A 445,922-nucleotide genomic window follows, 5' to 3' on the forward strand; every position below is an offset into this window, starting at 1 on the left:
GTGAACCTGGGGCAAGGGCAGCAGCTTTGCTTCCAAGGCTCCTGGGTGTAAGCAGCCATGGGAGGAAGAGGAGGACTGGATGGCCCACGTACTTCAAGGGCCATCTCATGGCAGAGGCCAAAAGTCTACGACAATGAGAACAAGAAGAACCAGGGATGGGAGAGTCCCCTTTGCTCAGCTGGAGGAGGGAAGAGGGGTGGTCTTTCAGGAGTGTAGCATAGGATCAGCCCATCTAAGCCCAAGTGGTCCCACATACTCTTTCCCCCTCAGCTTCTGGCCTCCCCACTAGCTCTGCCCATGCCTTGGGTAGGTACCCCAGCATCAACAGAACCTGAAAGATGGCACTGCTGGCCCCCCTGCACCTCTGAAAAGCCACTTCCAGCATCTCCAGCAGCTTCACCAATGCACTGAGCTCACCAACTAGGGCACCTGCATGCCCATACAGACATCCCCCAGTGCCTAGATCCTCACTCCCCTAACTCCCCTGTCCTGAACCCTGACAGTGCTCCACCAGTCTCTTCAGCTGCAGGCTCCAGCTCCACCCTGGGATGCTGGAGCCCAGAAGCACCAGACCACCCATGGGATGGGGAGTCCACACAAGCTGCCATGGGCTCAAAAGCACAAAGCTTCATCCTAAAGCACTGCAAGACTGTGATATAGGCTACAATACCTTGCTGAGCCATTCAATAACAAGGCAAGGTTTATAGGGAAAGGAATATCTATTGTCAGATCACCTATTACTTTTACTTGTATTTATTATGCCAAGAGCACTACAACCTCAACATGGGAAGATACTGATGTCTGTTTGAACTGGAGGCTAATATATGGTTAAGGAGAAATAAAAGACTAGAGGTGGGTCAACAAAAGCTCTTCTCTCTTCCTGCCACCTCTGCCTCATGCATCTCCTCATACAACCTTGGCCACTTCCCAGGAGAGCACACAGTCAGGTCAGCTCTGAAGGGTGCCCACCAAGGCAGAGGTCACTTGGTGTCAGCCCAACAGAAATGGGTGGAATTATGTCAGTTGGTGCCAACTGAGAATACAGGGACACAGACCTGGGTGGATGGACGATGATACACAATAGCTCCGGTCGGCATGTCTACTCCACCTGAGGTTCTGCTGGCAGGGCAGGCTACAGCCTTGGTAGTCATGGTAGGGGAAAATGGGTGTCTCCAGATCTTTCCTGCTGGGTCGCCTGGACTATGCACCAGGATGGGTAACGGCGAGGGGGTTTGCGAAGTCTGTCCCTTTCTCCCTGATAGACACAGCCCTGCCACTAACCTGCTGCCGGGGCCTGACTCCTCCCCTCAGCACTGCAGCATTGCATGGGTCCTGTCCCAGGTGGCAGCGCCGGACCATGTAAACCTGAGGTTACCAGAGAATCAAGCCTTGCAAAAGTTCATTTGTTCTTCTGGGTGGAGCTCCTGGGACTGGTCCCTCTGCAGCATTGGACATTTTCCTCTCAGCCTGCCCATATGCACATTGGGATGAAGGACAGAAGACTCTGACCTCCTGTTCCTACTGGGCAAGAAGAAGGGCAGAGAGAGGTCTAACAGCAGTGCATTTTCAGAGAGCGAGGAAGAGGCAGGCCCTGGACACTGGAGAAGGGAGATCTGTCAACTCAGACCAACACCGGACAGAGGAAGACTTTGTTAAAGGGAAAAGCCCAGGAAACAAGTGCTACAAACAGCATGGCCGGAGCAAGGCACCAATCCCCTTCAAGCTCCTTCAGGCGACAGGCACCCACAGGATCCTGCTCTGCTTTGCTCCTCATTAAAGGTTTGTCATTACTGTGTTATTTTTAATACACACATAGAGAAAAAGACCCACACGCACACCCATGTGTGCACACGCACACACAAAGAGAAACCATTGCCAAAATATACACTATAGACAGACGAGTCCATTCACACTATATATGTACAGAGTCTCTGGGTGCAGTCTGGCAGCACACAGCCGGGCTGGGGCTGAGCATGGGGTGGGATGGGTGGAAACCCCTCCTCTCAGGGCTTCACGCACTTCCCCTTCTTCTCCCGCCGCTGCAGTTTCCGAAGGCGACGTGTCCAGGCGTCCCGCCACTGGATGACCAGACTGTTCTTGTCAGCCATCAGTCCCGGCCGGTCAGTGGAGTTTTCACTGATCCCCATGACCAAATACTTCTTGCTGATCTGGATCTTGGGGCACTTGCAGGATAGGTCTTTCAGATGGATCCACAAGAAGTTGTCACCACGCTTCACCCGCTCATCGCGGCACTTGTAGACAGAGAGGATGTTGATGGTGAACTTGGCCCAGTTCGCCACTGTCTCCATTTCCAGGATGTTCACCTGGACCACTGAGGGAAAAGAGGGGGAGGCGTGGTAACAGGGGATGCTTTAGCTTGCTCCCCAAAGGAAGCCTTGGTTATGGGAACTGGCTGTCCCCCGCAGCCCCACCTGCCTCATTCATCATACCTTTGGAAGGGCTGATTTGGGGACCCCTCTCTGCGCTGGGTGCTCCCCATGCCCTGGGGCATCTGCATCTCTCCCACCCATGGCCAGCCTTTGGCCAGCCCTTGGCTGCATCTGCAGCAAAAACAACATGGCCCAGGCAGGGAGGAGGTCCTTACCGTAGTCCTTCTTGCAGTACTTCTTCATGTTAATCTTGTAGTTGCCCTTGGCTGGCTTGCAGTAGGAGTCACAGTCTGCAGATTAAGAACAGAGGGTTGAGCACCAAGGGGCTTGAAGCACATGGGGTCCCATCCAACCACAAGTGAAGGGGTGGAAGGGACAGCAGCAAGACCCGGTGTGGCAGAGGGTGGTGGGTACTCCACATCCCCACGCCCTCCAGAAGGCTCCTGAGCCAGGGCCTGGGCTGCTGCTGGGGATAGGGTTCTGGCGAACCCAGCTGCCCCCTGGCAGCTCACAGGGGCTGGGGGCTCAAGCCCCGACATGAACACTGACACCACATCAGCTGGGAAGAGAAACCAGGTGGCTTTGGGCCCATCAGGCAGGCTGTGTCCCCTCCTGTGCTGATGGTGACAGTGTCCTGCAGGATAAATCAGCAGAGGGGTGGTGGAGGGAGCCTGGGGAACCTCCTCCCAGGCGCAGAAGGAGATGGATGTGAGAAATGCAGACAAGGTGGTGGTGGCCACCAGGGAGAGCAGGTAAGAACCATGGCCAAAGACAGTCAACCAGAACAGCTGTGGCCCTGCAAACCTGGGTGACACGGGGGAGAGAGGACTCAGCACCAACCCCACCATAGGCCCTGCAGGGAGGAGACCCAAGGGAAGAACTGACCCCAGACCAAATGTGTTGTAATCCTCAGGGGTGACTCAGCCCTTATGGGCCAGGGTAGTGGGAATCATCCTCATGGGGCAGCATCTCCAGAGACCAGTGTCCCAAAAGTTGGGAAGGGGACTCAGGCCAGGGGAAGCTGGCGGGTGAAGGAAGCAGCTCTGCTCCACTAGGTTGCTCCTGCTGTCTGAGTGTCCCCTGCTCAGGCTGCTCCAGCACAGCCAGGGAGGCCACCAGGCTGTCCTCCACCCCATGCAGCATCCCTCCCTGCTGTCCCCCAGCTCTCCGGAGAGGTTCATGTCCTCAAGGAGGCTTTTTTTCTGTGCATTTCTAAAGACCCCAGATTTGCATCTCAAACAGAGGGAGGGCACGGAATGCCTCTTTCCATCTCCCCAAAGGCTTTGATCCCAACAATTGCCCGAAGCAGCCCTGTTCTCCTTTCTTTCTCCCTGCCATCTTCCTTTGAACATCTCAATTTGTCTCTTTCCAAATGGCATGTTTTTTCTAAGCCCATCTTTCTTCTTTTCTCTCCCTCTTGCAGGTTCTCTCTCTGGCTTGGCCCTGTGTCCCAGGACACAAGCAGCAGTCCCTGAAGTTGTCTTTGTTTGTGGGTTGCCACAGAGATCACTAGGGATAGAGGCAAACGTCTGGGGAAGACAGGGGAATAAGAGTGTCCTGTGCCAAGGGGAGGAGGAGAAAGAGGAAAGAAAGAAGCCCAGGAGCGCAAACTTGCCTTGGGCTCTGCTGCTCTCCTTCCTGCGCAACTCCTTTTTATCTGGGACTTTGTGACACCTGTTCCAAATTTGTTATTGACAGAAGCGGTGCAGCATGAAGCTAATTCTTGGCAGAGGGGGGTGAGCCCCAATTCTCAGCTCAGGCCACCCCCCTGCCATGCTGCTGTGCTGCCCCTCTGCCTGGGCTGGCAGAGCTGCCCCAGTCCTGCTGCATGACCTGGGACAGCAGTGGTGGCTTCAGAGGGGGTGCAGGACCCCCCATTGTGGGGTGGCTGCTGAGTGCACTGAAGCACTCGGCTGTGGCACCAAAGGTACCCCCATCCACTGCATCCATGGGATGTGCTACAGCCTCATCCTGGACATTGCTGTATCCAATGGGATAAGCTATAGCCTCACCCCAGACACCATTACATCCCCTGGGATACACTATAACCCCATCCTGGACCCAGCTGCATCCTCTTGGACATGCTAAAGCCCCCTCTCAGACACCACTGCATCCGCTGGGACATGTTACAGGCCTGTCCCTGACATACTGCTCCGTTTTTCCTGCTACGTGAAGGGGACTCCAAAAGGGAGCTCCCACCCTGTGCCACACCTCCGTCCTGTTTGTGTCCCGGGGGTGCTCTCAGCCCCTTCACCCCACAGGACCCTCCACAGACACTGGGGGATACAGCTGCTGCAGGCATGTGCCCACTGAACTGCTGCCGGCTGCTGCCAGTCTGGCACTGGCCCATGGTGCAGGCAGCAGCACCCCATGCATGGGCAACATCTTGGCTGCTGGTGGTGGGGAGCCAGCATGCACAAGGGATGGACGGAGCTGGGCAAGCAATGGGCAATGCCGCACAGATGCGGGAGTAGGTGGATGGAGACCTGCGAGCCCAGTGCGGACACCCCCTGTCTCTGCGGGGAGAGCATGTGTGAGAGGAGGCAACTTTACACATCTGCTTTACTTCTCCTCACCCCGAAAGAAAGAAGGAATATTTTGTTTTAAGAGAGATGTAACTTAATTAGGTGTTATGGCTGCAAACCTTTTACTGCTGACTTTGAATTCTTTTAAAGCCCTGTTTTGCACGCCATGAGTTTTGTTAATTCTGCTAACGGGGAACAAGTTGGGTTGGTTTTTTTTTCCCCACTAAGTGGAAAATATTTTAAGATAATAATAATAAAAATTACAAGAAGTGGACCCAGGACGTTTCACTGCCAAGCCAGTTGGCCACTTCGGCAGAGAGATCAAAGCCGGACCCCAAAGGCTCTGGAGGGTCGGAAAGGCAGGACGAAGCTGGGAAGAGTGATGCAGAGGATGGCAATGTCAGTGAAAAGCCTGGGTGCACCCCAGGACAGGACCCCAGCAGGGAGGAGGACGAGGAGAGGGGGTAATCCCAGCACCTGAGCACAGCGATTTCAAACAATGTCCCCCTGTACCTGCAGTCTGGCACCTTCTGCCAGAGGCAGGGAGGGAGGTGGGGAAATGGGGGGAGAAGGGGCTCAGAGGCTGCCTGGGGTGGGAGGATGGTAGGGCATTGCGGGGCTGAAAGCACCCTTGGGGAGTGCCCGCCTCATGGGGGACCCTGGGGGCTCATGGGGCAGAGGGATGCGGGCAGAGGGATGCAGGCAGAGGGGCGTCAGGGTGCGGGCAGTGGGGCAGGGTGCAGGCAGCAGACAGGGTGCACCACTGTTGCCAGCCCTGCCTGCGGCACAAGCACGCTGGAGACAGGCTGCCCCAGGGAGAACCAGGCAAGGCAGGATCACCTACCCCATCTCTGATCCTGCCTCCAGCAAAGGGTGCAGCAGGACCCCAGCCAGGTCCCCCACTCCCCTGGCACAGACTCTGGGCAGAGGCACACTCCTTTGCATTAAAGATATTCAAGCTAGAAGCCAGAAATCTTAAAACAACAAACCCACAGATAAAACTAGAGGCAGTTTAAGGCAGACCTGCTCTGCTAAAACAAAGTAAACACCCGGGTCTCCAGTGAGTGCCATTTATTTTTATGCAGCTCAAAATATCAGACATCACTCTAAGACTGTTCCTATTTATAAAGCATTGGAGGAGAGTCAGCTTGATTAACTCTGCTTCATGTGTCACTCTGTTTGCAATAAAACCATCCAAATCCCCGTTTCCCCTTCCCTTTTTATCCTTTTCACAAAGCCTGGTCTTCCCAGCCCCCTCCCTCGCAGCAGGCAGGACAGGCAGGGCAAGCAGGGCAGGCAGGAGTAGAGGTGGTGGTGGTCTGTCCTGTCCCACACAGTCTCCCCAGCAGTGTTACTGTCACAGACAGCTCAGCTTTGATGGTCATCCTATCGTGTAAGACGTGCATTCCACCAAGAACCGGCTCTCCTCCATTGCCACAGCATAGAGCAAAACCTCTGCCAGAGCCATGCAGGGCAGCTCAACTCATGTCCTGATAACACCTCCTGTTTTCTGGAGCCTCTGTGGAGCTGGTCCAGGAAGGCTGAAACATGCCTATGGGTGCTGGGCTGGCGCTGGGCTGTGCAGCACTCCCAGTCTCTGCATCAGTACATGTGATCTGCATGTGTACAGGGGCCAGCACTGCTCCATAAGGAGCCAAGCTACCAGCCTCCTCCTACACATCTCACCCCTCCATCCCCATCCACACACTTCACTCCTTCCATAACTCTGCACCTTCAGCACCCCTTGTTCCTGTCCCCCTCCTATGGCCACCAAATGCATGTATGCAGCTGCAGGGGCCACGCTGGAAGATGTTCCCAAAAGGCTTAGGAGCACATCACAGACATGCACCAGCCAGGGAAGGGGCTGTTGGCATTTTCCACCCCCAAGGTGGGGTGGTTGTGGGAAGGAGAGCTGGGGAGAAGGATGCACACAGGGCACTGGGTCTCTAAGGAGCGTGTAGGCTCCCACAGGATGGACATACTCCAAACAGGGCACAGGGAAGCTCCTCCTCATCAAATATGGGCATGGGGAGCTGGAAGTGCCCCTGCTCTCTTCCCAGGACCACATGCCATGGGATGGAGTAGAGGATGGTGCAGGATGTCTATTCCCCCACACTAGCATGTGGGAGAAGACCAAGGTCTTGGGGACTGCAGGGTGAAGGGTGGCCCAAGGAGGAAAAAGGCTCCTTCTTTCCCTAGATTCTCCCCCTCGACCTGGCTTGGAATCCGTACAGAGGGATAGACAGTGGAATGGCCAGGAACTGCCACAGTAGGGTGCTGATGGGACTGTGGAAGTGGAGAGGGGAGACAAAAGCCCTGCTACAGCCTCCTCTGATGCACTGCCATGCATGCCTCTGAAAATCTGGCCTGGCATCATCATAGCCCATCCGCTCCCATCACTGGTGACCACCATGTAGGGCACAGAGATGCCAGGAAGACAGATGAGATGGCAGAGCCTGGCTGATGGAAGAAGGGCAGTCAGGGAATAGATGCAAAGTGGCTGCTTTACGTGTCTGCCATGGCATCTGCCAGGCCACATTCTGCAGCGCCAGGGAGGGCTGAGCATGGTGGCGGTGTCATAGGGTCCGGAGGCCAGCACACCACTGTGTGGTGCTATTGGCATGTCCTGTCTCAGGGTGAGAGCTGAGGGCGCCTTGGTGGGGCCCTGGCAGCTATGGCCAGGCTGGAAGAGGGACCCTAACCTACCCGTGCAGGCAGCTTCCATGCACCCACCAGTGCCCAGCCCCAGCCAAGCCTCTGCAAGAGCATGAGCAAACCTGCAGCATGTGTGGAGATGTGATCCTTGCTGCTTCAGCCTGGGCAAGCCAGGGCAGCTCTTGAGGAGCACTAAGGACAGCAGCAGATATGCCTCCCTTGCTTGTGCAAAGCCTGCAGCCTGCCACCAGAGCTGCCACCCTCTCCTGCTGGGTGACAGCAGCAATGACATCGATCTTCCCATGGTCCTATCACTCCATGGTCCCATCAGCCCACAGAACCAGGACAAGCAGCTCAGACCCAGACACTTCACTCCTCCAGACCTGGATGGAGCAAGCCCCATGTCATCCATGTCCCAGGGAAGACCTGGCAGCCCATGCCCTGGCACAGGGGCTTCTGAGCCTGCCTGCAGCTGGCAGCCTGCTGTACCCCCACTACTCCGGTGCTGCTCAGAGAGCCAAGGTCCTGTGGAGGTAAAAGGCACTAAGGAGAAACCTCTTGCACTGGCACTGTAAAAGGAGACTAAATAATGCCAGCCCCCAGGCACCCACTGAGCCATAGGTGCCATACACCACAACCCTTGCCATAACCTGCTGAGGTGTGGCAAGGCCCTGGCAGGCTGCATCCCTGCATTCCTCCTTGGAGGAGATGGAAAAACCTTTTCCCCAAGAAAGTCCTGCCAAGCTTTGTTGGTCCCCTTCCAGAAATACACAGGATTTCAAATCACAGTCTTTTTTTTCACCAAAATTGTTCAACAAAATTTTTCACCATTAATCTTTTTGCCAAAGGGTTTGTCGGGCTCAGACCTTCTCCCTGGTGTGGTGGGGAGAGGGGAAGTAGGATGGGATGTCTCTGGGCAGGGTGGGGCGGTGGAGCACTTACCTGCAGGTGCCTCTGTGCTGGTGATCAAGGACGTGGGGTTGATGGCAGGGATCTCTGGAAGAGAAAGGAAGAAATGTCTGAAGGAAAGGGGTCCCCAGTTCTGCGGGTCACACCTGGACAAAAGCCCTCTGCAAGCAGGGTGCAGAGAGGATTTTGTGGGTCAACTCGGCAGCTCACTAAGGAAGATGGATGGGATGAGTCTGACCTAAATATCACAGGCCATTAAATAGGCCTGGAGATGCCCAAAATGAGCTCAGTAAACAGGGACAGGCTGAGATGCTACAACCCCCAAGAGCCATAAGTCACTGCTGCAGAGGACGTATGCTCCAGGGATGGACAGAAGAATGATTTGAGTGTGCTCCACACTGCACAGCACAGGGATAAGTGTAGGCAAAGACAACATTTTCTCAGGACTTCTGGCAACAAAACTGGGGGGAAACCCTGTCCTAACCCCAAATCTAGGGAACAACAGAGGGAGCCCCATCAGCTCACCCCCACTGCCACCACTCCAGCAGCACCAGCAGATGCTGTAGAGCAGCAAGTTGTTCCTCTACTGCTTGGGCCACATTCAGACTCACTACAACAATATACATGGTTTTACACTGACCACAGGATCTGGCCTTGCCCCAGGCCTGACCGTGCTCAGGGCTCAGCTGGGTGAGGAAGGCACCTCGCTGCAGCTGAAGACAAGTCCCAGCAGAGCTGTTTCAGCCAGCTGGAAGCACTAACCCAAGCGGTCTTTCAGAGGCTCCTGGGGTAGAGGAGCAAAGCATGGATGCCCCCAGAAGGTGACCCAACCATCCTGTCTTGACCACCTCTTGGAGCACAACCATGTGGAGGGGCAGCCCCTTGGCTCAACCTCCCACCCACCACAAGCCAGCCCAAGGAGGGCATCCCCTGGCACCAGTGGAGGTCCCTGAATGTGGGGCAGGGTGCAGCAGCACTTACTGATGCAGGGGGCCACTGGTGAGCGGCTCTGCTGGTAGCCCTTGGCACAGCGGTTGCAGGTGAGGCCAGTCACGCCGTCCTTGCATGGGCACTGCCCCGTTGTCTGGTTGCAGGTCTTGCCAGCTGCACCAACAGGGTGGCAGTCACAGGCTTAGTGGGAGAGAGAGAAAAGGTTACATGAGAGGTGGTGCACAATGCAAATCCCAAACTGGAGCCAAAGTGCCACCCCTGGAGCGGCGGAGACGGGTCTTTCTAGTGTGCTGGTGGAAAGCAGCCACTGGGGTTGACACAGCCAAGACCTATGGGTCCAGATCATGGCCCCACATGTACTGTGAAGAGCATGGGCAGGAGGGTGAGTGGACAAAGGGCTTGGCCAGGGTACAGCCTCTGCTGATGGAGACGCTTAGAATGAGCCCCTGGAGACGCCATAGCTCACACAGGCACCTGCAGCTGTGATTTGAAGTCTGGACACCAGTAGAACAGTTTCTTCCTGCCCACTTTGCAGGCAGCTGCTCTGGGGACAGCCTGGCATGTGTGCAGGCAGGAGGAGGGATTTCCATGGGCAGCCCCATGCCTGCTGCCAGCTTTGTCCTATGCAAGCAAAGGGAGCAGGGCTCACAAGGGGCCATGCAAACCTTCATGCCAGGGTAGGACTGAGGGCACTGCAGGGACAGAAGGCAGACAGATACATGCCCAGGTCTGCTCTTTCCCACCTCAGCCCACAGGCAATGCTCCTGTCGCAGCAGTAAAAGGCATTCTCTCCCACTTGCTCCCCCACCTCTGAGCTTTCCAGTCCATGGAGCTGAACCAGCTCCGAGTTTTAACACAAACTTTGGCCTTGTTTTGGTTTTAGGATGGTCTGGAGTGGATCTTCTTGATGCCTCCCAAGTTTATGAGCCTCAACGCCCATCCTGCCTCCTGGAGACCCCAGCCAAAGGATGTCCCCATGGCTTTCCATCACAGACGCCCCAGAGGAAAAGCCACACCTGAGACGGGTAGAAATTGGGTCTCCATCACCAGGACAGACCTGAAGTGACTCTCCATCACACAACAATGGACGACAGACCCACCAGGGGTTGCCTGTGAGGAGCGGTGCAGGAAGGAAATACTCACTCAGGAGAGGACCTTCCCATCTGCCTGCCCAGGGCTGGACTGGCTACAAGCTAGAGGAGGTTATCTCAGCCTCCATCAGTGTAAGAGTTGAACGTGATTCCAAAGAAAAATAAAAACATCCCCCCCTGCCTGTCCCTGCAGCCCCTGATGTTATCATTTCCCTAATTTTCACCAGATGGGACTGGTGGGAGCACGATGGCGCTGCTCCTCAAGCCCCCTCCCGCATGGCCAGAAACCAGAATGAGCAGCCTCTAATGGGGACCAGATGCTTCACCCTTATCAGATCTTGGCTGGGACTGGAAGTGGGCGTCTCTCTGACAAGGATATTTTGGGGGCTCAGCTGCGATAACAAATGGCAGTGAGCGAGGGAGTCTTGGCATGACGTAGGGCTGTTGGAAACATGGGGTCTTTCTTCAGCCACAACAGGCTTGTCTCCTGCCAGGGTGGCTGGCTCTCCCCAGTGAGCCAGGCTTTCCCAGCTCTCCTGCAAACACCCACCATCAGGTCATTGGGGACCCCCAAAGGTTCTGAGATCACTGGATGGTCCAGCCCTGGACTGTGAGGAGCAAAGCTGGCAGTGATGGTCCAGTGCTTGGCCAGCCTCGCATGACCCATGGGAACAGCACTGCTGCTTCACCTGGAGAAGGACGTCGGGCTTACTGCCCTCTCTTGAACCACCATGCTCCGGGACATTTCAGCTGCTTCAGATCCATTTTGATGGTCTCCCTATGCCTATTCCACAGGACTCTTCTGGGCTTGGGTGGATCCTGCGGCACTTGGAGGAAGCAGCTGCCTTTGCCAAGCTGGCAGGTACACCTCTTGGAAACCATCCATTGCTTTGTCTCTTTTCCTCTAGCAAAGGCTTGGGTTTCTGTTAGTGGAGCTGGGCACAAAGCAAAACTCATCCTCATCACCACCCATGCTGGAAAGGGCAGCACGGTACCACCAGCAGCACCCTGGTGATGCCCTGAATGAGGGGTGCTCACCCCACCACTGGTGTTCAGAGTGGTCCCAGGGCCACAGTGCCCATCTCCAGCCAGCAAAGTCCAACCCACCCTAGAGTGGCTCAGCACAAGCTGTGCCAAAAACCCACCCATCTGAGAGACATAACCATGCACGGAGAGCTCAGAGGTCCCTGCAGCCATCACTCCTGCTCTGCACGCACAGCAACAGAGAGTCCATGCCCTAAAAACTTTATGGTCAAAGGCACGCTTCCAGCAAAAATTTATACAGGTGCTTAACTTCACACATTGTGGATAATCCCATGGGCCCCAGAGGTGTATTCCTGGTGTAAAGTCTAAGGATGGACATAAATCTCAGCACAGCCAGGATCCAATTCATCTAAGTAGATCCCACTTCATGTTGTGGAAGTAGGCTTTCAATGATTCTTGATGTTTTACCTGGATCAGCATTTAAGGCAATTTTGCCCATCTTATGTCTGCAACAGATAGGTGTCGTCAGGAGATGAGCTTGGTCTCTGCCAGACCACCCTCTGGCCCCTCGCCTTGCCATGGTGGGATTTCCTGCAGACCATGAAAATCCATTGCTCCTTCCTAACCCAATGGGAAGAGCAACCCAGGCAGCACTCAGTGCTTAACCCAACCAGTCCCACATCCCAGCATGGCCATATACCACCACTCCAGCTGGAGGATCTCCATCCCTCCTCACCCTGACATGACCCACAGAGGAGGGCTGGCCACGGGACCCCATCCCGGCACCAGGGAATGCAGGTGCCGGGGGCACAGCACAGCTTCATGACCACTGCCCACACACCAAGCCCTGTCGCTCGCAGCCCTGCTGGTTGCCAGGATCTGGCCCATGGTGTTTGAATAGTGGATTAAGTCACTAGCTTGGAGCTTAACTCATTGAGCTGTGCTTGCCAGAAAGCATGTCTTGCACCTAATATTGAGGGTATTTTTGCGTCTTAAGGTTTAGCTGCTACTGCTTCACCAGTTTTCATTGGAGAAAGCTCACAGTTTACAGCTTTGTTTAAATTACAGGGATTAATGCACAGCCATTCTTTATTTGACTTTTCAGTTACCACTATTGAATTAATCCTGTAGGTTGTTCTGCCTTTTCCACCCTCCCAGCTTTTCCATCTTGCAGCTGGAGGGAAGAGCTCCCCTCTCCGCTTGACAGCTGGTGGCCGACGGCTCCACTCGGTTGCCAGCAGGAGATGTGGGCTTGTGCAATCTGCAGTTGATATTTTTGTGCCTATTTCAAAGATGTTGCATCCCAGCAGAGAAGAACTGTGGTTGGACAGTTATTTAGTAACATGCTCTGGGGTTTCTTTAAATAAACTGTAATAGCTCCTGGCCTCTGGTCTAGTATTTCTGCTCCTGAATGTGAACCGAGCTTCATTCCTAGCACCTGCAAAATCTGCCTTTGCTGGGATGCTCAGCTCTGCCCTGGCCCAGTGCTGCTGTAGGTGCAAAGACCTTCGTTCAAAGCTGCAGATGTCAGTTCACCGCAGCTTGCTCCACACCTGCTTTTAAGACCTGCTGTCAGGAGCCTTGTTTTTTCATTTCTTTTTTCTTACAGGAGTGTAGGTATCTGAGCTGCAGGTACAGGACATATCTTTCAAAAAACCAAGCCCAAACTGTTTTTTCATGTCTCCACGTATTTATATATCTCTCTGGCAGCACCAGCTCCCATTCATGGCACTGGGCAGGCAGGCTCCCAGGTGCTGGCCCTGCTCCAAGGAGCTCCCAATCCCAATGGATCTACCACTGGATGAGTACAAGAAAGGGGTGGAAACGCTCCCTGCTTTACTAAATGAGGGGCAGCCAAAGAAGCAGAAGCATCAGGGATTTTATTATTAACTTGGTTCCCTGAGGCAAAGCCAGGAACCGGCTCCCAAGACCCAGGGTGCTGCCTTTACTGCCAGATCCTCCTCAACATATGCACCGTAGCAGGGGATGGCCCTTGTGCACATGTTCATCTGGCTGGGCTGAACTTTTGCAGCATTTCCAAACCATGGGCAAACCCTGCCAGCCCTCCGGAAGCGGCACCCCCAGACCAGGCTGGCAGAGACCTGCCCGAGGTTTGGCATGGGGACAGGCAGCGGAGGGAGGTCTGTCTGCAAGGCAGGACCTGCCATAGCATCCCACTCCTCTGCTCAGCTGCAGCCCAGGCACCGCTTACTGGTGTTTCTCCTGACAGCGGCATCCACCTTCGCCCCATCCCACCAGCTCCTGAGCACCAGGATGCTCTTACCCACCCCATCACCTCCAGAGGAGCCCCCGTGCCAGTTGAGGTGAGCTGGGGCTGTCTGTGAGCCCCAGCACTCAAGGAAAATCCTCACTGAAAAGGGAATTTTGCTGAAGCTGCCCCAGTCTGGCAGTGCTGCAGCAGGAGCTGGGCAGTGCTGCCATCTCTCCCTGGCCTCAGTCAGAGCCAGTACCCCTCCCAGAAACGGGACACAACCCAAGATGCTGTGCTGTAGACCTTCAGGATGCATGTCTTGTCCTGCCTCCTGCTCCTCCTCTTCTTCTCTCCCAGAGCCTCCCAGTGTCACCCCAAGGATGCTGGCACCTGGCACGGCTTTGGGACCTGGCTGCCACCTGGCATGAGCCCTTGCTGCTGCCGGGGTGGGACCAGCTGTGACATGGCTTGGCCAAGGCCATGGCACTGGGAAGCAGCATGTGGTCCCCTGGGGTCATGGGCTGCCGGGGTGGGACTTGTCAAGACAGCTGCTCAGGTTATTAAAAATTATTAGCTCTCCATTCACTAATGAGGTGGCTGCAGGCAGGGCTCCCTCTGCCAGCACCTGCTCAGCTGCACTCCCACTGCCGCTGCGGCGTTGGTCAAACTGGGAAATTTCTCCCTTTGCTCCATCCTTTTATCTGCTCCTGTGGAAACAAGGATGGGGAGAGGCATGGGCGGCTCACACAGCATGGGCAACGGAGGGATTTTACCTCTTACATCCTGGACCCAAATGAGACATATCTATAAACAACACTAATACACCCAAGAGGGGAACACCAAAAGCCAAATCCTTCAGTTCGGGTCTGTGGCCACAACATTAATGGTCTAAAACCAGCTTCAGCAGTTCCTGTAGGCCCTACCTAAACATGCTAGCATCATGTCCACGCAGCAGCGACGGTGCTCAATGACTATGTGGCTGCTCAATGCACCAGAGAGGGATGCTGCACTCCCTTCCGGGACGTAGTTGCAATCTAAGCTGGAAGAAAGGGGAGTCAGGGGTGAATTCGCAGCCTCAGAGCAGCGATGGCCAACCTCCTGCCCACTCCAGCATTTCAGCCTGGATCCCGCCAGTCCTTGGGGGCGGGCAAGGTGTTTTCTTATCTCAACTTCTGTGGTGAAACTATTGTTTTGAGGCTTCACAAAGGAAAAAGGCTCCACAGAGGGGGCTGAGCAGGGAGAAATAAGAGAATCCAGAGGGGCTTGGCCAGGAGCTAGAGGAGGCAGAGGAGAGGTGCAGGTCCCATGACATTTGGCACAGGCTGGCAACCTTGTGAGGTCAAGATGCAGAGCAACGGCTTGGAGCTTGTGTGGCTCCTGGCCAGCTCAGGGACAAGCCACCCTGCCTGCAAGCACCAGGAGCCATTGTGCTCAACATCCCCCCAAAATCAAGTCCCAAGAGCCACCCTATAGCTGAAACTCATGCCGTGGGGTCCTGCACCGCAGCCCATGAGGGAGGTGGAAACCTCCGTCAGCACCTCCAAGCCCTCTAAGGCAGGGAAGCCACTGCAGGTCATTTTGTGAAGTAGCTTGAACACTTCCAAACGTGTCCAAGGCCCAGACAACGTCAGTGTCAGAGATGGGTTTCCAGCACATTTAGTCATGTGCCTTCTCTGGCAACTTGCCCAGCATCTCTCCAAACACCAGCTGCGGAAACTGTAACTGTGGCCCGGGATGGACCAGGCTCCTGGAAGCCTGCTTGCTCCCTGCCCGTCATCCTCCCCGTCCCTTGAGGAGGTGCTAGGCTCAAAGCAACGTCCCTGCCTGGTGTCCTTGGGGTGGCAGAGGTGACCAGGGCGATGGAGGCTGGAGGTGACCTGCAGCTGCTGGAGGGAGCAGCTGGGTGCCAAGCAGAGGGATGTCCCAGGGATGAGATGGAAGAGCAAGGAGACCAGGAGAGATCATATCACCCATGCTGCCCGCACAGAGACCCCCCCCAGCTTACCTCTGCAGGCCTTGCGGTCTGTGATGGACTTGCTGAGGTCCCGGTAGAAGCCCTCCTTGCAGTAGTGGCAGTGCCGCCCTGCGGTGTTGTGCCGGCAGTTGAGGCAGACGCCGCCACTCTTCCTGCCTGAGAGCTTGTATAGCTCCATGTTGAAGCGGCAGCGCCGGGCATGCAGGTTGCAGTTGCAGGCTGCAAAGGAAGTGGAGAGGGTGGGGGCTGGAGGCGAAACCTGGGAGCACCCCTGGGTGGGCTGGTGTCACCTTGGCGCCCTCCACTGCTGCTGGCGGCCAGGGCTGCCTGTGCTGGGGGAGTGGGATGGGCAGGGCACGGCACAGCACGGCACAGCCGGCCCCAATGTGACGTCCAGATGTGCAGTATCTATCTGCTGCCGCAGAGGGCTGGTGCTGGGGGGTCAGGGTGGAGGAGAAAGGGCATGTGTAGGGCTGGGGCACCACTCAGCTGAAGCAGACAAGTGTGGGATGGAGGGGTGCAGCCAGGGGGTCTGGCAGTGCTAGCTGGGCACCTGCAGCCCCGCCATCCCCCCTGCCCCTTCCTCAGCAGCCGGTTCTGGTGACAGAGCCTGGCCGGCCTTTCAGCAGGACCACCCGCTTTGTGCCACAGGGTGCTGCCTCACAGGGTGCCATCCTCAGCATCAGAGCCCCCAGACTCCTTATATTTAAGGCTCTACCCTACGTGCATATGTACACACACAAAGAAGCCCACGTAGCAACCCACGTGTGCACATGCACACATGCGCGCACACAAATGTGCGCAAGCACAGACACAAGCTTATGTGCACACAGACATGTACATGTGAGCATGCATGAACACAAACATGCACCTAAATATCCATATACCGTTACACGTGCACACAAGCATGCACGTGCACACAGACATGCACAGAAATATCTTCATACTGTTTCATGTGCACACGCACGTGTGCACAAACATGCACCCAAAGATACACGCTCACATATGTAAGCATGCGCATTCATATACATGCACGAATATGCATGCATAGATGCATGCACGTGTGCACACACATGCATGCTCTTGCAAACACACGCGCGCACTGGTTTTTCATTAGTCACAGGAAACATGCGGCCCCCCCCCCCCCCGCCCGATTCCACGTGTGTGAGATAAAAAGGCAAAGCAATGCCCGTTCCTGTTTAACACTCTCGCAAAAAGATAATGGGAACAAGATTTCCTTCGGCAAAATGTGGCGCCCTCCTCCCCCAGCCCCAGCCCCCTCCCTGTGTCAGTAAATTGAGGTTGGGTGAGAGTTTTTCCAGGCGTACTGTGAAATTCATTAACGTGTCAGCCCAGATTTAACTGCTTAGGCCTGGCTTGGCGGTCGTGTGAAGTTGCCTCCCCCCTGGCCAGCAGTGCCGGTGGGAGCTTCAGCCCGCGCAGATCAAACACTCCCTCGCCTGCCTTGCTGCTCAGGCCTCGGAGACACTGGGGGAAGAAAGCCGGAGCAAACCCCAACCCTAAAAAAGAGCCTTTTTGGAGGCTTAAGTGAGTTGAGCAAAAGGTTGGTGCCAGCCTCCGTGCTGCTGGCACCACTCGCTCAAACCTCAGCTCTCCCTAGAGCTCCCCTGCGTTATGAGATTAGTGTAAAAATCACATGGCAGGCATCAAAATAACACTCTGGCGTGGCGGTAGGTGCCTGTGGGGGCTTGTGCCTTTTGAGCTCATTTTTTTCTCTTGTGCTGGTGAAAAAATAGGGGTTTTTGAGGCAAATTCTGACATGGGGCTAGGGGCTGGGATGCAGAGGGAGAGCAGCAAATACTGCCTGTGATCCCAGACTGACTAGGATGCGGCTGTGCTGGGGATGCCGATGCTAGGCCAGGCTTTGGCAGGGCCAGGAGAGATGCAGTGAAGTACCCTGACAACCAGGCTGCTCTAGTGCTCACCAGACACCAGGACAAGCCAGGGTGGGTCGTGCCACTGAACCGAGGCAGCCGCACATAACTGCAGCAAAGGAGCAATTTTTTGGGGGTAGAGGGTCCTCGTTATTCCCTTACATCACCAAAAGGCCAGTTAGGTCACCCCAAAAGGAAGATTCACTGTCCCGCTGGGAATGCTCAGGGCCACCCCCCATGAACCCCCAGCATCCTCTGGGGAAGGAAAGGGGACGCAGCCCAGAGGGGAGGTGATGGGCAGTGGAGGAGAAAGGTCAGGTAAATGATTCGCCGCCCTCGGCGCAGGTCTCTCTCTGCCTCCAGTTTAATTGGTGAGAGAGTAACTGGCTGGGGCCTTTTCACGGCATCACCAACCCTGCCGTGGGCTGGGGGCCATCCCGAGTGGCACATCTCTGTCAGCCCCAGGGCCACCTTTCCATGGGAGAAGGACACAGATCCTCCCAGGAGCTGGCTTTTGGGAAGAAACCTCTTGCTGCCCACCATCATCCCCTCTGCCTGCAGGCAGTGATGCTGCCTGCTCTGGGCTGCTCCCATCCCAGGCTGGGTGTCAGCAAACTGCCGCCGGCTTAGCAGGAGCCGAGCTGGGATTTTGGCATGATCCTGGCCAGCTGACATGGGGACCTAGCTGGGCTTGGCCACGCTGGGATGGGTGGCTGTCCCCTGCTCAGGGACAGGGTCACACCACCATGCGTGACCGTCCCGTCACCCCCCGGTGCAGCCATCCGGTGCTAATTGGGGCAGACGGGTCCCCCCTCTTAACCAGCTAAATACTTGCACTGTTCCTCAGCGTTGACTCGGTTGCAAGCTCTGTCTGACTCCCGTTAATCACTAATTAAAGGCTTGAATGTTCCCTGCTGTTTGGGGTATTAATAAGAATTTAATTGCACAGTTTGGGGCTAATTACGTGGTAGCTCGCTTCCGCCCTTGTACAGTATGCCCAATTAAACAATCATATGATCAATTAAACAATCACAAGATCTAATAATTTGCAACAATAGACTAATTAAACATTGACACCTTGCAATGGAGCAACCTTCTGTCCCCCTTTTGATGGCGTTGGAACCCCTGCCCAGGCCCTGGCCACGCCACAACCTCTTCTCCTCCAGGCTGCTGTGGATGGAGGAGCCTGGGGTGACAGCACGAGGAGGTTTGGCACAGGGACCTTGGCACAGGACAAGCAGCGCCATGCACGGGGGCATACATGTGGCAGGTGATGGAGCCCCCAGGGCAGGAGGGGGGCTTGCAGCCCCTACAAGTTCCCTGGGAATAATTAGTGGAGGAAGCCAGCTCAGCGAAACCCTAGACCAGCCGCTGCTGCCAACCCGCAGAGGATTCGAGCTACGCCCCTGCTTTGGCTGGAGGAGAGCCTGGCTGGGACGGCAGGGCAGGATGGGGCTGCACCTCCTCCCGGGGGATGGGAACTGAGACCAGAGGAGCCCATTCCTTCCCATCTGCGCTGTGCCTCCATCACGGGGAAGGTGTTTGGAGAGAGAGGCCAGGGTTTGCACCTCTACCACTAAGAAGCAGGAGGAGAATCAGAAGTGGAGAGCCCTCCCTGCGGGGCTGCAAGCTGAGAACAGGGTTGTGAGGGACAAGGCTGAGCCACACCAGCCCCATCCTGGGAGGACGAGGACTCAGGATGGTCAGACAAGTGTTAATCCCCTCCACTGTGGTGGCTGCCCGCCCCTGCACCCCAGATCCACTGGGATGCTGCACCCCATGGGGAGCAGGTGCCAAAGCAGGGGTGTCAAGGGGATGCTGCCTGCTTACTCACCTCTGAAAGCCATCACCCACCCTCAACCACTCCCCCCTGCTCTCCCCAGGTGAGGACTGTGGCCGGCGCTGCTGGGAACCTGCTGGTTTCCCGCATATCTGCCGGGGAGAGGGCAAGGAGCATCCTGCCAGGCAGGATGCAGCAAGAGATGAGGCTACAGATGCAACGGCCAGCAGGCCACCAGCAGCACAGTTCCAGCTCCATGGGGTAAAACAGCCCAGGCCAGCTCACTGGGGGATTTCTGAGATAATTTTTGCATGCGAAGCATTGAGATAGAAAAAGAAAGCAAACACGTACAGGAAGGGGCGGAGGACACAGGGGAAGCACATGGGATCCTCTAAATCCCATCACAGTTCCAGGGACTGGTGTTTTCAGGCACTGGCATCCCAGATCAATTGCCACAGCCCCCCAGCCTGAAGCAGAGGGAGCAATAGCCAGCGAGGTCTTCCCAGGAGAGCGCAGCCCCTTCCCCGCCGAGCCCCCCACATCAAAGAGTGCACTGTGCATTATACCAGTGCTCTGGGGAGCACTCCTGCAGCGGCAGCCACAAAGGGAACAAGAGCTCCCGCATTACCAGTGAGTGCATCAATTACTTCCAGTGGCTGCCTTGCGCTAATCTGCTTCCCCCACTTCCCCAGGCCGGGTGTTTTGGGGACAGCCTGCTGAGGGAGTGACTGGGCTGCCCCGAGCAGCTCCATGTGTGCAGTCAGGGACCAGGAGCAGCAGTGGGAAGGAGGAGGTGTGAGTCTGCAAGAATAAACCTGATTCATCACATGGGGGGAGGCTCAGGATTTTGGCGATCCTGCTCCCACTGGTCACTCTGCTGGGGTTATCCTTTAATGAGCCTGATTTGGGCTAAAAGCTGGGGGAGACACATGGATGGGGACACGTCTGTCTCTCTCCTGCCCTTCTCTTTCCCCTGTTTTGGGCAGGACACACCAGAGGGTACACAGAGCACCCCAATATTGGCAGGGCAAGCTCCCTCTGGGACACGCAGCCCTTTGGGGTACCAGGAGAACCCCCTGTGCCCATGGACTGATGGCACCATACTCTAACCACCAGGCATGGGGCCACACACCCTGTGGCATGGAGCTGGCATTGTGCCCTCTTGCCAAGCCAGCAGCTTGGTAAATGCACTGTCACCATCCCAGCTGTGACATCCCCAAACATACTTGTTTGCCAAAGTCATGCTGACCCCATAACAATGCAGCATGGCGGTGTCCCCGCAAATGCCATGGCCACCCTATAGCAGTCAGGCATCACTGGAATATTTCATCTCTTCATTTTCCCACATCAGCCAGAGGCAGAAATTCTTGTGAAATAAGACAAGTTTGTCCTCACCTGCAGCTGGGTGGAAGGATGTCCCAGCACCATGACATGGTGCAGGACATCATTTTGTCCCCATGCCAGAGCAGGCAGAGACTCCCATGCACTGGAGGGGGACAAACCCCCATGCAGGGCCCTGGGGAGCAGAGAGGTAACATCCCTGCATGACCTGAAGCTATACCAGCCCCGTGGCTCCATACAGCTCCACTTTCAGGGCGCTGCAGCCCCCCAACCCTGCCCCTCAGCTGGCACAGGGCTGCCAAGCTCCTGCATCCTTCCACCCTCCTCCTCCTCACCCCTCCCCAGCCACACGCAACCATCCAGCACCACGAGCTGGCATCACTGATGCCCAGCTGCAGGACCAAGTCTGAAACCCCACAGCCCCAGGCTGAGCAAAGGGAACTTCCCGGGCGGCCTCTCCTTTTAATTGGTGCTAATTGCTGCGTCTGTTCGTGCTGGCTGGGGAGATGTCATTGTTGAAAGGCACAGAGGGGAAGGCCCAGGGAGCTAATCCAGCTTTCAGCCGCTAAGCCCTTCGGAGGCGGGTGATGGAGAAGCTCTTTCAGGTCCCTTCAGAGAGGGCACAAAGCCCAAGAGGGGAAAGGGAGAAAGAAGGAGAGTGAATCAACAGGAAAAACTACTTTCACATGCAGCTTGGAGAAGGGTCTTTGTGCACAGGGCTTGTCAAGGGGAAGCCTGAAGGGACCGCACCATGCCCTCGCCTCCTTTGCACTTCCTCATTTATCTTTTCAGCCCCATCTGCCAAAAGGGTGACGCAGATGGGGGCAGGGATGCTCGGGAGCATGGCCCTGTGGAGCAGGATTCTCACCCTGCGATGGACAAGATGGACAGAAGATATGTGGATGCTCCCCCAAAATGAGGGTCCTCCAGTTTAACCCCTTTTGTGCTAGCAGAGCTACCTCTGCTGCCATCATGATGCTTTACCGGAGGACTCAGCAGCAAGGAGGATGCAGTGTGGGGTGCCACAAGGAAGGCAGTCATCAATCAGGTTGTGGTCCTCCTTTAGTCCCAGGGGATTTCCATGGGTTCACCCACCAGCCAGAGCCCTGACCTGCCGACAGCTGGAAGCAGCAGCCGTGGGCAGGGTATGGAGTTGAGGGTTGTTTTCTTCCAAGCTTTGTTCCAAAACTTATCTTTCTGAGACAAGTGGGAAAACGCAAGGGCTGACACATTCCCACAGAGCTTGAGGTGGTTTAAAGCATCGGCTCTGGCACTTTGAATCCACTACCTTTTTAGCCATTCTTAGAAGAAATCTACTGTAACATATATATACATTTAAGCTGACAGCTGGGATCTCAACAAGACATTGATCAGAAATACTAACAAGTCCCTCTGACCTCTGGCACATCCACTGAGCCCTTCAGGGGCTGATTAATGGTGTGGCTTTCCCTTGCCTCCATCCTCCCGCTACCCTCTGCCCCCTGGACCTGGGCTCCGGTCTAGGAGGAGCAAGAGGCTGTTCTTCCCTCTCCCAGACCTTCACAGGGCTTTGACATCCCCCAGACACATCCCAAATCAGGAGAAAAGGCAAAAATCTCCATCAAAATCCCACAGATTCACGAGTGGGACAGCCAAGCAATGCCAGTTTGATGCTTTGGAAATGTTTCATTTTGATCACACTATTTGTAACTCATGGAAACTTCTGTGAGGACAGACAAGCTAAAACTGCCATGCAAAGCACCATGCCAGACTGAACGTGAACGATAAAACGTTGAATTGGGGTATCTCAAGTGTTTCCTTAATCTCTGCCAGGTTTTGCTGCCAGCTCCCTGCCCCAAAGCACATCCTGCAGGGGACTGTCATGACTCCCCCTCCCAGCCCAGGGACAGCTGGTTTGCTACCCAAGGGAAACACTCCCAGCTGAGCATCCCACATCCTACACTGAGGTTTGCTGATGAGCTGGAAGAAACGGATGATTTTACAGAGGGTTTTGGTGCTTTGACTCATGGCCAAACCACTGCACCTCTGGAGGGGCACCCACAGCAGAGACAGGGCAGATGCTTGAGCCCTTCAATGAGAGGGATGCTCCTCAGCATCTCTGGACCAGCACTTTCCATCACTTTGGCTCAACACCCATCACTTTTTTCCCCAGTGACACATTTTGGGGTTTCAGGCCCAGAAGAAAAAATATTTAAAAATCACTTACCCAGACACTCGTTGGCCTCACGGGCGCTAGCCCGCTGCCAGGGTCGGTCATAGTGGAAGGGCTTGCAGCGGTCACACTCAGGACCCTCGGTGTTATGCTTGCAGTCGCACACCAGCTTCTGCTCCTTGTCCTTCACACAACGTGCTGCATGCCCATTGCACTTACAGCGCCCACCAACCTGCAGCTCCCCCACCGCGTAGTAATAGGGGGTGGAGCCAGTGCCCCCCTCCTCCTCACCGGCATCCCGACCACCCAGGTCACGGAAGAGATGTGGGCGGCTGAAGACCACACGGATGTCAGTGGCTGTCACCCAGTCCTGGAGCACAGGGCTGCTGTCGAAATCCTGGGCGGAGGGTCGCCCATCAAGGGTGCTGAAGGCAATGAGCCCGCCAGTGAGGGGGTAGAGGTCAGTGAGGCCATCGGTACAGAGGGCCTCCTGCTCATTCTGCTTGGTGACGGTGGCTTTGCTGGGCTTGCCATAGATCTTACGGCACTGGGAGGAGTAGTACTGGTATGGCACCCATGTCTTGCCATAGTCCATGGACTTGAGGATGGCTGTGGACTCAGGCCGGGGTGAGCAGAACTGGAGGCTGACGTAGACAACCTCGAACTTCTTGCCGAGGGAAAGGGTGAGTGTGACGTTCTGAGGCGAGTGGTGGAGGGTCTCTGAGCGCCAACATGTCATGTTGGAGGCAGTGTTGAGGTCGGTCAGGTAGGTGGGCGGGTGGGCTCGGCGGGGGTCTGAGGCATCACAGTGCCGTGTCGGAGGCTTCCCACATGTGCTGGAGGCTTGAACCTCCTTCCCAAAGGCGGCATTGACAAATTCAGGGATGCAGCGGCGAGGAGCGCCGCTCTCGTCGTAGCAAGGGTCTGGGGGCGTCTGCTGGGCCACGAAGGGGTTCACTGTCTGGGAGAAGCCCAGCATGGCAGTGGTGAGGAGCAGGCGCAGGAGCTGTAGGACCTCCATCCTCCCGGGGTGAGGGAAGTGGCTCCTCCCTGGGGTGAGAGCAAAGAAAGTGAATGGTGCTAGCAGCCCCACGGGGAATGGGGAGGCTGGTAAGGGGAACACCGCCACGTCTGGCCCTTGACCTGTGCACACCTTCCCACCCTACGTCTACTGATGGAGCATCCTGGGAGCGGGACGAGGAGGCAATTACTCTGTGGTGCCTTATCCACAGCAATCCCTCGCTGCTCATCAGTAGAAGCAAAATACTCAGAAGCAACAGGAACATTCACACCTGCCAGCAGCCCTGGCTGTCATGTAGAGCTCAGAGATCCCTGTCAACACACAGCTGCCAAGGAGAGTGGCAGGGAAGGGCTGGGGAGACCTTTCAGCTGCGGCAGTAGCTGCAAACCCCAAGTTATCCAACCACAGCCTGAAATAGCTCCTGCCAGTGTGGGAGAAAGGCACAGCAGCAAAACACCTTGTGGGATGTTTTGCAACAGGCAGAAGCTTGCCAGGATGAAGCCCTGGGGCTCAGCCAGGGCTGGGACCACTTTCCCTCCCATGCCACAGCCCTGGCAGCATGGGCATGGTGGCCTCTCAGAGCCAGGGGCTGGATCACCTCCAAATCCCACCACCGCACCACCCAAGTATTCCCACTGGCAAAAGGAGGTTATTTTGGTCTCACCCCCAAGAAACCCAGGTCTAGGTCTAGCCTGTCTGTTAATGGAGAAAAAAGCAAGGATCATGTGCAGAGCTTGGCTGGGTTCCTCTCCTGGCAGCTGCAGCAGAGGGCCAGGAGATGCTGGGTGGCTCCCAGGGCACATGGCCCCTTCCTGCTGTTTCTGGCTGCAGCAGGAGCATCCCATGAAATGCAGATCAGCCATGCCCCATCCTGAGCATCATGCAAATGGCTGTGGCTCACACATTCATGGGAGAATGGCCCCAAGCACTGCAGTTGGCAGTAGACCCCTAAGCTGCCTGGCTGGGCAGATGGCATCAGCACTGCCCTCCCCAGCCATCAAGCTGGGTTCTCTAGCCTCTACCAGTCCATGCCAGGGCCAGGGCACGTGGAGGGGATCCCTCATCCCTCTCCCACTAGTAAATCCTTACAGGATGACTTGGGTTTTGTGCTTTGCCCTCAGGAACGAAGCCCTGTGCCAGCAGCATGACCCAGCATGGCAGGTACTTTGCTCCCCATCTACAGCCCCCTGACCCTGTTGTTGCCTGTCCAGCTGCCCACACCAGCCGAAGGAGGCTGGCAAGGGACAGCCTGTTTCAAGTGATCCAGGACGTTTGTTTTTGTTTTCTCTTTAAAAAAAAAAAAAAAAAAAAGCTGTGCCTGTGGAAGAAAGCTGCCTCTCTCCAGGCTGCCAAACTGCTGACGGGGGAAGCTCCTGCTTTCCAGCCATGCTAGCCAGGCAGCCAGTGCCAGAGTCTGTGCCTGTCAAGGGGGGAGCAGGGACAGGGGTCTCAGCCCGTCCCTGGACATCTACCCCAGGTCAAATCTTGGCCCTGCCACCTCTGTGCTGTTTCCTCACTGCTTAATCCTCTGCTAATGGGAAAGGAGATGCTCATTGCTGAAAAATCAGTGGCTCCCTTGGTGGTCTCTCCATCGCCCCAGCAGCTCATCCCTTGTGCATCCCCAGCAGTACTGCAGAGATTTTCAGGGACACACCAGCCTATGGATGAGTGGCTGGGCAGCCATCAGGCAGCAAGACAAGGGATGCTGTCCCTGGAGCACCAAGAACCCCCTACTCAAGGAGTGTGGCATGCAGGCAAGGGCTGTGGGAGTAGAGAGGGCAGCAGCAGGGATGTAGCAGTCACTGTAGTGGAGGAAGCACCAGGCTGTGAAGAGCCCCAGCCCTACTGCAGGCAGCTGCCTCCTGGGCAGGAGGTGAAGCCACAGCTGCTGCAAGATCCCCAGCATCTGCCTGTCTGGCAACTGTTGAGTGAAGACAGCACCTGATTAATCCCCCAGCGCAATCCCAGTGGGACTGTCCCCAGCACCTGCCTGGTGCCGGGCAGCCGGCTGCAAGACAGAGTCCCCAGCAGCCCACAGGCAGAGCCCTGCTTCTGTACCCACACCCAGCACAGCAGGCTGTGAAATGCTGATGGATGCCCCTGCAATAACCAGCAAGACCAGGCCACGCACATATCTGTGGACACCCAGCACAGCTCCTCCAGTCCTGTGATGCCGCCAGCTCCTGCGTCATCCCCATCCCACCACACACCCCACAGAGCGGGGCCCAGGCAGATGCAGGCACCACCATCTCCCATCCCACCAGCTCCAGGGCAGCAGGCAGCATGGGGACAACCCCATGGGAAGACCTCTGCTCTGGGAGGAGAGAAAAGAAACCCCCGAGGATGCCTCAGCAGCTGCATCCATCCACCCTAGGGCGACTCAGAGTGTACCAAACAAGGCTAAACCCTGCCAAGGAGAAGTCTCCTCCACCCACCATCTTCTTTCTGCCACGTGGCAGCAAGGGCACATGAGAAGGGCCACGCTCGGGTGTGCCACCTGCAAAGGCCTTTTAATTCCCCATTTGGTAAGGCATGAAGGTGTTGGGAAGCCCCTGCCCAGGGGAGAGAGAGAGCACCAGCACCCAACAGCAGCAAGGGCAGAGCCCAGAGGTGAAAGTGTTACAAGCAGGGCTGGGGCAGCAGCTCTAGGACCTGGGATGGGGTTACCACTGCTTTTGGGGCACATGGGGGGCATGAGCATCTCCTGCCCATCCTCCCTGCCCCGATGGGAAACTCTGTCCCTCCTGCCATCCATACCAAGGCACAAGCCCAGAGATTTGGTGCCCAACTTTTGGGGTCTTTGCTCTTGCCGGGGAGCAGCCTCCAGGGAGCCAATGCTCGCCCAGCAGCACATCAGCGCTGCGGAGGCAGGGTATGAATGGAAATCATTATCATCTGCGAGACCACACACAGGCACGCACGTTCCGCGCTCGGCTCACCCCATTATCCTGCTGAAAGAGAGCTGGGGCCGGTGGTCTCCGTGGGCCTCACCTCTGTATCAGAGAGGAGGGCAAGCTGCAATCTGCTCCCTTTTATGCATATTCACTGTGACCCCAGGACTGCCAACAAGCTGCCAGAGAGGCCTGGGAGTGGGTGTTTCCTCTCCCCAGCCCCCATCTGCCCCCCCTTTCCACTTCCCATTTTCACTGCCCCTGGTTCAGATCAAATGGAGATGCTGCTGACTAAGCAGGGAGTGATGGGATGAGCCCCTTGGCACCGAATCCAGCTCAGCACCCACATGGATCCAGCATGAGGAAGGGCATGAGCAATGGAGTGCATCTCCCAGGGACAGCATCCCTAAGGTGTCCCCAGTGAGGCTCTCGGGTGGCTGCCAGCTCCCGACCACCAGCAGCACCCATGAGGCTTGGGGGGACGCAGCAGCAGGGCTCACCCTTCCTGAGGAAGCGGCCACCCTCCTGGCTCCTCCCCAGAAGTGACTGCATTTTTGAGGTGGGCGATTTCCTCACTCCTCCACTCAGGGAATGCTAACAGCTATGCGGTTTGGAAGGAAGTCATGCCGCTGTAGCGCTTCAGAATTGCTTTAAAAAAATTAGCTACTGCATCCAACGCCTCCACACCCCTTCTCCCTACAGCAACACACTTCCCAGGGATGACCAGTGGCATTTCCCCACCTTGTGGGAGGCTTACTGGGGCAATGGTCCAGACCACTGTGGGTTCCCCTTCCCATTGCCTTCCTGGGAGGGAGTGCTGCTGACAGCAATGCCGGGTGCAGATGCACGCCCAGAGCTCTGCGTCTGCCGATGCTGAGCCATCCAGTGGATGCTTGGTCCCCATAATTGAATGCACGAGGCAGGTGCAGCAGGTGAGACAGAGCAAACAGAGCGCGCTTCCACAAATACAGATGCTGGTGCCTGCAGTAGGCCCAGGGTCACCACCCAATAGACCAGGGGCAGTGGCAGCTTTGCAGAGGTAATTACAAGATTAAGTGGAACAACACGGGGTGGAGAGGGAAGAGGTTATTAGCCAGATTTGATCCCAGGACCTTTGTGGCATGGGAGCAGCCTTCACTAATTAAAGCAGAGGGGGATGGCGCGAGTGGCCTGAGCGGTGCTCTGCCGTCTGCTGCAGCCCTGCCACTGAAAAATGTGGGTTTTTAGAGGGCAGGTGATGGCTAAAGCCAAGCAGCCAGCCCTGCTTGGGAGCAGAAGGGGAAGGCCCCAAGGGATGGTAGGGAAATGGTGCTGCCCTGCTGCTAGGGACCTGCGCTGGTCCTCCGAGTCTCCTCTGATGCTGCTGGCACGGTGCAGCAGGCCAGGTCAGCACGGCGCGTGGGGAGCTCGCATCACCCAAGGAAAGCATATGGCCTTACTTGAAACAGGTTGAGATGGGCGTGCCTGGTCCCCATGAGGTGCTGCATCACCCTGTGCACAGGAGCAAGGTCCTGGGTGCCAGCACAGGGCAGGGACGGAGCCACCCATCCACAGGGGTCAGCAAAATGCACAGCTGTGGAGCAGTGGGCAAAGAAACCCCGCGCAAGGACCAAAGGACCCGAGTACTTGAGGGGATCCAGTAACTAGATGCAAAGCACTTGGACAGGGCCCATCTGTGAGGACTGCTCATCGCTGAGCTGTGCCATCCCCATTAAAGCCCACCAGCAGCTCAGGTGCCCTCTGAGCAGGAGGGCACTGGTGGGACAGGAGGGAACCCAAAGCAGAAGAGGAATGATGTGCTCAGAGAAGCTGTAACTGGGCACATCTGACCAGAGGATGCCCCTTAACCAGGATGTACCTGCTACCACACCTTGCACATTCCCACTTGTTATGGGCCCTTTCTAATGAGGGCAACCCCCCTCCCTTGCCACACATGCTGCGGGAGACACTTACTGCAGATCTGCTCCAGCCCCATGAACAGGGCCCACCTTGGGGAGCTGCCGGGGTCCCCGCTGCCCCCTTTTCTTCCGCAGACACTGGTCCCTCACCCACCACACCGATGCCAGCTCAGGGATGCTTTGTCCCCCCACCCAACAAGCAGAATACATCAGGACCAAACTGCACTCCAGCCATGGATAAATCATTCCATGTGTGGCTGGGACAAAAAAACACAACTGAGAAGTATTTAAAATGAAAGGAAAAACCCCACACAGCCAAGGCGCTGGGACAGGGCTCGGCTTTCCGGCGGGAGGGAGCATGCACGGCAGGGAGAGGCCAGAGGGACAAGGCACAGCAGGGAGTGCTAATCGTCTTCCCAGCCACTAATGGAGCGGCCCGTGCCCACTTGGGACGCAGCTAATGGCACCGAGGAGATGCCTCACTTTACAAGCTCCCTCCTCTCTTCTGATATTTAAATATGAGAAGCTTCCAAGCACGTACAGACTCACAGCCGCAAAGCCGACCACTCCGTGGAGCCCCTTGGGCTTTGAGCCCCTGCTCCCCAAAGTATGCACAGCTCATGTGGGCAATTACAAAGCAGTGTATTCCTGCAGCAGGCACTCCTGGTGATAGATATTGCAATGCACTCTGGCAGGCCGGAGCCAGAATTACACAAGCCATACGATACCCCAGTGGTGCCAGGAGACACATACAAATTACACTGCACGCAGGAAAGGATGGGCCAGATTCTAACCTCAGCCCCTTTGGCATCAGCCAGAAGTAACTCCATTCAGATCAGGCCAAACCAAGACGTAAGCGACTCCATTCAAATTTACACTGGCATACCTGTGGTCAGAATCTGGCCTGGCTTGAATTAGTTGCAGCCTGACGTTACAAAAGGCAGAAACAGAGCCCAGATTTCCTAGGTTATTGAAAACAACAAAAAAAACCTCCACCACGAAGCAAACAGTCCCCAGGCTACTCAACCATGTGCACGGAGCTGTCAAAGGCTGGATGCTCAGATGCATCCCTGCTCACGCGTTTCAGTAACTCACAAGCCACGCTGACCACAGGAAGGATAGACCAACATCCAGCACAGGCATCCTGCTGCATCCCCTGAGCCCACTCTGCTTGCTAGTGGCTCTGGGTAGAGGTGGCCCCGCTCCCAGGAGGCGGGATTTAAGCACGGTATCACCCACATGCTGCGGAGCTGAACCTGTTTTGTTGCAACACTCTGTTGCATCTCCTGGCCAGCACAAACTGGAGATCTCCTCATGCTCCCAATGCAACAGCAGCTCAAGGAGACATTTGGCCCTTGGCCTTGCAGGAGCAGAAAGCATGGCTGCCTTGATGCTACCCTATTTATTTACCTCTACTACTCCTTGACTTGTCACTTTCCCCAACTCTAATCCCACCCCGGCTCCCTGAACGGCTTCATATGCTCCTGCCACACCGCTCAGCTCTGTCGTGTGCTCCCAGTGGCATCCCTCAGGGTGCAGAGGGTTTTCCTCCCACTGCTCCCAGCGGATGCAGGGGACTCAGACGGTCCCAGCCCAGAAGTCCTCAACACTTCAACCCCTTTCCACTCCATATGGGAATAAAGTGATCTGGTTTCCATAACATCCCTTGTTGCCTTTTCACAACATGCCGGGCACAGATGTTGAAAATAGTCTGGATGAATATTTAAAATGGTATTCAGAGATGACAACATTTGGCCGGCTTTGAAAGATCTCTCACATCGGGTAGAGGATGGCTCATGACAATGGGGCCGGAAACACACTGCACTTTGACATCTCATTCCCCCCCCCCCTCCCCTCCGGCTATTGGTACGATATTTCATGCCCCTGGTGTCACACAGCCTGTTATTGCTTGAGTGCCAGCCAAGCCTTGCAGCATTTGGAAGAGACCGTCACGTACGTTTTTAAACATCACGGGGCAAAGCGGAATATGGAAAATCTGTCGCGTTTCCATACAAGTGTAAGTGTCCTGCGCAGGCTCAGGGAGGGGCTTGTGGGGGCACAAAATAATTGCTTCCTTATGGAGCAGGGCCTGACTAAAAGGGTGGGGGAACAGGAGGCAGAGGTGCCATGGACACCCTCGGCACAGCAGCCTGCTTCCCCGCTAAAGGAAGATGAAGCGACAGGAAGATGAAGGAAGAGACATCTCAGCATGTGCCCCAGGGCCTGCGCTGACGCTCACCTCCTTCAGGGCTGGGAAACCCTGCTCAGATCCACACCTCTGCCAGCTGCCGCCCAAGGTCGGACCTCTGTTCCAGCCGGACGGTACCATCATGTTCTGGTACCCAGGGAGCAGCAGCAACACTCCTCAGCCTAGACTCCCAGCAGCTTGCAGTTCTGGTGGGCTCCTCACCTCAGGCCACAGTGTGCTGAGCTGCATCCCTAGGCCTGACTTCTTTCTTCCCCAGGCTGCAGGCTCACCTTGCCTCTTTCCCAACCCAGCATTACACCTGCCGCCTTCACCATAGGCACCCAACCTGCCTTCCTCCTTCCACGCGCAGGTGGAAGAGAAAGGGATGTAGGAACTCACAGAGCCAACCCTGTGTTTGGACTGCTGGACCTCCTGTCCCGTCACCAGCTCACTTAACCAGGTGGTCAGAAAAGCACAGCAGCTCCCTCTGTTTTATAAATGGGATATTGCAGAAAAAAAAAAAAAAAAGTTGCCCTCCATCCATCCAAATGCCTTGGAGTGTGTTTTCAGAGCATGGCTCAAGCCACATTGCTGCTGCACTGGTTACAGGGAGCTCCAGCCTCTCCTGGCTTTGAGAACAGGCAACAGCAAACTTGGCCAGGGAAGAAGGGACTGTGTCATTTCCAGCCATCTCGGGTTTGCACATCCCAGTCTACATGCAGTACCATCTCAGCCTGACTACAGGTCTGACACAAACAGCACAGACAGCGGTGAGGATGCTCAGCCCAGTTTGTGTCCTATACGTTCACGGGGTGAGCTCACCCGAGAAAGGAGAATCCATGCGCAAGCGCTGCCTGGCAAGCCAGCAGGACCACTGAGCTGCCTGAGGAGCTCCTGCTCCTGCCCAAGGCGCCTTCCTCACCCACCCTGCTCGGCGAGAGCCAAGCAAGGCAGCAGACTGCTGAGTGCCACGTCCCAAATCACACCAGTTACTCCTTATCCCAAGAAAGGTATTTCCATCCACCCACTCTCCAACGGGCCAGGGAAGCTGGGGGAGGGACAGCGTTTTGAAGAAACAGGGGTTCAGCAGCTCTAGGAGAGAAAAGCAAACCTACCAAACGCAGCCCAGCTTCTCTTTGCCTTCTGCCACCACCCGCTCGCACATGCCCTGGCCAGAACAGCCAGCCCTCACCCCCCTGTGGTTTGTGGCAAGGTGCCGAGGGGTCTCACCCAGACTGGCCCCAGGACTGCACCACAGCCAAGTATGTCGAGTAGGAGCTATTTCCAGTGGAAACTCACCCTCTGAGCTGCCCCACAGAGGGGTCTCTCCAATGCAGCTGTGCTGGCAAGGGACAGCAATGGCCCCAAGCCTGGGCTGGTGGCAAAGGCGAAGCCACCTTGCAAAGGTGCCCAGTGGCTTTGTGCTGGTGGGGACCTTCTGAGCGATAAAGGCCTCCGGCAGAAGCTGTGGGCAGGGGAGGGCAAGTGCGTGCCCCGTGCGGGGTCAGCCGGAGCTGGCACCGCAGGCAGCAGCCTGGCAGCGCTCCCGCCGCTGCCTGCTCCCGCACCCGCGGCGGGGCCGGGGCTCAGCGCCTCGGGAGGCTCCGGTCCCCCCGGCAGCTCCGCCGTGGGGCGGGAGTGGGGGCTGCGACACGGCGAGGCTTCATCCAGCGCCGAGCACCCCCGCGCCCCCTCCGCCGGCCCTGCCGGGGCGGTGGCAGCGAGCCGGGCCGGGCCGGGACAGGACAAAGCGCGGAGCGACAGCGGCCGGGGCTGCCCCCGGCCGGGAGCGGGACTCGGCCGTGCCCGGCTGCGGGCGGGCGGGCAGCACCCCCGGCCCCGCCGCGGGGAGGTCCTGTTTTCGGCGGTGAAAGGATGGAAAGGGAAATAAAGGGGGGTGGGGGGGTGGGGGGGGGGGGAGGAAGAGGGAGGAATAAAAGGCAACGAGGGAGGGAGCGGTGGGGAGCGGCTCGGCCGGGGCCGCCAGCGCCGGGAAGTTGGAGGAGCAGCTTACCGCGGCCGGGCAGGTAGCGGTGTCGGTCCGGGCAGCAGGTCTGGGGTCGAGGCGGCGAGAGAAGCCGGGGCCGGGGCCGCCGCAGCAGCAGCGGCGGCGGCGGCGGGGCGGGCGGCGGGGCGTGGGGGCAGCTCCCCCTTCCCTTGCTGATCGCAACACACACAAACACACAAAAAAAGGCAATAATAACAAATTGCCGGGGGGGGGGGGGGAAGAGAGAAAGCAAAATAAGGCGAAATAGTGCAAAGCGGGAGTGCTGCCGCTGGCGGTGCGGGCGGGTCCCAGCGCCGTGCCCGCAGCCGGCCGTGCTCCCGCCCGCTCCGCCGCACCGCCCGCGGCTGCTCCGGCTACGGGAGGGAGGCGGCAGGGAAGGGAGAAAAGGAGAGGAAAGGGAAAAACAAAAACAAACAAACAAACAAAAAAATCAAAGCAAGAAGTGGAGAAACTGAGCCCCGACCGCTGCCTGGAAGCGGAGTAAAAAGGCTCCAATAAATCCCGGGTTGAAAAGAAGGGAAAAGTCACCTCCCCGAGGAAATCAGAAGCAGATTTCGAGCCATTTAATCACATGCAGGGAGGTGTGTGTGTGCGTGTGTGCGCCGCCCGCCGCGGCGCTGCCAGCCCTGCCTCCGCCCTCCCGCCGCCGCGGCCGCCCCGCCGGGAGCGGAGCGGGAAGGGGCCGGGAGCGGAGCGGGCCGGGAGGGGAAGAAGGGGCCGCCCCACCGGCCGACAGACCTCCCCTGCGGGGCACCGTCGCGGGGGTCCCGGTGGCTGCGAGCTCCCACCTGCCGCCCAGCCAGCCCCACCGCGACCCCGGGAATTGGTTTTGCCCAAAGCGGGTCCATCACTCCGGGCATGCTGGTGGCTCCGGAGCAGCGGCCCAGCACCGCAAGGGCTAGCCGGTGCCGCAAGGCAGGCAGCCGATAATCCTCCCCCTGCTTCCCAAAGCAGAAGAAATGAGGGATTTACAAGGTGGGGAGCAGCCTTCTCTTATGGAGGAGGATGGAGGCTCTGCTCCATCCCGTGATGCGGGGGATTTTCACGGGCTGCTGCACCAGGGCCAGCCTTGGCCGCTGATTTTTGGTCGGGGAAGAGAAATGGGGCATTTCCACGGCGAGAGGCTTCCCCAGGAGGGTCTAGCCCCGCCACCTCCAGGCCACCTGCCAGTGGGGCAGGAAAAAGGTGAAACTAATTTAATCAGCATTTGTGTGAGGCGGTGGAGGAAAGCAGAAAACCTGGACCTGGATCCTCTTGCTCACTGGGGTTGTGTTTACATCACTACAGCCCCCACACCTTCCAGCTTGGCCTGGGGAACGTCCTTCCCATAGATGCCCTCGCAATCGATGTGAGGACTGAAGAGGGTACCGGAGGTGGGGAGAAGGGCAAGGTGCCCATATGATGCTCACCCATGACACTGAAGCCCCCACCCAGCGTTGCCCCACTCCCAGAGGACCCCTGGTTACCCACATCCTGTTGCTTTGGGGCAGCAGGTTGCAGGAGAAGTGCTCTCCCCAGCCAGCTGGCAGATGCTTGCTGCAGGAGGAGACATCAGCTGGCCACAAGTCCCAGGGGAAATGCTGTTTGCTGCTCCCAGCCTTGTAGCACAAAATGCATTTCCCCTCTACTCCAGCAGCAGGGACATGGATAAACAAGGCAAAGTCACCAGGTGACAGGGCAGAGGAGACGCAGTCCAAGAGAAAGGGGAACCTCAAGGCTTTTAAGACTGATGCAGTGGGTGTCCTGCAGCCCCATCGTCTCTGTCAGGGACATCCCTGCACTTGGCAAGCCAGTAGGCCAGGCCACAAGCCACAATGCCCCAGCAGCCCGGATGCAGATCCCAGAGGTGAAGCAAGTACAGGGCCAGTGTTTGCCTTGCAAGGGGTCAGATGGGAGCATGGGGCAGGGTGAGGCGAGCGATTGTCAGGAAAGTGTGGGACTTTGTGCGTGGGGCTGAGAACAGGCTGGGGTGACCAAGGCAATGGGGGAAAAGGCTCCACAATCCTGAGATGACACAAAGCAGGAGTTGTCCCAGGGATGGACCTGAAGGTGTTTTCCTCACCAGAAAGCACAAGGACTACCGTAGACATGAGCTGTGATGCTGGGCTGGGCTGGGCTGGCTGCTCCAGGGTGGTGCTGAGTTGTGGGGCTGTGCCACCACCCACAACCTCAGAGTAGTCTCAGTGCTGCTGTTTTCTTTCATGCTCAGAGGACAGTATTGGACATCCTTGTCCAGGGACCCAAACCTGACATTATGGTGCTGGCCACCATACGAGCAAGCCCTAGGACTGCTGTCCACAGGCCTCACATCAGTGAAAGCCCAGCTGGGAAGGGCAGAAGCTGTTTCCTGGTTCCTCATTTCCACTGTTCCCTGCATGTTCTCTCTCTGCTGGATGGAGAGCAGAGAGAAAAGTATTTATCTGGGTTTGGCAAACAGGAGGATGCTGAGGAGATCAGCAGGGATGGGACACTCACTGCAGTAAGAACTGGATTGCTGAGATGCTGCGGGGTGTCCCTTGGTGTGGCAACACTACCATGAATGGGGGACCCAATGCTCACCCCGTTGCACTAATTCCTGGGCAGATTTGCAAGGGCTGGGAGGAGAAGGTGAATGCACAGTGTGGTTTCCATCACCCTGGTGTCTGCAGGAAGCTCTGCCCCCTGCAAGCTCCTGTTCTGTGTGCACATCCATTCCTGCTCCTCATGCCACATGGAGGCATGATGTCTGGTGCCAGCCAGGCTTCTCATTTAAAGAAGGATTGCTGGAAGGGCATAGGCATCCATGAGCTGTTGGAGCAAAAGCTGTGGCTCCGGCACCGACTTGGCTGGGGCAGATACAGAATCACAGAATGATTTGGAGGGACCTTTAAAGACCATCTACTTCCAACCCTCTCTGCCATGGTCAGGGACATCTTCCACCAGATCAGGTTGCTCAAAGCCCCATCCAATCTGACCTTGAACACTTCCTATGATGGGGCATCCACAACTTCTCTGGGCAACCTGTTCCAGTACCTTGCCACCTTCATAGCAAAGAATTTCTTCCTTATGTCCAATCTGAACCTACCCTCTGCCAGTTTAAAACCACTGCCCCATGCCCTGTCACTACAGGCCTTGGTAAAAAGGCTCTCTCCATATTTCTTATAAACCCCCTTTCTATATTGAAAGGCCACATTAAGGTGTCCCTGGAGCCTTCTCTTCTCCAGGCTGAACAACCCAGACTCCCACACCCACTCTGCAATCATATCTCACATCCTCCCCGCAACACGGCCTCACAGCCGGTCCAGCCCTGCAGAGGACTCTTTTGGCCTTTGCTTTTGACCTGCAGGGACGTCGAGACCAGTCACAGCTCGGGCGTGGAGCAGCGCCGGCATCCCCCATCCCCGGCGCGGCGGGAGGAGCGGGGCGGCGGCGGGAGGGGCAATGCGCGGCCTTCGCTTGCCCTCTGCTGGGCTGGCCCAGCAAAACCCGACCCGCTGCAGGCGATGAGCCGGGCTCTAATTCAGACTCTGGTCCAGCCGGGCAGACACAACACATGTTATCTTGCCAGCTCTGGTCACCTCCCTGCCCTCCTGCTCAGCTGCAGCTGGGGTACGACAAGGCAGGGGGACCAGAGCTGGCTGCAGGAAGGCACGGCGATGCAAGGGCCCGGCACCCTAAGGCTGTGCCACTTGCCGGACCTGCAGCAGGGGGGCCACAACTCCCCACCGGAGGAAGGAGAACATGTTGGCATCAGGCAGCACCTTCCTCCTGGCTGCCTCCACACCCCACCCAGCACGTAGGAAAGGCTCTGAGAGGTGGAGGTTCATGTTCCCAAGCAGGCTCCTGCCACCTTCCTGGGCAGTCAGGGAGAGACCCCATTTACCACCTTCCCTGAGCCCTTCTTTAATCTCTTCACTGGCAAAGGAAGCGGTTTGCTGCCAGAAGGGAGGTCTCTGTCCTTTGGCTGGTCCAACAGGCCCCTGCCCCAGTGCACTGAGAGAAGAGGATCCCACTTTAGTCACTGGGTTGTCTTCAGGGTGATTCCATAATTCTCATGTTTCCCTTCTTTCTGTACCATTTACTCTTCAAAGGATACCTCACCTGCCTCCTTTGCCTGGCTGCCAGTCCCCTGGCAGACACATCTCCCTTTCCATGCTGTGTTCAGAGCCTGTCCTCACACCTGGTTTCTTCTGGAGTGCAGGTCACCCCAACTGTCCCCAGGAACTGAAATATGGTCTTCCCAGGGCATGCAGAGAGGCACAAACACCCTGCCTCACTGGGTGTGCTTTGCATCATGCCAGTGGCTCAGGACTCACCTGTGGCTCAACAGCCTGTGGGGTCTGTCTCCGCCAGCCCTGGGCCTTCCACTCACCACCAGCTTTCCCGCAGACCCAGCACATCCATGATGTTTTTGGGTCCTTCCTCTCGCTCTGCATGGCCAGAGAACTGAGACCTCCCAGGCTGCCTGCCCACGCTGGGGTCCAGGTACAGGCAGTGCCCAGGGTTCGAGCACCACGGGGGTACTGGGGCAGCCCAGACACCTTTCCTGGGGACCAGTAGCACTGCTCTGTGCCTTAAAGACTCTTCTCTGCCAGCGTGAGGGTCCATGGTGGCAGCTCACAGCAAGGTTTTTCAGGTCTGGGTGCCCCTATGAGCCTGTGTAAAATTGGAACAACATTGCCACACGCAAAACCACCAATGGATGCACACCTTTGCCTTCACCTGCCGTCTGCCAGGGGAAAGCTGAGAATCTGGGGCTTGAGTCTCATTTATACATGAGCCATTTCACCACTGACATAAATACCTGTTTCCAAGCATAAGCAGACACAAGAGCCAGACCCCAGTGGGGCCAGGGATTTTTGGCTGAAAGGTGTGCAGCGAACCTGGCTTGGGAAAAAGAAACAAGGTGCAACCTTGCTGCAACAGCCAGCATATAACACCACTGCAGAGTGATGTTACATGGAATTTTCCCTGTCCCAGCCCTGCCCACCCCACTCAGAAGATGCTCAGAATGTCGCACAGGTCAGGCATGGAGCTGGAGCTTTAGCTAACAGCACAAGACCAAGCTGCGGCAGACCAAGCACCAGCCTGCCCCACAAGCTTCCCCAGCAAGATGGAGCCAGGGGGGAGGCTGGAGGGATGCTGAACCTGCAACAGTCTGTGCTGAGGCCATGTGCTGGTGCCATCGCCCTTCACAGCCTTGGGCTGGGGGGATGCTGCAGGAGGAAGGTGCAGGGGCCAGGAAAGATGTGCAACACCTCCCCAAACACCCTCTGTACCCCCAGCAAGCTGCAGCTCTGCAGGCATCTCAGGTCCAGCATGTCTCCAGCTCCATGTTATCCCCCTGTGGCTGCCCTTCCCCCATAACAAAGGGCATGTCCCTGCTCACGCTAACTGCCACAGCGAAGACATGCCCAGGGCAATGCTGAATGCAATAAGCGTGTCCTGCTTAACCGCAGGTCCCCAGACCTGGCAAGCAGCTGTTAGTGGGGGTCAGGAATTGATTTTGTGCCTCTTTCCTTCCCTTGGCAGCCTTCTGAGGTGCAAGCCCTGAGCTTGGCCCTTTCCAGCCACACTAAGGGTCTTCTTTAACTACTGTCATTGCCGCATCACCACCATGGCTGTGTACGCAGCTTACTCAAGAATTTCCTCATTGCATGTTACAATCCTGGCTGCGACCACCACCCCCCGCTCTGCAACGACTGCTACAGAAGCCAGCGCGTCCCTTCCCTACGGTGGGCAAAGAGACACGCGTGTCCCGAGCCCGAGCCGTCCCCAGAGGCGCAGCAGCAGCCGCGGGTGCCGGCCAGAGGCCCAGCTCCGTGGGCCAGTGGGCGAGGGGCGGCGGTGGGTGCGAGGCCTGATCCGGCCCCGCCGGCAGCACAGCCCGGCCAGGCAGCCGCGAGGTGGTGCCGTTCCCCCGTAGCTGCGGTCCCGGCTCTCGGGGGGCTTGGGCGGGGAGAGGCTCCGGCAGCCTGGAAGTGGGTGGCTCGGTACGGGGTACTCATGAAAAACCCGTCCCCTGGGGCACTTGCAGCTAAATTTGTGGTTTTTTACCAGCGGGAGGATGCTGTGCGGTGTATTGCATGCCTGTGCGTGTGATCACGGGAGCCTCCAGCACGTTCCACACATGGCTGTGGCTCTTGGGGAAGCACAGCCACCCGCCAGCAGCATCTCTGCTTAGCAGAGTTATGTGGATGCAAGGGTTTCTCCTGGAAAGCTTCTCATCTGACATCTGAGAGCTGCTTTTCAGGGACCCAAACTCTGTCCACAGGCCTGAAGTGAGCAGCAAACCCTGGCTTTAGCACAAGGAGCTCTTTCAATTAGCCTCATGAGGTACCTGAGCATCTTCAGGTGCTGGGGAACCTAATTCTGTCTGCACTCACTTCCCAGCTCCAGCCAGGTGCTCACCAACCTCGGGCTTACTGCAGGGATCTGGAGGTGATGTCCTTATGCACTGGAGGAATCAGAGTCATGCCGGGTGGTGGGTAACACCTCATCTGCAAAGCTGGAGCATTCACCACGGAAAGCGTCCACTAACACTGCAATCAGATCACAGCATGCTCCTGGTGCCGCAGGGGTATTCCCAGTGAGAGAGCAAGAGAAGAGGTCCACAAACCTGCCTGGCAGACGGAGGCTCTCCTGTGTGAGCTGGGAGCAGCTTGCTAGGCTGGCTCTGGCATGGCTGGGGTTGAGATTTGGCTTGTGTCTTGTTTTTTCCAAACCACCTCAACTTTTACTGTTTGGGCTAGGGTTCCAGAAAGCCTCAGCAGCTCAGGCCATGCCTCTGCCGCTCAGTCGGGCATGGCGCAGGGGGCCCTTTTTTTGCTCCCAGCCTGCTGCTGGGACCACGAGTTGGAGCACAGAGATGCCAGCCCAGGTCCCCAAAGCAGCAGGGCCTGCTGCTGCTCAAAATTGCCTCAGGCAGTGCTCTGCAGTCTCTGCTAGCATCCTGCGGCTCCAGAGCCCGCTCAGTTGCAAACAGCAGCACCTTGTGTGATGTAAACTGATCCTGTTTTTTTGACGTGGTGGTGGGATTTAAGTGCCCGCTTCCTTGCCCCCTTTGGGAGTGCTGGCGCATGGGCAGGCCTGCAGGGATGAAGGCAATTCCTGTGAGGCAGCAGAAGGAGCGTGAGCACCGGGTCAAATTGATGTGCTGGCAGGACCAGCCATCTGTGCCGCTGCCAGCGCCATCACACTCGGCAGAGACCGTGGAGCACATCCCTGCTCCCAGCAGCAGCAGCGCGGAGCATGACACTCTCCCGATGCCAGCACGTGTAAATGGGGTGTGCAGACATTTCTGAAGTATGGCTGCCACCGTGTTGCCAAAGCCCCTCATTGGAGCACCCTGCATGATCCAGCACACCCCTGCCCTCATCCCCAGCATGGCACTTGCTGGGGCTACAGACAGGCAGAATGGCTTGCAGTGGGGTTCATGCTGCTTCTCTGTGGTCACACTCCTCCACCTCCAGGTACTGCTTGGGAAGGTCACCTCCTCTCCACCTAGCCCACGCTGATGGCGGGGCTGAGCTCCTGCTGGGGGAGAGCCCGAGGTGGGGGTGGGGGTCCCTGGCATGGCTGCATCACACCAAGCAGTAACTATAGTCCCTAGCTGAATCAGCTAAAGGTCTTTGTTTGAAGCTGTCCTGGAAATTAGTCTGGCTGGAAAGCAGTGGGGATACCCAGGTCCCAGCCATAGGGAGGGCTAGAGGGAGCAGGGCTTTGAGGGCAACGGATGGGGCAAAGTGGTGGGAGGGAGGGACCGGGGCAAACAGGGAGAGGCAGGATAGGGAGAGGAAAAGTGGGAGGGAAAGGAGGGGAAGGAAGCTCATGGAAAAGAAGCTCATAGGAAAGCAGAGCATGAAGGGGGAAGAGAAGAGAGATGGTTTGGGGGTTTGGGGCGTTGGGGGTAAGAGAGACACACAGAAACACAGAGAGTTTTGTAACAACTTAAATTCATTCCAGACAATGTCCGAGGAGCCCTGGCAGCATGGGTTGAAACAAACCCTGCCTTTGATTTTATGAGTTCATTATATGTTGTTTGGGACAGTGATTCACGCATCTTGGCTGCTTCACATTTTCCCTTGTGTCACAAATGAAGAGGGGACCACGAGATGGATTCTTTGGGTGGAAAATATTCCCTCAATTGTTAGGTAGACGTCTCTGTCATGCAGAGGTCCCGGGAGAGTGGTCTCCTGGGCTGCCCCAGCTTCCCGCACAGCACACACAACCTCTGTGCCTTGTGTCTTGTTCCCTCTTAAAGAGAAAGCACTGGGACTGGCCAGGCAGAAGGATGTGAGAAGATGCCCAGTGGTGGCCACGCATGTCCTGCACCCACCCTTCACTGCAAAACACAGGACAAGCCAGAGGACAGCCACTGGGAGAGCTCAGACTCATCCGGGGAGGGGATGCAGCCACCAAGGACCGTCCTGTGAGAACAGTGTCCAAGAGCCCATCTCTCCTGAGGGTGAGGGAGGGTGACCTCAGGGCTGCAGCCCCAGGCTTGGGGGCCACGCTGCAGTCACACTGCAGCACTGCTGTGGGTGTTCCTCACCTCCATCCCCTCCCAAGGGCATCACTGTGCTTACTTGTTGTGGCTGTCAGAAGGTGTGAGGCACTGGATGAGCTCCAGAGAAAACCATTCTGGAACAGGTTGGTGGCTTTCCTAGACCATTTTGGTTGGACATATTCACAACCCTAATATAGGTCCTGGGCAGAAAAATAACAAATCCTGCCCAAGCCAACACCAAAGTTTGCACTGGAGCTGATTGAAAAACACCAATGGCTTAGTTGGGTATTGTTACTATTTTTAGTTTCCTGTGTCATTTCAGGTTTTCCAGCAAAAGGAAGAAAAAAAATGCACTGATTTTTAAAGCATGTCATTGTTAGAGAAAATACAGGCCTCAGAAACTAAACACCAAAAGCTTTTTGCCTGGCATTTTCTGGTTCTGATTTATAATTTCTCTTCCAAACCCAGACAATGTTCAGTAAAATTTTTCACTTTGACCAGAAAGCCATTTTCTGGTGTGGTCAGTTCTAGCCTGAGCCCTGGCAAACAACAGCACTTCTAACCTGAAGAGCCATGACCCAGCCTGCAGAGCTTCCCACACTGGTGTATCTTACACTGACCAGCATGAAGGTGCCAAGAAGATCCACACACTTCTTGTTGGGCGTGGAGAGTTTTGCACAGCTCTGGATTAGCTCATTGGGAGAGCTGAGACTCACTCAAAAGCTTGCACCAGTGCCAGATGAGCTTCATGTTGACTCACAGGTAGAAATGCCATGCAGAAACCCACCTTGAGGTAGACTGTGGCAAACAGGACAAGAAGCACTGAAGCGGGATCGTTGAACACTCGTAGGCCAGTAGGGGAGGATTGATAGCCTAGCCCAGCAACCACGGAGATGCCCTGCTCCAGATGAGTCCCAGAGACCCAGTTATCCCACGCCTGCTTCTTCCTTGAGGCCTGGGCTAAGGCACTGCCAGACCTCCAGGGAGTCTCTTCTGAGGATAAAGTGCAGTCTTTATTCTGCTGGGATTGCAGGCCAGCATCTTTCCCCAGCACAAGCTTCACTTCAGGAAAATGAGAGGATTTTTCGTTTGGATGTTGTTGTTTTTAAAAAGAATTCTTAGGAAAAACACTCTCTGCCATGGATCAGCTCATTTTCAGAGTTACCCTGGGGCAAAAGACAGAGGGTGTGGGCTGCGATACACACCCACATCTGTACAATAAGGAAGGCAACAGTGCAAAGCAAAAACAATTGCATGAAAAGCTTTCCAACAACAAAGTTCGCAAACCCGCAGAGCCCAGGCTATTTCTTGTGGTCGGTGGGTAAGAGTTCCCAGATAATGGGGCCTGACAATGGAACAATGGGGGCCGAAAGACACAACTCATGATTAGGAGTTATATAACAGCGGCTGGCATTTATTAATAACACTCATGTTGTGCTTTATTTTCTTAGTTAGCACTTTTCAGGTTCAGAGCACTTTACAACCCCTGGCTATTCCATATCTGATGCTCCACACGAGGTGACTAGGAGGAAATGTTGGCCTGTAGCAGTAGGAACACCCTTCACGCCTGCTTCTGTTGTAGACCGTAAAAGGGAGAACGGGAAACACGAAGTGATGGGCTTGCACTGACTATTTGCACCTCTCCTGTTCCCCACAGTCTTACGGGTGGTGTAAGACTACAAAGAACCATCATCTGGGAAAACAAGGTTTTCCTGGGATGAGTTACACAACCTTAATATTTTCAAAGTGCTCCTTTTCCTGGAGAATGAGCAAAGCTGGGACTTTCACTGGGATGCAGGAGTATGGTTGGGTGTGATCCCAAATGGGAGCCAGCTCTGGAGGAGCAGTCCACATCCAGCCTGCAGCAAGGGCATCTGCCTCTTGGCACAGCTTTGGGAGCAGGAGTGAAATGTCCCACTGGAACAAAGAACCGTGATGACTGCCTACCACGTCCTTGGGACGTGCAGATCGAAGCAGTAACCATGGCTTCTCTTGGAGGACCCGCTTGGTGCAGTCTGGGCCAGGCCAGAGGCTTTCTTTCCCCAACATGCACGAGACTTTGACGCAGAGCAATAGTCATTTTGCCTGCCGCAGGGGATGAGCGGTCCAGTCTGAACAGGTTGTCTCCTTCTGGTCTGGGTAGGCTATTTATTGCTCCTCTGACTGTTTCTCATGGTATGTGCTGACCGCTCAGCCTGCTCATGAAAAACAAGAGAATTCCCGTCCAAGCTCCAGTGCCAAGCAGGCAGCAGCAGTTCTCTTCTGAGCAGGCCTGGGAACCTCTTCTCGGCCCTGGGTGGCAGATGTCTCAAAAGCAGCTCAGACCTGGGAGAGTTGTGGCTGTAGACCAGGTTTTGGACTGAAACACCCAAACGGCTCATCAGACAGTCCCCTGGCTTGTCCGAAAACAGAACTAGCACAGATAGGAGTGAAATGTATCCATGTACGTGCAGGTGAAAGCCAAGGGGTCCTCATGGGCCCATAGCTCTACTCCTAACCAGGAGGCATGGGGCAGCTGCAGATTCCCACAGTACGAATGAGAAGTAGGCAGGTTTTGCAGCTACAGAAAGGGATGGGACCTTGTGCTTTTCTCCACTGGTTCTTGGAGTACATATGCTCCAGTGATCAGTCCTGAGGCATGGAAATTCACACTTCCAGCAGCTCCTCTTATAGGAAAGGCCTGGGGACACTAAACAAAGCCAAAGGAAAAGAGCCACGCTAGGGACAGCCCCATGACAAGCCCAGGCAGTCCTTGGGGAGCTCCCATGCAGTCCTGGCTGCAGTTCTTCATTCGCTGACTGAAGGCATGGGGCTATGATGCTGAAGTGTGATTCCCACTGCACGTTGAGCAGTAGCCAAGCTGATGTACCCTGTAAGGCGGACATCACATTTGTTGGTGTGATCTAAATCATTCACATGCACCCAGATATGCCCATCTGCATAGGAGAGATGTTGAGATAACAGATACTGTGTCCCTGCTTTTATTTCAGCTGGTGTCTCAGAGGCACTGGCAGCATCAGGAGTGTTTTTTGCAGTTGTGATCCACCCCCCTCATCTGGGGAAAAACCACATGCACTGCCAGCTAGTGCTCATTGGTGGAAAGCATATTACCTGCTGCACTCCAAGTGCCAGAAGCACTGCGCAGGGCCTCTGCTCACTGGCTGCCACCTGCCAGTCAGTGGCTTATCATCTCTTCTTAATTAAAACTGTTTGGAAAGGCAATGGCAAGGTAACCCCCACAGATTAGTCATTGCACATCTTCTCAGCCCTTTGCTGTCTGCATGCCAAATGGTGTGCGAGACGGAAACAGCAGGATGCCAGCTGCTCGGCATCCTCCATGAAGTAGCCAAGGGGATGAGTACAGGCAGGGCTGGTACCAGGCATCACTGGTGACACATGGGGACCACAGAGAGTGGGCTGGGGTTGCTCTCAGGTTTTCAGCTGCAGAACGTATTGCTGACAGTGGTAGGAGAAACAAGGGCATCTCCTGGGGTTCCTCTCTAGTCATGGGTCTGGCTCAGCCTTGGGAAAGAGTCAGCCCTGCGGCTTCTTCCTGCCCCTGTACGGCTTCTTGCATGTCTGGGATGGACAACAACCAGGCTGGGTCAGGCCTGGGGGACCTCACAGCAGCACGGCCGTGCTATGTGACACAGGTACTAACAGGGAAGTAGTGCCCCTCAAGCCCCCACCTCAGGACATCTGGCCCCAATGATCTCACCCATGGGCTGGCCAGGACAGCACTGTGGATGGGATCCAGCTGCCTGTGCCTGACTCCAGGTGAGGCAGGATGAGGTGAGACTGGCTGGATGAGACAAGCAGCCAGAGGAGATGATGAGAGTAATTTCAGACCCTTTAAATCAAGACTTACATGTGCCCTTTGTTGCTGAGGTTGATATCATGACCCTCCCAACTTCAAAGATGGTGGGCACAAAAGGTCAGATTTTTGTTCCATACCTCTAACCTGAATGCTATAGCTAGAAACATCTAGCAGCACACTACTTGCAGGCAGGAAAATCCTTTTTGTTGTGTGCCCCTGAAATACTGCACAGAAAAGACTTAATTACAAAGGATTTTCTTTGGGGAAGAAAAATGTACTGAACAAAACATTCTCCTTGCACTTACTGGCAAAGGATCACATCTACCATCCAGCTTGAAAGGACCTTTTCACTCCTTCTTTGCCTTGCATCACTGCGATCACATCAGCACCATAATTTGAATGTACAGAGTCTGGGGGTTCAAAGGGGATCAAAAGGCTCTGATGGTGTCTGAAACAAACCTCTGGATGCCCCACTGTGACTTTTTGGGGTTTTTTGCTACAATTTAATTTGATGGGAAATTGCACAGATAGACAAAGAACATGGTTTCAAGGTAAGGTTGGTCTGGAAAAGTTTACTGCCAATAGCAAATCCAGTTCCTGGGGCTGTTTCTTTCCAGTGTGGGGCTCTGCGCCAGTCTTCCATGCCTTCTCACCTCCAGGCAAGGTGCATTTAACAGTAAGGCTCTTGCTTAATGTCATCTGGCTCCAAAGCTGGCCTCTCTAGATCCTAGTGGCAACTATTCAATGGCCCATCTTGTATTTCTTGATCTGGTCTGCCTGTTTTGAGGTTTTACCTTGTTGGAGGTTGGGTTTTTTGGACTTGTCCTTCTGAGCATGGCCTGCACCTTGGAGACTGAACTGAAGAGCTTTTAAGAGAGGAGAATGGAGTCCATGTTCTCTGAAGCTGTCCACAGCATTGGGATTTCCTGGACTTGCTCCAATGGCTCTCATGGCAGAGCAGAGCCATCCTCCGCCCCCCCGCCCCCCAGAAGCTCAGTATCACAGCAAGAAGAAGGGAAGAAGCATGGTACCGATAATTGGAACTGCAAGTCTGCAGGGTTTGTTAGTAGAAATTACTGCCATATTTGCCAGCACACTCCTCTACGCCCGGGACTAAGTCCTCACATCCCAGGGCACATGAACAAGTGCTCTTCTCTTTCGTGTGCGCATCCACAGAGGCATCCCCCATCCATATTACAAAGGGGTGGAATTTTGCAGATGGCCTTTCTTAGGCAGCAGATGTGCCGCATAGTGCTTGCCAGCACTTTTTGATGAAAAATGGCATCAAAATACGAGATTTTGATGAAGAACAGAGGAAAAAATCTTACTGAATTTTCACGATTCCTTTCTTGACTTCTGGCTTGTTACAGAGTTGGTCAAATGTTTCTAAATTCAGCCATGCTTCAAAAATTTTTACCAAAAAACACAAGGACTTTTTTAGAAGAATGTTTCTCAATTTTTCCCTTCTGGTTTGGCCATGTGTCCTACTCACTGAGAGGAGACTCCAGTTAGTTTTTCTGACTAGAACCACACTTTAAAGAGCAGAGCCATTCCCTTAATTGGGGCTGATAAATCTTGCAGGCATAGATGAAGATAAATCACATTTTGAGCCCAGAGTACAAATTCTCAGGATTGAAATATTTGTGTGGTATTTGTTAAGCAATTTGAAGGCTTATTGAAGTAGCTGAGCTGTACAACAGGGCTGGACCTGGACCAGGACAACAACTGTGTACAGACACTCAGCACGTAGGCAACAGAGATGGAGGGGCCTCGATGAATCCCACTTCACTCAGAGCATTCATGGAGGACACCTCCTTTCTTCTACGCAGGGTATCTTTGGTTGTGCTTCTTCCACCACTCCCTTTGGGAGGCTGGAGGGCTGCTTAGTCAGACCCCATGGGAAGCCTTTATATTCAAGGCATGCTAAAGTTCCTCATGAAGAACAAATTCACTTCATCCCAGAGGAAAGTCATGGAGGGCTTTGGACTTCTTGGGTCTGTTTGCTGGCCAGTGGCTGCCACTGCTGCTGCAGCGGCCAGAGGAAAAGGCAGCTTCTGCAACGCTGGGGTGGCATAAAGGGACCTCTGTCGTCGGTGATGGCTGGTGAGATGATGGATTCCCAGCAAGCTGCTGCGTGTCCAACACACATCATCCAACCTGGACTCAAAGCTTCAGCCCTAAGGGCCCTCTGCATAGCTCCCTCGGCGGTGGGATGAGCTCTCCAACACTGCCACGCCACACCTCTCCCAGACCACTCAGTGCAGACTTTGGCGTGTCCTCACTACCAGTGGCTCCCCTCTGGCAGAGCAGGGCCCAAGGCCAGCTGATCCGTGCTTCCTGAGGCTGTGAGCCCTGTGGCAGGTGCTGGGCCTCTGCTGGTCGCCCCCTGTGGTCTTCACAAGCAGGAAGGGGCCATGAGGCCCCAAGGGCATCCCGTGGGGTTGCCACAGGAGTGCAGGCCCACGGTGCGGTGGGAGGGAGCTACCCAGGACCGGGCACGGCCACATAGGCCTGGGGAACCCGCAGCATGACTTGAAGGCGCGGTGGCCGCCTGTGACCAGCCTGCAGGCACCAGCGGGATCCAATGGGGTGGGTGGAGGGGAAGAGGCCATGCAAGGGCCAGGGCAGGAGAGACCCCATGAGCAGGACCTGGCAGGCAGGGCCCCATGGGCAGGGCCCCATGGACAGGACATCACGGGCAGGACCCCAGGGGCGGGACCCCACGGGCAGGACGCCGCGGGAGGGACCCCACGGGCAGGACCCAGAGGTGCCCGCCTGGCCCGGCGCGGCCGCCAGGTGGCGACCTCCTCCCGGGTCACGGCGGCCGCGCCAGGCGCCGGCCCCCGGTGGGCCCTGCTCGCCCTGCCCAGCCCGCCTTACCCAGCCCGGCCCCGGCGCCGAGGACGCGGGAGGCCGCGGGGTTGGGGCAACCCCTGAGGTGGGGCAGGCCTCGGACTGCACCCCCCGCTCCCCCGCCCGGGGCAGGGTCCTTCTCCCCAGGCGCTGCCGCCTATGGGCCCGGCCTGCTCCCCTGAGAGGCCAGGCCCAGGCCCACCGCCCGCCGCCCAGCCCACGCCCGAGCCCTACCCGACGGCCGCTCTGGAGGCACGGCCGAGCCCAGCACCAGGGCCCCAGCACAAACACCTCTGTCGCCTAGCAGGGCTGTGGCAGCCGCTCCCCGGGGCCACCCCAGCCTTCCAGCCAGGGGGCACTGCCCGGCTTCAGCCCCAGGGGCAGGCGCCAGCAGTCTGCCAGAGCCCGGACTCGGGACTGCTGCCCGTGCCGGGCTGAGGACACCTCTGCCTGCTTTGGGGTCACCTGTCCTCCATTGGGACCCCCTCCAGAGCAATGTCTGCGAGGAGGAGACCCCCATGTTCCTGGTCAGAAACCACTCAGCAGCCAGCAGGCAGCCTGGGTCGAAGGCATCTCCGGGTGCAGCTTGGCCAAGGGCTCCCCTTGGATACCACAACAGTACACCCACCTTCACCATGTCCTGCGTTACTAGTGGCAAAATCCAGCTTCATGGCTACACATTGACCTGTATGCTGCCTTCCCCAGCTCAAAGAGGTGTCCAAGAGGATTGTTGGCTGCAGTTCTTGGTGGGAAGGGAGGAGGCAAAAGTAGGTTTTTTCCTAAAATACGGTCAAAGCGCAGAACATCAAGTCCGGCTCAGTGCTTAATCTCATGTGGTCCCTGTCCGAATAAAGTAGATAAACTGAGCCAAGGCTGGAGGCCCAGTCCTTTGTTAGTACCATCTCTTGGAAAGAAAGTGTCTTTTGGCAGTAAATGGGATGGAAGCAGACCAGGCAATGCTTGAGGACACAGCCAGCTTCAGAGGGGATCTCATGGCTCTTGCACAGCCCTCTGAGAAGCCTATAGACCTGAACCCCTCTGTATGCGGTTACTCAGAGTGAGCCAGCATTTATGACAGAGAGCTCTCTTTCTTCAGCACCGTTGTTCTCTTTTCCCACCCCAGACTCAGAGCCTGCTCTCCAAAGGCTGTCCTTCCTTGGCACCCAGAGATACAGACTTTACTTCCCTCCTCAGCATTCCTGCTGCTCAGCTCTGCCTCCTGCTACCTGCTCCAAAGCAGCCAACGCTGAGACAGAGGAGCTGCAACATGATGTGTGCTGGGCATGCTGCTGCTCAGCAGGTGGAATTGCCATCTTGGGAGCTCCAGGGTCCTCATGGTGGACCCCCAGCAGCTCTGGCATCGCAGGCTCCAAAGTCCCAGCTTTTCATAGTGGCTTGTAAGACTTCCCTGGGAGGAAGAGTCCAGTTCCTAACTCATGGGAGTGGCCAGTGAGCTTGACTGGTCACCCTGCTCTCGGCTGTCCAGCATGGGGAGATAACTGGTTTCCAAGGCCCATGTTTGTGGGTGACAAGACACCTGACATGGCTGACTTAGCCAGGCACTCTGTGAAGAACCATGCCCCACATTTGGCATTTACCCGGAGTAATACCCTTCACCACCAGGTCCAAGGAGAAGCCTTTCCTGTCATACACTCCGTCGGCTCTGTGGGAGTATGGGCTTCTGCAAGGGCTCCTCTCCCTTTTCAGGACATCTCTGTGATGCTGGAGAGCAGGGTCTCCTACCACACCCCAGCAGTGGTCCATAGACCCTTGGTGGTCTGTGCCCCGCTCCAGGGAGTTTGGCAGGAGGCTGAGGTTCTCTGAGCAGGGCAATGAACCTCCTTGGGAGGAATGGTGGCATCTGCAAACTGAGAGGCAGAATCGTTCCTCCTGAATTCACTGAACCTACACTGGGCTTTGAGCATGACTGCACCAGCCATGTCCCACACATCTGCTTCAGGGCTTGGGTGTCTCCCTGGCAGACTCCTCCAGTGAAAAAAAAAAAAAAAAAAAGTAGGCTGTTTTGCTGTTTGCAAACTAGCCCTGCTTTTTTGTGAATGGATTCATTCACCGGCTGCTTGAAAGAGCCATCTTAGCCAATGGCCAGCTTGTGAGCGCTGCCTCCCAGCTAGTCATGATTCGCCCTTCATGGCTCTGCCGCTCTGATTGGGCTCCCAGGTGCCACATGATGTGGTCCTTTCTTCTTGATGGGGTGTCTGACATTTTTAAGCAGAATACCAAACAGCTAACGCTGAAAAGCAACCATGTCTCCTGGATGATGCTGCTGTTAATATTTGTTTTTAATCACCAAGGGGGAAGGGAGACTCATGCACATTTTTTGCAGATGAACCAGCAGTCCATCTGACACCTTTGGAGTGACAGTGAGTAAAGCCCTAGATTCTCCCTGCATCCCCTTGTATGCATGCTGGCGAGGTGTCAGGGCCCAGCTCTGCCGACCAGCGACTGGGCATGTGGCTGGGCTTACTACACATGGAGACACAAGCAGCTAAGGCGAACTGCAAAGGAGCTGAGAGAAAGGCAGCGTGAGGTGGGTCTTGCACAGGGGAAGCAGACACACACCCCCTCACACCCAGCAGCTCTGGGGAGATGGCAAGACAAAAGCCCACCTCTGCCCATCCCATGGGGCCTGCCTGCGGTCAGCATGGTCCACCCTGGCCTGTCTTGGCACTGTTAACCTCAGCATTGTTGCGTGTTTTTCATCATGGTGACGAACAAGGAGCTGGGGTGCCTGGAGGAAGCAGGTCCAGCTCACCTGGAGCTCCTAGCCAGCAGTGGTCAGCAGGATGGGCTCACTAGGGACCTGTTAGTGGACGAAGCAGGGTGTGCAGGGAGACTGGCTTTCCTGACAGCTCCTGGTGGCCATACTGGGCTGTGAAGGCAAGTGACAGCAAATATGCCAGGGGAGGAGACGAGCACAGTTTTGCATGTTGAGAAGAGTCCCAGTTTAGCCTGGGCCTGAAAGTTTGAGGAGGCAAATTACTGCCTCCAAGACCATTCATCTGCCTTTCTAGGAATGATGAGTGATGGGCTTAGATCACCACCCAGGCCTGAGTCAGGTATCTCAAGAGCTGGCATTAGACATCTGCGAGCTCCAGCCCTGTGAATCTGGGTCACCCTGGCAGACCCAGCACGCCGACAGAATCTGTACTCCTGGAGATGGGTCTCAGCTGAGGGGACCTGAACTAAATGCAATTAGTCGGCACAGGAAAATGGGGATGAAATATTGTTCGGCAATCGAGAAAAAAGAGTTAACCTGCTGCTGGTGTCAAAGCCAAACCGGGATGTGAAAGGCAAATGCAAAAGTGCCTCCGTACCACTCAGTCAAATGTCAGAAGCCACCCTGAGCTCACACTCTCTCCCAAGACAAACCGGTTCATGTAAACCTGGGTTTTGTGCATGGGAGAGCAATTCATCAGGTGACAGAAGGGCCTTGACATGCAGAAGGAAGAGATGAAGACCTCTGCAGACCTGAGAGAGGGGCTCTCTGCTCCATGCCAGGCTTTGCAGGGACTACAAGGAAGAGATCCAGACGTGATCCAGCCAAGGGAGCTGCCCCAGCATAGCACATGGTGTGGGAGTAGGCGAGCTCTGGCTGTGGAGAGGAACACCGCCTTGGCTTCCCCGTTGTGCCAATGGATGTGTGCCTGCAGTGCACGGGGCAGCCATCAGGTCCTGTGGATCCTCCTCCACCACGTCCACTCTGCCCTGCCTGAAGGAAGAAGGGGTTAAACCACTGATCTTCCTGCTAACCACCTTCTGCCTAAGCCCCAGGAATCAGCATAGAGAAGGGAGACTGCAAAGCATGTGGCTTCACAGGGAACGGACAGGATCCCCCTGCAAATACTGAGTAAATGGAGGGACCAGCTGGGTGCCCAGGAGTGGGCATGTGCATGCTTGTCAGTGTGTAGCCACAGCCATGCACATCTTTTGCCAACGTGATGATAAGCGTGACCCAACCTAGAGGATGCCGCCCACCTTCAGTGCTCTGGGCCCATCTCCCAGGCCATCACCCCAGAGCACGGAGGGAAAGACCCATGTCTTTAGAAGTTGGTACCCACCACATCCTGGGGCTGTGCCAGTTCTGCCTATTCTGCCCCCTTCCCCCCCCCTCACCCCCCCGCCCCCAGTTTGTCCCTTAATCACAAGCAGCTTGAGGAGACAATGAAATAGCTGCACCAAAGAACCAGGCTTGTTCCTCTTTGTCTTTGGCTCCTTTGAGGCTCAGCAGACGAGGCGAGCCATCACACCCACAGCCTGGCTGTCACACATCAGACCCAATGCCTCCCAGGGCAGCTGAGCAGGAGTTCCCTTGGCACAAGGTGACTGTGCATTGGCAGGACGTGATCGCATGCCAGCGCCGCAGCAGGTTGGTGAGGCAAGGCCTGGCGAGCTGGCACACATGCCGTAGGGCCACGCCATGATGCCCGGCCCCTGCCCACACTGAGCACCTCAGCTCTCATGCTTTCACCTCCAGACAAGCTGTCATCTCAAGCGGGACCACTGAGTTCTCCCCAGAGATGGAGGCAGCCCCCCCTCCTTCCCCCAGTACATGGCATGGAGGCTTTTAGGCTGGTTTTCACTGGAGTTCACACAAATCTCGCCTTCCCCATTCCCACCCCCCCCTTCCCTGCACAACTGAACTCAGCCATTGAGCCCAGCGAATGGTTTATTTCCCAGGTTAGCACAAAGCAGGGGTCTCTGTGTGCCCCTGGAACCAGCAGAACAAAACGCACAAAGACGTTAGAGGGCCATTTGTAACCAAATCCCAACACACCAGATACTGTTGGGATTATGTCAGAAATATTTTCCCAGAATGCCCTCCCCCCATGCTCCCTCCTACAGATGTTCAGCCCCCACACCACAGATGTTGTTCCTCTTGCAAAATGAGCTTTCCCCTTCCTATCCCAAATGCCCCTGATGTTTTGCACATTGCCTTCGCCAAGGTCTCTTTTCCACCCTGCCCTCTCCGTCCCCCCCCCTTCCCCGGTCCCTCGCTGACAAACGCACGGAAAGGCCAACCTGCCTCCTCACGTGGGGCTGAGCAGACGGCCGGAGGCCTCTGTGGGGACATCGGCTGCTGGATGTCACTGTCCCTCTCACCTCGTCCCCACCATGGCCATTAGAAAAGCCCTCTTCCTGTTTTGGCCTCTCTCCATGCGCAACCTCTGGACTCTGCAGGCCTGCTCCGGGGGGGCTTGTTGGACTGTGGTCCCCTCAGAGGAAGATGGAGGGACGTGAGCCAGACCCCTCAGAGGGTCCCTGCACCTTCCCATGGGCTCAGTGTCATGCCGCTCTCCTCTTGCTTTGTGCTGCGCTGGAGGAGGACAGGGTCCCCTGCCGCTCTGCACACAGCCTGGCAGAGCACGGCTCCTCGCTGGCAAGGGCCTTCGGCGGCAGTTTGTTCCTCGGGGATGCCGGGCACATTTCAGACACTGGAGGGAACGGCCAGACCTTCCCCTCCAGAACCGGCAGCCTACATGGAGCAGGCAGAGGGATGGCCTGGCAACCCATCAGGGCTTCGCTCCAAGCCCTACAACAGACAGACAGACAAACAGATCTCCACTGGGAGTGGGCTTGCACTGCCAGTGCCCCCAGCTGGCCCGTCTGCCGGCAGCCTGCCCGTGTGGAGCCGGCCCGTCTCTCCCTTGCCCTGGCTCCGTGAGCTCCAGTGGGAGAGTGGGGGCCCCGTCCAGCCCTGGCACACGAGGGTGGAAGGCTGAAGGCAGGCAGTGCCATTGCAAGATCAGTGCTTCCTCCTGAGCCCACCACACACCCGGCAACGCCGCGAGGGAGAGATGCCAGCCCTGGGGCTCCATCGCAGCAGCAAGGCTGGGCACAGAGCTTGTCTCCATCATCCCCTCCTGTGCTAGTGGTGGCAGCCGGGAAAAAACCATTTGTTCTGACACACACGGGGCTGCTGAACTGTGTCAGGCACTTTGATGGCCAGGGTGGTAACCTCAACTGCTTCCTCTGCCAGCAGGAGAGCTGAATCCAAGAGCCACAGAGCATGCGGGAGCCAGGGATGAGCGACACGAAGCAGGAACCTCCCAAGGACTTCAGATGACACCTCCAGTCCAGGACATCACAGCTCTTTTATGCATTACAAGCCACTTCTCTCCCATGTTTTTTTGTTTTTCTCCCCAACAAGTTATATATGCAAAGAAAACCCAGAGTGGGATCCTGTAGAGGCATAAACCGGTGGATCTCTACCAACCTTCGGGGCATCTTGCGATTTACACCAGCGTGGCCCAGGCAAAGCCCTTTACTCATCACCTGCTCCAAGCAAGAATTCGAGTCTCCGCTGGTCTCCCAGGGAGCTGGGGTGCCGCATGGGGTTTTTTCTTCAAAGATAGAGTTTATTGCTAAAAATGTTTTGATCAGTGATAGCTCATATTTACATTGATATGTTTTTAAAGGAATATTCAAGTAAACATTTCCAATAGTTTCTGGCATAATCTCTAGCTTTTTTTCCTATACACAAACGTTAAAAATAAATAAACTGTACACAGAAGATTTCCTTTAACATCTCTACATGACTATATGTATTCCCACACAACAAAATGATTCCACTCTTTCATAGATTTGTACTTTTGTTTAAAATTTCCTCCTTAATTAATCGTTATACACTTAAAAAAACCAAAACCTAGAGAGCCTGGCAAATTATTTCAAACATCAGTGACAAGGTCTGAAGGAGACAAAAAAAAAAAAAATACAGCACAGAGAAACAACTGTCTTCGGGGATGCTGCCGTTCTTTTTTTTTTTTTTTAAAAACACCCCCCCCCCTTTTCCTTTTGATAAAAATCATCTTTACAGGAAATTTCTGCCCTTCCCTTCAGCAGGGAAATGCTCAGGTTCTGTGGGGATGGGTTTAAAATGTGGTCCTATGTCTTTAAAATAATAATAATAACAATAATAATTATAATAATAATAAAAAACAGCTGCAATTTCCCCCTTTCCTTTAAAATCTCTCTATTTACACAGTTGGTAATTTTTTCTCTTTTTTTTTCCTTTTTTTTTTTTTTAGCTTTTTATTTTCCTTTTGTTAGAAGGCTATATACGTATAAAAATAGACATCTGATTGTAGTGCTTTACTGTGCCTTTGGCCTGCCCTGCAGTTCCTGGGTTCGCTTTTCCCCTTTCAAATAAAATAACATTAAAATAAGTAAAAAAAAAAAACAAAAAAAACCACCAACAACACCCCACCCAAAACTCCCAAACCCCGGTTCCTCCCCCCCCCCACCCCGCGTCTGGGGGGGGGATGGTGGGGAAAAAAAAAAAAACACCCAACACCCCCCCCCAAAAAAAAAAAAAAAAAAAAAAGTAATGATCCAAACACAAAAGGCGGCAGTGCAAGGGGCCGAGGGAGGCTAGCAGGAGCACTTGCACTCGGAGATGAGCGGGTACTGCACGGGGATCCAGGTGCAGTACTTCTGGCTGGACCAGCCCTGGCAATGCCAGCGCAGGAAGGTCTTGGTGACCGACTTGACGGGTTTGCAGAACATGCCCTCGGGCAGCGAACAGGACTTCTCGGCGAAGCAGTTGCCCTCCTTGATGTAGCGGGGCCAGAAGCGGACGCCCAGGTCCTTCCAGGTGTAGAGGACGGGGCAGTAGGTGTACGCCCAGAGCCACTGCAGCACCTTCCGCCGCGCCTTCTTGCCCACCTTGAGGCGCGGTCCCTGGGGCGGACCCAGCTCCAGCCGCCGCAGCTCGGCGGGCAGCGCCGCCCGCCCCCGCCCCGCCGCCTCGGCGCCCGAGGCGTTGGCCGGCCCAGGCACGGCCACGGCCATGAAACCGGGGTCGAAATGGCTGCCCAGCTTCTTCCTCAGAGTCCTCTCGTCCAAGTCCTGCTCCTTGGGGTCATACTCGGGATCCGGGTGCTCCACGATGTCTTTGACGGGCAGGTTGTCGCTGGGCGAGGGTCGCAGCCGCAGGAAGGGCTGCCCGCCCCCCGGCCGCAGCAGCCCCAGGCAGGAGCAGAGCAGGAGCGCCCGGATCGCCGTCATGCTCCGGGCGGGCCCCCGCCGGCCCCGGCTCGGCGCTGGCTTCCCCGCGGGGCTGGCGCTGCGGGCTCGGCTCCTAGCGCTGCCCGGCGGCGCCTGCCAGCTCCCGGGGACTCATAAATAGGCAGAGACAAAAGTCCGGCGAGGCCCGTTACTTTAAATAGCTCGGCCGGGGTTGTGTGACAGACGCATCTGAGGCTCGCTCCGCGCCCGCGGCCGTTGGCTCCCCGGGGCTCCCCGCCGGGCCGGCTCCAGCCGCGGCCGAGAGCGCCGGGGGGTCCGTGCCTCCCCCGCGGGCGGCGGCGGGGCAGGGCAGGGCACGGCGGCGGCCGAGCCTTCCTCCTCCTCCTCCTCCGCCGCCGCCGCCGCTCTCGCTCGCTCCCCCCCCAAAATTCACAGCGGACTCGTCTCCATCGCCATGGTGACAGCTGGGCCGAGCCCCACGACAGCTTGTCTAGACGGTGTGACAGGGTTTGGCGTGAGACCGGAGCCCGAGAATAAAACCCTCCTTTATAGCCGGGCGAGCCGGGCGAGGGGGCGGGGAGGAGGGTCACGGCGCCGCGGCCCGCTCGGGCGGCCCCTGCGCGGGCACCGCCGGGGCGCGGGGCTCAGGCGGCGGCTGCGGCGGGCGGCGCCGGCAGCGCCCGCGGCCCGGCCGGGCTCCTCCTCATGGCGAGCAGCTGGGGCGGCCGGCGGCCCCCCGGGGCATCCTCGGCGGGGGCGGTGGGGGGGGGGGTGCCGGCGGTCCCCGGCACCGGCGCGGCGACGCGAAGCGGCGCGCCCCGGCTCCCGGCGCGGTCCCTGGCGGCGCCCGCCGCTCCGCGCTGCTCCTCGGCGGGGGCGGGTGGGGTGGGGGTGCTCGGCCGCCGCTCAGCAACCCCGGCGCCCCATGCTACCCGCTGCTCCGGGGGCCCGGTCGGCCCCGCCGCCCTCAGCGCATTCAGCCGCGGCTCTCCGCGCCTCGCCCCCTCCTGCGCCGCCGGCTCGGCGCAGCTCAGCCCAGCTCAGCGCGGCGGTGCCGGCTCGACCCTCCGCCTTCCCCGCCGGGCCCCGCCGCCCACTGCCGCGCCGCCGATCGTCGCCCAAGTTAAATACGCGCCCGGCGCGCGGCCGCCCCGCCCCCGCTGTCACTTTCGCCGCGCGCTGAGTGACAGCCGCGCCCGCGCCTCCCACCTGCCGGCCCCGGGGCGAGCGGGGCCAGCGGGGCGAGCGGGGCGACAAAGGCCAGTGGGGCGAGTGGGGTGAGCGGGACCATCAGGGCCAGTGGGGCCGTGAGGGCAAGTGGGGATAGTGAGGCGAGTGGGGCCATCAGAGCAGCGGGGACAGCAGGGCGCTGGCCGGGGCTGGGGCGCAGGTGCTGCGGGGAGAAGTGCCGGGACCACCACCCCAGCAGCAGGCACAGCATGGGGTTCACAGCATACGCACGGCCCTTGCCTGGCCTTGGCACCCTCTGTCCGCCACCGGATGAGCTCCAGCTTCAGCATCTCAGCAAGGGAGGCTACAGCCTTCCAGGAGCATCACTCTCGCCTGAGGTAAAGTGTCCCTGCATCCCCTCAGCATGACATGGTGTGATAGCAAGTCAGGTTAAATTAGTGGCTCTTTCTTCACCTCCTTCTCAGCAGCGTGGGGCTAAATCTCTTGGGAGAGAGCTGGACCCACAATCTTCAAGGCACAGAGGGTGAGAGCCTGGTGTGTGTCAACACAGCGAAAACCCAAACCCTTCTCACCTCCTTTACCTCCACATTGCTCGGCACTGAGCTCACACTTGAACCATGTCCAGAAATTGGACACACAGCTGGTTCCTCCAGGCTAAGAGTGTGTAAAAGCATTCCTGCCCATGCCAGTCACTCCCTCCCAAAGGCATGAGATAACCAGCTACCCACTGGGGCCAAAGCAGGGCGTGGAGAGAACAAGGCAGATCGCAGGGCCAATTTCTCACCGTGATGTGCTTACAACCCACCAAGCAAATCGATGGGCTGCAACAGCAGGCCAGCCAGAAGCGCCCCACCGCTACATGCTGAGTATGCACGGAGCTGGCTTCACTCAGCAGACTAATGGATGGAGCATTTCCCCCAGGTTCCCGTCTCTTTGTCATCCCAGAAATGCCAAATGTTGGGTTCAGGCAGAAAAAGAAAACAAAACCCCCAAAAATGGAGAGCTTGGAGATCCAGCCCTGAGTCTGCATGAAGGCAGAGCATCCACTGAATTTCAGGGAGACAAAGCTGCTGCGTGCCGGCCCAGGAGCCGGTCACAATGTGTCCTGGTTATTTGCAACATACAGGATTAAAAAGCAGGGCTTAGACATATCCAGCCTTGCTTCCCTTGCTGTGTATTTCTGCTATCATGATCCCGGCTCAGTTTGGTGAACTCTGAGCTTTTCTTCACTCCTTTGGCTCACACACACTCTGCAATTCGAGTCATGAAAAGATATTGTTCCCCAGCTGTTTTATCATTAGCTCTCAAAACAGTTTGCAAAAGAGATGCGTATCGTTATCCCTCGATACTGAGTATTGTCAGTAGAACACTTCCATTACCAATTTCCTGACCCCAATACGCATGCGATGCTTAAGCCAAAGTCAGCCTCGATGCACAGGCGGATGTGCACTCTGCTTTTGCTCACTGCTGGGTGGGAAAACTTCGGTCTCTCAGCAGTGTCAGAATTAAAGCAAACACAGTAACGAGAAGCAGCTCAGGGCAGAGACACCCAAGAGTCAGGAATGGGGCAATTACTCAGCGAGATGTACTGCTGTTGGCACTGCTGCCTTAGTAAATCCCGGTGAGGGGATTAACATCTGACTGTAATTGTAATAATAAAATCTGACATGTATACAGCATTTTTCATCCTGAAGGATCCCAAAGCGCTCAAGTAACTTAATTCCTTCGGCTGTCTCCTGGACTTTATAAACAGGCTGCTTAATCATCCCACACCAGGCGAAGATGGCTTTGCTCTGGGCACGCTCATGTCACTTCAACAGGTCCCCCGTGGGAGAGAAGAGGCTCTCCAGGGTGGGCTGGAGAAGGTTTCCCCTTTTGGAAGCAAGATCCCTGGAAAATGGTGCTTGGCACATCCAAGAGGCAGCAGAGCGAAGGCACCAAGGTCTGCAGGGGACTTGGAAGGCCCTCCCAGCCTTTCTAGCAGGCAGCCTGTGGAGGGCTAACCGCCGTGCTCTTGTGCTAGCCACTGTGGAGCATTTCATTTGGCCTTCTTTTGAACTTTTCAAGGGGCAGGGGGAATAAAGACAAGCCCCTGGGCAGGAAATTTGAGGCTTAATTCTTCCCGTGGGGTCCACCAGCCAAAGGCTCCTTCTCCAGCCCCTTCCTATTCTCTTCGCTTTGGAACATTGGGGCAAAGTCCTATTTATGGCTGTGTGCATGGACCATGTGTCTGAGCAGTGCTATGCATTCATACACCTTCCCTCTTACTGCTCTCTGCAGACACACAGCCCAGCTCACAATCTAGCCCTTAATTAAAGGATTTGAAGTTGGAATGGGTACATATCACATACAGAAAAGCCTTATCAAAATAATTCCATGTAAGAAGAAAGATGTGATATCAAAGGCACTTTCTGAAGGCTAAAATGGTGGCAAACCGCTTGTTCTTGCATCTTTCCCTTATCTGTCATCCTTTTGCCATCTAAAGAAGACCTGAAAAGTTTTGCAACAACAGAAAAAAGGTCATTTCTATTTCACATTTAACTTTGGCGGTGCCTACTCTGTTTTCATTGGAAGGCTCCACAGGCAAGTAAATTCCTAGTAGTAGCAAAATGTTAGCGATACTGTGTTAGCAGCACAGTTATTCAACTGACGATTTTTATCTTTTAGCATGTTTCAGGCAGCACTAATTTAACTCAAAGCCAGGGGTGAAGATACAGAACAAAATTATATTTGTGACAAAGTCATTCCTGTTCCTTCAGCTGTATGCACAAAAGCTTCAAATCCACATCTTAAACTATGAAAAAGCCTCCTGCCCAATCCAGCAGAGCAGGAAGCCCATGCTTGGAAACCTAAAAAGGAGAGGAGAGGAGAGGAGAGGAGAGGAGAGGAGAGGAGAGGAGAGGAGAGGAGAGGAGAGGAGAGGAGAGGAGAGGAGAGGAGAGGCGAGGAGAGGAGAGGAGAGGCGAGGAGAGGCGAGGAGAGGCGAGGAGAGGAGAGGAGAGGAGAGGCGAGGAGAGGCGAGGAGAGGCGAGGAGAGGAGAGGAGAGGAGAGGAGAGGAGAGGAGAGGAGAGGAGAGGAGAGGAGAGGAGAGGAGAGGCGAGGAGAGGCGAGGAGAGGCGAGGAGAGGAGAGGAGAGGAGAGGAGAGGAGAGGAGAGGAGAGGAGAGGAGAGGAGAGGAGAGGAGAGGAGAGGAGAGGCGAGGCGAGGCGAGGCGAGGAGAGGCGAGGAGAGGAGAGGAGAGGAGAGGAGAGGAGAGGAGAGGAGAGGAGAGGAGAGGAGAGGAGAGGAGAGGCGAGGAGAGGAGAGGCGAGGAGAGGCGAGGAGAGGCGAGGAGAGGAGAGGAGAGGAGAGGAGAGGAGAGGAGAGGAGAGGAGAGGAGAGGAGAGGAGAGGAGAGGAGAGGAGAGGAGAGGAGAGGCGAGGAGAGGCGAGGAGAGGAGAGGAGAGGAGAGGAGAGGAGAGGAGAGGAGAGGCGAGGAGAGGAGAGGCGAGGAGAGGCGAGGAGAGGAGAGGAGAGGAGAGGAGAGGAGAGGAGAGGAGAGGAGAGGAGAGGAGAGGAGAGGAGAGGCGAGGAGAGGAGAGGAGAGGAGAGGAGAGGCGAGGAGAGGAGAGGCGAGGAGAGGAGAGGAGAGGAGAGGAGAGGCGAGGAGAGGCGAGGAGAGGCGAGGAGAGGAGAGGAGAGGAGAGGCGAGGAGAGGAGAGGAGAGGCGAGGAGAGGAGAGGAGAGGAGAGGAGAGGAGAGGAGAGGAGAGGAGAGGAGAGGAGAGGAGAGGAGAGGAGAGGAGAGGAGAGGAGAGGAGAGGAGAGGAGAGGAGAGGAGAGGCGAGGAGAGGAGAGGCGAGGAGAGGCGAGGAGAGGAGAGGAGAGGAGAGGAGAGGAGAGGAGAGGAGAGGAGAGGAGAGGCGAGGAGAGGAGAGGCGAGGAGAGGCGAGGAGAGGAGAGGAGAGGAGAGGAGAGGAGAGGAGAGGAGAGGAGAGGAGAGGAGAGGAGAGGAGAGGAGAGGAGAGGAGAGGAGAGGCGAGGCGAGGCGAGGCGAGGCGAGGCGAGGAGAGGAGAGGAGAGGAGAGGAGAGGAGAGGAGAGGAGAGGAGAGGAGAGGAGAGGAGAGGAGAGGGGAGGGGAGGGGAGGGGAGGGGAGGAGAGGAAACTCATCTTCTAACTAAACATCCTTTGTCTCTTTTGGGTTTTTCTGTTCCTTTCTATTTGCTTGTTTAAGTTTTCCAGGCTCTCTTTATGCTTGAGAAATAATGCTGATGGGCTGGCATGGCAAGTATGGGGAAAGGCTTGGGTCTGACAAGACAAAAACCCCAATTTTCACTTAAGAAACAAAAAAAAAATTAAAAAGGACTAAATGATGGTGCACCAGGTTTTCATTAGAGATATGTTTATTTTCCAGTAGAAATACATTACCCTGCTCTCGTCAGTGTGTCTAAAGGAGCGGTTCCCAAAGTACGCCATGGCAAGTGGTTGGCAGGGGTCCATGGAGCAGCCTCCCGCAGCAGTTCACGGGCTCGCCGGTTCCCTGCGGTCTGCTGGAAGCAGGAGGAATTCAGAGGCTGAGAGCAGCTGGCTGGCCCCAAATGCTGGTGAAGGCGAGGGAGACACCAAAGCCCACGTGGCCACCTGGGGCTGGCTGTGACTCAGCGCGCACCTCTGCACAGCAGAGCTCTGGGGCAGGGCTCAGGTGCCTCTGGTCAGCCAGATTCCCCTGGGGCAAAAATGTCACTGTAAGGGTCAAATGAATGGTATACGGGGACACACAAACAGAGTGTTTCTCGTATTCATCATAGATCTACTAAAGTTTAATTTCTGTAAGCAGTTCAGTAGTCCCGAGGTTTCTTTTCCCATCCCATCAGGAATGGGATGGGGAGAGAAATGGGATGGTAAGGAAGGTCGCCCCAGCCACCTTCTTCTTTAAGGACTAAAATCTGTGCAGGTCTGGTACCTGCCCTGTTCACCCCCCAGCTCCCTCCTCCACAGCCACGGGCCACCAGCCCCAACAAAACCCCCTCGGATGCCCAGTGCTGCCCTTCCCCAGTGGGGCCATGGAGGAGCATCTGGCAAAGGCCTCCTCTGGAAAGCTGAGCTAACAGTGTCCTGGTGAGACCTCATAGCCATGTTACTGAGAGCTCAGCACTGCCCAGCACTTACCCTGCACCATGTCCAGATGTGCCAAAGAGCTGATGGGAAAGAAAAAACACCACTGAAGGTCCAGGGAGGGGATTACTTGTGCCTCAGAAATACATTTTCTCCATACCAAGTAGGGTGTTTTTGCTGTTCTGAGCTTCTTGGTGTCCATTTTTGTCCTTATCATGAGGTATTTTTCTGCTTTTCAAGCTCCTTGTGACTTTCTTCCTCTTGGCATCATGGTGTTGTGCCCCATCCCTCGCTGCCTCACCCATTTCTGATCCCAGCTGATTTCCTGCTGTATGCCTGGCCCCATATGTCCCTGTTTTCTGTGCATCTGTACCTCAGAGTCCCCATCAGCTGCCTGGAGTTCGTCCTTTGATGTTTGCACTGTAGATGCCGTTGCTGTGCGCTGGCTGCAGCACCTTGGTCTCCTGTACTTGATACCACCCACTCCCACCCCCTGTTTCCCTGCTGTGCCTGAGAGCCCAGCAATTGCTCTACCAACTCCACTTAACAGTCTGCACAAATCCTAGAGCATTTCCAGTAGTGCCAGATGTCTTAAATGCTTCAGAAAAACCTACCCTATCTCCACTACACGTGAAGAAGTCCAAGGGGGGTTTTCCTCCCTCTTCCCTTACAGTCTGGGATTGACTACATCCAATTTGCTGTGGCCTAAAGCCTAGACAACTGAGGCAGGTGATGCCCAGGGTGGTGAAGAAGGCTGCACTGAGCAAAGTGTTTGGTTGGCCTCAGTCCATTCATAGTGACTACTACATTTACCACCTGATGGACCTTACTGACTAGGCTGGTGGCCTCTGCACAGCTCCTTCTGGGCAGATGTTGGCATTGCAGGATGGAAGAAGGAGGGTTGTTCCACTGCAGCCATCAGCAGTTTTGTTGTCATTTGCCCTGTAAATATTCACATGCATCAGTCATTTTGGCCCAGCGCTTGTGGGCAGGAGATCTCACCCTTCAGTGAGGGAATTTGCAGAAAGAAAGTCCCCAGTGGAACAGTTTGATCTTCCTGACCCCGCTCCAGCCCAAAGCGCCCACTGCACAGCCCGGGGGCTTGGCAGAAGCTGGGATGTCAGGATGGAAAACTGGCCAGGGAGAGAGAGCTTTCCTTTCCCAGGGGACCCACAGGAACTCTGGACAGCTGCCAATGTTAAAAAACAGTAACATGGAGCTCTGAGATTTCTACCCACTTGGCATACATCTGTCACCACATGTGTTGACAAAGAGCAATGCTGCCACATCATGTTGTATGTGGCAGTTGCTGTCAACACTCGTCTAAGGCAGAGAGAACTGCTCAGGGCAGCTATTTTTTGAAAACCTCCTGAATAAAAGGGCTAGAACATGGCCCATCACTAACGGTGGCCGCACCAGGGAGCAGCTCTGGTTCAGGGACTCTTGAGCCTCTCTCCAGGGAGCAAGCGTTGCTGCCAGTGTAAACCAAACCCAAATGACCAGCCCCAGGCCAACCTGATGACACAAGACTTTGCCTTCCTTTCCGCTCTGACAAGCCCTGCCTTTTGCCCTGTGCCACTACGAAATGAAGGGAGGCCTGGCAGCCAGCAATGGGAACTCTTGCCATTCAAATAAACAGGACAAGCCGTAGCCCTGCACAATATACCCAGCCATTGGCCAAGACAGCTACGAGGAATCTCCTCCAACTGCAGTTGGATCAAAGATCCAGCTACAGTCCATCCCCAGTCCACACCCCATGCATCTCTTCTTGCAAACATCCATCCCCCAGCAACTCCTGCTGGAGGACACAGCACTTTCCTTTTGCTGCCTCTTCTAGCCTGCCCCAAGCACTGGCTCAAGCTCTCCTTCCTAGAGGGCCCTGGCAGGCTGTGTCCCAGCAGTCCCAGCCTGCCCTTGGCCCCCATCCACATGCCAACATGCTTGGGTTCAAGCCGTGTCCCACCACTGTGACCTTGAGGCCAAAGGGAGAACCACAGCGATGATGTTCCCAGAGACACCAAGTTGTGGCTGTAACTGATGTGTGATGGAGGGACCCAAGGGAGCTCCAGCTCAGGTGGCAGCCAGGTCAGGGCTCAGCACTAGTGGGTTGCCGACCACCCGGGGTGCACAGGGAGTGCTCGAGTGGTTCAGTCACCTGCACTCAGCTCCACAGATGTTGAATTGCTGCTGTACCAGCTAATGTACCACTACCCCGGGACACCTCCGTGCTGAGGTTCCAAAGGGCCTGGGTGACCTGCCACACTTCATCTGAAGCCCAGCTCTTCTCCCCAGCCTGGCACCCCAAGCACAGACCATCCTCCCCTGGATGGGGGCTATGTCTTAGAAGTTGCACTGAAGGCAAATGTGCATGGACAAATTTTTTTCATCTTCTTGGTTTTTTCATCTTCAAGTTTTGTTAATCTTCAATAATTTTTTTATCTTCTTTGATTTTTTCATTTTCAAGGGTTGCCCTGGCAGGTGGTCTCAGGAGGCAGAGACTTGCTCCCATAATCATGCTGTGATACTACCATACCTGTGGGACTTTCCTGCCAGCTGGCACAGCGGGCAGCTCGTGCCACTCCCTCCAGCACGCTGCGGGGTCTCACAGCACCTTACTTCAAGCTCACACACCTGCACACCCTTTGCTGGGTCTTTCTTAGAGAGCCTCTCTGACCTGCTCACCACCTTTGAGGAGCTACCGCCCAGAGAGTCCCCCAAGAAGAGGCACCTCTTCCTGCTAGCACTGCCCACCCCTAGCAGGGCATGGGGATCAGATGAGAGCAAGGCTAGGAGGGTCAGACACTCAAAACAACTTAGATCACCAGAAGTTAGGGAACCTCAGTGCCTTTGAGGAGCCAGGCCCATTGTCCACCAAGCCAAGGTCTGTGGAGGCAATCCTAGGAGTGTGCGTACAAGGTTTAGTACTGCCAAAGCCTGGTACTTCTGTACAACAAGGGGTAAGGATCAGTCAGAAATAAGGTAAATGGATTTGCTTCTTCCAGTTTCATGTAGCTCCAGGAGGGACATTTCGCACTGCAGTGGCATGGGTCCCTGCCCAAGAGAAGCTAATGGATGGTAGCAGGAGGCATGGGCTGACACGGGACAGAAAATGGGATCCTATGTCAACATGCAGCCTCATGCTTACCTTGAGGAAGACACTTTTGCTGTGGAGCTCTCCCATCTACCTGTCCCTCTAATCCTTACCTCCTGCCCCACAGCATGAACAGAGTCAGCTCCACAGTGGCTGTGGGAGGGACAAGTTCCTTTTGTCCTTAAATCCCAGGGAACCCAGCAGCTGGGATGAGCTTAGCCCATAGGAGTGATTAGCACTGAGCCACCTCCTGCCGTTACGGAGCCCATCCCAAAGCCAGAGGGGGCAGAGCAGGGGTGCTGGTGTCCAGGTGATCCTCCTCATGGAAGCGTTTTCTTTTCACCCTGGCACACCTCATGCACAATCTAATGCTGGTTCAGAGCATCCTCTGCGGCTCAGTGCTGGAGGTTTCACCAGCTCTGAGCTGCAGCTTCTCAACCAAGTGCACGCAGATTCCTGCCTCCTGTTTTCTTCCATAGCCTTATTACCAGGCAGCCAGGAAACTTGCTGCTGCAGATGCTCCACCTGGCATTTCTTACTCCAGTGTGCAAATTCAATTTATTTCAGCCACAGAAGACAAGGTTATATGTTTGACAAAGGTTTTTCTAACACAAGACACACAGCAGCATCCCAGCTTTCCTGAGCACAGGCTGGAAAGCTTGCCACCTTGTTCAAAACCTGTGGGATCTACAGCTTTCCAGCTTTCTGTAGGCTTTGGTCAGCCCCCTGGGGGAATTTATATTGGACCCATGCAGCTTTCTCGCAGCTTTTTTCTGCAGCAGTTTTCTGACAGTGTGTTTTTTTTCTCTTGATTCAGTTCCAGCTTTACTTGTCCCTAAGATGCTGTGGAGATGTAGGGAGATAAACATGGGGCTGTGTGACTCAGGGACCCCGCAGGAAGGGAGCAATCAGACCCAGGGGTGGGTGCCAAATCCTTCCTAAATTCCTGTTTGGAAAAGTCTGTCTGTGAATAATAATTCAATGTAATAACGTCATCTCTGACCAGTTGTAGCTCTCTCTTCAGACCCTGAGGAGTGCAAAGCCCAGGAGGAAGGCAGCTGTCGCGGAGTGGAGGGCATGAGCATCCTGGAGCACGGCCCATTAAGGACAGGCAGCAGCAGGCAGGGGAGGGCTTACAGGACCAGCAGCACATCCCAGTGCCTATGAAGTGCTCCTCATCCAAAGACCTCTCCAGACCTGGGCGGCTTTGAGGGGAGCTCCAGCTCTACGTTCAGGGCCTGCTCACATGACATGGTCAGGATTCAGCCCTCCCTGGGCCTCAGGTTGTGCCTCCTGCGCTGCAGCCTGAGCTGGGCTTCACTGCCCTCCCCTGGGACACAGAGCATGGTTTGTGGGGCAAGAACCTGAGAAGGCGTTTGCATTTTGCCCAGATTTTCCCGTTTAATCAGGCCCCTTCAGTCTAGTCCCTTGCCTGTTTTTTTAAAGCAATGAAAGAGATTTCCCAAATCCATCCAGCTCTAAGATTACACACAGGCAGAGACACCATCAGTCTCTGTCAGTCATTCCCTCCAGCCGGAAAGTTAGTGGCAAAGGAGTTCAAATGCTGAGCCTGGCTCCTGCTTGTCCTCCCTTCCCATGCAGCCGTTCATGGGTGCAAAGAACTGCTGCTCTGACCTGGAGTGTTTTGCTCCTGCTCACCCCATGCAAATGCTTGCAAAAGGTGCTGCACAACTAGGATTTGCATCCAGAAGCTTGTGGGTCTTTTATCAGTCCCAGAGGGGACCACAAAGGGAATGAGAGAAATGCTCTTGGTACAGCTGACACTTTGATGTGGCCTTTGCCCTGATGGACATTTCAGAGGCCAGCAGCAAAGAACAAGCAGAGGGAAGGAATAACATTGAGGTAGGGAGAGCTGTGAAATGTCTGCTCTGATGCGAGGATGGGATCTTCAGTTCCTTTCCTCCAAGGTGAGAAATCCCTCCTGTTCATGCCATCCAGGCTGGGTCCTCCCTAGGCTATGGGCTCCACCAGGAAAGAAGTGATCTCTTTATCAAAGACTGGTAAAGAAACCAAAAGCCTTGGATCATCACCCTCAGAGCCCTCCTAACTGGTGTTTTCATTTACGGACATATGCTGGCAGGCAGAGAGGGCAGCACCTGCCTGCGCAGTGGCCAGAGGAGGGGAGGAAGCCTCCGCACCCTGCAGGTTCCTGCCAGTGTTCCCCAGCAGGCAGCGTTTCCTCTGCACCCTGTGTTTCAGTGAGCAGGGGAGGTGACTATCGAGCAGCCCTGGCCTGAGGAGCTGGCTGCTGCAGGATGGCGTGGGGGCCAGGACATGTGCTACAGGAGAGGGGACACAAGCACTGGTTGCAAGAGGCTGGGAGTGCACTTGGGAGGGACAGCTGCACCTGCACCCTCATAACTGGCTTTCCCTTGGCATCTGCATTGGGTACCCACCTCCACTTTGCCAACTGGACAGAAATGTCCATAGGAATTATTTAATTTTTTGATGTCTGAATGAAACTTTTCTGGACTTTTCTCCAGAGGAAACTGTTTGCTTAATTTGGTCTAAATTCAGGACAAGTTTTCATTGCTTTGAATCTGCATTTAAGAAAAAAGCAATAAACTATTAATAAAAAAAATTGCTTTCAGTGCTGTCCAGACCTTCCTGCTCCAGCACCCAGCTGCCTGTGGGGAATGTGCGATTTGGAGAGCAAAGGTGAGGAAGGGTATGATGAGGTGACCACTTACAGCACGCTGCATCTGGGAGCTTGTGCTGGCAGGGCAGGGCAGGCATCTGCAGGCAGAGAGGACATGAGCTCCTTGCTGGAGAAGAGTGAGGAAGGCAGCCCTTGCTACACGAGAGCATCATGCCCCTCCCTCCATGCTGATGTGAAGCCCAGCACTGAAGCTGCTCCAGGTCACAGCAGGGGGTTGGCAGTTTTTGTCCAGTGAGCGAGTGATTTATTGACCTTCTGTGCCAAAGGACGTTCCTCATTATTCAAGTCAACTTGAATTATCCAAGTCAACTTACAGTTGCGCTTCCCTGTGCCTTCAGACATCCACAGTCCTTGTCCCGTCACCTCCTGGTCGCCACCAGGGCTCCTGCTGTGTTCTTGCACTCTTGACTCCTGCACAAAGCCAGAAGCAATAATAACACAAATGAAAGAACATAAACCTGACTCTTGCACCTGTGCCAGGAGGTATGTAGCACTGACTGGGACCTGGCTGGAGACTGGCTGTGCTGGAGCCTTGCTGGAGCCAGGCTTTGTGGACATGCTGAATGGGATAATCTACTCAAATCAAGTATCTTATCCTGTAGCTCATGACTTTGTCATGTTTTGTAGTTCTTCAGCTTGGCTGGAAAGATTTGGACACTGGTTATTCAAGCAGTACTTTTTGTGTGTTGGCATGCCCCCTTTACTCACAAGAAATAAAAATTAGATATATTAGGTAGCAATGATAAAGAGGAGTATCTACATCAGTGTTAATCAACCCCTGACAGTCCCCATTGCTGTACTTTTCGAGGCAGCCCTACTCCAGGGCAACACAGCAGGACATGCTCCAGGTTTTCCCCACTACAGCTCTGCTCAGCTCTGGTGCAGGCTCCAGCACCACCACAGCCCTTCTGCTTCTCTTCTTGTGACCTTGCTTTGCTTCATGACCTCACTCTGATATCATACACCCACCAACTCCTTGCCCCAAGCTTCATGCCTCCAACCGGCAATACAAATGGCCTGAGAAAACCCCAGTGCCCATGAATCACTTGAAGTAGCTCTCCTTGGCCCCGTATGGGTCTCCCAGACCCTCTCCCTGCTGCAGCAGGCTGGTGAGGAGCATCACCCAGCCCAGCCCCTCCATCCCCGCTGGGCACAGGCGTCCTGCTCACCTTAAACTCCCCGTGCTTCCCACCAAGGTCAGCCCTGGCTGCATGCCTCCAAAGACTCCTCCAGCTAAAAGGACACCAGTCACGGGAGTCCCAGTATTTCGCTGACTTATTTCCACTGGAATCAGGAAGCTGAGGTTACAGGGAGAAGTTATGAATGAAACGAGCCGGCCCCGGGTTCCACACAGACCAAAGGCATTACTATCCTACGCGACGTGTAATTAAATTGTGGACCTCATTGCCACAGGATGCCACACAGGCCAAAAATACACATGGCTTTGAAATGAGATTAGACAAATTCACCAAGGGCAGACTCCATGGTGGCTATTACATGGGATGGCACACATACCACTCCTGGCTCAGGAAGTCACTAAGGCATCAATTGCTAGAAAATGGAAGGGTATCACAAGGGCAGAGCGCCTGCCTCTATCTGGCTGCAATTTGTCATTGTCACTGGCTGGGATAGAGCTGCCTCAGCTGACCTGGGACCCGCTGCAGCCTGTTCTGCTGCTCTCTGCAGCTGCATCCACAGATGCCTTGTGCAAAGGATGGCACCCTGCGAGGCGGTGGGAGTTTTGGGGATGCTGGCACCCCGCCCTGTCCCAGCCATGTGCTCTCCCACATCACTTCGCCCTCTAAGCAGCCTCTCCCAAACCAAGCCTCTGAAACCAGGGCTTGAAACCTTCCTCATTGCACATGACTGCCCAGAGATGCACCTGCAAGGTTAGCAGTTCCTGGCCTTCTGTGCCCAGACCCATTCACAAGACAGTCAACCCTTTGGGCTCATCCTTCCCTCACACACTGAGGACCTCCTGGGATGGATGAACACCAAGACAAATCCCTGGCTTGCCCTCCCTGCCTGCCCAGCCAGGAGTGGTACTGCTGAGCATCTGCTCTTTCTGACTCCCAGCAATAAAACCTCCAGCTCTGTACGTGTCTTACCAGCACCTTTGAGGTGCTCCTGGTGCATAACTGATGCCTAGTGCTCTGTCAGTGCCTGGGCTGAGACCATTGACCAGCTTGGCAGGCTCCCAGGGCAGCCAATCCAGCTGTGCCATGGAGCTAGCGCATGGGCTGTGGTCATGGCTTTAGGCAGCCACATCACACCACACCGTGTGCCCTGGGTAGCACTGACTCCCACCTCCATCCCTGCAGGGCTCAGTCCCTGCACACCCCAGGGCTTTCTTCAGACTCTCTCATCCCTCTTCTTCCTCGGCTCTCTGCCCTGTTTCCTACACCCTGGAGGTTTTTCACATCCACTGGACCACCGTGGGCTCAGTTTCAGAAGTCTCTCTCTGCCCTGGGTTCCTTTGGCTGGAGTCTGTACTTTTGACTCCTTTTATTCTGCATCTCTACAGCATCCTCTGGCAAGGAGTCCACAATCTAGTTCCATGCTGTGTCAGACAGTAATGCCTTGTCAGCATATGCATCACTCCATGGTCTGAGGCTACTCTGATGCCTCCATCTCTCTGGCTTACCTAGTTGCACCCTCTAGTCTGGCATTTGTTATTGTGCCTTTGGTCTTGTTTAGGATGCTGGGCAGGGAGCCTGGGAGCAGACAGTATGCAGACTGGACTTTGCTGCTTGTGATTACAGGGGACTGGTGCCCGTGGCTCGAACCAGTTTGCCCAGCTGCCATCCTGCTGCTGGGTTGGCCACGGTGCCATGTGCATGGGCAGGCTGGTGCATGGCATGGGGCAGAGTCACAATATGCAGCCACCTCGCTGGGGTGCTTCCTCTGCCCTCCCTTGCACGAGTGTGAAGGTCTGGATCCCCTGTGGAAGGAGAAGGAATAAAATTCTGGTAAAGACTTTGACTTTGGAGTTTGGTTTTGTATTTTGATAGAATATCAGAAAAAAAGGATGAGAAATTAATAAGACATTGTCTTGAGGAATAAAGCCCAAAGCTTGAAGAAGCTGATGAAGGAACTATGGGGACAATACAGTTTCTTTATATAAAACCCAGGAGGAGGACCATGCATACACAGAACCCTGGTTTGTGTGTGTCATTTTGGAGACACAAAGTGTTCTCATGTTAAACGGGGGGCAGTTAGAGAAGTGTGGTTTGAGAATATTGGTGAAAACATCCAGTACTGAAGAAACTGCACCAAAAGACATGAGCAATTGGATGGCCCGCATGTGCTTGCACTGCTCACAGGCTTGTCCGCCACTGCTGCCCCTACAACACTGCCCAAAAACAGTCAGCCTGAATACAGGAAGGCCTCCAGCCACTGTGTAAAGGTGTTCAGAACTGGAAGGGTGTAAGTGGTATAAGCAAAGGTGCAGCACTGGCAAGTTGCAAGGGACCTGGGGCCGGTCGTCACTCTGCAGACCTGGCTTACACGTACCAGGTGGGTGGCAAAGCCATTGGGACTGAGCTGAACACAGCTCAGCACACTGGCTAGCACGTCCCCACCCTACCCTGATATCACAGGCAACACTGGCAGCCTGAGCTTTGGAAAACCTTTAGCTGAAATAAAGCTGGAGCACAGATGCTGGAGCATGAACATAAGCAATGGCAGAAGCTGCATGGCTGTTCCTGGGAATAGTTTTCACTACTCTTCTCGTTTGCACATATTATTTTGAGGCAGGAGCGGTAAGTCTACCGCACCAAACGGGCCGGAGAGCAGTGCCAAAGGCATAGTAAGAAGGCAGATGCCAAGATGGGAGTGGGGCCATGCACATGGGATGCCCACGGTGCAGGAAAGTCTCAGGCTCTGGATGTTGGTGAGACATGTTAGGACCACAATGGCAGCCTCGGTCGAGTTATCAGAGCATATGGAGATACGGAAAAGTGGCTAACACGTTTTTTGCTGCTTTTTTTCCTTTCTACACTTCAGTTGCTCACTTTCGGGTTTTATTTTTTCTTTTCAAAGGAATGACTTTTAATTTACTTCATTTAAAAAAATAATTTTTCTGTCCTCTCAACTGCTCCGCAAGCCTATGCGCTTTCTGGGACTCTGCTCACCCTTCTCCTGCCTCATCTCCATCCTGCCTTTCCCCATTAGATGCTTTCCCTTCATTCTCACTCCTGTTCCTCCTCCCACTGCCTGCATCCTTCCAGCCCTGTCCCAGCTGCCCTGCCCCACTCCGGGCTGCAGGCTCTGCACACCCGCCCCTGCCCCCTTCCCAGGCCCGGAGGTACAAATGATTAGATTTTCAGCCCAATTAAGGCAGGCTGTCTCCTGGCTGAGACAGAAAAGGTTGGCTCTGGAAGGTGGGAAACAAGCTTTGACAGGTCCTGGCGTCCCCAGCGCCCTCCAATGGCTCTGCCTGCTGGGCTCCTTTGTGTTGCTCCAGGAGCAGGGCCAGGGCTCAGCTGGGGGTGCGTGAAGGTCTCCTCTTGCCCCTCCTCTTCCCCAGCCCAGCAAAAAGAATAGCTAATTAAGAGGTCTAAACGCAGGCAAAACTAATTCCCTATTCAGACCTCTGACGGGCAGTGGGGAGGGAGGGGGAAGGCAGCAGGCAGTGAGCTGGAGAGCGTGGCATCATCTTCTGCAAGAGCTGAGGACCGGGGGAAGCGGATTAACCCTCTCCTCCCTGCCCTCTGGGGGCAGGCGAGCCTGGTGAGACACATCGTCCAGTGCCCCTCACGCACCAGGGCAAGGCCTTGTGTTGCCCCCACGGCAGTGATGCTCAGCCGCGTGTGCTGCAGCTCCCACTCAGTGTCACTGGCCCAACCCAGGGCTGGTTCCACCTCAGCCAGACTCTGCGAGGAGAAGCTTCTGCCACAGGATTTCCATGTCTGTCCCCTTCCCCTACCGCACACAGGTAGCATAAAAAGGCTTTACTTGTCCCCAGCAGCATCATGTCATCCCTGTGAGCCTCTGAACAGCCCCTCTGTCCCTGTCCCAGTGATGTGCCCATAAGCCCACTGCTGCCGCTGTTCCCAGTCCAAGCCTTGAGCCATTAGCAGCCTCTCAAGGCAGCTGGGGCCAGCCTTGAAGAGCTCAGCTTCCCACTTGTGCCTGGATCCTACAGGTGAGGGTCCAGCCTCATGTCATGCTGTGATAGCATGGAGGGAGCATGGCTGCCCGTCCTGTCCAGGCCTGCCGCTGTGAGGTTCCTGCTCACCCTGTCCAGCACAGGAGGCCCTGAGCAGGGCATGCTGCCTTTCCCTGCTTTCTGCAGCGTGGCGTGAATCCAGCACAGGCACTCTTACCTGGCTCCAGGTGGTCAAGCTTTAGGGAAGTGGAGGTGAAGGCTGCTGGCAGGCAAGACTGTGCTGGAAGCAGAGCCAGGCACCTTGGATAGCCCTAGAGGATGCTCCTTTGCTTTTAAATAAAAGGAACCACATCCACCCAGATGCCATTGAGGTGCACGAAGAGAGGTGTAGGACTCCTCAGCACCTGTGGGGGGAATTACATGAGTGTCACTGCAGGCAGGATACGGCTCTTCATTTTCTACATGCACAGATCAAGCTGTCTCTGCAAAGCCAGCTCCAGCGCAGCCCTGAGGCCAGGTCAGTGCCAGCCCGCACAGCCCTTTTGTGCTTTGCAGCCAGCATCAGGCAAAGCCTGGGAACGGCTCCTGAGTCCCCATGCAGAGCCACAGGGCATGGGGAAGAGCAAGATTTCCCTCACTGCCTAAAAAAATCTTCCAGAAAACTCTGTTGCCTTGGTTTGTGCATTCAGTGGGAGCTGAGCTTCCTGGAGACTGAGGGTCTCACTGGACTAAATGTCCCCAAATAGGTGAGACAGGAGATGGCAGATAGCCTGTGGGTCACAGCTACTTCTGCCTGCAGTGACATCTCTTTTCCCTCCCTCTGACTCCTGCCAGACACTTGGGTTCACATCCGAGTGAGGATATTCCCATTTCAGGTATCCTTGCCCTCAGCCATCCAGCCTCTGTCTCCAGAGCCTGGACATTCACCCAGGATGGACCAGCAAAGCTTTGCTCTCTCCAGGACAGCACCAATTCACACCAGGGATCTGGTTATCTATTCCTAACATCCAGCTGCTTTTCTCAGAGCCCATGCATGGCATGTTCAGGCAGCCCTGAGTTTTCCTCAGCAAGTAGGGCACCCCATAGCCATCATCATGTATGGTGAATGTTGCAGCAGGGCAATGCCGCTGTAGCGGCAGAACCATGTCCTGCCTGCCGAGCCTCTTCCTCCCAGGTAGTACCTGAAGCCAGAGAGGGCAGACAGGGTCTCCATGTCCCCACTGATGCAGGACACTGTTGCCATCTGCACTGGCATTAAGTCCTGTGCGTGATGGTAGGTGATGAACATGCAGCCCCAGCCCATCCCCTCATCTAGAGGTTATCTATAGAGGGGTGAGTGAATTCAATGATAATTAGCCTCCCAGCATGAATCACTGCCCTGTTGGGAGTGGTGAATGGTGCCAAAGAACGATCCAAAAGCTTTTGGCTGTCAGAGACCTGGGAATGTTCATGCCAAACTGTGGTTAGGAGGAGACTGGAGTCTCCAGAGCTTCCCAGACCGTTAGTGGCTGACTGGCCTCTCCCAGCCCTGCCTGGGAGCAGCCGTGCTTCATTCCCCCTGGCCAGGTCTCTGGAGGAGCTGGAAGCAGTCAAGGGCTGGTGCAGGAGGCACGAAGGGTGTCCAAAGGGCACAGTGGAAGCAGGACTTTGCTCTGAGCAGCAGACCAGGCTCCAATGGCTCTTCCCATCACAAGCCTTTCAAGCCTCCTCATGCTTCTCTGCACACATTGGTGCACACCAAGCCATCATCTTCAGAGGCTTCTGCAAGAGACAGGCTCCGAGTGCCTATTCCTTTCCAGCTCTGTTCTGCTCTAGGAAGGGTTTCTCCCATGAGTTTCCAATAGCTTCCTGGGATTCCCTATTAAAAAAATTTCAACGTGGTCTTGTCCTGCCTTTAAGCGAAGCATCAGTTGCAATTCTACTTATCTTTTCTGAAGAAAGCCCTCATCTATTGAGTGTTAAGCAATCAGGTCTCATAGTACCATTAATCATGGTTTCTTGTACCACGAGTTGTACTCACCAGCACCACCACCCAAGATAATGTCCACACTGGGCCACGTGCCCCACATACAGCCAGCAAGAGGGTCTGCTGTAAATCTCCTTCAGCCTAAAGAGACAAGACAGATTGGGGGGGGGGGGGGGGGGGAAGAAACCCAGCTCTCTATTTTTCATTAAAATGGAATTATTTTCTTAAAAAAAAAACAAAACCCCAAACCAAAAACTGGGGGAAAAGCATCAAGAAAAATCTGGAGAATTTCCATGAGGTTTTATAGCATCATGTCTTTCAAAGAGATTCCACAGAAAATATTAGCAGCCAAGTGCCTTCGTACTGCTGGAGAGCTGGGGGAGATGTCCCTGGGTGATGTTATGTCTTGAAGCATTTGTGTGACTTGACCTGAAGCAGGAAGAGGAATTCAGAAGAGAAGCAGAAATGACAACCAGCACCTGCAGCCCAGCTTTCGCCAGGCCAGGTGGGGCGTCCAGCTGGCCAAGGGGAGCTGGGTACCCCCATCCCTAGCTGAAGGGTGCATCTGATGAAGGGGAACATGCGAGCCAGGGCAGTGGAAGGGATGCTCAGGGCTCCTCAACAGAAACAGCCCTCTTCCTGCTTGGGCTCCGTGGTGTGGCCATTTCCTTGGTCTGGGCCCCAATTAAAAGAGCCAAATGGAAAGGACCGGAGAGAAAGAGTGAAAGAAACAACATTTCCTGCCTGAGGAGATTAACTCTCCAAATTACATGTGAACAGAGGGGGAGGCGAGAGGGGAAAAGGAAACCCAGCTTCCACCCCAATGAAAGCCAGTTCATTTAATAAAGGAGGAGCAAGGAGGGGGAAGGTGGCTGAAAGAAAATGAGGCTGGGGGGTGTTGAATTAGCCTTGTCAAACAAGGGGCTTTGCTGTCCCAGAACTACTTCTTTATTGTTCCAATTTTTCATGCTTACTTAGCTCTCAATGCTGCACAAGACAACAGCTCATTATTGCGGGGGGGACGGGATGGACATGGCTGCGGCGGTGCTAAGAAGTGGAAGGGAAATAAATTTTTTTTAAAAGGAGTCCTTTCCCTGGGGCTTTGGCCTCTCCCCCCTGTGTGGAGCTGCAGACGTCGTGGCTGGGAGGAGCAGGGCATTGCCGAGCCGGGAAAAAGAGTTTTCCACAACCTTTGGCACCAGAACTGGGACAAAAGCAGCAGAATCTAAAATGCCATCTTATGGCCTTGGGAGAGGGAAGGAGGGGTGACTGAGGGTGACATGGAGTTCTCCCCCATCTCCTTGATGCTCCTGAAGCCTGTCCCAGTGGCTGCCAAGGGAAGAGGGGCTGAAGTGGGGCTGGGGCCGCCAGAAGTGTGGGGACAAAGCCCCCTCTGCCCCGTGGCCAGGCTGCCACCTCCTTATGGATCATCTGACCAAGGCACGTCTGTGGCATCATTGTCTACTAAACAACATCTGCTCTGACTCTGGAAAGTGACTTCCAGCCTCCTCCTGGGACTCCTTGTTTGTTTTCTCCCCAGGATTTTCCTGAATAGATCAGCTTGGCTTACAAAGCCAAACTCACACCAGAAAGGGTATCAGGATGTTTGTGGGTAGGAAGGTTATGCTCTATATTAGTGATGCTGCCTTATAAAGCCCTGTTTGCAGAGGCTCATAACTCTCCGAAAAAATGCTCCCTTTTAGGATCAGACAGCAGGGACGGCTCTAAGAGCTAGCACCGTGAAGCTGATGCTTCCCACCAAGTCACCTCCCAGCCGTACTCTTTGCATCCACCCACAGGATCAGCACTGGGAGAAAGGGCAGGCTGGAGGACATGTAGGAGGCTGCGGGATGGAGAAGCACTGGTGGAGGGACAAGAGCAGCTAAGGCCAGGTTGGACAGTTTTCTATGGTCCTTGGTAGAGACCCAGGAAACAAGAGTGCAGACCGACCTTCCAGATGACTGCCATTTGGAGATTTCAGCCACCAGCCAAGGGATGGCAGCCACAGAAGACAGAGTTAGGGACAATCCTGGACCATGAGGAGCAGTGACAGCTCCAGTCAGGACTTGCTTGATACCTGCATTAGACAGAGGGGTCATTTTATGTTTTTAAATATGTTCAGCTGCCTACCAATTATCAATAACTTAATCAATCTTGGGATGACCAAGTACTCTTACACTGAAGCTGTACATGAGCACTGAGACACAGCACTGCCATTTTCCTCAGTAAAATCTGTGGAAGGTTTCCGCAAATGAAGATGTTGGGCTTGGAGATGACTTGTATCTGCACTCGCATGCTACAGGTTGAGTCATCATTTCTCACTGGAAGATGGTTTACCCTTCCAAAACAAAAGCCTCTGCAAAAACTCGTGGATGTTTTCCAAGAGTGAAGCCAAAATGTTCCCCTATTCCTCCAGTCTGCTCAAGCTTTCCAGTTAGTGGATGCAGTTCCCACTTGTGAAGCTAAGTCCAGTGAGGTCTATTCTGAGGCAGGAGGAGTGAGGGTCCCTCAGGACACCCTTAAACTTTAGGGGTTTTCCCATTTACCAGGCACAGCCCATTCAGGTACAGCGTGCCACCAGGGAAGGAAGAGTTGCAGAAGTGGTACATCACTTTTGGTGCCCAGGAAACCTTTGTAGCCCAAGAAATTCCTGATGGACTGACTCCAGATCCACCCTGACTATGGTAGAGGATGCACTTGAGCCATGGATGCCACCAGGTTTCTTTGCTCTGTGACAAGGACTGACCCTGGCAGCCTGGTTCATAAAGTCCTGGAAATATCTAAACTATTCAGAAACAGCTCATTTTCCCCAAAAATTCGAGGCATGCCTCACTTGGAGAGCTGCATTCCGTCCATCCCACCACGGCAGTGACAGTGTACAGCAACCTCATACTTGGGCTGCAAGCCTGGGGAGAGCCCACCTGATTTTCAAGCTCTGCAGGGAGACTGCAGTGGTGGGTTATGGCCCTAGTGTCACTGCTCTTTCAGAAGTGTCCCAGGTCTTTTAATGCTCAGGAATAGTATCCCAGCACCTTCCCAAACCTCTGCAGCTGCAAAACCTTCTTCTGAGACAGGAGGCAGAGAGTAAACTGGTCAATTAGTGTCATGGTGCCATATACTGGCGTACCTGGGTTGCTGTTCCATTGATTCCAGCAGCAGACTGGTTTGTGACAGCAAACATGAGCAGGGCAGCTCTGGGCAGGATAACAGCCCATGAGGTAGGCAGTTCAATTCATCTGCCAGAGTTTGAGCTTTACCTGGCAAAGATGGCTCTTCTCACCCACCCGCAGTGGGCCACGCACAGGTTGCATGAGCCGGCGCAGCAGCGACAGGGTAGGTAAGGGCTCTCACAGGCAGAGCCAGAGCCCTGGCACCCAACAAAAGACAAGGATGTTTGCGGGCAGAAGTGTTGGTTGTGAAGTCCAGTCCCACTGGGTCCTCCCAGTCTGTCCTGCCTGCAGCCTTCCCAGCCTTTGGAGATCTCCCAGTCCCCTAACTGGAGGGCTGCAGCTGGGCTGGTGCTTAGCTGCTGATGCTCAGCTGCTCCCAGCAGCAGGTGCTCAGTGGGAGCAAAATGCAGCCCCTTGGACGGGTGCTTGGTTCGAGGCAGGGCAGACAGACAGGCTACATCAAAAGCTTTAGCCAGGCTGAGACCCTGCATCACTGCTCAAAACCTTGCAGGATGATAACCCTGACATCTCCACAGAAAACTGCTCCTCAGGTGTGTTGAGCCCAGGGTGAGGTCCAGAGACGTGCTTCCACTTCCACGTGGGGCACAGCCTGGGTTTGTGCCTATCTGCCCCAGTGACTGGCACCTCCTTTTTCTCCCCCCTCTCTCTGCTCTGCACTCTCCTCCCTCGGCTTTGCCTTCAAACAGTAAGGAACAAATTCCAGGGATTTTGCCTGGGGGCCCAGGGAGTGGGGATGTGAACTGGTCTCCATCTGACTGCGACCGAGTCTCTCCCCCTCACTGGAAATTGGAAGCAGAAGCCGTGGAGCGGTGACAAAAATCTGCATTACGTTATGGCAACTGGATTTTTTTTTTTTTTGAAGATTTTATAATACATCGTTTTGAAACTCTGCCAGTGATCATCATCAAAGTGAGAGGAGCGCCTTAGAAAGAACAATGGCAGCTGAGGGTGGGGGTGAGCAGGGTGGCTGGGTATTGATGTGTAATCCTTTTTAAAGCCAGTTCTAGAGACAGCATGGGATATATATATTTTTTTTTCCCTGAAGCACAGATACAATTTAGTATGGCAACAGCAGCCAGTAATACCAGAGCTCTAGATAAAGATGCTGGATTGCATTAGGGCTGCACCACAGTTAACCCCCCCCTCGCTGCCTGCCGCCTGCCCCTGCAGCTCCAGTCCCGGCAGGGCAAGGCGCGGGGCAGGGGGAGGAACGGGAAACGCAGAAGGGTCCAAAACAGAAGCTCAGGAGCGACCAGATGGAGAGGAGAGGAGGGGAGGAGATGAGCACGCTGCCGCAGGCAGGGCCAGGTCTCCGGATCCTGCTGGGAATCACAACCTGGAGGCATCATCACCTCCAAGGGCAGCAGCTCGGGTGTTGCCAGCACAGTCTCCTGTGCTCTGCCAGTGCCATGGGCTGCCCATCTCCTCTTCCATGAAAGCCCGGCCAAGACAGGGGAAGACTCCCATGGCCACCAGTGCCTTAACATCACCTCCTTGGCCCATGCACTTCCTTTTCTACCCAAGCAGTCATTTTTACTGCCCCTCACTACAAGGGTTCCTCCTTCAAGCCAAGCAAAACACAGGGCCTTTCCTAATCCCTGTCCCACTAACATCCTCCCACTGCACGGAAAGAGGGGAACAGCAAATCCTAGCACAAGTCCCAGTGGCAGCAAATGCTGCGAAACCTTGCTGGCTCGGGGGGCTGGGCCATCAGGTCCTGTGGTGCTTAGGTGTTCCCCAGAGCCCGAGCCTTTCTTAGGTTAGCTTGGATTGAAAAAAAAGAGAAAGAAATTCCCCCAAATCAGCCAACCATTGACTGTAATTTTGTCACAGCAGCCGTGTCAGAAGCACCAATGGCTCTGGACAAACTCTTAAGGGTAAAGCTCATTATTTTGGCATCTTTGCAGTATCAAATAGCCATGCCAGTTGCACAGGTGTGTTGGTACATCATGGGAGATCTGGTTTTACCCCAGCTTGGCTGGCCAGGTGCGAAAAGCCCACGGTCCCGCGGTATTATTTTGCATCACCTGCTGCTGCTCTGGAGTCCAGTGACCTACAATACACTGGCCCTGCTCATGCTGACTCAGGCAAGCTCATCCAGCCCTACTGGGCTTACATCTGCCCTGCTCCAGACTGGATCTTCAGAGTCTGTTGTTTGCTGCTGCTATGGGAAATCAGGCTGGCAGGTTTCCCATATGCCTTTACCAGCAGAGTCCAACCCTTAGCCATGTTTCTCAGGCTTCCTGTCACATTTGTATCACTGAAGTATGGGTTCCCACACCTTCATAACCACGTTTCCTTCTGGGATGGACATATAACCATCAGTACCACAATGCTTCCTTCCTCCAAGTGACTCACAAAAAGTTCCCGTTCTCAGTGACCCCAATGCCAAGCTCGGTTGTCCTGCATGCATGAGAGCTGCTTGGCTGAGTCCCACGCACTTGTATCTGGGAGCAGACCTCATCCCATGCATGCCAGGATGGAGCAAAGCTAGCGGGAGCCAGTCAGAAGGGCAGAAGCAGACCCCAGGGAAAAAGGTTCAAGACTCTCCTTCCATGCCTTCAGAAGACGACAACACACATGGCCTCACTGCTGGTCCATGCTGCCCCAGCTGAAGTGTGCAGTGTGCAAGCTGAGACCACCAGCATAAAACAGTGTTCCCACTCTTTTGAGTGCTATGCTGGACACGAAATGTTCGTCGAAGAGTGCTCTGGCTATATATCATGCACATTATGCCTGGAACACCTTCTCCACTCTGCATGCGCAGCAGCCTCTCCAGTGCCATGTTCAGGTGCTGGCTTTCTTTTTCTTGCCAGATGCAGATGACATTACATAGCAGCAATTGCTCAATTCCTTCATGCCATGGAGAATTGCACTGCCCATCAGAAGCTGTAAACTACAGCCTGCCTTGTTAGAATTGACTGATGGTGTCAGCTCAGAGCTTCCCAGCTTAGGAGATAGCTTGCTAGCTAACGATGTGCTGATAATTAAGTCCAGTCCTTTCTAAGAAGAGCTTCCCCTACCAGTTAATCCCAACAGTAAATAACGTAGATTGACTTTGTCTTGGTCTGTAAATGCAGGACTGGCCATGACAGCTCTATCCCAAGAGCTCTCTGGTCTCCAGCATGGACAGGTCCGCCCTGCACCCTGGGGGCTGGCTGGGTGGGGAGAAGGTGCAAAATGCCTCTGTGTGATGCAAACTCAGCTGGGGGTCTGCCCACCCCCTTGCAAGCTGGTGGGTGTGGAGACAGCCCCAGCTCACCATGTGGGTGTGAAGTGTAAGTGCATCATGGTGGTCCAGAAAGGCAGACGCGGGGTACAGTAAGGAAGATCAGAGAGCTCCCAAACTGTGTCCCACTCTCCATGGGGCAGCCTGGGCTTACTAGGGCAGCACTGACAGGGGGAGACTGCTCTGAGGAGCAATTCAGCTCCTGCCACCCTGCCTTACTCCTTCTGCACATGTAGCAGTGAGTACCTCTGCATCGTGGTGGCAGAAGAAGCAAGCAACGGGAGGGTTTTGTGCTCATCTGCCAGGCACGTATGTCCCAGGCAGTGCAATGTGTTAGTCTTGGATTGCCAAGTTCACATCTAGATAAAAAAAGTTCCTCCATGTTGGCCTTGTCCTGGAGCTGAGCTGTAGACATTGGTCACAACTGGAGACCTTGCTCTAGCTCTCCCGACCTGCCTTGCTTGGATCATGCAAGATAATTTCCCTCCTAGGGCCTCCCAGTGACACCAGTTCTGGGCATCATCTGCAGACCTGAAGAGTGATGCAAGCCCAGCCCCTGAGCAACTTGTTTTCCCCATGTTATTCCTCCTGCTAAGCAGAGATGCCCTGTGCCTGAAAGAATTGGTGAATGGCAGACTCTGAGGCCTTCCCCAGCACCGTGCAACACACAGATGTCCAGCCTCTGCCCGGAAGAGCCCTGTCACTGCTCAGTACAGGCATCTCACCACTGTTTTCACCATGACACATCAGGCAGAGCATGGCACTGAGATATTCTGGCTACAGGGCTGCGTGACCCAGGGAATAGAGGGGATGTGGACACTTGGACAGAGCTCACCTCTCCTGCCCCAGCCCTTCTCACTGAACGGTTTTGGAGGTAAACGGCTTCAGCAAGTGAGGGCAAACTCACACTGCTCCAAGTCACTGCAAAATGGGACCACTTTATGAAGCCCTCCTGAGGAGGCTGCCCACATGGTAAGGCTTGCTAGATCTCCCATTGGGATGACATGGAAAAATTTCCAGCTGACAGTGAAGAGCTTCCTAATCCTGGTGTGAGCCTGAACAATCCTGCCATGCCTTGTACCCATCTGCTTTCAGCAGCTGCCTGTCCTTGGCGTGAGTTTCTGAAAGAGACTAGGAGTGGAAGAGTGAAGCGATCTCCTCAGCTTGGGTCTTTATGCTCACAGAAGATTACCTCAATCATTATCATTAAGCTCACCATTGTGTTGAGACCACCACATGTTTATGGCTAGTATCAAGGGGATCTTTGACTTACAGTCTGTCAAAGGCCAAACCCCATCTTCCTGCCCAAAGTTAGGATGCTGTGGTAAGTCAGTGGTGGTCTTGGCAGGGGGGAAATGGGGAAAGGTAACAGCAGTGGCAGCAGGTCTTTAAGGATGGTCCCAGATGATCATGGCAGGAACAGGAATCTCTTTGCATTCAAGTTTTCAAACCACTGTTCTTTCCCCTCTACCTTTCCATCTAAGCCCTCACATACACCCATCTTATTGACAGTATACTGGGCACTTCCCCAGACGTGACCCCAATCCACCTGTCCTGTTCCTTGCTCTGGGTGGATGGGGCATTATCCTGCCAATGCTACTAGGGCCAAGCCCTCTGACTCCTCTATGCATGAATGCCACCGTCTAGGGGATGTTGCCCTCTGCAGCACAGCCCCAAAGCTAGCAGGGCCTCAGTGGACACAAGGGGGGCATTCAGTTCTGCCAGTCTGCCCTGCCGGTGGGGACCCTTCACCACTTGGCATTGCCTGGAGGCAGACAGCACAAGTAATTTGTGCCTGGCTCCAGCCTAGGTGACAGATGTCCTCCCTGAGACACCTTCCCACATGGTACCAGACCAGGTAGGCACAGGGGCGTGTCCCACAATAGGGCTGGGGATGTGCTCTGGATAGCCCTGAGGTCCAGCAGTGGGGAGGGCACCCCCGGTTTCCCTGCTGGTGTGGTCCCCCTCGGTGGGGTGGTGGCCCCAGAGCTGGCGTGCAGAAGAAGAGGCAAAGGGCTGTGACAATGAAGTGGGGTTCCTGCCTGCTCGGGCTGCTGCTGGTGGATGGAGCATACCTGCCGGCCTCTGTTCAACCGCATTTGATTTTCACAGGGACCCCAATGCTAGCTGCACCGACGCAGCAGCCTGGACCTGCGTGGGAACCCACGAGGGCACCAGGGAGTCCAGCTCCACCACCTCCTCTCTCACTTTGCCCCAAACCGGACTGGTCGCTACAGCTGGGTGTCCTGCCCCAACATACCCCTGGGGGAAGCCAGGCACTGCACTGGAGTGTTGGCATTTCTCTTCTTGACCAGGAGATGATGGGGCAGACCAGCTGTCCCAGCCAGCTTGCCAGCGTGTGCTTCTCCCAGAGAGCTGGCTGTGGTGGGCAGCCAAGGCAAGGAGCAGGCATTGAAATACCACTTTGCCTCTTTTGTGGTGGCTTGCAGCCCTGCCTTGGCTGTGGCCAAGGTGGCTGCACCAGGTCTGTATCCTTTCCTCCTGCCCGTGGGGCAGGCAGCTGCTTGCTCCTCCCTTCCAGCCAGCTTCTGAAAAAGCGAGTCCTCTTCTCTCCTCAGTCCCACCCCTCCACCTCCCTCTCTGAAGGTGGAAGGTGAGGGGAACTCCTCCTGTCAGCTGATTTGGGGGATTTCCTCCATGGCAGGCAGGAAAGGGGTTTAGGCTGTGTGAGGAACTGCTCTTTGCTGACCCTCCTGCTCCTGCCACAGCACAGGAAAATCTGGGGGGTCCCTGGCCACTGCCTAAGGTGGGCCTATAAAGCTAAAAAAAGACCCAGCTACAAATTTTCGGCCCTTGCAGAAAGAAACGGGTTCCTCACCCTTCCACCATCCCCTGCCCAGGCAGAGCCTTTCTCCTCTGACATCCAGCCTCAGGGCCCCTTCTCTCTCCCAGTCTGGGAAGACGCTGGTCTGCTTTCTGCAAGATCCAAGCAGCACTGCCACCCTCAGATAACTTGGAGGCTCCCATGTCCCTGTCCCTGTGTGCCTGGGATGGGTCCCAGCCCCAACCCAGCAGCTCCCAGAAAGCAGGAGGCTGCAGGCCGCCTCCTGCTCTCCTTTCTGGGTGCAGAGATGGAGGGTGCTGAGGAGGGGCTGAGAACACACACATTTGCACGCCCTTGCACACACACACCTCCAAAAGGAGCAGGCTCTCTTTAATGAAAAGCAACAGATGGGTGAAGCTGGCAAGTGCAGGCTTCCAGGGTGGGGGCATTTAATGATGTCTTTAAACATTGTGAGCGTGTCTGTCTCTCACTCGTGTCCCTTCTGCTGTGCAGTGGGGATGCCTCTCCCCAGGCCGATACCTTGGGAAGAGCCCTCTCACCAGTGGGGCAGGTCAGAGAGATGAAAGCATGCCTGCGAGCCCCAGCTCCCACCTCCTAGGAGACGGACATCGCCTCCCAGCCTGGGGACAATGGCGGGGTCTGGTCCCCCCTCGTTGTCTCTAGGTGATGTCACATCCATCAGAGCAGCCGTACCAAGGGGAGGGGAACAAACATGCACACAAAGGAGCCCGCTTTGAAGTCCCGCAAAGGAGCGTGCCTGCTGCCTCTGGCTGCCCATACCTCGCAACACTCGGGCCGTGGGTGTGTGTGAACGGGGCTGGGGCAGCACAGCACGGAGGGGTGGGTGGATGCCTGTGGCAGCTGAACAGGAGGGCCGGAGCCCATGCGCATCAACTGCATTCCTGGGATGTGAAGGGGGTGGAGGCTTTGGTTTCCTACACCCACGGCAGACCGGTTTGCACATGAGCCCTCCCCTAGCTTGGGCAATGTAGCAGTCTTCCTGAGGGCTGCAAAAGCAAAGTGGCCTTTCTGTGGCCAGAGATGTTCACAGACTCCCCACGTTAACCACACCAGCCATACCAGGTTTCGAAGAGTTGCTTTAGGTTTGCCACTGGTGGTGCTACTAGCGGTGACAGAGATTCACTTGGCCACCAATTACAGAAGGCAATTAAACACATTTGGGCTCTTTGCATTTCTTTCCTGAAGGACCAGTTTTCTCCACAACTGGGAAGCCTGGGAGATTATCCAGCAAAACCAGGGACCTTTGCTGCATCGCATGACCCCAGGAGCTGGGGCTTCAATGGGAAAGCACCAGCACAAACGCCACACGTGCTGGCAACACCGCTGCCATAACCGAGCCCAACATGCGACCAGCCTTCAGCTTCTTGTAAAGCAGAAGAGACGCGGGCTTATTTAAATGCTATGTACCAGCAACTGGATTTGCCATCAGACTTTCTCCTTTACTGTGCACAGTAATGGTTCCCATCCACTGAAGAAGGAGCGCCCTGTACCACATCCATCTTGCTCTCACTTCAGCCAATGTGTTGCAGTGGTGGCATTACTGGAGTTACCAGGCTCCTTCCAGCCAGCAACTGTCAAGAAGTAAAACACATACAACCCCCACAGGACAGCCCTGGCCAAACCTCTCATTGCCACAAACAAGCGAGACGAGCCATGTTGCAGAGAAAAGCTGGGCAGAAGAGCAGTGAGGAGCCACGCGTACATGCAAGATGAGCACACAGAGCAGGAACAGTAACCACCGGACTGGAAGAGCTCCCATCCTTGCACTCGAAATGCACACATCAGCACAGACTGAGGCATCACAAGCTGCATCCCCAACTCAGTCTGGCCCTGGTGGGACAGGGAGCATTTCCTATTGACTTCAGAGTTCATCTCGGAGGCTGCACTTACTCCTCAGAGAATAACTCCCAGATCGGTATAATTTTCACGCATTTTACACATCTACTAAATGCCAAAATGGTGCCAGCAACCCTGGTTTCCCACCTCCGCCCAGAGCATAACTTCTGGCCCCAGTCACATCACAGCTGAATGAAGCAGAAGAAACCATAGGCTACAATTTTTAAAAAGTGACTGATTGTTTTTAGGATCTTCCTTTTAATTAAAAAAATTAGGAATCAAACCAAAACTACCCAAGAATAATTCAATTTTTAGAAAGATCAGTGCACTTGTCATCTGGAAAAATCAGACAGCAGGCAGCCAAAAATAGAGATCTCCTGAACTTCTGAAAACTGTGCCCAATCTCGCTGGTTGTCTTCTGCTCTAGCTGCACATGAAACCATCAAAAACTTTTCCTCTGCTCCTCTGTTTGGGCACCAGTTTAATCAAACAGCTCAGGGAACAGCATGCATCTGCAGCTGCCAGGGGGGCCGGCAGACAAACCCTGCTGACAATTAGGCTCTCCATAAACTGTGGCTGCAAAGTTTGTTTACAGTGTTAAATGTCCATGAAAGTGGTGGCAATATTTAAAAATAAGTACGTTTTTTCATCTTCTGAATGGAAGTCTGGGCCTGGCCTTTGTTGTTGCAGAGAGGCAACATGACACTTCTAGTAAGCTTCTGCAGCAAGGACGACAGATGCTTGTGCCAGGACCCTCTCCTGGCTGCCTCTGTAGCCCCGGTGCCAAGACAGCACCAGACCCTCCATGACCTGCCAGCGTCCCTGCTCTTCCAAGGACAAAGAGACACCCCTTGGTACCGGCAGGGATGTGCACGCCTTGGGAATACAAGTCTGCCGATGCCTTCCTGCACAGAAGCAGGGCATGCCTGCGCTGCGATGCCTGCTGATGGAGCGTGCAATGCCCAGGTGTGTGGCTCTTGCTCTTTGAACTCACAGTGTTGGTAGCTGTGCCCACATGGCACCAGGCACAGAGTATTTTTGAATGGTAGAGGACCTTCCAGAGCATCTTGCCTTTAAAAGTACGACCTTGGAAGCTTGACCTGGAAATCGTCATAGCCAACCGAATGGACAGTCCTGCCTTGTGCCAATGCTTTGGGTCTGCTGCCTTGCACTCGGAGGAGGCAAAGCATCCAAATACAAGAAACAACCAACCAAAGGAAATCACCACCACACAGTGTGTGCGTCTGGCTTGGGGGATGGGAGGGAAGAGAAAATAAATAAAAAATTAACTAAGCTTTTAAGCTAAAGTTCTAGGGCATCTTAAAAGGAAAGAGGTAAAATCTTCAAGTATTGTGTCCTTCTCCTGTCAGAGCCTCTTTGCTCCCAGCAGATTTCTTCTTCCTTAACAATGCAGTGCATTATTGCCCCTATATGCCAGCAAACACGCCCGCTGACCAACCCATGGAAAATGGTTGGGCTTTCATTTTCCACCGAGCGGGTACATTTCTTTGGCATCTTGGATGTCAAGCATTCCTGAGGCAACACGGTGAAAACACACTCGAATTGCAAACAGGGGATGTTTCGGGGCTGCAGTAAACACTAGTGCTACTCCCTTTCAGGGACTTCTCCTCCCCTCTCCGTAACCCAGACTGCACCACAAAGGAGCAGATGCCAGCACTGCTGCAATTTATTTTAATTCCAAACCCCCATCTTTTTCTCTCACCCCCGGTTTTCCTTTTTTTTTTTTTTTTTTTTTTTGATTTTGCGTGTGTCTGGGTAAATTTAGTTCCCATAAAAGTGAAGGACTGTCAACACCAGCTTTGGAGCCAACCATACTGCCGGCAGCTGTTGTGCGGGCTGTGCACACAAAGCCCCTGAATGCACCTCGGCCTGTTCCCCCCAGCACCCATGCAGCCCTCTGGCAGGCCCAGCTCCCAACCCCCTCAGCTCTGTCCCTTTGCCCAGAGCCCCAGCTTGGCCCAAATCACACAGGACCCCTGCCCCTGCTCCTTCCAGACCTCCTGATCCCCTCCCTCAGCCTGGCTTGATCCTTCCTGGTCTCCATCCATCCCACACCCATGCTGCTCCTCCCAAGGTCCCCATCCTCTCCCATTTCCTGCACCCTCCCAGGATGGGGGCAGCCAGGCAGAAGAACCATCCCTTTGGCCAACACACTTTCCCAAGGGCAGCTGAATCCTGAGGAGGGACAGGACAGGGTCCTGCCAAGGGAGCTCTTCTTCAGTGGAGGATCCTGGTGGCATAGCCCTCCTTGGATGGAGAAGCACGTGAGATAGTTCTCCTTGGATGGAGGATCCCAGTAAGGTAGCTCCCCTTGCATGGGGATCTTGCCAAGGGAGCTGCACATGGCCCAGGTGGGATGGCCATGCTGGAAAGACTTGAAGCTCTCCCCACTCACACCACCTCTGCCTTGTTTCTACCCTATGCTGCTCAGCACCCCTCAGCTCACCCCATGCATCAGCAGACCCTTGGGATGGTTTAATCCACCTGGGTCTGTGCCATCACAGGGTCCCTGCACACAATCTCCTGCACGAAGGGGCCCAAGGAGCTCTGCAGGCAGCAGCCCTCTGCCAACTGTTCTGCCAGCAGAATCCAAGTATTTGGGGTTTTTCCTGGAGTTTCTTCTGAAATGGCACCTGGAAGATGTGTAAGGGGAGGATGTCCCCTGCAAAGCAGGGCCAGCCCCATTCTGGCACACAGGTTCTCACCACCATGCACCTCGAGGCACAAGGGAGGGGGCAATGCTTGGGTACGGGGGTCATATACTGCTGCCTCACTGGAGAGCAAACAGAGCTTACGCTCACCAAGCAGCACCTCCTCCAGAGCCCTGTGGAAACAAACCACTTGTCATTTGGGTGTCAAGGAACCCCATCCCCACCGTAGGCAACCCAAGGGGGACTTAAGGGCTGAGAGCCTCTCTCCACTTCCCCACAGCTCTAAGATCACAAGGGGTTCCTCTCTTCCTCCCCTAAATCATGAGATGGGTCTGAAAGCCTGGGGGAGAACTTGTTTTTCACAGCTGCTCTTTAAATGGAGGAGTTTGAATGTGTCACTTTGGTTTGTGTTTTGATGCACCTTGGCTGGTGCCTCCCCACTGCTTCCTGTTCAGGTGCAGGAGACCTCTCAGCACTGTGGGCCATTGCCCACACATTCTTCATCCCTCTTCCCCCAGCCACTGGAACAGCCAAGTCTCCCAGGTTGCCCCTTGGCTTTTCTTACCCATGGCATTGTGCCTGCTCCTACCTCCTGCACAGCATCTGGCTGGCTCTCCCTGCCTGGGGCCAGGTCCTGCAGAAGATCCAGCACAGGTCTGGACCACTGGCTTCCCCCCATGCTTGCTGCATGGAAGCATTGTTCTCTGAGGCCATGGGAAGGCAGCTCCTTTTTGGTGGCTTTTCTCCAGGTGGTGGATTCAACCTCTATCAGAGTTGAAATTGCTTGGGGCATGGCCAGAGGGACTTCATGTCCTGCTAGGAACTTGCTCACAGTGAGAAACGCAATCCTCGCTAGCAGACTTGCACAAGCAAGCACTAATAGGATCTCCAAAGCATCTAAACCACCTCTGCACCCCACTCCCCTTCTAAGGCTCCTAAACACCTCCAGCAGGACACCCCAAAGCCTCTGGCAGGGTCTGCTGATCTGGGTGAGGAGGACATGAGAGGACCCCCCGTGCAGGAGCAGGTAATGCTCAGCCTGTCCCTGGCACTGCTAGGAGGTATGTCTTGCCAGCGCACTGCAGTCCCATGAGGACGCAGTCTGCTGGCCAGCCCATCTAGGCCCTCTGAGCTGCTAGCGGTCTGTCCCTGCCAAGGATGCATCCTGCTCCTGATCCACTGGGAAGCCGACTGTGCGCACAGCCAGGCTGAGCTCCTGCACCCTCTCCGGCTCTGCTGCGTGCCTGGAGCCTTCTCCGTACAGCATCGGCAATGCGCACGGCCCTCCTGAAGGCTCGCCATGACTTCACCCGTGCCTCCAGTTTCCTCCGTCCCTCTCCCCAGGGAATAAGGGGCAATTCATGAGCCACAGGGCCGGGAGGGGCAGCCTGGGAGTGCAGTGAGGTGTGGCATTTGCCAGGGTCCAGCACAACTTCACCTTGTATGGAGGAGACGGCTGGGAAGCGGTTAACACTTTGGTACTGGATTGATTTGTCCTGGAAGGAAGGAAGTGTCCTCACGCAGAAAAAATGCAGAAATAACAGGGTTGGGGTTTTTTTTGTTTTTTAAAAATAGCTATTCTTTTTTTCCAGCCATCTGTGCCATTTGCAGCTGATCGGAGGGGGGACTGTGCTGGATGGGGGGAATCATTTGGGTTTGGGACCGATATTGCATTTACAGTGTACAAAACAAGAGAGGACATCTGTCCCCAGTGGAATATTACGCATAGATCTAGGATTTTAGTATTGCGCTCACGTCCAGTGGAGATGGTCATGCACAACCCTGCACTCCCTCCTCCTTGACATCTTCTTCATCTGCAATCCCCCATGGCTCCCTTTGCCCATGGGCTGTTCCTGCTATTCCCAGATCTCTGAGTGCTTTCCAACCACAACGGTCTCCTTCTAGCCTTCCCCCATCCCTTTTCCTGTGCATTGCTGCTGTGGGGAGCAGCACCTGAGCAGCAGCCAGGAGCATGCCACTGCCTGGGCTAAAGTCTGGTCCTTCACACCTCCACGAAGCCAGCCATGGAGAACACCTCCCTTTGCAGATGGGGGGGGCTCTCCAAGCCTGTGCCAGGAGCAGCCCTCAGAGAGTGCAGACTCATTCTACATCCACATAAGATGCCATTGCAGACAGCATCATCCCAAGCACTAACTGTATAGTGCTGCAACTAACCTGTGCTTGCTGCAGATGCCCTCCAAAACTCTAACCCCTCTTTAGCAAGCCCTGTCACTGGCTATGCTCCCTGTTAGCAGAAATGGAGTATTTCTGTCAACAGCCAGGTGTGAAACCTGCCAGGCTTGTCTGCAGAAGAGGGTCTGGGTGCTTCACTGGTGCTTCCACAGCAGGCTGCCTGGTGCAGAGCCGCAAAGCCGCTCACTGGGGAACCTCTGCTGGGAGCATCCCAAGGGAGCTTGTGCACTGGGGCAAGCATGAGGGAGGAGAGGAGGCTGCTTCTGCCAAAACTTGGTCGCATTGGGAAGATGGTGATGCTGAACTGAGCCTCTGGCTGGGATATCCTGACACTTGCATGGAGGCTAACAGTCCTGGATGGGCCCTTGCTAGTCCTGCCATGTCCCTGGAGCTCGCTGGGTGGGCTCTGACTGCGGGCAGTGCAACTTTGCCAAACACTTTTCAACAAAACCTTCAGCCTGATATTGGCTTTCGCTTTTGGCGCATCCCTCCCCTTCCTTTTCTGGTTATTTTCAATGGTGTGATCACCCATGCAGTATTTTCAATCCCGCCAAAAGAGCTCATTTAAGTTGTTAGCAAATACTCAAATGAAGCAAGATGCTGCTCTGTTGGCTCGAGTGAGACAGGACCCAGTTGGATGCAACGCGCGCAAAGTGTGAAGGCTTGAATGAAAAAGGGACCTGGGGAATGTGGCTCTGCTGGAGCCTGCATTCTCCCTGTTCCTACCCTTGACTTTGGAAGGCAGAGGGTGGAGAGGACAGGGGCAGGTGATAGACAAACCATGGGATGGAAAAGAGGGAGTTGGAGGAGCAGAGCAGCTCATGTTAATTATATTATCTATCTATAAATGCACAGGTTTGCATGTGCCGACTGGAGGTTTGCATGCCCTCCAGAGCAGGCAAAGGGGAGCAGATGTGGTCGGGAGGAAAGGCAGTGATGACAGGGCAGAGAGGACTACCAGTGGTTGGGACAACCTGCTCTTACAGCAGGGAGCTGAGCGTGTGCCCCATGGTTTGTTACAAGCCTTTCAGGCAATTAAGCTCACTTGCCTTGGGACTTTGGAGGAGAGAAGCACCAGACTGGTGGCTATGTCCTGTGATTTACAATACATCTGATAGTTCTAGGCCATTAATAAAACATGCAGTTGGCCATGAAAGGCACGTCTGCCTATTTTAAAGACTATAATAATGGATAAAGCTCCGACACATGGATTTCTGTAAGAAAACTAGCACTGTAAATAGCACTCCAAAAAGATGTATTCCATCAAATTCAATGGGACAGTTATTGTATGCTAATTAAATACTACTGAACTATTCAATGGTTGGATGGTGAATAGAGACCCGATTTTAGAAAGCCACACAATCCCTCAGAACACCCACAGACTCCTAAGGCTTCTACCACTGTCCTGAGCCTGCAATCGGCTCTTGTAACAGGCTGTGGACAGGCAGAGCACAGGCTAGTCACAGGTCAAGTGACCTGTCCGTCAGGAGCTCTGGGAACAAGAGCACAGCTGCTATCTACTATCTGGGTGATTAAACGCTCTCAAATAAGGATTATGCATCCTATATCCTGGAAATAAGACCATCCAGAGCATAACTTGCTCTGCAGTTATTCTTTTTTCTGTTGGGAGAAGAGCTCCACTCTCTCCTCACCAATGCATCTTCCCCCTTCCCAGGATGATTTCCTGACTGCACTGCTTTCCAAGACTTTCTTCACTTTAAATCACCTGGGCCATACTTACTTTGCCTGTTGGAAGCATGTATTGGGACCTACAACCAGTGCAGACCCATCTTCCATCCAGACTACAAACAAGCAAATGCATGAAAAAGGGCTGACTGCAAAGACAAGTATGGTATTTCCAACGGGAGGAGAAGCATGCTAAAAAAGACATGTCTTGTCCCAGCTCTAAACTGACCTGCTCAGGGCTCATGATATTCACTGGAGGGGATGGGGAGCCCTGGGGGAGTTCCCAGGAATGGTGCCATGCTCCATAGTCCCACAGGAAACCCTTCTCCAAACTCCTGTGCTGTAGCAGATCAGCTCTCAGTCAACCCCAGCCTGCAGGGCTTCCTCCTCCTTGGCCCTTTTCACAAACAGCCAGACCAAAAGCTAATGAAGTGGAGACAGACAGACAGAGATATTTCCAAATCTTGACTGGTGCCTGACATTATAACCTAATACATGGGATCTTGTTCCACCCAGCACCTTGGTCCAGGAGCTTTTGCACGATCTAGCCCAGGACTGCCAAGCTTTCGGTATAAGAGCCGTGTATTGCTAAAGCCTGTGGACACTTTCAAGTCTGCTAAAAAGATGTTTTGAGGTGACAGATCTTAAGCAACACACAGAGCTGCGCGCTGCTCTGCTCTCCACACCCTTCCCTGCTGCCAGGGGAAAGCAGCCACTATCAGTGATAGCTGGATCCAATTTATTAGGCGCTTCAAGGAGACATTCATCAGGCAAGGAGATAAATAATCTTCAGATGGAACAATTAAATTTAATTGCCTGAAGATTATTTGTCTCCTTCCCTGATGATTGTCTCTGCTGAGTGCCTTATAAATTGGATCCAGCTATCAGCAATATTAACTGTGTTTCCCCTCAAGACTGGCCCAGCTGCCCAGACCAAAACACTGGGCTCAGAATAAACTTTCACTGTTACGCATCAAAAACAAGGTTGCCTCAGTGCTCGTGGGTGTCTTTTTTCTTGCAGATGAACAGGTCCCTGATCTAGGTGGCTGGGTTTTCTGGTCTCTGGTGGGTGCATCCAGAGCTCAGCAGTGCTGCACCAGCTCCGTGACAGTGATGTCCTCCTCAGCAAAGGCTTGAGGAGGGGTGAGGTGAGCCCTGAGATGGACCATGCAAAGCTTCAGTGAGCTGGATTTTGTTGCAGCTGGAGCTATGAAGAACTGAGGTGGTGGGGTCCATAGCAGCAGCGATAGCATATGCAGGAGCATGCTTGTGCTGGCCATGAGAGAAATGGTGACGGAGCCGTATCTTAGTCTGAAGAGACCTTCAGCATGTGTGTGGGCTCACTAATGCCTGTCCCCGTCAGTCTGCCAGCTTGATGGCCAGCAAACCACAGGAGCACAGCTTTTCCACGTAGAGGCAGAGCGAGGGTAGCCGCCATATTCGTGTTACTCCAGGCCAGGACCAAAGCTGGAACCTCTTCAACAAACCAGGAGCCATCAACTCCCTCCTCTGAATATGTCTGAAGTCTGGAAAATATCTTAAATATGGGAGAGGAAAGGGAGGGGTTTGATCCTCAGCTGGTGTAAATCAACAGAGCTCCATTGACGTTGTTGGACGATTACTGAGACTTATGTCCTCTGACCCCAAAAATTTCTAGGGAGGGAGGTAATGACTACAGAGCATTCCAGTGTTGCAAGAGATCTTCCTCCAGCCTGGCTGCGGGGAGGCTGTAACTCCAGAGGCTGGGAAGTGCAAGGATAGCTGTCTGGGTGAAGGAAAGGAAGAAAATGCCCCAAGATTCCTGGCTCTGAGTCCCAGCTGGAAAGCAAGCTGGAAACCAGAGAAGCTGGGCTGCAGATACCATATACCATGGGGAGATCTCATCCTCCCGCACCTTTCTGAGTGTGGAGGATGGATGGCTCTGGGAGTGCCATGATGTCCTGCTCTCAGCCCACCTCTCAGCAGCAGTGGAGTATAATGCATCTGCCATGCAGGACTGAGTCCACCAGTGCCCACCATGCACACTCTGCACCATGGGCGCAATCAGCAGCTCACCCTGCATCATCCACCCTGCTTGCCTTGGGAGAGCTTTGGGTTGTCGGTGATCGCCAAGAGCCATGGGCAACAAAACCCTCCGCTCAAAGGCTGCTGATCCTCCGACAGATGAGCTGCGTCCAGATGTCCCTGAGCGAAAGGCAGTGTTCGGTGGTGTGGGCTGGGTGCCAGCCCTGTGTGCTCTTTCCTGCGAGCAGCACAGAAAAGACCCTGGAATCAACATGTTTACTGACAGTTTCTTGCTCTGTTGGCCTGGTTTTCTAAGGAAATGAAGCTTGTGCAATCACATTGTCTGGGGGTGTCTGTTCCTAATAACTTCTCAGTCCACCAGCCAATTCCAATCCAATCTGACGGAGGGGGAGAGGTCTCAAAGTATTGCATCCTCCCAAGTTTGCTGGCAGTACACTGGACGGCTAGCTGAGGAACAGGTAACTTAGATTGGTCAAAGAATGGAAATGTCTTCTACACAAAGTCATGAAGAAGAGCAACAAGGTCACAGTTGGCTGCCAGAAGGTAACCCACAGTCCCGCTGGGAAGAGGACCTCGCCAGCAGTGGCCAGAGCTGGATGTGCACCATCAACTAGGAGAAACATCCGTGTCCGGAAGGATGCGAGCTCCAGCTACACAGGGCCTGGCGCAGCCTGCAGTTAGCGCACGTCTGGGCAGAGAAGGACAGAGTCTGCAGCAAGCCATGGCTGCCAGAACTTGTGGAGCTGAGCGCTGAAAACCCTCCAGCTCCCCGAAGCGCTGAGGCTGAAGGATTCTCGGCTGGAAGGCATGATCTCCCAGTGGGTAGAAGTCTCCCTTCCGCTTGGGACAGGCGCTTCCAGAGGCAGAGCTGCGCCATAGGCGCCTCGCCAAGCAGAGCGGGACCCACAGCCGCCCCGCGTCGTGTCTCATCTTGCTTCAGTCTGGACAGGATCTGGACAGCAGTTCCTTGTTTCTCCTCTCGTTGATGCTGGTTTAATTTGCTGAAGGCGTTCGATGGTGCACATGGTCTCTTTAGTTCAGCCTTGCCAGTAATATGAGCTTAACAGAGCTGGAGATGACTTTTTTTTTTCAAGCGCCTATACAAACATGATTTGTTTTGTAATAACTCTTCTGTTCTGTTTTGAAGGGGATGATGGCTCTGGGATCTGAGGGTCTGGGAGACAGCTCAGAGCTGCTCAAATTCCTCTCCACGTGCTATCAATTAACGTCTTCATTAAACACCCAGATCAAAGCTGCTTCCAGCCGGAGCATGACGGCGCAACAGAGCTTGCTTTGTGAAGTCACCCACAATTGGTGACAAATGAAAAAGGGCTTGGTTTGTCCTGTACCAGCCACAGATGGAAATGGGCGATAACTGCCAACGGAGGGAGTGAGTGTCCATCCTCGGCTCCCCATCACAACCTGGACCAGAAAACAAGACCTAAGCTATGGCGAGTGGCGAGGGACCTGCTGCGTGTGTGCTTGCTGGGAGAGGCACTCCCTGCAGTGGTGGATCACCACCCCTTGCCCAGCATCCTGATCCTAGGCCAAATCTCTGGTCCCACCAGTGCCAAGGGCAGTTCTCCAGTTGACTTCACTGAGACCTGACCTTGAGTTAACCTAGCAGGAGGGCTGGGAAAATCATCTTGAAAGAAACACCACCACAAAAATTGTCCAGATGGGTGTTTCCTGAAGACTACCCAACACATTCTCTACCTCTATTTTACTTAACCTCTGGGCATCCAGGAACCTCAACCCCTGGCAGTGTCCCAGCTGCCTGTCTGCACCACCGTCCGCATCTTGTGCGATCAGGCCTGACCAGCAAGAGCCCACAGCCTTCTGCTAGCATGCTTTCGTCTCTGCTTGTCATGGCAGCACATGCCAGCAGCTGACCCTGAGCCAGACAATCCCGCATCCTAGACTTTGTGCAAATATTTGTGCATCAGGCTGGTGCAAAAAGGTACATTTCCACTTACATCCAAAATGACAAAACCTGGGATTTAAATCCCTGTGGCAGCTTGGGTGCACCATTAATCCATGCTCGGTGCTCAGCCTAGAGTGGCGAGACTGCAGGCCACATCACAGGGTTGTCCCCTTGCAGAGCCCTTCATTAGACACCAAGAAAGCTGAACCCCTCCAGGAGACCTTGCAGCACTGGGTCCCACCATGCAGGCAAGCCACCCGCCTCTCTCCTCCCACCCTTCTTCCTGGTCTGAGCATGCTGAGTACCACCACCTCACCATGTGGTCACTAAACACTTGGTGCTTGCAAGGGCAGGATGGCAGGACCAGGTAGCCCCTGCAAGAGGATGCAACTGGGCATGGCCAGGGTGGGCTCACCAGCCTGGTGGTGAGAGCCACATTCTTGTTTTACTGACTCTGCAGGATGCAACCGTGGGACCCTGGTGTATTCTCCCTCCCTTGCTGCTGTGCCCAAACACATATGGTATTTGTGGCTGCTCTTCCAAATGCCACCCAAGGGAAGTTTTCTTTAAAGTTATATGGATCTATAATTAGTTGGTTATTTCCCTCAGCCTTTAAGATAAATTTTTTAGACTTTAGCACCTGGTTTCAGCTTACTGGTGTCATTACAGGGTAAACTGTGGGCAGAGCGAAAAGCCAGGATGCACAAAAGTGTTGCCCTCATCTGAGCTGTGCTGTTGCATGAAAGTCTCCACCCCATGACATGCTGAGCTTTGCATTGATGAACGGTGCTGTGGGGGAGCGGGCTGGGTTTGTTCTTGACATAGAGCATTTAACTGAGCATGTTGCCATGAAGAAGCAGGAGCAGCAGTGCTTGGGCCAGGAATAGAGCAACACTGGGGGAGATAACATCTCCCAGTATGCTCCCCCACCACAATACTCACCCGGGAACCACCGCACATGCTGATAATCCTTTCTGGGACACTGTCCATCTCTGTCCCCTTCTCCATGCAGCATGGTCAGAGCTCAGTGGGGTGGTTTTCCAGGACCTCAGTGGATTTAATTTCCAGTTTTGAGGCATTGTTGGAAACCAGCTCTCTTAAGGGAAAATGCTGGGAATCAGGTCAACTGATACCATCATGGTCATGGACCCTCTACAACTGAAAGCAGCAGCGGTGACATCTGTCTGCACAGAGTGCTCTGTTGTGGTTTGGATGTGGCCGGCACCACACGGGGCTTTGGGGGAAGAGAGGAATGTGGCTGGCTGAGGAGCAGCGCTTGCAGCTATTTCTCCCACAGCAAACTGCACTTAGACAGCAGAGCTGCTGTGATCCCCTGCAGGTTCGACAGCCCGCTTCAGCTTGGGATTTCCCGGGGGCTGAGTCAGCTGAAAAGTGGGTGTCAGCCAGCTACTCCCCAGCATGGAGCTGCAGGACATGTACAACACCGCTCTGCTCTTAGCCAGTGGCTATAGCTCCTGCTGCCCACCACCCCATTTCAAACAGCGGCACAGCAAGTCTAGGAACGAGGTCCAGCAGCTCAAACACAGTCAAAGAAGAGCAAAGAGGAGTGGCTGGAGAGCTGCCTGGAGGAAAAGGACCTGGGGGTATTGGCTGACAGCTGCCTGAACATGAGCCAGCAGTGTGCTCAGGCAGCCAACGAGGCCAATGGCATCCTGGCTTGTATCAGGAATAGTGTGGCCAGCAGGAGCAGGGAGGTGATCGTGCCCCTGTACTCGGCCCTGGTGAGGCCGCACCTTGAATCCTGTGTTTGGTTTTGGGCCCCTCAGTACAAGAAGGACATTGAGGTGCTGGAGCGTGTCCAGAGAAGGGCCTGAAGCTGGGGAAGGGTCTGGAGAGCAAGTCTGATGAGGAACAGCTGAGGGAGCTGGGGGTGTTTAGCCTGGAGAAGGGGAGGCTGAGGGGAGACCTTATCACCCTCTACAACTACCTGAAAGGAGCTTGTAGCAAGGTGGGGGTCGGTCTCTTCTCCCTAGTAACAAGCGACAGGACAAGAGGAAATGGCCTCAAGCTGCGCCAGGGGAAGTTTAGGTTGGATATTAGGAAAAACTTCTTCACTGAAAGGGTCATCAAACATTGGAACAGGCTGCCCTGGGAGGTGGTTGAGTCTCCATCCCTGGAGGTATTTAAAAGAAGGGTAGATGTGGTGCTTGAGGATATGGTTTAGTGGTGGACTTGGCAGTGATAGCTTAGCGGTTGGACTCGATGATCTTAAGGGTCTTTTCCAACCTTAATGAGTCTATGATTCTATGAAAATCATACTCTTGTTGCTACCAATTTGCAGATCAAATTAAACTACTTCAGGACAAATACATTTGCATCTCCAAGGGCTCTTTGAAGCCTGAGTCAGTGAAGTGCATGCTCAGCTTTAAGCATGTGGTTTACAGTCTATTGGATTAAGCTGGAGCTTGAGGGAATAACCATACAAAAACGTTATAACACATCATCTGTTTGGCTTTTCTTTCTTCTTCCCACCAAAAGTGCCATTTTAGCCATAATAAAAATGTTCATAATAGATTGTTGGTTTCAACAAATGGTATTTTCCAAAATTCTTGATTTAGAACAAACTTGTAGATATTCACTGGCTTATTTCCATGTATTGGTTTTTCAAGTGAAAATTAGTTTGGTTTAAAAAAAGTTAGTGGTTGGGGTTTTTTTAATGGAAAATAAAATAATAAAGCACTATTGCTTCCTCATGAGTTTTTACTTTTGCATTTTCAGTTTCTGCTTTCATGGTGTTTTATTTTTCTGGTCACTTTGGGAACAGAACACTTTCCTGTGTCCTGGGAGTTTTCATGGGATGGAAAGAGATATTTTCTACCTGGTCTATAGGTGGGTTTGGAGAACCTCAGGCCAAAAAATCCTAGACACACCAAAGTCAGCTGGGGCTTTCCAATGGTGCTAACGTTACCAGGACTCCTATCTTCTCTAATCCAAGTGTCTTTGTGGTTGGGAAATTGCAACCTTGGTCTAAAATCTGCATTGTCCAGCCTGGCTCCACATGGGAAGTGGCTTTGCCCACAGCGTACAGAGTACACCAGTGTGTGGTTTCTCGGAGAAACCTGGGCTGACCAAGTAAAGGCTACTTGACAGTGAGCCTCAAGCCAACAGTGCTTTTTGCTCAGGGGCTGCTCAGCGAAGCTGCCTCCTCAGTGGGCATCCGTGCTGGGGATGGAAACTGTGGGCACTCAGCAACCCCTTGATTCACCCAGCATAAATCTGATCACACCACATTTCAATTATACGGCAACTCTATTTATAAGCTACATAGATAAACGGTCTATGTAACTGCACAGTAATTGCACAGAGTTCCTACAGATGATAGAGCAATAATTAACTTAGTAATTGCATGTAATTCCACTGTGTTTTGGATAGCTGGCATGGCTCCTGCTCGCTTTCTTGCCTTCTGTTTGAGGGAAGAAAGGCTTCCACCGACTTCAGTGGATCCGGCTCAGAGCATCTTTCCGCTGTGGACGTTGCAGCTGCTTTATAGAAAGGGTATCTCTTTATCTTTCCCCTGTAACTAGAACTAAGGAAAGAAATTCTGAAGCAGGAACCCAAGAGAGAAGTGTCCCAGGAAAAAAAAAAAAAGGGGGGGGGGGGCAGGAAGAAGGGGGAAGAAAAAGGCAAGAAAAAAAAAGCCAACACCCCACCCCCTACCCCACCATGTCTTAGACTCAGAGAGCCAAACCTTGGGAAACACAAAGCTGGATTTATGTCTGATAAACTCAGCAACTCCCTTTGGACGGGAGAAAAGAAATGCAGATGCTTTAGAACTGATGCCAACAAGCTCTTGATTTTGGGGAGGAAATTGTGTGTCACAATTCAGGTTTATTTCTATGAATCCATACAATGTGAGCAAAATACTATGCAGGGATGGGTCTTCTGGTGATGTAAATTAATACATTATAATTAACCTTCATAGAAGTATTCCAGTTTTCTCCAGCTGAGCTTCTGGACCTGGGTCTACCTCCAAGTGGAGGGAGCAGAAGACATGGTTGCTGGACTGGACAAGTGGATGTTTTGCTTTGACAGTTGCCAACAGCAAAAACTAATACACTGATCTGCATTTAAACACTGTTAGTGATGCAAGTGATGTTCACAAAGAGACCAAAAAAACCCTCACAAAGTACAAATTGTTCTGCAGCGTCATCTTTTGGTGCTCCTCGGTGCCTGGAAAGGGAAACCACAGTAGGAGAGACTGGCCCCTGCCGCCCCTGCAAGGTAGGAAATGCATCCCCATGCGATGCCCACTGCTGCCCTCAGACCCTGCATACTGCCAGCTGGGAGGGAAAGCCCAGAGCCATTTGGTCTGCTGTTGGCTTAAGGTCAGCAGGAGACAAGTAGTGTTGACATAGTGAGCTTCCCTGTTGAGCTCAGATTTGTGGACAATGGACTGCTCTCGATTTCTCCCAGACCCTTGTTTCTGCTCCATCTCCCAGATAAGCATTGCTCATATCTGCCCTAACCTATATGAGAGCTTTAAGGATGCCCCATCCACCAGGATGCAGGGTTGTCCAGGGTGTATAGGTGTATGGCACCCAGGGAGAGACAGTGTGTGCGTGTAGGGTGTCTGGGTGGCATGCGGGTGGGGGGGGGTTAGTATGCACAGGAGGTGCTTGTCTGGGCTCAGGTGGGTCTGTGGCATGCGGGTGGGTGCACACACATACGGGCACAATGGTGTTTGCGCCTGGATATTGGCAGTGCCTGTGGCTGGCAGTACTGGGGACACAGGCACTGCAGGGACAGTGATGTCTGTGCAGGCACAGTCTCCCCAGGCCCCTCCTGGTGTACAGCCTGCGCCTTTAAAATAGTGGAAAAAAGGGATTGCTACAAGCAAAATTATTCCTTTTCCAGCTCTACCTCCACTCCTTTCCTGTGCCAGGAGAGAGAGGGGGGCTGAGGCCAGGTGCTCTGGGCATCTTCCCCCATCACCTGTGCCGTGGTACACACACCACAAGTGGTGAATGCCAGGCTGGTCCCACCAAGAAAGCCCCTTCACCAAACCTTTGCCACTAGTACGAGGATACTTACCAGGGAAAATGCTGTTAATCTTTCTGCTGCTGAGAATGACTGCCCTTGCTCCTCCTCACCTGACAGCAACACCTCATTGTGCTGTGCGAGCTGCCCAGAGAGTCATGCTGAAGCTGGTGGGAGGTTGTCAGCCCTGTACCAGCCTTGCTTGGCCATTTGCTGCCACATGCATGGCTTTGGGTTGGAGAAAGAAGGGCTCAGAGAGCAACTGAGGCACATGGGGGTGAAGAAGTGACAGAGCAGAGCTTGAGCCACCTAACCCAGAACCTCAACGTGCCTTAGGGCCTTGAGCCACTAAGCTGCAGTTTTAACTGCAACACCACCCTGCTTAAGCGTGCGTGTGACACAGCCTTCAAATATTAAAAACCAACCCTCATGTAAACAGCTCGTGGCTCCAGGCTGGTTCAAGCAGCTACATCAGCTCCCCACAGCCCTTAGCACTGAGATGATAGAGTCTGCCGCATACAGAGTCTACACAGTTTCTGCTCCTAATCCTTGGCCATGGGGTAGGGCAGGAGAGCGTCTGAAGGCTTCAAGACCCATTTGGAAGGAAAACACTGGGATGTGCTCATGAAGCCACCCAGAGAGAGATGGAGAGCGTGAAAAGATGCAACCACCTTGAAGGTGCCATTCTTTGAGAAACGCCATGCAGCAGAGCCTGCCCCAGAAACACGTCTTCCTCACCCAGGCTGTCTTTGCTCTGCACTTCATGGTAGCCCCACCTTATCGTGTATCATTTACCAGGGAAGGGCAGAGGTGTCCGCGAAGTCCATCTCACAGGGTTGAAGATGTGCTTGGGGGACGAGTGAAGCTTCCATCAGGACATCACATGTCCCAGTGCCCCTGGGAGCGGGGGGGTGGGGTGGGGCTGCGGGGGGGAGTGTCCTGCACAACTGCTATGCAACTCCCACTGTTCCTACTCTGACTCCATCCAGCTCTGTCTCTACCTAGGCCCCTGCTCTTTCCATCTTCCTCTTCCAGGCAAGGGGAGGAGCTTCCACAGAACCACATACTGCTTTTGTTCCCTGTAGCCAAGTGATACTTCCTGCTATGCAGCCAGAGAACCTCCTGCAGAAAAGCACTGCACAGCCAGCGAGACCCTCCCATGGGCAGGGGCTCTGTCCTGAGAAATGTGGGTACCAGATCCCAGCAGGGTCTAGCGGCAGAGCTTGCACCATGTCCACCTGGCCAAAGAGTCAGCACCTGGCTTTGGGTCATGGCTCCATCTCTTTTGAAGGAGCAGGACTTCTAGGAGGGGAGAACAACTGCTTAAGAAAAGGGGAGGCCTTTTTCCCTTCTGGGGTCAAATAAAAGGGCAGCAAGAGTTGCATGGATCCGTGCTCAGGAGCATCAGGAACACAGATGTATCCTTCTGTACGTAGCCCTGCTCTAATACCGAATTTACTCTGTGACTTCCGGAAAGCCACTTAGTAGTTTTCCACCAGTTGTGCCTTCCCTCTCCCCTGCCCCAGGCTCTGAGCGCCAGTGACACATGTGAAAAGGCTCTTGCTAGGGAAGGGCTACCCTGAAGCTCCTGCCTCTTCAGAATGTCGATGCCCATGGATGCCCAACAAGGACAAACTCCATGAGAACCTCTACACTCACCAAACTGTTTCTTCCTTGACCTGGGAAAGTGGGATTGGTTTTCACTTGAGGCAGGAGATGAGCGAAGGAGAAAGAAGGTAGGAGAAGTACCTTTTTAAATGTTCCTTTGCCGCTCGCCTCCACGTCCCATGGTGGTGTCTGTGCTGACGTCAATGCAGTGCTGTTGATTTGCACCAGCTGAGGGGCTGGCACACGATCCTCCCCTTCAGAGTGGCTTTGACGTGGGGTGGTGAAGGGCTCGTGCTGGGATATATTCCTGCCCAGACTGCACAGTGTGCCACTGGCTCTCTGTAGCAAGGCGAGGAACGACAAACCTCCAAGGACTAACAGTAGTCAGCAGGCAGACCCTGCGTGGCTGCCTGCAGAGCCCCTGCCTTCACCCCAGCACCCCGGGATGGGGGTCTGCTGCCCAGGTCTAATCCCTCCATGCAGAGAGAAGGGGAGCAAGGTGGCTGCTAAAGGGGCACTGGCAACATGAGCCTCACCTTGCGAAGGCCCGCCAACCTTGCACCTTGCTTGCTGCTGCTCACTTGAAAGTGTTTGCGCCAGCTGCAATACAGCTGTGAGCTCTCACTGCCTTCCACGCTCTTCCCCTGGTGTTCTTCCCTCAGTGGTGGCTGCAGGACTGGATTAATGCATTTAACTGCAGATGCTTGGGCCCTACAACCATAGGGTTTCCAACACCACGTGGAGGTGACTGCCTTTGCATGCCAAAGCTTATTTTACTGCCTTACAGAGCAACGAAGCCCAGAAAATATTTTTTAACTTGCACTTTGCTCCCATACATGCGATTTACATGTTAACATAAACCTCCACTGGGTGGAAAGCATCCCATTAAATGCTCCTGGGAAAGATGAACCCAGCCCTTGAAATCAGGTCTTATTTGGGGGATGAAAGAACACTACACATCAAGCCACAAGAAACAAAAGAGTGATATGCAGTCAGCAGCAATCTTTACTATGGACCACAGGAGATCAGAAAAATAACCTTGTTAACAAGAGACTTAGTGGCTAACAAAATGTCATGCTATAGGACATACAAGAGAGGCCAAGCACAATCACCAGAACAAAACGACAACTGAGGAGGAAAAGAAATCCCAAGGTGGTGCGCGGGGTGTTGCAGTAGATGCCCTATAGCAAACCTTAGTGGTGGTATCAACACAGCTGTGTGCACATCTGTGTGTGCATGGGGCTGGCTGTGTGGGTTCCTTTTGCCTTTAAAACAAGTCAAAGTGTCTTCACCTCTTACACAACTCCAGCGTCTCTAGGACAATTATTATTCTTTTTTTTTTTCAGGAAAAAATAATAATATCATTTTGTTCCAAGAACTATGTGCAAGAATTGTTTATCCAGGTATAGTGAAAGGAGGGCTGATAAGAAAACCTGTGGCTCGTGCCCTCTCCTCATTGACACCACAACCCTCCCCAGCAATCCTCTGTGGCTTTGCCTTCAGTGAATCCCAGACAAGGCTTTTCAGAAAAAGAAGAAAGAAAAAAAGGGTATTGCTGCTTCTTCTTGTAATATTTTTCCTCTCTCTCCCCCCTTCCCCTTAAAAATGTTTACTTTCAAAAATTCCATTCCTGCAGAGATTCCTCCCAAGCTCTGAGGTCTCTGCACTCCACCCTCCTCTTCTGCAGTCAGAAAAAGTGAGTCTTGATGTCTTTGGTTAAAAAAAAAAAAAGTAAAAAAATAACACAAACAAATAACACACAACCCAGTATGATCCCATTCCACCGTGCGGATGCCTGATGAGAGGGTGTCTGTGGAAGAAGGAAGCATCAGAGACGAGCTGTCTGCTCTCTGGAAGCTAAGGTCCCTGTGCCGCCCAGCCAGCTCGCCTCCTCTCATACGGTGGTCGCTGGCCCGTACTGGAGCACCAGAGGGGACGTCTCCTTGATCCGGACGTAGAACCGCCCCTCGGGCCAGGTGGTTTGGAGGGACAAAGGCAAGAAGTCATCGGGAAGCCACCGCTCGCTCTCATCAGAGGCAAACACCAGTCCGAAGTGCTCCAGCTGCTCCTCACCATAGCAGAAGGCGGCTGAGCCGCCCAGAATGCCACGGGAGATGTCATTCATCTCAAGCACCACTAGCTTCACCACCTCCCCAGCAGATGTCTGGCTGGTGATGTGCAGCTGCGGAAAGAGAAAGGTGGGAGAGATAGATGGTAAGGGGGAGGAACGAGGAGGAACCGGGGGCCAGAGGCAGCACATGGTGTGTCCCACAGCGGTGATCATTAGGGTGGTGAAACAGCCAGCCCAAAGGTGCCTGGTGAGCAAGCAGCAGCAGCCTGATGCAGAGCCCCAGGCCCACTGTGCCCAGGGAGACCTGGTGTGCCAGGGCCCCACCTCATGCACCGCTTTCCTGTCACCACTGCACGCTCCGAGTCCCTACAGCTCAACTCTTGCACATGTCACCTACGGCCCGACTGCTCCACTCTGCATGCCCCACCATCCCATTACCTGCGGCCAGACAGGGCTCAGCCCCAGCCCTGATCCTGGCACCACTGAGGCATGTGCGTAACGTCCCTCTTGAGAGAAGTATCCAGATGGTCAGAGCAGCTGAACCACAACAGCTCTGCCAAACAAGCAGTGCTGAACTGAAGCCTCTTTGGGAAGTGGTGCCAAATTTCATCCTGTTCACAAGCTTGGGGTTCTCCCACCGACAGCTACGCTCGCTCTCCCTGTCTGCTTTCTTGGGGACTGCCTTCTGAATCCCAAATATGGCTGAGAAAACAAACTCATCTGGGCCCTGGCTGTTAATGACTGTCAGGAGCCTGCTACTTGACTTCAAAGGCCCTAAAGCGGGACATCCATCCTCGCCCGGGCAAGGCAACGGTTTCCTTTGGCACATCCATAAGGGCTTGTGGAGTGCTGTGAGCAGTGCCCTGGCAGGGTGGTCCAAGCCCTCGGCCCACGTGAGCCCTGCCAGCTCCGAACAATCATCGCAGGGCTTAGCTGATTTATGCCAGCCGAGGAGCCTTTCCTTTGAACTCGGCTTTCTTCGAGAAGAACATCGTAAAATGCTTTCAAGCAGGCGTGTCCAGAGCTTTACAACTTCAAAAGCCACGTGGGCAGCCCGCCAGGAACCCGAGGGCTGCGCTTCAGTTGCATAGAAATCTATGGTAATTTCTCAAATGAAAAATAAATACTGCAAGTCAGATTCCCCTCTGCTTCTAACATCCCCGCTGGGTGCGGAGAAACCAGCTATCAAAACTCCCCAGCAATAAAACCCATCAGCCTGTCAGCTCTGTCCTTCCTCTGCCATTTTATGGGCAGGCTGCGCATGGGCTTCTCCGTCAGCCTCCACTCTAGGCAACAGGAATGTTGAAAGGGAAATTTCAAGAGGGGAAGGGTCTTCGTGGCTGGGAGCAAAGGAGGTGGCACAGACAGAGGGGGACCTGCCCAAGACATGTGCCCTGGGGGTCCTCCTCCATAGGGGATCCCACCTGGAGCAGGTGAGGGTGATCAGAGCTGGGGGGGGGGCAGCTCTCAGCAGCAAAGCCCTCAGGGAGAGGAACCAGGTCACACAGCGGCTCTGATGGACCCCAACGCCTGCAGCAAGGAGGCAGCTTTGTCTGCTTGCCTTCACAGGCTGGAGACGAGCAGCTCCTGCTCTCCCTTCCCCAAAGGCACACAGGGCTGGAGGGAGGGGAGCAGAAACCCAGGGAGGGGAAGCTGTGGGAGGGCCAGGGCCAGGGCAGGGCAGATGACAGCTGGATTTTGGCCAGGGGGCTGATGTGTTTGAACACCCAGATATGAAGGAAACCCATCAGTGTGACCTTTGCTCATGCTCTGCTCACCTTGGCTGGCACTAACCCACTGTCAGCCGTTGAACCACGGACTGAGAGCTGAACCACGGCACCACTGCCTTGTCCCCCCAAAATACCCTACCCGTAGCCCTGGCTCACCCCTTCTGCAGCAGCGGCTATTGCTCCCACAGAGTCATGTGTCCTGTCCTGCACTGCCAGGAGCCTTGTCACTGCTGCAGGGACAAAGGGATGCGGGGTGGGAGTGCTGTGGGTCTCCAGGGGACCTCACTCCCAGATGGTGGAGGATGGAGAGGGCAGTGCCAGGAGAGGGGCATGTGTGCCCTCGCCGCCTGCCTCCCCATCCTGCCAGCCCTTTCCATCTGGACACAGCAGAGCCGTAACACTGCCCTTTGCAGGCTCCAGTACCTTGACACTGGTATCTTTGGAGAGTCCGGTTTCATATTGAGGGCAGACCCGTAGGGTGACAGAGCCTGGCTTCTTCCCTTGGTCGGCCAAGCACCTGGGCTGCTCCGGCTGCTCCTGGAAGCTCTGAGTCCACTCGGCTGAGTGCATCCGGAAGACAGGCTCAGAGCCCTGCCTGTCCTGGCCGCACTCAGGGCTGGGCATTGAACCAGTCCCCAGCCTGAGCTGGCCACAGTGGCCCGCGGTCCTGCTCTCTGTTGGGGAGCTGTCAACTGAGCCGGGGCAGGACTTTCTGGCTGCCTGGCAGAGTGGTTTGGGGAAGTCCAGGCTGCTGGTTCGAACGCAGTACGCCTGCCGCTTTTCTGTGATGCGCAGCAGCTCGATCTGTCGGCTGGGCAGGACAAAGTCACTGTCATAGAGCTCAGGGGGCAGCCGGGGCGCCTCCGCCGGCGGTGGTGGCGGCGGTGGGGTCTTGAGCTCATGGGTCTGCAGGACGTCTGGAGCACTGTCCTGGAGGGTGCGGGTGACTCTCCTGCTGCAGCACTCGGGCCCTGAGGAGGAGTACACAAGGTCGAGCTCCTTCGGGCTCTGTGCCCTGCTGGAATCATAGTCGCTGTCGGTGGCCAGGAAAACCTCCGAGGAGCCCTCCTCATCTGACAGCCCATGTGAGTCTGTGAGGGGCGTAAGAGAAGCAAAGAGGGACTCAGCCTTGCTGTTGGCAAGCCTGGCTGAGGGTTCGCACCAGATGGCATCCAAGGAAGCCCGTGAGTGTTTACCCCCTTGCCGTATACCCATCCAGTGCTCATCAAGGCACAGGCAGAGCAGATCCTGCCCCAGCTGAGACTGACTGCCCTGCCCATACTCCTGGCACTGGCCCTGCCTGCACTCCCAAGGTGCAGCCAGCCAGAGCAGCCCTCCCATTCCCCCCGATCATGGGAAGCCCTGAGCCCACCAGGCAGGAGCTTTACAAAGGCAGGTCCTTACCAGAGTTGAGCTTACGGCTGGTCTCTGGAGAGGGTGCCGGGGAGGGAAGGTAGTCAAGGTGGGATGAGGTGGATCGGGTTTTCTGCTTCATTGCACCACTGGCCTCACTGAGGAAGCCACTGAGAGACACTCCGCAGGAGGGCTGCTTGTATCGGGCATGTTGCAGGGCATCCATAATCCAGCGCATCTCACGCCAGATCTCCTCCATTTGCTGCCAAAATAGGAAATGAAGGATTCCTTTCAGCAAGCAAACAACAGCAACAAAAAACCCCCGCAGCAAAACACAGGCTCTCCCCACACACCTTTCCCAAGAGGGTGTGACTTCTTGGGAAATCCCCAAGTCAGGGAATCCCAAGAAAATGCTCTCAGGTGGGAAGACGCTGCTTCGACCACCAGCAGCTGCTGGTTCAGCAGGACCTGTCTGCTGCAGGCAGGAGTGCTGCGAAAGGGGGCAGCGTGGGGTGCCCCTTCACATGTCCATCGCAAAACGCACTTCCAGACCCTGTTCTAGCAAGGTGGGAACCTGCAGAGCAGAAGCCTCCGACTCTCTAATCAGGACTTTTTTAGGTAATCATTGCAGAAAGAAGTTGCTAGACAAAGCCCTGCCTGCTGCTGTCTGTCTGCCATGTCAGAGAAACCCCACAGGGTCATGGCTGGGAACACTAGTGAACAGCCATAAGTGGGGATGCTCCTGCAGCTTGTCCAGGGCATGACTGTCCTGGCCATGTCCAGGGGCACCACTGAGCCTGGCACCCTCCCAGCATGCTCCCCTGCTGCATACCTGGATGTAGTCCTGAACCTGCTGGTGCCTCTGCTTCGCGGTGGAAAGCTCAGCATCGGAGAAGGCCTCCCTGAGGCTCTGCTGGGAGAGAAGTGACTCCAGCTCCAGGAGGGCAGACACCTGGCAGTACTGGGTAATGAACTCCCGGTCATATGTGAAGAAGTGGACTGGGAAGGGAATGAAAAATATCAGGTCCCTTGCTGTGGATGCCCTATGGGCTCCTCCGCAGTCACCCAACGCAGGGAGGAGGCAACACTCTAGCTCACGTGGAGACCCCTCAGCATCCCCCTCCATCCCTCCTCTCCCGGGGGAGGTGAGGGAGCTCCAGCACATCTCACTGCCTGTCCCAGCTCTCAGGAGGTCTCAGAGGACAAGGAGACCAGCAAGGCTGGGTTTTGGCACCCTCTCTCCTCACCTAGCTCGAAGATCTGCAGCGGCAGTGTGAGGAAGCCGGAGCGAGGGGTGTAAGGGTTGTTCTGGCCCGGAGCGGTGCAGACATCATCCGATGGAGGCAGCAGGAGGAGGAATGAGACCTGGCCCCCAAAGTCCAGCACCTCTTGGCTGTACAGACGGAAATCTTTGGCCTGCAAGAAGACCCTGCAGGTTACAGCTGCAAACATCACCTGGTGGGCCCTCCACTGAGTCCTCATCCACAGAGGAGTCAATGGCCAGGGGACATTGCTGTTTCAGCACAGAGCCAGAGGCTCCTTTCTTCTGGCATCATCGTCATCATCTTTCTTACTTCTCCTAAAAGGCTTTAAACTACGGGCCAAAGTCACTACAACAGGGTCTCAGAGAAGAAGTGCTACCAGCCATGGTCTCAGCCCTGCTCAGAGTGGTGTCCTCACAGCCACTCAGCCTGGCGCTGGGGCTGGTGGACACACCTTCACAGCGAATACTCAGCATGGTGGAGGAGGGATTTCTCCCTGTGGAGTCTAGCCCAGGAGACTGCAGCTCCATCCCATGGCTGGCCCAGGACCGTCCTGCTTTGGAGGGGCAGAGCTAGGCCAGTCTCATGCTGCAAGGGCTGAGCCCAGGACCAAACCACAAGGCAGGCAATAATGCAAACCCAGATTCACCATCCTTGCTTCGGAGGTACATGCGAGGGTAAGACAAACAGCTCCTGTGGACACTGTCCCTGGGCAGGCAGATGCTTCAGGTGCTGGATGTCCACCACTTGCCTTCTATTTGCATGAGACTAAAATCTGATGCTTCAGGCCCCCAAAGAGGGACCAGGGGCTGTGGTACCCTGCCTGCTGTGGTGACCAGCATGATGCTGCATGGCTCCTTTCCCTCCTTCCTCCCTAGACATTGGCACCTGCCTGTACCTCTTCCAATGGGATGTTGACCAGGGTCATCAGCTCCTTGATGGCCACTTGGAGCTCCTGAAACAAGTGGTTCTGGGAAGTCTCAGTCTCTAGCTCTGCAGGAACGGGCTCCTCCACACTGGCCATCTTCTGCAGCCATTCCCACTCCTCCCTGGAGAAGGGAGAGACAGACACATGCAGGGAGGAGCAGCTTGGGGTGGATCTGGATGCGCAATTGCTACGAGAGCTGTTGGCTCGGCTGTTCCTCCCCAGATGGTGCAGCACCCCAAGGGATGCAAGAGTTGCAGAGGTAGAAGGGGACCTTGGTTTGCTGCAGCTCTAGGCTGCCCTGCATGGCAGGCAGCAGGGCTGAGAGGGCATATTATGCTGCTGCCAGGAGCAGAAGCAGGAGGTGATGGGTGCTCTCAAGCTCAATGGGACAGAGAAGCCTGGCTGCCCTGGATGAGCAGCTCTGCAAGTCCCACCTGGAGATGTTGGGGTTGGAGCGAATCTTGACGTGGCACAGGATGTTGGGGAGCCGCTCCGGCACCAACACTCGGATCTGATCCACGGCGCTGCAGAGCTTCAAGTAGCCCAGATAGAGGCCTGGGGAGAGGGCATGGCTGCTCTGCTGGTGGTAAGCTAGCTTGTCCTGAGGAGAAAGGCACTGCTGGATTAAGCAAGTCCTCACAGCAGGGCTCTCTCCTGCCCTCATGTCAGGTGCTGGAGCACAGCCAGCTCAGCTAGCATAAGGGAAGCGGCAAAGCAGATACAATCCGGTGCCGCTAGGATGAATCCAGCACCATCCTGATGCCTCCCCGCAAAGCAACAGGGTTTTGCAGGCTGGTTGGGCTCTGCTCCCCCTCTGCCTGCAGCCAGGACCAAACCCTTTGTACCCTGGGCTCTGCTGTGGCCTTTAGAGCCTGAGGGGGGGCAGAGAGCACTGGTGGTCCCCCAAAGTAGCCCACTGCAATTCCCTGCCTTGACAGGACCAGCGCAGCACCTGGACAGAGATGAGCAGCGTGTCCAGAGCAGTGGGCTCCTCAGGGGAGGACACAGACTTGCGGCTGGTCTGCAGCTTGCAGATGGGAACCCAGCGGACGCTCTCAAAGGTCTGGTTGGTCTTCACCTCCTTCAGGGTGACGATGAGTATGTTTCCCTGTTTGTCTTTGACAGGCTCGAAGAAGACCTGCCCCAGGTCCTGGATGCCCAGCAGCCCCTGCGTGATGGGATGGAAGGGCAGGAGAAAGCAGCAGTTCAGGGGACGTGCTCAAGGCACAGTGCTCTGTGGGTCTGGACAGCTGGGACATGACTGGGGGTCTCCCCTCTGCCTGCTGGAAACCAGCCTGCCCAGCAAAGCACTCACCAACAGCCCCCAGTCCCTCTGCATGAGATTGTCATGAAGCCTGACATCCTATCACCCCATGACCAGGGTCCTGCCAAGAAGGACAAGGCAGGGACACCCGGTCCTGCCACTGACCAAGCTGTGGGCAGGACTGGCAGATCCTGGAGTTTTCCTGGCTGTGGCACATGCACGTGCTGCACCCAAGGGAGCTCAGCCCACAGTGGTCCCCCAAAAAGCACTCACTTTACCCGCTCAGGCCCACTCTCACCTGCATTTGTGAGATGGCCAGCAGCATCTTGAAGCGTGTCTGCAGGATGCAGGAACAGGACGACTGGGAGACGGTGACACACTGCCGCAGCCACAGGATCTCATCCCACATGCATGACACCTGCAGCACACCAAAGGGCTGTCACCACCAGCTGCTGCCGCCTGCAGCTGGCTCACACAAAAGTGCTTTGGGGAAATCAGTTTGCCTTTCTTTTTGAGCTGGGTTAGCAACATGCACCTGCACATATCACCTCTCAGCAGGGGTGCGATTTCCTATGCCACAGGCTCCCTGAGATGCCTCCAGAGCCTGTACCAAAAGGTAGCACCATGCCGTGTCCCCTCAGATATCTGTCTTCATCTAGGACTGAGACCTTCTTAAGACTGAGTAGAAGAGAGTCAAGAGAAGAAGGGAGAAGATAGCCTTCTGCCTCAGTAGATAAGGACCATCCAGCAAAAGATTTTGGCCCTGAGCTGCCTGCCTGCCCTTTCACTAAGCCTACTGACAGCGGAGGACCTGGCAGCAGCACCCAGCACATCCTCCTCTGTACAACAGAGGCAGAGCTGCCATGGCAGGATGCTGCGGTGAAGCAGTTAAACAGCTGAGAAGCCGCTGGCATCCCTGTGGAAAGGCAGCCTGCCCAGTGCGGCACTGGTCCATCATTCACCCATCACGGCACACAGCCTGCCCAGCATGGCGCTGGTCCATCGCCCACCTTTGGGCTTCCAGGGGTTCAGGTGGAAATGCCATTCCCTGGTGGTTTCTCAGTCCGTGCTGAAGCCCAGCAAGCCTGTGGGCTGCCTGCACTGCCAAGCCCCAGTGCCCAGGGCGGACAGCAGGCTGCTGCCAACTGAAGGCAGCGGTGGTGCACAATGTCTGCTTGGCTCACCCGGGCACTCCTGGGATGCGACTGGCTCTCAGCATCACTCTGCCCCGCTGAGTGTGGGAGGGCAGAGGCACAGCAGAGGTCCTGGAGCCAATGATGGGGAGCCCAGGAGCTGCCAGATGTTGTGTTGTCTGGTGCAAGTAGCTGGAGTAGCTCGTGCTCACTTTGTGCACACGGGGTGTCCCCTGATACTGCTCCCAGCCCCAAATCAGACCCAGCCAGCCCTGGCAGGAGCCGCACAACACCCCACGCATGATGGGCACAGCTGCCTGCATGGGCAGCACCAGGGAAGGTGCTGCAATGAAGGCACTCTGAAGACGTGGTGGTGTCATCTCAGCAGCATCGAGGGTGGCAGGCAGATTTGTCAGGAGACACAGTGCTGCTGTGCCCCAGCACACAGCACAGTGTCCCTGGGCCACCCACCTTGGTGAACCAGAGAAAATCCTGCATGAGCAGGCAGGAGTAGGTGTCATCAATCTCCACCACAGGGATCTGGTCTTCATGGGTCACCAGGATGTTGTCATCCTTATAGAAGATGGCTGTCAGGTAAAGGCCCCTGGATGGGAGGGAAGACAGACATCACTGTCACCCCCAGCTGCCAGCTTCATTTCCCAAAGGATCTCTCTCCCAAGGACAGAGTAGACACCCTGCCCCAGGTCTCAGCTCCTCTCCATCAGCCCATGGCAGAAGAGGCACACGGCCAGTACAGGAGCAGGAAAAGGAACCCAACACTGCCAGCAAGGTGAGCCTGGCCCAATGCCACAGCTGATGCCATGGCCGATGCCGTGGCCAGCACAAGGGACGGTAAGCGAGCCAACCAGGGGAGGTGCCCCGCTGGACCTGCTGTTTACGAACAGAGAAGGCCTGGTGGGTGATGTGGTGGTCGGAGGCTGTCTTGGGCTCAGCGACCATGACATGATAGAGTTCTCGAGTCTTGGAGAAGTAAGGAAGAGGGTCAGCTAAACCGCTACCCTGAACTTCAGAAGGGCAGACTTTGGATTGTTAAGGCGTCTGGTTAACAGAGTCCCTTGGGAGGCAGTTCTGAAGGGCAAAGGAGTCCAGGAAGGCTGGATGTTATTAAAGAAGGAAGCCTCAAAGGCACAGGAGCAGGCCATCCCCACGTGCCGTAAGTCGAGCAGGCAGGGGAGAAGACCGGCTTGGCTGAATAGGGAGCTTTGGCTGGAACTCAAGAAAAAAAGGAGAGCTTATTGCCTTTGGAAGAAGGGGCAGGTGACTCAGGAGGACCACAAGGATGTTGTGAGGTTATGCAGGGAAAAGATTAGGAAGGCGAAGGCCCAGCTGGAACTTAAACTGGCTGCCACCGTTAAAGATAACAAAAAATGTTTTTATAAATACATCAGTGACAAAGGAGGGCCAGGGAGGATCTCCCTCCTTTGTTGGATGCGGAAGGTAACCTTGCCAGGAAAGAGGAGGAGAAGGCTGAGGTACGTAATCCTTTCTTTGCCTCAGTCTTTAATAGTCAGACTGGTCATCCTCGGGGTTGTCAGGCCCCTGTGCTGGGAGGTGGAGCTAGTATGCAGAATGAAGTCCCAGCTGTTGAAGAGGTGGCAGTCACCGACCTGCTCCTTCACCTGGATGTTCACCTGGATGTTCACAAGTCAATGGGGCCGGAAGGGATCCACCTGAGGATACTGAGGGAGCTGGCAGAGGAGCTCACCAAGTCACTCTCCATCATTTATCAGCAGTCCTGGTCAACCGGGGAGGTCCCAGATGACTGGAAACTAGCGAATGTGAAGCCCCTCTACAAGAAGAGTCAGAAGGAGGATCCAGGGAACTACAGGCCTGTCAGCCTGACCTCGGTGCCAGGAAAGGTCATGGAGCAGATCATCTTGAGTGCCATTACGCAGCACATTCGGGACACCCAGGGGATCGGGCTCAGCCAGCACGGGTTTATGAAAGGGAGGTCCTGCCTCACTAGCCTGGTCTCCTTCTATGATAAGGTGACCTGATTAGTGGATGAGGGGAAGGCTGTGGACGTTGTCTACTTGGACTTTAGTAAGGCCTCTGACACTGTCTGCCACAGCATTCTCCTGGAGAAGCTGGCTGCTCACGGCTTGGGCAAGTGCACTCTGCGCTGGGTTAAAAACTGGCTGGGCGGCTGAGCCTAGAGAGTGGTGGTGAATGGAGTCACATCCAGTTGGCGGCCGGTCATGAATAAGCTAGGGCTTACGCTAGGTTCCCCAGGTAAGCTAGGTTCCCCAGGGCTCAGTGTTGGAGCCGGTCCTGTTCAATCTCTTCATTGATGAGGGGATTGAGTGCACCCTCAGTAAGTTTGCAAATAACACCAAGCTGGGTGGAAGTGTTGATCTGCGGGAGGGCAGAAAGGCCCCACAGAGGGACATGGACAGGCTGGATCATTGGGCTGGAGCCAATGGTATGAGATTCAACCAGGCTAAGTGCCGGGTCCTGCACTTGGGTCACAACAACCCCATGCAACGCTACAGGCTTGGGGAGGAGTGGCAGGACAGCCAGCTTCAGCTTGGGATTTCCCGGGGGCTGAGTCAGCTGAAAAGTGGGTGTCAGCCAGCTACTCCCCAGCATGGAGCTGCACGACGTGTACAACACCGCTCTGCTCTTAGCCAGTGGCTATAGCTCCTGCTGCCCACCACCCCATTTCAAACAGCGGCACAGCAAGTCTAGGAACGAGGTCCAGCAGCTCAAACACAGTCAAAGAAGAGCAAAGAGGAGTGGCTGGAGAGCTGCCTGGAGGAAAAGGACCTGGGGGTATTGGCTGACAGCTGGCTGAACATGAGCCAGCAGTGTGCTCAGGCAGCCAAGGCGGCCAATGGCACCCTGGCTTGTATCAGGAATAGTGTGGCCAGCAGGAGCAGGGCGGTGATTGCGCCCCTGTACTCGGCCCTGGTGAGGCCGCACCTCGAGTACTGTGTGCAGTTTTGGGCCTCTCAGGACAAGGACACTGAGGTGCTGGAGCGTGTCCAGAGAAGGGCAACGAAGTTGGTGAAGGGTCTGGAGAACAAGTCTGATGAGGAACAGCTGAGGGAGCTGGGGGTGTTTAGCCTGGAGAAGAGGAGGCTGAGGGGAGACCTTATCGCTCTCTACAACTACCTGAAAGGAGGTTGTAGCAAGGTAGGGGTCGGTCTCTTCTCCCTAGTTGCAAGCGATAGGACGAGAGAAAATGGCCTCAAGATGCACCAGGGGAAGTTTAGGTTGGATATTAGGAAAAACTTCTTCAAGGAAAGGGTTGTCTGACATATGAACAGGCTGCCCTGGGAGGTGGTTGAGTCTCCATCCCTGGAGGTATTTAAAAGAAGGGTAGATGTGGTGCTTGAGGGTATGGTTTAGTGGTGGACTTGGCAGTGATAGCTTAGCAGTTGGACTCGATGATCTTAAGGGTCTTTTCCAACCTTAATGATTCTATGATTCTATGATGGGGCCAGGAGACATGCTGGGGTGCCTGGAAGTCAAGCATGAAGGTGGGTGGTAGGAGGGTGGTGGGTCTAGAGGAGGGTGGGGTGTTTGGTGATGCTTGGAGATGGTGCAGGGATCTGGGTATAAGCGCAGCTTGGCCAGTCCACATGGAAACACCAAGGACAAATGTTTGATTTCTGGGCAATGGGACTCATCTCCACTGACACCACCAGCTCACTCCAGGCAAGAACCCATCTCTGAGCACCCCTCAGTCCCTGGCTTGTGCACACAGCTCCCAGCCATGCCCAGGATGGACAGCCCTATGTCCCCTCTGGAAGATGGGCTCTCCACCACCCCCGCACATCAGTTGCTCACCGCTTCAGCGTCTTGAGAAACTTGCTGCCAGGGTGGAAGAGGTGCTTGAGGCTCTTGGAGACAGAGTGCTTCCTGCTCTGGGGCTGGTTCTTGCAGGGCTCTGGGGAACAGAGAGCAGAGGATGCTGCAGGAGGAGATGAAGGGCCGCACTGGCAGTCCATGGCATGGCATGCCAACCTGGTGGGAAGGCTGTGCCAAGGTCTCCACTGCCTGAGCTGTCTCCCTGCTATGCTCATCCATGGGACAGACCTACTCCTGATGCCACCCCAAGACTCCCAGACCATGTCACAACCCGGGGGGGCCAGGCTGGATCCGCCACCCCAGCCTCCCTGCAGCGCCATGCTGTGCACTCACCATGGCAAACACAGTGCTGGTGGACAGTCTTCACCTGGCCCAGCAGATGGTCCAGAGCTTCAGCTTGTCCCCTTCGCCGTGGAGCCCGGCCATCGTACTCCCGCCAGTCTGCAGGGGACAGATGAGCATCACCTTCAGCACCTACTCCTCAGCCTGGGAGAAGGAGGGCTTCCTGTCCCCTCCTCCCCACGGCAAGTCAGCTCCTGGCACCCCACTTTTGTGTCCCACAGGCGCGCATGGCACAGCATGGCATGGCAGCAGTCATGGATGCTGGGCATCTCTGGGTGGGCTGGGCTTTGGGAGATCCCCAGTTTTGCGCCCCTCTTCCCAGGAGCACCCTGGCTCTGCACAGCACCCCATGGCCACCAGCCACCCCGCAGCACAGCAGGGACATGGCAGACGGAAAGAACAAGCTCCCATCTGTTGCTGCCACACTTCACTGGCCTTAAAAAATAAAATTCTTTCCAGTGTCTTCCTCCAGGTCTTCCCCAGAGCTGCAGCTTTCTCTGGGCAAGTGCTGAGAGCTGGGCTCACCTCAGCAAACATGTAAATAAGCTCTCCTGCCAGCTCCACCCGTTGTGAGACAGCAGCAGGACCAGGAGTGGGGCCGGGGACCCGCCGGCGCTTCTACGTTAGCTTTACATTAATTGCTTTAAACACCCCCTGTGTCCTGCCTGCTGCTTGTTTCCATGGAAAGTTCAGCTCTGTTAACTTTGGCTGGGGCTTGCCACTATTTTTAGGAGCTTTAAAAACACCCAGGGAGGTGCCTGTCTATATTCTGCTGGGCCAGGGAGGGATCTTTACTGAAGGGAGAAATATTAATGGACATAAAAATAAATAAAACCCACTCATGTCTGATTCACTTCAGCCATACTCTGTTTCGATGACGCGTGGATCTCAGTCACGGGCAATGTGACCCATGCAGGATGGCAAAGGGGCTTTAAAGTGGGTGCAAACAAGACCAACACCTACTGCCAGGACAGGGAAAAGCCAGGGTAATGCAGTGCATGGGTAGGTTCACTATATGCATTCATATACATGCAAATGTATTTTTGCATCTTTCCATACAGGTGCTAAAGCACCTGTGTATCTGCAACTAGAGCTATGCATGGTACCTGCACATCTCTGGCCCCATCACTGTTCATGTGCTGTCAGACCTGCACCTCAACCCATATGTGGTGCATTCACTGCTCATGTGCAGCAGCATGCCTGGTCCCTCGCTGCCTGGCAGGGACTACGCACCGCCGCTCTGCTACCTGCTCGCTGGGATGGGCTCAGCCTCCCTGGGTGCGCATAGGTCCTCTCCTTACACATCCGATGGCGCTGATTCTGTGGGACTGCCACAGTGGAGTGGAGATCCCACTCAGCCCTGAACTTCACCCTTTGGGGCTGCTCCTTCCAGTTCAGTCCCCCTGGCCTGTCTCCCCCAGCACCCTGGGGTGCCTTGTGTGAAATTGGGTGGTTTTCCCTCCTACTTGACCTGGTGCCAACATGGGGAGGCAAGTGCAGACAGCCCAGAGCTGGTCTCTGTGGGGCTCAGGACCCCCATCCCAGCTTGGTTTCAGGGAACACAGGTGCCCAGGGCTGGGCTGGATGGATGAGAGCATGCGCTGGCACAGGGAGCACGCCAGGCCCACTGTCACCCAGGACCAGGATGGCTTCAAGCCCTAGAGGGGCATCTCCACGGTCTGACCTGGGGCATTGCACCATGTCTCCCTTCAGCACATGCCAACGGTGGTTCTGCACAAGCTTGGCTGCTTTGGGGCAGATGTCACTGAGGCGGTGAGGACTGACCTCTCCCAAAACCTAAATTACAAATCTCTGCTAAAAAATCCAGAGGTGTTTTTTGCTTCCTACAGAGGAGATGGCTGCGTTGCTTTCCTTTTAGCTGAGAAAGCAAAACATCCTCTCTCCTAGCTTCCACCTTAGGATGAGCTGATCCACGTGGCCTAAAATGGCTCAACCTTTACCAGGCAACCAGGAGAATTTCAGGTTGAAAAATTAGTATCTGTCAAAGCTCCTATCAGATGGAGGCAGCATCATGGACCCCTGGGCACAGCCTCCCTACTTGGGCCAAGACTTCAAATGCTGCCTCTGCTGCCTGGTCTACTAGATCCCATCCTCGCAGTGAGAGGGACCCCTGATGGCACAGGGTGCTGCTGCCTCCTTGCATCAATCCCGCAGCTGGTGCTGGCTCCCATGGACATTCCCAGCGGTACTTACTGGAAGGGATGGCGAAAGGGGGCACGGAGGCTTGCGGGGGGCCCCAGCCCTTCATGTTGTAGGCAGACACCTGGACATAGTAAGCTGTGCCCTGTGAGGAGGGAAACCACACTCAGTTCACTGGCACCTCTCCCAGCTTGGCATTCAAGGGAAGGAGGATCCCCCTGTAGCCCAGTATACACCACAAGGAGTACTGAACTGGGAGCCCGCACCCCGGGTCACCAGCTCTGACCTCCCTGAGCTGTGCAGAGCTGTTGTTATCAGACAGAGAATCCCCACACCCTAGGTGGCTGGTTTGGGGGGGATGTAGAGGAAAGATGGGACATCGAGAATGCCCCTTGCCAGGAGATGCTCCAGCCCCAAAGACATGGGGCTTCCACAGCTTGGAGGGTTGGGGTTCTGCCTTCCTGCTGGGACGTGCAAGGATCCAGCCCCTGGAAAGAGCTAACCCAACACTGTTGAGGGCTTGTGGTATGGCAACAGTGATTAAAGGCCTCTGATTAAGGCTCAGTCAAGCTGCCAGATGTTGCAAGGCCTCCAGGCACTCATCAAGGCGGACAGGAGCCTGCGAAGCAGCTCTGAAAGCATGATTGATGGGCTCGGGCCAGCTCCTTGCAGTGGTGCTGCTCCAGGCTCTGCACAAGCCCAGTTCTACCACACACCAGGATAGTGCTCGCGCCCTAACAGCCCCTCCAGGGCTTCGGCACTGCTGCCCTGGCTAAGCCCCTAAAACTGCATTGAGGGCTTCCCCCGTTCGCTGAGCTGGTGGTCCTTGCCTGCCTGCCTGCCACAGAGCTTCAGCACCTCACCTCTCTGGCAAGGGCAACTCCAACCGTCCCAGCATCTCCCTGCATTCCCATCCCAGGCTCCATCCTTCTGCAGTCCCCACCCTGCTGCAGTCCCCACCCTGCTGCAGTCCCCATCCTGCCCCGTCTCTCCCCACTGGTCCAATCAGTGCCAAGGACAGGACAGCAGCCCCCAGGGAGGGGACAGCTGACAGGCAGCATGGCCCCTGTGGTTCTCAGGGAGATAAAACATCAGGGATCCCCCAGCCCCAACCAGCCTGTGACCTTGTAGAGCTCCTGAAGATGGAGACGGGCCTGGTCCCCCCTCTCCCATGAGTGATGGGGCTGGTGCGGGGGGTTGATCTGTGCAGGTGGCAGAGAAACAAGCCACTGATTTATTGCCCAGGAGGAGCACGGGTGGAGATGGGAGCAGGGTGGGGGACAGAGGATAAATCAGGCACTCGGTGAACGGAGCCATTCTGCCTCTCACCCAAGAGTCCCCAGGCACCCTGTGCAGGGGGTTTCCCCATTGCCAGGGCAGAAATGGCTGTGCACGGACATGTAGATCCCTTTCCCAGCCCCACACTCCTAGCTCTGCCCATGGGCTGTGCTGAACACTGTGGCACAATACTATTCGTCTTGCTCAAAATGATGCCCCATCCCCTCCCTCCATCTGCTGCAGGGAATGACCCCATAGGCCACACTATGGCCAGTGGCTTTTCCCAGCCATGGGCTCTCCCCTTGCAGCCCGGACCCCTGTGGGGCACCCTGAGAGCTCACCGACACCAGCCCCTGGATGGTGAAGTGCAGGTTCTTCAGCTTGTCGATCACAGCCTCTCCCAGTGGCGGTGAGAAGGTGGGGGAGCAGCTCCACTCCACTGAAAGGAGAGAGACCCCAAGGTGCCGCATGGCCCCAGAGCAGGGACAAGGTACCAGGGCTGTCTGCAGCATGTCAGGGCCAGCAGCTGCAGAGGGACCACAGGCAGCACGGGAGCTCGAGGCAGCTGAGAGAAGTCAAGGGAGAGGGGGAGCCACAATGGGCGTGACAGCATGGGGAGCTGTGGTCCTCCTCACCAAGCCACATCAGACAGGGTCAGCACCCTCAAGCGATAGGTCAGGAGCTGGGGATTGGGGAAATACTCCCAGAAGCCAAAAATATCTGGTTTAAGTGGGTGAAGGGTGCAGGAGTGGCAGGACGGCAAAGCCCCTCCAGTATGCGGGATGAGGGGGCAGCAAACAAGTGGCACCCTGAGTTTTGTCTTGGTGCAGAATGGTGGTTCGGTCTAGCTCAGTTCATTTGGGTGGTGGCCGTGCTGTCCAGCAGTGTGCAGCCCTGGCTCCTCCTACACTCGAGCACAAGGGTGGCTTGGCATCACTGCCCACGGCCCTGGCATGCTGGCATGGCGTGCATGGGGGTGAGTGCCCCAGCAGGCCCCACAGGCACACTCAGGGCACCTGCTATCACTGCATGTCCCCTGCACTGCTCTGAGGACCCCAGTCCCTACCTTTGTACTTGGTGACAACAGCTGAATTGACGCTCAGGGGTTCCCAGAAGGTCACCTGCACTGAGGAGCTGCTGGCCACAGAGAGGTGGACGTTGGTGGGGGCATCGGGCACTCCTGGGGACAGAGAGCACAGGGACCACTACAGCAAGGATTGTCACTCTGAACCCCTCAGTGTCCCTCCTGGGCCCCCCACCCCGTGAGCAGGGACGTGTTGCTGGAGTGCTCACCCCCCGTGCACCCATACGAGCCCTGGCATGGGGATCCTCTAACAGGCGCTGGCGCAGCCCTGTGCCTGGACCATGCACAGCCTTACTTCTTCCCCCAGCGTGGGGGCCGCCCCCCACAGCCACCAAGCCCTCCTGCAGGCACTCACGGGCATGCTCGAACCCTGCCTTCATGCGCTTGTAAAGCCGGTATCTCCACTCCCAGGCCTTGAGCTGCTTCTCCTTCTCGGAGCAGTCGGCGTTGGGCGCCTCGTTCACCACCTGTGCCGTCAGCTCATTGACACGCTGCTCCGCTTCCCGCACCAGTGTGGAAAGGTGCAGCGAGCGGCTCTCCAGGCTCACAACTATAGGGTGGGTGGGCACAGCCATGGGTCCCGGGAGGGGAGCCAGAAAGAGGGAAGAGAATGTGGTTAGGGCAAGCTCAGGCTCTGCTGGCATCAAGTTCTCATCCTGAGACACCATCCTCCCCACCATGACCTGCTCCTGGGCTCCACTTGAGTGCAGGGCTCCACTTGAACCCCTGCTACAGCCTGCACCAGTTTCTCAGAGCCCAGTGATCGCCTCCCCACCTGGATGCCACTGCCTCAGCTGCCCCGCTCCACCAGGTTGGAGACCTAAGTGATGTGCACGGCACGGCTCCCCCACACCAACTCACAGTGTGGGCTCTCCTTTGCTCCCGCCTGAAGCAGGGCCCTGGCGATGGGAGTGTTGTTGGTCATGATGGCGATGTCCAGGGGCAGTAGCCCCTCACTGTTGGGGGTGTTGAGGTCCAGCTCCTCAGGGCTGTACTGCTTTAGCAGCTCCTGGACCCTGTCTAGGTCCTGCAGCTCCACAGCCTCAAAGAGGGCAGCATTGCTCTGGAACTGGGTGGAAGGAGAAATGCAGGTCAGCTGAGCATGGGGCACCCTCTGCCACCCCACCAAACACCCCATCCCTTAACCAGCACCCCACAAACCCAAACAGGGCAGGCTGTCCTGGTCCCAGGGGCTTGGGAGCATCAGCTCTTTGCAGACACAACCAGATGATGCTGAGCAAACACCCGGACCACCTCCAGCCGAACTTGCTCCAGGGTGGCTTCACTTAATGCACTCTTGGGCTTCCACCCAGATGACAGCATCGCCCACACATGGACCCTCCATCCCCACCTTCCTGGCCACAGCAGCACTGGATGGAGCCCTTGGGCACTGACCAGGTAGGACTTGCGGAGCTTCTCCTTCTCGCCCCGTCCCGCCAGGCTGCCCTCATCGAAGGATGTGTAGTTGACACGGAATTTCCCTGACAGGTTTCGGTAGAGCCTCTTGGCTGCGTTTGGTGAGGAAGGGCCCTGTATCTTCCTGGCCTGTGCCAGCTGCAGGTCCCGCATCTGCTGCGTCATTTTAGGGGAGGATGACCTGGGAAAGGGCAAAGAGGTGTGGGGAAATGAGGCACGGAGGACGTGCCAGAAAGGCAGAGGCACATCCGCAGTGTTGGCACCAAGGCACGACCCAGGAGAGACAGAGCAATGCCTGGGCGGCACTGATGTGAGTGGCTGCAAGGTGGATGCTGGTGACAGCAATGCCCACATTGACCTGTTGTCAGCTGAGGCCAGTCTGTTCCTCCTCCCCATCACTGCTGCTGACCCTGGGAAGTCCTGAGGGGCTTGTGTGAGCTCTGTGGGTGAGACATTTCCTTCCAGACCCAAAAGCCAATCTGGCTGCACACTACCCTTGAGCTGGGATGCCCCAGCAACCTCAGGCTGCTCAGCTCTGCAACTGGTCCCCACCCATCACACCAGGAAAATCTCTCCTTACTCCCAGTCTCCACCATCCAGCTGTTAAAGAGATGGGCTGCCCAGACCCCTTGGGCAGTGGGGGCCGCAGGGACTGACAGCCCCCAGCCCCATGCTGGGTGAGCGCTGCCCACCACACAGTTGTCTTGGGACGGCCTTGTACACACTTTCCACATCCATCCTTCTAGCAGGAAGCCATCTCCTGTGCTTATTGCCATCCCTCAGCCCTCTTTGGTATGTGACTTTCCTCAGGGTCTTTATTCCAGCAAAGGACACCCTCTGAAAGCAAACCAAGAGCAGGGAATGGGCAAAAGGCCATTTCCAATGCCACCGAGACAATGCCAGGTTCTGACAGGGACCAGTGACCCCCAGTCTCCTGCTCACCAGCAGACCCAGGCTCCACAGCTGCTCCTCACCATCCACATTGATTAAACTACAAAATCTTTTCTCCACTCTGATTTTGATTTCTACTTTAAATAGCCATCATAAATATGTACAAGGCACTGGGAAAGCTGGCATCTTTTCTTGGCTTCCCAGAGTGGGAGCTGCCCCTCTCCCTGCAGCTGTGACCCTCAGGTCCCCACCAAGACTTCATCCCCAGTGGGTAAAGTCCCTGGCTTTAGTGCGAGCATGGCCTCGCTGCTGTGTGGGACTTTTGCCCATGAGTCATCCCTTACAGCACTGAGGGTTTTCACTGGCGTCAAACATCTGATCCCCTCCTTGCCATAGCCCATGGCACAGTTCCCAGACAAGGAGTATCAGGTCTAAAGAGCATTTAGCACAACTACACTTAACACAGTTTCTCTCAGTTTTGACCCCATACCCTTGTGTATAAGGTCAGGTATTTACAGACAAGGTCTTCCCCGTATCACTTTATTGGTTAAATATCAAGCAAGGGGTAAGCGTGATAAAAAGCATGACAGTTGTCTAGCAGGTCATGCCAAAATGCTACCGTGAAGCTGTGTCTGTGATGATGATGTTTATAAAGCCATCATCAGGAGGCAGGATATTAATAACAACCTCGCCATGTGCATCGTCCTGATTTCAGATTAGGCACAGTGGCTGCAGAAGTCCTTTAATGATTTTACCTTTTATTACTGTGATATTTAAAAGCGAAAAATGATGGGGAGGTTGGGTCCTGCCAATCACTCTTCTCACTGGCTTCAGCCTACAGATTTAGAGGTCTCAAGCATGGCCCAAGTGACAGTGTCGAGCTGCTGCCCTGGATTCCTCCAGGGATGGGTGTCACCTGAACGTAGGGCCTTACAGACCAGACAGACAGACAGTGAACACCAACCATGTGAGCTTCAGGTGGCAAGATACCCCTAAGCAACCTTGCAGAGGTTGGGGAGATCTGTGCAGCAGAGTCCTGCTGGTTGGGGTGGGGGGAAAGGGGAGCGGCTCTCCACCAGGAGGGCATCACCACGTGGAGAGAGACCTGCACAACACAGGGAAGTGCTGGAGAACTGGCCCTGGGCTCACTGGGACCTACCTGGCTCTGGATGCAGAGCGCTCAGCCAGCCTGAGCACATTGTGTTTCATTATGGTCACAGAGTAGCTCCTGGCATGGCCAGTACTGAAGACTCCTCGTGCCAAGGTGCTCCACACATAGCACCTACAAGCTTCTAGAGGTGGCAAATACAAGACCCCAGACACCAAAGGAGCAGAAAAGCATCACGCAGTTCTGCTGTCACTGGTAGACAGAAATTAAGAGAGAAAAGCCACCCATGCCTGTGCAGGCAGAGCACTCTGGTAGGAAGAGGCAACCAGAAAGGCAAGTCCTGACCCATGGCCCAAGCCCAAGAATCAAAGCGCTATTTGATGTAATTAGGAAAGAGAAATAACCAACTCGAGAAATGCTCCAGCAAAATCTTGACTTTTCTCTTGTGTACAAGAGCAACCTGCTGCCCAAGTCCTCCTCTCTCCACCTCCACCTGCTGCTCAGAGGTTAAGACGGCTCTTTTAGCAGGCTCATCAACAGGGTGCCCAATTCCTCTGTGGTTCCCCTTCATCCAAGGAGGCAACAATGCTCTCTCACATCAGGAAAGGAAGGAAGATGCCAAAAGTACCTCTCTGGAAGCTGGGTTAGACCCTGTTGTAACAGATCCCTGCTCCATCCATGCTTGCAGAATCAAGGTTTAAAAAAAGGAGTGGTGTTTTGGTGCAAAAGCCAATTAAAATATATGGCAAACGACCCAGGCCAGGCAGACTGCACAATTTGGAGGAAGTTCTCACAGAGATGGTAGAAACGGAGGCAACACAGATAAATTTCTATTTTCCCTCATCTGTTTTGCTTTTTATTAGAAGAGATGGAAATTATTCAGAGCTCAGGAGTGAACACCTATCTATATTAAACAGTCTGCCCCGAAGATAAAAGTTTCCTGCCCTGTGGTTATGAGTCATCTGGACTCAGTCTTGATTTATCTAGAGCTAAACTTTGCCATGGAGCAACTGATAGCTGAAAACAACACCCACAGATGTCATGCCCTCAAGGTACAACCAAGCCAACACCAGCTTGCCCAGATGGCAAAGCCTCATCCCACAGGGAGGTGGTGGGAGGAGGTCCCACCTCCTCTCCCTTTATAGTCTCAGTGCAGCTGAACTAAATTTATCTCAACCACAACCAGTTCTTGTTGCTAATTATTTACCTACCTACTGCAAACAATGCAGCAAGGGAATGGATGCTATGCCTGCCCAAAGAGTTCAGTCTTCTGGCTGTGGGGTGTGTTAGCAGCCGTCAGAGAGGTGGTGTGGTCTGCAATGCCATAAATCCACGTACCAGCGAACTCCATGCAAAAGGCTGAGGTTCTGCTAAAGGATGTGTTAGGGCTGGCCAGGCCCACCTCATGAAGGCAATACAATGAGGATTTCTTTTTTTTTAAAGCACATGAGGATTGATGTGCATAAGACTTCATTTTATCCCTCCTTCTGCAATGAACACAAGGAAATCCACTGGGTAGTTTATAACGTTGTGGTTTCTACATATTATGGGTTTTAATGCTCCCAACCTGCAAATCTTGGCCTAGTAAATAGTGCTAATAATTATTGCAATTATATGATTTTAAAGGCATTTTGTTTAAGGGTGTAGCCTCTCCGAGCCTTCAGCAGAGAACCAGTCCACATCAGACGGGGCTGCACTGTCCCACTGGCAGAGTGCAGCCTCTGGGCTGGGTGGAAGGAGCCCTGCTTGCCCTGAGCCCAGCGGGGCCCGGACATCCTTCTCTGAGCATCCATGGGGATGGCCCATGCTGGGCACCTGCTGCAACAGACGTGCAAACCCCAGGGGTACTTTGCCCTCCCTGCTACCATGTGCTTCTGTCTTGGAGACAGGGGCTGGAGGTACCTAGACAGGCAGGCAATGACTGTCCTGGCTGGAGATCACAAGATGTGGCCATCCCACACCACCTCCCACCAGCGGGAGCCTGGGCTGTGAAAAGGCTCATGTGCTAGTGATGCTGCTGCTGGCTGCAATGGTCTTCCAGCCAAAACCTGAGGCTACCCAGTCCCCGCCACCCCCCATGCTGGCCATGGAAGAGATTAGCTCATGGGCGCCTGCCCACACTGGCAGCGAGAGGGCAGACTCCAGCCCATGGTGGCAGACATGATCTCAGCGCCACGCTTCCATCCTCGGGGTCGGTGTGGGTGGGTGTCACTTTGGGAAGCTGCTCCCTGCCATCTGCAGCCTGATGCAGCAGAGAGAGAAGCCACGGGGCTCTGTGCAAAAGAAAAAGGGAGCCCAAAGGACAGAGAATGAAAGGTGTTAATGCTTTGAAAGCATGAGAAGGCTTGGGGCATAGAGGAGGAGAAGAACTGGGTCCTTGCAGAGCTTGTTGTAGCCTTGTGGCGCTGTGGATATCAGTGGTGCATTCGCACAAGCTGCCAGAGACGCTTTCCTGAACTGCAGTCCAATTCAGTCCATAGGGTTATCCAATGAAGGAAAAGCCAAAGGACAGGAGAAGCCTGAAAGACAGTTATCAGGGAGAGCCAACCCAACCCAGCCAACCTCACCCCAGACTGGGAGCTTGCATCAAGAGATCATCTGGCAAGTTGAACAGGCTGTTCCAAAGAATTCAGAGCGTGAGGCATCATTCCTTGTTTGAGCACACTCAGCCCAACCCCACGACCAAGGCCATGCTCACCCTTGGCACACGCAGGAAATTGCAGGTTGTGGCCACACTTGGACACTAAATACTCCACAGCAGAATCCACTTGAGCTCCTAACACACACAGGAGCTCCTCTTGGCTCATGGGGACACGAACCAGAAGCTCAGTGCCCAGCATGAAGAGATGCTGCTGATGCACGCGCATTTTCCTCTCTTTCTACCCGACTATAAGCAATTTTTCAGGACTGGGGAAACAGCGGGTCCAAAGTGGAGCACAAGTAGGGAAGTCCTTTCAAAAGAGTGGGATTTCATAACCTATCAAAAGACACTCAAAATTAGGACAAAACACTGTGCTTAGCATCCCTGCAAGGTGGCAGGACTCACAGGAGCAGCCTGTACACCAGTCACTCATCCTGGGGTGTGTGAATCTCAAGGGTGTTTAAACATTGTGTGGTGACCTGGACACGCAAAGATGGAGAAAAACACTCCTGCTCTGCGGAAACATCCGCATGCCTGGAAAATGCACTTGCTTCTTGAAACCTGGGTTCAGGGGGAGGCACCAAACCAGATCCAGGGCTTTGTTTGTTTCCTACAGATTTGCTTTTTTTTCCCCCATTTGGCAAACCCACTGGGTTTTGTTTTGAATGGAGCTGAAACGAGCATGCCTCTTTTGTTTAGCAATAACAACTAACTTACATGGATCCTGCTCCTGCCAGGACATTTTTGTTTGAGCTCCAGAAGCCCAATGCTATTAGCCCAATGCTCAGAGCTCAGTGTGGCGCAAGGCCAGGAGCTGCTGCACACCACCCGGGTTGGTGAAGGTTTCCCTGAGCATCAGGCAGCAGTTTGGCAATGCTGGTATGGCTGCACACTGTCTCTGCCATCTCCATACCTGGCACACCACAGTGCATGTAGGTGCTTCTAGAGAAGCTCATGACCCACAGCAGAAGAGAGTGGACCCCATGGCCACGCGGCTCACCACATCATGGCATGGCATTGGGTTTGAAAGCTGACTCCCAGCAGTGCAGTACATGAATAAGCCGGAGGAGAAGAGCACATCCTGGGCAAGACCTGCAACATCCCACCAGTGTTCAGTGCTCTGCACCTCTGCAGGGGAAGAAGTGGAGGATTGCCCCATGGAAGCAAGAGGGAGTCAACATCGTGCCTCGCCGTCCAGGCTGTTCCCCAAATCCAGAGGCTTTTGCATCCCTTGGGGAACACTTGTGCTGGGAGCGTATGGTGAGGACCCCCTGGGACCAGCCCTTGCTTGGCTGCCAGAGAGGTCATGGCAGCGGGGAAGCATGTGGGTTGGACTTATGAAGTCCCACATCACGGGGCTGTTTGGTGAGTCAGTGGTCTCCTCCTGAGACATAGCCATGTCCCCCAGTGCAGCACAGCAGGGAAGAGCCTGGCCGCATGGCTCGCTCCCACCATACCTCCCTCCTAAATCACAGGCTCTGAATCTGGGAGAGATGGAGACTTCAGGACTCCAAGAGAAGTACTGAGCCAACCAAGTAGATCATTTGCTGACAGTCTGCAGAGGCCTCGCACAAAACACCACATTTCTGCAGGCCCAGCAGTATGTTTGGGGAAAGAAGGGAACAAAGACACCCAAGCAAATTCTGCTGCAACATAATAATGCTGCTGCTACCTTTTTTAAAATTAATCATCCTGATCACTATTTTTAAGTGAGCTTAGAAGGAGCCTGTGGCTCAACTCCCATTAAAATACAACCAAAATCAGACTTTCAGTTCCTTGGTCCCCCATGACAGTCTGCCATCACAGTCAGGACTGCTGTCACATGCATGCCATAGTCACGATGCAGCATCACCCTGGCCATGCCCACACACGTGTGCCTCGTGGGCAGCCTTCCGCCCTGCCTGCACACACACCTCACACAGCTTTGCCAGGACACCAGGGCATTTCCCCTTAGGGACTGTGCTAAGAGGCGGCGTGCAGTGGCTGGCTCTCTAGCCAAGGCTGACTACCATCAGCCCATAACCACCAGCCCTGAGCTGCTCTGAAGGGGGCACCAGCTGGCACAGCATAGCTCCAGGCACCTGGAGGTGTTCATTGAGGGAGGGGAAACATAAAATCCCAGACACTTGCACAGGCTGCTCCATCTGTGGACCCAGGTCAGGAAGGACACATGGGAGGGTAGAAGCAACATCCCCATCAGGCCCTCAGCTCTGTACCCCAGCCCAGGTCTGCTGGCTTCACTGTTTTCCTGAGGATTCACCCCAGCAGACCTCCTGGCCTGCCCTGCTTGGAGGCTCACACCTAGAAAATCTGCTTCCCTGCTTCTGCACTACCAAATTTCTGTGGGCATCAAGCTAAGCGAGTAGGTGAATTACAGACTAAAGGGTGTCCCTCCCTGAAGGGGTTCAGCAGCCACTGCTCGGGGTGCAGCATCCCCCTGTCACCAGCACCACTTGCCCCTGGGGCACCTCCCAGTGCCAAAAGCCCCCAGTGCCTCCCCACTGACACGGGAACTGGGGATGTCAGATCTGCCATCAGGAGCTCTGTTCAGCCCCAGAGTCCTGCCTCCCAGCCAGGGTAAAACCTCCATGCTGCACTCCCCACGATGCCAGCCTTTAATTGCTGCTTGACATTAAGTATCTGAGCAAGGAAGTCTTGGGTAAATGTTCTTGCTATGGGAACACACAGTGCTGAGTCTCTTTAATTACATTGTTTTTGTTTGGCTTTTTTTATTAGTTGTGCTGTGGCTTCCCCTCCCTGACAGGCCAGCGAAGCACACGCTAAATATGGCCGGGTTTAAAGTCCACTGTGAAACCCGAACCGCGGCACCAGACTGGCTGGACTCGGTGCAAGCCAGGGTTATGCTGGACACGCATTCCAGCCACCACGGTCCTGCTCCGGCTCTGTGCCCCGCCCCGTCCTGCTCAAACACCCGCCACTGAAGCAGCTCAGAGCACCACTACGCTCCAAAACACCTACGCATCCTCCTCTTCCTCACCCCACTAAATCCTAATCGGAACATAGCCTAACCCTTTACTCCACAGGCCCCAAGCTGCCCCATCTCCATCATACCCATCACTTCCACGCTGGTCCCCAACCCACCCCGTCTCCATCATATTCATCACTTTGGCACTGGTCCCCATCCCAAAGAACCCTGCCCCACACCTGCTCAGCCCACCGCCGGGCTGCCCCTCAGGCCCAAGAGCCCTCTTCCCACCGGCCATGCTGCTTTCATCTTCCTCTCTCTCCCTTGTTATTTTAAAGGCATTCCAGAGGATGCTGTCAGGCTTGGATGTGGTTTGGTTGGGTTGTTTGTTTTCGTACTGGAGGTTTTATGATCGCATTGGGAATGAGCTCTAATTGAGCTGCAATTCGAATTGCAGTCCATGGGTATTTGTTTCATTTTTGGAAAGGCTTAAACGGCAGCGCAGCTTAGGCTGGAGAACGCATTTAGTTTTAACTGGAACCTGATGGAGACAGGACTGAGTGGGACCGGCTGCTCTGAGCTGTGACCAAAGCTCATGGGGAAGCCCTGTGCGGCCGCCCCGGCGCCAGATACCCACAGCAGCAACAGGCAGCACCGGGTGAGACCACAGCCCTGTGACCACCTGAAAACGTTGCTGCTGCCAGGCAGGAGGCAGACAGAGCCAGTCCTCTGGTGCCAAGAGCCAAGTACGCAGCCCTGGGGCCTGCAAACTCCTGTGCCGTGCAAACCCCTGTGCCATACAGACCCTTGGCCCCTGCAAATCCCTGCCCTCTGCAGACCCCTGCCCCCAGCAAACCCCTGTGCCCTGCAAACCACTGTCCTCCGCCAATGTCTGCACGACAGGATCTGTGACCTTGTGCTCACCCAGCATCCCAGAGAAGGAGCTCAGCTCTGCTGCCCAGGCTGCTCTGCCCCAGGAGCTGGCTGGGTGCTCCTTGCTCGAGTCGGGAGCTGCCTCCAGACCTGAGCTGCTCGCAGGGACCAGGCAGCAGGAACAGACAGGACCTAAAGGTCAGCACCCAAACTGACCTTCACAGGATCTACGTTGGTGTCAACTTCTGCTGACCGTGCCCTGCGCCAACTGCCAGAACTAGCAGTTCAGCCCCAGCACCCAAAATGTGCCCAATGCTTCTGGCACACGCAACCTGCTGGACTTTTGCAGGTAGGGACGGGAGGACAGACAGATTTCCAAAGCACAGAGGTACTGGCCAAGCACCTGCTCTGCATTGCAACAGTGTTTCCTCCAGTCCTTCCAGGATCTCACAAGCCCGGATGCTGAAGCAGGTCAACTGTGCTCTGGAAGACATCCCCAACCTGCTGGCATCATCCCAGCTAAATCAGACTTCCGCATATTAAAAGCGGATGAGGAGTGGGGACTTACTGCCCCTCTTTCAGGAAGAAATCCTATCCCAGCTTGGCCTGCCAGGAACAAGCACTGCTGTGTGCCACAGATGCATGCGTGCAAACTCTTCTTGGGTGTATCAAATGCAGAAGCTGAGTCATACGACGCCTGGTCTCAAAGATCACTGAAGGTACAAGGAAGGGGAAAAAAAAAATCTCTGTGGGGTTGCAGGGCCTCAATTTGGACCCAACCAGAGCAGAAGGTGGATGCTCAGTGTGGGGATGCTCAGCTGTGTGTCTGGGGCTCAGCTGCCATGCTGGGAGGAAGGAGAAGGGATATAAGATCACACTCATCCAAACTTGGTCCCATCCCCTCGCTCAGACCCTGACACCCTGTTCTTGGAAGGGAGTGGGGCAGGCTGCTGGAGAAGCTGCTGTGCCAACCTCAGCCTGTGTGGGGACAGCAGCTGTGTCTGAGCACCGTCCCAATGGGAGAAGGGGCCATGAGATCTGGGATGGCATTGCCCCAGCTCCTCTGAGGGCTGCTGCCATGTACCGCAACATAGTGAAACACCCAGGACCCACTGGGAGCCAGGAAGAAGCAATACCTTACCTCCCCCCATGATGACTCAAGCATGTGCAGGAGGAACGCTCTGCGTTTCAGCATGGCCTCGCAGCAGGGCAACATCCCGCGCTGCCTCCTCCTCACCCTGCTGAGACCCACTGGGGCTCTCCCCTCCTGAGACTGGCTCCTCTGCACCACTGTGCCCCACTCCTGGGATGATGGGGTTCCACAGCCCCCACGTACCCAGGCCCCCCACGACAGTTCAAATGTTGACTCAGCTCCTTGCTTTGCTGGAAACAGGGTTCCTGGGAGCTGCAACTCCGCTGCCTGGCCCTGGGGCTGCAGCTCACCCCGGCACAGGGGCACAGCCACAAGCCGTGGGGGATGAGACCTACAGACTCATCACAGCAGTGAGAGGCAATCAATTTGAACCCCAACCTGCGGGGATGACAAGCAAATCTTTTACCCTCCTGCGCCACCTGCTGCCACCAGGAAGAATATGCTAGTGAGATCCGGCTTTCATCAGAAACCACCTCTTCTCCAAACTCATGAAATTGTAGAAAATTGGCCCAAGAAGGACTTCTGGAGGTTATCTGAGCTCACTGCCCCATGCCTGTGGCTGGTCTCCAACCCTAGCCAACTACATCCCACCTGTGCTTCGCAGCCCTCCAGGAGACCTACCCAGTGCTTCACCGGGATGTCCCTTCTGGTGGAAACCCCCCTCCAGTCCATCATCCTACCCAAGCCATCCAGCTAGGCAGGGACCAAGCTGCTCAAGCGTTCTGAAGCTGCACAATGGAAACCAGCACCACTGGCTGAAGACTTCCAGAGCTGCACCCAAAGGGTTATAAAAGGCAGGCCACAGACATTGATCTCGGTGGGGAGGAGGAAACGACGGCCAAGACACAATGGAAGAACAGACAAATGCACACACCCGGCTCCAGAGCTGCTGCCCAGCTGGTAAATGTTACTGGAGTCAGAAAATCCCTTTCCTGCTGGAAGGCAACCAGCAGGACCCAGCTGGCAGTGTTGGGCACACGGGCTACTACACACAGGGTGCCCTGGCACCACTACCAAGAACAGCCACTGCCCCATTGGGGATCTCCTTGGACTGCCGGTGGCATGTCCCAGGCTGGCTTCCCGTTCAGCACAGCTTCATGCCTGGCTTTGCTCCGAGCTTGCTCCACAGCCAGCTCCCTGTCTAGCACCCACCAGGGTCTTCTCCTCTGACAGGAGGGACCAGCCACACCATGTAGTTTTGCTTGTGGGGTCATGCCAGCACCATCCAGTGCAATGCCAGAGTTGCTTGTTCACTGCCACCCAACTACAAAAGCACTCATGCATGCCAGAGCCAACCTTCCCTCCATGCATCTCCAGTGGAGTCAGGGTCCAAAGGCTGCAGTCCAAGAGGAGAAGCCAACTCTTTTTTGCCATTTTGCTAGAAAATACCCCACAAGGGCTCAAGCACTCTTGTAACAGCACTAGCTGGGAGACCTCATCACCAGCAGGCTTCCTTCCAGCGGAGGCCTGCCTGCCTTCCCACCTCATGTGTCACTTTATTCTCCCTCTAGCTGCAGAAAGCTTTGAGATACCATCAGGTGGAGAAACTCAAGTTGAAGATAACGGAGCTTATGGCGGAATTGTCAGAGCCCCCAGGACAGCAAGTAGAAAAGACTTCCACCCTAATACAGAAAAGCAGTGTTAAAAATCATATTAATCACCAGGTCAAACCTCCTGGATCAGGACACACTCATCCATCCATGCACTGATGTGACCAGTTCTGCTAAGCACACCTATGGGATGCCAATGCCCTTTCTTGAGGTCTCGCAGGACATGGTAGCACTGGGAAACACTCTCTCCCGATTGAGCCTCAGCTTCTCCTGGTCTAGAGACAAGACATTGCCTAAGGTGACCTGGGCTCTGTTCCTTGCTCTGCCACTGAGGGTGAGAGGCAGGTGATGCCCACAGCCAGTGCCTCAATCTCCACGCACAGGAAATGGAGATAAAGACAATGTTGTCTTTTGTGACGTGATTTGAGACTTGCTAATAAGGAGTACCAAACAACCGCTTGGGCTCCTTACAGTCACCACTCCTGACCTGTACTCACATGGGCAAGGGGGTGCCTCTAGAGATGGGAGTGGGAGGTGCTCGGTACAGCTAGAGAGTGGCGGGTGCAGTGGCCAGTCTCTTTACAGAAGATGGGGACTTCAGCAGCTAGCCTCTGAAGACCTCTTCCAAGCATGTACAGCCATGTTTTCCAGAGGCTTACAATATGACCAAATGTGTGTTGATTTCCACCAGGAATGCACCAACCCTGCCAAATTTCAAGTCTCTTTTCCAAAGCATGGAGGCACCAGAAGTCCTCAAACAAAGAGACGGGCGAAAAAAAAATTGGCAAAGCTACCGTTTTTCCCCAACCTTCTGCTGAAACTTAAATTTAAAAAAAATAAAAAAAACCCCAAAACTGAGAAAGTTCAGCCTGAGGCAGAGTGAGCATGGAAAAATTCAGCCCAAACAGTTAAAGTCTGGCAAAGGTATAAGCAAACAAACTTCCGCTGGAAAGTGTTATACAGACTTAACAACAGGCGTCTCCTGGCTCTGTCTACAATCAATGTGTCGGTGAGAGGTGCTCTCCTCACCCCTCGCCGCTCCACGGCAGCACACAAGGATGGCTTCTCTGCAGCACAGAAGGGCAACGGTGGCAGGGGACAATGGCTGCAGGTGGTTCTGAAGATGGGAGGTGGCAGCACTGGGTGAGAGGAGACCACTCTGACCCCAGCACCTCAGAGATCTCTCAAAGCACTTGGGAGATCCCTGTTCTCATGGCTATACTGAGCAGGAGCTTCGAGCCAGACCTAAACCGCTCGGGCTCCTCCATTACCATGAGTCTGGGAAACATCCGACAGTGCTTCTGGCCTCAACACACAGTAGGTGCTGCTGTCTCCTTCCTTCCCCTTGCCGTCCCCTGAACAGTGGGAGGGGCAGCAGAGATGCCCTTGTGCTCCTGAGACACCCTGCTCACCCCACTGTGCTCCTCACCTTGCTTCTCCTGGCTGTGTGCTGCAAGACAGTTTCCTTGGGACCAAGAGACTCATGGACCTGGAAAGCCCCTCTAAGTGCCCACTGCATCCTGGCACATGCTGGCCTGGGGTGCCACACCTTCTCCCCTGTGTTGACATGGTCTGGGTCAGGCTGCAGTCACACCTTCCGAGTCACTGTGCCAACAAGCCCTCAGCCCAGAGGGTTTCTCTTCCTCTGTTACCCCCGATTTTTCTGGTGACAGACCAAATGGTGTGGTATGAACACAGATACGGAAGCTAGCAAACATGATCTCCGGGTAAAATGTCGGAGCAGGATGAGGCAGGCGGATTTAATCCTTACTTCTGTCACAGACCACCTGGGTGACCTTGAGCAGGTCACTAAAGCCCTGGTGCTGCAATGGGGTGCCTACCATCCCTGCTAAGACCAGGAGGAGCAGAAGTTCTGGCAGCACTGTCCCAGTGTAGCCCAGGGATAGCTCTATCCATCTGCTGGCATTTCTACCTGGGATGAAGAGCAGCTTCTCAGGCAACAGATACCTCTTCCATGGCACAGCAGGAGGATGAGGTGAGCATGCCAGTGCACAAGGCAGCCAGCCTTGGGTCCCTGCGCAATACTGCATCCTGTTCCTGACCTGCTTGCCTTGTCAGGGAAGAAAACAGCCAAAGAAACTTCATGAGTTCATGTGAAGTTCACCCAAGTAGAGCTCTGCTCCATGAGCAAAACTGCTTTTCTGCTTGCCACGAGCCTTCCAGAGCTCATGACTGGGGCAGGGCAGAGCAGGGCCAGGAGAGCGCTGGGAGGATGGGACGTCTTACCAGCAACAGCCTTCCACTTGCACAGAAAGCAGGCAAGTGCTCCACTGGCTTATCCACCTCTTGGAGCTCACAGCTGAGGTTCCCTCAGAAGACAGCCCCTTGGACAGCCAGCAAGACACCGGGTGTAGAGAGGGAAAGCAGGAGCATTAGCTAAATGTCACACTGGCTTATCTGTGTCCAGAAGCAGCCTCCTTGCTTCCCAGGATTTGGCCCGCTGCTTCACAGGATTTCAGTGCACAGGGAAACCTGACACAGCTCTCCTAACCACAAGCACCCGCCTGGCGTGGGGCATGGCAGGACTTGGCTCCGAGCTTCCCCTGAAGCGCAGCAGCACTGGCAGCCCAGCTTGCAGCAGGGAGGACGGAGTGGGAGGTGGGCTGGCTGCCTGTGAGGGGCGTGGGACAGTGACAAGACACCCTGGCAGCACCATGGCAGGTTTTAGACCTCAAATAACCTGCTTGCTCACCAGCAAACCCATGGCTTCACCCAACCTCACTTTCTGAACAAGGACCAGAGGCAAAGCAGTCCCTCCCAGCACCAGAAACCCAGCCACGCTTAAACCGGCCTGCCTCTGCCCTCGAGGCTATTCCCTGGCATATGCAGGGACTGACCCACTGATGAGGCTCTCCTTCAAGGCTTGCATCTTCTGATGTAGGCCAGGCTTGCAGAAAGGCTGAAGGCTCCATCACACAGCAGGGGCAAGCACCCTCTGACTCCAGAGCCTGGTGAAAGTGACATTTAAACTCAAAATAATATTTTTTTTAAGATTATATCTGCCCAGATCTCCCCAGACCTAGTAAAAGTAATCTGCCTGCCTCCACTCCTGCCACTGCCTCTGACTGGAATAACTGCCTCCTCTTCCTCCTCTTTGCAATCCTAAACTTACAAAGCCTAACAGTAAGCTCAACCTGCCAGCTCCAAGCTCAAAGCCAGCCTACATCTTGTCCCTGGGACTGGAGGAATGGGTTTGCCAGCAGAAGACCCCCAGTTACCAAGTGTCCTAAGGCAACAGCCAGCTTCTTCATCAACAAATCTCAAAGTGCTTGAGAAAAGAGGTCAGTGTTGCCGCGCTCCTTCTAAAAAATGACAAACTGAGGCACTAAGAAGGGCAGTTGCTCTGTCACTCAGCGCCTACAGTCGCTCAGGTCCCCTATGCCCCAAGGCCAGCACTTTCTCCCTGGACCCCAGCCCAGGGCACTCTCCTCCATGATGGGTGAACTTCAGAAACTTTGACGAGTTGTGCTGGGAACTTCTCCCCTCATCTGGGTCATTTCTGCCCTGGTCACCTTAGCACTTAAATGTGGAGCCTGTGGGTGGAGAGGAGAAACAAGGCTGTGGGAAGGGCCGAGTAACCACGCTGCCAGATCCACCTGCAGTCCCTGCCATCTCAGAGGCTGCAACAACCAAACACTCAGAAACCTGTAGGGTTTGCACGGAGAACATCTACTCAGCAAGCCACAGCATCCTGCTGAAGGTGATGATGGCTCTTCTTGGGGAAGTGGGCCAGAGTCAATCCTGGTAACACCAAGAAGAGATGACTATCAGAGCTCTGCTCAGCTCAGCAGCTGCTCTGGTGGCCATGCTTAACAAACGCCACCACATAATGTATGTTCTTTTTTCAAAGCTCAGAAACAACATCTTTTCACAGCAGACCGTCAGCATGGGGGCTGCCCTGACTTCAGGCAGGAGAAATTTGCCTCCAAGCTACTAACTGGTGAGCCCTTATAGGCCCTGTAGGGACACTTGGATGGAAACTAGACTCTGTCAGAACGGATCTGGAGGGGGCTCAAGTGAACATCCACACCATGGCAAGAGTGAAGACCATGTGCAGTTTCTCATTATGACACTGGCAGCTGCTGCCGGATGTCAATTCTACTTTGGACAAAGTAAAGCATGAACCTCCTCCACACTGCCCAACAGCTCTTTGTGGCAGATGATCTTCATCCTTGTCCCACCTTCCCTGATAACAGTGCTACTTGCAACAGAGGCAAAGTGGGACGGGGAGAGGAATGCCCCTGGGGAGTGAGTTACTGCAGGACGCACTGGGGTAGATGAATGAGTATTTCAGTGTTGGGAAGAACAGGAGGAAATCTGGAAGTGAGGAGCAGGGAGGAACATAACTGCTTCTCCCTGACTTCCACCGGGCACAAGGCTCAGCAGATGTGGAGTTCACCTGGGCTCACAAACCTCCTCTGAAAGGCAAGCAAGCCAGCAGAAGAAAGGTGGGTAAGAGGGATGGGTGTGAAGCAAAGCAATGGGGAAGGGTAAGTGTGTAGGTAGCAGGAAAGGCTCAAGCAAATGTGAAGAGAGATCCCAACACACCTGAGGAACTGGTCCTCGGTGTCCCAAGTGTCCTGGGCTGACTCCTACCTCCAGTTTGCCCTTCCTGCTGAGTGCTGCCCATCCTGCCAGCATCCAAGCCAGTAGGTCCAATATTGACCTGGCACCGAGAGATGTTCTCCAGGAAGATAAACAGGAGGTTCCTGGAGCTCTGGCAGGCAGAAGTGTCTCAGCCAGTAGGAAACTATCTAAGAGCAGAGAAAACCTGTGCAACAGGTACTACTGCTGTTTAAGGGACAAGGAAGGATTAAAAGCACTTGAATACCTTGAAGTGCTGGCTGTCAGGACTATCTGGATATGTTGATGCTCCTGCACCTCCTGACCCCAGTGTCTCTGGCAGCATCAGCAGCCACACCAGTGATCCCATCTGTTCCCAGGGCAAAGCTGTCCCCAGGGCTGGGAGAAGCACAGCCTGGCAGCCTGGGAGCTGGGGCAGACAGCTTGTCTTGCTGGGGCTGCTCCAGACTCCCAACTCACCTGCACTGGCCTTCCCCAGGTGCAAATTGGCTCACAGAGAAGACAGGTTCAAAGCTGGCAGGGGTCTGAAGACCTGGCCAGTAGTAAGAAACCAAGACTATTATAGATGTTCCCAATAAAAGAAATATATTGAGATATTTTTTGTGTGCTGGCTAAGAAGACTGGGAGAGCTAAGAACCTCCAAATCCAGCGCACTGACACTATGGGAATACCAGCTGGTGTGGAGGATCCATGGGGCTATCGGGAAGGGCTTGACTCACACTATGATTCAGACATCCATGAGGTTTCCCCTTCATACCAAGGACTGTGGCATCTCTGCGCTCCCACCTCAGCAAACCATGGGGCTTGGGCTGCCTGCTGTACAAATCTAGGCAACTGACACCTTCCAGGCATGGACACATCCATGGAGAACAACCAGTGGAGGTTCCGCAGGATGAAGAGTACCTTCCGCACTCCTCAGCAGGGACCACGCCATCCATCCTGCTTTACAGATCCAAGGTGGGAAATGGCAGAAAGATGATGAGAATAAAACAAAACAAATCAGGCAAATGGGACTTGGCAGTGTTAGGTTTATGGCTGGACTTGATGATCTTAAGGGTCTTTTCCAACCTAAATAATTCTATGATTCTAAATGGGGGCTATTCGAGAGAAATCAAAGTGTGTTGAGGACCTTAGTGGGGCTTAGAGGTACCAGCTACCAGCAGAGAGAAATGGTCAGAACAACACTTCAACACAATATTTTAAATTTGTCTTTTAAATAAATGATATTTGGTTCCTGTGCTCTCAGTGAGGAAGGGATCTGGCTGAGGCCTCTGGTTCCAGAAGGGGAGAACCTGGAAATCAGTCTTCTCTGAACATATTCCTTCTCCCACTTGCCCAGAGGGCTAAATCTTTTCCTGCTGAAGTGACATGAGAAACAAATGCAGATGGGACTGCTGGACCTGCTGGAGCCAGTGCCTGCTGCACCAGGTCACAACGCTGCATGCAGAGAGGATCCGGCCCTTGGTCTTCTCCCAACCTCTCCTGCCTCATCATAATCACAAGCTGAGCTGCCTCTCCCCAGATGAGGGGGAAAACAGCATGATGGAGGCTTGTGGCATCAGGAGCAGAGGCACAAGCCTTGCACAGATATATACAGATTTGGACGTCCCTGAACGCTCCCTGTGCTGCCCTCCTTTCCCACTCACACCCACCAGCCAGGGTGCTCCCAGCTCCCTGCCGGCAGCACTGGGTGGCAGAAGTGGAGCTGCATCAACCGCGGCTCCTTTGCCACAGCAAAGCCCCTGTCCAGGCTGCAGCAGGAGCATTGGTATCACTGTGAACAGCAGTTACCCTTGAGCCTCTATCTGTCTGCAGATGATTCACAGGTAATGAGCATAAAAGATAATTTTCCGCAAATAAATCATTCCTTTCAAATGCATTCCTAAAGGCAAACCCAACTTTCAGGGAGATATTTTGAGGGCTCGCTCCTCCCCATCCCCATCAGGAAGTGTCTCACAGTCACTGGTGAGTCCTTGCCCCACCATCTTGGGGGGGGGGCAAACTCATGCTGCCTCCATACCCCCCGGAGCACTGACCATAGCCATATGGTCATATGCCATATGCCGGGGATAAAGTCAAGCTCTTGAACCACAGGCCTAGTTCAACACCCAAAGCTCTGTGGCTCCCTAACCAATGTCCCCCTTGCCCATGGAGAGGTGTCCTGGGACGGTGGGAGGATGGTGGTACTGGGAGCAGGCAGCCAAGGCCCCACTCCTGCCCTTGTAGAGGGGGGTCTCCGCAGACAGGGCCATCCTTGTGTGCTGGGGCTGCAGCTCCTCTCAACAGCATTTATCACCTGTAAAATGACTTCCCAGTGGCCTGCTGATGGCAACGTCAATCTGCCACACCAGGGGGAAGCTCAGGCTTCATGGAGCCCTTGGGCAAGGGGTCCTGCTGCAGGCTGGCTCCCTGGGCAGCCGGGACGCCCTGGCAGACCACAGCATAGCATGGACGTCCAGCTCCCATACAGCTAATTCAATAAGTCACAGATACCATGACTTCATAAGGCAGAGAGGCTCCACAGCTATTAGGGGAATTGGGAGTGGGGGGAGGAGGAGCTGAAATGGAGAAGGGATGGAGACGGGGAGGGTGGAGGGTGGAGAGGGGGAAGCTAAGACAAGCAGCAGAACAAAACATCCCATAAATCACGAGGAGCTGCTGAAATACCAGAACAAATGACCCCATAGCTTGGCCATTGTTCCCGAGCGAGGGCTTAAAGCGCTCCCAGTCGAGACAAAGCGCCTCGCGTTTCATTTCAATGCCGTGCCGGCCCGTCCAGGACCTGCGCTCAGCACAACTGAGCCAGGGGCAGCTGTGTTTCACCCTGGATCAATGGCCAGGACCGGCGGGATGGGGGAGGCGAAGCTCTCAGCAAGGCTGGCTGCCTCACACCACAGCCGGTGCAGATGTGGTGCCCATGTCTCAGCCTGCCCAGAGCATCTCTTGGCTTCCAGATGCCCACACGCCTCCAAGGCTCTGGCACTCCTCCCTTTCCACTGAAAGGCTCAAGGCCTGGATTTCCCTCTCATTTTCCCTCACTCAGGCTAAGAGCTTCCTCGGCTGGGAAGAGAGGTGTCTCCAAGCCTCCTCTTGGATGTGTAGTGTAAGTCAGGAGTAAGACAGATCGAGTAGGGCATGCTGGCTGCCCCAGCAAAGAGGCAACTGTCAAGCAAAGAGTCCTGGGGAAAGTCCTGTACCACCACAGACTACTGCAGTGGAAACAGTGCAAGGCTCTCATCGAGGTTTGCAGTAGCAGCTTGGGAACAGACAGATCAGCGGCAGCTCAGCACCTCCCACGGGCTCTGCAGCCCCCTGGGACCATGGCATTGGGTGCCAGAAGGTGAGAAGCCTGCCAATGAGACAGGTCGTCCATGCTGCCTGCCCACGTCAGCCTGAGAGCAGCTATGGAAGGGAGCTGAGCACCTCCATGGCTTGGATTTCATGCCCCAGCACAGCAAATTAGGAAGAATTTCCACACCGCATGAGACCAATTTAACCCAAAGGGGAAATACTATTGCATTATAAAATTTTAAATAAATTTCATTAAAACACTTCCATTAAAAACTTTTTGCATTATAACCAAACTTGAAACACAGGGCAGAGTATGGCAGCAGTAGCATATGCCATCTCTGTCAGCCCAAAGGTGCCAGCGCGGTTCCTGTGCCCAGCGGTTGCAGCTCCTGCCCTCATGGCACTGTGGTCCCATCATAGAAGGATGCCCGCCAGCCGTTACACTCAGCCCCAGTGCTGGGGTGTCACGGGAAAACCACTCCACACCTTCCCATCTGAGCAGGCACACTCTGCGCTCGGGGCTGCTCTGTGTATCCCCCTGGACAGCAGGGGGGAAGCGAGGAGCTGAGATTCAGCAGTGTGCCAGGGGTCAAGCAGCAAAACAAGACACAGGCAGGACTGAACCTGAGCCGGCTGGCTGCCTCTAACCACCAGACAACATGCTCCTGCCAGCGTTGTCTAACAGCTCGTGGTGGGCAGCCAACGAGCAGAACTGAGATAAGGGGATGGGGGAAGCAAGGAATGTGCTGCATTTTTCCGGCTCCACCATGGGAATAGGCTATTCTGACCACGAATTGCAGGGAGGCTGTCTGACATGAAAAACTTGAGGAGCCCAAATAGAAAAGGCAGCAAGTAGAAGACAACAATCAAGAAAAAAAAAACAGAGAGGAAAGTCAGGGGGGACAACAAGAGGTTAGTATGGGAAAAGGAGCATGGGGGGGAAACACAATCAGAGGAACAAATGGAAGAAGAAAAACCAAGAAATGGAAGAAGACCAAGAGCTAGGGAAGGAAAATGAAGAGACAAATGGATGTCAGGAGGACAAACCTGACAGGGCTGGAACTCCCGATGAGCACCAGAGCTGGAAGGATGCAAGAGTGGGACAGAGGCTCCCAGGCTGTGCACACGCAATAGCAAACCAGCAAATTGCAGTCCTTTTATTGGATTAAGACACGCTTAAAAGGGAAGATAAACATGGATCATTTCTCAGGTGACATGCACAAGAGGAGAGGAGGCTTTCTTTGCCTTGATCCACCCTAAGGGGGGAAAAAAGGGATTGCTGGTGTTTTGGGGTTGCTGTAGGGACAGTGGGAGGTCTCCATGGGAGCTGCGAGCTTTTGACTTCTTCACTCCAACAGCAGAAGGTGGTGAGTTTCAAAAAAGAGTGCTTTTGTCTCGCACGCCTTCATGCTATTTAGGCTTTGGAGCTAGATTAGTATCACAGACCAGCAGAAAGCAGAGCTTTAATAAATTGGACCTCAAATCCTTCCTTGCCTCAATTGCCAGTTTTTGCCTCATTTGGAACTCAAACTGCCTCGGTGCCCTGCGAGCCACAGCACGCACCATCTAGCAAAGAGGAGAAAAAAATCAGCAAAGCTAAATAAAACTGGACAGGAGCAGCCCAAGGTTTCTCCCCAAGCCTGGGAAAGCCCTGTGGTGCTTCTCTCTGAGCACCTCGACACCGGCTCATGGGAGCAACGGGCTGAGGTGACACAGCACATTCATAGGCCCTAACACTGGGGACTTTGTGGTGCTGGATTTAAAAAAAAATAGCTTAAATAAAGCCTAATAATGAAGTATTTATTTCAGCAAACAACATATGAATGAAAGAAGTGTTTTCTCAATACTTCATTTTTTCCCTGCCTTCTTTCCCTTCTCCCCAGCAATTTTTTTAAATAAGTGGAACTAACGAGGCTTCGCTCACTGACGGCCGAGCTCAGGAGCAGGACCGTGCTCTGCTCGTCCAGTGCAGCACATAAACACATGCTGTGTGAATAAAGCCTGCCTTGTGCCCAGGGAGAAACGCGACCCGCAAGCGCATCCCACCCAGCAAACAGGGGAGATGTGCTCCGACGGACGCACAGACCGCGAGACCTGTGACAGGAGCATCCCTGCACTTTGGGGTAGGCAGCGCAGGACATTCAGCACCTTATTTACTGTGGCAGCAAATAACTGCATCTCCTGGCCCCGAGAGCTGCCATTGCCCAGGCACCCTGCCCAACAGGGCTTTGAGGTGTCCCCAGGGACAGGGAGAAAGGCCAAGGGGAGGTGAAGGGATCTATCGTCCCCATCCTACCTGGCAGTGCTCAGCGCAGGGTACACGATGTCAGGCAGACACTGTGACACTGTACAGCTCCTTCTCTTCTACCTCTGCTCCATCCAGCCCTACCTGAGTACCTGAACAACTGGGAATGCTGGAAAACTGGCTCAGCTTCCCCCACGTGGGGATGCTTTCTGCTATGGCAGAGACGCACAGGGTTGGACTGACGGTGTTTTGGTAGGAATTTCAGGCAGAAAACATTAATCCCTCCACGAGACTGACTCCCAGATTTTCAAAGCAATGAGCACTGACGATGTTGTGCTTATAATCTCTACCTCCTCCTCGGCAACAGGTAACATCAGGTCCAGGAGCCCTTCCTTGCCTTTAAGCCTTGGGATTAAGATGGGCAGGATTCTCAGAAGCTGCTGATATGGGAAAACATGGTCTACCGCTTTTTCATCCCCAATCTACCCACACGGGATGAGCACAGAGGCAGGTAAAACAATGCAGTGGTGACCTTCAGTTAAGCTTATAAATACATACAGATTTGGTGCATGTAGATATTTGCCCTGGAAGTCAACGTAGGCATCTGTAGATTTGCAGTAGCATGAGCCATGCTTTCTGTCAGCCACAGTGCCCAGCAGCCCAGGACCTCCCGTGTGTGGGGTGAGCAGGGGCAGCAACACCTGCAAGTCCAAAGGTCCTTCCCCTGTGTGCAGCACAACAGTCTGGAGCGACTAACTGAGGATGCTGATCCCACTATGATGATCACGGACCCCTGAAGACATACAGGGGATGCAAAGAAATGATGTTTCACACCAGGGAAAAAGCCAGGTGCCCCCTTTGCAGGACACAGCTGCAGAGGAGGCTGGTGCTTGCATGGGAAAAGCCTCTGAGTGCCTCCCTGAGGGCAACTGTGCACATGTGGATGAGCCACATGCACTGCCTGCATGCGTGAAAACCTGTCTGCAGCGTGCCTGTCCTGCCATGGAGGCAGCTCTCCATGCTTTGTGTGCAGGTGCCCCCAGCTGCTCTTTGGAAATTTGGCTGTGTGCACGTAAAAGCCAATTAAATTCCTTCACTGCAACAACACAGCTAGCACAGCTCCGAGGTTGTCTGCTTAACCACGGCAACAGGGAGAGGAGTAACAAGCATGTCGAGATGGTTGGGGAGCAGGCGGTGCACAGGGTCCTTGCCCTGCTGCTGCCCACTCCCCTTGGGTCACCCCTCTGCTGTGTCCCACTGCTGAGTGCCAAAGAGCCCCAGCACCCAAGTCCCAGCACCACGGCCCACCCGAGTCCAGCTGCCAGCTTGGACATCTGACCCAGCTCAAGATGTCTCCAGCCATGGATAAAACCCACGACCGCAGGGCAGTTATCCTCCCCCTGGCCAGACCTCTGTGCCTACGTCCCTGCAGGAGTGGTGACATCAGGTCTTTCTCTTTCAGGCCTCGTGCTTTCCAGCCTTGATCTCCAACACGATGGCATGTGGCAAACTGAAGGCAAAGGCGATTCTGCCTCACCAAGAGCTCATTTCCAAGCTGGCTTACAAAAACCTCATAAAATAGCATCATCTACCACTGCTGCGGTGTTGCTGCAGTACAAGGTGCTTTGCAAACTAACACAAGACAGATGGTTTCCCCAGGAAAACATTACAGAGAGAGTGAAAATGTACCACAAATATACCTTTTGACACAGCAGGGCTAAAATGGGATCCAGGGGCTTCAAAGGGACATTTAAAGGGAGAAAAGAGATGTACTGACTTCTCTTGCTTGTTTTTTATGAATAAAGAGAAACTCTGATTGTTTTTAATAATTTCTTTGCTTCTTTTCCTATTTGGCATATTACAAATTCACATATTTGTCTATTTGGAAGATTCATAGTAATTGCAGAACAGCTTCCCCGATGACATGGTTACAGCAAAGGAAAGTAAGTTGTGCAACTGGAGAAGAAAGCAATCTGTCACCAAATAGCTTAAATTCTTTGTCTAGCCTCATTTAATACCTAGTTAGCTTTGATGCCTAACTAACCTCACAGATAGAGGAAGCCTTTGAGGAGGACTCCACAACCTCACACTGAAGTGTTAGAACATACAGTAAATGCCAGAAAGATCTCCAAAAAAAGCAGGGGAAACAAAAACCAAACTCAACATTCTTGTAATTTCTAAGCATTTCTTTTTTTCTTTTCTTTTTTTTTTTTTATTTTTACCCTCCTTTATCCATCTAAGGAAGCAGAAAGCAATGCAATTTCTAGTTCTTTTAAATATCCTTAGCAGGTCACCTCTAATGCTGGGAGGGTTCACTGTGATCTGCTTCCAAGGCTGTTGCATCAGAGCTTAGAAACCCAGGATAAATTACTCCCTGCTTGAGCGGGGACTGAAGTTTGAGACCTGTGCTCAGCACGAGGGGCCCCATGGGCACCACAGCAGCAGCATCAGGGAAGGAGGCAGCATCCCTCCAGGGTAGGCAAATGGGGCTGCCCTGGAGGGTGGCTGGTGCTGGGGCAGCCCCATACCCTCCCACCACTCACCCCAGACATGATACCACAAGGGAGCCCCTGCGGCTCCCACTGCCCCACGCTGGCTGCAGCTGTCCCACCATGGCTCTCAGCTCTGGTTTATCCAATGGAGGCACATCGGGCAGTGAGGGGTCACGGGATGCATCCTCTGGTGGCTCCTATAAGGAGCACAGGGTGGGAAGGGAAGGAGAGAGGAGAGGAGAAGCCGGCAGTGGGGGCTGCTGGAGGTCGTGCACTCACATGCCCCAGCCCAGCAGACCTGCACGTTTGCATCCCACATGAGCCCTGAAACACCCCCATGGCTCAGGCCCCCAAGGAAGGAGCTGCCCAGGGCTCCCTGCTGCTCCCTGCACTGGGGTGAGGGGAAATGTTTTGGCCTGATACCCTGGGGGAACTTCTGCAGCAGATGGAGGGGTTTGAAGGGGTGTTGTCCCACAGGACATTGCTTGGACAAGGACAGAGAGTGGCAGCAGTGAGGACAGGAGACAGGAATGGGGCTGGAGAGGCAGGAGCTCCTTTCCCCCAGCCCTGTCCTGCAGCTCTTACCATTCAATGCTCAGAGACCTGGGCCGGAAGGCAGACAGCTCGGCTGAGGCATACTCAGCTTTCCTTCTCTTCTCCTGCTTCTGCTTAACTGACAATCGGTGGGCAAACCTAGAGAGGCTGCTTTCAGACCTGGGGAAGGGGAGAGGAAAGGCGTTAATGTCACTGAAGCACCCTGGCTCCCACCAGCAGGTCCATGGCACAAAGTCAGGTGATGCTTGGAGCTGAAAGGAGAGGGCTCCCGGAAGCTCAGTGGCACTGGAATGGGGTGGCACCAGCCTTGGGGGGAAGAAATGGAGCAGTAGAAGGTTTAGCATTGCTTTGCAAAGCCAGGACCAGCACGGGTCCATGGCATGGTGTTAACAAAACCAAAGCTGTGAGCCTGCCAGGCTGAGTTAGTGCTGAGTCCTGCTTCCTGCTGAAGAAAAATCATCTCCCTAGGTGATATGCTTCTGCACAAATGCCAACCAGTGATGGCCAACGCTGAAGAAACAACAGCTGCTTCTGCTTCTTGCAGTGCCTGCTCAAGAGGGGTCAGGCAGCCAGGGAAGCATGGCAGAGAAAGGCAAAGCAGACCTCTGACACTGCCACACGCTCCTTCAGAGAAGCATCAGAACCCCTGTGGACTCCCAGCTGGGGCCCTCAAACACTGAGACAGCTTTCCTCTTGAGGGCTGACATGGAAATCAGCCTGTGTTGGAGATGTTTCAGAGGAAACACCCACAAGCAAACGGGTTCAGCCACAGGACCTGCCTGCACCGACAAAGACCCTTCCTGCTGGGTGGGATGCTCCAGTATTGCTGCCAGTTCCTCGGACCAGGGAAAAGGGCATCCCCAGGCTCTGGGGCCATGCTGCTCACCCTCCCTCCACCCCACCTCTCTCCAGAAGAGAACCACTGTCCCAAGGCACGACCACACCATCCCTAAGTATGTAGCATGCAGAGACCCTGGTGCCCACTCTGCCGAGGGCTGGCACCCCCAGCTTGCAGCCGAACGTGGCACCAATTCGTCCCTGCTGCCAATTCACTGGGAGCAGAGGTAGGAGCAAGGGACAAGTGGCCTGGGAAGCTGGGAAACCCTGACTTGGGCACACAACCAGGCCGGTGGCGCTGGTGCCATCTGCCTGCCCTGCCACGCACACTGGCATGGCCGCTGCCTCTCCTCCTCCTTTGGTCCTGTGCCAGAACGACCTACTCCCACTGCTCGGCCAGCCCCAGGCTGGGCAGGGAAGCGGCCAGGAGTGATTTGACAGAGGTCCCAGGGGACAAGGGACAGACCTGGGGGCAGACTTTGAACCTACACGCATTGCTGAAGCCAATCCGTCTCTCCTCTGGAGTTCTGACCAGCTTCAACCAAACAAAATACCTTACACAAAAGAAAGAACTGAAGGTATTTCTCAGAAATGAGAGCTCCCCGCCTTTCCTCACAATAATTAAGCCAACCACGACCAGCTAACAGTTTCTTTCCTGATACATTTTAAACACAGACATCTTCAATTCATTAACTCTGGTTATTGATTTATTTTTTGGCTTATGAATCGCTGTTGCTGGGGACAGGGTGGAGACAGCTTTCTGGAGAAGGCTCTCGTCTCTCCGATCACCACCGGGAAAGAGCTGCTTAGACCTTCCAGGGTCATTCTTTACATTCTTGAGAATAAATACTACTTTGATGTAAAGGATGAGGTTTGCCTTAAAAGAAATCCAACAAGAAACCCAAACCCCAGCTTTCCCCCACTCACAGCCGGAGGAAGAGGCGTTCGAAGAGGAGCGATCCAGGCGCCTTGTAAAAGCCCATCGATCAGAGCCCTGCACTGATGCCATCCCCACCACCTCACCTCTCCTTTGATCTGGTGTCAAAGCTTGGCTGTAATGAATAAGATCCCGATTTAGGGAGGTGTGGGCACTGTCCGCTGATGCTCTGCAGCAGCCCCCAGGGCAGTGTAGACCCCAGGGTGAGCAGGGTTTGGGCTGACCCAGGGATGAGGCTGGGTGGTGGGAATGGGTGTTGCTGGCTTCCTACAGCATCTCTTGGCAGCATTTGACTGTTCCCACTGCAGCAGTCCTAATGCTGCCCAGCTTTCCACCTCCCCAAGAGAGGCTCCTGCTACCCTGCAGGGGTGAGGGCTCCACCTCCAGCTGCCAGGACACTGGGGTGGTTGATCTCCTCGTATTTGGGGACTGCCTGAAGAACGCTGTCATGTTTGCTATGCCCACCCCATCCCCACCATGCTCCTTGCACCATTACAACCACCCCTCTCAAACTGGTCCCCAGCAGGGATGGTGGACTGGGAAATCCCAAACCACTTGTATGGATGCAGGAAGGCAGCTGTCCCCCACAACAAACAAGTGCCTCTGCTGTGCAGTTATGTGCCTCTTGCGATCAGCACCACTGGGACAATTACACACCCAGACAACTACACACCCGGGACAGCTACACACCAACATCTGGTTTACCTGGATGCACTGACCTGTCCCAAGCCACTGGACAGAGCCAACAGCATCTGCCAAGAAGAGCTGACAGGGGAAAAGAGAGTGGTGTGCCAAAAGAGCTCAACATGAAGGAGCGTTATAAGTCCCTGTGGGTAGGGACATCCCAAGCAAGGTGTGCCAGTGGGGCTGGAGAAGCCACCTGGGTGCTTGGGGGCACACGGCCCCACTGTCACTAGCCCTGTGCATGGCATTGCACAAGCCAGAAGGTGACCAAGAATCTTGAGATGTTGGGTGCTTCTTTCACCCTCTAGACCAGCCTTCGAGCCTAGCAGTTGCCTAGCCACAGAGCAGTTCACCCACCACCTCCAACGGCTCACAGCCAGGTTAAGGGAGACAGCTGCAACTGCTCTGATGGGCCAGCACCTCCTCCTCGAGAGTTGTCAGCAACTCATCCAGCTTCTCTTAACCTGGTACAAAACTGCCTCCTCTCACTTTTGCTGGACCCAAAAGCTCCAGCAGAAGCATCACTAATTAGAAATCCAGGAGCACATTACAATATCATCTGGCTATTTATACAGTGCTGCTTTACATAAACTGTACTGCAGAAGAGGGAATGAATCATACCTGCTTTGCCATGGCTGTGCACAGGCAAATGCAGCCTGACGCCGGCAGCCTGCTCTGCCCCACCGAGGCCCTGCTTGTGGATCAGCTTCCCTGAGCTCCTCGTACTGGGGCTGCCCTGGTCCCCCGGGGTCTGGATGCTCCTGCAGCCATGCTGGGCATTGTGCCCAGGGTCTGTGTTTTGTGGGTGGCAGCAGTGGTAAGACTCTAACACAGGGAGGGGGATGCTGCTGGGACAACACTTTTACTTCCCAAGTGCCTTCTGAGTACTAATAGATGCCTCTGTCCCTTGAGAAAGATCAGCGTTAGGGATCCAAAGGTAGGGGCAGGGAAACAGAGGCACGGAGAGGCCATGCGAGTAAGGCAGGTTCTCTATGGCTGTTGGCATGTGTCTTCTTGTGCACTTCACTCATGGGCAAGATATTTGTGCCTTCTCCCATCAGTACTAGCACGCTCAGCACCACAGGTGCTGGTTCAGGGAACAGGCAGCCAGAGAGCCACTGCTGCCTTGACCCAGCTTCATCCCAGCCATGGGACGGGGACAAGGCCAGCACCGCTCCCCCAGCCCTGCCTGCTGCCCGAGAATGCTCATGGTCCAGCCTGGGCAGGATTTGGGGTGAGCTGCCCACCCCACCATAAGAAACAGCACCTCTGCAGCAGCTCGGCATTGGTGCTGCCAGGGTTTGTTAGACCCAGCCTGCTGTGCCAGCACCTGCCAAGGCTCCCCGGTGGTCCCTGCATGCTGCTGAGGAGCCAAGGGGACACGCGGGGAAAACCATCAATTGAAACATCAACCGCAGCACTGGGAAGAATTGTCTCCTGACAACCAGAGAAGGTTGTTCAGCTACTGTGCTCTATCATAAATCACACCTCTATGACTTGCCATCTGTCAGCCAGATTACACATGTTCAGAGTCCCATGTCAGCGTTTAAGGCAGAACACAGCATCTTTTCCCCAGAAATAATAATCAGCCCTGGAGACTCTTGCAGCAATACCCATCCTCAGCTCTCCTCTCCAAACCTCCCAGTAGAGCAGAGCTGGCAGTGCTGGCAAGGCAGGAACACTGCTGCTGGTAGGGCATGGGGATGCAAAGCCTGCACATGATATCTCCTGCATAAAACCACCGCTTTGTGTGCATGTGGGGGCTGCAGGACCTGGTGTGGCAAACATCCCCCTGGCACCAGCCGCAGCACCCAGCCCTCTCTGCAGGCATGGAGCAGGCAGGGGCAGCCAGAGGCAGACGCTGCTGCTGAAGAGAGATGGGGACAATGCTGTCCCCAGCCTGGTGTGTGCTGGTGGCCACCAGGGTGTTCAACCAGGATGAGTGGAGGGTACCCAGAGCAGCACTCGGACCCTTGCTGCAGACACAGCCCAGCCTGGCCATGGGGGAAGACTCTGGCTCAGTGAGGGCACAGCTCCTATGCCAGCTGTGCTGCCTGAACATGCTGTGTAACACCAGCCTGATGCCCATTCCCTCACCACACACATTTTCTGGGGGTCTGACCCCAGCATGGGTGACTGCCGAAGCCCCCAGCTTGCTGAGGCAGTGGAACACAGGCAGAGCAGAGACACAGCAGGCTGGCAGCCCGGCTCTGTCCTGCCTGGGGCTCAGCCAGCTTGCCAAGCCATCATAGGACACAGCATCCCAGCACAAAAATCCACCCAGCTGCCCTTTCAGATGAGGACAAGGGTCTGAAGCGCCACCCTCCACTCCTTTGCTGGCCGTGCAGGCAGATGAGCAATGACATTTCCCAAAGCTGACTTAGTCATCCCTCTGGCTTCACCAGCCACGCACAGCCACAAGTCCGGCTGGGGGTTTGCAATGCCTCGCCGCTGCATCCCCCACGCCACATCACAACTGGAAACCGATGACAAGCAAAATCTCTGTCCCCTCAGCTCTACAGCCCTCCCTCTCCCCTGCAGTGGCCCTCAGAGGGACACCGCGGGCTGCCTCTGCAAAAAGCAGCGCATTTCAGCAGTTTGCAGCTGTCAGAGTGAGCATGTGCCCACAGAAGCCTGGGTGCTCATGCAGCACCTCACCCAGCTTCTGGCACTGCAAGACCCAGCCATGCTGTGGCTGGAGCTGCAGGGCAGACTGTGGTCCTGCGGGCACAGCTGCACTGTGCCACGGGCACAGGATGATTGAGGTCACAAGGCAGTGCTGGTGCAGGCACCGGTACAGGACTGGGAGCACCAGCAACACTCCTGCTCCACCAACACACCCAGCCAAAGCCCTCACCACCACACTGGCATGAGCCATCCACCCCACAGAGATAGAGATATCTTAGCCCAGACAGGAATAACTCCCACTTGTTGCGCTCCCAAGCCTGAGACTCGGGAGCCAGCATGTGCTTGTACGTGGTTCTGAACTAACACAGCTCCCGTCAAGCTGCTGCCAGCCTCTTGAATTAGTACAGGCAAGCAAAAGTGCTGGGACAAGCCATGCAGCGGCCGTGGGCAGCCCAGCCACTCGGCAGCAGGCGAACAGCAGCATTTTCAGCTGGTCCTCCCTTTGGGAACAGTCACTGCAAAACCAGCTTTTGAGTTGGGCTTATCCCCACAGGCATCCCAGCTGCAGCCTGGCCTTGGGAAGTCAGAGCTGGGAGTGAGTGGGGCTGGGAGCAACCACAGCTCTCTTCACTCCTGCAGTTGCAGGGTTTGGCTCCTGTGAGCATTTTATTTGCACAGGTGCAGTTAGAATAAAATAGAGAAAAAATAATCAAAGCTGGAAAGGTGCTTCCTGAGCCGGCAGCAGCCTTTTGGGAGAGAGAGGCTTTGTAAAGGGACCGTGCGCAGCTGCATGGCCGTGCGCAGGTAGCCAGCCTCTGGGCAAGCGTCGACCGCGAACACCGCTCCAGCAAACCCTGCTCACCAGCCCGCTGCAGCGGCATGCTTTGGGCATGGTGCCCACCGACCGCAGCTCCAGCCGCAAGCATGTCCCCAAAGCAGCAGCCAGGGACAGGAGCCCCAGTGAACCAGGCACAGCTGCGGTGTGCCGTGCCGTGCCGTGCTGGGGAAAGATGCCCAGGAGCTGCGCGGGCAATGCTCACTCACCTGCACAGCCTCTGCTCCCTTCCCTCTCGGCTCTGCCGATCACCCGCCGCCGGAGGAGCAGCTCATCTGAGAGTGGCTCTTTGGAAGAGTCCCTGTCCCTTCGACGCACACAACCACAGGCACGCTCCCATCCCGGCCAGGATCCCCTGCTCCCTCCCGCGCTGCTCGACCTCCTCATCTGCCACCTCCGCTTCCCTCACCCATCACCTCAGGTTTCTCGCTTGCTCTGTGCTTGGCTCTTTTTTTTCTTTTCTTTTTTTTTTTCCTCCCAATCTTGTTTCTATAGAAACGAGATTAGCAGAGGGGGAAATAAAACAGCCCCATGTGACTCAGATTCCGACACTGAAGAATCTCCTGGTCGCACTCGCCGGGGCTTTACATAACCACGAGTCTGCGTGGGCTCGGCCAGGGGGATTGGGCTTGCATGGGGGGGACTGGGCTCAGATGGGGGGACCAGGCTTGGGCAAGGGGGACTGGGCTCAGATTGGGGGACGGGGCTCGGGTGGGGGACCGGGCTCAGATGAGAGGGACCAGGCTTGGATGAGGGGGACCAGGCTTGGCTGCAGAGGGACCACCAGTAAGAAGGTAGCAATGCCTCAGGCTCACCTCTGCTGGTTCTGTGGCACTCCTGATGCAACAACATGCCACCAAACCCCTCTGGCATCCCCAGAGGACACCACTAGCCCCTGCCACCCTGCACAGCCCTGCTTTGCTATCTGTTCCGACTGAGAAAGAAAGAAAGCAGAGGTAGTGATGCTGAAAACTGCCCCAAAACGTCTGGGGTCCTCAGGCGAGCTTTGGAGGAGGAAGCCCCAAGAGCCCCTCCATGCTGCCAGACTGTCCTGCCCCTGTCATAACTACTCAGGGAGGTGGTTTTGGCCACCGGTCTCTGATCTCCATGGATTCATGGATGACAATGCAGGGAATCTGGTGAGCTGCAGACAGCCACACACTCCACTCTCCTCATGTTCCTCCTCCTCAATCTCCTAAATCCACGAGCAATGTCTGGGATTGGGGTGCACAACACAGGGACTGAGCTCTTCCACCACTGTTTTGGGTCACCAGGTGACAGGCACAAGACACTGCCCACAGGGACTTCCCAAGCCCAAATGGATGCTGCACACCTTAGCTCCAGGCGAGTGGTGGGTGGGAAGTGCTGGGGACCCCCTCACCAAAGCCTGCCCTCAATGTGTCCCTTAGCTCAAGGACAGATGCTGGCTGCACTCGACCATCACTGCCTCCCAGTGTTGCCCACCCAGGGCTTCTGCTGATGAACTCCCACGCTTGTACGGGACACAGCCCTTCTGCCGCACCTCTGGGAGGCTCATCCCCCACTCCCCAGACGCCGCCCAGGGCTGGAAACAGGAAGCTTGGGTGATCTGCCAGAACACAACAGTTCAACCCAAACAGCAGTGAGGTGCCTTCCTCAAGGCAGTGGCACAGGAACTCAGGTGGGCTTGCACTCCCTGCGGCAGGGCAGCAGAGAGCATCTCAGGAGGTTTGGTTCCTTACCCAAAGGGCAGGACATTGGCTCCACGCAGGGAGAGGAACTCATTGCCAGTTTCTCCATGTCCCTGGGTTTCCTTTGGGACTTCAGTGTCCCACTTCTCAGGCTAACTGAACTGTGATTAGTTTGTGAGATCTGATGCCGTTACAGCCCAAAGTCCGCCTGCAGGCTATTACATTAGGAAATCTCTCCCCCACAGAGCACAGCAGTGTTGAACCACACAGCAGTGTAACAGGCGCACGTTTACCTCTGTGACGAGATCAGGACAGATTAGACAGCATGACGGAGCCACTGCAGGCAGCCACAGTTTGAGCAAGTGATGAATTTGGGCATATCCACCCATGTGGAAACTTTACCGTATGCTGTCACACTGGGCTTGTGAGCTGTGTGATGTGGCGAGGTTGGGTGATGCTGCAGCAAAGAAGCCAAAGGCTTTTGCACTGCTAAGGGGATGAGCTCTGTGAGCATGCTGGCTCACCCACCTGCCAAGGATGTCTTCACAAGCTAAAACAGCCACTCTGATGGGACCAAGCAAAGCTGGTGATGCCTGTTTTGGACCAATGAGGGGGTTGCTGCAAGGGGAGGACAGCTGGCCAGCATGCAAAGGCTTCCCAAGGCCAGAGAGAGGGACAGTGGAATGCTGCAGATGGGGAAAGAGTGGCAGGAGTTGCATGAGATGGTAAAGAAAGAAGCTAGAGTCCTCGACAAGGAGGAACAAGGAGAGATGTCTAACAGCCCTGGGACATGATGTTGCAGCTCTAGACAAGGTGATCCTGAGACAGCTAATGGTTCAGAGAACCAGAACCATTCCTCCTTGAGCCACCACTTTGTTGGTGAGTGCCCTAAAACCATAAAGAAAAGACAGATCAGAGCTGCAAAACCCTGATAACAGCAACAAATGGCAGCCCCATGTTGCTAGCACAGCATGCCCAGCCAGCTGTGGTGACTGGGGCTCAGGGAAGGGACTTCACAGCAGCAAATCTCTTGGTGGTCACCAACATTTGCCACATACTGGGGGGCATAAGCAGTGCTTAAAGATTGTTAACGAGCGCTGCTTTGCCAGGCCTGGCTCCTCACAAGCCTGGCAGATGCAGACAGCAAGACTGATGCTGTGCTGGCTTCTCTGGGAAGGACCAAGCAGGGCTCTGCAGGACCTGGCTCTGCAGCAAGGAGCTGGGCAGAGCAGATGGGATCCTTTATTTAAAGTATGATAACAGGGTCACAAAAAACTTCCGTCAGCAATACTGATTTGATATGTACAGCTAATTATAGTTGGCATTATCAGGCTGCATTACAATTAGCAAGTCGGTGGCTAGTCTCTATTTCTGATCTGCAACACAAGGCGGGTAGGTATATCCAAGGATGAAAGGAGAAGGGAAGCGGGGGGGAAAGGACGGAGATACATCACGGGTGTGTTTAAATAAGCAGTGCAGCTGTTTCTAAGTGCTGTGGAAAGAAAGGTTTTATTTGGAGGGCATTTATAAAAAAGGCCAAGGAAGCACAACACATCCCTTCAGTGCAGCGTTCGTCAGCAATCTGGACAGCCTTATGACCCTGCTGCCCACTTGCTCCCACCCTGACAGCGAGGTCTGCCAGCACTCTTCAGGTGTGCTCTGAGGTCCCACCAGACTTCCTGGGTTCTGCGCCTCTGAGCAGAGCCCCAGGTTGACTTTTCTGAGCTATTTAGAGGCCAGATTAGAGCAGCATCCCGGAAGAAACCCAACCACACATCCTACTTGCATTTCCCAAAGCCTGTTCCTGTTGGCCTGTCCATTATTTAGACCAGGCCAGTCGTTTCACAACAGCAGAGGCAAATGAAAGCAGCAACAATCCCTGGAAATGGATGGCATTTTTAGAACTTTTTTCTTTTTTTCTTTGAAAACTGGAGTTTTGTCAAACTTACAGCATTCAGTGCAAAGAATTTGATGCTAATCCAAGCAGAAGGAACCATCTGATTAGTCCCAAATTAAAATGTTCCTTTCTTTTGTCTTTCAAACATTGTGTTTTAATACCAATGTACACTCTGAACGGAAGGTAAATTTGCATGTCCTTCCCCTAGAAATCCTCTGCCAAAACAATTATTTTATTCATTTGCATTTTGACAATAACAACTGTCCCCCCTCTGACCAACAGCTGTCTGCACAGGAACAGAGATGCTAGGCACGCGTGCCCATAGCCTGGTGAGTCATGCTGTGCCCTGCAGCCCCCCAGCATGCCCGTGCCACTGCTGGGGGACGGAACCCACACCAGTATCATCTCCCTCTGTGGGCATCCTCATCACCCATGGGCACACACAGTCCTGCTGGGAACCCACCTCCACGTGGGTACAAGCCAGGAAGCATCCCATGGGTGAGCACAGCAAGGAGGCAGTGAGACATGCTGCTGAGAGACCCCATAGCCACCAGGATGAATGCAGCCCATGAACGGGGCTGCAGACCTTTGGAAGAGGTGGGATCCTGAAGACAATGTAAGATGATCTGGAAGTTTCCTCTCTCTCCAGACTCTAATCAGTATTTAGACTGGAATCTCCATGCCTGCCAGCTTGTCACATTAAGATCCTGTTATCTCCATTTGGTGCTGTAAAACAGCTTAAAGGAAGAGACGGACTTGGGGGTACTTGCGGGTGAAAAGTTGGTCATGACCCAGCAGTGTGTGCTGACAGCCCAGGCAGCCAACCGTATCCTGGGCTGCATCACCAGCAGCGTGGGCAGCAGGTCGAGGGAGGGGATTCTGCCCCTCTGTTCTGCTCTGGTAAGACCCCACCTGGAGTTCTGCATCCAACTCTGGGTCCTCAGCACAGGACAGACAGCAGATCCAGAGGAGGACCACAAAAATTATCCAAGGGCTGGAAGAACCTCTCCCATGAGGACAGACTGAGAGAGTTGGGGCTGTTCAGCCTGGAGAAGGGAAGGCTGCGGAGAGAACTTATTGTGGCCTTTCAGTACTTAAAGGGGGGTTATAAGAAAGATGGGACAGGCTTTTTAGTAGGGCCTGTAGTGATAGGACAAGGGGTGATGGTTTTAAACTAAAAGAGGTTAGATTTATACTAGATATACAGAAGAAATTTTTTAAGGTGTGGGTGGTGAAACATTGGAACAGATTGACCAGACAGAATCATAGAATCCTTTAGGTTGGAAAAGACCTTTAAGATCACTGAGTCTAAACATTAACCCAGCACTGCCAAGTCCACCACTAAAACATGTCCCTAAGTGCCACATCTACACATCTTTTAAATACTTCCAGGGTTGGTGACTCAACCACTTCCATAAGCAGCCTGTTCCAGTGCTTGACAACCCTTCTGGTGAAGAAATTTTTCCTAATATCCAATCTAAACCTCCCCTGGTGCAGCTTGAGGCCTCTCATCCTATCGCTTATTACTTGAGATAAGAGACCGACCCCCACCTCACTACAACCTCCTTTCAGGTAGTTGTAGAGAGCGATAAGGTCTCCCCTCAGCCTCCTCTTCTCCAGGCTAAACACCCCCAGCTCCCTCAGCCACTCCTCATCAGACTCATTCTCCAGACCCTTCCCCAGCTTCGTTGCCCTTCTCTGGACACGCTCCAGCACCTTGATGTCCTTTTTGTCCTGAGGGGCCCAAAACTGCACACAGTACTCGAGGTGCGGCCTCACCAGTGCCGAGTACAGGGGCATGATCACCTCCCTGCTCCTGCTGGCCACGCTATTCCTGATACAAGCCAGGATGCTGTTGGCCTCCTTAGCACGCTGCTGGCTCATGTTCAGCCGGCTGTCAACCAGCACCCCCAGGGCCTTTTCCACCGGGCAGCTCTCCAGCCATTCTTCCCCAAGCCTGTAGCGTTGCCTGGGGTTGTTGTGGCCCAAGTGCAGGACCCGGCACTTGGCCTTGTTAAACCTCATACAATTGACCTTGGCCCATTGATCCAGCCTGTCCATATCCCTCTGCAGAGCCTTCCTGCCCTCCAGCAGATCAACACTCCCACACACCTTGGTGTCATCTGCAAACTTAGTGAGGGCACACTCAATCACCTCGTCCAGATCTTCGATAAAGATATTAAACAGAACTGGCCCCAACACTGAGCCCTGGGGAACACCTCTTGTGACCAGCTGCCAACTGGATTTAGCTACATTCACCACAACTCTTTGGGCCTGGCCATCCAGGCAGTTTTTCACCCACAGAAGTGTATGCCTGTCCAAGCCACAAGCAGCCAGTTTCTCCAGGAGAATGCTGTGGAAAACGGTGTCAAAGGCTTTACTAAAGTCCAGGTGGACAATATCCACAGCCTTTCCCTCATCCACTAAGTGGGTCACCTTGTCATAGAAGGAGATCAGGTTAGTTAAGCAGGATCTGCCTTTCATAAACCCATGCCGAGTGGGCTTGATTGCCTGGTTGTCCTGTACATGCTTCATGAAGGCACTCATGATGATCTGCTCCATAACCTTCCCTGGCACCGAGGTCAGGCTGACTGGGTTGTAGTTCCCAGATCCTCCTTCCGTCCCTTCTTGTAGATAGGCGTTACATTTGCTAACCTCCAGTCAACCAGAACCTCCCCAGTTAGCCAGAACTGCTGGTAAAGGATTGAAAGTGGCTTGGTGAGCACTTCTGCCAGAGAGGTGGTAGATGCCCCATCCCTGGAAACATTCAAGGTCAGGTTGGACAGGGCTCTGAGCAACCTGATCTAGTTGAAGATGTCCCTGCTCACTGCAGGGGGTTGGACTAGATGACCTTTAAAGATCCATTCCAACCCAAACCATTCTATGATTTTATGTAAGCAAAGACCTTTTCCTGACTCCCTACCATAAAGCATATCATTGATGGGCACCACTTCATTAATAGCATGTACCAATATGCTTCACCCTCAAAATTAGCTTAATCTACTTTAGAAACAAAAGTCCAGTCATTTACAGACAACAGTTAAATAAAACCTACAAAATCAAATGGGCAAGAATACCTTTCCTTGGGCAAAATTCCCATCACTCTGCTTATTTTTAAGAATTCTATCATTTCCCTTTACTATAATTTTTAGTGAAGATATCACTCCTTCCTGAGCAGCAGGACAGAGAGCTTGGGCTCTTCCAACTGGGCTGTGTGACCATGCTTGATTGTACGTCTGCCAAGGCAGAGAAATGTGCAGACTTGCTCCTATCTTGCCAGGGGACAGGAGAGTTCTGCATGCAGCCCTGGTAGCTAGTTTTCAGAATTTACCCCTTAGCAGTTAAAGCTTTTATCTTGATTTAAAAGATATCAGGGAAAATAAAGGAAAAAAAGTGAGAAAAGGACAAACCCCAACAAATCTCTTTCCTTGTGTGCAATCAGCATGGATGGGTGAGGAGGTCCCTGAAGGGCTCAGACTCCTGGAACTTTCATCTTCCTCTATTTACTCCGGCTGCCGCTCAGGCTCAGCCCACACACAGTGAGGCACCACCATGCCGTCCCGGCATCCCTGCCATGCTGTCCCGATCTGCTCCAGCAGCTGTGACTTCAGCCTGATCCCCCTTTGCAGGGGACAAGCCGCCCCAGGGGGATAAGCCGCTGTTTAGTCTGAGCGCTGCACTCGTGCTGGAGCCGGCTCTTGTTTTAAATGGCCCCGCGTCTGATGCTGCGCACAGGAATGGGAAAGCTTGTTATTCTGGGCTGCCAGTCGGCCAGGCTTTTCCAAGTGCAGGAGAGGAGTGATGTGGTTAACACGAGCCGGCCACAGAGCCTTGACGGTTTTCCTTTCTGGACTGGCACCCACCTCCTCCAGCGGACCACACCGCCTGCCACCATCACTCGCTGTCGGGACAGGCAGGCAGGTGCCAGGAGCTGTGTGTGCACACAGGCGTGCTTGTGCACATGGGTGTGCTTGTGCGTGCAGGGGTGCTTGCACGGGGGGCTGCAGGGAAGGACTGGACAAGGGCAGCAGGGAATGAGCCCAGACCCCAGAGGCACCGGGACACCCGCCCAGGAACAGATCCCCAGCAGCATCCCGCTGGCCTCACTGCTCAGAAACAGGGCAGAGCAGGGCCAGGACACGTCCCATGGGGACACACACAGCCTAACCCATGCCTGTGCTGCGTCCTGCAAGAGCTGGGTGGTTGGTGTTTCATTCACAAAGCTCCTCAAACTGGTAATGTAGCACCTATGGAAGAAATATATATTAACATCCAACCCATGGAGGATCCTGGACTTTTTTTTTTTTTTAACCAACCAAAGGGAAAAAGGAGGAAGGCAAAATACCATGAATCTGACAACAAGACTGGTGTTCACCAGCACCAAATGGGAAAAACTAATTAAAGCATTTTTATGGTCAGAACAACAATGCCATAAAATGCTACCGAGTTACACCCAGCCCTATTCTGCCCGCTGCGTTTCCTCTCCTACAGAAAGTGATTATTAGGGGCAGCCAGGTCCATGCCATGGACCCTGCTCTGCTCCCAGCACCCTCCTGCCAGTCCCAGCACGGGCAGCAGAAGATGCAGAGCTGTGGGGGCACCCATGGGACTTGTACACAGCATGCACCATCCCCGATGCTTCACCTGGCTGAGGGGCAGATCTGCGCTGGGGCTGGCAGATGGGACCCACCAGGTCACAGAACCACATCTCTCCATGCTAAAGGAAAATTTCCCTCTCTGGTATCCCTGAGGTCTTGTGAGTACATCAGGATTTAAATCCCAGCCCTGCTGGGCTCTCTTGCACCACTGCATGAATCTGCATCTTTTTCTCTTCCCTGCATCCCCAGTTCTTCCCAGTTCAGTTAAAACCCCTTGCCAACCTGCCCAAGGCACTTGCCCATTAGCATCTCCCCTGTTTCGCCCAGCAATGTGCACAGGGACACCGGACGTTGCTTAACAGCCCTTGAAATAACAGGGACAAGGAGAACAGGAAACACATCTTTGCAGGCAAATCATAGCCTGTCCAAACTTCTTCTCAGTCCAAAAGTACCCTTGAAAAGACATGACAGGGATTTATAAAGGTCCCTCTTGCAAGAAGGGGAAAAATGCAGGAGAAAAAAAGCCCTTGGCGTGCCTCCCTCATGGCCGCCTCCAGCCACTGTGTCTGTCCCATGGCAGGGAAGCGCCACGGAGGCTTGACGGACTTGAAGGGATTTGCAACGCAATAAAAACATTCTTGCTTGCAAAGCATGAAACCCCAAAAGTTTATGGGAAACCACTGTCTTCGGGATGTCTGCATATCTTCAGGCATCCTGGGAGCTGTAGTTCAAAGAAACCAAGAAAAAGCAAGCGGCCGATAATGATGGTTTCTGGATGGAGGTTGTGTGACTGTTGGCTCCCACATGAAAGCCTGCGTTTCTGGGATGCTGAGCCCATTTCTGCAGCCAAGTGAGAGGAGAGCTCCTTGGCGCCTGGGGCACAAGGGACTCCAGCAATGAGGCAAGGGAGAGCAAGAGGCACTCACCGCCCTCGGGGAAGGGCCAACGGCCTCGGCTCTGACTCGAGCAACCCAAAAGCCAAGTGTCAATGACTGGGAGGAGGGATGCACTGCAGCATGAGCCAAGCAGGACAGGCCAGAGCCATTTCCACGGCCAGGAACTTCGCTGTGATCTGTCAGAGATGTGGTCCCTGTGGGGGGCATGTCTCCATCCAGCATCTGGCCAAGGACTGGCCGGGTGGGGGGCCACAGCGAGAGACTGATCATAGGGATGGGGTCCTCCTCCAGGCCAGGCTGCAAGAGGATGTAGCACAATGGCTTGCACCTGGTACTATGAAAATCAAAGGACACCAGTCTGGGCTGCACAGCCTCACCTATGAGCTAAAGTCTCTGTGTCTCAGTTTCCCGATTAACTCCTATTATCCACCTATCCCCAAGGTCTGCAGGGACTGGCCTTTGTATTTGAACACCCATGGCAGCTGAACTCCTCAGAAGACAGCTGTCTGCACCACACCATGCCATGCAGAGCATCATTAACTCACCATCAGACCCATTTCCTCAGACCCCATGAAGGATGGCTGTGCCAGTCAGGTCAGTGAAAGGCATTTTATTCTGTCACAGGAGCCTCTTTGTGCAAGAGGGTCACCTCCCAGCAGGAGAACCAGCGGCACTTGACGTCCTCCAGATGAGGCACTACCCATCAGCAGAGCTCCCACACCTAAAATGCCCTTCATGCATGACCACACTGAGGGCAGCAGTGGAGGGACAGAGATGTGAGAGGTTTGCATCTCATCCTGGACTGAGCCTGGAGTGATGAAGGAGATGAGACATTCGTTTCCAACCAAGGAATCCTGCAGCAAAGACCACAACCACTGAGCAAAGCCAACGCTAGAGATGTGAGCCATGGTGGGTGACCTTCTCACTATCTGCCTTTCATCATGAGCTTGGACTTCACACGTGGGACCGTGAGACTGCTCCATGGTTGTGCAAGTCCCTCTCTGCCATTGGACAACATCTGCCCACCAACACAAGGACAATGCAGAAACACAATGACAAACCCATGATGTAAGACTTTGCACCAGCTGACTTAAACCCAGCATGGTATGCTTTCCAGTGCTTGCTGGCAGGAGCCCGGAGTCTTCAAAACTGGTGTCAGCCACTTAGAAAGCAAACATCTGGCAATGAAAGATAAACCAGAGGAGGGATTTTCCTTGGAGAAAACCTGTAGCCCTGGAGAATCAAGAAGAGGTGGATTATTCACACCTGCAATAGCAGCATGGATGCTTTCTAGTGTCTTGTCTTCCCCCTCCATCCTCCAGCACAGAAAACATCGCAGGTCACTGACAAAAGGGCATCTTGGTGCATGGCAAACGCTGCCTGTGGGGTGGGAACACCATGGGAGGCAGGTGCCCCAGGACACAGCACCCTTCACACCTTGCTGCAATTCCATCCAAGCTGTCACAGAGCGAGTGCTTTCCAACTTCTCAGAGCAAGCTGCCTTTTGATGCAACCAGCCAGCAGGTCCACAGGGGGCTGCAGCCGAGAGTTGAGTTTCTGGAGGCTCTGCAGAAAGATGCCTCTTTTTTTGCAGAGCTGGGTCCTCTGCTCTGGAGGAGAACAGCAGCTGGAGATGTTTCTGGGCCAGTTGTGCTTTTCACAGACAGTGCAAAAGGTACCCTGAAATGCTCAAGGCCACAACAGGTGAGATGGGAGACCTCATCTCCAAGATCTAGGGCATCACACTGATGCCTCTTGCTTCCTTTACCTTGACTGCCAAACTCACACAGCAATCTTGATCTCCCCTGGAACTAAATCCCAGATTTACTGAAACTACAATGGACACAGCCTTTTCCCTGCTCTGAGGTGACTCAGCCTGGCTTGGTGCATACCCCGTCTCCATAGGAAAGGGTCCCACCAGGCAGGTGGTCTCCCAACTCTCCCCAAACCAGCAGCAGGCTCCCTACCTCCAGTAAATACCTGTGGATCCTCAGCATGGGGCTGTGTCGCTAATGCCCATGGGTTCGGCATTTGGGTTGCAATGCTGGCAGTTGCTCCATCCCACCCAAGGCAAAAGGTTTGGAGCATGGTCTTGCAGTGGCTGTCCCTGCTTGCTTCAAAACTCAGTCTGGTGTCCTCAGTCCATTCCTCAGTGCCGATACAACCCAACTGAGGAAGATGGTGGGGGCTTCAGGAGCAGAACCGATGCTCAGAAACCACAACCACCGCCCATCCAACCCCAGTCAAAACACACCTCCTCAACACATGCCTCCGATACCCACAGCACATGCAACAGCTCAGCCTTTGCTGTATGATCTCTTGCACTTTAGGCCTTCTCCTGCACCACTCAACCCTGTTACAAGGGTTTTCATTGCACCATGAGCCTCAGCAATAAGTATCTCCAAAGCAGAGCCTCAGGGAGGGAAGGGAAGAGCAGGAGGCTGCTGTTACAGCCCACTTCTGAAAGGAAAAGCAACCATCTGGGTTCAGAGCATCTCCCAGCAGCTGAAGAACACACGTGCACTGCCACGTTTTGATACAGGTTGGCTCAATGCTCCCCAGACACGTAATGTGGGACTTCTGCAGCCATTTCACTGAGCCCTCTCTTTGAATTAAGGCCGCTTTTCAGATCAGATTGAAAATGCTGACGTCTTTTCTATTATACCAGGAGTTGTTCCCAAAGCTACTGTCTCTTTTTCCAAATGAGCCAAAGCAGCAAAGGGTTATTAACCGTTGAGAAAACGAGGACAGGGAGGGAACGTGCTGTTCTTTGATAGGAACTGTGCTAATGAACATTATAAAAATAAAGATCGGAAAAGCCTCAGTGACAACTTCAACCCTAGTAAAGCTGCAGTCAGACCCCAAAGGAAAACAGCCGAGAGAAGAGAGGGGAAAGTCTGCCGTGGTCCCAGCACCTCCCAGCACCTGGGACCAAGTTCAAAACCTCTCACCTCCAGCAGCAGGTGGCTTGATTAAAGCAGAGTCTGGCATTAGGCTTGTCACAGAGGTAGCCCAAGCCTCTTTGCTAATCCTGGATGTGGTTTCAGCCAGCCATAAACTGATCATGATAGAAAGCACTGTTAGGTGATGGCTGATCAATGGTTTTGCAAAACATGAGCCACCAAGAACACCACTGCAGGCACTGGTCCCCATCTTCTCCTTCAGCACGTCCCACCACCCACTCCTTGGGGACGTGCAGCCACAGTGCCTGCTCTCCTTACTCCTCCTTGCAGCTGGTTAATCCACGGAGAGGAAGAAGAGCTGCCACACCATGATGCTCAAGCCTTGCTGCTGCAAGGGGATCTAACTGTTGTGGCCTTCAAATTTGCTTGAATCATTCGCTTTGGTTCCCTCAGTTGCTGTAGGGACTCTGCTTTTACAGGACCAGGGCCAACAAAACACTTAAGCATGTGCTCATCTCCCAAGGTAAGAGCGGCCTGTGGAGATCAACGCTTCAGAAAAACGCATTTTCCTGGATTGGGGCCACGGTGATGGAGCTACCACCACCAAAGTCATACCTGAACAGGACCTCCCAGTGCTGGCTCTCCCCAGGAAAAAGAGCAAACCTATACTGAATATCAACCTATATTTTAGGTGTTTAAAAATAAGCAAACTTACCCTCCTCTACAAAATAACAGAAAGCCTGGAAAAAACAGAGCACAAACTGTACCTTCACACATCCCCCACTGAGAGCCAACCCAGGGTGAGAAGAAAGAGGCTAAGTCCAAAAAGAGTCACATTTTCTAACGAACACATTAGCACAGCCCTGGAGCTGGTGGTGACAGGTAAACTCGCTGCAGAGAGTCCCTGGGCTCCCAGTGCTGCACCCGTGCTCACTGGGAGACGGGGGGGCTGGGCCCCAGCGGGACGGATGCTCTAAATTAGGAATGAAAACATTCCCTGCCCCCTGCTCTGCAGAAGGGTACACTCAAAGTGAGCCTTTGTCTGGGACAGCTAGCGGGCGAAGTGAGGCGACGACGACAGCTCCACCGGAGTCCAAAATATACTCACAACTTGTTTTGAATTACTTTATGCAGGGCTTTAAAAAAACACTTAAAAATTTCCATCCAACCTGGCTGCGGAGCTGCAGGAGGACCCTGAGTTTTGTTTCCTCGCAGCCAGTATGGTGATGCTGATCTGAATTTTTTCCCCTGGGGGTGAAAAGAGAGAAATCTCAGGGAGGGCAGTACTGAGAAGAGCAAGGGGGACAACAGCCACCAGGCATGCTTTGACAGTGATTTTGAGGGATGACCACAAGGCATCTGCACCAGCAGCTGTAGGTGGGAGCGATGCTCCCTCCCAGCACCCCAGTCTCTGCAGGGGTGGCTGCCCCAGGGCACCCAGACCCCATGGACCCATCAACTTTAGATCAACCCACAAATGAAATTTGCTCCACAAGCACCACAGTGCAGCCCCCGCCAGCGTTGAAAGCTCCTGCTCATAGCTCAAATCAACACAGCTACATTACAAACAAACCTGTAGGAGGGAGAGAAAGAATCCCTCGAGGAATCTGCAAGGCACCGGAGGAGCTAAAAATAAACACTGACAATAAGTCAATGTAGAAACAGAAAGCTAAAATCCCTAATAATAGAGGGTTGCCAGCCAGAGAAGGGAGATACCCGGCACCCTGTGCTCCTGTTCTGCCCTCCAAGGCTCCCACAGAGAGTGGGGCCATGGGGACCCCCGTGCATGCGGCTGTGGGACTGAGGCGGCATCACGGCCTCTGAAGCAATGGTGGGCTACATCCAACAAAGCTCTCAGGCAGGGAAATGTGGTGCTGAGGTTCCTTGCTGCTTTTTATCTTCATGTTTTCAAATTACCTCTCAGGATGGGCCAGCCAACTCCAAGGAACCAAGGGCCAAACTCCCCAATCCCTCCTCCGCTCCCTTCCAAGCTCCAGAAATGAAGCCAAATCTGTCCTTTCCAGTGCTGGTCACCATCTTTCCCACATGTTTCAGATGAGATCAGTCCAGTCTCAGGACTCATCTCTGTAGCTATCAGTGCTCGTCTCTGTTATTCGCCCCCTTCCAGGCCCCTCCAAGGACATGTACCCCGATCCAGGCTTTCCACCCCCCTGAATGCATGCCATCACAGACAGAAACCTCAGAGTGTGGGTCACAGTGATCTCACAGCTATAAGGCAACAGAAACATTCTTGGAATGGGTATAAAAGGCTTCGGATGGCAACTAGCTCACAATGTAAAATTTAAATGTGAATTTCAGGATTTCAGAGGACCGGAAAAATCTGGCCAATCGTGGTAGATGAGAAGGGTGGAAGAGACCTGGGTTTATCCACCAGGCACATAAGAGAAATCCAAGCCTGCTGGAAGGTCCCAGTGCAAGGGCAGAAACCTGCTTTTATCTTCCACGTCCCCAAGGTCTGCAGGATCCCCAAGGGCGACTGGGAGAGCCCCTATTCTTGTGCCACCCCAACCCACCACGCTGCCGGCTACAACAGGATGGACCATCTCTGCAGTCAAGCAGAGACATGCTGCTTGCACCCATCCATCCCTGGAGCCAACATCCTCTACCTGTCCCCATCCTGGCCATGGCAGCCCTGGCACAGCCCACCTTCTGGTTACGAGGGGCAGAGCTGGAGGGATACAAAGCGAGGACAAGCCACCTGGGAACAGGGGGACCGAAGCAGGCAGGAGGAGGTAATCTGATGACTTGCACTTGCCTCCCCCACCCCGGCATCAGGCTCGGGTGACTAATGCTCCAGGAAGGGGATGCTGCTCTCCTGCAACAATACACGCTGCTAATCCTGCGGGTTTATCTGTCACTTCCGCGCACCGGCTGCGGGAGCCAGCACCATTCTGCTTGACTCCCCAAGTGCTCCCGCGGGAATTGCACGGCCTGCGGCTTCTACCAAGCTCTGCTCCCTGTGTGCCTCCCAGCCTCCCCATCCCCCATCCCAGCTCTTCCTTTCTACCTCTTTTTCAATAAAAGCTCTAGAAGGAAAAAGTGGTGTTGATGGGGTGTTTGTTTAAATAAAATGAGCTGGAAATGAGTGGGAGCCTCATCAGGCAGGGCCTATGCCTCTCCTGCCTAAAAAATAATTGCCTGGGCTGGGAGGGTAGAATAAGGCTACAGCAGGGATGGGGACTTGTACCTGGGGTCAATGCAGACACAGGGCACCCTGCTGTGAGGGCAGGGAATCATGGAAGTGTGGCAGTCCCTACCTCAGGCAAAGCTCCCGGTGACCGCCAGCCCCCAGCTCTCCCAAGTGCCTCCCTGCCCCACTGCTCCACCCAGTGACCCCTGCATCCCCCACCCCCATCAGCAAGCTGGGACCAGCAGCTCACCCTGACCTGCCCATGGCTTGCACACCCAGCAGCTCTCCTCCGTCTTGGAGCAAGAGCCCTGGGCAAGCCCGAGGGGATGAACCAAGGGACACAGACACCAGGCCCCAGGTCCCCACGGGCAGTGCCTCCCCGGGCCAGTGCTGGCCTTTTGCCTAGGAGCCCCACTGGCAGATAACCTGCCGCCAGTGACAGCCTATACTGTGCAAGTGTTAGGGCATGCGGCTCGGCAATAACCCAGCTCTCCAGTTCAGGAATGTCCAAATAAATACCGAAATACATAAAAAGGCCATAAATAAAGCTGCCTGAGATGGCTGTTTGTCTCCTGCCTGGCCAGGACCCCCTCTCCCCCGTTGCTGTTTGCCTTGGCAGATGACAGCTGGGTAATTTGTTTCCATTGCAATGAAGTCCTAATTAACTGGAATAAACTTTTTAAACTAAGTGTGTTTGTTTAACAAACTGGCTCTTTCAGAGCCTCACCGAGTCCTGATTGATGCATTTGAGGGAAGTGGAAACACGCTGAGTGCTTGGACATTAAAGCTGCAGTGTCTGAGCAGGCCAGGGCTGAAAGGGTTCCCTCTGTGTTTGGGAAATCAAAAATGACACCTCTGATGTCTGGACCAGGACAGGGATTTCGGCGTGGCCTTAGTGTACAAATATTTAGGGTTTTACATTCGCTGTGGCTGACACCTAATCCAGTGTCCCCAGTGCTCGGGCGAGCAGGGTCTTGTGGCTAGGAGATCCCCCACGACCACGCTCCGCACCAGTGGGAGGAGGTGGGATTCATCATGCTGGACTCACTGCTGACTGCAGCAAAGCATGCCAGGATGCACACAGTTGCTCCTGGTGACAGCACTGGTGGCTCTGGCCAGCAAGGTGGGACTTGGGACTCCACAGGATGGTCAATGAAGCAGGACTGATGTCTTCAGCAGCAGCCACACTGCGTCCTCCCCTGCTTTCAGAGATGGGCTTCATTGCTTGTGAAGCCAGTAATTTGCAGCAGCAAAACCAAGACGGTTAGAAACCAGTCTGAGATGGTTAGAAAGTGGTTAGAAGTCGAGACTGGTTTCTGGTTCAAACCAGAGCTTCCAGTAACACTCGCCAGAGGAGGGGAGGCAGGGTGACACAGGAGTTCAATAAAAGCCCAGAAGAAGAGTCCTCCTCATCCTTAGAGCCACCCAGGTGGTCTGGAAATTGCAAAGCTGAGCAGCCACATTGCAGAATAGGGATCTGGCACAACCAGGCTTGGCAACCTGGCCCTGATGCAGGTGGTCAAGACCTGTGTGCAGGCAGAGGGGCTTACTGGAAATATCTGGGTACATGGGAAACATCTGGAGAGAGCAGCTCTTGTGCTGTTCCTTCTTTGGGAAGAGAGCTGAAGGGTCCTCAAGACAAGCAATGTTAAGCCCACACATCTGCTAGGCCTAGGACTAGGACTGTGGGACAAAACCTTCGATTAAAAGAGGAAGAAAAGAGGAATCCAGTGGGGAAAAGATGACCAAGCCACCACCAGCACTGGTGCCCAAAGGCAGGCACCAGGTACCATCCTGCCCGCTCCAGCGGGACTTCACACAGGGTGGAAAGCCTTGACACTGCACAGCTCCTCAGTAGGGCCTGGGCCATGACGAGCCCCAAGCTGGAGCTGTATTGCAGCTGTCTAATGAGATAGCTGTATGAATAATAAGCACTTCTGGAAAACAAAGCATCTCTGACATCCGAGGGGGAGAATGAATGCAGCTGAGCTTTCCATCCCTGGGTGCTTTTTCCTTTGTACCTCATACCGCAAAGGAAAACCTATAACCTCCCCTGCTTGAGCACCGTCAGCTCCAGAGGTTTTCTTGTGGCATCTAAGCATTTTGGAAGGCTTGGCTTTTCTATTTTCAAATGTAAAATGTGATTTTGTGGGCCCTAGGGTTTCTTTTGCCTCCTTCTCCAGCCCCTTTTCTCAAAGCACTGCATGCATTTCCATTTACTGTGGGGCAAAAAGGTGTTTACTTGTGGCTGGGGATTTAACAGATCTCTCACAACCATTCAGTAAAATGCTGCAAAGTCTCTCCAAAGTCAAACTGCCTGTACTGTCTTCAGTTTGATTCAGTCAAGTCTTTAATTAGGTATAAATACCATTATCCAGTGTTTCTTCAGTAATTATTACAGGCTCACCCTACCTTCAGCTGCATGCTCTGGATGTGTTGAAAGCCATCAGTGGCAAGACTGATGGCAGAGATGTGAGCTAGCTGCCCAGGCTCCCTATGCAGTCCATGGAGAGATGATGAACTTCTGGAGGAGGAATTAATTTCCCCATAAATTAGATGGCAACAATGGAGGTGGTGCCCTTTTACATGATGTCCCAAACCCGAAGAGACACCCAAGCACCCTCGTCCCTTTCCACTGCACACCTCCTGGGAGTCGTCACGCTACTCTGAATCCTATCTTTGTAATGCCAGAAACCTGTGGGAAAGCTCAAAGCCTTGGATCTCGCCTCTGCGCACACCACTTTGTCAGGATGCAGTAAAGGCAATGTATTTTCCTCCTTTAATGTCCTTAGACATGCTGTTCCCTGAGCAAATTAGCGCTATCTACATGTCTCCCCACAGTCTGCTCAATACAGCCCAAGTAAATCAGCGTATTCAGCCTGATTAAACCTCCCAGAGCAAAAAGCCAGAGGAGAAACACCAATGCTGCAATTCACAGAGACCTGGCTGATTGCTTTCAAGGCTAATACTGTCATTTCCACCACCACTGGCAAATTTTGTTTCTTGGGAGCTCAGGCGGCTTGGAGAAGGGCTGCAGAGCCACCACCCACAGCACACGCTGTGCTTCAGACACAGTCCCTGCCGGAGCAAGGCAGGAAACAACCGTGCTGGAGACAACGTGAAGCTGGGAAGAGCGTGGATTGGTTCGGACACTGCAAATGGCCGGTCCTTCCCAGGAGATGCTGCCTGTCAGCAGGCTCAGGAACAACAAAAATGCTCTTCTACACAACAGCCTCCCTGGCAGGTGAGCACAAGGCAGCCTCCGGTGCCACCACACAGCGGAGCGCTTGGATAGTAGCCAGGTTGGCCATGGTGAGGGTGGTCTTAGGTAAGAATAAGCTTTTGAAGAGAGTGCAGGCTGACGTAGCTGCTGATGGTTCTGTGGCCCAGCTGTCTACCTGGCACATGTGAAAGCGTGGAAAGAAAATACCTGGACTGTGTATGTGAATAAAAAGCCAGATTCTTTGTTCCAGGAAAGAGTATCAGAGATCTTGCTTGTGCTCTGCTGATGGGCAAAGCAGCAAGCTCTTGAGATGACGCAAGGCAGAGGGTTTGAGAAGAAGCATGAGGAACAGGAAACTTTCACTCACAAACAGAAATGTAGCACGCTCGACACTACTGAAACCTGCTACGATGATTTACGTGATCAGAAGTCTCTACGTAGGAGGGGTGGCAGGGACGGAAGAGGAGGGCACTGTATACTAACGATATATGCCATTATTCTTTTTTCTTTAGAATTACAGCTTTTTTAGCAGTCAGTGACTGAAGAAATATAGATTTACCTTCTCACCAAGGACTGGGAAGAGACACAGCACATCATACCTGAGCCAGCAGAGGACTGTAGGAGCTCCACCTTAAATATACATTCTCAATGGACAGAAAGAAATAATGTGTTACGAAGGATTTGGGTTTGTGAGTCACATGCTAGAAGACTCACAGAGCCAGCAGTAAAATACCACATGCATTTCTAAACACTATAGCTGGTAACTTTTCAACGCAGAAGTTAATGCGCAGCAGGTGACAAAAGGCCAAGCAGTCGCTGGCTGCCTGAAGAGGCAGCCCAGGCTGGCAGCAATCCCCATAGACCAACGGACCATGGAAGAGGGGGGCAGGCAGCATTGCGCACGCTCAGTACTGCGAAATGGCTGTTTTCACACCCTGGGAGATGGGATAAAACTGACTGTCAAGAAAGACTTTGAAAAATAGAGTGAAAAAGTAGGAGTTCTTTAAGGGGAGTCCACTGAATGTCTATAAAGTCCCAATTTCACAGTTAGGAAAATGAGCAACTCACATAAAATCCCATTTGCTAAACAAAGGCTCAGAGTGGAAATGGGATATAGAATAAAGGGTGGTCAATACAAATGAAAAATTACAATGTGTAGGAAACTGACAGGGGAAACTAAAGAACGGGAGAGAAGGGGAAAATATAATGCTTATATGCTTATAATGATGCAGAAAAAGCAAACACAGTCAATAAATACTTATCCTGTGTTTGGGGAAAAAAGGAGACTAAAGTACTTTCTAGGAGAGATGAAGCTTTCCTAAACTTTCCTCACCTACACCTAATGTGGCCAAATAACACTAAACAGCCAGCACATATAACGTGCACCCAAAGCTGGGGAGAGTCTTCTGGGCTCTGCGGCTTGATTTGAACAAACTTTGGGCTGCCAGGTCCAGATGGCAAATGGCGCCTTCACAGCAATATTCACACCCAGCAGTGAAGATGACCTAGTTAACTACTAAATGGTCAGTCTGATGTAAGACCCAGAAGCCAAGGCTCATCTGGAATTCAATTAAGAAATAATTACAGGATGTAAGTTATAAGTCAGTGTGTCTTTGTGGATAAGAGATCTTGTCAAATGAGCCCAATGTCACTCTTTAGCGAATACAGACTGAGCTGAAAAAGGCACCGTGTATGTTACGGCTGTGCAGGCAGAGTGCTAAGTGCTTCTTGACGTTCTGATTTTAGAAGATAGTAGTACACAGTATCAATAAAGCACGTTAAATAGATTAAGAGCTGGCTGACAGGTCTCAAACAGAAGTTGTCAATGGGGAATCGTTAGCGAGGCTCCATGGGGAGCATACTAGTCGATATTTTCTTCGATGATCGAGAAGAAAATACAAAATCCTTGCTAAAAAAAAATTAGCAGATGACAGGAAGATTGATGTAACAGTAAATATTGATGAGGAGAGAGTGAAATGTGGGTTGCTTGGTAATGCTGAGCCCATTCAAACACTGTATATGTTAATGCAGCCCAGCGCAGAATGACACACCTACGGAGAAGGATTTCAGGCTGCGTTTATGAACAGGGACTGTATCCCAGACAAGAGAGAGCCTCCAGAAAGGCTCAAGGGTCACCACGGGTGACCAACCCAACACAAGGCTCTAATGTGATGCTGTGATTAAAAGAGCTGATGCAGTTCTTGGGGGAGAGGAGAGTTACGCGTATTGCACTGCTGAGACTGACCCAGAACACTCTTGCAATTAAAGTGCCCACGTTTAAAAGGGGACTCTAAAAAAGCAGAGAGGCTGGAGGGATGAGTCACAACATCGATCTGAGGGCTACAGAAAATCTCCTGCTGCAAAAGATTTGAGCTATATTGAGTTTACTGACAAAAATTCTGCCACCCCACCACAAATCAGAGCGTTGCCAACTGCTCTTACCCAGTGAGACACACAGAGGGCCAGGGACTGGGAGCTGAAGCCCAACAAGTTCAAAGAAGTTTTGTATCAGCAAACCTCTCGGAGATGCTCAGAGGATTAGATACTTCTCAGAGGGCAACCACAACCTCTTCAGCTCGTGGAGCAGTGTGTGGGCAGCATTTACATCCCTACAGCACATGGGAGGCCAAATTGCATGATCTAATAGACCCTTTTGCACCTAAATCCCACGCAAGTGAATCCCAGCAGATAACTGGAGCTCCAAGGCTAACCCCTGCCACAAACCACCGTGAAGATGGGTGACTTAGGAGGCAGCACAGGCCTTGAAGCAATGAGGAGCTGGGGAGGCACTGAGCAGCAAAGATGGGTGCTGGCTCCTCGAAGGCAAGGTTCAGAGCTAGAAGTCCTGCTAGGTGTGAGGAGTCCCCGTCAAGTCTTGTGCAGGAGCTGAGCACACAGGAAAGGACCTCTCACAGCTCTTGGAGAAACACCAACAGAGAGTGCTGGCCAAGCAGCTTGGGAAACATCCTGACCCACTTCTCCCTCTTGGTAGCTGGCTGTGGGACCAATGGCTGCTGTGGGTGGGAGTGTTACCTCCCATGCCAAAAGCATCTCTGTTGACTCACTGCAGCAAACACTTTGCTCTCTTGCTTACGGGAGAATGCAGCCTTGGTTATTTTGTTAAAAAATGCCCATCTTCCTACGCTCAATTCCCTTTCCATGATTAACGCAGAGCATAGCAAATGTGGAAGGGCTGCAGCTGGTGCATAGGTGGCTTCTGTGCTGGTCTTGGCTCTGAGCTAGCAGCATCATCCTCCCGTCCCGTGAGAGAGGAAGGCAGCCCCGGGTTCAGACCAGCAGGGCAGGCAGGTGCCATTTCAATGTCTCCACCAAAGGACTGGGGACCTCCATCAACCAGGCACCAAGCGGCCATGCCCACTCAGCCCCCTGGTTTCAGAAGGAGAAGTACCCTATGGTGAGCAAGGGGATCTTCTCCTACCCAGAGGCACCGCAGAGGGACACGGGCTGAGGACCAGCCCCAACCCCGGCGGGGGCTCTGCGGGGACCGAAGCCCACCCAGCACTACCGGGAAAGTGCCCAGTTCGCGGGAACATGCACCCTTTGGCTGGGACAAAAGGAAGCACAGCATAAAGACACTGAGTCCTTGTGTGGTAGTGCTGGAGATGGGGAATCAGGGGAGGCAGGTTTTTAATTGGATTGGAACTGAAATTATGGGGCGGGGGGGGTTGGGAAACCCAACCCTGCTTCAGTTTAAAGAAAGGGGCTGGGGGACAGGAGTAAAAAGCCCTTCAAGTTTCTATGACAACCGGCACAGTATGAGCCTACAACAGCAACCTCATTTAACACATTAAAAGCTGCACAGAAACAATGAAAACCAAAACTTTGTTCCACCACCAGGTTCGGGAAGACCGTTTCCAGCCAGAGAGTGAGCATGCTGCAAGGGGATGGTCCCCCGACCTCGGCACCCAGAGCAGGGCAGCATGGATTCAACCAGTCCCAACAACTCCTCCTCCTGTCCCCTGGGCTCGAGAGACCAATGAAACCAAGTGTCTCCTTGTCCAGACCTCCCTCAGGCCAAGATATTTAACTCTGAGTATCAAGGGTCCTGGGGCCATCCAGGGCATCTCTGTCCTCTTAAATCTGGGTGTAGAGCACCCACCATGGTCCTCCAGCCCATCAGGCATAGGGACCCAGGGTGAGTGCTCCCACACAACAAGCAATAAAAGAAAAAGAAAATGAATAAGAGTTGTATTCATTCATACGTTACAAAAATGGTGGTCCTCAGCAGGACCTATCGGGCACATAACCTGGTGCTGCTCTCCTGGGCTGCCCGGAGAGGGGTGCAGCAGCAGCACAGCCGGACCTTTAGCACAGGGCCCTGCTCGCTTCGCTAGGCATGGATCGACACCAGCTTTCCCAGCTTCAAAAGCAAATAACAATATTAGCCTGGGCAGATAGCCCGGATGCCACAGGGTGAATTAGCAGGGCTATTGCCTCCTCAGTCTCTGAGCTTCCAGCTGATCTCTGCCAGCACTGCTCCCTGTCAAGGCTGTGTCCCGTTCCCTCAGCAGCCACAGAGCTAAGAGGAGCCGGAGCTGGCACTCCCAGCAGCACAGCAAATGTTCTTGAGGGGACAAAACCATTCTCAAGAGGCTGGAAATGTAGCCTATATTACTGCCCCATCACAAGGCCCTGACTTGTACCCCTCGGGGAGCTGCCAGGGCTGGAGGGACTGCATAGCCCCAGCCCGGCACACCACAGCACCCATTGCCCTCCAAACAGCATCAGGGCAAGGAGCAGCACCAGCCCTGCCAGGGCAGAACCTCCCTCCCAAGTCTCCAGAAGCCTTTCTGGGCTCAGGCCATTACTGGGAGGAACTGGGCCACCTTAGCTTAAAAGATCAGCACATCACAGGGTGGGGGAGACCTTTTGAAGGCCAGAAGGAAAGCTGCAGAACAGTTCAGAGGCAGGAGTACCAGCTGGTCTCCTGTACCCACTGCAAACATCTAAGGCAACTCTCTGCCATGATGTGAACTACCTCCCACTGCTCATACCTGTTTCTGCCAACCCTCCAGGAGAGCAGCTCTGCTCCATCCCCAGACTGGCATTTGTTGAACCTTGACATTTCTCCAAAGCACCTTTCCCAGGATCCCCTTCCTTTCCCAGCACTCAGAGAGGCTTAAAGACCCTCCACCTGCCTGGAACTCACGCTCTGAATCTACTGGCCAAACCCCAGAGGAAATGTTTTTTAAGTTTGCTATAAAGTTTCAGTGGCTCAGACCCTGCTGTTAGGGTACTCTGACCAGCATCGCAATCTTTACTTAAGTACGTTGCGTGTCAAGGAGTTAACTCCCCAACCCTTCAGAAGCTAGGAGCCCATGCTCACGGTCCCTTCTGGAGGGCTCCGCTCCCATTCAGCTGCCAACCTGCACCCGTCCAAGCGGTGCCCACCCCACAGAACCCAGCACCTCTCTTCCACCCCCCCCCCACCATCCTGCTGCCACCAGAGATGCTGGTGATGTCACTTCATCCTTTCCTACAGCCGAAGCAGGGAGAAGCATTCTCCAACCCTGTGAAGGTGGTTTTGGGGCAGTTTCTTGCAGCATTGAGTATCCCATGGCTTCAGTACAGAGAGGTGGACTCAACATTGCTTCTCCTACCCCACTGCTTCCCTTGTGTCATCTGCATCATCTCTCACTCCCCACTTTCCCTGTATGGCCTCCTCCCACTGCTTGCCACTTTACAGGTGAACCTGAGCTACTGGAAGAACTTCCCACCTGAATGACTCTCAGTCACTGCAAAAGTAGTCAAATGTAGAACATATGTGTGTTAATATCATCATTACTATAACAATAATGTCTGAGATAAGGATGCAATGAAATGAACACCCAGCTTAGGAACACATCTAGCTTACTATGATGGCCCTTAATGATTCCAAGACATAAATACTGATTTCTAGATCCTTAAAAACACTTTACAAGATAATGATTCAGCAATGAAACACTCCCTTTCATCTATGTGCTGGCGTATAAAGGTTTTAGACTAAGAGATTAAATGTTCTGCCTTAAGAGCAGGGTGACAACAAATTAGCTGCAGAGACATCTTGGCGTAATGAAGGCTGCAAGGCAAAACATGAGCTGCTGCTTTATGTAAGGTGGTTTCAAAAGTTCCTTGTGTGTTTACATGTCTGAAGCTTAAGCACAGAAGGCAGGCAGCAGCCTTTAATCTGAAATGGAGCCAGAACCACGAGGTGCCTGTATAAAAGGGCTGTGAGATTCCGCCGGAGCAAGACATGGGCTCTCAGACATCAGGTCTCTTCAGCATGGCCACATTGTCCCAAGGGACTGAACGAGCAGATCAATGGAGAGCCTTCTGTGTTGCTACAGCAGTATCTCTCTTGACACCTCCAAGTGCCTGGCAAATATTAACTGCTCCCAAGTGACGACTCTCTTGACAGATAAGCATTGCTCTCAGCAGAGGAGACAGCATGGGGAGGGAGCGGAAGCAGCTCCTGCAGCAAACCAGTGTTTAATTAAAGTGTCACAGGTACTTCAGTCTACATTTGCTGGGCGGTTTATGATTGTTGTTACTACCAAAATTTCTTTCTGGGTTCGAAGAAACTGAATTCCAGTTGGTGCCTGACACTGAAGAGCAAATATATGATGGGGAATTAGCAAACACAACAGCCTTTCTCGGTCCTGTCAAGACACTTAGAATCAGCCCTGCCAGGAGTGTTATTAAGCACAAACGCCTGTCCCAGGAGAGCCTATTCCTGTCTCTGAGCATGGTGTCCCTGGGTCTTCAGCCAGCAGCTCCTTGCTCAGGAAACTGCCTTGGCAAAACAGTCAAGGGCCCTGTGTCAGAAATTTGGAAGGACCTCTGGGAACCCAGATACACTAACAACATTACAGCTGTATTAGCAGCTTCCAAAATCAAAGTGACAAAGGAACAAGCAGCTCAGGGGCTGGACTCAGCCCACGAGGTGTTTCTTCCCTGGTCCCTATGAACGCTGGCCAGACCGCAGATGGAGTGGAGCTGCAGGCCGGGTTGCAATAGGGAGGTAAGTGCCCAAACTGCATCAGATAAGAAGTATTAGGTCAGGATACACCATTCTGACATCTGAACAACCTGCTTTGGAAACTCAGTGCAAGGAAGGCATCTGTACCTGTTCAAATGGGATGCAGCACAAGGCTGGAGCAGCCAGCGTAGGTGAGGAAACCTGTGCAGATGTTCGCTCACTGCTGGACTTGGGGCCACTCCCCATATGCCAGGCTCCTCTCACGAATTTCAGCTACAGGAGCTCTTTGCGTGCTTGTTCTTCCTAAGGCGGTCTCTAGCCCATACAGTTGTCAGGTAATGTAATTTTTTAAAAGATTAACACTTCAGCCTTCTTGACCCAAGCAGCATCCTTCCCTTTAACATGGAAAGAAGGAACTTTACCTCCCAGACACACAAAAAGCCAGGATTCACAACTCCTGACATGGACCAACTCCTGCAGGTACATCTGTAACCACCCTTACTGAAACCCCTGGAAGTAGGAGTGTCACCCCCAGTGTGGGCAGCAACATTATTTCAGCTGTGGTGGCTCTGTCCCGGGCACCTCTGTCCATCTTTATTACACTTTATTGTGTGCTTGCCACACTACCTTTGGGGCAACCCAGCAGGAGATCTGTACCTTAAAACCTCTTGGACAGACTGGGCAGAGGGGAAGAGACTACTGTAAAGGCCATCAGAGGCTGGTGGATGAAGGTAGATACCTCTCCATACCCTTGATGAGCACTGGACTATTCCAGGTGCTTAGGAAACACCCTACTGCTGGCTGAGATAGACCAATGGTAACTATGGGGTGAGGGAACGTAACGACAGCATTTCCATTTCTGAAGGGAAGAGGCAACAAAGGAAGGAAAGGCTCGGTCAGGGTGACACAAGGAAACCCAGCTGATGGAGTACCTAGTGTCTAGGGAAGAGGAGGACACCTGATCAGAGAAAGCTTCTGAACATGGCAGGAATGGGGCAAGGTTCACTCCCAGTAGTAGTGGTGATAAAACCCACTGCTCAGATTTCTAGTGGCTGTGTCCTTTTCCTACAACCTGCATCTGCTGTGAGAGCCCAAAACCACTGACCCGAGCACAGGAATGCTCTGACCCCGCTCCCGCAGTGTGTGGGGTTTGGTCGGCAGCATGAACTGCTGTCTCTGAAGTGCAGAAAAGGAAAAGCAGAGGCACAATCGAGTTTGCTCTGGCATACAAGCGCTGCAGGGTGAGCCATCCGCTGCCAGACCTCTCTCAGGTCACCAGCCTCACTGCACAGATGTGTTCATGAACCGCCACAGCTCAGCTTAGCTCTGGGAATCAGCTGCTGGCTGCTTGCACACCTTGCCCAGGTCTCAGGGAAAATGTCTGTGGGACTGCTCCAGAAGTGCTGAGCTCTCCCGAGTCCTCGGTGGGTCCACCAGACCTCTAGCAGCTGCCAGGGATCTTTCTCTGCTGAGGAAGACCAGCTCCAGTCCTGCCACAGGCTGAGAACTTCTGTAAGGTGCCTGGCCCAGCCTTGCAGACGGGCTGCGGCACCAAAAGCAGGTCTGCCTACAACAGCAATGGCAGCAGCCGGTGGATCAAAAAGCCAAATCGGATGGGGGCAGTGGTGCTGGGCAACATCACAGCCCAGTTACAACTCTACAGGTTGCAACTCTACAGGTTGCAACCCCAAAACAGTCACTGAGGAATGTAAACAGGATGGGCATAAACCAAAATCATAATATTATGATTAGTCAAGTCACAACTGATATCACAAGCTGCTTGGCCAAACCATGATGGTCCCATAGCCTTGTGGCATAGGGGAACCAGAGAGCACTGCTAAGACACCCTGTATCAATGAGAACTTCTGCACCAGCACCCCCCACTCTGACCCAACAGCTCTGCAGCTTCAGTGAGATGGGAAACCTCTGTTCCCTCGCTTAAGGTAGAGAAACACCCCTTGTTTCTCTGATGAGATGAGCTATAAAAGCAGTATTACAATTGTTGCTCCCACTGCCAAAATCACCCCACAGGAAAACCGAAGAGTAAGAGCTCTTTACATATTTCCTCCAAATCTCTTACTTAAAGCCTCACAACAGCTTCAGCTGGAATAGGGACACTAGAGATGCCTCAGTCTTTTTCAAGCCTGCTTGTCAAAACACACACTACATAAATGCGCAGCAGCGCTACAATAAGAAGCCCTGAAATCTTCGACGGCTGTTGGCAGAGGTCACAAAAACACAGTTCTAAGTCTTTGCCAAACGTGTGATGATTTTGTTGTTGTATCCACGATGACTCCCCTCCTGGGATATCCCTCTGATCTCCCAGAAAGCCATGCAGGATTAAACCGCCTGGGAAATGGCTCTGGCTGTATTTTCAGAAGTCTTCAGCTGCCAACGGTCTTGGAAAGCCAATGATCAGCACTGCCTTGGGGTGAGCAGACAGAGGAGCCCCCTGAAATCAGTATAGACCTAAGAGACTAGCACTGAGTTTTAAAAACTTTTGGTGGCATAAAGAAAGAGCAGGAGCAGATAACTGAAGAATACACCTGACACTTGTGCTCCCAATCACAGAGAGCTGGCAGCTCCGTAAGGCGCTCCATGACACAGCCTGCCATCCCCGGTGCACCTTGGACATGCCTCCCCGATGCTAAGAGTAACTTGGACCAAGGATGCTGCCTCAGTGCACACTGCATGCTCGGGCACCGCTGGGAATCAGCTCTGCAGGAATGTTTTGGAAAGCAGCAAAGAGAAAGTAAGTGCAGAAGGGCAGTGAGTTTTAGAGGAGAAATTTCCTCGAGCCAGTTCCTTCTGAATCTTCCAAAACCACGCTCCTCTGACAATGCTGCACATCACAGCCCTGTTCCACAACTTCAAAACCACCCACGGCATTTTTAGTTTTTTTTTTTTTCAGAAGCAAAAAGGCGATAACATGAAGATGTTCACTTCCCCAAACAGAGCAGGAGCAGCACAAGGTCCCACACGCAACATGCTCAGAAGCACAATGCACAGCTGCTTAGTGGTCAGGGCCAGAACTGCACCTCTCAGCATGGCTTTTAGTAGAGTTTGACCTTTTCCAATCATGGTATCAGACACATCTTTCCAGCAAAGAGACAACTTTCTTGCCTTAAAGGTGCCGTGCTGCAGCGAGGCTCTGCAAATGCTGGGTGCAACACCATAACTGGCCTGTGAGAGAAAGCTCTGCTTGCATTTTAATACGGGTCTCAGAGGTTGACAGCTGTAAGTGCCCCACTCTCGCTCACTCGCTTATGGACTGTCACAGCCAGCTCAGAGCCATAGCCAAGGGCACGCACTAAGTAACCAACTGCTTATGATAGTGGGGTGATTTGCAGATCCTTTGTTTGTGCTCATGAATATGGTGACTCCCGAGAGCCTCTTCCTTTCCTCTCACCCCTGCAGCTCACCATGCTTTACAAAACACAACGATGGAAGACAACAGGCATCAACATCAAAGCACAGGCTGTGGAAGACTGCTTCAAGATCAGCCTCTTGTGACACAGAACGACACCCTTAATTCTCCAAAGCAGCTCAGCTGTGCAAACCCGGAGCAGAGGGAGCCAGAGGTGGGAAAGGTCACCCCTGCATCCCTGCTCCCAGCCATCAGGTCCCAGCTCTGTCCCTCAGGCTCAGTCAAGCTGTCGTGATTCCTTCTGACCTGATTTAATGATTTGCATATGCCCTGAAGCCAAAATGACTGACAGCCCTTCCACTGTTATCCTCACTTGTGTAATTGCAGCAGCTATTCTTGTACATTGAAATGTCTAATCTTAGCAAGCCACAGAGCTGCTTGGTAATATGGACCAACTGGGAATTTCCATGCAATTACTCACAACAGCTACTGGCACTTACTTTGGCTGGTAGAAGTCCTTCTTGTCTGCTGACCCCAGGCTCTGCAAGACACAAAAGACAGATGCATTTCTTTAACCCTTTGCCAAGCAAGTATCGTTGATGAAGATGTGTGGTGAGCAGGAAAAGGCAGGCGCCTATGGTCTTTCCTGCCTGGTGGGTACAGGTGGGCTGGTTGGACAGGGCAGGCAGCTCAGGACCTCTAGCCACCAAAAATGCCATAGGCAGAGCCCACAGCAGCCAAGGATGTAAAAATAGTCAAAGCAGAGGAGTGGGTATGCTAGGTCTGAAACGAATGCATTCAGGCATGCCTGTGTCTCCCATCACTTGCAGAAGCATGGCACCTTGTGTCGGGAGGTGACTCGTCCTCTTGAGCCTACCCAGCTGCAGAGCGAATGAGGTGCAGGGTTGGCAGTGAGACCAAGCTGCCATTGCCTGCAGTGAGCCTGGGACAGGGGAGGAGGACTGAGCCCAAGCCCCACAGCCACCCCCCAGGGACAGGACCACAAAATTCTTCTGATGAGAAAAATGACTTCAGACCCCAAGCATGTGCAAGCCTGGGAAGACAGCCTGATGCACACTCAGGTTCCCATGCACCAGCATTTCCCCGAGTGCCACCAACTCCACCGACAGCACAGTCTAGTAAAAGCCTGACAGCATCCCAACCCAGGCTGCCAGAGTGCCAGGGTCCCTTGGGAAACCCCACCCAGGCTGAGCCTCCCCACAGGGAGCCCAGAGGCGACGGGAATCCTGCAGACCCTGCTTTGGGTGCAAGGCAGGGTGCATGCATGACACACAGAGAACATGCGTGCACCACCGTGCCTTGTCCCACTGTCCGATGGGGCCATATGTACCCACATATGCCCAAGTCTCTTCCCCAACACGCCTTGTCCCAGCGGTACCTGGAGGCTGGGCCCTGCCCCGCTCCGAGGCCCCAGTTCATGGGATATCCTTGCTGAGTGTGGAAAAGCCCCCACCGCCCCAGAGATGCAGAGGACAGGCTGTGCCAGACACAGCAGGATGCTCGCAGCGAGCGGTGCCAGGGCAGACAGACAGACCGACCCACTAAACCTGGGCGTCAGCAAAGCCATCATACTACCGGAGCCCTCTCTTCCTCCTCCTCCTTCTCTCGGGGACAGTCCTCACCCTTGCACCTTGCTGGGATGGGGGACGGTGGGCAGCAGTGCAAGGTGGCCCTGCCACCCACCCCGGCCCCGCACGGGCAGCAGGCGTGTGCTGGCGTGCATGCACGCTTGCAGGAAGCACGCTCGGGCTCTGGGGCTGCTGTTGTAGTTTTGCTCTGTGGTTGCCAGGCAATGGCGAGCATGAACCAACGCCAAAGCAGTGGGAGCAACGGGGCCGAATGCTAATCAGGGGCACAGGAGCTCTCCCGGCACACTCTGACGGTGCTCCCCTCACCAGCCAAAGCTGCCGAGTGTTCCCACCCTGGCACTGAAAAGCAAGCAGGGAGAGGAGGGCCTCAGCTTTTCAGCAGGCAGGGATCCACTGTCACCAAAACATCCCTGCAAAAGGGAGCTCTGGCCAAGCCAGCAAGACAGGCTGACCCTCTCCCCAGCACAGAGGTGTTGGTCGGACAGCAGTGCAGGGAGGCTGTAACCAAACCCGCAGCACCAGGTATGCAGAGCTGGATGTGTGCGACCCTCTTGCAAGTCTCATGTGCCCATGGGGCCAGAGGACACAGCTGAGCTCCTGCTTGGGGTAGAGCTTGGAGTGCACAAGGAGCAGCCCTTTGGAGTGGGAAGATCTCAGTCTGCCCACATGCCAAACACTGTGTTGGCATGCAAGATCTTGATGGGCTCTAAGCAATCCACACCAGGCAGAGACAGTGGCATCCTTTGACTCTCCCCACTGCTTCCCCTCCTCTGACACGACAAAAACTACAGCAACGCCCCACGATTGATGACCAGACACCAGAATGGGGTGGTCAAATGCTTGCACAGGCTGCCCAGACATGTGGTGGAATCTCCAGCCTTGGAGACACTCAAAACCCAGCTAGGCATGGTCCTGGGCGTCCAGGAAACCAGGTGTAGGTGACCCTGTCTTGAGCAGGGGGTTGGATTGGGTGATCTCCTCAACTACTCTGTGCATTCCTGAAGCAGAAGAGTTACTACTGTGTTCATTTGCACAGCAGTAACTGCTCTAAGTGAATGCCCTGGGCAATGTGACATGTCGTCCAAGCCCACAGCATGTCTGGGAACACCTCCACTCCCTCATGCACAGCATTCCCATGAGATATTTCCTTACTTATTTAAACTTGGCACCCGGGGTGCCAGTTCCCAAACTATGGATCGGCTGCAATGAGGGTGACGAGCCATGACAAATTCAGTTCCATCTGATATCTGTGCTAGCAGAGATCATGGAGAACTGTTGATATTTAAGGAGAAACCACTTGCAAACAGCTTTCTCAACACCACTGAAACGACACATGGAAAATCTGCGCCTGGTGCAGTCAGACCCAGCTGCAGCTGAGATCTGTGGGAAAAGCTCCCATCAAACCCATAGCCAGCTCCAGACAGTACCTGGCCTTTCTGGTAAGTGATAACAGCAGGAAACAACACTGACACTCTTCTACCTTTCTAAAATGCTGGGGGGACTATTACTGTCATGAATATTTGCAGTGCAGTAGGTGGCAAAATCTGCAGTAGCCCCTTCACACAGTCATGGGTATCGTGAGCATTAACCTCCTGCCGCCTCTTGCTAGGATGGAGGCACAGGTCTCTGAAATCAATCCCTAACAAGGGAAAGCCACACGGTAACTTGAGGAAAAAGAAAAGATCATCTTGCAAGTTCAGCTCTTACAGATAAGGGAGATGCTCTGGCGAAGCTGTGTGCTCTGTGCGTGACTGCAGGTCAGATGAAGTTACACAGGTCCATCTCACCACGTTCTACTTTTTCCTCCCAAGCGTGCACAAAAGCAAGGTGGCTATGGATGCAGAGGGCTCCTGGAGAGCCACTAGAGAGCACTTGGCTACAAGAATCACCAGCGAATGGAGGAGAGCTTGCTGGAGGCAGGCAGAGGTGATGCCCGGGCAGGAGAAGGTAGTCAGGGCCAACACCTAAGGCAAGGGTATGTTTTTGACTACCTCTAAGTTCCTAATGAAAAAGTGGAAGGAGAAGTGAGCACAGGCACATGTGGTGTCACAACAGGAGTCACGGACGGGGAGCATCCACTGAGGAGGTTAATAAACAAGGTAGAGGATGAACCAAATGACACTCCACTTTGAAAACTAGAAGTAAAGCAGCACAGAACCATCAGCAGGAGGAAGAAGGCAAAAAGGCAGCGATGCCCTAATAGACCACAGGGCACCTTGGGGCTGGCCTGACTTTGTGCAGCTGTTCACTGTAAAATGTAGCTGTAGCAAAAATAAAATGCCCAAGGCATTTTACCAAGGGGATGGACATCACAGCATCCTGTTACAACTGTCCAGGAGCACTCAAGAGAGAGCTCAAGCAGCACCTGGAAGGATCCTCCCAAGCAGGAGAGCTGGCCTTCACTGATAGCTTAAATCACTTAGAAAGCACTTAGGGAATTGCTGATGGGAGGCTGCGGGCAGCATGGAGCATGGGCGCTGCCTGATGTAGTGTGGTACACTAAGGGGCAGCAACTGAAGCAGCTCCCCCAGGGCAGCAGCATGTGCTGTGACAGTGCCACCAGCCACCACCTCTGTCCCACCACACAGGGTACCGTGGTCTCGGCCAACATCCACAGCAGGGGATGATTATGGAAGAGTGGTCAAGGGAAGGATGGGGCATAAGGAAGCAGAGTGGGGTAAAGGGAACATGCAACCTGGATCTTAGGAAAAACATCCTGGCACTAAGATTGAACAGAGTTTGAACCAATTCCAGTGGGAGGGATACAGCAGTGTTTCTAAGGGCCTTGAGGAAGCCGACTAGAAAAACCACTGAGACTGGTGCAGAGGGGACAGTTCTGGCCTTACAGGGAGCTGGGACAGCTTTTCTCCTCCTGGCTGTGCCTGGGGACTAAAAGAGGCAGAGAGCTCCCAAAAATGATCAAAAGGTGACTTAGCATTTTTCCTTGCCTTCTGGGAGGAAAGATAATTCCTCCCAAACTGATATGGGATCTGGAGGCTTTTATCTATGCAGGTAACAATAAAAAGTCAAATGCCAGCCTGTGTGCATGCACTGCTGTTGGGTGATCTATGGGCTTCCAGGAGAGCTGTCTGCTCGTGGCTCCTGTGCATCAAGGCATAGCTGGGGTCTCCAGAGAGGAACGGCTGCAGCATGATGGCTCAGCTCCCAGAATAAATCTGGGAGCTCCAGAGGCTCTGAGAGACCTCCTGCAGCTGCTGCTCAGGATGCTGGGGAGACCCTGGCCATCCCTGGAGGGAGGGAGAGAGTGGAGCATCCCCCAGTTCAAAGACTCCCCTGCATGCCCCAGGCCCCCATGCAGTGTGAGTCACCTTCCAGTGGGACCTGCTGTGCTGCTTCTCGCTTGCTCATTTCATTGATGACTCAGGGTTTAGGAAGCACGTTTTAAAACCCTTAATGAAATACTGGAGAGAGTAATTTTTATCGGTGTGTATTTTTAAAACAAATACTTCAAGCGAGGCTTGTGACCATCTCCACCCTTTCCTCCCGAGACATGGAGGCAAGCGACCATGGGGACAGGCAGCCACATGGGCATCTGGAAGGGCAGGAGCTGCCCCTGGCACATGGTGCTGGGCAAGGCAGCTACCAAAAAGCTGCCAGGCTACACCCTCCATCCCTGCAGTGTTCAGGCTCCTGCTGTCAGCAGGGCCAGGAGAGGAAGGTGATGTCCCTCAGAGCTTGGCAGTGCCCCCAACGACCCCAGGGTGCTTGCCTTCAGAGCGCCTGCCCTTTTGGATGCAGCTGGGCACCATCTTTAATCTCTTTCCTCTGCAGAGGAAACAACCACCCAAGCAGAGGCAGCAGCAGAAGGGGACGCTGACACCAAGCCCACAGCTCCTGGATGCCAAGAAGCGGGGATTGCTTGCCAATATGATTAAGAAAGTGTTGCCTCAAGGTCATTACCACCACTGTCCTCTGCCCCTCTCCATCTAAGAATACCTGAGCCAGGCTTGCACTGCCCTAGTTTTGATTAAAGGACCTCTCCACACGATGCTCAGAGCCCTTCTCTTGCAGAAAAGTACAACACCAATGTTGAAAGTACAACATCATAGGAAACACCTTAGAAATGCTACGAGGGAAAAGGGAAGGCAACTTTCCTGGACACCAACTTTCCTGGTGCTTTCACACTAAAGCAAGACAAACTGAGAGGCCAGAGTAGTTTTATTTGCCATAACAAAATCACCATAAAGATCCATACCCAGGTTTTCAGAAAGCAGTTTTGCAGAGGTGTAAAAATGCAGGCTCCCAAACTAGTAGAGCAACACCCAGCTGCATCTGGGCCATTGCTAAGGCTTCCCAGTGGCATCCAAACCAGTGGACCTGAGCACAGCCCAGGCCCCCAGCTCCTCTCATCTTCCCAGTGATGTTCCCAGCGCTGCCCTTCCCAGCCCCCCTCGCCAGGGCAGGGCAATCACATGGCCACACACGCAACAACCTGGCTCCCTTTGGCACTGCAAGACAAGCTCCTTTTAAATACTGGATTTTGTACAAAACGTCAAAGACATTTGTGGGCTTATCTCTTTATTTAAAACATGACCCACAATTTTCACAAAGCCTTTGCAAACCTATGAGAATCTGGGCCAACATGAAATTATTCTCTTAATTTCACATATCAGGCACTAAGTAAACTATTTTGCAAGTTATTTAAATAATATGTTTAACAAGCCCAAGTTACACAACATATATAAGCTACCAGGCAGGCTTCCCTAAGACAGCTCATCTCCAGAGCCAGCCTTGCTGGTCCCTGATAAGAATTAGTACAACATGCTGCAGACAGACAAGATGAGATCAATTTAAAGGACCACTCTGAATTCTGGAATTCAGCCAAGCTGGGGAGATAGCAGACACGGGGTTGGAAACAAGGATGCTCATGGAGGGGCTAAGGAAGAGGTACTGTATTATTTATTTATTCATATCAGCAGACATCAATCCTGTTGTACTTATTCTTCTCCTAAATGTCGCCAAGTGTAATCTCAGCTCGTCTTTTTTGGAGAACGAAGTTATTAGCAAGGCTGAAGAAGCCTCATGCAATTATTTAGAAACTACACCAAAATAATGCCCAAAGACAAGCAGCTGCTTGCAGGTGGCAGCTTTCTAAGTCATTCCAATAAAATCCGGCTCAGTAGCTCCCAGCATAATCAATGCCCACACAAACAAAAGAGAGAAAAACCAAGGGATGAGTTATTTTTCCACGCTAGAAGAGGATTCTGCTAAACAAACTTGTGGGCCAATGCCGATAGCGGTCTAGGCTGCAAACCTGCCATCCATGCCTGATCACCTGCTGGGACCTCCACACCTGCCCCACCAGCCACAGCATCCCTGAGCTGGGTCCCTGAACCAGGGTGGGCAGATTCCAGGGTGATGAGGGCATGGGCAGCAGGCGCTTGGACCCCAGGGCAGGACGGCGGGGGGACCGAGGCTGCACGGTCTGCACCCCCCATCCTGGCTTCTCATCTGTGGATCCTGGCGGTTCATGCTTTCAGGCACAGCCGTTTGTCAAGCTCCATGTATCTGCAACATGCTGCATTTATGAGTAATCGGGTGTTGATGCCTGACGGTTGGATGGGGAATCAAATTCAGAGTCTTGGATGCAAGAGGGTTGTTTGGAATGAGGAGGAAGGAGATATCACCCCCCTGCCCCAGCCAGCAGCACCCCTCCAAGCAAGGGCCAACCCACCCAGAGCATCTGGGACTTAGCACACCACACACCCCCGTGTCCCTCCAGCTCCCGGCATCTGGCACAGGCTTGGCCAGGAAACCAAAGTGCTGTAGGACTGCTGCCTCCTCCCTTGTGGACACCAGCTCCCTTCTGTGGGCTCTGGCACACATCCCGCCTGCCATTGCGACCTGCCCCCAGCACCATACCCCTCAAACAGCCCTGCTCCAGCACTGCCAGGGCCCCAGGCTAATACAGTCCTGAGTCATCCAAAAACCCAAATTTCAGGCCAGATGAACCCTCAGTCCTAAAACCTGAATTTCAGGCTGGATGAACCAGATTACTCAGCTGAAAATCACGGTGATAACTCCTGCCTTCAATGTGGCAGTGCTGCTCATGCCCAGGAAGGAGCTCCGGGCCACCCATCTGTACACAACTTTGTACCTCCAAAGGCAAGCCTTGCTGGAAAGCAGATCCTCACCTGCATGCTGGGGCACAGGGGTGATTAAGGAGTGGAGAACGGGGGTGATTAAGAAAGGGTGGGTCACAAGGTAGAACAAAATCTGGTGGCAGGGGAAGGGTCAGACCAGGGCAGCAGCACCACCTGCCCAGATGGTGAGATGGAAGGGGCTGGCTCAAGGGAGGGAGGAAGACGCATGCCACTGGGAACCAGAGAAGGGCCTTGGTCTCTTGGAGGATGGCATTTTGACAGAGCCGAAGCACTGGTGGATCATGGAGGGGTGGTGTGATCCACCAGCATTTCTGCACATGCCAACCCCAGCCTCTCACTGTTGTGATGCTGCCTCCTCCTCCCTCAACTACAAAGGCTCCGAGGAAGGGGTGGGTGATTCCCTGCAGACCCAGCCCAGCCAGGGGAGAATGCCAATGGCTCTAGCATGTTCATTCTTCAGCAGCTAGCTCATCCCAGCCCAGCTCTGGAGTGGGAGTCTGAACCAGCTATCACACTCGACTGAAAACAGTGCTGAGCCTGTGCATGCACACGGGGCATTGATGCGCGTCCAAGTTGGGGTTTGAGTCTGATGGAAGGTGAAAAACATGCCAAAAAGTAAAGTAAAGTGCTTTAGAACCATTCATGGGGAAGGAGAAGGGAAACGTGGTTATGCACATGAGGTACTCTGAGGCAATCCAGGGAATGGAGACGAAGCCCTGTAGCCATCCCCCAGCAGAGCAGCTCAACCCACGCCTGGGAGCCAGAGGAGCTTGTGGTGTCCTCCAAACAGCTCTCCCCACTGGAGGCTCCACAGACCCACCCAGGAAGAGGTTCTGTGTTTCACTGGCTCCCCTGGCCAGCACATCCTGACACCACAGTCATGCTACGGTGCCAGCCTGAACCCACCAGCTTGCCATGCCAGGACGGCCTCTTGCAAGCAGGTGGACACCCACACTGCAGCATCTCATCTTACCAGAGGCCAAACGCTCTTCTCTGGTTGCTCATCCACCCCCATGTCTGGGACCCAGGAGGGGAGACCTTGGTGTTTTTCTAGGGGCCAAAATGCAAATGTAAACTTGGGTCCTTGGAAAACAGGCTTCATCTTTCATCCAACCTGTATCTGACCCCCAGAAAAGCAATGAGATGGGTTCTCCTGGAGAGCAGCCCCATTACCGGCCCCTCGCTTCAAAGCACATCTCAGCAGCTCACCCTGGCCCTGCCAACAGGTTGTATTTGTGAGGGCCAGGCCCACCCAGAGCAGTGCTAAACGCCCCAACATCATTAAATTCTCCCTCCTCCCCCTCCTCAGAGCACACCCCTGCAAGCGCGTTGCGCAGAGGAACGGAGTTCTGCGTACACATGCGTGTTGGACCAAGAAGGAACAGAGGTGAGCCCCAGTGCTGCGAGCCGTGCTGGCACAGCCCCAGGCCTGCCAGCTCTGCCGCCCGGCAGCGCCTGGTGACCCCCCTCCTCCCTTGGTCTCCTTCCATTTGGCAATTACACGCACATAATGGGGTTGGCTGCAGCACGAACCCTCACAACTGACTTTGGGTTCCTCATTAGCCAGGGTAATGAGGACAGACTCCATCCCCAAGCCTGCCTTCCTACCAGGAGGAAAAGCAAGTCTGCTAATGAGCATCTGCCAACACCCCCAATCAACAAGTCCATTTACACTCATCTTTCAGTCCCCTGCCACTGCGCCTTCCCTCACCTTCCCACCCCCTCTCAGCATCTCCCCCAGCCTTCTCCCACCCCTGCTTTCCCCAGCCAAGCCCCTTCCCAGGCCACACTTCCCACACCAACGGGGGCTGCTCACCCACAAACCCCTTGCAGCTCACACCGCGCCAAGGCAGACCCAAACTTCAAAGCATTTCTTTACCGAGAGCTCATCCAGGAAACTTTTTTCCTCTACTTGTATTATACTGCTACATGCCTGTAAAAATTAGTTTATGCACAAACACACATGCACGCACGCACAGCCTCCTTATTAAAAAGTTTCTCTTTCTGGAGGGGCCTCCCCAAGCTGTGCTAAGGGCTGGCACGGACTGAGCCATGCACTTGCTGCTCATCAGAGCTTCCCTGGATGAAAGAACTTGGCAAATTGCTGGCAAAACCACCGGAGCTTGTAAACTCCACCAGCTCAACATCATCCAGGGTGACACGCACGCACAGGCATGGGCACCTTCTATGTTTTCATTAATCAAATCCTTAATTAGGTAGGTAAGGGCCCAGGAGCTGCAAGGGAGGAGCAGCAGACACCCAGGCTGTATATTCTTTGATAGCTGGTACCAATGCCATGCTGCATGTGCACTGTTTTCTGCCTTAATTTTATTTCTTTCTTGATTACAGCCTGCAAACCATTAGTGCAACTTTAAGCACATCAAGAAAGAGCTGTGCTTGGGCTTAAGTGTTTGCAGAATCAGGGCCGAGATGTGTAGCTGAATATGCTGCTATTTATAGCACCAAGCCCTGAGCACGGCACGCGCGGAGTGCAGCGCGGCTGAGTTTGTGTTGCTGCTAGAACCTGGGGTTTTTTATTTTGCCTCATTTGAGGAGGTGTCAGCTGCCTGATCTGAATGCTGCATTCATGCACTGCCTGGTATTTTCAAACATTTTGGTTTTTTTAAAAAAATCTTTGGGCATACCAGTTCATACATGTTTACACTGGTTTATAGGTGAAGTTATATATTTCATCACTGAATGAAAAAAAAAAAAAAAAAGGCAAGAAAAAAGGCTGGAAGCCGAGCAGTCAGCTCTCAGCTCCAAGGGCCTGCAGTTAATTACACCCTGTCCTCCAGCATGTACTTTACATGCTGCACTGCCAGCCCCGCAGCCTGGCTGGGTGTCAGGCAGCCTGACAGCAGCTCTGCCCGCCAACCCGGCTAATTATAGTGTGGGGAGCAAACGAGCGGGCGCCCTCCCCGTCGCTTGCTCCGCTCCATCAGCTGCAGCCTCCCAGGACACGGAGGACCCACGGCTGCAGCTCGGCCTGGGAAAGATCCTTCCCCTGAGGCATCCAGGGGGCCTGGTGAGCACCACAAGGATGAGGGTCTCCAGGAGGGAACTTCAGGTGGTGTCCAAGGGCCCTGACCCCCCCAGGAGCACCTTGGCAGGGCATTGGCTTGCCACCCACCCACTGACCGCTGGAGCAGGCTAAGCGTGGCTGGTCCCATCCAAAGTCCGGCTGCCTTCTGACCAGCGGATCCACCTCTCCTTGGACAGACCTCTGCACCTCCCTTGTTTTCTCCCTCTGCCTTTGCTTGCCCCACCAGTACTGGGTGTGGGGGGTACCCCTCCACTCAGTCTGAAAAATTGAGATGCGTGGGTACATCCCCCTCTCCTCCAGCAGCCTTGTCCCCTTGGTAGGGACAAGCCACCAGACGCAAGTAGCCCGCAGTGTGAGGGTCCCCACAGGGGGGTCCCCCACCCAACTGCCTGAGGTTTGCTGTCCCATGGGGAGCCCAGGCAACTGCAGACCCCTGCCCAGACCGCATGCGTGCAGCAAAGCCTTTGCCCTGGCAAGCAGGACCAGGACCACCACAGCATAGCACCCACGGGAAGGGCCCTCTGCCATCAAATCACTCTTTGGTAGCACACCTGGAAAAGGGAGAGGATCCGGCTGGAACAGGGATCCAGCCAACCTGGCCAGTCACTTGCCCACCGATGAGCTATTAATAACCATTGTGCACACAAGACCTGTAGGAATATGAACCAGGCTGTCAGCCGGAGACTGATTAAAACCCAGCTCTTGCTTGGGACATCATCCAACCAGAGCTCAAAATGCCATTGGAGAGCAGGTCTCTCATTCTTTTGGCCCAGAAAGTGAGTCTCTGATGTTAATACATCTGAGTCAAACTATGTAAATACAAATCCTCACCCCTGGGAACCTGGCTGCCAGCAGCCAGCTCTGTGCCCATCAGCCACGGCATGATGCAAATGCAACCGTGATATGCTCTTAACTGAGACCTCAGAGGAAGAGCAGAGATGCTTGCAGAACAAGCAGCCCACTGCAAAATAATGATGCTCCTTGCAGCTGGCCACTTCATCATCCTCCTCAGTGGCCAGCAGTGAGCCCATCACACCAGGAAACCCGCTCCTGCACTGCTCGTCCTCAGGGAGCTGATGGCTCTGGGTGGGCTGGGGGGCATGGGAGGCTACAACGCGCTGTTTGGTTTTGGTCAGGGAAGGGAGCAGACATGACTCAGGGGGAGCAGAGACAGAGTGAGAAGGTGATATTTAGACAGACACTTTACAGAGCAAAACCACTGCTTAAAGAGAGCAGGCACAACTTCAGCACCCAGGGTAACACTTAAGCGTCCACGCTGAGCACCCCTCTCCCACCATCATCAACTCTGGATAATCCCCTAGGCCTAAAAATTCATGCCTAGTCTCAAACCAGAAGCGGTTCTTTTAAAAACAGGGCTTGAAGCGTAACAGCCAACCCATTTTGGAGCTGTAACGCTCTCCAAAATTAACATGCTACAGGCATCCATGGCCCGTCAGTCCTTGCCACCATGCAGCCCTTTGTCCCTCTTTGGACCCCAGGGAGGCTGGTCCCACTTTTTGGCCTCATCTTCCTTGCCTGCACCCCTGCAGTGGCTGGCAGCTCAGCCAGACGGCCCCTCTCACTGGGCACTGCCCCAGGGCACAAAAATGGGTTCAGGAGTGCTGGGGGAAGGAAGGAAGAGCACATAGTGCCCTGGGAGAGTCCAGGTGCCCTGAGAGCCTATGGGAGAACAACCCTGGGGCACCAAAGCCCACACTGGAATCACTCAGCGAAGTCAGGGGATTTAGGCTGAATGTGCTTCCTGCAGCACCACCAGAGAAAGCTGGAAAATAAGCATCTTCAAAAGGCATCAGCAACCCCCAAGGAGGGCAGAGCAGGGCAGAAAGCCTGGGTCTGCCTACTTGGACGTGTGTGTAACAAATGTATATACCCAACAGACTGTTTAAGCAGAGAAAAACAGAAAAACATAGAAAAACATTATTGATGTACCTACAGATGAGGCTTTAAGTAGGAAAAGTCCCTTGAGCTTCACACACTTCTCTAGGAATATCCTTTCCATACCAGCCCAAGGCTGAGGGAAGGAGGCACCAGTTCACTCCAGGCCACCCGCTTCTCTTCCAGACAGGACAGTAAAAAGAAGGGGGATGAGAATGCCCTGCCATCCCCCCAAAAGCAAGCAGCCTCCCCTGTAAAGCCAACCCCAGCCGGCAGCAAGGTTCAGGTCAGCACACGTGGTGCGGGGGGGACGACTATGCCACGTTCCCGAGCTCACCTGCCTGGGCGGAAAGGACCCAGGACAGCCAGACCTGCCCTCGCGCCCCAGCTTGCCAAGAGACTGCAGCAGTACGCTAAGTATTTACACGGGCTCCAGCCAGCCGACCACCACTAAATATTTAGGCACTCCATAAAGGAAGCGCAAGACACACTACAGGATAAATTGAGTACATTAAAAAAAGACCGGAGGGGAAAAATACTTTTTTGGAACGTGTTCCCAATCTCATTAATTGGGAAGGCAGCCTTGGAGGGGGGAAAAAAATTATTATACTCCTCCCCAAACCATTATCCACTCTTCAGTGTGTATCATATGAAAACAGTTATATAAAAGAATAAATTATATTTGGAATGGCAAGAACCCCAGAATAAAGCTAGGAACTCTGATGTTCCCATATAAAGATAGGAGACAGTTATCTGTTCCAAATTTTCAAGTTTTCTGCTGCGCCAATTCAAATTCAATACATACCAGCATGGCCATATAAAGGGGACTCCACCCATGTAATCTTGGAACGAGCAATAATCCCCCAAACTATCAATTTAATGTATGGGGATACAAAATGAGACAAGAATGTACTCACAGAACGAGCAATCCATTAACGACATGGCAACAGGCACCAGAACGTGCACACAGGAATATCTATTTAAAGTGACATTTCCATTGAAAGACTGGATCTGAAATTAAGATTTCTGCATGCAGACATCACAGATTCTACAAATTAAAAGGCCGTTTCTAGATCCAATGTGAATTTTATTTTTTGTTTTATTTTCTACTATTTGTTCAGTGTCACGTTTCTTGGCCAACACTAGAAAAACAGCTTTCATCAGGGTTTTTAAATTAACTTTGCTTCTGACCGGCTTTCCAGCCCATCTCACTTGGGCTCTCCTAAGCAGCAGAGAAGCGTGGATGGTTTAGGCGCAGCTCTGCAGGGGTGCAGGGCTGGAGCCAGGCGGGGTCTTCTTAGCCTGAAGCATGTGGAGATGCCTTGGTGCCAGCCAGGGGGGGATGTGGGTGCTGGCATGCAGCACCCAACCACACAGGTCCCAGCTTCCCCACGCACAGGCGGCCCCGAGCTCCCCCCTACCCTGAGTTACATCGAGGTGGATAAAATCCTCCCTTTTCACAGATTTCTGCAGACGCAACACATCACCAGAAACCCAGATGCTGTTATCCTGTTACAGCCATCTCTGCCCCGAGAGCATGCGGGGCTGGCGTGGGATCAGGCGCTGCGGCAAGGCACAGGTGATGCAGCACCCAGGGAAGAGGATGTGATCCCCGGGTCTGACTGCCCGCTCCTGAGCCCCCGGTGAATGTGCTGACACTTTTGAAACCACACAATGAGCTAGTTCCTCGCATAAACTGAACAAACGATATATAAAATTCAGCAGCAATCTTTCCAAGTCCCCTTTCCAGTTTGGAAGTTAACAGGCACGCAGAGACTTAGGGAGTGCCCCAGCACCTCCACATGCCTCCTGCCAGTCCTGCGGCAGCAAGGTGGCCACAAGGGCTAGAGCTCATCTTTTATCGTATCAACCCACAGTTTTTAAACCAGCCAAATATTGGCACACAGAGCCCCCTTGCCACCAGTCTGAAGCAGAAGCCTGAAGAAGAAATTGCTTATTTTCTCCAGTTCTAACAGTCTAATAAAAATAATTGTTAAAAAATTAAAAAATAGGACCTTCATTCCTATGCTGAGACCACATCGAGTACCAGCAGCACCATGTCCGACCTCCCTCTGCACCAGTCGGTACCGCGCGCAGCGCCGGCGCTGCAGGAGGCAAGCAGCACCGCCAGCGAGAGCCCTGGAAGGCACCCAGCAGCCAGCAAAGAGACCTGTCCAAGCCATCGGGATGGATACACAGATAAACCAGGTCAGCTAAGTGCTCCCATCCAAGCCAGACAGTGACTAAGAGACGGCATTAATTTGTTACTCAGCCGAAGTTAAACTTTTCAGACCCAGAAGAGCCAAATGGTTGGTTGTTCCAAGTGAAAAAATACTGCAGGATGCATTCCTTCATCCTGTCCCAGGAATACCCGGGGATTCATGATTTCAGGAAGGAGCTGACAGCTCTTTCATATATCACAAAGAATAACAAACTAACCTTTCTGTTTTTCTTTTCACTCCCCAAATGCTATTTACTGGTCACAAGAAGATGCACGTCATGTTCACGCAGCGCTCCGGGGAGGTGGAGGGCTGTACAAGCTCCACATGCTGTTATTGCAGCAGATCAAATGAACACAGAAAAAAAAAATTGTTTTATTAGCATTACTGCTGTCAGCACAGAGAATAAAAGAGTGTGCACGAGGGAGCATCCACCTTCCACCCCTTTCTGGATTCAAAGTAATGGCATGTGTGAGTTTTACGCAGAGTTATGAGACCAAGAAACAAAAACGGATGAACCCTTTGGTGCTTGGAAGCTCTTCCAAGTTTCTTTGAAATTTGATATACTGCTCAAATACTTGTGACTCTCACACAGTCCTCACAGGCAGCAGGGACAGGGCAGTACCTCCGTGCCCGGGCTGCAGGGCCCAGCACACCCAGGCGCCGTGGCAGCAGCCCGATGCCTTGCTGCAGAGCCCAACGATCCCAACACTCATGCAGAGAGTGGGTGGTATCAGAAGCAGCTGTCACGGTGACAGCTTTTTCATTTATTTTCTCCTTTTTGGGACTCCAGAAAAACAGCATTTTCAAGGACCAGACTCAGAGCCAGGCAGGACACATGTACAACGCCATGTAAGGTGCCACAAAATCCCACGTGGCCACAGCGGCAGCCGTGCACCGTGAATGCAGGGGGAAGGATGCACAGTCCCCTCTGGTGCCGCAGCCCTTTGGCCTCCGGCCTGAGTCTGCAGAGGCCGATGCACTGTGGGGTCCCCTGGGTGCCCCACACTACTGCCACACACCTGCCGCCTCCAGGCAGAGGAGATTTCACCCCATCGACCTGGGAAACCGCTGCACACCAGAGCTCTAAACAAACGCACTGCCACAGAGATCGCATCTGACTTTATCTGAAACACCAGCCTCAGGAAAGAGAAAAATGCATGTCTATGACATGATACAGCCTCAGTAAATCCTTGCAAAGAACACAGATGATGTAATACCCACATCTTATTTTATAAAAACATAACACTTTCTCGCAGTAGGTCAAACCAAGGACTCTGCAGAACCTCTCAGCTCCAGGATCTCTCTTTTGCAAATCTTCAAAATAAGCTACGCCAAGGTGCCATGCTGCAGAGCTAGAAATCAAACTCCTCTCCACTGCCCAGCACAAGACCCAGTACACCTCGCTGTTGCCTGGCCCCTTTTGAAACCCCACCGGTCGCCTCTCCTCCATCACTCGGGACCTGTGGACCAGTTTCAATGCATAATCAAACAAGCTTAAGAAATCTCTTTGGGGTGGTGGGGTGATGTAAGCGAGGCCTTACTGAGGCCCCAGCCTCAGTAAGGACCTTTGTGGCAGCATGCTGTCGCTTGAGGGACAGCGTGGTGATGATCCTCACGCCCCCACGATCATGGAGACCAGGGAGAAAGGTGATGTGCTGACTCCATCTGGTCTCCAGTAAAACTCCTGACAACTTTAGCCGAGCTGGGCTGCTGTGCAGGAATGCAGTCAAAGCCAGCATCCACACGCAAGGCGACAAGCACACGAAAAAGTAACTCTTACGTTCACGCAGGGCATCCTTCCTTGGCAGGTGATGCATATTGGCAGGACTGTTCCAAAACGCAGTGGCCGCTCAGGTGGCGGGTGACACATGCTGCATGCAAAATGCACACCTCTAAAAGCTGCTGGGGCTTTTAGGGCTGGGCAGGGCTCTGCTGCTCCTCCTCTCGCCACCCACAGCCCTTCCTTATTGCACCTACTCCCTGGTCCCCACCCTGCAGCTCCTGCCTGTGTCCTCACTCTCACCCCATCCCGCCAGCTCCTGCCCACCTCTGGGTCAGTGGGCATGGCGAAGCCATCAAAACCAGGGTAACGTATCAGGCCAAACCAATAGCCTGCCTCGCAGCCTCTGCTCAGAGTGGGGAGCCCCAGTTGCTCAGGGCCAGCTGCCGTGACACCTGCTGGAGCTGCATCTCCTCCGGCACAGTGCCTCCTCCAGCGTGTTCCCCCACATGCAGGGGTCTGGGCACTGGTCACCTCTGCATCTCACAGGCCAGCAGCCCCCAAGGCTGCTCACTGAGCCCATCTACCCTTCTGGCCTCCATCACAGCCAGATCCACAACCGCTTCATGAACCATGTAAAAAAATAGCTGCCTTGAGTTTATTTTAGCTTTTTCCCAGCAAATATCTTTGGTACCCTCCTTAGTTCTGTTATTAAATCACTCACCATCTCTTCTAACGCTCAGAGCTGCACAGCAGCCCCTGCTTCTTCCTTATCGTCCTCCTCTTCTTCCTTCTCCTTCTCCTCCTCGTCCTCCTCCCCTCCCTCCTGGGGCAGCCGGGCTCTCCCCTGCCAGGATCCAGCCCGCCCGCAGCCTCTCCCCGCAATTACAGGCCTCTGCAGCTGTCCTAGGGTAAGCAGCAATGGCAAACCTCGAGGCAACTTCCATGGAAATGTCTCTGTTCAAAGGCAGGTTTATCTGCCCCTGCTTCCTCCTGCCTGGAGAAGAGCATCCTGCATGCACCAGCTGCATGGTGATCTGAAACAACCAGGCGGAGAGCAGCAAATGATTTCAACCTCTGCCCAGAAAACAGGGGTACAGGTATTCCCCCGGGACCCTGCGTCACCCCAGTGGCCCCAGTTCCCAGGCCCGCCAGCTCCTTCCCAGCCAGGGCAGGTCTGCGGGTCTGGGGCAGCCGCCCCAAAAGTGAAGTAAAGGCTGGAAACAGCCCAGGGCTTGCACGAGCCCAGCGTTTGCGAAGATAAAGATATCCTTTAACGCTACATCCGAACGGTTACTGGTGGGTTTTTTTAACCCACAGGACAGTATTTGGCAGGCACACTCGTGGTGTTTGTCTGTGGCAAGATGTGGGTGCCAGGGTGCTGGGACAGGCAGTGCAGGGTATGGTCCTGGCCGGCCGCTGCAGAAGCCTCGTACACCTGGGCTCGGGGTATGGCTGTATCCCAAAGAGGCGCAGCCCCAGCGGGGCTGATGGCAGTGGGGCACATGTTTGATGCCGGTGGGGACACCAGCACTGCGGGTCTCATGAAGTACTTGCTCTACCTTTGACCTCTCAGGCTTGATCACCACAAAAGCCCATATACCATATCCAAAGGGTAAAGCTGGGTATTCATAGCTCCAGCGGACAACAAAAACCACACTCGTGATAGAAACTGCTTTTACAGGTCTACAGCTGCTGTCCCCACAAATCCCTCCATACTCCACAAGCAATAAATGACCTTTTTACCTTGTTCCTGCTGTCCCACAGGAGCTAACAAACTCACCACCCCTTCCCTTGCCTTAACACCGCTGCAACTCCCAGCCCTGCCCAGCAGCACCAGCCCTGCCAGATTAATGCTTGGTGCAAACTCACCACAACTACCCTCTGGCTTTGAAGATGGCAGCCTCCGACCTGAGCAAGGGTTTGTGCTCTAAACAGGGTCCTGTGTTTCCCAGCTCCCACAGTCAGTCCCATAAAAGCCCTCACAAACCACCTGTTGAGTGGGGTGGCCGCAAACTGCTGCAAGTAGTTACCCAGGTCACTTGCTGCTGTTCTGCCCATTTATTTTACGGACACAAGGCAGATGGACTCCTGGGACCTCAGGGAGGATGCAGGAGCCTCTGGTTCGGTGCAAGCTTGTGGCAAGCGAAAAGCACCCAAATATTGCTGACCACAGGTTTCCACCAAGCACCACGCACTGATGGAGAGAGTGGCTTTGAAATAAATATGCGCATACATCTTCGTGCAGGGTGATGAGATGAAAAGCCAGAGGAAGAACCGACTAAACTGAGATAAAGGGGCTCCTGCATCCAGACCCCATTTCACCCCACCAACAGCCAAAATCTTAACAGGAGTTTGCATTAAAGCCTCTGCTCTTTGCTGGGGCTTCATCACAGGGCACCATCACATATTAAGAGACAGTCACTGCCTGAAACCAATTTTAATCCAAATAACATTAAAAAGATACTCTGGGGGTTACATGACCTGGCAAGCCACAGGCACAGCCAAGGATGGAAAACTAATAGTCTGCTCGCAACAGTGGAATGATCACACGACCCTCCTGGCGCTCGTACCATGTGCCTCGGTTTACCCACTTGTTACAGGCAGGTATGGCAATACCCAGCTCCTGCAGGGCAGTGAGAGGTCATATACATATATATATATATATATATATATATATATATGTTTGTATGATTTATTTAAAAGCACAGTTTCTAACACTGCTCCCACAGGAAGAACAGCACCTTGCTGCTTTGGCCGTGGGGCAGGATGCGCGGGCAGGAGGAAGAAGGCAAGCCAGGCCTTCAGCAGGCCCCAGGGAGGTCTGCCTGCAATCACGCAGCATTTAAGCTGTTGCGAGGGAAGAAATTAAAGAAATAAATCGTGTTTTGTTCATGCTCAGTAAACACTCGCTAGAGAGTCATGATGAAACATTGCATATGCTCTTCCCCAAGCCTGGGCAGGAAACAGCAGCGCTGGTTTATCACAGGCTGGTCCCAGGGTGGCACAGAAGCCCTGGGATGGCACAGGGATGTGGGTGCTTGTGGGGGAGCGGGATGGGTGCTACCGAGGCAGAAGGGGTGAAGACAGGGACATCAGAGCACAAGGAGGCCTGGCTGGGGATGTGGGGACAGAGGGTTTGACAGTGTAAAGCGAAAGACATGCTGTGCAAGAAAAGCTGGGCTAAGGTGAGACGGTGGAAGGTGCAGCCTGAGCTCCGCTGCCAGCACAGTGAGGGGCAGCAGAAAACACCACCACAGACATGACCCTGCCCAACTGCCACCGCCTTGCGCCCACGCACACAGCCACAGTGGCACTGCTGTGGCTTGGGGGGCACCTGCACCCTTCCCATCCCCTGCCCTCGGCAGCCCGCCAGCCAGCAGCATCCTGGCCCCTTGGGATTCCTGGCAGCAGCAGAGCAGGCACGGCCGCCTGCTACAAAAATTAATTGGGAAAGCCAGTTTTGGGGCAAAAGGGCCCTTTTTGCAGAGGTGGGGGGAAGACGAAATTCAAGAAAAAAGAAATAGGGAAGAAAAAGCTGCTGTGTAAGAGATGTAGGAAGGAAAAAAAAAAAAGTTGAAAAGAAATCCCTGGGGAATTGTGGAGGAGAAGAAAGAGCATAGACACGCCAGGCGAGCCAGAGCGAGAGCCAGAGAGCAGGAAGCGCCTAACTAGGATGGAGACAGAGATACTACAAAGTCGTGGTGACGTCATGCTGGAGTTGCAGCGGTTTCCAAAACAACTCCAAACTCCAGCACCCGGAGAGGGAGTGAGAAGCGCGGGAGAAGTGGAAATGAGATGGGGCTCCAAGCTCAGAGGGAGCTGGAACAGAAGCTTGATGAGTCTGTGGAGCTGAGCCTGCTCCGGGCTCCCTTTCGGTTTGCATTGGCGGGATGGGCTCTGGGGAGCCAGCAGACATGGAGACAGAGGTTATTGCAGAGCCAGGCAGCATCAGAAAGGAAATTCCTGAGGGTGTTTTCCTAATTGACACGTACAATGAAGTTACAGTCCCCCAAAGCCCCTTTCTGCAAGAAGGTAAATGCTGGATGCTCCCAAGAAGCAGAGCCAAGGAGTGCGCAACAACAGAGACGGCGACCCAGAGGAAATAAATCTGCAATAAATGGAAACCACACACAGAGAGTTGTCCTGATGGCAGCGGTGTTGCTCTGCCCCAGCCTGTTCGGATTAGAGGGTTTTATGGCTGAGTTGGCCGGGGGTGGAGGACATGCGGGGAGGCCTGCCAAGGCGGCTGGGTAGACTCAGGACTGTTTGTGGAGGGTAGAGAACAAAACAGGAGGAAGACAGAGCAAACCCCTATGCAGTCAGGCTGTGATGCCCCTTGCCCGGGCCTCGCGATGCGAAGCTGCCTGACAGACCCCCAGCCCACCCCAGCAGTCAGATGCAGGTGCGGGTATGGCAGCTGTAGCACTCACCCTCAAGGGCGACTCAACAGCCAGGGTGACTACAAACAAGGAAATTCCTTGGCTATGTGGACAACTTGTTGACCAAGCAGCTCCTCACCCACAGAAGGGAGTCGATTCACCCTTGTTTCAGGCAGGGAGAGTCCAGCACAGACCTCCGCATCCTCCTGGGGTCTGCACAGGACCCCGACATCAAGGACAAATAGCACAACTTCTAGGAATTCCTTTTGGAAGAGACTTCTCTGCCAGAACAGTGCCAGACAGATAGGAGAAACCCATCTTGATGCCTTCGCCTGCGTCTCCCCTTGCAATGCCGCCAAAGCTCAGGAAGATGCCAAACCCCAGGACTGGCATCATCAATGCTCCTCAGCAGCCACAGTTCAAATGCCCATGGCCCAAGGACCCCTTCGGTGAGGCTGGCCCAGGCATGTGTGTCAAGGTGCCCACTCACACCCCCACAGTCCAGCTGAGACTAGGAGTTGGTCGATCTCAACCCTCCTGCCACAGCCATCCCTGCAGCACCCACAACGTCCCCATCGTTCTGGTGGCCCCAAAGGCAGATGGGATGCCTGGAGTGGGGGCTTCTGGCACCACACAGGTGGCATGGGGTCATTTTCAACATGCAGCCTCCAAGATCAGAGCTAACCAGGACTTCACAAACTGCTCTCCCACCATTCCTCTTACTGCTCTTATGCCTGCAAGTCCGGGGAAGCTTTGACTTTTCCTGTCTCCCCAACCCCAGATATGTTTCTAGAGACTTACTGGGCAACCTGCCACAGGCTGCAGGCAGCTGTGTAGCTTCTTTGCTGCCTGCCCTGCCAAAGCCAAGCCAAGGGCAGCAGCCTGAGTGCTCCCCCCGCTTTGCTCTCATGACTTTATCTATTGCAAAGCTGGAGCCCAGCTGCCTTCACGAGCAAAGCTGTAATTGGGGCTGTCCTGATGCTGGGGTTGATCCCGGGGGTCAGGTACCCTGCAGCAATCCAGGCTGGGATCCTGCCAGGATTCAAGGCTACGCACTCTGCAACCACTGCTGTACATGTGATGAACCTGCTTGGTCTCAGTTCTGTCCTACTGCTCCCATAGCTTCTGCCAAGCAATGAAGCATGCAGGTAATGCTGCAGAATGCGCTGGCCAAGAGGAGGATGGGTGTCAGAACATGCCTGCAGGCTGGTGGACAGATCTGGGAGCTTCGAGCCTTGTGCCACACACCAGGAGAGATGTGCAGGGCACTGGCTCTCTTTGCCTCCAAACCTGTGACCGAGCAGCAGGAGAGCACGTGCTGCGTACAACTGGCTTGGCCACGAGCCCAGCTTGCAAACTTCACCCCTGTGCCCAGAGGAATCCTTGGGAAGGCAATGAGACTCCGAGCTGGCGGGAGAGGGGATCGCTAGGACCACTGCTATGCAGGACCCAGCAGGAGATGCAATAGGTGCTGGCACAGTGATGGCCCCTCTGTGCACACTGGATGACTCAGAGCTGGCAGCACCCGGGGAGCAGGGTGGCCACCAGCAGAAGCCCCTACATGTCAGCCTCCCCGTGGCCCCCTTCCAGGCTCCCCGTTTAAAACTCACCACGGCTGCTTTCCTGCCCGGGGGCGAGGAGAGCTTGACTCACGCACTAGAAGGAATTAATAAGCGAGCAGAGAAGATGGGCTCATCCCATCTACCAGGCAGCATGAATCACTGCTTCTCCTGACTGTCTCATGTATTGTTCCAGCACTGAGTCAGTACCGCTGTGCGGGTTAACAAGGGGAGGAATTAAAAGTTATGGCCTATGAAACACAGCAGCACTGAGAAATTAAGAAAGAAGTGCTACTGTAAGAAAGCTAATAAGACTACCCACAGAGTCCCAGAAAAGAAATGCTCAGTGCTCCAGCTTTCCCCTCCACAGATGTGCCCCCCACCAGAAATCAAACCCTCAAACCTCCATCACAGGCAGGGTTGCTGCCTGCAGCAGAGGCAACGTGTTTCTCAGCATTGGTTTTCTTTCTTTTTAAAAGCTTCCACCTCTGTATTTATCATTTTAAATGTACAACCTTAATTGGATGACGTGGTCTGGTTGTACTTCCTGACCCAACTGGGCCATGCATGCTGCACACACACAAGCCCATGCCTTCCCTTTGCCCCTGAATTCACAGCCCTCATCTATTGCTTCCTCCAAAAATATAAAATGGGATTTTGAGTGCTGAGGAGGAGGAAGACAGTAACTCCCAGAGCAAGCTGTGTCTCAGGGCAGTGAACCATCCCCCTTCTCAAGGGCCAAACCCCACAGCTCCTCTCCAGCTGCCAGGTTGCTCCATCTCTCCCTGGTAAGGAGAAAGCCCTGCCTCCTCTTCCCAAGCATGCCAGCCCCCATTTCCCACTCCAAAACAACTCCTGCCATGCAGTAATGTCTCACCAGTGTGAACAGCAACTACATGCTGGGCCTTGCAAAATAAATCATACTTCATCTCAAAATAAAATAAAAGACTCCTGCACTCAAACTGCCACAACAAACCGCTTTTTAAGATTGGGATGGAGCATCCCGAGTCCTCTTAGGGTCCTTGTTCACTGACAATCTACATACTTTGCAACCTAGAAAGTACTTAGCTGATAGACAAGACAAGGCTCTAAAAACCTGGACAAACAGGGGACCAGAACCTGACTTCATGAAGCAGAGAGACGAGAAACAGCTTGGGAAAGGGGGTCAGCTGCTGGTCTGTCCTTAAACATGATCATCAATTAGAAACATCTGCTGCGCCCTAAGCTACTCTTTCTGATCATATCATCCATAAATGAGTCTCATCCTCCTTTGACACCAGCTAATGAACTGGCTTTGAAGATACTGTGCGGCAGCAAGTTCTGCAGGTTAATGCCTCCTGTATAAGAAAGCATTTCCCTACGCAGTGCTTCATCTCCTTCCTTGCAGCACTGTGTAATGTATTTCTGCCCAAGAGAAAGGCCAAGAAGTCCTCAAAGGACAGTCAGTGACTCACGGCGTCACCCCACAACCATCAACCCTGCCATGCCAAGACTCCAGTGCAGCTCTGCCAGCACTCTGCATCCTGGATGGATGGTTGCAGCCACCTCTGCTCAGCCCCAAGCGCTGCTAGTGGCTCCCCTTTGTCACGCCGAGGCCTGCTCCCGGCTGACCACAGTGGTAGTGGTGGCTCTGGGCAGGTCCCAAGAGGAACATGATGTGAAGCCTGGTTGTCCATCATCCAACCCAGTGTCATCCAATCTTCAGTGACCCTAGAAAAAGCTAATCTCAATGAACCATCAACTTGAAACAAAACAAAAAACGTTCAAAAAAACAGCAAGCACCAGGTTACCCGTTTTCTCCTACAAGGACCCAATTCAGCTCTAATAGGACAGTTATTATATATTAAATGAATGGCAATTGATTATTAAGAGCGTATTCATTGAAACTGGGTAGACGGGTAATAAGATACCTGCCTATTACATAGCTGTGAAACCACACTGAATATGCTTCTAATGACCAACTGGTATTTACTTAACATTCAATATCCATCGCTAAGAAAGGTCTTTCTAAATTTAATAAGCCTCTGTTATTTTATGTTTAATTAAATACCATCCACTATTAAAAACATATTTAACTGAGGTCGAAACCAGTAAAAACTGTATCTTATAACACAGCTGCTAAACCTCAAATATCTTCTTAATGATTAATTGGGCTTTAGCACATGATTGCTGTCCTACTGAGAGTGGATGGAAACCGGAAGCTCAACGACTTGGGGACCAAAGTGCTTTGCTTCTGCAAACAATTCTGCTGGTTAAATAGTTTGGCTAATAAAAATAAAAGAGAGCAGTGGGAGCCTCAGTTCCTACATAACCCAGCTTTGGAAAATTCAGAATACAGGACAACTACTTCCACAACGCCGTCTGGACAGTGCCAGGTCACTTGCACAGCTGTGCAGGGGAACTGGGACCATTGTCCTCCTGCACTCGGAGGTCTGGGCACCAAGGGTGCATTCCTGCAGGCCAGAACATCAGCAGGATCTCTCCAGGTTGGCTCTGCCCCCGCTTTGATGCAGAAGCTCCAGAGTGGTGGGCTGGAGACTCCTGATGGGACAATTCCAGTTGGGATTGCGAATGGCTTCCTATCTACCTGGACTGGCCAGCTGGTGTGCTTCAGTGGTTCATCGAAGCTACCAGCCTCTCCAGCAGAAACCAACAGCATCTGGAAGAAGCTGAGGATGGATTTACCACAATGGTCCAAAACCTTGATGTTAAAAAACAAGAGACATTTTCAGGCTAAGGGACCAATTATCTCACAAAATCAAGAAGCCTGCAAGCACAAGTCCTGCGAGAGCAGCAGACTAAGGATGGATGCTTCTGGCACTGCTGCGCACAAACGCTCTCCGCAACAGGCAAAATGGAAGTCAGTCAGTTGCCCAGCCCTGAATACCAACAGCTGAGTGCCCGGAGCACCAGCACCATGGGCCATTTTCACCGCTGGGCATGGGGACGGCTGAGGGGGAAAAGGGCCTCTTGGCAAGGGGAAAATAAGCTTGAACAGGGAGCAGGGAGAAGTCCAAGTCAACACTTGGGAAAAAGCTATTCCACTTCAGTGACCTCCTGCAAAAGGATTTATTTTTATTGTTTTTGTTTTGAAAGCTCTTGAAAGCAAAATCTGATACTAGCAAAGTATTAAATATAGCAGCACATACCCACACAGATTGCACAAGAAAACAATTTAAAAATAGAAACAACGAGAATTAATACAAATGCACAGAAAAATATCAAGAGGGGAAATCCAACAGGGTCCTTTCCTTCTATTGTTCCCCTCCTAACCTCAGGCACACTGGGGAAATTGGGGTTAGACAGTGGGCTGCGTGCTTCGGTTCTGGAAAATGAGTCAAGAGTCTGGAATGTGCGCTCAGCACTGGGCAAACCTAGTGGCAACCATGTTATGAGCTCATCCGCTTCACTCAAAGGAACCTTGGCGTGTCAGACCTTGGTTTTGTGGTGCTCTAATGAGATGCACTGACAAAACATCACAACTGAGCTGCTCACGCCAGCTAGGCAGCTGGATGGGGTTGGAGATAACCAAAGCTCTACCCCAAAGTCATGTCATAAGACTGAATCATCATCCTGCCATGAATGACATACCAAAGGGATAAGAAAACATTCCCAGTGTCTGACAAGGCACTGTGCTATGCATGAGGGAAGTTTCTAAATATCCACACTGAGCAGGCATCTTTGGAGGAAAATCTCTATGTTATTCAGTGCGTCTGAAAACAAAAGAGGCCTTAGGAGTCCAAGCACCTTAACCAGATGAAAGCGTTTCAGAGGAGACCTGGGTGGTTGCCTCTCTGCTTTGCAGGCAGGCTAGTTAGAGGCTGCCTCCACAGATGCTCCAAGGAGAGGATATGAATGAGAAGGATCTCTTGGGAGGACGCTAGTGGAACCATGTCACCAAAGAACCTCTCTCACCTCCCAAATCTGAGCACCAGCAGGAAAGTCCAGTTGGTATTTATTTCCTTCTCCAAGCACTGTTGTGTATGTATATATACAAATATACAAACTACCTACTTACTCTTCACAACATCCCTCCCATGAACTAGCCACACCACAATGGTAAACAGTCCCTAGGAGATACCATCTGAGCTGCTTCAAAGCCATGCAGCCAATTAAGTAAATAGCAGAGGTGTCTGTCTCAGGAATATGGTGATTAAGGATATCTTGATCTCCAAATCAGCCTTGGAGACCTTGCTGGAATGTTGACTATTGCCCCACAATGCCATGGAAGGAGCTCAACACCTGACGTGTCCTGTCTCATTCAGAAGTCAGTGGATGTGAAGAATCAGGAGGAGTCCTCTAGAGATGCCTCCCTAGTCCAGTGGAGGGGAGAGAGACACCTTCTCCCTACACATTCATCTCTACAGGACAGTACTGGACTTCTCCCTTTCCCCTTGTTCAGACAGAAACCTTTGCTCATCTTAAACCAAGTTAATCTCACTTTTGATTGACTCTTCATAAGGATAAGGATATAAGGAGCCCTACAACCTAGTATTATATTTTGATATCCACAAATGACTCCCATGGGGTATGGGAGGCCTCGGGAGCTGCTCCAGCACAAGGTCATGGGTTTGCCTGCTTCAGATCTCTTCTCTGCATCCTCACAACCCCACGGTTCCCATGAAAGATGACTTAGGAGCACCTTTTCCACCAACAGAAATACAGTCCCATGCACTGTATTTCACTCCTCAGCTGAGGCTCCAGGCCATGTCCTGTCGAGTTCAAGTGTTGCCAGGAGAACACTGCACAGCTGAACGTGGGAAAAGGGCCTGAGCAGGCATCATGGACATGTAGGATAAGGAAAAGGAGATGGGCTGAAGCAGCCTCCACGGAGATCCCTTTGCAAGTTTACTTCCATAACAGCAAGTACACTCCTTGACCCAAAGCTGAGCTGAAGCCAGCCAAGCCCTCTGTGGAGGAAGACAACTAAAACACACACAGGGCTCATGACAGAGCCAAACTGCACTTCCATTTCTGCTGGAGATTTCTTATGTCACTTGAGAAATATCACCAGGCACAGGCTTGACATCTTCATTTCCATGTCTGCAACACAGGCATCTGCTCCAGTCAATGGCAAGAGAGGGGTATCTCCAAAGATACCACTTTGTTCTACACACCCATTCACAGAAGCCAATGACACTCTGGTGATGCTCATTTCTCTCCATCATCTAATGAAGGGAGTCCAGACACCCAGCCCAGACACGTATGTCTGCACCGCTGTGTCTCTGTTTCTACAGACAAATCCCATCCCTCATGTTTCCATGCCTCAGTTTCCTCTGCTGCAAAAGAAAAACAGACTGCGAATGCCATCCCAACCCAACCACAGCAACACAGCGAGGCTTAATTCATTACAGCCTGCAAACCGCTTTGAGATCCTCCACTGCTATGTAAATCCAGTGCTGATATTTGTTTAACCCTGCCGTGCAGATGGAGGCAGGCACCCAAAGCCACAGCACCGCTGGCTTCTCATAGCCGGCCCTGGCCCCACAAGGAGTAGCAGATGGATTGGCTGCTGCAAAACAACAACTTCCTTCTTTCTTTTTCCTGGAGTTAACGGGGGTTTAGACTAGGATTTTGGTTACGTTTTGTGGCCAGCCTTTCTGGAGACAACAACCCGCCTAATGCTGGGGGAGTACAAGATGTCTAAAACCATGGGTAGTCAGGTTTATTTGGATTCCAATCTTCCCATCATTGAAAATCCTGGGAAAATGAATATATGTTGCTGGGGTGAAATTTTTGTTTTGGAAATAAGTGTTAGACTGGGGGCAACTGGTTGTCCTGCCAACCAGCCAGGAGGCTAGGCTCCCTCCTGCCCTCAGTTTGGCTCTGCCATGTTTCCCCGTTGGTTCAGTCAAGCAGGAGTTTGCAAGAACTACAGCGATGTGCATGGCCTCCGAGACATTCAGGGGCTTGCAGGCCAAGTGCAGCACACAGGCACACACGGAGCCTGCCCTCCGCCAAAACCTGACACCGCTCTGGAATGTAGAAAATTGCAAACGATACTTTAATTCCACAGTCACTCAACAGTAGCTCCAGCCATGGGAAATACTGGGAAAGGCGCATGCCTGGGAGCCCTTCCACAGAGCATGTCCAGCCCCAGCCTAATCCACCAGGCTGGAAACTATGCTATCTTTATCAAAACTTCCAGCCTCGGCAAGTCATCCCCACCTGCCTGCCCTTGAATCAGCAAGAAACGCTGCGGGGCATCAGCCATCCCCAGAGCCACAAGTCAGCTTACACCACCTCTCTGCTGGTGCTGGCATAAAGCAATGCTGGCAGATGGGCAGCTGCCTGCAGCATCATCCTGCCACACCGCATCTCCATGACCGCAGAGTCCTTTCCTCCAGCCTGGGCACTGCAAATCTCATCACTGCCCTCTCCACCCTGAAAACTGTCATGCTGAATGGTTTTGTCCAGATCTCCCTTCTCTCCAACCGGAAAATCCTAAATCACATCCCGTGGCCCCCAGGCATGGCACTCCCCTCCCAGCGCTCGGCAGAGGTTGAGCCCCAGCCGCAGCGAACCACAGCTCCCGTCGCCAAGCCCTGCTGCCTCATTGTCTCCCAGGCTGCCTCCAGCTGCCACCCTGTGTCTGGTGCTCTGATGGTCAGTGCTGTGGGAGGTTGCGTCCCCGTCCCACCGTGGGGACATGCTCAGCTCACAGCACCTAAGGAGCCTACAAAACCTGCAGGACCCACACCCCAGGTCCTCTGCTCCCCCTAGGAGCTCCTGTGCTTTTAAGCTGCTTTGCACCTTAAGGCACCCCCACAGGGGGACATGCCCAACACCAACAGATCCATGGGGTCCCTGCAGTGTTGAAGAGTCAGAATAGACCCAACAAAACCAAATATGAGAGGATACGGTAAACTCAGAAGATCCATGTCAGGAGCTCAGGACCTGCCACGGCTGGATTTATTACCAGGAGGGAGGATCTGAACTTCAAAAGAGTTTGCAGTTAAGATTTAACACCACTTAGTGCTCAGCCAAAAGCAGTAGGAGAGGGGAGGCTCAGCACATCGGGATGAAGGCTGCTCTCGCGTTTCAGGAACTTCCCACTCCGGTTTCAGGTCTTCCTTCCTTCCTCTCAAGCTGCCTCCTCTGAAGTCAGTGCTTTTGAAGACCAAAGAATAACACAATTTGCTTCTCCATTGCTGAAAAGGGGCTTTCAGGTCCCTGCTGTCATCCTCTGAAAGCTCTCAGCAGCATCCAAGGGGCGGGACAGGCATTCTCAGGGCAGATGACACATCCCACAGCTCAGAAGACCTTCCTTGGACCCTGCCTGCCTCACCTGAAACAGGGCAGGAGCAGATAAGGTCATTTTGTCCTCTGTGAGATCCTATTCCCCTCTACCAATGCATTGTGCAGTGGAAGAGCCGTCCTACAGTGTGGGGTGTGACACATCAGGTGACACCAGGGACAGAGAGCCAAGCACTGTGTATGAGACAGCCTGTACCCGCAACAGGAGATCCCTCTTCACATTGCAGGCTACTTCCATGGACACACACTGTCCCTGTAGGTCAGGAGAAAGACTTGGTGCTTTTCTTGCACTGGGTGGCACGGCTACTGTGGCCTTGTAAGCCTGCCTACCCCACGGATATGCTGTTGGTGATGTGCACTGAATTAAGACTATCACGATGGAAAAAAGACTATAGCATTTAGCATAAAAATCTTCCTCTATTCTTTTGCCACTGAAACAGCCCTGCAGCTGAAGTCTCTGCACCACGAACACGCAGGGCTCCTCATGTGTCAGTCGTTCGAGCCCTGCTTCTGAGTGGTCAACAGGAAAGATGCTCTTCAGCAACCTGAGCAGAGAACCACTCCCAGCCGCCATCACTTGGAGACCCAGGAGAAAGCTAGCTGTCCCAGGGCAGAGAGCACCCTGCTGCACCCAAGTGAACAGCAGCAGGGTCTGGAGAGCAGTGTGGTGCTACACACTGCAGTCATCGCCTCCTACCAGCCAGTCCTACCTCTGCCTTGGCCCAGGCTTAGGCTCAGCCTGGGAAGAGAAGAAACCCATCGGCAAGGGATGCAGCACACACAGGGCCAGAAGACAGAAGACCTCAGCAGGGCAGGGGCTGCCTTGTTGTCCTTGCCTTGCCTCACTGGCTGTGCCCACCACTGCAGGGCACATGCCGCTAAAGGGCTCAGGTAGCCAAGGGAAATTGTTGCTCCCCCGCCCCAGTCCCCATCATTTTTGCATTTCAGACACCAAATGCATTTAGTACACATTTACTCTAGAACAAAGGTTTCTTGTCTTGTCCTATGCCAAAATACTGGTTGTTCAGCAGAGAAGACTCAATGGGATATCTTTGAGGCTCTGCATGAGCTTTCACTAGTCCTACACAGAGCCAGTCCCCCAAGCGTTTGGCTTGGTGAGGTCCCTTGCACCCGGGGGTTAATGCTCAAGGGTGAATTCCCTGTCCCCTGCAATACCAGCACCCACCTGCGCTACCTCCAAGGGCCCTGACTAGTACAAGGTCTGGCAATGATCAGGGTGCCCAGCATAGGGTGCCCAAAAGTGCACCCATCAGCTCACTCCAGGGTCATTGTTCAGGAGGTTCAGGCCCCACTCACATCCACTGGAGGAGAACATCTCCCTCCTGCCTGAGCGCGCTCCCCCACAATTTTGATTTCCTTGGGAGGTTTCGCCTACAAGCAAGAGTCAAAACAGAGCCCTGGCCATTCTGGGGAGTGGGTCACCACAGACAGTGAGGGGCACACTGGTCTCCCAGTGCTACCTGTAACTGGTTTCTGTTCCCAGCAAGCCCTCTGCCACATTTGCCACCTTGGAGCAAGCAGCCAAGCAGCCTCTGCCCTGGCTGTGGGCTGCCACTTCTTGGCAGAAATCCCTCCTTCCACAGAGCTCCTGTGGGCCAGAGTAGGCCTGAACTTTGTGCTCTGTACTAGGTGGGAGAGGAGAGATAAGCCCCTTCTGTCGCCCAGCCAGAGCGTCACGTCGTGCGCTGGAAAAGGGTAACCCGAGCTGTGGTTTACCCAACATTCCTTGTGGCTCCAAGCTCCCCAGCCAAAACAAAACCAACATTTTCCTTTTGGGTTTTTTTTTTTATTATTATTATTCCCTCCTCTCTTTGAGGCCAAACAGGAGGAGGGGGTCCCCTACAGTACTTCGCTAAACTCAGCCAGTTTCTAATACCATACCCAGCTGTGTCCCCTGCAGCCCCTTCACCACCACAGCACCCAGGCAAGCGGAGTGCGTGGGGCGATGGGACACAGCAAGCACATAGAAACAGGCTGCCCGCTCCCAGCTCATGTAAATCAGTGCCACTCTGAGCAGAGCCAGAGAAGCACTGCTGATTTACATCAGTGGGAGCTGGGGCCTCCATCTTTATAGGGCTTTACAAACTTCCCTGGGAACATCAAGTGAGAGGAGAGACGATGTCACTCCAGCGATAACACCGGTCATGTTTGCGTTACCTGGCGGACACATCGGTAGCTGTGGGGCTTTCCAAGGAACATAGAAAATGAACCGGAAGCCATCCCCAGCACAGTGTTCATAAGCACAGTGAAGAGGGCCCAGGAAGAGAGGAGGAAATCACACCCGAGGCTGCAGAACAAGTCCTGCTTGTGTCACCCAGGTGAGCGCTGCTGCTGGCATCTCCATCTACCCTCATCTACTACCTTCCAACATCTTCACAGCATTTATGCAAAGGCTCCTACTATTGATACCATCCCACAGCAGGGCAGGTAGCCATGGGAAGCAGTGCCAGGAAGGGGGCACAGCTTCTCTGTTCTCACCAGACACCTGAATCTACCACCAAATGTCATCCTTCTCTGCTACAGGGCACACTGAAATGCAACTGGACAGGAGGAATTGGAAAGCAGGCTCACTGTCCAAAACACTGGGCAAAGGTAACGTGCTGAGCCCTGTCCCCAAGCAGGGAAAGGCAGCTGGGAGCAGCAAGGAGCCCCAGCCACCCCAGACGGACAGGATTGACCTCGGCTGGCTGCCCAACTCCCACCAAGCTGCTCCCTTGCTCCCCCTCCTCAACAGCAGCCACAGTGCAAGCGCTGTGCTTTGCAAATCTCAAACAACTAAAAGCTGGCTTGGGAAGACGCATGGTTTGCTAAAGCAGAGCTCAAAACTCATAAGCCTGTTTCAGAAGCCACAGTTTTAAAGCACCAGCTTGTACAGGATGAAGGCGATGGTGCTGAGCCGAGTTTCCCCATGTGGAGCAAGCGCCGAGCAACACAGTCAGCGGGTATGTCAGACCCATCATGCCGAGGGGCTCTGGGGACAGCAGAAGGAGGAGGGTGAGCCCGGGGCCTCAGCACAGTGCTCCCGCCACGGCAGGTCTCTGTTGGACCCATGTATGGTGGGCACTGCTATGAAACTCGAATTTCATCACCCCAGGGGATGCATCAGCCCTGGCACTGCTGCTTTTCAGGTAAGCATGAGCAGGGTGCTGGGCACTGCTCTGTGCAGAGCCACCTTCCAGCCTGGGCACCTGCTCAAATGGTAAAGTTGAAATTCTCTGCCTTAATTAGAGTACAGATTTAATTATTATAATGGCCCTTTCCTCAGTGTTAGTGCTTAGAAATTTACAAAACTACTTCTGCTTGTTGGTATTGGCCATTCCTCAGCCCTGCTGGAGAGCTGGCTCCATAGCAGGGCAGCCTCCATGGTGGGAAAAAAATTACACTGAGCACCAAGGAACTCTAAAGAGGGAACCGCTGTCCTGGTGAGCAGATGTCGAAGAGGACAGGGTGGGAGCACGTACCAGTTTGACGTGGGAAGCGGTCCCAGCTGGGTAGGTACAGAGGCACTTCCCAGGTGGGGAACGTCCTTTCTGGATGTGCTAAAAGCTGTTCCTCAGTCACCAGGATGGGGAAAATCAGAGATGTGCCAAATTTCAACAGCAAGCAATGCCTTGTCATGTCATGTGATTGCATTGAGAAACTCCTAGCTAATTCAACTGTTTTGTGAGAAAATCACTACCTTGCACTCATCAGTCAGCCTAACAGCAGATGGGAAAGGACAAGGTGCCTGTCATTCTCACTCCTGCAGCCGGGGCACAGGGAGCAGTCTTAGGATGAGGGACCTCTCCCAGGGCTCGGTTTTTACCTTCCCCAGCCCCGGCCATAGAACCACAGCTGCAGCTAGGGAAAGAGTTAATGCTTCCCCCAGTTTCTTACACTGTTATTCAATACATTATTGACGTTGAAAAGTCGTCACGTTACAAGCCAGCAGTCCACGAGTATTAAGAGGAAAATAGAGGCACACAGAGAGAGACACACACCGCAAAGACATGGGCCCCTCTGAGCTACGGTTACGTTACGGCACAGAAACTTCTTTCCCATACTCACTTTCCTCCCCCGTTTGGTGCAAACCCTACTTGTTCATTATTTGCATTTAATGCCACAGTGAATCCCTAAATCCAGCTCACAGAAAGGATTACTGAAGGGGGAGGGATGGCTGCACCAGTGTTCTTTTCTCAGGCTTCAACAGTTCTGATGCTCTGCAGTCAAAATGAGGACCAGGATGGCAGTGCCGGGGACAGGAGCTCCTTCATGGCTGCCCCAAGGATGCTTTGCTGGACCTGTGCCCCCAGCCAGGGCTCCCACAGCTGGACCCCCTGCAGCACCCACCCCGCAAGCTCTCCTGACTGCAGCAGCCCTCCCCAGCCACGCTCATGTCCTCAGCCCTGGCTGCATGGCACAGACCAGCACTGCCACCGAACACACCTCTCCTGGCTCCAACTACCGTGGCTCTCATGGAGCCGAGGACGGCAGCTCTCTGCACTGTTCCTGCCCTGCAGCAAGTTGGAACCACTCGCTACAGAGCACCAACATCAAAACTGTTCACAGGAATAGATTTATTCCCTATCCCTTCCGCACCCGCTTGCTCAGCTTCACGGCCCTAAGACGGTGCTTCTCTGGGGAGTTCAAACCCAGCAGCAGGAAAAGAAAACTAAATAAAAGGTGGAAAACCAGGCACCCACAAAGGGGTCTCACCCTGCAGCCAGCGCCAAGGCGGGGAATCCCACCACATTACAGACCTTGGCCTGCCGTGAAGTATTTGCCTCCCATCAAAGCTCCATCAAGGGCTTCAGGCTCCACTGGCTGCTCCAGCCGTAGACATCTCTACCCAGGCCAACCTCTACAGGAGCCCCAAACCACAGCATGTCCCCCTGCCCACCCACAGCTGGTCAGCACAACCCCAGTGCATGAGCAGCCCAAGCGAGCTGGAAATGTGACAGGCCCTTGTGATGGCGGGCAGGGGAAGCAGAGCCTGGCAGCACCTGCCCACCACAGCGTCCGCCATGGACAGGGCGGAGGCGGCGTAAGGGATGAGGCTGGACTCAGTGAGGGAGCTTGCCAGGCATGCTCACTCCCCACTCATATTTTATTTCATCTCCTGTTGGGTGAAATGTGTCCTTAATTTGTTCTAAAAGAAAAAGAGAGTGAGCTGCATTCTCACACCCATAACGAACACAACACGCAAAGCCCTTTAAAAGCAGGCGCCACACATACTATGCGCTGCCTTTTTCTAATTAAAGATGTCTTTTCTAGTTATCCGGGGCCGCGCGCAAGCTCCAGGCGATGCTGTCGGGTGAGGGCCCCGCAGCCGCCTGCTCCTGCCCAGCGGCAGGCAGCACTGGCAGGGCACCGCCTCGCCCGCGGCTTAGCTGTGCCTTCGTGCTTGGAGGCTGAGCATGGGCAAAGGAGTGCATCCAAGACCTTCCCAGACAATCTGTCCCCAGAGGGCCGTTTCTGGCTCAGCTAGCATTTGAGAAAGAGGGGTGCATCTGGTTTTAATCTTGCCCCTTGCGGTAGCTGTCACCATGGGTTTGCTGTCAGGGTAAAAGATGCCTTCACGCAGCCCTGTGCCAAAGCAGCAGACATGGAAACCTCAGGCTACAGCAAAACCCTGATGTCCTGGGTTACCCTGGCCCTGGGGCTCTGCACCTCAGCCCAGCCAGCAGGGGAAGGGCCATCACTCCTGCTCCGTTGCGCACGGGGTAGCCAGCTGAAAGCAAGGGGCTGAGCAACATCACATTAGGGATCGCACACCTTCATTTCAGCCAGCAGCCATGGCAGTACCAGTGGGAAAGGGTGCTGCTGCCCCGTTCCCTTGGGGTCCCCGGCAGCAGCACCAGCTGTGGGCACCGTGCTGGGAGAGGCAGCGTGAACCCTCCCAGTGCCGGTCACCTGCCCCGGAGCGTACTCAAGCTGTGGATCTGTGCTCCAGTCGCCTCTTGCCTTCTCCCAGAAAACACAGGGAACCACAAGAACCACAAAAATGCATCTTCTCCACACTGCAGAGCCTCTCTCTCTGAAGGGCACGCCACGCTGCTGGAGGGCCAGCCGCTCTGCTAACCCATGGCTCTTGCCGCCTGGAGAGCCGCCAGCTTTTAAAAGCAGCTGTCACATAAAAGCAAACATTGAAAACCATTACATTTACAGCAGTTTATCTTTAATGCCATCTCAGTTTTTGACGTTGCTCCATTCTGATTCAGTTAAATGGTTTCCCCCTTGCAGCTGGCACACCCGCCTCTCCCGTGTGTTCACGCCTGCCAGGAGGCTCCTCCTCCTCCTCCAAATTTGCAGCACTGTGACATCATGCTGCTTTGCCACAGTGACAAGCAGTGAGGTCACAGGTTCTCACGGAGGCTGGCAAGTCTACCCCCTTCTCAAGCAAGGGAAGCAGGGGAAGAAGCGGTAAAAAGGGTGGAAGATGGTGTAGGGATGTGACGAGAGGCTGGAGCAGACCGGCACAAAAGGTTGTTCGAAGAAGGACTTACCTCACCCCAACCCCAGGCCATGTAGTCACTCCCCCAGAGGGACCTGCAAGGACAGGGGCTGGAAGCCTCCCTGGGAGCCAAATCAGCATTCCCCAGCTGCATCTGGGAATGCCAGCCAATCAACAGCACTGGGAAAGCCCATCTCCTTGCCGAGTTCTGGGGTATCCCGGCAGGCACAGTTCCTCCTGCACCGTGCTCGGCTGGAGGTGGGATGCTCCGGCATCCCCTGTGGCCTGACCAACTGTGATCTGTGTTAGCGTGGAGGGACCACATGCGTCTTCCCCAAAGGAAGCTTACGGACATCCCGCCCTTGCTCCTCTGTATCTGCTCCGCGGCACAGCAGAGACAGTGGGAAGCTGGGACAGAGGCCAAGCAACGGGCTCACAGCACTGCACAGGGATCTGCCAGGTGCAGATCCAAGTGGGAGAGTCCCCATAGAGTGCCCAGAGAGGGCAGGACTCTCACGCTGGGGAGGTGAATCTCAGCCCCCCTCTTCACCCCCATAAGCCCTTTGGCTTTGCAGACCCTGCCCCCCTGCCTGTGATGTGATGAGCGCCTCCAGGCCCATGAAAGCAACATCAGCTTGGTGCCCTGCAGCATCCCCTGTCCTTTTACAGGGCACAATGTCCTTCCCTGCCCCTTCCAACAGACATGCAGCCAGGCTAGGGAAGAGAGTCCAGCTCTGAAATATCCCCAGCCCAATGGGCCGTGTCCTGCTCCACACCAAGGGTCTGCACCGGGGAAGTCCTCATCCCCACCCCTCTGACCAGCCAGAGTTTCACCCTCCAAACAGGGCAACAGCCCAAGAAAGTCCAATTTGCTGGAATTTCTCACAGCAAAGCTCAAACCCAAACGGGCTGAATCAGGAACCAGGACAAACAAGGCCACTAAAAGCCAATATGGGGGCTGGGTCTCACAAAAGGCTTCTGGGGATGTGCATTCCAGTAATCACAATAAGAAGTGCAATGTGGCAGGACTAACAGCACTTCATGGGCTGGTGTCACCCTCTCTCCCGTAAAGTCGCTGGGGGATGAACTCTTCCCCCAGGCTGTCGCCTCCACAGAAGCTTGGAGATGGCTGGTTGCAGCCTCCTGGCAAGTTTTGTAGGAAAGGGCTCAGAAGCTGTGATCTCATGTGCAAAACAAGCCTCAGACCCAGCCGGATCCTTTGCTTGAGCTGAGCAGCAGTTGCATTAGGGTGGGGGGACGGACAGCACAAGGTGGTTCCACTCATCATTCATTCGGCTCATGGCACATTTAAAACTACCCAAACTAATAACGCACAAAGTAAAGAGCAGAGCAACCCTGGGCAGCCTGACCGGCACACACAGTTGTGCCACGGACCTTACACTATTTGGTGTTTCCCTTAAAGCTCACGCTTCAGCACTCTTCCTATGCCATGACCATCTCACGTCTATTAAAAAAATTTAATTTTAAGCATATTTTCTAGCCCTTTGATTGCAAATAATTGAAAACACAGCAGAAGAAGAGAAAAAGAGCCTCACAACATATAGATTTTCTGATGTCTGATGCTTCTACATCAAACATCATCATATCTGAGGATGGAGAAGCAAAGGCACACACATGCTTCATTACCAGCTGGAATCACACAGGGTAAGGAGAGGTCACACTGCCCAGGTCCCCGAATCCCAGCTCCCAGGTGCTAAGCACCCCAGATTTCAGTGGGCACAGGATCAAGCCCTCCTTTTTGGAGATGAGAATGGTGCCAGCAACCCTGACGGAAAACCTGAGCCAAGGCAGCACCTTCCCTGGGAACTGCCATCACGCCGTGGTAAAGCCGGCCGGAGGGAGGGAGGCGCTGGGGAGGATGCTGGGTGCCACTGAAGCCAGCACTGGGCTGCAGCCATTGCCTCCACTGACTGCCGAAGGACTCCCGTTTCACCCTCGGCAGGGTTTGCTGCCTTGCCTGGTAGCCAGGAGAGTTTTACTGATGTCAAAAATGAACAGCACAGCCCCAAAGCCTGGGAACAAGACTCTGCTGTTGTCTTGGTCGAGCCTGCAGACACAGAGGCGTGGAGGTGCCAACTGCCCCTGGTCCTGCTTAATAAGGTGTTAACTCCCGGGCCTAATTACAACCACTTAATATGTCAACGCCCTTCACTTCTCTCCTGCTAAACAAGGAGAAGTTTTGAGTTGGCACCGCTCAGCACACACTCATGTGCTTGATCCTAGGCTGTGTTTTCTTTCCATCTTCCTCCCCTCCATCGCTCTGGACAGGTGTCAGGGCCCAGCTTACCCCTGTCTCCTCCAGCCTCCCTCCCTGACCAGGGAGCTTTGTCAAGCATCTCCTTTCCAGCCAGCCGTGTTCCTCCCCCTCTCTTTCTCCACACACCCACATACACAAAGGAAATGTCACTTGCAGCATCCTAAGGTTGCACCGAAAAAAAATGAATGGCAGGAAATTAAAAAGGCTCATGTAACAACAGTAGCACAGCTGTAATGCAAAGCTAGTGTATAGATATATGATAATGTGCCAGACGATCACCTCACCAGGAGAGCAGGACAGCACGCCAATGCCTTTACCTAAATAGTAAGGGTTTAGCTGCTGGCAGCGCAGGCAGAAGGCAGCATGCACACATTTCCCATGATTACAGGTGTGTTCTTCCAGTTTTCATCAGGAAGTTTTTCTGAAGCCCCATTACCATGTTTTCCATCTATTCACATTGCTTCATCTTTTGCTTTTTAGGTGCAGAAGATGAAAAAAACAATAAAATCGGCTTCTGTGAGTTTAGTCCTCTGCCCCATTCAACATACACCGTTTCAGCCAATTCTTTCTGAGGCCTCTGTTATAAACACCTCTTGTTCACATCTTAACAAATCAGCAGCACAGAAACTCTCAAAAAAAGGGCAATTCATGCATTTTTTTTTCATAGAAAAGACTACTTCTCAGATCATCCAGAGAACACCCAGACCAGCAACTCTTCCCCGTTGTACTGGGATGCAGTTCCCACCCCTGCAGAGATAAGCAGGAGCAAGGGGATGTACTCATGGGTCTTGGGGCTGGATGAATGAGAGAGAGCACCAGCGCTTCCACTTGCAGAGCACCTGCCCACGAGCCCCCCTGAGGCTCACCCAACGCCTTCAATATTCTGGAAAGCAGAAAATTCACAGAAACTCCACACTAGTCAAACCTTCCCAGAGTTTTCTTTCCAAGCACTTCCCTATGTGTCTCTAAGTAATGAGCTGATTCTTCCCTGCAGGTCTCAGAGACCCTTGGATTCAGGGTGGAAACTCATTTTGGGTGATTAGGCTTTTTCCTCACTAACGTCACTCCCTGACTTGGAATCAGGGAAATCTGAGCAGCAGTATCTCCCCACCATCACCTCCGTGGTCTCCCTGCTTGGCACTGGCTTTGAAGGTCACTTCAAAGCTGGCAGAGCAAGCCACTGCTCTGGAGGGTCATCTGTGCTAGGAGTCAGCAGCAAATTCACCCCTTGAAGTTACAAGACAGATGCCAGCGTAGCCAGGAGCTTCCATGCGGATGCCCCCTCTCATAGCTAGGATGACCTTGGAAAGCGACTGAACAGACTCCAGCCACTTTGCTACTAAATTAGATGCATGTTGACCTATGTGTGTTGGCTTTACCCCTTTGGGGATGCACCTGAGCTCTCCTCGAGTGCTTCCGTGGAGCTGGCTGGCTGGGTGTAGGCAGTGGGGCCACCACCCCAGCTGGCAATGTGAGCTGTGTGCTGGGACACAACCCAGCCTGGTGGGCACATGGGCACCCACCAGCCCCAGAAGACCTAATTTTCTGCAAGTTATGGCCCTGCTCTAAGTTATTGCCCTGCCTCTTCCTCACTGGGAAAAGAGCTAAGAGCTGAGCAAGCCCAGCCCTAGGTGGCACAGCTGCCACATGCAGATGCCCCAGAGCATGGCAGACCCTCTCAAAGCCTGGAAGAGGGCAGTGGTTGATATGACCTGATCCTCCAACTTAGTCATAGACACCTGAACAGGGCTGGTCCCATCATTGACCTATTGGAGACTAAATCATAAACAGAGAAACCACAGCCAAGCCTCATTCCCCAGCTGCCCACCTTCCCTGAGGTCCTCCTATGAGTGGAGAGAACAGAGACAAAGGGGCAGCAGGGAATTACCCTGCTCTAGCCCCTGCTTTTCTGCCTCGCGCTGAGCAGGACACTACACCAGAGCAGAGCAGGGGCCCTGATGGGTGCAGTGACATCACCAGCCTGGTCCACACGCCAGCAAGGGCACATGAGCTCTCCTCCAAGCATCGCAACACAGCGACGACCTCAACCGAGCTTCTAGCAGCATCGCAATTTAAAGCTCAGCTAGAAATGAGGAAGTGGAGGGAGAACCTGCAATGTGTTTAACTCCAAGGGAGAAAGGAGGGAGGGTCTGGGAGAGATCAAGGAAGAGGAAGGGGGAAGGCAAGGTTTGGGAAAGCAGAAGCCAAACAGCCGAGGGATTTCGCTCCACTTCACCAGCATCAGGAGCCATTGCCCTGAGTGCTCAATGGGGTTGTGAACAGCGAAACCTGATCGGCTGTTAACCCAGGAATGCGTGGAAATGGCAACTGTGCATAACTCCAGGGAATCCACCACCGGTGCCCCCAGCACCCGGAATCGCAAGAATAACCCGCGCGCTTCGCACATGAGCTCATCCCGGGGATAATACCCTCGCATGAGTCCAGCCAGCAGGAATTCGCCACACGCTCAGCAGGCTGGGGAGGGGGGGGGCGTGAGAGGGGACGCCCTTCTGCTCCTGCTCCTTTCCCCTTCCCCTCCCGCCACCATCCCACATTTCCCACGGATCACACGTTGCACCCTGGGAGTGTGCATGGGTCCCAAAAGCCCAGTGAGCTGTGCTTGGCCTCCCCCTCTCCCAGTGAGCAGAAGAGTTGGCAGCCTCCCTTTGCAGGGTTGCAGAGAGGTGCTGGGGAACCTGCTTGACCCCATAAAATGCTATAAAGTCAGGGGAGAATGGGAAGGGATCTGCACTCCTGCATCCCTAGCACCAAACCTGATTCTTTCTGTTCCTCCAGCCTGCTAGGAAAGGGAACAGGAATGCCTTCTCTGTTTCACCGATGTCCCAGCTGCTGGTGGTGCTTCGTGCACCCAGCGCAGCACAGAGAGGGACCAGGAGGGACCAGGCTCCAGCCCTTGTAGCACCTTAGACAGCATCAGGTGTCAGAGCACTGCATCCGCACAGCTTCTCTCCTCCCCTCTGCTTTCCACTCTCACTGTAGTCTGCCTCGTGGAAAGAAGCTGAAATCCATAGGGGTCCCCTCCCCCTGGGAACCATCCTGCTCCCCAACATAACAGCTTCCTCTTCCAAGCAGCCAATGACTCACGGAGGAGCCACAAATATTATTTGCTTATTCTGTCCCTCCCTTTCACAGAATCACAGAATCACAGAGTGGTAGGGGTTGGAAGGGACCTCTGGAGATCATCGTGTCCAACCCCCCTGCTTGAGCAGGCACACCTAGAGCAGGGGGCACAAGAAAACATCCAGGTGGGTTTTCAATGTCTCCAGGGAAGGGACCCCACAGCCTCCCTGGGCAGCCTGTGCCACTGCTCTGGCACCCGCACAGGGAAGATGTTTTTTCTCATATTGAGGTGGAACGTCCTGTGTTCCAACTTGTGCCCGTTGCCCCTTGTCCTGTCATTGGGCACGAATGAAAAGAACCCAGTCCCATCATCCTGACACCCACCCTTTAGATATTTATAGGTATTTATGAAATCCCCCCTCAGCCTTCTCTTCTCCAGGCTAAAAAAACCCTAAGTCTCTCAGCCTTTCCTCATATGGGAGATGCTGTCTGCTGAAACACATGGTAAAAATCCCATGGAGCAGGAGAAAGACTCGACCTACAGTCTGGAGATTAGCCATGCTCCACAGGGAAGACATCTAGGTGGTCCGTGAAGCCAGCCTGGCTCACAGATGACATGTTCGTCACCTCCGAAGCACTGACACCTCCTGCCAATGGTGGCTCTCCTAGGGACTGAGCAAGACTAACAAGGGAATGTCAAATGGGACCTGTCTACCCCCTTTCCACACCTAGACATGCCTCCCCCAGCAAGCAGCTGTCCTGCATCCATCTTCTGGTGTGAACCAAGGGGAAAACAAAGCCACCACAACCAGAGAGAGATATCTCAGACCTGCAAGGCCAGAATTCAAGCTGCAAATACTTGTAACCCAGGGCCACTGAGAGGCCTCAGCAAACCCTGCATCCATCAGGAAGAGGGGAGCTGGCAGAAGGCAGGCAGGTTGGAAGCAAGAGGTAATGCTACTGGGTTCACCAGAGCAAAGGGGGACAGCCATGCCCAAGGCACCTGGTTCAGGGTTATGGGGTCAGACCTGCTGTGTCATCCTCCACCAGCCACCACACGCTCTGCTGATGTGGAGGGGAATCTTGAATTCACCTCCCCAGGAGGCAAGGCACACATGTTGCTCACACTCCTCAGCTGGATGATGGAACACATGGGCTGCACAGGAGACAGGCCTGAGGAAGAGGCATGGCACCTGGCACCAGGACTCCTGCAAAGGGGGTAGCTCCAAGGTCAGGGGGACAAGAGTCAGCCCACCACAGCACCCTGTCAGGCCCTGAGTGCTCAGGTGGCTCCTGCTGGGACGAGCCTTCCAGAACACAGAGCTTGGTATGGGTTGCCTTGCAGAGGGGCAGAGCATTTACGCTCAAGGTCAGATAATCTGCATTTTGGAAGCAATTCTGGGGATTTTGAACTGCCTCCAGAGAAGAGGGATCTTCTACCTTTGAACTGAATGATCCAGTCTTTCTGCAAGCACTCCACAACTGAATTCCTCCACTCCTGCAGCTTGCTCCAGAGCCTCCGATGTTGCTCACCCTGGAAATGCCAGGGCAGGAACAAAATGAGCCAGCCCGAAAATAGCTTAGCTGTAACAAAGGTGCAGGCTGGGCACGTGAGGCTGGGTCCATAACATGTCCCGCTCTGGCTGGGCAGGCCCTGAAGGAGGACTGGAGGTGCAATTTAATGCGTCAACTGAAACACAGTTCACTTTACAGCTGGACAACTCTGCTCGAAGCAGTGCCATGTTGGGCTTTGGGTCTCCCGGAGACCCCACCCCAGAGGAGCATCCCATGGAGAGCTCCCATCTTCTCCTCCAGATCGGGGCTCACCCCTCCCGTGGGGCAGCGTGACCCAGGGATGGACAGAGAGCTGGCAGTGGGAGGAGAAAGAACCAAGACTCAAGCTGCAAAAGGAATAAGAAAATGAAAAGTTAGGGCAAGTGAATTGAAAGCTGGGAGGTAAAGCAACAGCAGGACGAAAAACCAAGGGTGAGACAGAGCCAGCAGAGGACGCATCCTGGGGGAGAGGGTTAGGAGCAAATGCAGAGTAGGGGTAGCACCTAGTTTTGACCCCTTCCAAGCTACCAGCCTACCCCAGAGCTGGATTTCTACTTGATAACCAGTGCATGGGACATTGGGCAACAGAAGATGCTTTTTTCTGCCCCGGGAGTTCTCAGCCCTCTGCCCCAGAAACGTTACCCACAACACATCACCACTAGTAAACTTAGATTTTCCCCAAAGCCAGCCAAGAGCCCGAGCAAACTGTCGGCATGTGAGACAGCACACGGCCCTGCAAGGAGGATGCTTTGGAGCCCAGGGTAACCGGATACCTGGCTGGCTAACGAAAGGAAAGTGATTTATACCCTTCCCAGGGGAGTGGGGATCAGTGTGAGCCCCCAGGGGGTGGGGGGAAGCAGCACCAGGGCAGAACCCCAGGAGACCCCGAGAGTTCCACAGATCCCCAAAGCTTTTTCCAACCCGCAGACTAGAGCCGTGCCAGCCCCTTCCTAACACGCCAGCGGCAGCGGCCCCATGGCATGCTAGGCGATACGGCAGTCACAGCTCCTCGTGACTCGCCCTGAGCCAGACGCCAGGAGACAGAGTTACCAAAGGCCAGGCGGGAGGCGAGGAGGAGGAGGAGGCCGAGGCTCACAGGGGACTCGCCGCTCCAGCGCGACACCTAAAGGACTCCACACATGGATGCACGTGGAGAATTTTGCTGCTGCATCCCAGCTCCCGCTTGATCCCTCTGGCTGTAGGCACCGGTGCTAGACACGTGCACAGGAGGCTTAAGCACTGTGGCTCCTACCCAGGCTCAGAGGAGATTTAGGTGATGCTGGGCTTAAAATACCAGAGTGACTGCACATGCCTCACCTATATCAGCACATCTTTTTCAGCCTAGTGAGCCACCAGGAACAGGCGGCACCTGCAGACAGGGCAAGGGGGTGCAGGATGTGCAGGGATGCTGCCACCAGCACTCCAAACAGCAGCTCCAGCAACTACAATGTCCCCAAAGGGGAAGCAAGTTCGGGGCTGGCACCAACATCTCCTCTTTGCCCTCCCCAAGGGTTGCAGAAACAGCAGCTCTGCCCCTTGCAAACACAACCAAACCTGGCCAAAGCATCCCAAAGCAGACACTTTACAAGACAAATGTGTGCCAAGCATGAGGTGCGGCGTTTGGGCTGCAGGAGCCATAGCAGGGTTTGCATTTTATTTTATACAGACTTGTGGGCTGGTGCTGCATTCTCATTTTAGGCAGTACCTGCTGTAAAGGAACAAAACTATACGCTGAAGAGGAGAATAGGTGAGATGAAAAGGTGCAGTGCACACTGGGTGGCCAGCACAGTGCCAAGAGCCAGCAACGCCCACACCTGAGCCCTTCTGTTTCTTCCTACCTTATTGAACGCATTGCTTCCCAGTGCTTCTCCGCCTGCTTTTGAATGCCTCAGGAGAAAAGTCCTGCAAGGAACTTTGCAGGTATCAAACTATTAGGCTGCTTGACAAATTATTTTGAAACCTACAGAGTTCATTATTCTCAAAAGTCTTTTCTGTGTTTCTTCTACACCAGCATGAAATATTCTTTCGCAGGTACAAATTTCTTTAACTAAATTCCAAACAAAGATCTATTCCTAACAAATTACAGTAATTTCTTTGAACCAACTGAGAGAGGTTACAGCGCGAGGGCCTCACCCCATCTAAATGCACCGAGACCCCAATTTGTCCCAGTCATACCAGGACTTTATTTCTATTAAAGCCAACGGGATTTTTGGAGCAGCCACAGGCTCCAGGAGCAGAGGTGGTCTGGTGTGGGTATTTCTGCCCTGAAGGTGATGAGCTGGCTGCAGACGGGACTCTCACACCAGACCTTAGCCAGAAAACATCCATGGGTGCTGCCAGGGCACAGCACACTGCCTTGAAACCCTCTCCCTCTCCTCCTCATCAGGCCCCTCTAGCCCTCCTTGGCACAAATCCGCTCTTGGAGGGGAGAACCAAGATGCTCCAAGTGCCTCGGAAACTGCTGCCCATCACAGACAGCACATTACCAGGGGTCAGGCATTGGAACAGGCTGCCCAGAGGTGGTAGAGTTGCCATCCCTGGAGGTATTTAAAAGATGTGTAGACGTGGCACTTCAGGGCATGGTCTAGGAGACACAGTAGTGTTGGGTTGACGGTTGGACTTGATGATCCTATAGGTCTTTTCAACCTTAATGATTCTATGATTTCAGCTGCTGTTGGTGTCTCACTGCACCTGCAGCAGGGTACACACCCCATGGCTGCTGCTCCCCCCCAGCACAACACAGGCGGCTGCTGAGCAGGCCTGGCAGCCCCCACGCACCACAGGCAGCCCCAGCGCCAACCGGAGCAAGCAGGAGAGGGCTGGCTTGCTGCTGCTAAGCGAAGGTGCAGCAAGGTGAGCAGTGCAGGAGGAGAGGAGACCAACCGCAGGACCAGGCAACCTGGATGCCCCCAGATTTCTCCTAAAACTCAGAGACCATGGCAGTTTCCCATGGGCAGAGCAGCAACAGCCTCAAAAACCACCCTTTCTGAGCAGGGGACCCTAGGAAGGGAAATATTGACATATCGCATCTTATCATGGAGAGGGAGAGGAGCAGGTTTTGTGCCTCGCTGGGAAAAGGAATACATTTCTAAGAGCTGGTCTCAGGTCCTGCAGAAGAGCTCGGCAGTGCTGGCAATCACATTTGGGACTGAACAAGCAGCATCCAACAAAATCTATCAATAAGCATCACTCACATTGAGCAGGCATCTAGCTGCTTAGACAACAGGTCACACATACATTAGTGTATGTATATCTAAATATATATGCTGACAAGGGAAAGTTCCGTACTTACTAGAGGAAGAGAGAACCAAGAGTGAACCTAGCCTACTAATTACATGGGGTAATTCACTTACTGAAGCCCGAAGTTGTCCCTATGCACAGTCTCAGTGGACAGAGTGGGAGGCAGCAGGGAGGCCCCCGCAGCCAGGGGGGCTGCCTTGGGTTTCATGGCTGGGGGGAGCGGGGCAGCTCTGCCTTCCCCACCGGCAGTCTCCCATTTCTAAACACCTCAATGTTGTCTGCCAGGGTTGCATCAGCTCCTGCGCTTGTATTTATAACTGGGTTTTAAAACCTGATATTCCATTTCCAGTAGCTCGGTGGGGGTGAGCTGAATTCACAGGGCCCCCAGCCAAGCAGCTGCTGCCAGCATGATCTCTCTTCCCTTCACATCCTGTTCAGAAAAGCTCCTCACCGTCAACCTGGTGCCACGGCTTACTGGCATGGTCTCTTTAATTAGCCGACCCAGGCACGAGGCAGGCCCTCATTAAAGGGATAGCTGTTTGAGTCTAGGCAAGGGGGACAGGGAGCTTGATTGGGTTTTACACCGCACTGGTTAATTGAATTGAAATGCATGCTCAGGCACATTGCTCCCTCCCTCTCCCAGCAAGTCTCACCACTAGCCTGAGGCTTTCCAGATTAAAAAGACCCCCAAAAGCTATTTTTAAACCGATGGATAGGTGGGGAAGGGACTGAGCGAGAGAGGGAGGGGAGTCCCTTTGGGACAACAGGCTCCATCCTAAGTGCTGCCTCTCCCAGCACAGCCTCTCCTTGCAAGAAGAGCCATGGGCTGGGAGGAGCTGGAGGTCCTTCTCCAGAGCAGCTCCGGCAGAGATCAAATGAGAGTGAGAGGTCCCCACACCGGTACTGGGCTCTCCTCCGCTTTGCCCCCGTGCCAGGATGAGGGAGCCCCCAGCTCGAGCCACCACGGCTCTCAGGACTCACCCTAATGCCAACTCGCAGCTGGCTGGAGATGGCAGAAAGACCTGTCCCTGCCATCGGCCCAGCACGGCTCCAGGGACCTTCGCTCCCTCCAGGAGAAAATTTCCAGCTGCTTTAGGTTATAAATAAAAAATGACCTGATGAAAACAGCCAATCTCCTGGGCACCAGGATCAATCACACACCTATTAAGTGTACAAAACAACCTCTCAAAATAACAGCAATCCATAAAGCCTGACACCAGGAGCAGATCTGAAGCTTGGCTGGGACCCATCACCTAGTGTGCTTCCATGTAGCATCTATTTCTACAGTTATTTTTGCCTTCGCTATTTTTCGTGGAGAACCACAGACCCAAATCTGGGCAGAAACAACATAAAAAGGAGAACTCAGGACTGGGACTCTTAAATAAATCCTCTTCCAGTGTCAGCTGCCCCGTACATATCTGTAGAGGCCAAGCAGCTTCTCTGTGCACAAGATTGCTTTCGTGGAAAAGGAAAATGGCATTTGCAAGCCTGAAAGGGGCAGTAAAAGGACAAATTGCCTATTATTTGAAATGTGTTTTGGGAACCTCAGCTGAAAAGTATCTGGGAAATGCAAAATAAGCCTGAAATTCTCCAGGCTCCTGTCTGGATGGCGCAGCATTGATCCATCTCAGCCCTGAGTACTGAGGACCACCTTGCCTTTGGGTGGCTCTGTGCCTGCAGCACAGTCGGGCGGGGAGTATTTGGGGCAGGAGGGGCAGGTATCCAGCAGGGACATTTCCCTGCCTTTACTTCCAAAGCAGCCAGCTGGCCCTGCCCCATCACCCCCGACATCCAACGCCGCCTCCACGGTAGCAGCAGCTCAGCCACCCAGCCCTGAGCTCTGCGTTCCAGCCAGCCCCTTGCAGCACAGCACAGGGCACCAGCCAGCAAATACCCTCCACGCAGCAACCGCCACGGCAGGCTGCAACGCAGTGGGGCGGGACACTGCATAACCCCAATTTTAGTTATGAGGACGGGGATACCCCAGCAACCCAGTCCTCATGGCTGCTGCTGGGAGAGCCCTGGCCCCAGCAGCTGCAGATGTCCCATGCGGAGCAAGCAAAACCATCACCTGCTTTCATAAAGACCCAATGCTAATGAATGAAAATTAGTGATTTCCTGGTCACCCAGAACAGGTTTCAAAGCACTTATTTACAGGGGCAGAGCTCCATCTCTACTACCAGTCCTCTGTCATCCCGTCCCCCTTCATTTTGGGGCTCCCAGCACCTGCTGCCCAAGGTGAAATGGGCTGGAACCACCAGATTTTCCACGACTCTCGGGACAGGGATGTGATCCCCTTTTGGAGAACGTAGCTGTTATTATCTGATAACCCTGGAGAAGAATCTGAGCAGACGCTCAGTGAGGATGAAAAAGGAATGCAAAACCCAATCCTACTTCAGACTAGCACATGAGCTCATTTTAAAAAACTATTGGCAAGTTTCTGATGGGAAGCTGTTCTGCAGAGAAAGCCTCTGCTGACACCCACGGAGCCCCAGAAAGTACGGGGGTGTCTCCCAGCAGTCACCACTAGCTGCTCTGAGCCAAACATCCATTTGACGGCAGCAGGGAGACCATGCTGGGCTGCCTCTGATCCGCCTCCACGTAATTACCCAAACACAGCACCCCTAGCAGGGAGGCAGCCTGCTTAAGGAGGTACGAACAACTGCCTTCAAACCTTCCCATGGCCAGTGACAGTCACCAAGCCTCAGCGCACTCAGGGAGAAAGCAGAGCATTCTCAAGAGCCTTTTTCTGATCATCTTCAGCTCTGGGCGGTGAGAATAAGCCTACATCCAGAGCACAGCATTAATAATTCCTGCTTGAATCTGGAATTATTTTATCTGCTCTGTTTGACAGCTCCACTCCCCCTCTGTTACAAAAGTTGAATAGTTAAGCCATGCACTTGGAAAGAGGAGAGGGATCCTGTCCCCAGCCCTGCCTGTATTTGCTGAAGCCCTTCAGACCTGTTCCTGCCGCCGCTCTCCCAGCCCTGCTGCAGAGGTACCTCTTCTCGCAAGGAGGGCAAGGATTCCAGCTGCCTTGTTTCTTGCTGACTGCTTGGAGCTCCTCAGATGAAAGGCACTACAGTGCTACAAACTATGAATGCATTTGAAGTCAGAAGAATTTAAGAAACATTCACCTTTACCAGTTTTAAAATTAACATAAGCCTTGTACTTTATAAGCTGACCTAAATAGCTCGAAGGTAGGGAGGTGCTCTCTTAGATCATTATCTAGGACAGCAAGATACTTACACCTTATACCACCACCAAATTTTGTTAATTATCTTGCAGCTACCCAGTAGACAAGTTTTGTTTGTGTAAAAATAATAACCAAGCAATTACTGTCATTTCCATTCACCCCTCTTATCAGAGGCATCATCAAATGAAAGAAAGGCAGGTTTGTTTGCCCGTGGGCAGCAAGAAGAGCACAGCAAAGCACACACTGCTTTCACATGCAAGACTGATTGGATAAATTTGGTTCTCCATCTTCACAGCAAGATGTTTTTGGGTACTAGCTCACACTGTGGTTAGCACTAAGCAATCCAGCAGCTGAGATCCGGATGGGAACACCAGACTGAATTAAACTCATCTATTGCTCTAACTCTAAATCTTCAAGTGCTGCAGGACATGGCAGCAGGATGTGTATCATCTCCTCTCAGGCATCTGCATGTCCTGCAGCTCCTTTTAACAATGAAATCCTGGTTTCTTCTCACCTAGGTGTGATGTGTAGGCTCTTGCCAATGCAGTATGTGGGAGCACTCCGGGAAAGGTGCGTGCCTGGTTTCCAGTTGGTCCCCATGACCCAGATCCAAGAGAGCCTGGAGGACAAGTGATTTCCCTGCACTTTTCATTGACCAGCAAAGGAAAGTGGGAACAGAAGCTGACTTGCTATCATTGCTGCTTGTCACAGAGGAGAACAGCAACAACAAAGCTTATGACACTTTTTGCTTTGATTACAAGTTTCCCCTGTAATTAAGAACAAGAGCTACTGCAACAGAAAAAAAATTGCAGTACAAAACTTCTGCATGACTAATGAGGGCACAGGCACAAAGAGTTATTACCACCAAGTAGGGAGGGGTGAATTGATAGCCCTCCATTTCCGCAGGGTTCAGCACGGTGAGGATGTCCAGGTGACATGCTCTAAATCAAAATCTGGGTCTCACTAGGCTGAACGCTAAAGAAACGTGTAGAAGCGTCAATCCCAGCTTGCCTGAGCTACCTTATCTCAGCCATAGGACTACCCTTCCTTTCTCAAGACATCTTCAGGCTGGCCACCCACTCCTGCCAATGGACAGCCCTTGCCCAAATGCAGTTAACTCTGGTTAACAGCCAGGGTGTCCCAAGTGCCTTGACAACTTCAAAACCAACACAAAAAACACCAGGGATGCAGAAAGGATGCTAAGTAGCAGCCGCATCCATAGCAGTCCTCGTGGCCCAGAGGGAAAGAGCCATCTCAAGCACAGAGCCTGCAGTGCACACTTGTGTTCCCAAAATGCAGTCCCAAAATGCAAGCGTTACACAGAAAAATGTAAAGTTTTCCCACTGGCAAGGCTGCCCAGCCCACACCGGCAGCCACTGACCTGTGAGCATGTGGGGAAGGAGGGCACAGGGCAGAACTGCCCCATGCTTGTCATGCATAGGACCTAGCTGGGCAAAACAGACCCTGTCTGCAGAGACAGGCACCTGAGAATGAAATAAAGGTATGAAAACTCACCAGGGTTGAGATGAAGGCATCTTCTATTGGGGAAACAATGTCTGGTGATGCCCAGCTGGCTCCTGGCTGAGAGGAAGGAGGCAGCAAGCATTTGTGCTGTGTTGAGGAAAGATAATAGGAGCTTCCTCCAACAGAGCAGCTAAAGACCACAAAGCCCAGCATGAAAATATCAGAATAACTACAGGGCTGAGCAGCTGCCAAAGACATAAATACAGATGTGAACCCTGCAGACAGGACTGTACAGAGAACAGGCAGCACAGGCAGATGGCAGCAATGGTCTATCCCAGCCAGCAGCCTGCTGGTGCTCTGCAGAAGGCCTGTGGTGCCCTGGTACAACCACAGAAAGCAAGTACCAGGAGAGATCCAGACTGCACATCTTTGGGCTGATCCTGGCAGGTGGTCCAGCAGTCAGGTGAGACACTTTTCCTCCTCTCTCCAAGGGAGGATTCCTCTGCTTGCTTCCCCCAGCGATCTTCAAAAGAGCAACGAAGGCTTGAAATACCACATCTCCTCAGCTAACAGCCTCCTGGGCCTCAAAACACCCCGTAAAACCAAACCCAGTGCGTGTCTTGCTAAGCAGGCTGTGGAAAGCAGAACAGCACTGGAGGTAAATGCAGAGGTCAGTCCCAGGCTGGGTCCAAACACACCAGGAGCACAGGAGCACCAACCACTGGCTTCCTGCATCCCATGCCAACGGAGAGACCTTGAAGAGGAAAAGTTTCTTCTGTGGCTTTGGAAACCAATCCCCACAACTTTCAAGGTCTTTGGTGAGAGCCCTGGCCCAGGAAATGCACATGAATGTGACAGTCACTGCTTTGCTAAAGGACAACTCACCTGCTGCACCTTCCCACAGATGAGCTGTTTCTCTTGACTGCCATCACCTTATCTCTTGGCTTAATCTAGGGCAATAGAGTATGTTTTAAGGCATAATGCACGTGACTTTTTTTCATCTCCAAACACATCATCTTCCACTTCCTTGTCCCACAGCAGAAATTCACCGTCTATGCTTTAGAAACCACAAAGATTCCTAAGAACCAACAGACACAACATCCCAACCAGAATGAACCACTGAATAGGAGGGAAAGCCTGATCCTTTGGTTTTATTTTGCTTAAAGACCCAAAGAACCCAATCTTAGGAAGAAAGAGCCTTTCAAAAAATAAGAACTTACATTCTTTAAACTTAGAATTGAAAAAAAAAAATAAAAGAATTCTCTGTACTCTTTCTCAGTTATTGAGGAGAAGCCTGCCAAAATAAGACAAAAATTCATGTTTCTAGAGTAAAAGGCAAGTGTGTGCACATATACATGTACCAATGCACATGTACTTACACCCTCTGGACCCAGATTCATGATCTACACATATATGAAGAGGCAGTCCCCTGCTACAGAGCATGTGGAGGGGCAGCAGCACAAGGGCATCTCTGGAGATTTGGGGTTTACGTTGTCATGTCAGAGGCAGAAATTAATTTCTTTCCTCCTACAGAGGCAGAATTACAGCAACTTATTTCTTCCCAGCTACTTTATCAGCACTTGTACCATTTGAAAGACTCGCTGAGGATGCCTGTGAGACCTCTCCTCCCAAGGGAACCAAACCTTCCCGCTTGTCATTGCAACATTCATATTAATGAGGGGGAGAAAAAAAAAAAACACCCCACCCAACTAATTTTATATGCACATTAGTAATAAATTCTTCTCCCAAGGAGAGTATGGGAACAGAGCTCAACAGGGGTTATTTTTAACACAGACCAGATACCAGACTGCCCTGGCTTTGCACACTCAGTATTTACTCTTTCAAGACATGCTGACAGTGGAGAATGGACCAGCTCCTACTACCCTGGGCAGGGCAGATGGGAGGGGAGCTGGATGGTTTGATCTTTCATCATGGTGGAAAACAAACTCTTCCTCCCCACGCGCTCCAGACAACCAAATAGAGATGCTGCGACATTAGTGCTGGCACCTTCCCCAGGGCGGCTGCCCAGCCGAGGGGCTGCCATGCTCCAGGCAGTGTGGCATCCTGCCTGCCCCTGTGCCCCCCATCAAGGACACACTCCTTCCCATAAAGCCACCATGGCACTGCGTATTCAGCAGCGTTTGCTTTCCTTTGGACACCCAGCTCTTCACTTCTTGCTCCCAAGGTCTTGGCCAAAGGGAAGCAGCAGTTAGAGCTCAGCAGGGGTCTGCAGAACCCAGCTCGTGCTGATAGCTTGGCTGTGCTCAGACAGCATGCTCTGTCAGCTGCAAATCCTTGAGCAGCCAGAAAACTCAAGGACCACATTCAGCAGCATCAGCCCCTGCCTCTCCAGCTGCAGTCCTCCTCCAGCATGGGCACCCCTTCCAAGGCGAGAGAGTTCAGCAGGAGCCAAGGCCAAGGGCAGCTCCTCTCCGAGGAGGCCAGCAGGATCCAGCGGGCAGCAGGTATCCTGGGGCTATCCTGCTCTGCGCAGCCTTTAGGCGCTCTTGTGTTTCTGTGGATGGCCTGGCACTTTCTCGCACCCCAAGGAGATGGGACCACTTCTGGTGCGGAGAACGCCCTGCTCCAGCTGCCCCTGTGGGCTGCTCTCTGGCCAGCTGTGACCAAAGTCCATGCTGCAGGACCCGGCTCAGTGTCCGGCACAGCTGTAGGCAGGGCAAACCACTGCAGCAAACCCACCACATCATTCTCCAGATGGGAAGACCTCACCATGACCCAGCGTGAGAACCTCCTCTCCCACGACTCCAGAGGCGTCTGGAAGCATTTTGAAGGTGATCCCTGCAAAGCTCTGTGGTTTCACAGCTTTCCCGCTGCAGCAGATGCTGGGGAGGCTGCTACCAGCCCCAAGCAGAACTTCCAACTTTCTCCCAAGCCTCAGTGGGAACTGTTGGGGTGCAACAAAGGCCAGGAGCCAGGGGGACCTCGTGGCCAGCACGGCAGGACCATCCCTCCCCTGGGAGGAGCAGGGCAGATCTGGAGATTGTGGCCAAGTTCAACCAAGGGTCCAGATCACCAGCAAGCTGACGGTGATGAGGCAGGTCTGAAGTCATGCTGGGACATCAACCCACAATCAGGGTCAGGATCAGGCCTGGTGATCACTGAGCAGGTCCATAGGGATGAGGGCAGTGTCACTCTGGGAATCAGCCTCTGATCTGGGGATGGAGCCAGAGGCTCCACAGCTGAGCTCTCCGGCTCTCCTACAATGGTGCCACGCAGACCCATTCAGCATCATCCACACAGACGATGCAGCATCATCCATCCCCCCAAGACAACAAGGCAGCAGCATGCGTTGGCTCCATGGAGATCTGAGAGACCAGTGGACATGTCAGAATAACTTTCTGTGTCATGGCAGGGGCTACCATTCTTGCCAGATGCAGAGATCACAGGTCTTCTGCCAGGTGCTGCCATTCCTGCATGGCCATGCTTCTCCAGCATAACACTCCTGCATGGCTGAGGCCACGTGTGCAACATGGACTCCTGCTGCTAGGCATTAGTTCTACCCAGCAAGGGATGCTGAGGTGAAAAGACCCACTCAGTGAAGCATTTGCTGAATATAAACAGTTGCACAGCCAGATCCCAGAGCACAGTCTACTTCCAAACCTGAGCAGCTTCACTGATGGCAGGCTACGAACTGTGCTGATTTAATGATTTGATTGCAAATGCTCAGGAACAGCCCTGAAGCAAACATGATGTGCATGTGTTTTCCTGCTGTGCATCATTTATAGTCCAAGACAGGCAAGTTCAGGCTCAGGAGCAAAAAGATTAGGTTTACAGTGCTGAGCAGCAATTACAGTTCTTATCTGAAATTCACTGATGCCAAAAGAAACCTTGACACTGGCTTCCACAGGCTAATGTGAAAAGCCTCTGCCCACCTAGTCAAGGCCTTGAAGCAAAGATGGATGTTCCCTATAACTAGCAGGGCAAAAACAGCCCTCAGCGTGCTTCCAGACTGATCTATCGAGAGGGGGAGATACTTGAAAAACCCATCATTTACATGGTCTAACTTCTGGGTGAAACCTGAACAAGCAGACACATCTTCCTGGCTCCAGAGGATGGGCCAGGGGTCTCCCAGACAGCCCCTAGGAGAAACAAGAGCCAGCCAGTTTCAAAGGCAATCAGCTCTCGGGGGCTCTGGAGGCCACAGCACCTTCCTCTTCTACACATGCCCAGCTCTACTGGAGAAAAAAATACACAACCAGATCCTTTACAAAATGCTGGATTTGCCACACTGAGAACAGTCATTTTGCTTAGGCGAGTGCAAGAGTGGTGAGCTTATCTGTTTTCACGTTCATTTACACATCACCTGCCTACCCACCCTATGATGCTGTAAAGCAGACAGCATCCCCCTTCGCAGCAGGAGGTGCTCCCTGGAGATCCTCCTGCAGCATAGGCAGCCAACAGGGCCACATTTGAGGTTTTTAAGTGAATCAGCAGGTATTGGCATGAGCTGCCATCAAAAACAGGCTGGAAGCACCAGCAAAGGGCAGCCTGCAGCCTCCCTGAGAGCAGCAGGGAAGAACAACCCTGCAGGCTCACACACTTTTATTTTCTCAGAAAACTTTTGAGCCGAAAGGTGGTCACCAAGGTTGGCGTGTTTAAAATAACAGCCAGGAGGAGGGCTGGGGAGGCAGCTGGGAGGAGAGGGATGCCGCTCCCGAGTGTAAATGAGAGCCTGTGTTCTGCCATGTGGCAGGAATGGGGAGCCCCTCGCAGGGGGCATCTCTGTGCCTCCCCCCTTCCCCTCACCAAAACCTTCTGGGTGGGCTCTGCTGATTTCAACTGAGCCCCTGTGTTCAAGGGAAAGTTCAAGCCCATGCTGGTCAAGGGCACGAAGATCTCCACGATTTACTGAGATGCTGACAGGCACCCAGAGGGGTGACCCTGGGGTCTGCATCCCAGCGTAACTGAGCGTCAGAGGGTGTGGGGAACACTGGGGTGGGGGCATATGCTTGGGAGGTGCAAGTCTGGCCCCCAATAAACACATCATTTTCTCTTGATGGTTCATGTACAGTAATGTCTAAATATATACTCGACAGAAAGTGTGGAGTGATTTATTTTTGTTATTGTTGGTCTAAAATTATGCCGGCTGGAACCGCGCTGCTGAGTTATAGGGCCTCACTGGGCACACACGAAACATTATCAAAGATATGTCATAAAGCAAATATTAGCAGGACCTGCAGCGGAGGTTACGCAGGGCCACCACTGCCGAATGCAGCCACCACACAGCGGGAACCACCCCAGAGGGTGACCTAATCCTGCTCTGCCACAGGCTGGTCCTCCAGCCTACCCGGCCACCCTCCATCAGGGTGGAGGAGGACCACAGCATCATCTCACCTAGGGAAGATGCCAAGACGCAACAGTCTCTGACGGGCAAAGGCTGTGTCAGACATCCTGGCACCATGCATGAGGTAGGAGAAAAATGCCCCCCCACAGAAGGGATCTGAGCCGCCTGGCTTCTCCCTGCAGCTCATCTCTGGTAGCAAGATGCGGTCCCCTCAAGATATCCCATATGGGAGTTATTAGCCTTTCATCAGCAAGTGTGCAGATGAATATTATAAAAATTGCAAAGCCACCATGTACTCTAGACACCCAACCCACCCAAACTCAGCAGCACGTTTCTCTGGGATGTCTTTCCAAAATTTATTTTGTAACGGAGGGAGGGGGAGGGCACTTGACACTATCGGGAACCTATCTCCTCCCCCCTTTCTCATGAGGATGTTTTCCTGCTGCCTTTCCACACAGTGGCCATCACTGCCATGCCATCCTCCTTATTGCCGTGGCTCTGTGCTCCCCATCTCCCCCTGCCCACACCCAATGGTGCCTGCAAAGCGCAATATCCCTTATGCCACTGGCTGAGACAGCCAGCAGTCTTTGATGGGCCCAGCAGCAGTGACCTGAGAGCCTTCTCCACTCCACACCCCCACTGCCCGCTTGCCCAGGAGAAATGCCCATTGCACAGAGATTGAGAAAGAGGAGAGGAACCTCCTGCCAGGAGGACACGTTCAAGGCATAGCTCATGCCAAGCAGCAAAGGCACTCTGCCTGTGCAGATGAGCTGCGGTGCATGGCCATAGGTGCATGGCCATAGATGCATGGCAGGTCCCTGGGTTGGAGACAGTCAGAGCTCCCACCTACCCCCACCAGCTCCAACTGCAGAGCAGGACCTGCGGCACACCATGGCTCCCCTGGCCTCACACATAGAGCATGGGGCAGCAGGTTCCTCACCAAAACAGCAGCAGCAAGCAAGAGATCCAAGGCAGTAACAAACTTTGGAAAACTATGCCCTTCGAAATGGCATCTCCCTCTCTGCAGGCTCCTCTTCAGGTGGTGGGGACGGAATACAGAGCAGGAATCAAGCTCAACCTCAATAATGTTTTGGCATACCATGCAGCAAGCTCATTTTTAAGAAGCATCACATTGTGCAAGCTTGAGCCCTGCAGATACACAGCTTACACATCCCAGCCTCTAGCGCGCAAACGCATCGAGCCCTGCAGTGTGCATCCCTGGCACTGCGCAGGTTCTCCCCTGCGCCACAGGCACCGATTCACAGTGGAGCTACAGGAACCACCTATTTCCTCCAAATAGCCAGCCACCACTGCAACCTCCAACACAGCCACTCCAGAAAAACGCACAGGGTGGACAGAGATGCATCTAAAACCCAAATTAACTATGAAAGCTGCAGCCACCATGGCTTGCTTCTGGCCGTATGGTTTTGTTCTGACCAATGAAATTTCAGCGCTGCTACCGTCTGCCACGCCGCAAACCAAGGTTACGACTGCTGCACCAGTGACTCAGGTGTTGGCAAATCATACTGTGTTCCGCTTGTCTACAGCCCCACTGTCTACAGCCCCAGAGCTTGTCTCTGCTGCAGGCAGCCCCTTGCCTGCAGCCGCTGCCAGGAGACCCCTGAGCCAGGTGCCAAATGCTGGGGATGAGGCCAGGAAAGCACCAGGCTGCCTGGGCCTCCTCGCAGCATGTAGAGCAGCAAGACACCTAATGCTCATGGATTTCTAACCACTTCTTGGTACAAAAAGCCCTTATTACTCCTTTGAAAATGCCGCTGTACACACCCTGCCTCGGTTAGCCTCCTGAAGATCCACAAAGCAGGAGAACCACTGGATTTCGGCAAATGGGAGCGAGCACACAGGTATTGCTCCTCTCCCACTTCCAGGACTCTACCTTTACCTGACATCAAATGTCACTGACACAAAAGACCTCGCCATGGCATCGTTCAAGGGATCTGCAGGAAATCCCCATTTAAGGAGTCCAATTTTACAAAATATGTATTTAAAACCAGCTGTCTGTGGATCAAGGTTTCCTTCCAGAGGGTGCCCAAGACTCCACCACCACCACCTGCTCCCCCAAAACAGTCCTCGCCCCAGTTTGGCTCTGGCACAAGGATTTGCCTGTGGACAGGGATCAGTCTCATGCTTTTCCACCTCTTCCCTCTATGCCTAGCAAACTCCCCTTCCTGTCCTACTGCCGCATCCTTTTATACTCACCAACAGACTGCTGTACAAAGCTCTTGACTTTGGGTAGTGAGTTTGCGTCCCCTCTAGCCCCCAGCCATCACTGCGCTCACACGAGGCTGCCTGCTCCAAACCTTCTCCCACATAAGCTCAAGCTAAACCCAAGCCTGCTGCAGCTTCTCGGTGTGTTGGACCCACCGCTGATAAGGTGAACTCAAATAAGGCTTCTGAGGTTTGTTTCTACCCAGTAACACCCCAACTAGAAACTTTCAATTTGATATTGCAAGCAGAAAGTCTCAGGCCAGTGACCCATGAGCCACTTGTTGATGAGAAACTCCACTTTTGAGATGCTTCTTGACCAGCACAGCCCCAGCACCAGCTAGGGAACCACACTCTGCATGACAGGCACCTTCCTGGATGTTCACCCGTGTGTCGGATAGGCCATCGGCAAACTCGCTAGCAGGGCTGGCTGGGTTTTGCAGAGCAGCCAAAGCAAGTCAATGCCCAGCCAAGCCCTCGAGGAGAAAGCAGCCCCCACCAAGGCTTCGCACGCAGCAAAACCTCCAACTCCTCTGGTCAACCCCAGGCAGGGCCAGAGGAACCACCCAGCCTGCAGCTGGGATGGGGATGGCAACGAACCCACCACTTCAAACTCTGTCCTTAACCTTCATCCATCTTGATGCTCTGCCCACTCTACCGGAACCGAGCTCAGGAGGCAGATGCCTGCAGACCTTGAGAAAAACATGCAAACTGATTACTCGGTTCTCATTTCCTTTCTCCTTGGGACAGAGGGGTGCGGAGTTCGACACTTCCCCCTCCCGTGGCCCAATCTCCTATAAGCCCATATTCTCCTATTAAGCTTCACAAGCCGCCCTGATTTTCCCTCTCTTCAAACACACACACATTCACTCTATGCAAGAGACAGGAGAGCTGAACAAGCTTCGTCTACAGAAGAGAAAATTAAGACAGCAAACTCCCTCCTTACAGATCATCTTTAAAGTTTTTAAAAAATTGTTCTTCTTTATTAGTCCCAGACAGAAATCTGAAACCCCCTTTTAAAAAAAAAAGAGAGATATAATGATTTTCAAAGCTGTGTCACATAATTAATGTCACATTTATCTCTTCAGCTGTAGAGATAAAAAGAAACCATCTATCCATGTCCTCATTACTTTTTATTTTCCTCTTAAAGCCAGTGTTTAAATCCAGGGGCTAGAGATACTCTAAAGGAGGGAGAAAGTCTGACTTTCCCTTTACCCCACACACCATGGCGATAGATTTCTCCCTCCCCTCTCCCCCATTCCCTTTTCTCCATTGCTCCTGACCAGAAGGCAGCATGGGTTGAGTATCCCTTAGGCAAGCTTCTCCCTCTCCCCCATGTAACTTTTCCTCTCCCTCCCTCTTCTGGCTCACCACAGTAAGTTCAACAGGGGACATTTCAGCAGCCAGGAGTTTTTCTCCAGTCTTCTTTGGCTGAGCATAGGGCCAACCTTTCAAGGTCTCCTGTGACACACAGACTGAGTCCCACAGTAATATTAGTTTTTAAAAGCCATGTGCATTTTCCACCATTAGCACAGTTTTGATTCATCTCATATTGCGTTCTGCTTCATTTAGGGGGATGCTGTCCACATTAAAATGATATTTAACACCACGCCGCTCCCTCGGGCCGCCAGGAACACCTCTGAGTGGTAGCACTGAACGGGACCACCAGCACTTTTCCCCACGGCTCCTCATTCCCACCCCTAACTCCTTTCAGCTCAGAGCTACCCCCTTCTGGATCAGATGAGGACGTGGCGGTCACGGCCTCATAATAACATCCCAAGGAAGTGAGAAGGTCCCTTTAAGATATCTGATGAACGCAGATAATCTGGTTTTGATCAGCTTATGACAGCTCCAAATATCACAGTTAGAGCTCTCCAGGGCTTCCTGCATGCTTTGTGTCCTGTACATCCATGTTCAGCGTTACACCAAGACCCACAGGCTGCCATCTATCCTCAGCCTCTAGTCCCCCCAAGGTGCTCTGTCATTAGATGTTCCTCAAAATGTGGGGGCTGAATAACAGTGAGTACCGAGTGGAGCAATCAGTGAATACTGTGGGGTAAGAGAAAGGGCTGCTGGTCTCAGGATGCACAGGAGACCTGAGGCATCTCCCAGGGAGACTGATCCCAGCCCCTGCTGCTGGCCAGCCCATTGCTGCCGCTCCGTGTGCTGATACTGGGGAGGTTTCCTGTCTCCTTGGCCACTACCAACTACTTTTGTACTTGCTGCTACGCAGAGGCTCAGCCATGCTGCTGCACCAGAGACCACGTACTGTGTATTAGTTTAAGACATTAATTTAAGACATTAGTTAAGCACACGCTCTGTTCGCTGACCTTCTTCAAAAGGTAACCAGAATAGCCACCAAAAGCTGAAAGGCATTTGGAAAACTCCAAGAATGGAGAGCATCAGGCCCCCAGACCCCAGCATTCGACCCTGGACAGCATAAACCACTTGCCTTCTCCACATTGCTGGCACTAGCAGACGGGCCCAGAAGCTGGTCCTTCCTGTCATGAATGGCACTGGCAGAGGAAAAAACATCCTACCCTCTTCTCCCCCCTGTTTGAAGAGCGTACAAGTCTGCATCCCCTACATGTGCTTAGAAACACATTACAAAGAGCAAGGTGACCCTCCCTGTTTGCCCTCCTGAAGCTGCAAGGAAGGATTTTTCCGTCAGTAGAGAACCACAACCTCAGATGGCAGCTGTTGGATGCCAAGGCTTGGGACTGCTGCTTTCATCCCAGCTCACCAATCAGCAGGTCAGATCCCTTCCAGTCTCATGGCTTTGGGTAGAGCCAGCTGCCACACGCCCACTCAGGCACAGTGAAGGTGGCAATGCCCGTGGTCACTGTCCCCTACCCTGGACCTGTACCCAGCTCAAGGACCGCTCCTCCGCTGAGCCTAGGCAAAGTCAAATCAATTAACCATAAACCATGCATAGTTTTAATTTAGCATTTCAACCTTCACTGCACCTTTTTTCAGGCAGAAAAGTACACCCATGGAAGAAAAACAAGCCTCGAGCATCCTCCTTGGCTGGGAGCAGCCTGGGGAGATGGAGCCCTGAGCCTGCCTTTTGCCAGCCGGGGCACGGGAGATCCACACCAGCCAAAACCTACTTCATATCCAGACTTGCCATGGGGTGAAGATGGCCACCTCTGAAACAGGGGCCTCGGGGGCAGCTCAGGAAGGGAAAGGCGTTAAAACAAGTGAGAGCATTGCTGTGCTGAGGCACCTGAGTGCCACCAGGCTCACAGGGAAGCTCTGCAGCTGCAGCAAAGAAAATGAGTCCATGAGCTCTTCCAAAAAGGTGCTTTTGTTCCACAACCACTTGAGTGCACTGGTGGTCATCCTGACCTTCCTTGCTGCCTCTTTCTGTTGAGAAAGGAGAAAGAAAAGGGGGAATTTTTGTTCACAAAACTTCATCCACAAAAAGCAGGGGAGTCAAAGTGACTCTTTAATTGTTCACACTGAGCATGCAGTCTTGAAATGAAGCACTTGCTCTTGGTAAGATACCTTCAAAACGCCCTACAAGCATCTAGCAGCACAGCTTATGTCCTACCTTCACATCAGCTCTTCTTTTCCCCAAAACACTCAGGTGGCAAAAAACATTTTACGGAGCAGCCCTGGTCCACGAAGCCACTAATAAATCACAGTTACAAACTGAAAGTACAGCTTGTCCACAAAATCACTTCTAACTGAGTTGGGGAATGGCAGGAGGAAAGCTGCACCACTGATGGGAAGGTCTCCCTGTGACTCCTGAGCACGCTGCATAGCACATGCCCTCCAAGCATCTGCCACGGGCTGTGCATGGGGTGGCAAGAGTGCTCCCCAGTGTACAGACAGACACACAAGTCATGAATGGGGGAGTAAACAACTCTCTGGAGGGAACTTCGAGTTGTGAGAGGTCCCAGCTGCACCCTCGTAAATGCAAGAGGGGCCGGGCTGCTGTGGCAGCCCCTCTCAGTGTGCAGGGACCAAACCAGCCTGTCAGGGGATGAGGCAGTTTGGAGCTGCAAACTCCCAACACCAGAGATGCAATGACAACTGGCACTAGAGAAGCCCATATGGGGAGGTCCTATATGTGGGGTGCTGCTCCTGCTCAATCCCAGCCCCTCTCCACTCCTGTCCTCCTTCTGGCCCAGGACTCTATCTCACATCCCTTCCTCCTTTTCCCTGTTCTCTTCCCACTATTCCTCATCCACATCCCCTCTCTAACTCCACCAGCATAGTACAGCTTTCTCCTGCAAAGCCAAGAGCCATCCATGGCAGGCCCTGTCCAATGCAGACTTTCTTTTGCAAAACAGGCTAGTTGGTTTCCACTCAGTGATCTTCAGTCCTTTCAGGAGGAGCTACCAGGACATCACGGCTCTCCAGGCTCAGGGCTGGGAAGCAGCTGTCCTGCACCAGTGCCCAGGCACTGCCTTTGGGCATCATTTCCATTTTGCAGTGGCACAAACACCTGCACTGAGCAGGGGGAAATGCAGAAGCAGCCTGGCCATCTCCAGAACTGACTATCTCCATTCTGCCTTTCTGAAGCAACCCCATACTGTCATCTCTTCAAGTTCAGCTCTGCTCCTCAAAGCCAAACTGGGTTTCCTTTCGGGCGGTGTGAGCTGGCTCTCTCCTGATTCACCAGCCACAGTCACAACTGGGAGCAGAGCTCTCTTCCTATCCCCAGGCAGCCCAGGCACTGGGCTCCCCATCCAGACCTGAGCTGGGTGCTTGCCGACAGCACAACTCCCTGAGTCACAGCCACTGCTGCATCCCTTGAAAGCCAGGGCAGTGGGAACAGCAGCAGCAAGCCCAACAAACCAGCTCCTTATCTAGCAAAGCACATCACAAGAAGTCCTTTCTCCCTGCACAACGCTATCCCACACCTGCTCTGGCCTGCCTGAGCCACCACTGGAGCCCAACGCCACTGTGGATAAACGCTGCAGCTGTCCCAGGGCGAAGAGGGAGGCTCAATGCCCAACTGCAGGTGCTGCAGCAACCCACCTGCTCCACCATCCCCAGCTTCCATTCAAAGGCACAGCACACCCATCCCCAGATGGGCCACTTAGCCCTTTATTTGTTGAATGAGATTATTTATATGAGACAGTTTGCAGACATACCAAGAGCTCATTTGCAGGGACATCCCATAGTAGCAATCCCTTTATCTGTTTATTTATAGAAAGATATTTATGTAGGATAACACACCCACAGACACACAGCTGCCCCACTCACACACTCTTGCTAACGCAAGCAGCTACATACACAGTTTCTACAGGAGGATGATTAATTAAAACCACTATATATTGACAGAGGGAAGCACCCCCAGGCAGCACAGACTGGTGAGTCAATCTTGGATCCGGAGCACCTGAAGACTTTGAGTCTGGTCTCTGTACATGTGGTCTAGGGCAAGATACTGAGCTCACGTCCCTCTGTGAGGGATGACAACATCTGGGCAGCACAGCCCAGTGCACAGAGCAGGAGACAGAGGCTCCACGCTGTTTTTTGCCATGGGTATGCCTAGAAGAAATCCCTTCTGTATTCTGCCCCAGCTTGTGCAATTTTAACAGGGCACCCGCTACCCGTATGCAGTGTATTTGCTGGGTAAAAAACCTCAAGCAACAGGCCAGACACCAGGACCTCCACCTCTCCTTGTGGTTGCACCTATAGGTTCATTTTCTGTGCCCAGAGCAAGGAGGAGTGGACAACAGGAGATGCAAAAATGTTAGAACACGAGAAGCAGTGGTGTTTGGGAAGAGAGACACAGGGAGAGATTGCTGAGACACCACCTTGTGCAGGGACAGAGATTTTGTGGTTCAGCCCATTGAAAATTACACCCCTTCTACTTTCATAAGAGGAGGTGCCGACTCCTAATTCCAACAAGAGATTTGGGAAGGCTGTAAAGTAGGGCACTTTGTTCCTCATAGAAAATAACTAAAATTTTATGGGACTGAGGAGAAGAGAATGGGTATGCTGCAGGCAGGAGACACCTGAAGGGTATGGTGTAGACCAGGGCCTCAGTCACATATGGTCCAGGGGACTAGCATCCTGAGACTTATCCCCTGCCCAGCGCTCTCCTCCAAAAAGCCTCGTGGCATCAGCTTTGGAATTGGGTTTAAGTGCACACATGTATATGGGTATCGCTTCCCGTGTGTCTCCAACAGCCCTTCTGAGCATCGCATGATAAAAAAAAAAAAACTGCTGAACTTTTCTTACAAAGCCTGCCTGTCACTATCTGGGTGCAAAACTAGGAAAGTCTGGATTTCACCCACCAAATAAGATTAGCAGTGACCTACCTGGCTTAAGCAATATGAGACTCAATTACCATGAGCTGGTGTGTCTCAATGGACACCAGTACCTGGCTACCTCTCTGTGCCGGCATTGAGGGTATTGAGGGCTTTCCTCGGTTACCCACGCAGCTTGCATGCTTCTCCAAGCACCGTGTACTGAAGCCAGCAAGACCTGTGCTGCTAACGGGAAAGCAGAATCCAGCTTCCAAAAGTCACAGCGGCTGCGAGTCCTTCACCTTCTTGTGTGTGCATACTCCCACTGGCAGAAGCAGGACGCCAACAGCCCTGCTGCGAGCCCAGGAAGCACACGAGCTCCACGGCTGTGCTTCTGAGACCACTGGGTCAAGCAGGAGAGGGCCTTTTACCGCCAGCAAGTCGAACCCTTTGCCATGACGCTCTTCCCACCCCTTTGGGAAAGGCAAGGTCAGTGCACCAGTGCAAGAGCACTCTGTGCTCCTTCTAAAATACCTTTCCAGTAACTACAGCAATATTTGGGGGATGCTGATATGAGTATCTAGGTTACAAGCCCAAGTTCAACATTAGCCCAGCCTATCTATACCAACTTGTGGTGACTTGAACTAAATGGACCAGCTGCTGCAGGACTACAGAAAAGAAAACAGCATTGTTCTTCCAACACAGGCATCTTCCTCCCGGTGTATGGACCAGCCCAGTGCCCTGCAACAGGCAGGTAGGTGGAAGGTACTTGATGGAGGGCTGAAGAATATGAAAAGAAGGAACACGAAGAAAAAAGGACCATTTGTTGCACAGACTGGTTTAGTGGGTTAAACCTTCCGCTTTCTACCAGTGCACACATGAAAACAGTAAAAGGCCATAGAAAAGCCAGCCAAGGAGAACGGACCCGAGGAGGCCCTGCCCACGTGGTGCCTACCGGTCCCAGCACTATTGGTGCAAAGATGGCGAGGGAAGAAATGGGTTCCACATGTCCAAAGCCATGGCAAGGGCTTCCAGCAGCAAGCTGGGGCTGTCAAAATCTCTCCCCATCCCTGCAGCACAAGTCATTTGAAAAATCTCCACCTATTGCATCGATGTGGGGCCTGGTCCTAGATCCAAGTCTGCAGCCCTGAATGCTGGCTGGGGACCCTCACTGACCCTCACAAGCTGCTGGACTTGTTCTCCTTCCCTCAGTCCCACTGATCCTCTGCAAAGCTCCTTTGCTCCATGGCAAAGGAGGGCACAGGGCATTCTCCATCTCGAGGCTCTCCCCTCCACCTAAGCGTTATTTCAGGGAAGTAACTCAGTCTCCATTTTCCTCCCACTTCCACCCAATACGTTTTGGCACAACTACCCCACAGACAGGAAAAAAAAAACCATGAATTCTGCTTCTGAACACCCCCACAGTAAAATCCTGGAGTTCTAAAAGCAAAAGGAAGAGCACAGCACCTCCTGCTGACACAGGCAAAGCCCTGGTGCGGCTCTGGGGCCGTCTGAGCCAGACTGAGCCACCACCAGATGCACGCGGGACCACCCAAAACCAACAACTCAGTCATCATCGATACTTCTACCAGCGTACACATTGCTAAATGAGGAAGTTTGGAGGTTTTATGTTGAGGTATATACCAAGGTGTATATTATGAATAAAGTTAATTCATTCTGAATAAAGAAACCTGTTAACATATGCAGATCATGTTCTCGTATCCTTCAGGCAATGTTAAAAAACAGTTTGTCAAGGATTTTGCATCCTGGATTAGACTCATTCATTTTAACAGACACAGCCAGGACTGAATTGGGGACCCTTTGCCTCCTGCCACGAAACAACAATTTATTGTTACTTGAGCTGATACACAGGTTTACAGATGCCCAACAACAGTGGCCCGGTTCTCAGCCATTGCGGCTAAAACCCACCTGTGCCAGGCAGCTTCAGCACAGATAAGCAGCATGCCTGTCCAAAGCCTTACAAATTAAAATAGAGCAAATTAAATACATCTCACGCAACTGAAAACACACCGGTGTGCTTTTCACGCACAACTATCAGCATTTGAGTTGGACTGCCTGCAAGCCCCATGTAGGACCTCAAAACAAGATCCAGCAAGTCTTCAGCTCAGCAAGTCTCCCACGGGCCAATACCACAAAGCATCCTACAGATGCTGGTATAGATCATGGCGCATCCTGCTCGTGTTGTGTGCACAGCAAGGGAGACTCATAGCTTTAACTGTCTGGTCTCTCTCTCCAAAGGTTCATCCTCAGTAGAGAAAGCCAAAGGCCTGGGCTTACTCTCATAACAGGGATGGGCCATTCTGTCACGGTGCTGCTCAGCATCTCCTTCACCCCCAGAGCAAAAGAGAAAGCAAAAAAAAATGTCCCAGTTGCTATCACCGTGACCTGGAGGAGCTTTGGCCGTGCCCTGAGCCCAAAAGCACAGGCAATGGCAACAGAAGCACCAGCTTGGGGGTGACCAGGTGCACCAGCAACCTTGGGGTGCGCAGCGAGTTTGGGGCAATACATTAAAATGGAGCAGAGCCCCTTCTGTTTCTCACACCACTGGCTGCCAGACACCAAGGTGATGCAGGGAGGGGAAATGCCTCTGGGGAAGGCAGAAAAAGCAAGACCAAGTGCCCTCCCTGTGCACCTGCCTTTTAGCAATCCCAAACAGCAGAGTCTGGCAGCCAGCAAAAGGGGCACACACTGATGTCCATCCTCAGAGCAATCAGCAGCAAGGGCACACATGCTCCAAAGGGGGGTGTGGGGGGGGCGGGGAGGACGACACACAAAATGGCATAGACACAGGGTATCCTACTTTGAAGCAAATGCCTCCCCAGAAAGGGAGAGATCCAAAATCCCCAGGACAGGACAACACGGGATGCCCAGCCACCTGGTTCAGCATCTCTGTGCGGTGGCCAAAAGCACTGGCTGTTCCACATGCAGGGTCCAGGCAGCTCTGAAGTAGGATAATCTGCCCCTGAGGAAAGTTTTTTCTTTACTTCTGCTACTCAAACATCAGCTTATGTCCACAGCTCTCCCCAAAGGCTTCTTCATCTTACCTTAAACCTATACTACTGTGGCCCAACTTCTTGTGGCCCTTCCCGCTCCCCCTCTGAAACACGCTCCCCCTTTCACCTCACTCAATCTGCAGCCAACGATGTGTCAAAACATTTTGTCTTGGGTTGCATCCCTGAATTTCTTGGAGTTCACAACAGTGGAAAGGCACCAGGATCCCCACCTCACAGGAGGTAAAAGCAAAGCACCTGCTCTCAAGCTGGCACTGCTAATTTGTCACCGACTGCAAAGGCCATGCAAAGATGCTGCAGTTACATCTCTCCACACCAAGGAAGGGCTGGGAACCAGACTGTTCAATCAGCGGTTTGGAGACTGATGCTCGCTATTTTTTTCAGGGCTCCTGAGTTGGGATTAGACTGCTGTCTTACCCCGAAGGCACACCACCTCCTTCTAACCAGGACAGCGTGACCGCCAAACTTTCCCAGACTGAGCACCGGCAGCAGAGAGAGGGAAGTGGACCAAGCACCCCCAAACCCACAGTGTTTCAGTTGGGGGATTGCTCAAACCCTGAGTACACCCTGAACCCTCCCAGCATCGCACCCAGCCAAGCCTGACAGTGTCCTGAAGGCACTGGAGAAGACCGCAGGGAAGTTAAAAGGGGGAAGAAGGGATGCACAACCTCTGCCCTTGCAGCCCTCCCTGGCCCCCACACCATGCCCTGGCAGGCAGCTGGCAGAACTGGGGAACTGCAAGGGGAATCCCGCGCACACAGTACCTGCATGTGGCCTGGCCATGCATCACAGCATCAGCCAAGTTGCAAGAGAGGAAGAACAAGGACTAATTGCTGCTGTACAACATTTTTCTTATAAACAGGAATCTACCTGACTCCCATCGGCCAGGCTTCCTTGTTTCTCCAGCCATCAGGCACATCACCTCATACATTTTAGTACAGGACAATACAGAGGTATAAAGCCTGCCACCCCCCCATCAGACTAAGTGCCTGGGCAGCCCAGCAGCCTGGCTCCACAGTGATGCCAGGTTCAGGTGCAAAATGAGCCCCCCCAGCTCACACCATGCCCTAACGGGAGGAGCTGCTTGGTCAGCAAAGGAGCAGGGAGGTAAGACAGCTCTTCCAGCTCAGGGAGGGTGGCTGGACAAGCCCTTATTCTTCCTGGTCCCAGGAAAACCATGCACAAAGTAATCCAGACAGTGACTATGAGGAGCGTTAATCACCATGGACAAAGCTCCAGATACCCTTCCCTTAAAATACGAGGCCCCGACACACACAGAAAGCCCTGGCCATGGGGGACAGGAGGTCCTCTCCATGGCCAGCACCATGCATCAGGTAACACAGAGAAGGGGTGAGGAAGGGTCAAGCATGCCAACCACAGCCTGGGAGACTGGCAATATGGGTCAGGCTTCACCCCATGCTCTGTACCTGTATTAAATGATTAACTGATTGAGAAACTCCCAAGGGACGCAGGAGAAAGAGAGGGCAGCAAGTGGAAGGGCACAGAGCATGAGGCAGTGAAATTGCCACTGGGGAGACTGACACCAGGAACCCTGGGACACAGGGATAGGAAGGGACTGGGACACTTGACTTGCTTATTTTCACCCCTCCATCATGCACACACACCCACAGTAGAGGCTTTTGGTTTGCCTCTCATGTAGCCCTTGCAAGGTGCTTCCCCTGCCACCACTCTCGTCTGCAGTTTTTCCCTAATATTGACCAAACCCCACCTTTCCCTGTAACACAGAGAACATCCCGTCTGCAGGGACCTGGCTACTCAGCTCAGCAGGTCCTTTGCCACTTTACAGAGGTTGCCCTTTGGTAAAAGACGACGAAAACCCAACCACCAACTTCACTTCAGGCTGCTGACATCACTGCAAACCCCAGCAAAGGTGGGGATGAAGGGAAGGAGCTGAGGCTTCCCCAGCCTGTGGCACAAGCATTCTGCCACAGCTGTTAACAGAGTGAAAACATTTTTCTTTCAGACTAACATCCAGCTTACACTATTCCTTTTTAGCCTGGAAGATAAAATTGTGAGAGGGTATCTTAAATACGAAGCATGAAATATCTGGTGTGGACACTGTAGCGGTGACAACAGAGCGCCCCAGGAACTGGAGACAGAGGGCAGAGATGTCCATTGAGTGGCTGATGGAGAACTGACTTTAGAACTTACAAGTACAGCCACCGCCATTCTTTAATATTAGCTGGAATTGTGGAATTTTCTTTAATTTGATCAAGTATAGATTCCCCACCTCTTTTTTCATCTAAAAAAGGGGGCAGAGTTGACATGCCTCTTTTAAACTGTCCAAAACCAGACAGAAAACACACACAGTTGCTGTTGACCAAGCAACCGATGGTGACTCATCTTCTCGCACGCAAAAACACTCCCTGCACAAAGCCACTAGCCGCGTTTTGCTCCGTGAGACCAGTCTGGTGGAACTGGTGAGACAGCTCCCTGTGTTTTTCTTGGAGGGGAAGCAGTGGGATATGTGGACACTGCTGAATAAAAATCATTGCTCCACATTAACAACGAGCCAGTCATCCAACAGCAAAACATCTCTCAAAAAAAAGAAGATAAGTCTTTACACATTTCTTTGCTGTGTGGCTCTTCGAAGCCCATGGAAATCAGCAGTGCCCCAGCCTCCTCTTCACATCAGGGCCAACACAGGATCCTTGTAGTGCACAGCTTGGCCTCGGATGACAATATCCTTCCAAGCACCAGAAGATACCAACAACACTGCAAACTAAAGGACGCCTTCAAAATCCCACTGGAAAAGGAGAGCACTTTTCCTGCCAAGCCCACCAAGAAGGGATGAAAAGGGAGCCCAGATGCATGTAATTTGTACCCAGCAGTATAAATGGAGCGCTGGGTCTTACCAGCCCTCATCTGAGATACGTCTCTGCGGGTGGGGCTGACCTTGAAGCTGTACCTGCCGATCACACACGTATGGAGTTGCCAACGGTGGATTCCTGGTGGTGGACGAGCCAGACCCAGGCAGTGCTAAGCTCTGTGGTCCCCAGCCACGCAGAGTCCACACAGCCCACTGCCCCTGCCCTTCTGTGCCAACCACCCAAACTGGGGGAGGAACACCCTGTCCACACTTCCCCAGGATGTCAGACCAGCAAGAGCTCCGCTCCCACTGCAGGACTTTGACAGGGCTCTGAGCCATGTCGGGGGTTGACACCAAGCAGCTATCCACTCCAGGCACTCAGATGGAGCACACGCCTTTAAGAAAAAAAATAAAAATAAAACAGATTACATTCTTCTAACCATCTGCTGGTTTGCTCCTGCCCTCCATTTCTGTGCCTGGGCTGCGCAATGTGTCTTCCAGCTTGGCGCCCAGTTTCCCTCAGAAATACAAATCTTTAACCAGGAATTCATAGCAGGAGAAATCAAGAACAGAAAGGGGAGGGATGGAAAAAACCACTTTTCCTATTTTATCCAGTACCAAAGCCTTTTGCAGGTCTACTTCCCTTTGGCTTACTTGTTCTTCTGGGTCTACCAGCATATTTTAGGTAATGAAATGCACATTTGCTGGTCAGCTCTAATATATCCAGAGGGACTAGTTTTCGTGTGTGTTTGTGTTAAACTTAAGGGTGTTGTAAAGTTGTTCCAATGGCCCAGGGATGGGATGATATGACATGGCAGGCAGCGCCTGTTTAGTGGGTGGTTATGGTATTAATATTTATCCCATAATTGAAGGAAGACGTGACAACATGAGAAAAGCAAACCACCACCACGTTTCCTTATGAGGCACACACTGAACACTCTGCAGAGACCACCAGATATGAGGCATTTCATACAATCCTTGTTTATTGCAAAGAGAAACAATCCTCTTACAAGCTCAAGTTCATTATAAAAAAAAAACAAAAAACAAACAAACAAAACAAAAACCCAGGGCTCACAGTCAGAATCAGGCCTGCTGGCCCCAGTGCTCCCAGTGTCTTCCAAGCCAGCTTCTTCAGCTCCCACATCTCGGTTGGCCAGTGCCCAAGTCCCAGCTGCATGCTGGACCATCCCCTGGAGCAGAGCATCCTGACGCAGCCCTGCCTGCCACAGAGGATCCGGCTCCATCACAGCACCCTGAGCTGCCAAACCACATTTGTACAAGTGCCACTTCCACCTCCCGGCAGTTTTCAGACCACAGATAGAGACTGGGATCACAAAGCTACAGGGAAAGGTTTCTCATGTAAATTGATTTTGCACTTGCTTGGTAGAGAAGAAAACTACGTTATTCACTTTGAAAAGCAAAAATAGCCACTCTTCTTGGAGCAGGTACCAAGAACTTTGCAGAGCTGCACATCAGCAAGCAAACAGCGGCGCGGTGTCAGAGCAGAGAAGACTGAGAGATGGTGGGAAGCCAGCATTAAACAGGCTATCACTGCCAGACAGTGAGCCGAGCCCTGGGTAGGCAGCAGGTATAAGAAGGACAGACCCATCCACGTGAACCCCCTCTTGCAGAAATGTCAGCATGATGCAAAATTACTGCCCCAATTTGGGGACATTGGGGCATGAAGCTCCAGCTTTCCCTTCCTTGCAGTTGCTTGAAAAGACCAGGAGAGGAGAAAAAAGGTTTCCTGAGACACTAAGCATATGTAAAGAAAAGTTAGCTGAAATGGTGTAGAAAGACCTGAAGAACACACACCTGCATTAGAGGACTGGGAACACAACTGGAAATCAAGTCCCTCTCCATGACTTATGCACCTGCTCTGCATTTGGGTAACTACTCAAATGCTGAGCTTAACAACAAGGAAAACAGCGTAGCTCCCATCCTGGCCTCCCCTTTTTCAGGTCTCTTCCATTTCATGCAGCCCAACAGCAAGAGATGGAAAGGAACACAATTCCCCATAAACTTCCCCAGCTGTGGGCAAGAATTAGTGCAAATAATTACACTTAATGCTCATTGAGGTATGAAACACAGGTGAGGAAGTCAAGAGCTTATGTGGCCAGGCTGCAGCAGGTCTCACCTGCACTTTGCTACATTGGTGGAGAGCAAGGAGGGAGCTGGGACAACCTCAGGGCACAGACCTGTCCCAAAGCTACCTCTCTGTACAACCCAGCCATCCCAAACACTGTTTGGGGTGACAAGAGGGCTAAGGGAGGGCAAAACTAGCTACAGCTGGAGAGGAAGAAACTGCCTCTTCTATTTGCATGGTTGCCCCTGACCATAGTTAATGAGGTCAAAGGAGACAGGTTATTTACTTGGCCTTTTAAGCAACTTGGCAAAGAGCCAAGGATGCAGCCAGGATGGGGCAGCACTGCCTATCCCAGTGCCTGATGCATCCCACATCACCTGACTGCTCCCAGCACCACCCCCAGCCCAGGGCAGCACAATGAGCAGATGGATGCAGGACCCATCCCCACTGCTGCAGAGACACCCTCGGGCTCCCGTACTGCTTTCCCAGGAGCTGGTGGGACCCACACCCGGGGGACGGGGGGGCTGGACAGACCACATGGTGTCTGATGATGCTCTGCTTCCTGCAGAAAGCCCAGGCAGCTCCGTCCTTCCCTTCACATGCCTCCTGGGATTTCTGGTCATAACTGGACACACCATACAGATATTATATGAAAAGGGATTGACTTGCATTTTTAAGCCTTTGGAAGAGGCTACCTAACAAAGAAAAACACACTTTAGAGTTAGTGAAATAGAGATGCTGTTTATGAAAGTGAGGTTTTGGTATTTTCCGTGGTAACTTAAGGTAACTGTGAAACAGCTTCTTTTATCTTCAACCTTCCTAAAACCTCAAAGAAACCTGCTTTTACCTCAAGATTTCTGAGACCATTTAGTACACAAAGTCTATACGAAGTCTTAGAATCTAGGTGGTACTTTTCTAAATGTAACAGGGGACTTGGGATTTCTCCCACAGACATGCACATTACTCAACTTGTATTTGTTAGGTTTCCATCTTTCACTCTCAGATCTCTTACAAGTTGTGCAACACAGGTCCAGGCCCCTACGTGGAAATGTTCATTACATCTGCATTCCCCAGACACAGAAGATGACACTCACTTCAGAGTCCTCCCCATATCGATGCTCACCTTCCCTCCAACAACCTCCACATTTTCCACTCCTTTTTTCCCCAGGACAGGCAGGACTTTATTTATGGTATAATTCAGTTGCTGGCAGGAAGACTTGTGCACATCTGGACAATCAAAAACCCTGATGTCAATGGCTTGGGCACATAAATTCAGTTTATCCCGATATTAAGCTCACGAACACCAGAAGATGCCCCAGCCTTGTACTGGACAAGGTGCTCTGCAGTGGGTTCCTGCAGCTGATGTCCTTCCGCTGCTTCTCTCTCTTGTTTGGATGAAAGTTGGGAGGTGACTGACCATCAGCCCTCTCCCTGCACACAGGGCATGGTTCCAGGGCTGGAGAGCCTCTGCAAAGAGGCACCAGCTGGCAAATAAATGGCTTAAACTGGAATATTTTAAGCCAACTGCACAAGTCCAACTGATCCAACGGCACACAGGACTTGCCCATAGCAGACAATATCCTTGCCCAATAAACCCTTTAAATGTTCACTGATCACAGCTAGATATGTCACAAGTTTCCCTGAATAGTTTATTATCCCCATAAATCTCTATAAAACTATTTTATCTCATCTAGATTGGCAATTAAGCAAACTTTCCTCTGTTTATGGCTTACCAAGCCAGCCTCTAATGACAACACACGTGCTTCTTAAAAAGGGGCTTCTTAAAAAGGGGAATGAAGAGACTCACCACTGCCCAGCCCACACCAACACATCAGCCCTCCCAACCACACATCTTTCCAACATGTATGCAACACCCCAGGCACAGCAGACAACCACGTGTCCTCCATGTGTTTCCCCTGCCAGAAGCAGACCTACTATCAAATAATGTTTCTTCTACATTCTTATCTTTCAAACATGCTATTTAAAGGGGAAAAAAAATTGGCTTGGAGGCTTACGCAGCCCGCTTTTGCCAAAATGCATGCCCTGCATTTAATTCAAAGAGTGTTTTTGCTTCTGGGAGCTCAGCAGCTACTTTGTCAACAGGGTTTTTTTGGAAATGTTCATGTTTTACGGCTTCATTTAAACCAGGTAGATGAATGCACAACCATCACCTGTTTGACTTTTCAATTACAAGACACAGAAATAAACCCACTTTGCAGGTTGTCCTACCTACTACATGACTTCCAGCTTCTCCATACAGCCCAGTCCATTTTTCCTTTACAATCAGACATTTTTTGCCTATAGGAAATGAATCACAGGAGCCACTGACCTGTTTCTCAACATGCAGCTTTACTTATGATGCGCTGCCTCCCATCCTGTCCTGCACAAGGCGAGTGCGAGCAGAGCCAGCCCCAGAAAGCCAGGGGGCAAAGCTGAGGTTAGTGGCACTATTTAGCATTGGCGTACATCCCACCCAACAGCCTGTTGCCACAGTTTGCTAAACCAAGGCCCGGACAACAAGATAGATTTTTTTGAGACATGCCAAATATCAGAAGACATTTAAGACTTATCGGCATGGGTTGAAGCCTTTCAATCGGTATACCCAAATATCGCATTTAATACAAAATGCCACCTGATGCACAGCAGGCTGGTGGTGTGGCACCCACAGCTTTCACCAAGAGCTGAGCAGCCACCTTCAGACATGCAATGATTCATGTAATGAAAGTGGTTTGTTAACACCACAATTAAAGTGTCTGAAGAGTAAGGACTCCTCTCACACTCCAGTGAGGACTCTCACGTGCAGCATTTTCAATTTTAACCCATTAATTTCCCCTGCCTTTGGTGCCTGCCCAATGCTGCAGGAGCAGCTTTGGTGCTCTATCTGCTACAGCACAGCTCCTCTAGCAAGACGATGATTCACTGGATCTCTTTCCACCCAGCCCCAGCACCCAAGGACATGACTGCACCAGACATCTGCCACCTGCCAGTGCCATAACAGTACCCCTATGTGTCATTTACAGGAAGAGCTGCCCATGCCCAGAAACCTGGCCTCTGGGCTTGACCACCAACCTCCTACAAGATGGGCCCAAGAGCTCCCTGCCAGTATCACGCAGCACAGGAGGGTTACGTGTCATCCTGAAGAGCTCCCTGGACACTACAATCCCTAAAGAGCAGACCTGCACCACCACCCATCAAGCCTTCCTCTCACAATGAAGTTAGGTGGAGGTTCAAAGCTCCTCGACGGAGCTTATGAAAAACATACAACCAGGTCACCACAACCAACCAACAAACCAACCTTCTGAGGATCTGATGGCAGCCTGCCTGCCCTCAGCCACTTTATGAGGATTAATGTTTGCAGCTAGTAAAGACAGCTCCTCCTCCTCCTCTCTGCAGAGACACCCCTCCATCCTTCTTGAGAGCACACAGCTGCTGCTCACCATAGTCCTCGTCACAGCCTGATCCCCAACTAGTCCATGCCTGTACTCTGGACCACAGCACAGCCATAACTCCTGTATGCCTCAGCTCGAGGGAATGCCTAGCTTAGATACTTACAGCTTTGCTCATTGCCGCTTTTACATTAAATGTGAGCCCATCTCAACCCCACTCCTCTGCTTCCCAAGGCTGCCCCCATCCATCCTTATCCAGGCAGGTCCCACAGACTTGGGGACATGGTTCTCATACAACCTTGGGCTGTGGCCCATCCTGAGTTATACCTACCCTCTGCCACCACTCCCACCAATGCCCTTCTTGCCATGCCAGGAATGCCAAGCAGCCATTCCCTCCTTCCTAAGGAAGGGACCAGGAGCAGCACAGACCCAGGGGAGAGGTCCCAGGCATCTCTGGGGAGTCTGATGGGCAAATATCTCACAGTGACCTCTTGGACTCCAGGAATGCGAGAGTTGCAGTCAGTTCAGGAAGCTTTACGATGAGTTGTGGGATCATTACCAAAAGAACCGCACCCTATGGCAACAGCAGTGTGGATGTAGGGTACAATGCCCAGGAACACAGGCTGGAAGGACACTTGGTCGTGAAAGCCAGACCCCACAGCCAGAGAGAGACCTTCAGGTCACTGAACATCCACACTCCCATCTGCAGCACAGGCCACCACTTCTTATGACTGATAAACTTCAGACACGCAATAAAAAGTCAAAGCCACAACTATAACATAGTATACAGGGAGGCTGCCAGTGTCACTCATGTCCCATGTGCAGGGCACACATTGACCTCCAGCCACCACGGTGCAAACCACCAACACAGCAGGAACAGTGCCACTTCCCCAGCTGGGTCACCACCAGCAGATCCAGCTCCAGCTCTCCACACCAGGCAGAGATGAAGTGCCCAACCAGCCGGATGGTAATTTCCATGGCAACACAGGGATGCCATCAGCAGAGGATTAAGCTCCAGCAGGAGGGGAAGCAGGACCGGGGGAGGGAGGTTGATCAACAAGCACTGTGACAGGGACGCTGCAGAGGAACAGAGGCCGACAGCATCGATTTTCATGCCCATCTTCCCCTTTCAATTTAAATGGCAGACTTTGACACCATTAAAAACTATTGGAGCATTCAACACACTGCCCCTTCCCCCCACGTCATCACACCCACGTCTGCCCCAGAAATAAAGAGGACTGCAAGATCCAGACATCTCCCCGCAGTCCCGGCATGAAAGTGCAGCAAATCTGCGTCACACAGAGAACCTTTGAAAGAAGATGAATGCTAAGTGCGGGGAAAAATGATTACTTTACTTGTAAAGACCATGTCTCTTGTCATTCTAATTCATTCCAAATCCTTCAGGCATTGGACAGCTGTGGGTTTAATCATGAATATACAAATCAGCAACAAATGAACAACAAAAGGAGCCTCCAAATGCAATATGGGGAGACCCAGAATTCAGGCTGGTTTGGCTGCCACTCGCCCTCCTTTGTACTGAAAGGAAGGAGGGAATGGGTGAAGCCAAGGCCTGCCACCAGGCACCCAAGGCAGCCCAGCAGCGCCTCTCCCATTTACTCCCAGACATGGGAATGCCAGCCCACACCTCTCCCTCCTCCAGCAAACCCTCCCCACGACTAAGTGGGAAGCAGCAGCTGGACGGAGGACAGAAAGGTGAGAAGAAATGGAGGAGAAGGGAGGGAGGAGAAGGGAGGGAGGAGAAGGGAGGGAGGAGAAGGGAGGGCAGAGGCAAGGGCTGGTGGAAACGAGAGACTGGGGGACAGAGAGCAGCTGGAGCAGCACAGACAACTCGAGGAGGTAGCCAGGAAGGACATATGGGGTTTAATCTATGCAAACCAAACACAACAAGTTATGGGAAATTGCTCACTTCAGTCTGAGCCTTGGCCAGGGCAGAGCACAGGGATAACACTGGTACTTGGAGGTTAACAGAGTGGGGATGCACACTGAAGTGAAGGAGTGCAAGTTCCTACACAAGCACTAATGCCCTTACACTTAACATCAAACACCAAATCAAACACACACACCCCGGGGGGGGGGGGGGTCCTGCAGAGCCTGCTGCTACCAAGGAGGCTTAGGACCCCTTCCCAAGCATCCAACACCTGCCTTCTGCTGCATTTTGTGTTTTCTGCACATTAAGATGCTATGAATCTGCTATGAATTAAGATGCTATGAAACTGAACATGGGGCAGGCAGCAACTGATACTCATCCATGCAAAACCCTACATGCCACTTGGACAAAAGAGATGGGAGAGGAAACAGAACCTACCCAGAGCTTGACAGAGGGTTGCTCTGCAGAACGGATTATTTTGTTTCTTCTATGAAAAGGGCAGGAACCAAGCATGAGGTGGGGCTGAGCACCAGCCCAGCCACAAACCACCTCCCTCCTGCCAGGGGGAGCTGCTACACTGCTCCTCACCTTCCAGGCCTGCCTGCTTACCTAAACTCAGCACACAGCGCATGGGGAATCTGCAGGGCCTGAGACCCTGCAGAGCATCCATCACAGGAGACACCCAGCGATGGCCAAGCACTAAGCCAAGTTTTGAGTTGCTTCTTACAGTGACCAGACACCACAAGCCCATGCACAGGACCCAGCTGCGGCTGCAAAGAGGCAATGGGTGTTTGTTCTTGCAGGAGAGAAGGGTCATGAGAAGTCACACCCCGGGAGGCATGACTCAGCCCTGTACCCCTGCACACCTCCTCTGGGGTGCCAGGCTGCACCCAGGGCTGAAGGTGGGCCACTGGGGTGGTGTGCAGGGGATGGATGATCCCTGGCAGCCTGGGAAACTAATTTCTGTGCAAGTCATGGCTCCAGCTGTCAGTCCCAGTGACACCTTCTGCCATCTTAAGAAACTGTTCCACATCAGGCTTTGAAGCCTAAACTATCCTTGTGCAGAGGAAGAATTGCATCCCATTTCCCTGCCCACTGCAGTGCCAACCCTGGACCCCAAACACAGCATCTACATCCATCCCTCCAGAAGGGAGGGTCCGGGCACTCCAGCTGCCCCACGCTGGGAAGGGATCCGTCCTCTTGCATAGGGTCAGTTGGTTTGAAATTTACTCTGCTTGGGAAAAGACACCTGGGTTGTGGAGTAATGAAAATACACCTTCCCCTGCAGTCCTCCTCACTGAGAGGAGCAAGGTCTCCCAAGCCATCCTGACAAAGCAGATATGGAGAGAAAGATAAGGGGATGAGTGAGGGGACCCTGCAGAGGCTGCAAGAAATGATGTGCAAGACAGTTTCATGCGTCCTCACCAAGGTGTTTCCCAGTGCAATACCCTGCCCTTACCAGGCTGTGGCTTTGTGCTTTACCGTAGCCCAGGATTTCTCCCCTCCTCTTGCACAGAGACCTCAGCAGAGGCGGGAAGACACCCCACCAGTCACCGTTGCTGGTGGGATTGTCAGAGCAGCATCAGGTGCACGTCCTGCTCCCTGGCTCTGCCCCAAGACACACCTGATGCAAGAGCTCCTTGCACCAGGGAGGGAATCAGCACACTGGCAAGGCAACCTTGCCAGTTCCCCACAGCGTTCTGGTCCCCAAACAGGCTTTCACATGGAAGAAGAAAGGTGTTGCGTGGGGTTCAGCTGAGCACTCAAACTTTCTGCATCACCCTCCTTTCTTTTTGCAGACTCCCTCACAAAACACGCCATGAGGAGGAGGGACTGCAGGGGATATATGAACTTTGAGACCCAACAGAGTGGCATACTTGGTGCTCGCCCTCTCTCCAGCGCAGCTCTGGAAAGCAGCACTCACATCCCAGGTCCAGCCCACAACTGACAGCCTGTCACCTCACCTCTACCTCCACCCCAAGAGCATCAGACAAGGCTCCCTCCAAACATTAGATCAGGCTCCCAGGTCAATCCTGGGACAACCAACCAACACTAAATGCAGAATGCTGACAATAAAAATCAGCATATGTAAGAAAAAAGTCCCGTTTCCAATTCTGCAAGGAAGCAGACAGGCATAACTTCTCCCCTCCACTACCATCAGCTCTGAAGCCTCCAGGATGTTATAAGCCCATCAGCCCTTGCCCTCTTGGCAGAACCACCTTATGGAAATGCCAGGCCATCCCTCACCGTGAACCCCTCCCCAGCAAGCTGTGCACCCACGGGTGACAACCAGCCAGGCAAGCAATAGCAGCCTGCTGAGAGACAGGAACTAACAGTGTGAAGATCTTGTATGACAAATTCAATGTCACAATAAATGGCACCAGAGATACTCCAGCAGCCAATCTCATTTGTACTTAAAATTCTAGAGTTTAACCTAAACAAAACATTTGCACTGCACAGCAAAGGGTCAGGAGCCTAAGCCATGCTGGCTCTGACACCTCGGACAGTGGTGGCACCACCAGCACAGGATGGAGGTCCTAGGACACCCACATCCCTGCAGCCACCAGCAAAACCCATCCCATAGTGCAAATGGTAAATCCAAAGCCTGGTAAACCAGGAAACCAAAAATATCAATGCCTGGGTAGACAAACCTACCTGCAAGCCTAAGCAAACCTGAGCCCTTCAAACCCGCAACCTTTACACCACAGGGCTGTCCGAGCTCTGACAAGGGGGGCTGTCCCTGGCCCCAACCAGGAGCCCAGCCACACCACCAGGGCTCCCCAGCCAGCTGTGCACGTCTGTGGGAACTGTAATCTCGGCCATAAACCACAGCTTGAGGCTGGGACAGCCAGCTGTGGCAGCATTAGTGGGTTTTCCTGGATGGCCTCAAAGCCTCGTCCTCGCCAGCAAAACCTCTTCCAGTCGGCACGGGATCGGACACAGACCCACCACAGCCTCCTCTCCACCAGTGCTGTGCCAGCTGGGCCAAGCAGGAGGTGGGACAGGGACCCAAGACCCCAGGGCAGGAGCTGAGCTCGCGGGGAGCAGCACCCTGAGTGCCTGCTGAGACATATGTACTACAGACATGGGCTGGACTTCACATCTCCTCCACGGGCTTTGACAAGGAGCCATGGGAAAGCACACACATCCCCTCCCATGCATGAAGCCCAAGTCACTCTGGGAACAGCAACGGTGACAAGCCCACTCCCCTGCCCACCTCTGCGCACCACAACTCATCTCCTCTCCCTGAAGCAAGAGAGAAAGGGCATTCCCCCCCTTAAAAATTGCCTTTCTTTAAAAAAAAAAAATTCCTTGAACAAATGGCAGCAAATCCCAATGCGGAGCTGCACAATGGACACTTCAGTCTGCCCAGGGGAGGGAGAGACAGGACCTTCAATGCCTAAATAAATTCAATTTGCTCGTTAAGAGGGAGCTGAGGAAGGTTAGGCAGAGGGTAGCGGTGGTTATTCACTTCCCCCAATTAACATTCCAGCAGTGCTGCTCTGCTTTCTAGGAACAATAACTTTTGTGGGAGGGGGAGCAATGCTCATGGGGGCGTTGGATAGTCCTGGAGAAAGGAGAAACGTCCATGCCTTAACAGGGTCTGAGTTTATGTATGATGGGAACTGCTAAACAAAACCAAGAATAAATAAAGATTTAGCCTACACAAGAAGAACCTGCAAAATAAAACCCCTCATGTCCCTAGACATTGCCTTTGCTGCTGATCTAAATATTTTCTGCACAGGCCTTGGCAACAGAAAAAGAGGCGACTTGCCACTGGTTGGTTTATAAAAGGTCTCTAAATGCAGGGTAATTAAAAATATTTAGACCAGGCTTTGAGCCACACCATCCCCACAGCCTCCCACAGTCCCCACACCGACTCACAGCAGTCAAGGACCTCAACCACCCGTATTTTAAAATAAACCAAAGCCTCATCCCCTCCAACCTCTGCCAGGCTCTTACAGGTGGGGCAGCCAGGAGGATGGGCAGGGAGAGGGTTACTTCATCCCTGCACCAGCTGGGGAGCAAGGAGCCACTTCCCAGCTTACGGCTCTGCAGGCCGGCTCCTGTGGGATGAACAGGGCTGGATGCCACCCTCTCTCAGGCTTCCCTCTGCTCTGGGAAACTCCCAGGCCCCTTTATTGAGGTCTGCCCACCACCCTGACAGTAATTTACTCATTCATTTCCTTCCCAGGATGAAAAATCTGCCTCTTCTTAGCTTGGTCATTAATTTCTCCAGTAAAGTGTTTGCAGCATACTTGGAGATCCTCCTTGCTCTTGCAACTTCCCCAGTGCTCTTACAAGGGAGGCTGCTGTGCTCTAGTCCTCCTCAGACACACGAGCCCAGTGATGGTGCTCACACACAGAAAACAAGGAGCACAAACCAAACCCAACTGCAGCTGCACCAGCTGGAAGGAAAAGCACCGGAGGGGCTCTGTGCATGCCAAACGCTGCCCACCCTGACCAGCACCACTCACCAGCAGAGCCCAGGGCTGCTCCCCCAAGGGGAGCACGCTGCAGGAGCAGAGGGCTCCCAGGGCACAGGATGAAGCCCGACGGCAGACGATGCTGTGCCTATCACTGTCTCAAGTGTTGCAGACCTGAAAAGAGCAGGCTTGCCCTTGCAAAACTGAAAGCAACTGCCAAAAATGAACAGGTCTGTCAATACCGCACAGGCATATGTGCTGGGGCATATCTATTTCACCACTTTACAGTTTCGAAGGATTCCCATGAAAATCTAGCCCAAACAGACAGATGGCCAAAGCTCAGCATTCCCAGTCACCACATATAAGCAATAAAAGGGTACCCAAAAGCGGACCCTGGCACATACGCACGGCTGGACAGACATCACCGTGGAGGGAGCTCAGGCACTGCTGCTGATTAAGCTCAGTTATAGCTTCTACAGGTGCCTACAGCCACATGTAGAAAAGAAAAACATTTTGATCTGCTGTACGTGTCAGGAACTAAAAACAGTTCATTTTACCCTGCAGGTGTTAAATCAGTGTATAAGCCCCAGGAGAACGTGCCTGGCTAACAAAGCTCCCATCAGCATGGTGCTCAGCTGCAGCCAGCTTCAGCGTGGTTATGTCTATCAAACAGGCGTGAGGTGAACTTGAAGCAGGCAATGTCCAAAGATGCTCTAGTTATTTAATTCACTCCTCAGCCACACTCAGTTGAAGACTTGCGGTGTCCCACTTGGCTTCTCAGCTGACAAATCAGCTTGCTGATTTACCAGATAATGCATAATCATGTAAAAAGGCTCCTTGGTGCCAATGCCATCTCCCAGGAAGAAGACAAAGGATGGTAGAAAGGCCTGAGAAGGTGCCTCCTTGCGGCTCGATACAGAGAGGTTGGGAACACCGTATCAGACAACCCATATCATCACCCTGAGGCACCTGATAACAGCACACCAGAATCAAACATCCTCCCTGGAAGATCAGCCAGAGGTCTGGGGGGAAAGGCTGGATTTGCCTGAAGCCCTGCTAGAAGTCTCCAGCTCCACCTCTTGCTTCCTGCCCTAAATGCTCCCATGTGTGAGAACAGAGCCAACAACAGAAAGTCTGCCACGGAAGTTGCTTGGCTTTGTGTGTTCCTCCTGGAGCATCACAAGGCTTAATCCCACTGCAGGGGAGTTGGTGCCTTTTTACCCCAAGGTCTGCAAGTCAAAACAAATCCCCTCTCAAGCCAGCTTCAGGCACTAGGACTCTATTTTCCCTACTTTTTGGTCAGTCAATCCTCTGTCCTACCATTCAAGCAGCCACTGCACGACCTATTGCTCCAGAGCTGATGCCACAGATGCTCACCAGAGGTACCTTAAATGGCCACACAGAACAGCAAATGATCATTTGAACAAAAACCTAGATGAAACAGCTGAGCTGGATTTGCTGTTGACTTTCAAGTCTGAAAGAGGAGCCCTCCCATAAAAACACAGAGGCCAACTACTGAAAGGGGAAAATCCCCACCCAGAGGGGAAGTAGCATGAACCAGACTCAGCACATGCACCCCTCCAGCCCCAGTGTCCCACAGACCATGCATATGTGTCACCTCCTCACCATGCAACGCGGTTATTGCCATAGTTGAATGCAGGAGGGATTGAACAAGGATCCAGGTCTCACATGGCCCTATCAATCAACGTCCCTAGGAGCTTCCCTACATGAAGCTCCATACCTTGTCTCCTCCAGCAATCGCTTTCCTTCCTCTGCTCCCCAGGAGACAACAGAGGCTCAGGCAAGAGCATCAAGACCCCACCACCCCACAGGGAAATTGGGTGCACGCAGGGTCTTTCCAGGACAGCAGCTTTCATACTGCTTTCCTCAAAGCATCCAGAAGCACTGAAACTTTTCAGGAGGCAGAGCATTTCTGCTGTCAGGAAGACCCACAAGTTGAACACTGTCAAGATAGTAGCTGGGCATCTCAGAAAAGCTATTCTCTCTACCTTGGAAAGCCACCTCTGTAACAGCCAAAGAAAACAGAGGTTAGATCTCACGCCACAAAAGCATAATTCTGCCTTTCTACTCCCCTGCCAGTCAGGCCTGGGTCCCAGTGCAACATTCTTGGCTGCTTGGAGGGCTCAGCAAGGAGAGATTCAGCAGACTGGCAGCAAACACACCCCTTGCCACAGAACGAGGCATCAAGAGCTCCACAGAGAAAGCATGCATCCCACCCCTCTTCAACCCAGCCCTCCTCCCCTAGACCTCCTCTTCCACAGCAAGGACCAGCAAGGCCACAGGTCTCAGCTGGGGGCCATACAGCCACCCCACCACCACCCCCTGCAGCTATTTTTAGTCTTCTGGTGTGATCAGGCTCTCACTGGAGATGCAACTGCAGCAGCAGCAGCAGGGAGGAAAACCAGCTTTTTACATGTGGCAGGCAAAGACCTCTAAATAGTCAGTGCATAAAGATATAAACCTCCTTTTCTTTCCAGGAGATCAAGACCCAACTGTGCAAGTGGGGCAGCCTCCAAAGACACCTTACTCTCTGTAGAAGCCTTGGCTGTTTCTGCTTCTACAAACGCTCCCTTGCAGGAGATAAGGCTCAGCTTTCTGAAGCTTGCAATCTAGTCATTAAAAAAATAAAACACAAGGTAGGGAGAAGTGAGATGACCAAAATGCTAATAAGAACCTCCAGGTCAAACTGCCTCCCCTGTCACCAGGGCTCTCCTCTCGCCAGCACATTCCTGCCACTAATGAGGCCCCACCGTTTCCTCCTCCCTCCTCAAGTTGCTCCTGGTGATGTAAATCCATGTCTTTGTTTCTATTCTTGGAGTAAAAACAGAACCAAAGTAAATAGCAAAACAGCTCTTAGGTTTCAGGATCCTTTCTTTTTCCATCCTTCCCAACAGCGGCAAGGCTGTTGTTGCTGTCAAAGCAAGGTGACACCCGACCCCAGACATCATCTTGTTCCCACCGGAAATGCTCCGCTTAATCTTCAGCCTCTGACGTCCCCTTTGAGATCACTGCCAGCTCCTTCTATGAACCTCCGCTTTGCTGTGCTCCTTGGGAGGTTTCAGACGTCACAAAGTCTCTCAGTGAGCGAGAGAGCCCACAGAGAGCCTGCCAAGGACTCCGGTGATGGCAGAGCGCTCTCTCCAGTCCCAGCCCCTCTGTGTAAGGCTGGAGACATGTCCCCATCAGACCTTCTGCCTTCCACTGTCACCTTTGCCCAAGCAGCTGAGCCAGCCCTAGACTGCGCCCAGACAGACCTCATGGTACCCAGTATGTTCCCATGTGCTGGGGTGGGCACCGATGCACGTGCACAGAGGAGGGAAGGAAACACATGGCAACACAAGTTAGATACATCATCTCTCCCCCATATGTGCCAGTGTCCCGTGGAGCCGGGTGACAGCTGTCCTGCCACATCGCACTGCCAGGGAAGCTGCTCGTGCAGGGAAGGGCCGGGGCTGAAGATCAGCTTTGCCCTTGCCAAGCTCCCATGGAACCTGCAGATGCAGGAGGGGCAGGTAAGGCAGTCTTTGTGCGAGAAAAAGCTCTATTCAGATACAGTTTCTGGTCTGTAACAACGTCCCCCAAAGTCACCTCCTCCTGAGTTGAGTCCAGCAAAGCCAAGCATGCAGCAAACCTTACATTAGGTACTGGGACCCTGAGTGCCTGCAGCAGGATGGGCACGTTCTGGGTGGTACCAGGGTAACATCCCAGCTCTCTCCCCACCGTCACACGCTGGAAAGCAAACGGCAGCAAAGAGCCAAGCCTCACCTCCAGGTGCAGAAGCAGGGGAGAGCGCAGAGCCCCGACACACTCATTAACGATGAACAGTCGGATGTGACCACCACGTTTGGACACGGTGACCCCCCAATGCTTTGGGGAGCTCTGGCAGTTTTCCCCCCAGGCTCCCAGATGCAAGGAGGAGTGGGGAGACCGTGAGGATTTGGAAGCTGAGGAGAACTCACACCTCTCCAGCGTGGGCAGGGGTAGGTAAAACAAAGCCCTTTTTCCAGAGATGGGGGAAGAAAAGCCCAAGCAGCTGCTGTTCTGTGGTGGGTACCGGTGCGCTGCCGCGCAGTGCTGCAGAGACCTCTTGCAGCACACAACTGCTACTGCACCCACACCCCGACCACATAGCATCTCTTGGAGCCACATGGTCTCTAATGGAAAAGGCGAGCTTTACAGCACACTGGTGATTATCCTGCGTGTCCCCAGGCGGGCTGCACCTGGTGAGGCTTCGCAACATCCTGTTGATGGTGTCCAGCACACACAAAGTGCCACCTACAGACAGCCACTATGCTGAATCGCTCCCAGTTCCGCAGCTGAATCTACTTGCCAGCTTATATATGAAGCCACAACGATGTCCAAAAGGGCTTATTCAGGCACAAGCACCTCCTGCATGAATTTGCTTGCAGGGAAAGTACTCTGAAGCATTTAAACCTGTCAAAGTACCTTATTCACTGGCACTCTCCAATAGCTAGTGAAAGGCATTTTGGGCATTGCTTTTGCAAAGAGCTGCACCATTTGCTCATGAACCTGGCGCACCTGCCTTCCTCAGACTCAGAAGACCCAAAGACCTGCAAACTGTGAGCTCTGAGTTGTAAGAGGACAGACTACAGCAACCAGATTTGCTGATAACTGGGAAAGCAATAGCAAGAGGGCTCTAGAGTAAGAGCAGAGGAGCAAATCTACCAAGGGAAATACAAGAAAGGTCTGTAGGTGGACCAAGAGGCCCTATGGTCAGCAGAGGATGTGATTTACTCCGCCTGGTCTGAGCAGTGACCAGGCTGGGATCCAGGGACCCACAATCATTAAGTCATTCTTTCTGGCAAACCACAGAGCCCAAAAGTGAGAAGAAAAGGAAATCATGATGACAAAAGCCACCAGACTGTGCACTTTGGGATTAACAGGAGTAACCCCAGGAGCTGGGACCTCTCTGGCTGGATGCAGAGGCCAGGAAGGACCTGGGAAGCAGACATGTGGCTACTGTCACCATTACCCCCAGCTGCTGGGAGGGGACAATCAGCCAAAGGCAGGTGGAGAAGCTGTGCTGGGAAGATGCCTCTCCTCATCCCAACCAGAAACTGGTCTGGGCCCTTGGCAGCACAAGCCTCCGTGTTCTCAGCAAGATCGAGCCATCCAAAAGTGTTTGCTTTTCCATGCAACTGGACCATCGCTGGCTGCAGCCCAAAGCATCCCCAGCCCACCCTGCATCGCCAAGACCCCAGCCTGGGCTGCAGCACCAACCGGAAAACTCATTCGCATTTCACATTGTGAGTCCTGCCACAGGGGAGAAATACTCCAGCTCACAAAATAATACCTTGCTTATTTTACATCACTGTAGTTGTTTTCTTCTTTCACACAAACTTCAAATACCAAAGGATGCAGTATACATTTTTAGCAAGTCTAGCTTGGAGAAGCAGATTAAAATTGGAAGTTGGCAAAGGACTCTGCTTTCCTCCTCCTCAGCCCAGCTGCTTTCTGTGCATTTGACGCTCCTTGCCCAGAAGCAAAATGCTAATGCATTGGAGGCTGGAAAGTTGTCGTTTTTTCTCTGTCAGCTCATCAGATGCTCTCTCCACCACCTCCTAAGCCAGCTTTGCACTCCACCAGCACCCCCATCCCTGTGCAGGCTGCACACAGCTGAACCCAGGCTGCTCCTTTCCAAAGCAAAGCCAGCAGAGGGAGCAAACACTGCGGGTTTGCAGGGAAATCATGGCAGTTTTTAATTGTGGTTATTGTATTTTGAATCTAGAGACTATTTCCTAGTAGTTTTCATAAGTTATTTAGACAGGCCCAAGGTAGGACCAAAGCCAATTTGCATCCTTTCTTATAAGAGCCCCAGGAAAATGACATAAGCGTCCAACCTGCAAAATGGCAGTATTCAAAGCAAAAACAAAGTCTGTCCCTCAGCAATAAACGCCTTCCAGATTCAAGGACAGGGGTCCACAGTTACCATCTATTTATTTGAAGACACTGTCGGAGACTGCACTCTCAAGCCCCTAAAAGACTGCCCATCAGCAGGGCTCAAATAACAACAAACCGGAGAGGCTTTCTACAGGTGATTTACAAATGCAACGTGGTTTGTCCATTTAGACATTAAATAAGTATCAATAAATAGGTTTAAGAGACAAATTGCTGAGTAATTTCCCCTCACAGAACTGGAAAACCTCTCTAATACCAGAACTCCTGCTCCTTCCATCTGAGAGAGGGAGCACATGTTCTGCCTGCAGGTCCCCATGACCAGAAGAGGTTTGCTGGTGGCGGTTGGTGTGCCCCACCACACTGTAGCTGCTTTATATCACTGGTCAGCATCTACACACCCACCCCACAGATGCACTGAGATTTTTAGCTGCGGGTGGAGGAAGGCTGCCACGGGCCATGGAGGGAGGGCTTGCGGAGCAGAAGAGGGAATAGTGTGTGCAAGCTTTCAGGAACCTGCTGAACGTCACACATCAGCACTGGCCAAACACTGCACACAATGGAGACAAGCAATTACGGTGTCATCAGCTGCCTCTTTGCAAAGGCATTAAACCTGTGCTGCTGGAGCGCTGCATGGTAACCTGCTCCCTCCGGGATCTTCTCTGCTATTGCCAGCACTGTTGTTGGAGCTTGCAACCTTTCCACGCTACCACACTGGCTTTAGCCAAACACACCCTGACTGTGGACATGGGCTTCTTCAGCTGCCCCAGCAAGCCAGCACAGGCACCACCAAGACAACTGAGGGCACCAGAAAGACACCCCAATAGCCGAAACATGAGACAGGCAGCTCCCAGGCTCTGCCCTGCTCACCTAACCTCCACAACAGGAGGAGATTTTATGACTGAGCCAGTATTTTCCAAAAGAAGAAGACATGCTGTCTCTCGCCTGCTCACAGCTTGCTGTGAAACATCACACTGGCTCATGCAACATAACATCGCAGCACCCCTGCATCCCCTCACCCTCCTGCAAGGCTGTAAATTGTCCCAGTAAGCCTATAAACCTCTGCCCATCCCTGTTGCAGAGGCAGGTGCGTGATTAAACGCACACAGACTCACCCTCTCATGGAGCTGAAGACAAGGCAGAGCTGAGCTGCCACCAGGCAAACACCGCAGCCCCATCCCAGCCACCCACTGTGGGTATGCACCTGGCAGCAGCAGCGTGCTGGGAAACGCAGCCACAAATTTACAGTCCCCAAAGCGAAACAGGGAAAACCATGCAAAGCCAGAGCAGGGTCAGGAGCTACACAAGTTAATGTAGCTCCAGGGAATCAACTCTACAAGCACCGCGGCTCAGCGCTGTCCCAGCAGGTTGTCAGTGTTTCTGGCCACCTGGCTTCGTGTGATATTTGGATTTAATTTTCTTTTTCCTGTTCTCACAGACAAGTTCTCCACTGACCACAGAAAGGAGGGAAGGTTGGGAAGATAAGCACAAAGTAGCAGCTGAGCATGGTTTGGGAATATCGGAAATATTAGTCTGATGTTCATATAGATAGATGCTGCTCCAGAAAAACAAGACTTCAAATGACCTGCATTTTGGACATTTGAAATTGACAAAATACATCTCACCAAAACCCACCTCCAGATTCCCCCATAAGCAGACAACCAACGCAGCACATTGGTTGACATTAAGCAAAACTCCCCCTGCCAGCCATCAGAGTCACCTTTGCATGAGCGGGGGATCAAAAGCCCTTTGGTGCAGCAGGGCACCTCTGCACCCACCGCTGCATCTTCAGAGATGTTTAGCATACAGTAAAACATCCCGATGTGCCCAGATCCATCCTTTCACGCACAGCGCAGTGCCAAGGAAGGAGGTTTGGGGTGAACGCTGAGTGATGCTGCAACCCTCCATCCCATCCCCACACAGCCACCCTCCTGGTGCGCTGCAACAACACCTCCAAGATGCCCAACCCTTGCCCAGATTTGGATGAAGCTGCCCAATGTGCACAGAAAACCCTGGGGAAGGCCAGGGGTGGGAGGGAACAAACAGAATAAACCTCCATCCATCAGGAAGGCATGCAAAAACATTTCTGCACAAAAAGGTATGATCCGGCTCCCAAGAGGTCCGTGTGCTGTAAGCAGGCTGGCCAGGAAGGACTGCCAGAGCCCAGGCAGGAGGTTTCACTGCAGAGAGAGTCAGCACACACTGCAGAAACAGCAGAGGCAGGAAAAAAAAGATAATTATTTGCCCATCTTGTGCCTGTCTCAGCCAAGCTCTCCAAGGCATTTGCATCCATAAGGATCAGAGTAACCAAAATTTGATTTTAAATGTCCAAGGTGCAGAATAAATTCCTAGACTGCACTGGGGAACTTTCCCCCATCCTAATGACAGAGATGCAGCTGAGCGCAAAACAGCCCATGGCAGAGGTGAACAGAAGTATAACCCTCCAGCCTAATCCAGATTCTGAGAAAAATATCCACTGCTGCTCCAGGATCCTGCTGTTCTGCCTGTACCTCACAGCTCAAAGACCTGCGACCCCACGATGGGAGACAGGTGCCAGAAACGCCTGGCCCCGACAGGTCCAGCAGGGAGGGCAGTCAGCATGGCTGGCCAAAAAACAAACTTAGTTGAGCAAGAACCATCCTCAGATGATGCCCTCGCACCTGACGAGCCCCTCCACACTCACCAAGCTAAGCAGCACCATCTCCCTACAGCGAACGGCACATAAGATCATTTCTGCCAGCACTGAACTCACCCAGTATCTCAGGGCCACTTCAATCTGTATCATGAGTATGAAGCATCAGCTGGACATCCTCGATCTCAAAGAGCAGTTGTAGGCACATCCACCCCAGCTCGCTCAGTTTACACTGTTTATCACAGATACCTGTTACCAGTTTGGCTTTGAAAAAGTGGGATGTGTTGCAGTGTCTACATATGCCACCGGGAACCTCCTCTCTACCAGCCTGGCTTTGAGCAGTCCCCAGAGGTGCCCCTCTAACTCTTCTCCACAGGAGACATTATCCTTGCTGTGTGGATGCTAAGAGCAGACCCACAGCACACTCTCCTCTTCCCAAGCCATCGCTGCTTTTACTACAGGCACCACAAAGCATTTGCTGGGATGCTACAATCTGCTGTTGCAAATAAAACCACACTCAAAGAAATGAGCCACGTACGTTTTGGTTTCGAGCATTACTGTGTTGGTTCCCTCCCGCCTTAATTTGCAAAGCTGAGTGATTCACAGGCAGCCTCTCCCACTCGGTGCCTGCTCCCAGGGACTGCTCTGCTGCCTGCTCTCCAATGAATAAGCTGCTATCGAGCTCAAGTATCACATTATTTATCATCGATATTTTTTTAACGACTCATCAATGAACAACAGTCAGCAAGTGAGCAATTTGCCAAGGTGGGGTTGGGCACAATTAGATGATACGCAGCGTGTGCATCCTTCACCTGTCTTTGCCTCTACCTTCTTAAGAAAATCACTGCAATTGTGCTTTGCAAAACTGAGGGCAGCATGAGCATAAATCCAGTACGTCACTCATCGCTCTACTCCACCCCTTCATGAGACACAGTTGACCTGCCTCTTGTATGGCTCCAGCCTCTAATTTTTGGGTTGTTTTTTTTTTGTTACACTGAACTACAGGGCACAAACAAGCATCGACTGGCTGTTTGCTAACATTTTCTGAAATCAAGTATAATAGAGAGGGCTGTTTTATAGCAGTGTCAGAACACAACCAAATAGAGTAAGCAGGAGAGCGTCACCACCAGTCTGATTTCAGTGGCATCAGTGGGATTACAGCAGGGCTGAGCCTGACTTTGCTGTCACCGTAAGGATCACACCAGAGCCTCCGGCGCTGCCTGCATACAGGAGACGACAGACTGCACCCAACAGACTTGCTAAGTCCCTGCACACTTAGGAACAAGACGAAATCATCAGGATAACACAGGGATGTGTCTCACTACACAGAAGCCATTCCACTCTGGGCTCTCCCCAGCACGCCTGGCACCAACAACCCATACTGAGAAATCTGCATCCCACGGACGAGTACTGCTCTGGGGCAAGGCAGCTTCTGCACAGACCCGTGCGCTCCACCTCCCCAACATCACTGCGGTGTCTGTCAAGAACAGGAGTTTCTGGACAGATATCCAGAATCCATACGAGTAGGAAAACCTGGATGGGTACACGTCAGCTGGTGCCTGCCTCCCCCTACAGCCCAGGCACTGTCAGTAACTTCAGCGAGCACCAGGTTTGATCAGGTTTTGCCACAAAGCAAGTTTGCCTCCTCATTGCCTCCTTTTCCCAGGCTCCACCAATCCGGTTAGCCTTTTCTCCTTTATTACGGGTTTTGTAAGGCAAGGATTTGCCTTATTAATAAATAAGCAAATTACCCCTGCTCAACCCATCTGTAGAGCTCCCAAGAAAAACAGGGCTCTAAGTTTTTCCTGGAAGGCATAGACATTTCATAACGAATGACTGCCTGCAAAACTACCATACAAAAAATTATAATAATTAAAAAATAAAATAAATCAGTCCATGAGAACACAGCCAGGTAAGCAATACAACTTTGAGTCTCACCAACTTGAAACGTGCATGAGTTAAAGCAAGCAGAAGTGTCAAGCCAGTTGTGGCAGCACCAAGGATGGCAGAGCTGTGCCAGCTGCTGTGGCAGGGCAATGCCACCCACCACTCTCCTCCCTCTCACCTGCACAAACTGGCTAACTTCTGTGATGCACAAAGAGCAGCATTTCATTTCAGAGGAACAGAGTGGTCAGGACAGAGACCTGGTGCAAATCAAGCTAATGACCCATGAGCCAGCACACCCGGACCCCAGGCACTGCTGGCTCTTCCTCTGTGGGGAGCAGCGGGAGCTGTACTGTCAGTTTAATTGGTTTTCTTATAACATCACAACATCAACGGGCAACACCAGAACAACTGGCCTAGATACAGGGTACTTCAAAATCCCAAGGGTAGAAAGAAAGAGTACAAATTCACTCAGAGCCCTGCTGTAATCAGCACTTACTGTCCTAGCAGCCATCACAGTGACTCAGTCCTGGGTGACCTCCTTTAATGTTCCATAAGGCAATACTGAGTTTAATAGGGTTAACTCTGCCTTTAATGATCAGGGCTCCTATGAAGACAAGAAGTTTCACCACAGCCAGTAACACAGCCGTCATCGTTCTCTGCTTCCCCCCAGGCAAGGGACACTGCAGAAGGCCCCATCCCTGCTTCTTGCTGCTCGCCTTGGAGGCAGTGCAGATCTGTCAGGGCATGAAACCCAAAACAGTCCCTTGCTCATCACTGAGTGACTCAAAACACCCCACGCAAGGTCTGAGAGCACAGCCCCAGCCTGGCCCTGGCTGCCGCATCCATCACAGCACGGACACACTGGACCCACTGGGGCAAGGCAGGGGATCCGTGTGAGAGACGCATGTCAAGAGCAATCAATTGCACCTCTTTCTCAAAGACGGAAACGTTGCCAACATTACAAGCCTGAGAGGAGTTACAAGGAAAGGCTTATTAGAAAGAAAACTCATTCTGACAATCACAAAAATTGGAATTAATTTAAAATTCAAATTATGCAAATTCAAGTAATCTGTACGTGCAGATCCATCACATGCCAGCAGTGGGACCACAGACACATGCCACCAGCTACATGGCCTGGGGAAATCCACCCTCCGCTGCACTCTTGGAGGAAGGCAGGCATGCTCACCTCTGGCAGACACGGGAAAGGAGGCTGCTCCTGGGGAACGGGGCCTGGAGCAGGATTTGCAGGTGCTCCCTCCGCATCAGCAGGGAAGCAGAAAGATGCCTCAGCAACACCAGCAGCGCTCCAGCATGCCATACCCCAGGGGTGCAGGCAGGCAAGCCTCAAATGTTTTCAGGTGAGCTACAATAAATTCTCACTTGGAGAAGCTCTGAGCTTCTCCAACACCCATGACCAAACGCAAAGCCTTCGTTAGGCAGAGAGCCTAATCAAATGGATGTGGGAGAGCTGCACAGCACAGGACGCACATGGGCAATAGCTCTGCCCCATCCCCATCCACCCTGGCAGGTTATGGTCCCAGCTGCCCGCCACAAAAGCCCTGCATCAGGAGCCTCTCCCTACTCCCAGCAATTCCCAAAAAAGAAATCCGAGCAGCTGCATTGCAAGGCAAAGGCAGCTCAGACTGTCAGTGTGGAAAGAGCAAAGAAAGAAATCTAACGTTACAAGCTGGGCAAGTGCAACAGCCCAGAAAAATGAATCAAGCTTTAAATATGGATTTTCCTAAAAGGTCCCAGATGAGCCACTGCAGAAAAGGCAAATCATATTCTCTCCTGTAAATGCTCTGCCATGCACAAGGACAGCAGCTCTCACCTGGCCCCAGTTCCTCCACCAGCCATGCTCAGAGAGCTGGGCTGGGTAGGGCACGCACCACACAGCAGGCCAGGGCACAACACGAACCCAGGGGAAACTGCAACGCCTCCAGCACAGAGATGGAAAGTAATTACCAAACCTTGGGAAGACATGGAGCCCAGCACTAGCTACCTGTTCTTGGAAATAACTTCCCCAGGTTGGCAGGAACTTTACTTTGAACTTAAAAGCCAGGCTTTCCAGCTGTGTGGGGGATACTGGTCCTGTACTGCCCCAAGTCTCAGCTAACGAGCTGCTGGCTCAGGTTGCTGCAAACCCACTTCCCCGAGCCTCCACTGAAGGGTCCTGTTGATGCCCCTTCCAGGTAGGATGAGTCTGCTCTTCTCAGTAGGTCTCACGAGGTCACAGCCTGTGGCCGAGACTACAGCAACAACATCTTTTAGCTGTTCACACAAACTAGGCAAGGAAAAAAAGAAAAAAAAAAAAAAAAAAAGAAAAAATCATCCTACAAGAATCCTGCTCTGTTACTTGACGGACATAAATCAACTCTATGGGTACACTGAGGAAAGCTAAAGGTCCCCAGAACCTCATGAAGTCAAAGGCCAAAGCAAAACAGTTGCAGACAGCAGAGAGAGCTACTGTCATGGTGCTGAGCAGGCAGTGGGGCTGGCCCCACAGGCAGAGGCAGCAGGCTGTCCCATGGGGATGGACAGATCCCACCCCTCCACAGGCACCAGAACACTGGTTGGGCTGAGACCCCAAGTCCTTCCAAGACTTTTGCACCCCTCTCCCCTACAGAAGGGAGGCTGTGGGTGACAGGTCCCACAGAGATACTGAAAGACCAACTCCCAAAGAGGAACGGTCCCCAACATCTCAGAGACCTCCTCTCCTTCCCGCTGTCCTGGGCACAGCTGGGGGCTGCAGATCCAGGCTGAAAGACAAAGCAGATATCCATGTCTTACCTCACAGCAGGACCGCCTCATCTTAAACACCTCAAATGTCTTTCAGCTGCTCATCGGACATCCCATCCCACTTCTGCTCATCTCCAACCCTAAGGCTTTCACTTGCTTCCCAAGCCCAAGGCATCAGCTCCCACAGAGACAGTTCACGGGTGCCGCTGGCAGCACCAGAGTTGTGACCAGCTCCCCCGGACTCACCCTCACACACATCCAATGCTGCTGTGCATGGAAAAGCACCCACACACTGCTGAGATGAGAACTGTCCTCTTGGGGAGGAAAGAAGAAGCTACGTTCAACAGTCCATCCAAGCACAAGCCGCCAAAAGCACACGGTAAAGCAGTGACACAGCCCAGGGTCACCAGAAGCAGCACCAGTCTGTGTGACCTGGCAGGGGGATCAGTCCCTCCTCAGGCTAGAGGAAAGTTAGCGACGTCAGGGGCAGGGGGTCTCAAAAGATGCGTCTGTCCGAAGCCTATGGGCAGGGTGAGCCCCACTGCCTCGGCTAGCAGCTCTTGGCGGCACTCTTTGTTGCATGGGCATCCACCCCCCCCCTCCACTCCCACTGTACCAATGCTCTCACTCATTTCCAACAAACACTGAGTGCTTTCCAGCATGGGGACACCCGAGCCCTCATTACAACCCCAAGGCCAGTAACGAGGCAGGAGGAAGGCCATACGAACCCCTATATCGGGTGTCTCTGGGAAAGAGAAGAGGCAAAGCCCATTAAACATTGATCAGAATCTCCCACAGCTGCAGCACAGCCCTGACGTGTCCTTGTCATCCCACCATCAGGATGCTCTGGAGGGCCAGAAAGGGCTGAGCTGCCCCAGGGTCTCAGCGCTGGCTCACTGCTGGCCCCAGCCCCTCGCTGCACCTGTCTGCAAACACTCAAAAAGACCCAGTGGCTTGTGCAGGTGAGGCAGAGGACAGGAAAACTAATTTCCTACTTTCAACCTTGTTTCATACTTTGGAGGACAACGCCCAGAGACAAAGTACTCGCCCCACACATCACCCAGCTGAGCAACAGCAGCCTCCAAGCCAGCGACGGCCCGGTGGGAAGTGGGGAGCCAGAAACCCTGCCAGGCGAGGCAGGCAGGGGCTCTGCCACGATGTGGGCAAACTCTAGCTGCTGCTGCCGCCATCTGCTCCACTAGGCTGGAGCGGCCTCTTTTTCTGTTGTTTTGGTAATGTTGCACATAAAAATAGCTCTCTGACATGTCGGTGTTTTGGGAAGCCACGTGCACGTGAACACAGGAGGGCCAGACGCCCTGATACTCACGAATTGCCGCCGCAGCTTGGTCTTGACGCGCTCAGCCTTCGTCTCTGCCGGGTGGATGGCATAGCCGAGGGACCCCAGGTGATTGTCGACGGACAGGCTCTTCCTCATGTAGAAGGAGCGGGTGCGGAAATAGCTGAAGGGGGCGTCCTCCACCGCTGTGCCAAGCTGGGGGTTCCTGGGCGGGTCTGTGCAGTCGTCCTCCAGCCGCCAGGCCTCCCCTGGGGAGCAGACGGACATGCCACCCCATCAGAGCCACGTCCCATCCCTCCAGCCCACCGGTGGACAGCCCAGACCTCCTCTGGCCATCCCACACACACCAGCATGCCGTGGGGTACAGGTGCTACGGAACTCACTGCCCAGAGGGGGTCAGAGGGGTCCCCCTTGCCCCTGCCTACCCCAGGCAAGAGCCCCTGCTCCCACCCTATCTAGCCTCAGATACCCACAGCTCCCAACATCTTCCTGCCAGGAACTGGTCGAATACAGTTGAGTACAATGAAGACTTGGCCAGAGTCAGGGCTTCCAGGCACTACAGCAGTATAAATATTATTATTCAGAATAATCAGCAAACCAAAATCCTAATACTTAAAAAATTCCTGCTATTTAACTTCCATTTAAAAGGGTCATATAAAGAAATATAAAACTTCACTCATTCTTCATCACCCCAAGTCCAACAAGAGATTCCACATTAAAAGTAAATGTTTTCAGTTTTTGTTGGTTTGTTGGGTTTTGGGGTTTTTTTAGAGGAATGAGAATCCTACAATCAGAATCACACACAGTTCTTGCTGCTAGCATTGCTACATGCCAGTATCAAACCTGCAGGTATTCCTGCAGGTATTCACACGCTCTGTACTTGGTAACGAAAATAAATCTTCCATTGTGAATAGGAAAACTGAGACACCACAAACATTGCAAATTGCAAAAGGATTTACTGCTGTCTCCTCCTCCAGAAAACTCTTTATGGCACAGCCAAGAGCAAATCAACAGCCTAACCGAGGACAGAAAACAGGCCCCTGGTCTTCTCGAGCTCCACACAGCCCACTGCCAGGAGCATCAGCTGATGCAGCAGTGCAGGGCTGGAGCGTTCAGAGACAAAACCTCATTGATGCTGAGAAAGCAGCGGCAGCAGAGGACAGTCAGCATCACGCAGAGCTGGCACTCCTGGGATAGGACTGACTATATTTCATTGCAACAAAAGGGGAAATAACAAAACACAGTAGGAAATGTCTCCATAATATCACCGCTCTGCTCTTTTCCAAGGAGCTTGGATGTCGCATGCTTTCTGTTGCCAATCTCATCTTTACATCTGGAGCCTGCCCTGCCTCCCACCCCCCAGCCAAAAGCGCTTCTCAATTGTCATAACAAATAAACAATTAAACCCTCTTGCTCAATTCTTGTAAAAATGATCAATTATTAGCCATTGCAGCCCAAAATGATATCTTACATGATTGTCTTCAGAAACTCTCCCCCTCCTGCAAGCAGCATCTTCCCCAGGCAAGACAATTTATTTCTGGTTTCTGAAAAACCCAGCATCTTCCAACACAAATGACCATGTCCCTGCTACGCCAGGGCTGACAAGCAAAATAATTCCAAGAGTTTAAAGCAGATAAAGGCCCTAAGGTAAAAAACAGCCACAATTCAGTGAGAGAAGCCTAGTGTACCCAGCAAGGCCGTGGGCTTTACATTGAATATGGCAAGAGACAGGCTGGATGACAAGCCACCACAGCCTCAGAGCAGCGACCAGCCGCTCCATCTTCTGCATCTCAACAAACAGGTCTCTTCCCGAAGCTCCCCGAGATTTTTAAGGTGTAAAGACAGTTCACTGCGTGCAAAGCCCTGCCAGTGGATCTGAAGGTACTGAATCGAAGCCAGGAGAATCACGAGGACAAGAGGGAAGAAGAGAAAGGCAGAGAGCTTAAAAATGCAAAGAGGCAACCCGGAGCACAGCACTACCTAGCATTGCATCTTTTTTTTTTTCCTCCCCTACTTTCAATTTAATAAGCTGCTGCTGCTCCTCTCCAAATGTCAACTCATACAACACAGGAACTGCTGTTTGAAAGCTGTGATTATTCAAGGCACAAACACGTCAATCGGAGCCCAGATCCAGACTGCCACCACAAGATAGCATCGCTCTGGGGATGCAGCAGGAAACGCCACAACACAGGCACCGAGCCTGGGAGGAGACCCACCCACCACACAGGAAAATCACACACAGAAGGAGGAACCGGCCCTGGTGTGCCCCACTCATCTGCAATACCTCAGCCCCCCCCCACCCCCCCAACAAATCCTCTGTCCCCAAAGCCATTCCTTCCCAGCCCCGCAGCATGCCCAGACACAGCTACCACTGCTTTGCCACCCTGGGTGAGGAAGGACCAAGGCTACAGGCTGAACGTAGCCCAGCTGGCAGGGTACAAGGGAAACGACAGCCACCCATCATACCCACTCCTCCACATGGGATACCTCTCCTGAGGATGAAGGAGTCAGGCGTTCAAGCCCTACAAACCAACAGGATCACATTTCCGCTGTTTTTGCTGTTCTCAGTCTCTACCCTCTCCATGGGACCAGCAGGCAGCTGCACCCTCCAGGGCAGCCCTGCAGCAGGACCAGCAGCAGAGCTGCTCCCCTCCAAACCTTTCCCCTGCTGGGGCAGGCAGCCTACGGTCCCTCCTTCCTGGGAATGAGAAGCCACAAGCTTGCCTACCCTAAAAGCTTTTTGACGTGCTGAAGGAGCTTGTTCCTGATTTTTACCAAACAGGTAGCTCAATGATCAAGCCCAGAGCCTGGAAAGGGCAGAGGGGAAAAATCACGAAATGCCTGGAGAGGAAATGCCAGACACAAAAGCAAGCCCACAGATGGGAGCCTAACCATCTTTATGCTCTTCTGCCTTGAGGTTGGTCCCCTCTCTGCCATCCAGAGCTATGCCTGGCAACACAGCACCTCTAAAAAGATTAACCATCTTCTTGGGCTTGGCAATGACGATTGCTGTAAAACCTTTCTTCTTTCTGAATTTCAAGTGTTGGGAAGGATATGCAATAAAGGATGGAGAGGCAGCAAGGACAGAGACCCACTGCCTCTCAGCACAGGCATTTCTTCTCTCAGCACGGGCAGGCTGATCCCTCAGCCGCTGCAAACAGCACAAAAGGTTTTCCTCAGCACCAATGCCAATGCACGGGCTGGTGTAAAAAGGCACTTCTGCTCCTCTCTCGCACAGAGGGTGGCATATTTTGCCCAATTACTGGGCTGAAGTCTCAGAATCAGGAGCCTTCCCCTCATCCAACAGCAAATCATTGTGGAAAAGAGCACAGAAACCAGCACCACCACCCAGCTGAAAGCACAAGGTGGGCATCTTCACAAGCAAAGCTGTTTCAGGAGGGGGCCATATAGCCACACTAAGTTCAACAGAGATGCGAAACTGACACTCATCCAGATGTTGTGGAAGGATATTCAAAACAGTCCTGTGAGAATTAGGAAAATTAATTCCAGAGTCCTGGCTCTAAGCTCAAATCTAGCCGCTTCCTTTCAGCTTCTTTCTTTTCCTCCCATGGGCATAACTCCTAATAAGCTCACACCAACAGTGCTACCAGTTAGCTTCTTCACAGCTTCACAGTGGGGCACGAAGCCAGTTTCTGAAGAGCTCAGCATGTTGCACGATAGGCAAGGGAGAGAGAAGGCAGTGAAGAGCTCCAGCATGGTCTGCTCCTTCCAGGTGCAAGGCAGGGGGAACTGCAAGGGGTTAGGCATGAAAACACATGCAGTGACCTCCCTGTGCAGCAGGCTGGCATTTAAGAGCTGCAGGCAACCAAAGGCAGTGAAGAAGCCCCTGCCTGCACCAGAACGCAGAAAAACACAACAAGTGTTTCTCAGTCTCATTCCTAAAACTTCACAGAGGCACAGAAGAAGGAAGGACAAGTGAAAGGCAGCTCATTTCTCTGTGCTGTTAGCATGTGTGAACCCTCTTGGCACACTGCAAAACATGACACCGAACAGATAATGGTTTGGACAAGGCAGGAGCTGCCGCTGCTTGACCAAGCCCTGTTTGCTGTTGTCTCCCCCTCACTATATCTTAGGCTCATGGCCATCAGGAGTTTTGGGTTAACGTAGGAGAGCTGCTCCAGGCAAGGGGGTGAAGGAAGGAGAGCTCAGAGCCAGCTGATCACACCACCACTTACTGCGGGTTACCTGGAGGGCAACAACAAAACCAGACCAACAGGAAACCCAGTTCACCATTCCTCAGCTCTCCTGACCATCCTCAGGGCCCCGGTTCCCCATCAGACACCTTGGTCGTGGGCACACAAGGACCTGCACAGGAGCCATGGTGCCGCAGCAGGACAGTCTCCTGTAACCTCCCGCAGAGCAGGAGTCCCGGCACTCCTGTGGGACACAAAACAAAAGTCTGAAGAACACGTCCTGGCAGTCAGGTGAGGACATTGCATCTCATCCATTCAGGAAGAGACAGCTTCTCCCACCTCACTTGGCAACTCCTCTGCTTGCAGCCCCGAGGACAGCAGTGAGCCAGAGACCCATTTCTTCCCCGCAGAGCAGTGAACTCTCCCTGAAGATGAGCTTACCACCTCTCCCAAACTGGCCCTGCTCCTGCCAGAGCCTTGCACCCCTGCGGGCAAGCCTCTCCTGAGGTGGCTTCAGCCATGTGTCCCCTGTTGCGGCTGGCCGTGTGTCCCCCCCTGCCTCAAACGGGACCGGTGGCACCTGCTCAAAGCAAATTCTCAAGTTCTTTAAAGAAAGGATCTTCCCTCCCTCCCCAAACCCTGCAGCCCAGCTCTCATTCATCAGTGAGAATACTGTTTTCCTGTTTTCCTCATCAGCATACTGGGACTCATTAACCTCTGGCACCATGCACTGCTCTGCTCTTGTCCTGCTGTCCATGTATCACACCCTGCAAGCAGTGTGATCCCTGCACCTTGGCGGTTGCTGCATCCCCACAAGCGAGGCCACTTCTTCTGCACTGATCAAGGCCACCACTTGCTGTGCCAGGGCTCAGACAAATTCAGTGCTGTGTACTGCAGGCAAATACTGCCTAACCTGTGAGCCAGGCTGCGAGAGACTGATACAATAGCCAGGCAATGTTGAGAAATGCATCTATCCTTTTTTTTCCCCTCCATGAAAGCATGCTGATAGCCTTAATGAGTAGCTAACTAGCAGTTCCTAACTGAGTATCAAGGAGCCAGGAGAAGAACCTGGGAGGACCTGGACAGAAAGCAACCCCTCATTCATTCATCCAAGGATCTGGCTGTGGAGGGAGCCTTCCAACCTACGAGGGTTTTCATACTCCTCCCTCTTCTTGGCATCCAAGGCACCTTCCAGCATGAATAAAGCAACATCCTAAACACTTTTACGTGCAATCAGGGCTCCTCCTTACACCCGCTGTGCAGGGAGGGCTGTGCACAGGGTTTGCTCTAGGGTGGCTGTTCCACAGTGCACAAGCACACAGGCACTCACACAAGAGGAGGCGTTTGCAGCAGAAGGTGATGAGGTTTGCAGTAGGTCTGACTCACGCTAGGACTTCAGCCCATGGTCTTACACCAGCCTCCCACTCCCTCCCTCCAACTCCAGCACAGCTCCCTGGAAGCACCAGCACATCAACCAGGGACCTGCTCTTTCAGGCACAAGTCCTGCAAAGCGCTTCATTTTGCCTTCTACCAGTACGCAGACCTCCACCATTGATTCAGGTCTGTCCTTGCAAACCATGACCCAGGAAATCCTGAGGGCTCACAGAACCTCACAAGCCATCTTCAATTCCAAGCAATGGAGTTGCCTCCAATTACCTACCTACTCACAAGTGTCCCACTCCCTTGTGTCCCCAGGAGTCAGCTACACAAGCTTTCCCACAGGTCTTCCTCCCACACCGAGACCCTCTCTAACAATTTGATGGACTGAAAGGAAAACCAAGGGTCCTGCATGCAGCAGAGAGCAGTCACCCGGGTGCTGCATCACAGCCAGGAGCACTGCTGCAATGAGTGCAGTAGGACAGGCTCAGCAGCATGCCAAGATCCTCTCTGTGCACAACTTTTAGGACAATTAGCAGCACCAGGAAATGAAACACAGCCTGTAGAGCATTAAAATTAATCCGTGGTTTGGACAGCTGCTCTGCTGGATAGCCAACAGTGACCTGACTGTGAGCAGGTTAGATTTAAAAAAATAAAAATATAATAATCCAAGCGTGCTGTTTGAAGGGAGCTGTTTTACAGGGATTTTGTTTAGCGCTGGATTGTCATCCCTGGCTTGCAGGCCTTAGCAAGACTTTCGGTGCTAATAATCCCTTTCCCCATAATTTTTATGGCCCCAGCATGATTCCACTGGCACCAAAAGCACTAAAACGCTTTGGCCATCAATCGCATTGGCAATAAACTTGCTCAGAGCAGCTGGCCCAACCATATTAGTATTTCATCAGGATCAGCACAAGAGTAGCAGAACATGATAAAAACCCTCAGCTGACCTGAAGACCAACACACACTACCAGCTTGGGGAGCACTTAACTGCAGCAAATCCCCACCCTGGGCCAGGACAGTGGGAAGAGCACAGCACTGCCGCTCTCTGCCATTGCTGCTGATGGAGACCAGCAGTAAGTGCCCTGAAGCCACTTCACTCCATAGAAAAGAGGCACTTTGGCCTGTTGCAGAGGCCAGGGAGCCACTGAGGCAGCAGCTCACCCCAGCATGGGTGGGCAGGAGATGCAGCTCGCCCAGAGGCAGAAGGCTCTGAGCATCAGCTCCACGGAGGGGGTGGCTTTCACAAGCAGACTCTGCTTTTTTGTCAGTGTAATATGAGAGAGAGATGGGGAGGTTTAAGTAACTGGCTCAACAAAAGGCTCGGAGAGGGTTAAAACAAACAAAAACAAAAACAAACAACAACAAAAAAAAAACCCAAAAAAACCCAAAGCAAACCTCATCACGAAGGGCTGGTTTTGGAGCAGGATAAACCCCACGCAGTCTGGTGTTGGATTTGTTTTGTTATTTTTGCCCCTGAAGAAGCAGAAAAGGTTTGCTAGGATTTTGCAGGCCCCCTGGCAGAATGGGGTGGAAGCTCGCCCCAGCGCTGCGGCACTCACCAGCAGAAGGGACCGTGCAGCCTTTCTGTCGGTCAGAGGCCAAGTGCTTCTGCTCCGGCATCTCTTCCCTGTACGTTGTGGAGTCGAGGAGGGGAAGCCTGCTCAAAACGGGGGACTGCGGGATGCTGGGCAGCGTCTGCGACTTCCCCAGGAATGGTCGCTGCAGCTTTCTGTCCAGAGACCTTGAGGGGAGAAAACACAGAGCATACCCCTTTCAGTAGGTGAGATGACTTCTTCAAGCAAGGACCCTTCTGTAACTCACAACGCTGTCACTGTACTGAGACCATACGGTCCTTCCCAACCCCAAACTCCACTCTTCGTTTGCAAAGCTGCTGCCATTTTAGTAAAGCCTTCGCCCTTCGCTAGTGTATTTTAATTAGGATTTGCACTTGAGCTGCAAGCCACAATCAGCATAAACAGCACATGAAGCATTCTAGCACCCACCCCACCTCAAAACTCACAGATAATCAGAATTAAGCAAATAAACAAACCAGAGGGTTCAAGACTGAAATGATACAAATTCCCTTTAAGAGGGGATGTGCCGAGGGCTGCAGGCTGGGTCACCCCAAGGCTGTCCAAGGCCCATCCCCAGCTGCCACAGAGCCCACACCTGAGCCCAACCAAGCTCCCAGCACACCCCGAGGGGGGCTAGGCAAAGGGCCCCTCATCACAAGGCTCATCACACAAAGCTGTGCCCAAATCTCGTACTGAATGGTACGAAACCTTCAAATTTCCATGCAAAATTCAATTCTTAGCTGGTTTACACTCATTTGTTCTTGTGCCAATATTAACCTTTAGCTTAAATAATTGTTCCCCCTCTCTGGTGTTTGCTCCCATAATTCATTTCCCTTATCCTGCAGTCACAGCCCCTTTTGGCCTGCATTATTCTAGGCTGATGGAGGAAAGTTCTTTCAGGTTCCTCTCACAAAATGAGCTTTCATTCCCCATGGTTGTTTCCACATCCCTCACTTGCCCTCCCTCCAGCTCAGACCCAGCTTACTCCACCCATCCCAGAGGATCACACAGAGCTGAGCTCCTGGTGTGGATGGCAGGGCGAGCGCTCTGCCTCCCTGAACGTTACAGCACTAAATTTTATCCTATTTCCACTAAGCCAGTCCTTAAGGTCGCACAGGGAGAGTCTATCATGCAGAAGCTTCTGACCCTGGGTGGCTGCCTGTCACCACTACGTTTATTATGATCGTTTTTCACTCCCTTTACAAATGTGACAGCAGCTCCCGACTGGCGTTGGCATCTGATGTAATTCACAGGCAAGCGGCGACGCAGGGGCCAGGGCAGAGCTATGGCACTGTGCAGGGCTCCTGTGGGACGGTAATGCACCAGGCACACAGCAACGGCTGGGCCACGTTCGGCTAGAGGCAGCAGCCACAGCCACCAGGAGCCGGGCAGCCCCTGTGCTCACCACAGGGGCCTCTTACCCAGACCCTGAAAGATGCATCCATCGGAGCAGGGATGGGAACCATGATTCGACATTTACATTGAGAAATTTATTTAGTTCTGCATTAATTGCACTTCCCTTTGATTCCCAGGCAATGCCACTCTGCTCCACAGAGCTGTCACTGAGAGCTCTGGGGACAGGGAGGGCTGCAGGGACAGCACTGACCCGGCCCTGGAGAGGCACTGCTGCAACTGCAGCAGGCACAAAGCACCATCCTGCCCACTCCCAAGCCCCACGCTTCACTTGCATCGATGTGAAAACAAGCTATGCCAGGAGATACAAACCAAAATTAGCATCCTGAGTTGTTTCTATTTCAGTAAAACGTATGTACCTCTGGTTGTAACATATTTCACTGGCACAAGACAACAGGGATGTAACTTAACACATCGCTGTGCTGCATAAATGAGTCCTGGGCTCTGCCAGAGTTCAAAACAATCCTTTTTTCTTGCATGTAAATCTCAGTGCTTTTAAATGCTCCTGCGTATATCTCCATCATGGCAGAACAGCATTAGCATTTTAAGTGCTAACATCCCTTTGTGCCCACAGTGCCACTCAGACAAATCACATAGGGGTAAAAAGGGAAGAATTCACACCCTTAGAGGAACAATTTTTAAGTTGCATAGCTGCAGAAAATTATTTATATCAGAAAGAGCAAAGCAACTAGAAACCTGTTTAGATCTGAAACCTGAACTTGAATTCCCAAGCACACTCCATCTCCATGGACCTACCATACCCTGCACAACTCCAGAGGCCTCAGCAGCAACTGTCATCTGGGGTCTGATGCCACCAGGATGTCACACTGCACCTACGTATGCTTCCCAAGCAGGTTCCACACCTAGGCATTATCAAGGATGCCACATCCCATTAGCAAAGATCCCTGATGGAGTGTAAAGCTCAATTAGAAAAGCCATAATCAATGCTGTTACAGCCTATATTTAGCTGCTGTTCAGTGTTTTGGTAGAAAGGAGAGCACATAATCAAGTCTTGACAAGGGTGGAAAAATCCTTCTGGCTGCGTGCAAGAGCTCAGACAGGAGCCCAGTGACAGCTCCATCACTCCCAGTCCATGGTCAGATGGGGAAATGTGAGAACAGTCACCGGGCCAGGTCCCCTGCCACCAGCCCTGGGGACTGCAGCAGGGCACAAGTCGGCTCTGCCAGGCAGGGTGCTAGCCCAGCAACCTGCTCCAGCATCCCTCATACGAGCCCGGGGGACATGGGTACTGCTTCCCCAGGCTTTTACTGAATGCAAACAAACTAACAAAAAAAGCCACTGTGACATAAAAGGCGAAAAAAAGAGGCAAAACACATCTCAAAAGTTGTGCTGTGTCTGGTGCCTTCCCCATGGTGATGTCCTTAGGGATGGCTTCTCCATCACCCCAGGGAAAGAGAGGGGAAGGGATAAGCAGAGATAAAGAGAAGTGAGGGATAGAAAAAGGTTAATGCAAGTTAAACAGGGAAATCCAGGTCCTGCATCCCTCCCTGCAAGCAACTGCACCCACACACACCCAGCCTGTCCTCCCTGCTTACTTCAATCTGGGAGATGCCAATATTCAGAGGACACTTCCCAGCCCAACCTGAAAGGATGTTCTCCAGCTTACCCACGGGAAGGATGGAGAAGCCACCACATCAGCCACAGCAGAAGTCCAGCAACACAGCAAAGGGAAAAAAATAACCCTAAACCCACTACTCTCACAATCCAAAAAGGACCCCAGTATACCTCACCAATTTACATGGTTTCCCAGGGAACTGAGCAAGAAAACCTCCCACACATCTGGAAATGCCTGAGGATGGTGACCCTCCAGAGACGTCCCATTCCTGGGAAGAGGGAAGCTCTTGCCCTGCCACAGCACTCAGTTCTCAGACAAACCCAAGCACACACTGTGCTGATCCAGCTCTCCCCAATCTTCCCAGAGCCAGGCTGCTCATGGAAAATCGGAAGGTGAAAAGGAGGTTAAAGCAAGGAAAGCAAGGCTAAAGAGGGATTAGGGGCAGAGGAGCAGAGCACCAGCTGCTCCAGACCTTGCTTGCCTGCTCCAGAGTTGTGGCTTGGTGACAGCCATATGCCCTGACATGTGAGGCCTTTTCCAAGCTCCAAGGCAGACAACACAGCTCCCGAAGACTTCACAGCCCCAAAAGGCAAATAAGGATTCAAAAAAAGATGGAGAAGCCAAATGGCTGCTCCTCCTGCTGCAGGACTGCACAGCATTTCACAGGTAATTGTGGGTGGCTCCTCTACGCATTCAGGCAATTAGTTCACTAAATCGGCTGAGAAAAGGAAGCTTATAAAGCTGAAGGTTTGGGGAAGAAAAGCCAAATGAGGGACTGAGATTAGCCCGGGACTGATGGAGAATGGCAGGGACAGGGGCCAGGAGAGCCCGGTTATTGCAGAGGGACACCACTCCCAGATCTTCCCAGCCAGCAGCTGCTCCTGGCTGTAATACACTGCTCAGCCTGCTTCTCCAAAGAAGTGTAACTTAGCAACCTGACCTTAAAAACTCAGCAAAGGTTTCAGCTGAATTTGTGAAAATGAGAGATGCTACAAGCCAGGAGGAGCAATTACCCTCCACAACCCCCTCTTGGACCAGGGCAAGGGCAGATGTGCCTCCCCTTGGGGAGGAGGGTGAAGGTGGTGTGTGTACGTCCTCCGCAGCCTGAACAGCACAGCCTCTTACCACAAGCAATGGCTGCGAATTTGAAAAAAAAATAAAACAAAATGCCCACATCCATTCCCTGAAACAGCTTGCAGAGACCCAGCTGGGTATAAGGTGACAGGCACAACACATATCCTGAAGAGCTCACAGACCCAAAAGGCAAGCAAGGATTTTTAAAAAGGTGGAGAAGCCAGGGCAGGAGATCTCCCAGCGGTGCTCAGCTCCATGGTGCAGGGTTCATTTTTTACTGCCATCCCCATGGGTGCTTCACCCCACTTTCTGTCCGTGGCCAGGGGGAAGTGGAGCTGGATCACGGATACCCCACCAGCCCAGCTCCAAGAGCCCAGAGCAAGGCACGGCTGTGCCTCCAGCACTCCAGGAGTGTGTGGAGCCCACAGGGTGCAAGCTCTGCTGTGGGGAAGCTGTGTGCCATGGGGAAGAAGAGATGAGCAACAATTTGTGTGATGCTCTCCTTCATCCCACCCAGACTCCAGCAGGAGACAAGACAACATCTACCTGCAGCTGGTTTCTGCAGAGGGGCTTCACAGGAAAAGGAAGCAGCAGGAGGAGGGGTGAAGCAGAGAAGGCTGCAAGTGCCTTAGAAGCCATTTCTGGACAGAAGCACAAGGCAACAGTGGCAGCAGCCTCCTGGATGCAAGTCAGCATGGTCCAAAGTCCAGAGCAGCAGCAGAGCCCCACGGAGGGCAGGGAGTGAAGTTTAAGGGGATAGCACAGCAGTGGGGAAGCATAGAGATGGAGCCTGAGAGGAAGAGATACAACCAGGTAAAATATGGGGTAGCCTTGAAAACCAAAGCCCAAGGATTTAGAAAGAGCATAGCCTTCACAGGGCATCCGCACATATTCAAATCACCATAGCTTACTCTGGAAACCTTATCAACTGTTAGCAAACACATGAATCGTACTTTTCCAGTGACCCTGTGAATTGCAAAGCCAGAGAAAATCACTGAGAAATCTTCCCTTCGCATTCAAAAAACAACCAAACATAAAATCATCTTTTCTCGCTGCCCAGTATATGTGCGTGGGTTAAATATTGAGCAGCCAACGCAGAAGCCACAGACCCACATCAGTTCTCATCTCATGGGCAGTGAGCGGCGACAATCCGCCGCCACCTTGCAGCAGGACCCCCCGTCACGCAGAGCCACGTGTTTAGCAGGAGAGCAGAGCGGCCAACACCACCAAGAGAGGCAACCACTTTAACAGAGAAGCCTGAGCATCACTGCACGGGACAGCCAAGCCCTGTGCACAGTACTCTCCCTTGCACAGCTACCAGGCAGCTCTTCTCCATCACCCGCAAAGTGCTGCTGCCATGTTCTCCCCCAAACCCAAGAACATCCCTGGAGCACAAGAATTTTAGACAGTCCTAGTCCTGCAGTGGGGACCACACAACCATGCTCGGTTACTTTTTAACTGTTTGGGACCAGAGAGGAGGCAGCAGCAACCCCTCCTGCTGCCTGCAGAGAGCACAGCTGGCACCCCCCATGCAGGAGGAGTTCAACCATGAGACACCTCTCTCTAAATTCAAGCCAAGCCTCCACAAAACTGCCTTCATGCTGTTCAAAGGTAACAGGGGCTGAAGAGCGGAGGATGATAGCTGAAAACAGAGCATCTTTTATCTGACTGTGAAACAGTTTCAAAGCAAAACAAAAACCAAAACAGCATTCAGCTTGTAAGTTCAGAGCGGGGGGGGGGGGGGGGGCAATGGACCACCACGTGAAGCTATAAAAATACCTTCCCAAGCTCAGCTGTGAGCTGGTAAATACCATGATTTCCACCAGCTGGTTTGCAAAAGCTTTATCTCCTGCCATCTCCTTTCTGGCTTGAAGCGCCAGCAGGGGCCATCGCCCAAGCACTGAACAAAACACTGCCTGGCATCAGGGGAATAAGTGCTGCCCCTGCAAAACTGCATTTCAATTAAGACAGGTGACACGGGCTTCAGGGGCTGTCGGGAGGTGCAGGAGAGAAGGTCACACACCCCACGTGCCAGGAAACACAGGGAGGGCCTCGGCGAAACGTTTCAGAAGAGGTACTCAGAGGAGCAGCATTCAGCACCCGTTGCCCCCTCTGTGTCCCAGGACCCAGCCCTGCTTTCAGCACCCACCCTGCTTTTTCCCAGAAAAAGGCCAAAAGGCCTTTTTGTGGCAGCGGCTCCCTGCTGAGCCCGGAGCGCTCCGGTGTGTGACAGCCAATGTCGCACCCAGCGACTGCCAACACCACCGACAGCCTCTCGCCCACCGGGCATTTCCTCAGCGCTACAGACCTACTGCTGCTCTGCTGGCACTCACCCCACCCCGGCACCACCCCATCAGCCCAAGCTGCTCAGCTGGCAAAGCCACCCCCGCCTAGCCAGCCTCACACACTGCTTCGGGGACACAAGGTAAAAACCACTAACACTTCACAGCAGCAGTTCTGAACCCAAGCACTGTGGCTGTGTTTTATAGCAAGGCTTCAACATTTACTTAAATGTAATTGTTAAAATGTGAAAAGGAAACACTGCTGTTCATTTATTCTAACCATGTTGGTTTCTTTGTTAAAAGAACCTTTTTTTCCTCGGCTCTGTTGCAGGCAGCAAACCAAATCCCCAGCCAGCGCGGAGCTGTCCCCAGTCCCCCACAGGGCTTTCCTCAGGTCCTGCGCACCCATGGCGGTCCTGACCGGCTGTCACCCTGCCCCAACCAGACCCCAGTGCACAGTCACGTTCTGTTGCTACGATGCCACAAGACATCCCCTCTATGTCTCTCAGAGGAGAGGAGCCCTGTGCACCCTCTTGCCCACGTGCCATGCTGACCCATGCGTCATTAACAGGGGCAAAGCAGGCACTGGACTCTCAGGAGGGGTCTGGTGGAAATGCCAAACCCAGCCCTGCTGAAGTTGTGCCTCCTCAACAAAAACAAAGTCCAAAAGCATAAAGTCCCCAGGGCCAGGGAAAGAAGCAGAAACTTATGGAGTGTGAATATTTATCCTGCTCACGGAGTTCTCTCTGATAAATGGGGAAAGAGGGCAGACGAAGGTGAACACACGAATCCCGGCACGACAGTGCAGCAGACGAGCATCCTCCCTCCTGGCAGCTCAAGAGCGTGACCTGCATCCTCAGGGGCCAGTGCTGCAAATGCCCCACAGTCCCTGCTCCTGTACCCAGGCTCTGCCATCCGAGCACCTGCAAAGCCAAGAGGACAGCCAAAGGCATCTGGGATGCTCCACAGGGAACACAAAAGGCTCGTGGACCACTCTCCAAAAGAAAGAGGGTTCAGGCTGCACTCCACACCTTATTACAAAGGGTATTTTAGGCAAGTTAGGAAGCTCACCTAAAGATCTTGCACACCTAACCTCAGCCCACCAGCAGGATGCTACCCCCAGGGTCACACCAATGACTCATAAATGTGGCCAGCCCCAAGGCAGGTGAGGGACAACAAAGTGTGTTTGGAACGCAGCTGCTGAGCAACAGGCACATTAAGTCAGAGGACAAACTGGCCCAGAGAAAAGCAAGTTCCTTGCTTTAAATGACAAACCTTTCAGTTCCACACCATTATTAACCATATACTGATGTTTAAAGGTGGGGGAAAGCAGAGATGAGAAGGGGCTATGTGACCTGCCAAGGGCTGGGACAGAGCAAAAACCTCCCATTTCCCAGATTCACAAGATGCTGAGCCACTGACGCTGTGCCCTGCCTCCCACTTTTCTTTTGTGGCAATTACTCATGTCCTGTTTGCCCTTGAAAAAATTTCAGAGACAAAAAGCTAATGAAGTGCAAGTAATATGGAAGACAAGCATCCTGGCTCAAATTTTAAAAGAGTTGGCTAACTTGCAAGATAAATACCTAACTGCCTTCTTTACATTTGCAAACACCTTTCAGAGAGAACAAAGGGGGTCCAGCATGATGCCCAGCACTGCAGCCACCCTGAGCACCCACTGCCCTCCTCTCACCGACCCTGCACCAGCCCAAAATCACCGAGGCAGGACTGGAGTCGTGATGCTCATTCACTGCTGCACCCTCAGCACAGCACAGCCCCCCCCCATGAATGCCCACCGGCTGCATGGCCAAACTCCTGATCCTGTTCCCAGTCCCATGACACAGGCCTGGTCTCCCCTGTTGCTTCAAAATCCAAGTCACACGACGGAGGAGACAAAAAGCCACTGACATCATCTTGGAAAGGACACTGCTGCTCCTGATAAACACTGGGGAGACGGTTCAGGCATGAACTCTACGTACTCCAGCACAGAAAGCATAAAGATACTCGAGACATCTGTCAGGGCTGCTTGGTTTGTTTTAAATCCTATCATTTCTGCAGCATGACCAAGTTTTCCAGCACTTGAGGCTAACAATGGCAAAGCTGGCCTAGCTCTGACTACTAACCTCGGGCAAAAATAATTCTTTCATATGTTTCAGTCAAAAAATATATTTATAATCATAGGCTTGGACAGCATATTTTTGTTTTAAACCCTCCCGGTCACTACCTTTCATCCAGAGCCTTAGGCTGGTTTTCATTTTCCTCTGAAGCACCAGAACATCAGTGGCGCAAGAGGCAGGTCACCACCACGGTCAGATAGAGAACAGCCCTGTTCAGTAAGACAGATTTTTATGCTTCCAACGTGTCACAGTAACATCCCTAAAATAAATGGCTTTCAGTGAAGGAGTAATCGATGCTGTGAGGAGCTTTCGGCAAGGGCAGGACCCCCAGCAACAGCTGCTCACAGCCGGTGCTCGCCTCTGCCCTCCCGGGCTGGGTGGCATTAATGGGTTTTATCTGTCTTGCAAGGGAAAGAGTAAGCAGCAAACAGCCCCAAAATAGCAGAAAGGAAGCCCACCCCCTGGTCTTCGCAGCCAGGTGTTGATAACTGCCAGGCTCGGGAGAGCAGCCCCGGCTGCGAGCGCAGAGGCCAGGCAGGAGCGGTCAGGTAAGGGTTTCCTCTGAGGGCTCAGGTCTCGCTCCACGCTGCCACCAGCACGGGGGGCAAGGAACTGCCCCGCAGGACTGGGCTGCAGGTCAGGCCCGTGGGATGCAAGGGAAGCAGAGCCCAAAAGCATCCTGTTTCTAAGCAAGAGCCTGGGCACAGCTTTAGCTGCCTGGCTGTCCGCAAGCTGTTTCAGCTCAGCACCTGCAGAGGAAGGCAGAGACTGGTTCTGCCAGGGGAAGCACATACCTGTTGCTGCCCTTCAGAAGAAAAAACAGCCCTAAAATCCTCAGTTTGAGTAAGCTCCTGCTCTCCCTACCTCTCTCTGGAAAAGAACATTAAAATCCAGCACAGCTGCTTGCGGCAGGGCCTCACAACACACATGCACCAGGGGGATGAATCAACACACACCTGCTGAAACCCACTTCTCTGGTGCCTCTTCTGCCCAGCACCAGGGCTCCACTCTCCCTTCCTCCCCTGCACAGCCACTTGTACCTAATCAAGCAGCACCACAAGGGGTTAATAGCACAGTTAGTGTAAATTGCTTTTATGCTTCGGTCACAGGATGTATTTTCTCCATCCATTCCCCGATAATAGTCTCCTACCAGCTACTGGGTGGTTTGTGCAGGAGCAGGCTGCAGCCATCCACACCAGAGACTGCAGGAGGATGAAACCCCAAGCAGTCCAGCCCAGCTGACAACAGACTGGGAACTTCCTCAGCAGCAAGCCTTCCCGAGATTAAAACAGCCCCTGTTCCTCATGAATATAAACATGATACAGTTTTTATGCCTTTGGAAAGTCATCAAAGCAGTAGAAATAAATAACCCATGAGTTTCTATTGCTCCAAGCAGCAACCCCTTGCAATCTCCAGGGTGCCAGCTGTGAGCGTATCTCTGGAGACTTCTATAACATGCACCAGGACAGAGTCCTTGTGTTATCTAAATTTTAGGTATTTGTTCTTTAATGCAAGAGAAAAATGCACTGAAGCTTTCCAGTTTTTCCACAAACATGGATTTGCCGCCAAAACAAGATGTAACAGAAGTGGTCACCTGAATTCTGTGCACAAGGCAGGCAGCAGCAGGCCCGGAGAGGCCAGGCAGCACGAATGCCCGCTCCAGTGGCTTCCAAGCACCAAACAGCCATGGCAGGATGTGGGTGCTTTGGGCAGCAGTGCCCGTACCCAGGGGGCTGCCTCGGGTAGAGGATGAGGGTCGGGGCTCTGCTCTGCTCCCCCCACACCAAAGTAACTGCCACAGCCAGCTACCAGAAGGAGCTGCTTACTCCCACCTGAATTCTTGCCCATCAAAAATACAAACTAAAAATATTTTGCATAAATTTGTATAATTGCCAACTATTCCTACAGGAGAAAACATAGAATTTTGAAAAAAAAAAAAGTAACCTTTTTAATTATTAAAGAAAGTATTCTGGTCTTCCCATTTGAAATATTCCAAATGAAAGTCTCCTTTTTTCCTTTCCTCTTTGAAATGTTTCTTTCTGGGTCCAGAAAAAGCCTCCTTTGTCAACCCAGTCCCCTTATCTTTCCTCTCCAAATCTTCAGGAGCCCTGGCTCGGCCCACTTCCTGCAGGAGGGCATCAGCTGCATGCTCTCTTAGGAGCAGCCCTCTCCTCTGGGGGTGGCTCTTACCCCAGCAAGGGGTTTGAAGGAGTTAACCCACTCAGACTTCCCCACAGAAGGGTGCCAGGCTGGACATACGATTGGTCTGTCTCCGATTTCCCACCCTCATATAGGGGCCTGGTCAGGGCTGGTTACTTTTAGAAGGTCTTTCAGCATCTAGGGACAGATGGCTGTTTGCAGGACAAACCCTCCTGCACTAGGGAGCTGAGCAAGCCAGCAGGGCGATGGATACTCTGTGCTCAGACCCCTCCAAATCACAATACCATCTCCTCCCTGCTCCCCAGGGCTCTGCCCACTGCCCCCACAGGCTCTCGTGGGCTCCGACACGACCATCCTCATGGGCTCCCCGTGTGCCATTCAGCTCAGCATCTCCTTGAGTCACGCGAGCACACAAAGCCCCTTCCCTTCACCTCCAAAGGAAAGCAATGCTGCTAGATATCTTGAGAGCTGTTAGCGGGGCAGCCAACACCCCCATAGCTCCCCTGCACCTGGCAGGCACCCCCTCAAAACCCGCTCCAAGCTGGAGAGCAGCATTTGCTCCATGAGTGAAGCAAGAAGATCCTCCCGTGCCACACAAGGCAGGAGCTGGGCTGCTTGGTAGCCCCGACGCACCTCGGGGGCTGCCCTGTGCAGGCAGGAGCAGACTGAGAAGGGCAAACAGGGACAACCTCCATTCGGAATTCTTCCCTTGCCAGCCACCACTTTATTAGAAGCTGTTAAAATTCACATCCGCTGTCTGAAATCACTTCCTTCCCCTTCTCCGTGCGCAAGTCCCGGTGTGTATTGCTGGTGCTTCTGTTTCCTACCTGCACACCCACCCAGCTGTGACTCAGTGCCAAAACAGTGGGTGAATTAGGAATCAAACAGTCTTTCTAGCAACCGTGACTCACAGGCCAAGGCTTTCTGCTGAAGAAGTTTTCTGTAGTCATGCTACATATGTAATTCCCCTTAATATCAGTATAACTTCCCCTCCCTCCCACTACCCCATCCAACTACCATTCCAAAATAAAGGATGACTATCCTTTTTTTTTTTTCTGCCTAATCCCAGCAAAGATTAGCTTCAGCTTGTGCAAAAATAGTCAGCTCCCAACCTCATCTCCTGTCCCAAAGATTAACTTTAAAAGGAGACCAGAAGCTAGGCATAAAGGAACAACACCAGGTGCAAGCCACGTCACTTGGCTTTAGATACAACATGGCCCCAAAACCCAAAAAGATGGTAACAAGAGCTCAGGCATGCTTTTCCAGTGTGTCAGATCCAGAAAGCTTGAATTTCCCAGCCGGCTCCCAGGCCCACATGTGCCTGTCCTTTCATGGGAGGGATCTTAAACACACCTCTACCTACAGCCACAAGAGCAGGCTTTTGAGGAGCATCAAGACGCAGAGTGGACCAGATTAGCAAGTCACACCTGGCTCTGCCCACGCCGCTTCCCCCTGTAGACATGCTGGTGCCTGGCACCACAGCTGCGTGCAGGAGGAGGGAGCCAGCAGCCCCGAGACCAGGAGCACTGTGGAGCTGTGGCCAGATTACTGGGTGCTGGAACTGGAAAGGCACCCAGGCATCTCCCAGTGCACAGAAACCTCTGGAGAACCAGGACGTGTTACGTTCTAGTGGAGAGGCCTCTTGCAAGGACAGGTTTGATGGGAAGAGATTGCTTGCCTATACTGCTCACCAAGCCCCTTCCTGATAGATCACAGCCAGTGTTGCAAACAATGGGAGAGAGCAAAGCTAAAAAGCCTCTTTAGATTTAATATGCAAAGCCCAGGCAGCTCAATCAAGCAACAAAAGCTAAATGTCATTTCCTCCCGTGGCACTGCCACTCTGCTCACAAAACAGAACCGTTTACATCTGACGGCTTGTCATCTTTGTGAGACACTGGGGATGCGGTGCTCACACAGTCTGGGGAAAAGCTGACGCAGAGGAGAGGGGAGGAAGACATGGTCCTTCACCTCACTGCGCACCACCAGCACGGAGGGTAAAGGAGGCGGCTGCAAAATGCAAGAGCTGAAAGGCACCAGACACCCCAAAAGGCACAACCACACAGCACTGCGATGCTGGACGAGGTGGGAAAAAGCAGCGGCAGTGCTCCCGATTTCCAACAAGCTTCACCTAACCGCATACAAGCTGTGCTTGAGGACAGCCATCCATCCCACTGTGCAACCTGAGAGCACCCCACGACCCACCATTGAGCTCCTGGACCAAGCATCTCTCCATCTGAAAGAGGATGAAGTTTTCAGCTCCAACTCCTAAAGCTCTTTCTCCTGTTCTTACACAGCCATGCAAACAATACTGGCTAAGTTGTAAAGATGCTGAGTGTCTGCTGCCTGCTACACTTAACAGTGGGTGCTCAGCACTTCTGCAAAGCAGGCCAGAGTCTGAGTCACTAACACTGGATTTAGGACTCTATTTCCAGCTCAGCCTGGTTATGCACCAGCACAGAGCCCTTCCACACAGCAACGATGGACATACATAAATTTTTTTTAATAGGTTACAATGATATGTTGCAGCAAAAATGTGAATCCATGCACCCACACGTATTTTTCTGCTGGCCTCCCAGCAGACATGGAGGGTCTCAGAGCTGGGAAGTTTGAAATTCAAATGCCACCAACACCTTATTGACTAATGTCAGGTGGCAACTTCTCACTTAACCCAAAACACTTTCAAGATCCTTACTTGTTTTCTCTTAAAATGCAGGTATCTTTCCATATTGACATGTCATTTGGAAGCAGAAATGTTTTTTTCAAAACATATCAAAAACAAGTCAGTCAAAACTATCAGCCACGTATGAGAGATCCTCGGTGCTCCTTAGAGATGCCTCTTTATGAGACAGTTTTACCATGCATTAAAAGCCTCTCACCCAGCTCAAGTGGCATGATACACTACTTGGGAAAAAATGGTCCACGCACATTTGAAAGACTAAATGCTGTAGGTGGGTGCTCAAGACACACCTGAGCATCCATCAAGGCTGGCAGACAGATGGAGGCTCCCCTGGAGCTCCAGGCACCGGCCTGCCGTTCTGTGCACCCCAACTGGCTGCCCCATCCTACCAGCTCGCTCTCACTCCTACATGTGTTTAAAATAGGCAGCATTGACTAAAATCTCCTGGACTGGGACTTGGAAGGAGTGGGCGTAGTCCCCAGGTCCATGTCCCATGCAATACTGGGCAACAAGTCCCTCCCACTGTAAAAGAAGATCAGGTTCGTGATCACCTGAGGAACCTGGACATATACAAGTCTATGGCACCTGATGAGATGCACCCAGAGTCCTGAAGGAATTGGCTGACGTAGTTGCCAAGCCACTCTCCATGATATTTGAAAAGTCACGGCAGTCAGGTAAAGTCCCTGGGGACTAGAAAAAGGGAAACATTGCACCCATTTTTAAAAAGGATAGAAAGGAGGACCTGGGAACTACCAACCTGTCAGCCTCACCTCTGTGCCTGGGAAGATCATGGAACAGATCCTCTTAGAAACTATGCTAAGGCATGTGGAGGACAGGGACGTGATCCAAGGCAGCCAGCACAGCTTCACCAAGGGCAAGGCTTGCCTGACCAACCTAGTGGCTTTCTATGATGGAGTGACTGCATCAGTAGACAAGGGAGGAGCTACAGATGTCATCTACCTGGACTTCTGTATGGCCTTTGACATGGGCCCCCACATCAACTTTCTCCCTAAATTGGAGAGATATGGATTTGATGGGTGGACAGTTCAGTGGATGAGGAATTGGTTGGATGGTCGCATCCAGAAGGTACTGGTCAATGGCTCAATGTCCAGATGGAGATCAACAAGTGGTGTCCCTCAGGGGTCCTTACTGGGACCAGCACTGTTTAATATCTTCATCAGTGACACAGACAGTGGGATCGAGGGCACCTGCAACACATTTGCAGATGACACCAAGCTGAGCAGTGGGGTTGACACTCCCGAGGGACGGGATGCCACCCAGAGGGACACAGACAGGCTGGAGAGGTGGGCCTGTGAGAACCACAGGAGGTTCAACAAGGCCACGTACAAGGTCCTGCACCTGGGTCAGGGCAGCCCCTGGTATCAATATAGGCTGGTGGATGAAGGCATTGAGAGCAGCCCTGCAGAAAGGGACTCAGGAGTACTGGTGGACAAAAACCTGGACGTGACCCAGCAGTGTGTGCTCACAGCCCAGAAAGCCAGCCATATCCTGAGCTGCATCACCAGCAGCGTGGCCAGCAGGGGGAGGGGATTCTGCCCCTCTACTCTGCTCTGGTGAGACCCCACTGGCAGTACTGTGTCCAGCTCTGGAGCCCTCGACCCAGGAAGGACATGGAACTGTTGCAGCAGGTCCAGAGGAGGCCACAAAAATGGTCAGAGGGTGGAACACCTCTGCTGTGAGGGCAGGCTGAGAGTTCGGGTTGTTCAGACTGGAGAATAGAAGGCTCTAGGGAGACCTCATTGCAGCCTTTCAGTACTTAAAGGGGGCTCATAAGGAAGATGGGGACAGACTGCGTAGCAGGGCCTGTAGCAACAGGACAAGGGGTGATGGTTTTAAATGAATGACAGCAGGGTGTTCTTCAATGACTACAACACGATAGAGAGGGACAGAATGCACCTGTCCAAAAGGGGTAAGGGAATCTTCAGCAGTAGGCTGGCTAACTTGGTGAGGGGGGCTTTAAACTGAATGACTTGGGGGGTGGGATCCATTGCGAAAACGCTCACACCAGCACGTCCAACAGGGGAGTAAGTCAGGCCAAGCAGTGTGGTGATAAAGGTTCCTTAGCTGTCTCCCAAGAGGTGAAACAGAAGAGCAATCACCTCAAGTGTATGTATATGAATGCACGCAGTCTAGGTAACAAACAGGAGGAGCTGGAGCTCCGTGCCCACCCAGAAGGGTACGACATCATAGGAGTAACTGAAACATGGTGGGACACCTCAAATGACTGGGGGATCGCAATGGACGGGTACAGGCTCTTTCGTAAGGACAGGCAGGGTAGAAGAGGTGGAGGAGTTGCACTCTACATTAAGGAAAACCTTGAATGTATCAAAGTCAACTATGGTGATTGCGACTGCTCTATCGAGTGCCTCTGGGTTAAAGTCAAAGGGGCTGTCTCCAAGCAGGACCTCACAGTGGGCTTCTGCTATCGACCTCCTAACCACAATGACAATGTCGATGAAGCGATACTTGGGGCACTAAAAGCAAGCTTCTGGCCAACAGAACCTGGTCCTGATGGGTGACTTCCAACTACCCAGACACCTGCTGGAAGAACAATACGGCAGCTCACATGTCATCCACCAAGTTCCTGGAGTGCATAGAGGACTGTTTCCTGATATAAATGTTAGATGTGCCAACCAGGAATGAGGCGCTGCTGGACTTGCTATTCACAAACCAAGAAAGCCTGCTTTGTGACATCTCGGTTAGTGATAGCCTTGGCTGCAGTGACCACAATATTGTGGAGTTCGGGATCCTGCCGAGTGTGCTGAAGGTCAGCTCTAAGACAAGGGTTCTGGATTTTAGAAGAGCAAACTTCAGTTCCCTCAGGGCTCAGTTGGGAGGGATTCCATGGGATGCGTCCATGGAAGACAAAGATGCTAGTGAGTGCTGGGAGTTCTTCAAGAACTCTCTATTGGAAGCACAAAGCCAATTTATCCCCTACAAAGGAAAGGGAAGTAAGCGGAGCAAGAGGCCCCCTTGGCTCAACCATGACCTCCTGGGTCTACCCAAATCCAAAAGGGAAGCATACCAGAGATGGAGAAGTGGAGGATTATCCATCGAGAGCTACAAGGGCATTGCCAGAGTGTGCAGAGATGCAGTTAGAAAAGCAAAAGCCCAGCTCGAATTGAAACTGGTGATAGATGTCAAAAATAACAAGAAAGGTTTCTTCAGACATGTCAACCACAAGCAGAAAAAGAAGGAAAACAAAGTCCCACTGTTAAACAGAACAGAAGAGTCAATCACCAACAGTGCTGAAGAGGCAGAGGTCCTCAACACTTCATCCCTGTCCTTACCAGCACTGTTGGGTCCCAGGCTTTGGGAACAAAATTGCTGGTTGATCCAAACACTGACCCACCATCAGTGAAGGAAGAGTTAGTACATGAATTACTACAGGAATTTGACCCCTACAAATGAATGGGCCCTAACACCATCCACCCGAGGGTGTTGAGAGAGCTGGCTGACTTCATCACAAGGCCGCTCTTCATCATCTTCAAGAAGTCGTGGAGAACGGGGGATGTCCCAGAGGACTGGAGGAAGGCAAATGTTACCCCTATCTTCAAGAAAGGCTCGAGGGAGGATCCAGGCAACTATAGGCCCATCAGCCTGACTTCAATCCCTGGGAAAGTTATGGAACGAATCCTCCTGGGGGCCATCACAAGTCAAATGAAGCACGTGATTGGGAAAAGCCAACATGGCTTCACTAAAGGCAGATCGTGCTTGATGAACCTGGTGGCCTTCTACGACAAAGTGACTTGCCTGGTTGACGTGGGACGGGCAGTGGACGTTGTCTACCTGGACTTCTCCAAGGCCTTTGATACAGTCCCCCACAGCCTCCTCCTGGAGAAATTAATGCGTTATGGCCTAGGCAAGGGGTCTGTGCAGTGGGTGGGGAACTGGCTGGCAGGCAGCACCCAAAGGGTGGTGGTAAATAGCTCCTTTTCCAAGAGGCAACCTGTCACTGTGGTGCTCCCCAGGGATCAATATTGGGCCCAATGTTATTCACATCTTTATAAGTGATCTGGATAATGGTACCAAGTGTAGCCTGATGAAGTTTGCCGATGACACCAAATTGAGTCGGGAAGCAGACACTCCAGAAGGGAGAGCTGCTCTGCAGGAAGATCTGGATAGGCTGGAAGAGTGGGCCAGCAAGAACCTTATGAAGTTCAACAAGAAGTCTAAGGTGTTGCACATGGGAAAACGTAATCCAGGAGTGCAGCACAGACTGGGATCCACCTGGCTGGAGAGCAGCTCTGTAGAAAGGGACCTGAGGGTCCTGGTGGACAGGAAGCTCAACATGAGCCAACAGTGTGCTGCTGCGGCCAAGAAGGCCAACAGGGTGCTGGGTTGCATCAAAAAGGGCATCGCCAGCAGAGGTAGTCATTATCCCGCTCTACTCAGCGCTTGTCAGGCCACACCTGGATTACTGTGTACAGTTCTGGTCCCCGCTATACGAAAAGGATGTGGACAGGCTGGAAGGGGTCCAGAGAAGGGCCACCAAGATGATCAAAGGACTGGGAAGCTGCCATACGAGGGTAGGCTGGGAGAGCTGGGTTTGTTCAGCCTTGAGAAAAGGAGGCTCAGAGGGGATCTCATCACCATGTACCAGTACTTAAGGGGTAGTTACAAAGACGATAGAGACTCCCTTTTTACGAGGAGTCACACGGAGAGGACAAGGGGGAATGGACATAAATTGCTCTTGGGGAGATTCTGATTGGACACGAGAGGGAAATTTTTCACAGTGAGGACAGACAACCATTGGAATAATCTCCCCAGGGAAGTGGCTGACTTGGCCACATTGGACACTTTCAAAAGTGTCTGGACAGGGTGCTGGGCCGTCTTGTCGAGACTCTGCTCTTCCTAGAAAGGCTGGACTAGATGATCCCTGAGGTCCCTTCCAACCTGCGATTCTGTGAAGAAGGTGGAGTCAGACTGGATATAAGGAAGAAATTTTTACAATTAGGGTAGTGAAACACTGGCCCAGGTTGTCCAGAGAGGTGGTAGATGCCCCATCCCTGAAAACGTTCAAGGTCAGGCTGGGCAGGGCTCTGAGCAACCTGGTCTAGTTGAAGATCTCCCTGCTCATTGCACAGGGTTGGACTAGATGACCTCTGAAGGTCCCTTCCAACCCAAATCATTCTATGATTCTGACACATTGCCACTGCATTACACCCCAGAATGATGCACAAGGCAGTCATGCTCCAGTGATGGGGACTCTTGCAAGGCTGCGCTGTAAACCAGAGGAGAAAGACCTGCTACCATTTTTCTCTCTCTCATACTGTGTGTAGCTAACACAGGACTTGTTCCTTCAGTGCAGTTTTCCAGCCACAAAATGTGCCAGTTCCTCATCGTTCCTATCACAATCGCATGCTTGAACACAGACATGCTGCCAGAACTGAAGAGATATTTTTAAACACCCAAAACCAACTAAGCACAATTCTGCCCAGAAAACATTGCCCCACTACCCCTCCCCACTCACCCATCTCAACATCCATCAAACTACAAACATGGATCAGGATATCAGTGTGGAAAATACCCCCAAAGGAGGGGCAGTAACAGCTCCTTGAGCAGCTCCTTGGTCCAGCCTCCCACACGGACCAGGATGGGCTCCAACTCCAATGGAGCAACAGGGACATCCGGACCCACCTCTGCTCCCCATGGAAGTGCAAAGGTGGAACATCACCTCAAGCACCATTCCTTCAGCTGGAGATTAGCTAATGACATGGACAAAACAGACTGGGCAAGTTGGAATTTTTATGTAATTTAATTCTTACATAATTTAATTCATTGCTAATTAACACCAACTTCTAATCACCAATTCAGGTTTTGAGGGAAAAAAAAAGGCACTGAAACCCTAAAGGAAACACCCTGCCTGCCCACTCCCCGGTTCAGCACAAGCCCAGCACCTCTCCTCCCCATTTCCCAAGCTTGGCTTCCCTGGGTTGTGCCACAGGTCACACCACTGCCCTTCCCCCAAAGCCACGAAAAAGTTCCTCTCCAGAAGCCCACCGAGGCTGTAGGTTCTCCACCCCTGAAGTTTTCAGGGGTCTTCAGTTCTGCTGCCTTCAAGGCCGAAGGATTCCCCCAGAGGGGGGCGTAAGATCCAAAAGCAGACGCAAACCTCTCCTCCCTCTTACCCCATTCTGAAGATCTCCTTTTCCATAACCAGGTTAGCAATCTCCAGGTAAGCATGTCAAGGTTCCTCTGCAGGGACCACACAGGGCTCTGGGACCATGGACGAGGAAAGAGGTGACAGCTATTGAAGAGGGAATGTGTCACCAGCCTCGTGAAGACAGTACTAGCCAAAACCAGTACTGGGTCAAGGGATAAAGTCACTAAATCAAACAGCCTCCAAGTTTGTGCCTGAGGACAAATGCCTCTCAAAAGCCACCTCTGGACAGTATTTGGGATTTTTAATGAAGTGCCATTTATTACTGCTGCAAGTCGCATCTCCCACAAAAGGACTAAAAGGACTGGCATTCTTGGGGGATTTCTGCTTGCTGGCATTGCATTCAGGCTGAAATCAACTCCAAAAGTCTCCTTGAGAAATTCTCCAAAAACTTAACTCCATCAGATGATGCCGGATCCTCGTCCTCCCAGAACTGCTGCAAGTGCCCAGGACCTCAGGCCAGGCCTCTGCCAGGCTAGCTTGCTGCTAAGCAGCCTTGGCTGAAACTGGCAGCCTGGAAAGGTGCCAGCCTGCTTCCAAAAACTTCAGCTCGCCCTGAAGCTTCCCCCAGCACAGAGAGAAGAGCAAGGCCATTTTCTCAGCCCAGTTAAAAGACAATAGCCTTCTTGATTTTCTGATCCACTTTCAGAAGCTGTAGGAACCCAGATTTAGTTGTCCAGCCCTTTCAGTTTAAAAATAGCTAACTAAATAGACAAGCTATTTTGTATAACCTGTTTTTTCCTTTCATTACTCCTCTGTGCCAGAAGCAGATCCTCTCTACCCATCCTGCCAACATGCAGAGAGCTGGCCATGAGCACCTCGAGGCTGGCACCATAAGATAATACAAAGAACAAAACCCCCGAACCTCAGCGAGAACCCCCGGCCCCTCCTGCCTTTGCCCACGGGCACCTGCAGCCTCTGAGCTGCAGGGAAATCAGCCCCTGCGACGATCCAGGCCTTCATCCTGCACAATGCAGCACAGCTCCAAAACCAGCCCAGCTGAACATTTGGTTCATCCATCAATGCTTGTACTAGGTTGAAAAAAGTTATTGCAAATAAACCACTTACACATTTTCCCGAGATGGGCTCTGGCTGGTATGTTTACACTCAGTCACTGCACCAGTTTAAGCTGCATGCTGGGGGTACTCTGATCCCCAGCTTGTCACACACGGAGCCTCTCAACCCCTGGCAATCTGACTGTCCAGTTGATTTAATAACACAGGGCAACTACGCCACAGCACTGCAGGGAGCTTCCGTCCTCCTGCTGAGCACAGCTGGCAAGTCTCAGGTTGGAGGAGAAGCCTCCAGCTGTCATTAACAGCGAACGTGCAAACCGCGCCATAGCTCTGTGCCCCAAGTCATGGCAGAGCAGGAGGGCACAGGGCACGTTGGAGGCTGAAGAGCTCCTGCCAGCATCATGTTTGGCCAATAACACCTGAACACGGGGAGAGACGATGCTATTGCTGGGCTCCCGTGTACATGTTTGAGCCCACAGATTCCCAAATTCAGCAGATTTGTTCAACCCACCTCGTATGCACTGCTTTATCTGGAGGCGTAGTTTAAAAATGCAGGCATATTACACTTAAGACCATAACTACACACCTGCTAATATCTGTTAGGTCCTATGAGAATGCATGGGACCACCATATTTAGAATTTAATCAGTTAGTGCATCCTCTTCACTGCAGACCTGTCACGTTTGTTTGCTGTGGTCCCAAGCACACGGTTTTGGCTAGAGCAGTGGGAGCCCGGCTGCCCTGAGCCATGCAAAGGCCAGGGCAGGGCTCCAGCGGGGTCTGTTAAACACCACACTGCTGAGCCTGGCATGCAGGACCTCCAGTACCTCCATGCACGTGGAAACGTGGGGTCTGAGCATCTTATTTCCTCAATTAATTTGCCCACATTAGCACGAAGAAATGAAATAAAACTAGAAAGTTGTTCATCAGAGCTAGAAAAAGCACTGTCTAGAGAAAGGACAGGGTCAGATGCCTTTTGTTTGTTTTCAGATCCCAGCCACTAAGCATTCAGCTCTCTCGATGCCAGGAGCCAGTTCAGCTTGGATCAGGGGTCTCAGCTAGGGCTTCTCAACATACAGGCACTGGAGCAAAAAAAATCCAGGCAAAATCTGAAGTAGCTTGCGTGAAAAGTGACACTGATTTCAAAAGCATCCCATGCTTCAGTCAACACTTATTTTTACTTCCATAATCAACCACATGCAATCAAGGCAACATGCTCAGTATCTGCAGGTGCACTCGAGCCCTGTTGCTGGGCGAGTCAGGGGTACCAGGAACACTGACTGCATGCTCAGAGACAGCCCAGAGGAGCTGCCCTGGAGCAGATGCATGGCACGGCAGGCAAAACACATGAAGGAGCAGGGAGAGCACGGCTCCTGGCATCTTGAGTTCAGCCACCCTGGACCATCCAGGCATATGGAGAAGCTTCTGCTTGGGGTAACCGTGTTGACTACCCCACAAAGAGAAAAGCTTCAACAGGCAGCAGCCCCAACAGCCGTGACTGATACATGGTGAGCCGCACTGCTGCGTGAGGGAAGCACTCAAACATGTCTATACCAAGCATCCCCCCAGAAAATCTGATACATGAGCAACACACCAGCAATGCCACTTCTGTGGCTAATGCCCTGGAGTTAGGAAGGCACCATGATACCTCCCTTTATGGGGAAACCACCCAACTCCCCCCCAAAACACAAGGTCCAGGACTGTAGCACCCTGTGCACAGGGCATCAATAGGGTGCAGAACCCCAGGAGCACCTCCTCGTCTCCCTCATGCCAGGGAGAGGCTGAGACATGGCCTAGGCTCACTCTCCACGTGGCGCTCGGCTGCACACCAGTAAACCCCAGGAACGTGCTGCACTCAGCAGCACCCAAAGAACCAACCTTCCTCACACCCAGCTCTGGTGGGTGTGCACTGACACAGCAAAAACACAATACCAAGAAAAAAACAGAGCAAAGCTCAGTCACAAACATTACTGTGTTTCTGAAGAAACCGTGCCGTGCTTTGAGTGAGCAGGGAAGAAGCGACTGTCTCCTATAACCACTGAGTGAAGAGGGGAGACAGCAACAGCACATCACATCTCACTGTCTCAGCAGCAACGCAGAGAGCAGCAGCAGGAGGGGCCCAAATGACAGACCTCCAACTTCTTTTTCATCAGCACAGGTACTTTAATAACCTTTTCAGAGTACAAGATGCTCAGCAACCAGGGAAGTAGATATCTTGGTGCCTCCCCATCTCTTCCCACATAGACACACACCCCTCCAGAAGAGGGGAGGCACCGTGCACAGATCAGCACAGGAGGATCTGGGGACACACACTGCTCAGGCTGGCAACCCCATCACAAGCTCTCAAAGGGGAAAAGCCCAGAGCAGCATCAAGTCCTAGCTACGTCCTACAAGCTGCTTGTAATAGCCAAGGAAAGAGAAGCCACCCAGGCACAGAGCAATTTGCTTAATTGCAATAACTTTCTTTACATTGCAAAACAAGGATGCATGCACCCTACAGCTGGGGCTGGCCTTGCTGCCTCCCACCCTGACCCTGAACACCCTGAAGGCAGTACGCTCCCAAGGGATTTCCAGTCAGCCCAGTGCCACCCCTTCCACTCCCCACGGCATTCCCCTTATCACTCCACACCCCAAATGAGTTTGTCTGCCCAGAGGAGCCCCCTGGCCGTTACACCCTGTCCCCAAGCACAACTGAGACGCCCAGCTCCTCCCTTCCCCGGCCGCTGCATACCAGGAGGCTCCATCAGCACCAGGTTCACATAGGCTTTCAACTCCACCTGTGGAGCTACTTCTTGCTGCCTGTGCAGATTTTGCATCCAGCAGCACGAGGGGCAGAGGAAGGGCAGGGCAATTGTAGTACAATAACCTCACTACCGTAATGAGGAGACAGCACAGTGGCACAACACAGAAAGCAGAGGATAGAGGCAAGCAGGCACACGTGCACCCAGTCACACAGCAGACGTCCGAGATGTGCGGCCGACACCTGGGACGTGCCCTGGGCTGGGAGACAGACACTGAGGTGTGGAGCCTGCCAGAGATGTTCCACAGCAATGAGCCACTCAGGAGCCCCAGACAAGACAGAGGTGGTGCTTCCAGAGCTCTTGGCTTGCTCCCGACGCCCCCCCCAGCCCCGGGAGAGGTAAAGGGAAAGCAAAGCACCAAGGACTGCGTTTCCCACCCTGCAGCCCCCTGGACACACACAGAGGCACCAGGACAGACAGGCCGCTGCCACCCCATACCTGCACTCCGTGACACTACAGCAACAGCTCCCACTCCGCCGGCCACGCCGCCCAGAGCGCAGCTCCGTCCTCGACTTCCTCAGGCTGAAGTACTCTGTCAGCTTCCCGAACGAAGCCATGGCCCCCGCGGTGTCCGAACGCGCACCCGCCTGCGTACCGGGGCACCGGTGCCACCGCACGCTCATGCATGCTACACGCCAGCCGCACTCGCTACCCCGCACGCTCTGTCAGCCCACGGGACTGGGAAGGGAGCACTGCGAGTCAGAGAGAGGCAGCACAAGACAGGAGGAGTCTAGCCAGGAATTATTTGTTGGACAGTCCACAGCTCGCTCCACAGTGATCCCTCAAATTTTGAGGGTAGGAAGCCCTTGCCTCTCCCAGCCAACCGCAGGCACCAGGCTGCACAAGAGTAGCTGGCATCTGCACGCTTATTTGGTGTGATGCTGTAGAGCTGAATTAAGGTGGGGGGTGGGGGGGGGAATAATAATAATGCCCACTGGAAGGGCTCCCTCAGTAGCAATGGCACAGGTCTGTGAGCCGCCACAGTGAGTGGCTGCTTGGCAGGTGAGGGAGCTGGTCCCTGGAGAGGTGGCCCACGGTGGCTATGATGGGGTGAAGGGATGCTGCCTGGATCAGAAGACGATGAAAAACCCCAAGAAATCAGCTGTTCAGATGAATTTCCAAAGGGTCTGTTCTTACGGCGTACGGAGACCAGCACAATAGGTGGAAAGGATACCCGCTTGCTCTTCTTGCGAAGGATCCCCACTTGCTCTTCTTGCGGCTATTCAGAGTTCATCAGTTTTCCTCCCTCCCTGTTTTCTAAAGCAGAAGGCGCCCCTTAGCCTCCAGCAGCACCTACCTAACATCATTTTCCAGCCTGTCACCAAACACCTGAGCACAAGGAGACGGACAGATATTTAAAGCAAGCAAGTCTGATCCACTTAGAGGTCACCTGCGGGCTCTGCTCCCCAAGCTCCAGCACAAAGCCTTTCTACAGCAGGCAGCGAATAAAGAGATGCTGCAAACCTGAAAGGAAATCCTACCACCAAACCTCCCCTAGCACTTGTCTCTGCATCTTCAGTGCCTGACGCCAGCTGGGCGGAGGAAAATAAAGGCTTCAAAACCAAACAAAATCTTCCTACAGCCCCACAGAGCAAAACCAGATTAAGTCAGTGAAGCGTGTCCAGGAGAAGGGGTATCTGAGAAGCAACTGACAGCCATGCCAGGAGACCCTCGAGGAAACAGAAAAAAACCCCAGCGTTAACTCAACTGGCAGACCAGTAAACTACCTTTGCACCCTCTCAATCCCTCCGTGGTGGATGCCATGTTAAAAAATAAACAAAAACTAATTCATGGTTACTTCCCTGCTTAGCGCCATCCACTGCAAGCAGCCTGCCTGCGACGAGGGACAACCTTCTGCTGCTGAAAATCTGCTGCGTGCCTTGCCGACCCCACTTTCCTCCTCCCTTATTTTCTTCCTTTTCCTCTAGGCTCTGGTTCAGCTTCCCGCTCCGAATTAAATGCCCGAAGCAGGCAGGTATGCCCCACAGAGCCGAGCCCGGCAGCCCACGGTCACCCTGCCGGCCACCCGCCCCCACCAGCTGCTTGTGACTCTCAGAGAGACCGTCACCATCCCTGCCCACGGTCCTTTCAGGGGGGCTTTTAATTTGTTTGAACCATCTCCGCTCCCTCCCTGCCTCCCCGCTCTGGGCGCTGACATTCATCCCAGCAAAACAGAGCAAACCGGTGCAAACCTGCATACAAAGCGGGAGGCTGGCGACACACGGGGGGCATCCCGTGGGGACCCTGCCAGCCCCTCTGCCGGGGAGGTACACAGTCCCCCAGCACCCTCTCCCTCCCGTTCACACATCAGGAAGGGAGAGCTCGGGTTCTCTTCCCTCTTACAACCAAGGAAAATAAAGCTGTCTACCCGCTGCTCCACACAGCCGCCCCCCTCCGTCTCCCACCTTCTCCCTCCGATGGGCTCCACCGCTGCCGGGGAGGGGTCCAGGGCGCTTCCTAAAATCGACTCATTTGTGGAGAGAGGGCTGAGGCAGAACATCCATTCGCTGGCTCTTTCAGGCGCAGCATGAGCCAGTAACACCGTCACCCCTCTTATCTCTCATCAGCTCCCCATTACCAGTCGCAGTGAAATGCAACACGTCAAAGGAGGTCAGAGGAGCCGGAGGAGAGCGGAGGGGGCTGTCGGGAGGCAGCAGAAAAGCAGCCGAGGGGGAGACCAGACAAGCGGGAGGCAGAAGGGGACAACTCTTGTTTCCCTGCTACAGAGGAAAGGCGTTAACGCCGGCTCGTTCAGAGGCAGGTGGGTTAAGGCACACACATGCCTTTGGAGGAGGATAGCAGCGGTTACCTGGCAGAGATGGTGTTATTTGCTCCTGAGCTATGCAAAGGCAACAGGAGAGGGCTGGGCTAGGCAGCAGGAGCGGAGAGGATGAGTGAGGTTAATTTGAATCCCTCTTGTCTCCTCTTCCTCCACACCACCTGATGGGAGGGCAGAGGATCAGCAATGCTGCCCCAGGGATCCTCCTTTGGCATTTGCAAAGCAGAATTGGGGACAAAAGGGCAATTTGGAAGGCTGTAGAAAAAACCAGCAGGAGGATTAGACAGACAGACTGATGGTCCAAGAAGCAAGCCAGTCTTCCCCAGCACCCCAGCTACATGGGGGACACCCCTATGGCCAGGGACACCGCATGTTTCTGCAATCCCCTCCTGGGCAGGTAGGTAGGAGCCACGGCTGTTTGCGGGAGAGTCAGGCCTCTTGCAAGGCTGTGAAGCTTACTTTGTGAGGCAGACAGTGCTGGCACTGGGAAAACAAGCAGGAGGAATCTCTGCCTTCATGAAATCCCATGTCAAGGTAACAATGCCTAAAAGCTCAGACAACTCCATAAACACTTCCCATCTGTGATCAAAAAGTGTTAGTCCAGAGAGGACTGCTGTGCCACAGCCTCCCCAGTGCAGCCCAGCTCCCTAGGCCAGGCTCATCAGGGACGCACCTGGCTGGAAGCACAACCAGTACCATGGCAGGAGCAGCACAAGCTCCCACATCTCTCATCTGTGTTTTAGCCTCTGGTTTTCCTCTGGTGACCTAGGGCAAGGGAAAGGCTGTGTCCTTCCCTCCGAGGCAAAGGAACAGCCCTCAGACCCTTCCCTTCTCCAAGGATGTTATGGTCAGCACTTCAAGATAGGGCTGTCACACAAGTCTCCTCCCAGAGGAGCTCCATGCCTTTCATTAAGTAGCAGAGGCAATCTGCTGAGATATTGCTGAAATATCTAATTTCGCATTAACAATCTGCTGTGCTGGAGTTTGCAGCCATGTACTCAGTGATGCGAAAGTCAGCTTCCCACTTTCACTTAATAGTACAATGAAACACTTTTAAAGTGAAACAGTAGTTTAATTTGCAGGAGACACAAACTGATTTTCTTAAAGGAGCTGTGGAAGAGACTGTCAAAGCAGAAATCAAAGTCCTTACAGCACTGGGACTTTCTGTGTTGGGGTAATGCATAGCACTGCCATACGCATCGCCACCCCTGTGCCACAATCGCCAAGACACTTGTACAAGCATCTCACACCTTTGTCTGTGGACATTTCAAAGGAAAAAACCAAGCCATAAACACAACCGTGTGGTTGTCTGAGTCCTTCTCACACATTCCTGTACATAGGCTTGTTTGGGCCATAGAGACCAGCATTTCCCAGAATTTCTAAACTCTCTAAACACAGTGAAGCCATCACAGACATGGGAACCAGCTCCAGTCCCAGGTTGCAAACCGCAATGCTTTTTCAGGCAGAAGTCATAACAGTGACCTCAAACACCACAAGTATGCCCAAGAGCAGCGAACTGGAAAGCATTTCTGCTGGGTCCCAGGAAGCTGTGCCTTCAGGTAAGGCTGGAGAGGATTTCTCATGAGCCTTCTTTTAGTGCCAGCTTGGGAGGAACCAGTTTCTCCAAGTTACCCAGGAAGTCAGCTGAAAGACAGCATAGGATTTCAAAGGGTTTTTGGACTGGAACTTTCCAAACTGCTGAAAGTTGGCCACTGAGGTCAGGCATCAGCTCCCTATCAAGCCTCACATGAATGAATTAAGCCAATAATGAAGAGTTTTGATAATAACCATCTTTTTTTTGGAGGGCAAGGCAAGTTCTGAGCACTAACTCCTGGGAGTTTAGGAAATAAAATTCTTCCACCCTGTTTTACATACACTCACAATGGCTGAACCCTGATTTTTCACAACCAGTTAACCCAGTGTACCAGAGTATCACCAAACATTGCAGGATAGTTATAAAAATAAAATTGGAATACATTATTTCACAGGGTGAGCAAAACCAATTATCATCATGTGCACAAAGAGAAACATGTTAAATGCAAACATGAACTGATTTAAGAAATAGGCGCACAAGAGACTACTAGAAACCTTTAAATGTCCCAAAAGGTCAAAAAAGCACGTGCACACACACACATTAAAACATTACATTGCAACGTTATACAAAAGCTCCAAGTTCCCAAGTCATTTATGTCTTTAGGAGGTTAAAATAATTATAGAAGCATCCTATTTGTAGCTGGACCAGAAGAAACTATCAGTGCAACACAGTACATCATGCAGAGATCATGCAAAATAAGAATATAAAACCCCATCAGTCATCCCTTCTTCAAGGACAAAAGCACAGAAGCAGTCCCTTAGGACCACTATCAGCACACCGTTGTGCAAGGCACTCCCTATCCAGAAGCTTCCATTTCAGAAACGTGCTGAGGGAACACGTGGTGTCAGGACACCACTGCCTTGGATCCAGCCCAAAGCAGCTGCTGTAGCACCGAGGTACAGCCAGCAGAGGCAGGACGTTTCCCCCACTCCAGCCTGCTTCCTCTGTCCCCTCCAGAGATGATCCCACAGCTCAACCCCTCTCTTCTGCTCCCAGCCCCGCCAGAGCACCCTGCGCCTCCAGCCGTCGGCTTCCAGGGAGACCCTCAAAGATGCAGCAACAGAGCTGCTCTACTTAATGGAAAACAAACTTCAGCCTGGAGTCATCTCCCGGGAAGCTTGCCAGGCATCGCTACGAGCACTTTGGTGGAGCCGCGCAGTGCTGAGCGCAGCCCCCCTCCTGGAAGCAGCCAGAGCGGCAGTGCTGAAGGCACCCACGTGCTGCAGTCCCCCCACGGGGGCTAGCAGCATCTGTCAAAAGCACATTGCGCCAGCTCAGGCGGCCAGCATCCAGATGTGGGTCTTGTGCTCCCTTCCTCGTGCTACACACCAGTTGTACAGCACTTGTGCTTGGCTTCTTGGGTGCTGGTGAAGCCTCAAACCTACCACAGCTAAATAAGAGGGCGCAAGAGAACAGGCTGCAGGTCTGCCTCTGAGCAGGAGAGCCAGTGAGCCCCTGGCCAGGGCACGCCATGAGTCCCTCCTCAGTTTCACCTGAGCTCAGCCTCCTGGAGCATCCTCAGAGCTGATCTCAGTGCACACCCAGAGCATCACCAACAAGCCTTGGGGAATGGATGCAACGGAAGAGTATGAAACAGAAGAGTCAATCACACATCTCTACTAAAAGCAGCTTAAGGTCAGAGGACTTTTCAAGATGGCTAACAGTTGCAAATACAAGACTACTTTTGCTTTTGCACCATCCTGGAAGCATAAGTCAAATGAATATACCTGTGCTATGTGCAAATGCAAGCCCACAGTGGCACAACAGATCACGGTCCTTGCTGCTGCCCACAGCCCTGGAGAAACACAGCCTGAGACTTCTGGAGGCCAAGTTCTCAAAACGGTGCAGCCCTGGGACTAACGCATGCTTATCGGCAGGGATGTGAAGCCCTACGGAAGTGCTACATTTTAATGCAGCTGTAATAAAAAGCAGAGTATAGGAGAAGCTCTAAAATTTCAGTCTAACCAGGCACTTTCCTTTAATTGTCAGTTATATTGCGTTACATACAAATTTCAGTGTTGATACCTAGCATAAACCAGTCACATCAATTTACTAATTTGTCTGGCATATTGCTGCACTAGAACTCATTTAGCACAATTACTCTAATTCCAGCAGCAAATCCAGATGTGCTGCCCAAGTTACGGTTAAAATATCCTCATTCTTGGCAACAGCATTGAATTACATAGGGAGGTACTTCAAAGACACATTCTTTTTGTAATTTGGGCCACTCTCCTGTGCACAAACACAGAGAACGGAGGGCATTAGCAAATTAAAGAGTCAAGATGCACTGTAGCATCTGACATCTAAACACAGCCCTGGGTGCTGGGAGCCTGGCTGGTGGCACCCTGCTTCCAGCCTGCCAAAATCCCTCCCTTTGCTCTGAAAAAGCAGGGACCTCAGCATCCGACTCCTCGTCCTGCAGGGTGAAGCATACAAGGGCCAAAGAACTCTGGTGCAAGTGAGCGTTCACTTGAGTTTGGCTCAAGATTCGCCTTCACAGAGAAGCACCAGGGAAGGAGAGGTGTAACCACCACCAAAAGCCCATCAGTTCGGCAGCATGGATGTGCGTGCTCTGGTCACCCGCCTGCAGTGGCTCATCAGCATCTGTCCCTTTTCAGAGCAACATGGGACATGTGTGTTCCTGAAATCCAATTCCCTTTTTAATCCCCCAGACTGATGGGAATTGCCAAGTTCTTTCATCCCACTTAAAAAGGTTCTTCTCGCATGCAACACTCTGCTGTTAAATCACAGTGCACACAGGGACAGATACCTCCCAAAGCAGGGACATCCCTGGTACCCACTTCTTGATGGCAGCACAAAAACCTGGCTCAGGCTTGCAGGGGAAAGATAAAGGCAGGAAAAAGCAGACAGCAGCACAGCCAGCCGAAGGGGTCACAGGGGCTCATATACTTGCTAAGAGAAAAAAAAAAAAAAGAGAGAGAAAATGGATTGGTCCCTCCTAAAAAATAGTTTCTTGAGTTGAAAAGGACAGAAGAAAGTATAAAACATCAGAAGTGACATGATAGGAGGAAACACAGCAAAAGGAGAAGCAAAGGCAGAATAATTTGAGGACATCTGGAGCTGGCAGGGCTACCTGTTGGCGAGGGGTGCTGCCTCTGCCATACTGTGCCCATACTGCCCCCCACCACTGCTGGAGATCCACCCAAAACTCACTTGATTCTTTCACGCAAAATCCCCAGAGTCTGCCCAAGTGGGGCAAATAGGGCATGTGCCATCCCCACCCCTACATCTTCAACCAGCCTGGAAACAGGCACAGCTCAGTGCTTACCGGTTGGTTTTTTTCCCCCCTAAAAACCAGTCCTGGCAAAACTCTGAGCAAAAATGGGAAAACTCATTAACATGATCAAGAATTTCAGAAAATAGAAACGAGAATAATTCTTGCAATTACAACCCAGCAAACTTGGTCAGTCTTTAGAAAAAATAATAATCAATATGGAGTGAGCAGTCTCCAGGCTGGGAGAGTCACAGGACCACAATCAATACGGGTGCCTGCAGTCATAAACAGCTACTTGTGCCTATCTGGATCTCTGATGAGGAGCAGCCCCCTCCTACGCCCAGCTCTGCCACAAGCCGCCTCTCCCCCCACCATCAGCCTTACGGGTGTTGTTACAAGGGTTTCCTTAGCAGCACACAACCCCTAAGGCACCCCAGCCCAGGCAGCTCATGGACATCTCCTTCCCACTTCCCAAAAGGTACCAGGACTCACAGTGGTCTGGCTGGAGAGAAAGACCAGAAGAGGCAAAAAAGGGATGGAAGGGTTGTGCCCGGCTGCCAACCCGTGTTGCAAAGAGATCCCAGCTGCATGGTTTTCACTTCATGTTGTACTCTCCTCACTCCTCCTGATCCTGTATACACCACAGTGGCTGGTCACCATCCTCTGCTCCTTCCTTTGCCCCAGCCACTTTGCTTGCAGCTTCCTAAGATGTCCGTGACTGATAGATACTGCCTGAGCCAAAGCCCGGCTGCAGAGTGACCCCTCCTGGGACCTCACTGGGGCAAGGAGGTAGCATGCAGCAGCCACGGGCTGGAGATGGAACTGGCAAAAACGCAATTAATTGCCAGGCAAGGGAGGTCACCTTCAGACACACCAGAACACGCTGGATGAGCCTGCGACCTGCTCCCTTCAAGCGCTCTGCGTGGCCTGCTTTGAAGTGAATTACAGACAAATACTACAACCTCTCTGGGAAATCACTCATCCATGACCTCGAGCTTCCCTCCGACCTGTATGAAGTCCTTCCACTGATCCTAGAGACACAGCAACATGATTCTAGCAGCGCCCCTTCCCAGGGTTTCATGACCCAGACTGGCCAGGACTGTTGTGAACCTGCAGCAGACCCAGCCTGGCACCAGGGGGTCTGCACTGCAGGGATGCTGCGCAGTCCTGGCACCAGCACTGCCCAGAAGGAGACGGTGCTCAGAACCCAGGGGAATTTGCATCCTCCCCACTCCCCAAATAAGTGCTGCACCCCTCAGGGGAGCACGGGGCCACCCAGGGCCAGGCACTTGTCCCGGAGGGGCACAGTTGTTCTCAGCAGCCACAGCCCAAGGGTCCAACAACAGACACCCACACGCACCAGGGAAGGACATTTCTATTTCCAACCTTTTTTTTCCCTCTCCTCTCACCCAGTAATTATCCCATTTCTGCTTCAAAATAGAGTCTATTAAAATCTCAGCTTCTTTCCCAAACAATAGATTAATGTAATCCTCTTACAACACAGAGCTGGCCATGCCTGTGGCAGTTGATGATTGCAAACTTTGAAGACTTCTCATGTCAAAACTCTGAACAGCACAATCATCAGATAGACAGGGATGTTGGATTTACTCAGCATAAGGCTTTCCGTTCAAATTAAGCCAAAAGATTTCCCCCAGGTTATAGCAATTTAATTAAAACAAAGTAAAAACAAACCTCTAAAACTTTTGAAATGCTAGCTGTAAAATTAAAACCTCTAGGACTGCCAAACAGAATACAGAACCCAAATAACACCCAAGGGAAAACAAATACTTCAACCTATTTCAGTAAAATAAAAACGACTGACAAACCAGACCACGTCATATCCTTCACAACACAAGCAAAAATATTTAAAGCCCCCATCAGGCAGAACAAAGACACAGATGGTCAATGCCACCAAAATGAGGCATATCAAGAGTCCTCATCCGAGATGATCTCTACTGCCATACATCTCCGAGTCATCACATTCCCTGCTCAGATCCTCACCGTATAGTTAGTAGTGAAAGACCTCTCATCAAAAGACTGCTTAGGGGACAGACATCAGTTCTTGAAGCTCTGGGAGCTCAGTGATACCTGCAGTCTCTGGCAGAGCAGGGAAGCTGGTGGGATTAGCTGTGGCCTCGTGGGGCAGCCACACACTGGGCTCCCGGGAAGTTCCCCATCTTCCAGCATGAGCCGCTGCACTGCAGGTCAGTCTGCGTGAGCTCCCAGGAGCCTCACTGCTTCCAGACCTCTTTTCCACGCACACGTTATGCTCATGCTATGAACACATGGACCAAGCCCAACACTGCAACCATGTATGGTGTGACCAAGGTTTCTACTGCTGGGGAAAAATGAGGAAAAGGGGGAGGGAGACCCTGCCAGCATCCCACACACTCTGCCCACATCAGCTCTTCCCAGCTGGTGCCCCATCCCAACCTTTACCTTGCTGCTGCCATCAGTGGATGTTGCCATGCTACTGGCAGAGGGAAAGGAAACCCTGGGGAGGTTTCTGGGCAGTCACTCACCGGGGAACAGAAATTGTAGCCTTTGGAACAGAAAACTCAAATCACCATCAGCAGAAACATGCCGTGCAGCCCGGGGATGAGTCAGCTGAGCTGGTCTGGTACGAACCAAAAAACAACCCAGTCCACCCACACCCCCTCAGCACTCAGTGATGGAGTGAGCTGACTCATCCCAGGGACGCACAACTGCTGGACCTGACACAACGTGGTTCGGCCAGAGGGCGTGGTGGTCCGAACCTTTCCCCACCACCCACCAAAGGATGTGCAATGTGAAGCTCTGCACTGAGGAGCCATGGGGGGACACCACACCAGCCCTTGCAAAGCATCCTAGGATCGTGCCAGAGCCTGGACCCCATGGGGGAAGGCAGGGTAACTACTGCATATCCAGGACAGCTGGATAATAAAGCACATTAAGAAACCTCAAACATTTAAGTGCTAATTGGCCACAGGGTTCGGCCAGGGGTGTTCCTGCCAAACATAGTCAAGGATCCACTGGATTTCTACCAGAATCCAACACCCTCCCCCAAAGAGACTGTAAGGCAACACCATTTACAAACACCCCCACTGGGGTCTGTCAAGCTGTGCTTCAACACAGGGGTAGCGCACGGGGAAGCCAGTGAGCAGAGCACGTTGCCTGCAGTGTGGAGGAAGGAGGTCCAGTACCACAGCCACATCTCACAGCAGCAAAGCCTCCCAAACCTCCAACCTCACAACGCTAACACAGTATGAAAAATAACTCACAGGAAGTGCTCTGCACGGCCATTGCTGGAAACAACCAACAGGCGAGTAACATACCTTTTGCTTAAAAGATAAAGCAATTTGGAAATTGAAACTTCTTCACCAGTTACCAGCCACCATGGCAGAGGAGATGGTGGTGCACGAGGCACTGAGGTCAATGGTTCTTCATCTCAGATACCTAAAAACCAGCATCATAAGGGTGTACTAAGTAGCCTGTTCTGCCGGACATCTCCTGGATACACTAGTGCTGCGCATCAATGTATATACACACACAGAGGTTGTCTTAAGCTAAAACACCAAGCAGCCCTCAAAGCAGCTCATCCCTTAACCCAAAGAGGGCAAAAAAGAATAATCTTGAAATATGCCATGGAGAGGTTTGTTCATCACATTTCTGTGAACTTCTCAGCCACAATATGCACCTCTGCATGAGCAGAGATGCCACCAGCACCGTCACACTTCAGCCACGTTTCTCAGTGCACAGGACAGTGCTCAGCAGTGTGTTACCTGCAGGGTTGAGCGGCTTCACCCTCCCATCCAGCAACTATCAGTGGTCAGGAAACCTCTGTTGGCACCTCCGGCAGGTCCGCCATCTGCGTCACAGCCTCCCAAACGCTGACAAGACCCAAACGTTGACGTGTCTGCCTCACCCTGGGCAGGACCACAGGATCTTTCATTGCCTGATGCTTGTAAAAGCGATAGGTGGGAGTCACAGGGAACACCATGACAGCACAACAGCAAACCCAAGCTCCCTTCTTCCTTCTCAGGTCCAAGTCCCCCAACCTCAGGCATCGCAGAACTGCAGATGAACTAACTGGGGCAGAGACCAGTCCCTTCGGCCATGGGCACTGGGGAATTGCCTTGGACGTCATCATCTCCGGGCTGCCAGAGGCAGAGCTCAGTGGTGCAGCTCAGCATTGCACAATCCCCAAATGATTAAAATCAGGATATGCCCCCTCCCACAGGCCTGGAGGCAAAACTCTGGGTGCTGCTTTCCCTCCCAGGTAGGGCTCAAGAAGGTCTCTTGGGCTATTTCTCTGCTGCATAGTTATCCCAGGCCCCAGCAGCTCCCCTCACAAACAGCTGCTCCCCATCTGCATGACAGGCTGCCCCTGCTTTGGGGGCACAGCAGAAGCTTCCTCAGCTGTGGCACCTCATCAGAAAAAGAAGTCACACCATGGTCACATCCACTATCAGACCCTCAAACCCACCTCAGCTTCCACTTCCAGTGGATAGAGTGAGCACCTCTGTGAGCCTCCTACCTGCTATCCACAAATGTGCCAGCTGGTGCCCAGAGCACACAGGGAAAACCCCTCACTCCCAAAATCCCCAACAGAAATTCTAGAAAAAGAAGTCACGACTCCACCAAAACCAGGAGCCCTCATCATTCTCTAAAGAGTCTTCCTGAAGTACCTGGAGTCTGACCACGGCAGCCCTTTGGCAACACATAAAAAGCAAAAACTGAACCTGGGTAGACACAGTTTAGAAGCTAAGGTTGATGGGTTTCCCCAGCACAGCGTGGCCTCATGTGGCTCATCTCCACTGGTCCCACAACAGCTCTGCCCTCAGCTCGGGTCCAGGCAGCATCCCACAGGACACCCGGCACAGCAGTTTCAGGGCGCTCAGCAAACCCCTAGGGTTTCTTTGCATCAGCTGCTGCAGAGCACAGACAAAACAGGGCCATGCAGCATGGGCAGCCAGCACCCACGGTGGCCACAGGCCACCCCGTGTTTGTCTGCAGCATTCAAGCTGCAGGAAACAATCTGGTACTTTTTCACTCTAATAGCTCCAGGCTCTGCCCAAGCTGGGTGATGTTTCTAACTAAACTGTGTCTTTCCAGCCATTCATTTTCCAAACAAAGCCAAGTTTTTCCTCCATCTGCAGTGAAACACGTGCTCCCCCTCTGCTATGGGAGCCTTAGCAGGACCAGGCACCACAGTGGTACCTGGCAAGCCATGCCCTGCGCCTCCTCGCTGGCTCCACCAAGAGACTTGACCACAGAGTGGGATGGGGCTGGAGAAGTCAAAGGCTGTTTTTTTGCTTGGTGCTTGCAGCAGGGTGTCCCACCAGCTGCTGCTGTGAAAGATCTCCCTGCCTGGCTGGGTTTTGGCAATGCTGCATATAGACCGTGGGGTGAACAGGCAGGACCCATGGGGTGAACAGGCAGGACCCGTGGGGTGAACAGGCAGGACCCGTGGGGTGAACAGGCTGCTGAGCAGGGGCCATCCTCCTGGTCTCCACACTGGCAGGTTAACACAGGAATGATGCAACAGGGAAGGATCATCTTGCCCTGCAAGAGGGACAGTCAGAAAGCCAGCACAACCTCCCCAGCATGCTGCAGACAGCTTGGGATCTTTCCTGCCACCCCGGGATGCAGAGCAGGCACTCCGCATATGCTTTTGGGAAGAAAAAAAAAATTAAAAAGTCAGGTAACATCCTTACACACATCCAGGAAAACACATTTTAACAGGTCACTCTGCATCTAACGCATGGAGCAGGAAAAATTTAGAACAAGCAGTGAAGGCAGGAATTACCAGAGGATATCAAACAGGCCATGTTTTCACTGCGCACGTCTGCTGGCAGGCCAGTATTGGCCAAGATAAGCAGAGATGTGAGCTGCGATCAGAACAGCCAGACCTGTGAAAGCTTCATGGATGAATGCACTTGTAACAGCACAAGAAGTCCCACAGGGCTCAGGAATAAGATTAACTGGTAATAAGGCAGCTCTGGGAATATAAGCAGCTTTCACGTTACAGTCACTTCATCAGCCCAGACGAGTGGAGTGTCAATGTCTGTACCAAGCATCACCAGTGGGGCTGATCTGCCACATTGGGTACCACTGCTTGCAAGATTTGGTCATGGCCCAAATATCTCCAAATCATTTCAATAATCAGGCAGGGAGTTCAGCCCTGGAGCAGGATAAGCGACAGGGCTCTTCTGGCCCCATACTATGTTCTGGCATCCCAAGAGCCCAGCCACGAAAGCACACAGAGATGCTGAGAACTAAGACACTTTCAAGGCACCAAGATGCAAATAAAAGTAGATAACATGAAAAATAAATAAAACGAACATGCAAACCATCTTCTTAATCAACAGACAGGCCTCATGCAGAACTACAGCTACGATGCCTAAGCTCTGCAAGTCCAGGCTTAACACCTTCTTCCAGCCTCCCAAATCTGAAGACACCCCAGCCACCCTCAACCCTTTCTTCTCAAGTAAGCTGCATCCAATGGCTAAACTGTCCGATTTGCACATGTGTCTTTGTTATCTGCCTACTATGTGCAGAGGAACAGAAGGGGAGATTATACCATATTAAGGTACACCCCAGGCACTAGCTTCAGTCTTTGATTTACTCTTTTACAGGTCACTGTCTCTGTAAATGTATATCAAAGACAATTGCCAGCACAGTCAACAGCTGCACTCGTGGTTGAGCATGAAAAATGAACGAGGCTTTCCTCCCAAATTACTCCTGCTTTGCAGAGAGGGCTGTGAGGACAGAAAGCAGGGGAGAGGAAGGAAGAAAAGGTTGGAGCTAGCAAGGGCACGCAGCAGAAGGCAACATTAAAAGTCAATTCAGTAGAAGTAGGATAGGGCAGTGTGAGCCAGACCAGCACAGCCTTCTCCCCTGCCCCAGCACAGCTGGGCTGTGCCCAGGGAGCAGTGCAGGCAGCATCAGGCTCAGCACCACACCAGCTGGTTTTCAAAAGGCCTTTTATTAAAAAAGCTATCCAAAACAAGAGTCAGCAACTCTGAAAACTCAAGAAAATGGGGCAAGCATGGATTTTTGAGGATGGGAAGAAAAGACATCAAAGGCAGATGTGACCAGCTGGAACAGGTCTGTTGGTAGCAGTCCTACAACACCACCTTTCAATTCCTATGCAGTTTATTTCACACCACACAGACCCCAGATGATGTGACCTGAGTACACACCGCACAGAAAGGAACCTGCCTTCCCTGGCACATGATGGATGCAGTATTATAGCAAAGGACAGGGAGAAAGCAGAGGAGCAACACAGCCTTTTGCCACCAGAGCTCCTCTCTAAAGGCTCTGACTGTGCCACTCGAAGGGATAAAGCCTCTGGGGTAGCATTAGGGTTGTGTAAGAGATCAACAGCAAATGCACAGAGCCTAAGCGTGCTCCCTTAGCAGCTTGCTGGATTAAAGATTTAATGCAATGTGTCCCTCTGGAAGAAATTACACAGGCTATTAAGAAAGATGCGCCTCATCTGATGAAATCCAGCAATCATTGCACCAATACGTGCAAACTAAATAGGCTCTGTGGAGCAAAGGGAAAGCTGCAGTTGCTCTCATGAGCCCTTTCTGGCTAGAGGAACCAATGGGCAAAGCAGCTCTATTAGCAGTAAAGCAAATGTGCAGACACGGCCGTACCATGTGCCTGTGGAGAGCAAGATGGTCCCTGCTTCCAAGGGAACAAGTGAAACAACGCTTAGCAGCAATTGCTTACTATTTCTCACTGGCATCCAGGGAGAGCAGTGGATATTGTCTATCTCAACCTGAGTAAGGCATTCAACACTGTCTCCCATAGCCTCCTCACAGGCAAGCTAAGGAGGTGTGGGCTGGATGAGTGGATAGTGGACAGTGAGGTGGACTGAGAACTGGCTCAACAACAGAACTCAGAGGGTCGTGATCAATGGGGAAGAGTCTGGTTGGAGGCCTGTCACTAGTGGTGTTCCCCAGGGGCCTGTGCTGGGTCCGGTCCTGTTCAATATACTCATCAATGAACTGGAGGATGGGCTAGAGTGTAACCTCAGCAAGTTCACTGATGATACCAAGCTGGGAGGAGTGGCTGATACACCAGAAGGCTGTGCTGCCATCCAGAGAGACCTGGACAGGCTGGAGAGCTGGGCCCAGGGGAACCTCATGAAATTCAACAAGAGCAAGTGCAAGGTCCTGCCCCTGGGAAGGAACAACCCCACACACCAGCACAGGCTGGGGGCTGAACTACTGGAAAGCAGCTCTGTTGAGAAGGGCCTGGGAGTGCTGGTGGGCAGCAAGCTGACCATGAGGCAGCACTGTGCCCTTGTGGCCAAGAAGGCCAGTGGTATCCTGGGGTGCATGAAAAGGAGTGTGAGCAGCAGATCGAGAGAGGTTATCCTCCCCCTCTACTCAGCCCTAGTGAGACCACATTTGGGGTACTGTGTCCAGTTTTGGGCCCCCCAGTTGAAGATGGATGTGGAACTCCTTGAGCAAGTTCAGCGGAGAGCTACGAAGATGATCAGGGGACTGGAGCATCTGCCATATGAGGAAAGGCTGAGAGGCTTGGGTTTGTTTAGCCTGGAGAAGACTAAGGGGGCATTTCATAAATACCTATAAATATCTAAAGGGTGGGTGTCAGGATGATGGGACTAGGCTCTTTTCATTTGTGCCCAATGACAGGACAAGGGGCAACGGGCACAAGTTGGAACACAGGAAGTTTCACTCAATATGAGAAAAAACTTCTTTACTGTGAGGGTGACAGAGCAGTGGCACAGGCTGCCCAGAGAGGTTGTGGAGTCCCTTCCCTGGAGACATTCAAAACCCACCTGGATGTTTTCTTGTGCTCCCTGCTCTAGGTGTGCCTGCTCAAGCAGGGGGGTTGGACAAGATGATCTCCAGAGGTCCCTTCCAACCCCTGCCACTCTGTGATTCTGTGACTGGTGAGGCCTCTGGAGCAGGGCAAACCGCCCCAGGCTGGGAGCAGCAGGAGACCTTCAACACCTCATAGGGACTTGCTTTCCAGAAAAAGAGTAAGAGACACACCAGTTCCCCCTGAGGTGGCAGCACCTTGGCACTTTGGGAATACAAAGTATTAGCTAGTGCTTCTCCTGATACACAAGCAGGAATTAACCCCAGCTTCCTCAGCCAGGGCCAGCTAGACTGGAGGAGCACAGGCTGTCACAACAATAGGAACACCACATGCTAAAGCATCTTATTACTCTTTGGGAATAAATCCAGTTTAAAACAGCATTATTCAGGGTGTAGCAAGTGCCTCTTTCTAAGCTGCAGTGTTGTGCTGCAGACAGCAGCACTGATTACGTTCAGTTCAGCTCTGACATTTCCTCAGAGTGTCCAGCAGCTTCACCGCAATGGAGCCTGATCAGTAAAACATCAGACAACCAAAGGAAACAAATGCAGGGAAAGAGCTCGCATAGCGGAGCTCGGATTAGCATCCGCAGAGCCCTTTTGTATAGCAAAACCATCCATGCAGCAAGATGCACCTGGAGATAATATTCCCAGGGAACCTGAGCTGAGACCTCTGAACTCATTCAGCATGGACCACAGGCTCATGGGGAGTTCCCAGGTCCTGAGTGTGACCCACAGCTTTAGCCACAAAAGGGCAGCCACCTGCATGCCTGGCACTGCTGGGCTGCTCTCTGGACTCACAGCTGCCAAATCCCGCTCGTCTCCCAGGGAATCCGTTGGTTTGGATGCTGTGCCAGCCTCCACACCACAGAGATCCAGGCACCTTCACAAACATGCAGGGCAAGTGACCCGCATGTCTCCGCAGAGCTCCCCCATCCTCCTCCCAACAAGCACAGATGCACATGGGATAACACCCCTCTGCAGTGAACCTCTTCAGTGGTGTTTGCATCCCAAATGCTGCATGCACCTCAAAGCAAGCTGCTTGAAGCAACTCCCCCCAACACCTTCATTGCCATAGTGCTTTGCTCCCTGGAAAGGTCATTCAGCTGTCTCAGCCTGGCTCTGGGAACATCCCGTGCAGCTAAGCACAACTCTGCGGTGTTGGTCCCCATGGTCTGCCACAGGGCTGGGCTCAATTCCATAAACACAGCCCAGCAGCCTGGTCTGTGCATTATAAGGTATACACAATTGGGCATTCAATCAGAAAATGTTCCGTGAGAGTCCTGCATGCGGACCTATGACAGAGGTGTTGCACCAGTAGAGCTCTCCTTTAAAGACCATCCTTCACCCATTTTCCCCTCACTGCCCCACTCCAAATCTTCCCAGCTTCCCACCACAGGGTGAAGCTGAGCCACTCACATTCTCTCCCAACTCTTCCTCAGCCCCTTTAAACCCTCACGGCTCAGGAGATTGTGTAGAAGCTCCTGCAGGGCCCAGCTGAAGGTGGACTTACAGAAGGAAATAAAAGCTAAAATTCATAGTTGCTCTGATCCAAAGCCCAATGGTGAGTTGGAAAACAGATGCCTGTGGACCGCCTGAGAAGATGACTTGGTTTGAAACACCAACTCTTGCAGTCCGTGCAGAAGACATGGGCAGACTGCATGGCACTGCACTTGGGCTGGACCTTTTGGGGGAGCAGGGTGAGAACAGTTGCTTACCAACATCACCTGGTTTCCCCACCCAGCACCTGCAAAGCTCACAGAGGGCTGCTGCAGGCAGAGCAGCCTTTAGCTCCTGTGTTTTCTGCCATGAGTACCAGCTGTGGCTCCACCAGAAAAACACTCTCTCCAAAGCCATGGTGCCTGCCCCACAGCATGGCCTTCTGCCCGAGCACCCTGTGAAAATGGCCAATTTTGGAGTGAGCTTCAGCATCCAGGTCACTGCAGCCCAGCAAGCCAGCACTAGCACCTGCACACTTCTGCTCTGCCCATGGTATTTATTAGCTAAACGTGTCAGCTTGAACACTGGCACTTTTTGGCAGCTCCCTTCAGTCTAGGGGTGAGTGCGCAGACAGATCCCACAGCTCAGCTCGTGAGCAGCTACTTGCAGGTTATTAACTAAATCATTTACTGTTTATTGCTACAATTCTGCCAAAACACAAGCAAAAAGCATTATGGTCACTACCAGCAAAACTGCCAGTTCACAACAAGTCAGGGAAACAAAAGTTTCAGGTATTTCCTTCTAAAAAGGAGGTTTACAGGAACCCATCAGTGGCCCAGGCTCTGCCTGCACAGCTGCACCCATTGCAGGTACAAAGGTGTCTAGGACAAATGCTGCCTTCTGCCAAAACCCCTTATGCAGAGGAACAGAGCAGCAAAACCATTCCACATAAGCACTCTCCTGAGGAATACACGTTCACTCCAGGCACTTTATGGCAGAGCTGCAGCAGGTCCAGCAAGGCTGCGAATTGCACCCCCATCTTCCCACAACTGCAGCAAGGGGCCAAGCATCCAAGTACACCCACAGCAAGGGGTCCAAAAGCACCAACTACACGGCCTGACACACCCGCGCTGCTGCTGACAGCCTCTCAGCTATGCTTCCTCCCAAAACACCAGAGGGAAAGCAGAGAAGCACATAAAGGAAAGAAACTGCCAACCTGCCCTTACTTTGTTGTTAAACAGGGAATCCACTTTCACCAGCACATCAAGAGCCTGTGGAGATCAAGGAAATATATTCTTTTATACACTCTCCAGGGCACATTGCTATTTGCAACCTGAAAAGTAGTTGCTGTCACTGCACATCTGAGGAATTATCCCGAGCACAACAGTGTAGTTTTAAAGGAGCAAGTCCTACCCAAACTGCAGCTTGTTGCATGCTCCCTCTAAAGTGGTCCCGGACAGGCCAGTGAGCGGGATGCAGGCATGGCTGCAGGGAGGGTTGGCAGCATCCCACCGGACAGAGGCTGAGGACCCCCCAGGCCCCAGCACTAACACCAGATCTCTGCAGATCTCCTGCTGACAGTCCTTCTCCAGGGGACTCTGAAGACCACTGTGGCCAAGGCCCCCTGTGCAAGCCCTGGCCAAGGCAGAGGTGCCCACCCCAAACAGGCTGAGCAACAGTGCAACTGATGCAGGGCCTCGGGGTCATCAGTCACAGGGACTCCAGCAGCACAAGCTGAAAATATGTCACTGAAGACCATGGGGCTAGAATTTGGTTTCCTGCTTAAACAGAGTGAAAGCAAGACAAGGGCCAGAGGAGCAATCACAAACACATCATGGCGTGCTCCCGGATACGTACCTGCACAGTAGATGTGCCTAGTCCAGGGTGAGCACTGTGGCAGGGGCTCCCTGGGGAATGGCCAGCACCCATCCTCCAGCCAGGCCACCCGGGCCAGCAGGCACCTGGCTCGCCTGCAGGGTTGGGAGCAGACATCACCCTCCCTCCCCATACTCACTGAATAATTAATTCTCCAGAAATTAGTCAAGTCTTTAACTAAGCCAACTCAGCAAATGGAATGAGGAATTTCTAGGTCAGAGCTACAAGGAAGGTTGAGGAAAAAAGGAAAGAAAAAAGAAGAGCCCGAGAGCTCTGTCTCCTGTTCATTTCCAAGGGATTAGCACCCTGCTCTGCCTTGCACAGCCAGGGCCAGCACCTCCAAAGGAAGAGCTTGGATAAGTATCACACCTTGTCAACCTGACAAGGGCTGACACCACAGCTGCCTTCTGACATCACCAAAGACAAAATCTGTGTGCAAAGCATCTCTCTCCATATCACACAGTTAATTTTTCCAAAGCAGAGAAGACAGCACCTTATGACAATTACATTTTTATGTCCCTACTGCTTCATGCCTTTGATATATTAACTGCCATCTTCTGCAGAGGGTTTTTTTCCCCCTCTTGCCAAAGCTGTAACCCAGGGATGAAGCACACAGGAAAAGCCCCAGGAACACCACATTTCACAGCACCAACAAGCAAGACCAGCTCTCCATGAAGCCCCTTCACAGCTCACTCATGCGGTATCATCTATCGCTGTGCCAGAGAGCACAAGGGGCAAGCAGGTTTCCAGCCGTGGTGTCCCACCAAGAGACAGCAGCAACTACCCCAAGGTACTGGGCAACAGATGCTCCTTTTGGTAAAAGCTGTATCTGATGCACAAAAAGGACTAGGTCTGTCCTCCCCGGGAGACAAACCTTGTAAAAATGAGTAATTGTTTAAGATGGACCTTCCCTGAGATAGGTATAGGTGTTTGGCCATGCAAAAAGATCTAGGACTATGGGAAGAGCACGCAGAGCTGGGGTGCAGGGAGGGTACTGGGGTCAGGACAGGGTGGGAGAGTCAGGCAGCACAGGTGATGGGGTACCAGTGGAGCACCCGGCTTCTGCGGGTGCTGGAGCCGTGAGAGCTGGGCGAGCAGCGGTACCACACTGCCCTCTCGTGTTCCCCACCCCACACGCCGTGGGGACCCACCCCACAGCAGCCCCGGTCTCCTGCTCCTGCTATTCCCTGCCATGCTGCCCTCCTCTCCTCCCACCTCATCTGGGAAGCAGGGGGGCTACGCGGGGAATCAGAGATAGGGTCAGTGCTTGCAGTTTCCCACCTCTCGGTGAAACAGTTCAGCCAGAAATTCCAGTGTGGGAGCATGGAAGAGGGGACAGAGGACCCTAGTGACAGCAGCCAGACCCCACTCCCTGAGCTGTCCCCATGGAGCCAGGATGCTCAGGAAGGAAACACAGAGGGACTAGATTCCTGCCAAGAGCCTGTGGTGGACAGACCCCATAGAAACCTGTTCTTCCCTTCACTCACACATGTTAAAACAACCCCAACCACCATTACTGCAACCCTCTGGGTGACAGGTCCAGCCCCAAGGAGGTGTTCACAAGCCGACCCAAAGAGGGAGGGTGGCAGGAACCGGGCAAGGGAACCAGCCCCTGCTGCACCCACCTCCAACTCCACAGCTTTGCACGATCTCTTCTTGCACCAATAACAAAGACCACATCCTCTGCAGGCAGCCTGCTCAGCAGCTCTCCCTAACATCACACCGCCTTATTTCTTCCTTCAGTTGAATCTGCTCGGTACCCTGCAGTCCATACTTGCATTCAGAGAACAGACTGCATGCAGTTGCTGCATCCATCACCAACCTCCCGTCCCAGCTCTGGCTCCTCCAGCTCGACCCTTCACTACTCACAGGTTGTTTTTTCCCAGCTTCTTCTGCACTTTAACACAGACATGGACAAATGGAGCCCAGAGGAGAGCATGGAGTTAGAGAAGGAAGCGCAGAGGGTTGGTCCCTCTACCTGGTGGGCTACACACCCCTCAAGGGGCTCCATCCCTCTGTCCCATGCCTTCCTGGAGCGGGGAAACACAGCACCCCTTTCTCTCACCCACGCGCTGAAGTACGCATGGCAAAGGTTAGCGCATCGCCATCTGACCAGGAACAGGTACCCTTTGGATGAATCCTCCACCCCACGCTGAGAAGGTGGACACCCAGGAGACAGCTCCCTGCGGAAGCAAGGGGACCATCAGGGACAGACGGGCAGCAGGACTGGACCCAGCAAAAGTGCTACGCCGGCACTGCCTAGCTTGTGGGGGTGCTGGGGACCCGGAGCAGGCCGAGGCAGCAGCAAGGCAGCGGGGTGTGGGGCACAGCAAGCACACCCTGACTATTTCCCCAAGCAAGGTGGGGGCGGCCACAAACAATCCCAGCATTGAGAGGCCACTCGTCCCAGCCCATCTGTGGCTCCATGAGCCTGTGGCGGACAAAGACAACGTTAGCCAATGGTGAGCCCTGCCAAGGCGGGGGAGACAAACCGGCCTTTGTATCTGCAAAGCCAAAGTTAGCTTTGGGGAGAAGACTAGATAGCTCAACAACTGGAGGCTGTGCTTTGGCTGCTTTTCATTTGGATGTTTCTAACCCACATGCAGATGACAGCAGAAGCCTCCAACGCTCCCTTTCTCTTGCCTGCCCCACACATGAGAAGAGCTGGGGGTCCCACCACAGGGGCTGCCTCGTGCAAGGACCTTCAGCATGCAGCACCAGTCCACAAACGCATAGTCTCAGCAACACGAAGAGTGGGCCAAGAGGGGTTTGACCCATCCCAGCTTAAATGCATTTACAACCTGTGTTTTTCTTTTGCCCCCAGACTAGAAGAGAGCTGGGGGCTCAAAAGCATTTCTCCCAGGGGTAAGCCAAGCAAGGCCTACGCTTCTACCCTCAGACCTGGCCCATCCTGTCCCTTCCCAGCACTTGAACTTCACATCCGTGCCAGCAATGATTACCATATGCAGAAAATCAAATCCACAAGGACAACAGGTTTTCTCTCATTTCCTCCCTTCCCCAGCTCTGGGAGGACAGCAGCCCTTCTGCCTGCAGTGAGCCAGCAGCCACCTATCCTCACTCATGTCCACGGCACAGAGCAGCATGTGCCCTGTGCTTATCTCCACAGCCATGCAATCACTCTCAGGTGATCTCAGCACAGATCTTAAAGGTGGGAAGCATTTAACAGCAGGCTTCTGTGCAGCCAGGACAGCCCATCCCAGGACATACTTCCCAGGGGAATCTTCCTGAAAAGGCAAATCCTCCCCACAACTTAATGGGAAAAACAAAACCAGATATAAAGGGAATCAGGAAGAATTTTTTTCTTTACACAGCACTCACTCTAGAAAGCTGGCATAATGGACCAGGATTAAATATACATATTTAACTACTGCTGCAGTGAAACAGTCAGGTTTGACAGTACGTACCAGGTTTTCACTACTGGTACAAACCCTGTAATTCACATCTTCCTTAGACACAGCTAGCTCATGCTGCATCACTCCAAATAAAAAAAACCAAAACACTTGCCCAGCACTCCTCGTAGCTCCCACCGCTACATGAGTGCTGCAAACAGCTGTGATACCAGCAGGTATTTGTCAGGCTGTATGAAAATGGTGAAAGGTGGGGAAAGGCTGCAAGCCCTCAGTCATGGCATGCGGTGAGACACTGCCTCTCCCAGAGGGCAGAGGTTTGCTTTGTAACACAAAAATTAAACAAAGGCGTTGTGCATGCCAGATGCTTATGTTGGAGGGCCAGGCATTGGCTCGGCTCCCCCAAACACCAACACACCTCTTCCCCTACCAACCCTTAGTGAGTGAAAGATAAGGAGCACGGCACAGGCCCAGCTCGCCCTTTGACAAGGTCCACCCCACGCCTTGCCTCAGGGTCCACAGCAGCTCCTCAAGAGCTCCCAGTGGCCGAGAGATTGCGTGCCACAATACAGGCCTCCGTGCTCCATCGCTAGCCACCCCGCGCCACTGGAAGGGAGAGGATGGAGACCCTGCCTGTTAGCAAGGTGGATGGAGCCCTCTCACATAACTGAGAGCTGAGCAACATCCTGAGCGCTGCAGAGGACAAACACGTGCCCAGAGGAGATACGCTTCCCACCCAAGTGGGGCTGAGAACCGCTGAGTTACCTGGTCCAGCATAGTCTCACCCACGCAATGGGATGGCTTCGGCTCATCCCACCCCTCAGGCCTGAGCAACAAGCTCAATCTAGAATATCTCAGCAGCCATGAGCCTGGGCATGCTGGTGTAAGAGCACACGCACAGTGAGAATGCAAACTTTCCTTCATTTGCTTGGTACCTCTGACATTGAACTGGGATGTGCTGTCCTCTTTCTAGATGATTATCAGTCACTAGATTGATAATGGATTGCATTAGCTACCGGATTACATTAATTTCTTATTCAACTGTAAAAAATAGATATGTGAGCAAAAATTATGGGCTTTTACTTTATATATCCTTCCCTCAACCCTTTATTTGGCACTAGCAGCCAAAATATATTAGTGCTTCCTACTGACCTTAGCAAATATGCATGGCTTGGCAAGAACGCCAATGCATTTACTTCACTGCCGTGCTGACGTTCATTTACTATTATATGGATGTATTCTCATTGGCCTGCAACCTGGTGTAGTAAGAGAGATGAGATGCCCCATTCAGAAGCCAAGGGAGAATTATAAACTACTGGGGAAAAAGAAACCCTCCACCAGAAGCAGGGAACTGGTGTGGATCAGTTACCCTACAGGAGGAAAAAAAAAAAACCAAACAACCCACCACCACATATACAGGCTCTCCTGGCTCTGGGCTGGCCTGCCATGACAGAGAAGAACATGGAAATGGGAAGGAGAAAAGGAATAAATGGGGTAAGACCATCAGCAGACGCCATCGTTGGGTGAAGCCTTTGCTATCCAAGGGTAACAGCTAACTCACTGGGACCACAGCATACATGAGCGTTGGGGGAGCCACGATGCCCTCCCACAGTGCAGCCCTCAACCCCTCCCATGGTACGATGCAGGCTACAAGCCCAGTGCCCCCTGGGCCTGGGAGGATGCTCATGGCTGCTGTTGCAGCCATACTGATAGCAAAAACCAGGGAGGACAGGGAAGTGCAAAAAGCTATCAGGAAAAAAAGCTTTAGCATAAAATCTTTCTTCATTAGGGATAATCAAGGAAAAACTCCCCCACTAAAAAGAGGCATCTCAGTACTTTTTCTGCCATATCACAACACTGCTGCATTTTCACCTGCTGCAGCTCAGAGTGCCTTTGCTTTTAGCCTCCAAACCCTAATGTGCGTATCACTAACCTGCCTGTTGCAGATTTACCCTGTGATAGACAGAAAAAGGTGGCTGCCAGTCCTCAGCATCACTGAAATTCAGACAAATATCTGCCTGGATTCAGTCTCTACCATGTAACTGCTGTCTGCTTCAGCATTTATATTCAAGGCAAATTTGTTGGTGGGGAAAAAAAAACACAACAAAGAACATTATTTGCAAATCATTATTTTGCTTCACTAGAGCTGGACACTGATGCAAAAGGAATACTTGAACCGCATCCTCAGTCACACCTGCTATCAGGAAACCTGCTCTCACCAAGCCAGGACTGTGTCTCTGAATTTGTATTGATACACACGACCAATGGAACTGCTTTCCCTTGCTCCTGTTCCAGCTGTAGTTGCTAAAGCAGCATAATGCATCTGGCCAAAAATTATTTACCCTCAAAATCTTGCAAAATCCAGGACAATTGTCAGGTGGAAGCCTGGAAACCCCAGTTTCAGCTAGACATATTTTTCTGCTTTTGAATTGGAGACTGCAACCTCAAACAAGTAGTTAAGGCTCTAATCACTGTGTCTGACATGGAGAAAGATGCCAGGGAAGTTTTATTTCTGACACAGATAATAGAGTTTGCCCTTAAGCACTGGGCAAATCTTCCAGCTCATTACCCAACGTTAAGAATCACTCGGACAAATTAGGTGTTGGGAAGTCAATCCTGCAGAGCATCTCTTTGATTTACCTTAAAATGACCTACAAAAGAAAGAAAATGTCATGCACTCCCCTTCTGGTCAACCTCACAACACAGCAGCACTGTTATCATCCAGAACACAGGACAGGGTTAGGCATTTAATTACAAAACTGTTTCCCCCCCCCCTCACTTTCTAAACTAACACCTCTCAGCCAAGGGATGCTCTTCCCTGGTTTGCCTCAGAATCTAGAGCAAAGCTGCGCACCCTTGGGCTCGAGAGGTACGCTAGAAGCAGCAAATCTTTGACAAAAAAGTCTGGAAGAAAACTTCTGCGTGCTCAAGTCAAGCAGATTGCAGAGAATCTAAAAGGGAAAATGTTGGCCAAAAGAATGCAGCAAATGGGATGAGACTATACATGTAACTCCCAGTGCCGTTAAGGGCATCCTGACCAGAACCAAAGAGGAGATTGTTCATCACTTCTCTCCCAGCTGCTCTGCTCCTCCATCTCTGCTGCTTTTCCAGCTGGGGAGGGAGGTCTGTTGTAGGCAGAGGACAGCACTGAGGGGAACTGGGCACCCCATGCTAGTCCCTTCCCTTGCCAGGCTTCTCCAGACAGTGCTTTGTCCAGCCACCAGCTCACCATGAAGAGGAAGGTTTCCCATCACATCACCACTTCTGTTCCACACACCAGCTACAGCAGACGCACAGGACATGAGCTGCTGAGCCATTACAGCCCCATTTCATCTCCTTCCCACCTCAGGCAATGAATGAGGAGCAAAAGGTGAAGAGCAGATGCAGCTGGAGATGTTCCTTAAACTGTGGCAGTCAAAGGAACCAACTTCATCTGGTGTTTCAGGAACGAAGATCACAGTACAGCTGAGAGTGGCAGGGACCTCAGGACATCACCCAGTCCAACCCCCTGCTCAAGCAGGGCCAGCTACAGCAGTGCTGCCCAGGACGGTGTCTACTCAAGTTTTGAATATCTCCTAGGCTGGAGACTCCACCACCTCTCTGGGCAGCCTAGTCCAGCATTCAAACATCGTCACAGTAATAGAGCATTTTTGGTGTTTAACTGCAGTTTGCGCTCATGACCTCTGTCATGGCCTGTCACTAGCACCCCGAGAAGAGCCCATCTGAGGGCAAAATCCATCTTACTGCCACATGCATGCTAACACAGCTCACTGCTATGGTGCAAGGAGCTGGCACTATATCTAAGTATCAGCCTTCTGTGGACATTGAACATTTCAAATCCACATGTGGCTGTGGATAAGGAACTGTAGCAGTCATCACCCAGGGGGCTGGAAGGAGAGGTTCCCGGCCCTCCTCTCCAGTCCATGCAAAGCCAGGTTTTACCGCAGCGATGCATCTCCTCCACCACCAGGACAATGCAATTGAAATTCTCACTGAACAGAAAGAAAATGCTCTTTTGCCATTTACAGCCAGACCCAGAAGGAGCTCATGGTGGGGTGCTGCTTCTTGTTTTGCCAATAGTGTGTTTCAGCACCTTTGGCTGTGCATTTGCTCTCAGGAGCTCATCCAGGTGCAGCTCAGTGAGAAGCTGTGGTCCCCAGGGCCAAGAGGTAACCCTCCCCTTCCTCCACAAGCTGGAGAAGGGTACATCCAGGGAGCTATGAGCCTTCACACTTCTGACTCCTGAGAGCCAACAGGCTTTTTGTCTCCACAGAGAGGGTGGTTGAGATCAAGCAGACCTTGGAAAAGGCTCCCTTTTGTCGCCAGTGTGCTGCCACTGCAGGAAGGAGCCAAACAGCAGTGAAACTCCAGTGCAACAAAAATTGGGTTACTCTTTCCCAATGCTGCCACAGGACCTGAGGAATCATTCAGTCAGACAAGGTAAAACACTACAGACACGCGCAGGACCGAAAGGATGCTCACTGCAGGTTCAGTCCCATGGTCTTGCAGCAGCTGCTTCCCAGAAGGGGATTTATTTTATACACTAGGCCATTAGCACCAACAGCCAGAGATGCCAACCCTCCCAGCAGCCCACACAGGACTCCTCACAGAAACATTCACACTTTTCTCAAAAGAGAGTTTACTCGTACAGTTTCAAGTCATTACATTTTTAGCCAGACCTTGTGCAATATTTGCAGAGTGAGGATCATTGGCCTGGCAACCACTGATTTTTACGTTAATGATTTTGACTTCTTTGCATAAAAAGGTCACAGCCAAGAAGAGTATGGAAATAAACAGCTTCAGGAGGTTCCTTCAAAAAAAAGGGAAGAAAGTCCCCTTTTGCCAGGAACAAATACAGACCATTCAAGAATTCGTGGGAGCTTGGGTTGGTTTTGTTTGTTTCCTCTTGCTTGTAATTCATAGTCACTGAAAGATATTTGTGCCCTTAACTATTGAATTTGCCACGAAATCAACACCTCAATCAGAAGGAAGCAAGACTTACGCATTCACTGCTCCGGCATTTGCACACCAACTTGCAAACTGGAGGAGGAAGAAACAGCCATGCCAACCTCCACAGCCAGCCTGCCCCAGACCAGCTGGCAGGAGCTGGCCCAGGGCAGGACTTCCCATCCCCAGCAGTACGCTGGCCAAGCTCTCCCTGCTCCTCCCCAGCAGCCTGCCCCTTTGCTGGTGCAACCACGCAGATGTCATGAAGAAGGGAAAACTTCATGCCAAGTCAGGCACAAGGGGAAACTCCATCCACCATGCCTACAGAGCCAGGGGAGCAGCCCCATATCCCTAGGCAGGGACAGTGGTGATGTCCCATGCACAGCCCTGCAGCCCTTGAAGGAGCTGCCCAAGCTGCCAAATCCCCTCACCCTTTCCAATAGCGGGCAGCTGGGAAAGACCAGGATGACAGCAGAATACTTTCAGGTGAACACCTCACTTGGATTAAGAGCAATGCCATAAACTCTTACTATAGCCACAGGCCAGCTCAAGGTGGGGACCTGGCAGATGAGGACTGGTGCCAGTTATAAAGTCTCCCACAGCTCAGAGAGGGAGCAGAGATGCACTTATCTGTGTCCCTCCCTATGGACAACTAGTCACGGGACCGTACAACACAACATCCCCCTTAATACCAACAGTGGAAAGGCAAGACATCAGCCAGACAGCAATGCACAGACACCCTTCAAAGCACTGTTCCCTCAGAGGCTAGGCTTTGCTCCCCAGGGTAGGATTAAAGGGTGCTCTGGTTTGACAAAGCCTCTGGTTTGCTATGGGTTGCACTCCCCAAGAGCAGAACAGGCAGCACCAGACCTGGCAGGATCTGTGCCAGACCTGTGCCAGGATCCCGAGCTGGAGTCCAAGAAGCCTTGCTCTCCAGTAGGCAAAGCCTGCCTGACACCCTCCAGCCCTACCATGGTGGGGAGGACACAGCCCTGCTCTTCTCTAGTCTTCCCTCCATGCTGTTGATCAGCAGGAGCTGGGATTGACACAAAGGCCATGCAAACACTCACTCTATTAGGACTGGCAAGCGCTCAGAAATAAGCTACTCCCTTCCCTGCCAACTTCGTGGGATGGGAGGAAACTCATTAAAAGCAAGATAGAGTCGCTCCCTGCACAGGGTAGGGAAGGAGCAGGCCACCCCAGGCACCCAGGAGCCTGTTCGGGTGGGGAGCTGCAGTGCCAGCTGCACCCCAGGCAGATGCAGGGAGGTTGGGCTGCATCACTGCCTCCCCAAAAGAGCACCAGCTCTTCCATTTTGTTCCCAGCCAGCAGTCATGCCCGCCTCCCTTTCACAAAGGCAGACAGCCCTTTGCCATCGACCACTGGCTCCAGAGGCTTCAGACCTCAGCTGCAGGTCTGCAGGGGGACTCAACCATGGAAGAGCTGGGACTGTGCCACGCTACGACGGTCACAGACTGTATGAAAGAGCCTTTGCATGCTGTTTTCTGCACAAACACAAATTCTCTCTGTCCCCCTTCCTAGCCATGGCCCTGGCAACAGCCCTGTCCCCAACACCACGTCAGGACATGGCCCCTGAGCTCGGTCACAGCTGCTGCAAGGGGCATCTGTCTACCCTTACAGCATCTGGCATCACAGACCTGCCCGCAGCCTGGGGTTTACTTCAAATTGGGTTCCTTTGCCACAGAAGAGAAGAGGCACCACAGACATGGAGAAAACTACATCCTCCAAGGAAAGCAAGCACCATAACTCGCACAGCCCCGAACAAGGCACTCTGGAAGCCATGTGTCCCAGGGCAAAGCATAGCTCACTGACGGAGCACATGGTCCTGGCAGGGCCAGCTGGGCTATCTGCCCAACAAGCACAAACCTGGGTCCAACCACATCCCCATTCACTGGCACAACCAGGAGAAGAGCACGCCTTGGTTTTCAGATTGGTCTCTTACAGCATCTCTTTTTGGTGAAAGGAGAAAAGGGGCATCTCAGCAGCAGGCAGGGATTTGTAGCCAGAGCAGGCAGAAACGAGCCACACACAAACACCCATCACCGTGACACACTGCGGCAGAGCCCTGCAGCTCACCAGGGACAACCCAGCTCCCCAAGGGGCTCATGGCAAAGGAGCAAAAGAAAAGGACTACGTACTCATTCTGCACCAGGGGATGCGCAGGCCACTGAGCCAGGCTGTGGCAAAGCCAGGAAGTGCAAGCTCCGTCCAAGTCGGTCGTGCAGTGGAAGGATGGCCCGATGGAGGGACCCACAAGCCACCTCAGCCCCCCATTCTCATCACCATTAGTACCACGTCAGCAATGATTTAATTCCCTGATCCAAGAAAACAGGAAAAATCAGGAAGCTCTCCCCCCACCCAAGGCAAATGGCTGCTAAGAAAAGCAGCCTAGCGCAGCTGTGCTCCCCCAGCACACAGAGCCTGGCTCCGTACAAGACTCCAGCACAGAAGCAAGCAAATCCTCTTTGCCTATAGGCAAGGAACTGCAGGGGGGAGGAAAAAAAAAAAAGCATCAAGAAACTCTTTGTCTACAAACATCCCAGCCGGGTGCACGTGCAGCATGCGCTTCCTGACAAGGGCGGAGGGAGAGCCCGAACTTCAGAGACACCATTTCCGCCTGCAGCTCGATCTGCTCACTTATTGTCTTCTAAAAATAAAAGTAAACACTGAAGAAGAGCTCTTTGTTTTTATTTCTGCTGTGTCAGAGATTTCTCTGGTAGGAACAAGTTGTGGGACCTCTTCCCAAACCTCTGGGAGCTTCCCTGGAGACCAGAGGAGTCCTGAAGCAGCAGTGGGTGTCCCAGGGACGGGCAGGCAAGGAGGGCTGCCCCCTCTTCCTCACCATCAGCAGCCGCAGGGTGGAGGGATTACCTTCCCTGGGTTCCCACCTGTGCCAGGCTAATGTCCTTTCCCAGCTGCTGCAGGTCAGAGAAGAGGGTCATTGCCCAAAGGGAAGGAAACCTTGGTCTAAGCGACATCACTCCCCTTAAAGCACCAAAGCACAAGGAAAGCCAGGGCAGTGGCCTTTTAGCACATAAAATACATATTAAAAAAGATGGAGATATGTACATGTATCTCCATCTTTTTTTGCTTCCACATCTTGCCTCCTGACAAGCCCAGCAGCAGGCAGCGCTAGCTGGCCGACAAGGCCAAACTTGAGCCCCAAACAGCCCCACGCAGCCAACATCACTGATTAAAAGCAAGCACAAACTTCCTCACCAGGCAGCTGCCATAATCTAAACGTCTTACTGCTTTGCCAGTTGTTTGTTCAGGCTCTTCCTTCACTATGGAGTGGCTGTACAAAACTGCAGGGTAATGAGACTTTTTTTTTTTTGACCTGCACTAGGAGGAAATCTAGCATTAATAGCCCAAAGCTTCAGGTGTCCTCCCTGATTTTATAAAGTTGCTTATCTAAGCAAAACCCTGCAGGGACCAGCCTCACCACCTCAATCTCTTCTCCCACATCCTCCTTAACAGTGTTTCTTTATTCTGACAGCTCCAAAAACCAGACTTAAAAAAAAGACGATGACCACGACACATTTGTTTTCCCCGTTTGAGTGCTCTAACCCTCTTCCCGAGGAAAGCACCAAGGGACATTTCATCAGGCTGCTAAGGATACCTAAGGACACCTCACAAGGAACAGCCCGGCTCCTGGAAGACAGGAGTTGTCCATCCCAAAGGCGAGGGGCAGTTAGGAGACACAAGTGGAGCCATAGATGCCAGCCTCCTTCAACCGAGATCTTCCCACCCAGCCATGTGATCTGTTGCACACTGGCACACAGGACAGGCCCCTGCCCTCCACCATACCTGGAGGCAAGTGCATTAAAAGATAAGGGGCTTGACAGAGCCCCAGCTCCATTATAGCAACTCTGAGAACAAAAAAAAAAAGAAGAAAAAAAGCAGCAAAGGAAAAGGGCTGGTCATTGTGAACATCCTCCCTAGGGCCTGATTGGCTCCAGAGAGTAACGAAGTGCAATAACCAGGACTGGACAAGTAAATCAACACAGCCCAGGGCAACAAGCTGGCCTGTGAACACACACGGCAAAGCTTGCTGATAAAAATGCCATTAACTCCCAAACCGTTCACTTCCTGGTCACCAAGTTACACACAATGTGTTTGCTTGGGTTTGGTGGGTTGGTTTTTTTTGCCTCCAGAGCAATGACAGAGACCTGAGACTGGATACAGTCTCCGGAGCAAACAGAGCACTGCAAAATGCTTCTGGGGCTCAGTGCAACTCAGGGAAGGGGAGTCTCTCCTCTCCAAACACAACTCAGCCCCCCAAAAGCCCAGCCGGACTCTACAACTACAGACATACCAGTTAATGAGGACTGAAGTAAGAAAAAAAAAATAATCATTACACAACATCATGTACATACATGTGTGCATGCATGTGTTGGCGTGACTCAGGGTCTCCATGGGGAGCGAGCCACTGCCTCCCCAGGCTCACACCATCCTCTACCGCAGTGCTGCAGCCGGGCTCTCCACCACCATCCCTGCTGCTTCAGACAACGTGGTCTGCCACGAAGGGAGGGCACTCAGCAGTGTGCAACCTCCCCCCAAGTCTCTTTCAGCATTTTTCTACCCTAACAGCTGGGTCTAACACAGGATGGCTGATTTTCCTCAGCTATCCAACCACTACCTCTTTCAGCAGCTCTCAGAGGCTGCACATCAGCTCTGGTGACCCATCACCATTTCACACCACACAAAAAAAACCCACAATCAAATGCATGAAGCAACTCTAAACATACCAACAAAAGAGAAAATAGCTTTGCTGCTCATCAGTTCACCTATGAGCCAGAAAGCCAAGCCACACCAGTCAAATTTGCGTGAAAGAGAGAGAGCAGGCTGTTTGACTAACAAGCATTCAGCATCGTCCCCTGCAGTAGGGTGAGCTCCAGGACCCTGCCAGGGCTGAGCAGAGGGTGAAATCCAGGCAAGCCCCAAGCCCTGCGTGCCCAGAGGCACCCAGACAGCCAGCTTTCACCTTTGCTTGTCCCCAGCACAGCTCACATGCTCACTACAGAAATCCCGGAGCCTGAGAAGCAATGCTGGGCACAGAGCCGGGGCCAAAACAAACAGCAGCCATGGCACAGGGGGACCAACACAGGGACGCAACCTGGCCATGCCTGTGCTGTTGGGAGCGCTGCCAGCCTGGATGGGACGTGCTGGCAGCCAGGGCCAGGCTAAGAGCTGGCAAGAGCAAAGATGTTGTTAATCAGGAGCTTTAAAGCAGCATGTAACCTTTGCTAAAACAAACTATTTTTAGCATCCCAGGTAAAAACTGACCAGCAGCAGTGTGAAAGAACAACGTTGTCCTTACAGGAGGATCAGTTTATCACAGCTGTAAACTTTTACAACACTTATCTCACAGTTATACCAGGATAAGCTGCACTGCATTGTTAAGTTGTGCAATTACAGTTTTACAGGTATATGGATTGATTTACTCAAGCCATGTGCCCTGGGAACCCAGGGGATGCTTGTCAGTGCCCATCTCAGTCCAGCTCACAGCTCAAAGCCGACTGAGGCACAGAGGGACACTTCACATCTTAAGCAATCCAGTGGCAGTGACTCCAGCAGGAGCCATGGAAAGGCTTTGGCTTTCCTCCAGTCATCATCATTATTTATTTCAGTGTGCTTCCTAACGTTGGCATTAGAGGCAAAAATCAACAGCGTAAACTTGCCAAAGCTATCAGCACCGCCACAGCTCCCAGCAGCTGCCAGAAGCCATGGGCAGGCAGGGGGAGCACCCCAGGGCAGGGCCGGCTGCTGGCAGTGGTGCCAAGACAGGTCACATCCCGCCAGCCCAACATCCTCCCGCAGCCTACAGCGCCGCAGCCTGAACCTTCTCCCCAGTCCAACCTCCAAAAATCCCAGACACAGGCAGACACTGATCCACTTCAGGGTGCATGTGCACATCTGGAGCAGGACAGCTTCACAACCACGCCACACTAGGCCATGTCCCCAATTAGCTGCTCTCCCATCCCTCTACTCCTCGCCCAGAGCCCCATGACGGGCCAAAAGAGTGAGAACAGCCAGTACTCCCATGGGATGTCCATCACCCCTCAGCAGATATCTCCTCTGAGAGCACTGGCTGCTCTCTGTAGACCAGGAAGGGGAACAGAGTGGCTGTCTCACAAACCACCATACCCAAAGGCATTGCGCACCCACCCTTCGCTGCCAGGACACACTTGGCATCCCCTGGAAAACACAGAGGGGGGCAAAACCAGCCCTCACCCCTCTTGCCCCTCACATCAAGCTATGTGCAGGCAGTATAACAGAATCATAGAATCATTAAGGTTGGAAAAGACCCCTAAGATCTTCAAGTCCAACCACCAACCCAACACCATCAAGCCTCCTAAACCATGTCCCCAAGTGCCACGTCTACACATTTTTTTAACACCTCCAGGATGGTGACTCCACCACCTCTCTGGGCAGCCTGTTCCAATGCCTGACCACTCTTTCAGGAACAACATTTTTCCTAATCTCCAATCTAAACCTCCCCTGGCATAACTTGAGGCCATTTCCTCTCATCCTGTCACTAGTGACTTGGGACAAGAGACCAACCCCCACCCCACAACCTCCTCTCAGGTCGTTGCAGAGAGCGATATGGTCTCCCCTCAGCCTCCTCCAGGCTAAACACCCCCAGTTCCCTCAGCTGCTCCTCATCAGACTTGCTCTCCAGACCCTTCACCAGCTTTGTTGCCCTAATAGCACCCAGGAGGGGTAATTATTAGGATACCTGTCCCAGTTAATTATTACCTGGCCAGCTATCTACATTTAGAATCATAGAATCATTAAGGTTGGAAAAGACCCTTAAGATCATTGAGTCCAACCGCTAACCTATCACTGCCAAGTCCACCACTAAACCATATCCTCAAGCACCACATTTACCCTTCTTTTAAATACCTCCGGGGATGGAGACTCAACCACCTCCCTGGGCAGCCTGTTCCAATGCCTAACAGCCCTTTCCCTGAACTTTTTCCTAATATCCAACCTAAACTTCCCCTGGTGCAGGGGAACAGTACAGGAACTGTACAGGAAGAGCCTTGTTCAAAATCAGGGAAGGAGACAAAAGCAATACAAGCATTTTTATATTTGCTGACCCACAAGCAGCCTGCCCAGCAGGCCCAGCTCATCCCCAGCCCCTCTCCACACACACCAAGGGCAGGGCAGGTCTCCCATCCTGTGGTGAAGCAGGGCACAGAGAGGTGACATGATCAGCCCAGCCAAGCAGGGTCATGCTGCCTCTTCCTTGTGCCCTATCCATTAAGGCTCACCAGCGCCAGCCATACTGTGGGCAGGCTGGACTACTGAAAAGCAGGACAGCTTTCCTGATTTTGAGCCCTCGCATTTCCAGCCATTCTTTGTCTGCCACCAACAGCTCCCTTGTACCAGCACAGAACATTTTCTGAAGCACGCTTACCTGCTTGTCTTCTCTTTCAAGTCCACATCAACACGTTGCAGACCCAAGGTGCACAAGTGCTTGTGCTGGTCACCAAGGCTGATGTCCAGCTCAGCGGGGAGGACACACTGCCCAACAATGTGCCAGCAGTAGGGCTGACAGCTCAAGGAGCAAACACTTTGCTGGAGCTCAGGGGGAGGAGGAAGAGCCCAGCAAGCCAGGCATGGAGAGGGCAGGGCTGGCTTTGACCTCCCCAGTTCTGCCAGACCTAACAGCACACCCCTGCTGAAAGAGTAGGTTTCATCCTGCAGACCAAAGACCCTTCAAATCTAAAAGCTAATTCTAAGGGATGTAACAAGGCACACCACCACAGTTCCGTACACAGTACAGAACAACCTACCTAAGAAGTTCCTACTGGATTTTGTGCTTCCACTGAAGCATACCTAGAAAGCCAACAGTCAAAACAAGTGGAAAATGTTTTTTGTGTCATCATTGAAGGGAGAAAAAGGAGATAAAGAATCCAAGATAAGATCCAGCACATGTTCTGTGAGCCTCAAGCCAGCCTCAAAATTAAGTCCCAAGGTAAGAAAAACAAATTAATTATTTTACCTCCCTGAAAAGCTCTTCCTAGAGCATTCATGTTCAGGACTGGGTGTGTTCAAGGGAAATGCTCTTTAGTGCAGCTAGTGTGGTACCAAAGCGGGGGGGGGGGGGGGGCGGGGGAACAACACACACACACACAAAAAGAGGCAATCCCACTGCAAACCTTTTCTCCGCAGCATCATGTTTCTGCAGGGATGCTCATAGTTTAAGATGGAACGTTTCTTCAGGACAGAGAGTAGGTTCACATGTGCTTTCTTTTCCTGAGAGCTACAGTCCGTGGGACCCTACTGAATGCGGGCTCCCCAGCAACAGCAGCCTCCCAGTACCCAAGGGTACAAGCGCCACCGCTTAGCAAAGAGGCTTTTAAGCAAGTTGTATCATAAATGCAGCCAGGAATCTCTGTGCCTGGAAAGTACAGTCCAGCGACCTTCCTGAGTCACTGCCTGCTGACTCATTCGCAGGCAACTTGGGCAGCATTGGCTGAGTCGTAGGCAAGGAGATGTCATGGTGACACAGACTCACGATGACTCTCCCCTAACACAGGAGTCTTGCAGGATCTCCAGGAGAGCAGGAGCTTTCTGTTTGTACTGGCCATCACCCCCCTCTGCTCTTCTGTACCATCTCCCACCTCGTCACACCACTCATATGCCGCAGGCCATCACCACACAGGAAGACAACTTCATCTGCTCTCGTGACAAGATGTCTCCCAGTAGAAGTGGGTAAAGTAATGGGTGAAGTCGTGTCACCATTCAACATACCAAGGAATCAAGTGGAAAGGAGCAAAATGCCACCCAGCGCAGTGAACCCAGAGCCGAAACAGCAACCAGCCCCCAGGCAACACGCCTCTGACCCTGCTGCATAGCAGCCCGGGCTCCAGCTGTCACGCAAGCCCCGTCTACAACCACTTGCAGAGCCTGTACTGCACTGGGCTCTCCCTGCCAGAAAGTCAGCCTTCTGCAGTCACTGCCTCACCCCCAGGAAGAGGGATGTAATGCTCCGCCAGCACTGCTGTCCCACCCCCACACACCCCTCACCTCGCAAACACAAAGATCTCTCCACAGGAACCACGTTGGTGGGTTGGTGTCATTGCTTGCTTTGGGAGGAACACACAGAGGGTTAAAGCTCTAATATTAGAGCAAAGACGATGACGGGGGAGAGGGGAAGAAACCAGAAGAGAACCGCATAAATAGCAGCATTGTCCTTACCCAATTACACAGGGCATCAGATATCAAATAAGATCTCTCACTCAAGAGCTGAAGCCTCTGATTCCCATCTGATGGTTTCTTATCCAGCAGTCATTATTCATCCAAACAAGCTGAATAAATACGTTTCACTCTACCATTAAAGCTGGCAACAAATCATTTGCTTGCAACAAAACCACTGTAAACAGCATCACTCCTTGTGGGCCAGAAGATGCCCTGTTCCCTGGACCTCCCCTCTCTGTTGCACTTCAGTGCTCCACCAACCCTGGTCCTGGCACGGGATAAAGAGCTATGTGGGGGGCACCACCAGCAGCCCCCTGCACAGGCCTCCTTGGCTTTGGGAAGAGAAGCCACACTGTCTGGAGGGTTTGGGCTCTCAAACCACCTTTGCACACCTCAAGCGAAACCTGCTGCAGCCTAGTGCATTCATTTAATAAGCAGAGACATCCAATCTACATCTTACAACTAAGAGTCCTTACACAAGGCAAAACCTAGCCTTGAGTAGAGAAAGTTTAGCCTGGCAGTACCCACAGACACATCTTGAGGTTGGGCAGAGATCGAGGAAGACTGTGAGAGTTCTTGCCCTGGGCTCGTTTATCCTGACCTCTGGGGTGTCCCCTAGCAGACTTCAGCACCCCACGCAGACCATCGGAAACACCTGGCTATTCTGCTGTTCTGCCCCAACCTTCTCCAAAGAAGCTGTATAGGGATTGCACAGGAGCATGGGCACCCCACAGCCCATTCCCTCGGACTCTCCCAGCATCCACAGCTATGGGATCAGGTATGTCAGTGGATATATCCCGGATGAGCCCTTACTGGATCCATTTGTAGACCTGCCAGCCAAGAATCTGCCCAGTGCATTACAAATAAGCCATCTGCCTCCACAACCTACTGCCACACCAAGCTCAAGGCATTTGCTACCTGCTTAGTGAAGCAGCACCTTCTTTCATCTTCTTTCAGTTCACTACCCACTAATTTCACTGCCATCTTCTAGGTTTAGTATTGAGAGATGTGGTGAGCAGCATTTGCACCTTCATCTGACCCACCTCTTCCATGATTTTTTAAGCCTACATCAGGTCACTGTTCATTCCTGTTTTCAGGGGGCTCTGATGGATCCCCCAGGTCAGTCCTTCGGCAGCTCCACCACTTGAATTCTCCATCCTTCACAGTCCAAAGGTGACCATGCAGCCTACCCTTGGCCTTCCATCACACAAGCCCCTTTAAGATACCTAAAAGACCCTTCTTCCAATGCCTGAGCACCACCGATAAGGAACAGTAGAGCTGAACCCTGCAGGGGCACCAACCACATGGAACAGATGGTTCTGCTCTCCCAAGAGTGCCGCACCACCGGCAGGTGTGAGCATCTCTCCAGGTGCATCCCACCACCCAGCCAGCACCCAGGCCCATCAGCACACACCAGACTCCACGGAAGAGCCAGTCGGTGGAGCTTGAGGAAGCAATGCACACATAGGTACCTCCAATGTGTCTGGTTGCTGGCCAGATCAGGCTTGGAGGCTCTCAAATCTTCCGCACAAGAAGCACAGTGCCCTTCAGTCGAAAGCTCCCAGCTCACGCGTCCACTGCTGTGACCAACAGCATAACCACAGTTTGGGCAGACAGCTGTTACCCATGCCACCATGAGATTAGCACTGCAAACAAAAACAAACACTTCTGCCACAGATTGTGCTGGAGTATCACTGCGGCAGCAGCTTCACTGGAAGGCTTTGCTTAAACACTCTGTGATCCCAGTGTAAGCTATGTCTTTGCTGCTCGACCTTGGCAAAGCCCCAAAGCACTCAGCTTGGAAGCATTCTAAAGCAAAAAAGAAAAGAGAAAAAGAATCCACATTTTTCAAAGATGATTACTGAGACCTTGCAGTTCTATGGAGCTTCCACTCAAAGCATATATTGCTTTTTAAACCCAGAGAACTGCCAAAATGGCAGCCTTGTATTGATTTCAGCGCAATGATCAGCACCCTCCAGTGAGGAGGAGGGAGAAGTGCATGAAGGTGAGGATATAAATATAGTACATATATTTGTTATACCCACCAAAGGTTGTAGCTTAACATATGCCTGTGGAGGGACGTGCCTGAAAAACATACTGAGGAAGCACAAATAGAAACTTCTACCTGAACCCTATTTTAAGAAGTTTCATAAATGCCAACTTTAGTACTGACATTAAAGTTTTCCTAAACAGAGCTGAAACTACTCACTCCTCACACAACCCCAGAGGCCAACAGAAGCAGCACAGAGGAGCCCCAGCATGAGCCCTATGGGTAGGGATGTCTTTAGCCGAACAGGATGAACGGGATCCTTGGAGACGCACACAGAGGATGTTTCCTTCCCAAATCTGCTGGCAGATACTGACATAACCCTGTGCAGGGCACCCACAGATCATGCCAGACCCATAACCTCAACAAAGCCTCATGAGGCAGGGCCACAGCCACCACTCTGAAGGTGGCCACCAGAGCCACCCCACAGGGTTGACACCTGGTCCCCAGCTTTGGAGGCTGCAGTGCTTTGTCACTTAGAAACACTGTCATTGTTTCAAGGAAAATAGAGCAATAATATGTTTACATATTTCTGATATCTCTGATTACAACAACTTCCAAGCCCTTCAAGAAAACATTTCTTGGGAACATTTCTGTAAGCATAGCTTAGCTGGTAAACCTTGTTACACTTGAGCTCTGACTCAGAGGTTACAGCAAATCCACCTCATCACTTAGGGTGAACTGGGAACAAGTGACAGCCCAGGGGTCAGATGAAAGGTCGAACAGGCAGCTCAACCAGGAGAAGGGAAGGGAAAGCTGGAACATCCTCAGATACGCACTCAGCTGACCACTACTGGGTTTAGCACATCCTGAGCTCATCTACGTACACACGGCACATACTCCCACTCAACTCGCAAACCCCACCTAAGTCTACGGCAAGACACCCCCCCTGCCTCAACTTTGGTGTCACTGGATTTGGTCCCAGGAAATCCCTCTGATTATACCAAGCCAAGTTACTCACACTTAAACCCTTTTCCCAGGATCAGGCCTGTTGCAATTGTCACTTCTGCAGGAGGATTTCTAGCTATGCTTAAATTTTAATGCCCCAATAGAAAGAAGAGGTTATGATCCTTTAAAGCTGTAAACTTCTCTGCACTGTGTGTGAAGGATATGCTTCATATTTGCAATATGGGTGGAGGCAAGATTCATGAGGTCCTTAAACTGTCCACCTCCCTGCCTTTAAGTGTCTGGGTTTTATAAATGATGCAGCACACAATGGTACCCCATACCACCATCCCTCAGCAATCCTCACAGCTTATCTCAGCTGTTGGAAATTTCCCTTCTCACCCCAACTGCTTGGTGTAGATGCACAGAAAAATTTCTTCCAAGTTTCAAAGGAGTGGAATGGAAAGACTACTGAACTCAAAGCAGCAGACATGTCAGTCAGCTAACAGTGGCTGAAAGCCAGCATCCTTGGGTTTCAACTTGTAGTGCTCCAAGGGGGGTGGAAGCAGCACCCTCGCACCCACCGCATACCAGCACCTGACCCTTCCCTCCAGCCAACAGCCTGCTGTCGGGCACAGGGCTTTCTCTAATGCTCTCCATGAATGAGAGGCAAACTTGGCTTCCAAATACTTTACACCATCCCCACCCTTGAGAAAGGCAAACTCCTCCACCTCATTACGCCACCTCACATTCAGAGTATGCGTAATTCCCCAGTAGTTCTATATACCATTTCTGTATACACTCCTACCAGGCTTCCTGTCCCAAGTGATGGTCCAGAAGGACAGAATTCCCAGCACCAGGTCCCAAAGCACTTGGCCAGGCTGCTGGGATTTTACTAGACTGCACACGTGGCTGCAGCATCAGTCCCCTGGACCAGGGATTTAGAGCCCTTCACATGCAGCCACCTACCAGCATCTGCCTGCATCACAGGCAGATACCAGCACCATGCAGACTGCATGACAGTCACAAGTGTGGGGCACAGGACTGGCAAAGGTGACAAAGCCCTTCAATTCCCTGGTTGTGTAAGGCCAGCCTTGTCTCTCTGTCAAGCACTTCAAGATCTGAACCTGAAAAGCAGAGCAACAAAGGACCACACACAACGTGAAACCTCTCAAGTTTCACAGAGCTCTTTCCTCAGAGAACTACAAATATTTGTAGTATTTTATCCAATATGCCTCCTTATTTGTCCAATGCCTAAAGATAGATTAATAGGTCATGTTCACTTGAGATAAAGATTTCATAAGATTTCAGCCAAAACACCAGTGAGGCACTGTTGCCACACAAACAATACAGCACCAGCAGGCACACAGGGACCCAGGCTGCCGGCACCATGGCAGGCTCCCATGCCCATTTGGTCACCATCCCCTTGCCAGCCCCAGGAATGGATGTTCAGATCATATGCACCAGTTTGTCCATGTCGATGACCACTGTCACCACAGCCCAGCAGAAGCCACCCCAGAGGGCTGCAACAGCATGGGCAAGGCAGTTGCCCAGGGTGAGTGCTAGCGCTTTCAGAAGGTGAGGTTTGCAGCAAGCACCTCCACAACCTCCTCCAAAGCCTCCCTAAATGCCAGACCACAGGGTGTTCTCAGGCTCTTTGCACTGAATGGTGACACAACAACTTGAGACCCTCATGTTAAGTTTGTACAGCAGCACATCAGAGCCAGGTCTATATCTCCATGCAGGCAGCCAATCCATCACCAACAACAAAAACTACTCCCCTTACATGCTGTTTCTCCAAGAGATGCTCCTGACTGATCCCAGTAGCTCAATTACAGAGCTCTAGCTCCCTCTCCCCTACAGCCTGTTTTCAGTCATGTGTTAAAAGGGCAAGCAATGCAGAAATAAATCTGCACTAACAGTCAGGTAGCTTCCCCCACCCTGCAAGGCTGAAGGAAAGCCCCTCCAGCTTGCTGGAGAGAGCTCAGCACAGCAGAGTCCCTTCTGCAGCCCCAGCCATCTTGCCCTTCCGCACCAACAGCTGCCTGCCTCAGCCCCAAAACAGATGGGCGAATTCTGCTGAGCCACAGCCAGGAACCACGTGCCACCACCCCATGGGGTAGCCCCTACTGGGAGATGGCCATCACTCAAGGCATCACCATTACAGAGTTTCAGACTACCCCTCTGTTCTCCTGAACATGCTGGGGCCTCCAGAACTGCCCAACAGCATCGCACCAGCACTGGGTAACGTGCGCAATCCACCTAAGGCACTCTGCTAGAGACTGCCACGGCAGCCCTGTTCAGCGTCTCTTCCCCACTCCTGCAAGATCTCCCCTGTGCTTTCCCCTGCCACATGGGTAGCAGCCACAACTGCCAATTCAGAGACATCAGTGGACCACAGAAATAAAGACCAAGACCACTGCTAGGTGTTGCTGTCCACCCTTTTGCTTCCTCCTCTAAATCCCACTCACTTGGTTTGAGAAAATAACATGTTCACACTTAAGGCCTGCTTTTGCCCCCCCGCAGTAAACTTGTTCTTCCCAGATAGAAACCCACCACCCCAGGCAACCAAACAGCCAGATACATGCAGAAAACAGAGCAACCTCAAGCCAAAGTAAACAGCAGCAGCCAGCAAAACAGCACGGGACTCATCTTCGATGCTGAAAGTTTGAGCACGGTGACTCAGATACACTGAGTTTCAGGACAAGCCATTTCCTCCCTGATCTGGAGATGTCACAGCCAGGATTCAAGGACCAGCCCTGAGGAGCTGCAAACCAGAGCAGGTGTGTAGAAAACCTCAAGTGGGAAACAGAAAAGGCAGACCTCACTCCTGCTCCTGCAGAAATGCCAGCCTGCTAGATGACGGCCACAGTGAAGCGCCAGCCAGTCCCCGCGCTGCGAGATAAGGAGCCGGGAACAGCACAGCCACAGCTTCCCACCAGAGGCAGAGGGGGGAGCTGCTGGGAGCAGGGCCATCAACACACACCCGGGAGGGCAGGCTTGGATCTGTATCCAGAGAATTCCGTGGGTCCCCACAGCTTGGGAACACACAGGGAAAGGAAGCTAAGGGGGGAAAAACAGCCATTCTCAGAAGATTTGGCTTCAGCTGAAGCCAGCCTCACAAGGTCAATGCTCTGGCAGGGACTGGGAAACTTCTGAGACGATGTCTGCTATTTTAATTTTAAAATGTTGCCAGAATGGCTCAAATGGCTAGTCCAACACTATCCCCAGCAGAATGGTGAGTTAGCATGCTGCACCCCAAACCAGACCCTCACTCCCCTGACTTGGGCATGCAGGCATCAGGAGCTTGCTGTGAGTGGAAACACGCATTTTCCTGCAAAGGTCACACTCGATTTTCCCCAAGGAGTTTCAGTCCTCTCTGGCTTGGTAAACCAAACAGGAGTGTGACCTGCTTGTGCTCACTGGGGTATTGCAGCAGGGAAAGTTCCACAGCAGCAGATGAAGCTATGTTCAAAAACACATGACTGCAAACCCAAGTTACCACTTCCAAAAGAAAGGAAAAAGCCACAAGATGGGTTTTACCCCGACAACTCGCGCCAAGTTGATATAACATATTGTCTTCCCCTAAACCTCTGGATCTTGCCACAGCCCTCCACTCGGAGTGGGCACCACCAGCAGCAGAGACAGCCCTGCGACACGCACCCACACCACCAAGTCAAGACAAGCCTTACCACAGCTGTGGTTCAGGGTGTATTTAGCATATTCCTATCATATCATGTATTTTTGTCCAATTCATTTCACTACAAAGAGAGAAGCATTGGAAAGATATACTTAAGCTGCAGAAGCAGGGGTGGGTAAAAAAAGAAAATATCAAAGGTCCGTCATTTAAAATTAATTCAAATCTGAACTATTAACATAAATTAAAAATTCAAACCACATACAGGGCTACATTTCTTTCCAAGTCATTTTCAAGAACCTCTAGTGCTGCAAGATAAGTTAATCACACATTCCATTAATTTGCAACATGCACAGTGGAGGTTAACCTCTACTTAATTAGAACTAATTTTAGTTTTCCCGGAATATGGCAAGCGCACTTTATAAGAAATCCTCTTGACATTATACCTCACAGGGAGGGAACAGTAGCTCTTTATGCTGCCTCTTCCCCTCTCCCTACACACACATCATTCCCCTGCAGCCCCTCTCAGTCTCAGCTGGAAGAGCAGAGGCATTTCACAGGGCACCATGGCTGCCGAGGAAGTGGTGGCAATAGAAAGAAGGAATCGCATGATTTCACTTCCACTGCATTCCTGCTAAGGGGACAGAGAGGCACTTGGACACCAAAAAACACACCAGAGCCACCGGAGAAAGGGTCGCAGACAGCTGATGGACCAGACGCATGTTGTACCCCAGTCTGCCTGCAAAGTAATGCACGAAAACCAGTGCTGAACCGTGCTGGAGTTGCATCACATGTGCAAGATGTGACAGCTAGAGAGGAGGCGATGTGGAAAGGACCAACCTTGGGACAGCCCCTCCCACGCAGCCTGCAGAGCTGGCTGAACGCTCACTGCCCTCCTCCCTCCCACCTGACGAGGCTTCAAGCAAAACCTGCATCTGCTGGAGCTCCTGCAGCTCCAAGAGCGGACAGGTCCAGTCACAGTGTGACTCCTCAGCTATTTACACATATATCCTTCCAGACCAGCCATTCACCCTTTCAGCAGCTCAATGCTACCAGAGCACACGGCTGCCTGGTCCTTAAATACCTACCACGCCAGCTCTGCTGTTGCATCCTCACCCACCAAACCAGCCCCAACCAGGAGTCATGGACTGGAGTCAGACCCAGACCCCAGGAAGGCTCCCAGTGCCTTCATGCCCCTCCAGCTTTGCCACCAGGCATGCTCAAGCCTTCCCCTGCATCCTGCCCTTCAGCTCTGCCTCTTCCCCAGTCTGGCCCAGTTTCCAAAACAGCATACTTCTGGCTTAACCTACACAAAAAAAACCAACCACAACCCAAACAAAAAAAAAAAACAAAAAAAACCCAACCCCAACACACTACACGGTGGCCTCCAGCTCAATTAACCGAAACTGATGCAAGCCATAATTCACATCAAATTAAAGACATCCACCCTAAAATGTTTGAAATTTGCCTAAACCAGTTTAAAGACTTAAATCCCCATCCTATCCAGGGCTCCTCTGTGAAGGGTTTTGCTGCAGGGTCACAGGGCGTTGCACTTCTGATGCCCTGGAGCCCCAGGTCCAGGAAAGGAAGCATCCCTGGGAGCTGCAGGGGCACCCATACCTGCCTTCCCCACCGATTAATGCCAGCCCCACTGCACCTGCCTGAAATCATACCCAAATTGCTAGCTCAGCCGGTGTTCACAGGGCATGGTCGAGGTTTTGCTCACATCCAGCAGAAGGTAAGGACTGGCTCTCAGAGACACAAAGATCCCTCTCTGGTGACAGTGGTGTTAAACACTGACTGCCTTGTAAGCAGGACAGCTCGGCTGCCATGCAGCAGGCTGCCTGCCTGGCGATCATGCCCTGCACACATGAGACAGAAGTGCCTGTTTGCTTTGTCACTACCTTTAATCTGCACTTCTTGTCCCATCCCCGCCAGCATCGCTAATGACACCTCCTGCTACCACCAAGCCAAGTAAACTGATGACTTCATCATGGCTTCCTTCACCTAAATTGTCTCAGGAGACCCCGCTGCTGCTTTCCAGCAGGTGCAGCATCCTCCAAGCACAGCTGCGCGGCCCCCGCTTCCTTCCTCTCTGCAGACCTCCGGTTTGCATCCACTGCTCCAAGCCCAGGGTGGTTTTAACCTCAACCTCTATTCCACCAATATTGGCTGCACAGCAGTGCCTGTGTGCTTTGGGACAAGCAAAACCAGTAAGCAACCAGTACCCCTCCCTGGGGTCCTCCTCTCCAGTGCTTACACACACAGCAAGAAGATTCCAGGGGCTTTTCAGGTCGGTGGGACTGATAAAGACCAGAACTGAGCAGTCCTGGGAGGAACAGGCAGGGCAGGAACCATCATCAGCCCAGGGACAGGCAGCAGCATCAGCACCACTCTCTGCTCCAGGATCAGAAACTTCACAGAGCATCAGGCAGAAGCACATTTGCACACAAGCCCCCTTGTCCACAGCACCCAGCAAACACGGGGCGGCACCAGCATGCCGGGGTGGCAAAGCATGGCCAGGCAGGAAGGGAAAACACCTGCAACATCTGGAGTTCTGGGCTCCCCAGTTGAAGGAGGACAGCGAACTACTGAGAGGAGTCCAGCAGAGAGCTACAAAGATGATCAGGGGACTGGAATGTCTCTCTTATGAGGAAAGGCGAGAGACCCAGGTTTGTTCAGCCTGGAGAAGAGAAGACTGAGGGGGGATCTTGTCAATGCTTATAAATATCTGAAGGGTGGGTGTTGAGAGGACGGGGCCAGACTCTTTGCAATGGTACCCAACAACAGGACAAGGGGCAATGGGCACAAGTTGGAATACAGGAATTTCCACCTAAACATGAGAAAAAACTTCTTTACTGTGAGGGTGACAGCAGTGAAACAGGCTGCCCAGAGAGGTTGTGGAGTCATCTTCTCTGGAGATGTTCAAAACCCACCTGGACGCAGTCCTGTGCCCCCTGCTCTAGGTGTGCCTGCTCAAGCAGGGGTGTTGGGCGAGATGATCTCCAGAGGTCCCTTCCAACCCCTGCCACTCTGTGACTCTGTGTCTGTGTGAAAAACCCTGGAATATTTTGGAAAGAGATACTCTGAATCCTTCCATTACATTTTTGTGAGGCATAGCAAAAGTGTGCTTGAAATAATTTTATTTGAAGCTTTTTGAATGACCAGATTTCCCAGTCTGCTCCAGTAGGAGTTTCTAGGCAGAGATACTCCTCAGCACCATATCCAGCAAGCAGGCTAGTAGCACATTCCTAGGACTTCCTCTGTCCCTGGCCAGGGCTCAGCAAGGACGGTTAAAGCAAATATATTTTGAACAAATTAGCCCTTCTTTCAGGCTCATCTGGTAGCTTTTATCAGGCCTGCTTTCCCAGCCCAGAGCTAATCCATCAACAAAAGCATTACTATTGATTTTGAGGAAGGGGGATAGTTTCAATCAACCCAATGCAAGAGGGCCTGCAGACCACAGCATCATGCACAATGTTTGGTGCGTTTTTAAAAAAATTTTAGGATTTATAAGCTTTAGCAGCTCTATTTTCCCCCTAATTGGTGCAATTGTTTTTAAGCCTGCTCCTGGAACCATGTTGCTATGGTTACCCCACACAAGCCTCAGCGAGTGAGGTGTATTTTTAGAATTGCCAAAATAGGCGTCTCTAACAGAGCTTTTCAGTACAGAGCTCTCCTTGTTCCATGACATAGGAATTAAAGGCATTCAATGGAATTAAAATGTGGGAAATTCAAAACCGATTAAAGGAGAGGCCCATGGTACAAGCCAGTGCACAGCTCAAGCCCCCACAGTCCAGGATGCTGCAGAAGAATGTGCTTTTTCCCCCACTGCCCAGACGCAGGTCCAGGGCACGGCTGAGGCTCCAGCCTCGCCAGGACCGTGGGACATGGTGGGCCAGCTGAGATGACCCAGTGCTGCGATGGATGGACATGGGCTCTGTGGGACAGTGAGGAGGAGGTATTGCTTGGAGTGCCTGGGGCTGTGCCTTAGGAGACGTGATAAGCCAGTCGAGAGGTTAAGACTCAGGGCTGGGGGAAGATCAACACAGGCAACATTGTGGTGGGTGTCTGCAACAGACCACCTGATCAGGACAAAGTAGATGAGACCTTCAGACAACTGAAAGAAGCCTCATGTTTACAAATCCCCGTCCTCATGGGGGACTTGAACCACCCCCAGATCTGCTGGAGGAACAACACAGGAGGGCTCAAGCAAGCCAGGCAGTTTCTGGAGAGCAGTGACGACAGCTTCCTGACACAGGAGAGCAAGGGGGCAACATGAGGAGACACTCTGCTGGGCCTAGTACTTACAAATGAGGAAGAAGTAGTCAGGGATGCGAAGGTCATGAGCAGCCTTGGCTGCAGTGGCCATAAGATGGTGGAGTTCAGGATCCCAAAAGGTATGAACAAGACAGCTAGCCTGCAGACCACAGCCCTGAACTCCAGAACAGACACTGGCCTGTTCAGCGACCAGCTCAGAAGAATCCCATGGGACAGTCTTGGGGAGAACAGGAGTCCAGGAGACCTGGTTGACTGTCATGAGTCACATCCTCCAAGCTCAAGAACAGTCCATCTCCACTCCCTGGAATACAAGCAGTGGTGGCAGGGGGCCTGCACAGATGAGCAAGGATGTCCTTGCTTATCTCGGACGTTAAAAGAAAGTACATAAAGGGTGGAAGCAAAAGCAGGTGTCCCAGCAGGAATACGAAGTCATTGAGTCTTTGTCAGAGGGTCATGCTGCCATTCAGAAGAATCTTAACATGCTGGAAAAATGGGCCAATGGGAATCTCAAAGTTCATCAAGAAGAAACATCAAGTCTTGCAGCTGCCCCTTCTCTGAACCCACAGCAGTGCTTCTGAGCCCAGGGACTAGACCACCAAAAAGTCACCTTGTAACAACAGCTTTTTGTCTGTTCAGCTCCTTTAATCAAGTCAGAACAGACAGAAAACCAGAGCAAAGGTATGGGAAGGAGCAGGAGGGCCCACACAGACAGCAGCTCAGCTTTCGCAGCCTCAGTCTGTCAGGAGTTTTCACAACACTGACAAACGGCAGCAGATGAGCAGGTCCACAGAGCAGTCAAAGCTCTGAAGCTAGACTTGCATTGTATGGACACAGCACCAGCTGCACAAATTCATATTTGAGCATTTCTTCCCACTGGTTCTTATTCTGGGAAGAGTCCAGTAGATTGTCATCTCCAACACCTCATGCAGGTGGTGCTGGGAGCACGCACAGCAAGCCTCATGTATACTCTGGACAAGGGATACTTTACTGTTTATGACCAGTTAGACAGGCAAACCCTAAGGTGCATAGATCGCAGCCCACAAACCACCTCAGTTCCAATAACCCTGGCACTCCTCCAACAGAGAGACACAATCCAACATCAGTTCCCTCAATTTCAGGGGAAAAAATACATCTGAACCAAGCCAGAAGAAAATACTAGGAAGGAAAAGGGAAGAACAGCAAGAATTAGCAATATTTTAGCTGAAGTCAGGAAGTGGATTAAGGGGAGGGAAAGCTGGGGGCTCCAGCATGAACTCATCCTTTTGTAGCAAGTCTCTCACACAAAAGGACAATTTCAATATAAGCTGCTGAGCTGCACGCACTCAAAGAAACCAGCCTGGGTTCCTGTGAGGACCCACCAAGGAGAAGGGAGAGCACAATAAAATTGAGGCCACAGTGCCTGCAAGAGCCTTTCCCCGCACCATCTCCACAGTGCTGCAGCTCTGCTCTCTCTCTATCCCACTCCTGGGGAGCTGCCAGGCAGATGCTGGAAAAGAACCACTCAGCTCCAGCACATGTGGGATGGTCAGGTTCAGCCTGATTTTTGATCTGAAGCTATACTCTGACTCAGTTTACAGGTACGGGTCTACCAAGAGAGACCGAGGGCACGGTGGGTCCTGCGGTCTCACAGCCCACCAGCCCACCCTGTGTTCCCCTGAGCAAGGCATGGCACAAGGTCCCTGCTGCTGCCCATCATCACAGCTCTTCTCTTGATGTGCAGCAGATGGATATGCAGAAGGCATGTTCACGACCATCACACCTGTAAGGAAAAGCATGGCGTGCTGACAGTCATTTCTCCTGAGCCAAGTCACCACCACAGCAGTGGCCCCCAGTACCCTGTCCTCTCGAACTCCGTTCAGCCCTGCCCATTTATCCCAGCCACCACAGGTTGCCTTTTCAGGAACACACCACTGACATCAGAAAATAAACAAAGAAACAATACCAGAGGCACAAACACCTAGAAGGACATTTTCTGTTTTAGAGAGTGGACGTATTTGACAGTCCCTGGGCTCCTGACAATTTACATAGACTAAAGAAACTAAGAGTTCAGAGAGACACCTAGCATGCTGCATGTCAAATGGGATCATAAAAATGAAGACAGCAGCAGCAGAGTCCAAAGATGTTCCTGCTGCTAATGCTTCTCTGAGCACTCCTACAGACAGCTCTTTACAGAGGAGCCACGCTATGAACCATGATTGTTCCTGGCTGGAGCTAGGTTCTGCCAGCATCACTCCAGGGACACTGTGCATCTGGAAAAACACCTTCCCAAAATAATCTGCACAATTCATTTTAGAGTCGGAGAAGTCTGCCAGCAGCTATACTCATGCTGTCCCATCTCTTTCATAAGGACATGAGCAATTATTGAGCACTCTAGCTACTAAAACTGATTAGAGCAAAACAAACTAATTTTGTTACAACGCAATGATCTGACCTCATTAACGATGTGAGTAACTCGCTAACAATATTTTTCTCTTACAGCGATGTCTTTCATTAGACCTCAAGCTGTTTTCTAAAGGAGCTCAGTACATTCCTATAAACTCATTTTGCATAGGAGGAACCCAAGCCAACATCCGCATACCCAGAGCACTGCTCCCTGGGAAGCAATCTGCACCCAATGCCTTAAGCAAGCATGGAGAAACACCACCAGCCCAACCAGAAACAATAGCCCAAGGTGCCGGTGTGCAGAGCGGCCTTCCCCATGCCTCTTCAAAGCAGGCGCCAGGACAAGCGGGGTACGCCCCAGCCAAGTCAGATCCCAGCCAGACTTGCACAGCAGGTTTCCTCCTCCTTAATCACAGTCCCACATCTCATCTCTTTAAATGAGAACAGCTCTGGACATCCAGACTCACTGTAAAGCCTCACAGCAGTTAGAGATTTTGTTATCCTGTTACATTTCACCCCACAGTTATTAACCCCAAGAAACACCCTGTCAAACCCACCAGCAGCTCCCGAAAGCTCTCTCACACCTCCCCTCTTCATAGACATCAGCCACTAAATAGAGCTACCAGCAGCCCTCGAGTCAGTCCCGACCTCCTACATGAGAGACCAGCACACTGGCAAGGATTCTTCCCAATTACTTCCATGAAGAGCCACATCCGCATATTGTTTTTCCCCCTCGCGAGGATTAGCGTACTTAGCATGGTAACTTCACCTCAGCGTAAGGTGCAGATACCACCGGCGGTCTGAAACAGGGGTATGCCTGTGTTCACTCGGCTCGTACACGCTTCAGAGCCTGGGGAACAAGCTGCCCCACCAAGGGCATCTCTCCTCACACCTGAGAAGGAAAAGGTAGGGTCTGTCAGGTTTCAGGGACAAAACAGAGGGAAGACCCCTAAATGACACCCTAAGGGGTGGGACATGGATCCTGCTGCTCAGGAGGGTGAGGGGCTGGGACCCCCTCAGGCAGTAGATTGGGCTGTGGCACAGGGAGGGTTTAAACATCCTCACCTGCAACCAGTGTCTGATTTAACCCACCCAGCATCACCAAGTCACCTGTTGGTGGGGCTGCATACCACGACCTACAGCACAATCGCAACACAGCTCCTGCTCCAAGGCCAAGCCGAGGTTTTGCTCCACGCTTGCAACAGTAGGGACAAAAAGACCTCAAGATACTGCTGCCACATAACACACACATACACTTTACCCCACCCCGCCCCCCACCTCCACCCACCCCACCCCTCTTTCCCTCTGCCCTGCAGCCAAAAGCCTCCTAGCACTTGCTAATCGCTAATTAACAAGGTCCTACAGCTCTGCTCTTGGGGGGCCTGGGAAAAAGTTTCCTTCCATCTCACAGAGGAGGAAAAGCCTGCACAAAAGCAGATGACTCTGTGGTCCCTACAGGCATGTGTCTGGAGCTCAGTCGCTCCAGGCAGATCACTGGCCACCTGCAAACACACATGGCATTGCAGGGTTGCACTAGTGGAGCAGAAGGCAAGCCTGCGCCTGCTGTGGGGATTTTTTGTGTGCATGCGCCCTACAGTCCCCAACCAAGTCGGATACACAGGTTAATAAGCAGCACTGACACACTCAGTTAATGACCCAAACGTGCATTTAAGGAAGCTATTAGTCGTTTCCCCTCTGTTCTCTACTGTAGCAGCAAAATAGATGGGATCTCTTCTTTCCTCTGCTAAGAAGCTCGAGCACAGCCAGAGGGCAACTGCACTCTTCCCATTTTAATGACACACCAATATATGGCAAAGGGGAACTTTCCAAGTCAAAGAAGCAGAACTAACACCTGAGGGACTTCTGGGGTCTCTTGTTCATATGTGTGCATTTTTAGCACTATACAAGACACTAAATGCAAGACAGGCAGCTGCCCTGCCCAATTCTTACCACTTGCAGGCTCACGTGCAGCAGCAGCTCTCCTGGCATCACTTTGGATGCTCAGAGAGGCAGAGCCATCCTCTGCTACAGCTGAGTCTGCTGCACAACATGAGCACTAAGCACCTTGAGGTGATACTGCCCCCAGATACCTCCTGTAAATAAAAACAGAGCAAAAACTGCATTTTATACTGAGTATGTTACATCACACATCCCCAAAACCAGGCTGGGTACAGGTACCACAGTGACTTGCATGCATGCACGCATGGGGTGTTCATCCAGGTGCTCTGTAACCCATGGTGGCTGCGGGGAGAAGAGGGCCAAGTCCTTAGGAGGACAGGCAGGTTGCCACCTCTCATTTGGGAAAGGGTTTACAAATGCTAACCCCAAAGCACCCAGAATAGGGACAGCACAGACACTACACCCCCAGGAAACTAAAGGAACAGAAGAGACGACAGCACAGTGACAGCTACATCTGTGCACACAGAGCAACGCTGCACCTGCCAGCGCACTGCTCAGCACAGCACGGCCAGACCCCAATGGCCAATCGCCACTGCCATGGGAATGGCATCAGAGGAGCCCCAGGGACCAAGGCGCCTCAGCCTCCAACATTTTAGCATTTCATTTTTAACCCTCAAGCTACTTTTCAGTCACCGAAATCCCTCTGTAAGGCTGGAAGCCCTCGTGCCTCAGTGTCTCTCCATAAGCTCCACAGCCATCAAAAGAAAACAATTCTACTAAATTCACCTCGTTCCCCTTTTCAACTCCACTGTCAGGACACACACTCTCTGAAGCAGAGGATCTCAGCCCACGACCAAGCCTTGTTTCACACTAAATGAGCTCTGCCAGACATCCAAAAAAAAGATCACACTGTTCATTCTGCTCCAGAGCTAGAACTCACCGTTTTTCAGTATGGAAAATTACATTTCCTACATGTAACTAATGCATTAAAAACTTTCAAAGATCAAAGAAACGAAGCTATCAGTTTATCACAAAAAGTAACTTCTTCTTAAAGCTTTTGAAAGCCAGGGCTCTCTAGTGCAAACACTCCACCTAGAGCAAGCAGTGCCAGACCCGCTCACCCAGGGCTGTGAGCACCAGTGGGCAACTCCCAGCATCACCACTGCAGCCTGATGGGGCTGCGTACACGGCCAGTACCACCCAACGTCAGCCGTTGCTCCGAAGGGGACCCAAGCACAAGATCATTGGTGGTACAATCCCCCCCCCCGCCCACACAGGGAGTCTTGGCAGAGCAGACCCAGAGAGGGGGGTCCTGGCAAAACAAAAAGCTGAGGGCCAGAGACAGAAACTGGGAGACAGGGAAGCACTAGCTTTATGACTGTATCCTTGAGGAGAGCTGGGAGACTGATCAAAGCAAACATCCCACCTCAGAAGATGCTGAGAACGGGGTGATAAAGAGTACAGTCAAGGAGAACAACTAATTGGGATGTTGATAAGAACTAAAACAAAGTGCTCAGTAGGGGAACTATCCTCATTATAATACTAAAATCAGGTCCATAGGGCAGGAACTGCCCCACCCTCTAGTAAGTCCCTTACTCCCAGAGCATGTGTGGTAAATTAAAAGTGAGATGTACCTTTACATTGAAGCGAGAAAGAAATTAACCAATTATTAGCTGAGACATGTGAATATTAGCTTTGACTGATATATTTAACTGTAGAAATGCTTTGTTTCTTGGTGTGGGGTGCTAGCTTTGTGGGTTACCAGCTTTGTGGGTTACCACCTAGCACCCATCTTTGCGCAAAAATGACTTGAATAAAATACCTCCGCTCTGTGTGTAGCTTGGCGTTTTGCACACCGGGTGAACAAAACCCGCTTTTCAGGATAACACTCTTGCACTGCCTTTCCTACAGGCATCATCCTGGAGTGAGGCCACCCATCGGATCATCCCAGCCAGCCGCATCCTGCCCCCTGCCTTCAGTGACATCACATGGCTGAGGAAAGCATGGCTTGAATGGCATCAGAACATGCACATACACTGCCAGCCCTTCTGAGTCAGGGAATAAATAGTTAAACGTTACTAATGCAATCTAGTGTAGCTCAAGAAATGTTGGGGCCCAGAGCCAAAACTTAGCCAGGATAATGAGGTAGCCTTGGGCTGTAAGATAACAGGAACAGCCTGCATGATGACTGAAACTTGTTGCTTTGGGGGAGTCAGAAAGGCTTCAAGACAAGAAGTGCCTAAACAAAGTTACACTCCAAACTCCTGTCTGGAAACCACCTCATGATCCCTGAGGTTCCACTCAGAAGCACCCAGGACAAGCAGGCAACAGTCTCATCACTGCCACTGTTCTAAGGGGCCTCAGGCAAGAATGCACTCAAGGATGTAGTCTTCACAAGCTTGATGGGGAACGTCCTGGGGGGGATGCAAACAACCTAGCAGCAGGTGCCAGTCACCAAAGGAACTAGGGACATCTCTATCTAGATAACAGTCAGAACACCAGCTGAACCCAACACACCTTGCAATACACTGTGACAAGATTACTGGATGGGCCAACTCATGACCATATGTGGAAAAGGGACTTAAAATGCATGGGTAATTAAGATGCAAGTATTAAATTTAGCTCCAGGAAATCTAATGCATATGTATATAACTGAGCAATATAAGCTTTGCCCATCATGCCTTGCGGTGTGCAAGTTAGGAGGAGTGATCCCCCTTACACCCAGCGCTGCAATAAACATACCTGCTTTATAACTCTCCGTGAGTTTGTTTCTGCATCTCACTTCCTTCAGGGAGGGAGAGGAGCAACAAGGGAGTCAAATGGCCCCAGCCATGGAGGTCTCTCTCCCATGCCACCCAGCAGCCAAAGTGGGTCAGAGACCACAGTAACTGATTCCACCCAAGTCACAGTATCCAGCCCACCCTGTTACTCCGGCCAAGACAATTCAGTGCCACTGAAATGGCACTGCTGTCCCCCAGCTCTCTGCCCATCCTCCAGCTACATGGCCTTCCTTCACAGTTTTTTGCATCCCCAAAAATCCAAGCTGTGCCCTGGCTCTCAGTGGGAGGGCTCTGTTTGGCCCAGGTGCTCTCATTCTGACCCAATGAGACACAGATAACTGTGTGGTTTTGAGACAACTGCATAAAATAGTGGGAGGCTCCAGCAGCATTTGCTGAGCAGACAGGCATGGGGATGCAGGAAAGCAGCAGCAGGGTCACGAGGCTGCCCAGGGCCAGGGGCTGGCACGCATCCCTTCCTGCTCCAGGGCCTGCAGCCCCCAGCAAACAGGCTGTGACATTTTGTTCAGCCTCAGCAGGACACAGCATCACTCACCTGTCACAGCTGACCACCAAGATGTCATTTAACATCTCAACGTTAAAGCAGGGAGGACTTGAAACAAGTCAGAAGGGAAGGGCAAGAACAGCCTGGAGAGGATACAGGCTGTAAGGAGGCGAAACTCCACCCCAAGCTGAGCACAGCCCTGGCCCTTGCTGCCACATCGAGCTCAGCCCGGGGCTGGCAAAGGAGCCGACACACATTTCTCCTTTTGGGAGAGACACAATCCCCACAAGCTGCAGCTGCAGCCGTACCCCCAGTGGCAGCCAGGCACTGCCAGCAGTGCACCAAAGGGTGTCCCCGTGCCCTTGCCAGCTCCTGCTGTCAAGAGCCAGGACAGACGGGGCTCTTGGTTACGCTTTGGCTCAGCTCCCCATCACAAGCAACATCCCCTGCAGTTGTACTTCCATGCACTGCCCAGATTTCCCCAGCCACGCTGCTACTGGCTCCAGACACACAGTCCCATCCGCTGCTTGGAGGGGAGCGAAGCAGCGAGGGCTGCCAACCCCTGGCTGCACTGCTCCCTGCAATTCCCAGCACTAACCACGCTGCAAAGCGGAGGGCAGTAAGAGAATTGCTGTGGCTGAGCTCTGTGCAAATGGCAATAGTTTGCCCTCTTAAAAAAAAAAAAAAAACAAACAAAACCTAAATCCTTAAAGCTAACAGAGGAGTGTTTGCTCTCAAGTTATAACTCGCTGGAGGAAACAGGCTGATAATTAAAAGACCCATAATGACTGTCACACTGAGGATAACATCTAGCCCTTTTCTGACCACTGATTTAATTATCCTACAGGAACACACAATACGTTGTCACTGAATTCTCACCCAGATGAAGATCGAAAGTGCAACTTGCTCCCCACTAACATCACAGCAGATGTCACTTGAGAAAGTTATGATAGCTCCTTGCACTGCACCGGGCAGGAGATGTCTCATCCTGAAAGAAGCTGTTCTCCAGGAGGAGAAACCAATATTGCATCACTTTCCTTGCAGAGGCTCTGGCTCTTCTACAGCATGGAGCAAGCTCAAATGCATTTGCCTTCCCTACACCTCCAGCCCCCTGCACTGGAGAAGACCATCCCAGGCTGACACGGCTCCAGCATGCAAACACAAATAGACTGTAGGTGCACTGGATCTGGGAAGGGCTTGAATGATTGTTGTTAGCCACAAAATAGATGTGCATTTTTGCTTAGCAGAAGTGGAGAAGGAAGGACATAAGCTAATTCATGCAACTTTTATTAGAAATATCCATTTTTCACAACTTTAGATGAGACAAGTAACTTTAAAATATATATCAACCAAGACCACCTTTGGTGTGGTAAAAGCTGCAAAGGTCAACTTTCAGGTCCCAGGGACAGGCTGGGGTAGGAAATTTGCTACCTAACAGCACTACCTTTTAGGGAACAAAAGCAGCTCCTCAGCCAGTCCTACACTCATCAAAATGCAGGACGACTTCCAGGGACCACATGGGAGTTCTCAGTACCACAATAAAATTAATTCAGGCAAGTAAAGCAAAACAGCCCCACCCTGGAGGATGATACCATCAAGGGAAGCCCAGGTTTAAAATGTACAAAGCAGCTTTCCTTGGTTTTAATTATTTCCAGGATTACTGTTTGACAAGTAAAATATTTACAGTAAAGAAGGACGACAAATAGCTTCCTCCTTATTTTACTGCTGTAATTGTCAGTTGAGAGCAAGAAAGGGTACCTGTAGGGGAAAGATAGCGAGGATAAGCGAGCTGCTCCTGAGCACCACACTTGGCATCCCCTTTTGAAGCAGACCACGCAGGAAAGCGAAGCGTGAGACAGACACGCACCTTCACTTGCGTGCTTTTCAGCAAGGCAAACATGCATTCAGCCAGCCCAAGCACCAGCCCCAGGTCACTCATCCACACGTTTAAGCATCCTGCTGGCTCCTGGCCTAAAGGAGCCAACATCTGGGACTCGCCTCCTCAGTCTTTCTTCTTTAAAAAGACATGTAACTTCTTGCTCGTATTCAAGAATAAGCTTTTCAAGAAGCACATCTAGATACACTGTAGTTTTAGGAGAGCCATTTCTGCTGTTTTGGCCGGCTGAATTTCAATGCCACCTACTTTCCTTTTTCCCCCGTTCTCAGACAAACCTGAGGAAATCCGACTTTGAGCAATACAAGAGAAAAATAATCTCCAGGGAACAAGGCAGAGCTCAGAGCAGCTCTATGCTGTGACAACCCGTGGCTGCAGGAGCCAGGACTCCCTCCCTCCCCAGGACATCAGGCTGGGGAGCAAATAGCCCGCTGCTAGCAAACCAAGCACAGCACCGTCGCCTCACCGGATATCACAGTTTCTACAGAAATACCCTTGAAACAAAATTAAAAAAAAAAAAAAGTCCTAGTGATGGAATTAACCTGCCAGATGAGGAAGCTTCAGGGCACACAGCAACGCGCCGGGATTGCTGCAGGACCCGCTGAACGCACCGTTTAAAAGAGCAAACCTCCTCTGAAAGCACCGCAGCCAGAGACAACGAAATCTCCCTTAAAAGCGAGGAGCCGGTAAGAGAACACGGCGCCGGCGGCCGAGCAGCGCCTGCGCCCGCCCCGCACCGCGCTCCCGGGGCAGCACCGCCCGGCCGGCGCTTTTCACGCGGAAGGACTGAAATCGAACAGCAAAACAGCATTGCAAGAGCATGAAGTAATCCCACCCCTGCAGTTAGTGTTTTCCTATCCAATTAGCTACTCCAAGTGTAAGGGAATGGAAAGGAACGGGGGGGGGGGGGGGGGGGGGGGGGGGGGGCGGGGGGCGAGTGCTGCAAAGCCAGGAGGTGTTTTGCAACTCCTGGGCTCCCGCAGCACAGCCCTGCGCTCCCAACAGCCACGGGCGAACTGGAGGGACCCCCGGCGAGGGAAAACGGCGGGGAGAAAAGAGAAGAAGGGGGGAGGCTCCCCCACAGCCAGCTCGCTGGCTGCGCCGCCCCTCGGGCCCCGCCGCGGCACAGCCGCTCCGCACGCCCGGGATGCGGCCGCGGAGGCCCGGCGCGGCCCCGCTCCCAGCGGCGAGGGGCGGCGGGCTGCAGCCGGGACCCGGGGGAGGCGGCGGAGAGGCGGCCCCGGGAGCCACCCCTGCCCCGCCCCCGGACGCTCGGCAGCCGGGAGGGCCCGGGGGGACGGGGAGGGCCGGGCCGGAGGGCGGCGGGTGAGCCGGTGCTCGTTCCCGACAGAGCCCCCGAGCCCGGCCGGAGGGGTCCTGCCCGGCGGGGCGGTGCAGCAGTGCTTACCAGGGCTCAGCCAAGTCGGGAACTCACCGCTCAGTTTAACAAAGCCAGTCTGAAATCGCTCTTTAAAGCTCTGCAAACGCGCACAGAGCGGCAAAGCAAGCTGAGCCTGCCGACCTGCGGGCAACTGCAAAGCAAAGTACTTAAAGCCCGGGCAGCTCGTCCCGCACTCATCCGCTTTCCTCGCCGCCTGCTGCCCAGCAGGCAGGGTAAATCACACTCCACCCGGGCTGCCTGCTCCCCACGCACGGGGCAGGCTGCCTGGTGAAAATCTTCCTATTGCATTTTTTAGTTCTTAATGGTTATGCTTATAACCTCAAAGTCAGGGGACATCTGCTAAAGCAGGAAGGCTGGAAAAAGTGAAACGCTGTCCTAAGCTAGATGTTTCTTTTAAATCATGCAAAACCACTCTGCTGATAAACACACAGAGGCAGGACACTATGAACTGCACGCCGGGCACAGAGGCTTCACAAGCTCAGATGTGAGGCCTCAGGTCCGTCCAAGCATCATGCCAACCCCATGGTTTTGATGGCTTGGGGAATCCAGCTACCCTAAGAGAAACCAGAGGAGCAAAGAGCCACGGTGCTTCTCAATCACTGCAAACCTGAGAGCTGCTCCACTTCCCTGTGCTTCTCCCAGTCCCTGCTGATCATTTCTCCTTCCTACTTGCCCTGCTTTTCACCCGTGATGCAGCTGGAGCTGATGATGCTTCCCAGCTGCAGCCTGCAGCCACCAGACTCTCCACACCCCTCCACCGGCTGTCTGCAGTCCCCCACAGACACAGCCCACCTGCCACGTTGCAGGTGAGCACCTGCATGCACCGAGGCACGGTGGAGGATGAGGGGCAGACAGCTCTGGTGGGTTTGGGCTTTTGTGCACCTCTGTGTGCTGAGGGGCTGCATGTCTCTCATGTGCCAGTGCCACAAGGAGTGGCTCTGCTGCCTGCCCCGATGACAGACCCCTGTCACCACCACTTCCCTGCAGCTTGGTGATGCAGTGCTGCATGGCTGGGTGATGGCAAGCTGCAGGCTGCTCTCAGTTACTGCTGTGCCACCCCAGACCAATCTAAAGTGATGCAAATGGACGCAGAGTCAGGCCCTCTTTATGCAACCTCTTCAGCCAGCCCAAAAGTCCAGTAATTGCCTTTGACACTCTCTGCTGCAGACAGGACTATCTCAGTGAAGTGGCCGGCTCCACAGGCACTGCAGGGTGGGGTAGGAACCACGGGAGAGTATCCACACCGTGCCTTCCTGGGCAGAACGAATGGGTATAAGTCTGGAACATACTAAATACACCTCTGTTGAATTCAGGCGAGGAACTACCTGAATTTGCTGTGTTCCTCCATTTGGCATTTTGTGCACATCCACCTGTCATGCTGCAGGACCATGGAACACTTAATTCAAGTTAAAAATTCTAAGAATGCTCAAATAGTGATGATTTGTATAAGTAGCCTCTGCTGCAAGCCCAAGATGTTTATGCACCTGCCCTTCATTAGCAGTGCCCCGAACATCAGGCTTTGCCTGGTGATTTGGAGGTTAAGACTTCTGTGATTTACCAGCCAAGCTGCCCTGAAGCAGTCAGAGATAAATGTCCCATGAAACCCTGTGTAGCATTAACCTTTGGGCTGGGAATAGCAGGGCCTCATTGCCTCATCAGTCCGACTCCAAAACAGCATCATCCTCACACTTCACATTTAGCAAAGCACAAGCACACAAAGTAAACCATAAAATTTAGGAGGGGGAAAAATATAGTCGAGGACCAAGAAGGAGGTACTGCAGTAAAAATGTCTGCTGAGAAAGGCAAATGCATTTTTCTTTGTATGATTAAACAGAAAACTCATGATAGGCCCATACCTGGCAGAAGAACTGTGGTATGAGCTGAGCTCCCAAGCCAAAATGCTGGAGGCATACTCTGAGTAAGAAAGGAAAAACGCTTTCCCTTCTCAATCCAGTGCACCCTTGATGCAAAACATCAGAACCCTTGTCTTGTGGGGTAGAAGCGGCTCCTCACGAGGGCTCAGGCTGAGCAGCTGCTCAGTGAGAGGCTGAGCCTGAGCCTGCAAAGGCAGCACGGAGCGCAGGTCCTGACCCACACAGCACTTGTGCAGTGAATAGTCACGGCATGTAAGGAGAAGGGGGTCTGAAATACTTTACACAGTCACATTTCACAGCACTTCTTGGGGCATGCTGCTGCCCACTTAGAGTGGAGTAAACTGCAGGTGCCGTTCCTCTCTGCACTGACTCCGGCAACAGCCTTCCCCGGGGCTTTTCTGCAGCTCTAGGATTGCTGTGAGTAGGAGACCACGAGGGGAACGGTGGCAGGGTATGGCTGCCCAGCCTGGAGGTCTGAAACCAGGATGTCTTGAAAGCCAAGAGATGCAGAGGTCTCAGGACAAGTAGAAGGAAACCAGAGCATGCTGGTGTGCTTTTTGCCTTAATTGATTTCTAGCAGTGATGACTTTGTTACATCAAATGTTGCTATTGGCCACTCTGCCTTAGCAGGGAGCAGAGGCTGCTGCAAAGGCATCTCATGGTGTTACGAGCATCCTTCTCCCTCATTGCACTATTTCTATTTTAGATCACTTTCCACACAGTCAGACAAAGGGGCTCTTAACCTCTCTTCGTGCAGCTCTAAATCAGCTGTGGAACAGTGAGCTACCAGAAAAACGAGCTATCGTTAATGCTGAAAGTCTCTCGCTTTCCAGTTCTCTATAAGCCTATGAAGAGCAAAGATTCTGTGATGGCAGGGCAGCCTCATGGACGAGTCTTCCAGAGTGTGTTGCTTTTTCAGGGTCAAGACACCAGCTATGCTTCCAATCACCAGACAGTGTGTGAACAAGGCTAACACCACTAACTTCAACACTGACATTTTGCACCCATGAGGCCAAATCCTGCCCTGGCAGTACAGCTCTGAGAAACTTGGTGCATGTGCACTCCTGTTTATCATGCTTCAAACATAGGTACTGTCAATCCCTGCCTGGGGCTGCAGATGAGACAATGACGAAAAAATCATCCCGTTTGATATACCTACTTCACTTCTGGGACAGCTGCTAGACCTTATCTTCTGCTTATCAGTAATTACACCTTCATTACAAGGCCTCCTTTGTATAAACTGGCTATTGATGGTTTGAGACCTAGCAACAAAAACTTTGTCTTACTCCTTCTCTTACCATGAAGGCTTCCAGCTCCAGGACTTCAGACACAGCTGACGAGCTCGGTTTGTAATAAAGGCAACTCCTAATTTGCTGACACAAGATGCAGCAATGGATGGTACTTGCTTTGTGAAGTGCTGATCAAAGAACTGCACTTTCTGGTTGGACAGCGTAATTAACAATTTCTAAAAAATCAAGTTCAAGTTGATGAAAAATGCCAGGTCTGACAGCTCATGAGTCTTAAGCTACCTCATGATCTGCATCACAGGTACAGCATAAACTCAACACAATGTACCTCCTTCCCAAGCAGAAGTGCTTTTCTTCATTTTCCTGCAGGCTGGAACCCGTTGTCCAGCCAAGCCCAGCACATGGGCCTGCAGGGCTATTGGTCTGCCCCAGGAGGGCTCGCAGGGCGATGGGACTGTCCCCGCCATGGGCACCAGGCATTTGAGGTTCTCATGCTGGCAGACATGGCCCAGCCTTGGCCCCACTCCTGGAGAGGCCTGGCACAAGGCCAATGGGTCTGATGTCGAAAGCAGCAAGGTGGAGAGTCTGCACCAAGGAAGGGGGCAGTCCTGATAATGGTTTGGGAGATTACTGCCTCAGAGGAAGGAGGAATGGGAGGAATGACAATTGCTGAATCCTCTACAGGTCTTGAATACAACAAAGTCCAGACAGTTCTTTGGTCCTGATTCTCTGAATTTCTCGCCAGGCCACAGGATCTCAGCTTATGTTCAAGCTACTTGCCCCTCCAGGTTCACTTACGACCTCCCCCCAACACCCAGGTGCTTACTCCTCCTGTTTCCAGATTCCCACTTCACCTTCAGCCCTCCTGCTTAACTCTTCAGACTAACATAACTCTTCAGCCATGTGAGGACTAGAATGCGCAAACAGACCTGTATAAGCAAACAGACCACAACTCTTTGCAGGCTGTGCAAAGAGTTTCTGAACACACCGCTGATCCCTCACATGCCTAGCAGGGAGAGAGGCAGCTTGTGGACAAAATAACAGGCACCCAGATGCAACACTCCACGCATCTGTCCTCCTGCCTCTGGAAAAGAGCCATGGCTTTTGGCCGGTTCCCTCTTGCCTTCAGCTCCTGCTAAAGCTGACTTCACCTGACATAGAGAAAATAAAAAGAGGGTTAACCAGTTTCTAATACCTCTCATCCAGTCCTTCCACACTCTGCCCCAGCTTGCAAGAGAGCACAGCCTTTTCTCAGGAGATTGAATTATGAGGGAAACATCTTCCCAGACAAACCACACCACCCCTGTCAGAATTAGCCCCTTATCTGGGGCTTTTCAATTTGAATGGAGGCCATGGCCACTCAAGGACAACTCCCTGTTATAAGGCCAGCCCTACTTTGTCAGCTCAACCGAGAGATGAAAACTGAAAACAGAGGTGGTAAAGTACAGGCTGATCTACTGGGGGCAGCAGGGGCTTGGAGACCTTCTCAGCCACCCCATTAGCAGCTCTGCACTGATGCCTGCGTTCCCCTCACGGGAGCTGGACCAGACCCTTCCTCATTCAGGTCAAGGCTAGGTTCAGCCCTAGTAAAGACAAATACCAAATTCACAGGGAATTCACCCTGAGTTTTTGCAGCCAGGTGTGATACAGATCCGGTGATACCTACTGGAATGATGTATCTAATTTAATACGATAGAAACAAAAACTGTTCAAAGTTACTGTGGTCTTCCAGAGTGTTGGGCATGATAAAATTTCCTCGGGAAACTGGAAGGCTGTGAAAGACGGTCTCTATGGCTGGCCCATCTTAAAAAAGCTTACGTGTAAAAGCTGTAGCTGTTGGTTGCGAGACAGCATCTCCAATGACTCTTAATCAGTACTTGCTTCAAAGTACCAAGGAGAACTGAAGCAACTTTTTCATCTGCAGACTGATATGACTCCCTACTAACTAATAACTACCTCTACTGGAGTTTCTGTCTCAGAGAGAATCCCCCTTCTCAGACAGATCTGTCTCTTCAGGGAACTCAGTGGGGATACTAAAGGAATGTGAAGCTGTTGAAGAGATGGAGAATTACTGCTTTGGGCAGATGACATGGTATGGAAACGACCCTTCCAAGATGTTCCAAGTGCCCACCACTAATATTTTTTCCAGAGATGAGGCATTAAAATGATGATACAAGAAAGGAATTTACATTCCTTTGACATCAAAAACAGCAGATGGGAACTTTTGTGAATAGATCTGAGAGCTGGAGCTGTCTGATAATGCCGACCTTGCCAACAAGGATGAAAAGTGGAAGGTTATTCTAGCACAGATATCACCAGTGAATGCAAGGATGCACTCCCAGAAGATGTGTGAGCAAGAAACTGAGTGTGAGATACAAGCAGAAATCAGAAGTCCTTCCAGGGATGATATGCTTGTGTCTGCACATATGGAGCATTTCAGAACTGCTTGATATGAAAGATTCTTACTTGGTTTCAGCTGAATGTACTCAGATGAAAAACGGGCAGCTGAATTTGGAAGTCTTTCTAGCTGAAAGTGCCTTAAAAAAACTCTGTCTTATGTCTTAAATCAAGTTCAGGAGTAGTGAAAAGGAGATTTCCAGTGCATGGAGACCTGCAGTAATTTTTAAATTCTAGAAGAGGAAGATGAAACTGAATAAAGGAAAACAAGAAGCTCAATTTTGAGCATGATTGCTGCCCACAGGGAATGGGATGGAGCTCATCAAATGCTCTTACCTATGTGATACATGATGTGATGCCCGGAGCTGAAGGTCTTGTCTGAGACCGCAGCAAAGATTATGTTAACCTGATGTTAGTCTGAATTGATTAATCAGATCCTAATCTGTCAGTGATGTTTGCAGAATTTCCTGACTCAGTCTTTTACATCATTAGCTTTCACATGTAGCCTGTCTTAATCAGTTCTACGCAGAAGACTTTGAGACACGGTGGCAAATGCTCTATTAAAATCTAAATATATTACTGCAACCTTTTCTAGCATTGGTCACCACACCACAGACTCAAAACTGGTATTTCCCTCCTCCTCTAACTCCTAATTATTAACTAAATAGGGAAAATAATAAAAGAGCAATTGGGAAAAACGATTTATAAAGCCATGGTTTATTGTCCTTTCTTTGCTACCAGAATGGCTCAGCAGGCTGACTGTGTGGACCCAGAGCAGTGCCCAGTTTGACCAGCTGCTAGATCTGGGCAGGTAGTCTGCTACCTGCAGCAGACAGCAGAAGCACAGGACACAGTTTGCAACCAGACAACATACAGTGTTACTTCCCTGGCAAACTGGGCGAGAGACCTCCTTCCCCAGAGCTCACATCTTTGCATTGAATTCCTCTCGGTGTTTTTTCCCATGAGTTTTGCTAATAGCTTCTTTTTTTCCCTTTTAACCCATGCAACCTTTTGCATCAGCAGCCTCCAGTTGCGATGGGCCCAGAGTTCCCCCCCTACCCACAGGAGCTGCACTTCCCAGCGAATTAACTGCTAGTGTGAAAACACTCAGAGCATCGAGTGGTCTCACAAATCCCATGGCAAAGCTCTCTAGCAGGATTGTTTAAGGCTTTCCAGCACAGAAGCATGCACTGGGTGAAGAAGTGGTTCACTCTGAGGGAGTCTGGTCTGCTGGGGCTTTCCTGTGCAAGTGGCAGTGCTCATGCAAGAGAGTCTCTCTCCTGCCATAGGAAGTGAAGCAGCCCAGAGGCAATGATGTTTGGGGATGTGTGGATGAGCACAGCATTTGTGAGAACTCTGATGAATTACTGCAGGCGTTTCAGAAGTCTGCCCGACACTATCCTGAGCCCCAGTGCAGGAGTCCTCAGCAGGAGAAGCCCTGATCCATGGGTGGGTGCTCTTTGTCCCACACAAACCTCATCTCCTCCTTTTCACAAGAACCCATGCTGTGAAAAGGTCGGGGGAAAAAAGGAGGGACCCCTCAGGTTTCCATTTGGCTGCATTTTCCCAGACTGTAAATCAGCTAGTGAGAAGCCTCAAGGGCAAAACAGCCCCATAAATACCTTAGTAATATGGGGACTCTCTACAAACAACTGGACAAGACCCTTTCCTTGTCTGACAGCTCTGAGGGACATTGCTTTCATTTGATGTGAACCAAGACCCCAGCTTGGGTTCAGGATTTTGAAGATGCACTAATCTAATGATCTTTAACACATTCATTCCCCAGGCAGGGCATTAATCCACTGCTTCCCATGTGGCATACAAACTACTGGCCTGGTTTTATGAGGAGCTACATGTGTTAAATGCATCATTTTTGACCGAGACATGGGAGGAAAGACCCTGTTGTTACTGCAGCACATCAAAAAAAAAAAACCACTGGCAGAATAACACAGCAGCCAGAGACAGAATGCTCCTGCACATGGTGTTCACAGGGGCTGTGTGATGAATCGCTGCAGATGTCTTCCAAAACCCTGGCCAAATCTCCAGATTTGTAGCTTTCCCTGTCCCTGAGTCTCTCTCACAGCACAACTCTCCTTGCTGAAATACTGTATTCCCCCCAAACCACAGTACCTCACTTCCTTCCACTCACATGGCCAAACAGGATCTCTTGAGAGCTGTACTGGATTTGCACAGCCTGGGCAGAGATCACCAGCTCCATGGGCCAGAGCTTTGGCCTCTGCTGTTGACGGGAAGTCTCGCAGGACAGTAGATTCTCCCCTCCCTGCCTGCTGCCTGCTCTGTGCTCCACCACTGAAGTCAGAGCCGCTGGAGCAAGGCTCATCCCACCAGCTTGTAAGAGTGTGGTCCTGGGGAGGGAGCTGCAGCCTGCTTCACAGCCGCAGCCAGTGCAAGCGCTGCTGGACCTTGAGGTAACGCACAGCAGAGAAATCCAGCTGCCAGAGCCCTGGCTTCTGGCCCACACTGGGTTTTCCCCTAACTCAAACTCCAAGCTGGTGTACAGACACTCATGCCTCAGGAGACCATGTTTGGTCTCCATGCTGGTCCCTTTTCATTCTGGATCTTCCCACCTCAGCTGTACTCTTTTCAACTGGGATACATACTGTAGCTCCATCTGTTTCACAGTTTCACATGTAGAAGACTTTTGTCCTCCCTGTTTTGTTTTAATGAGAGTTGATAAAATGTAACCTCCAGTTCAGGAAGAGGGTGAGGATAGAGAGTAGAGTATTTCCCTAGAAGAGTGTAATCATTTTTCACCTAGCCAGTTTTACAAAGCTGATTCTTGTCCTGATTTTATAAACTCATGTGGCCTGTGACCTGCAGCTTGGGAATTTGCCCTCTGGCTGGCTGGCACAGCACCCATTGGGTGCCCCAGCAAGATCAGTGTGCCCGCTGCGCACTGACACCCTTCACCTCCAGCTGCAGCGTGCCACAAGGCATCCTCTCTCCAGGACATGTCACATCCCCTTCCCACCCCATCTTGCTGATAGCCATGTGAATTCTGCAGGGAGTTTGGCTGCAGCAAGATAAAGATTCTGGGGGTCTATTTATAACCTATATTTCCCACAGATTCATTTCCTGGAGTCTTTGCTCCAAAGAAATGACAAGAGCTGAAGAAGGATCTTTGGATATTTATGCATTTTCCAGCAGCATAGCAACATCCTCAGGCTTACACTGGAAATATTGGGAGTTTTTCCTCTTCCTTGGCATGGTTTGGGACCCACAGGAGAGTATAAATCAGTTCCTCAGTCTTTAAGGCATCTCCCCAGAACCTGAAGAGTTTGTATAGGACATCACCCTGATACATACAGGGAGGATTTTCCTGTGTCAAGTCACCAGATAGGACTGATCTCCATGGGCAGCACACAGGAAGAGCATAGCTTATGTAATGTAATAAAGAAAGCAGCGGTAGGTTTATTATTAATGAAGGTCATCTCCTGATTATTTGGTTTCGTCTTCTGTTCATCAAAGTGTGATGCCTACTTGAATTTTACGCTAGGGAGGCTTACCATGATGGGCTATGGGCAGGATTTTCAAAGAGCTTTAGGCACCCAGTAGGAGATCCAAGTGCCCATACAGCTATTTTTATCAGTCTACAGGCTTTGAGAGTTGGGGTGTCAATAAAAAAGAAATATGGATTGCAGAATATCACCTGGCACCTGTCAATCCAAGAAATGAGTGCTGACATTGTAACTTTCCCTACATCTCATCTATGTAAAATGCCTCATCGCTGCAGCTACCAAAATAACTGGTGGCAGAGCTGTGACTACCAGCAGCTGCACTTGTACATCACACAGGTATTTTAACCTACATATATTTAGTAAATAAATCTTTAAGTAGTAATTTGCACCAGTTTAAATGTTACTTAGGATGTGTGCCACATCGTGGTACCCAGCATTTTCCCAGCAAGCAATGTCATGGAGTAGAGCCACAGTTCAGACTCCATCAGCTTAAGATCCAGTCCCTGGCATGAATGTCTCCTGTGCCAACTGTGCCAGTAGATTGGCTCTGTACTGGGTCAGGGCTCACTGCTACATGAATAGAACATGGCTCTTTGCTGTGTTTACCCCTTCTAGCACGAGCTGCTGTCAGTGCAAAGAATCAGGTACAAATACCTTGGATGTCTTCCTCAACCGGGTTTGTCAGATGACCCACTGGAAAGCCGACCACTCACAAAAGAAGGTTTGATCTGATTTACCCAGCAGCTGCCCTGTTGCAAGACTCACCAGAAGACAAGACAGCAGGGGTCCATAGCAGAGGTGTGGACAGGAGCAGGAGAGGGGCCCTCCAGTACCAGGAGGGAGCTCTTAGAGCAGCTAGGCTGTTATGTCAAACGTAGGCATGCTTTGAGCCCCAGGCATCAGCAGCAGAGAGGTTTTAGCTCTGTCAGAAACTTTCTGCTACCCGCCTGCTAATTATCACCTCACCCCAACTCTTGCACCAGCTTAAACGATGCAGCCCCTGATGGGGTTGGAAGGGGCGGTTACAGTCATGCCCTCTCCATGTCCTGGCATGCTGCCCCTCCTAATTTTGTGGTGGCAGCAGCACTTGTCTAACCTTGATCTTCACTCAGAGGCACGATACAAATGGTCATCTGCCCTTCTTCCCAGAGAGGTGCAGATTAAAGACAAAGGGCCTGCATTTAAGCTTTCTTGTCCACCAGTAGGAATCTTACTGCCCGCACAAAGCCAGAGGTTCAGGAGCAGTTGCATGCCTGGTTCATCTCAAACACAAAAGGGCTTTCTGGGTTTGGGGGTCCTCCTTTTTTAGCACCTCTAAACCAGAGACTTGATGCAAAAACTAGCAGCGTCAGTAGTGCTGCTCCAGCGTGCTTCAGGCTTCCAGTGACCTTCCTGTATTACAGCAGCGTGATCCCCTTTTTGGTTGTTTTTAATTGCTTGAATGTCAACAGCATCCAGGTGCCTAATGAGATCTGTAACTCCCTCACCGCCCAGGCTGTGTCCTTCCAGGGCACTGGGGAATGCTGGCAGCTACAGCAGCACTTGGCCCTCTGCTGAGTTAAACTGCATCTCTGTGGCCATTCCCATCCAGCAGCAAAACACCCCGTGCAGAGGTTCACTGTGCACCATCAGGCTGAGTCCACCTCAGATGCCCCAGCTGAGATGGACTTTTAAACCTTACCAGGAGAAAACCACAGCAATAATTCTACCACAAGGAGGGACACACAAAAAGCTTCATGCATTTGGAGTCGAGATGAAGCAATCTATTCAGCCAACATCATCTTTGGGATTGCTTGTTGCTTGCTGCAAAGCATAAATTATAGCAAACCCGGATATTCTGAGTCAAGCCCCTATTTGTCCAACAAGCAAATCCAGTGGGAACCTTGCAGAGCAAAAGGCAGTCGACTTAGAGAAGCTGTTGTCCAAAAGCGAGTCCTTTTTGTCCCACAGCCACACTCCCTAGGGGGGGGCTCACAGCGTTACAGCTGTTGACTTCGCTGATTAAACTACTTTCTGAGTGTTTGATATTCCTGTTAGCCCTGCTGAGCCCACTAAGGCACAAAGGGCAGGCTGAACTCTGTCTTGGCTCACGGCTCAAAAGCAGAATTGTTAACAGTGTTTTGACAGTGAACTCACGCTTATTTGTGAGATACATGCCAGGAAGGGGCCAGTCTAACTTTCAGACTCCGTTGCAAAATCTGTAGAAAGAAAAATCATTCTTTGCATATACCAAATGTGCAATTTACACCTGGAACTATGTGTGACAGTGACTGTGGAAGCCCATATTGCACGGTGTGATCAATTACATTATTTTATTGGTACGTTTGTAATATTTTATATGGGGTTTTAAAGTCCTGTCTCCAGAGGTCACATGAGATTCTCATCTTTTTTTCTCCAGAGGAGTCTCTGATCATGTGGCTGCAGAGAAATCATGAACTTCTCAACCTGACGACTCAGCCCTCAAAGGCAAAGAACCGTTTCTTTCCCAGTTTCTAAATTTTAGTTATTTTTTATTCTGCTGTGCAAGGGGGAGGACTGGATTCCTGCTCCTCAGTGGTCTGGAACAGACACTGTCGACTGCCAGCTATAGGCACTTTTGGAGAACTGCACACCACAGCGCGCCCCTCTGCAGCCATAGCAGTCTTCCTGACAGGACCCCAGCAGCAGTCAGCTATCAACAGAGATCTTGTTATCAGCTAGGCAGCTTCCACAGGTGCAGAGCAAGGCAGATTTCTCTCTCCACCAAAAACCCCACAAATTCGCCTCTTTGCCGATGCAGGCCAAAGGTAGCAGGAGCAGTTTGCAGAGCGTGGCGTCTCTGCTAGGGTGCAGCGCTGTTGGCCCTTGTGCTCTCCCTGCGCTGGCCCGGCACGCCAGAGGACCCCCGCAGGAGCCCTGTCCGTGGGCAGGACACGGTGCAGTCCGAAGCACAGCCCCTGTGACAGCTGGACTTTAATCTCCAGCCTCCGTGGGCCTTATGCAGCAGGTGGCAGCTCCAACTCCCACAGTGCAGGTGGGCTGGGCACGGCATGTTCTCAGGCAGCTCCACCTGCGGCCAGCCACAGCGAAGGGTGAGAGAAATAAAACCTCATTTATGCTCTGACCCTGAGGAGGCCGCAGTTACAAGGAGCTGCGAGGACGGGTCAGTTCTGTGAAGGCTTTTCTAGCCCCCCTCCCGATGTTGGCCGGCTGCTCTCAGGGAGGAGCTGCCTAGGAGGAGAGGGAAGCGCCGAACCCATACGAGGGAAAAACGGATTCCCCAGGTCAAGCGGGTCCCGGGGTATCTCCGGCAGGCGCCCGGCCCGGGGCGGGTAGAGAAACTCCCGAAGGCTGGGGCTGTGGGCAGAGCGGTGTCGGCCGGGCCTAGCCATGGCCGCCCTCCCCTGCCGTGGGGCCGCGGCCGCCCGCCGCCTCAGCGCCCCGCCCCGCGGGTCCTGGCAGGGCCATAAGGAGCGCGAGTGCCGGCGCAGGGCTCAGCTGCGGCGGCGTGCAGGCCGGCCCGCTACAGCGGGCAGGAGCCGGGCCGGAGTGAGGTGACCCATGCTGCCCGCGGGCTGCGGCCGGCGGTGAGAGCGGGGCGGCGGAGGGGAGGGTGGCCGGGCGGGCGGGTTGGCTCCGGCAGGCCGCTGACAGCGCTGGGCCTTGCAGAGTGGCGGCGGCGCTGGCGGCGGCGCTGCGCGAAGTCGCGGAGCGGCGGCGGGAGCTGGAGCAGCGGGCGGCGCGGAGCCGGGCCCTCCTAGGGCGCTGGTGAGTGAGGCCCCCGCGCCGGGCCCGGGGTTCCCCCCTTCCCCCCCCCCCCCCCCCCCCGGGCGCCCCTGCCGCGACCCTGGCCGGGAGGGGGGCGGCGGCGGCGCTCAGGCTGCCCCGGCGGGGGGCCGGGGTCCCGGGGCCGGCGGGACGGGCGCTCTTGTCCGCGTAGCCGTGTCGGGGTGGGCGGGAGGCCGAACCCGTCGGTGCACGGCAGTGCTGGCCCACGGCGCTGTGTTCCTTCCACCGCAGGGGCAGTGAGGAAGAGGAGCAGCCGCAGCCCGAGGCCGGCTCCAGCAGCGGGCATGGTGAGCGCTTCCCTCTCGGCCTGGCGTTGCCCCGCATCGCATGGGCCCTGCTCCTGACTGGGATTGAGCCAGCTTCGGTGTCAGAAGTCCTTCCAATGCTCTGCATCGGCTTGAAGCCCCCCTCTACTTTTTTCCTCCCACTTTCATAGAATCATTAAGGTTGGAAAAAACCCTCAAGATAATCATGTCCAACCATCAACCCAACACCATCAGGCCTCCTAAACCATGTCCCCAAGTGCCATGTCTACATGTTTTCTGAACACCTCCAGGGATGGTGACTCCACCACCTCTCTGGGCAGCCTGTTCCAATGCCTGACCACTCTTTCAGTAAAGACATTCTTCCTAGTATCCAATCTAAACCTCCCCTGACACAGCTTGAGGCCGTTTCCCCTCATCCTATTGCTAGTGACTTGGGAAAGGAGACCAACCCCCACCTTGCTACAACCTCATTTCAGGTGGTTGTAGAGAACGAGGTGGTCTCCCCTCAGCCTCTTCTTCTCCAGGCTAAACACCCCTCATCAGACTTGTTCTCTAGACCCTTCCCCAGCTTCGTTGCCCTTCTCTGGACATGCTACCGCACCTCAATGCCCTTCTTGTACTGAGGGGCCCAAAACCAAACACAATATTAAAGTTGCGGCCTCACCAGGGCTGAGTATGGGGGCAGTTTCCTTCTTGGTGTTAGCCTGGAGTCATGCCACAGTAACCAAGGGCAGCAATGAAGCATCTGTAGGCCCAACTGAGATGTGGTGGCTGTCACCTGCTGGTGGACTGGAGGTTGACTGGGGCAAGCTGTCTCCTCCTGTGACTCATCCATCCTGGGTCTTCAGGGCTCTTGGCAAGCTTCTCTGTACCTGCTGTGTAGTTGCTGTGGGAGTGTGGCCAGAATATTTGCTGCACCATTCAACGGGTTTGGTTTCCTTTTGTAACACATGGAAGAGTAAGTTAGTGTAGTGAAAAATGGGGAAGATCCAGGTTTGGACCTTCTGATACATCATCTCCTCTTTCAGAGAACAGGCCTTCGCTCCAGGAGCTGGAGGCATTGGAACTGCTGAACAGGGCCTTAGAGAAGGCACTGAAAGTCAGGAAAAGCATCCGGAAAAGTCAATTAGAGGCCCAAGGAGCTGCAGGAGAGAAACCTGTAGATGAAGGACCTGCTCCCAAGAATGCTCAGGAGCAGCAGGTGCCTGTGTCTGTTGAGGATGTTCCTGTGACCACAAAGGTGAGAAGTATAAGCAGAAAGCCTGCCTCTTTGAAGAAGACCTCTCCATACAAGCTGAGAGCCCCTTATAGGACTGACCCAGATGTGAAAAGAACACAAAGGAAAGCCCCGGACAGATGTGTTTCTCAAGGTCCCAGGACAGCTGGGAAGAGCTCCTCAAAAGGGATGGCTTGCAAACAAGGAAGCAGTCGTAGGACAACAAGCAGTGCCAGGGACCGAGAGGCCCGTGCTGCAGCTGAACCCCAAAAGACATCTGCGTTGTCGAGATCTGCCCTGGATGAGCAGCAAAGCTTTTCCATAGGGGATTCAGCTGGGGGAAAGAACTCTGTAGCTGCTGGCAAGTGGTTACTTGAGGCAGGGAAGAAAAGTTGTGGTTCTTTGGGAGAGTCCAGCAAAAAGGACCACCCTACAGCTGAAGTTGCATTGGGAAGGAGCACCTCACCTCGGACAGTCACCCTCCAGGAAAAGGGGTAAGTGCTGAAAGACGGGTACCTCTATCTTATTCTGCTTGACACTGACTAGCACATCTGGAAAGCCTGGTCTCTTCTACTGCTCTGTTGAGCCCAGCTGTGTTTCACCACCCCTCAGATCCTTCTGAAGAGGAAGGATCCTTTACAGTTTAAAAGCCTTTATTGTGATTCAGTACATGTTTTCATTTTAAGGGCTTACTCTTGGATGGCTGGGACTTTGAAATTCTTTTGATTAAGACTTTTGATATTTCATAGGCCCCTGTGACTATTTTGGAAAGCTGTCTCTGTAGAGCTTTTTTGAGCCTTAGTTTTCCTCTGAGTCCACTTTCTATTATAGCTTATTGATTTTTTTAATTTTTTTTTTTTTAAACCACAATGATAATACATAATACATGAGCACACTCTGACATGCTCTCTCTCTTGTGCCCAGTGCTGTTTGGAGAGATGGTGTCTGGGTTTCATACTCCCCCCTTTAACCTGTAAGATACTGCCCATGTAACTACAGAAATCAGTATTGTCTAGAATGCAGTTGTTTCAAGTATCTGATGTGGGAAGAATTATGAAGTGGATGTTACTGAGATTCTCTATGGAAAAGTGGCAAAATAATACTTGGAAGATTGGCTTTGTATTAAGACCAGTCTGTCTTGTTTGAATAATTTATTTGGTCTTCTCTATGTGCTGTTTGCTTTAATGAAACAGTGAAGTTCAGATCTGATACATGCCTGACCCTGGAAAATTTTGAGAAATAGTTCTCAGCTGCCAGAGCCCAACCCTTGTGTTTGTGTGTGGAGGAAATTATCACTGTTCGTGTGGTGTTGGAACAGACACAGGACACTGAGCAACAGTTGCTGGGGGACCAGGAGTCTGGATTCAAATGTTTATTTACTTAAAATCCCAGCCTTGGTCTTGTGTCGTAGTTTGTATGTGACTAGCTATAACTGCCAACCCATGTTTTCACGATAGCAAGTTAGCATTTATTCTGCTTCAGGGTTAAGGCGCATATTCCTACTGGAAGCTGAAACGCCCCTTTCCTGTTTCTCTGAGTGTGACACAGTGCTAAGCAAAGTTGCCTTGTGGTGCAGAGGTATGGCAACATAGGGAGGTTTGCTTGCACTCCGGTCTGTAGCGATCAGCTTCTTTGAAGGTGTTGTTTCCACGTCTGTGCTCTGCCTTGTCAGAGCTTTGCCCCCAGCCTCTCACCTTGGATGAACCTTTGATGGCTGGTGGTAGGATGCAGGAGCTCTCCCAAGTCAGCTCAGTGACACGTGTAAGTGAATGAGCAGATCAATCCTTCTTCCTTGAGGACAGACTGAAGGCATTGTTGACATCTTCTGTGGCAGCTAAATCAATTTCAAATTTAGATAAAATGTCATTTTCTTCGTTTGAAGACAAGGCTCCACTGCTCTCCGGCAGTCAGGATTGACGCTTCTCTTGTTTTGCAGATGCCAGCTGAAGCTGCCCCTTCCCTACAGGCAAGCCTATTCCAGAAACTCCAGGTAAGTGCAGCCTGATCAGTCCAGTCCACAACTACCCTCTGCTTAAGGGCTGTGAGGAGGGGTCAGAGCGGGGAGGCCTGGCTGGTTGCGGGGGAGCACCAACCACACAGCATGTGGGGCCTGAGCTCAGAGCAGGAGGAGTGGTCTGATACACGGTCTCTCTGTAAGGCTGTTTCTAAGGGTATGTGTTTTGATGATGTTCTAGCCACTAGTGTCACATTTGTTTTCAGAGTGTAATCCCTGTTAATCCCTGAGTTGTAAAGGTACTGGAGTGCTTTAATCATGGGATTAACAGTGCTGCAGAAGTCTCTGCTGATAAGGTATACTAGGAGTTGAAGGCAGGAAGCCCTGTGGGGTGGATGCCTGTATACCCTGTGCAATGGAGTTTCCCAACTGGTTGCTGACCCGAACTGCTGTGCTGGGACACCTCTCTAGCCCGGAGGCACCACGTGTTTGAGGCTGATTCCTGCTGATGAAGTCTCTTAAATGGTGCCAATTACAATGTTACTGCACCGGTGGTGCAGGCAGATGTGTGTCTGCTGCACTCTCTGCTTTAGTCCATTCTCCAGTCCTCTGGAAAGGGGTCTTCCACCATTTCCTTTGGGAAATCTTACCATAATTCAGCAGATTTCTCATGTGGTTTGTCCAGGTACTAGATTTAAACTGTAGCTTAAATCTAGTTCATACCTCCTTGTGTTACCCTCAAGAATTCCTCCTCCTCTTGGGAGCTGTCATTTATCAGACACCAATTTGTTAGTTGCCCCTCAGCAAGTTGTAAAGACTTGGTTCCCTTAATTTTCACTTGCAAATTGAGCGTTTCGTATCCTAATTGCTCTGGTGTGATTTTTACACTCATTACTATTACTTTCAACTCAGTGATTGATTGAAAATAACCATTGTTCTGAAGATTCTTGTATAGAGGGAATGCACCTTGCCTGGTAACTTCTGTTTTCTCCTGTTCCATTAACCTTGGTATTTCTTTGCATAATGCGTTTTTGAAAACTGCAGTTTCTATCATGGCTTAAAAGATACATCTGGATGGAGAGAAGACATATGCACACTTGGGTTAGTCATGCACTGCATAACTGTTGTAAGCTTCCTCCTGATGGCTCTCACTCTTTGCAGGTTTTAGGAGACTGGCTGAGATGCCGTGGCTCTTGAAAGCAGTCCTTTACTTAAAGGGTATTACGGGGACTGTGCATCAGTGGGGATGTTGAACTCTGGAAGTGAAATGCACCTCTCTGGTAGCATTTTTTTTGTGTAACGCTTTCTTTTTAAAACTGGACTCTGATGCAGGGTCCTGGCCAGCTTACTCATGATACTGTCCTTAAACCTCTGTGTTTTGTGTCCCTGATGCTGATGCACTGCTGTCATGCTTATTGCCAAACGTACTACTTTTTAAAAAAAAAGATTAGAAGAGTCTTGAGGTTTGGCATATGGAGGAATCACTATGCTAAAAGCTACGGTGAGAATTTGTCCTGTCTGCTCTACTGCAGTAACTCCTTTTTGTACACATTTACTAACAGGCTAAATGTGTAGAAATGCAAATGACTTAACCCTCAGGAAAGGATGGGAAGATTTGTTGTTTCCTATGGCACAAAAATATAGGTAGGGCGATGCAATGCAACAGAATTAGTGATGTGCTGCAAGCTCCCATTCTGCTTATAGAAATGTGTTGTCTCTCTTCTGATGGCTGTAAATCCTTCCACTCAAAAAAGTTAAGAGAAGTAATGTAGGTATTTTGCAGGGTCTGATGCTTTCTGCAGGCTGTCCTTGTTGATCTAACACCAGCTGTCAAAAATGAGGGGAGAATGGCTAGTAAATAACCTGTAAAAGACGTGTGAGGAAGGTGCTTGTATTTGAAGCACTAATATGTCATATTGGCATGTCACAGCTCAGTGTGAGCACAGTCTTGTATAACGGAGCGTAACTCTTCCGCCTCCTGTCCCTTTTCCATTTTCAGAGCATGGGAGAGATGTCATCTCTGCCAAACAAGTGCAGATGCAGCAGCTGCAAGGAACCGTTTTATAGAGAGGATCCAGACAACTGTATCCTTTCTCAGTTCACCACCTTCTTCCGCAAGCGTGTGGTGCAGTACAGCAGGCATCAGGTGCAATCGCTCTGCAGCATGCTCGCATCTGGAGAGTTATGCCTCCAATAACAGGAGTTCAATCTGGGCCTCTAGGAAATATTTTTGTTTCATGGTACAGCTCTTGAACAGTCATAAAACTTTTGATCCAGACAAACAAGGCCACGAGGCAAACATGCCATACACAGCTGTGGTGTCCTCACATTCCCCCTGCAATGCCACTTCATGGGCTGCTTGCACTCTACCTCTGCTCCTGATTCCAGCCAGCCTGGCCCAGGGCTCGGGGTAGTGCGCAGAGCTGGTGGTGTGAAACCTTCCTTAAGCTGCTGCTGTTTGAGTTTTGTTCACCGATGCCGGCATTCAGTCCTGCAGAGATAGAGAAGGAATTAATGGTTCTCCAGGATGTCCCCTCCCTTCTGAGCCAGGATGTGGAAGCTGAGCCTGCAGGTAAGGAGGAAAAAAAAGGGGTGGAGGGGGCAGGAGGTGGAATAAGGATAACTTCAGTGGGCTCCAGTCCCATGTGTCTTATGTTTTGGCATGTGCTAGGCATGAGGGACGGGAGCATTCTCTGCCTAAAATGAGGGCTGGTGAACCCAAGGCCACTCTAGAAACTGGTATGTGGTGGGGAAGGTTTCAGTATGCCCATGTCTGCTGGTTTTCCTCTGCTTCTCTTCTAGACCACCCTACTCTGCAAAGAGAGTATGAAAGCCTTCTAACTTTGGAGGGTTTGCAAACCACAGTTTCCCAGTGCCTGCATAAGCTGCAGCTTCTCCGAGCAGGTGAGCCAGACCCTGTTTTTGTAGTCAGGTATGAATGTGGCCAGAACAGTAGTTTGCCATCTGTGTGCAGAGCACTGTGGACCAATGTAATTTCTCTCCTCATTATTCTTAATGGTAATGTAGCACGTAGAATTCTCTGGTGGCAAACAAAGCCTTGGTGCCTCTTTGCCACCCATCTGTGTTCCGATGAGGCTTGTGACTTTTAACTGCTGCAATTGAGGAGCTCTGGTGAGGGAGCTGTTGAGAGATTTTAAGCTTAAGATGTCCTAATTGTGTCATGTGTACGGATCTTACCCAGACTAATACAATGTCATTAGTTATTAATTTCTAGAAACAGTAAGTAGATCACAAATTCTGCAAGTACAGATTTAGCTTGTATATTCCTGCCTCTTGCCAATTCTTCCACCTTGGCAGCTGTGGAGTCCCAGATGAGGCTGCGCCCAGACTGCACTGGGGACCTAAGAAGCTGTTCTCCAGCCTGTGTTCCTCCCATGGGACAGACGTGTGACAGCGCAGGCATGCTGGCTGTGCCTCTCCTTTGTTACTCCAGTTTCCAGGAGCTGAGGGACCTGTTTGCCTTGAAGCTGCAAGTGTCAGTGCTGCACCAAGAAATTGCTTTGCAAAAGGTGAGTCTTTAAAAGTGTTAGTGCTCCTGGAGTAGGGAAAGAAAAGGGCAACTGTGGGGCAACAGCTGGTGTACAGGGTCTTGATGGGGAAGCAGCAGCACAGCAAGCTCTCTCAGGGATGTTTCTATGTTTATGCCTCATCCTAGTCCCATCAGTGCCTTGCTTGCTTCATAGGCAGATGGACTTACTTTTTCTTTTAAGGCCAGAGCAGAGGCCTGTAAATGTCTGACCCTCTCCTGATAAGATTTTTTTTTTTTTTTTTTTTAGCTACTCTGAAAGAGTTTGGCAGTGGAGGATGTTGTTGGTAATGCCTGAAGGCCCCTATTGGCAGGCCTTTACAGTCCCATTAGGGCACCCACTCTCATTCTCTCCTGCATGACTTCCAGTTAGTGAATTCCTCTGCTGTCTGTCCTTTCCTTTGAAATCTCAAACCAGTGTGCTGCTGATCTTGACTTTACCACTTTGACACTGCCCATAAGAACACAATAGGAGGTCGGTCTCCCCACCAGCCTGAGCAGAGTGCTTGCTGCACAGGGATCATTTTTTCTTCTTAACTAACAACAACAAAGGGCAGAGAAGATCTGTGAAATCACATCTACTCGTCTGACCTAACCTTTGCTGTTGATCTGAATGATAGAGGCTTTGGGAAAGCCATTGTTTTGTAAGCCAGGGAAGAGTTATTCATAACTGGCAGCACCCCTCCCTCTAGCTGAAGACAGATGGCTACCTGTCTTCAAATGGGACTTAGTACTCTAATCCTGCATTATGAGTTGTGAGGTTTTTGATTTTTATCTGCCCAAAATCAAGTAGCGACTGAAATGTGTTGCCTGCTGCTTCATCAACTGACTCAATTTCCTCTGCACATGTTTCTAAGTAGGTGCTTTCTGCTGGGTGAGCTCTGAGTGTCTGAAGCAGCTCTGTGCAGAGTGTACAAGATACGTGAAATTCTTGGGACAGGTGAAGTGAATGGACTTGGTACAAGATAAATACTCTGGGAAAGGACGTGTATATTTCTGGGCCAGGCCTGTCCATTGCCTTTCCATGGAGAAATGCCAAGAATCTTAGAAAAGTCTTGGTAGTTCTTAGCCTGTCTTTGATGGTGAAGGCCTGCTTCCTCTGTTCTTATGCATAAGGAGCAGACCAGGCAGATGGAAAAGAGGCTCTCTCTTAGGAAGTGGAGCAGCATAGCATTCCTTCGTGTGCCAGCTTTTCCCTTAGGTAGCTTTCACTTCTGCAGCTCATAACTCTTCCCAGAGACGAGCAACTGTGTCCTGTTCCCCTGTCCCTGTGCAGAGATTTATGGAGAATAGGTGAGGGAACCCCCTGCAGGTGCCCTGTACTCTTTTCTGCTTGGATCTTCCTTTTTTTCCACTGCTGAAAAATGCTTTGACACATGCAAAGGTTTCACTCTTTTCCAGCGAAGGCAGTATGTACAGTAGGCAGCGTGGGTTTTTAATGTGCAGACTTCTCAGACTTTGTTAGCGGATGACAGCTGAGAGGGGCTGGGGGAAATCCCAGGCAAAATTTCTGAGCATTAATTCAAGAGTGGGGCATTAAAGGCTAACTTCTGTCCTTTGATTGGAAGTTCACCTGAGCTTGAGTTGTCAGTCACAGTCGTAATCCTAGAGTTTTGTGCTGTTAACTATGCTGTGGCAGGCCACTGGGTTGTTGGAGAGCATGGACTGAGATCATGAGCTAGGCTTAATAAACCATAGACCAGGTTGGGGAATGTCGGACAGCTTCAGCACGCGCTGTAGTGTGTGCTGCTGGGGAGGTGTGCAGCTTGTTCTGCTTGGGCTGGATGGAGTTGGCCACTTGTCCATCTGTCTTGGATTAATGTGACCCAGTTGGGAGGTGACAGGGAGGGAACAGTCATAAGTGAAGGGTGGAATTTAGGGCTGGGTGATTAAGTGCTTCATTGTGTGGTTGCAGAGCTTCTGAATCAACATCAGCTTCAGGTTATCGCACAATGTTGGTCTCATCCCAGTGCCAGACCACCTCTGCAGCAGAGGAAAAGCACTATCATTTATCTCACTGCTCTGGGAACATTGGGTGGCTGCTGGTGTACTTCATAAGCAGAGGATGAACAACTCTGCCTTTGTTAAATATGACAAAAGAAAGCATCTGTCTATCAATTACGTTATTAGTCATACTGCTCTGGTTATGTTTCACTTATTATGCAGCTGCTTCACTTCATGGAATCCTAAAAGTGCGTGCTGGCTCTGGTGACATGTCTCCTTTGCTTTTGCCCAGGTCATGATGGCAGAACTCCTGCCTGTGCTGGAGTCCAGGCTCTACCCGGAGGCCTCTGCAGCTCAGCTGTACCGGGCAATTTATACACAGCTCTGTGAGGGAGGCAGACGATTCCCTGTGCTGGTGAGAGATGAGCTGGCGGACTGATCCAGGGGGAACCTCCGACTTGCCATTCACATAATCAGAGACAGTTTTAAGCAATAAATCTTTTCAATTAACTGTTTTACTCTGCCTCTTTGTCCAGCTAAATTTCAGGTGGGTGGGTTTTTTTTGTCTTTCTTATCACTTTTACAGCCTATTAACCCTGAGGTTTTGTGAAGCCCCTTAAGGGCTTCATGGACACTGGTTTTGGCTTTTCTTCCAAGGTCTGTCTCTCTGACTAGCTCTAGATTCTTGATTGCCTCAGTTGTGATACCAAGCTGCCATATGCAGACAGTGTAGCAGGCAATAAAATATGATTTATACTTGTCAAATAGCCACAGTACGGTGGGGCACAGCCTTCCAGCATCTGAAAATCCTGAGAACCTGAGCTGCTGCTTCCCTATTACTCTGTTCACCTATTGGCATATAACCAGCATTATAGTGGTCACTGTCTAATACTCACCGACTAACACGTTTTCAATGCTTTCATCCACCATGGCCAGGCTGTGTGCCGTAATGCCTTTTGTGGAACTGCTCTGGTTTGCAGGTACCTGCTCTGAGCTGGGCTGGTGCCTGGACTGCGGTGCAGCTGGAGCAGTCCCTTCTCATCCACCCGTCAGTCACACAGATGCTCAGTTCAGGGCCCCTTCAGGCAGCTTCACGACTTTTTAGGCTCTTCTATAAGGACTTACACATAGCCTACAACTGACATACTTTTGCTACATCATCTTGTGTGGTGGTTGTGCCTGAGGCAGCAGTCTAAGAAGAGTTGGGCTATCTGCACTTGAGATGTCAGGGAATCCAGCTGCAGCAGGAGCGAGCTGATAAAGCAGCCCGGTAGATGGCACTCGTCCCTTTGAATTGCTGCTGAACCTGTGCCGGTAGCTGCTGGAGAAGCAGCCTTCCAGAGGCAATAATGCAATGTCCTGTCTGGCTATGGAAAACACTGATTCTGTGGCAATTCTGACCTTGTCACCATGGGAAAGTTCCAGCTTTGGTTCTTACTGCATCTTAGAAATACCAGGTGATTACAAGTAAAAACCTATGTGACAATTAAAGCAATGCTATAGTGTCATGTGGAATACCTCTGCCTGTGAGCCTCTGAAGTCCATTTAGGGAAGGGCCACTGTACCACTGCAGCGTTTTTACTGCTCTCACTGTATCTCCTAGCTGGACTAGGACTGTTTGCTTGGGGGGATTTAGCTCTTAGTGCTGACAGTGGTCATTATTTTTTTCCTTCTGTTTTTTTTTTTTGTTTTGTTTTTTCTCAAGGCCAGAGTTAGTTATTTCTTTTCTGCATATTTAACCCTTCCTGACATGCAGCATTCACTGAAAATCATCCAAATGATAGATGAAAATCAGCAATTTTTCAATTTTTCAATTTTCGATTTTTTTAAATTGCATTGCATGTGGTTCTTTGTAGATGTATTTGTTTTCCCATGGAGTCTGCAGGGCTGGAATTTATTACCACCTTCTCCACTGAAGCTCACAGAGGAGTCCTGCATGGTTTACATCTGTGTGTCTATGGGGGAACCATGCTGTGGTCAACAGCACTGTAGGGTTGCAAGGTGTTGCTTAAAGGGCTGCACATAAGACCAAACACTGTGTCCTAAATTAATGTGGTCGCGTGCCATGGGCATTAACATCTGCATGTTTGAATATTAGAGATGACATTTGGTATTGTTAATTATCGTGCTGTTATCTATAACTTGTGTCTGTAAGCACTGCGTGAGTCATGGAGCATCTGCTGCTTTGCGCAGAACAGTCCAGTGTAAATTGGCAGTAACTTCACTGCCACAGCAAGGACTGCATAGGTGTGAAAGGACTGTGAAAAAGCGACTGAGCCAACAAAAATGGGTTTGCAGGGCTTGTTACAAGGTCAGAAGGCAAGCTGACACCGTAGGAGGGGTGCAAAAGAGGAGCACAGCTTCCAGCGGATTGACTGGCAGGTAGCTGCGTTGTTTTGTGCCTCTGGGTGCAGCGTGGTTTTATTACTCTTCCTACACCATGTGAGAGACATTTTATAATTTTCATAAATGTGTAAGACTTAAAATCACTTGAATGACTCACTTTTTCAAATGAGCCTTGTGCTATAGCAGAGATAAAGATTCAGTAGCAACTTAACTCAGTGGTTGATGGGGGTCTTTTTCATTCTAAAATGTGCTATTGTTATAGAAGGAAATTATGCTGGTACATCAAATTGAGATGAGGAGGAAAGAAAGACAAAAGGCAGTATTTGTGATGCCAGGGGATAGTATTACAAAATATAGGAATAAGTGTATTTGAAAGGGATAGATTATCAGTGTTGTCCAGGCATGAGCTGAGACAAAGCATGGTGAGGGTCAGGAAGGATTAGCAGCTCTTATTCCTTCTTTGTCCCCTACAGTAGAGTCTTAAAAGGTTTTTGTTTTTTCACTACTGAAGGATGTAAAGCTGGATCCCTGGGAAGAGACAGGGGTTTTTTTTAATAAATTTTCTGTCCAGAATCTGTGGCTTTAAGCATTTCCAACTGCTATGGTTTGTCTCTTCTACCAGCTTCCTTATTTCCTTCCCCTCTGCAACTTCTCCACTTACTGTTTTTGTTTTTGCAAATACGATTGACCTCTGGGAAGACATAGGCAGCACTGCTGTTAGTGCACACTGCAATCAGTAGACCCTCTTACAGGATTTCATGCACACTAGTCATCTTTGGTTAGTTCTGGATGTTCATCATGTTGAAACCTTCCAGGGGTTTATCCTGTAGTTGTCCTCAGATATGCCACCAACTGATAGCTACAGCTCCTTCCTTGGGAGATACAGCATGTAGAGACTAAACAGTGTGGCTTTAGGGATACATTCCATCGAAAAGAGAAATAATTTGAGTTTTGGTAAGAAAGAAGGCAAATCTCACCAAGGGTGGTGTGGAGGAATGTCCTGCCTCTTCCAACCTTTTTGTGGGGGTCTAGCAGTGTGGAGCATGACTACCTCTGACCTGCTGAAATTACTGCATATAAGGCACGAGCTGCAGGGTCCCACCCCTGGGGCAGGAGCTGGAAGGACTCCCCAGGCCCGGAGCACAGGTCATGGCTTGGAGAGGCAAAACCAGATGAACTGCATGTGAGGGATAAGGGAATCTTGTCAATGAGCAGTTTAAGATGGTAAGTGTTGAACTGGGAGGAAAACTCCCAGCTCTCACTGTAGATGACAAATTAGTTCTTGGTGTTATTCTCCAAATGAGTTTTCTGTGAGCTCCAGAGAGTGGGTTACTTAATTAAAACACTGTATATAGTCAAGTCTGAAGCATGAACACCTGAATCAGCAACTTGTCGGGCAGCATGCGCTGTCGTGCCAGTCGAGGGTTTCTAGAAAGAGCAATGGTGCTGTAAAATGCTGAGACAGGAAGCTTGTGTTGTAGTAGAAGTGTTGCAAAGAGCTATTTGTCTTCCACACACATCTTTTTTTTTTTTTTTTTTTTTTTTTAACTCAAAGCAATCACTTCTTGAGTTACAGAATTCAGCATGAGCTTGGGATTTCCAGCTGAAGGTTTTGCTGAGAAATTTTGTCTGCTTCTGATAAATCTGAAAGTGGTGGTTTTGGGTTACTTGTGAGTGCAAACCATGCCGAGGATGCTGAATGTGGGTAATGCAGGATACATAGCGCTCCTCCAGAGTGCCCTAGGGTGTCTAATTCTCAGTACTGTAAGCAATGAGTTGGGATTGCTTTAATAGCCATGTGAAAGCCAGGAGAAGGGGCCAACATGGATTTTTTTGCAGGCAGCCAGCCAGTTCACAGCTGTGCATTTCCAGTCCGGAGTCCTATCGCCAGGTGGGGTCACTGAGATGCTGTAGCAGATGATGGATCTGACACCAGGGGCTCTTCACTTTTTATCTGTCAAATGGAGATTGATATTATTTCACTTGCTCATTAGCTTGATTTTGCCACATCTCTGCTCTCTGGAGCAAGGCCTGGTTTTGGTTTGGCATTCTGGGTTTGTTTTGTTTATTAAGCGTATACACTGAGACTGGCACAGTTGACATCTGGTTTCACTGGAAGCTTCCTAGTCTGCCTTCACTTCCATTAAAAACAACCTCACAAAACAGAAACCCCTAATCATGACTCAGTCGAACATGAAAACAATTCAGTAAATAGGTATTAAAATCTCTATTATCCACCATGTAGATCGAATACTATTTTTGTAGCATCAAAACCACCATCCAGAAGAAAAGATCTATCATATTGTTTTTAACTTCTGAAGAAAGAAGGGCTTTTGCATTGTAATAAATAAAAATCTATTTCTTGCTAATTAATCTGAGCCCAGTGAGAAAGAAGAGGGCAGGAAGCAGTGTGTCACGTATGCCGGGGTATAAAGAGCTGGTAATGGGCGGGGGAAAAAAAATTAAAAGCAGGTTTTGAATTGTAATTTCAGAAGGCGAGAAATTAACAGCAGTGGGCTATTTAGGCATGCAAACGGAGATGTTTGATTTATTTTTAGACAGAACAAGAAAGATAATCAGTGGGTCTAGTGTTTGGATAGGAAAAAGCAAATAGAAGAAAGTGAGGAGACTGACCCTGGAGAAAAGCCTCTCTGAAATCTCCCCTCCTGGTTTCTGAGAACACAAACTCCCAGTTGTGCTAACACCTGCCTATTAGGCTTTCTCTTTTTTTTTCCTCCTCTAGCCCTCACATGTTATGGTGGGAAACAATTTAATAGTCTCATCTCCAGTTTAAGAAGATGACAAAGGATACTTAACGCACATGTTCAGGTCAGTAAGACATCAACACCGGGGTTGCTTTACGTACTGCAAATGAAATTGCATTGTAAATTATGTTGCACCGCACCTCTGTAGCACCTCATCATCCTTTTTCCTCTGTTAAAACTATGACACCGCATCCGTTGATGTAACTGGCACAACCTAGTAGCTTTGGAATATGGAAAAGTGCGTTATCTGGGGATCTCAAATTTTTTTTTCCTGCTTCAGGTTCTAAATTTCAGAATATACAACACTTTCATCTTTCGAGATGAAGTCTCTCATAGGATGTGTTACCAGTAAATATTGCTTTTGAAATTGCTGGGAAGCTTAGTGCTGTCACGCAAGGCGATGGGCATCTGCAGTTCTCACTGCCTTCAGGAGGAATTGAGTATTTGGTACCAAGCAGGCACACGAACACACAGAAGGAGAGAGCACAAGAATTATAATTAAAAAAAAACCCCAAACCCACAACAACAACAAAAAAAAACACAACAAAAAAACACCTTTAAATAATGAAACCATAGTCTACGGTGCTTTAATTATGATAGTGCTGGCTGCGTAACAGGACATATGACTACATCTCTTCCTCCTAGCAGCACAAGTGCCACGGTTTCCATTTACAGACAGTAATTTTGAGTTTTGCTAAAGACAGTGCAAATGGCATTATTTTGTGGTTTGGTTTGGTTTTGGGATGTTTTTTTCAGCATTAATTACAGTAAAATAGCTTATTCTAATTTACTAGGTGTATTTCTTATCTGTGAGCCTGAAAGCTAGCGTACATGCCCAATAAATCAGACTAAGGCAGTGCCTACCCAAGGCTGGCCATGCATGAGTATCGGGAGCATCCTCTTCGGGGGCAGACATCAACAAAGCTGCTGTGGATCAGCTTTTCTCCTAGTTAGCAGTTTTTTCCTGCTTCTGCATCATACCTGGTTCTCAATATTATTTATGTTGAGTATCTGCTGTGGTCTAACGTGGGGTAGCTGCTGATGGGAGAGGAGCAGCAGAAGGCGCAAAGGGACGTCTGTATGTGCTCAGCCCGCACCAGTGTTGCACATTGCTGAGAAGGAACTTAGCTACTGCCAGGCGGACGATATAAGAATTCTTTTCCATCTGCTCCCATCTATATTTGAATCCACAGGAAAGTGTCCTTCATGTAAGACACATGAATCTCTAATTTCAAAAGCCATCCCTGTTTCGGAAGTTCCTTTGGCAGGCTGGTGCTGGTTTCCCCGCCTGCGCTGAGCAGTCGGCGCTGGGAGATGCTCTAGTGGGGCTCACCATGCAGCATAATGACACGGACCCAAAATAGCAGGGCGATGTCACCTAGCAACTTGTCACTGTTGCAGAAGTCTTTGTTGGAGTGGATCAAGGTGACACTTCGCTGCTATTTTCAGACCCACGCTTCCTGATGGCTGTTGCCACTTTATTCCCTCACTTTTTTTTTTCTTTTGCTGAATCATAGACATGGAAAATACTTCTTAAGTCACCAGAATCCAGGACTGTGCCTCCTGATTTGTTTTGCTGCCTATTTTCCAGTTTTACACAGCACACAGCAACTTAAAATGGACTATGAGAGGCCACCTGTGCTTCCTTAATGAACCTTTCCTGCTGTGGGAGGAGTTTCTTCCCTGCTCTTGATCTTAAAATTAATGGAGCTGCTCAAAACTTAATGCTGTCTCTGCCAGGGTTGGTTCTGCAGCTGGGTGCAGCCACAGTGTGATGGCAAGCCCTGAGCAGCTGTGCACGTGTGGCTGCATCCCCCAGCCACCACCACTGCCTCCGGTAAATCCAGATGTCACTGCTTCCTCCCCCATGTGCTTCCTCCCTCTCTCCAAGTTCACAGCCTTTTAGCACTTAAGAGCCTCCCTTCCATATTTAGTAGCTTTTGTCAGTCCATGAAGAAAGTATATTCAATGGCTATATTTAATGGCTACATTAAAACTGTGGAAGTTGTAGTCCAGAGCTCAGAAAAAGCTACAGTCCCAGGTTGCAGCTGCGATTTGGGTCATCTGTGGCGATGGGCTACGTGGTTGTTGATGTCTTACTCTCCTGCTCTCATGTCACTGCAACTCTTCACTGCAGTCGGGGTTTGTTTGTCATGGGGGATAGCTGTGCAATAAATATTTAGTATTTCTTGCTGCAGTCTTAATCTAGTGTGTGGCTCTTGCATGAACTGTACTGTATCAGCCAAATAAAAGCAGAATTATTAATTTCCTCATGGAGCCACAGGAAAAAAAAAAATCTTGTTGGGGATGTCTTAGTTCTTAGAAACTACTGTGGGTTTTATGTTTTTACAGTTTAATGTGTGGTCTGTTGGTATTCAGCTTTTAAAGGAGTGAGGGTCACTTGTTTAGAGGACTTCAGGGCTGCCATTTGCTGGATTTCTGCAACTCGGACCACACGATATTGAGCTGTGTGTCCCGAAAATGAGAAATGAGGTGGGCGTGTGTATTATTTCTTTGATTAGTGCAGGGATATATGTGAATTGTATAACAGAGATTATCCTTGCCCAAAGGTGTTATTTGCCCTGAGATATGTTGTTTTCTGTTCTTGTTTCCAGGCCCATTGCCTTCTAGTTTCTGGAAAAATAAGGCGTAATTCCTTCACCTACAAACCTTTTCTTCTACACAGTCACAGCAGCTCCAGGACATAGGCATAAGGCATCCTGAGTGCAGCAGGACCCGTACTGAGCAGCAGGCCTGCGCAGAGGTGATGTGCTATGTGCAGTGAAGCTGTAAGCAGAGCAGGCATGGTGTGGGTGTCTCTGCATCCTGGCCCTGCATTCTTTATTTCAGCATTTCCGTGTGGTCTCCAAATTATTTTTGCTCTCTGGTTACCCATGTAATTATGGACCGGACTCCCACCATGAAACGCCTTCCTCCTGCCTGTGCACTGGGCACTGAGTGCGGGGGGTCGTGGATCGTCTCCCGCACCTTGCTTCTCCTGGGCTTCCCTGGTGGCGGTCAGTACCATATTTGGTTCTGAGCATTCTTACCTCAAAAAAATTGAGTAATTAATCTGTTTTAAGGGGGTCCTGGGTTCCGCATCCTTTCTCACTTTCAACTCAGTTTCCCTCCTAGGAATCTGGATTTCTTGCTCAAAACACAAGCTTTCCATTGCCCACCACAGCCATTATCCCTCTCTGCTCTTTTTATCTTCCTCTTAAACAGAAGTTTCTGTTTCCATGTTTCTCTTTTCTTCCTGTGGAATTTTGCTGCAGTCCTGAGAGCCAGGCTCCAGAGCCTCTCCCCAGTCCGAGGGCACTGCAGCCTGGCTCCCCACTGCAGGAGAACTCCCACTGCCCCATCCATCACCCGGACAGGTCAGCACAGTCCTTGTGGGTGAATATGTGTGCGTGTAGGGGGGTGTCATCCATCTCAGCTCCTGCAATGTGACTCATCCAGTCCCAGCTGCGCTTTTCTCCCCTCCTGTGGGAAGAGGGAGGAGGACACACGTGAGTCTCTATTTCTGCTATGAAAATTACACCCTTATGTCAGTCGCAGAAGAAGGAGCATGGAGGGAAGGGGCCGAGGGCCCAGGCGGAGGAGCCTTGCCAGCCCCACTGAGGCAGGGAAATTCAGTGCCCCCCAAAAAAGGGCTCATACCATGCAGCCCAGACTGAAGCCTCTTCCTCTCTCCCTTAGCACGTTTGTGAGTTTTATAGAAACCTGCTGCAAAGTAAGAGAAAGATTTGCCTGAATTTGGCCTCTCTGAATGGAGAAGGGTAAGTTCACCCAGCTGCTTCCTAACCATCAGTATGACAAGTTTTCTGGAGCTGACCCTGTCCCAGCCCAAGCCCTGTGCGGGGCTGTCCTGGACCTCCTAAGGCTTTTTGCTTTTCCTTTCAAACCAGGGGCAAAGCCAGCATGGCTCTGTGACGTACGGCCTTTGTAACTCTGCTCTCTGCTGTGTCAGTACTTAAAGAACAAATTTCTTTTAAACCAACTCTGGAATTTTAGAGGGTCTTCAGTCGGACATCCAGGCAGCGCTGCCTGCTGCTTCTTTGGAAATGTTGTCTGTTGAGCTACGTCTCGGTGTGTATATGGAGGAGTTTGATATATGTATGGCTACGTGCATATGTGCGTGTACTTCTATATGTTTTACTCCTGTATAATTTTAAGCAGCTGTTGACATAGTAGTGGGTACAATGGTTTGTAACAATGCAGGAGATACACAGGGTTGCTACAGTGGAATCACATCAGTGTTGCTGAGTCAAATATTCAGATTCAGCAGAGATCAGAACTTGAGAGATATTAAAATGTCATGTTTTTCTAACCAGTTGGATCTTGGTTTTGTCACCTCTTGTTTTTCCAAGGCCAATCACTGCTCTTCACCACTTAAAACATGTACAGCTGTCAGTCCACTAATACTGTTGTGTTTCAACAGAAGCCAAGAGTCCTTCCCAACCCGATGAGGGGAGGCTGGAAGCATGGGGATGCTGTTGTGGGAAGGACCAGCAAGGGCAGGCTGACTTGGCAGCAGCGCCCTCGCGCTGGGGCTAGAGCTGTGTTTAGGGGTGGCATCACATCACTGGCTTCCTGAGAGGCAGTTTAGAAAGTGGCCCATTGCCAGGCTTGTCAGTGGGGTATTTTCTTCCAGACTCTGCTCTCAGCAACAGCTGGACTATTTTAGCTGAAATTTTCTTCAAGGGTTCTGCTTAGGGTAAATACTCAGCACAGAAGATCTGAGTTTCAAGTTTGACAAAGCTTCTCGAAACTGAAGACAAAGCTTGTAAGGGGAAGTATCAGCCTTAAGAAGGCAGGGTTTGGCCCTCACTGCTTGAAGGGCATTGAGTGGTGGGGTTGTGCTGCTCCTCTTCCCCTCTAATGAAACAATCGGGGGAATAAATGATGAAACTTCTCAGTTTGCAGAGCACCATGCGCTGCACATCTGACTTCTCTGTAGTTATTTTCCTAGTGCTATTTATTTGCATAGCCAGAGCTTCTGTGTCCTGCAGTTTCCTGCAGCTGGCTGCCTCAGGCAATGCTGGAGGAGTTCAAAGCCTTCCTGAAAATTGGGAATTCATCTGATACCTGATCACCCCCCCCCCCCATTATTTATGGATCTTATTTAAGAAACTAGAGACAAGGAGAGATCCCAGGGCTCTTGCAGACCCAGCCACCTCCCTCGTCATATGGACAAGTCTCATGCAGCTTTTCAGACCAAGCCTGCAGAGGGGCAAAGGCTGATTCAAACCAGCTTTATTCTCCCCCTTCACTGGAGTGGGATGATTTCCCCAGGGAGGGTGTTAGGCAAGTGCAGTGCCCACAAAAAAAAGGATAATGTGTCCCATGTCAGTATAATGCCTAAATCTCCCCTTTCCTGAGTCAGCCCCATCAGCCTCTCTGCTTCTCCATCTTCTCACCTTCCTGCAGAGCTGCCCTCTCGCTGCACAGCTTTGCTTCTGCTACAGTGTGGATTTTCTCCCTTATTTTTGGCTTCCTCTCAGTTGATGCAGTAATGCAGCTGGGCCCCATCAGCTCCAGGGAAGCTCTGACCTGGGAAAGGCTCCAGGTCTCTTACGTTTGCTGTGATAGCTCATTCCTTTCTTCTCTCCTTCAGTAAAACCAATTAAAAAAAAAAAGCAGTGCGGGAGAAGTGAGTGGAGATGGGAAGTGTTTGTGCCAGTCTCCGTGTCTCCCTGATCCACTCACGGGAAAGGTGGCACACAAAGGTTTTGCCCACAAAAATAAGTCTCTGCTGGCGGTCAGAGCAGGGTAGGAGGCTTCTGTGCTCAACCTTCTCCAGGCTGTTTGTATCTCCATCTCTTCCTCCTCCTCCCTGCCCAGGAGCCCTGGGCAGCTGCTGAGTGGGGTGGCATGGCTGGGCTCTGCTGTGCTTTGCCACGTGCTGTGGCTGATGTTGCAAGTGTGTGATCCTGCGCTGGAGCAGGCTGCAGAGCCAACATCAGCTACCTGTATGTAATATTGCTGTTTAAAAATAGTTAGTCTTAATCAAGATTTGGGTGAAGGAAGCAGGGAGTGCTGTACCCAAGGAGCCATGGTGGGTACAGTGTTGGTTCCCGGAGCCTGCAGCACACGCTGGCTTTCCTTCCCAGGTGAGCTGTCCTTCCTGCGGCTCTGCTGGTCCTTTCCTGCGACGAGCTGCCTTTCAGCATCCTGCCTTCCTGACTCTTACCCTGCTGCTGCTTTGCCTGGATAGCGATCATCTCAAATCCCAAATCCTTCACCTCTGCTCCAGGCCCCGTGAATGGTCACCCTGTGTCTCCCCAGAGCCACCCCCAGCATTGTCCCACCACCCCGGTGAGTCTCAGCCTCGAGCCTTCTCCAGTCTAATGAGCATCCCTGGTCCGTGGGCTGCTGGGAAGGGTCCCCCAAGCTCTGTGCCAGGGAACAAAGCTGGCAGAGAGTGACACAGGGAGAAAGAGCAACTTGGAAGGAGGTGATGGCATTGGTGACACATAAGGAGGAGGTGAAGGAGCTCTGAGGAGCAGCTGGAAGTCCCGCTGCCCATTCCTTCAGCATTTTGCTGCCTGTTGGGCTGCCTAAAGTGGCATTTGCAGCAGCGTAGCTCTGGGTGGGTTGTGGGGATCGGGGGACGGTGGGCAGCCAGGCCAGCTCCCCTGCCACAGCACTGCCTGACTGGCGACCGGGCTGGCAAAAGCAGATACAAACTACAAAAACACGTCCCAGGAGCGATCCCAGCTGGGCTGCAGAGAGCTGCCTGCCCAGAGCCCGAAACGGTTAACAGGCAGTGAGGCTGAGCTGGTCCTCCCACCGGCATGAGATCACCACTGCCGCCACCAATCCTCACTCTGTCTGGCAGCAAAAGAGCCGGGAGCCAAAGCTGGGAGCAAAAGCAGCGACAACCGAGATCCTGGCCCGTCTGCACTGAGGCACCCTGAGCCGCCGGACAAGCCGACCATGTAGGATCCAGCTTCTTCCCTCCACCACCGGCACGGCAGCGGCTTGTGGCAGGACAGCAACCCGTGTCCAACCCGCCCACACTTCGCGCTGGTTGTTCCTGGCTTTTCTTGCCAACATGATGGGCTGCAAGTCCAACTCGCTCACTTGCCTGCAGGGAGGAAAACCAGGGCTGCCACTGCCCACAGCCACCGACTCCACCGCTACCCTCAATAAGCTGGCCCTGGCCACAGGCGGGACTGAGAAATCCTGGTACCGCTGCATCTTCCCCTTCGGCATTGTCTCGGTGGTCATCGGCATAGCAGCGACGTGCATCACCTTCACCATCAATGGCCCACAAATGGACATTGCTAAGGTGGTCTCAGTGGCCACCTTGATCTTTGGATTGGGCCTGCTGGTGGCCGCCTACGTGTGCTGGCGGGCCAAGCGGGAGAGGCAGCGGAAGAGGCAGCGTCAGGAGCCCATCTCCTTAGAGCAGGGAGCTCTATGACCTGGGCTGGGGTCAGAGGCTCAGCTCAACCTGGAGCCCCCTGCTTACATACCCCTCTCCGCCTGGTGCCCCACAGTAGAGGGGTGACAGCACCGGCTTTGTCGTGCCCGAGGAGGTCCGGACTCTGCCCGAGGTCAGCTTGCCGTCATTCTCCACCCTGCCGAGCCACAGCGCCGCCAGCACCCGGCCATCTCCACTCCCACCACGGGGCAGGGGCAACCCCCGGCCACACGGGAGGCTCTGTCCCCCCTGCCTGCCTGGCACTGGCACGGAAAGAGCCTGGAGAGTGGCCCAAGGAGCACGTCATTGTGCACGGCCCCGCTGCCCGTCTTCACTGTGCACCGCCGGCAGCCACAGTGAGCCCTGGGTGCTGCTCTGTACCGGGGGATGCAGTGGCTCAAGGCAGCCCGGTAACTCCCACTCACCGTCAGAAGAAACCAGTGTCGCTTCTGTCCTCTTGTGTTTTTTCCCCAGTTGTGAGGACTCTTGTGGCTCAGGACTAAAGGAGTTTCAAAAGAAACTCGCTCTGTGTGGAGAGATACGGGGCAGGTTCATTGCGGGGGGCACAGGCAGGGGAGGGCTGGCAGGAGGCAGCGAACACCGGCGTGGGAGCGTGGCTGCCTTGGCATGCAGGGCCCTGGGGACAGCACGGGTGACAAGGGGAGGTCGGGAGCTGAGCGCAGTGGCGGGACTGCGGACCTCAGCACTGGCCGGGGGATGTGGGGAGCGAGAGGCTCCGGCTGGGCGGCCCCCGCAGCTGCAGCTCTTGGGTGTTTGCCATTCACAGTACTGCGTGGCAAGTCGAGGGGGAAACGGGGCTCTTTCTGTCACTGTGCGGGTGAGCCAGTCTGATGGCATCCAGAGGGGCAGGTCCTCTCTGCGGGAGGGATGGAGTGTCCATCTGCCTGGGATGCCCAGGGAGAAGGGGCTGGTGCTGTGAGCCCACAGCGGTATCTGCCAGCTGCGGGAGACTGACAACGTTTCTGTTGCTGGAGAAGGAGCTGGAGTTGCACTAAAAAGGAGCAAATACATTTTTACTGCTTTTTTGGAAACAAAGTGCCTGCTCCCATTCTTTGAATTTAGCTTTGAGCTCTTTACTTGAAAAGATAAGCATGAGATGTGGGTGCAAGGGTCCCTCTCTGGAGGCTCTTGGAGCAGCACCTCTGCTCCATGCCCAGCCACGGAGGCTGAGGCAGAGCTGGGCTGCTCCCCTGCCCCAAGCAGCCCCACACCCAGAGGGGCCTCCCAAAACCAGCCCTCCTCTGGGCTCCTGCACGACAGGCTGCTGTGCCAAGAGCTACAGAGAGCAGCCGCGCTCCCGGCTGCTCGGCAGCTGGAGGCTTTCCACGCAGAGCAGAAGAGAGTAAGGCCAAAAGCCGCAAATGGGGGCACAGGGGTGCAAAGCCAAGATACACCGAGTGCGCGGGAGCTAGGGGTCCAAGACCCTTCCGAGCGTGCCATGCCACAGGCCACCCTCCCTCCCAGCAGCCCTGCCTCAGCCAGTTCTGCCCCCATAATTAAATCGTGCTCCACAGCCAGGAGAGAGCCCGGGAGCTGTTGCTTGCCCCAGAGCCGCCATGCCCCAGATACTGGGACTTGGTGTCCCGATGTTGCGAAGTCAGGTCCAAATCCCCACAGAGTTTGGGATGTTCAGAGACACTTTCAGCCCCAGCTCTGATCAAAGCTTTACTTCCACAAGCGTTTAGGAGGCAGGACGGTGTTACAGAGTCCAGCCCAGCTCTGCAGCAGGTAATGAGTTTAGCAGGCATGGAGCCCGGGCTGTTCTTTGTAAGCCTGAGCGTTGCTTTGGGGTGTTTGTGTATCTGAAGTTCGCAGTTTCAGCCTATCTTGGGGCAAGCGAACCAGAGGTTTCCAAGCATGGGGGCTCAGTGGTGTGTGTTGTTGGGGGTGCTCAGCAAAGCACATGACCATTGAGAGTTTGGGGAGCTGGCTCAGTTTTATTATTATCACATCTTATTTTTTATTTCCTTCTTCTTGCTGTAAGTATGGCAGCAAACAGGTTTGTGGCTGCCTGCAAATTCCTCTGCTCTCACCTTGCTCATCAGCACCACTAAAGCTGCCGGCTGGGCCATCAGCCCCAGTCCTAATTCTGCCCAAATTTAGCCCACATGGCAAAGCAGGCTCTGTCTGAACAGGATGCAAGGATGGGTTGTCCAGGTGCACCCAAGGAAATCCTTGCCAGCCAGCCTGAAATCGCTGGCATCAGGCCCTGTGGGATCTGGAAATCTGGTTCCCCAGTGCCAAATTGCCTCTCTCCTCCTGCTCCCAAAGAGCTTGCTCAGGGCAGCTCTCAGCAGGGCAGTGCTTACCGAGTGGAGTGAAGCCTATACTGGAGAGAGCCTGGATGAGCCCAAGTGCTGACCTCGCAGAGTCCTGGGCTAAAAAGTCCTATGTAAACTGGTATTTTCTTCTGTTTCTGTCAAAAGCTTTACTGGATTTTATTTCTGTAGTAAGATGCACACAGACAAAATCCCTTCTGCTGTCTGCAACGGTTTTATTTATGTGGACAGACTCCAGCGAGTTCCCCTGCAGGACTGTGGCTCCTGCACACACTGGTTGAAGGGCAAGTCCTAGAGAAATTCATCTCCTCAAAGACCACCGAGTGATTTTTTTGGCTGAGAAATAAGTGGCTAGGAAAGTTACACCCTGTTCAGCAATGAAACTGGAAGGAAGAGGATAAAAGGACCTGTACGGTCAGTCCTCACTCACAGAGCATCTGGAAGTCTAAAATTTGTCACCCTGCCGGCACCACCCTGTGTTGCTCTTCCACAGGCAGCATGCTGGATGGAGCCGATGGCTCTCCATTTGGTGGCAGATGACACCATCTCACTCTCGTCCTCAAGTCCCTGCTGGTGGTGTTGCAGACGCGTGGGAGCTTCCTGGCCATAGCCCTTCCCTTCCCTGTGCAAGCTGGGGAGGCTCTGGAGGGCATCCCACCCGGGGAAGCCCACTCGTACATCCCACCCGGGCAGCCCACTCATACATCCCACCCAGGCAGCCCACTGCACATCACAAGGCAGTTTGATGGGTGCACTCCCCCTCTGCTCAGGGTGCCTCAGCCCTGGGTGCTCACCACAGGGGGACAGGCTGGGTCTCCCATCCAAGCGCCATTGGTGGGGGAAGGTGGCTCACCTGGATGCCTTGTCACCCAAACCCGGTGGTTGAGGTATCAGCACAGACGCTTTTGGTGCACAGCTGCCGCACAGCCAGTGGATCATCTGTCCCTGGGAGCGGGGAAGTGCCCTGGGAAGGCAGCACTGCAGCTGTTTTACCGCACTCTGGGACTAAAAGACACTCTTTTCCTTTTCTAGGCAAACAGAACCAAAAATTAATAAACCTGTAAAGCTCACTAGACCACCAGTCTTCGTCTGCTTTGCTTCCTACCCTTGCAAGCACTGTGTGTGCGGGGAGCCGCAGCCTGGCCCGGCCATGCTGCCCCCACGCAGCACTACTCGCTGGAGACTTGCACCCTGCCAGAGCCCCCCCACTCCCCTGGCAGGCATTTTTCAGGGAGGAAAGATGTTTCAAAGGCTGTGCCAAGACACCTGCTTCCCAAAGTCATACCTCAATACAACCTGCCCATTGCACTGCACCAACAACCCCTGTCAGAGGCTGCGCTTCCAGTGTAATGGGAATATTCCCTTATTCTAGGGCCCCTAAACTTGCCTCCAGCAGCAACCTCCCCAAGGCTTTCTCCGTAACAACAATTCATCCCCATTAATGTATTCAGCTTTTGTGACAGCGATGTGCCCTGTTTCTGCCAAATCCACCCAAACCCACTTTCAACTCTAAAACGGCTTAGAAGGAGAAGTGCAGGTTTTGTTGCATCAAAGTGAAGGGTTAGAAATCATTGCTACCAGATTGGGAACAGTTACAAAGAGGAAACTTAAAAATAAAAAGATGCATTCTTAAAATAAATCTTACATTAGTTTCTTATCTTAGCTGACCTGTCAGTCCTCTCCTGCTGCCTGGGTTTAGCTGCACAAGCTGGAGGTGCAGCTCCCTAGGCTAAACCAGGCTCTGAGCTCAAGTCTCCCCAGGGTACCCAGTTTCCAGTTCTCACTGGAGCAGAGGGAACTCTTATTTCCCTCTCTATTTTGCAGAGACTCGAGCCCTTCAGAGCCACGGTGACAGAGGGACAGTCAGAGAAGGACTGTTTTTCCCAGCTGCCACAGGACCCCAGCACGTCTGTTGGAGGAGCAAAGCTGTAACATCGCCTCGCTGGCAAGATGGCTGGCAACAGAGCAAAGTCTAACACAGAGGCCAGGTGTCTGTAGAGCTTCCCTGCAATGGAGGACATCCCCTGCCTTCACGTGCCACTTGGATATTGGGGTGGGTGCAGAGACACTGCTCCTTCACCTTTCCCGCAGCTCTGCCCACTCGCTCCCACCCCAGCGTGGCCGATGCAGCAGGGAAGGACCTGGCCAGCCTGCTCCCGAGCAAGGGAACAAGATTTTGGGTTGAGGCATGAACCAGAGGTCGCACACATGCCACTGGCCAGGAGTGTGCTGTGTCTCCCGCTCCCAGTGGTGCTGCTGGCTCTCCTGGTGAACACCAGTGCCGGGGACCAGCTGTGGATGGAGGAAGAGGCGACCCTTGCCTGTGCATGACTGCGTGTCTGTGATGCATGTGGGCGTCCCAAAAAAAGGCACATATCCCAACTTCCTAAACAAGCCCATACAGATTTAAAAATACATTTATTTTTGTGCTTTCTCCAGGTGTCAGCTGGGCCTGGAAATTCACGGGTATGAGACACGAAGCTGCTCTCCCAGCCAGAAGCAGAGGTCCAGGCCAGCTGTGGTCCTGCACAGCTCACAGCCCAGCCTGACACGCTAGCAAGGGTCGTGTTATCCCAGCAAGGAGCAGAGAAGCCTGCACAGCCTGAGACATTCCTCCCTACCAAAAATCACTGCAGTGAAATGGCGCTGGGCACCGTTCCCTGCACTTTAAAAACAAGTCCACGTGCGTAGGGAGGTGTGGGAACGGCCAAGCACGGCTACTTGGCTCCAGTCCAAAGCTGCCAGCAAAAATATGAGTAACTCCTCGACAGCTGGGCTGAGTTCATGGCTAACAAACTAATTTTTTACTCTCCTTACAGGTTTGGTTTTGTTTTGGTTTTGGTTTTTTTTTTTCAGGGACAAGGGTCTGAATGCCAGGCACTGAGTCAACATTAGGAGCAGACTTTTGGAAACATGAAAATTACCGATAGACCATCTAACCCAACCTCCCCCTCCCCAGGGCAGTTGCTCTAACATTGGTTTAGGAAGCCCCAAACAGACAATTACAGAATATTTTGCTCTTATAGGAAGGTTTTTTCCAAATAAATGCAGTTACTGCTGAAGGCTGTGTGCTTGGAGGACTTACTGTCACAGAAATATCGTTGCACACCAGCCCTGTTTCCATGCTGCAGGGGTGTCCCAGCCAGCTACAGCTTCTCCTGGGACCTGAGCAAGTCTCAGTGCCATGACTCCCATATCTTAAATTTGGGGTCCCCTCCCCAAATGGAGCTGCAGCACTTAGCAATGCTCCAGCAGCCCCCAGGAAGGTGCTCGTGTCCCTGGTGAGGTCCCTATCACCACTGCAGGAGGGGAGGGGGAGGCCTAGGGGGTTTGACTAGGGACTGCCAGGTGGAGCAAGGGGTGAGACCACCCCTCACCTTCAAGGGCTGGTTTAGCTCCTCTCGCTGCTGCTTGCTTGAGCCCTGATCTGGGTTTATACCATCTTCCCTGGGGGTTTTTACACAGATTAAGGACAATAGGTTCAGAAGGATGTCAGAGATCTTGCAGCATAAAATGCGTTGCAGAGAAATGGTGGGCTCATTGCAACAAAGATGCTGGTGGTGTTCAAAGGCCAAAGGTGCTGCAAAGTTCACTTGGACACATGAGCCCTTCCTGTCCTTTTGCTGTCCAGAGACTGTCCAAAACAAACGCCTCAGCCCATGTCCTCCTCCAACAAGGCCCAGCCAGGTGCTCTTGGCTGGATGTGGGTAGGGAGGTAGGACTCCCACCAAATGCAAAGACTAACCCGAGGGGTCACTGCCTTCGGATTAGGCCAGTTTCCTAGTGCCACATGCAGCATCCACTCCTGTGTGCCACCTTCTGCTCATCACAGCCTGCTTTCAGGGCAAGGCCTGGGGGAGAGGTTGCTGTTTGCTCCGCCTGGGGAAGGACATCTGAGAAAGCACAAAGGGTCTGGTCACACCAGCATCCTTCATCTGCCTGCTTCGGTGTCCCTTTGCTGGCAGACACCATCTTCAGAGCACCAGGCAGAGGTGCTCATATGCCATGCCCGCAGCTGCCCACAGCGGGTGCTGCGTGGGTGCTGGCAGGCAAGGGGTTGCTCGCAGCCCTCTTGGGCCCAGCCCAGCTGGTGGGGGACAGCTGGCATTCACCCCCCCTTCCCCCCGTTTATCCACCAAAACACTTAGCAGCATTTCCAGACCTGCTGCTGTGAGATCTTCATGCATGGTTTTGTTGTTTATTCTCCTGGGTTTTGGTGAACAATGAGCATCTTGGATTCTGTTTCTCCCTAACATCTCCCGCTGTCCCCAGGGCAGCCCCTGCCAAGGGCATGAGACACCCAGCTGGGACCCTGGGGGATATGATGGGGCTTGGAGCACTGGAGATCTCTGCAAGGCTAGATCATCTCCTGATGTCCCACTCAGATCTCTTAATCGCAAGCTGCTTTCTTGTGTGTGGAGTGGTGGCAGTCCCGCTATCGTCGGGCGGCTGTGGTCTCTGGCACGATGCTGGGATTTGCTGTAATTCTGCCTTGCAGCCATGTAACCACCATGCTTTGATGGGAAAATCCTTTTCCATCTCTTTTTCCCCCTTCAGATCATTTGATGGGACTCTGAGCACTTGCCCTTTCCCCTTTCTATCCACCAGGTAAAGCTGCTGTAATGGGAAGGCTGGAGCCAGCTGCGGGCCCCCAGCAGGAGCCACGACCCTGTGATTCCCTACACAGTTGGGGTATTGCCCTGCCCCAGCAGATGTTCTGGCATTGCCCCACTCCTCTGTTTCAGGTTTGAAATACCATGAGTCAAAACTATCCCCAGGCTCCCATATGTTACCACCAAAGTTTCTCAACCAGTGCTAATCCCTCCCTGGAGCAACGCTGGGGGAAGGCAGCCTTCTCCCTATGTCGCCATATGAACCTGAGTTCTGAGACCACTCTGGAGACCTGGAAAAGGCCAGCTGTGCAGCCAGCTCGAAGGTATCTCCTGTAACAGCCCTGAGTTTATTAACTTTGTTTGTCACCACGGCATCAGAGCATGTCTCAAATTAACAGCTCAACCTCCTTGCAAAACCAGCATCTTCACTATGTGTGGCATGTACTGTCAGCTCCCAGGAGCAAACCTCCAGTGACACCGGCTAGCAGGTGCCCTAAACTGGGGTTACAAACAATGCAGGTTCTACCACAAGGCTGAAGAAAATCCATTATAAATGTCTTTGCTGGCAGCAAGGTTATCGGAGTGGTGCCTACAGACTCACCCATGGTCAGGCACCCTTTTTGCAAGCCCTGCCTAAGGGAGCTGGGGGTGTTTAGCCTGGAGAAGAGGAGGCTGAGAGGAGACCTTATCGCTCTCTACAGCTACCTGAAAGAGGTTGTAGTGAGGTGGGGGTCGGTCTCTTCTCCCAAGTAACTGTTGTGGTTCAGCCTCAGTTGGCAACTAAACACCACGCAGCCGCTCGCTCACTCCCCCCACACCTGTGGGACGAAGGAGAGAATCGGAAGAGCAATAGAATGAGAGGAAATGGCCTCAAGTTGTGCCAGGGGAGGTTTAGATTAGATATTAGGAAAAATGCTTCACCAAATGGGTTGTCAGGCATTGGAACAGGCTACCCAGGGAAGTCGTTGAGTCACCAACCCTGGAGGTATTTAAAAGATGTGTGGATGTGGTGCTTAGGGACACGGTTTAGTGGTGGACTTGGCAGTGCTGGGTTAATGGTTGGATTTGATGATCTTAAAGGTCTTTCCCAACATAAATGATTCTATGATTCTATGTTCATGCTGCGAAGGAAAGAGGGGGGTATTTTCTTCCCCTGGCAGAAGGGAACTGAGGCACAGAAACCCAGTGATTTGATCACACTTTCCACGTGGTATTTGCAAAGCTTGAGCTCAGCTCTTCTATGAGTTGAGCAGGCAGAGTCTGTACAGGATCACAGAGGCCAAGTTCAGCCTGGACACAAGGTGCCCGTCCATGCAGGTGGTGGGTGTGAATGTATCTGGACCTGTGCTGAACTGCCTGGCGTGTACTGGAAGCCGGCCCACGCCTGATCAGACAGGGAGGACGGGCACAGGGTTTGCCGTGCTCGGCACCTGCCACGGACACACCTGGCAGCATCCCACAGCATTGCCCAGGCCATAAGTGGCAGGGGCAAACCTCTCCTTCCTTCAGTGCAGAGGGAGGAGACGCCAGCCCCACCACCCCACCCTCCATCCCATCAGCGGCAAGGCACCGGCGCGGCAGGAGCAGATGGGCAGGAGTGGTTGGCGTCACACGCCACAGCGGGGCCTCGCCAGGGACAGGTGGCTTCTTCCGCTGGGCTGGGATCCTGCTGTCAGAGGAGGATGGGGGGATCGCTGCAAAGCCCTCCCCGCTGAGTGCAGGCAGACTCGTGGCTGTGAAGGGGCTGGTGGGATGCGTGGCCCGCAGGCGAGACACAGGATCCCCACAGAGCACTCTACCCATTATAAAACCCCCCATTTTCATTCCAAGAATGAGATCCATGGGATCTGTAACCTTTTATAAACCCTCCCATGACCTTCCTGCTCATGTTTTCTTTTTTTTCCATTTTGCTGGCTGTGCACCAGTCACCTGCCTTGCCCTGACAGCCCTTTGAGACCAGGGAGAAGCTGCCCACGGCTGCTAATCCCGACAGTTAGCGATTATCTTAAAGCCCATCTAACAACCACACACAGACTGTGCTACGCACAGACAGAGCCACCAAGGGGGACTGAAAAGCACGGCATTTCGGACATCCAGGATGCAGCTAAACCATCCGTGCCATGCTGATATTTAATTTTAAGATGCAATTCTTGTATCTTTTTACTCGAAATGAAAAGACACTGGTGCCCAGCAGGCAGTGCTGAGAAGGAAGCCTCTGCAAGCGCTTGGACATGGTGGGAGGAATGAAGATGCTCCAAAATGGGATGGCTGAGATGCAACAGGGTAAGTACCCCATGTGTTCCCCACCACCCTATCCTCCTTGTGATCATGAATGCCCTGCACCACACTTGGGCTGTGCTTCCCACCCGGAAAGATGCAAAATGCATTTTCCCTGAATCCGTGCATATACAGCTTGTGGAGGTGGAAGAAAATTATTAAATGTTATCATTCTCTCTTATCGATCTTGTGAAAACCAGGTACAAAACAGCATTATGTCATGAAATGTATTAAAAAGACTATAAATACCATGACATTATAAATGTAAAATGCCAGAGACCATTATATCGTTATGGCTTTCTGCTGGACTATAATCAGTTTCCATTAGAGACACAGGCAGCCATGGTACCTCTCCATCCCATTGCACTTACGAAGGGCTCTTTCTGCACTCCAAGCTACAAGTATGGAGCAAAATCTCACTTTTGTATTTAAAAGAACTAGTACAATAGGTCAAAAATTTGACCTATCTTCACTAAATCATAGCATAGAATCAAGCACTCTCTGAAGTATGTGTGCCAAGCAAATCCACAGCTATTTAGCAGTAGCCAACTGGGAGACAGTTAAAACGGTCAGATTTGTAGGCAATGAGGGTGTTTTGGGAGACTCTGCAATGCCTGTTAGCAAGTAATAGGTTTTTCTAGGTCTTGCTGCTGCGGGCATCCCTCCGGAGAAGATGCTGCTTGGTAGGACTGTAAAGGAGCAAGTGTGGTCCTCCAGGACAGCAGCAGGAGAAAGGATAGTGAAAGCTCATCTAGCAGGAGGCAGCACAGTGGCTGGTGAAAAAGACAAATTGTTTTCAGGCTTCTGGGAGGAGATAATAACTGGGGATTCAGGAAAAATAATGATAGCTGAAAAAAAGAGAGATGAGCAGTGAGGTTTTGTTCAAACTGAAGTGGCATTGCTAACACTGCCAGGGCTGTAGAGCTCTCACCCACATTTCTCACTGAGCGAATTTCCTCTAACAGAATTAGGTCAAGGCAGCGACACTTCTTTAAAAAATACTTCTTTATAAGTACTTCTTTAAAAATACTGCTTATATTATAGCTAGGTTTTTTTAAGTCTCCATTTTGCAACATTCCACTTAGAAACTCAAAAACAGTGTGACACCTGTGAGTTTGTCCTTTTTTGTTGAGATGTCCCAGAGGCTTTTAAAGGCCTCCCTCAGTGGATGCTCTCCCAGCCGTGCACTAGTGATGCTCCATGGTCCCTACTCCAGCCCTGCAGAGCCATGCCATCCTCACCACTTCCTACGCCCAGCACCCTGCAGAGCAAAAACACTGCAGCTTTTTGCAGTGGGTCTCTCTGCAATGACATTTTAAGGAATTTTCTTGTTCTGTTCACAGCAAAATCACTCTTTTACTTGGAGTCCTCTCTCCTGAGGACATTTTCTTAAAGAATTGCCGAGTAGAAATCCTGCCGGGCTGGCTCAGCAATTAGGTTTCACACGAGGCGCTCACTGATTGAGATGTTTGCTCTGGTTTTCCATTACACAGAGCTGTTATGGTTACTCTTCACCAGGTACCCGGCAAACACTTCCGAGGAAGAACAACATAAGGCACGCCAGAGCCCAGCAAAACTCACCTCAGTCAATGGTACCATGGCTCCAGCTTGTGCCATGTGGGTCATTTTTTGCTGCCTGGTTTTACTCTTGATTAACTTTTGTTTGCAATATCTACTGCTGGACTTTAAAAAGTGCCCAATAACAGCTGAATTTGCATAAGTTGCAGGTTGTAGGCAGCAGCTTGAGGTAGTCCCCAGCTTGGTAAAGCACTTCTGTGGGATTTATTTTAAGCATGTTTTCAAGACCATATGCTGAAAGGTTTTGCCAGAGCTAAGAATGGACCAGAAGTTGTTGAGAGTTTTACACGTTCTTAAGCCATTCCCTGAACCAAGCCCTGAATCAAGCCCAAACTGGGTTAGTTCACAGCCTACCCCGCCTGGAAGCAGGGTACCTACTACCCCTGCTGGGATAAAGGGGACAAGAAATTTTGCAAAGTCTGTTCTTCTTCACTCAAAGTGTTGACTTTTCAGCATTTTAAAAATACTCCAGCTTACCAAATCTTTACTTTGAGGTTTTCATTTTGACCAAAAATTTTGGGGGTATAGGTGAACAAACACAAATAATTGGAAATTCCACAGCAGTACTACAGTACATCGCTGCCATCCATGTGTCCGTCATCTCCCAGAGAGCCAGGCTGTCTGGTGGGACTGTATCTGCCCTGACACTTTGCACAAGCTACAGTGAATCATGGCACGTGGGGTCCCACGGGGATGTAGTGACCGTAGAGAAGACCGGAGGAATGAAGCACCCATGGCGTAAATGTCATTTGGGTTTTGATAGGTGGATATTTAAGTCATAGGGAAGCCACAGTGGGAGCAGAGACCAGGAAAAAATCAACCCACAGAGCCACTCCGGTGAGCAGCTTCTCCTTCTGCAGGCGGGATGCACAAAACCAGGTCTGCCACGTGCTTGTCACCAAACCCAAGGGGACCTGCAGGGAAAACACTGTCAGTCTGGTCGCTGCTCATGTGGCTGGGTTCTCAAGTCACTTGACCAAACTGTAATAAAAATAACCAAATGCTACAAAGCAGTATGACCCCTTACTCTATTGACTTCACTTAACTTACTCTAGCTTTTCTGAACATAGGTACTTCTGCCGTTAAAATTAAGCATGAAAATTGGTTTATTGAGTTTGGTATTCAAAGGTTTCTGAGCTGTGGGAGTCCTTAATACAGGAGCTGAGAGCAATGGCACACTACCACTTCTTAAAATGGATGCCCAGCCTTGTACAATATGAAGACAGTTCCAGGGCAGGACGAGACACCTGATGACGGGTGGCATTTTTTAGGAAGGAACTGTTTGGAAGGATCTGTTTGAATCCACTCATGGTTGCCTTTCTTGTGGGCTAGAATTTATTAAAGCCCTTCAAAATAAACATGTATTGGGGTGGACAGGATCATGAGGAGGAGTCATGAGCCTCACCATCGTGAGTGAATCCCACTGTGCTTGCAGTAAGGCCAGCTCAGAGCAGGGCTGCTTGGAATTGGGCTGACTTATGCTGTCCCCACAACATCCCCTGGAGTGATGGGAAACCTGAGGGGAATGAGCAGGATTAGGAGGGATATTGCTTGGCTGGACGATGCTGAGCCAGTTGGCATGGTCCCACAGGGTGCCTCTCCTCAGGAGATATGTAACGCTTGTGGCAATATCGGGGGATGTGCCCCAAGAGTAACGAAAGCAGTGGCAGGCCCCACTTCAACAACTCCCCAATGCACGATGTGCATCCCTGCTTTCTGCCTTGGGTTCTGTGCAGCGACGGCCCATGGGTGTCAGCTTTGCTCTGCATTAATGCACAGAGCCCGTTAGGTGCAGTGTGTTGGCAGTGTCACAGCCGGCCAGACCGGCCAGCTTGGTCTGTGTTTGCATGTTCCTGTTTAACCATGGAGCATGTTCATGCCTCTTCCAGCAAGTGCTTCCTGAGCCAGCACAGAGAAATTCTCAAGTTAAACCAGCCACAAGACACTGGCAGCAAGCACAGGAGCTAAAATACAGCCTCTGAGGATGTCATCCACAGATTTCTGATACTTCAAGATGCATTTAAAGGTTTCAGCCACTGAGTAAAGCTCAGATCTGGAGGCACACTCAGGAGGTTTACCCCCATGCCGCTTGCTCTCCTGTGTCTCCCCAGTTGACAACCTCCCCTTCTTCTTGTGATAAACCCACATGCTTCCAAGACATTTTGTGCCCAGGAAGAAAGCTTTAAAACTTGCTGTTGGCTGTGGAAGTCCTGAAATACCACTGCACCTTGTCCACGTAATGGTCAGCCCAATATTTCGGGGGGGCTTCTGCTGAATATTACCTCCTGCAGTAACACACGGCAGGGAATGGAGTGAGTGTAGCTGGATGTCATGAAACTGTTTTCATCAGTTTTAGATTTCATGCCTTCTGGCTTCACTGATCTCCCTTCTGCTCACTCATTAGGAGACAACACAGCACAGCAATCTTCGTCGCAACACTTCTGCTGTCTACAGCTTTCCGTTGGCTCCCTTTTTTGAAGACCTTTATGGCAGGAGGAATGTGCCTTCAGTGGCAGAACATATAGAAGCTGAAAGCCTTTTGCTAAAGGCTTTTTAGAACAGACCAGTGGAAACCTCTTAGTGCTGGGTCATCACACAGACTTAAATCCAATCAGTTTAGTCCAAATATCATACTGCCACTACAGGGAAAGACAATTTTCATATTTACTGCAAGAAGAATGGGAAAAAGCTAGTAATCTCATGCACAGAAAAGATTCGAAAGGGTGCCTAAATTGACGACTGAACCCATGTGCAGGCAGCAACTTACATTTGCTATCTGAAGGGGCTGGCATCCATGGCAGGAGACACCAGCAACAAATCTGGAAAGAGTGACTTACTAGGGAAGTGTGAGAAAAGAATATACACAAATATGAAGTCCGTATGTTTTGTCCAGAGGAGATCATCATATTTGAAGGCCAGCCTGGAAAAATTGCTTTTCTTCCAAATTTGATCTAGAATAACAACAGATCCATTTGGCTGTGAGACGTAGCCTACTACCACTGAAAAGTGTACCTGCATGCAAAATTCATCTCTGTACACAGGGCTGTACAGCCAGGGTTGCCCAGGCACCTGCCCTTTTTCCAGTTGGGAATTTGTTGGAATCAGGTAAGTTGGGACACTCATCTGGGGTTTCTGGACATCTAGAGTATGTTGGAAGAGTAGATCCAGTGGGACTGGTAGATATCTGGAAAACATGTCCACTGTGCAGATGTAGAGCAACCCCACAGCAGGACCAAAGGACCTTTTGCAACCTGAACTGAAGAGGGACCTTGTGAAGAGTCTGCAATTGCAAGGTGATGAGGAGAGGCACTTCACCAAACTCAGCTTCCCAGAGCTACAGAAAAGTGATTGCAAGCAATCAAGTTAACCTGCATTAAGAAGGTGGTACATCTCAATGAAGGTCCAGTCTCTGTACACACATTGCCCTCCGCCAAGGGAGAGAGATTAACATCAGGCAGCTTGGCAGGGAACAAAACAGCAACAGGGTTAAAGCTAACTGATTGCTCTTTGCACTTCCAGTGCCTTGCCTGGCTGAGGGATAGGATCTTAAGACATGCTAACGTGGTTACACACAGTTGTCTGCTCATCCTCTAAGGATACATTAACCCTAATATTAAGGGACAGGGTCTTAACTACAGATGAAGCAGCACTGAAAAGGTTAAGAAGGAACTACACTCTCCAACCACCCTTTGAGCAAAAAAATATAGGCAAAATTAATCATAAATGTAGCAATAAAACATCAAAAGTGGAAGTATATAGAAGAGGGACAGAGGAGGATGATGCAATGAACAGCCTTGGCCCTATAAACAGGAGATAAAAATAGGGCAAAGAGTTGTCATCAATCTGATGGCTATTTTGAAAACATCACATCCAAAAAAGCCTTGGACTGACCTTTTGGGTGAGAGATGGCAAGTGTTAAACAGAGGGCCCCATGGAGAGGCACTCCCAAGGGTGCCCCTGTGGGCAGTGGGAGAAGAGCTGGGTTGGGTGGAGGAGCTGGGGCTGCTGCACTGTGTCTTTTGGCTCAGGGACTTCAGAGCTTCTGTCACTGCCCATGGTGACGGGAACTCATTTCTGTACCCAGACTGCTTCTGGATGCAGAGATGCATTCAAGGCCTTCTAGTAAGGGACACATACTCTAATGGAAACAATTGCAGGACATTTTATTCCCCTTTCTCTGGAGAATGTCCCTGTCCATAGCCACAAACCTCGTTCTTCAGTTCTTTTCTCAACACTTGCCTTTCTTGCACTGTCTACAAGACACACGGATGGAGATGGCTGCTGTCAATCTGCGTGTGCTGACCACGACTGTGTCCTTGCTGTTTCTTACTCCCTCTGTCCATAGGCTGTACCTGGTGGTCGATTTTGATGGGAAGCCCTTGGGATGAGACCATCATCCTGTTCTGTGGCTGCATCATGTGCTGTGCAGCATGCTTCAGGCCCACTCCTGCAGCTCCTAGGAGATACATGAGTAGCATTTATTTTTTAAGTACAATGATCTATACCATCTCCTGTGGGAATATTAGCAGGAAGAGGCTGTGCAGTGCCAAAAATCCCATTCTCCCTCAGTACTCCCCAGTGGGATTCTCTCAGCGTTGCTCTGTTGGGGTGGAAACTCCCGGGAGGATTTTCTCTGGGATATTACCACTTTGTATCCTCCAAATATGACTCACTTTCAGCCACAGGTAATGTAGAAGAGCAGCAGAGCAGCGTTTTGTGGGCACACAGTAAAAATCGCTGGTTTGTTTTGCATCCAAAGTGGGTATCTCCAAGACCATATCTGCTGCAGGGTGGACCTTACGTCTGGCTGAGACACCAGAGAGCATCCCATCTAGATGATGCAGCATCCATGGTCAGAGAAACTGAGGCTTGTGCGGGAGAGGTGGAAACTTGCTGTGATGTGAGGAAGAGTTGATCTGTGAAGGACAAAGTGGTGGGAGAAAAGGGCTTTCCTACCCGAAGAGGTCAGAGTGCTGTCTGGGAGGGCAAGTAGAAAAGCCCAGCGTGCCCATCAGCCCAGAGGATTGCATCCTTGAAAGGCTCAGGAGGAGACAGATAGCTCTGGGGAGAGCCAAAGCCCAAGGCAGAAATGTCAACTTTTAGAGTCAGGAGTTCCCAGAAAACAGCTGGAAGAAACCACATGAGCCCTTCTGGGAGGCAGGCAGTGCTCAGCGAAGGCGCAGCACACTCTCCACTGCAAAACCTCAAGGATAATCCAGCAGTTTTTCTCCGGCCAGGCACATGTTGCTTATTATTCAGCCAGACCTGGCTGCAGATTTGAGCTGTGGAGGGAGGAACAGGGCTTTCCCTCCCGACCGTGCACACAGAGGCACGATCCCAGGCTCAGTGGGGTCTGGACTTATTCTCGTTTAATGGCATTTTAACTACGCTTCACTCTAATCTTTGGCCTTTTAGCCTCCAGATTCTTTGCCAGCAGACAGGAAGCTCCCAATAAGCTTTTAATTGTGTATGTAGCCTTGCTGTTGTGACAGCTGCTGCCGTACTGGTAAATGATGTCCTTAACCCTGCAGTGGGGGTGGGAAGCAGGGTAAAAAAACCCTCTCAACAAACAAGCCGGGATTTTATTACAGCTTGTGTCACATCAGAAAAGCGAGAGCTGAGTCACTGCCAGGTACAGACAGTGACTATGAGTCACCAGCATAACCCAGCTCATCAATAAATCCGGTGCTCTGCTGCCCAGCGCCCAGGCCAGCACTCCCCTGCAGTGCTGATGTTCCTTCACCAACTTTTGCAGATTCCCTCGCAGCTCCAGCTGCCTGGCTGCCAGGCTTTGGCACCCATCCTTGCAGCTCACTTCAGCTCACAGCCTTTCTCCCCTTGCCAAGGAGATGCTGAGCAGATCTTCACTCTGACAGAGGTGGCTTCCCACACCAGCCAAATGCATCAGGCAGGCAGGAGCACAACCTTGTTCCAAGGGCGCCAGGCGATGCTGGTTCCTCTGTCACAGAAGCTGTGGAGGCTTTGCCATACCTGCAGCTGGGGTGCAGAGGGCACGTAGCGCTCAGCTGCTGGAGGAGAGTGTTGGAGACTTCCCAGCTCATGCCGGGGCATCCAGGCAGGGTGTCGGCAAGGACAGTGCAGGCAGAGGCAGATACTGTGCAGGTATGAAGGGGGGGCTGTGGAGCCAGATGCCTTCAAGGCTTTTGGCATGCAGAAAACCAGCACGTGGCTGTATATCCATGGTGCAACAAGGAGATAAATTAGGGATCTGCGAAAGTGTCAGAGACTCAAGGCTGAACTAAATGTGGCCAGCAGGTTGAGAGAAGTAATTCTGCCCCTCTACTCTGCTCTGGTGAGACCCCGCCTGGAGTGCGGCATCCAGCTCTGGGGTCCTTAGCACAAGAAAGGCATGGACCTGTTGGAGCGGGTCCAGGAGGCCATAAAAATGATCCAAGGGCTGGAAGAACGAATCCCATGAGATCAGGCTGAGAGACTTGGGTTGTTCAGCCTAGAGAAGAGAAGGCGGCTCTGGGGACACCTCATTGTGATCTTTCAATACCTAAAGGGGCTTATAAGAAAGATGGAGTCAAACTTTTTAGCAGGGCCTGTAGTAATAGGACAAGAGGTGATGTTTAAAACTAAAAGAGGGTGGAGTCAGACTGGATATAAGGAAGAAATTTTTACAATTAGGGTGGTGAAATGCTGGCCCAGGTTGCCCAGAGAGGTGGTAGATGCCCCATCCCTGGAAACATTCGAGGTCAGGCTGGATGGGGCTCTGAGCAACCTGATCTAGTTGAAGGGTCTAGCTGGGTTAGCACTTCATGTTTCTGATTCTTGTTTTAATATGTTGATTTTTAGTCACTGAAATCGAGCTCAGGAGAAAAACATGCTTTTATCTGCAACAGGTGCCCAACTGGCCTTGTGATGCTGCTGCAGTGTGACCAGTGTGAGCAGTGTGAGCAGTGCACTCAGCATCCTCCCCTGCCCCAGCAGAAGCCTCTGCTCAGGTCAGCCTGATGCAGCCATGAAGCTGCAACAGCAGCAAATGAAAAACCACGCACTGAGCAAACGCAACCACATCCACTGATCACAGCCCCTGCCAGGCAGCTGACACTGCCTTGGGGTGGCCTCACTGGGAGAGCCCCCCCCGAGCACTGCCTTGCCTGCAGAGCATCCCCGATAGCCCACCCAGCACTTTGCAAATGTGCATCGAGACCCGGTGGAAATTGCTAAAATGACAGGCAGAGGAGGCTGGCAGCTGGAGGGAGTTGTGAAGAGGACAGGGCCATCATGAGAAGTGTCCCGCAGGGACGGCAGGTCACAGGGAAGAGCTTCAGGATCTCCAGGCAGGTGGCTGCTGGCCAGCTTGTCCAGAGCCGATTTGGTGATCTTGGGCCATTTCCTAATGGCAAATGTTCACAGCTTAATTGGCAGTTAGTGCTGCCTGTGCCAGCCACCCTGCCAGGGAGCACAACAGCAAAGGCAGAGAGCTGTCTGCCAGACACAGAGTGCAGCCGCGCTGCCTAGACTTCGTGTTTAAGTGTAATGGGGGCCTTTTCTGTGGGGTGTCGAGCTTCTGAAAGCTTTGCTTTTACAGTAAGTCCTTTTAAAGATAAACCAGACAAAATGAAACAATAAATCTCTGGAAAAAATAAAGGAAAAGAAGGGTAATTTAACACAGAGTTAATAAAGGCAATGAATAATCTGCCAAGTAGCTGGGGGACAGACACGACATGAAGCTATCACTTAAAGTCTTTGCATCCTTCTTTCCTAACTCACCTTCAGTGAGCATCACCCCATCTCCTGCCCTCACCCCTCAGTGACATGGCGCCTTTCATATCAAAGGTGCGCGAGCATTTCCCATTCTTCTCTCTGCAGAAATCACCTCTCTCAGTCCTAAAATACATCTGTGGATGTGGGAGGGGTATGGCAGCATGTGATAATTAACACTGCACAACAGCTCAGGACCAGAAGCGAAGGATAAACTTGGTGCTGGCGTGTGTAGGACAAACCAGCCAAGCTGGAATTCAGCCATGACCTCCTGAGTCCCGGGTGTGCAAGCGATCTGGTGCTGTGGTTTTGACTTCATTTTAGAAAGTTACAGTCCTGGGCTGGCAGCACCAGCCAACACTGGACTGAACAACAGGCTCGATCTTGACTCAATATCTCTGACAGCGGCACCTTCTTAACATCTTCATATTTCCAGGAAACCTTGGAAGGGGGCCCAGCCTGCCAGACAGCTTTTTAGAAATTGGGAAACCAATCATAGTTCGAGAAAATTGTATTAGTGCCTCTCTGCAGACATGGTCCATGCACACGCCTGAGTCACTCCTAGCAACCCAGAAACCTGCTCGCACCAGTGCAAACGTCACACTCGTGCCGGGTGAGCTCCAGCTGATGGATTAGTGCTGCAGCACTGAAATGGCTTCACGGCTGGTGCAATAAAGCAAAGAGGTCAAACTCTGCAGCAAGCGCAGCATGCTCTGAGCAGTCCTGGCTGGCATCTGGACAGCAGTGCCCACGAAAGCCCTGTGAGGTGGATACTTTTGCTTCTGGGTATAGTAAGTAAACTTATTCTTGCTCGGCAGGTGAGGTGCTGTACTGAAAGGGGAGTGCAATAGCACATGGGATTTAGAAGACACACGATGGACTGTACCAGTGACCAGCGATGACACTGCAGACGACGGGGACCTCAGCTCTGTTCCTGGCTCATGCGGGGGTGACTCAAGACGGGCACAACGCGCAGGCAGCATGGGGACGACAAGTGCACGGAGCAGTTTGCTGGTGGGAATGGGCCTTCTGATGGGAAGGATGGCATCCTTCCCCAGAAGAGCTAGTCTGGGGACAGCCAGCATGGGCAAGACCCCTGTGCACCCTAGAGGTGTCATCATGAGCAGCATCTGCTGGTGCCTCCTCCATCACGGGGATTTCATCTACCAGCAGCCCTGAAGAGCAATACAAACATGCTGCCAACCATGTCACGCAGCATGGCAAAAGTGTTTGTGATATTGAGCCCAGGAAGGTGTCTGCACATACGTGCGGTGCTGCAGAACACAGGATTGGAAGCAATGAGGTACCTGCAGTGGCGAGCCCCCCAAATCCCCCTTTCATAAGCATCCAGCCCCTCTCATGTGGCAGCAGTTTTGAGCACACACTGAGAGCCCTGCCCATGACTTACAGTCCTGTTCAGCAGCCTCAGCAACCCCAACGATTCTCTTCTGTTTCCCACAGACTTTTCCTCCTGTTCCTCCACCACTGTCAAAGCTATTTAGATAAAGACAGTACCGGCTGAAGCTGCCTCTCCCACAGGGAGGGAAGTAGGTGCTGAGCATGAAAGCTTTAAGCTCATTAGCTGCCACTGGAACAGGTACTAGGTTGATTTGTGCAGAAAGCACAGTGGGAGCAGCCTTTCCTCTTTAGGCACCACTGTCAGAGAAGGGAGGACTCCCATCTCCCCTCCAGTGTAGGATTAAGGAAAAGTATTGAGGAAAAAAGAGCATGTTGAATACCATGGTGCTGGGGAGATCTCTGGCAGGCTCCAGAGCCCTCTGAGGTGTAGGATGGAACTGGAGGGAAGCACAAAGTAAAGGGCTGGCTCTGGGTGGTTGCCGGGTCCACACTGGTAGCGTAGGTGAGAGAGCAGGATGGAGCAGTGGTGGGACTAGCCTGGGGTGGACTGGCCTGCACCAGATCTCCTGCACTGACCATCCTGCATGATCTGCTCAGGGCTTTTGATCCATCAGTACAGAAAAAAAATCCAGTTGCAAAAGTTGCAGTGGTGGTCCACAATGAAGAGCCCTGCTCCTAGCATGGGCAGGCAGATGAGGGGGCTGCAGCATCGCTGCCCTCGCTGGAGGTGCTGCAGGACCCTGACCACCTCCCTGCCCCTCCAGCCCTGGCACACCTGCACCTGGCTGCCCACCGCACTGCCCTGCCCCATGTGGCAGACGGGACGCTGGCATGCGGTGTCCCGCAGTGCAGGCAGCAATGGGGTATGGGAATGGGGCACTCAGCATCTGCTTTCTAACAGGCACTAAACATTCTCTGAGCCTCCATATGTGGGACCAGACCCCAAACCCCATTTTTCTCTTCATGGAAGAACATAAAATCACTTCAGTTAAAACTGGTTACCACTAGCAACACCAGAGAGTGGAAATTTGTCACTGGCCTATGGCTTCACTCCTAACCCCTGCAGATTTGTGGGGTCTAAGGCAGCCAAGTGTTTCCTGCCCACACCTCCATCAAAACTTCATCCAAAAAACTCCTGTCAAAACTGGGTAGCACAGCAGAGGCTCTGCACCATGGGAGCCCATTGTGCAAAGGCCACATGTCTTCTCCTGTGATACCATCTTCATCCCCATAGGGTGCTCCTGGCACAGGCTGTTTTCCTCCCTTCACCTAGCGAGAACACCACGGGGCCCTCGGCCGCGCAGCAATGTTGTGGGGTTTTTCTGGAAGGCTGTTAGCTGAAGGCTGCAAAGAGAACATGGCGAGGTAATTGGGGAAGATGAGACTAATCTCATTTTTTTGTTGTGAAAGGGGCGTGAAGAAGAGAAAGGGAGATGTACTGGTAAATTACCATCAGGGCTGCTATAGTAACACGGCTTTAAAGATTGCCTAGTTGGCCTCCTTGGGGCTATAGCAAGCTCTTCAGATTGTTCTGTAGTTTTCCACTTTCTTCTGACGCAGGCTGGCCAAGGCTGCCTCGTGCTTTCTGACCATGCTGTGACTTGTGGTCCTGCCTGTGCACCCACCACTGCCTTCACCCTTCCAGATCCCGGGATAGTTTCAGAAAAGTACCTTTACTCATTTATTTACTTCTTGTTTCTCTCTCTTTATTACCTCTACTCAGTTGTTTCCCCATAGGGCATCAGCTAAGAAGAGAGGGGCCTCAGACAAGCCAGCTGCTGGACCACAGCCTCTCCAGTACAGCACAGGTCCAGTGACAGTGTCCAGCCTAGTCCCAGGCGACGTGCAGTCAGAGCATCCCACAGCCAGTGCAATGCCCTGACCTGAGCCCTGTCTGAGTCCCTTTGCCTCGACAGTTCTTGCTGACCCAGGTGTGCTTGTGTGCAGACAGCCCCCTATGAAAGGGCTGGGGCCAGCAGCACAGAGATGTGTGAGACATGAGTCAAAGGGGTAAGCTTCATTTCCCACAACTGTGTGGTCCCATAAGAGTAATTCTCCGTTCCTAAAGGGGACAGTTTCCCTCCTTTTTGTAAAAGAAAGCCCCAAACTTCCGAGAAGCAGTGCAATGGCCCCAGCCTGAAGCGCTATCAGATGCCTCAGCTGAGACAACGGAAAGCATGGGAAAGAGATTTTTTCTTCCAATCTCACATCAAGCTGCTTGACCTTGCCTCTTTTGCATGGACCATTTATATTCTAAGCAGGGCTGCAGCCCTCATCGCTGTGGAGCAGCCTGCTTTCCTCTGTGTACTTAAGAGCAAGCCTTGTTTTCAGCATAGCCAAGCTCTGGGTCAGATGTGATGCTTAAGTGTATTTGCTGGATAAACAGGACTTAACAGGATTTCTGACTCCAGGGACTAGTCATGAAACCCTGTCCTCTCCCAGCACTCTTGCATTTCATTCCTCTTCAACACTAGTTTAACATATGTGGAGGCATCTGTATTTTACGTCTTTGTTTCTTTGAAGTTTGCTGGGATGGAGAAATGCTAATATTTAATTTCTGCAGGAGGGAGAATGTGTTAACAACCAATCTCCACAAAGGAACCCAGGATAATTTAGTAAAAACAAAAGGCTGGTGTGAATTCCGCCATGAAAAATTTTAAATCAGTAGGTATGATGGCCTGCAGCTTCAAGCGTTTAAGAATTTTCAGTTATACACTGTAAATCCATAGAAATAATCGGCCTTATTCTTTATTAAAATAGCATCTAAGGTGTAATTTTATTTCAGATGAGACAGATGTTGTCCCTGTGCCAAAGAGCTTAGGGTTTTCTAGATGTGCCACAATATACAAAAACAAGCATGAGTGAAGTAAGATTTGGCTCCCAGCAAATGAGGCCACGTGGTTTCTCAGGAGCAGGAATGCACCAACACTTAGCCTGGTCACACAAACACGTGCAGCCCACAAGCAGCTCCCACCAGTAGCACTGTTTTCCCAGCATCCCAGTGGAGCCAGTGAGCCTGTCCTGCAAGCGGGCAGAACGGGGCCTGGAGAGATGTGATTTGCCCACAGTCACTCCACGCACTGAGAGATGCAGGGACTAGGAGGTGCATCCTCCAAGTGTCACTCCAACTCTTTACCACTTCTCCCTGTGCCATGCTTACACCTGTGGAGTCATCAGCTCCACAAGCCTCTTTAGACCCAGGTCCAACCCACTGTGGCTGGGGGCGGCTGGGGGCAGAATCATTCCTGCCATGTAAAACAGTATGTAAAAACCTTAGCTCTAAGGATTTTATAAAAGTAACTAAATACGTATGCAGTGGTTGCTATTCAGTTTTCTTCCTTCATGCCTTCGGCACAGGAGGAATTCACACAGCCGGCAGTGGGACCACTTATCGGAGTGGGCATTGAGCCAGTCAGGGTCAATGTCAAACCCTCTTTAGCTGCAAGGCTTGTGTAAGCGTCAGCAAAGAAGCAAAAGACTCACAAAACTGTTCACTTCTTATTGAAAGGTCAAGAAGAATATGGAGGTGTCATTTAAAAATGGGTGCACTGGAACTAAATACCTGCTGCAACTGTGCTCCAAGCACAGCCCAGACCCGCTTTCAGGGACGCACACTCAGGGGAGAAAAAGGTTCTGTTGTGGTTTGAAGCCTGGGGAAGCAAGGAGCCAGAAAACTGGGAAGGCAGCTCCATTTACTCCTCTCCTGTGACACTGGTGTTATGTGCTGTAATACACACATTCAGCAGACCAGGTGGACCTGCTGAATAAAGCTATCAAATAGTGTTTGCCAAAACCCGATGGATCAGGCTTGCTTGTGAATGGCAAGTGAAAGGCTTGCCAAGCCCATTGCAGGACCTTGCAGCCCATTGAAGGACCATTGGATCCAGCCAATCTTCTCTCCTGGGAGTGCTTGATTAACATTTGCAGCCTTGTTTCATCCATCCAAACACCATGTCATCACCAGGGTACTTGAGCACCAGCATGTCTTCAGGGACCAGAGAGCAGATACCTTCCATGATTCTGGAAGAGAGCAGGACAGGGCTGTTTGTCCCACTGGATGTGAAATGGAAATCTGGGGTCCTGCAGGGAGCTAACACAAGAGTCTGATGAAGGTTGCCGGGGCTCAGTCACACAAGCCTCCCACGAGTCGACCCTAATGTCCCTGCCTGCTGAGATGCTTCCAGGAAGGACACCACCAGGTGAACAGTGAAAATTTGCTCCAGCACAGGAACACAAGTCCAGAGCCACCACTGTACTTGGTCACGCCTAGGCAAGGACCTTGAGACCTGCTGTAAATCTTCTTGATTTATGGGAGCTGTGTCAGAGCCCAGGAGGCTCCCTGGCAGCTGTAGGCCACCTTACACATTTCAGATAGCTGATGCAGAAGGAACATCCCCTGGCTCCAACGCTGAGTTTGTTTACTCCCTCCTCCAGTTACATGTCTCAGATGAAGCACGTCCATCTTCAGGAGTGAGACCAGTGCCTACAAAGCAGGCAAAGCTGTAACCAGAAACCTGCTGATGGAGAGGAGGGGATCACAGTCTACAGGTCAGACCCTGTTACTCTGCTCTGTAATTTTCTTCTGTTCTTCTGCAAGTAATGGATGGCTCCTGCCTTCAGCCAGTAACTGCAGGTGTAAATCTCAGCTGTGACCAGTCCTGAACTCCCAGTAGGCACATGTTCCTTCATACAGGATAACACCATGACTCCGGGAAGCAGCCAGAGCCCTTGGATTTTTGTGCTGTAACTGAAGAAATTGCTCTTTGCAATTGAGCCTACCTGGCCTGGGTTCAAGAGGAAGCAACTCTTCCAAGCTGTCACTCCTCAGAGTGGAGACCATGAGCAGTACAGACATACCTCAGAAGAAGGACATTCCTAGTCTTAATAAAAAACACTGATTTTTTTTGCTTCATGTTTTAATGCAAGTATGCAGTGCCCAGAAGGTTCCTCTGTTTCTATTACAAAATGTTTCAGAGCTTATCAAGATGTGGCTATTATTCATTGGTTTGCAGGCTTGTGAGCTGAAGGGTAAATTTTTGTTAACGTCTTCTCAGATGAAAGGACTCAGCCTTGGGGTTTCATGCATATTTTCATTCAATGCTAGACTTGCAGAGATGTTCCTCTTGACATTTCACTTGGTTTCTCTCTGAGAACAGGAATCTTCCCACCCTCTTGCTTAAGCATTGTGCAATATTCAAGCAAAAAACAGATGAAAAACAGCCTTTGGCTAAGAGAGAGAGATCTGAGGACCTGACATGGAAGTTTTGCTCTCTAAGAAATTAGGCTGCTGTTCCCTAGCAGCTTGTGAAGGCTGCAATTTCTTCATGATCATAAGGAAGTAAATGTAAGAAACTTTCCTGTCAGAGGCAAAAGACAGCTTTAAAACAGATGCTTTGCCTTCAGGACTGGACATCTGGAATTGGTTCCCATTTTTGCTCTGTGTGACTTACCTAAAGCCTTTGCTTTTCATCCGGAGATCCCCTGCTGAAACTCTGAGCTCTAGGGCAGGGACTGCAGTGCCTTGTGTCAGAAAGGGATGATTTAAAACACAGTCGTGGGGTGCTGTGATAAGGTATTGTGATGATTCATTGTAAATGGAAGCCATCTCTTCTTGGTAGCTGGCCTTTGAAATGCATCGTCTTCTGCCTCTCCCAACCTGTGCTCTCCTACGAGACAGGAGTGACACAGAGCAAGCTTTTGTGGCACAACCCTTACTTGCAATTTGTAAAGCTTTTCAATTGCCTTGGAAAGGCTAAAAATAGCTCTCTAAAAGCTTTCCATCTCTCCTTTATCACTCCTCCCTATTGTGCTTCTCAGATGGAATAAGGACATGTCAGCCGTGAGTGATTCTTTTCTGAGCGTGTCTCGCTGGATGTTCCAGACTTCAGAGAAGTTCAGTATCAGGAGACGTTGGATCCATGGCTCTTGCCTTTACCTGAAGTTTGTCTGATGGAGGCAGACAGAGCTTCTTCTGGGAGAGGGGAGGGATGTGGCTGCACACATGCTTCATTCCAGGGTAGGCTTGCAGCAACTCAGTCCCATACTTCTTGTTCTGGAGGCTGCCTTACTCTGTTAAACTCTAATCTTACATCCAAATTAAAACACTTAATCTCAAATTCTTCAGGTTGCAGAGACAAAAAGCTTTAGCTCTGTAATGGAGTGTAAATAGATCCATCCAGTGTCTGTTTCCAGGCTGCACGCGTGATGTGCCAAACGCTGCCTGGCTAAGTGGAGTGAATATTGGTGCTAGAATGAGAGACCCACTGAAGCGCCCAACTGTTTACCTAAGCCTCTGCTGATCAAAGCACGGTAGGAAAGAGAGGTGGGTGAGTGTGAATGACTCTGTGTTACCGTCTCAAATGGCACTTGAACCTTGCTGAGGAAAAGCTAAGCCCACCACTGATCATAGGAGCTGCAGTATTATATCCACCTCCATCTTGACACCCTCAGCATCACAATTCTGTTCTTATTTTTCACTTGTGCTTGAGAAAAAGACATCAACTTGATATTTAATGCAGCCTCAAGAATGTTTATATACCATCACTTTAGTGTCCCTGAAAAGCTGGGCTGGAGAGTGCTGCCACGGACCACCTACCAGGAAGGAGAGCACAACCCCTACAGCAGCGGCATGAGCTGCAGTCTTGTGCCAGATGTTTCCTAACAAAAACTGCTTTGTGCTATGGTGGTAGTAAACCCAGGCTTGTCAGGCAGCATGGCAGGCATACAGCAATCCCACCTAAAACAGAGCATACATTGAGTTCTCCTGCGAATGCCCAAGGTCCTGTCTGTGCCCGGGTGACAGATGTTCAGTTGTTGGTGCTGGATCCCAGGGTTTCCAGCTGGATCGCTCAGCTGAATGCTCTTACCAGAAGCCCCACCCTTGCCTGAATTGGGGGCTGCCTCTGCCGGATGTCAGACTGAAACAGAGCACAAATTTTGGCCTAAGATTAGATGAGAGACACCCTGAGGTGACCAGTGCAGTGCAGAGAGCTCCACTAGCAGTGCTCTCCACATTGAGTCCGACTCAGGATGACTGTACCTCTGCTGGAGGATGCCATGCCGCCAGTGAGGCCATCTTTCTGCTGATGAAACTGAAAATGGAGGAGATTCAGCCTGCTTGCAGTCATGTGGAGTTCCCTTGGTACATTCCCAAGAGGAGGCTGTTAATCCCATTGACCTGGCTTGATTTCAATCAGCGTGGGAACACTCTGCCTACACAGGTTGTTCCAATGGTGTTATTTGGCTGCAGCAGGGGTTCCCATCCTTTTTTAATATTTTATATGTGTTTTGTAAATGGAGTGTGTCATAGACGCCTTCCGCCTTGACAATCACACATGCTCTGTCCCCAGCTGTCTGCAGTGTCTGTCCTGACAATGCCCTTGTTTGTTTCTATGATAACATAATTTTTCGTCTCTCTAGTACCTGCATTAAATGGGTTGGGCGAGGTGATCTCCAGAGGCCCCTTCCAACCCCTACTACTCTGTGATTCTGTGATTCTGTGAAATGCTTTTTCTTTTTTCATTAAAAAGTTTCCCTGAACTTTACTGTCTCTGGCTTGAGCTGTACACGAAACTGGCTCTCACTGGTAAAGCCATCTCTGACAGTCCCTGTCAGTCCAGGGACTGGGAGCACATTCATCTTCTTGTCCTCTTGCACCAGCCCATAGTTTGGCTGCACAGTGTGGGGTTTCACAGCCACTGCATTCTCCCTGCTTCGGAGACAACCGGTACCCTGTTTGTATAGCTTTTTCTCACATCTCACAGTACAAACATTTTTAGATATTAATCTAATATGTACTTTGTTACATGGCTACTAACCATTTAGTCATGTGTAGTGTCTCTCTGCCTCTAAGATACACTTCTCTGGAGGCAAGGTGTATATAAAGAGCTTGTATTTGTCTGGTCACAAAGTCTTTCCAAAGTCCTGGGTTTTGCTAGCCCCACAATCCAGCTAACAGATGTACAGGCAAGGCGTTGAGTTATTCCAAGTGTTCGCAGATGGCGTAAATCCACCAGTACCTGTGCCCAACCAACCATGGCCCAGCGTGGTACCTGCATTCTCAGACCACCACTTTGGGGCACATCACAGGTTTTGAATATCCTGCTCTTTCTGTACCCTTGGAGCACTTGATTAAGACACGGGGCCTTCCACCTGTACGTCAGCAAAACGTTGCTGGGTGACTTTCAGTGAGGACAAATTGCCGACCATTAACCATGTGGCAGTGCATGCACAGGTGGTCACCCAAAGGATGCTGGTGGCCCCGTGCCTTAGCTGCGTGACCAAAGGTCTGAGATAGGTCTTTCCATATGTGTATGAGAAGTATGCGAGCCTGTCCCTGCACAGTGTCCCTCCTCACCCAGGTGTTTTGGTCAGAGAGCCGGCAGGGCAGCAAGACACCATCCCACTCACTTACCCCCACTCTTCACTTTCCAATGTGGTTGTCCACATTTGCCACAGTGTGTCCCCAGTGTGCTTGGTTCTGATGTCCCATGCTGATATTTTGCTCACATCATGGAACACAAGGAGGACTTGAGGTGAAGAGATCAAAATTGGATTTCAGAAAAGAGAAGCTCCCTCTGCTTGAGCCGTGCCCAGGATCTGCTAGTGAGCTGCTGGGCTCCCTGCCTTCCATGTGCCATCTCGTGGCTGGGACTGCCACCGCTTGGTTCCAGCCTCTCTGGTCAGGCTCTTCTTGCCCTACAACCTAAATTCCAGAACACAAGTAAAATTATTTACCAAGGATCTGGTAACAAACCCTGGAAGGTAAACCTGTTCCCTTCTCCCTAGTGCCATCCACTCTCCTTCCACACAGGCCCTGCACTCTTCCAACACACTACATGGCACTGTCCCTACTTCTGTCCTAATTCAGTAGCATCAAATGATCCTTCCGATCATATGTGAGCTCTGGAAATGTAATAGTTTGCTCCAGCAATTGAAACAGGTATCCTCTGGGACTGGTATGAGCTGATTAAAGAAAGCACTGAAGTGCAAGACAGCAGCAACATTAATGAGCCTGTCTGAGAACAGATGAGGCAGGAGAAAAACAGCCTGCCTGCTGGCTTCTGAAAATTAAGCTGTGCTGTAGCTATGAAGATGCAGAGTATTACAGGGAGCTTAGCAAGGACCAAAATATGACAGCTCTCGTCATACAAATGCACACATGCAAACACCTTGTGCTTTTCTGCAGGGAAGAGCGGTAGGGATCTCTTTTTTTTTGTTTGCTGTTGCTCATGCAAAACATATTCCCAAGAAGGAGGGGATGAAAACTGTCCTCCACAAATGCAGGAGCAGGCAACCTTCCTGACAGTGAATAAAAATTACTAATCAAAAGAATTGTAATCAAAGCAATTACCGTCTTCTCTGCATACACACACCCCGCATGTTTCATAAAGTCTAACAGAGTACAGTGCTGGGCCTTGATGGATAGGAAATTGCTGGTAATCACTAGGGGATGGATAACTTCCTCACCCAATCTTCAGCTAATGACTTTTAACACACTCTTTTGAACACCATTTGTACCGGTTGTGATTACGGAGAGACTGTTCAGTGAAATAAAGCTGGTTAATAAAGTTACCGCTCCCTGTGTGTTTCAAAACAAGTCTTTGAAGCACTTCACATGAGGTCTGGCTTCACTGAAGTGAAGTGCATAAGTGAAGGTTCATGTGGTGTTGCTGACCGTTTGGTCCTCTCACACCCTGGGATGGAGTTGCTTGTGGCTCCCCAGCACAGCCCAGAGCACTGAAGGAGGCCACAGCTGCTTCACCTAACTCATCCACTGGCAAACCCACCTTCCCAGGAGTTTATTCTCTCGTTTGTCCACCTAGTGTGGACCTAAGACTGCCCTGAAAAGTCATATTTCATTTGCAATTACAGCTTAGGAGGCCTATTGCCACAGCCTCACAGTGGTCCTGTAAGTGATGTGCTCACTCCAGAGCATGTGAAGCCTTTCTGTCTTAACTTTTTATTCTTCCACTGGCTCTTTTTTCCCACTTCAATTTCCCTCTTGGAAATGGCTTCAGGTTGATATCTTGAAACCCCATCAGGAAAGCTTTGTCCCTTGGAGAGCTTTGGCACAACTCAAGAACTCAGCAGCTGAACCCCAATGCTGGGCCAGCATCTGACTCCCAGGCACAGAGCAATGCACCCGGAGAGAGGCAGTGTATTGCTCCGCACATCTGGCAGGCTTTGGGATCTCTTTTAGCAGTCAATCCTTGTCAGCCTATGGTCAGGACAGCAGCTCCCCAAGGTTACATCGCTACAGGTGACAGGAAAGTCAGGCTTTTTAGTACCCTTCTCTGAGATCACTTGGATTCCTGGCAACTTTGCTCTTATCTCAGTCTGGAGAAGTCCAAACCAAGCTGACTAACAGTCATCTTAGACGAAGGGCAGAAAATAAACCTGCCAATCAGCTGCAAGGAACATACAGCAGCATGAAAAGGTACATCAGAGGCAAAGTGGACCTGTCAGAGATTCAGCGTGATGTGCCTCTGTGGGAGCCTCCTCCCATGCTTTAACGTTGCCTCTTTAGAGATAACTTAGTGTCATTTTCTAAGGGTGCCTCATAAAACAATTCAAATAAATGTCTTCAGAGTATAGGTTTTTTTCCTCTCTGGGAATGTTTCCAGCTCACTAAGTTACAGCATCACCACAAAGAAAATGAAATTTTATAATTATTGAAGATAGGTATCAGAAGAGGGTAATACTGTTTAACCATGAAGTAGCACTGGGGCAATGCCACAGAAGGCACATTCAGAGGTTTTGGCCTGACTCTTCACCCTCTTGGTGCCATCAGGGTCCAGGGTCCAGAAAGAAGCTTAGGTCACTGCTTGGAAATGCTCAGGACCACAGAGAGGTGCTGCTCCGGTGCTGCTGGCTAGGAGTAGTGCAGAGCTCTCTGCCTTTACCTGCTCGCCCAGGTGTGGATCAGAAGGGGCTGTTGTGTGCCACAAACATAGAGTGGGGTGATTTGTAGGACTCAGCAGAGTGGACACATGAGCACGCAGTGTCATAGCAGCATGACAACAACAGGACTTTTACAGCAAGCACCTATTTAAAACTATTTTTTAATGCACAATGAGTAATATTAAAAATTGCATTTGAACTAATTTTCTCTCTCCCTTCCCACCCACTGTCCATTCCTGTCTCCTCTTTGTTTTGCTGTCCTTCAGGCTGCCCCTTCTCCATCCTTTCACCTGTTGGCCAGTCATTCCCTATCTTCTAAAGTCCTCCATCAACCTTTTCGCTTCCGCAACTGTGTTTATTACTCTTCTCTTCCTTCCTGTTGCAGACACACTTCCCTTCCTCCCTCAGTGATGTCCTGGCTTCAGGTTTGCCGGTGTTGGGTTGCAGATTCCTTGGACAGGGCTTGGACCTTGCAGCATGTTTGGTGTATTGCTGGCCAGCTGTCAGTAACATGTTTCGCAGGCTGAGCCTAAGGCAGCTCTTTGAATGCATTCCCATCCTTGCCTCTTTGGCTCTGCTTGTCCAGGCTTCTTCTGTTACACCCTCAACCCACTTACAGAAATCACTTCTAATTTTGCAGTTCATAAGGCCAGAAATGCACCTGCAAGCAGCGACTTCCTCTTCTCAAGCCAGGACTCCCTTGCAGATGTATAATTTCATAGGATGTTAAAAATATCTTGATTTACAGCAGAAACTGGGAAGCATGGTCTCCAAATCTGGTGTGTATGACTACCTGGCTTTCCTGGATAGGACACAATTTTTTCTGATTTTGATCAAAGCTTTATCACATTGCCATGCAGCGCCAAGTGAGCACACACTTCTGGCAGGAACCACTCTGCAGTGCTTGTGCAGAGCCTGGAACAGCAGGATCCCCACCTGCAGCTAGGACTATTTAGTGATATTGTAATGCCAACAACAGTAATTGAACATGGGTGTAATTTTACATGAAGAGTCTTTTAATTTAACTTACACCAGAGTGAGGGGAAAGCTAGTTCAGCAGATGAGAAATTAGCCTGTGGCTTGTATGATGCAGATTTCATTTCCAACATCAAGGATGTCACTTGTGCCTGAATTCACCCCACTTTATGCACTTGGAGCCTAACAACTGGGGTCCTCTCTTTGAGAGTTCTGCAGGCTGATATCACTCACATGGATTCACACGCCAGTGATGCCTGCCTTTCACTGCCAGCTCCACCTGGACCAGTGGCTGCCAGGACCTATGTACGGTAACTTAATTAAGCTCTGAAGTTAGGCTGGATGTGTATTTGTTCTTCATCTTCATCATGGTCATCACAGAACAAGGTGAAAATTTTACTTTCCTACGCAGTGTGGATTTGGGAGGTGAAAATCAGTATTTTGTCTAGCCAGTGGGGGTAACTTCATAGATGGAACTTGGCATAGCTGGCTTTGCTAGTGGGAGAAAGTGAGGATCAGTCAGGTATCTTCTTAAGTGTGATGGGATGTATATACAGAAAATGCACATAAACCCTGGTTTCCTGAGCCCTGTACAAACAAGCAGGATGACAGTTTCCTTGCTTAGAAATCCACATCTACTTCCAGCAGAAGTACTTTATCCAAAAGGATTCTCCTGTGGGGCTCAAGCCCATGCAATCCCTACACAGCCAGTGCCCATCTTCTCCCTCACTGGGATCCCAGCTGCACAGCTCTGCCCATTCCCCGCTACTAGCTTTGTGTAGCTGTAACTTTGTAAGGTTGATTCTCAGGTGACAAGGGAGCTTCAGGACTTCTGCTCAGACCTTCACTGAGTTGTCTGGGCCTTCTGTGGTGGCCTCCACTGTTGTTGCAGAAAGGAGATTTAATTGCTCCTTCCACTTAAGCTGAGCATCTTTAGTGCCCTCATTAGTTTTTGTCAGGTTTGTGAGTGATGTCAGCCATAGCTGCACACCAACACACACGGCTGAGCTGCTTGGGTACTACACCATGAACAGAACCATGAGCTACTCCTGTGACTGAGAACAGGCTGGAAAACCCATAGGTGGCTTGGATGACTGAACAGCATCAACCAGATCCACTAGCTGCATTTTCCTTTGCAAATGAGTGTTCATCTGCTTCTAAAGTTTGTAGTTGTTGTGAAAAGAATTGTTAAGAAGTCTTTCCCACTCGGAGCTCTGCCAGTCCTTCCCAGCCCACCACACCGGGGAGTGAAGAAGCCCAGCTCTCCGGGGAGTGTTACTGGAAGCTGGACCTCACATGAAGTATACAAGTCACTAATGTAACCAGCATCTGCACAGGGATTACTCATGTTTCAGACAGAGAGTCTGGTGACTGTGCCAGGCAAGAACTTCCACATGCTCTCTGCTTCTGGTCATGGTTTACTCTGGTGTGTTGATTGAGGCAGGACAATTCCAGAGCTTCCTCTATAAGCATGCAGGCACCAAACAGACGGGAGGTGAGCAATGTCATTACAGCATGCAGGTCAGCTGTTTAAATGCTAGAAAGCCTAAAAGGCATAAGAATATAGGGCTACTGGGGAGGTGGCAGAAGCCAGAAAAGGATGGTGGTAGACAGATAAATCATCACCCTGCACCCATCCATACCAAAGGCTGGAGAAATGTTTATTAGCCTGCCCTGGTGGGAATAATTGCTTGTGTTTTGGCCATGCCTTGTGAGAAGCCTCCACACTGACCCACTGCAGCAGAAGAGTAAGAAATATCAACTGAATGAGGAACCAATTCTTTTTTTCCTAAACTAGATTTCAGACATGGCTGCACCTGTACAGAGCTGGTTGAGCCTGCAGCTGATGCCTCGCACTGCAGGAGGCAGACATTTTGCACATACTTACTCAGCAAGGCAATTTTGGGGAAGCAGACTGAAACAAAGGCAATTGGGAATGCAAGACAAATGGAGTCACTTTTTATGTTGCAATTACCTAAAAGCAAAGAAAGTGACTGTGTCCTACAGCGACAGACTTCCTCCTGCCTCATGGACTCCAGAAGGAGCTGCAATTTCTCCCCCTGTCTCCAGGTGTGCCTGCAAATTAAAAAAACAATCAAACAAAAAAAAAAAAAAAACAAACAAAAAAAACCCCAACCAAACCAAACTATTTGCCCCAAATTGGAAAAAAAAAGCAATCAAAAATAATGGTGACTTAAATTACCCAATTTGATTTTGCTTTGCAGTTGCTAACTTTCTGTTGGAAAACAGTTCATATGAGAGGTTTTTGCCAGTTTAATTCTTACCCTTGCCCTTCTAATTAATAAGATGGTGGCCTTACAGCTTGATTCTGTTTTCTGTTCTAATTAAACTGTTTAGAAATGTGCTAATGATTCATTCTCCTTGCAATTAGAGAGAGCAGTCAGACTCTTTCCTACACTTCTGCAAAGTTTGCTGTGAAGAGGGGCAATGCAAGCACAGCACGGAGTAACAAGTCATAGATCCATAAAGAAAATCAATGGCAGCTGGTTGGCAAAACATATCTAGGGATGTGGATCTGTATTTAATGCATGTCATTATCTATTTGCAGGAGACAAAAGACACAAGGGAAAGTAGTTTCTTCCTGTCTGCAGAGAGCTCAAAAGATAGTCTTCAACATTTCGTATTCCACTCCTTTTTTGCATTAAAAACCCAGGTGTCTAAAGATCTGCCTTTTAAAATTGCCTCTAAAGTGTAAAGGGAGACACCATGAAATGCTGGCACCTCAAAACTCAGGGAAATTAATTTCTATTGTGGCTGTGCATAAATTTGTTCTTTGCTGAAGTGGAGCCTGAAAAGTGACAGACGGTTTTATGCCTTGTGTTTGCAGGGCCTTGAGGCTTGTATTTCACAAGAGGTGCAGATGCACCAATGTTAGCTCCTTGGAAGCTGCTGTGTTTACAAGACTCAAACTGGCTGGGCTGGGCTTAATTCAAGTCAAGTCACAGAAGACTCTGTTCCAGCCTTCTAATCAACATCCAAACTACATTTTGACACGGGCTGCCGCAGAGAAAACATTGCCTATTTGGGAAGGAAGGGTACAGCAGCTCTTAATGTAGTAGGACTTGGTCCGAGGTCAAGCCAAGAAGTCAAGTCAGCAGGTCAGGGTTCAAACCAGAGAGGGACACGTTCAAGCATGGTCATACCTGCAACGTAGCTTGTGCAGCGGCCCCAAGGACAGGAGCCTGCACTTAAAGGCAGCTCTGGAAATCCCCACAAGGCTTCTCACTGCTCTGTCCTACACAGAACTATGATCCCAGCTCTGGGACATGTATTACCCTACCAGAGCTGGCCTTGGACACAGGCAGCTGAGCCCCTAGGAAGGGAAGCGGCTGTGCTGAAGGCGCTGCCAGCAGCCTCCCAAACCCTGCAAGGGGCTGGGTTTGGAGAACCACATGCTGGGAAATGATCTGTGTGTTATGCAAAGCCATGGGTGCAGGCCAGGTGGGGTCACCACAGGGCAGCTCTGGGCCCAGACAGCTCCGTGGGTCTGAGCCAGGGTGGCTGTGTGTGACAGGCATGGAGGCATGGGTCAGCTCAGGCCTGGGGGGCCATAGGGCACCACGGAGGGGTCCAGAGGTTCTCAGGGCTGGGGTGCTGCTGAGCTGTGTACACTGCATTTCTAAATGTGTGGGCTGTGATGTTTATTAAACGGTTGCTCTACAATAAGGAAGCTTTTCTGTGACCGCAGCTGGCCAGTGGTTGCAGTGTACAGCTGGAAAGGGTGTTTCTATCACCCATTTGTTGCCTGCCCTCTGACAAGCAATGCCTGTTGATAGCCGGTGGGCAGTGCCAGGAAGCACACCAAGAATATTTGCACTAGTGGGTCTAAGGCTGGCAGAGATGGGTTTGCTGAAATAAGACAAATGCTAGTCCTGTTGACTAAGCAGGCCTGCACTAGAATGCAGGCAAGAAAAGAAAGTCTCTGTTGTAAGGTTAGCCATGGACAAGGTTTTTACAAGGATTTTGTTTGCTGCAGGAAGAAGATTTGATTTTGCTGGGGTTATAGAAAGCAACCAGTAATCCTGCACAATTTCTCTTTCGGAGTCCTTGTTTCAGGTTGAGTGAAGGGAAGCTCAGGCAGGCATCACAGCACTAAGTCACAGTCCAGAGAGTCTGCAGTTACAGTGGCTAAACAGTTCATTCCTTTCTTCTGTTTTCAAATAGCAGCTTAGTTCCTCTAGGAGATCATAGATTACAAGAGAGGAAACACTGACAAAGTTGCCAAGTACTTCTACTATCCCACAGGTTTATTTGTATCCTTCACATGCCAATTCCATGTTCTCAGAGGCTTACTCCTTCCATAAAGTCTTGCACGCTCTGATGCTACTGAAGTGACAACACATTTGCCAAGTGTATCTGTGTCTATCTTCCCCACGTATCTGGTAAGGGATAACACTACCTGGGCACAGGTTAGTGCTCCTCAGGGAGGACAGCGAATTTCATACAACGTGCATGCCCGCACCAGTATCTGAGCTCTGCTCCAGCCTCTGTCTTGCTAGGGACTGCTTTTCCCCCTGCCCTGCTATTACAACCTCCTTCCCCATGGCCACCTGAGACCTCCCGGGCTCCAGCACCCGTTGTCTGGCTTGTGCAGTCTCGTGCTGCTCAGCCTCAGCTCCAGGCTGAGGCCTGTACCCACAGGAATTCCAACTGTGTCTACCCATCTTGTATCTCCTTTCTCTCCTCAAGTCCTTGCAATGCTTCTGGCTTCACAAAGTCTGGAAAATGTCTGGTTTACAGCTTTCTTCACTACAGCTCTAGCCCTCTGGAATCATCGTCATTTATCTCTCTGCATCATCAACTCTCCACACATTTCAAATTCAATTGAAAGCACATTTTCTCCCTTGCCTGTGGATCCTAAATTATACACCCAGCTCATTTCAAAATATCAGTTCAGAAACTTGGCGAGGTGGTTATTAATAACAGCTCTGTTCTTCTCCAGAGGAGAAATAATACTAGAAATATGTGAAATGTGTACACAGTTGTCATTCTCGCTCTCCCCTTTTGCCAAACACTCCATTCTTTACAGGAAATAAAAACAACCCTACACCCAGTATTAAGTGGCAGAGACTGTGTAATCAGTGAGGAACCTCACAGAACTGGGGCAGGATTCCTTCACGTGTTCTGAAACTCAGGGTGATCACCACCTTCTGTGATGAATTAGGGCTTAGCTGTATGTAGATCGGCAGCATATATAGCCAAGCTTGACGAGCTGTATACACAGCAATCTGGAGCCCAGCTGAAGCTAGGCGGTTTCTTCACTCACTTTTGTGGAGCAGCAAAGTACTTGAAGGATATAAATACACATAGCTGGTCATGGCAATTTGTGCTTCAGCTATAATGAAGCTATTCATGATTTTATTCCAAGAGTTCACATGGAAGGTGGGCTAGGGCTTCCCAGGGACCCACAGCTGCCAGGAAGCACTGAGCTGCGGTCTGGCCTGCAAGCACTGGGCTGGCAACAGGTTAGGTATATGTTTTTTCCTTTCTTCTTTTTCTAACTGTACTTACAAAACATTTAGTAGAGTACTGAAGACTGTTTCATGGCCCATAGTGCCACAGGATGCACAGTGAAGAAGCTCTGGGGCCTCTCCCAAATCAAACGTGCACAGCTGGGTGCTGTGCACATCGGGGAGATGAGCGCAGCAATCCAGGCACCCCCCTCGTCCCACGTTCCTGTGCCATCCCAGCAGAAGCCAGGGCTGTCTTTCCCTGATGCACACCAGGGAAAGAGGGCAGCTTTCCCACATCCTTTGGAGGATGAGGGGGGAATAGAAAGATGGGGTACCTCTAACTCCTGCGGTGGATGGACAGCAACAAGGGCCTCCCAAGGAAGGGAGAGAGAGAAATCCTCCGGAAGGATTCATGCCAGAAGGGGATCTGTGTTTTTAGCCTTGCAAGATAAGGAAGACCCAGCTAGCAATCACTTCCTTTTGATAGGAGGATAAAGCGCAAAAGAAGCTACAGAGGTATCCAGGAGCTTTTACCTCTGAAGATTTGCCCTTGCAGTGGTAAGGCTCAGACCTCTTCAGTGGCATTTAGGGACTTGGAGGGAAATAAGTGCTGACTCAAACAAGAGCCAGCTTGCAGCTCACCTTACCCAGTAATGCCAGTGACTCCAGCTATCACGGGCCCAGTGCAGCAGCCCCTTCCAGTCACCTCAGCTTCTAGAGTGCTGAGGATCTGCATAAGGTACCTTGAAAACATGGGTTTTTTTCAAATAAAAAGATATAAATTTAATGTCCTTTATCAGCAAGAGCCTCCGGACGAGAAAGTCTGATCACAGTAAGAGCCTTTGGCTCTGTGCTTTTCCGGCAGTTAAAGCACTGCTCTGTCCACCTGTGCTGTGCAATCTTTTCTCCCGATTATGGCTCACTGGCTCCCCTCCAGGTACCTCCTTCCCACACTTAAAAAAGTGTGTTTTTTTTAAGAAGTGATACTCTTCAAGTGTTTAAAATGCAAGAGTTTGAAGGGAATTGCTATTACTTTGAAAATGTAGGCCAAGTTCCCTGTTTTCTGCCCAGGCAGGTGATAAGTTTCCACTTGAATGGTGTGGGAGTAAAAGATGCCCAGCTGAGAGCCCCTTGAAAGCGAAGCCATGCAACCACCCAGGGGATGGGAAAGGCATGGGCTGACAGTGAGCCTACCCCTGGGACCTCTGGAGATCCATTGCTGACTGTCACAGGAGGTGGGTTGTTAGTGGACCTTGGCTGAGTCAGTGCACTCATTTCACACATACCACCATGGGACACAAATCTGTCAGGTCCTGAGAGACAGGAGTGTCACTACTCATGCTCCCTTTGATACAGGTGTCCTGCAGCATCACTGTGCCTTTCGCACCCTGAGCCCCACCATGCTGCTGATGGTTGCCAAGAGTCCCTGTGCTGCAGAGTGTGGTCCCTGCCTTCTGCAGCACTTGTGGGAGCCCACCTGGGTCATCCACCGCTTCCTACAAGGTGCCGTGGGCTTTGCCCTGTCACACAACCTGTCCTCTCAGAACAAGGACCTCACATGAGCCAACACACAGGCACATATCTGTTAGCTGAGTCAGTACATTGGATGCTTTTTTCACCTTGTGCACTGAGACTTCAGAGGCAGATGGTAGATAGCACCAGCAGAAACAACAGCCCCCTTTTCAGGAAAATGAAACCCATCACAGGCCTCTCTTGCCAAGTCATTTGTTGTTAAAAGCCACGTTCACTCTTCCTCTGCCTTGGTGGGGTCAGGCCTGGATTTTGGAAAGCACTGCATTAACCTGCTTCATGCAGACAGCCCGGTTCTTGTTCATTTACTTACTACCTTGGAGTAGTACTACTCATGGAAGGCAGTGAAATTACATACAGCAGTACTAAGCGTGAAGAAGATTTGCAAAATGAAGAGCTTCTGCTTCCAAAATATCGGTGCACTCCTTGGGTTAGGACTTTTGCACTGAGATGTCCTCAGAATTGGAAAAAAAAAACCCAACAGCTGAAGGTTTGATGTCCCATCATATGAGTCTGATGCCACCTCGTGGTAGTTTCACATCCTGATCTGCAAGGGAAGGTTTGCACTCTTTCAGGACATGTCCCAAGCATGCTCCTTATGAAAGAGAAATCCAGTTTGGAGAAAGGATGAAGATATTCTAGACATCCTGCTCTGCCCTTGCCCTTCATTGCTGATTTGCAGCACTTCCTCCAAACAGCATTCTTACTAAATGTTAGTATGAACTAAAACACAGGGATTGCAAATTATACTCAGTAACGTTATGTGGAAATACCAACAAGATAGGGATGTGGCCATCAGAGAACATGCTGAGAGGTCCTGACATAATGCTTTAGCCATAGTTGCCTCATCATCTAAGGACCTCAGACAAACACTTCCACCCAATCTGCACCTAGATTTGCAGATTTGGAGAAGCTCTTTCCTCCCTTGGAGACCAACTTCCTTCTCCAGCCCACTACTTATTTTATTGTGCTAAGAGTGGAATAAAGAGCTGGGTTACAACACCCTTTTAAAGGTGGGACAAGAGAAGTTACAAAGGCTGGTACCACTATTTCAACTGAGGGAGAAAATTGGCTCTTCTACCCTCTCAATGATTTAGCCTTATGACAGCAGAGAATGATTTACCAGGAAAATTCATGGAGTACTTCAGCCTTTCATCCAGTATATGGCCTATATTGGTTTTGTTTGCCCTTTGAACTGTGGAAAAAAGACCATTTTACAACTGGCTGAACACATCCTTCATACGTTATAATGTAAAACCACCATGTTTATTGACTGAATAATCAAGGACTATGTAAAAATTGTAGCAAAATTACTCCCTGTTGCATGTCTCAGGCATCCTTGTATTCAAAATGGTGTCACATGAGTCTCTGCAGAAATGCTAGGTCCTGAAGGTAGTATAGCTGCGGTGTTGGTGCAGCTGAGCTAATTACTCTTGGGTTTCAGCTTGGCTAATTTACTTCCACATAGCCCTATAATATCACAGGCATTTTGTTTTCAATTCTGGAGCTATCCTGGACAGTGCTAGTCTGAGGGGAAAGAACCTCTGCAAACCACACAGCTCCACTGTGCAATGTAGACATATGTCATTTTACTGTGTATCTAAATGAAATTACTTTTGCAATGGCAGCCTTTAGTGTTTAAGTGCTTGCCTGTAATGTGTTTGCCAAACTGAACACATTCTGAATGTCCAAATCAAGTTGTTTGTTAACCGGTTCACTAGCTGAAGACATTTGAGGGGATGCTACATTCACATTTGTTCATATCACTTTCTGTTAAGTCCTATTCGACTTAAATTCTTCATCTTTGCTCTTTCCTTAAAATCTACACATTTGAATCTGATCACAACCCCCGTACAAATTAGGGTGGAAAAACAGACTAGCTTTAAAAAGGTTTTCACAAATGCCATCTGAAAAGGCTTAAAAAAGGCTGAAGTTGCCGAGAAACAGGACACCAGTGAGCGATAATCTGTGCAGCTATTATTCGTCTTTCTCTCACAAATGGACTTGAAAAAGTGCAAGCTGGTTATTTGCCTGATTAAAAGGTATTTTCAGCAAATTTTCAGTTTTGCCAGAGGAATGTTGCTGTTTGGACATATTGCTTAGATGCCATGGTCTCAGGCCCTTAAATCTCTTCCTAAGGGGGATCAACACCTTGACTCAAATTTGAGCTAGTGTAGCGACATCTCTTGCCCTCAGAAGAATCACAGGTTTGGCAGTATCATGAGTAAGCCTTACACCTTTGTTGAGTTTTGTTTAAATCTCAGCACTCAAGGTGAACAAAAGGCCTGTGGTGTATTTACCCCGACTTCCACAGCCAACAGATGTGAGGGGAGCAAAGAGGCATTCTGATTTAGGGGAAACACAACCCTCTGCATGCTCTTCAGTGGAGAAAGAGGCATGATAAATAAGGTAACTGGCAATGGTGATTAAAACACACATTAATCAGCCTTTTCCTCTCCAGGGACCAACTCTTAACTGTGCAATGCCTTTCCAAGGAGGCGCAGTAGTGTGAAGGACAGCATGTCCAACCTGGCGCCCGGCTGCCTGTTGGAGGGGTTGCACCTGTCCCATCTGCCAGCTCTGGGCAGGGGTTGCAGACACCACAGGCTTCCAAAGATCTTGCCAGACAGCTGTGTTTAGGCAATGTGAATCCCACCGCACTCTAGTCAGCCTCTGACCCGGTCTGTCTGTCCGTGATAAAACCATCTGGATGTTCTGCCATCTGATTCCAGAGAGGACAAAACAGGACAAAGCTTCTGAAAATCTCAACTTCCTCCTCCCTGTGCCCACCTCAGTTTCAGATATAATCCATCCCTCAAATACAACCTTCCCCATGCCCTGCCTTCCTCTGCTGCTGCAATGTCTGGGAAGAATGCGAGCTACCTGAGGGGATTCTGTACCGCGGATGACCTATGACTCAAGGAGCACCTCCTGCTGGTATTTTAGCTCTATGTGAGGAGCTGATTATTCATGTTTTGTTTGTTGGTTCAACTTATTTTTAATTGGCAGAAACAGCTGTGAGGGGGAGAAGAAATAAGGAACAAAAGCCAACAGCATGATTAACTTTTTAACATCAAAACACTTCTCAGTTAAAAGAAGCTAAATATTCCCTGTGCTCCTCCTACAGCTTGTCAACATCAGCAGCTGCTGTGCTCCCCAGCAATATTACATAGTTTTACGGATGAAGGAGGAGGTGGACCTGCACAGGAGAATGCCTGTCCGCAGCAGCTCATCCCCCGCGGTCACTGCACAGGACTGTAGGGCAACATGAGGGGCTGCCAGTCCCAGCAAAGCCAGCGTTGTGGTGTGAGCTCAGAGAAGCCACCTAGCTGCCCGAGCTCAGCTCAGCCTCCCCAAAATGAGATCACTGGTGAGATTTCAAAGCTACCCCGACACCATGCGAGGTCATACAAGCATCCAGAAGTTCATGTTCTACGGATGAAAAAGCCTTGTGAAATCTAGAATTGTCCTTAAATAAAACTCCTACACATGTTAGCAGGAAGAAACCTCAACTGCACTGGGACTGGTGATGTTTATTCAAGGTACATAACTTTGGGAAAGTTTCCAGACACTGCAAATTGTGACACAGTCACTTTATGTCGCACAAAACCACTGCTCCTCTCCTTGCTGCTCTTTTCCACAACACTCACAGGTCTTCAGGTGAGCTGAAGCAATAGCTGATTTTCCCTACACAGCTTTGTTTGTCTGCCAGCCTTTTCAAGACACATCTTTATCGCTTTCTGCATTCTAAGGGTCAGGGCTTTCCTCTGAATCCTTGACTCGGGTTTAAACTTTGACTCCTAATTGTTTTCCTAATTCCCCCTCACACAAGGCTGTGAAGGGGCAGGAGCAGGGCTCTGTGGAGGTAAAGGGTGTGACATCATGGTTCAGGACATCAGAAATGGTCTCTGTTTGGGCAACCCCGCTCCTTCCTCCAGCACACGTGTCCTCCCTGCTGCTCTTGCTCCAGCACTGGCATCCTTAGGCCCCAGATACTCATTAGGTAGAAATAAGACACAAGTGTTCCCTCAGCAGCTGTCTGGTGTAGCTCCCTTGGCCGGACAGGCCTCGGTGCCAGAGCAGGTGGCTGCGGGTGAGCAGCACCGCAACGGCAGGGAAGGCTGCGGCCAGCCTAGTACGGAGGAGGGAATCAGGGCCCACGAGGGAGCCTGGTCCACCGCTGGGCCCTGGCCGCAGGGTCCCTCCCCTGCGCCCGGCCGCCAGTGGCGCCACAGGCGGCAGCATGTCCGCGGACCTGAAGGGAGCGAGCGCGCGGCCGGCGCGGCTGCCACGGCAACGCCACCACACTGGGAGGGGGAGTGGGACAACGACGACGACCGGGGGGGGGGGGGGGGGGGGCGGCCTCGCACCGCACGCATGCGCCGTATCCGCGAGATGCTCAAACCGCCAACTGCCCCAATTCGAATTCGCATCCTCAACCCCCAATCAG

The 445,922-nt window shown here is 52.2% G+C and overlaps 4 protein-coding genes across 7 annotated transcripts; 1 reads left to right on the forward strand and 3 right to left on the reverse strand.

The window, feature by feature from the left end:
- Positions 1–1,773: 1,773 nt before the first annotated feature.
- NTN3 (netrin 3) lies at positions 1,774–32,956 on the reverse strand. Its single transcript, XM_075105881.1, has 7 exons — positions 32,873–32,956; positions 22,915–23,910; positions 15,723–15,911; positions 9,461–9,610; positions 8,513–8,566; positions 2,606–2,680; positions 1,774–2,332 (listed from the first exon to the last, which is right to left on the reverse strand). The coding sequence occupies exons 2-7, from the start codon at positions 23,879–23,881 to the stop codon at positions 2,004–2,006; spliced, it is 1,764 nt and encodes a 587-aa protein (XP_074961982.1). The 5' UTR covers positions 23,882–23,910; positions 32,873–32,956; the 3' UTR covers positions 1,774–2,003.
- Positions 32,957–54,586: 21,630 nt separating this feature from the next.
- Positions 54,587–57,105, reverse strand: LOC142062821 (noggin-2-like). The gene has a single exon (XM_075105882.1). It carries the CDS (start codon positions 56,047–56,049, stop codon positions 55,414–55,416), a length of 636 nt encoding a protein of 211 aa, XP_074961983.1. The 5' UTR covers positions 56,050–57,105; the 3' UTR covers positions 54,587–55,413.
- Positions 57,106–104,320: 47,215 nt separating this feature from the next.
- LOC142062822 (ankyrin repeat and fibronectin type-III domain-containing protein 1-like) lies at positions 104,321–340,127 on the reverse strand. Its single transcript, XM_075105883.1, has 23 exons — positions 339,721–340,127; positions 286,176–286,357; positions 279,113–279,330; positions 182,624–182,664; positions 147,549–147,677; positions 123,168–123,369; positions 122,634–122,841; positions 122,128–122,322; positions 121,755–121,868; positions 121,030–121,127; positions 119,465–119,555; positions 117,242–117,349; positions 116,888–116,987; positions 113,546–113,678; positions 112,240–112,359; positions 111,630–111,845; positions 111,112–111,278; positions 110,648–110,798; positions 109,735–109,903; positions 109,320–109,486; positions 108,539–108,749; positions 107,558–108,225; positions 104,321–105,515 (listed from the first exon to the last, which is right to left on the reverse strand). Exons 2-23 carry the CDS (start codon positions 286,234–286,236, stop codon positions 105,228–105,230), a joined length of 3,855 nt encoding a protein of 1,284 aa, XP_074961984.1. The 5' UTR covers positions 286,237–286,357; positions 339,721–340,127; the 3' UTR covers positions 104,321–105,227.
- Positions 340,128–380,512: 40,385 nt separating this feature from the next.
- Positions 380,513–390,703, forward strand: TEDC2 (tubulin epsilon and delta complex 2). Of its 4 annotated transcripts, none has more exons than XM_075105885.1 (10): positions 380,513–380,640; positions 381,147–381,245; positions 381,498–381,553; positions 382,561–383,242; positions 384,685–384,738; positions 386,702–386,786; positions 387,166–387,274; positions 387,505–387,606; positions 388,021–388,232; positions 390,486–390,703. In XM_075105885.1, exons 1-10 carry the CDS (start codon positions 380,528–380,530, stop codon positions 390,630–390,632), a joined length of 1,659 nt encoding a protein of 552 aa, XP_074961986.1. In that variant the 5' UTR covers positions 380,513–380,527; the 3' UTR covers positions 390,633–390,703. The 4 variants fall into 4 exon arrangements, 3 of the variants coding, with proteins under 3 accessions (XP_074961986.1, XP_074961985.1, XP_074961987.1); XR_012662563.1 differs by lacking the exon at positions 380,513–380,640 and adding an exon at positions 380,850–381,031 and having other exon boundaries at positions 387,374–387,606; XM_075105884.1 differs by lacking the exon at positions 380,513–380,640 and adding an exon at positions 380,853–381,031.
- Positions 390,704–445,922: the final 55,219 nt, after the last annotated feature.

Source organism: Phalacrocorax aristotelis, chromosome 10 (genome assembly GCF_949628215.1).
Source record: "Phalacrocorax aristotelis chromosome 10, bGulAri2.1, whole genome shotgun sequence".
Taxonomy (NCBI): domain Eukaryota; kingdom Metazoa; phylum Chordata; class Aves; order Suliformes; family Phalacrocoracidae; genus Phalacrocorax; species Phalacrocorax aristotelis.

What these genes read in the sequence shown, in the direction of transcription:
- LOC142062821 (XM_075105882.1), bottom strand. Translation starts at nt 56,049, where the DNA reads ATGACGGCGATCCGGGCGCTCCTGCTCTGCTCCTGCCTGGGGCTGCTG.
- TEDC2 (XM_075105884.1), top strand. Translation starts at nt 380,868, where the DNA reads ATGGCCGCCCTCCCCTGCCGTGGGGCCGCGGCCGCCCGCCGCCTCAGC. An exon ending in GTCACCCTCCAGGAAAAGGG is followed by an intron (nt 383,243 to 384,684) that starts GTAAGTGCTGAA and finishes CTTGTTTTGCAG; the next exon opens with ATGCCAGCTGAAGCTGCCCC. An exon ending in TAGAGAGGATCCAGACAACT is followed by an intron (nt 386,787 to 387,165) that starts GTATCCTTTCTC and finishes CTGCTGTTTGAG; the next exon opens with TTTTGTTCACCGATGCCGGC.
- LOC142062822 (XM_075105883.1), bottom strand. Translation starts at nt 286,236, where the DNA reads ATGCCGGAGCAGAAGCACTTGGCCTCTGACCGACAGAAAGGCTGCACG. An exon ending in ATTTTCTCTGGTTCACCAAG is followed by an intron (nt 112,360 to 113,545) that starts GTGGGTGGCCCA and finishes GGTGTGCTGCAG; the next exon opens with GTGTCATGCATGTGGGATGA. An exon ending in AGGTTCAGGACTACATCCAG is followed by an intron (nt 108,750 to 109,319) that starts GTATGCAGCAGG and finishes CTATTTTGGCAG; the next exon opens with CAAATGGAGGAGATCTGGCG.
- NTN3 (XM_075105881.1), bottom strand. Translation starts at nt 23,881, where the DNA reads ATGGAGGTCCTACAGCTCCTGCGCCTGCTCCTCACCACTGCCATGCTG. An exon ending in ACCAGTGGCCCCCTGCATCA is followed by an intron (nt 8,567 to 9,460) that starts GTAAGTGCTGCT and finishes TTTCTCTTCCAG; the next exon opens with AGATCCCTGCCATCAACCCC. An exon ending in GTACTGCAAGAAGGACTACG is followed by an intron (nt 2,333 to 2,605) that starts GTAAGGACCTCC and finishes CTTTTCCCTCAG; the next exon opens with TGGTCCAGGTGAACATCCTG.